The 576,716-nt window shown below is 38.8% G+C and overlaps 1 protein-coding gene and 2 non-coding genes across 3 annotated transcripts; 1 reads left to right on the top strand and 2 right to left on the bottom strand.

Moving 5' to 3' along the window:
- Positions 1–101,405: 101,405 nt before the first annotated feature.
- On the bottom strand, positions 101,406–541,817 carry PKHD1 (PKHD1 ciliary IPT domain containing fibrocystin/polyductin). Its single transcript, XM_058662233.1, has 66 exons — positions 541,744–541,817; positions 539,950–540,027; positions 538,874–539,018; positions 534,572–534,680; positions 530,099–530,156; positions 525,758–525,836; positions 525,318–525,392; positions 524,286–524,350; positions 523,752–523,791; positions 522,774–522,844; positions 517,783–517,884; positions 516,924–517,019; positions 514,789–514,930; positions 512,469–512,583; positions 509,937–510,215; positions 507,849–507,938; positions 507,661–507,751; positions 506,451–506,593; positions 504,901–505,028; positions 504,090–504,262; positions 500,393–500,531; positions 497,298–497,428; positions 492,476–492,660; positions 491,486–491,608; positions 490,199–490,304; positions 489,509–489,784; positions 482,842–482,972; positions 480,537–480,672; positions 470,860–471,055; positions 470,015–470,082; positions 467,266–468,870; positions 465,042–465,185; positions 458,774–458,987; positions 446,756–446,906; positions 404,241–404,397; positions 379,542–379,754; positions 355,674–355,884; positions 353,405–353,562; positions 351,038–351,229; positions 348,973–349,098; positions 346,714–346,770; positions 346,305–346,426; positions 336,030–336,142; positions 333,020–333,125; positions 330,184–330,318; positions 326,387–326,522; positions 318,167–318,413; positions 302,303–302,480; positions 301,012–301,207; positions 292,494–292,559; positions 284,411–284,539; positions 253,971–254,108; positions 242,282–242,395; positions 239,092–239,179; positions 224,922–225,076; positions 222,583–222,735; positions 216,589–217,464; positions 215,732–215,900; positions 213,151–213,308; positions 140,588–141,608; positions 131,303–131,438; positions 129,066–129,153; positions 123,795–123,902; positions 115,117–115,275; positions 112,637–112,759; positions 101,406–102,038 (listed from the first exon to the last, which is right to left on the bottom strand). The coding sequence occupies exons 1-66, from the start codon at positions 541,793–541,795 to the stop codon at positions 101,617–101,619; spliced, it is 12,186 nt and encodes a 4,061-aa protein (XP_058518216.1). The 5' UTR covers positions 541,796–541,817; the 3' UTR covers positions 101,406–101,616.
- On the top strand, positions 316,127–316,237 carry LOC118758342 (U5 spliceosomal RNA). The gene has a single exon (XR_004995640.2). It is a non-coding gene; the product is annotated as a U5 spliceosomal RNA (small nuclear RNA).
- On the bottom strand, positions 380,017–380,120 carry LOC118758402 (U6 spliceosomal RNA). Its single transcript, XR_004995695.2, has one exon. It is a non-coding gene; the product is annotated as a U6 spliceosomal RNA (small nuclear RNA).
- Positions 541,818–576,716: the final 34,899 nt, after the last annotated feature.

Genomic DNA, 576,716 nt, shown 5'->3' with positions numbered 1-576,716 from the left:
CTACATGATAACACAGCTGGAAGGAGGTAGCATGGTTACAAAATGTACCAAATTTTCTTATTGCTATTGTGTTATTACATGACCAGCCAGTGCTGAAGTGCTCGAACAGGATTTAAGTAACTCAACTTAAAACAAAATACCACAGTGCAAAGTTTTGTGGTCCCAAAAAGTTTCATCTCCATTAAGCTCATTTTGGTGACTAATCAGGATTTCTTTTATAAAGACCAGAGGGTGCAGTAATCTTTCATTGCAAAAGTTGATGGACAATATGTCACCCAATCATCTGATGACCTCTGGTGGATGAATCTAATTGACGATACGTGTAACTCACTGCAAAATGTTCTTCAGAATGCTCTGTTATTTTTAATACTGTTATTTTTAATTTTTTTTTTTTAACAGAATGCTCTGTTAATTACTTTTGCAGTTAAAAACTTCAAAAACTCGACCTTAAATCTTGCTGACTATATTAGGAAAGATTCTGGAATCTCTTCTAACCCAATGATGATATTTCCTTGCTTCCCACTACCATATCATAGATAGAAGAGATTTATGGCAATACCAGCTAAAATGTGGACTTCATACTCAACTGTAATCCACATATTTAAATATGGCTTATGTGTTTCTGCCCAAAATGTATACAACTTTATTTAAAAGATATAAACCACAAACACCACAGTATAAAATCATATTTTAAATGGTTTTTCAGAATAATAATCATATGTGATTTAACTCTCCACTTTTCAAGAGTGTTAGGGTAAAAACATGATTTGAAGAAAGATAACTTCAATAATAGGAAAAATCATTTCCTTGCATTAGCCTATAATACACAGTTGTTAATTCTTTGATCAGTGGTCAGGACATAGTTCCTGTAATTAATTGAGGAGTTGAAAATGTTTCCTCCAATGGACCAAATAATAAACATTTTTGCATTTGCAGACTACATAATCTTTGTTAAAATTATTGAACTCTGCCATAATAGAGCAATGTGGCCATGAACTATTTTAAATATGGGTGTGGCTTGTCCCAGAGAAGTGTTTTCACAAAATTTGTAGTAGTTCCTCTTGGGACTAGTACACTAATCTTAAATGATAGTCTCACTATTCATTTCATTTTAACATGAATTTAGTAAGCTCTTAGGTTATATAAAAAAAACTTCACCCCACTTAAGAGTTCCAGAAATATGCTTTTTTGGAGGAGTGAAAGTGTAATTCCTTAGGGAAAAAGAATTAGGCAAGAAACAGTTTTAAGATCATATGCAAAACACAACAGCTTATTTTATTTCTGCTTTCCATAATGGCATTCTCATAGATCTAAAAAAGGAGAACATCAAACAAATTAATGCTCCTCTCATTTAATCATTTGCCAATTTCCATTAAATGCTTATGAGCCAGGTACTCTAGAAAGATTAAGGAAAAGTAAATAAAAACTTGATGACACGATAGAGGCATACCAAGGACCAAATCATAATGCAACAAATTATGAAGATTCATGTGTCTCTCTGTGTTTCTCTAGATTTAGTAGTAATAGAATTTTTACTTTGTCATTAACAGAAATGAGGTTCAGAGAAATTTCCTGTCACCGATGTAAGGAAAATATTCTAGATTCTTCAAGAGTAAGGCAGTTTTCTATCCCCACACAATCTCTCTGATTCAGGAACTTCCACTCCAAGCTCTGGTCTAAGTTGTCAGTGCTGTGACCCACACATTGATGAAATAACAATGTTTATTCTTCTACTATTTGTATTTTGGAATTAAAAGATGTTTGTTCTAGAAATGCTAACCTCTTTACTTACCCAAAAAATTTGCTGGAGCTTCTTTTTGGTTGATACTGCTGTTGCTATTATTGTGATATCATTTGCATATTCATGGAAGCAAATGTTTCCATAAATGCTTTCCTTCTGATCAAGACTATGCATCTCCTTCTTGACTTCTAGCTACGTGAAGAAACTGACATTGAATTGTCATTTCATAGTCCTTCCTCATGCACTTGGAGAAACAGTGGCCTGAACTCCCTGGTATTTTTTCTTTCAACATTTGATATGAACATTTAATGTTCACTTTAATGATTGAGATATTTAATTTTGAATTCTGTGGTTAAAGAAGACATATCTGGATACTTTCAATCTATGCTTTATCTTTTTGCGGTGTCATTGAGTGATACTATAGCATTATAGGAGAAAAAGATGTAATTTGAGATACATAAAATATTTAGCATTTAAATACCAATCAACTCATTCTCTGGGATATAAGATCAAAGTCCCACCCTCTGCACCCTGAGAAATGGCCAGTTAGTGACCACTTGGCAGATCTCACAACTACCACACCTGCTAAAAGGAAATATACCAGTGCAATAGCCCAGTAGCTAAATCCTCACCTTGCATCTCCCAGGATCCCATATGGGCACTGGTTCATGTCCCAGATGCACCACTTCCCATCTAGCTCCCTACTTGTAGGTCTGGAAAAGCAGTAGACTACAACCCAAATATTGGGACCCTGCATCTATGTGGGAAACCCGGAAGAAGCTCCTGGCTCCTGGCATCAGATCAGCTCAGCTGCAGCCGTTGGGACCACTTAGGGAGTGAATCAGCGAATGGAAGATCTTTCTCTCTGTATCTCCTTTCTGTATATCTGCCTTTCCAATAATAAATAAATAAATAAATAAATAAATAAATCTTATAAAAGAAAACATACCAATTTTACCTATGCACTCAATGGAAACCTGCCTGTTTTTAGTTGGGAATGTAGATGTAGAAAAGTATGGTCGAAAGTTCTAAAAACTCACTTTAAATCTCCCATCTACAATTTCCTATTAGGAATAAGAATGAGCGACTAGCCTAATAGCGACAAGCAGGAAACCTGGAAGTTCTGATTTCCAGCAGTGTAACTCACTCCACAATGGCCTAGAGCAAGACCTTACCTCTGCCAGATCTGAGGTCCACTTCAGTCGCAATAGCCACCAAGAAAAAATAAAAGGATGAGGGAAGACACGTGACCACTTCTCACTACTACTCACCCCTTTCCTTCCCTCCTTTGAAAGTACAGTACCCTCCTTTTGAGCCCTAGAAGATCATGGTCTCTTGGACAATCTGGATGTGCAGGAGCTCATGAGTATAAGGAAGCATTTTGATGAGTTTATGTGTAGGGGACGGATGGAAACACAAAACGCAGCCCACGTTATCTCGTTTGTAGCATAACACATGTGCTCAAAATGTAAAAATAAAGAAAATTTATGGAGATCCATCATCATATTTGTATAATCAAATTGTTAAATCAGCACTAAATGACTAGAAAACGGGTGTTTTTCATTTCTTGCTATCCTTAGAATATAACATTTTTTTGTAATAAAGGGCAAAATTGAATGGAAATACATAGTGATTGAATCCCAATCTTTAAGAAGAAAGAAAGGCCAGGGTGGGAAAGATTTGTATTGTTTTCTTATTTCAGTTTCTGAAATTCCTGTAATTATGTGCAATTACCTATTATGTAGGAAATTGGTTCTCAAAGATGTAGAATCTACTTTGTGTTCTTGGAGGGGAAAAATGCACCAAATATGCAATTTACGAAGTGAACAGTTTGAGTGTGGAGAAAAATGAGGCTACAGCTGTAGAATTTTGTTATGCTTTTAGTACCAAATCACAAAACCCATTAAATTATTTATCCCACAGGCAGGCGTTGTACTGCAAACATTGAATACAATTGCAGATTCTTGGAAAAGAAATGTGTACATTTTAATTGCTTCTGATTTAAACAACACTTAACTTGATTAGCCGTACTTTTTTTTCTTGAAAAAATAAGAGCTTAGTTTTAGTCCCAGGACACAAATGACACTAATATTTTTTCTTTCCTTTAAAGAAGCAAAAATATTCCAGTTCAGTCATTTAGCAACACACATTTCACCTATTCAAACAAGAGAGCTGCAAGCACATTCATAATAGCACATTCTCCCATATCCACAAATTGTGATAAGCCTTGCTGTCCCTGGATGAAGAACCACAGTGCACCTACCCATCCTTTGCTTCTCATCTATGCTTACTGACTGATTATATATCACTTCCATTGTTTTTCCTGATACTGATTTCCTGATACAAATGAAGATATTCAAGCAGCAGTCCTGCTTAAAAAGCAGACTATTGTTTCCAGATGAAGAAAACATGAATTTGTTGTATTGGGTAGCACGAGAGTGGTAGGTTGTAGGGGAAGTTCTCTCAAGTCACAATTTTTGGTTCATTTGAAAAATCTTGACTGTGCTACCCTTGGTAATTAAAACTCTTGTTTTGAGATTTGTCAGTGCAGTAGTGAATGCATTTTCACAATGTTTCTTTACAGCAGCTATTGGAAATATCTAACTCTGCCTCAGGCAGGATGCTATGGCTGCTATGCTTTTGGGGGTCTAGTCTCCCCGTGATAAATGAGCTTAACTTCAAAGATAAGTTACAACAACCCTTGGTCGAGAAACACTTATTACTGTTAATATGTGTTACTCTCTATCACTGTATTTCAAACACTACTGAGTGGAAAGGAAGCTCTATAATACTGTTGAGATCTTGCTTTGTCAACGAAGTCAGAATAGGCATCAGTAGACTTTAACTGAAATATTGGATATTATTTTCTCCCAAGTTATACTTATTTTCCATGTTTGTAGGGAGTGGGTAGATGTACAATCCAGTGTTGCCATGTAGACATCCATGTGAGCAACACTCAAAGTAAAGCTGATAGTATTATTTACCATCTTGTTCAGTGAATATTATGCAAACTGAACCAAATTCAGAAGTCCCTTACAGCAAGCATTTTTAAAATTTCACTTAAGTACAACATGATCGCTACCAGGGTATATGCAATTGTAGTGTGATTTTGATTATTTCCAATTTAATGCAATATTTTTTTCCATTGAGATCCACTCTGAATTCCAGGGAATCTATACTCTTACCTGTTTTCCTACAAGCATGTTCCCTGAGATTTTTTAAATTCGGAGTTTTAATGAAAAATGGGCCCATATTTGTGCTCTTCAGTGCAGTCTTCCTCCTGGGCAATGAATTGTCACCCCTCTTCCTGGGCTGTTAGCACAGCAACATATAGATGGATGGTTGTGTGCAGATTGAAGCCTGACCTTTTATCCTTTGAAAGGGTTAAAGTGAACAGGGGGCTTGTTGAAACTGGGGAGTCTGTAGGGTGGGGGTCTGAGGGAAGGAAAAAAGAAAAAGAAAAGGTTAGTGTTTTCTGTCCATTAAAGAGAGTATTCTGTGCTGAAACCAAATTGGTCATGCATTCCAGAAGCGTTTCCTGGTAGAGTCGAGTCTGACCGGAGCACCTGCCTTGCTATTGTACTGAGTTGGAGCTGCTCTCCTCCAGCCCTTTCCTTTATAGAAGGCAGAGTCTGTCACTTATTACAGACAGATTGCTCATGGGCTGAGAATGGCTGTGTGCCACTAAGGGATTAGGGAAAACACCGTGACTGCGAGCATCTCTGCCCAAGCCATCAGGAACACACAGCTTTGTCTTGCTCCTCTAAGCACTTAAAATATGATGTGAAACCTTCCTAATGTTATGTTGAAGTTCACTAAAGAAATGGAACATCAGAAGCCAGAGTGTGGATGGGTTAATAGTCCAAGCTAAAGCATAAGGAAATACAAAGGGTGGATTTGGGAAGTTCTGAGTCTCAGCGAAAAGAAGAAAAAAAGAAAGATGTCATGACCAGAGTGCAGCAGGTGCAATCCATTAGCTCTATAACTATGTAGGTAAATACTTGGACTTGCTCTGTGGATCCTAAAAGGAATGCCCAATGTCCCAGCTGTGTTTTCTGTACTACACAGGTACATCCATGGATTTATGCCCTGGGCAACCTCAGCACTGTGGAAGGACACTTTATCCAGAAATGATGTCATTCCTTACCCCTGCATGCTTCAACTAGTTATGTTTTAAAAAGCATGTTGCTTAATAGGTATACACATTGCAAACAATTTTTTTAGTGCATACTTTAAGGGATTAGTTGGTTCCTCTTTCATCTAGTCATTTTGTTTTCTTCTTCATTCGAGAAGTATGTAATGAACAGAAGATAGGAAAAAAACACAATTTTTTTATTGAATTTTTTTTAATGGTTGTACATAGAAGGGAACTTGCTGTGATAAAATCCAGTTGTGGAAGATTCCCTTTGCCCTGTGGCTATCTGTTGAGATTAATGAAAGGTGGCCTTTGTAACCAAATCTTCCAACCCAAGGGTCACCCTTTCTGGCCCTCTAGAACTATCCTGTTGAACATTAGACAGAAATAAAGACCTTCAATATGTTGGTCTTCAATATCTTTGCTGTAGTCACTGGACAGATGTCAATTATAAGAAAAACGATAGTAGAAATGCAGATTGTATAGAAAATACCTATTAAATTAAATATCCATTAAATTCAATATGGAGGTTTTCTTAATCTTATTTTTAGTGAAGAGATTTGATTAGGAAGAGCACAAGGCAAAGACTTACACAAAACACCCCTACCCCCTTGTGGCTTGATGGCACTTATAAAATGGAAATTTCATCCTGTTTAGGCGCTGTTAAGATTTCTGAACTCAGAAGTACCTGCATTAAGCCTGGAAGCACTGGCAGCCCTGCTGAAAAGCAAAAAGATGAAGGATCTCTCAGTTCTAGGGAGAGGGACATAAGTCTTAGGGATTACGCATTTGGACAGTTTCATTTTCTTTTCTTTTAAGGTGGCAGTATATTAAAGTGTGTGGCCTATTTAATCATCAGGTTTCCTGGCTAAAGAAAAAGATTTTACATTTATTTAGCCATCCTTAAATATTTGCATCATCCTAATCAAGGAAAATAACATCATGACTCACAAATGTATCTTAGAACTATTAAGAATCTCCCAATCACTCCAGGTGGCTGAGGAAACTAGAGCTCAGAAAGATGAAAAGACTCACCTAAGTCAACATTGTGCTCAAAAGCACCATCGTAGAACAGGCAGAAGTCACGATCTGATCCAAGATTTAAAATCTAAGGGTAGAGCTGTAGTCTCAAAGTCCATATCTCATAATTTTATTTATTTGTTTTTAAAGAGTTGTCTATTTTATTGGAAAGGAAATTTACAGAGAAAAGGAAATACAGAGAGAAATATCTTTCAACCACTGATTCACTCCCTGAATGGCTGCAATAGCCGGAGCTGAGCTGATCCAAACTCAGGAGCCCTCCTCCAGGTCTCCCACACAGGTGCAGGGTCCCAAGGCTTTGAGCGATCCTCTAATGCTTTCCCAGGCCACAGGCAGGGATCTGGGTGGGAAGCAGGGCCACTGTGACTCAAACCGGCTCCCGTATGGGATCCTGGTGTGTGCAAGGTGAGAATGTTAGCCACTGAGTTACCATGCCAGTCCCCATATCTTATAATTTAAAGTGTTCCCAAGTCATGATATCCCAATACATGCATTTTAGCACATTTTTTTTCTTGTACATGGCCCTCCTCATCACCTTCATCTCCAAGGTCTTTAACTTCTCTGCCAAAACTCCTGCTCAACTTTGAAAACACATATGAAACACTACCTCTTTCATGGAGTCTTTTCTGTGTCCCATAGGCAGTCATTCATTTTTTATCTCTCTGTTTACTTATATTAGCAATTACTAAATTGTATCTACACTTATCATTTCACTCATCTGTATCTCCCTTTAGGCTGTGAATTTTGTCAGGGAAAGCTCTTGTCTCATTCATGTCTGTATCTCAACATTTACTATGGATCTGGCAAAAGCTGTTGTCAGATGGGTTTCCTTATCATCAGCTAGACACTGTAACGAAGCCCCACATGAGCAGTCTCAGCACTGGGCAACTCTGAATGAACCTGTCTGTGAATAGGCTCCAGGAATGCTTCCCAGATGCATCCTCATCGCTTTTATTTTCCTATCTTTTCTCAAGTAGATATCAATTTCTCAGGATACTCTGACCTCCCACATTCATTCATACAGTTACTCCCAAAATCCCAACCACATGGCACAATGCTAGGTCTTGGAGATCCAGATGCTGGCCAGCTTCTGACCAGAAATTCAAACAACCCTGGAGAAAATATCAAACCACTAAACACAATGATACAAATTAACCAGATACTATGCATGGATGATTCATTTTCTGTGAATGGCAATAACCAGCAAAAGATAGGGAGAAGGACCAAGCCCATAAAATTTTCTGGAAAAGGTAAAGTAGAAATCGGATTTTGACGCATAAATAGGCATCAGTAGACAGAGCATAGGACAGAGTGCCATGGTTTAATCATAAAGACCAGGACATGGAGATTCTAAGATAACACAACACAAAGCATTTCAAGAAAATAATTTTGCAGTTCTGCAATGAGGGAGAGCAACAGTAGATGATGAGGCCAGTGAAGGTGGCAGGAAACCAACATGAAGCATTTTTCAAGTCATTCACAGATGTTACCCTAGAGATACGACATCAATGAAGACTTATTGGAGGGTGATAAGGAATGAGTATTGTAATTGGACATCTAATTTTTTGTTTCCCTTTTTAACATACATAATTCTATCCATAAAAAATAAAATGCAACACAGAATGCAACATCCTAAGAAATGAAAAATTGATTATTGATCCTATTCCCTACAGTTTTCCCAGCTACCACACACAAATCATGAAATTAAAAAAAAAAAAAAAATCCACCGAATGTTTAGGAACACTCAATGTCAGAAGTTACAACCTGAGTTTCTTTTAAAGTATTTTCATTAAAGGTCTTGTCAGCTATACAAACATCTGTGCAGTGTTTATGGTGAAGTTAACATCAAGCTAACCTTGACTCAGCAAAATAACTGGCTGAATCCACATGCACACATTGCAGCCATTGCTACAGGATGGCCATTGTTTCTTCATCTTCTCCAACACCTTTATTTATTTATGTTTATTTATTTATTTTTATTGGAAAGACAGTTTTACAAAGAAAAGGATATACAGAAAGAAAGATTTTCATTCACTGGTTCACTCCCAAAATTGCCAAAACAACCAGAGTTGAACTGATCTGAAGCCAGGAGTTTCTTCCAGGTCTTCCACACAGATGTAGGATCCCAAGACTTTGGGCCATCCTCTACCCCTCTCCCAGGACATAAGCAAGGAGCTGGATGTGAAGTGGAGCAGCCAGAACACAGGCGTGCATATAGCATGTCAACACTTAAAGGTGGAGGATTAGCTAGTTGAGTCACAGCACTAGCCCCCTTCTTCTCTCCTTCCTCCTGCTTTTTGTTTTGGTTTGGCTTGCTTTTGTTTGTTTGTCTCTTTCTTTGCTTCTTTGTTTTTCTTTTCAGTCTGTGGCCTATAAGAGCCTTATTTTCTAGCTTAAATTTTGTCCATAGAGCAATAGGCAGAAATATCTTTTTCTAAATTTCTCCTCTGGTTTAGCTGCTTTCTGTTCAATTGATCATCTCATGCTATGGATTCAGATCCTACCTTATCCAACTCTCACAGATTTTTTAGATTTATTTATTGGAAGGGCGGGGTCATAGAAAGAAGCGAAGCAGGAGAGAAAGAGAAACCATCCATCTGTTGGTTCATTCCCCAAATGTCCACAGAGGCCATGGCTAAGTCAGTTTGAAGCCAAAAGCCTGGAGCTCTTTCAGTGTCTTCCACATGCCTTCAGAGGCTCAAGCAAAGTGCAGAGCCTGTCTTCTGCTGCTTTCTAAGGCAATCAGAAGTGTAGCATCTGGGTCTCAAGCCAGCATCCATATAGAATGTCAACATTGCAGGTGGAGATTAAATCTGCTTATGCCACAGCATCGATCCTCTTACCCAAGTCTTGCAAAATCCCCAGTGGACAGGCCTGGATGCTCACTTTTCATCCTTGAGTGATGTCCAAAGCATAATAGAAAAACGACAAGTCTCTTTAGGAACAATCTCTTTTTATTTCTTCTTATTTTGGGAGGATGGTAATTTTAATTTTCCCTGTCATAGTTAGATACAAATTAATTGAGCTAATGTAATATCACTCAATACTATACTCAGTGGACAATAAATATGAATAACCACTAGCTGTTATTATATCCCTTTGCCTTCCACCTGAACTCACTTTTCTGCTTAAGAACACAACTTAATAATGAATTATGGAGTTTTTAATTAATTTTTCTAGTTTTGTATGCTTTTTCAAATATTTATTTTTACTACAGAGTCAGATTTACAGAGAGGAGGAGAGACAGAGAAAATGATATTCCCTCCACTGATTCACTCCCCAAGTAGCCTCAGCAGCTAGAGATGAGTCAATCCAAAGCTAGGAAGCCGGAGCCTCTTCCGGGTTTCCCATGCAGGTGCAGGGTCTCAAGACTTTAGACCATCCTAGACCGCTTTTCCAGACCAGAGGCGGGGAACTGGATGGGAAGCAGGGCTGCTGGGATTAGAACCAGCACACACATGGTTTCCGGGCACATTCAAGGTGAGGACTTTAGACTTTGGGCTACCATACCAGGTCCTAGTTTTGTATACTTTTAAGCACTTTATTTTCTCTTCAATTTAAATGATAATATACCTGGACATAGAATATTTGATTGTTAAATATTTTTCTCAACTACTTTTGAAAGTATTATTGTTATTATTTTAGGAGATAAAGAAATGGAGGTTGATTAACTCGTGGGGCTGGCACTTCCGTGAAAACACTAGCATTCCCATATGAGTGTAAGTTTCATTTTCATCTGCACCATTTCTGATCCAGATCACTGCTGGTGTACCCATGAAGGCAATGTTAGATGGCCCAGGCACTTGGACTCCTGCCACTCATGTAGCAGATCCAGAGGGAGATCCAGCCATTGCCTGGCCCAGCCCTGGCCACTGTGACCCTTTGAGGAGTAAACAAGCAAAAAGAAGAACAGAAGCTCCCTCTCCTCCCTTTCAAGTAAATAGAATAATCTTTAGAAAAAAAAAAGGGGGGGGGGGAAATTGTTTCAGCCTTGGCAGTCAAGCAGCCATGGAACAGTTTTATCTGTCTTTTTTTCTGTCTCTGTCTCTCTCTGACTCCCTGCCTTTAAAAACAAATAAAAATAAATGAAACAGGTAGTATTTTATATGCTGAGCTATGCAGTCTTAGGGAGATCGGTTTTAAAGGAGGGAAAATGAATGAAACAACTAGTCAGAGGCAGCAGGAGGAGCCCTGGCCCAGGGCTCAGACAGCCTTCCTAGATTAGGCCTCATTCCTTCATCACCCTCCCTCCTATGGGGTCCTGCAACCTTTAGAATCTTAATCACCCACATTAGCAAGTAATTGGGAACTGAAGTTCTCTGTCTTTCCACACCTATCATCACCTTGTCACCAGCAAGTAAACTGAGCTTCTGGAGGTGAGAAATTACATTTTATAGCTTCTCTATCCCTCTCCAAGTGCCTAGTATCATTTAAAGTATAAAAAATAAATAATTATAATTGAATGATTAATCAGTTCTGAGAACATAAGCCTTTCAATAGGAACACATGATTGCATTGCTCCCTCAAGTTAGAGAATGATATTTTTCAGATGTATGCTTTCATGAAATACATATATACATATGTATGCATATATGAAGAATATATATACTCTTCATTACAATAACCATCCTTAGTTCTTTGGGATTAAAATATTTGTTTCCCCTGATAAATGTCTCCATGAGCTACTCAAATGTATAGTCTGTCTTGCTTCAGAAGTAGCACTGATTCTTAAATATTCCCCTATCTCTGAAGAGTTTCCGCCAACTTCATAAGTCTCCAAACATAGAGTTCCCAGCAAAAGGCCTGAATAGGCCTGTGATGGGAAGAACAAACAAGCAAACAAATAAAAAATGCCCTCTTTTTAGAAGGTAGGCATTTCTATGAATTAAATCTCTTATAGAATCATTTGAGAGGGGCTGGCACGGGCATTGCTTTTAAAAAAAAAAGAAGCATTTGGTGCCCTGGCACGATAGCATAGCAAAGCAAGTCCTTGCCTTGAATACGCCAGGATTCCATAGCAGCTAAAGTTCTCACCTTGCACACGCCAGGATCCCATATGGTCACCGGTTCTAATCCTGGCAGCCCCGCTGCTCATCCAGCTCCCTGCCTGTGGCCTGGGAAAGCAGTCAAGGACGGCCCAAAGCCTTGGGACCGTGCACCCGTGTGGGAAACCCAGAAGAAGCTCCTGGCTCCTGGCTTCAGATTGGCTCAGCTCCAGCTATTGCGGCCACTTGGGGAGTGAACCATTGGACAGAAGATGTTCCTCTCTGTCTCTCCTCCTCTCTGTATATCTGCTTTTCCAATAAAAATAAATAAACCTTTTTAAAAAAAGAAGCATTTGAGAGAGCTTATGAGCCATTAATAGTCGTTCATTCTTCACTTTGCATTCTACCAATTCAATCAGCTGTCTTCAAAGACATCATTAGTTCTTAAACTTTACTTTTGAATTTCAGGTCAAAACATTCTTTCTGGAATAGATGTCTTGTTTTTACCTCTTTTCTTCTGGCTTCAACAAGGTCACAGCTGGTGAGGATCCAGTAATGTCTCTTTTGGACTTCCTGGGACAGCAATGCCAGATCCTGCTCAGAGTTTCTCAGCTCACAGGAGACCTCCCACCCACTCCTGGTACTATTTTACCTGGAACCTATATGGACTCTGGTCTGACTTCTGGCTGCTCCACTTACCATCCAGCTCCCTGCCTGCGACCTGGGAAAGCAGTCAAGGATGACCCAAAGCCTTGGGACTCTGCATCCAAGTGGGAAACCTGGGAGAAGTTCCTGGCTCCTGACTTTGGATCAGCTCAGTTCTGGCTATTGCAGCCATTTGGCTAGTGAACCAGCAGATGGAAGATCTTTCTCTCTGTCTCTCCTTCTCTCTGTAAATCTGCCTTTTCATTAAGTAAATAAATTTTAAAAAAATAAAAGGATAATGATCCTCTGCAGAACTAATTATGTTATGAAAATTATCAGATAGAATTAATTGTCCAAGTCACTTTGGTGCTTCCACTAACTTTCAGGGGTAGAGCATCTTGGCTGGTCAAGATCCCTTGAACCTCTGGCCTTTCCAGGACCATGTGTGATGTGTTTGAATGTATATTCAATCAATGGGAAATGACCCACTGTGCCACTCTAGCATGACTCACAGATTTTGCCAGCATCTTTCAAAAATGCAATGTTGGCTCATCTTTCTTTTTATTCCAACAAAATGGGCTTGTGTTTTCAGCTATTTCCTTGCTCATTGTATCGATTTATCAGCACACAGTTGAGTTGCAGAAAGCTGAGCTGCCGGGTGTCATAATAGCTGAATGAAAAGAAAAATGAAAGGCTTTATCAGAAATGCTGGTTATATAAGTAGAAACTTAGCCAGAAAAAAACATCAGCTCCTTTCTCTTTCCCCTCTGTGGACTGGCACCAGAAAAAAAGGGTTAGTAAATCAACACAGCTGTGAGGTTAGTTTTATTACAAAGAAGATTTCAAACAAGTATCCTGCAGTTTCATGAACCTGGACAGGATGGGGTGGACAGCAGAGAAGACAAGAAACATGTTGAGAATATAAAGGCATTGAGTCTTGACTTGGAGTGGAGAAAATATGTTTACTATCCTCTTGCCCATAAGGAGGGCTGGGCAGAGGTTCCTGTAGAAGGTTTTGGACCACCACATAAAGAGGCCTCGGAATAAAAACCCATTAGCAAAGGATACAACTACATACAAGAGCTTGTCCAGCCGGGAGGCCTGGGTCCTTGCCCACAATCCCATTGAAAGACTGCCATGCCCCACACTTTATGCGAGGATAGCAGCTGTTCCTCCTGAGACCTGCCAGGGAAAGCCTTTGTAATTAATTACCTAGGCATAGGCCTGAAAAATCACACAGATATTTGATTAGAAGCCAGATGAACTTCTCACTCCTTTTCTTTGTGGAAGGCCTTTCCCTTCCACATGGCCCTGGTAGAGTTTGCTGATAACCCTCTATGGCTTTCTGATTTCTTCCAGAGCAATTGGGCAGTGCTGAATGAGTTACAATGTTACCCATTCCCATCTTCATCCATGATCCATAGCCTGAGGATGAAGTCCAAGCTTAGCAATCGGAGTCTTTGCCCAGAATTTTCAAAATTAGCTTTTGCAAATAGTAACTAACTTTTCCCCAGGAGGTATTGTGTTCAGGTGTTGTCTGGGTCATCCTTCCTGCCAGCACAGAGACCCTGCCATGGAACCAAGCCAGCACACTGAAAAGACAAAATGAAATTTTCCAGAGAACTGAAATTCTGAATAGCATGGCTCTTGAGTTTCCCATACCAACCCATATATTCCTTTTGTTTTTTAAGGATGTTTATGTGAGCCTCTCTCATATAAAACTCATTAGTGCTCAGCTTACCATTTCACTAGTGCCTTCAGCTCTCAAATTCCTGTTTGCACCTAGACTTCAACCCCAGCCTTCATTGCCTACAGCATCTCCCATGTTCCTTCCAGTATTCTAAGATCATCTATGAGTCTGTGGCCAACCAATGCATCCTCCCATCACATTAAACGTAAACTTCAAAATCTAGAGGAACCAAGGCTTAACTTGACTTTCAGTCTACTTTAAAGGGAAGAGAGAAAATGGCTCTGCCTAAAATCACAACAGTTAGGAAACTGACTATACTTGTTTCTGACTAATGAAATGCTAATGAGAGAGTTATCTGTACTTTCACGCTTAAACTAGCACAAGTCACTATAGCTAAAATACAGAATCAACCCAGATGCCCATCAACTGATGACTGGATAAGGAAAATGTGCTGGCCCAGCACAATAGCTCAATGGTTAAATCCTCACTTTCTATGTGCCAAAATCCCATAGGGAACCCTTAGGAGCACAGGTTTGTGTCTTAGCTGCTCCACTTCCCATCCAGCTCCCTGCTTATGGTCTGGGAAAAGTAGTGCAAGATAGTCTAAAGCCCTGTGATCTTGCGCACATGAAGAGATCTGAAGAAGCTCCTGGCTCCTGGCTTCAGATTGGCTCAGCTCCAGCCATTGCGGCCACTGGGGAGTGAACCAAATAATGGAAGATCTTTCTCTCTGTCTCTCCTTCTCTCTGTAAATATTATCTGATTTTCCAATAAAAATAAATTTGACATAATTAAAAATAGACTTTGTTTATGACCTTGGAAAGAAGTAGAGGATGTCTCAAGTCCTTAGTCCCCTCCATTTATGTGGGAGACCAGAAGAAGCCCCAGGCTCATGGCTTCAGGTCAACTAAGCTCCAGCTCTTGTAGCCATTTGGGGAGTGAATCAATGGATGGACTCTCTCTCTCTCTCTAGCTCAATTCATCTCTCTCTTACCTTCTCTCTGTAAATCTGTCAAAAATAAATAAAAGTTTTAAAAGATGAATGGTAACTGCTCATCCTAAGCATCTATTTAAGAATCAATTCTGGGGTACATAATTATAAGGCAATTAAAAGAGTTTAGGAACTGCGCCTGAAATTTGTGGCTGTAAATTTAAATAAACACGTTTGCTTCATATACAGTTTACCATTATTTATTTGGCATGCTGCTTATTTCACTTATTTTGAGCCTTTTTTTTTCATATCGTAGTTTACTATTCTTTGGAACTAATAGATAGTAGAAAGAGTCATGCTTGGATAAATATGGTAATTGTTAATCACTACTAGTCACCTGCCCCTGAGGCAATGCTAAGTGGTTAATACTTTCCTGACACTGAGAACCAGGAACACAATCCTACTCTCCCTCACGGTAACAGGAACTCAACTGCCTGAGCCGTCACCTGCTGCTTCGCAATGAACACATTAGCAGGAATCTAGAATCAGGAATGGAATCAGGACTTAAACCCATCCAGTTCAATATGAACTGTGAACAGCTCACGTGATGACTTAACTGCCAGGCCGATTGGTTTCCCTTAACTTGCAGCTGTTAATATTGCAAGACATCTTTATTCATTCATTTTTCACAAAATATTTACAGCATGGATATGGGGCTGTTATAGTTAACATGAGATTCTAAAAGCATTGATTTGTGTGGTTTGTCAGAGATACATTCTGATAATGCTTTTGCAGATGTTATTAAACATTTAATGTACAATTTAAACTAATTTTGATGGAAGGATGGGGACATAGCAATTGAAAAACTAGTAGACATTGCAATAGGCCCTTTGTATTTTATCTGCTCCTTCCTTCAATATTATGCAATTAATAGTATTTTCCCATTATTTCTTATAATGTATAAATAATGACATTAAAATTAAATAAATTAAGATGACAGGTCCAAGTTCACACAGCAGCAGAAGCCCATTTTCCCTCAACTTCCCCAGAGAGCACGCTTGAGTTTGGTATTTCTGAGGCTAGTTGTCTCTCTTCGGTCCTTACTGAGGATTTTATGACCTTAAACAATGTTTGATCTTTAAAGAGAGCTTATGAAAGAACAGACTGCAGAATAGCCATCTTTTTTAAGATTTATTTCATTTTTATTGGAAAGGTGGATATACAGAGAGGAGGAGACAGACAGGAAGATCTTCTATACAATAATTCACTCCCCATGTGGCTGCAATGGCCGAAGCTGGGTTGATCCAAAGTTAGGAACCAGGAGCCTCTTCCGGGTTTCCTCCATGGGTGCAGGGTCCCAAGGCTTTAGGCTGTCCTCAACTGCCTTCCCAGGCCACAGGCAGGGAGCTGGAAGGGAAGCGGGGCTGCCGGGATTAACTGGTGCTCATATGGGATCCAGGTGCATTCAAGGTGAGGACTGTAGCCACTAGGCTACCACACCAGGCCCAAATAGCCATCTTTTAATCCCTTGCATAAAATACATTTATTCGAAGGTAGCTTTGTGTCCATAATTTTTCCTTGATCAAATTCAAAGGATAAGAGTTGTCTGAAAGATAGATGATCACATTTGAGAGGAATGAGAAACAGTGGGATAAGAAAGTCCTGATTTAAGTCAGGAAAATAGTAGGTTGTTTAGATTCAGGAAGGACTTGGGAATTCATGTACTGAGTCTTAGTGAAGGTAACACATGTTCTGTAGAATATACTATCCCGGGGACAAAAGTGAAGCTTTACCATTTCTGTGATCTTTATTCCTGAAACCTCAGTCCCAAGGAATTAACCGACTTTCACAAAATGTACTTATTTGTTCTTAAGATTGTACAGTGAGCGTTTGAGTTTGTCCTTGACAAACAATTCCAAGTGTTCCAGGGGAAGCTATGGGTCATGACGAATATGAGACCAGACTCCAGAACACTGAAAGTCAATGTTTAGAACATGGAATCTGTCTAAAGAACAGAGACACTAATTCCACAGGGACAAGACCTATGTTCTGTCTGTGTGCTCAGGACCCAACACCTACTCAAAGCATCTGCCCATTGAAGAAAGACCAAAATTGAAATTGAAGAACTCGTCCAAAAACTCTCCGAAGAGTACATTCATTGCTTCCCAGGCATCCAAAAAATTGCTTGCCTCACTGTCAATAATATTCTGCTGTTGAATCAGGAATGAGGAGGGTCTTCTTTTCATTGCATAGCAAGTGTGACCTCCCAAAACCCCATGCAATTGTGCCTTCCCGCAACATTTGCAAGTCTTGAACATTTCACTCAGGGAAGCATGCAGGACTGCTGGCAAGTCAGGAGAGCAAGAAGAGAAACTCTATCCGTATGCGTGACCTTAAAACTCTTCCATTTCAAGACCAACCGTATCAGGGAGGATAACAGTTGGATGGCACATGGTATGGTTTTTTCAAAGCTCAAAGGAAAAAGAACATGTAACAAAGAACTCAAAAGCCTTCAACTCCAGGGAAGATTTTAACTAGTCATATTTTTAGGAGGACATTGCATCTCCTGCTTTTCAGACAGTAACTAGTTATAGAGGACTGCAAGTCCTAGCATCCAGACACAGGGCTTGGCTCTTCCAGCCTTTCTAATTCCTCTGGGAAAGCTGACTCACTGGGATGACTGGCTGCAATTGGCTGTATGATGGAAGGTGACTGCAAACAGCCCTATAATCTGTGTCCAGGACAACTATAGAGAGCGTCATTTTATTCCAAGGTTTGCTATTATTTTCTTGGGATTCTGGGTTCTTTTCAGAACACTGGACAAATGGGAATCCTCAATACTACATTAGTTTGTATTTTAGCTGAGCTTCCTGAATTTAAGCTACCCTGGTTAATACTTGACAGGTGGCAGTATGTGGAGGCTGCCTTGTGAGAGCGAGTTTGCAAGCACACCCCGGGCACTCTCTGTGAAATTATCTGTGCTAAATTCACAATCATTTTTTATTTTCCTCAGAGTCCAGTGTGGCTCACATCTGTTTGCCCCATGAGTCCAGTCATAAAACAAGAGTAGAATTAACAGTTTGTGAGGATTCTTGGGGCCTTTACATGTCTGTGAAAATGAAACTAATTCAGTCTAACTCCGTATAACTGCTGCAGCACGCCGTGCACAGTGCCCTGCCACCCAGTGGGTTCTGCTAACTGTTTTTGAATGACTGATAAACAAGTTCCAGGTCTCTAATAGACCACAGCCTCCCCAGTTGCTCTAATACATCACTGAAGCTTGGAAGACCCAGACTCTATCACTCAGAAATAAGCCAAACTAAACTCAAAGAAAATTTTTGTTTCTGTGTTAATAAAATACACACAGCACTTGGGCCCTCATCAACATCTGACCTCTTTCCCTTTGTGGCAAGCTTTGGCCTGAGGCTGCAACCCTCAGAAGATGCAGACAGCTTTTCTGAGTTGGGATTTGATGAGGAAATAGAAGGGATCTAGATGAAGATGGTGGGTCAGACTAAGCAGGGAGGGAAGGGCTGTGAGTTCTGCAGAAAGCCAGGAGAGTGAAAATGACTCAGCTTATGTACACCTAGCACTATGCAGGTTGTAAAGAACCTACATTTTGACAGTTAACTTGACCTTTTTCTTAAGGAAGTGAGGCTATGTAATGAACACCATGCTCTGTAGTTAAGCTGTAGCCATTTCCCATGGGTGCTGTCTTCTGCTGAGCTTCTCCATGGCCTATCGCTCTCCCATCGAAAGTTCACTGGGCTTTGCAGCACTTTTCTCTCCTGCTTTCTGCCTTCTCAGATTTGCGTTTTTCTCATTTGTGGGTTACTCAATTTTATGACCTTCTCAGGGTTAAATGTCTCCATGATACCCAGAATATCTTCTTTATCTTCTCTTTGGGTGATCTCATCCAGAGCCATATCTTTTTTTTTTCAAATAGACTTTTTTTTAATTTCATTTTATGACACACTTTCATAGGCTCTGAGATTCCCCTAACCCCTCCAAAAAGCCCTCCCCCCAAATTGAAGTCCTCCATATTATTGCAGTAATACAGTTCATATCCAGCCCTAATTCCTTCATTGAGAGCATGGACAATGTAGAAAGTCCGGCATCTTATTGTCCAGATAAATTCAACAGTTTCATTGGGAAACCATCCCTGGTCTGAAAGTAGAACTGGTGAAATATCATCCCCTCCAATGAAAAGCCATACACAACTTCAACAACAATTTACAACATCATGAAGTTAATTGGCAAGGCACTGAGTGACCAACATGTTAGCAAATGCAAGTTCTTAACCACATCCTGTGACTACTTCATTGACATTTCAATTTTAGTTTATGCACAGAGCAGGGGGGGACCCCGGAGTGGAGCAGGAGGACAGGGGGAGGCTTGTATCCCAACCCTGGAGACTCCTGGATCCTCACCAAGGACTATCAGTATGGGCACCAAAGACTATATTCCAACTGCCAAGGAGACCATGGGGAACTGAAATGTCCTCATAGGCCGAGAACTCTGTCATCCATTCCCTGTCAGATCTCCCACAAGGGATGGAAGAAGTCCAGATCCTTCCTCACAGGATCTAATGTCAAATAGACTTTTAAAGCATAGATCACGTCTTTTGATAGTATCTTTAGGTTGACAGGTTTAACTCTGTTTCTAATCTGACCATTCCCTAGCAGTTCACATCTGTTTGTTTTGAGGCAGATTTGACATATCTACCTAGACCTCAACTTTAATCTGTCCAAACCAGAATTATCTCCTGCTTTCTACTCTCCAAACTATTTCTCTGAATCTTTTACATTTCAATAAGTAGCACCGCTAACTGCTCAGTTGTTCAGATAAGAACTTGAGAGCCATCACTGATTGCACTTTCTTTGCTATTTTATATTCAAACCAAAGTTATTTTGACAGTCTTATCTCCAAAAAAATCTGCATTTTAATTGTTTCCTACTATGTAGGTTTCTTCAATCTCCACCGGAAGAACCAGCCGCTTTTGTTGTCATTAGATGGTGGTTCAGAACCATCAGAGTAGTTCTCCTAAGCATTGGGAACTGGAAATAGATTGAAGCAGTCAGTAGTGGCACGGGCAATTGACGTAGAGATGAAAGTGATGAATTCACACAGTGACCCACTTGTGTGGGGTGAAATGGCAATGGACTATAGAAGAAACAGCAGAAAGGCTCATTTGTTAACACACTACAGAGCCTGAAACCTCCATTTCATTTGCTAAGAACTCTGTCTCCTGGCTGCTGAGATGGCTATATATGCCAAAAGTCTAGCAACACAATTAAATTCCAATAAAAGAATGCCAGGACTCGGAGGGACTAAATAAATAGCCTACTACTACTACCACAGAACTGGCCATTGCTGGGTGAGGATTTAAGTGTCTCATCATGCTTATTGCCTAATTTCAGCTTCACACTGCTCTAGGAGTAGAAAGGAACTGGACCACAATAGACAGAATCTCTATCCCTCAAAGAATTCACCTAGATGCTGGATGATAACTTATAGAGAAGGCTTCAGCGAGTTGCCAGATTTGGATTCATGGCACCTGGACTAAATTGGTCTTTCTGACAAATTTAAATCCTCATGTTACATTAGCATGGTATGATTTGAGGTCTCTGTATCGCTCCATGTGTTTTATTATTTCCCACCATTCTTGAGGAGTCATCCACTGGCAATCTTATGAAATTTCTCTTCTGGAATATAGAACACCACATATTCTCTAATTGAAATTTCTGCCCAGACCTATGGCCCACATATGATGAAATAGTGAACTGAAATATGTACAGTAGTAACCACACCAACAGAGTCTCCCCAAGTAAAGCAACTCTGTGTTTAATAGAGTAGCGACTTGGCCCTAGAGCAAGTGATTCTGTACCTTGACATTAGCTGCTCCACTATCCTGAAGTTCAATGCTGTTACACCGACCCGACCTTGCTCAGTCAAAAATGTCTATGCCTAATCCAAACCAGTGTTAATGTTTACAGAGCTCCATAATGGGATAAAACATCCCTTTCATAATAAACTGAGAGGAAAGAAAGTCCCAAGAGGTTTTCCCAAATGCTTTTCTTCCATTAATCCTTGAGATTCCTAGGCAATCTATTCAGGACACCTCTGGTTGGGAAGATTGAGTGCTAAATGCTTCTGCCTTCTGCTGTTTGGGAGATCAGTACAGGGACTGGCGTCCCACCCAATTCTGAAAAACATTTAAATAAGCTCCCTCTACAAATCCTAGAATGGGTAAACAAGTGTTGCAGGCATAACTCATAAGCCTCGTACACTAAGCTGTGAAAGGTTCAGGTAGGAGTAATTAGCAATGGGCCTGTCTGTCCTCTGTTCTGAGACCCAAACAAGAAGACATAGTTGGACCTACTAATATTAGCTTCTGCACTGAGGCCAGTTACCTCAGGGGACCTTCTACAGCTAACTCATAGCACCTGAACCTGAAAGAAACTACTGTATTACTACAATAAAGCAGGTAGTACCATACAAATGCTTTTTTGTTTTTTAATGCAACATGAGATTTAGTACAGTATGGGTTATACTTCAAGATCATAGTTCTGTTAGGGACAGCTAACAGATTCTGTTAATAAGCATAGCTATTGCTTTGAAGGCCTTTTGAACTGGTTTATGAAGCAAAAGATCTAGAATAATGGTATAACTGGAAACTTTGGAGTGCTACCTTGCTTACATGGACAATGCGAAGGACCTAAAATCTCTTTCACCCTGGAATTCTTTCCACATCTATAATGAAGGCAAAAGAAAACAGTATCTAACTGCATACTTCATTTGTCAACAACTACCTAATCATTCAGTGTCTCTAAAGCAGCAGCCAAAAGAGGAACCAAGCATGCAATCTACCACCTAACATTGCTGCTCCCACTCTTCAGCATGTTAAAAAAAAAAAAAAAAAAAAAAAAAAAAAAAAACCTCTCAGATGAGCAGTGAGTGGAGACCTTGAATGCTATGTAGCAATCATTCAGTGAAAACCAAATTAACACTAATTATATTCTGGCTTGCTGTGGTGCAGCCAGTGTGACTTCACAAGGAGAAATGGCATCCATGGCACTAGGTGGCATCTTCTGACATATTTACACACCATTAGCCAGCGCTAATATCACTTCAAAGGGCTTCTGTCAAAATAGGGAGGTGCTCCAGGAGTACTGCCTCTCAGCTCTGTGTGAGCTGTGAGAATGTTGGGATCCCCGTTGAGTGGAAGGGCTGGGATAGGGGCTGGGCGTCCACTTTCACTTACCCAGTTCCCTGAATGTAGGTCACTCAGGGAAGGCTGTGTCTTGAGACCCTGGAAATACTTTCAGGGGAAAAAAAAGTTGAGAAAGGAGTCTTAAACAGAAATACTTTTGATCCCCTTAGCTCCCAGAAAGATCCAGGTTCCTTTTCCTCAAGATCTGAGACTAGCGGCCCCAAGATGCAGACAATGCCTGAATCAAAATAGGAGTTTGCTTCTGTACCAGAAGTCCTGGTGTTAGGCTCTGAGGCTCAGAAGGCTTCTAGGAGAGAGGTGGGTATATTGACTCAGTGAACTAAGAAAAGCGCTAGCCAGACTCTGGAGAAAGCAAGGTAGGTGAAGCCCTTTAGAAGTTATTCAGAAGCTCAGCCTTTGCACCTGCTCTCCTAAATCAGAACACGGGTTTTTTGGTTTGTCTTCTTTTGATTTTGTGTTAGGTTTTTATTTATTTGTATTGGAAAGGCAGATTTGCAGAGAGAAGGAGATGTGAGAGAATGATTTTCCATCTGCTGGTTCACTGCCCAAGTGGACACATTGGCAGGAGATGAGCTGATCCAAAGCCAAGAGCCAGGAGTTTCTTCCAGGTCTCCTGTATAGTTGCAGGATCCCAAGGCTTTGGGCCGTCCTTGACTGCTTTCTCAGGCCACAAGCCGGGAGCTGGATGGGAAGGAGAACATCTGGGATATGAACTGATGCCCCTATGGGATCCTGACTCATGCAAGCAAAGGATTTAGCCGTTGAGACCTCACATCAGACTTCAGAACATGTGTTTTAATAAGATGCACAGGTGCTTCCTATGAACGTTTGTGTGCAAAACGCACCCAGAGACTGCCAGAATGTTTGCAAGAGAAGAGCATTTTCAGTTCTCCCAGTTTTCTGTGTATTCCCTTTTATTAAAGTTTCCTTTTTATAACAGTGAAATAAATTAATTAATACAATTACCTAATTATAAAGAGGACCAACTTCAGATAGTTCAAAGACACAATTCTAGGAATACCATGTCATATCCGTCTTTCCTCCCTTCCTCCTTTTAATACTCTTGGACTTACTGTCAGCTTTTATTCTTTGCTATTGTCATGTTTACCTTTATCTCTTGTCACCTCCTTTTTGCTCTACTTGCTCTCTACTCCTTCCATGACTGAGCTTATTTATTATACCTATATAGCCACCTGGATTACCAGGACAGCCCCATTCCTCAGTTAAAGTCATTGAAGTGGGAAAAACACTCAACTCAGGTCACAAAACCTGAATCTAACTTGCAAGACTGCAGAATCCTGAACACAAGTCTTTCTGTTTTCCTACAGGCAGAAGTTGCAGCAAATTAAGAATGTACAAAATGGGACTGGTGCTGTGGCCTATCAACTAAGGTCCTTGTCTTGAACGCGCCAAGGGCCCATGTGGATGCTGGTTCTAGTCCCAGTGGCACAGCTTCCCTTCCAGCTTCCTGCTTGTGACCTGGGAAAGCAATCAAGCACAGCCCAAAGCCTTGGGACCCTGCACCCACGTGGGAGATCCAGAAGAAGTTCCTGGCTCCTGGCTTTGGATCGGCGCAGCACCGGCCGTTGCGGCCACTTGGGGATTGAGTCACTGGACAGAAGATGTTCCTCTCTGTCTCTCCTCCTTTCTGTATATCTGACTTTGCAATAAAAATTAAGCAAATCTTAAAAAAAAAAAAAAAGAATGTAGAAAGTGTTAGTGTGCAGAGCAAGATTCAGTAAAGACAGAAACCTGTCACACAGCCTCGGGAGGGGTCTTCAAAAGAGGAAGACCTCAGAAAGTGGAGGAAATGATGCCCTTTAAACACAATTTTGAGAGAAGGTTTAAAAAAAAAAGACTACAACAATCACAGGCTGGAATGCTAATCCTGTCTCTCTTTTTCAGAATAAGAAGGTCACCTAGAAGAGTGTGACTTAAGCCTCCTTCCCTTTCTCAGGCACCATCTCCTTGCTTCTCCTTGCTTCCTGCATCATATCCATCATCTCCTTGCTTCCTCCTTGCTTGGAGCTCTCAAAGATAATTTTTTTTGAGGGGAGGCATTCCCTCAATAGGACTTCCTGACTCTCCTAAAGTGAACTGTAACTCAGAAAGGTAGAATTCACATTCCAACAGGGGCTCTACCTAACAGCCAGGTTGCTATTTTATGGGAAAATAAAAAAAACAGAGGCTAACCCCAATGGCGCAATTGGCTAAATTCTCCTTTTGCAATCCCAGGGATCCCACATAGGCATAGGTTCCTGTCCCAGCTGCTTCACTTCCCATCCAGTCCCCTGCTTATGACCTGAGAAAGCAATCGGGGATGGCCCAGAGCGTTGGGATCCTGCACCCAAATGGGAGACCTGGAAGAAGTTCCTGGTTCCTATTTTCAATCAGCTCCACTCCAGCTCCACTGGGGAGTGAACCAGCAGATGGACAATCTTCCTGTCTCTCTTCTTCTTTTTATAAATCTGATCTGCCTTTCCAATTAAAAAAATGAAGAAAAAGAAAAGAAAACAGAAGCCAGAAGGAATTCATCTCATCAAAGGCAGCAAAAATAAGAGAGAAGCAAGATTTTATATTTCCATGACCCTAACTATACTTACACAGAAGTTAAATGAAACAACATATGGGGGAAAAAACTTCATGAATCATGCAACATTAAAGATATGTTTATACTCTTATTCTTTAGTTGACTATTGCCAACAGTTCACATGTTAATTCACATATTGTCAATACTATTCACATATTGAGCAAGTTAAGAGTCTCAGCAAAGTGGTTGCCAGAGTTCAAATCCTAGCTCTTCCACTTTCAGTTGACCATGTTTAACTTGGTCTCCTCCTCCTCTGTATTAGAACTTATCTGCTGATGTGATAGGGCTGTCAGGAGAAGTGAAAGAATGTGTAACTCCCATGCCCACATGTGCCCTTTCCTGTCATGTCAGGTATGATTAGTACTCACCACACATATTATAATATCCGTATGTTTCATCTATGATTACTTTGAAGTACTGATAATGTTATATCTGAGTATATTATATACATTGCCTTTAAGGAGATGCAGAGAGGTGGAGAAATGGGTAAGAAATAAACCTCAGAACATTTCAGGGTAAGCAAAACGGAGAGAGAAAGATCTAGAGATACAAAAGATGTAGAAAACCTGTCAGGCATCATGAAAAAAGGAACTACAAAGATGAAGTGGTGTGACTTACACGATTTAAGAAAAATAAGCACTTGAGGGTATCACAGTAAGATAATTTGTCACAGACGAGAGTCAATATGGACTACCATCCTGAGCGGGTACTTGATCATCTACCCAGACAGAACTGACATTACTGTTCAAAGTGTCTGCTTCTAGATATTACATGAATATATCACCGCACCTTTCCCTTAAATAAGTAATCCTGCAATAATAAGAATATGGTCTTACGTAGTACAAACAAAATAATGAAGATGTGCTGTAATGCACTTACGTGGGATATCCAGAAAAGTCTCTCTTTGTCTGATTTCAGTGCATTGCTCTTTTCTCTGGAAATTTTCAGTCAACTTAGTCTGCAGTCCTGACCCTCAGAATAATCTAGCTACAGAGAAAGCCACACAGATACTGTAGAGTCCAGCTGCATTCATTCTCCTTCTGTTGAGAGTTGACTAAATGTGTCCCAGAAACGAGTTGGAGGCAGACCCTTAAAAGCTTAGGATTCTTTATTCACCAGCTGGCATTGAGAGGTAGACTGCCCCATACCACCACAAGTGGAAGAGAGAAGCAGCCCTGACCAACTGTGTTCAGGCTTTTTCAAGCAGCAATTATCCAATCAACAGAGAACTTTGGCACATAATATAAAACAGTCAACCAACCAAGCTTACAATACAATCAATGTACAATACAAATTATCTGGTCAACTGTAGTTGCATGAGACAATCAGTTTAAGCATTGTGCACTCTAAACTATTCAATCAGTAAGAGTTACATCATGTCTAGTAGTGAACAACTGAACCAGGCAAACAGGTCCTTCCAGTTCCAAGGAGGAAACCAATTTGGAACAATCAGTTTACTACTTGAGCTGTAAAAGAAAAGCAAAATCTCATCCTGGAATGGGAAACTTTCTTGTGATAAGTACTCTCACTCACACTCATGGGATTTTCTGAGAACACAAGATCTTCTCAAGAACTCACGTTTTGTACACATCCTGGAAATGTTTCGGGAAATCTAGCCTTACTGTTACCATTTTCCATTGTCTGGACTGTCACTGCTCAGCCACAGGAATCCAAACAAATCCATCTATAGTTTTAGGTCCATGTCTTACTCCACCATTGCTTTCACATCTGTTTTATTTGTTTTTGAGTTCATGTTGCTTATCTTCTTCTGTCCAGTCTCCCTTGAGGCAATGTTTCATCACATCCACCTTGATGGTGAAGACCACTTTCTCTACCTCTGCTTTCTCACTTTCTTGGCTTGTGCACTTGTAACCCAACCTACTCCTTCTTCATGGATTCTATTTTGAGGGCTAGGCAGCCTCTTCTGAGATTCTTGTACACTGTTTATATGCCTTTGCAATCAGACTGTAGTCTTAAATAACAGTTCAATGTACACTGTCAGGTAGAACCTTGCTGCTTCATAAAAGATATGTAAATGTTATGTTTACTTCTAATGCTACAGAACCCTTCTTTTCAGGTGGGCATTTTGATGCAACTGGTTAAGATGCTGCTTACGTTACCTGTATCCCATTTTAGAATACTGATTCGCGCCTCACCTACTCTGCTATTACCATTTAGGGAAGGGAGCAGAAGATGACCCAAGTGTTTGTATCCCTACCACTTATTTGGGAGACCAATATACAGTCCATGCCTTTTAGTTTATACTTGGCCAAGACCTGGGTGTTGTAAGCATTTGGAGTGACCCAGCAAGAGGAAAATCACTCTCCTTATATCTATCTATATGTCTATATCTGTATTTATAGATTAGACAAAAATATATCATTCTGTCTTTCAAATAAAGAAATATTTTAAGCAAAAGAATACTTCTCTTTCTAGATTTTCTTTCTCTTCTACAATATCCTTGTTTCATGTGTTGAACTCCATATTCTTTCATGATACTCTATTCACCAATGGTTTGCCTTGGTGTCTATACATTCCATCATGGAGTATCTACTTCATAACGTAAATGTTTCAGAGAAGTATCAGTAATTGTCTTTAGTGAACCTAGTGAGTTTAAAAGGGATCAGGTATCTCAAAGTGTTTAAGATTTGATTACCTGGAACAAAATTCCCTATTGAGGAACTTTCTATTGAAACAAATGCAAACTAGTCATTAAAGAGAGAAAGTATAGATAAGCTGTCTTGTCACTATTCCACCATCAGAAGAATCTCCTTTGCAACAGATTTAGATGAGTGGAAATTCTGAGAAGGCCCAATCCTGCCCTGTGGGTTTTTTTTTTTTCTGTTTGTTCATTCCTTTTGTTTCTTATTTTGTTTTGTTTTTAACATGAATAGTTCAAGGATTCCTTAGTTTGAGAATTCAGTTCACAGCCATGCCCACAGATACCAGGATCTTGGTCAAGTGATAATAAAATCATGTGCTTTGCTCAAGAGCAATTTAGTTACATTCTCGGCATTTTTTCATGGAAATTGCACTAATTTTGGATGGGCTGGTTCATGTGGACAGCAGCTACAATGCCTTGCCCAGAGGGAGCCAAACATTGTCAGCTGACTATAATGGTTGTAATAAATGACCTCTTCATTTCATTCATGAAAACCCCTTCTATAAGAGGAATCAATACGTTCAGAGCATGAATTCATAGAAGCAAGAAGAAAGCAAGGGAGGATAAAGTTCTAATCAGGGGCCTCTTTGTTGATTTTTAAACATTCTCCAGTATTTATTGGTTACAACTGAAGTCGTTCTCTCTCTGTCTCTCTCTCACACACACACACACAAACACATCTCAAGGTATCAATGTGTGTTTGTGTGTATGTGTTTATTATTATTATTACTATTTCATTCAAGTATGTGTCCTCACTGCTCTCCTGCAACTTGCCTCTTTGTCTCTGCCTCTTGTAAATTATTTAATGTTTTCTCCTAAGTTAATCTAATTTACTGTTGTTGCCTTTTTTTTTTAAGGGGGATGGGAGGAAACTAAAAATAGTCACTGAAGCCAGGCTATATTACACCAACTGCTTTTGCCTCTGGTGGTTACTGGAGTTTCCTTTGTTGTCTTATTTGATTGTTTCATTTATATGGCAGGTTCGACAGCAACAGACTTCTGTTATTGCCTTTTCTCAGTGGTGGATATTTTAGGCTCAGGTTCCCCTGAGGCAGCCACTCCCCATCCGCAGCTGGTGACAAGAGGTGCTGTTGCTCTCAATACTTACACCTACTGGAGAAAGATTAACAGAGATGCTATTAAGTGGCATGGAGTGTCTCCATTTTGAACTCTTCCGTTCTTTGTTGAAAGAGAGAGAGAGGGAAAGAGAGTGATCTAAGAAATAGAGGTCACTGAACAGGTTGCATCTTTTGGATTCCTTCCATACTACTTTGGCAGGTACACAATTTCATTTCCTTTTGTTCTTGTTTTCCCATCACTGTCTCATCTCCTTTCAGGATCTGATTTTTTTGTTGTTGTTGTTGCTCTTTTCTCCAATGAAAGTTAATGTGGAATAAAGTTGCAATAGAGTATGTTAAAGTAGAGAAAATATTTGTAGTGAATAGCGTTTTCACACCCTCGGGTGTGAAGACCAGTAATTCAACTGTCAGGGTCTAAATTCTCCCTGGAAGTGTGGAGTCATTTGTTACTTTTTATTTCTCGTGACTCTCTCAGCCAATGCAGCTGCTGAACATGATTCCTGACATCAGCCTGGGAATGAGGAGATTTATGGCGAGAAAGGAAGTGAAACTTGGGGAATTGAACAGATTAGATGGCTCCAGTGATACCTGAAAAGTAATAAATTAGCACTGTAATTTCGAGAAGAGACTTGGAGAAGAATTTCAGTGATTAGGAGAATTCTACTCTGCAATCTTGCCCATGTCAGGCATTTCAAGTTTTGTGTGTTTTGTTTTAATTTCCTTGTACTCCACAGAGCAGTTAGCCAGCTCAAGTATATTCACTGCTAAATTGTTTCTATTTTGTTTGTTAATAGGAGAAAAAGCAATGCGAGGAAACATAGGGTTACAGACTATCATGTAATCTACCAAGGAACATGAGCCTGTGACCACCCTCAGCTTTATACATAAAACTGAGGTGTGTGTTACCACACCCCTGAGATCATGAACATTGAGAGCCGTATGCGTGCAAGTGAAATGTGTGTTAACACATGCCAAGGGAAACAAAGAATAATAATTTTTTTAAAATTCTGAAAAAGAGGGAGGCTCTACAGTTAGTTACCAGGTTTAAAACTAAAACTGAGAGAATCCTCTGAAAGAGATTAGACTTTCTCTTGTAATAACAAAACAAGTCATCAGGTGACTAAGAATCCACATTAATTCCCTAGTAACAGCCAGGAGACTAAGATACTCAGAGATGGACTGGGTGTGGTGAAAGCATCAATGAGGATGGAAAATGAATAGGATTTGGAAAAGTACTGTAGTTAATGGAAGGCATTTAAAATTTCTCCCTCTCCCATTAACCACAAATTTAGGAGCTAAACTTGGCTCCATAATTTAGAAAGTGGCCAGGTCGCAGTTGTTTTCTCATTGGAATAAATCTGATAAATTCCCACAAATTTTCTGAACTCATCCAATGAGAAAAAGAGTGAATACATGGTGCTATGTTATAAAATCACAAAGGGACAAAGACCTTCAGTACTCTGTATTTTCAATTTATCTTTCCTTAATCATTTTAATGGGATTTTACTATATTTAAAAACTGCAAATCCTTTTCCTAGAATAAATATCATGAGAAACACATAATCTGGAGTTATTTATAAATCATTGACCTTATTCTTCATGTATAGGATAAAAGGATTTGAAAAAGAGTATATTTTGTTACATAACAAAATATAATTCAAAATTATCTTCTAACATCACTTATTTATGACACAGAAATGTTATGACACATAAAAAGTAAATGTTTGCTTTTTCCACACAAAACTATAAATCATTTTAATTTATTATTTATTATGTAAACAAAAGCATTGGATCCAGCATGATGGCTCAATGCCTAAATCCTCACCTTGCAAGTTTCAAGAACTCATATGGGCTCTGGTTCATATATCAGCTGCTTGACCTCAACCCAGCTCTCTACTTATAGCTTGGGAAAGCAGTGGTGGATGCCTTTTGGACCCTGCACCCACATGGGAGACTCAGAAAACATTCCTGTCTCCTGGGGAGTGAACCAGCAAACGAAAGATCTGTCTCTTTTCTCTGTAAGTCTAATCTGCTTTTCCAGTAATAATAATAATAATAATAATAATAATAATAATAGGGAGGAGTCCAGATGAGGAATGAATACTGAGGGACACCCAATGACAGGGCCACTGTACTTGCAAGTGAGTAAGGGGACTGAGATCTGGTGGTTTGGAGGGGAGAGATGTGAAGATCTTTATGGGTCAGACTGATGCAGCAGCCCTCATGGGAGTCCTAGGTTGGGCTTGTTATCATGGAACATGGCTGACAACCACACACTAGCACACATGCAAGCTATAGCTGGGGGCCGGTCTGGCAGGGCTAGATCCCAGGACCTGACAGTGAGTGGATCAGGGGATGGGTCAAATTAAACTGGACCATGACACCAACCAGCATGCAAGAGAACTAGCTTCAGGGGTAGACTCTGTGGGGGGATATTGGAACTACAAGTCCTGCTGGTTAGCTTAAGAGTTGGGATGGTGATGGGCTAAGCTAGACGTGACTATGGAATTCACCAATGCTCACTGGTACTGGGGCTAGGAACATGTGGGGCAGGTCCAGGGTGTAGCACCTGCATCAGCAACCTAAAACAAGATGTGGAGCAGGTCAGGCCGTACCAGCTCATGCAATGCTAGGACAGATAGGGCAGGCCATGCCAAGTAAGGGGCAAGCCCCCATTGACATGTGTGAGATCTGGGACTGGGAGTGGCCTAGTGGGGGAACCTGGTAAACTCCCCTAGTGGGTCATAGCTCTTGCTAATGAGCACATGGTACAGGACTAGGTGTTGGGCAGGCTGGGCAGGATAGCTTCATCTGTCGGCGAGTGTGTGAGTTTGTTTTGGAAGGGGGCAGACTGGGTAGGGCAGAGCAAACAATAGCTCACTGTCAAATGCAGAAATCAGGATGGAGTGCAGGTCATGCTGGGCTAGGCTGCCATACCTACTGGTTTACATGAGCCAAGGATGAGAGCAGACTGAGCAGGGCCAGGTTCCATCATCCACCAGCGAGAATTAGGATGGAGTGCTGGCTGAGCCAGGGCCAGGCTGCAGCATCTGAAGGCAAAGGCCAAGACAGGGGAGGGACCATGCCAAGCTAGGTCAGAGCAACCATTGGCACATGCAAGATCTGTGGCAGGGATCAGGCCTGGTTGGGGAGCTAAAGGGAATGCCCTGGCTGGGTTGTGGGTTCCATTGGTGGCTGTGGGGGCTGGAGTGGGGGTTATGGTCTTGTCTGGACATGGCTAGTCTCCTTCAGCATGTGTGTGGTCTGGATCTGGGGTGTGTCAGACTGGGCTAGACTCCAGCACCCACTAGTGATAATGACAACCAGGGTGGGTGTAAGATGGGCTGGGCTAGGTCTCTGCCCCTGCTAAGACATGTGTGAGCTGTGTCTGGGTGTGAACTAGACTTGGCTGGGCTGTAGCACCCAACAGTAAGAACTGGAATGGCTAAGGGCCTGTCGGGAAAGGCTACTGTTCCTGCTAGGACAGGAGGTAGACTAAACAGGGCTATCCCATGGACACACCGGTGTGTGTGAGATCTGACATTAGGAGAGGTTCTGATGGAGGAGCCTGGGTAACGCTTCTGTTGGGACACAGTCCCTGCATGTGAGTGCAAGAACCAAGAAACGCAACCCAGATCAGACCAAGTTATAATACCAATGGGCTTACCTTTGGCTCAGGTCTGGGGCAAGCCAGGCTAGGTCAGTTCATATCACCCACTGGCAAATTTGAGAGCCAGAATGGTGTGTGGGGCATGCCAGATCAGGCTGCGATACCAACCAGTTCACATTAGCGCTGGGACTGAGGGCTGGCTGTGCTGGCTAGGCTGTAGTCCCCACCAACGTGAGCTGGAACTGGGGGTGGACCAGGCTGGGCCAGTCTACAGCATTCAATGGCAAATGCCGAGGTGAGTCTGGCCATGCCATCCTGGGCCTCAACACCCACCCATACATGAGATCCAGGGGAGAGCAGACAAACCCAATAGGGGGGCTGCAGGGAGTTCCCATGCTGGGCCACTATTCCCACTGGTGAGCTTGAGAGCTGGGATTGGAGGCAGATCAGGCCGGGCAGGGCTACAAAACCTGTTGACCTGCATGTAAACTGGATCAGAGACAAGCCAGGCTGGACAAACTACCTACTGGTACATGCAAAAATAGTGGGTGAGAGTTGGTTGGACTTTGCAAAAGCATCCATTAGTAGATGCTGGCACAGGGGGAAACTCTGTCAATCTAAACTGCAGTACTACCTGGAGAGTGCAGAGTAGGAGTGAGCCCATTAGGGAAACAGTGGGAACCTCCCTCTTGGGCTGTCACTCCAAGCGGTGAGCATGAGAACCAGGACTGGGACAGACACAGCTAGACAAAGAGTGGGACCTGCTGGCACCAGTGTGGGCTGGATAGGGGGATGGTTGGGTTGAACTAGGCTTCATTGTCCATCGACATGTATGAGAGCTTAATGGGATATGGGACAAACTAGACTAGTCTCCTGTACATACTGGCAAGCACAGGAACCAGGGCAGGGGTGGACCTGGTGGGGGTTATTTCCCTTTGCTCTGACTAGGCTCCAATTCCCACTGGTTTGCATGGGGCTGTGTGTGTGGTGGGCAGTAACAATTCAATCAACTATGCCAGTGAAGAGTTGGCAACGAATACCTAGGCAAACGGAGACTCTAAGGTGGACTATGTCAGCCAGTGGAGTCTGGAGAGATCTCATCATGATTGGACTGGTGAGATCAGCAATAATACAGAACTGTTGAACTATCAAAACCACCTGAGAAGGACCGTTGGAGCATGCTCATCATCAGGGACCCTGGGATGATTGGGAGACTGGGTGTGACTTCTCCCCTTATCTCTTCCCTCCACCCAGATGCAGGAATGTGAAAACAATGGTCTCGTCAACTTTGCTCTAGCTCTTGACCCTTCACACCCTAATCAAATATGTAAAAATTATGAAAAATAAAATGTATACAGTTCAAAATAATAATAAAATAATAGAAGCATTGTTTTTTATTTTTAATTCATTAATTACATTGTATTATGTGACACAGTTTCATAGGTACTTGGGTTCTCCCACCCCTCCCCAAACCCTCCCACCATGGTGGATTCCTCCACCTTGTTGCATAACCACAGCTCAAGTTCAGTTGAGATTCCCCCATTGCAAGCGTATACCAAACATAGAGTCCAACATCTTATTGTCCAGTCAAGTTCAACGGCTTCTTAGGTATACCCTCTCTGGTCTGAAGACAGAGCCAGCAGAGTATCATCCCAGTCAATTAAAAGCTCCAATATACCATCAGCAAAAATTTACATCATTATGGAATTAATTGACATAGTAATGAGTAACCAATATGTTAAAAGTAAATGCAAGTTCTTAACCACAGAAGCATTGTTTTTTACAAATGAATTTTTTAAGTATACTGAATTTGGGTTTTGGAAGATCATTTGTATTAAAACAGGTGTTGTGTATGAATTATTTTGTAGTGTCAAGATACATTCACTTTACCGTAACAACATAATTAATTTTGATTATTTACTTTAGTGATAGAGATAGAAAAAGACTGACAGAGAGCCTCCACCTGTTGCATCATTATCCAAATGCTCACAGCAGCTGGCCCAGGCTGAATCCAGGATGCTGGAGCTCCAACAAGTCTCTCACATGGGTAACAGTGACACAACTACATGCGCTGCTATAGCCAGCTGCTATTGACTCCTAATTTCTGGTTCACAGGAAGCTGCAGCTGGGTATAAAACCCAAATGCTCAGATGTGCCATGTGTCTTAACTGGTGTCTTTATAAATTGGTTAAATGGCTGTCCCAGAGATTGCCATTTTTAAAATGCTTACTGTTTTTGTTTCTAAAGGACAAGGAAGACACAAAACCTGCAGCTGCTGTTGATACTTATGCCAAGTAGTATGTTTGAGGCATAAATAGTCTTTATTCAAAACAAATGAACAGTAATTATTCTGTTTCCTTCATTTGCATTGACCAACTGGATACAAAGTAATATAGTAATCTACTGGTAGATCAGATGAGTGTACCATGCAGATTCTGAGGCCCCTTTGCAGAAAGCCAGAACCAAACTCTGTTTAGGAGGTGGGCTATGGAGCCAAACAACGATTTCCCTGTTGTCCTGCTTCCCATCACGCAGCTTTCTAGCTCTGTGACCTTGAGCTCGTAGTTTCAATTTTCTATACCTGTCTCCTTATCTCTAAAACAGGGATATTAGTAGTGTGGATCCATTTTGTCTAATAGAAGAATTAAATACATTAGCATTTTTCAAGCAATTGAAAGAGTACCTACCACACATCACACGTAAGTGATCCCTAAGTGATCATTAACTTATAATAAAATTAAAACACTAATGTCTGGGCCTGGCGCAGTAGTCTAGTGAGTTGAGTCCTCACCTTGCATGCATCAGGATCCCATATGGGTGCCAGTTTTAGTCCTGGCGGCCGTGCTTCCCACCCAGCTCTCTGCTTGTGGCCTGGGAGAGCAGTTGAGGATAGCCCAGGGCCTTGGACCCTGCACCTGCTTGGGAGACCTAGGTGAGGCTCCAGGCTCCCAGCTTTGGATCAGTGAAGCACTGGTCATTGTGGCCACTTGGAGAGTGATTCAGTGGACAGAAGATCTTCTCTCTCTGTCCTACTCTCCATATATCTGACTTTCCGATAAAAATAAAATAAATCTTAAAAACAAACCAATGTCTTTATATCCATTATTTACATCTATCATATTCTTTTGAAGAAGTATAAGGATGATTCTAAAATATGTAATTATCAAAACTACAATTTTCTTTTTCTGGGGGATGGCCAATCTCCATGGCAGAATTGCATGCATAGTCATAGTATACAAAAACCACACGATGATTCTGTCTTTTTTTGCATATACTCAAACTACTACTTCTTTAAGAGAAATATTTAGATAATTGGTTTCTATTTAAATTGGACATCATTGTTACCTTATTTTAAGATTATTTATTTAATTTTATCTATAAGGTAGATTAAGAGAGATGGAGATTTGGAGGTGGGGGCAGAGACAGAGATAGAAAGAGACAGCAATATATATGGGAGAATATTCTGCTTACTGGTTTCCTCGTTAAATATCTACAAGAGTCAGATTGCCTAAGCTAAAGACAAGAATCTAGAACTCATTTAGAATTTCCCACATGGGTGGCAGTAGTCTAAATATAGGAGTCATCATCCCCTGCCTACCATAGTATACATCAGCAACAAACTGGATCAGAAATGGAGGCGTGACTCCATCCTAGGTACTTCGTGTGTACCCCAAGTGTCACCTTGAGCCACTACCGCACACACAAGAAAGCTCCCATTATCATCTCTTGAAACAAGACCCTCTTGGATCGTCTTCGTAACTCCCATGATTTGCGAAAGTAGACCAACAGTATAACTAGCTCTGCATGCATCTCAAAGAATCTTCAAATCTTAGAGGACACAATCCAGTAGAAATAATTATAAAGCATTGCCAATCAAGCTGTAAAAACCTATACTGGGAGATATGACCAAGCAGGAGATATGTGAGCTGTCACCTTCAGGAGCTTGCCAGTGGCCTGTGGTGATCAAAGCTAGTTACCATCAAGATTTCAACAACCTGGTATGCTGTTCTGTCTACACAGATCATAACAAGGATATCAACAAACTGGGATATGGAAGATACATTCTTTGGGGATAGAGGCTATGCTTCATTCACCTTGGTGTCACTAAAGCCTAGCTTACCACCTGGCACTATGACAGCCCTAATAAATGTTTGCTGAGTAAAAAAATTTGGAATCATGCCATCCAAAGTAGTCTTGGTGGAAATTATTGCTCAACTTGGAAAAGAGAAGCCTTAATATAATATAATCACTATCCTCAAGCAAAGGAAGATTTCCATGTGATGCAAAAATAAAATGTGTCCTAAAGCATGAAGCTATCACATGGAGAGTATTGTGCTCTGGAATGTTTGGTTGTAAAATCCTGGTGGTGCAGAACATTTTTTTGGTGGGGGGTGTGCAGGAAAATCCTCAACACCATGGTGAGGAGTAACTAATCTTTGTGTCCCACCCAGCGAGGCATGAGCCAATCCACGCCAGCTCTTTCCTGTCAGATTCCAAGCTCTACTTTCTGTTGTTTGTCTATTTATTTTAGGTTTTTTTAGTTTGTATGATTGTTTATTTGCTGTGAGGAGTTTTCCAAGCGATCCCGATGGTCATTGCGAGGAAGGGTGGGAGTCCAGAGGTGGAGCCAGGCTCAGACCAGAGAAAGCTCTCCTCCCTGGTCCAGAAGGACATTTATTGTTCTTCTGTTTCTGCGGACCGCTCAGGGCTTCTGGTTGTCTTTCCGATGACGTTGGTTTCTGCACGGTAGTGTTTGGACTTCTTCCATCCCCTGCGGAAGCTCCGGTTGGGGGTGGGTGACCTCAGAGTACTCGGCCTCCGAGGGCATCAAATTCCCTAAAAAAAAAAATGTTCTGCACCTTAAATGTCGACAAATATCTTGTTAGAGTTACAAGCCAGTCTAGATTGTCCTAAAATCTGCCAAGATCAGCAAAATTATACTTCAACACAACAAATGGCTAAATACTAAAATGAAATAGACACGAGACAGCTGAATGATACCTTATAGCCATTTTAAGGTATATAGCAGCCAGTCCTGTATATAAACTAAAATTGAAATGTCAATGAGCTAATCATAGGTTGTGGTTAGGACTTGCTCCTTTTTTTTTTTTTAACATACTGGTTACTCAAAACCATGTCAATTCCATAATATTGCAAATTGCTGTTGATGTTATATTGGGACTCTTAATTGACTGTGATGATATTCTACCAGCTCTAACTTCGAACCAGAAATGGTCTCCCCAAGAAACTGTTCAACCCATCTGGACAATAAGTAGCTGGACTCTATGCTTGGTATACGTTTGCAAGGAAAGAATCTTGATTGAATTTGAACTGTAATACTGCATCAAGGTGGAGGAATCCACCAGGGGGGAGGGGCATGGGGAGGGGTGGGGGGACTCCCAGAACCTATGAAACTGTCACATAATGCAAAAATAATTATTAAAAATATATATATAATAAAAAAATTCCTGGTGGTGATATTCACACAGGAGATAGGGAATTTTGGAGTGTACAGCAGATGTCTTGTGTAGCTATAAGGACAGCCCTGAGAGATAGTAAGCATGAAAAAACTCAATATGACATTTCAATCATCAATTTAAAATTTCGAACTAGGCACAAACTGGAATGGAGGTCTGCTACCCAGTGCTATTCCATTCTAGTTCCAAGTGCCACGTGGCTTCCGTTGTTTGTACACTGTTTTACCATAGACAATCAGTGGTCCTTAAATGTATCCACAAATTCTCATACAATGCTTTCTCAGATGTTTTTTTCAAACTTTTGCTTCTATAGCAATTACAATTCCCTAAATATTGGTCTAAGGATCCCATCAAAGGAATAACTTGAAATGAAAGAAATGGCTTGTTTTTTGGTGACCGAATGTTGGTTTTTAATGGTTACTACTTCATTCTCAGGAGGTTATAAAACCAGCTTTTTAGTAAACAATCTTGATTAGTTAGGAAAGAGAAGTGCTAGGATAAAAGACAGGTAGGTTATGAAATCCTTTTCAAAATCAACCTGGCAATTCCAGATTTTCAATTTGTGTGGCTCCTGCTCATGTTCTCAAGATTCCTCTAAGCCCCAGGATTATACTTCAGCCATCTCTGCTGTAAATCCTCTGCACCAAACTAAAGGTCATAGCAGAACTCTCCAAAGCCAGTGGGAAAATTCCTTTGCCTCAGACAGGATCATCCTAATTAATAATAATCACAATAATATTGTGCTTTGCATTCTATCCAGGGGCACCTGAGCAGCAGAATGCTTTATGAACATTATTTAATTAAGTCTTATGACAATCCCGTGAGGGGAGCTGAGAAACTGAGTGGCTTATTCTCCACTTAGGCAAGGAGCCTAGCAGGAGGAGCAGCACAATAGTGTAGTGTAGGCAGCAGACAAGGAGGTTAAGTAGGGAAGAGGGATTGGGCTATTTCATTTATACCTTTCTAGCTAGTCATGCATCTGGCATAAATTTTATATCTCAATCATTCAAAACTGCTCCTGTGGAACCACTTCAAAATGGTAACAGTGTTCTACTTAATTCAATGTCCTAAATGTGATTTTCCGTTTACTAAAAAAAAGGAGTTAGTATACAATATTTGTATCTCCTCTTTTTTTTTTTCCATCCTCTCTCTCTTCTTCTGGCCACATCTCTAGGGCTTAAAATTTTCAGCCACAAAACAGGCAAAATTGATCAAATCAAATGACTATATTTATGGTAAATGCCAAACCCAGGCCATAGTACATTACATTCTTGTAGTTCAAAGCCTCAAGGTCTTGCCTAGGGAAAGCTATCCCAGTGTCATCAATGGTTACTTTGCTTTTTCCCAGTAGGTGCATGAGCCTGCAATTGTGTATTGCTAGACATGGTCTGATGTTTGTTGTGCCCTGGCAAATTGTTCTCTAAAACAGCCTCTCTGTCACTTAAGACAAATACAGAACAAATAGTTCAGACTCCACCTTATAAAACAAGGTCTGTGACATATTGTGTAACACATTAATTTGCAATTGATTATACTTGACTTAAATATAACATTTAGAATCCATTTTTTCATACTTTCATAGTGAAAACTTTTAAAACAAACTTTTACCTCTGAGCAATACTTGTTATGTTAATTGATCTTCACTTGCACCTTATCCACAAATCAAGGTGTGTTGAACAGAACTGAAGTCTGATCACAATTGGCATTGTAGTACAGCAGATTAAGATGGCGTGCTTCCCCTTGATGTATTGGTTCAAGCTCTGGCTGTTCCTCTTCCAATCCAGCTCCCTGATAATGTGCCTGGGAAAGCAGAAAAAAAAAACGGCCCAAGAGGTTGGGCACCCACCACCCATGTGCAGTTCCAGATGAAGTTCCATACTCCTGGCTTCAGCCAGGTCTAACGCGAATCACTGTGGCCATTTGGGGAGTGAAATAGCAAATAGAAATCTTTTCTCTCCGTGTTTTTCTCTCTCTGCATAATGCTGACCTATTAATAAACATATCTTACAAATAAAGTTAAATTAATATTTTTTTAAATTATGATAGAATATTCTTCCCCATTTGGGCTTATGTATTCTCTTGTTCTTCACTAACACCTGCCATGCACATACTTAGAAGCTTCTTTGCGTTTCTACCTGACCGTGATTTTCATACGTATCTACATCTCATATTTTCATCTTTATGAACCAACTCATACCTAAGAAGAAAGCAGAAAAAGCAATAACTGCTTATATCAACAACAGCGATGTACTGTATCATTTCTGTTGAAAACAATCTGGGGTCTCATTGTCTGTACTTAGTAACTAAAGGCCTCGATTTTCATTGTTGTATTTCTAAAGTAAGTGAATTTAACAGCCATTATGGGATTCAATACACTTTTAAAATTTTTGTAATTAATTTTTTTATTAGAGATGCAAGGAGAGAGAGAGACAGGGAGAGCAGTACAAACGTGTATCAATTGATTTACTTCCCACCCAAATGCCCACAGTGCCTGGACTAAGCCTAGAACTGGAATCAGGATCCAGGATCTCAACCCAAAACTCCAACATAGGTGGGTGGAACCCAATTACTTCAGCCACTATCACTCTCTTCTAGAGTTTGTTTTGCTGGAAAGCTGTAGTCAGGAGCCTAGAGCTGGAAGTAAAACCCTGGTACTTTGATATAAGTTGCAATGCTTAAGTTACACCTTAACCCCTAAGCTAAAGAACCACGATTAGATTCAGCATATTTAAAACTGTTCATAACTATGTATGTGCCATGAATTCCTCACATACCTTATTAATCAAGGAGTAGCAAAATATACAGACATTGAGGTATATGTTTATTATCATATGTGTGTATATTATATGTGTGTATATAGAGTCATGAACTGCATAATGATGTTTTGAATAATGAACCACATATATGACAATATTATATCTCTTACTGACATTGTAGCCATTTTTGTGGAAGTGCAATCCATGATGCTTGCCCAATGATTAAGTCACCTGATTCATTTTTCAGAATATACCCATTAAGTCAAATTTGACTGCATGTATGTGTATGCAAATATACACATATGAGGATATATGCACATGTATATACAGACATAGGAGAGCAAGTATGAATGGGGGCATATATATGTATATATAATTCACCACCTATGCCATTTACTTTCAGAGAAAAGGAAGTGAAATGCTATTTTTGGAAAAAAAAAAAAAAGACTGATCTCTCATATGGATTGCCCAGAAAATGACCCACCCTGCCACCCATTCAGATTTTAAGACGTTCAAATGCTGCTTTGTTCCAACACTTGCTTCCATCCAAAGTTCTCTGCAAGCTTGAATGAGTCTCCCTGAGCCAAAAGCAAAGGTTCTGCCAGCATCAATTGCCTAATATGGGGCAAAGAATGAAACTAAGCTTTTCAAAACAGAGTGCCCAATTATATTTTTTAAAAGATGTTTTGCTGACATCTAGAGGCTTTGGGTATTACCACTTACTAATAATGAGTCTTCACACTTATAGGGAGTCTTGTGTTGCAGATCCCTCAGCTCTTTACACAGATTAATTAATTACACATCACAGCACCCCTGTGAGGTAGAATAGGTGAGCATTATTATGTGCAAAGGATTTATTGATTTTTCAAGGCACTTTGTAACTGATGCATGGAGGAAAAAGCCATAGGAGTATGAATTAAGGGAGGAAAAGAAGAGATTCTGTGAATGTAAAAGAAAATCAGTAAAAATAAGAATTATCCTCACTGTGCTCCACAGAAAGCAACGGTTATCACACTAATTTCACTTAGTTACTGAACAGTAACTATGTCAGTTATTAGCAATTTATGTGAAGGCAGATGGGAAATCGGAGCAAGGGACTCATCAACAAAATTCCCAGATCTGTATTTCTATTCCCTCTCACATTGTGTCTTGTCACGGGTGTCCCTGCAATGTGGGCATTCTAAATACTAAAGGACAGGGAAGCCGAGTGGCTTTCAATTTCATCGTGGACTCATCTTATGTGTGGATGATAGAAACGAGCTAAAAGGGAAGAGAGGAAAAATCACAGCCAAGTTTCTACGCAAAAATCTTGCTTGGAGGCTGTGGAATTTCAACTCTGTCACTGACTACAGCTATATAAATTGCTGTCTTTGGGGATTCTCATAGTTTTGTTTTACAGTAGTGGCTCCACTGCCGTTTTTTTTTTTTTTTTAAAGAAGCAACTGTTCTGGGTTTTTATTTTAGGTATGGTTCTAATTTATTTTTACAGAGTTAAAACTTCTGGGGCTTACCCTTCATTTCCAAACTGAAAGGTAATATTCTACTTAAAAAGAAGTGCCATACAATCACTAGCTTGCAGACACCAAGACAAGATAAAAGACTTGAGAAAGGCTTTCTATCCTTCCCATAAATTATGGTAATGTTTTGTTTTTATGAGAATAGCAATGAGTTGCTTTCAAAACAACTCATTTTGCTCAAAACTCTTCATTTTCACTGAGCTTGAGAAAATATAAGAAAGTAAAAGGATCATCAATGAATGTAATGGCTGTCAGAGATTTAGGGTAGCTTATCTTCTGGAGTTGACACTGAAGAATAAAAATCCCAACCTTGCTTCCACCTTTTACTCATCTTTTCTTTCACATTCCAAGGTCCCTCAGAGCCTGCGTCCATCACCAGATACGGTGCCACTTCTGGTGTATTTGTGTTGAAAATAAATCCTTAAGCTATGATACAAACGAGAAAAGGAAACTAGTAAAGAAAGCAAGCTCAGTTCATTGAGTTAACCTTTGGGTATAACCTTTCTGGTGGAGTGCATCCTCCTGCTCTCTAAGAAATTTTTGTTTGTTTCGCTTCATAACATCCAACTGACATCAATTCTATCAACTCTTGATGTACATCATTCTTTTTAGGAACTCATCAGTCACTCACTCCTCAGAATGAAACCATTTGACCAATTTTATCACCAACTTGTGGCTTAGACAAGTTGTCCTAACAGACACTAGGAATTTCATTAGATGTAGAGATGATGAAAAATCATTTTCAATTGAGAATCACTTTGGAATCCCATATCAGAAGCACAGTTTGGGGGTTAAGATCCCTGGGGTCTTAGCAAGCAGGCCAATAGTGAGAAGCAAAGAGATGGGAGGGTGTCAAGTGCAACCTCCAATTTCAATGTGCTGTTGGGTCTGTTTCGATGATTCTGAAGGAAGGAAAAACTTTTTGGTCTTTTCTCTCTTCTTCTCCTCCTCCCTCTCGCCCTTTGCTTGACCTGCTGATCTGAGGCATTCTACTTTTTTCTGTAGTTTGACTATTCTTTGAATGAAAGAGGCTTTGGGAGCTCACATAGGAACGCAAACACTGTCCTTCATCTTTATTTTCAAGAAAAAAACATGTTGAGAGTTTCAAATCGCTGGATAAAAAAACAATTTTGAAAACTATTTTCTTCCAAAATTGGAGACTGCCTCATCTTCAAACAAATAGCCAAGGAATCACATACTAACGCACACGACACTAGGTTTCTTTTTCTTTTTATACCTAGCTCAGTTCATTGCAATCTTTGCATTAAGTGCTCAGAGAAAAATTCACTTTCAAGTTAACTTTTCCAACAGAGCTACAGATGTTTTTCTAACATGGAATGATGCTCCCCTAGATAAAAATATTAACAAACATATATTTTACTCTTTTTTATGGTTGTGTTCTCTCTGGGTGACATGCAACCTGGAGGTTAAAACAGGGTCAGGGACAAACAATATATGCCCATTTGCAATGGGTCTCAGTATAGAAACAAGCACAAATGAGTCCTAAAAAGTAGAAGAATATTTCAAAGGACATTTGATTTGAGGACTTGCAACTTAGGAGAGTCATTTTGAGATCTATGATCTTTCCTTAGAGTTTGTTTCCAACAAAATGGATGGAAATTTCAAAACACATCTCGCTTCCTGGGTTTATCAGCAACTCTCTGATTATATAGAAATGGGAAACATAGAGCAGAGACATGTTGTTCATTACACGTGTGCATTCGTATTGAGTACAAAGATCAGCAAGATTTCTCCCTCATCGCTGCTGGAGCTCATCACCTGAGCGACTCCTTCTGTGTTTTCATGTCCAAGTGGTTCACTGACATGACCATTAATACGGAGTGCAAATGCCAGTGATAAATGGAATCAAAAGGTGTTTATTTTGGTGGTCATTTTGTCAGCACATATACAAAAATACAACATCACAGAGAAGATTTACAAGGATGACATGCAGATTCATAAAGCATTCCATTTTTTAAAAAATTGTTACTATGAAGCACATAAACATGCTTTTGTAATAATTGGAAAAATAGGGCCCAGCAGTGTGGCCTAGCGGCTAAAGTCCTTGTCTTAAATGCGCCTGGATCCCATATGGGCACCAGTTCTAATCCTAGCAACTCCACTTCCCATCCAGTTCCCTGCTTGTGGCCTGGGAAAGCAGTCGAGGATGGTCCAATGCTTTGGGATCCTGCACCCATGCAGGAGACCTGGAGGAGGTTCCTGGCTGCTGGCTTCGGATCGGCACAGCACTGTCCGTTGCGCTCACTTGGGGAGTGAATCATCGGACGGAAGATCTTCCTCTCTGTCTCTCCTCCTCTCTGTATATCTGACTTTGTAACAAAAACAAATAAATCTTTAAAAAATAATTGGAAAAATAATAAGGGAAGGAACATACAGAGGGAAAGAGAAGGGGAAGGGGAGGCAAGCCCTATGTTTCTATTTTTAAAAAAGATTTATTTATTATTTTTATTGGAAATTCAGAGTTCCAGAGAAGGAGAAACAGAGAGGTCTTCCATCTGCTGGTTCACTCCCCAAATGGTCACAATGGCCAAAGCTGAACCGATCTGAAGCCAGGAGCTTCCTCTGGGTTCCCCCATGTGTGCAAGGTCCCAAGGCTTTGGGCCATCCTATACTACCTTCCCAGGCCACAAACAGGCAGCCAGGTGGAAAGTGGAGCAGCTGGGACACAAACTGAATCCCAAATGGGATCCCAGCACATTCAAGACAAGGATTTAGCCTCTAGGCTATTCTGCCAGACCCAACTCTATATTGATAAATTTTGCATCACAAAAAAATGTGAAATCTACTCATTTTATATGAATTTTTTAAAATAAGTAAATGTGAAAAAATGCTTATTTTGGAACAAACTTTTTTTTTAAATCCATAATGTCGTATTTTGATCTTAATGCTATGTTTTTCCATTAATTCTTTGGGGATTGCTCATATTGATATGTGGTTCAAAAGATTAAGCCATTTCTAACATAACTAATATTCTTTTGCCCCAAACCTTCAAACTACTTTGTATCTCACATAAAAGCAAACATCTATCCATGACGAACATGATCCTCCTCGGTCTGTCCTCAGTTAGTACCCCCTGCAAGCCCCAGGCTACCCCAGGAGCACTTGAAAACGCTTTTGCCTTGGGGCCTTTGCACTTGTGGTTTTGTCTGCCTTTTATCTCCCTGGGTATCTCCCAGGCTCCTATCCTCATTTCCTTTAGGTCTTAGTCTACCTAACTCCTGTCACTTTCTCAGGGAGATTTCCTTAGGTGTCCCTCTCACTTCTCCAAGATGACTTTCCCTGCCCAAAGCCTGCATGTTTTTTTTCCCAGTTACTGTTTGATTTTCCTTGTGTGCATTCTTATCAGCCTGGTATTTTACTTTCTTCGCTTGTTCATTGTTGGACTCCTCCAAGTAAAACATAGAGCTTTAGATCTGGAATTGTTTGTTTTTCTACTCCTGCATCCTTACACCCAAGATAAGTATTTACCACATAGTAGATATTCAATAAATGCACATTGGATGAATCTTGTGGAAAAGTCCCATTGTCAAAGAAAAAAAATTCGCTCATAGAGATTTGATACATTAGTGGTGGAGTGCCAGGCAGTACTTAAGCAGAGGGACAAATTAACTTTCTTTTAAGTGGCCAGTTGAGCAAATTGAAATCACAGACCAAATTATGCCATCAAGCCTTTAATGAAACTGCCACAAGTTCATTTAAGGCCGTCCAGACGATTTCAAAAGCAATGTGGCAAAGTGTGTCTATTTCGGAGTGATAAATGCACATTCTGCTGCTAATGTTTCTTCAGAAATCTTGTGTAGCTTCAGTGAAGCTAATTTATAAACTTTAACTACTGTAGCTAATTTAACTGTCTAATTTTAGACATTGTGTTGAATTAAAATCTACATTTTATTGTGTTTCACTTTGTCAACCACTACATTAATATGCATTTTGTGATGTGCAGCTATGGAAGTTTTAAATATATATTTATGCTTTCAAAAGCATTTGTGTTAACTTGATTTTTTCTCATATATTATAGAGTCTGTCCTATATGTGCATACATCTACCCAGGAGAGCTGAGGTGCTTTGAGTTTCCAGGTACAAACCAGCAAGCTAGTAAACTTAATGTTAGAGACAAATTCAGTGAACTCTCCTTTTTTTTTAAGATTTATTTATTTTATTACCATCAGATATACAGACAGGAGGAGAGACAGAGAGGAAGATCTTCCGTCCGATGATTCACTCCCCAAGTGAGCCGCAACGGCCGGTGCACGCCGATCCGAAGCTGGAAACCAGGAACCTCTTACGGGTCTCCCATGCGGGTGCAGGGTCCCAGTGCTCTGGGCCGTCCTCGACTGCTTTCCCAGGCCATAAGCAGGGAACTGGATGGGAAGTGGAGCTGCCAGGATTAGAACCGGCGCCCATATGGGATCCCGGGGCGTTGAAGGCGAGGACTTTAGCCGCTAGGCCACGCCGCTGGGCCCAAGTGAACTCTCTTTTCTCTCTAATGGAGTGATGAAAGATGGTGGTTGGGGAAATTATGCTGAAAGTAATTTTTTTTTCAAAGATTTATTTATTTTATTGAACAGGCAGATTTACAGAGAAAAGGAGAGACAGAAAGATCTTCCATTTACACTTCACTTCTCACAGGACCTTAAAACCTGGAGCTGAGTTGAGCTGATCCAATCCAAAATAAGGAGCCAGGAACTTTTTCCTGGACTCAGGCTTTGGGCCGTTTCCACTGCTTTCCTCTGGTTCCTCAGGCCTTAAGCAGGGAGCTAGACCAGAAGTGGATAAGGCAAAACACAATCTGGTGCTCATATGGGTTCCCAGAGTTTACAGGCAAAGGATCAGCCAATTAAGCCATCACAATGACCCTGAAAGCAATGTTAATTGATACCTACCTGTAATTTCCCACACAGTTATGAAAGTTTACTAAAGGGGCTGTGAACAAAACCTAACACCTGAAAGCTACCAGTGTCAATTGGATCTGAATTCAAGTAAATGGAGCTTAGAAGGTATTTTTGAAAAGGTGAACTCTTCTCTGTAACTTGATTTGAATTTCATTACTGCCCTATACCTTTATCTGTGTTAATAACATGGTTTGAATTCTCTGTTTCTCATATATGTTCATTTTGTCTCCATTCTTTTCAAATTCAGGTCAGAAGGCTACCGGGATTCTCATGATCAACTATTCCTTGCCACATCTTACATACTCATCTGGCTGCCTTCTGTTATAGAAGACAGGGCCATTAACAGTAATCACACTAATCTGTAAACACAAAAATCACAGATAATGTGTACTTCCATGCCTCCTCCAAGCCTCCATTGAGAAACAAATATCAAGGGACTTCAAAAAGTTCATGGAAAGTGGAATTTAAAAACAAGCTTATTTTGATGCACAAAATTTTCAAATGCATAAATAGAAGCAATATTCAAAATCTCCATGAAATAGGCATTTTCTTTAAAAAGTTATGAATGGATTCTGAAAATGCTTTGCCACCAAAATTTACTTTAATCCCCTTCCCACAAATTTTTCTAAAGTATACTTTTTATATTCATATCACTAAAAAATGACTATAGTTTCTCATTTTAAAAACAGAAACAGCAGTGCAATAGTCTAGTGGCTAAAGTCCTCACTTTGTGCTTGGATCCCATTGGGCACCAGTTGCAATCCCAGCTGCTCCATTTCCCTTCCAGATCCCTGCTTGTGGTCTGGGAAAGCAGTCGAGGATGGTCCAAATTCTGGGGACCCTGTACCCATGTGGGAGACCCGGAAGAAGCTCCTAGCTTCTGGCTTGGGGTCAACTGAGTTTTGGCCATTGAGGCCATTTGGGGAGTAAACCAGAGATAGAAGATCTTTGTGTCTCCTTCTCTCTGAAATTTGACTTTCCAAGAAAAATAAATAACTCTTCAAAAAAAAGAAGAAGAATGTGTGGCACTGTTCTTTGAGTCAATATGCATGAACTAAACAAAGCCTTAGTAAATATAATAACTACATAAAAGAAAAAAATTTATAAGAAAGCATATGATTCACTATTATAGACTTTGCTGGAATACAGCAGGAACGGAGGAGAGAATTGAGTCTTTGTCATACAAGCATAGCTTTACATCTAGGATCAATCACTTAAAAGTTAGCACTTAAAACTACCATTTGAAATGAGTTCCACCAGATGAGGAAATGGAGCCTTCACCTACTAACAAAAGAAAAATGTGTAAGCAAAGTCCTTATCACAAAGTAGATGCTTGACAAATGGTAACTGTATTTTTAAGGGTAGTAATCATTTATTTGAAAGGCAGAGTTACAGAGAGAGAGAGCCAGAGAAAGATATCTTCCTCTGTAGGTTCACTCCCAGATGCGTCACAGCTAGGCAAAGCCAGGAGCTGAGTGATTCCTCTGGGTTTTTCCTGTGGCTACAGGGGCCCATGTGCAGGGGCCCATGTTCTTGGACCATTTACCCACTGCTTTCCCAGGTGGATTATCATAGAACTGGATTGGAAGTTGAGCATCTGAGTCTAGTAACAGTACCCATATGAGATGTTGGTATTTCAGGTGGAGTTTTCTCATGCTGTGCCACAGTGCTGGCTCCAAGTGTGGCTACTTTTTCTTTTTTAGATTTATTTATTTATATCGGAAAGGCAGATATACAGGGAGGAGGAGAGGAGGAGAGACAGAGGAAGATCTGTCCAATGGTTCACTGCCCAAACACCCATAACATCTGCAGCTGAGCCGATCCGAAGCCAGGAGCTTCTTCCGGGTCTCCCAGATGGGTGCAGGGTCCTAAGGCATTGGGCCATCCTTGACTGCTCTCCCAGGCCACAAGCAGAGAGCTGATAGTAAGTGGAGCCACCGGGATTAGAACCAACGCCCATATGGGATCCAGGTGTCTTCAAAGTGAGGACTTTAGCCGCTCTGCTAGCTCACCAGGCCCCAAATGGTTACTCTTAAAGTGGCTATTAAATGCATTACCATTTTTATATAGATACTGCCGTGTTCTATTGACTCAGTTAATCACTATGAAGTCCTAAGATTTAAATGTATGTTCCTGGTGGTACCAGGGGAAGCAAAGATTCAAGAAGCCTTCTCAAGCCTGCACTCATTTCTAGCCACTGTGCCAGAGAAGGGCCCTGAGATATGCTACAGCAGCCAAGTTTTTGCCACGAGTTCTGTCAATGTGCAACAATATCTGGAATTTCGGTCTCATGGCTTGTTAATTTCAGAATAAACCCAAATTTCTTCTATCACTGCAAAGGGGAGTTACACCGTGTTTCTTCTTTTTACATATTTCAGTATCCAAAGCACATTTTCCTGATATACCAAAATTAAATGAGCTACATTTTTATTCTTTCAGAGAATCTGAGTCATTCATAATTGACTACATTTGGAAATTCACTTGTGTAATCCAGGACATTACCTCCGAAGCTTGTCTTTCCTCAGTCGCTTCCAGAAGTGCCTGCTTACCGAGTGGACACATCTGTGTCCTTTCAGGAACCCTCCTCTGTATCCTTGTTCAGGGACACACATCTGCTTCTACCCTGAAGCATTTCTGTTACCCTTACACCCTAATTTTCTAATGTTGAAAAGAGCTTCAGGGACAAAGGATCAGTGCTGCTGGAGGAGTTCATGTTCCTCTCCATGGCTTAATGAGAATTTGATATTTGCAGGTGATACAGATTTAGGAATTAGAAGTCTTGCTGTACCTTGAGGACGGAGCAGACCTAAATGTGTCAGTTTGCCACAAGCTCAAGGTAGTAGCATAAGCATATCAGTGATGGCAGCACCTTCGACGGAGGAGCAGTGGTGAGCATATGTATAAATCGGCTTCTGAAAGGGACTTCTGAAAGGGACAATGTGAGGACATGATTCTCACCACAACAAAAAAAAAATGCAACAGTGGTTGTTAATATTTTTTATAGTAACTATCATCTGTTTAATGCTTAATAGCTGATATACTGATACATTAATTTTCAAATTATCACTCTGCTCTTCACAAAATTGCTGTAAGATGTCTGGGATGATAAGTACATTTCACAGATGAGGAGACTGAAGTGAGGGGAATCCATTCGAAGGGTGGTACTGCTGACAAGTGTCATGTAAATATCATCACAACATTTTTGCAAGATCAGATCCATTGTCCCCATTTTACTGACGAGGAGACAGAAAAGGGAAATAAACTAACGAAAAGCTGATGTTAAGTGGCAGAAACAGAATTCTGCTTCTGCACTGTGCGGCTCCAGGGCCATTGTGTCCTGACGTTTTTCTGCAGCCCTTCAGCCTTTCCTTGCCCTATGGATGGTCTATTTAGCTATTGTGGATTATATACTAATGGTAAAAGAGTTTTGTAATAATCATCAATGGGAATGGGCTATTTAAGGCAGTCATATTGGTTCAGGCTATTTCTTGAAAAGTGAAAAATGTGCAGAGACAGGGAATTGGCAGCTATTCCCAGTGGACAATTTCTCATGGAGAACAATTAAGTATAATCTAGATGAAATATATGATAAATTTCCATAAAATGCAAAGGCATGAAGCACAGATGTATACATCCCTGATCAGGTGTAGCAACAAGACAAAATTGGCACATGTATCAGTAGAACTTCAAACTCTCAACCTCAGATCATGAAGACAATATTTTGTGCTTTGCATTTTCTAGCAGGCTTAACTGGAATTCAAGCTTATTTAAAAAAATTAAACAGGTGTTTAATGGGAGTCTGCTGTCTATATTAAGTGCTTTTGGAAATTAAGCGATAATTATTAGAAAAACTTATTATGTTTTTCAGCTTTTCTGTACTCTTATCAGTGATCTCAATTCACTTGAAGATATATTTTGCTCCATTTTTCTTAAGCTTTGGAAAATTTTAAATAAAGTAACTGAGTGAAAATCAGCCCAAGTTTGTGATGAAATGGAACTGATTATGAGTATGTATCTATTTACTTGTGCATGTATCTATCTATAAACATTGTATATCATTTATTTATATTTTACAGATACAACGGAGCCTCAAAAACTACATAAAAAACAGAATTTATACCTTTAGTTTCCAAAAGGCTTAGGGAAATTACATTTTTAAAAAAAAATCTTTGTGTGGATTTTGAAACTGTTTTGCATAAAATAGTTATCCTTCAATTTAATTTTCCACAGATTTTTAAAGTACTTTATTTTATCTGTGTATCACCTATGTCTTTATTTCTCTGTATCCCTACCTGTTACATATACACATATATTTACATACATATAATGTAGCCACGTATATGTATGTTTGAGTATAATTAAAACTTTCTAAGGATAGTAATGGCTTCATGAAAGCCATTGGTTGGCAAAACAGCAGGTAAAACTTTCTTAGATCCAGGAAGGGAAGAAGCTGCATATCCACAAATAATTCTGCAGGACTCTGTTCATTCTACTGTGTGCCCTCTTATTCCTCCCTTGTCTTCCTCTCCCACAACTCCTCCAGCTCCCTCACTGCTTGCACATTTATTAGGGAGTCTTTGTCCTTTAGCCAGAAACAAGCCTCCAGGCGATACCCCATGTTCTAATAAAGCAGCCCTTTTGTCAATGGCGGGAATGATTACCGCCTTTGCAGCTGCCACTGGTGTTGCATTTTGTAACACAATTTGGCCTCTTTGGGCTCTGGTTAGTCCTATTTAACTTACGGCAGGGGTTCCCTGTTTGATCTCTAATTGATATAATTGACTGGGAATAATCGAGAAGGCTTTATAGATGTTTATTGATAGCTAATTTTCCTTCATCCATTGTTTAATTCGATAAGAGCATAACCTAATTTATTGCCACTCCAATAGGGATCTATTACCCTTTTGATGAATGCTTCTGGGGCCAACTTGTCAGTAGCCGATTTCAAAGAGCTGTTAAGCCCAAAGAGTCCATCATTAGTTAATGGCAGTTTAGAAAGCTAATGATGTTATAAATTACAATCAATAAAAACATGGAAATTACAGTTGTTTAGCAAGGTAACGCTACATTATTAAGCCAACATTAAACTATCTTTACCAACTATATGAGTAAGTGTAGATGGTTTCTAAATTATTTAATGAGATTCATGAATAACCAAGAAATCCATGAATCAGAAAGGAAATTGTGGGAATGAAATAACCCATACTTTAACAGCAATTCAACAGCACTTAGGGCTTAAGTCCTGTATTTGATAGTACAAGAGTTCTTCAAAAGTTTCATGGGAAACGGTCATTGTGAAAAGCCGTGCATAGATTTTTAACAACGTTTTGCCCCAAAATAAATTTATCTTTTACTTCTGTTTTCATTCACGTTTTGTATTTGTGCTGCCACAGTGAGCACTCTGTTTCCATTAAGGTTTTGAAGGACACTTACAAAGAGGACCTGGAGGACCTAACAAATCCATGGCTTTCTCTCTTCTCATGTCATCCCCAAATACACTACAACATGTAGCTATATCATACTTTGCAGACATTTTATATTTAAGCATCTATAAAGTCTGGTGCACCGATTTATATTTGCTGCTAAGTTCTTCCCTTCAAATTCTCTCTACAACTCATCGAAACAGGGAAAGCACTTACAAGCTTCTACTTTCCTCGGGTGATTTGTCACTATCTTTATATGATTTGTTCTTATTGTCTCAACATGCAGTAATTCCTCTGTAAAGAAAATATATGTTTTTAGTTAAATAAAAATGTTTTTCATTGCGATGCTGTTGATTTACATCTGAATAAATACTGTCCAAAGTGTTACCAGTATCTGAATGATTCAAGATACTCTTTGCTAACTGGGGCTGGTGGATGACTGCTTCATGAACATAGAGCTGTAGCTTGGGGGTGATGGAATATTTCTGGAGGTAGATAATGAGGATGGTGGCACAGCAGGCTCAGTTTACTAAGAATCTCTTGTTAAAGCAAGGCTTGCCTTTTATATTAATGGAATCATTTTGATATATTAACATTCAATAGTTAGAAATTAAACATGGACAGAAAACTTATTTAACAATGTTGTTGGGGGAGTTTAAAATGTGAGCAATTGTGTGTATTCATGTTTCCTCACCTATTCAAGCATCTTGATTGCTTCAGGAAACTTTACAAGTTATACAACTCTGATTCTGAGACAGAAAAAAAGGATAAAATGATGTTAAGGAAATCTTGGTGTATATAGAATATTATTTAATTCAACTATTTTCATTGGAAATCATCAGAAGAGTAGGGCAAACTTTATTCATTTATCTGTTCACTCATTTAATACAAGTTGACTAGGTAGGGGTTGGTTAAGACACTACTTGGGATGTCCACATCCCTTAGAGAGTGCCTAGGTTTGGGACCCAGCGCTGCCTCTAGCTCCTGATTCCTTCCTCAGGAGGTAGCAGGTGATGATTTAAGTAGTTGGGTCCCTGTCACTCAATCAGGAGACTTGGACTGAATTACAAGCTCCTGATTTCAGCCTGGCCCAGCTCTACCTGTTGCAAGCATTTGGGGAGTGAACCAGTATGTGGAATGTCTTTGTCTCTAGCTCTTTCTCTGTGTGTGTGTCTTTCCAATAAACACATGCAAATGTATATATTATATTGTATTATATTATATTATATATTGTATATCATACATTATATATAAATATATAAATATAATATATTTGCTTTAGATGTTATGGGTAATAAATATGTGTGTGTATTTAATATAAATATATAAATACATATTCAATTATATATATACATAATTAAACTTCTTGTCTGCTTACCGGAGGCATAGCACTATAGCAGCTACTATAGAGAACACAAAATGTTTTCCCCCAAGGTGATCAAATTCTGATGGGAGTTATAAAACACAAAGTACAAGAAAGTGTATAAACAGCTTTATTTTTTAAATTAATGATACAAACAGTGGTCATGACAAGCAAAATATTATGAGTTGCCAGAGGAACAATAGACGCAGAGCAGTAGGGCAGTAGGGGTTTACTCGGTGTTCAGGTCAGAGGAGCCTTTGTGAAGAAGGTGATGCACAATGAGGGCATGAATGTGTGAGTGGAGAGGCAAAGAAAAGCAGAAGGAAAAGTGCAGGAGCAAAGAGAAAGAAACGGGAAAGAATGGGTGCACCCAGTCAACAATGGGAACACTCCTCTAGCCAGCGTAGACCCCAGTGAACCCCATTTTCAGATCATGATAATATCAACATCGCAGATTATAAATTCACAAAACAAATGGAATCAGAACAGAAAGAAAAAGACTCTCAGAGGCTTCCAGTGCAGAAAAATAAAGATTTTTCAGAGTTAGGAGAGAGGCATTCAATGCTACAGTATGTTGAAAGCCTTTCGTTAAATATAAGAATATATGTGCATATAACGCACATGAGCTATATCATATATAGGCAGAAAAATACATACAATTTCTAATACCTAGAGCTACTCTGATAATAATGCAATGCATGAAACTGAGAATTACTAGTCCCAAACATAAGACCGATATCTGACATAAGATTTACAAAAACTGTTTAAAACATCATTCATGATTAGAAACATGTTCCTTGTTTCATCATCTCTCCCTAGAAATGTAAATGTTAAAATCAAAATTATTTGTGTCTGCCTTGCTTATTTCTGCTTTCTTAATATTTACAAGAGCACCCAACACTAGATGCTCACCAGATAGCTTTTAACCGTGTTTGTTACATGAATTGTCTTGGGACTATACTGATTTAAAGCAGATCGCATATTATCTCTGTTTCTACAGGGTTATGCAATTCAGTTTTAATCCATGTAATCAATATTTATTGAACACTTGATACAGACCCAATGATGATATAATTATGCAAGAAACTGAAGGAATCTCTGCTCGATGAAGAACACTGTTAGAAGATATAAATTAAGAAAATCAGTAATGACAACCTGTTTAGTGAGAACTATGAAATGAAAGTACAGGTGTACAATAAGATGTGAGCCACAATGGTAGCTTTTGGAACTAAAACATTCTGAATATATCGTGTGAACTAAGAGCAAAACATCTTTTTTCCCCTTTTTACAGCATACAGTCCTTGACATGATAATTGATCAGTAGATATCAGTTTGATGGAATTATTTTCAAATTCATAGTCCAGATATCTTACTCACTAATAAAGCATCAGTCAGAATATTCTATCGCTGAATAATTTTCATCTTAATCTCATTTAATTTACTTTTCTGAGGAAAGAAATAAAAAGAAGGCACCATTTCTCTTCTATAACTTGGCATGATGTAAATTTAAATTCAATTCAAGGGGCATGGAAGTTAGAGATTTCCTGTTCATGTTGGTTTATTTTCTTAGGAGCTGAGGAACTCTAGTCAATGATAATGTATGAAGCCAGTGTAATGTATAACACTTACTACTTTTATGCCTCTGAATTCCACTTAATCAATGCATTGAAGAAAAATTTTACACATATTTCTGCTGAACAAACCATGAATTACTTCGGTGCACATTTTACATTTTTTTCTAAGAGCTGCAACTGGGCCCCATCTCACAGAATTTCCAGAGCAGAAAGAATATTCAAATTTGTCTCCTTTCTTTCCCATTCTCTTCTTGTCATTTCCCGTCTTCTATGGGTAGCGTCAAAGTCATGTTCACAGAGTCCTTTCATAAGCTTGCAAGAATGGATTGTCATGTTGAATCGGAGCAGGACAGCAGAAAAGATGAAATCTCAATAAATAAATAAATAAATAAGTACTCTATGTGCTGGTATGGGCCATTGACAATAAGCAAGAGAAGTGCCATGCAAGTCCCAGGGAAGGGGAAAGTGGACATCTGTCTTCTTTGGACCATCGGCTGCTCGTCTGTGCTCTTTGCTTCTGTTGGATAGACACAGCAAAAGGGCTAGCAAATCAAGGGAGCTGCTTGCAGATTGATTTCCCTGCTTCAATAGCTACTTGACATGGCAAAGTTTGGCTCCATTCTGTTTCCAAATTGAAAATTTATACAGAAATGAGAAAAACCACCACACCCAGCAATGAATTAATAATAGCTGCCAACTAGCTGGGAGAACCATTATATTCATAATGTTTCCCGATGCTATTCTCATTGCCTGCAAAAGAGAATTTGTCCTTAAGCTGCTTATTTTCCAACTACATGTGAAGACAACAAATTGTACGGCATGTTTATCCAATAAGGCATAGCAAGGAAACCAAAGTATCAGATGGGAGGGAGTGAAAACAAACAGAAATTTAACAGCTAGCCAGCCTGAAATAAGGCAAGCCCGATTAGAAGACACATGTACAATTCTCCACGGTCCCTAAAGTCTCTAGTGAAAAGGTAGAAATGAACTAATTTATTAGTAAAATCACATCAGGGGCAGTAATTTCATGTTAGTGAATTTACATGTAATAACATTAGGCTCCCAATCTCCATTTCACCAGTGTGGCCCTCTCTGATGATGAATGAGCTGCCTAAAGAAAGATGATAGTTTGATTGTTTTCACAGCAAACAGATCAGCATTTTAATTTCTTGCCTCTGTGTTTATTGCTTATTTGGCCCCTTGCTCGGCTTGTAAAAACTTGGCTAAATGGAAATGAATAAATGTAATTACTGCGGGTGACAGTGGTAATCTGTGTGGGTTTTTCATATTGGCTTTGCCAGCGTTAATCTAATCACTGGAGAATATGTGTCACCGCACAAATGCACTGACAGAAAGCAGAGTTCTCAGTCAGTGCCAAATATGCACACACAGGCTGGGGATCAGGGACACAGGCGGCTGCTTCTGCACCCACAGATTGTGTCCCCTCTGCCGTCGCAGGGAGCAGAAGCTGCCAGTTTATTCTGAAATTGAACATGCATGTACCGAGTGGTTCAGTTTGGAGGGATTCCAAAAGAAGGCTCACAGAAGAACCCTAAGGCAATACAAATGGCAGGTGACCAGGGTTCTTCCCAGAGCCGGAATAAGGTGTCTCAGGCCATAGGGCCAGTGGAGGCTGAACTTCATCAGGCTGGGAGGGCTGGTTCAGGTGTGGCTCCACCGTTCATCGTTTTGTTTTCCATCTGTAAGACAGGATGGGATGAGTCAGATTGTTTGATGTTTGTGGTGCAGGAGGAACAGCAGGGGGTGAGCCAGGCAATCAGAATGGGGTAGAAGGGATGAAATGAGACACTGTATGTTAAAGTGTCTTGCGAACTACAAAGCAAAGCTAAATGGAGCAGAAGAGAGTCCTGCAACATACTTTATTAAATGTAAGATTTATTTTATCAAAGCAGCAGGAAAGCAAAGGATTATTCAGTAAATGGCAGCTGAATGGCTGGTTAGCGTTTTGGAAAGAAAAATAAATCAAGACCTGGAACTCTGAATATTGCTCAAAAAGAATTTCAGAGGGAAAAATAATTAAATATGAAAATAAAATGTTAGAAAAACCAGCTAGGGAATTTACTATTCACTAGATTTGGGGATTTGAGAAAGGATACCTTACATTGAAAAAATAGTCAAAGAAATCTTGAAGGAAGAATAAATAAATTTAATGACATTAAAATAAAAAACTTCTGCAGTCATAATAAGATAGCCAAGATGGGAAAGTGAAAATATTTTAAGCAAAGAAGGACAGGGACAACAAACATACAGATGCAAATCTTCCAAATCTTTCTTTTTAAATAAGATTCTTTACTGATAATTGACAAAATTAAATATATGAAAAAAATGTTGAAATATTAGAACTTAGATGATTAAAATCTTCAAACTAATCAAGAATTTAAAAAAACAAAATTCAAACTAGTAGAAAACGGTCATGTCCAGAGCTTCCAGATGTGGACCCAGACTTAAAATGCCAGTTGAAGTCATTATGAATTTTTTAGAAACCAAATGTTGCCTAGTTTTGATCTAATAAAAGCACCTTTGGGAATATAATTTAAAAATATTAAAAGGTGAAAGACTTGTTTTGTAGCAGACATATATATGCATATATATATTAGAAATATATATGTGTAGGTATGGAATATAAATATAGGATTATTCATAAATATATTTCTAATATATATATGATAGTGAAGCATAAAAATAATTAAACTCTGCACCAGTTGCTCAATACTTTAAAAATTGAGTCAATTAAGATATTCTTATTGTACAAATAATATTATTCAAACATTATGAGGTCTTTAATAATGTAGGAAGTATTTGGTATATTGCTAAGTTTTGAAAAAAGATTGGGGCATGGCACTGTGGCTCAATGGCTAAATCCTCAGTTTGTAAGCATCGAGATCCTATAGGGGCACTTGTTCATGTCCTGGCTGCTCCACTTCCCATCTGTCTCCCTGCTTATGTCCTGGGAAAGCAGTGGAGGATGACTCAAAGCTCTGAGATCCTAAACCAATGTGGGAGACCAAGAAGAAGCTCCTGGCTCCTGGTTTCAGATTGGCTCAGATATAGCCATTGTGGCCATTTGGGGAGTGGCCTAGTAGATGAAGAGCTTTCTGTCTGTCCTTCTCTCCATAAATCTGATCTGCCTTTTCAATTAAATACATACATACATACATACATACACACATAAATAATAAATATGCATTTTCAGAAGTTCCACAGGACTTTAAAACTTTCATGAGCCAGCATTGGGTGACATGCCAATTTCTAAGGCTTCACTGACACAGAAAATGAGATGACACCAATTGGCTTGGGAATTTGTATTGCAAAATATTGAAGATGATAAAGGAATGGGGTCCATAATGTGACAATGTTAGGAAAAGAAGAGATGCTAAGCATATGGGGGTAGAAAAATATGGCCCCAGATATAAGAAAGTAAATAAAACTATATGCATTTAGATAATCATAATACTAAGGGAATTCCTGTGGTCTCTTAAGTGAGATATAAAAAATAAAATCTTTGTGTCATGCACCATAAAAAAAGAATAGATGTCAAGAAAGGAAGACAGGAAGAAAAGAAAATGAGATGACAACAGGATAGGAAAGACTGAGAAAAAAGAAAACCACTTCAACAGATCATCAATCTTGGGAAAAGATACCCCGGGTATCTAACCTCTTCTATATAAAACAACGACTTTTATCATCATGCTTTCAACCTACAGATGGTATCTGGAATTTAAGACCCCAGGCAGTCTGGTAGAAAAGTAGCAGAGAGGCTTAGAACTTTCCTGTGAAGCCGAAAAGGCACAGAAAAATAACAAAGTGAGGCACTCTCTAAGGAAGGCAATACGAGGTCTAATTTGACCCAAAGTACATTAGGTAGACCTCCATTCTTTTAAGATGCAGTGTGCGAGCTAAGTCATGATAAGAAACAAGAAGCTGGGAAGGTGTAGCAGTCAGCCAGAAATCTCAACAAAGAGCATCTCTGCTCAAGAGAGTTAAACGTTAAAAAAACAAAACAAAACAAAAAAACCAAACAAACAAAAAACAAAAACAAAAACACGCTTGGTGACCAATTCAAAGCTGCTAACATCTAGAGAGAGAACACTATAGACCTGAGCAGCCACATTTACAAAATGCCTCTTGTTAGCAATTCATTGGCAGAGATGGGGTAGAATGATTCATTCTTAATACATTTTCTCTAGCCCATACTCAAGACATATGCATTCTAAGAAACATTCTGTTAAGGCATAGGTAGAAAAGTAATACATAGATGATAATCCCTGGAGCAAAGCAAAGAATCCAGATGTGGGATTAGGCAAAGAAAAGCTTCTATGTCTACTTTAGGAAGGCTGTGGCACCAAAGTTAGAGTTATTTTTATAACACATGTATATAAATATCTTTCAGACTACAGGATTATATACATTGAACCTTCCAGAAATTGGATGTACAGGTTGTTTTAAGTCAGTAATTTAGATTCTCATTTTATCTTGGCATCATAGAGATGGTTTCCTTGATACTCAAGATACTGCAACCGGTGATCCTAGGGCAGAGATTTCAAAGCTATTGGTTCACCCCACAAGTCACTGAACCTCACTGACATGGAAATAAAATTAAATGGTTTCACTGACTCTAGTTTTGAGAGTAAGAATTAAAGTACAAAGCCAGTATGCTCACTTGACAAAAAAAAAAAAAGTGGGGGGGGGCGAGAGAAAGTTTCTTTTATGTTTCAGGAAATTATTAGAGTTTGGTGAAGTGCTTAGAGGTATAATATGAGCTGGATAATTTTCACAGCATTTGATGTAGCAAATGTTGTGGGGCTTTTCCATGACACATAATCAGTATTAAGCCAACATTTATAAAATAAAAAATGAAACCAAGTTTCTCACCAGGAAAATTGGTTTCCGTTCAACAAGATGTCCTACGGCATCCTTATAATTTTTAGGTTTCACTTTTCTACTCACTTTTACCACAAGGGATGAAGGCTACAAAAATAAAAGAACCTAGATATTCCCTAGAAGGAAGTGCGCCAAAATATTAGGAGAATATTTGACCCCAAGTTAATCAATATTTAAGGATTACCATTGGTTTGAACCTTCTTCTTGCCTCCTTCAATTATAAAGCAGAACAATATTGCTTTTATATTTTGTTCTGACCTTCTGAATAACTTTACAGGGTAGGCTATTCCTGATATTGCTCTCAGTATAAGAAAACTGATTTTGACACGCCTTTTGATGTTCTTCATATTGTTTAATATTGAAACATTGTGTGAAATAAACACTGTAAAGTACAATCTTTGACATTTAAGGTCATACAATTAATCAGGGCAGCTAAAGCACGCATATTTATAAAACTAGTAAATATATACATTATGTTGACATTTCCAAAACACAGTCTTTGAATGATCTACATCAGCTATATTTACTATCCTTGCTAAAGTACATATACCTTGTTTGATTCAGGATTTATTTAAATAAAATACTCCGGAGAGCACAGCATCAGAAGATGAATTTTACAGGTAACTCAAAATGTGACAAAGTTTTGCAATATATGAATATATTTAAGGGCTGAAATTTCTCCAAACAAGCAATGGTAGGACATTGGAGGTGGTTAAGGTATTCAGAAAAGGTGACTGTGTGAGACTTGAATTTGATTTTGAATAGCAAGCAGTATCGGGGCAGTGGTGGGAAAAGAATTCAAAAGATAAGGCCAAAGTATTAAAACTGTGTTTATAGAAAAAGAAATCCAATAACTGGCTAACACTGAGAAATATTTACAGAAGAAGCTGGAAATATCATTTAAGTGGGCTCTTAAATGAGTACACAAGATCTCTCCTCCTCAACTTTAGAGAAGTTAGGCACCATTCCGTGTTTTATATCTCAATGGACCTTTCGCAGGCAATGCAGCCTTGGTCTGGATGGATGTCATGACTGTTTTTCATGTGGGTAATCATTTGAAAAGGGAACACATTCTAGAAATCCCATCCCTATCTACTTGAGATAGGGGGAATGAGCTGACAGGGGCTCTCTCCATAGCTGCACTGCCTGCGAAAGGTCCATTGAGATAGACTGACTATAGGCTCCCTGGAATGACAACTGAACCTGGGGTATATTTTAAAACCTCTGCTCCTTAGCTCAGATCACTTCCTGTGCACCCACTGCCTAGCTGTTAGTTACCTCTCTTTCCTGTAGGAGAAGTTGCAAGAAATGACGGTGGGATTAAACTCCTGTATTGGTTTTCTGTGTCCATTGGCATTTGTCTCAAGCCTTCCTCCCTAAGGTTTCAATTACAGAAGATAGTGTTAACTTTTCATAGGCTTCAATTTAACATCTGCTCCTGCCAGGTTTATTTCACCGGGCCTGGGAGAAATAACAGAAGTAACACTTCTCCTCTTTTCTGTTCTGCCTGATGAAATGGGATATAAAACACGGAATGGTGGCAAAAGAGAAACACAGAGTTCCTTTACCTTTGTTGGATTAGTTCTTCAGAGATCAAAGAGAGTGTTAACAGAGATTTAAGTAGGTGGTAAAGAAAAGAATATCCAATGTATTTTTCCATGTTGTGGCCACAGAATAGGAGTTATATGCTATTACGCTGCTATCATTTGACCCCATAGTTCTTTAAAAGCCACAGAACTGAGGCTTGAAACAAGAAATAAAAAAAATAGTAACTAAAAATAGAAGATACAAATAAATATGATGTATAAAGTCAGAAAATATATGATCTTTGCTCTCATTTATGTTAAACGTAATTGGGAATTTTGATATGAATCCTTTAGAAATATTTGATGGCTGACCTATGGATATGAGGCAAAGATGCATCAAAGGGACTTATACTGATTTTGCTGTCTAGACTAGGGCTTATACTGTTTAATTTTATATAAAAATAATGAAAGAAGAAGTGGCCAATAAAAACAGAATTAGCTAACTAAAGGCTTTTGGCCCGAAATACAAGCTAAGTGCCTGGACCCCTAGGAAGTGGACAGGTTATTGGCTGTTTGATTTCTTGCTACCTGACTATAAGGCTAGGAGACAGTTGGACACATTCTTTGGCTTTAAACTAGCAGGGTTTCCCCAAGTACTATTTCTCAGACTCTACTTGTGGAAAAAACACAGATGTATTATCTGTTTCCCTTTGCTCTTGTACAGCTGGCAGGATTGGGAGTAAAAACAGAATGGGCAAACTTAGAAAAATGTACTATTTGCACTTTAATAAAAATTTAGTTATGAAGAACAGTAGCATTTTAGTTAAGGAAGAAGTTCATATTTTCAAGAAGTGACCATGCTCCTGTAGATTGGACTCACTTCCTACAATGAAATGTCAATCTGGAGAAGTCATATTTCCTGCAACAATTCAAGTACTTCTTATTAAGAAGAGGTTGTAGTAATTGTTAAAATGTCATGTAAGTATAACAAACCTATAAATACCTTCCAAGAGTCAATTTATTATAAGTTAGTAAATACATCAGAACTATCCCTTATTTATCACTACAAATAAAATCTATATAAGAAGTTGATTCTAAACACTAATTCTGTCACCACAAAATTAAAAAACACTCTGAGGATGATTATAGTAGTAAAACATCCTGTAGATACATTTTTTGTCGGCACCATCGTCTAATATTGTCATGTAATTAATCTAATGAAGTCAACACTATTTTTAAGGCAGATAATAAGCATACAAAGTAGTGCTTGAACTTTCAAAAGATTAGCTATTCATGAAAATGAATAAAATGAATCACATGCTTTTGTCATGGAGAAATCACAGCAAATATAATTTCCCTGAAAAAAGGAAAATCATCAAAAAATTATATTTTTGCTTTTATTAAATGCAAAAACAGAAAAGCTAAAAAATATAAGAAATTAATAAATGCAGTAAAATTCAAAGGTGAAAAATATTTAGCATCAAAACAGGTTTCTTGTTGGAAATAAAATTTGATAATAATAAAATTTTATAGAAGGAGAGGAAGATGGTCAGTAGAGATTGGAGAGGGTTGCAGGTTATGAAGAGCAATTAGAAAAGGGGACACAAAAATTCAGTTATATAAAAGGAATTTGTCCAGTGACCTATGAGGGCAACTATTACCTAAAACTGATCATCACTAAATTTTGAAAGGATTAGAAGAATCCCAAGGTTTCCCACATTCATTAGAAGTGATTCATGTCTTAGAATAAGGAAATGCTAATAACTCTGATCAGAAAATTATAGATTATGCATTTATCTAACATTTCATGTCAATTAAAATGATTTTTTAATCTCTAGAGAAGATAAGTGGTTGTGGATGATTAGAAAAGAAGGCATAGGCATTTGGTTTTGTTTATTTTTTAACTTGATATAACTAACATTATGGATTCTATCTATTTTTGTGACTTGCTTTTTTCTCACGGAAATCAGGGACATTTTATTCTTTAAAATGTATGGTGGCAGCTTTAGGGAGGGTCAGTTCACAACACATACTAGCAGAAGTGGGAGCCAGGACAGGGTTCAGGCAAGCCCAGGTTGGACCACAATACCCAACAGTTCCCATTGGGACTGTGGATGGGTCAGAGTGGGTTGGGCTGCTATACCCACCAGCAAGAGCTGGGACCGGGGGCAAGCTAGGCTAAGCCAGGCTATAGCACCTGTTGGCAAGTGCCAAGACTGTGGGTGGGTCATCCCAGACTGAGCTTCAGCACCTGCTAGCATAGGCAGGACCCAAGGCTGGAAGAGAACATAGTAGGGGAGCTTCAGGGACTCCCTTGCTGGAATGTTGCTTCTACTGGTGAGCATGAGAGCTGAGACTAGGGGTGGTCTAGTCTGGGGGTGGGCCAGTCTGCGGCAGGGGGTGGTACAGCTAGGCTGTTGTATCCACTGACATGTGCATGAGAGCCAGAATGTGCGCAGGCCAGCTGGGCTAGGCCACAGCACCAGCTGGCAAGTGCTGGGACTCAGTGTAAGTCACGGCAGGCTGGACCTCAGTACACTCTGGCAGGCACAAGATCTGGAGCTAGGAACATGCCTGGCAAAGGAAGTGTGGGCACTGCACTGTTAGGCTGTACCTATCATTGGTGAATACAAGAACCAGAGCAGGCCAAGCTGGGAAGGTGGCAGCATCTGGTGGCATATGTGAAGGCTTGGTCTCGTGGCAGGTCTGATGAGCTAAATTGCAGCATCCGTGAGTGTGCATGAGAACTGGATGAGATGTGCACTGGGCTGGGTTAGACCACAGAAGAGACTGGCACATGCAAAAAACGGAGCTGGGGATGAACCTGGTGAAGATTATTGGGGGTCGCCCCAACTGGGCCACAGCACCTGCTGGTATGAAGACCAGGCAGGCTGCCTGGGTTGGGCTGCAGTAACTGTGGATTCATCTGAGACATAGGGCTAGAGCAGAACTGACCAAGCTGCACCCACCAGTATGTGCACTGGCTGGTGCATGTGATGGATTGAACTTGACCCTCGCACTGGCTGATGTACATTATAAGTCAAGTCTGAGGTCACCCAGGTGAGGTTTCTTGGGAAACTCCCTGACTGGACTACTGGAGTCAGAGTCTGGTCATAGGAAAAAATCACAGGTTGTGTGTTCTGACCTGGGAGTGCATGTATCAAGACTGGGCCTCCTCAGTTGTTGATTCCTTTACAGTGGACAACATGTCAAGATGCACACGGGGAACATGATGGTCAGCTCGTCCAGGCCAGCAGGGGACAGCAACTGTTTCATCAGCAGATGGAAAGTAGAACAGTTGGATAATCCTCTTGGCTAAACTTTGCAGCATATTCCTGAGCCTGTGGATGCACCTGTGGTGGACTCTGTGAATCAATAGACCTTGAAAAGATTTTCTCAACTCTGGAACGTTGAAATCAGCAACATTTTGGCAATATCAAAACCATTCAAGTAATGTCCTCAGGATATTCTTTTCATATCGGGTCTCTAAGGTGTCATCAAACGACCATCACTAATCCCCCATCCCTGGGGAAAATGACTGCTCCTTGTTATCATTAATCCTGATATCCCCTGAGGACACAGGAGGAAAAAAAAAGACTGAAACACGCGTCCCAATCACTTTATTCCATATCTGATCCTTACACCACTGTAAACAGAGGCCCATATGGGCATACATCCCTCTCAATTTTGTAAGCAATACTAAAAATAAAAGTTTTAGAAAGATGTATGGTGAGTATACAGTAGTTACACGTTATTTCTCAAGCTATATATGAAAGCTGTGAATAACTATGAATAATACGTTTTTTACTTTTAAAAATTGTTCACAAACGGAATATAAGATACAAAGAGCTAAGACAAATTTGGAAGTCTCTCATAACTGATTTATGGGAAGTGTTGAGTAATTCCTTCAGAAATAATGAAGCCTTAGAGCAAAGGGAAAAGGAATGCTATCTTTATTACTTGGAAAAATTTTAAAATGCAAAAATAAGTCCTTAATTTTATGGAATCTTGGAGGTCTTATTAAAGTAGAGGTTAATTTTAGTATGCACACAAATATTCCAATGAATCCACATAAAAGCTTTTAATAGTAGGAATTTTAAAATTCGGCTAGTGTCCCCACCCCCAAAGTTAATGGATAGGGAATTTGATACTCATGGTGGCCCTACTGGGAAGTAGGGACACTCATAGGAGATAGGTCTTAGTAGCAGGTCCTAATACCATCATTGGAAGCCTACTCCTGTGAAGTTCTCTGGAACCCCGAGTTCTCCAAAGGGTTGTTATTAATGGACTAAGCTCTCTTGTTTTCTGACTGCAGATTTGACTGCTTGCTTTGACCTTGTCATCTACCATTTGCCATGAGCTGAACTGTTGCAGCCATCACGTCCCTGAATCTCTAAAAGCGTGAAATAAATGAATGTCTCTTTTCCTCAAAAGAAGCCTGTTTCAGATATGTCATTGCAGTGATGAAAAACTACCATATAGACTAATTTCCTTGTTTTGTCAAACAGGTCCAGCATGATTCTACAGGATAAAATTGTGTCCTGTGGTTAGCAGGTTTAAATTCAACTCCAGAGCTTCTAGTGAATTTTTAAAATAATTTATATGTATATATAATACGTATTTTATATATGTTTGTAATGTGTATTTATTAGTAATATATAATTATATTATATATAATTTTATATATTCATATTCAAATATTTACATTTACACATATTTTTATATATGAGGCATATTTATATATTTTTATATATGACAATGAAAAAAAAGTTAATGATGTAAGAATGGGAAATGATATCTATATCTAATAAATCCAAAAGAATTATATATAATTTATATCTATCTAGCTAGCTAGCTAGCTCTTTATTTGCTTCCCTAGAATTTCTCAGTATTTGTGCCATTGGATTTGGGCCTGGATGTTTCTTGATTGGTTGAACTTTTCTGCATTATAAGATGTTTAGCTGCCTCTCTGACCATTATCTGCGAAAGCCCACAGCACAAGGTCTACTCATCCCAGAATCAGGATAGACAAAACCATCTCCTGAGTTTTCCAAATGTTCCTTGGCTGGCAAAATCACCCCCTTGTTAAGGAGTGCTGATCTAGATGACACTGACAAATAAGAACATGATTTCAAAAATGTATACACGAATCCTTACACGCCCTGAAACAGGGAACTTCTGGAAACAGTTTTACTTATTTAGCCCCTGGCCTCCAGAACTGACATCAAAATGACTTATCATATGTGCTATTCATGTTAAAATTACAAGTAGAGCTGCATAGAAAAACATTTGCATAAAGGTAAGTTTTCTTATAGGTATGAAAGGGTTACATTGTTTTAGATGGTAAGTTAGAAACAGAGACCATTTGTTTCTTATAATTCTCATCTCAACACTTTCAGTCCAAATAACATAAGCAGGTGATTCCAGACGTCATAAAGGAAAAACTAATGATGTAAAAATGAGAGATGAAACATACATCTAATAAATCAATAACTTTGTTGCATCCTGAATATTTGGTTTATAATAGCAGTAATCATTTCCACATAAATTTAGTATTCTCTTATTTATATATATGGTACACATGAATTGATTCAAGGTGTCCTGTCATCTGTTAAACTGTAAATTGGAAAATGTACCTCCATGAGATGAAAGGGAATTTAACTGGAAATCAAAACTTCTCTGAAAATCTGAAAAGTAAATGAATGGGCCTTTATTTTTTTAAATCATATTCATTTAATTCTTGTAACTGCACCAGCTGTAAAATGCAAAGAATTTTCCAGGTTAATTTCAGGGCTGCCTATGAAATAGTGTTCAAGGTGTGGGTAGAAAATGGTGAGACGGTTAACGTTAAAACTGCCTTCTTAGGGATTTGCAACCGTGTACATGTGTTTTGAAGCCTAGAGGAAAAACAACCTCGGAATCTCTTCATGATCTCCTAACGTACTGTGCTTAATTAAGACTTCAGTGCTATCATTAAAAACAGAAGAAATATTACTCTTTTATCTAATCTGCACACCAGACCAATTTTCATACCACCAAAAGAAAACTGAGAAAGCTATTAGCACAGTTACAATACTTTCATATTAGTTATTTCTCTCCATCTGACACATCTTTAATAAATGTCACCTGTATTTGCATTTTATTGGTGCATACACATACATACATACATACATACATACACAGACACACACACGCACAGAGTTTTTCTGCAAAGTTCAAGATAATCCTTATTTCTTCAGATTTGTATAATAATAATTGTAAACAAACTAGCTCACATGCAGATTTGAACCAATGTAATTATTTGATTTATGTACATGCAATTGGGTGGGAAAATTATTTATTTGAAAGGTAGTTATGAAGAGACAGAAAGAATCTAACACACATACACAGAAACAGACAGGGAGGGAGATAGATCTTGCATTCACTGGCTCAGAACCAAAATGGATACAATGTTTGGGACTGGGCCAGGACACAGCCAGGAACCTGAAACTCCATTCAGGTCTCCAATGTAGATGACGGGACGCATGAACTAAGGCCATCTTCTGCCGTTTTCGCCACACAGTAACACAGTCAAAACGGCAGCATCCAGAATTCAAAGTACTACCCACATGGGAATCTGGCATGGCAGGTTACAGCTCAACCTGTTATACCACAACAGCTGGCCCAAGATGCTATAAAAACAACCGCAACAGAAGCAGCAGCAATGACAATAAAAACAAAGGAAGTCATAGCTATTGGAACTTTTGTTTTTAACAAATATATAAAAACATTATTGTAGGGACAAGTATGGTGGTGCAGTAAGCCAAACCTCCACTCTGTGGCACTGACATCCCATCCCAAATGGGCACTGCTTCATGTCCTGGCTGCTTCACTTCAGATCCAGCTAGCTGATTTTGCCCAGAGTAATCAGTGGAGAATGGCCCAAGTCTTTGTGACCGTGCACTTGAACGGGAAACTCAGAAAAATCTCCCAGCTCACAGTTTCAGATTAACTCAGCTCTGGCCATTGCAGCCATTTGGCAAGTTAACCAGCAGATGCAAGCCTTCTTTTTTAAATATGTCCTTCTCCCTATATATAAAATCTGCCTTTCAAATTAAATAAATAATTTTTTAAAAATCTTGTCAATATGAATATATTTCTTCTTCCTTTTAAAACACAGCATCCATAGAGCAAGATTTTTTTTCTCTTTCCCAATCTTCTCAACACTGAAGGCTTAGTTTTAAAGATATTGTGGAAAGAAGGGCACCTGCCAGTATCTATGTGGGCTTAATACTAGGGTTGGTTGGGTTGAACTAGGCTTCAATGCCCATTGACATGCATGAGAACAGAATGGAATGTGGGACAGACAGAACCAGTCTGCGGTACATATTGGCATGCATGGAAACCAGGGTAGGGAGCAGTCCTGGTGGGGGCTATGGGAAGTCACCCCGACTAGGCTGCAGCTCCTAATGGTTTGCGAGAGGGCCGAGTATGAAGTGGGCAGGATCGGGCTGGACTGCAACACCCATGGGTTCGCGTGGAAGACAGGGTTAGAAACAGAACTGACTCAGCAATTGCAATGACCAGCATGTGCATAAGCTGATTGGGGCGACAGACTGTGCCAGACCCTGTACTGGCAAGCACACACAAGAATCAGGTCTGGGATCACCTCAGACGAAATTTCCTTGGAGATCCCGCCAACTGAACAGCTGATCTCAGAACCCCAACCATGAAGAGATTGTCAGCCAGTGGATTCTGAATAGGTTTCATCGTGCTTGGAACGGCGAGACTGACAGTAATATAGAACTGTTGAACTATCAAAACTGCTTGAACAGGACCCTCAGAGCGTGCCTCACATCGGGTCCCAGATACAGGGGGGAAAAAGTGATGATATTAGTGTGGAAACAATGGAGTAATTGGAAGTAATTATATTTTTTGTTTTTTTTTAAAGATTCATTTATTTTATTACAAAGTCAGATATACAGAGAGGAGAGACAGAGAGGAAGATCCTCCGTCCGATGATTCACTCCCCAAGTGAGCCGCAACGGCCGATGCTGCGCAGATCCGAAGCCGGGAACCAGGAACCTCTTCCGGGTCTCCCACGCGGGTGCAGAGCCCCAAAGCTTTGGGCCGTCCTCAACTGCTTTCCCAGGCCACAAGCAGGGAGCTGGATAGGAAGTGGAGCTGCTGGGATTAGAACCGGCGCCCATATGGGATCCCGGAGCGTTCAAGGCGAGGACTTTGAGCCGCTAGGCCATGCCGCCGGGCCCGGAAGTAATTATATTTTAAGTGTAAGCATATTGATTGGGACAAAGTCTTAAAGATCATAGTGCTATAATAATTTGAATTTCTATTTTATGTGATATGATATATGTCGATATCAACATTACATATATAAGATAAATGCATTATGTAATCCATAATATCAATAGCCACAGTATCAGAAAAGCAGTAACCATATGCATGACCTACCATTTAGTGCACAGAAAACACTTGGCAGGCTAAAAGAGTTTTGAAATACTCTTGAATTGCTAGTGTATCAGGAATACTTAAATAAGTAGGAAGCATGAAAAGATTTGTTTCTCCAGAATTTGGGGAAAATAAAACCAACTGAAAACAAAACCAGCAGATAGAGACCCCAGAGACTCAGGAGGCAGTTTCCACATGAACGATCCGGGCATAATTGCCTTCAAGAAAAATTTGCTAAGGCATGCAAATTTAGATAGAGTGATTTGTTGACCATACATAATCATATGTGGTCAAGGAAGTCTTATTCTAGGAAGCTATTTTAGCTTATATTACTCCTTTGAAATGTCAATAATTAAATATTACATTTAAGGAATATATGACTTATCACCTCCAGCTGTGTGGTAAACTTCTGGAAGGAAAATTTCTGTAATCTTAAAAACTGGCTTTATACATTCTAGCAAATACTGTTTGTGGACAGTGGCAGGCAGAGTTTCCTGCTCTTAGAAATCTAGGTGAATTTGCTTGACTTTGAATCCCATACCCTGTGAAAGTTCAAATACTTCATAGTCTGTGACCAGTTAGGGAACTTTTTTACATTTGTCTTGGACTTTGTTTTGCTATTTTTTGTTCAAGCTTGTTTGTCTATACATACATGTATAGACATCGCTTACAGCTCTGTCATTACTTTATTGTAGAAAATAGTTCAGGATTTGTCATTTTTGGGCCTGGCTTATATCCCTTAGCATAATGGGCTCCAAGTTCACATATGTTTTAGAAAATGGTAATATTTCCTTATTTTTAAGGCTAAATTGTATCTTATTTTGTATAGGTTTTAAATGATCATTTGATTGATTCAGTTTGACTATATCTTGGCTATTGCTGATAAGTGCTGAAATAAACATAGGAGTGTAGGCATCTTTTTGACTCATAAATTTCATTGCTTCAGATATATGCCTCCATAGTGGGATTGGTGCATTAATTGCTGTATTGTTGTATTTTTAGTTTTGTGAGGAACCACTCCAGTTTTCCAAAATAGCTAATTTCCATTCTTCCACCAATATACCAGTATTCTTTTTCCTTCAATTCTTTTCAACAATAATTTTCTTTTCTCCCACTAATCTAAAAAAGCCAAACTCACAGGAGAGAATAAAGTGACAGGTACTGGAGGCCATGAGTGCATTCGGTGTGGGAAATGTTGATCAAAGGATACAAAATTTGAGTTAAGATAGGAAGAGTATGTTTTACTTTTTTTTGTTATTGGTTGAACATGTTCATTAAAGTCAGTCATCTATCTTAAATTTAAAAATGTAAATGTTATTTTTGAATTAAGTTTCTAAATTCTAATATTTTAATATTTGGAAATTTGGAGAAAACAAAACAAAACATAATTGTTGGCTCAACTGGCTAATCCTCCACCTCCAAGTGCGGCATCCCATACGGGTGCTGGTTTATGTCCTGGCTGATTCACTTCCCATCCAGCTCCCTGCTTATGGCCTGGGAAAACAGCAGAGGATCATCCAATGCCCTGGGATCCAGCACTATGTGGGAAATCTAAAAGAAACTCCTGGCTCCTGGCTTCAGATCAGCTCAGCTCAGGCCATTGTGGACATTTGGGGTGTGTAGTAGCAGATGGAAGATCTTTCTAACTCTCCTTCTCTATAAATCTTTCTTTTAAATAAAAATAAATAAATCTTTTGGAAAAATACTTAGGTTTGTGCTTAAGAACAGGGAAACTACAGGATCTTAAAATAACAGCGTGATAATAGAGTTATACAGCTTATGCAACATTCCTTAGCATCATCAGTTTGTAGTCTCTGCTACAAATATCTTGATACTGTGAAAACACTCTTGACCTAGAAGACCTGCAAAATTATGGCAACTGATGTTAGGAAAATTACTATTTGCTCATTATACATCCATGAACTGTTATTTTTCTTGGCTCTGCCTCAGTTGCTAGCTTTCTGCACCAGGTCATGTAATGATCCTACAGTGTGCCCCATTATCCTGGTACCAGATAAACGAGATGAGGCCCTATATATGCTCCTCACTCTGTAGAAAGAAATTTCCTGAAAATGCTCAGTCTCCTCTTTGCTGACCTACATCAGCATGTGCAAAGACAGTAGATTCATAGTTATTCCATTGAAACAGTGTAGGTACAGCAGGCTGTACTGTACCATGCTGCCCATGCCTCCATCCCGGATGGAAAGACCTGCTGCACACATTGAATCTTTCTGCTTTCTGCCCTTTCCAGTCATTATCTTCCATTTAGGAGGGTTGCAACCCAGAACAACTGGTGGACTTAATGAAGGTGAAAAGAAATTTGTTATCTCTAAGATGATCGATTCTGCAGGACCCCTGAGATTCAGAGTTGCCTGCAAATCACCTAAGACCATCTTTACAATTTTACTTGCACTGTATCCCTGTTTCTCCTCTCCTGCTTCTTTTTTAATATCCTCCAGATGTTGACCTCAAAGACACTCCCTAATAGATCTCTTACATGAAAACCTTCATCTCATACTCAACTTTTCCTTGTAGAAAAGCCAGATTAGTAGCAGTAGCAGTAGCAGTAGCAGGAACCTGAGAAAGCAGATGCTGACCTAGGACATCTAAAACTACTAGAATACCAGGGAACATGCACTGAGTTGCCCTTCACTGGTAGAAGGTAGAGTATAAATAGCCTGGCCTAAGGCAGCAGTGCAAATTGTTAAGCTTTATTTAACTTGGGGGGTGGGAGGATTGTGATGGTGTGTTGGTGAAAAGAAATACACTAAGGAGTATAATGTAGCAAGTGTTTAACAAAGCTTTTGCAAGGTGAGGATTTAGCCAATGAGCCATTGCGACGGGTCCCCAAGAGGTATTTCCTGTATGAATAGCTGAGGTTGGGGAAGAAACATAGGAATCCAAGGACTGAAATGCAGGGTATATTGGGTTTATTATCTGGCACAATTTTCCATTCGCATTATAAAAAAAGATGTATCTATTTAGTTATTTTTTATTTTTATTTGAAAGGCAGAGTTACAAAAAGATTGTAACAAAGAGACATAGAAAGCAACAGACAATTGCTGTTTCACTCTCCAAAAACCTCCCCCACCAGAACTGAGTCTATCCAAAGCGAGGAGCTCCCAGGGGTCTCCCACCTGAGTGCAGGGGCTCCATGGCTTAGGCCATCCTTTTCTACTTTCCCAGTCCACAAGCATGGAGCTGACTCGGAGGTGGAGGGGCCAGGACTCAAAACTATTGCCCATATGAGATGCCAACACTGCAAGGCAGAGAACTAGTTATTGAGACATCATGCAGCCCCCATTCATATTTCTATAACTCTAAAAGTTAAATTATGATTATTTTATATGTATATATACATATATATACCCCACAAAAATGGCTTCTTGTACGATCCAAACATTTACAATTGTCTACTGAAATGAATCAATTCAATGAATGTATAAAGAGTGATGTAACATGGAATTTCAACCAGGCAATAGTTTAGGTACTGGTATATTAGATTATTTGTATTAAATGTGTGCAATAGTTCAAGTGCTTCTCCTAAATCGTAAAATATCTAACAGATACACACACAGATATAGCCCTGGCCATTGCAAAATTTTTGTTCAAAATTCCTTATGTAAAATATGACTATGATCCAGCAAGTCCACTACTTGGTATTTACCAAAGTAACTTGAAAGTTAATGTCTACACAAAGACATACAGATGGATGCTTAGCAGCCTACTCATGATTGCAAAAGCTTGGAAGCAACCAAGATGTCCTCAAGTAGGTGAATGGAAAACTGCCTAAGGTCTAGGCAGTGAGAATTATGCAAACCCACAAAGAAATGAGCTTTCAAGACATGAAGAAATATGGAGAAACCTAAAATCCCTATTGCTAAGTGAAAGAGGACAATACGAAAAGCTTATATATTATTTCATTTGAATTAGAGAATAGCCTGTAAAAGGAAAACTATGGAAACATTAAAAATATCAAAATTTGCTAGAGGTTAGTGGGGAGTGAGGGATCAATAACTGGGGCACAATTAATGTTAGGGCAGTTGAAACATTCTGTGTGATACTATAATGGAAGATGCATGATATGATAAAATTGCTCTATATGATACTATACACAGTATTGAAAGTGAAGTATGTAAACTAGGATTTGGGTTATTATAATATGTCATCCTAGATTCATTAACTGTAACAAATGTACCACTCTGATGCAGAATATTGATGGAGGGAGTTTGAACATCTGTTTCTGGGAATTCTATTGGACTTACTTGTATGTTTCACTCAATATTTCTGTAGAAATGAAGTAGTACTAAAAATAGTGCTTTCTCTTTTTAAAAATATGACAAAATAAACTTTCTTCCTTTCTTATTTATTTATAGAGCCACCTTATTAAAAGTTATCTTTTAAAAAATAATATAGGACAATTTAGAGTAACAGATGGAGAAACATAACAACCAATAATTTAATCATAGATTATGACTCTTTTGATAGTTGATACTCTATACACATAGCTATGACTGTGCCTGGTGATTTCTGTTCTCCTTAGTCTGAAACACTCCTGTGTAGAACTCCTTTTGGAAAAGGAGTTGAGCTCAAATACATGGTGAGAAGGGCTTTGATTTGCATACATTTTTCAGAATTTCTGGACATACAGGCTAACTAATGTTTTTATTGTCACAAACATGGTAGCTGAATTTAGTAAACAGACTATCTACTCTGAATATCCTCCATATGTATTGCTTTTTAAAACCACACAACTTAAATCCTAACAGTTACATCTTAGCAATGCAATCCGACCTAACCACTTTCTAAAGGCACTGCCTTCAAATATCATAATTAAATTAAGTTGTTACCTTGTTAGAACCATTAACGAAAAATTTTGGACATCAAATCTTACATACAGGACACTGAGAGATATTCAACATCCAAACTAATATCAAAACAACAGCACCACCAAAACATTTGAGCATGCTCCTAGCAATCTAAATTTGTTGCTTATGAATATATTAAATTAAATAGTGTCACGTGTCAGTTGAACTTTATAACTCTTGGGTCTTTTGGATTTATTCTGGAAGATGTATACTTTCTATTGTTGTTGTTTAGGGCAATGGTGGCAGTTACCAAATGTTTTTATATATCTTAAAGAAGATTGTTTTCAGAAACCCAGACAAAATAAGTCAACTATTATCTATTTGTATGGCTAAAATATTGAAAGCAACACTATCACAATCATTACCTAAACTCTGTTATTCCTCATGGCATATTCCCCCATTCCACTCAGGCATACTTTGTGTATTCAATAAATATTGAATACCTGATAGATACTAGGTATGGTGTTGTACACTAAGAATATAGTAGTGAATATCATTTAAATTAGCTTGGCTTCATGATATAAATAAATGGAGAAGACTGACATTAATTAAATGTGAATATGAAAATGCTATGAAAGAGAATGTTACAGACTATCAAAGAGCTACCTACAGCTAATCTTGTAAGGGGCAGTTGCATTTTTTCCCCATAATCTGTATTTGAAGTACTATTAGCAATTTTTTAGCATGTTCTCTGACCAGGATCAGACCAGGAAATATGAAATCCCATGAAACATTTAAATCTTCTGGAATGGAAACTTGGACCTTTGCCAGAACCACACCCAAAATAAATAAATAAATAATGGGGACCATCTTTATGCAGCTATATTGAAAATTGTATTCCATATGTGACAACATATTATTAAAACTGCAAAATCACAACTTCCATCTGCCTGTTGGGATGCACAGTACCACTCCTTTCCCTGTAATGTTAGACTTTATTGCATTTGTCTGCAGCATATTCCATTTTAATATTTGATAAATAGATGTGGGAGGAATTGTTTCAAGCTGCAATCCTGTACTGCTTTAGCTGCTCACCTCCTTTTTAAAGCAAACTATCCTCCAACTAATATTCCCCTAAAAAGAAAAATCAATTTAGAATGACTGTGAAATGTGTTTATTTTTCTACCCTCGGGATTAAAAAGCTGAGAAATGATTAATAATAATTTGTCTACAATATAATTCAGGCGTTTTAGAGGGGTGGTGATTTTGCATCTTTAATTTTCATCAGTTCTAACATTTTTCATTAAAACTGCATGAATATAAGGAGAGAAAGATAAAAGAAAACGAAAGAAGTGGTAATACCTCATATCTCTTAGGCAGTATTTCCTATGTTTCAGATTTCTACATTGTCTGACCCCATTTCAGTCAATTTTCCATAGCCTGCCTGTCTCATATCCGCTGAGGGAACACACTAGTGCTGTGTTTATGCTAATTTTATGCTCTCTGAGTTGTGTCTGTTATTCAAAGCAGTTGAAGCAGTTATTGCCAGTAATCTTATTTCTGTGGGAGCCCCAGGGCAGAGGAGGCCTCAAAATCAGGCCTGCAGACCGAGGCAAAGCCATCACAGCCTGCTGGTAAATGGCAGTTCTTTCTCTCCGAATCTGATATCAGTTACTTCGCAAACACAGTAATAAAATGAAACAAATCAGATTTTCAAGTAAATAAACCAGACTTCAGTGGGAAGCGACAATGGTCAGGGCAACGGAGGCTTAGTAAGTGATACACAGGGGGAAATGCAAAAAAAAAAAAGACCCTATGGCCTGCTCCTGCACTCTGTTGAAAAGCAATACCCCACTGACACCCAAGCATGGGTACAAGACTGTGTGTTGGCCCACAGAAATGTTGGGTGGGGGAGGGGTGGAGAATCATAAGCTAAGCAGCGAAATAGTTATCAACATTCTCTAAAATGAAAGGATCATATGAAAAATTGTATCATTGGTTATTGAAGACTAGCAAGGAATGCTGGATAAACAAAAGATTTCCAAAGACAAATGGACTTGTCCATTCCATTGATCCATACAAACTAAATCTTTTAGAAATTTTCACAAAATGGAAACACAGTTAACCCATATAGTATCCTCATGTCAGCACATTTGTCCTACAATATTGTGGGGTGCCTGGATTTGATGCAGCATGAGTTTGGACCATGCTTTTGTTTTTGTTTTTTGTTGTGGTTGTTTTTGCCACATCAGAAGGTCATGGGCAAAACAGATAATTATTTCTGGCAAGCTATCCTGATTTAATATGTTCCAATTGTTGTAAGCTCTATCTCCTCCCAAGCATTCTCCACTGTATCCTATCCTACATTTGTTGTGAACAATTAAAATAGCTGGCCAGCAATAAGCTGAATATAATTAAGTTAACAGTGTGGAAGGTTGTTTTTTGTTTTTGTTTTGTTTCGGTTTGTTTTGTTTTTCAGAAAAAAAGCAAATACTTATGAATTTGGATCAAGTACCATGTTTATAAACTTTCCTCATATTCTTTCCTTTAATCTGTATCCTCATGATACAGTCCTGCCCAACAACACATTCATTCACTTGATCACTCACAAAACACTTGGAATCTGTTCTTTACCATTCTCTGTGGTCATATCTGAGCCACCTCATTGGAGAACAAAATTATATGCTGTCACTTACCTAACCGGTGAGGGATGTAGAATACACTATGGGGACATACAGAAGCTCTTGGTAGTTGGACATGGACTTTTTGAGAAGGTGACTTCTGAGTTAAATTTCATAAGAATAGAAATTCATGAATGATCAAGGAAAAAGGGAAGTACTGAGGAAGGTGTTCATGGTGCACTGGTTGAGATGCTGCCTGGCAGGTCTGCCACAATATGGCAGAACCTAAGATTGAGCCTTGGCTGTGCTTCTACTTCAAGCTTCTTGCTAATGTATATTGTAGACAGCAGTGCTGATGGCTTAACCACTGTAGTCTGTTTGGCAAGGGACACTTGGATTGAGTCTTCCCCTGGCTTCTTCCTTACTCAGACACAGCTATGTATGGAATTTGGGAAGCAAATGAGCTTTAGGTTTTCTTTCTAACTCCATCTTTATACATTTTTTTAAAAAGGCATTTTCTATACAGAGCACGGAGAATGAGACAATCCAGTAATAGAATATCAAAGAGATGGCATGAATGGGACGGAACTCATGAAAGTAGAGAGCAAAAAGTCTAGGGAACTTGAACTGTAAAATACCTAAAAGGTCTCATTAAATGCATTATGAAGTCTTTATTACTATAACACTTAACTATGGGATTTGCATAGCAAATGGACATGTGGAGAGTTTGGTTTTATGTAGATAATTTTCCCAAGCAACGTGGAAAACAGAAGGAATTTAATGAGAAACATGCCAGGAGTGAACAAAGAGGGAAGGATAAAATTGAGTCAGAGGGAGGAGTTAAAGCAAAGAAGCACTGTTAGTGTATTTATGGTGAAGATAACAAGTTCAACAGGATATATTGAGCACATGATTATGCATGTACCTCTGAGAAGAGTATTAAGATAACAATAAAGCTACAAATAATTTAATCATTCATATAAATAAGACAAATTTGGATTCTGATATACAAGTACATGAAGCGAAAAGCTGAATTCCAGATGCAGTGTTTTCTTTAATTTGTTCCCTGCTCAGCTCTCAGAACAACATCAGCTATGCTTTCAAACCCCAAAAATCACAATATATTTTTGTTTGAGAAACAGACACCACTAAAGTACCATACAGGTGCTAATATATGAAGACATCTAATATGATAACTGAATTACAAACTGATCAATGTACCAGTGAACACAAGTGAGTTCCCCATGCACAAGAGGAATCACCCACTCTGTGCCTCATTTCCAATAAAATAGTTAACCCAATAATCAGAATTTCAATGCAGATTTTCTACATAACACAACAATCCCAAATAAATAAATGCAACATGATAGAGCTGAATAAAACTATGTGTCTATGCACATTTGTGAGTAAGTGTTTTTATGAATTTTAATATAATTTTTTCACTCACAAAACCTACAAAAATTTTAAACACATTGGGTAAATTTAGCCAAAGACACAAAAGACCTCTGCAGCAAAATTACAAAACATCAAAGAAAAAAACAGAAGACGACACACAAAAATGGAAAAATCTTCATGCATTAGAAGAATTAATATTAAAAAACTCACACTACCAAAAGCAGTTTACAGATTTAATGTGATTCAAATCAAATACTCACAACCTTCTTCTTTGACCTAGAAAGAGTGATGCTAAAATTTCTACAGAAACACAAGAGACTAGAAAGCTAAAGAAATCTGAAACAACCAAAACAAAGCCAGAGGCATCACAATACCATCCTTCAACATGTACTACAGTGCAGTTATAATCAAAACAGCCTGGTCCTGGCACAAAAATCCACATGTACACAGTGGAATAGCATAGAAACCCTAGATATTAATCCATGCAGGTACAACCAACAAATCTTTGACAAACAAGCTAAAATCAGTCCCCAGAGAAAGAACAGGATCTTCCACAAACAGTGTTGGGAAAATTGGATCTATTCAGGCAAAGAATAAGCCATAACCTCTACCTTAAAACTTCCACAAAAATAAATTCACAATGAGTCAATAATCTAAATCTATAACCTGATCTCATGAACCTTCTAGAGGAAAACTTTGGGGAAACTCTGTAAGACGTTAGTATAGGCAAAGACTTCTCAGAAAAGACTGAAGCATAAGCAATAAAAGCAAAAATATACAAATGGAATTATATATCAAGCTAAGAAACTTCTGTACAGGAACGGTATTACTCAACAAACTGAAGAGGCAACAGACAAAACAAGAAGAAAGTTTTCCAAATCTGTCACTGATAAAAGGCAAATATATAGACTCTATAAAGACCTCAAGAAACTCAATAACAACATCAAAATACAATCCAGTTAAGAAATGGGCCACGGGCATGCATGAACAGGCATTTTTCTGAGGTTAAAATTTAAAAGCTTAAAATGTCCACAGACAAAAAATGTTCATGATAACTAGTCATCATGAAAAAGCAACTAAAAATTACAATGTGGTTTTACATTACCCCACTCAGAATGGCTATCATTCAAAAATCAATGACCAATAAATGCCAGTGAGGATATGGGGTGAAAATGTCAATTCCAACAATTATGGAAGACAACATGGAGATTGCTCAAAAATCTGAAAAAAAAACCAGCAACTGTCTACCATATGAACAGGCATCCCACTTTTGGCAATTTATACAAATCAAATGAAATCATAAGAATTATGTGTACCCACATGTCTATTGCAGCTCATTTCATAATAGCTAAGACATGGAATCAACAAACTAATGACTAATATAGAAAATGTGAGTACACCCACAAAGGCTATGGAATACTATTCAGCCATTAAAAAGAACAAACACCTGCCTTAGGAATAAAATCTGTACAGCTGGAAGCCATTGTACTTAATGAAATAAGCCAATCCTCAAAAGACAAATGTTATACATTTTCTCAGATATATAACTGTTAATATAGAATAAAAAGAATGAAACGTACATGCTGTGACATTGTTGTTTCTATCCTTTGTTTATATTCATGTGGAATTGTGATATTTCTAATATTTGCTGTTAAATATTATGTTTAGTGGCTAATAAAGCCTGTAATTAAAAAGTTGATTGAAAGAATTTTTGCAAAAATTAAAGAAAATAAGAAAGTAGTAGGATTGTTGGAGTAGTGGGTCAGAAAAGGAAATACGGTATCTTCTTAGAACTTTAAGTATGAAATACATGAATTCTGTTTCCTTTATATCAATTAAATGGAAAACATGAAGTTGGATCTGTGGTCAAAAAAGGAAAAAAATTAAATGTATAACAAAATTTTATTAAAAACCAGAAAAACTGTATTTTAGAATAAATTCACTCAAAATGAAGATAGAGAAAAACATGGACTTACAGAAAGAAAAAGGCCATAAAATTAGAGAATTCAAATTACATGTTTGATATAAACTAAAGTACAAAAAATGAGCAAAAGTAGTAGATAGAAATAAGTCATAGAAGTTACAGAAATTTGTTTGAACAGAATTTCATGAATTTATACATTGAAAGACTATATTGAATGTTTGGAGTAATTAGCGAGTAAAATATGTACACAAAAACTATTCAGAGTATGATTGAGATTCAAGTAAGAAGAAATGGCCAGTGTGGTGGCACAGCATACTAGTCCTCTGCGTGTGATGTTAGCATCTCAGACGGACACGAGTTCGAGCCCTGGCTACTACACTTCAGATCAAACTCCCTGCTAATGGTGTGGGAAACCTGCAGAGGATGCCCTTAGACCTTGGGCTGTGCACCTGCGTGGGAGACCCAGAACAAGCATCTGGCTCCCAGGCTCAGATCAACCCACTTCTGGCCTTTACAACAATTTGGAGAGTAAATAAGCAGTTTGGAGATCTCTCTCTCTGATGCTACCTTGCTCTTGTTCTTCCTCTCCTCTAACTCTGAATTTCTAGTAAAAAATAATGAATAAATATTTTAAAAAGTTATTGTGAAGAAGTGATTTTTAAAACAGAAAGAAAAACTGAAGATTGCAACCTTGAATGAAAAGCCGTGAAACAAAATTAACAACAGGAAGAGAAAAAAAGGAATTAACAACACCATGAAGTGAAATAACATACAACTGTATGACTAAAGTGTGGCTGAAGAAAGGAAAAAGAAAATCAAGTACCTTCTTGAAGAAAATGATATTACTGTATGATCTGTGAGTCACTGAAGAATTTAATCAGGGCCCAGCATGATAGCATAGCGGCTAAAGTCCTCGCCTTGAACGCATCAGGATCCCATATGGGCGCCGGTTCTAATCCCAGCTGCTCCATTTCCCATCCAGCTTCCTGCTTGTGGTCTGGGAAAGCAGTCAAGGACGGCCCAAAAGCTTTAGGACCCTGCACCCATGTGGGAGACCCGGAAGAAGCTCCTGGCTGCTGGCTTCGGATTGGCTCAGCTCCAGCCGTTGCGACTGCTTAGGGAATGAACCATCAGACGGAAGATCTTCCTCTCTGCCTCTCCTCCTCTCTGTATATCTGCCTTTTCAATAAAAATAAATACATCATTTTAAAAAAGAATTTAATCAAAAGAAAGTATTTTGAAGAGATGAAACTAACAAAAAATATAAAAATCTATGAGATATAGTTTCTGCTGATCTTTGTTGGTGAAATGTATCTCTTGTAGGCAACAAATAAGGGAATGTAAAATAACTGTGTAATGGAGACTATCATATCTAGCAGCATGTAATTTAACTTCATGGCATTGTAAATTTCTATTTTTCTTCCTGTTGTTGATTTTGTATTCTGGCTTTTCATTTAAGAGGATGTATAGTAACTGTGTTTTGGGGACTATCATATCCAGATGTGAGAATACAATGCAGTATGCATCTCTACTTCCAGACAAAGATGCACTCCCAGTGAAACTGTTTACTATATCTTGACAATACAGTGTGGACTCTCTGCCATTGTTCATGCCCACAATGATGGACACATGACTGTGTATGAAGAACTATACTATAGTAATGATACAGAGGAACTCAGTGAGAGGAGAGGGAATTGGGGAGGGGATAAGGGAAATCCCAAGGCCTATGGAACTATATCATAAAATAATAATAATAAAAAGAAGTAAAATTTAAAAAAAGATTGAAAACTTTAACAATGAATGTTGAAAAACAATCCAACAACTTTTAAATAAAAATAAAACTGGTATCTAATGTACTCTATGCTCACTAACATTCCTGTTGGGTGTTGGTATACAAAAATTTATCTTCATTTTTAATGAGAACTCAGAAAACAGACTGCCCCATGTACTCTCAGAAAGTTAACCAGAGATATCCACCAATGCAGTGATTGAACCAAGACAGTAACAGGGGTGAGAACCAGGTATGAAACACAGGGGATGGGAAAGAGATACAATATTTCCAGGATGATATAGACACACCAAAGCACTAGTTATACAAGTCTATAGTTAATGTATAAAATAGAAGAAATGAGCAAAGAGAGTTTCAGAAAATTTGGAAAAAAATAATGTAGAAATAAAACATTTCTAATTGGCCATTCTGAAAATAATTTAAGTTGATGACAGTGACACAAAATAAAAAGCAAATGATAATGGTAATGATTAAATTCTACATAAGTAATAATAACACAATAGGTACTCCTATGCAAAATAATAACAGTCCTTTCAGTTTGATGAAAGGAAGTGATACAGTGTAATTATAGTAATAATCACATCCCATGTAAATGCACATTATGTGCCAAAAACCATGCTATATGCTTCATTTGAGTTAGCCATTTTAATCTTAACAGTAATTACATATAATGGATACTATTACTGTCCTCATTTTATAAGACAGTTAAGGTGCATATCTTATTCATAAACACAATGTAAATGAACAGAGAAACTGAGACTGCTCCAAAGACTTTGCTTCTAAGGACATAATAGCTTGCCTTCCCAACTCGTTTTACTGTCTGCCAATCTTCCCAAGTAATGTCAGTCCTGAGCCCTATAATGCAATATGTTGATAATCTACTTAATCAACAAGTCACGTGAACAAAGCTTTTAGCTGTTGAGAATTTCCTGTCTATACACTTTCAAATTGTCACTTGGATTTCTTGAATATTGGCTTTGTGTTTGAATTCCAGTATAGTCTATTAAGCACCTTTAATGCTCTAACGAACAAAGCACTGTTTTTATTTCTATTTCTTCCTACATCTGAAAAGCAAGGCAGACTCTGAATTTAATACACTTTTTCCTCATTTTCTCATACATGTTTATACTTAAAAATGCCATTTTCACTTTGCAACTCGATGTGGATATACAAGTAAAATTATTTGATTCTTTGCATTTTACAGAAACAGATTTGTAGCAACGGGTCAAAAAATCATTTGTGATTTTGGAAATCAGACTTGCAAAACATAGAGAAAAGTTTGAGAAAGGTCTCACAGACCAGGTTGCAGGAATTTAGGGATTATTTTGGTTTGACTAACAACTTTAATTTGCCCTAAAATGGGGAATTTTCTGGCATTTTAAGTGCTAAAACCTGAAGAATACCAAACCAGCAGAGTTACAATACTTTGGTTATTACTTAGATTCTGACACTAGTCATTGACAGCCCCTTTGGCACACATATATCCTCTTTTGTAAGTCTGCAAGGTTAACTAACTAAATCTTTGTTTCAAGCACTCATTTATTTTTATTGGAAAGACAGATTGGTAGAGAGATGGAGAGACACAGAGACAAGGCTCTTCCATCTGCTGGGTCACTCACCAAATGGCTGCAACAGTTGGAGCTGAGTTGATATAAAGCCATGCCCTTAGCTTCTGGTTCTCCCACATGGGTGCAGGGTCCCAAAGCACTGGGCCATCCTCTCTGCTTTCCCAAGCCACAAACAGGGACCTGGAAGAGAAGTGGAGCAGGACATGAACCATATTGGATCCTGGCACTTGGAGGTGGAGAATTAGCCAGTTGAGTTATCATGATAGGCCCATAACCTAATATATCTTGAGAGTCAAGAGTAAAATATTCATGAAAAATTTTTAAAAAGTGTATGGAGGAAAGGTTTTTGCTTAGTGATATCTCAATCTTGGGAAAATCTTGAGGTATTGTTGAAAGCTTTTTGTTTGCTAGACAAGAAAGCTCAGAGTCTAGCGTATTAAGCCTTAGAGAAGAGAAAGTGATGTGTGTTGAGCCAAGCAGATCAATAGAGAATCACTGAAAATGAAGAATGTTGACCAGTGTTGAACTCTATTTATAATCAATGCAGGATTTTTTAAGCTAATGAAATGAATGAAACTCAAATCAAAGGCCTTTGCTAGTAAAGATTGGTCCAAGCTAGACAAGGTAAAACAAGAGAAAATCTGCACTAAGGATATCATCAGAGACTACGAAAAAAAAAAAAAATTCACATTCCAAAATATTAAGCTGGCTCTTTAAAATTAGTGAAACTTCTGATTACTTTTCCCAAGTTTATTATTTTATCATAATGAAGTAAAATTCAAATCTGAAGGATGTTGCATCTTGCTCACAAATAATTTTATCAGAAAAATTATACCAAAATATAATTAATCAATCCATTCTCCTAAAAAGTAGCACATCCTTGTAATTATGTCTTGTCAGCAAAGGATAAATATATTTTCACATGCTTATTATAAATTAAATTGTCAATAAAGAACTAAATTTATCTCTGTACTCAAGTTCATTATGTGTCAAACTTGATGGATCCTGAAGGGGGGGAGGGGAGTGTATTTCAGAGTCTTAATAAGAGTCATTTAAAACTGAGAGGTTTTTAGGCTTAGATAATGTCCAAACTTGAAGACAAAAAGGGTTAAAGATTCGAATTTCTTATACCTGAGAAATGTGAAATGATTGGATTAGCATTCAGTAAATGTTCAGTGGCACTCATTACTGACAAGAGATTCCGATTTTCACCTTACTAATGGACAACTGCAAAGTAGAAATTGAAGGGAAGAACCATTTGCTTGATGGGGAATACTACTGAGTCAATTTTTATAAAGGAGTTTGTGAGTGGCAAAATTTTGTAAACATTGCCTATCCTGAAGTCGTTTTTAAGCAGAAGCACCATATGATTTTCAAAACTAAAAAAAAATAAAAAAGCACAGACACATGTGCTAATGATCAATCAAAAGCAGATACTTTACAAATAAATACCTTTTAAAAGTGAATTTTACTCAATTACCTTAAAAAGACTATTTTAATTATGACAGAGAAAAATTAACTTTTTACACTGTTCTATGAATTTTAACACACTATCTAATGACTGCCATAAACAGAATATAAAAGTTTGCTTTCACAGAATTGGTTGTGGCAACCGTTTGGGACATGAATCAGGAGTAGAAGATCTTCTATCTCATTCTTCTCTTTTTGTGTCCCCCCCCGCCCCGCTCCTTTGTGTTTCAAATAAATAAACAAAAAGGAAAAAAAAAGGAAATGACTACATTTCTGTGCATCTTATTTTTGAGTCACTAATTTGTTTCTTCGCGAAAACATTTTTATCTTTAGCAATGCCAAATAACCTTGGTTAGTATAGTCCTATAATGGCTATGTAAATTTATAATTTCTTCTGTACTTTATTCTTCTTTTTAAAACTGTTTCAGCTATTTTAATCATTTTCCATTTTATATATATATTAGAATCATCTTGTGTAAATTTATTAAGACTCCTTCTAAAAATTTGATTTATATTTTACCTTCATTGGTGTTTGCTAGTACTTTTTTGCCTTTTAATATTGTTGATTTCTATTCTCATAATCTCCTTTCCTCTTCTTGACTTGTGTTTGTACTCTTTTTTAATTTTTATGAAGGAAATACTGAGTAATTGTTAATTTTCCCTTTCTAATATAAATGGTTAACTCTGTCCATTTCCATCTGGTAACTTCTAATTCAATTCCATTATGAGCTAAAATCACATTGTGCATAATCTAAAATTGTTAAAATGTGTTTCTGTGATTCCATTTGGGGCACCTGCTTCCCATATCAGAATGCTGGGGTCAGCCTATTTTATTTCCTCACCCTGTCTTTCTGATGATGGGCGTGCCAGGAGGCAGTGTGTGATGATGGTTCAAGTAGTCAGATCCCTGCCACCAGCGTTGAAAATCCAGGAAAATTCAGGAACTCTCAGTTCCTGGTTGATATCTGGCTGTTGTGGGTTTTGGGTAGTAGAAGGGAGAAGTTCTCTCTCTCCCTTCTCAGTGTTTCTATGTATCTCTCAAATAAGTTAAATACATACATATATGCATGCATACAATACTTCTTCAGAATTCAGTTGGGCTCTTTCCTCTTTGCTGTTTGCTGACACATCATTTTAATGTTAAATTCAAATGCTTACAATTGTTTGAAGAAAGGTATCCTAGATTTATTGAAGTATGTGTGCTATCTCATTGCTTGTGTTTACCTCACACAAGTTATTTGCTTATTATTTTTAATCTCTTAATTGTTTTTTTGAATACTTGTTTTAAATTTTATTATAACCAAAGACTTAGCACTCCAATAGATAAGGAATTAAACAGAAAGAGTTCAGTAGTAATATATTCAAAGTGTATATAACAAGCAAATAAAAACCTGTTCAATTTTATTTGAATATAGTAAGTTTTACGGATAGTCATAATTTATTGATATTGTGGTAGTATATAATTCTATCAATTTATTTGACAAAGATTTAAAACAAAATTAGTCAAAGCATTCTATTTGCAACAAAACAACTTTCTGAAAAACTGAGTAATTTTTTGTTAATATGGATATTTTGTATGTTGTATTATTAAAATGCTGACTCTTACATAAACCTGATGGAGAATGTTGATATTTTTATTTTAGCTGCAGTTGATCTGATTAGATTTAAATCAACCCAACTGCTATGAACAGCTTCAAATATCAGTTCTGTTATAAAAGATTTTGCATTCTTGTTAGCTTGATCTTGTGTGTGTTCCAGCATTGAAGTTCTACTAATCAACTCAATTCCCACAACTTTATTATGTTACTTAGGATAAGGTCCAATTTGGCAGTTGGAAGTGAACCCTGGAGTTGATGGACAACTTCACTAGATTGCTTTTTGGGCGCATCTCTATTTTTCCATCTCAGTATTTTCTAACATTTTTAGCCTTCTTTTTCATTTGTGATCCAATGGTCAGACACAGCTCACTTCCATGATAATACCAGGTTTGATGCTATTTGTTGTATGGACAGATAGAGAAAATCCAGAAAAGATGATTAACATTTATTCAATGGTTGAATGGCAATAACGATGCTCTAAGTCCTATTAAATAAAGCTCTTTTGTCTCAATTTCTCCCAAGATGCTAAAATCACAGATGTAAGCTACAAAATTGAGAATGAGGCAATTACTCACATCCAAGATTTAAAATCAAATGTTTCATAACTGGCTTAATGACACTTGGGCTCCGCTACCAAGAATAGCTTGTGATATTCCATAAGAAAATTAAATCACAAATATATGTGAGCATTCTTTTAGAGAAAGTTATCATGGTGTATGAGACCACATTAAGCAATGTGGCTTCTATGAGTCTTCTTAGAAAACTGGAAAATTTGTTCTTCAGAATAGCAGAGGATTGGTGTGGGATTCAGCCTGAAAAAGCTGAAGTGCATGTGTCACGGTTAGGACTGAACTGGCTCTGCATTTTGACAAGGTATACATCATTAATATTTCTTGTGCATTAGATGTTGGTTACTTGGGCTGAGGGGTATATTTTAAGCTTTGTTCTAATATCTCAAGAATCAGTAGATTTTTCAGGTAGAGTTAATGTTGCACAGGTCAATGTTGCCATTAGGCATCACTGAGTACAAAAAGGAAGCAAATACACTATGAGGACAGAAGTGTAGGGAAGGCTTCCATAGCCAGTGAATTCTGGGAACTAAAAGTTACTTTATGGCTGAAATCTATGTAAACTTTTGGGAGCATTGTAAGGATGTTTGAAAGTAACCATTAACACTATATGGATAGATAACTAGACCTCTTATTGATTAATAAATTTAAATGGTTTCTTTTTGCTGCTTTGTAGAATTTAAGGATCTTTAAGTTAAATACTATTCCTCATGTTTAATAAAGAATATTAAGTATGGAGGAATTTTTAGATTCCTTACAATTCTGTAAGACTGTTAAACTTATGAAGCTAGGAGGGCAAATCAAGACACTTAAGGAACTCAAAAACGTTCAGAATAAAGAATATTTTTAGATAAGAACAACACACATATAGAAAACTTTCAACCACCCAAATGGACAGTATACAAAAAGAGACTTTCAAAAGTACATTGACGGGTCCTGCCATGGTAGCTTGGTAGCTACAGTCCTCATCTTGCATGCACCAGGATCCCAAGCTCCTGACTCCTGGCTTTGGATCAGCAGCTCTGGCTGTTGTGGCCACTTGGGGAGTGAACCAGTGGATACAAAATCTTTGTCTCTGTCTCTGCTTCTGTCCATAAATTTGACTTTCAATAGAAAATAAATAAATAAATAAATCTTTTTAAAAAGTTCATTAAAAAGTGGGATTAAAAAATAAGTGTTCTGATAAAAAAAATTTGAAATCTATGCAGTTTTTTTGTAGCATACATGTATATGAGCTTTTTTAGGCACCCTCACAAACGTTATGTTGTAGAGTGAGAAGATTGCTAGAGTTTCATGAAGGAGTAAAATATATTTCAGTTGAGGTATGATCTTGTCCCAATTGGCTATCATTTTTGAAATACATAGGGATAATAAAACTCATGACATTTTCTTCCAGAAATAAGTCATGGGTCATGTGGGAGTTGAGCACACAAATCAAAAGGATGAAAGATTTCTTAAGAGGCCCAGGTGTCTGCAGCTTTGAGCAAACTGTGAGATCATTGTAGGCATGATTTTCTCGGTGGTACAAAATAGAGCATTAGCAGAGCCCCAACTTCATCGTGGCTGATAGGAAGTATGACTCCTGCTTCCCTTAATGCAAGTACTAAATAAAGACTAATTTATTATAATTTATTAATTAAAGACTCACTTATTCAAAACTCAGAATTAGAGCTAACAACTTTTATTATGCTAGGCACATTGCTTACATTTCTGAGTGTCAATATTTTCAAGAATAAAAATAATTTGATTTTATCAATAATTATAGAAATATAATGCTTTTCATGATGGAAACACATTATGAACCTAGAGGGGAGGACTAAATGGAGGGGAGGGAATTTGGGGGAGGGGGATGGGAGAGCCCACTGCCAACTAAACTGTTTCAAAAAACAATAAAATAAAATAAATACAATGCTTCTTATCACATTCCAAAGAATTAATAGTACTCAATCTGTAGAATGGGTTTGGTTTTACAGTGGATAAATTCAAATACTGTGACATGTAGAGCTTTTAGAAATAGTTATAATAATGATGTCTTTTCACAGAATATAAACTAATATGTCACCTTTTAAGAATGTGCTTTTGTAATGCCATTTATATAGCACTTCATATATTATCAAAATTCCTCCACTCCAAAGTAAGTATAAAACAGCAAAGTAGCAGCAAAGTAAATATTAGGCTATGTTGGCTTCTGAACAATGTATGGCTTTTAGTTAACCATATTAGATTATTCAATGGAAAAATGGGAATCAATTATCTCTTTACCATTTTTTTATTCATTCAAAAGTATTTTTAGGACTGAATGTTGTCACCATTACGGTTTTAACTATCTTTGTCATTTTAAGAAAACTATATACTTGTCAGTCATCTTTTAACATGTATGTTCTATTTCAAGTAGTTTTGATTTTTGAGTATTTATGTAAGCATTTAAAAAGAATAACAAGAAAAAAACACTCATTAGAGTGATCTAATCATCACCAACACCTGCAATCGGTTGCATTTAATGCTGGGACTTTAATACTAGGCTATTTTAACTAAATGTTCAAGAATTTTAAAGGCTTATTTCATTTCTTTTTCTAATTCATAAGGAAATTCCAATGAAAGTCCTGTGTAAGATACAAATGTTTTTGAATTCAGAGGGGAAAAATAAATGTCAGCTCACCTCTAGCTAGCATTGACACTCCAAGTTATGATACCCTCACGTCTCAGAAAATGAGTTTCCTCTGCTAGAGAGATTAGATATTTAATAGTAAGTGGCTTCCTTTTCTCTGCTCTATTGTATGCTTCTTTTAAGAGGATATCATTACAGTTATTATATGTTCATTGAGCGGCATAAATTGGCACTGTGTTTCATAAAGAATGATATAATTTCAACCAATACAATTAATAAAAGATTTAATCTGGAACTGGTTGTCTTTTATGAAAAAATAATGTTATTTTGGAAATTGTCAATTAAAGTAGTAAGCTGACCTAATCACCAAGATTGATATCTATAGTCCTGTAGAGGTAAACCAAAGCTTCACACTAAAGATCCTGTGGAGTATGGATGTTTCTGTGATCTTTTCTTAAAAAATGTAATTTTTTTATTGGAAAGTCAGAGAGGAGGACAGACAAACAGGAAGATCTTCCATCTGCTGAATCACTCCCCAACTGGCTGCCATGGCTGGTGCTGAGCTGATTTGAAGTCAGGAGCCTCTTCTGAGTCTCCCACATGGGTGCAGGGTCCCATGGCTTTGGGCCATGTTTTGCTGTTTCCCAGGCCACAGGCAGGGAGCTGGATGGGAAGCGGGGCCACCAGGACATGGACCACTGCACTCCTTTTTTAATAAATGTTTTATTCATTCATACAATGCAAAAAAGGAAAGTGGCAAGCACCTGGAAAATTAGGAAAAAGGATAGAGAATTAAAATTTCCACAGATTTTTGTCATAGAAAATACAAATGAAATGTGACAAATTGTAAGAAATTATGTCTTTTTGTGTGTGTGTTTGAACCAAATTGAGTGGCTTTTTTTTTTCTGACAGTCATTGGGTTAGGTAGACTTAATTGTGTCTTTCATAAAATTTGGGAATTGATATTACTCCTTTTTGGTTCCCTATTATTTTGTCAAGAGTGTGGTATTAGAAGTGAATTCTTTCTATCTCTTCTTCATTCTCCAAAACAAAGTTTATTGCCTTTCACAGACAAAATAAAACAGAAAAGCATACATTATTGAATCAAAAAAAAGAAAAAGAAAAAAAAAAAGAAACCCCAAATGTTGTGTGTTCAAACATTTCTTCCCTCACATAGAGATTTGGGAAGAATTTAGTGCTAAATAAATGCTGCCTCAAACCAGGCAAGATAAAACATAAATCATTGCATTAAAACCTCTAACAAGTCTATCTGCTTTTTGAAATGACTGGGAGATGAAAGCGAGGAGTCTCATTTAAGAAGGCCCAGCGGATCAGTTCTGCATTTATATAGCTGTTATCAAAAGCAATTCATTTGGAGATCAAATAGACTGACAGATAGGACAAGCGGGGGATCACCACTGCCTTCAGGCAGCCCAAAGCCAGGACAGCGCCTCAGCACCATCACTAATACTGGGTCTAGTCAATGCTCATGTTTATTACCACTTCCACCCTCTGCCGGCTGTACACTACACCTTCTCCTCCCTTCTCCTTCTAGCCAGGAAGCGATGAGGAGCGAAGTAATAAGAATCATATTTCCCTAGCTGAATTCTGGGGAACATTCCTTCAGCCTACTCCGATGAGCAGGAACACATGCATCCTAATTATGGGTAGCGGTGACAATATGAAGATGAGCAAAACCAGAAATTAAGACAAACTTTCAAAAAGGCCACTTCCACTCTCTCTGCAAGTGTTGACATGTTCAGTCCAATCTCTTGCAGCTCATTTATTCACAGTAGGATAGGCTGGAAGCCTGATAGTGTGAAGTGAAGCTGAATAGGTATTTCCCTGGTTCCCACCAGGGAGATTTATTTATCAGTGTAGAAACCGGAGTTCCTATTAATGATATAAGTAGAATTTGAAAGTTTGTTTTTGTGTTTTTGTTCCGTTTTATCACTTCTTGGCCTTTTAGCTAAGATCAAGTGAGAGTTCTGTTTTTCTAAAATCTCACTAAGAGGCAACTTGTTAATTATTGGAAATAATATAAAAACAAGTAAAGAAGAAAATGAATGCAGATAAATCAGTTCAGAGACAACTCTTGCCAATAGGCACACACCTAAACGAAATACACTTAACACATACACATACCTAAACTAACATGAGGTCACATTTCTCTTTCCTCAACAGAGAGGCGGAGCAAGATTTCCCATCCATTCACACAGGGCTGGGACAGACTGAAGCCAGGAACTATCAAGGTCTCCAGCCTGGGTGGCAGGGACCGAAGCACTGACTTATCCGCTGCGTTCAGGATAATATGAACAAGAATGTTGGGATTGAGTCTAGATGTGTTAGCCTACTGGGTAAATTTTCTCCTTGCGGCTGATGGGATCCTGTGTGGATGCTGATTTGTGTCCCAGCTGTTAATTATTTGAAAAAGTTAAAGTTCTAGTTCTTACGATATTTTTATGATATTATTATACGCAGCTAATTCCCTCAACCTGGTTCTTTACTGTGAATTGAAAACACCAGAGGCAATGAGGCATCTTAAGAGGTTTATTCCAGCAGGGAAGGAACAAGACGGGATGGTGGGGAGACGAGGAAGAAGGGGGAGGTAGGAGAAGGGGGGTAGGCTGGAAGGAGAAGAGACAGAACCACACCTGGGGGCCTTTTTGTCACTTAGGTGAGCCTGCAAGGTGTGGGGGTAGGGATTGTGAGGGACTGAGGGCAGGCCCCAGGGGATTGGTGCCTGCAACTCTCATGGGTGATTGCCTAAGAATGATTGGTAAGCAGGCAGAGTTGGGGAAGGGGCTGGGAGTTTGAGGGGTGGGATTCTCAGGCGGAATGGCCGATAGGTGGACGGCTGGACTGGTGCGAATTTCGTGAGCTATGAGGAAGAAAAAATGGCGCTGGGTCCAGAGTGGGATATTCGAATAACTGCTTACACCAACTGCTCCACTTGCCATGTAGTTCCCTTCTAGTGGTCTGGGAAAGCAGTAGTGGATGGCCCAAAGCTTTAGGGCTCTACACCCGCGTGGGAGACCTGGAAGAAGTTCCAAACTCCCGGCTTCTGATCAGCTCAACTCCACTTAGCCACTTGGAGTGTGGACCAGCAGATGGAAGACCTTTCTCTCTGTCTCTCCTTTACTCTGTAAATCTCTTTCCAATAAATAAATAAAATCTTAAATCCTAAAAAAAAAATGTTGGAATTGGGACTTTAAGGTAAGCCCTCTGATATGGGATGTGTACATCCCAACAGGTGTTACAGCAACTGCACCAAATGCCCATCCACAAGAAAAAATGTTTTATTTTGTTTTGTTTATTTCCTATTTAACCAGATTCAAGGAAAGGTGAGAATAGGAATATTAATTTTTGAGCTCTCAACAGTAATGCTACAGTTGTGTGCCACATCTGTTGGAAGTCTGGATTGTGTCTACAAAGTTTGATCAACTGAAATCACTTCAAGCCATAGCAAAAATTTATTTAACTTAAGATAATTCCATAGGAAATGTATAGTCTAGGATATTAACAACTTACTGAAATATAAGGAATTACTAGCTTACTGTGACCAGCTCATCCTGGTTGGATGTATCTTCAAGCAAATCAGAACAGAAGCCACCAATGATTACAAACTCCTGATAAAAATGTCATTTCGTAATTGATTAGGGCAGGTATCTGATAGTGATAAAGAGGCCGCTAACAACACCTGCACCCCACATCAGAGTGCCTGGATTCATTCCGTCACCTCGCCATTTCTGCTTCCTATTGCAAAGCTTGGACAGCAGCAGAACAGCTCAAGTACTTAGGCCCTTGCCATTGATCTGGAGACCTGGATAGAGTTTGGCTCCATGTTTCTGCCTGGCACAGCCCTAGCCATTGTGTGGCATATCCGGTGTGAACCATGAGAACCAGTGGATGGGAGATATTTGTGTGTCTTTTTGCCTTTCAAATAGATATAAATCAAAGTTTGAAAGAAGGTTTAAGCCACTTAAATGAACAAATTAAAAAATAAATTGCCTTCTTTTTAAACAGCATTATTTGCAATTTTCAATTGAGGAGATAAAATTTGTGAATAGAATATGTCTTAGGTATTTTAAATCTTACTAACTCAATTCTAGTTTATTTCTGCCTCAGTTTACAGTTCAAATGTGCTTTTTTTCTCCCTCTGTTGGCTAATCCCATTTTAAAGCCCAGGTTAAAGCTTTCCATATGCACAGACATCACCTGTCAAAACCCTAGACAAACCAGTAACTGTCCATATATTCACACTCTGCATGAAGCACTGATATTTCTAATGCTATTTGGAGGCAGTGTTTCAGATTTAGACCTTTATTATTATCTCTGAGACACAGCAGCATATCGATAAATGTTATAATGGTCCAAGCTTTCAAAAATGCTGCCATTTATTCTATGGCTATGCATCCCTGCACAGCTACCAGACAAAACTGTTCACAACACAGTTAGATACAATTCCATTTTCTCAATTCCTTCTCTTTCCACTTTGTCCCTAAATCCTCCCTCTTCTCCTTTTCTGCTCCTTTCAAATATTCATTTTGAAGATATACTTTTCACTGGGATTAAAACAGGGTTTGCATTTAAAATTTTCATTTACTAAACAGAAAAATATTTTACTAGAAGGGAATGGTATTAAGGAGAAATGATTTTCCGTGTGCCCTGAGGCCTGGCATAGACAGGATTTGATTTGCTATGTTCGCCTAGAATCTGGATTGATACGCAGAGATGAGAGGGGGTGTTTAATAAAATTTACATTTCATTTTCTCACTTGACAACAGTCTGCTGTCACTCATGGAATGGATGGGGACGCTGCAAATAACTTTTGTCACAATCTAGCTGGGAAAGCAGATTGAGAAAAGACTGAAAGAGGGAAGACAGAACAACCTCACATACATATATTTTTTTCTGTTGTGACTTCATTCCTAGGAAATAAACAATTGAGGCAGGAGGATTTGACAGTTGGAGGCGTTCATGCTGGAAAGAGCAGGTGCAAGCTTCTAATGACTGGGAGTAACTCATGGCTGCTGGAAAAGAGATCAAGGGACATCGAAAAGAGTAAAGGTAAGAAGATAGGGTCATACTCCCCTTTTGACAATGAAATCACAGTGTCTAATCATCTTCTCTGTTGCTGAATAGCAATTTGCCACAGGTTTAATGGCTTCAAACATGAGCCCATTAGATCTCAATTTTGTAGATCAGAAAATGGAGATTGCTTGGCCATATTTTCTTCTTAGGCTCTCACAAGGCTGGAATCCAGGTATTAGTCATGCTGGGCTTTTATCTGGAGCCTAGAGATGAGTCAGCGTCCGGAATTGTGTAGGAAACTGGCAGAACTTATTTCCTTGCAGAGATAGCACTATAGTTCCAGGTTCCAATCTGTCTTCTAGGGCCAATTCTACCTGCCTGCATCGCTCTGCAGGTGATTCTCATCCTCAAAGCAGTTTAGAAACATGGTATCAGGCCCAGCACAGTGGCCTAACAGCTAAAGTCCTTGGTTTGAACTCGCCAGGATCCCATTTGGTCGCCAGTTCTAATCCTGGCAGCCCCACTTCCCATCCAGCTCCCTGCTTGTGCCTGGGAAGGCAGTTGAGAACAGCACAAAGCCTTGGGATCCTGTACCCGTGTGGGAGTCCTGCAGCAAGTTCCTGGTTCCTGGCTTTGGATCTGTGCAGCACTGGCCCATCAGACAGAAGATGTTCCTCTCTGTCTTTCCTCCTCTTTGTATATATGACTTTGCAATGAAAAATCAATTTTTTAAAAAATAAAAGAAACATAGTATCCTTCCCACATAGGGAAAATTGTGACTTTTACTTCCTGCAGAATCCAGAGAAAACTTTTTTTGAAAACTGTTCTTTCAGAGGACTCTGATAAGATGAAACTCACCAATATAATCCCCCCATCTTACATTCAGTGTACTGGTGAGGCTGATCTCATCCATAATCTCTTTGCACTTAATCACTGGTACAGCATCAGGTGGTTGAGATAACGCAGATCACCTTAAAATTCTGTTTGATTGTAGCTTGTCCTTGGTGTGATCCTTGAGTTTCGGCCATTCCTTAGAAGACAGAATGTTGTTTTTTATTTTAAATTATAAAGGAGATATAGTTATTTACAGAGAAACAAAAAGCTCTTCCATCTGCTAGTTCACTCACCAACAGCCACAGTGGTTGAAACTGAGCGGATCCCAGATCGGCCATCCTTTACTTCTTTCCCAAGCTGTTTTGGAAGTGGAGCATCCAGGACTAGAACAGGTGGTCATATTCTATTAGATGTGTGTACCATTAAATGAAGACAATTTTTATAGGGAAGCAGATATGGCCCCAAATAAATTTCTATTTTGCCTTGGACTAATGCATTTATGATAAGTGATTCTGTTCAGCTTTAAGATCAACAGAACGGTGATAATTTCACACAGTTGTCCAAAGGAAATTGATTTTATTCCTGTTTGCTATTGTGACTGGCTTAAAATAACAATTATGGCAATGGTAACAGACAAGATTTTTCCTAGGCTGAAACAATGCAGTTTAGAAATAATCAACTGAAGTGAATTCTAGAAAGTCCTACAGTTCTTCAAAAAAAAAAAAAACTATACTATTGTAGCAATATGGGAAAAATCTGTCGGGCGGGGTGGGAGTTTGGGGAAGGGGAATCCCAGTCTCTATGAAATTGTACCATAAAATTCAAAAATTCAAAATAAAAATTTAACAAAAGAAAGTCAAACTCTTGCATCATCCTATGACATCCAAGTAACTAACACTAGTAGTATTTTGACAAATGTAATTTGCCCATTTTACTTTGACAAATAAACTGATTTTTTAAAAAAAAGAATACAAATACTAAAAGAATATTTGTGAGCTCTCAAATCTCTGTATTCTACTACTTCAACTTCATTTAACTATACAAAAATGTTTTGTCTGATTTTTTAAAAAAGCACATTCTAGAAATACAATTTGTCTCTCAAAATTATCTGTAATTAGTCACAGTACTATACTATAGATTGTAAATCTGAAAGTAAAATATATGATATATGCACACATTTCAAATGTTATTGATAAGCGTAAGTTTGTACAATCTTGGTTGAATAACATTTGCATGTGATTTACATTCAATTTCCTCACATTCATGTTTCATGTAGTTTATATGCATTTTAATGGATAGCAATTTCCAACATTTGAAGTTAGACTATATGGGTAGAATTCTTTTGATTAAATGGTTCTTGAAACATTGGTTCTGAGAGCTTGAGGACAGATTTGTGCTACTATGTGAACAAAAAGTGTAGACACAGCTGTTTCAGAGCTCTATGGATCAGTGTGTCACTCCAGGAGACACACGAAGTTTCACTGGTATCTGGTGTCTTCCACAAGTACTATTCCAAAAGTAGATAAATGGTCCAAAATTGCTCTATTTAGCTCCCTTCCCAATTCTCTCATAATTTTGACCATCCACAAATATTTGTAAGAATTTTCTGTTTATTTTTGAGGAAAAATGCAAAAGTTCATCATGTACAACATGCTTTGAGATCTGCATACTATGTAGAATGGCTCAGTTGACCTAATTAACAATCACATTACATTACATATACTTTTCTGGGGCAAGAACTCTTAAAATCTACTCTCTAACACTTGTTAAAAATATGATGAGCTAACTTGTCTATCTTCCAGGATAAAGGAATCTATTATATTTATAGATTCAGCAATAAGAGGCAAAAAAAATTATTTGAAATAGCAATAAGACAATTTCCAACTATTTTTGTGGATTAAAAAAATACACTTTCAATGCTGAGAAATATTTACTAGGCTTGCCATGCTAATTATCCAAACGTATTTACGATTTGTCTATGACGATGACCTAGTAAGCTCTTCTCCAAACATGAATGAATTGAAAGCCACTCTTTTGGCACGCAGTGTTTGCCCAATTCTCAAATGTTGGAGAGGAGGAGAAATAGGCCCAGCTTAACTATGCTTAAAGGAATCCTGCCTAGAATAAAATCCCATATTTCGTGCTAGAGCCCTGCCAAGGATGTAAATGTGCTTGGCTGCTATTTAGGTCCATAAGTCAATTCTGGTCTCAGGGATTTCAGGATGAAGGAATAGGTTAATTATGGTTGTTTCTAAAGACAAAGATAGGATAAAACTTGTCTTTCAGGAGGATCAGTCTTGCAGTACATGGAGCATGGATGAGGAGATAGAAAAGGAATGAAAAATAAAGAGGTAGAGATAACAGAGCTAGCAGGTAACTATTTGGGAGGGATATGAATGGAACATGAGTTATGGTTGGCTTCTAGGGCTGGTTAACCTGATAGTGGCTATGGGATAACCCGCCAGAACTTCTTATTCCGTTAAAGGCAAAGTAGAGAGCTCAAGCAAGTTATCTGGGCAGGAATTTGAAGTGGTCAAAGAAGTCACAGTAATAAGAGGGAGAATGCAGAAGCCCTCAGCTCTCAGAAGGCAGTGCAAAGACAAATAATGTTACCATGTTAGAGTTCTCAAAAACCTGAACTTCCAAGAAGCTTTTCACAAAAAGATTGCAGCCCTTTGAAGACCCAGTGTATGTATTAAGGTAGAGATTGTAGGCAAATCACCTCATAGAACATGAAGCTACAAACATGACATACAGAGCTAGTTATGGCAAGGGCTAATTAAACTAGAAAAGGAATGGCTAAAGTCATTCACATTACTTTTATTTTATTATGTTTTGAGCACAGTTGGTGCCCAAACACAATGCATCTACAAAGAGGATTTATCTTACAGGCAGCCAGCCTGTATCTGCAGAGCAGATTTTTATTGCTAGTTTGCTCTTTAATGAAGTCCCTATGCACAGATAGCATGGAATGACATCTTTCAGAGAGCACAGATCACAGGATTCACCTTGTAAATCTCTCAGAAGCCAACCCAGTGCCACACAGAAGCTGCTCCCTTTCTCCCAGGGCAGGTTTAAGATAGGACATGTTTATGAGAGAGGTATAAAACAAACATAAAAATTAAGAATCTAGTTGTCAATTCAATCGGATGAAACATGCCTTCCTATTGACAGTCTACAAATGTTGGATTTCTGATAGTTTCCCCTAGGGGTTCTAATTCCAGGGCAACATTATTCAAAATTTAACAATAGAAGTGTATGTTTCTATCCTCTCTTCCAACTTAAGCATAAGACAGTTTGACCTTTCAGAGATGGGAAACACATGATTCACGTGTCATAAAAGTCTGACAACAATGTCTTTCTGAAAATTCTCATAAGTTCTGCTGTATGTATTTTATAGTCCTTGACCATAAGGCTTTCTGGATTCAGAGCCAAGAATGAAAGTATGCTACGTAAATATACTTTAGAGAGGCTTACTTTGTGGTGTAGTGGGTAAAGCTGGCATTCCATACGTGTGCTAGTTCTGCTCACAGCTGCTCCGCTTCTTTTTTTTTAAAACATTTATTAAAAATTGATTGATTGATTGTTATTTGAAGGGCAAATTCACAGAAAGGAGAGACACAGAGATAGAGATCTTCCTTCTGGTTCACTCCCCAAATGGCTGTGATGGCTGGAGCTGAGCCAATCTGAAGCCAGGTATCAGGAGCTTCTTTCAGGAGCTTCTTTCAGGTATCCCTTGTGGTTACAAGGGCCCATGTACCTGTTCCATCCTTTCCTGTCTCTCCAGGCCATAAGCAGGGAGTTATATTGGTTGTGGAACAGTCAGAATTAGAACCAGTGATCACAAGCAATGTCAGAGCTACAAGTGGAGGATTAGCCTGTTGGGCCACTGTGGTTGGCTCTGCTGCTCTACTTGATCTAGCTCCCTGCTAATGCACCTAAAAAAGTAAGAGGATGGTCCAAGTGATTGGGCCTCTTAATCCATTTGGGAGACCTAGAGGAAGCTAGTACTTCCTGGCTACAGACTGGCCCAGTTTTAGCCATTATGGTGATTTGGGAAGTGAATCAGAAGGTAGAAGATCCTCCTCTCTTCCTGGTACATTTTATAACTATGTCTCTATGCCTTTCAAATAAATTTTACACACACACACATCTCCTTTAGAGGGACCCTACATCTGTGCATGATCTTGCCTTTATCCATACCAAATTTATAAATGTTTTCTGATCTCCATCAGAACCCCTATAATAGTCCAGAGAGGTTGCACGTTATGTAAATCACCATTTCATTCCTTCATTGGACTGTTCTTTGATAAAGAAGTAACAGATAATATACTTGCATATGTGGTTATCTCTGGTCTCACAATATAATTTTTATCCAGTTTAAATTTAACCTAGCTTCTCATAGAAAGAACTATTGAAAAATCTAACTGAAGCACTTGGGCAATTTTCTTTTCAGAATGTAATATTTTTACATATTTGCCCTTAACTTATATCTCAGAAAACTCACGGAGATACCAGTTTTTATGTGTAAATATCTTATGAGGTACAAACTTGTTATGTTTACAGCACTGTGGCTCCCAATATTGACTGATTTAGAACATGCAACAAAAATTCACTTGTTAAAAAAACAGAAAGTTTTTTTGTGAGTGAAAGACAAGCTCTGAAAATGAAGTCTTCTGTCATTTTAGTGTTCCTAAAGATTAGAGGATCAGGTTTCTGAGTATCTACAGAATTATCTGTACCTGACCAGGGCTTTTCATGTTCCCTTCCATCAGAGAATCCCAAAGCATTGTGGGTGTTCATTCCAGAAGAAGCTTACTGACAACCCCTGCTGGCATGAATCAGTATTACATCATTCAATTTGCAAAATCAAGGATATAATGGATGTAACATTAAAAATAATAGAACATTAACAAATGACTGATAACCTATTATTGGCTGGCATTTGGCTAGTATTTCTAATAGATTCAAGACCTGTTAAACAGTGTTTACAAGTATGTAATGGCTCTTCCATTTTAATGTTAAGAATGGGATTCAAGGTCCACATTTCCCCTTCCTAGTGATTCTTGCAGATTAAGTATCATTTCATGTATTTATTATCCAGAAATATTTAGAATATTCTGCCTCTCACTTCAGATACCCAGTCTACTCCCTGATTACAGCTGTTCTGGAATAGTCTCAGGGTGTACCGAATGGAGACAGATTTCCTTGGTGGCACCACAGGAGATCTTTGTCTCTTGGGAAGGCCCCAAGCTGCCACTTTCTTTGGTTTGCTGACCCTGCCCTTGTCTGAGATCTGGGCACAGCAGCAACAGCTGATCCTGTCGTGCCAGCTGGTATCTCAGCAACTGCTCTTTGGCTTCCTTCCAGTTCCCACTCTCCTGCATGTGCACCTGCTGAGCAGGAGCGATTGGAGTGCAGGTGTGGCCTTGGGACGTGACGCCAACAATGCCGGAAACAGGAACAGCAGTTTTTTCATGTCCTACAGTTGGTCTATTAACTTTCCTTCTGGACACTCCATTCAGCGACTGGTGAGGCAGCTGGTTCAGTTTGCCTAGCATGACTTTCATCCTCATATCTACAAAGAGAAAAAGTAAGGTAAGAAAAGAAATGTATGCACTTTTCAATCAGTAGATTATACATTTTATCCAGTTCCTGACAAGATGCTTTCAACCAACTAAAACTAGATTTCTATCAATTAATTTGTAAATACTTTTGGAAATACAGTGCTATACTGCAAGCTCAAACTATAGCTAGTACCTAATAATAAGTTTGCTAATACTGCTTTCTCAGCAAAGCTATTATGCTGTTATAGCAACAACAAATACTTTTTTTCATTATAATTATAAGACTTGAATTTGAAAATCAGACCAAACATGAGCCATACTAGTGAGCCAATCCTATATAATACAACCCAGAACAACTTCTTTATTAAGAAACATAAACTTTAAAAATGTATTTTATCTAATACTTTGGGTTTTGTGGCAAATCCGTAATTGTATTATCTTTGATTTTATAAAACTATGGATATAAACATATGCAGAGATGATATAAATATATAAATAATTTTTCCACATTGTAGAATGAGAAAAGGCACACGGGGCCCAAGTCACAAGATTGAATTTTAAGTTGTCCTTCTTTTACTAGTTGATTTTGTGATTTTCATCTGCCATTTAACTCCTTTGCTTTTCAAATGACAACTGTGACTTCAGGTGACACCTAACAACTTACTAAAACACACTTCATTTTAACACTTTTGTTTTAATTATGACTTTCATCCCTTGACACTTTATTTGCATATTATTTTCCTATTAACCAGAGTTAAAACCCAACTCAGAAGAATACAGCCTTGATGAACAAAAGATTTAGGTATTTTGTACTATTGAATCCAAATTTTTTGAAGGATATATTGTATGAGCATTTAGCAGTGTGACTGTGTCATATATAAATAAGTTAATTAGCCTAGCATGTTACTGGAGCAGTCTTGGTAAACTATGGGTTTAAAGGATTGTCTTGACATGGTAAGTCACACTTATCAAAACATTTGATGCTGTTACTAAACGTTTGAAATATGTTCTCTAGGAACTATGTAGAAACTAATACTCCAGTTTCAGAATCAAATGCCTATAGACAATTTCCTGCTTCTTCTGTCAGTTAGAAGTTGAATCAAGGTACAAATTGCACATAATCCCTCTATACTATATACTTTTATGATCCTCATATGTAAGATGATAGTGATAGTCTCCGCTTCATAGGATTTTTAATGATGAAGTAAGATAAAGCATTCAAAATTCTATTCAAAATTAGTGATATGCTAATGATCTTGATCGATTGATCTGTATTGATTTTTAGAGTTACCATCATTTAAACACTTAATACTTAGATAGTGCTCATGCCTGCAAAACACTGATGTAAAAGCTTTCCACACATTTATTCGTCTTGTCCCTACAACCTTCTCATAAAGCTAGCATTATTATGGTCTTCACTTTATAGATGGAGAAAGAGAAGCTTATTTGTCCCTATTCATGAAGTTTTTAAGTTGGGATAAGAGATTCAAATATAGTAAGGCTCAAAAGTTACAGATTAACTACTTAGGAAAGTTATTAAACATTCTGAGTATCTTTTTTCACTCTGCCTATTGTTCAGCTTAATAAAATATATCCTAAGTTGGGGCCGGCATAATTGTGCTGCAAGCTAATCCTCTGCCTGTAGCACTGGCATCTCATATTGGCTCCAGTTCATACCCTGTCCATTCCATTTCTGAGTCAGTGCTCTGCTTATGGCCTGGGAAAGCAGTGGAGGAGTTCCCAAGTCCTTAGGAGTTCCCTACACCCATATGAGAAACCCAGAAGAAGCTCCTGGCTCCTAGATTTGGATGGGCTCAGGTTTGGGCATTTTTGCTATTGAGGCATAAATCAGTCTCTCTCTGTAAAATTTGTCTTTCAAATAAAAAAACTTTAATGCGTGTGTGTGTGTATGACTGTGCAGTAAGTTGATAGTACTATAGCTACAGATAGAAACATTATATAATTTCACATTAAAGTACCCACTTTGGGAGATAGTTTTTCTCCAAGTTTCCTTTAATAATTCTTAAGTAACACTTACATGGCAATTACATAATTAGTGCATGCCAAGAACTAAGCCATGTTTATGACTGAGGCCTTACAACCACCCTCTGGAGCTATGCTGTTGATATCTCACTTTTAGAAGACTATCAGATGAAGCACAAAGAGAGGAACTTGCCAAGTCCTTGAAAAAAGCAGTGAACGATATTCCTTACTTTATAGAATTCAATACTTTTGATTCCAGAGTATGTTCTCTAAGCATCATACAATACTACATAAGTAAAAAACAGCAATGAGCAGTTAAGAAAAAACTGCACAGTTAGGTCACTGTGTGCATGCAAATGGCATACATGAGATTGATCGTCCCATCTCTTGTGTTACTAACAAAACCATTAGCCACTCTTTCATATAGTGTAAATGCCAACTTACTAACATGAGTATCGTAGTCCCTTGTTAGCTTAGTTCTATGTGTTTGTTTGTGTTAACAAAAATAATGATTTTATGTTAACACAAAATGATGATGTCTAGGTTATATTATGAGAGCCATAACTTGAGTAAAAAATATAAATTTCTTAAATAATAATACTTTATTAATATATTAATGGGTGGAAAATGCATTGAGGATATGAGAAAGAAACAATATCATATGAATATGTATAAGATGCATTTTACTGGGAGCATCAAAAATAGATAAAATATTCTGTCCTAATATTGCCTTCACGACTCACTGGACAATATCCTAACAGACCCACGATATCTGTATTCTCCCTTCTCCTTTTTCACCTTTCCTTTTACTGCTAGTCACCTAACTATGACATGATTTTTTTTCTCGAGAACTTTTAGATTACACTAGTTTTCCTAGTGCGTTTGCAAGTTTTTCAGAAGCATTGCTTGATGACTTACATTACATTGTTACTTGAATTCTTATTGATGAGTTTCCGATATGACCTGCACAGTTGCTTCTGTTATTGGTTACTTTTTCTTATATCATTTTCTTGTCTTCCTCTTCAGATATCAAGTTCTCTCAGGGGAGGAATTTTCAGTGTACTATCAACCTTCCCCCTTCATTCTCCCCACTTCTCTATGCCAAGCACTGAGCTTGATTTCATTTCCATAATTATTGCACACACCAGGAGAAAAGATGTAGTTTACCAGAATCAGCAAATAACCAAAGAATAAGAATAATAAGTTGTCAGGTAGACGCAAACTTTAAAAAGGAAGGAAGGCTTTGAATTTTAATCCCTTGGTAAAACCAACAGCACTTCATCTAAGAGGCATCTAACACTGTAAGTCACCTATAGTCCAACTGTTCAAGAGATTGTTATTCCAGTTTTGAGAGACCTTCATTGGTAAGCTATTTCCCCTTGTTCTTCAAGTCTGTACCTATTCATAAAAGACAAACGCAAGCAGAGCTTTGCTTTGCAGATCCAAAACCATTTAAAAATCTCCTATGAATTATTTACATGGCAGCTCCAATCAGCAACATACCTGACAGATTCCACAGCCAAAATGAAAGTTCACTGTGTAAAGGTGCCCAGGGAGGCTGGCTGCCTCCCACTGTGAGGTTATAGACAGAACTAAGTCAGCACACATTATATGTCAGTGCCGACATCAGAAGGAATCAGATCCTTTGATCTCGGACCTCCACAGGAAGCTTAGATCTCAGACAAATTAGATAAAAAATGAATTTATAGCAGATACGTGTCCTAAGGCATGCAACTGAATGTTTGGGTTTTAGGGAAGGAAGGTTAGTGAGTATCAAAACATATGAATTGGCATGCCTCCTTTCTACCTCCACCCTGTGGATGAGTTCCCATTAAAATGGAAAGATGGGATTTCAGATGGCCCCCTCCATGGGTCTTACAGACCCGTTGGAGGACTTGATCAAGCTTTAGAAAGAGTGCACTGAAATATGGGGAAAACATGTTCTATCTCTACAAAAGAGGGACTGATTCCTTACAAGTTGAGTCCTTCCAGGTCTGCCCATCTTCAGGTATGATTTTTTAACTTTAAAGTTCTTTTGACATCCACAACTTTATTGAATGATAAATATTTAAAGTCCCTGGCTTCTTTTCCAATGAGAACATTACTGATGAACTCGTCCTGTCTTTCTGCCTCCTTCCAGACTGTTGATGGTTTTCCCAATTCAATTTCAGGTATAGTATAAGTATTTGATGCCTTGGATTCAGTACAAAGTCATAATATAATTGAAGCTAACCTGAGACTGAAATAGAGGAGGATGAAAGCTAGTCAACCAACAAAAACAATTTACTCTACCTTGGTACATCATGCATTTATAAGAATGGTAATCCTGCCCATGTATTAAAAACTGTGTGCATAAATACATTATATCGAACATATACTGCTTATGCTATTTATTATTTTAAACAAAAATGTATTAGTTATTTTATTATTTCATGCACAATAAATAATAAAGCTTTGACATGAAAATAAGGGAACCAGAAGGAAAAAAGGAAATAATACAATGTTTCCTGCATTGCACCAAGATGATCTCTAATTTATTATCTTTTTGTGTGAAAGTCTGGCAATTCATGTATTTCAGTCAATTTAATGTAGTTTAAATGTCTAGGTTTAACTGGTTAATTTAACTGTTTTTTTGCATAAATTACTCAAGTTCTTTACAAACTATGGTAATTAAGGGTTGAATCTTAAAATTCCTCTTAGACAATTATATGGTCTGTAACCATCTTCAACACAGTACTTTTAATTGTATTTCATTTCTGCCTATATTTCCTAACATCATGGAATAGGCATTACAAAATTATGATGTGGATAAATATGTTTTATACTCATGTTAGTAGGAAATCCCCTAATAGCCCATTGTAAAATATGTTGTTGCACCTTGATTGCAAATAACAATGAGACTCTATCTTATTTAGCAAGGTTTTCTTTAAAAAGATTTCTTATTCATTTGAAAGGAAGAATGACAGGGAAAGTAATAAAGACACACACAGAAAGGAAGGAAGGGAGGGAGGAAGGAACGAACGAAGGGAGGGAGAGAGGGAGGGACTGAAAGATTCTATCCTCTGCTTCACTCCCTAAATGACCAAAAGAGCCAGGATTGGGGCAGGCTTAAGCCAAGGGCCATTAACTCCATTTGGGTCTCCCATATGGATGTCAGATATAAACTATTTGGGCTATATTCCAGTGCTTTCCCAGGACATTTGCAGTGAGTTGGATTGGAAATGAAGAAGCTGGGACTTGAACTAGCATTCTGACACGGGATGCAATCTTGCAAGCTTAACCTGCTGTACAACAATGCTTGTCATAGTAGGTTTTTTTGTTTGTTTGTTTTGGGTTTTTTTATGTGACTTGAGAAATAAGTACTAGATTTCATTCATGTATTTAAAATTAGAGATATTCAAATATTTTTTCTTGTATATGAGATGGAGATGCCACTTATTAATAATTTCCAGTATTGGCATAATTTTACTTTCCCAAAAACTTGGGGAAATTCCATTTAGTCCTCAGTTATTTTGCTTTTTTTCTGTTTCCAGGCATCTTGACACCATCTATCTCCTCCCATTTGCTTGTCATTCTTACAGATCTGTACTTAACAAAAGTTAACAGTTTCTTTTAATTCACATGTACAAAGCGCATCATATATGAGAATACTTCAAAAGCTTCTGGAAATGTAATTAAAACTAAGTTTCTTTGTGCTGCAAAAAAACTAAATCCATGCATATGAGAGGTCTTTCAAAAAGATCATGGAAAACGCATATTATGACAAAACTGTATTGTGTAGACAGTAGGCCTCCAAAGTGTTAGAAAGTTGGTATTCAGAGTTTACACTTTTACTATGTCAGTTTTCCATTCCTAACACTGGGTGCATGGGCTCTAGAAAGAAAAGTAGCAGGCACTCAAGAAAAAAGAGAGCATGTAATTTAGAAAATACAGCACTAGGTCGGAGCAGTAGTTTCCCTAAAAGACTAAGTTGGTGATGAGGAAACTGGAAACTGGAAGCTGGAAGCTGAAGCGCCCAACACAAAGCATTGCTGGAAAGCTGGAAGTCACATCTCGCTCACTGTGACCATCCAAAAGATGAAGTCATTAACCAGCTGTTAATTTTGTGAGTAAGCATGGACATTAAGAAGTAAGGAGGCATTTCTTTAACACTTGTAAGAAATGCTGGAATCCAGGAATCTTCAGAAAGGTAGAATGGATGTAAAGAAGAATTGTGTCATCTCTGTCTTCATCATCTACCCAGTAATAGTTCCCAGGGATCTAATATCATAAATCCCCATTATGACCATGTTGCTGGGATTAATAAATGCTCGGAACTTGTACCAATAGATCTGGTACAAGTAAAATTGTATTGCATCCAAAGGGTATTAATAAGAGTGAATAATATAAAAGATGATACAACTAATTCTTGATAAAAAGAATTTAAAAATAGAAAAACAGGGCCCGGCATGGTGGCCTACTGGCTGAAGTCCTCGCCTTGCATCCCATATGGGCTCCGGTTCTAATCCCAGCAGCTCCACTTCCCGTCCAGCTTCCTGCTTGTAGCCTGGAAAAGCAGTCAAGGGTGGCCCAAAGCCTTGGGAGGACCTTGCATCCATGTGGGAAACCTGGATGAAGCTCCTGGCTCCTGGCTTTGGATTGGCACAGCACCAGCCATTGCGGTCACTGGGGAAGTGAATCATTGGATGGAAGATCTTCCTCTCTGTCTCTCCTCCTCTCTGTATATTTGACTTTGTAATAAAAAAGAGATAATTCTTTAAAAAAAAAACAGAAAAATATTTGTTCTAAGATTGGAAAGGATGGGGAATTTTTGTTTTGCAGCAAAATTAAAGAAAAAATTGAAATGGGAAATATGTCTCAGAGGAAAGAGACACTGTGTGGAATAGTAGACTCCTCTAACTAGCATATAAAATTGACACCCAGAAGCATACTTTGTGAAATGCAACAGAGATGGGGAGAGTGGGACCAAAGGATTTGTAGAACTGATAAAGCCTAACAAGCAAGCAGTATGCATTTAGCAGAGCCTGGGTTTAAACCTGACTCTAGTTTCTGTTTTAGGCTACTTACTAATGTAGCTCTAGCAGGCAGCAGCTGACAGTTCAGATACTTGAGACCCTGCTACCCGCCCACACAGGAGAACCCAGTTGAGATTCTAGCCCCCAGCTTTGGCTAGCTCTACCGTTGTAGGCATTTGGGAAATGAACCAGCAGATAATAGAACACTGTCTGCCTCTGTGATTCAAAGCATACATTTTATAAAGTTAAAAAAAAAACCCACATATTAGCACAAGCAGGTAAAGGAAGAAGTATAAATTAAACCTAATACTGAGTATTTGTCCTTGAAGGCTTGAGAATTACCAACCCAATTAGAAGAACAAAAGAACAGTTAAGAAGGAGTAATATTAAACTGAGCTCTGTCAATAAAAAGTAGGACTCCTTGTCTGGAGTTTCTGTGAATCTGAGTTTCTACAACTGGACAACCAAGTCTTTGGGAACAGAACATGTATTCAATGAATTATAAAGAGCATAAGTGCTACCGCTGAAGCACATATTCAATACTTTTTTTAACTTAGGAAAATTTTTACTTTGATTGAAGAATGAGGGACCAAGAAAACTCTATGAGGAAAAATGCATTTTGGTTAATGCAGAAAGTTAATAGAGGCTTCAATCAGTGAATCAAGCAATACAATTGGAAGAAATTGTGAGAGCAAGTGAGCAGAAATGGTGTTAGTCCCAGGATGAGTGAGAGTGATGAATGTGTGCAGGGAGCAGAAGGGATCAATTCAAAATAATGTTAGGATAATAGAATAGTTTCATGTCTTATCAAGTTTTGGGCCTTAAATAACAACAACAAAATTATATATATATATATATTTTATATATATATATATATAAAATATGGCTAGGAGCCGTGCATTCTTCACTGATATAAATTCACTTAATTTGCAGTCCTGAGGTGGGCCACATTATTACAATAATTCTCTTAATGAGGAACATTAAGAGCGCAGAGAAGGTATGAAAGTCAAAACGCTGGCCAACAGAAAAGTCAAATTTAATTTCAGAGTTCGGCTCCTGCGTCCCATGACCTTGCATGTGATATCCTCTTGTGCCTCTAAATGATAATGAGCATTTATTAAATCTTGAGTAGCAGAGTTCCATGAGCCGATTAGGATTTTGAAGGATCGTATAGATAGCTTCAGATGTCAAACATCCAGCAACAGGATAGTAGGAGTAACACATATGAAAGGATCGCATTAGTATCACAAAGACAGAATTAAAATATAAGTACTTTGGTTCCATATTCATAATTGTATTTTTCATGAACTTTTTTAAGGACCCTTCACGCTCTACTCCATTCTTTCCCAGTGGCAATTCTCCCCATAGCACCTTGGCTACATTCACGCAATTTTTGGTAAAAGCTATAATATGGTGATTGTAGTCTGAACCCAGTAGTAATGCTCAGCTGCATAAGTTAGATGATCTTCAATGCTATGTCAGTGTTTAAGGAAGGCAAGTGCTAATGAGAAAGTCAGCACATCACTTCATCAGTGAATGCCGATGTTTAAAAAACAGAAGCAAAAGAGAAACTAAGCTAGCATGAAAATAATGGAAGAAAACCACATCCATTTTAAGCTAACAATAATTGAGTCTTTTTGTAGCTGGTAATAATTTCCAAATAAAAGAAGAAGAAGGTGCCTCATTATTGCCTTGGAAACAATGATCTGAAGATTTGGCCAAAGCTTGGAAGATATGGAAGCGATTTGTTAAGATCCCCAGGGGAGGATTTGGACAACACATCCTTTCTATTTTTGATCCAATATCCTAATGAAATGTCCCCTTTAATGCTCCAATTTTTTCCTTCTAACCTCTTCAACAGAAGCCCCATCCACTGTCTTATTCTGATCACTTATTAATAAGCCACCACGTAAAAACTGTTCCTTAGTAAAGCATCCATGTATTCTGGACTGCTTAATTAGGCAAGAACTGTGATGAATGCTGAAGGCCATAATAAATGAGCATAGAGAACATGGATGGTTACAAAGAATTGGATGCAGACTGCAATTGCCAAACACCCATCTGAGTTTGCAAGCACTGATGTGGAAAAGAAGCTTACTCATTAACACGGAAAACAAACTAAATTTAAAATAGTTCTAAGCTTTATGTAACCTAGAAAAAGTTCTTGTTCTCTCTGTCCTCGTGATTTTCACCACCCTTACCCTCATCTTGTCCCAAATCCTCCACCAACTTTTGGTATAAGTCCAGGACCTGGAGTATAACTAATTCATTTGGGGGTGGGGATTTCCTTCATTTCCTCTATAGGAAAAGAGGCAAACACATAAAAAAAGACATGCACACACATGCATGTGTGCAGAAGCACACGTACACTTACACATCCCAGACCTCATTCCCCCAGTGAGAGGCAGAACAACTTAAGATTGCTATTTTCCGGTCAAACACACACACACACACACACACACAGAGAACCAATTGGATTGGTATTCCTTTACATGCAGTAAATATAATTATTGACTCTTAGAGAAAACAGGAAGATTTCTTTTTTTTTAGAACATATATTTTAAAATGTCTCAGACCAATGGAAATTCGATGACTTCTTCACACATCTGTATTTGGCAAAGCTATCTTATGTTCCTTCACTGTCTTCCTATTTTCTATAACCTTTTAGTATATGAGCAAAGCACTGGTCTGAGGCAAATTATTATTTCTGTCTCTGCTTGCCACCAATTCTAATGGCAATATAACAATATAACAAGATACATCATGTGGCATAATGCACATCACAGGCAAATAATATATTTTGCTAAAAGTATGATTAAACAATACAGCAGCGCTAGACAAAACTGGCTTTTTTTTGCAGGCTGGGTATGTCATTTAATATGCATAGTAGGTGTTTGGCAACCATACTCTCTCTTTTCCCAAAATCTATAGTGTTGCAAAGTGGCAACTTTGCATTAGCTAAGGAAAAGATTATATGCCTGTAGTCTATTTTTTTTTTAAAGATTTATTCATTTTATTACAGCCAGATATACACAGAGGAGGAGAGACAGAGAGGAAGATCTTCCGTCCGATGATTCACTCCCCAAGTGAGCTGCAACGGACCAGTGCGCGCCGATCCGAAGCCGGGAACCAGGAACCTCTTCCAGGTCTCCCACGTGGGTGCAGTGTCCCAATGCATTGGGCCGTCCTCGACTGCTTTCCCAGGCCACAAGCAGGGAGCTGGATGGGAAGTGGAGCTGCCGGGATTAGAACCGGCGCCCATATGGGATCCCGGGTCTTTCAAGGCGAGGACTTTAGCCGCTAGGCCATGCCGCCGGGCCCGCCTGTAGTCTATTTTTTTTCCTTTTCTCTAATATAACAAGCTAAAATGTTAAAGTAACTAAGAAAAATGTATAAATGTCAATTCAAGTAATTGGGAATTAGTTCAGTGCGTCAGCTGGACCTGCATATTCCTAGTCCAGGCTATCACTATCCTGAGAAAAGTACTTAAGACTGAAGGAGGGGCTGTGCTTGGGGCTGGATGGCTTCAGAACCCGACAGCCAGCGGAGAAGGACACGTGGTTCATGCACAACCAAGGTCTGTGGGAATCCTCCTCACCCTCCAAGCTCACCTTCTCCAACCCCAGTGTCTTCTTTCGCAGGTTCTGGTTGCAATCCTTGACGTTTGGAGGAGACTGGGGTATGATTCTTCTGGTCATTCGTCTGAGATTCACTTGTCTCTTCAGGTTTTGTTTCTGCATTTATGAAAACAAAAACAGGTATTTTGTGTCTTTCCCACATAAAAAGAACAGCACTATTTGTAACTGGGCATCAAACGTTAAGGAGTTTCTCTTGAACTCCTCGCCACTCATCTTTGAGATATACATTTACATACATCATGTAGATTAGGTATATTATGTAAACGAGACACCATTTCAAATATTTTCGCTAAAATATGTATCTTTTAGTTCAATTTTTATAAAACTGTGTGAAGTGCCTTCAAATACAGAATAAAATGCAATAATATATTTGGTGTTTAAGAAATAATAACACAGATTTTCATTTAGTGACTGGAATTGCAGTATGAATCTTTACTGTCCCATACAGTCTTAGCCCTGTCTCTCCCTTGTTATCACTCTGCATTTAAAATAAACAAATGAATCTGTAAAAGAAAATACAATTACAATGTGCAACACATTTGTGGCTCATGTTATATTTTGATTGCACAAAACCAGCTGGGATGAAATTCTACTAATTTTTTTTTTACTTTTATTTGAAATAACTAAATATTTTAAGGAAGTTGCTAAGAAATGCGCAAGGATGACTCATGTCCGTCCATCCAGGTTCCCCCTTTCCTTTTCAGCCTGAATTAATTGTGCTATGGTATCAAAACCAGGAAGTTGACGTTAGTAAAATCCATAGCAATCGAGCAGATACACGCTTTCTAAAAACAGACAAAAAATAAACAAAAAAATTGATTGAATTATTCTGAAGTCAGAGTTACGCAGACAATAGAGAAGCACATTGAGATAAATCTTCTATCTGATTCACTGTGCAGATGGCCATGACAGACAGGGCTGGGCCAGGACAAAGCCAGGAGACAGGAGCTTCATCCTTGTCTCCCAAAGGAGTGGCAGGGACCCAAGCACTTGGGCCAGCTTCTGCTGACTTCCCAGGCTATTAGCAGGAAGGTGCACTGGAAGTGGAACCTCCATGACAGGAATTGGGACCCATATGTGATGCCAGTGTTGTCTTTACCTGTCACATTACAACTCTACAATCTACCTCTGACTGATGAGCCCTTTAAAACTCTACAATCTACCTCTGACTGATGAGCCCTTTAAAACTCTACAATCTACCTCTGACTGATGAGCTAGTTTACTTTCTATCCACCTATTTAATAAAAATCTTCTTCAAAAATATATTTATTTTTTTAAAGATTTATTTATTTTTATCGGAAAGGCAGATATACAGAGAGGACGAGAGACAGAGAGGAAGATCTTCTGTCCGATGATTCACTCCCCAAGCGGCCGTAACGGCTGAAGCTAAGCCACTCCGAAGCCAGAAGCCAGGAGCTCTTCTGGGTCTCCCACATGGGTGCGGGGTCCCAAGGCTTTGGGCCATCCTCGACTGCCTTCCCAGGCCACAAGCAGGGAGCTGGATGGGGGCAGGGCTGCCAGGATTAAAGCAAGGACTTTAACCACTATACTATAGCGCCGGGCCCCAAAAATATATTTATGAGTGTAAATATTTGATCTAACAACTACAACACAACTCGGGATGCCCACACTGCATATCAAAGCGTGTGCATTCAAGATCCAGTTCTACTCCTAATTCCAGCTACCTATGAATAAGCACCATGTAATGAAGCTGGTGATAGCTTAAGGTAATGTTCTTACATCCTGGCTTTAGTCTGGTGTAGCACTGGCTGTTGTGGGCACTTAGGGAATGAACTGGCAGATGGGAGAGCTGTTTCCATGTCTTGCTGACTCTTTTGTTTTTTGTTTGCTTGTTTTTAATTTAAAGTAAAATTGATTTAAAATTTTAAAATATAGGTATGTTTACATTCCTCATGGTAGATGTTATTCCAGGCATGTGGAACACTTAGCTTGTAAACTTCTAGAGAAAATATAGCAGGTGCTCTCTCCGTTCATTTTTGGAGGACAAAGGATATTCTCCTGTTCACTTCCTTAGTATCTCTGTAGGCATTAAGGTAGTGAACAGTGTTTCATAGAGTTGAGACTGGAGGCAAATTGCCTGGCCCTTAACAACTTAACCTTTCTGTGCCTCATTCTCTACATTGGCAATTTGGGTATGATATTTAGCAGCTATTCAAGTTGTTGATGTGAGGACTAGCTTCATTATCTAAAACATTTAGAACCTGGTCCAGAGTGAGTATTCAACAATATGATCCACCTTTATTGTGTTAGAGCAGACATGACATATCTATTATGTTAATTGCTCCTTTGTTTTACTTGATTTTTATATGTTGCAAAAGTTCATAAAGATTTATTTTTGGAAGAAGAAAAAATCATTAATGTGTGTAGTATGATGGCATATTCTTCAGATATTTCATTTCCAACATTTCCAAAGGGGGAAAAAAATCACATACTTCTATTTTTGTTCTTTTTGAACCAACAACAGACCAGACAGCTCAGAGCCAGCCATGAGGCCACTGAGCACAGTGAGGCAGCCAGGATGATGGTAGAGGTCTCCTTCATGGTCACTGGCAAGACAGCAAATTTTCTGGATCGAGCTGTAAAATTGACTCCTGTAAAAATGAATGAATAAATAAAACTAATAATCTACTTACAGTCTAACATAAAATAGTGACTGACAACATGGATGTTCAGTGAGTACTGACTGAATTGAAAGACTAGACAAAAATTAATAATCAATTCAATATTTATATTTCTAAGGAACTATAGCATTCCAGAAATAACCCCTAGTTCTTCCGGTTTCCGTCAACTACTGATAGGTAATTCTTATACTGATTACCTGCTATTCTCAGACCCACCTTCTGCTCCATTGGAAAACTGAGCTTAGATAGTCTTCTATTGGAAGAAAAAAATGTTCTCAGATCTAGAATATGTGGAATTAGCTGCTCTGACATGTGTCTGCTTAAAATATGGCATATAGCATACCCAAACATGAGTGTAGGAAACCAAGAGACGTTATAACATGCAAAGAAAGTTTTTGTTATCTGGAAAACCACGAGTAAAGGATTAACAGAGCTACTTGGGCCATCGATAATGGAAGAAAATGGAGCGCTTCTTGTCTAAGAATTCATGGGAAACTCCTCCACTTTTTGTACACCGAAAAATCTGGTTCTTATCTCATTACTATCTTGGATATAGCCAGAAAATAATTTTTAAAAACCTTTATAGATACACACAAAAGCCTGTACATAAAGTTTATAACAGCTTTATTCACAGTGACCCGAACCCAAAAACAATTCAAATTTATTCCTTGATAAGACAGTGAGTAAATTCACCATGGTTTACTGGGGAGGAGTGGAGAAAAAAAGATTAATAATCGAGAATGGCTAGCAAGGACCTGGAAGGCACTACAGTGTATGAAGAAATCACTCACTAATCCTATTTATATGAAATTCTAGGAAGAAAACCTATAGAGATGGCAAACAGCTCATTGGCTTCCAGACAGAAGAATGAAGGTAGGGAACAGAGGGATACCATGAGAGAAAATTTTTGGTTGACAAAAGTGATGCATATTCTAATTATCTGAGTGGTTACATGAATCTATATACATATTTGAATTTTATGGATAAATAACAAAAGGTACATTTTACAGGTTAATTTTATATTCAAAAATTTTAAGACCTACCCACCATTTGGTAAATGGTGAATATATTTATTATCTTAATTATGATGATGATTTCATAGTAGACATTCACTAGAATTAACCAAATGATTTGCTTTAAATCCATGTTACTATATATCAATACAAAACATTTACAGTTAAAACTAGGAAAAAGAAACTCACTATGAAAATAATGCAAAAGTTAGCAGAATCAAATGGGATCTTCCTAGTAAACCCAGACAATATATAGGGAGGAGATTATGAAGAAATTCTTTCGCATGGTTGTCTAACATAACTAGTCACAAATGATTGCCACAACAGTCAATAGCACCCACAATATTATACAAAGATGAACTTCTACAAGGACATCTGCTCAGCAATTATAATTCAAGTACCTAGGTCACTGCTACCATATTGAAGACCTATATATTTCCTACTTCCTGAGTATACCCAGACGTTGTGAAGCAATGGGGAGCCATTTTCAGAGAGACACAATGGTAGCATTCTCTCTGTGTCTCCCTATCTTTATTGCTCCCACTCCCTCTCTTTTTGTGACTCTGACATGCAAAATAAGTGTGTGTGTATGTGTGTGAGAGAGAGAAAGAGAGAGAATGAATAAATTAAGAGAGAGGAAAGAAACAACTAGAGAGATGCCCCATCTGCTGGTTCACTTTCCAAATGGCCAGAGTTTATCTGGCCTGACGCTGGGACCCAGGAGCTTCTTCCAAGTCTCCCATGTGGGTGCAAAAGCGTAGGTTCTTGACCATCCTCCAGTGCTTTCACAGGGAGCTGGTCAAAAATACAGCAGCTGGGACTCCAATTGGCTCCCCTCTGGGATACTGGCACCATAAAACAAGGGTTAGCTTACCACACCACCACTCAGTGCCAATAATTAAACTTTTTTTTTAATTAAATAAAGTAGTTCATTAGAAACAAATAAGTGAAGTAACTCTAAAGCTTTGCTTTTATTCAAATATTTTAGGTAAAAAGAGAGCTTTTATTCCCATTATCCTACTTTCTTGCGAGTTGAACCTGACATTTGTCTGACCGTAAAAGTCATACCTTACATGTCCTGACTGCCAGCTGTGTGTACCACAAAGCTACCATTAAAAATTATTCCCCTGCAATGCATCTCATGTTTGAACCATATATGACTTATTTATAAAAATTAATTCCCTTTTGTGGACATCTTAATATCAGCAAAGTTCAGAGATGGGAGGGTGGGTTTTACCAGGAAGTTGTAGAAGTAAAAGCAAAATTCTCTTATTTAAAAGAGCTATTTTTTTAAAGACTTTTTTATTTTTATTACAAAGTCAGATATACAGAGAGGAGGAGAGACAGAGAGGAATATCTTCCATCCGATGATTCATTCCCTAAGTGAGCGCAACGGCCGGTGCTGCGCCAATCCGAAGCCAGGAACCAGGAACCTCCTCCAGGTCTCCCACACGGGTGCAGGATCCCAAAGCATTGGGCTATCCTCAACTGCTTTCCCAGGCCACAAGCAGGGAGCTGGATGGGAAGTGGAGCTGCCGGGATTAGAACCGGAGCCCATATGGGAATCCGGGGCATTCAAGGCGAGGATTTTAGCCGCTAGGCCACGCAGCCAGGCAACCCCCCCCCCAAAAAAAAGCTATTATTTTACAGAATTCTTTATTCTATGATTGTCAGCGGTTGTTTACTTTAAGTGGGTAAGTCACTGATCACACTTTAAGGATATTTCCAATTTAAAAAATGAAATAAAATACATATAACAAATTTTGGTGAAATAAATTAAAATGAGACACATGCCAACAGAATACTAAAAACCACTTCTTTTTTTCTAAGATTTATTTATTTTTATTTTTATTGCAAAGTCACATATACAGAGAGGAGGAGAGACAGAGAAGATCTTCCATCCGATGATTCACTCCCCATGTGGCTGCAACGGTTTGAGCTGAGAGAATCCAAAGTCAGGAGCCAGGAGCCTCTTCCATGTCTCCTACACGGGCGCAGGGTCCCAAGGCTTTGGGCCATCCTCGACTGCTTTCCCAGGCCACAAGCAGGGAGCTGGATGGGAAGTGGGGCTGCTGGGATTAGAGAACTTCATTTGCTAGGTCACAGTGCCGGGCCCCTAAAAATCACTTCTTTAGAAGGTAATTTTCTTTTGATATGATTAGGGAAAGCATCCTGGCAAATGGGCTTTGGAAACTCAGCACGGAAATTATGATGGAAATAATAAAATAGTGATTGATCTTTAAGAAATTAACGCTGTAAGGCCCAGAGCAGTGGCCTAGCAGCCAAAGGCCTCACTTTGAAGGCACCGGGATCCCATATGAGCGCCGGTTCTAATCCCAACGGCTCCACTTCCCATCCAGCTCCCTGCTTGTGGCCTGGGAAAGCAGTCGAGGATAGCCCAAAGCCTTGGGACCCTGCACCCATGTGGCAGACCTGGAGGAAGTTCCTGGATCCTGGCTTAGAATCAGCGGAGCACTGGCCATTGTGGTCATTTGGGGAGTGAATCATCGGATGGAAGATCTTCCTCTCTGTCTCTCCTCCTCTCTGTATATCTGACTTAGTAATAAAAATAAATAATAAATCTTTAAAAAAATTAATGCTGTAGAACATGGGCCATTAATGGTGAAAACATACTTGATATTATGCTTTGTGAACATTAAATACCAGGCAGGTATTCTGAAGGCAAGGGGTTGTCATATAAAGATAAGATTCTAAACTGAGAATGAGAAAAGAAATAGTATTTTTGTTTTAGAAATTAAAATATGGAGGACGTGGTAATCCAGACAGGTGTTCTGAATTGAGAAAGTGGCAGAGATATGGAACTCAGGATACTAGCTATGGAGTGAAAGCCTAGAGGAATAACTTCAGCTCTAGAGCGAAGAGCACTGACTAGCAGATGTTTTATAGCAGCAGAATATTGTTTAAACTGCAACATTAAAAATGATCTTTATATACTGATTTTATAAAAAAAAAGTGCCTATAATATGCCAAGCTTTATTATTCCTTAAGAATGTGTTGCTGACGGTCCTGAATATAAACTAAAATTGAAATGTCAATGAGCTAATCATAGGTTGTGGTTAGGACTTGCTTTTTTTTTTTTTTTTTTAAACATACTGGTTACTCAAAAGCATGTCAATTCCATAATATTGCAAATTGCTGTTAATGTTATATTGGGACTCTTAATTGACTGGGATGATATTCTACCAGCTCTAACTTCGGACCAGAAATGGTCTCCCCAAGAAACTGTTCAACCCATCTGGACAATAAGTAGCTGGACTCTATGCTTGGTATATGTTTGCAAGGAAAGAATCTTGATTGAATTTGAACTGTAATACTGCATCAAGGTGGAGGAATCCACCAGGGGGGAGGGGAGAGGAAGGGGTGGAGAGATTCCCAGAGCCTATGAAACTGTCACATAATGCAAAATAATTAATAATAAAAAAAAAAAGAATGTGTTGCTGAACCAAGCGCAATACTTGTCCTTTTTTAAACTTATGTTCCAAGGCAGGATCTACCACATACGCTACAAACAAGCTGATGCATAGGTGTTAGCATGTCAGCTATTTGTAAGTGCCATAAAAAAAAAACTAAAGTGAAGATTGAAATCTGGAGGCTTGGGGAAGGTTTTGAGGACAAAGTGATGCACAAAAGGCCTCCTGAGGGGTGACATTTGAGATGAAAGCTGGGTAAAGCTCAGGGGAGTAGGATCCTAAGCAACAAGTGGCAACATGTAGCACGTCTGTGGCTTATAATCCTATGATGTTGGAGAGTAGAGGATGCCTGACTTCTTCCATCTCTTCTCAGCCCAGCAGACACAGAGTCCCTGAGGACCTCTGGAAAACTCCATGACACTGGGAACCTTGACCTCAGAAATGACAGTGGATACGGAAAGTCCTGAAAACTCACTGTCTACATTTCACATTTACTTTTTATAACGTATACTTTGATAACGTTCTGGGTAAATCTTCATTATATACCAAGAAAACTAAAGGATACATTTTTTTCAATATCAGCTAAATCTAGGATAAATTATCCATCCCTGCATGTCAGTATAACATATCCATTCAGAAACTCAAGTGTAAGGCAAATTCCCATAGAATCCCATGGCGAAGGACACTGACCTTAAGTCTTCATGAAACTATAAGCATATTTGAGCATCTTAAAATGACTGAAACAATATCTGTCAAATAAAATCTACATTTGATAATAATTACTTAATTTCAAGAGAGTCTTTGTTAAGCAAAATGATCTTGAAGTTAAGGGGAAAAATCATTGTGGATTCTATCAATGTCATACTATCATTTTTTCAAACAAGTGAATCCAAAATTTATCAGCTTCTCCAGAATTTGATTTAACAGCATTGTTAATTAGGACTTTGATGTATTCATTTCTGTAATACTGACAAGCTAGGAGTGATTTTTGTCCAGTAAAATGCAAGTAATATCCACAGACTTGTAGCATTGGTGGTTATAGTTTCATAGGCTTATATTCAATTTCGCAAATTTAGTTTAACATTTCTTTCCATTATAACCATTATCTTTTCAATGCTCTTTGAACCGTATTTGCCATTCTTTGGTTTCCTTATTTGAGATAAATAACTTGTTGATTAGTGTTGCTTATTTTCATAAAAATAAAAATAAGAGTTAAAAATGACTTTAAAAAGGTTTCTCTAAGAATAACTGGTCTCATGTAAGCTACTTAAACACACCCTGTAACTATACTTACTAAAATATTAGTAAGTATGATCACTGTTTTCAGTAAGGAAGGATAGGATGAAGAGAGAAAGATTCAAAGATAAGTTTCCAAAGCAGTGAAGCATAGCCCAAAACCTTGGGACCCTGCTTCCATGTGGAAGACCTGGAAGAGGCACCGGGCTCCTGGCTTCAGATCGGTGCAGCTCCAGCCATTGCTGCTGCTTAGGGAGTTAATCAGAGGATGGAAGATCTTCTTCTCTTTCTCTCCTGCTCTGTATATCTGTCTTTGCAATAAAAATGAATGAATGTTTTAAAAAATCAACAGAGCTAGTGGAGAACCAATCATTTTCAAGTACAAAGTCAAGCAGCCTATCTATGCCTTCAGTTAGTATGTGATTTCAAAACCAAAATTTAAAAAAAAAAAAGCAAAACAAGCCTTTACATGTGGTAAAATAGAGAAAGCTCAAAAATATCTTTGAGATTTTTATTTCCTATACTGAAATGAAAAAGATAAATCAGGCAACAAATTTTTAAAAAACTGTCCTTTGAAACAAAATGAAACCAAATTAAAAGTCACTTTTCATGTGTGAATCAAAATGGGAGAGGCATTACCTAATCAGCCCTTAACATTTTGTAGGTAGCTTTAATAACATGTTTGAATCAGGAAATAGGAGTGATAATGGTTATTTCTGCTACCTAACGGGGACATCATGTCTGTTTAGGTCTTTCTTATCACTACATTTTAATTGGTTGACCTGGAAATACAAGGCACAAGCTATGTTTCTTTTTTATTCCAACTTATTTTATTTCCAAAATATTTTCATTATAAAGATTTAGGAGCACATTTACATACTTCTATCCTAGCTTCTCCCCGCCTGTGCATTCCATCAATGTATCTGAACTACTTGTTTTCACTTTGAAAGCTCTATCATTTAATATGAATTTTGATGATTTCCCATTATCATAAAAATGCAGAACTGATCTGTGGACTTAAAATATGTGAATAGCATGATTTATTCTGTGATTTTAATCTGTTGGAATAAACTGCTCTTACTTCTGTAATAGGGAGGCTGGGAAGTTGAGAGCCAAGTAAAAAATGGGACTAGGAATCTTCGTATGGTCTCTACTGAACAACAGGACTCTTGCTAGGCTTATGGTCTTCATTGGTTTTCTACTTTTCTTGCCTATGTTAGCTCTTTTGTGTGGATGACCTCAGTGCCTACTGGGTTGTAAACATGTGCTTGGTATATAGTCAGTCCAGGCTCACTTCCTGGGCTACCTCATTTTAAGGTGTTTGATATTGGATGATTACCACTGTGTGCCTAGTTTTCCTTAATCACTAGTAGTAGCTACTTCATAAAACTAAGTAAGATGATCCCTGTAGTGCTAGTGTAGTAACTTGTATATGTTTAGTACAAAGTTTCAGCTGTGATCATGGAAAATGCTATGGATTCTGCCTTTGTGTCCCAGTCACTGAGTATTCAGAGTTTTTTTCTATTTCCGTTATACTATTTAATGGTCAATTGTTTAAAAATTATTCTACAATTTATTACTCCTGTTATTGTATTCTTTTATGCCAATTTAAACATCCCTGTTGCTTCTCTCCCACCAACTCTCTTGTTGAAATATGTTATTTACTATGATGCGGTTTTGTAGTCATAGGGGTTTTTCCCCTTCCCTCTCCTCCCTCTCCTCCCTCTCCTCCCTCTCTCTCCAATCTCCCCCACCCCACTATTATTCCTGGATGATTGCATAGTAGCTGTTAAAAGATTATTTTTTTGCTATTTAAATATATTATGCTATGCTACATATATATAAAGGCAGAAAGTCTAGTATCATGCTATACAAGTATATTTACAGGCTTCAAAATGGGAGTCCTACTTTTACTTAGGAGTCGAGATGCAAAGTGTAATGTAACTTTACTTCCCAGTGTGCTAGTCTCTGTTAAGCTGTTTATCAACAAATGGTCTTTTGACATCGTCTGGCTTTATTTCTGCCCAAGACTGTGTTTTCCACAGACACCAATGGAAAATAGCTCGGTTAGCTTTTCTCTTAATATAAATTCTATAGAGTGATTAATATTTACCATCAAAAAAAAGATAAGTTTCCATAGTGCACAATGACACTGGTAAGTTGGAAATTTATATCTTATGACTCTTAAAAGTCAAAGTTTTCTAGTTAATATCCAATCAAACGTCATTAAAATGTTGAACTCTCAGGCCCAGCATCATGGCTCAATGGCTAAATCCTCACCTTGCGAGTGCCAGGATCCCCTTTGGGCACCAGTTCATGTACCCTGCTGCTCCACTTCCCATCCAGCTCCCTGCTTGGAAAAGCAGCAGAGGATGAGCCAAGGCTTTGGGACTCTGCACTGGCCTGGGAGACCTGGAAGAAGCTCCCGGCTCCTGGTTCTAGATCGGCTCAGCACCAGCTGATGTGGCCACCTGACAAATGAGCCAGCGAATGGACAATCTTTGTCTCTCCTCTATGTAAATTGGTGTTTTCAATAAAAATAAGTATTTTTTTTTAAAGTTCAACTCTCAAAGTAAATTTTAGTACCTAAAGGAGAATATGTCCTTGTTCTTGTTCAACAAGGGTCTTCTCTGAAGCTTAATTTCCCCATGTGTTCTTTCTTCTCATACCATAATGATAGCGTGCAATGGATTTTCCCTTTAAGTTAGAATGACTTCTTATTTTGATATGATTCTTCCCATTATAACAGAGAAGGTTTTGTTTACTTGTTTTAAAGAAACATAATAAAAGCCTATTGTGCTGAAATTACCTGGAGGAGAAGTCACAGTGAAAATAAAGTGCCAGTTTGACCCAGATATCGAGATTGCCAAGTTGGAGAAGCTTACATAACCATCTTGAGTTTCTACCTGAGTATATCCTAGAAGCAAAAGAAAAGAAAGAAAATAGATGTTTGTTTTCTGTCCAACAATGTCCCTGAATCTTCTCTGAAGAGATGCAGCTGGACAAATAAAAGTACTTTTGTTCTTTAATTAAAAAGTTTACTTAATCAATCAGGTTCTTCTTAGACTAAATCAGCCAAGACAGAATACTAGCAGGTAGCATATGCTGAAAGTTTACTTTATCAAACAGGGCTCCATCCTTATCATGGTATACAAATACAAAATATGCTATCATTGGGGTATTTGACCTAGCTTTTTAAGATGCTGCTTTGAGTGACGATATTTCATATCACAGTACCCAAGTTCAAGTACCAGTTCTGCGCCCAATTACATCCATCTGTGAATGCACATTCTGGGAGATAGCAGATAAAGGCTGAACTACTTGAATCCATTCTTCCATTCGGAAAGCTGGACCAAGCTCCTAGGTACAGTCTACAGTTGTTGCAGGCACCAGGGGAGTGAACCAGGGGATGGAAGTATTCTTTCTGTCCCCATCTCATAAAATAAATATGTATATATTTTAAATAAATGTTGTAACTTTTTAATGTAGTAATTAGGAAATACTTTGCATGAAGGATAAAATCAATTATTTGGTGCTAGAGTTTCAGAACAAATATGCAAGATTTCAAAGTTGGCTTTTTTAAACACCATGATACATAGACTATTTCATATTAAGTGAAATCAGAAAGAAATTGTACTGTCTTTTAGATAGTATATTTTTCCCTTCTATTCGGAGAATCTGTAGTTTATGTGGTAGCAGAATCGATAAATCAAGAGTACACCAATTTCTTGAAGGGAGACTAATAAATTACTCTTTTTTTTTTTTTTAACTTGGATAGTGTGGGCTTGGTTTCCTTGAATAAAACACAAAAGAAAAAAAGAAAACTTACATTTTATAACAGTAGACCATCTATTTATAAAGTAAAAGAAGTCAATTTAACTCAGGATGACACTCACAATACTATTAATTGTCTTTTGATTTGCTATCCTAAATTAGTTTGTCAATTACCAGCTGCTACATTTCAGTTTGAAATGTCACTCTGATTGGTATGTTGGCCAAAGAGTTAGGAGAGTGTTCTTAAAGTTTGTAAATTGTTTTAATATCTCCAAGGCTAAAAGGTATCATAAAGATATAATATACCTAGTGTTGCATTTTTCAATTCAATTGCTCAATCTTTTTTTTTGTAAAAACATTTTCTTTCCTCATCAATTTTGCAGAGCTAAATAAAACTTCCTTTTTGGAAAACATCTTTTTCCTTCATGTCTTCAGAGTCCCCAAATAAATAAAATGCCCAGGAAATAAAGGAAATAAATAATCCAAGACTCAGATAAATGATATATGCCCAAGATAAATGCAGTTTAGACTTTTTAAAACCTATATGCATCAAAATTATGGTCAATAAACTCTTACAAACAATGAACTGCAGAATACAGATGTTCAACATGAAATCATTTGCTGCAGTTTTTCCTTTGACAAACGTCCTTATTGTTCCCATCTTTGGAAGAATACAAAGCAGCATTTAATCGAAATGTGTCCGTCAAGCACAGTGAGTTTGCCTCATAGAACAGCCGCCAAACTGCCTAATGGAAAGTGCTTTAGCTTCAAATGGGTTTGCTTTAGCGTTAAATACCAGCTTGCCTTAGAGAGCTCTACAATGATTCCATATATATCTATAATATTCTCAGATTTCAAGCATATGTGCCCAAAAGCTGAGGTAGTTCCTGCCAAGTACAGTATATTACTTGAGGGTTCATCGTATCTTTGAAATCACCATTATGAAAAAAATACAAATGCCATTGACAGACTCTCCAACCAAGCCTGCATAAACAATGTACTGGGTGGAAGAACTTGGGATAAGGTGGAATTTCTGTTTGCAGTTAAGACTGAAATTGATTGCATGATCGTGAAGCTATGCTACCTGAGAGTCTGTGTGTGGGGGGTATATAGTGCCCAAAATATCTCCACAGCCCAAAACATCTTTTCACCTATCCCATTTACAAGTTTTGTATACAAATTATTATGTTATTCATATTGAGATGCTATTTTAAAAAATAATGATATACTTCTTCATCTATGATCTACAATTAAATGGCAAAGAATTTAGAGGATCTGCAAATAATTGTCTTTGATTATACAAATTTATTTTTATTAATAATCTTTTTTTCTTTTAGAAGGGCCTGTTAAGAACAAATGAAATTAAATTGCAAAATACAAGATTTAGACAAGACATACAGATATGATTTTTCTGTTGCTACATTTCCCCAACAAATACTTGGTGTAAGCTATGGAATCCATTCCAAACGGTTTTGGTGCAATTCTTTCTGAAATTAAGGTGAAATATTTTAATATGGCTTTAAAAGAAACTTTCAATCAGATGAAATAGGCTGTTTCGATATGATATCTGAAAAATACAAAGCTACCCATGATTTCCTCCACACTGTATGATGTATACTAAAAAATTATGAATAGAAAATAGTTTTAACTCATTCTTCTTACTTTTCTAATGGGACTCTCATAAAGGTCAATGGTCATAATGCTGGCCTAAGTGTGACTGGCATCAATACACTAAAACAGTAGTTTCATGCCTCCTTCCTTTTTCATGTTCATTGTGTGATTCTGGGCTGGGCAGTGATGATGCCCTCAGGACAGCTGAAAGAAAGGTAACGAAGGACGTGTGTGAGCTATCGGAAACAGAACAAAGTACAGAAACTGAGTAAAAAGTCATACAGGAGAAGGTATGGAGTATAGTAAGGTATGTAGTACGGATAATATATAAAATATGGCAAATGGAGTAGGACTAAGGTACAGATTATAAGTAATGCATAGAGTGTAGGAAGTTGAGGTATATTGTAAATTACAGGGTGTCTTAAGGGTATAATGTAAGCTATAAAATACTGGTAAGGCAGGGGATATTAGTAAGTCCCTCAGTTGTAAAGTAGGAGACAGGGTGAGAAAAAGTCATTTTAGCAGTCATATGAGGTGTCTTGCAAATACTACTAGAACATGAAAAACATCTGGAATTTTGTTTCTGGTGCTGTTGTACACACCAAGATCAGCAGGCAAGCTGCTGTCGTTATCTTAGGCACTTTCTAAGCAGAAGCAACAAAATTAAGAAGTCATAGATGGCAAAATCAAAATGCTACTCATAAAGTTGAATGAAGTTCAACTTTCTCATTGTCCAACTGTGGATGTCTTGGTTAAATCACCCTATATATATATTTTTTGTATTAAGATTCATTTATTCATTTGAAAAGCAGAATGACAGAGCTAGAGGGAGAAACAGAGAGATTCTCCAACTGCTTCGTCACTCCCCAGGTGGCCACAATGGCCAGGGTTGGGCTAGGCTGAGTCTAGGAGCTTTTTGCTGGTTTCCCATGAACCCAAATACTTGGGTCAACTTCTGCTGCTTTCTTAGGCTTTTTAGCAGGGGGCAGGATTTGAGGTAAAGCCTACAAGGACCATAATCAGTACCCAAATGGTATTCTAGAATAAAAGGCAATGGCTTCATCCCCATTACCTTGTCTTTAAGGGTATGGTTTGTTTCTGCAAATTTGTATGAGAAACATTTGGAGTCATTTTCAGAATTTTAATCCTAAAGAATTTCAAACTTAACTACTTGGGTAATGAAATGACCAAGAGCAAAATCTGTTAGCAATACAGGTGTTATTTTCAACGATATAAGCAAAGATAGATTATACAAGTGGGACTATAGAAGGTGTGGAAAGATAAGATTTTCATATAATATGCAGCATTATGGGGCCTTTAACATAAAATTATGCATCGTGGAGAGGGTGCTGAGGATAGCCACAAGACTTTTGTAGTTAGGAGAATATTTTGGTGGACAGACTGCAAAAAAATTAATTTCTTAATAAGTACATAAATAGGGTAGGGAATATACTGGCCAGAATAGTTGAAAGGCAAGTTAAAAAGAGATGGTAGGCAAACTTACAGTTCTAATGAGAAGCAACAGGATAAGAAAGCTTTAAACAGTAAAGCTTTTGATAATATAAAGTTTTTAGTGATGTCTATTGCTTCCTCAAGACCATTTTCAAAAGAAAACGGCTCTGTTGTTCTCTAGAATCAACAAGATGAGCATTTACAGGAAAAAGTTATCAGCTTAAAAAAAATCTGAGATCTGGGATCAATTTATTAACATCATATGCAATAAGCATTAATGGAAATTACATATTTGGAATTTATATATATATATATTTCCAATATATATTGGAAATAAGTATGAGTTGGAAATTTCATCATGACAATGCTATATCTTCATTTTTTTTTTACAGACAAACAAATCTGAGAACAATACTCTCAGGAATGGGAACAGTTTTTAAGCTGTACCTTCCTGTCCTTTTGAATAGGTTGGATTTCAAGGGGATTTTGTTTGCTTGTTCTTTTTTTCTAGAAATTAGAATTTAATCCCCCTCCCATAAAAGCATGTTATAATGCTTGTTTCTCTATAAGTCAGGTCCTAAAATTTACATTTCTGTTCCAATATATAAGGTCTAATTTGCCATGGCTTAGGAATCTTCATTTTAAATAGTATTGATTTTGATTTTCATATATATAAGCTCAAGGATGTAGAAGCAGTGCTAAGACTAAGCTAGAAGGTGGGAGGATAGTAGACAAAAAAAAAAATTAATCCCGAGGGCTTGTTCTGTGTCATATGCTTTTGGACTTACTCACAAATTTGCTTTCCATACCTTGGGAGAAAAATGCACAAGCCACACGGACTCAGCATTTGCCTCCCTGCCCTGCCCATGACACTGTGTCAAACAAGGATCTATCACTGAGCACTGGACAGTCTGTACAATAACTGGAATGTGAGACCCAAAGATCCTACGCTCTTCTCCCTATATCATTAAAATATGCTGAAACAATATGAAAACTCTTCATCATGCAAGAGAAGGAAGAGGAGAAGGTGGCCCATTCAGTATTTCCTGTTTGTAGGAAGTATTTCCTTCCTAAATTTCCTTTTCATAGACAGGAGTCTTACAGATCTGTAAATTAAAGACATTCTTTGCAAGTTACCAAAGAAACTGAATTTTCCCTACTATGCTATACATTTCTAATGGATGCAAACATTTTCTTTTTTCTTTGCAGATAAAGTAACAGTATGAGAAAGTCAGACACTTACCTTTTAGCACTGAATTTAATCTTCCTTCTAAGGAAACTGCAACAGTCCAAGGTTCAGAGGGAGGACCCAAGGATTCCACTCTTCGATTCTGGAAATGTGGGAGGGGGAGAGATGGATTCAGAAAATAATTTTGTTAATTTATGTTAAAGAGAAGGCACACATGTAAAGGCTTTTTGTGTGTGTGTGCGTGTGTTCTTAACTATTTATTTAGGAGTGGGAAAGAGAGTGCCCTTTCTTTGGCTCATTACCAAATGCTCAAGATGACTAGCAGCAGGCCTATGCCAGAAGCCAGGAGCTACTGTACATCTCCCACATGGGTGGCAGGAAGCCCTCCTACCCCAGCCATGTGAACCAACACTGCTGCTTGCCGGGTTTCATACCATCAATAAGCTGGAGCCAGGAACCGAGTCAGACACTCCAACAAGGGATGTAAGCATCCCTACTGCTGTGCTCACTATTAGGCATTGCCCAGAAGCTTCGGAAAGCATATGTGGAGGAGAAATAAACAGAGCCCAGGAAAATGATGAATAAGCTGTTTCTTAAGAATATTTAACATTGGGACTGGCACAGTGGCTCAACAATACCAATCTCAACAATACCTGCAAGTGCCAGCATCTCATGTAGATACCAGTTTGTGTCCCAGCTGCTCCAATTCCCAACCAGCTCCCTGTTGGTGGCCTGGGAAAGCAGTGGGGGATGGTCCAAGTCCCTGGCACCTGCACCCACATGGGAGACCTAGAAGCTCCTGGTTTCAAATCAGCTCAGCTTCAGCCATTGCAGCCATTAGGGGTGTAAACCAGTGAGTAGAAGATGTTTCTGTTCCTGTCTCTCCTCTCTGTAACCTGCTTACCAATAAAAATAAATCTTTTTTTAAAAAATCACATGTAATCATTAACTTAATGAGAGAAGAGAAATGCATTGTTGTAAGAAAGTTGGATCGAGGCAGAAAAGTGGAAGAGGAAAAGCTAAGTTTTTAAGAGTGGTATGATGTGGTGAATGTAAATATTGAAGGAAGGGCTAAGAGAAGAAGGCAGGAGTGAGACGGATGAACGGCAGAGTAGATTAAAATAACACATTTTCATATGCAGACCTCAGCTTCATGGGCTCTTTTCTTCCTGCAGATGTGTCAAAGGATGTATTTTAAGAAGAGAAATCTGATTATTAAATCATATTTTATAGTTTTGTCATAAAAATCCTAAATAAAGAAAAGATAAGATAGAGTCCTGGGGTGTAGAGCCTGAAATTAGAATAAAGCATAGAAGCCAGTGACTGAGGAAGACAAATGCCACACGTTCTCCATCATATGTAGAGGCTAAAATTAAGCTGATCTGAAAAGAGAATAGTAATTAGTAGACAGAAGGAAAAAAGAGCAGTGGGGATAGGAGGAAGTTGGGCAAGAGGTATCTAATTAGAGTTAGGTGGAAGAAATAAGTTCAGATGTTCTGTAGCACAATGGGGGTGGCTATACTTCACAATAATGTATAAAATATGTTCTAAACAGAGGGAAAAAAGCTAAAAAGCTTTAATGATAAAGGGAAAGAAATGCTAATTACCTGGAGTAGATAAGTACACACATTATACATATGTGTGAAATATCACAGTGTACCCCAGAAATAGGTACATTATTTTACTGTGATCAAATTAGTTTTAAATGCTTAAGGAACTGGAATATGAACTATTTGAATTGGATACTGCATATACATGGTATATACATATTGAAACATCATAATACTGTACCACCACAAAATCTGCAATAAAAATGTAAAATGAAGGAGAGAAAATTAAGGCAATACTAAAAATCATGAAAAGGATTCAAGCAAGAAGCCTCTTGCTGATAGTTGATTTAGTTTCATCTAAGAAAGATAATTCAAAGTAACAGAACTGCAATGCTTAGGCACCTTCATATGTTCTTTCACCAGCAAAGCAAGGGATTTCTTCAGATGTCGAAAATTTTTTTGAGAAGGCTAGATTTCAGGAAAAATATGAGATATCTACTTCAAAATGCTGTGCGAGTAAAACAATCAGAACTTTATATTTTACCCTTGATCAAATTCTGAATGTTCATAGAAAATGGAAGGAAGGCAGTTGCGAACTTGAAGGAAAAGCATAGAAATAGTGAAAAGTTTTCACACAGTAGGCCCTTTGGAAATACCTGTTGATGATGATTAAAGCCAAACTATCGACTAAATGCAACATATTATCAGCTCCAGGAAAGCTTGTTCCTCATGAAACTTTACCTGCTCATCCACAAAAATGAGTTTTGGTTGCACAGGAAGCTCTTTTCCCACTTCTCCATCTGAAGGCTGGACCAGGACTACGAGAGCAGAGGGCTGAACATATATAATGTTCTTACTTTTAAAAATGCTTGCATTTCTGGAAGACAGAAAAACCAACAGAATGTCTCCAACGAAGCTCAAATACCACTGTAGTTACTTTTTCCATAACATTTATCCAGGTCAGCCAGCAAAAAGATTCACATTTGCCTATGTTACACGGTGAGTAACTCTATGCCCAAAAAGATTTATTATTTTTGAAATGTTTGGTTAGCCATAATTTACAAAAATGCATGGAACTAGAGGAAGTAGAAGTTCTGAATTTATTATTTTTTTAAGCATGACCAGCCTCCCTCCCACCCCATGCCTCAACACTGAAACAAACAAGCCGCAGAGAAGGAATATATCAGATTATTATATGTAAAGGGCAGCAACATGTTCAATACTGAGCTATTAAATCAGATCTAGCCCCAGAATGCCTTGATCACTAATGTATTATGATAAAACCTCCAGTCCTGGTTGATTTCAAGGAATCAAGATACCATCAGTAGGTACAATATGGAAGGGATGCCCAAGAACAAATGTCAGTACACCACTATTTTACATAGTGTAGTTCGTTTAATCCTTATAACACCCTTTCCTGTTATATTTCCCTAGTGTGCTTGCAATAAAGAGGTGTAATAACTGTGGCACTGGTTGATCAACTTATTTTAATCTCATAAAGCACGTGGGTAAATAGCGCAGTTTACCAGGTATTTATAAACACAACATTTAAAAACTTTGTTATTAAAATGATACTGTAAGGTAGTCCCTGCTATATATTAAGTAACTGGGTTCCAAGCAGGCTTATGTAACCTCCTAATCCATTAGAAAGCATTGAAGAGGGTCTGGAGTGGTTAACAAATGAGCTATATTGTCTCTCAACTCATTCCAGTATATTAATTGCTCTTTTAATTTAGCAATAAAGTGGGATACATTTAAAATAGATAATTTGTGACACTTCAAAATATCTCATACCTGGAGTTTGCATTTTTGGTGATGGAGCTAGCTTTATTAAAAGAACATTCTACACTTATGTTTCCATTAATTCCATCAAAAATTACATATCATGCCACAGATTTGGCATTTTAACAGAAATATTTAGAAATCATATATGATCCTAACATAAAGTATCCCTTGGTGAGTTAGCTTTTAAATAACCTACTGCACATACAACAAGGCTTTTCTTTAAATAAATTAATTAATTAATTAGAATGAGGTTGGGAGATTGGCCTAGCAATTAAGACAGCGGCGTCTCCTATTGGAGTGCCTGGGTTTAATTCCCTGTATTGTACTGTTGATTCAGATCTTTGAAGTCTAGGGGTCTTAACTCTTCCCTCTTTCCCAAGTGGTTGCAAGAAAGAGTGGATGATCTATCTATCTATCTATCTATCTTTCTTTCTTTCTTTCTTTTTCTTTCTTTCTCTTTCTCTTTCTCTCTCTCTCTCTCTCTCTCTCCATTGCTCTGTGGCTGTACTTAAAAGAAAATGTAAAAGTAGCTTGTCTTTCACCCTTTCTAATGCTCATGAGGCAATTGTCCTATTAACAAAACTTTCCCTCCCCTGTGCAAGTATTAGAGGGAGAATTTGTTTATCATAGGAGGGCTCTCAAGAGGTAAATGTGAAGATTGGTCCCCAAAATAGCAGAAGAGAAAATCCAATAGGGCACAGCACATTCCGTTGGAAGCAACTGCCCTCTACTTGGGAATCCTAGGAATTGTGGGCTGAATGAGAATATGCAACCCCCAAACTCCCTTTGATCATGCACTAGCTAAGGCTTCAAACCTGCATGCTGGAATTACTGCCCTGGGATCCAGCACATGCTAGCCCAATCATCACTTTCTTTGTACAGCATAAGGGACAAGGCTCCTTTGATTTTGTAAAGGGAGCAGTTTAAGCCACATTTTTAACAACTCATGCTATTATTTTTATCTTCTTTAGATTCCAGATTATTGAACAATTTTAACACTGTTATCTGATCCTATTTCTACCTTATTCTATCCCTTAAACTCTTTCTGATGAGGGATGCCAGCAAGCAGTCTAAATTAAAGAAACCAAAGGCCATCATCAAAGATTCTGATGTAAGTACACTGCTGTCCAGAAAGGCGGGAATGGGAACCAGCCATCTGAACATCGCAGAAAGGCCTGTCCCTGATACACTTTAAGGTTTATTGTGAGCAAACATCTCTTATTAAATGTAAACAGCCTCTCACTGGAGGTCAGAGACTTGCTGCTACAGCATATCCCAAGGTAATACCACTTTAAGCTCCACATAAACTCTTAAGCAGTTTCTATCCTAAAACCTGACCGTAGGTGGTACAGTTTTTTACGATATGTTATAATAGTGCAATAAATCTGTTAGCTTAAAATCGAATCTCCGTGGCCTTTTAGAGAAATCATCATTAAATGCAGGGTCCTGTTAATGATGCCATCGAAGTGAAATTGTTTAATCTGCTAAGGGGGTGAAAGGTCACCAAATGAATTTTTTATAATACATCAACTTGACACGCAATAGGGAAAACTGTAATAGATAAAAGCAAAGGAAAAGGGCACTGTCTTCTTCTGATAGGTCAATAGCAGCCAAGAGAGTCACTCATCCACTTTCCTTTCACAATAGGGCTCCTTTTGCATTTAATATGGACACCCAATTAATACCTCAGCACCACAGACAACCTCATTTTAGGTGACTTATAGCAATTTCTCCCCCTTCCCTGAAATGAAAGTGATCACAATACATCATAGCATTGTGTGAATTAACGTTAATTGATTCAAGTTACCAAGCAATGATGGGCCACTTATATAATCTAGGCGTTATTGGGTGCTAGGAGGAATAGAAGGAAGATTAGATTCCAGTGTCCGTTGCTGTGACGACGGGAGTCACCTGACACCTTGTTAGACAGTTGTAAGGTTCTATTGCTGGCCCCAGTGGGGTCGTCAGTAAACTGGAGTGATGTCCAAACATCATTACACGCTGCTCCAATATTAAAGCAAAGGGATTAGCAACTTATTGCAAGCAACCTGGATTTGTCATTGTGCTGTCGTTATCCAATTTCCAACAGCTAATGTGACTGTAGCCTGCAGGCAGAAGGACCTACAGCCAAACTTTAAAAAATAGGAAGGAAAGTTCTCCCCATCCCTTCCAGTTTTAACCACTTTTTAACAGCTTCCAATACCCAGTCAAGTATGTGGAAGAATTTTTTTTTTCTTTCCTCTCATGCTGAAAAGCAAGCTAACAGAGAAAATTCAAGAGAACACAGAAATTTCACAACTCATGATTGTTCACTCTAGATCTTATTATTTAATGCACTAGATCAGAAATATTTGCTCTATGGAACACAGATTTATTTCCATTTTATGACAAACTTAGCAAACTAATGAACAAGCAAATGCTACTGGTGAAAACCGACACTGAGCAAAATCTACCATGGTGGATGAATGGGCTGGGGTGAGGAGAGAGCTTAGAGACACTCTCTCCTCAAAACCAGGAGGTCTTTGGTAAAAGTCCTTTGGACTATGAATCAGTGCTTCTGGGCGTCACGAGCATTTTCCCTCTCGTTATAAATAGGCTAGATAAGACAGATTAGTTTATATGTATTAAAAACAGACTTAAAGTCTGGATGAGGGTGGATTTTTGTTCTGGCAGTTGGGAAGCCACTTAGTACACTTCTACACCGTACAGGGTGTCTGAGTTCCAATCCCAGCTCCGCTCTTGATTCCAGGTTCCTTCTAATGGACATTCTGGGAGGCAACAAGGGATGGCTCAAGTAAATGACTTTTTGTCACCCACACAGAAGGCCTGGATTCAGTGCCAGCCTATGCGGTAGTGAATCAACATATGTGATCATCTCTCTTCCTCTCCCTCTTAAAATTAACAAATAAGTAACTAGGTAGTAATTAAATAGTAACGGCTTGGTGGTTCTGTATCCTGAGAGAAAAAAGTACTTTTTCTAGTCAAGTCCATTTAGTAAGCATGTAAGTTCCCTTACTGCATGCAAACTTTTCTAGGGTACTGTAGGATATGTAAAGATAAATAAAATCTCAAACCTCTGAGGCTCATGAATGCACTTCTGCATAAGCTTTGTAAGACAAAAGTTTAATTTCTTGGCAATCCTCTTGAATTAATGCATACCATTTAACTTAGCCTACATTATCTGTTTGCTCTTGATTCAACCTATCCAGGTTCCCTAAGTGGCTCTGCCTCTCAGGACTAAAACAGCTTATTCTGACATGACAGTTTTTTTCTGGTACTACAGCCTAGTGGTCAAACCTTGGCATATTGGAAGCACTCAATACATGTTATCGTAGAAACAGTTTTGTACATCATGCATTTCATCTGCTTTTGATTCACTAAATACATTTGGAAAATAAGCATCACTTTTTTCTAGCCAGCTTTCAGGTTTTGGTACACATCTAAAAAAGTGTGCTTAATAATCCATCGCAATACTCAACAGTAAACTCTTGTGAATCGTTGGAATGTATCGGGTTAATCTGTGAGTCGAGTGACCCTAGGTATAGGTTACAGTGTGCCAGAAGCACATAAAGATACAGAAGTATGAGTAAAATCTGTTTTATAATTAAAAGTAAAATTTTAAAGAGAGCCAAACCTAAGCATTCTAATTCGTAAATCATTTAAAATACTTTTCTATAAAAATAAAAATGGCATGAATAATTTATAAAATAGAATAACTCAATGCTTTTTAAAGACTCTGTGCAAGCTATTCACAAGTCTCTTCATGCTGAGCAACTGCACTCAGAATCAGAGACTCTTGTTTACGGAGTATGCTCAGGAAATAGAAGTCATTTGAATGAAAGGCACTCAGTACAAGACATGGATGAAACACAGAAGAGAAATGATTCAGACTATATTTTACTATTTGAAATAAACATTGAGCGATCATTTATTGTAAATATTAATGTGCTTAAATGCTGTGGGAATATAATATTAAGGTGAAAGTCTGATCACACGATAAATATTTATAAAGATAAAAAATATTCAGTTCAATGAAAAATGAGCTAAATGGTGAAGCAAGTCCAGTAAAAAAAATATGGAATGAGATTTAATGGAATATATTCTCAATAAATGGTTGAGTAAATGATGTCTTCTTCAGAGACAAATTTCAACTCTCTAGGTTTTCATTGGAGTCATATAATATCTTGTACATAACAATTGCTTAATATTAAGGGGATAAAAGCATTCAAATGTAAGCTTTCATGATTTGATTATATTTACCTAGGACTTCACCATATGTATACATAAATCGTAAATTATTTGATTTTGAAGTGTTGTGGTTCAATTTGGGAATTAGAAATACATGTGCATGGATGCAGCTATGTCAACAGCAACAATAGATAATAATTAGGATCTTGTTCACAAGGAAAATAGCAGAAAAAACATAAAGCATAGAGCAAGAATTGAAGATTTAGTGGCCTGGGACCATTTAGTGTAAGAACAATAGTCCCCAAGGGCATAACTGTAGAAAGAGGGCTGTGAAATAAATGATAGCTTAAATGATTATGAATCATGAATAAAAATTTGAATGGTCTGCATATATCCCATTTAATAAGGCTAACTACTGTGTAACTGAATTTTTCTTATATGTGAAGACACTGGAAAATGCTGCTGATTAAATTAATTTTAATTATAGAAAGCACTTCTTTATGTACAATGTTTTATTCTCCCACACAGACATATGCATGAAATATTATTATAATTTTACTATTGAGACAAACCAAATAGTAAAAGGAAAACAATGGTATACAGATATTCTTTGATTACAAAGTTTTGGGTTCCTTCCAGAAGGAAAGAGAAGCTGGCAATTAAGAATCTCTTCCAGGAAGAACAATTTGCCAGTCCTCAGAAGAATATTCTCCCATTTTAACTGAAAGATTCCATCTCTGAGTGCTCCAAACAAGTGTTTCCTCAAAAGCAGGTACCCAGGTAATACAAGGAAGATGAAGAGGGAAGACAGTCAATGGAATTTAGCGCCAACAGGTTTGAGTAACCCACTAAATCTCCTAGTTTTCTTCTATATCCCAAGTTTGCTTGACTGGTTGCTCTACATCTGAGCAGAGGGATCTAAAAATCCATTAATGCAATAAACACACACACACACACACAATTACACACACACAGGCTTTCCTGCAGTTTTATGTTCACTCTCACTCCAACAGTTTGCACGGAAAGGGTTCATGGCAATGTCTGCAATAAAATAATGTTTGTGAGATAACAGTGATTTTATATTGCCATATAGTAAATTGCTAAAATGTTGGTAGCTTAAAATAGCAAATACTTTATGCACAAGGGATGGATCAGGAGTCCAGATGAGATTGCTTGTGCTCATTGCTGATGCAGAGCTTGTCAGAAAGAATCCTCTTCCAAATTCTTTCAGGATGTTGACACAATTCCTTTCTTCTCGGTATGGAATTAAGATCCCTACTTCCTTGCTCGCTGGCCACCAACTTTCATTCTCTACTCATATAGCTTACTTCTATTACTTACTTTGTGATCTCTTTCATCTTAAAAGCTGTGATAATATCCTTCTCATGTTTTGGAACTTCCCATTTTCCTTTTCTTCTTTATTATACCACAACAGAAGAAAACTCTCTTTTAAAAGGTAATGCATAAGCCTGGCGTGGTGGCCTAGCAGCCAAAGCCCTCACCTTGAATGCACTGGGATCCCATATGGGCTCCGGTTCTAATCCCAGCAGCTCCACTTCCCATCCAGCTCCCTGCTTGTGGCCTGGGAAAGCAGTTGAGGACGGCCCAAAGTCTTGGGACCCTGCACCTTCATGGGAGACCTGGAGGAAGTTCCTGACTCCTGGCTCCTGGCTTTGGATCAGTGCAGTTCTGGGCGTTGCGGTCATTTGGGGAGTGAACCATCAGACAGAGGATATTCCCCTCTGTCTCTCCTCCTCTGTATATCAGACTTTGCAATAAAAATAAATATTTTTTTTTAAAAAAAGGTAATGTACCTGATTGAGCCAACTTGGAAAGCCCAGGATGTTCTCCCTTCCTGGAATGAACTGTGTTAAAATATCACAGAATATCTTAACATATTGATAGGTTTGAGAGATGACAAAGACACAACTTTGGATGGCAGCTTGTGATTCCATAAATCACAACAATTTTCACATTTCAATAGCTAATATTCTATAGGAGACACATATTTAATTTTACTAATTAGCTAAGCATATTATTTAGATTTTTTTTTCTAGTATGGGACTTAATGAGGCAAGAAAATTAAGAAAAATATTAAGGAGAGAATGACTTTCAAAAGAGCACAAGGACTTAAACGGAAGGCAAGCAATGCAGAAAGTGTCCTTCTGAGAGACCAAATGGAAGACAATGTATAGAAACAGTAGCCTCTTCGGGAAATCCTAGTTTAAAAAGGATAAATTGAATGTGTGTGTGTGTGTGTGTGTGTGTGTGTGTGTGTGTCTCCCTCTCTGCGTTCCTCATTCCCTCCTTCCCTCTCTCTCACTTTCTTTCTCTTCCATCTCCACTGTAGTTACCTCCTAAACATTAAAAATTTAAAAACATATAGGAGTTCAGAAAGCAAATGACAACACAGGTCAATGACATATTCAAAGTTTAGGAAACAGTGGAAGGACAGCAAGCTGCCAGTCAAGACCATGAGAGGACAATCCACTCTATTTATTCACTTAAAAGTTGGTGATAACTCCATTTCTCTATGCACCAAAGAAGTAAGCAACTTGCTAAAAGAAGCCAGTATTCTCCTGGAAGTGTACCTAATATGATCTGAATGTGTTGAACTAAACACAACCCCATATATGCTTCAGAAGAAACCCTTTCTTATCTTTCAAAGATTTACTGTGCTATTTGTCAAGAAAATCTCTGTGAAAATTCTACAGAAACCAATGGTGAATATAACACATTGCAACAGAAAATCAGTGCTGTAACATATATGTTCAGTACTAAATCAGAAATATCTAAGGCAAAAGTGAACATATGTGAAATATAAAGACTATTTCTTCTCTACAGTTGTCTTGCCTCTCCATAATAAGATGATATCCCTCACGTGTGTGTGTCCCAAACCCACTCGCCAGTTTCTTTCATATACATAGATTGCTTTAACTTGTTGACTTTCTTTCATTCTGTTCAAAAGCCTAGATATTCACTGAATATTTTATAATACTACAAAATGTTAAAAAGCTAGTAATTTTTGGAAAATGATTTTTAGGAAGTCAGTATGTAAAAAGTAAATAAAATTAAGCAATGGGTACACATACATGCAGTGTAGGACTAAGACTTAAATAGGATCTAAACAAAATGGGCTTTATAAAAGGAAAAGCAAATCACACACACACACATATGTTAAGATGTATTATCTTTACCTTTTTTCAGATTCTGAATTCTCATGTCACTAAGCATAGTATCAGAACATCTTTAACATGGTGAGGATTTGGTTGTTGAAAAAAATGTGTAAGATTCAATAAAATGTGAGAAATTATGAACTGCAAGTATTTTCTAAATTCTTTTCTAAATTCTAAAGTATTAAAACTAGTTAAGATTAAGATGGAGAGAAAAGTATTTGGCTTCCCTTTCATCTTTTGTATATTTTAATACAGGGTAGAAAAGATGAACACCTACCTCCCAAGAGGGGGAAAATATACTATAAAAACCTAATTAAACTTTGATTTCAGTGTTCCTCTGTATATAGATACGTAATCAGAGTGTTAGTTAAATTTGCCCTCAACTATAAAAACACATCTTTTGGTTCTGCTTTGATTTCAGTTCTAGTGAATCCTGTATTTTTTGGAGATTGACATAAACCAGTAATTACTATCTATTAAATATGAGTTCCTTATTTATTAGCATTACCACAAGAGAAAGAGCAGTAACAAATATTTGCTCCATTTTAGCAACCCTAGACCTAGCATCCAACATATATTTGTTTTTTGCATAAACAAATGAATAAAGCAAATTGCTTCAGAGTTTCTTCCGATATGCTTTTTACTTTAAGATATCAGAACATAATGTCTTTCCCACCTGGAAATAAAACTGTCATGAAGGTTGTCAGTTTAAGAAACAATACAAACGTTAATAACTTAAGTATCCAAATGGTTCTGAATGCTTGTTCTTATCTTTAAAAAAGGGCAAGTAATAAGATTCAGTGTACATAGATCAACCTTTACTATATATATATTTACTAAAAAGATCAGTCCTCATTCTGATTATAATTCTACTTACCCATAGCCAATGACTTCCTTTGACTGAGTAACCAGTAAGGCCCCTGTAGTCATATTCAGAACATTCTTTAGCACTCCAGTCTGTTGAGCAATAATGAGTTGGTCGGTCAAATTCTGTAGTTTGTTTCTTGACAAAGAAGGAAACAGGCCAGTGTTCCACACAGTTGTAAGATCACCAATTTCAATAACAATCACTGTTGAGACAGTCTCTACTGTTGGTGGTACTGAGGCCTGAGGTGATGAGTTCAATTCCATCATAAGAGGTCTGCGTTGACCAACTCTGACATAATGGTTTGTACAAGCCACAGTTGGGCAATTGCGTCTTCTTTTTGCTGCAATGTCAGCTATGGTTTCTAAGGTTTCTTCATTGCCAGGTATCTTATGAACAACTCTGATTTGATTTTGGTCGATGTGTAAAAAGTCAGTCAGTTTTTCAAGCATTAATATTTCCCAACTGTTTTCTACCACTGCAAACCTCACAGTGAAGGCCAAATGAATGGAAACACCTGTATGTATTTCAACAGGCTCCTCTCCTTGTAGGACAATGTACAAAAAGTTATCCATAATGTTGAAATAGTTGGTACCTATGGGCTCATCCAACAACGAGGAATCTGATTTAATGAAAGTTGGTGGAATAAAAGTTCCCTGTACAAAAACTTGGGGACTCTGGAGCTCATGGTAAAATATAGCCAAGAGAAGCTTGGAGTAACTTTTGTTCCCCAAGAGATAAAAATGCAAAATTGGAGGAGTCTGATCCATGAAACAGACCTTTGTCAGTTGCTCAGTGGGTAAAATGGAATAGAAAGTCAATCCAGACCTAGAACTGGAACAGGGGGTGTTGGCATTTGCACTAGTAAAGGTGTCAACAAAGCCATTAGTGATAGACACAACTGGATATAATTTTTGGATTGAGGAAGACACATCAACATTGTCAAGAACTAGGACTACTTGGTCTGTTTCCTTGCAGAGGAAGCCTTGTATCAGTGAATGGTATGTGCACTTCTTCTTCTCTCTGAATGTACCTATAACAAAGAAAGATAAATGAGTGACCTACAACTCACATTCTCTCAAACTTATATTTAGTTAACATCTTTAAAATTAAATAGCATATGAAAATGTACATATCCATGGAGTACAATGTAATATTTCATTGTATGTGTACTTGGTGTGATGTCCAATCACAGTAGATAATCTCTTCAGTTATTTAACATCTATTTATAAGGATAAAATACAAAATCCTACATTTCAGGTTTTAATAGGGAAATACATAGATTAATATCATCTATAGTTACTCTGCTGTGCAATAGAAGCTCCTTATTCTAATCTAGCTACAACACAGTACCCATGTTTCAACCTTTAATTCATCACTCCAAACATTATCTGCAACCTCAAGAGACATGTATCAAATATGTCAGTGTGTTAGATAATACCTATACAAAGAAATCTGGAACAAAATATAAAAGTCACATCTATAATAGCTGTTGTTAAATGCACATGGATGTTACTGTCAAGGTAACAGCCAGCTTCATGTCCATGAGGGTCCCTCGAGTTTCCATTTTACAGCCACCTAGCTTCCCTCTTTCTATCACACTGCTATACCCACGGCAACCACTCCTGTGCTCATCTGTAATTTTGTCACTTTAACAGTGTTGTATAAATGGAATCACACAGTCTGTAACTTGCGGGGATTGATTCCTTCCCCCTTCAGCATAATTCTATGGAGACTCATTCAGGCTGTTGTGTGTATCAATAGTTTATCTCTTACTATTGTTGAATAGGGTTCCATGCACAGATGTACCATAAATGATGTAATTATTCACTCATTGCAGGACATTCGAGCCATTGCCAGTTGAGGCTGTCATGGATAAGGCTACTATATAAACACTCGCATCCAGGTTTTTGTGTGAGTGTAAGTCTCCTTTTCTCTGGGATAAATGCACAGCAGAGTAATAACAGAAACACATGGTGATTATGCATTGGCTTTTTTAATTAATTATTATTTTTTTTTTGCATTATGTGACAGTTTCATAGGCTCTGGGAATCCCCCCAGCCCTCCCCATGCCCCTCCCCCCTGGTGGATTCCTCCACCTTGATGCAGTATTACAGTTCAAATTCAATCAAGATTCTTTCCTTGCAAACATATACCAAGCATAGAGTCCAGCTACTTATTGTCCAGATGGGTTGAACAGTTTCTTGGGGAGACCATTTCTGGTCTGAAGTTACAGCTGGTAGAATATCATCCCAGTCAATTAAGAGTCCCAATATAACATCAACAGCAATTTGCAACATTATGGAATTGACATGGTTTTGAGTAACCAGTATGTTAAAAAAAAAAAAAAAGAAGCAAGTTCTTAACCACAACCTATGATTAGTTCATTGACATTTCAATTTTAGTTTATATACAGGACCGGCTGCTATATACCTTAAAATGGCTATAAGGTACCATTCAGCTGTCTCGTGTCTATTTCATTTTAGTATTTAGCCATTTGTTGTGTTGAAGTAGAATTTTGCTGATCTTGGCAGAGTTTAGGATAATCTAGACTGGCTTGTAACTCTAACAAGACATTTGTGGACAATTAAGGTGCAGAACATTTTTTGGGGGGGGTGCAGGAAAATCCTCAGCACCATGGTGAGGAGTGACTAATCTTTGTGTCCCACCCAGCGAGGCATGAGCCAATCCACGCCAGCTCTTTCCTGTCAGATTTCAAGCTCTACTTTCTGTTGTTTGTCTATTTATTTTAGGTATTTTTAGTTTGTATGATTGTTTGTTTGCTATGAGGGGTTTTCCAAGCAATCCCGATGGTCATTGCGAGGGAGAGTGGAGGTCCAGAGGCGGAGCCAGGCTCGGACCAGAGAAAGCTCTCCTCCCTGGTCCCTAAGGACGTTTATTGTTCGTCTGTTTCTGCGGACCCCTCAGGGCTTCTGGTTGTCTTTCCGATGACGTTGGTTTCTGCACGGTAGTGTTTGGACTTCTTCCATCCCCTGCGGAAGCTCCGGTTGGGGGAGGGTGACCTCAGAGTACTCGGCCTCCGAGGGCATCCAATTCCCTTTGGCCTCCTTGGCAGTTGGGATATAGTCCTTGTTATGCATTGGCTTTTGAAAGTTGCTGCCAGACTTGCCCATCATATGTGAGCCATTGTGCATCCCCACCAACAATGTTTAAATGATGTGGTTTATCACTAACATTTATTTGGTGTGGTCACTCATAATTATTTTAAGATACTCTGATGGGTGTGTAGTGATAGCTTATTGTGGTTTTGATTTACTCTTCTCTAATGGGTAATGATGTTAATAAAATATTTACTATAAAAATCGTAATATTACATGATGCAGTTCATAGCTAATAATTGAGAAAATAGGTAAGTATAACATACAGGCAAGCAGAAGAATTAAGACAAAGGAACAATAACACGGATTCTGAAGAAAAAAAATTGTTCTTTCCTATTTTTATTTACTCATTAAAACAGAATACTGGGCCCGGCGGCTTGGCCTAGCGGCTAAAGTCCTCGCCTTGAAAGCCCCGGGATCCCATTTGGGCACTGGTTCTAATCCCGGCAGCTCCACTTCCCATCCAGCTCCCTGCTTGTGGCCTGGGAAAGCAGTTGAGGACGGCCCAAAAGCTTTGGGACCCTGCACCCGCATGGGAGACCCGGAAGAGGTTCCTGGTTCCCGGCTTCGGATCGGCGTGCACCGGCCCGTTGCGGCTCACTTGGGGAGTGAAACATCGGATGGAAGATCTTCCTCTCTGTCTCTCCTCCTCTGTATATCCGGCTTTCCAATAATAATAAAATCTTAAAAAAAAAAAAAAAACAGAATACCAACTGTCCATCAAATACCAACAGGATACCATTCAATTTAATTCAGTTATGGTATCATCTACCCAGAGTTAAACTATGTGACACAGAGCAAAACACAGTTCTACAGGACTACTCCCACCTCAGATGCCTATGGCAGTTTTGTTATAGCATTCCTGTGCCTCTAACCAACTAGGTAGGAATCTGTGCTCCCCCAACTGTCTTAGTTTCCCTCAAATTGCTAGAGATTAAGAACCTAGGGAAACTCTTAACTTATGGATATTGTGATAAAGGATATTGCAAAAGAAGCAGATAAACAGCCAATGTGAGTCATCGGAAAGGTGGGGAAAAGGCAATTGAGATTCCATACGCTATGTGACTCTCCAAGAGCCTCACTGTACAGCCTTCCGGAAATCTCTGATCTGACACTTTTGGTATCATGTGGTGAAACAGACTCAATAACTGGTCATTCATGACCGCTTGAGCCTTCAGCCTTCTCTTCTTCACAGAGCAAGTGTGAGACTGAAAGTTCCAACCTCTACTCACAGAGTTGGATCTCGCAATGACCTACCATCCTGAGGCTATTAGGAATTTACAAAGAGATGTTCAGGAAATTCCAAGAGATTTAAGAGCTCTGTGTCAAAAGTCCTTACAATTCAGGAAATTACAACAGCCTTAGGAGTTCTGTAGTAGGAACCAAGTGCTAGAACAAAGGGTTTTCCTAGCACCTGTACCTTAAAGAGTTCTAAATTAACTTGACCTCAAGAATCACTATATCATATTTATGATATCACAATGTATTATATCAAGAGCTATTATATCACCACTTCACAAAATGGCGCATCTTTTAAACAACAGAATTGAATTTAGCTTCTATCCACTTAGTATTACTAGTGTAAGATTTTGGAGTTTGCACTCCTGCATGAATTCTGGGAGGAAAATTATAGCAGCCATCATTTCACAAGGTCAATGTATATAAAACATCACATTGTATGTTACATATACATACATACATGTATATAATTTTATATGGCAACTACACTTCATTAGAGCTGGAAAAGAAAATAATAACATACATATAATTTTTTAAAAATAATTTAGAAAAAGAAACACAAACCCCAGTAAGAAAAAGAAACAATAAACAAGAGAAATGAAGTAAAAAAAAAAAAAAACAATGAAACGAAACAACAGAGAAGGTGAGTCATATGGTTCTTGCAAACATATCAACAAAATTAGTTAAATTCTCAAAAAGAATACAAAAGCTTCCGGATTGAAAGTAGTATTAATACAGATCCTACAAACAATAAGAAATAATTATAGAAAAAAATTATACTAATAAATTCAAAACCAAAGATGAAAAAGAAGTGAGAGACTGAATATACATACAAAGGTCACATCATATAGAGCAATAGGACTCAGATCCACAGTCCAGAGTGACCGTGTTACAAAGTAAACCGACTATCTGCAACAACCTTTCCAGAGAATTCCATGATAACCTCTAAAATCAAATGGCCAGGACCATGATTAATAACTGACAGCCTCCCGATTTTTGCTAATTTTGCTAATTTTGCTCCAGTTTCTAACTCAGAAACAATCATGGAAAACCAACTATGTGCCCCTAACCAAGCCTATAAGATACCCCACTTCTAGGTTGCCTTGCCTGTAGCTGCCTCATGCCAACAGCCTCTATCCAGGCATACTCATTATCTGGAGTGGCTACCACAAGAAAGTTATAGTGGCTGCCTCCCTCACATGTAGCAAGTTTATAATAAGTAGCTTTTGCCTATTCTCCTGATGGCCTTCGCTTACTTAAGCAAAAGGTGAGGGTTTAAAAGAGTTATCTAACTTGATAAGAATTACAAACAGTGGAGAAGCAAATGGCTTTCCGTGAATGAGGAGCAATGCTCCTGTGGCAATTTAAAACACATGAAGCAGGGAAAATGCATAGTAAACAAGCCTGCAAGCCGCAGAATTTTTACTTACTGGGTATTATACATTGCATAGAGCATGGGAAAAACATGAAACCCGAAACGCACCTCACAGTGTGAGGGCGTGTCAAAAGGCTTTGAAACAACTATCATTGGGGGTATGGCTAGGCTCTGGGTGAAGCAAAGGATCAAAAAGTGTTATCTGAAGATAAAGAATATTTCCTGATCCCAACTTCAGAAATCTATACAGACCTGAGAGTACATCTTGGAGGAAGGCAATAAAAGTCTGAATAAACTCATAAATCCCTTAGGAAAGACATGAATTCTGAAAATAGCATGCAGTGAGTGGTAAACTTTGGAATAGTGACAGAGGCAAGCAAAGACATCAAGCAAAAATAGTGCATCTTCATACTCTCTTTGAGCAGTATGGAAATTAGGGCCTACCGTATGCCTCCCTTCCTCCCTCTTTCCTTTTTTCTCAAACCTTTATCTAAAATGTAAGTATTTTAGCATCTCATCATTCATCTTCCTATTTTATCACTTGAGTTAATCAATCCTGATATTTTAATTCAGTGATTAACACTGGAGGAGATCCTTGGAATTCCAGGGCTGCAAGATGGGTTTAGTCTGAATTGTCTGAGAACAGACATTAACTATGTAAGAGAGGCTATGGCAACTGGCAGGCAGACCTCACAGTTCAGACCCCCAGCCACAGCCAAGAGGACTTCAATGTGACCAGCCAGCCTAGCATTACTCCGGAACAACATTCCACCTTTCCCTCTTCTCTTTTCCTTCACACTTATTTGGGGAAGGTTTAGCTTTGTGCAATGATTATCTTTCTCACTTGTTTTTGTCTTTTCTCTTCCCACTTCTGTAAATGGCCTTATCTGCCAGTCACAATTTTGGTGCTCTGCAATTCTGATCACTTTTAAATGAAACCCATGCTGGCTTTGGTAATCATAATGTCATTTACAATTTACCACTAAACACGTTTATTCAGTTAGCAGCACACTGGAGAAAGAGAACTCCATATGAACTCACCGTGAAGGGCCTAATCTGATTATTTCCTCATGAAAATCCAGGCAGGGGTGCTTGTAAGAGGGGGCTGAGAGAAGGAGGAGAAAAAGCCAGGTCTGGCCACAGCTGACTTTCATAATCAATGTGAATAGATAAGTGATACAGCCTGTTAGGGCCGCCACCCAGGCACCCCAGGGCATTCCTCTCAGAAAGGCAAGAGTGGACAGGACTTAATAAATGCTGAGTGACCAGTGAGTATTGGCTTGGCATATGCTATTGCATAAAGGATGGACAAGAGCAGTGATAGAGTCCAGAAGCTCTTCTCTAAGTGGGGGAAATTAGATTAAGCAGGTTGTATTTGTGTGAGCACGTGTGCACATGAGCACTTGTTTTGTATATCCTCCACCGTTCGAAAACACCCTGGACATACAATGTGCTCCCTCTAGGTTGGAAATCGTAGACCTTAAAGCCAAGACAGGAGGCAAGCTAAACTTGTGTGGCGGAGCAGAAGGGAGAAGGTGGGTTTGCATGTGTGTGAGTGTGTGTATATATACTCAGGTTGCTTCCAGGGTTCTAACAAATATTAACTTTGTGTCAATATTTGTCCTTCCTGTCGTGAAATGAGGATTTTCCACCTCATTTCACGTTTGAAAAGAAAATATGCCAAAGGGGTTGTATTTGCTAGGGGAAAAAATTAGAAGAAAAGAAAAAAACCAAGGAAACAACTTCTAGCTTTTTTTTTTTTTTTTTAGAAAAATGAATCAGAGGGAAAGAAAAAAAAGTATTTTTAAAATAAATGTTTTGACTCAAAGGCACACAGAATACTTTCATTTCCCCACTTTCAACAAAAGGGGAAAGTGTTTAAAATTGAATGAAATACATCAACATTAACAATATTTCCTCAAGGTTAGCACTACAATTTCGCTCAGTATTTTTTTAGCCATTTTGTGATAGATTTCCAAATTCATGATACAATGCAGGAAGTTTTGATAAAAACAAAATATATAATCATCCACTTAGTTTGAAGAAATGAAAAGAACCAATATTATTTTTCTGTCAAATAATATTTACACCTGATAATTTCTAATTTAACAGGTATAAATGGCAGTAGGTCAAATAAAAAGAAGAGAGGTTGAATTTATCCCCATGTATGTGTGTTGTCATGGACACCCCAGGCTAGAGTAGTGAGACACCAACATTTCAAAGCTATGCTGCTAAATACATAAAGCAAGTAGCCAAGATCTTCCAAAAATTATCAAAGACAATATGTTTTGCTCGTTTGAAAAACAATACAAAATCTACAATTATTAGGATGAGGAATTCTGGCACACAATTATTTTTTAAAACTTCAAACATAATGGGTGATAGCTGTGCAGTATGTTTATAAAATGAGAATTGAAAGTGATGTTATTATAAATAAAAGATTCAATAGAGATAATGGGAAGCAAAACCTTTCTAATTTGGAGGCTAGAATTAAAGGTTTTTAATGTCTGATGAATGATCATAATATAGCAGTTCTTTGTTATTGTCAGAGAGAAATATGCACACAGATAATTATTCTAAGTGATTTAAATGTTATTATTATTACAAAATACTTATTGTTACAAAAAGCATGAGAAACCTATAGTTCATTGGAAGGGAAAAGCATAACATGTGTTCAATATTGAAGGCCTAGAACCCTCAAAAAGGAACACATTTCCATATCGGCATTCAGAACTTTTTAGCTGGTGGCACTTGGGAGCATCATTGTCTCAGAACGACTCTCACTGAACAAGACAGCATTCCAGCACCTAGTGACTGCTCGGGCATGGTGGCTTTCAGCACTCAGAAGTCAGGAGATGCCCACATGTGAAGACAGCGACACAAGAACAGGAAGACGTTTGATGAACAATTTGTAGATATGAAATGGACTAATGGTTACAAAACAGGAGTATCTCCTAACTTTGTGAGAAATGTCATCAGAGTTTTTGTACTTGGGTCTATCTTTCACGCAGATGCATTTCCAAATTGATGTAAGAGAAACGGAAAATCCACATAAACCAGCCATTGCATGAAGCCAAGAGTTGCCTAAAAGCCTTTTGTGAAAGGCCCCTCTGTCTTGCTAAGTTCTTTTAGGGGCATTTTAATGTGTTCATTCTCTTTGGATGAAAATGGTTCTTTGAGGGAAAAAAATGACCAAGACATAATAGTAAGTGATGAAATTACAATGAAGATGAGCAGGGGAAAGTCACACGTGTATACAATACTCTTTTTTCTCTAAATCAACCAATTGCTTTTTACCTTTTTAAATAAAAAGATTACTATGCTGGAACTCCATTCAAGCAAATTCTAGTAACTCTTTTGTGTTTTTATGATTTAGAAATGTCATTTTCTATACAATACTGGCATTGAAAATGTTCTTGTCTTTTTGTTACTTAGTTGTAATGTGACTTCACCTGAACACAGCAGTGGATGTTGTCCAAATTATGATTTTTGTTCTTTGACACTTTATTTAAAAGAATGCAGTCAAATAACAAATTCAGGAAAGACAGCCTAGCAAGTGAGAGATCAGGTTTTTCAGTTGGAGAGGTTTGCATAGCATCCTGTCTTTGCCATTTTCTTGTTGCGAAATCATGGGCAGGTTGATTTCTTTGTTTCCAAATCAGCTTTTTATTCATTAAAACAATTGAAACTTGTACCCAATTCATAGGTTGATGAAAAGGCTAAATGAAATAAAGTATGTGCCGAGTCCCTGATATATGGGTGTTAATACATGTTGGTTACTGCATTTGTTGTCAACAAAAAATTTTATATTTAAAATAGCTTTAACAAACACATAAAAAACCTTGTTTATAAGGTACGATGTGATGTTATATTTGTATACATTATATAATGTCTAATCAGGATATAAATATAATTATCTTCTCAAATATTTAACCTTAATTGTTGGCTGTATTCTTATCTTAAAAGAGTATTTTTCTCATAGCCTGGAACAACACTCATGAGTGCTATAAGCAAAAAAAAAATAGGTATTGTTGAATAATAACAATAATAAATGGTGTTGAAAGAGTGAAGATATGATGAATAATCTTATAAAAGACACAAGAATCTATAATTCTGAAAATCAGATATATATATATATATATATATATATATATATGCACAAATGGCATAAATGCAAGTGGGAAATGAATTTTTTCTACTAAAGAAAAAACTTGCAAAATACAAGATGATTTTCCTTTCATCTATTCTTATCTTTTCCCTTCTTTCCCTCTACAATACTCGTCACCCCTTCCCCACTGTCCACCCTTTGTCTCTAACCTTCATATTCTCTCTCTCTTTTTCTCTTTTTAGTAGTAAATCCTGCTTGCCTTCTCTAAGCAAAATGACGTTCATGGTTAGTTTAAAGGCAGGGGAAGCCAATAGTATTCTTACACAATTTGTGGGTCACTTTTTCCCCTGAATGATAAACTGATCACCTCGCCAGCCCTAAGTTTGAAGTGGTGGCAGTAATTTCTGCTGGATGCCAAAACAGAAATGAATGTGACTGTGCCATGCTCTGCTCTGAGCTGTGCCTGTAATGAGATTTGAATGGGAAGCCCCGGACACAATAAATCTGCGCCATATGTGACCATTTCCTGTGTCAGTTCCTTTCTCATAACCAGTAGAGACTTTTTTTCCCCCTCTCATGACCCCACACCATGACTCTGAAATCTTTCATGGCTGCTTATGGGCCTCAGGCTTTTTACAGCAGTTGTATAAATAAATGAATTTGACAGCAAACATCATAACAGTTAGCAGTAATGTGTGTTCTCCACAAGTGCCTGTACTACTCACTGGAGAAATGGCAGAGGAAACAGCTTGTTTTGTTACCTAAACAAAAGTAGTTTCATTTGACAAGTGGTGAAAGAATTAGTCAAATAAACTTGAAATCCACTAGGACTATTTTTGCCAATTCTCCCTGCCAGGGAAATGTTCCCAGCTCCACAGTGCCCATGACTCACGGGAGATGAATTTTCCCTCTTTATTCTAAGATAAAGCTCTGGTCTGGGAATACAAAACCTTTGACTGATATTTTATATTAATCTTCTTTTCAAGGCAAGACTGTTGCATGGGAACTCAGGTATAGCATAAAGTTCCCAAGAAATCTAGCAAAAGAAAAGCAAGCAAAACCTATCAGGTGAAAAGGAAGACAGGTGGCAATAAAGAATCAGCTAACTAATTACTTGTAGAAAGCAGACTGAAACAGATAAATGCTTCCTTTCTTTTCATGATGTTTTTACTCAAAACAAAGTCTCTACAGCAAATGATTCCTCAAAGAGAGGGAGCTAGCATTTCCATAATCTCTGTAAAATAAACCTGTCTGTATCTTGTGAGTTCGTGGATAATTTAGAAAAGGCACAAAACAAAAACAGATTTATCCAACAGTATGAGTTGAATGGTTAAGACTTAGGGTCTCAGGGTCAATCCTGTTGTCCCAGTCCAGGGATGGTATGACACAGTATCTATCCTCACAACTCTGAACATGTACATGGACTTATGTACAAACTGTGTGGGTTCTAACTTAGGCTCTTCTACTCTCTGTATGGTTTTAAGATAGTAAGTTAATATCACTGTGCCTGTATCTCTCCTACATGGCAAAGAGGGAGAAATAATGGCATGTTATCAAATTCGAAGGGAGGCTGTGGTAATTTGAACAGGTACAGAAAAGTGCCCAGCATATAATATGTGCTAATTTTATCCCCATTATTTTACTAAATAGAGAAACTTGGAAAACAATCTTTTTAGCAACATTTTATGATATTTATATCATTTTATATTATATCTTACCATCTTATATCATTATATCATTTATATATAAATGAATAAATAATAATAAATAATAAGTATATATATATTTAGCAACTTTATATGATATCCTGATATCAGTACCTAACCTCAAAATTAAAATTTAAAGCTTTTGGAGAAAAAATAAGACAGTGTCTTCTTTTAAGTCAATAGTTTAGTAATATTCACAATAAAACACCATGTGGAACTTGAAATATTTTCAGATGGTTTTATTCTTAAAGGTAATATATTTTGTCATGGCTCATTAATCACTGATTCTAGAATCTTCTCAAATTCCATAGAAACATCACCAATTGGGAGAAAAAAAAACAATTAAAAGCAGTCAACAACTAATGTATACAGTTCAAGGTACATGTTCTTTCTATTTTTAATTTAATTACAATTGGTTTACAGATATACTTTTCTTATACGGTGATATACAGAAACTGCCTTAAACTGTAGAAGTCTGGATTAAAGTTAATACAAACAAATATTTCCATTTACACAGCACATTCTATATATGTGTGTGTGTGTAACTTTTTTTAATTTCTCTATTCTAACTGAATAATTCACTTAATATCTGTATCTATGGAGGAAAGTCAAACAATGAATTAAGCTTCTTACAAATAATCAAACTTAAAACTCTGCTGGTAGTAAAATGTAGTGAGACCAGTGTGTGTTTCAATGAAAAATAAAGACCTATGCTTATAAAATTTCATAAAGCAATTATGAACAAAGAGAAGATAAATAATACCCTGTTAAAACTGAGTGAGTTGGGAGTTTGAGAGATTGTTGTAAAAAAAAAATCAAATGCATGATTTTAGTGCAACTCCATTTAGAGTCAAATCAGCTAAAAATCTCAGCTGATCATTGCTCCTATGCACAATCTAAACTTCAATATCCAGGAAATTTCTTAGGAATGAGAAAATTAACGTTTTCCCTTAGAAAACTTCACTTTTGTGGAATATCATCTGATAAAATATTTCCCTTGCTACCTCTAAAACTTTTCCTCATATCTGCTTCTAAGATGCATTTCCTCATTTCCCTTATTCTTCCCAAAGATGAAAGCTTACTCATATGAATGACTAGTTATTCACACCAGACACAGCTACAAAAGCTGCGTAATACAGAGCTGAGTGGTATCTTCTTCAGCTAGTCAGTACTTCTATTGACTCTTCATTGATAACTGAACAGTCACCTTATTAAATCTATTTTTGAGATAAGGGCAAAATTAAAAGAGGTAGAGGAATATTAAAAGATAAACATCCTTACTCAAACACTGTGGTGTTATGAAAAAAAATTGCTCAACTATTTCCTCATTAATTTCTGAGTATCTCTCTGAATACACAAAAGCCTTGTCTTAACACAGGAAGTGATAATCTTGCAACATTTTACTCTCTTTTTGTTGAGTAGGGTCATTAATTAGCCATTAACTATTAAGGAGAGGTAGTAAGTATCCATTTTAGGTCATAAAGCTTAAATGAAAAAGTTGGCAAACTACAGCCCACAGACCAAACTTGGCTACTAACTGCTGTAAGTAAACAGTTTTACATGCATTGCAACAGCAGAACAGAGCAACTGTCACAGAAACTGTACAGACTACATGGCAGAAAATTTTTATGAACCTCCCTTCCACAGAAAATGTTTGCGAACTTATGCTCTAAGAGTCCTATGATTGTATCTGAGACAGTGGGCAGCAAAGTGTGTGATAAAGGCAGGTCTTTCAGGCTGGGTGCTACCAAACAGAGCAGTACAAGCCAGAAATAAATGTGGTTGATATTTGCAAGTTAGTTATGGCATCCTACTCTAACTTAACCTGATGGGTAGAGTATGACTGGAATTCTCATATGTATTGTTTTCTCTGAACAGGTATAACAGTTGTATCCTACCATAGGGAAGAGGAAAAAGAGCATAAAGGAAACTTTGTGCCCTCAGAAGACTAAGGATGGAGATACAAAATGTTTTCTGTCAAATTTCAGGCTGGAGATTTTACCTCTCTAAATACAAATTTTCGTTACCTGATAAATTACAATAGTTGCTTCAACTAACATCTGAAAAATCAAACTTTTCCACTCAAGCTCTCTGAAAAACTAAATGTTTGTGTCTACGACTCTCCATAACTTTTCCTTCTTTGCTGTTAAGTTATAAAGATACAGCATTATCAATATAGGGTATGCAGCAAGGCATGGAAATAACTAGGGAATTTAGGCATAAAAGTTCTTTCCCTCCCTTCCATTGCTGTACCTTGCAAATAAATGAAATAAATAAAACTTTTAAACAAAGGAAATATTTCCATAATCCCAGGATGGGCATGCTAAGTCTTGGAGCGTGAGTGTCTATAATTGGAATCTGACACTTGGAATTCAAATGAAAGCACATACAGATGGCTGTAGTTGCTCATTTTGTTATAGCAGATCTCCTACTTTGAAGAAAAAGAAATAGATTTGTTTCTTGGCAGAAAACAAAATGATCCCTTTCGGCCCCACAGAAGGGCAAATAGTAGGAAGGGAAAGTAACAGAAACTCAATGAGATCATTATGTTCCTGGTATCAATTATAAAATGAAGAACCAATGAGAAACTTTCCAAGAGAAAAACTGTAATTTGATAAACAGGAACACTCATTTTACTATGAATTTCAATTTATATTCCTCATACTCCTGGTGAATTTTGACAACAGAGAGGCTATCAAACACCCAGCTTTGTTATGCATGCCAAGTAATGCATCTGTGTCGCTTCATAGTTGTGTAACACAGGGATACAGCAGACAGGGACACTGCTGTCTGGGAACATGGCAACAGAAGGGGATTCACAGAGAAGCAGTCACCCGACAATCTGCTCACCATGATAATAAAAAGGAGCCAAAGAGTATGTAGAAAACACTGCTATCAACTATATACTGTTTAGTCAGTTCAATAAATCTACTGGTAGGATTTTTAGTAATAAGATATTGGGTCAGGACATCCTGCACATACTGCTTTAAACTCATCCTTGAAAGTAAAGTGCCTCCTGAACACACAAATACAATGCAATTAAGCAAGGCTAACAGGTTTGAAGCACAATTTAGAATTCAGTTTTGAGCTAAAAATCAGTTACATTTCTGAAATACACAATTTATGCTTAATACTCTGTGACAGAAGAGTACCATCTTAAAAAGACCGCATATAAAATAGGAGGCAAGGTGGTGGCTAAAATAAAAAGAACCCATATTGCAAAAAAATTAATTGATATAATGAAATAACACATAGAAAACTTAAATAGCACATAAAAACTTAAGTAACAAACAGGGCCCGGCGGCGTGGTCTAGCGGCTAAAGTCCTCGCCTTGAAAGCCCCGGGATCCCATATGGGCGCCGGTTCTAATCCCGGCAGCTCCACTTCCCATCCAGCTCCCTGCTTGTGGCCTGGGAAAGCAGTTGAGGACGGCCCAATGCATTGGGACACTGCACCCACGTTGGAGACCCGGAAGAGGTTCCAGGTTCCAGGCATCGGATCGGCGCGCATCGGCCTGTTGCGGCTCACTTGGGGAGTCAATCATCGGACGGAAGATCTTCCTCTCTGTCTCTCCTCCTCTGTGTATATCTGGCTGTAATAAAATGAATAAATCTTAAAAAAAAAAAAAAACTTAAGTAACAAACAAACAAAAAATCTAGAATAGACAGAGAACAACAAGGAAAACTTAGAATCAGACAGAAAATGGTCAACGTGGATTCACCTATACCTTACTAGGTGGGACACAAAGATTAGTTACTCCTCACTAGGGTACTGAAGATTTCTCTGCACACCCCTCCTAAAACTGTTCTGCACCTAAACTGTTGACATATGTCTTGTTAGAGTTAGAAGCCAGTCTAGACTACCCGAAGAAAAGCCAGGTTCAGCAAAATCATGCTTCAACGCTATAAAATGCTAAATATTATAATGAAAATAGACACAAGACAGCTGAATAGTAATCTATAGCCATTTTAAGGTGTGTAGAACCCAGTTGCATATAAACTAAAATTGAAATGTCAATGAAGAAGTCACAGGATGTGGTTAAGAACTTGCATTTTTTAAAAACATATTGGTTACTCAATACTATGTCAATTAACTGCATAACGTTATAAATTGTTGCTGATGTTAGGTTGGGGCTTTTAATTGATTGGGATGACACTCTGCTGGCTCTACCTTCAGACAGAGATGGTCTCTCCAGCAAGCCGTTGAACTTATCTGGACGATAAAATGCTGGACTCTATGCTTGGTAAATGCTTGCAATGAAAGAATCTGAACTAAAACTGTGATAATGCAACAAGGTGGAGGAATCCACCATGGGGGGAGGGTTTGGGGAGGGGTGGAGGGAATCCCAGTACCTATAAAACTGTGTCACATAATGCAATGTAATTAATTTAAAAAAATTAAAAAAAAACTTAAGCATGAATTCTTAAGTATGGAAATGGGTATCTGGGCCAAATTGTAGCTATACTCTCCCATATTTAAAATTTAACAAATTATGCACTATGATCTGAACACAGGAATACATTAAATGGTCTCTTTTATTTGGATACAATCTGTTGTAGCCTCAGGAAATCAAGAGGATAAGAGGATCCAGGCTTTTATTTTATCTGAGTTTTATGAATTCTTCGAGTAGGTGGGTGAAGGAAAGAGAAAATAAGAAAACAATACTATTTTATAGCTTCCCATTTTCTATTTCTGACACTTTATGTATTGACTTCATACTATTTATTGACTATTACCATTCCCAACTGAACTACACTTTGACAGTATAATTTAAAGAGAGACACACAGGGCTGGCCTTCATGGAGCTTAGTCAGAATCAAGTTTCTAAACACAATTTGGTCTTTATTTTTAGAAACAGTGAGTTTGTGAGCTATTGAACAGGAATAACTCTACACATTTTGGCATGTCTTGCTTCTTTCCCACACACTCTCACTAGTGTCTGATATACACTTAAGACAAGAAAAATCCAAATGTGTATTTTCAGGCATTGTGAAAATCATTCAACCAACATATCTTAATTTATTTAAAGACATAAGATAAATCATTATTGTTTCCATTTCCCAAATAATCACACTGAACCTGAAGATTCCTGAGGTGGCAAAGCCAGATGCTGAAATAACCTGTATCCCCAAGTTATTGCTAGGAAGACAGCTGTCAAAGGGCCACATAACCATTCTCTGGCTGAAACACAATCAACAAAGTTCTTCTCCTTTGGTTAAACAAGTGAAAGTGGGAGATCATTTATGAACTGAATTATTTTTATTTAGAAGACAGAGTTTTACAGAGAGGAGAGAGAAAGAGACAGAGGAAGAGGACTTCCATCTGCTGATTCACTCCCCAAGTGGCTGCAATGACTAGAGCTTCTTTATGGGTCTCCTACATGGGTACAGGCTCCTAAATACTTGGATCATCCTTTGCTGCTTTCCCGGGTCACAAGCTGGGAGCTAGATGGGTGGTAGAGCAGCCAGAACAGGAACTGGTGTCCATATGTGATGCCAATACTTCAAGTGGAGGATTGGCCTCTTTTGCCACCATGCTGTCCCCTCAATTGACTTTTACAACCCTTTCCCACATGGCACCCTTATTTCATATAGATATATAAAAGAAAATTCATAAAGTAAGCAAGTAAGAACTTCAAAGAACAATTAATTTTAAGGTCTCAATTAGTTTGGGAGCAATATGCAAAGAAAATGCGAAGTGTTCCAACTTTCCAATCTAGACTGAATCAGCCATTAAAGAAGGCTCCAAGGGGGCACTGTGTGCCTTTCCATTCCTGGAATTCACTAAGAAGTGGCTACAGAGGAACTTTGTCCTCCCATGCATTCCCCACTTGATGCTCAGCTCAAAACTAATTTGGGAGCTCTGTAGAGGCTGCTCAGAATTCACAGCTTCACCAAGGTGGGGAAGGCAAGTGCTGAAGCAACCTAGCACACACCACGAAACAAAGTCAGAAGTTAAAAGCAGCAAACTGAACTTCAAAAACAAAGCTTGGCAAAAGTGTAAGAGCATATTTGTAACTCCTAAGGGATAGCTCATGTGCTTTGCATTGGACCTGCTCTATGTTACAGGCTAGTTTCCATTCATTATGACACACTAAATTAGTTTAATGAATATAATGTTTAGAAAAATTCACAGAGTTGAAAGCAAAATTAAACCATGTCCATCACTGGGGAGTTTATCATTCTACCAACTGAAAAATTCTCTCTGTGTAGATTCAAGGCTTATTTCCTCTGAAATACAGGATTGCTCAGATAAAACTCACCACTGTCTTTCAAGAATGATTTTCCAGGTTAAATAGGAGCTGCCTCCTGGGAAGTTATCATACCCCAAATGCATCTGGCTAACGCTGTAGTGCCATTCAGATTGTTGGTGTAGGAGTGGAAGAATTCCTCCTTGTCCTCTGAGATAATCATTTTCTGCCCCAAAGCCTCAACCTCGCTATTCTTATCTTAAGGCATAATTACAATATTATTATTGGTCATAAAATTAGCCAGATTTTCCTCTCTGTTTTTTTCTTCTTCAGCATTTGACTCCTTGACCCCTCTCCGCAGAAACTTCTATGGGCTGATTATACGCTAAATGTAGAAGTATTTCCTCCTATTTGTTTTAAAATTTCCCACTCTTAATTTCATTGAGAGTGTACTTGTTCTTACATTATGAAATGCAGAGGAGAAAAGAAGGATTTTTTAATGATTACTTAGAAAATCTGAACATTTTTACCATTGTCTCTCATTGTATCTAACATTGCTCACTCATCTATCATTCATAGATCCTGTCTGCACTTATGTCAGTCTGTTGATACAAGATTTGACTTACAATGAGATTTACCTCCTTTTGCTTTACATTATGTTTTCCAAAGCAACATCTTTGTTCTGGTTAAAAGGGGCTGATGTATTTGTGTGGCTATGGCTGTCTAGGTTTTGTCATAGGAACCTTTCCAGGTCATGTGAGGTAAAATAGGGTGATAGGTTAAAAGTCAGCCAGTGACAGTCATCGCATAGCATTAACAGATATACTGTCAAGAAAACAATGCCACACATTGAATACTGACACCTTGCTTATCAGTTTTTAGGAGAACTATTACTGTTGCTGTCCCAGCCAGAATCCCATACAAATTGCATACTTTATGTATTCTAAGCTTCTAAGATTTTTATAGCATTTTCTGTGCAGATCACTGGCAGACAGAATCTTTTTCATATTTCTTTTCCAGAGAGATTGGATGTCTAATTGCACCTAATTCTTACCTTTCCTAATAGATAAATATTCTAACGATTCAGTATAAAAAGCCTCTTGAACCATTCATTCATATTTCCCACATAAAGAAGGATGATTACCCCTCTGCCTTATTTGTGAAAAAGATTACACTTAGTGATCTTTACAACCATCTCAAAAGCTCTGCAAAGGCCTGGGGAATGTTACCTCTGAGCTTATTTTCCACTGTTTCCACTTTCAGGCCTCTGTTACCTACTGGCTGATTGTCCAACACATTAAGCTCACACTCCATTCGGGACATCTTTCAAGACAAATCTCTCCACTCTTCTTTAGACGTTCACCTGACACGTCTCCACACTCCTGACTCCAATGTGTCCTTCTCAGTTAGACATATTTGATGGTCATGCACACACATGCTCTTATTTCCCACTAGGATGCAATACACTTTTTTCTTTTTTCTTTTGCCAACACACAGCTTTTTAATTAATGAAACAATTTACTAATTTGCCATGTCCATTGCTTAATCTCTCTGTAGAAGGTAGAACCCGTGAGGACAGAAACCTTTGACTTATGAATCCCAACCACCTAAAAAAAGTATCAGACACACAGAAGACAGTATGTGTTAGCTTGAATAAATATAACACACTAATTTCTTCCAAAATTTTCTGAATTTGTTTTCTCGCTCACTCACATTTAGACTGCAATTTTCATGTATATCTGAAGTATTCTTGGCCTTCTGTGATCCTAGTACACAAAATTAAATGTAAGTTTTCTCATTGTCAAAGAGGATGAAGGGGAAAGGGGTTAACAGAAGCAGGGAAAAAATGGTTGCTACTATTTCTTTCAGCTGGAGCTGTGGCAATGCACAGTAAGCTTCTGCCTGCAGCCCCAGATCCCATATGGGTGTCCCAGTTGTTCCACTTTGAATACAGCTCCCCTCTAACGGCCTGGAAAAGCAGCAGGGGATAGATTAAGTCTTTATGACCTGGTAGGAGGGATGTGGGTGGCTCCCCTGCTGAGTCATTACCCCCATGGGCAAGCACTAGAGCTGGGATGGGCAGAGCTATAGCACCTGCTGCTCTGTATGTGAACTGGTTAGGGGAAGACCCAGGCTAAGTGAACCAACTATACCCACTAGTGCATGCATAAGCCAGAGGGGGCTTGGTTGGGCTTTGCCTCAGCAACATCTGGTAATCGCTAGGAAGAGGGGAAAATCCTGTCCAGCTAGATTGCAGAACTACCTGGAGAGTACAAGATTTGGGAGCGGGCCCAGGAGGGAAACTGTGGGCACCTCTGATGGGTTGCAACTCTCACTGGTGAACATGAGAATGGGTGCTTGGAGCACACCTGGTTAGACAAGCAGTAGGTGACACCTGCTGGCACAAGTATGGGCTGGATAATGGGCTTGGTTGGGTAGAGCTATGTTTCAGTTCCCATTGATGTGTGCTAAAGCTGCATGAGATGTCGGATAGGCTGGACCAGTCTGCTGCACACACAGGTACCACAGCTGGTGACGGGCCTAGTAGAGGTAACTGGGATTTGCTCCAACTAGGCTGCAGCTCCCACTGATATACATGAGGGCCAAGTGTGTGGTAGGCATGTTCGGAGTGTGCCTCAGCACCCACTGATTTGTGTAGGAGCCAGGACAGGAGATAGGACTGAGCCAGCAATTACAAATGTCAGTGTGTGTAGGCTGATGTTGGTGATGGGCAGAGCCAGAGTCCATACTGGCAAGCACATACAAGACTGGTCTGGAATCACTTCAGATGAGAGTTCTTTGGGTATCCCCCCAATTGAACCGCTGAAATCAGAATTCCAACCATGGGGAGAATTGCAGGTTCTATGGTCTGGCCGTGGAATGCATGTGTCAGACCTGGCCTCCTAAGTGTCAGACAGAGAAGTAGACAGCATACCCAGATGCACATGGAGGATATTGCAGTCCATTGGAATCTGCAGAGGACATCTGGTACCATAACGGAGGAAGGAGGGCAGAACAAATTGGACAACAACCCCAGGCAAGCATTGGTAGCAAATATCTGGGTGAATGGAGACTCTAAGCTGGACTATGTCAGCCAGTGGATCTTGGAGGGATTTATTGTCCTTGGAGTGGATAGAGCGACCGCATTTTAGAACTATTAAACTATCAAAACCATTTGAGCTGGACCCTGAGAACACACTGGGGATGCTGGGATGATATCGGGTGGCTGTTCCCATCCCCGGATGCTAAGGCAGTTGGGAGGCTGAGTGTGACTTCTCGCTCTATCTCCCACTTCCCCCAAGATACAGGAAGAAGAAAAAAGAAAATGTGGGTACAATGGTCTCATCCACTTTCCCCTAGCTTTTGACCCTTCCCACCCTAATCAACTATGTAAATATCAAAAATAAAATGAACAAAAATTCTAAGAGAAAAAAGCATGTGCATCATAAAGATAACAACATGAAAAATAACCTACTCATTTCTATTTTACAGTAAACGCCCTCAAAGCTTATAGCAGTTAAATAATGAGAGAAGGGCATCTATTCTATGCTAAGGCAAGATCTGAAGTTTTGTTATAGCCACTATGCTATATTCTTTGCCACTATCTCATCTGCTGCCATCTGCCCTTCACAGCAAGTGGTTTTTCCATGTGCCTAATGATAAAAACAAGGTTCATATTGTGTGGCACCTGCCCAAAGATAGAGTGAATTAATTTAAAATGTTAGTAAACTAACAACTTTTCTGAATGTTCTTGCCATAACATAGTGCCATTATGTGATGCTTTGAGTGTTTGCCATAAAACTAGTGTTTCTCAAACAGTGGATGGATTCATACATGAATAAGTCATTTAAGGTTTGATGCCGTAATTTCCAAAGTGATCCTGACATTATTTTCATATTTTCACATGGCTAAATAATCTGAGCTTTTTAAAAATTAGAATAGAAGGAAACTGAGCTATCAAGACTGTAATCCACAAATAGCATTGCCTTGAGATCCATCCACTTGAATTAACCAGAAGGTAGCATTAATTAACTAGACTTGAGCAAGGGCTGGTGCCAGGCAATGTCACCTCTTTCGTGTCATATGTCACCTGGATTACATTTTCTCTCTGATGTACATGTTATTGGTCAGGGTAGGCTGCCAGGGTTTGACACTACAAATTTATTTGATGAAATATACAGAAAAAGATTGGTTTGTTCATTTCTGAGCACAATCAGCTATACTATTTCATATGTATAGTAGTACAGTTTATTAACTATAGCTGCTTACTGTTCATAAGAGCACCTATATTCCATCAGCAGTTTGGCCAAAATTCATTGTTTTTAAACAAATTGCTTTATATCTCATAACTCCAGAATATAATTGTAAGTATGAGACTAAGATAAATAAGCCATCATGAAGGTGTCTTTCAATATTTACCACCAAAAGGATTTCCCCACGTGGGGATCAGACCACAGCAAGGTCAACTGGCCTTACTCTGGCACTTTCCATCACTCAGAGACCTTGCATTTCTGACATCTTAGATAAGAAAACACTGTTCTCCAGTTCTCCAACAAAAATGCTTTGATTTTCCAAATCCCTGTATCACATTCTTGCTTCTCCATTACCTTTACCTCATTGGCTTAAGGTTATTTTTTTTTTTCCTGCAGTCCTCTTCTGGCGCCCCTCCTTGCTTTTTTTTTTTTTTTTAAGCTGGCATCCACTTCATTCTTTATCACTCTCTTCACCCTGCTCACGTCAGCATTCTCAGGCCTCTCAATCTCTCAGCTCTCATTCTTCTTCCATAACCTAGAACTATGTCATTTGGTACTTTCATAAACATAAATTATCTTGACTTATTATGCAGCCACATCTTGATAAGCCCATCATAGTAAGTTGAAAATATTTCAAGCCAAAAATGTATCTAACACAACATATCTTAGCAATAGAACACTGCAGAGTATTTGTATCCCCCATTCTAACTTCATGGCTGATTAGAGAGTCAACATTACTGTACAGAATACTGTGTTGTATTGCATATCACTAGCCCAGGAAATGAATGGAATTTGAAGATCACTATACAGATTCCATTGATAATGACTTTATCATAAAGCTGAAAATTTGTAAGTCAGAGATGATCTGTTCATCCCTCCTTCTGTTTGCTTAATTATTTAAAAGGAATATTTATGTAATGAAAAGGAAGGAAAGAGAAAGAAAGATCTTTTATCCACATATTGATTCCCCAAACAAATGCAATGGCTGGAGCTAGATGATTCAAAGTCAGGCTCCTATAGTTTCTTCCAGGTTTTCCACATGAGTGCAGGGACCCAGGGAGTTGGGCCACCTGCCACTGCTTTCCCAAGCTCACTAGCAAGGATCTATACCCAAAGAGGAGCAGCTGGGGCTCAAACCCACACTCAGCTGCTCCTGGGGGCTGAAACTGAACCTAATTCATCTATTACACCATGGCATAAGCCCTTGTAGTTTATTTGTAATATTTTTAAAAATATTTATTTATTTTACTTGAAATTAACAGTTACAGAGAGAAAGACGGAGAGACAGAGAGAGTGTATTCTTCTATCCACTGGTTCACTCCCTACATGGCCGTAATGGCAGCCAGGAATTTCTTCTGGGTCTTCTGCATGGGTGCAGAGGACTAAAGACTTGAGCCATTCTGTGCTGCTTTCTCAGGTCATGAGCAGATAGCTGGATCAGAAGCAAAACTATCCAGACTAGAACCTACCCCCACATGGGATGCTAAAGCCACAGGTGGACAATTAAAATGCTGAGACATCATGTCAGCATGTATTTCAAAGGTAGATTTTACAGATTTAAAACGAGACATAGAGAAGATCTTCTATCTGCTGGTTCACTCCCCTAATGGCCAGAGTGGCAGGACCTGAGATGATCCAAAGCTGGAAACCAGTAGCTTCCTTTTTGTCTCCCATGTGAATGTAGTGTCCCAAAGACTTAGGCCATCCTGTTACATACTCAGGCCATAAGCAGAGATTGATTAGAAGTGTAACAGCCAATACAGGAGCCAGCATGCATACTGGATGCTGAAACCACAGGACAGAGAATTTGCCTGCTGTGCCATAGCCACTGCCACCTGTTTCTAATCTTGACTGAACATTCATACTATTCAGCCATTTTCATTCTCCTCTAGTTAAAGTTATTTTCTCTTCCAAGCCTAATCTATGTTTTTCCTTTTCATAACCTGGTTGTGCTGACAAATCAGAGGCTACTGAGGTACTCCCACTTGTCCTCTGTACTTTTTTCAAATACATACTCTTGTTTATCTCACTTTCAACTGGTCCAATGCAATGAGCATCCACTCACTTCCCAATTTCTACTTTCTACATGCATGAACTCATTCACTCATTCTTCTCTCTTCCTTGAATATCAGATATTAGCTTAATCATTAATTGCCAAAGCTTCTTAGATACCCAAACTTATTTTCATCATCCCGAAGCATAAGTTTCCAGTATAGTAAACAGATTTCTTTCCAGTCACTGTCATACTCCTTGAACAGGTAAGTTTTCTTCAGTTTGTTTTACGGTAGAATTGGTTATTTAATTTTCAAGTCTTCATAAACATGTTTTGAAGATCTGTTCATTCAGAATTATAGAGGGAGGGTGGAGGAAACAGAGACTTTTTTTCAAACTTTATTTATTTTTCTTGGAAAGGCAGATTAGATTTACAGAGAGACAAAAGAATCATCCATCCACTAACTCACTCCCAAATGGCTGTAACAGCCGGAGATGAGCCTATGTGAGCCCAGGAACTCCCATGTGAGTGCAGGGTCCCAAGGCTTTGAACCATCCTCTACTACTTTCCTATGCCATAAGCAAGGATCTGGTTGGGAAGTGGAGCAGTCCAGGACATGAACCAGTACCCACATGGGATCCCAGCACTTGTTAGGTGAGGGTTTATCCACTGAGCTATCACATGGGGCTTCAGAGATCTTCCTCTTGCTGTCTCACTTTCCAAATTGGGGCAGAGTTATGAAAAACCCAGAATCCCAGAACTTCACTGTGGTCTACCACTTGGCATGCAGGGGCCCAACCACTTGAACAATATACTCCTGTTTTCCCCAGTCTATTAACAGACAGCTACATCATAAGTAGAACAGCTGGAACTCAAACCATTGTCTTATCAGGATCCCGGGCTTGCAGGCAGTGGCTTTACTGTCTATGCCACCCATACCAATCCCGAGAATTCTTATTTCCATCCACAGAAGTATAATTTAACCTCAATCCCAATACCAACACTAGTCTCAGTAGTGTTACTAGCAGGTTCTTTGGTACTCCAATCATATTTTACTTAATTAGTACTTTTTTATTGTTTTTATTGAAATGCTTTTTAGCTTTGATTACTAGGACATCATTATCTCCTTACTCCCTTTTTAGCTCTGTTTCTCTTCAGTGGTGATTTTGGTTGCTCTTAGTTTGTGGTGATTAAGCACATTTCTTCACCCAGTAAGTTATAGAACTGTGTTCTCAAGGATTCAGTTCTTTGTCAACAACTACATGCCTGCGCGCGCGCACACACACACACATTACGATAACAGGCCCCCAAACTCCTCATCCCTCCCAAATAACAAAACTACTTTGTAACACCCTTCCCTATTAAAGCATTTCACATTCACCTCAAACATATCACTTTCCTCCAGTCTCTCCATGCTTCTATATGAACCATATGTTTATTAATTAGTACTTGAAGACTTCAGAGTTAAAAGAGCCAGAAAGTAAGTAGCTCGTTATCCCTTGCTACACATGCAAATTTATCGAGAGGTTCCTTTAAAGGTTCCTTTAAATGTTCCATAACATTTACTTAGCACTGACCACATACCCAGTACTATCTAGTTTACAAAGATTACAGCTAATCAAATCATGATAGTAAACCCCAAAATCCTATGCCATGTCTATTCCCATTTAGATATAAACTAAAGAGAAGCTCATAAGTAAGTGGCAGAGACAGAAATCCATCTCAGCTCACTGAAAAAATAGTTTATGTAATATATGTAACTTCATGTGTGCTGGCATTGGCGAAATGAAGACAACAGTAATAGCAGATGACATACATTGAGTGTTTATAGTGTGAAAATCACCATTTCAGATATTTTATGAACTTTAACATATTTAATTCTCATATTAACTCAATGGCCTAGATACTACTATTATTGCCATTTTTACAGGTGAAGGAAATGAGGCTTATATAGCTTAAGCACTTGCCCCATATTTTTTAAATAGTTTGAGGAATGAGAACACCAGCAAGTCTAATTCCAAAGCTCATATATTTTACCTCTATAGTGTGTTATTTCACTACATAAATACTTAAAAACAGAGTGCTCTGGGTCCTCTGCACCCCATACAACTTCAACATCACCAAGCCACCTGGCTTTGTGCCAGTAGTTTACAAGACTGCTGATATGATAATCTTTGTTTTTCCCCCTCCTGTCCCACTTCCTTTTGGCTTGTTAGTTTATAATAAAGATTGTGTTATCCTTATTTCCTCCCAAATCCTATAATAATATTCTCTCATTCTGCACAATTAAATGATTTTTTTCACAAGCTACACTCCCACCACCAAAGCAAAAAATAAGCATACAAACAAAACACCACCACCAGAGAACATTACTGAGCTCTCCATAAAAACTCCCAAGTCTGAGGTGATTATATAATGTGCTATTAAGAGAGAGCATTGTTGGAATCCTACTGGAACAGTAGGTATAAATTTAGACCACGCTATGCAATCTAGACAATAAAGTCATATCACCTCTGACCCTCAGAAAACAATGCCAAAGAAGAGCCACACAGGCACTGAATAATTTTCCTCACTAACAGCATTCCCACTGCAGTGTTATTCTTCCAACAGCACTGACTACACAATTTTCAGAATCTACTGGGAGCTTTGAATAACAAGCACAAAGAAAGCAATCCTGCCAAAATTTTAAAACAGAAACTAAAGCAGTAAGATTTAAATTTCCAAGTCTGTTATAACCAATGGCAAGTAGAAAAAAAAGCTGTATAAAAATTGATTTAAAAGTATTTAGTAATATTTCTTTAAATCAGCAGGATTTAAAGAACAGAGACCTTACTTCTTAAAGTCTTTCCAGTAAAATCCACACTTTAATTCCACTGAAAACACTCATCTTGTTAAATAAACATTATCTAATGAACAAAGGATTTTCACAAAATCCTTTCATATCTTGTTATTTTCAAGTATAAATTAAAGCTTTTAACTTGTCATTATAAAGCAATCCCACCCTCAACCCTCTAACCCTCTCCATAGTGTTTAAATCTGTCTTTTCAAAAGCATAAAGAACACTCAGTCAAAGGAGGAAGAAGGAAGAAAAAGAGGAGGAGCAGGGGATCAGGAGAAAGAAGAGGAAGAGGCAGGAGCAGGAGGAAGAAGGAAGAATAATCTGTTAGCCCATAAGCTTTCAAAACGGTAGTGATCAGGCCATAAATTTTATCAAACCAGCCTATAATTAGAATTCAATGTTACACTTTGGTTGAAGTAGTGTCGCGTTTACCCAAATCTCACAAATTGATACTCTTGACATCCTGAGAACTTTTTTTTAAATAAGTTTTCAAATTGATGACCAATGGCTGTCTCCTCTCATTGGATTAAGGTAATAACAACATGTGTTATGTGAATATGTTTGGAAAGTATTTTCATGATAAGCTTGTTGGTTTTGAAGAGGTACAAAGTAGATAAAATTCTTTACGTAATGGTGAATTCAAGGACAGAAAAAATTAATCTCTTCTCTTCCCTGACTTATTATGTAGTCTCTTTTGTGGCTCTAGAAGTGAAGAATAGAAGAAAAAGGGTACAAACCAAATGTGACATTCTGAACAAGGAAAAGCTTGCTTTTTACAGCCTTTTTCTTACTTGGAAAGATAAACTCCCCAACATTGAGTTCCAACACTATCTTCTACTTTTTTCAAAAGAGTGATTCTGACATTTTTTTTTAATGAGTAGCTTCGTATTTGTGCCTACTCAGGTATGTTAGGAAATAATTGTAATGTGTATTATGAAACTGATGTCATATGAACATTTCTTTGCAATTTTCTTGATTAGACTTCTATGCCCTGAATCTGATTTGACCAGTCCCTTGTGAAGCTCTATCAACATATATTCCATAACTACCATGTTCAAAGCACTTTGCTTGGTGCTAAAAACACATCCAAATCACAAAATGGAAAATGTTCAATGTCACCATTTTTGATATACAAAGATATGTGAAAATGCTTGCAAAAATAGAAATAAAAGACAAACTTAATCTGATATAACATTTTGTGGAAATACCTACTTTTTTCCTAAGATATATGTTTCCATGGACTTTCTGAAGACGCCCTCATACACAACTGAATAATTGCTTTGTTGTATAAGATTGTCCTGTACATTGTTAGATGCTTAGCAGCCTCCCTGACCTCCATCTGCTAAATGCCATTAAGTGTTCTTGTAATTCCTGGCTGTGACAGCCAAAAATGCTTTCAGATATTTCCTAAAGTACCTTAGGGGCATTGAAGGGTAAGTGATCCTGGTGAGCAATCATTGCTGTAGATTCTTTCCATACTCTGTTCTTAGGTTGCTTACTATTCTCGTGGCATGGTTACCTACTTATCAATTTAACACCTCAGCTAGAAATTTACTCACAAACACAACAGCAGCAAATATTCTCATTGAGTAGACCCTGTAAATTTTCAAAATGACTTGTCTATCACCTGGTACCATAGTCTGAACAGGACATCGACAAGATAGCAAACCTTAATTCAATTAGTAATCAGGAAGTGGTCCTAGTGTGAGGTCCCCAAGACCCTTCTATGTGCTCTTGGAAGATGGTTCTCACAAGAGGGTTAGTAATAAAAGCCTGAGTCAAGCTTAGTTACTGTCTGTTTCCTGTCTCACTGTGTGATTCATCCTCTACTTGGAATCGATACTCCACCAATGTTGCCTTTAAAAGAGGCCAAACCAATGGGCCCACAATATATGGACTTGAACTTTCAAAATGTGAGCTAACTAAACTTTTCTCTGTAGAAGGTTAATTTTTTCAGGTGTCTCATATACTGACAAAAAGTTAACTTTTATATTTTACCTCTCATTTTAAAAAATATTCATTCAAATATGTAAACACTAAAGGAATTGCTATTGGCCTAAAAGAATACTTGAATACAAAATACTCAACAACCACTGGGAGGAAAAAAAAATACAATGATCACATTACTTCTGTCAATTATCTTCTCACCCTTAAGGTATGAAGCTTATAAACTATGGGTGACTTATACAAAGTATCATCAGTTACTTGGAAACAATTAACTGTAAACAGCTTAAAAATACCAAATAGCTAAATATTGCATATCATTATTGTGAAGAAAGTTAATATGTTTGCAGAATACAGAACTTCTAGAAGTAGAAAACCTATTTCATTCAAGATGATGATTATTTGGTTGTTCGTACAGCATTATTGTAGAGTAGAAAACCATCAAATCCTTGAGAAAGACCCATTCAGCGATTCATCACATTCCTTATCATTTGAATTTAACCAATTCCACCAAAATGGTAAAAACAAATATGTATTTTAAAACACACCAGGACTTAAGTTACATTGCTTATCTTTGGGTCAAGTTTGTCATCTACTCAACAGTGAGAATGAACACTATATGAGAATCTGCTCATATGGTTTTTAAGGAAGAGTTAGTGTCCTTTAAAAGTATAATTACCTAGGCCAGAAGCAAGATGTGAGACTAGGCAGACTAATGATGGGAGCTGGAATGGTAATTCCTGTGGTTCATATGGAGCACAGGCACCAATCATTTCATAAATACGTACTTTCCACTGGACTCCACAAGGGAGGGAAAGGAGTCTCAGGGTGAGAAAAACCTAAATTTCCCCAGTATATCAATATGCATGTCCCTTAAAGCAAGGCTATTTCTAACAAAACACGATTCTAATCTTTCTTTCAAATGCTATTATATTAATTAATGCTAGAATGAGTGCCAGAGGGTGAAGTCCACAGAAACAGACAATAAAGTGATAGCTAAGAAAAATCCCACTTTGCTTTTTGAGCAATTACAGGCAAGTTTTTCTGAATCATAACAATTATATTTATTCTTAAATTATAAAATAGCTGACTTTTCTCTCTTTTAAGCTCTCAAATAACTATATTGTTTTAAAACTCAGTTTCCAATTGTGGTGTGCAACAGGAGATATCACATTACTATAATAAATCTTAGTTGTTAAAGCAATCTTTTAAATTTTACAAGCAGATAGATTTATTTTCAATTATGGCAAGTTTTTTCTTTTGGAATATAATTACATGGAATTCAAATATATATGTATATGCACATTTACATATATGTGTGTGTGTAACTACTATGATAATCGGGATTCATGGCAATTCTTTCATGTTAAAACTCTTGTGCTCCTTATGGTAATACCTGCACCACGTTTATGTTGCTTGCAATCACTGACTCTTCGATTGTTTCTAAAGGTTTTCCTTTTCCAGCTTGTTACCTAGTTGCAACTATACAGTATGCAGTCTTTTTAAAGAAGCTTCTCTCACCACGTATATTGCTTCATTTGTCAATAACTTGTTCCTTTTTACTTTAGAATCTAAGTGTATTACATGGGTATGCCATTCTTCATCCACCATCTTGAACCTAAGAGTTATTTCCAATTTGGGGGTCTTACAAAAGGAAGCTGTAACGAATACCCATCAACATGGTTTTACGTGAATGGGCTTTTCATTTCTCTAGGGTACAGACCCTGGAGTGGGATTCCTGAGGCATATATGAGGAATATGTAGAACTTTGTAAGAAACTGCTTTCCACACAGTCTGCACAACCTCTCAAATACGAGTTTTAGTTGCCCTCCTGTCCCATCCTCACCAGTCTACATAGTACAGGCTGACATTTAGCCTCAGAATGCTAGAATGACGTTATTAAAACAAATTTCTGTAAATGTCTGTAAGACCCAACATGCTTTTGAGAAAGCAGCTGGCAAACCTTTGGGGAAGACCAATGCATGATTTCCCAAGAAGGTGTTTTGTAGGGAAAACATTTTAGAGTCAAACATTTCACAGCATAATAAAGTGTCATATAATACTACAACATCATCTGAATGTGTAGCATATAATCTGTCAGAAAGAAGGAACACTAAGGACCATGAATGATGTGTTTAATTACCTTTGTGTCTGTGTTAACCGTAAAAACATGCTTCTTGCTTTGGGGGAAGTGAATAAGGCTCAAAACTACATTCATCAACTCAAGAAGCAATTTGCAAGAACCATTATGCTGAGTGTCTAGGACAGATCTGACCTCTGCCAACACAAACAGTGTGTGTGTGTGTGTTTGTAAAAAATTTTTACAATCCAAGAATATGCTGAAGATATATTATCTGGGAATATTTTAGGAGAACTAGACCTTAGCAAGATCAGTCCGAGGTACTCTCTCATAAGAAGCATAAATAAAGAAAATACTTTTAACACTTTTTTCATAGCAAAGAAATTAAGTATTTCTGAGAAATTATTATAAACTAGAGATTAAAATATAATGCAAAGTTTAATAATGGGACAAGCAGTTTTGACTCCAGTATTGCAGGAAGGTTATATAGATCCTCTGGAAAGCAGAAAATATATCTAACAAAAATACAGACAGGGCCCAGTGCAATAGCCTTGTGGATAAAGTTCTCGCCTTTTACATGCTGAGATTCCATATGGGCATTGGTTCTAATCCCGGACGCCCCACTTCCCATCCAGCTCCCTGCTTGTGGCCTGGGAAAGCAGTCGAGGATGGCCCAAAGCCTTGGAACTCTGCACCCACTTGGGAGACTTGGAAGAGGCTCCAGGCTCCTTGCTTCAGACTGACTCAGCCCCAGCTACTGCGGCCACTTGGGGAATGAATCAGCACATATGTCTCTCCTCCTCTCTGTATATATGACTTTGCAATAAAAGTAAATAAATCTTTTAGAAAAAAGAATATAGACATTAGGAAAACTGTGAAAGGTACATTAAAAGGTTAAAATCGTAACGGTACAGTGGCTCAATAGACTACTCCTCCACTGGGCACTGGTTCATGTCCCAGCCACTACACTTCCAATCCAGTTTTCTGCTTTTGCGAAACTAGCAGAGGATGGTCCAAGTCCTTGTGCCTCTGCACCCATGTGGAAGACCCACATGAAGCTCCTGGCTCCTAGCTTCAGATCGGTTCAGTTCTGGCTATTATGGTCATATGGCGAGTGAACCAGCACATGGAAAACCTTTCCCTCTTTGTTAATTCTGCATTTTAAATAAAAATAAATTAAAAGATTATAAAGATAGAGATCTTTAAATATGTAGAAAGTACTTGAATGTAATCCATGATTTAAACTTGCTCCCCTCTTCGGCTGAGGAAAGTTCTCCATTTCCTTCTCTTTCACTTCCTGATATGAAAGCTCTCTCTTTAGATTTCCAGATATTCATAATGCAGATAACAAGCTTCTCCTTCCCACTTCCTTCATATTCCATTCCCAGTTTTCCAGAGCAAAGCAACAGTCCAGGAAAGAGGGGGGTCTGCCCTGTCTCACTCTCCTACTACCCTGCACCAACGCAGTTCACCTGCGTGCTCCAGCGTCAGTCCTCTGATGTCAACAGCCTATTTGTGAGTTGCTAAGGAGTGGACATCTATTTGCTAAAATGTCAGAACCATTCTCTGCATGTGCCACTATATTGCTTTCTTTGATAAAAAAAAAAAAATGCAGCCTATTACCTGAAAGCCCTGTGAAATTTGTGAATTGGAAACCTCATGCTTACATAAAAGGCTGAGTAATTTTCTATGAGTTCAGCAAATAACTCGGTTCAATTGCTAACAAGAGTCCTCAGAAACAAATCCGTCTGAACATAATCAGTTCACCCTAATTGATTACGTACAGTTTTATTACATAACCAATGGTTTTAAACCTCCAGCCAATTAGTCTGTCAAATAGAGGTTAAATTCTTGACTGGTTTATTCAAGCTATATTTAGGCAAGATTTATAATACAACCCTCCTATCCAGGTTGCTGAAATGTACTCTTTAACAAGTGAAATGTATGTGGACTTTCATGTGAACAAAAGGGAAAAAACAGAAACGTTTGATTAAGACACTAATTGTACATAACTAAGACATTAGCGCTAGGTTAGATTTTATCTAATGAAATCCCCTCTGCCATATAGTTACCTAATTTTGACATCTTTTAAACACTTTTTTATGACTGCTGTCATGGTAATGTTGCATTTAAAATCACTGAACCAGACTTAAGCATAACTCAGCCTGTTTGACCTGACATATTTATTCAGAAGTATATCTCAGGCTGTCCGAATTATTGCCCTCAGTCAATCATTTACAGATTTCATCAACTTCTAATGTTTAGCACATTCAACACTTGTCTGAACCTTCCACTATTTATTTCCTAGTGTATTCCTCATAGTTCAGCTGAATCATTTAAAAGCAATCTTTATCATGCATATTTGCATTTATATTGTAGATCTGGAATTCTATTAATTGAAATTGATAGAATTAATCAGAACGAAACAAAGTCTGTTCATAAATCTAGACTAATTAATCCATGTTTAAGGGTATATGTTATACTTTATTTTTTTCATCAAAGATTTATTTTTATTACAAAGTCAGATATACAGAGACGACAGAGAGGAAGATCTTCCGTTTGATGATTCACTCCCCAAGTGAACGCAACGGCCAGTGCTCTGCCTATCATAAGCCAGGAGCCAGGAACTTCCTCCAGGTCTCCCACATGGGTGCAAGGTCCCAAAGCTTTGGGCCATGCTTGACTGCTTTCCCAGGCCACAAACAGGGAGCTGGATGGGAAGTGGAGCTGCCGGGATTAGAACTGGTACCCATGTGGGATGCTGGTGCATTCAAGGCGAGGACTTTAGGTGCTAGGCCACGCCACCAGGCCCCAGTATGTTATACTTTGAACTTTACACCAAGCAAAGTGAGATACAAAAGAAGGGTTGCAGATGGATGTAAATGAGACAGAAATTGTGATCTCAGTATTTTGGCTAGTATTGAAATATTGCATTCAGACAGGTTTTTGTCACCAATTATTTCTCTAATTTGTAATACATTTATATTAATACAGTAGAGGGCAAGGATCACCAAACTTTTGCGGATGCTTCCAGGTAGCATTTTATGCTTTATGGGCCAATGGTCCAAATCACAGATACTATGTTTAAGTTTGTAAGGCTAGACAAAAATGTCTCATTAATAGAATTAGAAATTAGAAATGTTTCATTAATAGAATTAGAAAATGCATCAGATTTGCTCTCAGGTCATATAACTCACAGAAGTAGTCACAATATATTTTTTCTTGTAAGGCTTCAGTAAAGAATAAAGAATTCAACTAATTTTTCTGTGTTACTTGGAATTATCAGCAGCCTGTCTTTCCATGTTAGTGCCTTTCAACTAAATAGGGATAAAATTTTCCAGGAATTTAGGGTGGGTAATGATGACACAAAGTCAAATAACACCCTGCACTCAATCCATTATAATTCAAGAGGAAGTTAGACAAACAGAACAGGACAAGCAACATGTGCGGCTGTAACTGTATACGTTGTTCCATCAATATTTGGTTAAGATGCCACATAAACACAGAGAGAAGACTTAATACAGTCAACCTTCAAGGTTTCTCTGAAAGTTTTTTCTTTTAGTTTTCCTTTTTAATTTGCTTAAAGCTATGCACTTACAGCTGCTATAGTTTTTATGTACATATATATTTTTTATTTTGAATTTTATGGTTAGATGTGTGGTTTTACACACAGTCTTAGAAATTATGAGACTGCCCCTTCAGAATATTTATATTAATGATAGTCCTTCATTGTTTCTGAATGATGACACTGATGCATTTTCAACTGTGTAGTTTTACAGTATGAGTATTCTTGGCAATTTGTTGAACCAAGGATAATAGATAGTTGGGAAACAGTTTATTTACATGTTTTTCATACATCTATTATAAACTTCCATTTCTCCTTGCCATTAAAATTCTATTTGTTTTGGATTCTAGTTAAAGGAAAAATGTTCCCCTAGCGGCCTCCATTGAGAATTGACAAAAATAATTGTGTAGAAATCCATATTATTCATTATGATTCCAAGCCAAAAGAAAAAAAGAAGTTACCTAATATTATCAGTTTATCCTTTAAACAAATACACCTTAGAATAGCCAAGTAACTACCAAAGCTGCACATTGTGTAGATTCAGCAGAAAGCCACATTATCTGGCCTCACCTATCCTGAGGTGCTTCATGGTGAACTAAAATGCAGCTGATTGCTTGATGAAATCCAAGTGTCTCACAGCTTTTTAAATTTTGAGCGTTGTCTAGTCAAAATTTTGTACTTGAACTTCTATAAACATCATCTGTTCATAAACATAAGTCAAGAATGTAAGTCAAGATGCTCTGCTGTGTCTGAAGGAATGGAGCATAGAATACGGAATTGATGATAAGGCACTGTGATTCAGTTTCCTACTGGGGGATGTTAGGGGTCACTCTACCATAAAGTACAGGCAACTTGAGTGATGACCTGGCAGTTGAATGTCAGTCAGGGAAAGAAGAAAAGGAGATGAAGGTTAATGACAAGACATTAGAACACCACACTGAAGGTAAGGGTAGAAAATTCAAACAGAAGGCCTGATAGTAGTGGTTGCAAATATCTGTTTTGAATAGATTGTATGGTTCTTAATACAAGAATTACTAAAACTCATTTATCTCTGTCAAATAAAGGCGTGGGGTGGTGGGGGGAGGGATGGTGGATAAAATTCCTATTCCTAGCCCAGCTTCACCTTTCAGGTAACTCTGGTACAGAGAAGAGAACCAACAGAGTATGTTGTTCTGGAAATCAAAGGAAGACAGATTGAATAGTGAGGGACTATATGCAGAGCCCAGTTCCCCAAAGATCATACAGATGAGGACAAAATATTCAGTCAACTTGGTAACTGCTACTGTTTACGTAATTTCAGAGAAGCAATAGAAGTAGCCACACTGCAGTGGGGAGGCTGAGAAGCAGGGAAGAGTTGATGAAGGGCAAGCTTCTCTCTAAAGAAGTTGCACTGTGAAGAAATGAGAAGGGTTGCGGCATTAGCCCCAGGATATACTGGGTCAAAGATTCTCAAAAAGTACTTTGACTGCACAAGTAGAGGCCCTGTCTTGAAACCGTTGCTCAGAACCTGGTGTGATATACCTGCTATGCCAGAAGCACAAATTGATGGCTGCCCTTCTCTGGAAAATGTCTCTCCCATAGGGCCCCATTTCCATCTAAAAGTCCACTGTGAAAGATTCATTTAGTTGGGCCTTAAAGGCTTTTTACTGGCAGCAATTTTCTATTAAAGTGCAAATATCCAGGTAACAACTGAAAATGAGGCCAAGACAGATGCTTGAAGCAGAGAGGAGAAGTGATAGGGAAAATGCCAACAAAAAAGGAGGAAAAAATATCTTACTTCACAATTTTGACTGAACTGGCCCTGAATTCAACTGATACTGATAAAAGAATATTGTATGTGTTTAGATAAGAATATAGATCAGGAGTTGTGATTAATCATTGGTGGTTGGTCGCTGAAGTTATCTCTTACGCTTTACTTACAGAAAGGCACGATATATAGAGAATTTCTTAAAAACATATAATAAACCAAATGTTAATGCTGCATCAAAATTGAATCAATTGTATGCTACTGATAGCATTTACAAATCATAAATGTCCCTGGGTCAAATGTATGGAAATTACATATATTTTTCCTTAGCCACCAAAGAAGTTTTGATGGTGGCTTTTAGATTTCATTTCTCTCTTGAAAGTTCTTCAACAAGTGATATAAATCATTGATGCCTGAGACTGTTGTATTTGCTGCTATCCCAAAGTTCTCATTTTTCTGATTATGATCGATACAATACTGTCCTCACATATGTACAGACAGGCCATTCGCAATTTATGTGTTTTCAATCTGCAAGTGTACTTCTATACATATGGGCAAATGCTAATGTTGCATTTAACCAATTTAAGCAGTACTCCTTGATGCTAAAGTCTTACTTCTACTTCAAATAAAAAGTTCTTTCCCATCCTTGTCAAGAACAACTACTTGTGCATGATCTCTCATGTCCACCTCACTGCAGGCTCGGTCCCTTATAAAGAATGAGCATCGTGTCTTTTTAACAATGGAAGAAAACAAGGAAAATCAAGGCAAGAGGAGACAGAACAAGCAGAGGAGCAGTCATTAAACACCAGAAACCATGTTCTTACCACTCAGTTGCTGACTCTCTCCAGTCCCCGGACAAAATCCCATTTCATCACTTATCCATTAAATGTCTGTCCCAAGACCCATCCCAGGCAAACCTGCTGTAATGAAATGCCTAGGAAACCGAGAATCTGATTTTCATCTGAAATGTACATGAATTTTAATTCAGTTCTTTGAAAAGTCAAAGAAAGTAACAATAGGTTTTATCTGTCATGTTGCCAATCCCTAAGGTAACACCTGAGCCTAGGGCTTGTACAGTGGGAACAGTTGTAAGCTAAATTCATAAAACCCTATTGTAAAGTATCTGACGTTCATATGGTAACCAAGGATTGTGTAGAATGGGAAAAAGGTATTTTTACATAGAGATACCTATTTTGTTTTTAAAAAAATCACAAAGCTGTATAATGGTTGCTAAAAACTGCTCACTTAAAATAACTGAATATACTTATATATTCAGTATATAAGTATCTATATGTATATAGTACCTAAGTATATTCAGTATCTATGTGTTACCATGTATATTTTCATACCAACATACAAGAAGTGTCATTATTATGACAGTCTTTGGTTGAGTGTTACTCTGAAGAAGAATGTTGGAATGAAAATATTATATATCATCTTCTTCTGTCTGCTTTCTGACTTATTCTGTCCCACTGAGATATTCTATTTTCTATGACTACTTCTAACTAAGTAATGGCTTTCTGCAAATAAAAACAAAGGCACTCCAGCCTGAATCAGTCCAATCTAGGAAGCATGACTCATTCAGCAGAGGCAACCTTTATCTGTACTATTGGGAAACACACATTCTTTCCACTATGCTCTGAATTCCACATACTCCCATTGCTCCAAAGAGCCTTGCTTCCCCACCTACCTATTTATGTGTTTCAGAAGCATTAAAACAAGACTTTAGGAATCTTGGCAAACTCCTTTCCTATTCTCATATCCAACTTCAGTCATCAGTTTGTACCCTTCTTTCCAACATATAGTTGCTAGACCTTCATTATATCCATGTACTTCCACTTGATCTCTTGTCCTGCTGGCCCATTTCCAGTTATGCTAGCTTTCTTTTACTTTTTTAAAGATAGGAAGTCTCTGGTCTCATACATTTTGGCTACATTCTCTTCCACGGTTCTTTTATCCTATGCTTCCTTCTTATCACTATAATTCCAAAGCTGCCATATCACTTGCTCCAAAAATCTTATTCTGACATCCCAGCTCAAAAACAGGAAAACAGGGTCCTTAAATGAAATTTGCTCATGGTTTGTTTTGTAACAGTTCTCAAGTCATTAAAAGGATCTTAAAATAAGAACAGAATGAAGAATTGAGGAGAAGGACAGAAAGAAAAGAATACGGCAAAGAAGGAGAAAGATGGGAAGAAACAGAGACCACTTAAGGATTCTCCCAGCCTGAAGCGCTGGCCTTTAAAGGCTAAGTATTTCATCTCTCATCCTTTGCAGACAGTTGTGTTAATCCCTACTTTAACTGACAAGCATAGATCCTTTTACTAAGTGTACCCTTAATGTTCTGAACTACCTCAATGAGCCAACTCATGTGTAATATTACAAGTAATTCTTTAATATCTATTTTTTACAGTAGACTCTTAAAATCTGAAAAGTCAAGTCACTTTATCCCAAATATGCAATAGATGTCAGAAGCACTGAAAACACTGGTTGCATAAATCAAAACAAAAACTTAAATAAATGATAACTGACATAAAAGTAGGTTGCGGAGCATTTCCATTTGGTATATGACTAGTAAAACCAAACAACCCCCTTTTTATAAGATAATGACTTTTGCTTGTCTTTATATGAAAATTATTAATAGTTCCCCCCATTACCCTTCCAAAGTAGCCCATTTTGGAGGAAAATAGGATTCTTGGGTCTTACTGTAGCCTAGAAGGAGAGACTTCCTAGACCATTAAAGTAACATCATTAGTGGCCTTTGTATCAAAAGCCAGAACTCTTCCCATGGAGCACTGAATCATTAAACACATGGTGGTCAGAAGCCAGAACAATAGAAGTATTGCATTCAGAGAGCATTGTGACTGAAGGAGACTTTTTTACTGATTTGGAAATGTACTTTTTATTTTTTGGATACAGTTCTTGTGTGATAACACATTGCAAATATCCAATTTTTGGACTTTGATCTTTAAGTTTGTAACAGTCAATATATTTATACCTTTATGGTAAATTCCTTTTTGTCCAAGCTATCTACAGTTGAATCACCCTTTTTTTCTTTTGATATGAATGTTCTAGCTAGTAAATTTTCAGGAATGATATTATAAAAATCATTTATAGATAATTTAAGAAAGCAAGTTAAGTCTAAAAATCTTCAGGCTCAATATTTACTTTATTGATGTGAATATGGAAGACAAAGCAGATGTTCCTGTGTGGTACATAAGGTTCTTTGCACTTAGTTATAGGCTTGTAAAATATTTTGCTATGAGTCTGCAGAAGCCTAAATGTGTCTAAGAATCAAATGTTTATATATTTTTAAAAGATTCATTTATTTTTATTAGAAAGGCAGATATACAGAGAGGAGGAAAGACAGAGAAGATGATTTTCTGTCCATTGATTCAGTCCCCAAGAGGCCACAATGGCTGGAGCTGTGCCATTCTGAAGCCAGGAGCCTAGAGCTTCTTCCGGATCTCCCACATGGGTGTAGGGACCCAAAGCCTTGTTGGGCCATCCTCGACTGCTTTCCCAGGCCACAAACAGGCAGGAAGCAGGATGGAAAGCGGGGTGACCAGGATTAGAACCGGTGTCCATATGGGATCCTGGTGTGTAAGGTGAAAGAAAACCTTAGCCACTAGGCTACTGTGCTGGGCCCTAAATATTTATATTTTTAATGATTTATTGAAAACATTAGAATTACATGCCTTATATTCACTGAATAGAAATCTATATTGAGTTTTATCTATATGGGAATCTTACCCATATGCATTATGGATTTTTTTAACATTTCCTTTTCATCTCTTTTCTAAATAATGCTTTACCACCTCTTGCCTTAGGTACAAGACAAACTGAATTGTTATTTATCTGTTACTTATGCTACTAATTATAGCAATATTATTTGCTTAACAGGTACAATGCGCTAAGCACTAATACTCATCACAGTGCGCAGATGAGTTAAGTGCCCAACTGAAAAATGAGAACACTGGCAATAGAAACAAATAATTTAACTAGGGACCACTGGCTAGGAAACAACTTCCTGAGTTGGCTGTGAACCACTGCCCTCTAATAACCATTTCCTTCGGCAATTCTGTTAGATACATCTGTGTGCGAATTCAAATCCTGTTGCTCTCATCTTTCACTGTAACCACTGATGTGGTTCCCATTTCTACACAAGAGAAAACCAATAGTGTCTTACTTTCTGTCTATTGTCCTCTGAAAAGCTATTATATAAGATAAACCATGTATATGCACCAGCTGGGCAGAGACCATTCCTGCCAGGACAAGAGATGGAAAAAGTCAATCTGGGCCAAGGACCCACTGGTATGCACAAAATCTGAAACTGGGAGGAGACCAAATAGATGAGCTTGGTGAATTCCTTTGTCATGTTGCAGTCCTGCAGATAAGCAACCAAGGCGAGGAGCAGCCCAAACCAGGCCAGGTAACAGTACCTGCCGGCATACATGTGGGTCAGGTCTGGGTAAGTTCTTAACACACCCCAGCAGATCCAAGAACCAGGATGGGGTGCAAAAGGAGCTGGGTTGGGTTGTAACACCAGTCAGTTCACACTGGAGTCGATACAGGAGGCTGACTGGGCAAGGCTAGGCTGCAGCACCAATCAGTATAAGCTGGAACTGGGTACAGATTGAACGAGGCTGAAAAGCTCCCACTGGTGGATGCCATGTGAGAATAGCCATGCCAGTCTCCAGGTGGGGGGTACTGGGTCTGTGAGCCCCAAGGTGGAGGGGTCATTCAGCCCACCTGTGAAATGGGTCCTGGATCCATGAGCCCCAGGGATGGAGGTATTTGGCAGGGTTTGGATAACCTGGTCCAGGTCCCAAAGCCCATCTGCATAGTGGGTGTCAGCTCTGTGAGCCCCAGGGGTGGGAGGGTTCAGCAAGGCCTAGGTCATCTGGCCCAGGACTTTCAGCCTGCCTACGTGGTAGGTGTAAGATTCATGAGCCCCAGGGGTAGGGTGTCAGCAAGGGTTTGGCTCTCCTGGCCAAGGTCCCTGCGTCTGCCTGCACGGTGGGTGCCAGGTCCATGAGCTCTGGTGTTGGGGGGTCCACAGAGGCCTGGATCTCGTGGCCCAGGTCACTGGGCCTACCTACATGTTCAGTGCTAGATCGGGTGGATCTCGGGTCACATGGCCCCAGGATTTGGGACTGCCTACACGGTAGGTCCTGAGTCCAAGAGGCCCAGGAGTCAGGAGTCCAGTGGGGCTCAGGTCACCTGGCCCAGGTTCATGAGCCCACCTGCAGGGGTGGTGTCATGTCTGTGAGTCCCAGGGTTGGGATCTGGCTTGGCCCAGGTTGCCTGACCCGGTCTGTGAGCCAACCTATGGGAAGTGGTCTTCCTCAGTGTAAAGGGTGGAGTGCTGGACGGCAGACCATGGTGCACATAGAGCCCACTGGAGCTTGCAGAAGACACCTGGTACCACAGCAGAGAAGGGAGAACAGAACATATGGACAGCTACCCCTGCCAAATGATAACACCAAATATCTAAGAATGGAGACTATAAGGTCAACTATATCAGCCAATGGGCATTGGAAGGAATTCCTCATCCACAGATTGGTGAGATCAACAGCATTCCAGAACTATCACATCGACCTGGGCAGACCCCTCGGAGTATGCACCACTTTGCGAACCTGGGTTGATATCAGATGGCCTTTCTCTATCCTCAGGTACTGGCGTATCCCCTAATCCTCCCTCTTTCCCCCAGAAATAGGAAGAAGAAATAGAAAGTTTTGAAACAATGATCACACCCACTTCTCTCTAGCCCTAGATCCTTCCCACTCTGATCAACTATGTAAACATCAGCTAAAATAATTTTTTAAAAAGAGTTTAAAAAAAGATAAACCATGTAGCATTCATTCACATAGGTAAAGTCAGAAAGTGCTGAGGTTGGGGCTATCTTTACAGAGACATGAATCCGTCTTCCCATGGGTAGTTTGAGATAATGTTCCACAAAATTCTCTAAAAATCCTGTAAGTTCACAAATTCCTGTAGGCATCCTGAAATGTTTCTCTTCTTTGTTTCACTTCTACTCTTCCCCACCTCCGTTCTCTGGGACCACCTCCCAAATAATTAACCCATGCATAAGCCTGTTTCTCAGGCCATGTTTTCAGTTGCATCTAGGATCAGAAGAGGCCAATTCCTCCCCCATCTGAAATCATCTTGCCTCTATCCCTGAGCTTTATAAAACTAATATGCAACAGCTATCGTATTTTATCTGAAGAGGAAATCCCCTGTCTCCGATGGACCTGACTTCTTCATTTCCTGTGAACAGCAGAGCTATCTGCATCTGTAGGGCCTCAAGACCATGTTGAGAATATTTGTCTACCTCTGCTGGAAGCCCTTCTGATTAGCCAGGCTCCTTGAGTTGGAAACATAAGGATTTATAATGAAAAAGAATCACACAGTAAAAACCGAAAGAATGAAAAGAAAACAAACCAATAAAGAACCTACCCTATCATAACATTTCAGGTTCTGGTATTTGCTGGCTTTGGAGGAAGTTCAAAATAAATGAAAGAAATGTGTATTTTATTAAATGTTAATATTTATAAAATGGGAGGAGGTAAGTAAGATAAATGCTTTCTATTGTATTTGCAAACAAGAGGCATCTTCTGCCTCCTTCCAAGTGGTAACATATTTTCCTTGCATTTAAGCAAAACTGCTCAGTTTGGAAGTAATGACGGGAACAACCATACCAGGAATAGCTATGTTTCATGTGTGTCCAACCAACAAGCAAGAGCATCACAGTGTTTTCAACCTAAAAGGTAACACAATAAAAATCTCTCCCTGCTAGAGCTGCAGCTGCCCACCCAGCTTCCTCCACAGGAAAAGTCTATCACGTCTGATCCCACACAGACCAGCACACAGACAGACTATCCTTCCTTTGCAACATCTGCTATTGTTAATATGATCTTTGTTTGTCTTGAAGTATAAATAGGGCCCAAATTTCAAGAGTTCAGAATACACTGAACCGTAACAGCACAACTTCTTTCTTTTCTTCTTCGTAAGAGACTTATCCCTCTCTTGGGTTTTGGTATTCATTTTAAGAACAACATTGAAATAAAGTGGAGAGGAAGAAGATTTGAAAGGGTCATGAGTTCTCAAGCGGGTCAGAAATGAAGAACTCTTCTTGATTTTGCTTTTGGTATTTGTAGCAATACACTATGGCTGTGAATTTAAGCCATTGTCTTCTACACTTTAAACAGTTTATCTTCAAGTCATGAGAAGAAACTCATTTTCTTATTCATTATTCCATATGATACATGCAAAGTAGTTGACAACGTTAATGTATATCACAGTTTTGCTTCAGAAAAACACATCTAATTTCTGATAATTAATGTACTTCTTTTAAAGCAGAGAAAACAGGTAATCATTAGCTCCTTCTTCTTACTTCTTGTCCAATACTGGCAGGCGGTCTTAGATTCCCAGCCTTGCCTTGCCATCAGCTAAACCAACTTCAGTTCTCTGAATCTCAATATATTTACCTAAAAATGGATTAAACTTATATTTATTTCATAATGGTATTAAAATAGTAACTGTAGGATGTACATGAAATGTCTGATGACTGCGTTCAATTAGTAGTAAATGATTACGGTTTTTCCAGGTGTGATTGCATCTTCCAGGGAAACTGAGAAAGTCCAATGGGTCCGTGTCTGAACTAACTTAGACAGGAATCAGTTCCATATGTATCTTCAGTGAGGGGTTAAAATAAATGAAATTCTTACAAGAACGCATACTAGACTATAAACACTTGATAATTATTAGCTATTCATCACCATTGTTAATGTCATTAATAACGTAATATTGTAAAGCTATCTTTACTATTACAGTTTCTTAAATGAGCCAGACTGTAAAGCACAAGATAAAAAATTTAATCTCAAAGTAGTTATTGATTAAACTCCTGCTGTCAAGTGTTTTTTATTTATTTATTTATTTTAGAATTTGGATAAAACTCTAGGTAAATGCAACTGACATGCTTTTAATGACAAATGTGAAAATTTCCAATAGAAATGAGTTCAAAATTCTTACGAGGATCCCTTCCTTTTCTCCACCTTAACCTGCTTCAGGTTGGGAAACATGCTATCAGGGAGACATTTGGCAGCTTCATACTCTTGGTTCTTCCTACTCTACTCCCTGTGAGTCTTGCTTGCATCTTAAGGGTTATGTTTGTGACCTGGAGTTCCCAGTAAAAAAAAAAAAAAAAGTCTTCTTTAACTACTAATTTGTAAAAAAAAAAAAAAAAAAAAAAAAAAAAAAAAAAGTAGCATAATTTTTATGACTGAAGCTTCAGTTCATAAAAAAACCTACTTAGGGAGAGGAAGCATCTCCCTCCTTTTTACCTCCACGGTGGTTCACAGACATGTACCACCAAACCTATCATCCTTCACACTTCTACTGTTCTGTCGTTCATCATATGAACCATCTCCATGGTTTTTTTTTCCTGTGAGCACATCTGAAACATAAGTGGCACATGTAGCAGTGTGCCCAAATTCCTGATGGGGAATGAGAAATGGGCTCAAAAAACATAAAAGAGCTGTAAAGGTCACAAAGCAGCAAGAGAGCCAGGGAATCCCAAGCTCTTTCCACCTCATGATGGTATCTGAAAGAAGAAATTCGAAAAAATATTCTAATACACACGCACACACACAGAAAGTGGGCATTCAGGATTGAGCTACTGTCAAGGATCACATTTTGGTTTTAATCATATGCAGAACAGAGTGCTTCTAAAAACAATCATGGAAAAGCAGGAATCAAAACAAATTCATTTTGTTGAAAAAACAGACATTGATACATAGTTTCTGTATAACATAAAATTTCCATGAATTCTTAGAAAGGCCTTCACAGGTTCTACCTATACTTGGAATAAAACTAAAGATATTAGATATCTTTATCTAATATTGAGAAGTTGTTTCTGCTTTGTGAACATCTAGTCTGATAAGGAATGTGAGGCACACACTTGAGGTTGGGAGCTGTGTTTTATTTTTAAGGATTTAAAAAAATGTATTTGATAGGGCCCAGCGTGATAGCCGTAGTGGTTAGAGTGCTTGCCTTGCACGCGCCGGGATCCCATACTGGCGCAGGTTCTAGTCCCGGCAGCCCCACTTCCCATCCAGCTCCCTACTTGTGGCCTGGGAAACAGTTGAGGATGGCCCAAAGCCTTGGGACCCTGCACCCACATGGGAGACCTGGAAGAGCTCCTGGCTCCTGGCTTTGGATTGGCTCAGCTCCAGTTGTTGCAGCCACTTGGGGAGTGAACCATCAGATGGAAGATCTTCCTCTCTGTCTCTACTCTTCTGAATATCGCCTTTCCAATGAAAATAGATAAATCTTTTAAAAAAATGTATTTGATAGTCAGACATAAAGGGAGAGAAGGAGAGTCTTGCAGAGAAATGGCCCTTGCATATGCCAGCTCACTCATCAGATAGTCTCAATACACAAGGGTAGGCCAGGCTGCAGCCAGGAGCCACAAACTTCATTTAGGTCTCCCATACAGATATCAGGATTCCAAACACCAGGACCTTCTCCTACTGCTTCTCCCAGGTTATTAACAAACATCTGGATTAAAAGTGGAACAATTCCAACATACGAAATGCTGCTTGTCACAGGTAGTAGCTTTATCAGCTACACCGCAACATTGGCCCCAGAATTGTTTTTAGTTTTTAGTTTGTTTGTTTATATAAAAGGCAATGATATCATATTAGATACGTGTGGGGCATGTCTGGCAGTGGAGAGGATTTGGGGGAAAAGGGTGGCAGAAGGGAAAATGGTTCTACCATCCACTCTGTGTCTGTGCAAAGAGAAGTTCCCTGTATGCATTGCCGGCCATCATCTAACCTCCAGTGCAAGGGAAGCAGGTCCTGGGGGAAGGGTCACTGATTGATAGATAGCCAGGGCCCGGCGGCGTGGCCTAGCGGCTAAAGTCCTCGCCTTGAATGCCCCAGGATCCCATATGGGCGCCGGTTCTAATCCCGGCAGCTCCACTTCCCATCCAGCTCCCTGCTTGTGGCCTGGGAAGGCAATCGAGGATGGCCCAAAGCTTTGGGACCCTGCACCCACGTGGGAGACCCGGAAGAGGTTCCAGGTTTCCCAGTTTTGGATCGGCGCGCACCGGCCCGTTGCGGCTCACTTGGGGAGTGAAACATCGGACGGAAGATCTTCCTCTCTGTCTCTCCTCCTCTGTGTATATCTGGCTGTAATAAAACGAATAAATCTTAAAAAAAAAAAGATAGCCAGTTGAGATTTTTTTTTAAGATTTTTTTTTTATTGCAAAAGCAGATATTCAGAGAAGAAGATCTTCTATGTGCTGATTCATTCCCAAAGTGGCAGCAAGGCCAGAGTTGAGCCCATACGAAGTCAGGAGCCAGGAGCTTCTTCCGAGTCTCCCACTCTGGTGCAGGGTCCAAAGACACTGTGCTGTCCCCGACTGCCTTCCCAGGCCACAAGCAGGGAGCTGCATGGGAAGCAGGGCCTCTGGGAACACAAACCAGTGCCTATATGTGATCCTGGCACATGTGAGGTGAGGACTTTAGCCACGAGGCTACCACACCAGGCCCCCAGTTGGGATTTCATTTTTCACTCAGAGACTTTTGACTCTTACTTTAAGGGTTGACGAAGTATTTAGCTTCATCACATCTTCTGCAGCTACTTCCTGCTGACCAGGGATACAGGACATGCCTAATTTTTTAAAAGATTTTATTTACATTTATTGAATGGCAGATTTATAGAGAAGAGATACAGAAAGATCTTCCATTCACTGGCTCACTCCCCAGGTGGCTGCAACAGCCAGAGGTGAGGTGAGCCACTGTGAAACCAGGAACCAGGAGCTTCTTCCTGGTCTACAACATGGATGCAAGGTCCCAAGGCTTTGAGCCATCCTCCACTGCTTGCCCAGGCTACAAGCAAGGAGCAGGATGGGAAGTGCAGCAGCTGGGACACAAACCGGTATCCATAAGGGATACTGATGCACGCAAGGTGAGGACTTTAACCATTAGGCCACTGTGCCAGGCCATGACCATACCAAATTGGAACTATCTTTTTATCTCATCTAATTTATCCCTGTCAGGAGTCAGATGAGCATATTACTACTTAACTGTTCTGCGTCTTCTTTTGTTTTTAACAACAATAACAGAGTCAATGACATGCTCTTGACAGGACATGCAGGGAAATTTATCACTTAATGGATACATCAAAACAGATCATAGTGATGGATGGCATGGATACTGGCACATACCTATGCAGGGTAAACAACTGCTCATTTCTTTCTCTCTCCTGTTTTTGTGGGGGAGGGATGGTTAGCCAGATTTAGTGAAGATACAAAGTATAAAGAAATACACTGCATTTCTATGCTTTCTTACTTAGATCTAGGAAGGAAGGGGAAGTGAAAGAAATTCAATTGGAATCAGGAGGTACAAAGAGATTTTAACAAAATATATCAAGTTTTGCTTCCGGAGCTGTATGGAGGCTACATTGGTGTTTGTTCAGCTCTTCTTTATGCCATGGAAAAAAGAACTTCATTGAAAATAATATTTTGATTTGCAAAAGGTAAGTTCTTGAAGGCCCATTTGCTGAACCACAGATCATTTCTTATATTTTGCAGATACATTTCCAACAGGATAATCATACTTGTTTAAAGTGGTCTTCCATAAGGCCATCCAAAGGCTAAAACTCAGAAGGTTTTCTGAGTAAGGGTGTATTTGCCCAGAAGTGATTTTTAAAAGGGGGGCGTGGGTGGATGTGGAACTGCAATCATTTCTTATTTAATTTGGCCAAATCCTGCAGATGAGCTACTAATCCAATGCTAATGTAGGTGGAGGAGCTAATAGGAGGTAAATCAAGCACTTGAATATGTATCAAAAGTATCAACAAGTTTGGGCTCCCAGAATTATGTATGTGCAAGGACATAATATAATGCCGTAGTGCAGATTGATTGATAGGCAAAGACATGAAGGATAGTTCACAGTTCTTATTTCTTCTTTTTCTGTTATGAATCCTGATCTCTGGGCACAAAATATTTTCTATGACTGAGATTTGGCCATATTCTTCCATTACTTTGGAACCAATGATTGGTCCTGAAATGGGCTTGACAGCCAGTGAGGAATTATTAGTATTTTCTTGGACCCAAAGAATAGACATTAGGAAAAAAAACAACTAATTCTCACTTGGGATCAGTCACCTGGAGTTTCTCAGGCAATAGCAATCTCCCTGTGCCACCTGAGCATATAGCAAAAGGCCTCTCTCACAGCAGTAGGATGAACTAAGGCCAAGAGTCAAGATAATCACAGACAAATAAAAAAGAGAGGGTTTAGAGCAATGACTATTTGCCACAAATGTGTCTAGTCTTCAAAGATTTTGGTTCTTCTATGTCTTCAAAACTGTTGGAGCTTGTAGTATCCTTTTCAGAGGCACAGAAAAATATTTATGTGTTATGTAGTTCCTAGAATTATGATGCACTGGCTTGCTCTAATTAAAGTTTTAAGTAAGTACCACTTGACAGGCAGGCCAAGAAAGGAGATTCTTAGAAGACAGTATAGGGAACAAACAAATCAAAGTGTAAGGTAATTATAGAAGAAACTGACTTGAGTTCAAAGGAAAGGGCATGCTAAGAAATAAAATGAAGGGAGAACATTCTGGGCCAGTGGATCTTGTTTCCTTTGACCCTCACCATTAGTAACTACTCAGTGTCTCTCATTTCCAACAGGTCTTGTTCTCAGCAAGATATTGTAATAAACATTGCGTTAAATGAAACATTTCCAAGCACTTTTTGTGTAGTGGTTAAAAATTCCAACTTCATCTTATAACCTTAACATTTTAATAAGGGCCCACTCAAGACAAAAAAGTTTTTCAACTTATCCAAGGATTATCAGTGTGTTTCTTAAAGTTTTTAAAGATTTATTTACTTGGAAGGCAAATATTAGGTTTTTGAAAAAAGTAATGAACTATAACAGAAAGATTCCTAACTGTAAGCTGCATTAATTTTTCTTATCAGTTTTTAAATTGGAAAATAATATTATACAACAACTGGTATTACTGGAGCTTGCCTTGTGGTATAGTGGGTAACATGAATATCCCATGGGGTAAGACATTAATACCCCACTGCTCTGCTTCCCATTCTGTTTCCTGCTAATGCTCCTGGGAAAGCAGCAGAGGATAGTCAAAGTTCTTGGGTCCATGCACTCATGTGAAAAATCTGGAAGAAGCACCTGGCCCTTGGCTTCAGCCTGGGCCTCTGAGACCATTTGGGGACGAACAAGCGGTTCAAGGATCTCTCTCTTTCTTTCTCTCTCTATTTCTTATTCACTCTTTCTGTAATTTTGCCTTTCACACAAGCAAATGTTACTTTTAAGAATCACTGCATTCTCATAGCAAACATTTAGTTATTCTCTCAGCAAATAAACAGTAAGGCAATGAACGGCAGCTGTTAAGAAACAGAAGGATCCATTTTACTCACATTTATTTTCCCAGAGCCTAATATAGTCCCTGACATAGTTAATATTTATCCCTATAAATCTTTTGCAAATAAAAAAAAATTCAGAGATTTTACCACGCATGATTTAAGAATGCTTTTACTTTAATGAGTCCCGCTGAATTGCATGGATCTGGCACTCCAAATATTAGTACAACTTTCAGATGCAGTTTTTCGAAGGCGGAATAATATTGGGCATTTCTACAGGGAGAGCAGTTTGAAGTAAGTTCTATTAGCAATTATATTTTGATAATTTCTAATAAATGTTTTCAGAAAATTAAAAAATCTTCACTGACACAAAGCAATCCACATCAGGCTCATGGATCCCTGAAACAGATCTGCTGACTAATCTCTTACTCACTCCAACATACCTCCAATCATTCTTCCAGAGTTTCAAAAATGCTAAGTGAAGGAGGCCCGGCATGATAGTCTAGTGGCTAAAGTACTTGTCTTGCATGTGGTGTGGTCTCATGTGGGAACATGTTCATATCCCAGCTGCTCCACTTCCTATCCAGTTCCCTGCCTGTGGCCTGGGAAATTAGTCAAGGACAGCCCAAAGCCTTGGGACCCTGTACCCACATGAGAGACCCAAAAAAAATCTCCTGACTCATGGCTTTAAATTGGCTCAGCTCTGACCAATGCAGCCATTTGGGGAGTAAACTAGCAGACAGCAGATCTTTCTCCTTTTCTCTCCTTCTCTCTTTAAATCTGCATTTTCAATACAAAATAAACTTCAAAAAAATGTTAAGTGAATTCCAAATGTTCCCATCCAAATAGAGTAAAATATCATTTCCTTAAAAACAAGCCCCAGCATCCTCAGACCAGGCTTTCATCTGTTTGATCTCATCATAGACTTCTTGCATGTGCACCTGTGTGCTGTTAGGTCCTCCAGGCTTTCACCCTCCATTGCCCAGGGTCCCTGCCTTCCTTGGGGATGATTCTGTCAGAGAGGCTTTTCTGATCATCTTTCAATTTCCAAGTTTGCACTTTCAAGAGCAAACATCACTGAACCCAACCGAGGCCTGCCACCCACAATACTATCTTTAAGATCTACTATGGCACTGTTATTTCTCTTTTATATAGCCTTTGTTTTGTTTTTATATTGAAATGCACATATTTATAATTATGCATATTGAAATACATGTATTATGTAAAAAGATTCAAACACATATATATGTACATATACTTATACACATTTTCTGTTTTTCTTTAAATTCCTATTAATGTATGAAGAGAAGGATTATGTCATTTTATACAACCAAGTTTTGTCACAATATTTTTTTTTTTTTTTTAAAGATTTATTCATTTTATTACAGCCAGATATACACAGAGGAGGAGAGACAGAGAGGAAGATCTTCCGTCCGATGATTCACTCCCCAAGTGAGCCGCAACGGGCCGATGCGCGCCGATCCGATGCCGGGAACCTGGAACCTCTTCCGGGTCTCCCACGCGGGTGCAGTGTCCCAAAGCATTGGGCCGTCCTCAACTGCTTTCCCAGGCCACAAGCAGGGAGCTGGATGGGAAGTGGAGCTGCTGGGATTAGAACCGGCGCCCACATGGGATCCCGGGGCTTTCAAGGCGAGGACTTTAGCCGCTAGACCATGCCTCCGGGCCCCACAATATCTGTTATAAAGCAAATGCCCAACAAATACCGACTGAATAAATGAATTAATAAACCAAAGAAATGCACACCTTAACATTGCCTGGAGAAAAGTCTTGGACATTGAAGGTAGAAATTTTAGGCCATAAAAGAGAAGATAGCATGAGAAGGGGAAGTGTTTGGGAGACTGCGGCTTCTGGGATAAGAAATCTCTCAAAGCATATCACATCTGCACCTGTTTCCTCCATTCAGCTGCAAGGATGACCCAGTTTTTCCCCTTAGTGGATGACTCTCAGCAAGTATGCACACAGCATAGCTTTTGCTCTCACAATAAATAGTCCTACCATTGCAACCATTGTCTGCATGACAAAGATTAAGATGTTAAGCATTGTTCATCTCATTGCAAACATTCTCAAACAAAAGTTCTCCTGCCTCAACAAGTCATACAATCCCTAAAACTATTTCAAAATCAACTTTTAATTTTCTTAACCAATCTTACTTAAATTTTCTTACATTTATTATTACTATTATTTTACGATGTAGTTCTATAGGCTCTGGGATCTCTACTACTCCCTCCACAAATCCCCTCCCCATACCAATTTTTCCTATGTCTTTACAACAATACAGTCCCTCATAAACAGCACTAAGCCCATCATTCTGCTATTCAAGTGCATCCCAACATTTCAGGCATAGATAGTGGCACAGAGTCCACAATCCTATTGTAAAGATATATTTGAGAGTTCATTGGGAGTCCATCTTTGATTTGGAAGTAGAGATGCATATTGCATTATATCTTCAGCACTAAGCCCATCATTCTGCTATTCAAGTGCATCCCAACATTTCAGGCATAGATAGTGGAACAGAGTCCACAATCCTATTGTAAAGATATATTTGAGAGTTCACTGGGAGTCCATCTTTGATTTGGAAGTAGAGATGCATATTGCATTATATCTTCACATCTGGATATGATAGTCTCTATTACACAGTTACTATACATCCTGTCAAATGAAAATCTATAAAATAAAACCAAGAACAGGAAGAAAAATAGGAAATTCATAAGAACATGAAATTAAATAACATGCTACTGAATGACAAATGCGTCGCTGAAGACATTAAAAAAAAGCCCAAACTTTCCTGAAGAAAATGATGCAACTATATGACCTATGAGTCAGTGAAGAATAAGAGAAAAGAACTTTTTTTAAGAAATGAAAATAAAAACAAAAATATTCACTCCTCCCAAGATGTAGCAAAAACAGTATTGAAAGGGCTATTTATCTTTTAATTTACAAGGAGGTTGCCACTTCAAATGGTAGAATTCCATTCTTTTTAATGTCTGAATAGTATTCCACGGTGCAGATGTATCACTGTTTCTTTATCCACTCCTCTTTGGATGAGTATGTGGGTTGTTTCCATGTCTTTGATATTGTAGGTTGTGATGTTATAAATACAGAAATATAGATTCCTTTCTCACATACACATTTCATTTCCTTTGGGTATATTTCCAGAAGTAGGATAGCTGAGTCAATTTTCAGTTTTCTTAGCACTCTGTTTGCTGACTTCCATAGTGATTATACTAGCCTACACTCTCAACAACAGTAATGAGGGTACCATTCTCCCCATATCCATACCACTAGGTGTTGTTAGTAGAGTTCTGAATTCTAGAGTTCGGGAGTTAGGTGGAACCTCAATGTGATTTTCATTTGTGTTTCACTGACAGCTAGGGATCCTGAGAATTTTTGCATATGTGTGTTAGCTATTTGAATTTGTTCTTTTGAAAAATGTTTGTTCATTTCCTTCACCAATCTCTTTACAGGGTTTTTGCTTTCTGTCATTAATTGAAAAATAAAAACCATATGATCATCTCAATAGATGCAGAGAAGGCATTTGATAAAATCCAATAGTACTTCATGCTAAAAACCTTAAGCAAGATAGTAATAGAAAGAATATTTTGTAACATAAATAAAACAATATATGACAAAACCCAATGCCAGCATCATAATAAATGGGGAAAGACTGGAAGCTTTTCACTAATATCTGGAACTAGACAAGGATGTCTACTTTTGCCACTGTTATTCAATACAGTATTAAAATTCCTTGCCAGAGCTATTAGGCAAGAAAACCAAGTAAAAGAAATTCAAATCAGAAATGAAGACTAAGGTGGTATCTCTTTGTAGATTACATGATTCTCTACATAGGAGAACCACAAGACTCAACAAAGAGACTATTGGAACTCATAAGAGGCTTTGGCAAGGTAGCAGGATACGAACTTAATGAACACAACTTGATGGCACTAGTGTACACAAATAACTCCATGGCTGGTAGTGGAGAGGAATCTTAAATACCTTGAAATTAACCTAATCACAGATGTGGAAGACCTCAATGATGAAAACTATAAAACATTTTAAAAAATGGAAAAATACATTAAAGGAGAATCTTACCATGTTCCTGGATCAGAAGGATCAACATCATCAAAATGTCCATATTACCAAAAGTAATATACAGATTCAACGTGAATCTAATCAAAATCCCCACAACATTCTCAGAAATAGAAAATACAAATGTTCATTTAGAAACACAAGAGACCATGAACTTCCAAAGCTCTCCTGAAGAATAAAAGTCAAGCTGGATGAATCACAATTCCAGACAGACTTTTAGACATGCTACAGAGCAGTGATCATCAAAACACTCTGGTACTGCTACAGAAGCAATACCAGATCAATGGAACAGACTAGAAACCCTAGAATGGAGCCTACTATGTACAGCCAACCAATCTTCCACAAGAAAACTGAAAACAATCCAAAGGAAAAACCCTGCTCTCTATAACAAATGCTATTGGGATAATTAGATAGCAGCCTGGAGGTGAAAAAGCAAGACCCCTTCCTACCTGTCACTTTATACAAAAATCGACTCAAAATGGAGCTAAATCAAAGATATAAATCCTCATCCAGAAACCATCAAACTATTAGATGAAAACATAGGAAGCACTCTACAAGATGTAGGAATTGGGAAAACTTAGAAGAGTCACCAAAAGCACAGGCAGTCAAATCCAAAATAAACAACTGGACTGTATCAAAATATAAAGCTTCTGTACGTAAAGGAAATGATTAACAGAGTGAAGAAGTAACCAACAAAATAGTAGAAAAGATTTGCACACTACACAACCGACAGGGGACTAACGTCCAGGATTTGCAAGAAGCTTCACATTATTCACCTATCACTTCATTCCAGATAATTTCAACTTCACTTCTAGTTACAATTTCTCTCCCAGAGATCCCAACCTTTTCCTAGATACCTGAATCACCCCTATCCCTCAGGGTGGATACCCCAAATTCACCAGAGGCAGAGCTGAGGCAACCATTCCCAGTCTAGCTATATTCCCATACTGCTTTTAGCAACTACATTTCTCAAGATTCAACAAGATCAAAACCGTGGAGTCACTTGTTTTCCTCTCCACCTTTTCCAAAATTCACAAGCAAACAAACCCTGTCCATGTCCGCTTTTTTATTCCTTTTATCTTTACCATCCACTTGTTCTGGTTGCCATCAATCTCCCTCAGATCTTTAATGCATGTCTTCTAAATCTAACAAACTGGAGTAATATACTAACAAGTCATTGCATTTGGCCGATGCTCCTATCCATTTTTTTTACTTGCTTCCCACTGCCTGATTAATATTTCTAACATCCAGCTTCCCAAACCATCCTTCTCACTTCTGAAATTTTCGAAGTTTTCTCCTTGGTCACCCAAGAAAATAGAAGTACTTTGTCGCTGAAGCTTCTTTCACAATGTGGCTCCATCTTGCCTTTGTTTTTCAATATGTTTTTCATACTTCATTCAAGTGAATATACCCTGTATTTTACACAATCTGGAATTTTTAAAATCTAGGATTAGCTCAGAATAAGCCCTTCATCCTTCAGCTTAAATCCCTCTGATCAAAAGCATGCAGATTTTAAATTTATTTTGTAATTCCTTCATATTATCATCAGATAATTGAAGTAACATTCTTACTAAATTGTTCTGATATTCAAGGTTGAGCTCACTTATATCTTAATTTCCTACAGAGCATGTATCATATACATTAAGAGAAAGCTAAGGGCACTGGATTCAGACAGATTTTACTATAAATCCTGGCTTTGCCACTTGATCTTTCATCTTAAGCAAAGTCCCTAGCTGTCAACTTCAGTTTTGTCATTTCTTGAATGATTAAAATGAGATTTAATTTACAAGTTATTGTAAAGATATATGAAGCAACTAACGCAATGTCTGGACATAAGAGAAACCCAGTAAATGAGGTCTACTGTGATAGTGATGGCTATTAACATTTGGTATTAGATAATTGACATATATTTGTTAAATTAAACTAAAATTAGCATAAAAATGTTCTGCCCTCCAGGAGATTATAATCTAACCAGGAAAAAGAATCGCTACATCTGTTACCATAATGTGCCATTGCGAGCAAAATGCAATGTGAATGCATGACATCACTAGCGAGTGCCCAGCATGTGTGTACAGGAAGACTCCCTTCTTCCTGGAGTGGAGAAGGCACTTCCTGATTAAATACAGGATCTTGCAAATTATTTTATAACATGGAACACTCACAGGAAAAGCCCTTTGAACAGTAAAGCGTTAAAAAATGAAGCTTGTTTTAAATGAGCCATTAATCATTTATTTACTTCACTAATTACTGATTCCCTTTTTAATTATCTTTTTATTAAGGGCATCCTAATATAAAAAAAATACTGACTTGATAAGGAGATGAGAGACATCAACTCTGATGGGTTATATGATTCTTTTTTTTTAAGATTTATTTATTTTTATTACAAAGTCAGATATACAGAGAGGAGGAGAGACAGAGAGGAAGATCTTCCGTCCAATGATTCACTCCCCAGGTGACCGCAACGGCTGGTACTGCGCTGATCCGAAGCCGGGAACCTGGAACCTCTTCCAGGTCTCCCACACGGGTGCAGGGTCCCAAAGCTTTGGGCCATTCTCAACTGCTTTCCCAGGCCACAAGCAGGGAGCTGGATGGGAAGTGGAGCTGCCGGGATTAGAACCGGCGCTCATATGGGATCCTGGGGCACGTTCAAGGCGAGGACTTTAGCTGCTAGGCCACACCACCGGGCCTGGGTTATATGATCTTAAAGGAGTAATTTTGTTCCGAGGACCTCCACAATATCGGCTGTAAAATAGTATGTGGCTGAGCTTTCTGCAGAAGACACCTAGGAAGGAGTGAAGTGGTAAGCCCCCTTTCACAGCAGATTCATACAGAACTCATGATAGACATAAAGAGCTTCCTCCTCATCAGTAATTACAGAACATCTCTGTTAGTTCTCAACTTCCTTCACTATTCATGTCCCAACACACATAGTTCTGTTTGGAGAGAGGAATGTGAGGAATATGGCTTTTTTGATTATCAGGAACTATCATACAAATCCAATCTAATTTATATTCATAAAGCGTTTTTTAATGATATAAGAAGCCAGATATACACAGAGGAGAGACAGAGGGGAAGATCTTCCGTCCGATGATCCACTCCTCAAGTGGCTGCAGTGGCCAGAGCTGAGCCAGTCTGAAGCCAGGAGCCAGGAGCTTCTTCCGAGTCTCCCATTCTTGTGTAGGGTCCGAAGATTCTGTGCTGTCCTCAACTGCTTTCCCAGGCCACAAGCAGGGAGCTGGATGAGAAGCTGGGCTGCTTGGATTAGAACCGGTGCCCATATGCGATACTGGTGCATGCAAGGCGAGAACTTTAGCTGCAAGGCTACTGCATTGGGCCCTACATTATAAAACTTTTGACTATTTAAGAACATTTCAGGCTAAATAAAACACTGATGAAAGGAATGGAAAAATCATTTACTGAACATTTTAGGGGGATGATGTGAAATGAAAATAAGATTCTTTTTAAGAATTTGATGGTGATGCTGTCTTGGCTTTACAGTGAGTTTGCATGACCAAGAGGGATTTAGGTGAATTAAGAGGAATGGAAAAGTGGAAGGAAATACTCTAAAACACCATACAGGAGCCTTTCAAGTTTACATACAAAAGAACTTTGTACATAAAAGTTTGTTGGGGGAAAAGGAATTAAAGGCTAGGCTATTTTGGTGCCAAAGAAACTGGTGTTAACTACACCAGTATGCCAACATAGTTGCCTATTCTTTTTTTCTTAAATATGTGATGTGGGGGGCCAGACATCAGCATGCTGACAGGGTCTGGCGACCCATGTGTGAGTGTCTGTGGGCTCTGGGGAGGCAAGCAGGGACCCTGTCTGGCATGGCACACTTCCAGAGGACTGGGCATCAGGTGCTGTGGATTGCTCAGGGCAGTGGGTCTGGAGCTCTGTGGGAGGGAGGAGTGCTGAAGAAGAATGAGTCAGGTGAGGAGTGACTTCCGGAGGACTTCCATCAACCTGGATACTTCACTTGCAGGTAAATGAGGGGTTTGAGACTAGGTTGTTTAGAGGAAGGAAACTGGAGGAAATTTGGCAGTCAAACCAATATACGCGCCCATAAGGGAGAACTGAGCTGGGTTTTTTGGTATCAACTACTGCCTGCTATCACACACAAAAGCCATGGCTGGGGAACCTGCCAGGAAGGGCTCAACCACAGTACTCACCAGTGAATGCTGGGACAGGGGCTGGGCCATGTTAGTCTTGGTCATGACATCAACCAGCTCACGAGAGAACTGGGTCTGGGAGCAGATGCTATGGAGGATCGAAGGCTTACCCCTGGGGAACTGCCATATCAGCTAGATTGCTTGAGGGCTGGGGGTAGCGGCAGGGCTAGGCATGACCATGGAACTCAGTAACACTCATGGGTACTGGGTTGGGAACAGGTTGGGTTGGTCCAGGCTGTGGCATCCATAGGCACACCCATGAATTGTGAGTGGGGTAGGCAGGGCCAAAACAACAACCAGCACACTGAAAGGCCAACACTGGGAGCAGACTGTTGGGTAAGGACCTAGCAACTGCTGACACACATAAGATATTGGTCCGGGAGTGGGTTTGGTGGGTAATTTGGTGAATTTCTCTGGTAGGCCATACATAGCCCCTGCTGGTGAACACAATAGTCAAGATTGGGTGTTGATTTAGCTGGGCAGGGCTGCTTCACATGTAGTCAGGTGTGTGGGCTGGCTCTGTAAGGGTGGGGGAGCAGACTGGGCTGGGCCAGTCTAAACCTTGGCACAACGACATGTACAGGAGCCAGGATGGAGTGTAGGCCATGTTGGGCTAAGCTATCACACATACCAGTTTGCATGAAAGTCACAGATGGGGGCAGGCTAGGCAAAGCTAGGCTTCAAAACCCACCAGTGAGAGTTGGGACTGGATACGAGCCAGGCCAGGATGCAGCATCTGATGGCAAAGGCCAAACTGGGTGACAGGTTATGCTGGGCTAGGTCGCTGACATACACAAAATGTGTGGCTGGGAACCAGCTTGGTTGAGAAGCTAAGGGGACATCCCTTTTGGGCTGTGGCTCCCAAGAGTGAGCACGATAGCTGGAATGGGGATGGTAAACTGGGCTAGACATGGATGCAACATCCCCTGGCATGACTGTGGACTGGGTCTGGGATGTATCAGACTGGGCTAGGCTCCAGCACCTACTCTTGCTTTCAAGAGCCATGGTGGATGCAAGACAGGCTGGGCTAGAGCTCTGCATCTGTAGAACCACATGAGAGCTAGGTCCAGGGGTGGAACAGGTATGGCTAAGTTGTAGCATCCAACAGTAAGAGAAGGAATGGCTGTGGGTAAGTTGGTCAAGGCCACTGTTCATGGCAGGACACGAGGTGTGCTAAGTCAGGCTTTGCCAAAGACCCATCAGTGTACACAAGAACTGCCCCTGCTAGGAGATCTAAGAGAGGAGCTTGGGGATCTCCTCTTTCAAGATGCAGTCCCTACAGGTGAGCACAAGAACCAAGTCTGAGAGCAGCCCAGACCAAGCCAGGTTACAGTACCGATGGCATACATGTAGGTCAGGTCTGGGGGCAGGCCAGGCTGGGCTAGTTCACAGCACTCACTGGCAGATGTGAGAACAAAGACAGTGCCAAGCTGGGCCACAACACCAGCCAGTTCACATTTGGGCTGGGACTGGGGGCTCACTAGGCTGAGCTGGGCTGGGCTAGGTGAGCTGTAATACCCACCAGCTTGTCCTGGAATTGGGACAGGCCAAGCTAAACCAGGATGTAGTTCCCACTAGTGGATGCCAAGGCCAGTGAGCCATGCCAGATGGGGCTACAGTTCCCATCAGCACATGTAAGACACAGGAAGGGTGTCAGGCCTAGCAGTGTAGGCTGATAGTAGGGTCAGTTGAGTTGAGCTGGGCTTCAATACTCATTGATGTGTATGAGAGCTGAAGAGATGTGGGACAGACTGGACCAGTCCGTTGCACATACTGGCCTGCACAGGAACCCGGGTTGGGTGCAGGCCTAGTGGGAGTTTTTGGGGGTCACTCCTATTAGGCTGCAGTTCCCCTGGTGTATGTAAAGGCAGAAGGTGTGGTGGGCAAGGTTAGAATGGTCCAAAGCATCCATTGTTTTGCATATGACATGGAGCTGGGGACAGAACTGACCAGGCAACTGCAGCCATCAGTGTGTGTGTAGGCTAATGCAGGTGATGGATTAGCCAGCTCCCACACTGACTGGCTCTCACAGGATTCAGGTTGGGGTCACCTTTGGTGAGGTTTCTTTGCCCCCTCCCTCAGCCTACATCAATTGGATCACTGGACTCAAAACCATAGTCACATTAAAAATTACAGGGTATGTGGTCTGACCATGAAATGCATGTCAAAACTGGTTCTCCACACTAACTGAGGCCTATAAAGTGAATGGCATGCCCAGATGGTTATTGGGGACATGACAACCGGTTCATGGAGGCCTGCAGAGGACATCTAGTACCATAAGAGGCAGAACAAATTGGATAGCTCTCCCAGACAAGTATATGGGTAAATTAAGATTCTAAGGTGGATTATGTCAGGCAATGAACCTTGGAAGGATTTCCTCAATCTTGGATCAATGAAATCATAGCATCTCAGAACTGTCAAAAACGCTTAAGCCATATCCTCAAAATATGCTCCACATCAGGGATCTGTGATGACATCAGGTAGCCTTCCTCCATTCCTCGGCATTGATGCAGTTGCATTGCTGGTATTGGTGATCTCCCCTTCTCTTTCCACTTTCCCCAGATACCAGAAACAAAAAGGAGATTGGAGGCCATTGTCTTCTCCACTTTCTCCCATTTCTCAACCCTCCCCTCCCTGATTGGTGGCCCACATGAGCATGAATTCCTCTCAACTGTGTAAACATCATTAAAAATAAAATGAATTATTAAAAAAGAAAAATTCCTCAGATAATAAATGTATGTGTATAATACTCAAAATATACAATATGTACCGGAGTGTGCTTATAAATATACAAGTATACATTTCATATGCATATACATGCATATACAAAAATGTACAAATATATATATATATACATATATATATGTTGAATCTTAGAATCACTGTATGTTAGTGTAAATAATGGTCCTGAGATTTACATGTCCGAGTTACTAGTGTCAATGAATGTTATTTCACTTAGTGAAAAGGACTTTGTAATGATGATTAAGGATCATGAGTTGGAGACAATATCCTAGATTATCCAGGTGGGCTCTAAATAAAATCACAAGTGTCCTCATGGAGGTTGAGGGGTCCTAAGAGTTACATGTCCTAGGTATTAGTGTCAATGAATGTTATTTCAGTTAGCAAAATGGACTTTGTAATGATGATTTAGGATCATGAGTTGGAGACAATATCCTGGATTATCCAGGTGGGCTCTAAATAAAATCACAAGTGTCCTCATAGGAGGATGAGGGAGACTAAACCACAGAGAAAAAAAAATTAGACATCATGACCACAGGCACACCAATTACAGTGACACAATGCCTCTGCTAATAGCAAGAGGCAAGCTTGGTAGGAAAAATTTTCCAATCTGCAGTGAGGGAAGGTCTGATAAACCCTATCCATGAGGTTCTAGCGATAAAAGGGTCAGAGGTTTATAAATTTCCCTTTTCATGTTTTGTGACTTGGCTCTTCTTCTTGGGGCATTTGGCTATGCAAATGATAGTGTAATAAGGTGAAACTGTTCAAAAGTGTTCAGACTGCTGGAAAACGAAGAGGATTCCTGTGACCTGTGCATGCACCTGCTGTGGAAAGGATCTTCCTCAGTCTGGTGAAGTTTCTGAGCTAAGCAGCATGACTGGTTTCTCAGTTGTAATTATTCAGCACACAAGGTGGGAGGACATGTACACACCCATCCTGAACAGGCATCTGGATTTTTAACAGGCTAAATGTTCCTTAGTTTGAAAAATTTTTTCTGTGTCTCTTGCTATTTTCATGCTATGATAGAGAATCACATAGTTGCTTAGCAATTGAAACCTGGCTTCTGTTGGGAGAGAGATGTGACCCAATATTCAAAGGAGTTTATTGACATGTACCCTGCCATGTCCACATTTCACTGGGAGAAATTGAAGAAAAGAGGAAGGATGGAGAAAATATAGGAAAAGAAAAAAAAGTATGAGGGCAAGAAAGTCCAAGAAAGAAAGAGACCATCGGGTGTTTATGCGTGACTCTCTTTCATACGGAATTAATGGTGGTTTAATGGGGTATGAAAGGATGTTTTACTGGAAACAATGAGGAACAATTGTCTAGCTCACGTTTCATTTCACAGGTCATTATTGCATTAAGAAGTAAATCGACCAAGTCCGGTAAATAACAGTCTGTGTATTGCCGAGAGCTCCAAACCAACAATTTTAGCCATCATGAACTAATATTGCTGTCATTTTAACCCTTGCAGGGTTCTGCTAGGGGGCTAAACAATTACAGTCTTCACCCAGTTCTAGCAGGTGAGCATAATTCATTGCCCCTCTAGTCCCTTCTTTTGCAAAACACAGGAGGCCATATTTTAGCATTGTTGTTTTGTTGATGAGCCAGTCCTAGCCAAATACAGCTCTGGTGGCCTTGAAAAACAACCGCCATTTTAGCAAGTGCTGCAGGCATCTTTAAACAGACTGCTTCCTCTGCAAAATTAATTGTTGCAAAGTGCAGAGCTCTCTCATAGACGCTTTTGCAAGCTCATACTCAGCTGTCTGGGCAGGCCATGGATGTGTCTGAGAGATGCAGAGAAAATGAGCTGCTTCTCTTTATTATCAAGGTTCACATTTGTGTCATCAAGCATCCTCAGACAGTGGACACCCAATGATTTCTCATGCCTAAATTTTGGATCCATTAACTTAGGAGCAATTGGTAGATAAAACAAATTTTGGCTATATTTTGAAGCAACATCACAGTAAGTAAACACTGCAAAGATAGTCTTAATAAGCAATCATATCTAAAACATATACTGTAAAATACATATTTAAAATGCCTCAAGAGGATGGCGTCATAGGGATAAAAGCTGACACCTGCTATATGAGCATCCCATCTGGGTACTCATTTATTTGTGTTCCAACTGTCCAACTTTCAAACCAGCTCCTCACTAGTGATCTGGCAGAAAGATAACTCATGTAGTTGGACCTGTTAGCCATGCTAGACAACCAGATGAAGCTCCTGGCTTTAGTTTGACCCAGCCATGGTGGTTGTAGCTATCCAAGGAGAGAACTAATGGATGGAAGCCATCTTTCTTTTCTCTTGCACTGCCTCACTCTTCCAAAAATATATCTTCACAAAAATTTAAAACGTATCAAAATAAAAATGTTTCCTATAAACAATACTGAGATCAAAATCAGATAAAGACTTCAAATATTACACAATCATGTTAAAGACAACCAGGTTATACTTTGGATGTTTCCAGCAAAACTTGACAGTTATCCCATAGAATGGTTATGGGAATCTTCTACTTTCCTCTGAGCACAAAGATGGATCTGGCCTGGAACCTACTTTCACTGAGGTTGTGACTTTTAATTTTTGCAGTATTTCATATTGGTATGTAAATATACTAATGTATCCACAACCTAAATGAGGAAAGTGAGGAAGTTGGGGCTTAAGCATGATAAGTAGCTTTCTTGGGGTAACACATGTAGTGAGTCACTGGACATAAACCTGACAGCTGACCTAGTCCAAGAGCTCTTAACTTGTGGTTTAATTATGAGATAAACTGAGCTTCCTTTATCCCTACTGGTGTTTTTACTTATTTCTCTGTGAAATATTTTCAGGAATCCTTTGAATATTTTTCATTGGCTTGCTCCTGATTATTAAATACTAGTTAATGTTTTATATTTAGGAATATAACACATGATGATCTTTAAAATATTCCCTGTCTTTACTTTCATTTTAAAAATCTCTACATAGATTTTTAGCTTTGTTGTAACTTATTTTATTTATAGGAAGTGAACAAACTCACCATATTTCACATTGTAGACTTAGGAGGATAGTAACATTTTCTACCCTACCCTTCCTTCTGCTTATGTTTCCTATCCACCCTTGAACTTCCTTACCTCTTTAAAAAAAAATATTTACAATGGTACATTTTATTTCAACTCATAATAATAGGCCTAATAATCCCCTTAGGAAAGATTGCAACACATACACGTTGAAAAAAGTGCTCTTCCTCAAAAGTACAAAGGCTGTAAACAGTAATCAAACCCCAAATGTCCATCTCACACTTATAGGTACATTTTTTGTACTTGGTGTATTAGTTGCCACAGATGGCAGGAAAAAATAAGGTAGTCTTTTGGGGAATGTCTTAATTCATTAAGCATAATTGATTCCGGTTGCATCCAATGTTGTTGGATACAAGATTTCATTATTTTTATGGTTGAGTAGCATTCCATAGTATGTACATGTGAAAATGTCACTGTCCAATTATCTATCAGTGGATATCTGGGTTGATTCCATATCTTAGCTATTGTGAATTGAGCTACAATAAATATGAGTATATGAATAACTCACTTGTATGTTTATTTCATTTCAGCAGTTCTTATGTGGTCAAATTTTCACATTATGTTTGTTAAGATTTTTGATTCTTACAAAGAAATATCTCCATAAACTCAACAGTACATATCTCCCTCAAGGCATTCTGGGAGCTATATAGTTTTTCATCCTTAAGGGATTTGTTCCAATGATAAGAAATCATTCTCCCTGAGTGATCAAATAACATCATTAGTAACTGGACAACTTCTATGATCAGATACATGGCTTGCAAATGTTTTCCCCTGTAGATTATCCTTTTATTTTGACAGTGTCTTCTTATTTTTCTTTTCTATTATTCTTAATGGACACATTAATCATTGCGCATATTATGGATATAATACAATATTTCTATAAAGAAATGCACTTCATAATGTCAAAAAATGTTGAGTAAGGGTAAACCTACCTATCTCGTCAAACATTTAATATTTCTTTATATAGTGAAAACATTCAAAATCATTTCTTTCTGATTTTTTTAGGGAAATATACAGCACATTATCATTACCTATGGTCAACTATCACTTCTGAAACCTGAAAAAAATCTACCTCTTCTCTACCTTTCTATTTATCAATCAATACTTTGGTACTCCTATAACAGCACATTCTGCCCTAACTTCCCAGGTTAGTCACCTTTATCTTAGTTTGCATCTTAGTTTACTTTTACCTTAGTTTTTATCTTAGTTTACTCTTACTATTCCATATATGTGTGAAATTCTGTGATAATGAACTTTCTGTGCTTGATTCATTTCACTTAACCCTGTGACCTCCAGTTCCAGACATATTATTGCAAATGATATAATTTCATAATTTTTATGGCCAAATGATATTCTGATGAGTGTAGACAACATCTTTATTTACTTGTAAGTTGAGAAACAGCTTACTAATGTAATTTGGCTATTGCAATAACTAAGGGAGTGCAGGCATCTTTTTAACAGAGTGATTCATTTCCCTTGGATGTATATCCTGTGGTGGGACTAATATTTCAATTTTTGCTTTTTTGATGAGCCCCCATACCTTTTTCCACAATTGCTAAATGAACTTATATTCCGCAAAAGGTGTGCAAGAGTCCTCTTTATCTTCCCTCTCCATCCACACCAACACTCTCACTGTTTTGACAACAGCCAATCTAATGACAGTAAGGTGACACTCTTTGTGATTTTCACTTACATTTCCTTGACTGAAAGATGCCTTGGCTGTGACTGAGCATTTTCATGTCTCTGCTAGCCACTTCTCTCCCTCCTCCAGAAGTGTCTGTTCAGATCTACTGATCATTGAAAATCAGTCTTCATTTTTTTCCATAATTGAGTGACTTTCTTATTCTTTGTGAGGTACATAACTTAGAATATTTTATCCCTTTCTGTAGTTTGTCTCTTTAGTTTGTTGAGTCTTTCCTTTGATGGGAAGAAACTCTTGAGTTTGATAAAATCTCATTCATCTCTTTGATTGTATTTCTTGTGCTTTTGTGGTCTGACTCTTCTCCCACACTCCTTTTCCAGTCAATGTCCTAAAACAACTTCCCCTTAGGTTTTCCTCTGGTACTTTTAAAACTTAAGATATTAAATTCAAATCTTTAATTTTGATTTTTGTACATAGCAAGAAATGAAAAAATGGAGATAATTTCATTTTTCTGCCTGTGAATATTTTTCCCAGCAGCATATATTAAAAAGTCTGTATTTATTCCAATGAATGTTCTTAATATCTTTGTTGATTTAGATGAGATTTATTTTTTATGAACACTTTTAAGTTGTTCTATGTACTTTTCTCTATCCTAATACTATGCTGTTTTAATTACTCTAGTTTTATAATATACCTTAAGTCAGGTAGTATGATGCTACTCCTTAATGATGCTGAGTGCTCAGTTTGGGAAAGACAATTTATATCACCTAACTGAGGAAAAAGAAGCTATTTCCATAACAAATTTTTGAACTTGTCACTGCAGGCATCAATTTGTACTAGTTGAATATCATCCCAATGTTTTTTTCTTGGATTAATTTATTTTACATTTGGAAAAATGTCCATTTTAAATATATATGAATATAAGTTTTTCTGTTTGTTTATACAAAGAGGAAGAACTAAATTAAACCATTTTGTGGTTGTCATAACTCTGCCTTTAAAAAACATAAAAATAATTTATTGTTACATTTTAAAATCCAAAAATCTATTTGCCACCAACTGGAAATATGTGAGGGATCATTTACACATCTCTCTGTACATGGTCCCATTACATGATTCAGACCACACAGCTATAATTAGCTAGAAGTGGTTATGTGCTCTGTCTATAGTAATCAGAAAAATACAGATTTAAATCTCTATTCTACACATTCTAGTTGTGGGACTGTGAACAATTATCTAACCTTTCTGTTTCCTCAACTTCTTAAACATGATAACAATTCCAATATGTTAAAGTCGTTGTAAAGATAAACGAGAATCATTATAAACATAATGCTGAACCCATGAAATATGCTGGATAAATGGAAACTATTATTATTGCTAATCTAGATGTAAATTACTGGAATAATTATACAATCTCATTTGCTCTATTCTGTTAAAAAAAAAATCTAAGACAGATAGCACCAAAGAATGTAGAGAAAAGGGAAAGAAAAAACAAACTTGGATATTAGGTACTGGGCACCATACAGTACAGTTTGAAAGCACAATATTGAGTCTTGAAACTTCTGTTATTTTGCCATAAAACTTGGACAAGTTACCTGGTATCACTAGATCAGTTCTCATATCTATAAAACAAAAATATCCACCTCATAGAGTCAATCCTGTTGATGACATTAAATGAGATAATTCATATATACATCTTAGCACATAATGAGGAATGTGGTAAACACTCAACAAGTGTTAGTTGTTAACAGAAGATTTAAGAAAAAGGACAATCAGGGTAATAAAATTTCTAAATGGAGGACAAGAAAAGAAAATGGTTCCCATGAATCACATGCCTTTCCACATCATCCTTTCTAAATCACACATGAAAATCATTTCAACTCACAGCATGGACTGTTTCAAAATGCAATCAGATATTGTTATGTCTTTTACTGCCTGGAGACAAAGCAAGTCATGGGGGAGTGAGAAAATAAGGTGGAGGCAAGGTGCTCTTAAGGTATTACAAAGTACCACTGGAAGCCTTATTCACTTCTACTTGGGATAAAAATCCCTTGCAGTCACATATCCCAGAGTCTAATATTTTCTGAGACTCCACGGTGCCTTTATATTTTAATGCCCTGACATCTGGAATCTTAAAAGTCTAATGTTTAACCATAAATATCTGCTGAGATTAAAGAGCTATATACCAAGTTTCAATCTTTGGGGCCTATAATTGCTTGGGAAAAGAGAATGGCATTTCCCCCTCTAGCAAGAAGAAAAAGACCTCTGCAAGCGCAGATATTGGCAGACAAATTTTGTAACAACCATTTTCACTCTCCATTCTGTCCTCTCATTTCCTCCCTCCCTTTCCTGTCACCCATTTTACAGCACCATCTTTCTGTCATTCCTAGCACAAACAGGATTAATAAGAAGCCTAGAAAGATTTTTTTAAAAATATGCATTTCAAGAATCTTCGAGTTGAAAAAAATGTGAGTATTTTGCTAAACACTGAGCATGTCTCTATAGGACAGTAAATATCCCACTATTCTATTAAATACCGTTTCATCAACTCCAGTGGGATAACAGCCAAACGACAAATTTATTTTCTTTTCTATCAGCCTAATATTTATTTTTGAATTGAGAATGTCACTTCCAAGATTTCTATAATGCTTTAGAACTTTCCTGAGTAATGTCTAAGAAGTAACAGAATTGAAAAATGTTTCTTTCCTTCTCATGTTAAAAAAATGGGAAACTCTCACCTGCCCTGAAGGTAGATTTGGTCAGAAGTCCATAGCACTTCATCGAGAATAATGTTCAAAAAAGTGTGGGAAAAGCTTATCATGAGTTTTACATCTTAATATAATCATTCAATAAAGAAATACAAAAGAAGTTGTATTTAACCCATTTTTGTCCTGTAATTACTATGAAAATGAGGTCATTTGAGTCACTTCAATGTCAGGGGAAATGATATCTTAGAAAACAAAACAACAGGCTTAGTACATGTGCTCCAGTCAAAAGCTTCATCTAAGATGGTAAATATCCATGTATCTTTCCAGCTAACATCCCTTTGTGTTTCGGAGATAGATCCAGTGCACATATAAGCAGGCATGTTTATGTTTGTTTATGTTTTGCACAGAGAACTAATTATTTACAATTCAAAACAAATAAGTCTCCTACTTTCTTTCCGAAAAACATTAACTCTCTGCTGAACAATTTCTTTTACCTTAAAGAGGGCATAAGATTCAACAGCAATGATTCTCAAAATTAATGCAACAAAATCACTTGAGATTCATTTTGTAGTGCATGTTTTAAAACACAGTCTTAAATTTCCGTATACCTATTGACTCAAATTGGTCCCACACACAAATGAATGTTTACTGTCTTAGATCATCCAATGATAAACTATCTGGGAGCTGCCATCATGAACATTTCTTTCTCTCTCTCTCTCTCACACACACACACACACTCTTATAAATCATCCATAAAACATCCTATGCTAGGCTAGACTGCTATTTGAGTCCTGGTTGTTTTGTTTCTGATCTGCTTCTAGATAATGTTCCTGGAAGACAGCAGGTGATAGTCTGATAACTGAGTTTGCTCCATCCATGTAGGAGGCCAAAATGGAGTCCCTGACTCCTGGCCCTGGCCTAACCCAGTCCTGGCTTGCTGTGAACATTTAGGGAGTGAGCCAGCAGATGAAAGCAGCCACTCTCCCTCTTCCTCTTCTTCTTTCCCTTTCAATTAGATGAAAATGAGTAAGAATTTAGATATAAATGCCCATACATATTTAAGACATACATATATGTGATATATATGTATATATATGGGCAGAAAAATGAAGAAACATTTGTGATTGTATTGTTTTAAAACTCTCCTTTTATGAAAGGTCAATGCTTTAAAAAATTGTCACCAAATTAAGTAAATAACACACCAGCTTATATTAAATATACTAGATTCAACAGACACAAAATTACTCTGTAAAATATCTATATTCCCAAATGATAACAGCCTGTACTTATCTTACTAGAAATATTTTTGATTGCATATTTCCATCCCACTAAGGCACAAGCTTGACAAAAGCAGGGCTACTGTGTTGTTCACTGCTGCTATAGTTTCTTTATCTAGAAAGACACTAACAGATTGTATGTTATGTGAGCAAAACACATTTACTCAATCAATGAAAATACCACTTAACATGCAAAAGTTATGACACATGAAGTAATGATGGCTTCCATTTTTCCTCCCTTTACTTGCTTCAGCATGATTAAGAAATGTCTAAATTCCCTAGAAAGAAGTGCTTTGGTCTATTTCAATTCCCTTACCACCAGTATTCCATACAAACTGGTCTGAAGTCATTCCATGCATTTTTATTCTGGGACAGACAGCAGATGTGTAAGCTGCCAAAATGGAAAGTCCAGGTGCCAATCCAGTGCTAACTAAATGGGATATTAGTTTCAAGACTACGTTTTTCTAAATGACTTTAGGATTTTCAGATCATCAGATGCCCCCACACTCATATGCTTTCCAAAATAAAATAAAATGGTGCTCAGAGGATCACCTACTTGGGATTAGCTTTCTTGTTCTCCACTGCCTTGCATTTTCAACACTGGCTGCACATGCAAACTTACAGATAAGTATAACACAAAATTAACAGCCCACTTATCCCCTGGCTACACACCCTGCACCATAAAGATAGCAAAACCCATTGGCATAGTGCTCCTCAAAGCTGATCCACATGGATGGTTTTTCTCTGATGCTAGACTCTATGACAATTCCTCAGGACCTGTAGATATCTGTTTGAGGGGGTTAATTTTTGCATGAACTTATATGTGGAAATAAAATGTTATTTTCCAAATTAAAAATAAACCTCAAAGGCAATGGATTCCAAATGGTTTGACGAAATTTGTTAGTAAAATACAAAAAGACATAAGGGTGTGTCAAGCTCACTGACATTTGGAATACATATGAGATTTTGTTCCAGTGATCTCCATTTTATCCTCATTTCTTTCTTGTTCTGGCTTACACACACAAAGAAAGAAAGATGCATAGATTTTTATTTTGAAGAGAGAAGATATAAAATATAGCCATTCTCTTAAGACTAAATTCTTTTTCACCCACTAGATTGTAGACAAAACTGACAAGTAGCTTAAAAGCAAACTATTTAAAAACTACACAAAACTCATCAAGGAAGGGGGGATTTACTTACACCTTGGAAATCAAAGGAAACTCTGCAATCCCACTTGCACCCATAAGGCGCTACTTACCAAGTGTTGTCTCCTTCATCGAAAGATTTCTTTTATTTTTGGTGCAGTTAGCATCATATTCCACTGTGCAAAAATCCCTACACTTACAGCAAACTCATCTAAGATGTTATTAGCTTTAAAATATCAAGATTTGAGACACTCAGCTACATACACTTAGGTTGACAATCAGCAACCCACACATTTGAATGCTTCTCCATGCCACGAGAGACAGTACATGTTGCGTAATATCATACTATATGTTGGAATTTCAGCACGAAGTCAAGCTATACAGAAAAGACAAACATCTCAGAAGAACTAAGTGCACTGACTTTGTAACCAAAATAGCATATGTATGCCTAAATAGTGTATGCTTCACACCACATGGTAAGCAACCACCTAGAAGTTCATTAAAAGCATGTTATTATGATTTAACAATTAATTAACATTTTAGCTCCCATTTGTATCAGATTATTTTAATTTCAAACCCACATGTTTGGGACACTCATCTTCACACACCAGAGTTCTGCTGCAAAAAAACCAACTTCCTTCTGAGGAACATCACAGAAAAGAACAAGTGAGTGATTAGGGAAAATCAACAGAATGGAGAGGCATATACCCAGAAGCATTTTTCAGTCAGTAATAAGAAGGAATTTGAAATGTATTAGTTTCCTTGTGGCTTGGTTGAGATACTAAGGAATCATGCTCACATGTTACCAGGGGCTCTCCATTACACCTGGCTGCAGCTTTCATAGTCATAACCAATTTGACAGTACATCTTTACTGGAGTCCTTTCTTTTCCGGTGTCACTTGCCTACTGGTATGTTGGGGATCATCCTAATCCTTTACCTCTTTCCACTTGCTCCCCAATCACCACCACCAACACACATATGCAAGGAAATGTCATAGGTTCTAAATTTGTTTCAGAGTCTACTTTGAGGAAAAACTAAGATACTTATTCAATCTCTATTTTTCTATTAGAATAAAATACAATTTTCATTAAGTACTCTGGAAAGCACATCCCTTGTCATTAATTTCATATAAATGCAATTCTTACCAAAGATTATAAATCCAGAAAAACTTACAATTATTTATGTAAGTAATTTAAAGGATGAGGATGCTTTCCCCATAGCATAAATGCATATAAAAGTGAAATTCTAAAAATCAATATAACTCACAAGAGAAAACTCAGTATATCTAATAAAATGGAAGAGTAGCTACCTTTTAATAAAACATTTTATTTTTCTGCCCATATTTTTTCAATACATCTCTGGATTTAATTCCTCTGTGAAAAAAAGTTTGCTGATAATATTCAACAAATGTAACAAATACATTAACATGAGTTTGTCCTAAGTGCATTCTTGTGCACTCAGTACTGACTTACACATCTATATTGCAATACCCATATTTTGTCAGCATACTGAAAAATTCAAGTGAGATGTTTGATGGTAATTAAAAGAATTATATATAGAAATAGTTCTAAATGCCATATATTATACAATAGTAATAGTTCAGACAGGGGAAAGGTAGAAAAAATGTAAAAAGGCACATAAAGTAATCAGTATTTCAAGTTTCCATCCTATAGCTAAGTTTTTAAGTAAGTGACTTAAAGTCTCCATACGATCTTGACTTAAAGTCTCCATATGATCTTGAATGAGTTGGGATAAATAGCATATGTATTATTTCTGGTTACCCATAAGTCATTCATTTGATCAGTCAGCCAGCATTTTCCTAAGCATAAATACAGAGCACTGTGTAAAGACAACATTCCTGCCCTATCAAATCTGTTTTCAAAAGGGGCAATTGGTCAATTAAGAGTAAGCAATTACAATTACATGTATACTGTAATAATGAGACCCTGACAAAAATTATCAAGTAGCCATAGCAGAGCTAGAGAATAATGGCAATGTGACTAGATCTGGGTTCTCTGAGATGCCATTTTTTGAACAGAAACCAGCTCTCACAGAAGTTCTGAGATAGTCCAGGGAGATATTTAACTCTAATTCTTCTCCAGTGTCTATCATTCCACATAATAACACTGTCAATTCACGCCACTACCACAGACATTGTGTTTAGATATAACTGACCTGTGTTGAAGAAGGATCCAGTCCATTCTGCCTCAAGTTTAGGAAATACAGAAACTGGGGGAGGCAGATTCAAAGCATTTCCATCCAGGTCCTTGAATAGATATTTCCTTGGATTTTCACAGTGTGATTCTAGGCATATTATTCTCTCTAAATCTTTCCTGCAGATAGAGAAAGCAACACTGTCATTTTATAATAGGACACATAAAGAAAACATAGCTGTAGTGCAGATGCAGGCTAAAACTAATTCACTTAGATTTTGTTATTGATAATCTGTTACATATGTACTAAACAATATTCTACAGAAAATCACTAATTTCCAGGTATATGTTGAGAAGAAATATATTCTTATTAACTACATATTGTAGATAGTTGGAAATATGTTTATACAGATTGCAAATTTTCTAAGAAATAAAAGAAAATGTTTCTAATTCCACTATCTATCGAACATAAGACAATCATTTCTTTGAGAAACTTCCAAGATTGTAAGCATTCTACACATATCACCATAAATAACAATTCTATTTGTACCATATACAAGCAAAGTAAAATAGGTATTTTCACTCAAAAGAATATCTACTGAAAAACTTGCTAATGACAGACTGGGAAATACAATGATAATGAACATAGAAATGGCCCTGTACTCCCAAATTTTAGAGACAAGTGTGATATAAAAACAAATGATTAATAATTACAATGCTGAATTATAGAGAATGTATTTTGTTTACTCTGGCTCAAAACTTGTACAAAATATTAGCGATCATGTTAATATTTACGACATGCCAAACACATACTGAAATACTGAAGTACAAAAAATCAGATGCAAAGTTCATATTGTACTATGGTTTAAATGACAGTGACCCTTCAAAATTCAAGTTGAAACTCAATTGTAACTATTAACAGCACTAAGTAGAACCTCTGGCAGGTGATTAGGTCATCAGGATGGGACACTAATAAGAGAAATCAGCCTTCATTAAAGTGTTGGAGATAAAGTCCTTTCAGCTTTCCTCTCAGTCATGTCAGCACAGCGTTCTTCTCTTCGTGTGGACACAGCAATAAAGAACAACTCTGGGGTCAGACATGGTAGCCTAGCGGCTAAAGTCCTCGCCTTGCATGTGCCAGGATCCTATATGAGCACTAATTCATGTCCCAGCAGCCCCATTTCCTATCCAGCTCCCTGCTTGTGGCCTGGAAAAACAGTTGAGGACGGCCCAAAGCCTTGGGACCCTGGACCCGCATGGGAGACCTGGAGGAGGTTCCTGGCTTCTGGCTTTCGATCAACCAAATTCTGGCCATTGAGGCCACTTGGGAAGTGAGTCAATGAATGGAAGCTCTTCCTTTCTGTATCTCCTCCTCTCTGCATATTTGACTTTCCAATAAAAATAAATATTTAAGGAAAAATAAAACACAACTCTGGAGGCAATCAGTAGCCCTCACCAGACATTAATTAAATAACTTAATTTTGGATTTCCCATCCTGCCAGAACTGTAAAAAATAAATTGTCTTTTATATATCTACCAGTCCATGGTGTTTTGTAAAAGAAACCAATGGATTAAGGCATTTATCTTCACAATTATTTCAGCCTAATAGTAACACATCATCATGTGGATAAACAAATCAGGCAAACTGAACACCAAATTTGGTTTAGCTCCCTAAAGTGAACGAGGAATGGGCAACAAAGCAAAATTGGAAGGAGATCAAATACAAGAATTTCTAATTAGGGCAGTTTTGTAAGATGTTTTTTTTCTTCCAAAGGAGGTTTTCTTTATGTAAAGGGAAAGAAATCTGTTCTCCCTGTTCCCAATTTCTCCACATTTTTTTAAAAAAAGATGTGTTTACCTATTGGAAGAGTTATATATAGAGAAACAGAGACAGAGAGACAGGCAGATGGGCAGGCAAATCTTCCATCTGCCAACTTCCTGCCTCCAAATGGCCACAAGGAAACTCAATCCGTGACTCCCATGTAGATGACAGGTGGGCAAGGATGTGGGCATCTCTGTTGTCTTCCCAGGGACATTAACAGGGAGCTGGATCAGAAGTGGAGCAGTGGGGACTTGAACTGCAGGACATATGAGAGGCCAACATCACAGGTGGCAGCTTAACGTGCTATACCAGATGTTAGCCCACTTCTCACATAGTAAACAAAGAAAAAAAATCCTCCCAAGAACTCTAAGTACACCTGGCCTGAGCCTACTTAAGCCCCACTGTTCAGTGCAGCGGCTCTTGGCAGCAGTAACATCTAAAGTAGTTTCTCTCATTTGAACAAAATAATAAAATATTATTAAAATATATAATGCATTTCTGTCCATCTTCTTAGCTAAAGAAAGTCACATGATCAAATTCAGATAAAAGGGAGAAAGGGGCTCTATTTCTCTAGTGAGAAATATTTCAGAAATCACATATCTGTGAAGACAGAGAACAGAAGGAGAAAATAATTCAGATCATCAATTCAATGGACCATGGTGTTCCAGAAAATCATGTTTTTCATTATTCAAGTATAATTTTCCTTTTAAAACCATGCTTGGCAATTTGAAAATCATCCAAATTCTTCATAAATACAGCTTAATACAAATTATAAAATTACCTGGGTTGTAATGGAGGAAAGTAGAACTTATTTTTATCTTTCATATTTAGCATCCTGGTCCTCTCTGCTGTTATTGGGTGGATTATCCCTGTGTTTTGTTCATTTGGCAGAATGCAAATGTCCAGGTCTTCACTGTAGCAGCTCTTCCCAAAATTGGAAAATGTCACACCTGAAATTGTTAAAACAATAGCATTGCATAATGTAAACCATTCTTCACAAATATACATTACACAATTAAATGTTATGATGCATTTCTAGGAGGTAGTTTAAGCTATACAGGATAGCTTCTGAGATTCATGTAAATGGTTTACAAAATATCTGTCACTCTTTAGAGTGGAAATCAGATGTAAAAGAGATGAAAATCCCAGTACATTAAACACTTAAGAGAATTATCTTCCATGAAGGCATGATCAAATTCCACTTATCTTACAGAAAAAATAAATTAACTACCAGATAGACTAAATTAATAGGGAGAAAACACAACATTCCAAAAGAGATTTTACAGAAAATAAGCTGCACTGGTAACTTATTTCAGTCCTAGCTGTGTAATGGATTACTAACCAACCTCAAAGCATAATTTCTACATATTATTTTCATCAATTTCTATAACAGGAAAAATTATATCTGTTATATAAACAAATTCACTTGTTGCCATGAAATCCCTTCACTTTGTATGTGGATATTAGTGGTTTTTACAAAAGCATTCACTGTTGCAAACTATCACTGTGGTTATCAAAATCCCACAGGTTGTCAATCAGACCATACTGAATCTTTTTGTTGATGCAAATTTAGAATGTTATTAAAAGTCTATTCAAAGATGGCTGAAACTGTTACTTGGATACACCAAAATATCACACCTTGAAGTTTAATGACTCCTGAAACGGAGTAGCCGTCCCTCACTTTGTGCCATGGCTCCCGGGGCCACAGGTTTGGTTCTGAGGTGAATGCAGGCCACAGTACACCGACTCTCCCGCCTCTTGGATTGGAAGGCGCCCGGTCTCTTGATGTCATAATGGCTGATCGAGGCTTCACTCTGTCTTGAATACAGTCAAAAGTAGAGCTAGTGGCTACAACATCTGAATTTCTAAACACAATCCGAGTATCTTTGTTGGAGTTTTGTGGAAAAGATACGTATACCAGCACAAAAAGACCAACAGTATTGTCGACCAGAGTGATGTTCTCTATTTCCATGCTGTTTTTCACATGTAGCATGGCACCATAGTCAAAGTTCTTGAAAGCCAGGAATCCAGAAATGCTGGTGCAATTTTCAGTTTCACTTTTTTTGTAGAGATGAAGGCCATGTAGGTTTGAATGGGCCACATTGCCAGACCAAATCACTCCAGGAGAGGAACACCTGTGGCCTCCCAAATGAAAGCCCAGTCTCTCTGATCCTGCTACAACATTGCCCAAGAGATTAACATCCTTTGCCTGGTTCACTTTGATACCTGCAACCCACACAGTGGACAATGCCGACTGTGCCATCAGAACTACAAGATTATTAGTAAGAGAATAGTCCTGGCCTTCCAAATCAATGCCATGACCAGCTGCATCAAACACTATGTTGTCATTTAAAATTATGCTATGACTGGCAAGTGCATGAATGCCACCACCACAGCTATGATGAAGAGCAGAAGATATTATCCATGATCCTGTTGACACATTAATGAATTCAATGGATGCATACAGTGGTGTTCCAAAGTTGTGTATTTCCACATTTGAAACTTGAAGGACACCTACAAATAAGCACAAATCATCAAATTTTTATTCGTTCACAAAAGATAAAAAGATAGTTCACTGGAAAACAACTGAAGATGCATATCTTTAATTAAAATATAAGCTTATATTCAATCTAGTGTGATGTTTCATATTATTGATTCTAACAGAATATGGATCAGAAATATCGCATAAGGTTGAGAAGATTTTATGAGAAGTCTGAATAGTGTGTTGATGAAACTGGAGGAGAGAAAAGGAAATACAAGGAAAGGAAATAGGTTTTGGAAATGGGTACAGCTAATGTTCCTGTTTAAAACATTTACTTTTATTTAAAGGGATGGCAACAGAAAGAGAGGAAGAGAGAGATAGGGAGGTAGACAGAAAGGGAAGGCAGGGGGAGAGAAAGAGATTTTCATCTACTCACTTCCCAAGAGGCCACAACAACCAAAGTCGAAGCCGGGGCCAGGAACTACATCCTGATCTAACACCTGGCAGGCACCCGAAGTACTTGGGTTGACATCTCCTGCCTTCCTAAATATATTAGCATAAAGTTGGATGGGAAACAAATCAACCTAGACTTGAACCAGCATTCTAGTATGGGATGCCAGTGTCACAAGCAACAGGACAACCCACTGCACCACAACACCAGTCCCAGGCACAGCTGGTTTAAAGATTCTGAGTATTTGTCTAAGGGATGGGTCAGAAACTGAATAAGAATGAAAAAAAAATATTGGTTCCTGGTCACTCAACTCGTGGGCAACATCCTTCTCTGAGTGCCTATGACACATATGAAAATGACACAGTCATCCCCACAAAGATACTGCAGGAATTAATATAATGGTCAACCTTATAATATTCAGTAAGCATTTCTTACTAAGAATTGAAGTACAAAATTTGTTTCTGCCCTACTGATCTCCAGAAACAATATCATTAACCACTAATCAACTAGAATGCAATAGAATAAATAGCAGGTTTTAAACCATTTATATATTTATATATTTTATCCTAGCCAAACTACATTCCCCATTTTGTTTTCACAAAGATAACATTTATCCTGACATCATTTATATAAAAAAAAAGGATAGAAATTTATGTAGTCTTATTGGAGATTTGATTTGTGCTGTTTAGTTATATATCATTGAAATAAAATTTAATGCGTAAGTTGATTTAAGGTCAATGGATTGATATAGGCCTTAGTATAACAGGCAATAACATGATTATAAGAGAATAAATATTATCTAATAATGAAATGAATTAATGGCAACTAATTCTACTATAACACTTCATTATTCACCATGTGCCAGGTTATATTCTACATGTATTTTTCTGAATTATTTTACATATTACTTTTATAAGCATCTTAGAAAGTATGCATAACTACTCCTGTTTTTTCAATAAGGAAACTGAGACAGAGAAAGGTAAGGACCTAGGCATATGGATAATAAACTATTATTAACTCCATGTAGATATACTGTGAAGAACAAGAGAGTCAGTGCTTTCAAAGCAGCAACAATGCAACAGAGTTTGACTTATGGGGCAATAGGTGTAATCATTAGTCATGTATCTCTTGTGAGGTAATCACAACTTCAGCTCTTGCCCCTGTATTTTTTGTGTGTGTGTTGTTGATTTTAAAGTCCAGAGGGCATATGTAATGTTATTTCTCTCATCAAAATGAAGGGAGCAAGACTGAAGAATGGGTTTTAACTGCTGTTGGGAAAAGAGGATCTGGGATCCAGTTGCTGTAGCTTTATGGCTGACTCTCATTTATGCATTATAATTCAAAAATATTCTTTTAATACATAATATAGGCATGTGGCTTAAAAGGATTTGTATCATTTTTAATTAAAATGATACTTAATCAGCATCAAATCATCAAAAACTGTCTTCAACTGAATATCATTACAAGATAGAGGGAAATACACATTTGGAGTTTCAATTTTACTGAACCTAATAATTGTGTTTAAATCCTAAAACTAGTCTAGACTAAATCCGTTACTTCTTCACTGCCTTTTTATCGATGGACAAAGCAAAAAGAAAATGCACATTTCCTTTTAAAAAATATTTATGTATTTATATTGGAAATGAATGTCAGACATGTAGAAACAAAAACAGCAGAGAAAAAGATCTTCCATCTTTTGGTTCACTGTGAAACCCAAATGACCATGTGCAGCTGAGCTATCTGAAGCCAGGAACCAGGAGCCTCTACCAGGTTTCCCATGTGGGTGCAGGATCCCAAGGCTTTGGGCCGTCCTCTACTACTTTTCCAAGCCGTAAGCAGGGAGCTGGATGGGAACTGGAACAGCCAGGACATGAACCAGTGTCCATACGTGAGTTCAGCATTTACAATGTGGGAGTTTAAGCATTAAACCACTGCACCAGGACCTATACATCTCCTTTTAAAAGTCACATAATTTTCCAGCAAGGTGAAGACATTTTTCTAGATGTTTTTGATCAAAGAGAGGAGAATAATGAAACCTTCTAACACGAAATCGGAAAAGTTAAATCCTGGCCCAATATTTCTGCTTGATAGTCATTTATTATCCATAGCTGGATCCTTAGCCAGTACCTGCATCTCACCTCACCTAGGGCATTTTTTAAGAATGTGCAACAGTTCTTAATGCAATGTGGATAATAACTCAGGCTGTGTGTCAGAAAAAAAGTAAAATAATTGAGATATGAAAACTGCATTAAGCTTACTTAATCCTAATAAAGTATGAATGTTAACTTAATTGTTTTAACAAATATATCAATCGTATGTCTGAAATTATCAACAGAGGAAATGGAATGAATGGTTCACAGCATAACCAGTATGCTATTGAGAAAAATCATAGTAATTAAGAACCTGTATACAGGTATATAGATACTTCCCATATTATTTTTGCAACTTTTGTACAAATCCAAAATTGGTGCAAAATAAAAGCATATTTGACAAGAGAGTCAGACTTGAGAATCAGACTTGAAGTTAATGTGTAAAAGCTAGATAACATTTTGTATTATTCATTAATTCTATCCCTCCATATCTATTAAGCACCTAATACATGGCAATAACATTCAGAAAGAAAAGATGAAAGATCCAACATTATCTTTAATGAGTTTACAAACTCATGAGTGATCCAGCAAATAAACAGATAATTGAATTATAGACTGTGTTTCTACAACAGGAAAATAAAATCCCTCTCACAGGGATGTTATGATAATAAGATACAATTTTCACTGTGTAAAATTCCTCACAGTTTCAGGTCTTCAAGGAACACTATCATTTCTCTTTTTCTTCTCCTGGAGATGATTCAAGAAGACCTGGATCCACAATGTCAGAGGTTTAGAATAAAGTCAGTCTTGCAGCACATTCAGCTCTGGCTTGGTACTCCACTGTAAGAAATCACCGTGTTCCCTTTTCTGACCAGGCTCCAGCCTGACCTGCAGCTCGACCTACATCCACTGGGAACTTATCCCTGATTCTCTGCCTTCAACAACAGCAAGACACTCTCACTTCTTCTTTTTTTTAAAAAAAATTTATTTATTTATTTACTTATGTATTTATTTTACTTGAAAGGCAGATACACAGAGAGGAGGAGAGACAGGGAGGAAGCTCTTCCATCCAATGATTCTCTCCCCAAGTGGCCACAATGGCAGGAGCTAAGTCGATCTGACCCAGGAGCCTTTTCTGGGTCTCCCACGTAGGTGCAGGGACCTAAGGCTCAGGGCTGTGCTAGATTGCTTTCCCGGACCATAAACAAGGAGCTGGATGGGAAGCAGGGTTGCCGTGATTAGAACTGGTGCCCATTTAGGATCCTGGTATGTGCAAGGTGAGGACTTGAGTCACTAGGCTACCGTGCCGAGTCCTATCTTCACTTCTAGAAGACCAGGACCCAGCCTTTGTTTCAGTTTTCTAGAGCAGGGTTCCTCATATGAACCATAGTTCACTTTTGAGACCAGATAATTCTTTCTTGTGGTAGAATTTTACAACATCTTTGGGGTCTATCACATTAGATACCAGAAGCTCCCACAGGCTCTGTTAGTACTTTCAGATATTACCAAAATGCCCTCATCACATTTGCAGAGTCAGCTCTAGTGAGAGCTTACAAATTTTAAATTATTGATTTAAGGTCTATAAACATTGCCTTTTATGAAATTGATGAAATAGATGTGTCCATAAAAATCCTATTTTGCATACATTCAAAAGTAGTTTCATCTTGTCAGATTCATGTATACTTTCTAAATGGCTTCCTAGGATGAGGTTTCAGTGACAGCCTTTCTCAACCTATGTAATCAGTAAACAACTTTGGGATAGTATTTAAGGAATACAAGTTCAAGAAACAATATCCTAGATGAGTGTTTGATACAGCAGCTCAGAGTCCACTTGGGATGCTTATACTCACATTAGAGTCCGCAGGTTAAACTCGTAGCTCCGTTTCCAATTTAGCCTCCTACTAGTGACTGCCCTGGGAAACAGCAGATGATGTCACCATATCTTGGGTCCCTGCTACCTATGTGAGAGACCTGAATTGAATTCTGGAACCCTGGCTTCCGGTATATCTAGCCATTGCTGTTGTCAGACATTTGGTTAATGAATCAGCAAATGGAAGACCAATCTCCCTTGGTCTCCCTCTCTCTTCCCCTGACTTTCAAATAAGTTAATTTAATTAATAAATTAAAAAAGAAAGTCCTAAACAAATAATTTTACTGTATTTCAAAAAAAGCTAAGTCTTGGAAAAAAATTGATCTGACCATTAAAGCAATCTAGAATATTGTAATAATATTTAAAATTTGTATTGTTAATTTATAGCATTAACTGATGCTTACCATCAGATATAGTGTGTTATTGGGAAAAAAAGATAAAATTCAAGCGGTCTGTAAGTCACCTATAATTTCAAAGTAGAGGAAATTTCACATACATTGAAGAAACCTCTTTGAGGGAACAACGTGCATATGTGCAGATTCCTAGTGCATTTTTTCACATTTAACTGATATTCATAGGCTAGGACTGAAAAAAAATTGTAGTTTCTTGGAGTACAAGGGAATTATTTCATTTGAATAGATGTTTTTGGAAATGAAAATTCTCACCATTAGAATCTTCAAAGACCTAAGATGAATAGATCCCAATAGATAATCGCTTAATAGCTTACACTTCTATTTACCTGTGAATTCTTCTCCTCTGGGATGCCCGAAAGACCCCACCAGTAGTCTCCCTCTACATGATGTATCAGACTGAATTTGTATATTTCGGGTCAGCAGTCCAACTTCAGCAGCCAAACTAATGCGTCGGCCATCCTCCATGACATGGACACTTCCTGGGGCAACAGGAGTTGGACAAAAACAATCTTTTTTTTTTTTATTAATTACATTGCATTATGTGACACATTTTTATATGCAATGGAATTCCCCCCACCCCTCCCCAAACCCTTCCCCCATGGTGGATTGCTCCACCTTGTTGCATTACCATAGTTCAAATTCAGTTGACATTCTTTCATTGGAGGTATTTACCAAGCATAAAGTCCGGCATCTTATTATCCTGGTAAGTTCAATGGTTTCTTGGTGAGACCATCTCTGGTCTGAAGGTAGAGCCGGCAGAGTATCATCCCAATCAATTAAAAGCCCCAACATAATATTTACAACAATTTACAACATTATGGTATTAATTGACATAGTATTGATTAACTGATATGTTAATAGGAAAATGCAGGTTCTCAACCACAACCTGTGACTTCTTCATAGGCATTTCAATTTTGGTTTATATTTAACCGTGTTCTATACACCTTAAAATGGCTATAGATTGCTATTCAACTGTCTCATGTCCATTTTCATTTTAGTATTTAGCGGTTTTTTAGTGTTGAAGCATGATTTTGCTGAACTTTGTTGTTTTTTTGGGTGGTCTGAACTGGCCTATAGCTCTAACAAGACATGTGTCGACAGTTTAGGTGCAGAACTTTTTTTTTTGAGGAGTGTGCAGAGAAATCTTCAATACCCCAGTGAGGAGTAACTAATCTTTGTGTCCCACCTAGTGAGGTATGAGTAAATCCACACTGGCCATTTCTGTCTGATTCTATGCTTTCCTTGTTGTTGTCTATCTATTCTAGGATTTTTTGGTTTGTCTGTATATTAGTTTGTTTGTTTTGAGGGGTTTCCGGAGTGATCCTGATGGTCATTGCGAGGGAGGGTGGGGATACAGAGCCGGAACTAGGCCAGGACCAGAGAAAGCTCCCCTCCCTGGTCGGACAAAAACAATCTTTACAAACCTATTGCAGAAATCACTGGCTTGGGACCCAACGAACCTGACAAATGAAAACACTCCCTTCCCTTCGGAAGGGCTACCGACATTAAGGTCTGCTTTTCTTCAGGCATTCCCCACGATGTCAGCTGAGAAATAAAAAAGCCCATTCACTAGACTCTCTTTGGGATCACAGGGAGAGTGTCTGAGCAAAAATTCATTTCTTCTCAGTAGCTGAGGGTGCTGGAACAGCAATTGGTGCAGGAAGTCAGCGTAGGCTTGTCCAATTTGGAAGGTCCCTACCTCGTGCCTTAAATAAAATCAGAGGGAAAATCCGTGAGCCTGTCGCATGACAGAGGAGTGTCAGGTCAGCTGAGGGAGACAGTGACAGAAGGAAAGCAGCAGAGTACACGAGTAAATGGCAAAAGGGAGGCAGCAGCAGCCTCCTCGTCCAGCCGGTCTTAGCTCACCACAGCCTGAAACACTTTTCCAGGAACTGGGAGCCTTCAGTTCGCATCACTGACATTTTCCCTTGAGTATCACTAGTAGTGATTGCTGAAGATTCTCTTTCTCTGCCACTGCTTTAAACAAGAAATCATCCTTGCAATTATGAATTAGAAATCGCTGTAAATATTCATTCCTTTCTCACATATGAGATACAAAGGTATCCCATCACCCCCTCATGTCCAAGTTTGTTACAGATTTTTAAAATCTCCTGGATTAGATTGGTTTTTAGATCAAAACCAGGAAGATAAAAGTTTTTAAGTTTTCTGTTTGTTTTATAGAAAATGCAAATAGTGCATAGTATATAAAGTACCCTGACGTTTCTTTTTTAACGATACTACTTTTTTTCTTGCCTGTTTTTCAATAATAGTAGTACACACATAAAGTGTACTTCATGACAGGGAGCACTATTACTAAATTGGAAAAATGAAGCCAGTATATATAATAGTCACCATATTCACAAGTATTGTCTGATTTAGCATCCCATAGAATAAACCAATAATTTTTAGCCCATGAATTTTTATTTTTGGCTAAATCATGAAATTGCCCAGTGATACTAAATGAGATTATAATATTAGAGACTTGCTACTTTTTTATAGTCCTTTAAAATTAGGCAAAAAAGTTAATGAAGAAATAGATATTAAGCCTTCTCATATGAGTCTAAAGCGCCAAGAAGGTACTATGCTTGGCTGCTGAATAGCAATCAGATCGAGTGCAGTGGGTAACTGCATTCTTCCTGGTGCATTCAGTAAGCCAAAACCTTACCAAGGTGTCGGTGTTTGAGTTGTTCATAGATTCGAATATGGTGGCCCTTGACTTCTCTCACAGTGAGGACTTCTGCTTCGTGAGGCTCGTAAGAGGAGGAAGTAAGGATAATTTTGTCATGAGGTTGCCAGTCCACCGTATCCTCAACTATGATTCTGTAACAATGTTAAACAGCATTAAAATCCAGGAAGAATGAAACAGATTGCCTACAAACTCCGCAGAGAGAAGAAAATAAATTATGATGAACAAGTACTACTAGGAACTAAGCTAGAGGTAGAAACATAAAACAGTGGGAAAAAATGTGTTTTTCAAGAAGTTTAATATTAATGGAATAAATTTCCTGGGTTGAAAATGTATGAGACTACTTCAAAAACTTCATGGAAAATGAAATAAAAAGATAAGTTTATTTTGATACTTTAAAAAAAAAATCCATGCATATAAGCAGTCTTAAACATTCATGAGAAGTACATGAAAAAACTATGCATGGATTTTAAATGCTTTTGTATCCAAAGCTCTCTGGTCTTTTTTTTTTTAAGATTTATTTATTTTTATTACAAAGTCATATATACAAAGAGGAGGAGAGACAGAGAGGAAGATCTTCCGTCCGATGATTCACTCCCCAAGTGACAGCAATGGTCAGCACTGCGCCGATCCGATGCCAGGAACCAGGAACTTCCTCCAGGTCTCCCACGTGGGTGCAGGGTCCCAAATCTTTGGGCTGTCTTCAACTGCTTTCCCAGGCCACAAGCAGGGAGCTGGATGGGAAGTGGAGCTGCCGGGATTAGAACCGAAACCCAAATGGGATCCTGGCACATGCAAGGCGAGGACTTTAGCACTAGGCCACGTCACCAGGCCCCCTCTCTGGTCTTTAATTCTACTTTGCCATGTGGACTTTTTAACCCTTATACGTGTCATAGGAGCAGTAAAGACATTCTGTGATCTTTACGCACAAGTTAACAGAACAAGAAACTATGAAAGAATTTAGTAAAAGCACCTACAGGTGATTTTCTGTAACAGCAAATTTTCTACTTGGTTTGGAAAACAAACATAAAAGGCATATTTGCTCATACTTTCTGAACATATACAATGCTATTCTTGAACAATTTATCATTATACATTAAGGATATTATATTCACTGTCAGCTACAAATGTGAATTTTCAATGTGCCAGCTACCAGCCACATCGACAGAAAACATAAAACTTCTCAACTTTATATTCTTATCTGAAAAGTGTGAACAACTATGCCTTCCCTTCAATATTCAAATCTTACTGTGAGAACAAAAATACCAGCATCTTTGAGTGTATTACGTTCTCAGCATTATGAATTTATCATGTTATGAAACGGCATAGGTTTTGTTCATTTGAGGGTTTTTGTTTAAACTCAGATTTAATAAGATATCTGCCCAATCTTTCACTGTCGCATAGCTTTTTCTAGTATGACTGCTTTATTCCCCATTTAGTCATTATAAACTTCAATAACATAAGTTTAATTACCTAGCTATTTTGCTAATGCCAAGATTATAGCAAGCTTTGAAAATATATTGTCCTCTACCAGTAAATCTTCATTCAGGGTTCATGTGCAGGCCGTGTGTAGCCATACCACATATAATGATTAAGCCCCTGGAATGCACCAGACATTATACAAGTTATAAGGGACATAATGGTAAATAAAAATGTATCATTTGTATTAAAAGATAACAATTTAGATTTATCTCATAGACAATCTTAATGAAACTTCTCTATGGGAATAAGATTCTCAAGTGTTTAATTTAAACTATAACCACAAAAAAAAAAAAGACAAATGAAGACCCATTATTCATGGGCAAATTATATGAAACAGAGAGAGAGAAAAAGACAGAAACAGAAAGGGAGAGATAATAATGATAGAAAAAAATATTATTTTCAATTGATTCAATATTGATGAAAGAATTTGGTCTTATCTCTGCCCCTCGTTTCTTGTAAGTTCTTAAGACACTACAATACTCAAGCAACCACTAGCTTTTAAGAGTGAGATAACTGAGATACAAAGAAATAAAGTAGCAAAACTAAATATCAATAGCTAAATGAATTTATAGATCAAAAAGAAGACCCCTATTCAACTCCAGGGTTCTTGCCAGCAACATATCATCACCCTTTCTGTGATATTCTTAAATCTTTCCCTGCTAGATTGCAACTTAAAAAAACAGTACATCTACATTTCAGAATGAAATCACAATAGTCCAAGAAAATACGAAAGTGTGGTGTGAGCTATACATTGCAATAATTTACAGCCATTTAAGGCTTCCAAACTTATAGGTTCATAAAAATGCCATTTTCTTCTATTCTCCTGAAGCTTTAGGATTCTAGACGCCATAAGAACCATATAAAAATATTAAAGGTGCTTAGCTCCATTCACCTTTATTCTGATCTGACAACATTGGTGAAGCAACTTTAAAGAAAAGTATGGTTCTAATAGAAATATCCTAATTGTTTCTCTCAACCAGGTATCAGTTTTTCTTAAATTCTAATATCCACTATGTTCTTAGTTGCTAGTTTTCTGTCACTATGACTATCTTTTAATCATTTCATGAAATCCTAACTTCAAGATTATTCCAATCAGAATCCAGCCACATTTTAGGTCTCTGATTAATACTAACAGGACTGAGGTTGTACACTGGGTTAAGCCAGTGCGTACAACAACTGTATTCCATACCACTGCCAGCTAGAATCTTAGCTACTCCAGTTCTGATCCAGCTCCCTGATAAAGTGCCGTGTAAAGCAGTGGAAGATGATTCAACTCTTCAAGCTCCTTACTCAATTGGGAGACCCAGAAGCAGTTCCAGGTTCCATGCTTTGGCCTGGCCCACTCTCAGACATTGCGTATCTTTCTCTGTCTTAATCTTCATCTCTGTTACTCTGCCTTTCAAATAGATAAAATAAGTCTTTTTTAAAAACTACTAATGAGAATCCTATAGCTATTAAGAGGAGATTGCTGTTCTGAACCAAAAATACCTAAAGCAATAAGTAAACAAAAAATCACGACCTGTTTGTAACATAATTGGACCTAAATGGAAACCATATGAGAGGAAATTATGAATAATCACTGTGGAAACATCCTTGAAGATAATTTTTTAAAAGTATGTACAAAACATCAACAGTTTCCTCTAATTTGGCATTAAAACTTGACTTAGTTAAGGAAAAATATAATGGTTGTTACTCAAAAATGCAATACTTAGTTTAAACAGATAAAGGAATATATGCCTCTACATTTTCTTTAAAAGTTGTTATAATAATGTATATAATATTTAGATATAAATACCTGCAATTTAAATAAATCTGTTAGCCAAATTTTCGAGATACCCTAATGACACAATTACATTTGATTACAGGCTCAGAATGTGCAAACCCAAAAATGCTCCCTCTGACCCTCTAACCCCAGGCTACGGATGGCCACAGCCTTCTAAGCACTTGATAATATTGAATCATTTTACTTTTTAACTTGAGGGTTTTAAGATTTATTTATTTATTTGAAAGGCAAAGTTACATATATACATATACACACACACACATATATACATACATATATATATAGAGAGAGAGAATGAGACAGACAGACAGACACGGAGAGATAAGGGTGAAATCTCTACCCATTAGTTCACTACCCAAATACCCACAAAGGCTAGGGATGGGACAGTCTGAACCCATGAGCAAGCAGCTACTTCCAGGACCTTCACTGCTTTCTGAGGTACATTAACATGGAGCTGGATCATAAATTGAGCAACTGGGACTCAAGCTGATGCCTAGCTAGAACACCAAAGTTACAGGCAGCAGCTTAACTCACTAGGTTATAATGCCAACGCTTCAACTATAGTTTTGCTAATGTCATTGAAATATCATAAAGATCCTAAGACTGCTTTGTACTGTGATAAATATTTAAGAAACAGAACTCTGTAATGATGTTGATGTGGGCAAAAACAATAACGATAGCATCTATGAATTATTTTTCTACCTACGCTCCTTTTCCTCATTCCAGGAATTCCATTCTACCACTACTGAGAATAGCTCTCTTCATGTGCCAGACTGTAACTAATTCTAGTGACAGCTGCATTCCAGAGCCCCACAAACCTTTTACCTAAAGGTGGGCATGAGACAAAACCTCTATTTCTATGTCAAAATCGTTTCTTTGAAGATGAATGTCACACCAGTTAATATATTCACTCTGGATACCCATATCCCATATGGGAGTGACTAAATTTGAGCTGCATCTCTGTTCCCAATTCTAATTTCCTGATAACACGCAGCCTGAAAAGTAGCAGGTGACAACGGTTCAAGCTGTTGTGAGTATTTGGAGAGTGAAACAGCAGATAGAAGAGCTCTCTCTCTGTGCTTCCCTCTCCCTGTCTCTTTCTCTTCCTGTGTGCATATGTGTGTTTAACCTTTCAAATAGATAAAAATAATTAAATTATTTTGAAATCCTCCCTATGGATGTTTTAATGAAACTTCAAGGAAAGGGAAGCTTCGCCTTCAGTGGTAAAAGTTGTGAAATGTCCAAAAACAACTCTGAGATTACTTGCATCACACAGAATGGAGAAAATGATTCCAGAGTTGAATATCATGAGATTAAAATACAAAATTACAATAGCAGGGTAGTGGAGGCTCCCATATTGATGAAAAAGAGTTACTTTAATTTTCAACTGGAAGAATCCTGATTATAAACACCCTGTACTTCTGCTTTTTTTTCTAACTGAAAAAAGTGAAACATTTTGCATATATTAAATCATTGATTCCTATAATTGTCTGTTAACCATTTATTATCCATAATTATCAAAAGTAAGTATGACTTAGGGTAATTTATCTAGTGTCACTCATTCATCACCAAGCAAAATTATTTTAGTTTGACTTATCTCAAATTTCCTTCCCTTTTTATGGTAGAATGCTATTTTAAAATTCTTTTACAGACTCATATGTTTTTTCCCATGACAGAGATAGCAGTCTAAAATTAAGTCCAGGTAATTCATTGGACTAGAAAGCATCATCTTTTGGAAGCTACACATGTGAACCTCAGCTGTCAATAGGCAGCTGATTTCATGGAGTAATCTAGCAGTGGGAACATGTTGTTAACACAATGAAGTCTGAGCAATAAACAAAACCATAGTTTTTGAAAATACATTCAAGCAATTATATTCCCATTTTCTAGTTACTGTACTATTGAGGAAAAAGGACCAATAAGTTCTGATTTTCAGAAAAGACATCCCAATTCAATGTGGCAGGCATTTATTGGAAGCATTCTCTACAGTTTGCTCTGTACCACATGCTAAGTGGTATATCGAATCAATAATAAAGTATTTCCCTCTTCTGTAGAGTCATTTGGAGACACAAGGTGTATAAATAAAGCAGCTTGGTGTTGTGTAGTAGGAAGCATATTTTTAAAATACTACAAATCACAAAATTTCATGCTGTAGTAGTTAAAATGGTAGGTAAATCAATGCTGGAGAAGAGATTGCAAGCTTGTTAAGGATGTGATAAAATCTTTCAGCGTAAGTAGGATACCTGAAGACTACTAAGAATGGATTCAAGAATCTGGATCTGACACTTAATTGCATTTTGTTCAGTTAAGGAGCTAGTACAAAAATTATATTAAATCATGTGAGGAAGCATCAAAGTGAGGATGAAGTCAAAGAGACAGAAATAGGAAACAAAATATTTCAAAGAAGGAATTGGAGAAAAACATTCAAAATGAAGTGCAGCCAAAGAATACATCGTTAATTAGATTCACGGAGTAACAGAATACAGATAGATACACAGACAGATATTTTCAATAATGACACTCAAATAAAAAGAGTTGCTTCCTGGAGAAAAGGATGTGATAACAAACAAAGTGACTTATTTCTCAGTTCAGGGTAATTTTCTTGTCAATAACTGATAGGAAATCACTGTATCTTGAAATTATAGGAGCTCTTCTCATTATGCTAATAAAAATAAATCACTTGAAACACCTCACACCTGAATGAATAGCTACTATCACTAAAAAAAAGACAACTGCTGGTGAGGACAAAGAGAAGGAAAACTGTTATACTGCTGGAATTGCCATTTGGGGATTTACTCATCAATATAATCTTGCTCTCTTACATGTAAATAACTAACTAAATAAATTACATATATGATTGCTAAGCTTGTTTTGCTTGGTATTATAATAAGTTCATAAAATTATAGTAAGTTCATAAAATTAAATAAAACATAGGCTCTGAAGGCTTCATATTATTCATAAATACATCAATTCAACACACATAAATTTAGATGTTCAATTCTGTTGGTGAAATTCACAAAAAGGTTCATGTGAAACATGCTTCTAAGACAAGGTTTAATATTTTAATTTTTTAGAGACAAAGAGTGAGATTGCCCATATTCTTGTTCACTAACCAAATGCCTACAGTGGTAGAGACAGGCCTCCATAAACCCAAGAGCTGTCAATTCCAACTGTATCTTCCATAGGAGTGGCAGGAAGCCTACTACTTGAACCCCTGCCTCCCAGGGTGGACAATGGCAAGAAGTCAAACTTAAATACCAAACCCAGGTACTTTCATATGGGACATGAGCATGTAATCACTAGGCTAAATACTTGCCTCTAGAAAGGCTTATTCAACTGACTTTGTTTTAAGGAATATTGCCAAGCGATGTTTAAAGTAAATGGAACGAATAAATTTGTATGTCAGTAAATACTGTATCAGTATCAAAGTGTTAGATTTGCTAATATTGCATGGCTAAGTAAAATATTATTAGCAGGAAATACTGAATGAAGAGGATATCGTAGCTTTTTTATTTTACAAATGTTTGTTAGCCTTAATTAATTTTTTTAAAATATTGAAAAGCTTTAAAAAAACAAAAACATTTTGATAATAATACGTGATTTATATAAGCTCATTAAAGTATTACTAGGGACTGATTCTAAAAATCTTTTTAATATTTTTAATATGTGGAACATGAGTAATGAAAACAGGCAAAGTAGTGCAAAAATCCAGCCTCAGGAACTTATGGCTTTATGAACTTGGAAAATTTAACTTCTAGCCTCAGCTTTTATATCCATAAAATGCAGCTAATACCTAAATTATAGCATTCAAAGATCTAAATGTGATAATATATCTGAAACGCTTGGTAGAGGCCAGATATAGACCAAGTCCACATGATAAGAACTTAATGAATGGTAGCTAGTTAATTACTATGGATAGTTTTAATGAATAAAATTGAGTTTCTTTCAAAATAGCCTATAGCTCAGACTCTGAATAAGGTTTTTCAACACATTCTTATAAGAAAATCCATTCATATGGCTCTTTGTAAATTCTAACTTGCTAACCTTTTAATTATAATTAAAGCTTACTATTGATCTCTGAAAGAAATGCCTACTTTACAGATCCTTGTGGTATGCAAAGCCACTTCAGACCCACATGACCAAATCTGAATTTCACATATACCCTGCTCTCCAAACTTAATCTACATTGAGTTAAAGACACCATCATCTATTTATACAAACCAGAGACCAAGAAAGCACCTTGTACCCAATGCCAATGTTTTGTTTTGTTTTAAATATGAACTTGATTGTCTTAAGGAATATCTGGAAAGCTGCAAATGTATTGTTTGAGTGTGTCTGTGAAGCTGTCTCCAAAGGAGGTTGATGTGTAGGTCAGTAGACTGACAGAGAACATCTGTCCTCAGTGCGGGGAGGCAATATCCAATTTGCTGGGGTCCCGGAAAAGGCAATCTCTCTCAGTCTCTCAATCCTCTCCCTCCCTCCCTCCCTCCCTCCCTCTATCCCCTGCCCTTGCCTTCCTTCTCTCTCACTCACTCTCTCTCTCATCCCCACCCCACCTTGAAATGGGCAGTTTTCTTCTCCTTTCCTTGGATGATACAACTCCAGGATGCACCAAAGGCTACACCTACACGTATGTCACAACAACAGCTACACCATCATTTTCTCTGAAGTTTTGACCTGGACTAATCTACGCAATCAGCTTCCATAGCTGCAAAAGCCAATGCTTCTAACAAATATCCTCTCCCACATAGTATATCTCAGACGAATATATATAACACTTCTAATCTTTATGTATTTGTATATTCATTATATACTCTGTATGATTATGTACATATATATTGAGACTATATTGATTCCATCTGGAGAATTTTGAATAATGAAAGTTCTTACAGATTTTCTCCTGTCTCAAATCTATCCATTTCTCTTCATTGCCACCTGAGTGGCTAACTAGAGATTATCCACTCTGTCCTTTGGATTTTCTAATTTGCATTCCTGGATCCACTTCTGACCTCCCTTGCTATTCATATTGTGCCCATTATATCTTCCTTTCATTTTTTATGATTCATAAAATCATTTAAATCAGTGACTCCAACATACCAGCAAATCCTACAGCCCCAATCTGACATGAGAGGGTCTCAGTCCTGGCACTCACTGGCAGGCACTGCAGCCTAGCTTGACTGGCCTGCATCCATTCTGGCTCTCACCAGTGGGTTCTCCAGATGAGCCCAGCTAGGCCAACACTCAGACACAGCTCTCATGTGACCTGGCTGGTGCCACAGCCTAGCCCAGCCTGTCCCACACCCTGGCTCTCTCCAGTGCAAGCAGCTGCTGAGGCCTAACCTATTACAGTCTGCCAACTTCCCTGGCTCTCACACTTAACAGTGGGAGCTGCAGCTTAGCAGTGGAGGCCCCAAAGTTCCTCCACCAGGCTTCTCCCTGCACAGGACCCCGTGTGTGGTGGCAGATGCTTTGACCCAGCCTTGCAGGACTGAATTGCAGTCTCAGCTTTCGATAGCAGGTTTGCAGCCTAGCCCAGCTGTCCTAGTTCTTATGTATGTCAGCAGGTGCTACTGCACAGCCCAGCTCAGCCTGCTTGCTGTATTTCTGTTATATTACCTGTATAAAACTTTTCTGACCACTATGGTCTGGCTAGAGATCAAATTTTTTGTCAATGTAAAATTTAATCCTATATACAATTTGATACATGTATTTATTTTTTGTTAACACTTTTGAGGTTCTTCATTTTATATTTCCAAGATCCATTTAACTTCATCTTTTCCCCAAATTGATGTTCAGTTTCCCTCAGATGGAGTTAGTGTTGTTATACAGTAGGTTGAGTTGTTGCCTAAAATACTCATATTCCATATTAGCTCCAGTTTGTGTTCCAATCACTCAATTTCTAATTCAGCTCCCTGCTAATAGTCTGAGAAAGGTAGAGAAGAATAGCCCAAATATTTGGGCTCCTGCTGTATCTGTGGCAACCCTGGAGAAAACTTCTGACCCCTAATTCAGTTCTGGATCCTTGGAGAATGGATCAACAGACAGAAGATTTCTCTATCTTTTTCTCAATCCCCCTCTATGTTGTAACTCTGACTTTCAAACAAATAAAAGAACAAGTTTCCTCTGGTAAACACATAAAAGGTGGGGCTAACATTGTGATGTTCCACTTGGGATATTGGCATTCTGCATTAGAACTCTGGCTGAAGTCCTGGTTCCTCCATTTTCAAACCAGGGCCCTACTCGCATACCCAGAAAAAGCAGCAGAAGTTGGACTGAGTACTTGAGCCCCTGTCAACCGGGTATGAGACCTAGAAGACGTTCCTGGCTCCCAGTGTCCATTTGGTCTATCTCCAACTGTTGTGGCCTTTTGGGGAATGAACCAATGTGTTGAGGGAATCTCCATCTCTTTCTCTTTCTCTCTCTTTCCCCTTCCCTTCCCTTCCCTTCCCTTCCCTTCCCTTCCCTTCCCTTCCCCCCTCGCACCCACCCACCCGCCCCCACACACTTTTCCTTTCAAATACACGAAACTTTTAAGACCAACTTTAAAATTGTTATGGTTGCATTTTAATTTTTAATTCGATGTTTTCTTTTTAAGATCACTTTTAACAAATGTTTCTATAACAGGCTTTCTTATCCCTGTTTTCTATTATATGACCTTTTTCTATATTCTGTCACCGATTCTTGCATTTTCTTGTTTATTTTATGCAACTTTTTCCTGTCTTTTCTTCTCCTTTGGTGGTTTGGAAGATGCATTTCCTGCTTTACATTCTAATAAAGCAGAATCATTCATACTGTCTATGACTTTGGTGTGTGCTATCTCCAAATAACTAAAATCTTGGTCTCTTATATTGCAAATTTTAAACTGTTGTGATTAGTTTATGCATGAACTGAACCAGGTTTTTATACTAGTAGTCAATTAAACACTAAGCTGGATGTTGGTGTGAAGGTGTTTTCTGCATACGAGTAACAGTGAGATGTCCTCAAGAAAAGAAGACTTCCTTCCATCAACCACCGAGGTTTCCTGGAGGAGGAGGCATATTCCCCCCAATTCTGCAACACCAGTTTGTATTCAGGGCTTTGCAATCTGCCAGCCAGCACTACAGATTTCAAACTTTCTATCTCCTGTAACTTTGCAACTGTATTCCCTAAAATAATTTTTGCATCTGAGTCCTATATATAAGCCTATGGATGGTCCCTGACTTGGGATGTTACCACTTAAACATTTTGACCCTACTTCAGATCTTCTCCATTTTAGCAATATGTGGTAGGATGCTTCTCTTAAAGCCAGGCAGTGGCGGTGAGCTGCACCTCCCAGAGAGCCATGCTGTTCCCACAGAAACAATAAAAATCCCACAGTGTACTTTGTTGCTAGTCCTTGGGCTATAGATATTTCCGATAAATCCCACAAATATTCAACACTTTATTATAAAATGGACTGTATGTTAAATGATTTTGTCTCATTACAGACTTAGAGTTCTGGTCACATCTAGGTAGGATAAGCTATGCTATAATGTTTTGTAAGTTAAGTACAAAAAGCGCTTCTCAATTCACAATATTTTCAACTTCCAATAGGACAGTCAGAATGTAACCTCATCATAAATCAGAGAGTACGATATAGTGTGTGTGTGTGTGCATATAGGTAGGTTACATGCACACATGAATTACAGATGATGTTATTTTTTAAAATAAAAACAAAGCCCAAACTAATTCATTAGCTTTTCAAATTTCAAACTATTGGTTTTACAATAACTATTTGAATTATGCATGTTTTGTCATTGCTACTAGGAGGCATTCCAGGCTGACAGCAGTGAATGCTTCATTGCTGTTAATGGGTGCAAGCACATTAGTTACTCTGTACCAGAGACCTGAAACTCCAAAGGTTTTTCAAAGTTGGGAAAAAATGATTGGAAATAGAGAAAAGACAGTAGAATCTGGTTTCAGGTGATTATCCAGCATGCACTGGTAAGACTGACGCCCTGGAAAACTGTGAAATCTTAGGCACTGTTTTCTCCATGCTCACCATATACCAGATATTTTGGAACTGAATCTATTATTGCAAGATTTCAAGTTACCTAACCTAAAGAATGAAATGGCACATATTGACTTATCTGTATTGATCATGTTGGAATAGGAGTTGATCACCATTGGAGTCAAGGAACTCTAATGAGCCGCCGTACAATTAAAGATGCTTAAAAGGCTTCTGCGTTATTGGAAAACTCTTACAGACGATGCCAGACTGTTCACAAAAGAAGAAATGAAACTGATGCACAAAGAAATGCTCACTGGGGCCCAGAACGGTAACCTAGCAGCTAATGTCCTCGCCTTGAACACGCTGGGATCCCATATGGACACCGGTTCTAATTCTGGAGGTCCTGCTTCCCATCCAGCTCCCTGCTTGCGGCCTGGGAAAGCAGTCAAGGACAGTCAAAAGCCCTGGGACCCTGTATCTGTGTGGTTCCTGGCTTCAGTTTGGCTCAGCTCTGGCCATTGAGGCCACTTGGGGAGTGAATCATGGGATGGAAGATCTTCCTCTCTGTCTCTCCTGCTCTCCGTTTCCAATAAAAATAAATCTTTTAAAAATGCTTATTGTTGTTTGAAATAATAGGAATGTAAAGTTAAAGGACTGATTAGTAATGGTTTAAACAAAGAATGACAATTCTGATAAAGCTGCTGTAAAATGGGGACTCTCAATATTGATAATTGTGAAAATGAAATCATCTCATTGGGAAAGAATTCTTTGTGTATTTTACCTTACAAAATCTCATATACCCAACAGAATTATTCTAACTCTGAGAAACTTATCCTAAGAATAGTGTACTCAAAAATAGAAAAAGACACAAAAATATTTATGTACCTCTGTGTATGACAGGAAATTATTACTAGTAACTTCATTATTTTTAACAGAAATAGCTGTATAAAATGTTGTTCATAATATATAGATTGTTTATAATTGCATATGTTATAGCTATTACTCTGCCTTTGTAACCTTGAGCCTATGAATTTGCCTTTTATTACCTAGATTTCTCTTTGATAAGTTTGAATCACCTCATAAGTTGTCAGAAGTATTCAATATGCATTATTGTCTATAACAGTATGAGGTAAATAATAACCATTGAATAAATTGTAACTGTAAATTATTAGTAATTTATAGTAATGTATAAAAAGTGTTCACGGTACAAATGCAGCATATAAAGTTATATGATAGGATCCAGGTATGCAAAAAGAAAAATACCATGCCTGAAAATAGAAAATATAAGAAACTATATGAGGACAAATGTTAGTGTGGTTGTCTATACAATGAAGTAGTTTTATTCTGGATGCTTTTTTATTTTTGTGAATTTTCTATGATAAACAGAAATGAAAACAAATCAATAAACTCAAAATATTGAAAACGTTAATTTGATACGTTAAGTGAATAAGTGATACTTTACAAGACTATAGCTCAATAAAAGCTTATTTTTAAAGATCTAAAAATAAATTTTTATTGCCTATGAATCCCATTTGCATTAACATATTTAACTTATTTTAAGAATTATTATAAGTTCTTGCTGTTATTGAATTTCGTTTCCATTTTTGGGTTTTAAATTCAGTTTAATCTTTTTTTTCAAGATTTATTTACTTATTTTTATTGGAAAAATAGATACACAGAGAGGAGGAGAGACAGAGAGGAAGATCTTCCATCCCATGATTCACTTCCCAAGCGGTCTCAATGGCTGGAGCTGAGCCAACCAAAGCCAGGAACCAGGAGCTTCTTCCGGGTCTCCCACACAGGTGCAGGATCCCAAGGCTTTTGATTGTCCTCGACTGCTTTCCCAGGCCACAAGCAGGGAGCTGGATGGGAAGCAGGACCTCCAGAATTAGAACCGGTGTCCATATGGGAACCCGGCATGTTCAAGGCGAGGACATTAGCTTCTAGGCTATTGCACCAGACCCAATTTAATCTTTCAACTACTTTTTTTTTCCAGTTTCTCCCAGAAAGTGTGTATCTTGTTTTCTAAGATTAATTTTTTTTTATTCAAAAGGCAGATGTTTCTTTTTTTAATTGTTTATGATACGGTTCCATAGGCTCAGGGATTTCCCTTTTCTCCCTCCTCATGCCTCCTCCCCTACTGATTTCTCCAGTATCATTACAGTAGTATAGTCCTTCAACATCAGTCACAACTCCACATTTCTGTTCTATTTTCCCCACTATTTTTAGCATGTGCAGTGAAACTAACTTAAGGTAACAATCATCATTCTTAATATTGATGCATCCAAATTAAACGTAGTTACTCCCAGGTTTGCTATGCATAGCTCCTCCAAAGTGTTCACCATTGCTTCCATTGTAATTATTCTTGATTCTCACTGAAAAGAACACTTGACTATAGAGAGCTTTGCATTTTTATATTTCTGTGTCTAGTACCTTACTATTTATTAGTTTTGTGTCTTTATGTTTCACATGTCGATCAGCATCGACTCGCTCTTCACAGCACTCAGTTTGCAGCAGTGGTGTTCTATTCCATACTGCATTATTAGATGCAATAAGATCTTTCATCTGCTTTATCATATTTAGATTTTGCTTTTGTCTATATCTTAGCTACCTTTGCGACTCGGACTACTGTGTTCTCACTTCAATCCTTATCAAATTTATTTTTTGATTTGACTGACAGCAAAAAAACAAGTATGACTTAAAATTTACTCTCGGAATGATCTGTTTCTTCCCTTGCTTTTATATGTTTCTATTTTTATTATGTTTTGGGATAATTTCATGTCCTTCATTGGCATTTTTTTATTAAATTGGGAAGCTTAGCATAAAATTAAATTTCATACTATAGCAAACCCCAATAAGAAGCAAGTTAAACTATATATATATATATATAACCTTCACTTAGTCTTACTCCTCACCTTTCGTTTCCTGAGGCAATATCGGCTCTAAGATGTGTCCAGGATTTTTTAGTATAAGCACTGTGAAGTTGAACTTTCCCATAAACCCCTGAAAATAAAAAGAGCAACAGTTGAATGGGAAAAGCCTTCAGAGGAATTAAGGGCATATGAGGAAAAGTCATTCCTGAAGTTACCGTGCAAATATGTGCTGTAAAGTCTTTATATGAAGACATAGCTTATGACCAACTCCATATTTAAGTGCTCTATTCTAAAGAAAATGAGATATATTTCATAAGAGTATAAAAAGTATTCTTTCAAAAACTATATAGAAATGATGTGATATTATACCATATCACAATAATGTGAAAGCTGAGGATAACTAGTCAAACTTGTACAGCTACTCCCTTCCACCACTAAGCGACTCCACACCATTTGCAATTCTGTGGGAAGTTAACTGGTTTTGATATTTGATGTTATATACTAGATTCTCCAAGGAGCATGGATAATTTTATTTCCTGAGGATAGGGCTTTGGTACTATTAGCTTTGTTTTCCGTGGTTGGACTTAATATTTTGTCTTATTACCGATATCAAGAGAGAGATCTCTATGTCCTTTATTTCAAAATATAATTTATTTCAGACTCACAAATTAAAGTCTTACGGGCGACATGCTTGATGCAGCCCAGTTTTATTCCTCCAGGTCTTTCCTCTTACATATTCCATTGCCATTTTCAACCATACTAAACATAATTCTTCATAGTCTAGTGGTCTAAAACTGTTTTGACCATGAAACCAGCAGTAAAAAGCAAATGTAATCATGCGATCCTAATACATGCATTTTCATCTTATGTAGATAGTTTTAGATAATATTTATTATTTCAGATAATTATAAACACTCATATATATAAATATTACACATATATGAGAACAGCAGTAATTCTTTCTGCACCTCTAAGAATTTCTTAGAACTTCAGATATATTTTGCTTTACTGCAAGCAACTGGTTCAAAAATTTCACAATTTCTAGCAAAAATATACACACATAAAAATTTAAATCCTATTAATGTGCAAATAATACTTCTTGGATTTTTATGCGATGGGGACCTAAGAAGTCTGAATTCTTTAAAATCTAACCACATTTTTATATCAATATCTATAATTTTCCCCACAGTCTAATACAGACAAAAGGCTACAAATGGAAACAAATCTAAAATCAAGTTTCATGTATATAAAAAAAGAATGAGATTTTTGGGAAATACTCTATAATCAGTTTTTCATACTACTAGTTTCATAAGCTTATTTTATATGATACTTTCATCACCATCTTCTCCCCACCAAAAATATAAATGAATAAATAAATCCAGCTTTTTCACAACAGGCTAAGAGAGCTAAGTAGATAAGGATCCTGAAGCAATTTAGAGAGATTTCCAACAACAATGTTGATAACAAAAAGTAGTTCATGTCCTTCAATTTGAATTATCCAGAAAATTCAATTGACCAGAAAAGCAGATTTCTTGGTCATTTCCGATCATCAAAGGTTGACTGAAAAATAACACAATTTTGTAGTTGCTTCGAGATTTTAAAGAGTTTGAAAGGATTAAAATCTATCCTTTACTTATGATACCATAAAAATTAGAGCTTGCAAATGAAACAAATAACTCCGTTTTTTTCTTTCGATTTGGTATCAAAGGATTTTAGAAGCACTACTGTGATCATATGGCTGGATTCAGGGATCCTGATAGGCATCTGGGGAAAGACCTAACAGAATGCTTGATCCAATGTAACTACTGCCTAATCACAGGTAAAAAAATGAACATTCCTATTGTGATGCATCTAATTTGCCAACTTGGAAAATTATATTTAAACCCTTGACTTTCATCCTATTGTTACAAAAAAAAATGAATGGCACGCGTGAGAAAACCTCTGGAAATCATAAAACACTATCACAGTATTATATGACAATAATTATTTACCATGAAACCAATTAACAAATATTATACTGCCCAAACATGATTGTCTCCATTCTACTGAATATTGAGATGCAGAAAGGGAGCTGATGAGTGTAGGCAAAAATTAAATTTCTATCTCATAATGTTCTGAAACCTCAAATAGGATGATGGTTTTTCTTTTATCAGAACATCAGGTGAACTGAAAATATTTAACATGACAATGCATCTAATAGATAATTAATGTCATCAGTAATCTACCTGTTTAATTAATACATCTAAAATACATGACAGCATAATAGCTAAAAAGATGATGCAGTATAATCAAAGTGAGAGAAAGAAAATAACTGAAAATATCCGGGATTTTAAAATTGTGAATATTAAAGAAAAAATGCATAATACAAAAGGAAATCTCTCTTTACTTATAATCATCCACATAGAGAGAAGGATAACATATTTAAAAGTATAATTAACATTATCTTCTTGCTAAAAAAAAAAAAATGACTGTGGAGTTCTTACATAATAGTTTTACAAGGCAGACAGAGTCAGTTCCGACTGGAGTTCTGAACAATCTGAGTATACACTTACAGTCTGTTAAGTGAAAGTTATGTGGTTTGTGCAAGTTTTTCATCCTACCAGATGTTCACTTTCTTTTAAGATACATTTATTGATTTATTTGAAAGGCAAAGCAATAAGGAGTGGTGGGAAGCAGGAAGAAGGGACCAGGGAGAGATTCTCTGTTTGCTAGTTCACTCCCCAAATGGCCACAAAAAGCACTTTGAGGTCAGGCCAAACACAGAAGTCAAGAATTCCATTCCTTGCCTTCTCCGTGGGGGTCAGAGGCCCAAGAATCTGAGTCATCTTCTGAGGCATTCTAAGGCACCCCAGCAAGGAGATGGATTGGAAGCAGAGCAGCCAGGACTCGGAACTCAAACTGACACTCCAATCTATGAGGCTGGCATCGTAAGCAGCGGTGTAAATTATTATGCCAAATGGCAGCACAGTCTGAGTTTTGACTTCTATAAACTGGTCATTGCTCAAAGAAAACCCAGTGAGGCAAAGTATAAAAAGAAATTATCCAGAACAATGTCTGGAGTTCAGTACGTGTTATGTGAGACACGAATGGCGCCATAAGTATAGGCATGTTTACTTAGCTTTTTAATTAAATATATATATACACACACACACACTCTTGGAAAAGGGGAAAATCTCTGAGCCTATCCAACTGTAACACAAATAATAAAAATAAAAAAAAATTCTATTCTTACCAATTATTCCTGGGTCAATCGGAAATCCATTAAAACGATCACAGAAGACTCTCTCTGAGGTTCTAAGTAGAATCAGAAGTGTTTGTTCTTTTTCTAAGGGATTTTCTGAAGTACCTGTTTACAAAAAAAAAGAGAAAAAATGTGTATCATTCAAAGTAATTTGAAATTTAAAAATAGAAAGACCCAGTAATTGTAACTGAATTTCAGAAGTGTAATACTGGTGCTATATACTATCTAGAACAGAGACTGTGTTTACAGACTAGGAAGGAAAGGCATGATTTTGCATAGTTTTGTGAAGGAAGCTTGGTTATTATTCAGAAATGTTCATTTCTTTTTCATTATTAGGGCACAATATTTTTCCTGATTTCCTAATACCGACGGGTATGACTTGTTTTAGCCCATAACTTTGGGTTGATGTGATGTTAATGTAGTTAATGCAATTCAGCAGACTTGGCAAGTTTTTAGCAGATCACTATAATGATGCTCTGTGCCATGAAGGAAGAATACTTGACTAACAGAAATAGTACAGCAAAGCTGAATAGAATAAGCCAGTCAATATCAAGTCCAACCGAGTCTGAAGAACCAAGAAATAAGTTATCTGTTGTAAATCTTTATTGCAAGACTTAGCTAATACGCTAAGAATGGATGACTTTCAAATTCTCTTAATGCATTTTAGCATTTAATTCTTGCAAGGAACCGGATTAGCATGATTCTGATTCAAGCTTTAAATATTCACACATAAAGAAGCTTAGAGGTCAAGGGACTTCTCTAAATTTACCCCACAAGTAACACAGTCTGTTTGAAGAAAGATTCAGTAATTGTGTGTTATTAATCAAGTGATATATCACATTTGAAGTTCAAATTCCTTTAGCAGCATAAAAATGTAATGTTCTGATGCTCACATAGCAATTCAAAATGACTTCTGATTTTATGCTACTAATAGAAACAATGTTTCATCACTTCTACAGCATGAGAATTCTTCCTGGAATTTTCTACAACAGTGTTAATGAGAATGGGTCTCAGCATGGCTACTTTCTTTGAAACATGGATGAGAACACAGGAAATATTATAATGTTTGAGAAGCAAAGGGATTAATCTCCAAATTATACATCAAATAGGGTCACAAAAATCTTCATACTAGCAAACAAAATTTTCCACTTTAGCAGTTCTTGAAAACAGTACCAAAAATGAAGTGACCTCTAAGGCAATCCAAAACATTCACCCACCACCATGCTACCCTACACTATCAGACACTCCAGGTGAGTCTGAAGCTTGTGACATACCTATTTTATAGCCTAGCCTTCACAAACTCATTATTCAAGATGGGACTGTTGAAAGCAGGACTCCTAGAGGAAACAAATCTTTCCAGAGTCTTAAAACAGGTCGAAGGGCAAGCAAGCAAGGATCAGAACCCACAGACTGTGTTTTTCAAATAAGATGCTAAGGAATGCTGCCGCTCTGTGTAGGTAATGCCAGGCCTCAGCAGAAAGGCTAATGTCTCCTCAGAGCTGAAACCAAGATGTGCTAGAGCAGAAAGGAGGAAAGCAGGGGAGGAGAATGTTAAGCAAATGTGTATGGTGTAATTCTTATCTTGCGGTTATAAGTCTGTCCAGTAAGCTGTTTTCCAACTGTGATTTCATTTATTTCACGGAGGGTAGTTTAAAGTCTTGGGGGAAAAATGGCCTAGCACTAAACAGATACCAGAGAGAAAAAAAGTAGGCCAGTTTTTGCCCTAGAGAAATGTATGCAGAGTCCCACAAAAACAGTTCAGCATTCCTTTAAAATCAGAGATTAAATCAATTATGCAACCCAAAACTACAGCACATGTGGAGCTTTCGCAGAAAGTCTGGGTGAAATTAGTCAGCCTGCCATGATCTTTTGGTATCTCAGACGACCAGCATTTCAATTCTTTTTTTTGTAATGCGGGGCAAGAGAAAGATGAGGAACAGGAACTAGGTAAAAATGAGCAAAGGTAAAATCCAAGGAAATCCAAGCTATTTCAACATTAAAATGCAAAGCCTCTTAAATTCACAAAAGCTCAGGGAACAGAATCCTTTTAAGACTTAGTACTCATTTTATTCTCAATCCTAGGGGTCAAAGAAAGATGAGGCAGTCGCCCAAGACAGCACAGGCTTAACTTGTAAAGTATAGCTACTTCTGACAGAAGATGCTGGGAAGAGTGAAGTTCATCCCTCAACAATCTTGTAAACCTACTGCAAACTGCTCTCACCTGTAGCAAGAGGGAAAAACCTCCACCATACATTTATAATGGAAGGGAAAATTTATTTTCACCATGTTGTAGACATTCTATGTGTTTTTAAAATGCACATTTTTATTTCAGTCTCATATCCCGTGTGAATATTACTGAGGTCCTCATGAGGAAATTGAGACAAAGAGAGTTAAGCAATGTGTCAAGAATTACACAGCTATTAAGTAGTGGATTTGGGCTATAGATGTAAAAAGTACTACCCAGGACATGCGAATATGTAGGAATAGGAACGAGGTTAACAGGAAGCTGATATGACTTAATGTGAAGGTGGGCAATGGAATGAGATAGAATATGTTCCAGATGCTAAATCACCTGGGGAGGTGGAAGAAAATAATTCCTGGTATATGAAAGGTAACCATTATAATGGTTTGGGGAATATGATACAAATGAATTCCATGAACTTCAATAGGTAAGAGTAAGTGAAAAAGGACCTTTGATTATTTTATTACAAAACTCCTTTGATGGAAGCAAATATAAACATAGCTTACACTGAGGCCCCTTTATCTAGATGACTCCTCACACGTTGTACTAAGCCAACCCATGACAAAGTCTCACTACCACCTTAAAACTCTCAGACCTACATACAGCGTAGCCTCTAGCCTTTTCTTTCTTCTTAATCATCCCTCCAAATTTGGCCCTGCTGTACGTTATTATTAAAAGCTTTCTATGGTCTAAAATTAGGTAACCCCCATTGTACTTAAAAAGCACCATGTTCTTGCTGCAGTGATTCTATTTAAAGGAACTTGTCTTAAAGAGCTAGAATGAAACATGGGTAAAGACAAATGCCCAAAGTGCACTTAAAAAGTGCAATAAATAAGACTGGAGTCTTTTTTTCTATTTCCAATTGTATACATTTAAAGGTGTTTTGAAATAGCAGATAGGAATATCTTTGGCAATTTAGAACCCCTTCCTCTCTCTCCTAACTTCTCTTTCATGTTCAGTAGTTGAGCTAAACACCAGTCCTAAACAGGACATGTGCTTCCTTGTGTAGGATTCCACTGCCTGACACTGCGCCAACCCTCTTCCCAACTAGCAAACGTATCTTCAATCGCAACTCAGATGCCATCTCTTTGGAAATCCTTTCTTCTTAGCTCAATCTTAATTTAGCAGCCTTCAATAGCAACCACAACATACTATGATTTACCACAATGCTTCTAAAAGCATATTATAAATGCTACCACCGACTGTCTCCTCTGTGAGAAGAAACTGTGATGCCAGCAGAATATATTTCAAAATGTTTTGTCCAGAAACTGTGAACTAGACAATATTTTATCAACTCTTCTACATAAAACAATGGAAAGTAAAAGGAAATATCCTATAGAAATGAAGGAACTCACTTCACCGGTAAGATATAACAATTTTAAACCTGTATCTCTTGGCACTGGACTCTCATCTCATCCACATTTGTTGCTAGGAGACCAGGTTAGCGTCTGCTTAGATCAGTTCCATCCACTGGCACTGCAAAAAGCACTCAAACCACAGGAGAACGAAGCTTGAACATTCAGCCACATCTTCTCTTAAGTCTCAGCCAGATCAAGAACAAGGGCTGGAGTGATCGGTGCTCTGGAGTGCCTTGGCTTACCAAACATCCTGCAAGCTCTCCTTTCTTCCTGACTTCAGGTGTTTTACAGCTAATATCCAATGTGGAGGTGGAAGGGGAAGCACAACAATGGATCATGTAAAATCGCAGTTTTCTTTAGCATTGGTAGCTACCTGCAGGGACATATCCTCCTTGGCCTTGCTCCAGGTTACTGCCAGGACTTTCCTGCGTGGGAAGCGTAAGGCTCATGGAGAGAAATCTTTGGTATGGTCTGCCATTCCCATAATCTCCTTGCGTAATCCATGAGTTAAAAAAATAAAAGGCCATAAGCCAAAAAAAAAAAAAAAATGTATGTATGTACCTAGCATTCTTACATCAAAATATATAAAAGAAAATCTAAAAAACTACAAGGAACATAGACATGTCCATAAAAATAGCAGTTCATTCAATCCAACCAGTCAGATAATAAACAGAAAATACTGAGTATAGCAGTTTTAAATGATACAATTTGAAAACTTGATCAAATAGTAAAGATGAAAAAAATTATGCCCAAAGCAAAATCATTTTCAGATCTACATAAAATCTACATAAACTGATTATTTCTATAAATGTATCTTTTAAAGCATTTGTTTATTATACATTTATTTGAAATGGTAACAGAAACAGAGACAAAGACATCTTTCATTCACTGATTTATACCACAAATCAGAAGCCAGGAGCCTGAAACTCCCATTTATGTGTCTCAGGTGGGCAACAGGAACATGGTTATCTGGTCATTATCCACAACCTTCACAGCTGAATTAGATAGAAGTTGAATTGGAAGCAGAGTAGGTGAGATTTGAACCAGTAATCCAAAGTGGCAGGTAGGTATCTTAAGTAGTAGCTTAACATGTTGTGGCATGATAACCATCGACTATTTTATAGCATGTTATTTTTATGTTATATTGTTTTATAACATACTATGCAAATTCACTATTCTTAGTTAATTTTATTCACTCTTTGTATAACGTATTACAAGACAATTTTTCATATCCAATACTGAAAACAGGTTAAGGGCCCAGTGTAGTGGCGCTGAAGACTAATCCTCTATCCTGTGGCAACAGCATCCTATATGAGTACCAATTCATATTCCGGTTGTTCCACTTTCTATCTAGCTCTCTGCTTATGGCCTGGGAAAGGAGCAGTTGATGGTCTAAGTTCCTTGGATCCTGAACCCACACAGGAAACCCAACATGAAGCTCCTGGCTCCCAGCTTTGGGTTAGCTCACCTTTAGCCATTTTGACCACTTGGGTAGTGAGCTGGCAGATGTAGGACCTTTTCTCTTTCTCCTTTTCTTTCTGTTCCATCTGCCTTCCAAATAAAAATAAAATACTCTCTACCAAGTTGAACATCTGGACCAAAACGTGTTGACATTACTAATATCACATACAACAGGGTAGACAAGTCAAAGCATGGGAACAATGTCTCCTTTAGAAGATACACTGTGGATTAGAATGGGTTCATATAGCTATTCATGGATAAACACATAAATATTGGAAACATTCAAGAACCAGTGTTTACTGAACAAACTTTGAGTTGGGCAGCTTATATCAATTTTCCTACTCAGATTATAAAAATAGAAAAGAGTTTTGTACAAGATCACCAACTTTCTCAATGTGTTTTTACATTTACTTTGATCCTTTTATATGAGAGAATAAACATGTTGTAGTCATTTAAACACAGTCTAATTCCTTCCTCACAGATGCAGGCATTTAAATAGAAGGAAATTGAATGTGTTAGAAAGAAGCATGGAGCTTAACAACAAGCCTCATTATTTCCACTCACTCATGTATACGTTAACTAGTTACACAGTGTATTATCAGAAGCCTACTATGCGGGAGAGGTCATAAAACATTCTGTAAAGGTCAATCATATTACAGAAAAGACGTTCATGAAATAATACCATTTCATAGTCATGAAATGAAAAGAGCCATAACAATATAAATTAGTAGGATAGACCAAAAGAGAAAATCACTGCAAGCTACTAAGTGGAAAAAGGATTCACTACAAATACAAGCTATTGGAGCACAAATGGAAGGATGCGTGTTTTAGCTAGCTAAAAGAGCCTCTACACTTTATCATCATCATTAAAACACAATGGTCCTTGGAGAAGAAATGGTCCTTAACTGGATTTCAGTTCAACAATGCATTGAAACAGATGATTCACACACTCAAAGAGTTCTGTAACATCACAACTACAAACATTCTGTCGGGAGACTTTTCAAAAGTTGGAAAATGAATTGCAAACCTAGAATTATAATCCAGGACACTGGGATGTCTATATGAAGGTACTAACCTCATTTCTATCTGAATAAAGCCATATTAATGAAATATCAAAAAACAGCAACTAACATAATTTGCACATTTTGTTCTCCAATGTTCTAGATAACAACATTGCTAATCTTAAAATCCAGTTACATCAGGAAATGCATCGTGATCACCATAAACTCTCTGTTGTTTGTCACAATTCTTCAGCGACCATGACTGACTTTATGCCCTTTAGTAACGTAAGACATATTTCTGTCTCAGGACTTCTGCACTTGTCATCCTCTTTGAAACTTCTGCCCAAACCTTGACTGGTCTACTGCCTTCTCATCTCTATGATCTGAAGTCACACATTTTGCTCAAGAAAGTTTAATATCAATTGTTTAAATTGTGGTGGTCATTATATTTACGTATGTGAAAGCAGACACACTTTGGATTTCATACTTTGCCTGGGAACTACTCAATATATTATACACAGTATATTTTGAATTATACTACACTATACTATACCTTGAAATATGCCATATATTTCAACATATACTATTTACATATAAATATGCTAAATATATCTAGTATACTAAATACACTATACTAAGTATACTTAGAGATTATATATTTTTAATATATCTCAATAAATATATCTAAATACATTTTAATCCTAGGTTCTTTTTCATAAATGTACTTGCCATTCAGGTACTACTATTCTTACATTCCATCAAAATTTAAATCTATGATATATAAGTCTATAGATTTACTATAAATATATTATATTCAAGAGTCTTAATAAGTATCAGCTCACTGAATTTCTATAAAATTATGAAATAAACACTCTTATTCCCATCACAGAAATAAGGTAATTAAGATATAGCTGGTTCATGTAAGTAGCCCAGGATCAGTAAACTACCAAGTGATGGAAAAGAAATCCACTCATTTTACCTCCAATGATGTGGATTTCCTAAGCCAAAAACCCAGCATGTGTCAACAACTCCTACACAACGCACACCAAAAAGGTTGCAAGGTTCTAGTGATTTTATTTTATCTTCCCGATGTCTTTCTAATGCAATCCTTCCTCTTTAACTCCAATGCCTTAATTTAATCTCTTACATTTTACTTACTGAAATACCATAGGAGCCTCATCACTTTTCACTACTGTTATCAAGACAAAATGCAAATACCTTAGCATAATGAATAAGCCCAAGAAATTTCATTTGCTGTCATCATTCCATATAAATCCTGTAATACACACATACTCACACTCTATAATTTCCTATTTACACCTATTCCTCCATCCTTGGGCCTCCTCTGGGTTGAAAGATATAACCTATGTAATTGTGCCTTTATTTCCCTGTCTCCATTATTTTACTGAGATAGCTCTTAAAAGCTGACACTGAATATATTCCATGGTATTTGGCTCATCTTAAACACTGAGAAAGCACACAATAAGAATGGGCATACTAGTGAACATCAGGCTAATGAGACACGCACAGAACAAAGAATGCAACTGAATTTGACACTGATGCTGTAGACTTCAATGCAAGGTTTTGATCTTAAATTTTCCTATTAACTTTAGCAGGCAATGATTCTACTAAAGGTCCGCTGATAGTGTCTTAAAAGCAGGATCACCAAGCAATACAATTTCACAAAGATAGGACTTAGATCAAATGGCATAAGATAGCAGACATGTTCTGGCAGCACCCTTGTCAATGTCCACATCTATTAAGTTTGTTTACTAACTACTCATACTATCATATTCATGTTGGGATTTCTTTAGGGTGTGGTGAAATTGGACAGATGGGTTGAAAGTCTTCCTTCAGGCGTAATGCACATAGAATTTGGCAGATGAATTTCAATAAGCAACCTTTAGGCTTGGAACACATGGGTGAAACAGGGTAAGAAAAATACATCATTATCTAGGGATGAGTAAAAATACAGCTGGGCATGGTGAAATTTAAAAAAAAAATTGAAAAATATAAAGTGAAACTTGAAAATGGTACAATATTACTTCTCTTCAAATATTCAGATTTTCAAGCCACACGTTAGATATTATGTGACCTTATAAACCTAAAACTAACAAGAAAACCTGATAATAGTAAATATCAACCTAGAATAAATTTTCTATAATAAAAGTAGGAATAAATTCTAAATATCTCTATCAATTAATTAGATGAGTTTATAATTTTTTTAAAAATCATCAAATAGTACTAAGAAGGAAAAATCAGAATCTAAAGATATTTCCCTAGAATGGATAGACTGACATAATTTAATGAACAGGTGAGCAAACACTTCTCTAAAACTAAAATAAAAATAAAAATAAAAATAAGCCGCACACAAATATATGTATGTAGAAACACACATTTGAGGTAAGACATGGGAAAAAAGTAGGAATCAGAGCTGACAATCTTGTTGGCAAGACAAATGGTTTGACATGACTGGGTAAAGAACTTAGTTTAATCTTTGGCAGTATTAAAAGGAGAATCATAGAAGTCATGATGAGTGGAAGCTCCCTTATTGGAATTTTCTGTTGCCTTCCCCATTTTCAAAGCCTTCCCTCTCTACTCGCATCAGTGTCCCCAGGGTACTGCTGACTCATCTGCTCTACCTCACTGGGTTCTCTTTTCTGCAGACTTCTGACCAAACAGTAGCATGAACAATGGACAGGTGGGAGGTAAGAAAATGAGGTCACAGAATTTGTTTCCAGAAGTCCCTTTGTGTGCCAATTTCTAGTCATAAAAAAGGCCATATCTTCATCTGGTTAGCATTTCAACATGTCCTCTTCTACCTCTAGATTCCAACACAGACTTCTTTCTCTCTCTTCATGCTAAAGGTGGTAAGGCCACACTACTTTACTATTCTTGAAGTATGCCCAGCCCCATTTCCAGTTTTGTAAATAGTTCCTTTACTTTAATCTCCTCAATTTAACCAATTCATATCCTTCTATTTTTGTTTACACCCTGGTCAATAACTAACAATCTAACAAGTGCAAAGAACATAGTATACAGTATTACATTTACTGATTACAACATTCATCTAACGTAGTTTCTTTGGTTATTTTATATATGTGGCAGATGAAGACACTGAGATGACCAAAGGTTGACTTGATTAATATCAAACAGCAAACATGAGATAGGTTGTATCTGATCCCAGCCTATGTGACTTAGAGACCATGCTGTTAACTGCTATATTCTTGTCACTCTATTCATAATAGGTCAGGTCCCACCATGGAATAGTTCTTTTTAATGAAACATAATGTGTTTAGAACCAACGCTAGGACAAGTGAAGAAATCTCACAACTCTGAGCAATATGGAAAATGCGCGAACTTATTTTTTGAAATGGAATTTGTATGATATTAAGGACCTTAAAAAATGTTCTTACTCTAGGCCTATTAATTCTAATTACAGAAGATGGTGAAACTGGGTGAGGACATGTTAAAACAGACAGAGAAGGATTATTGGAAGAGAACCAGAGAGGGAGCCACTCCAGGAAATAGGACAGGGTCGGCCCACAGCAGAAAGGCACTTGGAGAGCCATGCACCAAGAAGCAGCATGACAGTTCAGTGGTGTTGCAGCAAACAGATACCTCAGTGGCAATCAGAGCTTCACTCAGAGATGCAAAAGCTAAGGATAAGGATAATCGAAGTGTACATTCGTTGCTTTAAAGCACATGTGTAAGTGTATGTGCGTATTTGTAGGAAATAAATGACTTTGATACAAAACTTAAATTTATATTTACATTTGGGAATATTCATGAGTACTTTATAGTGAAATATTATTATTTCTAGTCATTTTCTTTTAAAATGATCTTTTGGAGAAGACAGTAATTGCTTTATTAAGTTTAGGAGAAGTTTGTTCGGGAATAGTGTCCACATTGCATTTCAGCTTTCATATTTACTGCCTATAACAGTTCCAACTAGATAATCTATCTAAAACAACACAGGATTTTGTTTGTTTTCTTATTTAAGCAAGTCATTGTTCCAGATCTTGTCAACATACTCTACTGGAGCCACTCCATTTTATCTGTCCTGTGACTCCAGCTTCATGTCTCACTTCCCAGCAGGAAGGATGTCTTCTAGCAACTACTACTTCTCTGGCTCTCTTGCTAACAATCCAGGGAGATAGAGAGACAGAGCTAGTTCATAATCGTGGACGAGGTGAATTTCTTGCCTTTTTTGCTCTACTTGTACCACATAGTTCCAATATATTGTGGTTGTTCTATGCGTTTTTTTTTCTCTCCTATTTCTTTCCGTTTTCTTTTCCTTCCATTGACACACTACTGGTATAATATTATCAAATACAGTGTTAGCATATAAGGCTTCTTTTCAGATGTGTTTGAAGCAAACTTTATCAGGAAAGCAGCTGAAATTTTTATACTGAGTCAATTGATCAAAGGATATCAAACTTGTCCTCTGACATCTGAAATAATGGGCCATGAGTAAATTCTGATACAAACAACTAAAAGGAAAACTGGCAGAGTCTGGAAGACACACACAAAAAAATCCTGAAATAAGAATTTGAATGACGAAGTTCTTGGAATAGAAGTGTTATCTGATGATGCCAGGCATGTGAAAATAAGCAATAGAAGTTAGCTTTGTCCACAACTGGAGTTCTTGAAGGAAAACCTTCACTGTTTTTTTTTTTTTTTTTTAGTTAATTACATTGCATTATGTGACACAGTTTTATAGGTACTGGGATTTCCCCCCACCCCTCCCCAAACCCTCCTCCTATGATGGATTCCTCCACCTTGTTGCATTACCACAGTTCAAGTTCAGTTGAGATTCTTTCATTGCAAGCATTTACCAAGCATAGAGTCCAGCATCTTATCGTCCAGATAAGTTCAATGGCTTGTTGGGGAGACTATCTCTGGTCTGAAGGTAGAGCCGGCAGAGTATCATCCCAATCAATTAAAAGCCCCAACCTAACATCAGCAACAATTTACAACGTTATGCAGTTAATTGACATAGTATTGAGTAACCAATATGTTAAAAAAAAATGCAAGTTCTTAACCACATCCTGTGACTTCTTCATTGACATTTCAATTTTAGTTTATATACAACCGGGTTCTATACACCTTAAAATGGCTATAGATTACTATTCAGCTGTCTTGTGTCTATTTTCATTATAGTATTTAGCATTTTATAGCACTGAAGCATGATTTTGCTGAACCTGGCTTTTCTTCGGGTAGTCTAGACTGGCTTATAACTCTAACAGGACATATGTCAACAGTTTAGGTGCAGAACAGTTTTAGGAGGGGTGTGCAGAGAAATCTTCAATACCCTAATGAGGAGTAACTAATCTTTGTGTCCCACCTAGTAAGGTGTAAGTGAATCCACACTGACCATTTCCTGTGTGATGAAAACCTTCACTATTAAACTTACTCAACCCTTGTAGCCACTTGGGCAGTAAATCATCGGACGGAAGATCTTCCTCTCTGTCTCTACTCCTCTGTATATATCTGCCTTTCCAATAAAAATAAATAAATCTTAAAAATATATATATCCATTAAGCACACTTAGTGATAACATGAGCTTTCCAGAGCCTCATTCCCATTATGTTCCCAGTCCTTGTGCTTTTACTCACCAACTTTTAATTCCCCGCCTACAATGACCATGCATGCCATGCTCAGAACATTGCTTCTGTCCACAGGAAACTCTAAAGTCCCCATCACGTAAAGGCCTTTTAGGAATGGAAGTTCTGTATCCACCAGGACAGTTCTGTCTACGGGAGAAAAAGAAAGTGTTAGGGATGTAATGTAAATACAAATCGCCATCCTCTTCTTTCTGCCAGAGTACTAGTTCTCCCAATAATTCAGCAGCTGCTTACATTATTACTTAACACAGATAACTATCTGATAAACTTGTTGCTCTAATAAAAAGTAGAGGTAGAAGATAAGAAACTATTATCAATAAATGTTGCCACTACTTAACAAAGGGTTATAGCCAAAATTCATTGTTTATGCTTCTAATAGTTGCCTCAAACACACAAACAAGTGAGTGTCCTAACATTTGTGTCTGTCCCTTTAAATTTTTTTTTTAAAGATTTATTTATTTTATTACAAAGTCAGATATACAAAGAGGAGGACAGACAGAGAGGAAGATCTTCCATCCAATGATTCACTCCCCAAATGACTGCAATGGCCGGTGCTATGCCGATCCGAAACCGGCAACCAGGAACCTCCTTCAGGTCTCCCACATGGGTGCAGGGTCCCAAAGCATCGGGCCGTCCTCAACTGCTTTCCCAGGCCACAAGCAGGGAGCTGGATGGGAAGTGGAGCTGCTGGGATTAGAACCGGCGCCCATATGGGATCCCGGCATGTTCAAGGTGAGGACTTAAGCCGCTAGGCCAAGCCGCCGGGCCCTGTCCCTTTAAATTTGATTTGAACTTTGAGAAGGTACAGAAAAGTAGCTATGACCCTGTCTCTGGAAGTAGACTGTTTGGCTGAGTCCCTTAGTTCTACCACGTACTAGTTGTACAGACCAGCAGCTCTGTCTTTCTATGTCTTGTTATCTCACCTGTTAAATGAGGATAAAAATTAAAGGACATTCATTTTATTCATAGATTTCCTTCAAGAGTTAAATAATTCCAGAAATCTAAAGTGCTTACAAACACCAGGGAGCCATATGAAACCCTCATTTCTAAGAGAGTTAAAAAAAAAAAAAAACACACATGGAGCCTGTCATTAAATACAGGACATCAGCCATCAGCAATATTTGTACTATTTGCTGTTAGCATGCATGCTTATAGAGTTTCCTAGACAAACTTTTCTACCATTTCTACATAAGCTAAAAAATAATCACACATTTTGTCTGAAATTAAAAACAGAAAGGGTTAGCACCATGGCACCAGAGGTAATCCTCCTCCTGAGGTGCTGGCATCCCTTGGGTGTCAGTTACAGTCCCAGCTGCTCCACCTCTAATACAATTCCCTGACAGTGTGCCTGGAAAAGTGGCAGAAAAATGGCCCAATTCCTTGGGCACCTGCACCACGTGGGAGACCTAGAATAAGATCCAGGCACCTGGCTTTGGACTAGCCAACATCCAGCATTAAGGCCATCTAAGAAAGGAACCAATGATGAAGAACTCTCTCTTTCTCTGTATCTTCTCTTTTTGTAAATCCCTTTCAAATAAAAACAAAATAAATCTTAAAAAGCATAATAATTTAAAATTTAAAAGTAGACTATCTCATTTAAAACAGTAAATATTTCATATATGCCACTATTAAATGTCACTTCTTAAAACTTAATAGTGATGTTAAATAACAAATTAAATCAAAACATTATGATTAAATTTCAAAAACATGACTATTGACACATGTAAAATATTTTAAGGACTGATTTTGCTAACATAATCTCATTTCTCATCAAGGAAGCAATGCCTCGTGCTGTACTTAAAGGCCTGAAAGCCCAAGCTAATTAATTCACATGAGTTGTCTTTCCTGGCCTTTGCGTATTTCCCCAGTTATAAGACCAGCCATGCCTTTCAAAGGTAGAGGCTCTAAACTTGTAAATCAATATTTCCCTTTTCCTTTTAGGTTCCCAATTAGACTGCCATGTCCAGCCTCCTTTGTACTTAGATGAAACTACATGATGATGTTCAAACCAGCAGAATGTAAGCAGAACCAAGGTGGGATCTCTAGGCAAGGTCCATCGCTACCACATGCTCCTTCTCCCTCCTCTTCTCCCTGAGTTTTACACAGAGTTACTTCTCACAGGAGGGTCATGGTCTAGCCTCCTCAGCACCCCCCACTAATACATCAGAATGCAAAGCAAGTGTGAACTCTGCAAATAAGCATTTCCACCCAACTTATCAGTCCATCACTCCCTGAGAAAGCAACCTCTCTCCTTCACATTACATGACCTCAAGATTCTCCTGTCAAAATACCAAAACATATTATACCATGGGACATACATTTTATTGTAGGTAGGGAAGCAACTGTTTCTGGACTGATTCTTTGTGTTATTATCTGCTCCTATACCACCACTATTTTGTTAAAGAAAGAGAATAAATTTTTAAATTATTGATTATTGAAGTGTTGACAATGAAGAAACTAAATTAATGTTACACCACTCTGTTGAATTTAAACCTTTATGTATCTTACAAATCAGAGTTCATTAGTGGCATTATGGCTCAGTTGGCTAATCCTTGACTTGAAGCAGCTGGATCCCATTTGTATGCTGATTCATGTCCAGATTGCTCCAATTCCTGCCAGTTGGCTCCTGCTTATAACCTTGGTATGCAACACAGGATGATCCAAAGCCTTAGGACCCTGAACTTGTGTGGGAGATGCATAGGGAGCACCTGGCTTCAAACCTGCTCAGCTCAGGTCATTGAGCAAATTTGGGGAGTGAACCAGCTGATGGAAGATATTTCTCTCTGTCTCCTCCTCCTCTCTGTAAATCTGCCTTTCTGATAAAAATAGATAAATCTTGTTTTTTAAGAGTTCATTAGCTACTGGAACAAAATTAATGTTTAGGACAAAAGACAAACAAATCATATATCTCAATCACATCTCTAATTTAAAAATATTTCCAAAAAAGTAATAGTATCTGGAGAATGTTGCTGGATAGCACATATTGTATGGGTTCAAGACATTCAGAAAAAAAATTACTTAAATCAAACTCAGTCAAGCACAAGAGTGTTATTAGAATGCCTGGAGTTGAGTTCTACCCATCTCCACACTTAGTATCAAGCTTCCTGCTAATGTACACCCTGGAAGGTGTCACCCTGGGAGACTTGGATGGATTTCTGGGTTCCAGGCTTCTGTCTGACAAAGCACTTTCTATTGCAAAAATCCAGGGAGTGAAGCAGCAGATGAAAAAGTCTGTCTCTTTCATTCTGTGTGTTCATGTGCACATGTGCATACCTATTCTTTTCTCATTCACCCAATCATTGTGACTTTCTGCCTTTAAAATAAATCAATGAAACTTTAAAAACAAAATAGCACCGCTATAGAAATGTCATTTACGTATTCCATGCTATAATTCAGTTTATCAATTTTGGCTTAGGTACCTGATCAATTAAATCCTCACTTTTGACATTGAAAATTACTGGAGCAATCTACCCATATTTTCTTTGTTCATCCACCCTTTACCAGGATTTATCAAATATTGTTGGGTGGTGGGAATTCACAATGAGTGATACATGTTTTCCAAATCAGATGAAAACATATACAAACTTAATACACTATACTTGAAATGATAGTGTATTCTTTAATTATATGGAATGGATAATGTCAAGTTACCCATTGTACAAAAGTCCAGTAAAATTCAACATATGCCTAAGGGAATTTTTAGTAAAGTGACTCTACTTGTAGCACAGAGATCATACAGTAGCAAATCACATAAGCAATAAGACCCACTGTGCTGTAATCTCAGAGTACAACAGATGGAGGAACAAATTATCCAGTCTTTAGCCATAATAATTACACATAGATTTTCACTTTTTTTCCAGATGTGATAAGATCAACATGTCACATCACCTAGAAGTAGCATATTCTCCATGAAATAACTCAAGACATTTCAGAGTCATCAAAGAAAAACAGATATTTATCCAACCCACTTTAAACAACAACATTGTTGGACCAATTGTAATTTAACTGTAACCAATGCTTTGCTCTTGTCCTGCCTTGGCCAGGGCTATTCTATCTTACTCTGTCAATGACCAACCTATCCTATTAGAAAGAATGAACACTGGCATATGGAGGGAACCATCTGGAATTTCCATTGCTCAATGGGTGGTTGATGGGGGAGCTGATCTGGAAAGAAGCTCCAAAAAGAAATAATGAGTTCCAGATGTAATTAAAGACTGTAGTCCCACTTCTCCCACCCCAAAGGGGCTTCGGACAAACTATGGGATGTTATCTCTTGGTTCCAAATTGCATCCTCTTAGCGCTTGTTCATCTATCACGCACTAAGCACCCACAATCCTCATCCTTGTAACTTTTGCCAAGAGATACTTCATACACTGATAATACAGTATTTTGATCATTAGAAGTATAAAGCTTTAGAGATAATATCTGGAAAGGGAGAATCTGCTGCATTTCCCTATCACCAAATACAACCAAGAAGATTTAGTCTTTTATAAATGCATTAAATGCCACAATGCTGGCCCTACAGCCAAAAAAAAAAAAAAAAAAAAAAAAGTCTAAGCAAATCAAAGGATGGCTATTTCTGACAGATGGCGAGAGCTTCTGTTGTCTCAGGAATAACTTGACAACTTTGTTACAAAGCCTTCCATATACTCTCAACACAAGATTTAAACTCAGTTTTCCCCAGCAGAGTTAGGGAATCAAGGCCACAATTACACAGCATTCCAAGGGTCTGACACTTGTCTAAATCCTGTAGAAATGAGATCAAGCGCAAAGGGCAGAGATCCTGAGAATAATGATGGGGTCAGGGCAGGAAAGCCCCCTTTTTGTATGGTATTCAGTGTATCAGGCTCCATAACTTAGGTGGGGAAGACAGTTTTTACTACAAGCCTGTCATTGTCAGAAACAGAGCCTACACCAGCTTCGGACATAGCTTGGACTACTGAGGGTGACTGAGGCGGACACACAGAGGAGGGCACACAGCACCTTTTGTAAGCTTCTTATCTTCCTCTATCTTTATACCTAATGAGTTTATTTCTGCATTAAGTCTTAGCCTAATATTTTTCATATAAACATGTGAACAAAGTCAAATAGCATTTTAGTGTTATTTGAATCGTTGAATGATCTAGTCTGTTTAAAAAAAAACAGAATGTTTTTAACTCACATGCTACTGCCTTAAATATTTAAATATATATCGTGCAAAATGATTGGTAGTGTGATTTTTCCTTCATGCTTTCATTTAACTTTAGGGGAATCTAGTGATTTATTCAAATACTCATCATTCATGAGTTGACTGATATACCCAAGAAAAGCACCCCTTAAACAGGATAGAAGTACTCACTCATAGTTAACTGAGAAGAAAGTTTAACATGATTGAAAATTAGTGTCAACCAGATTACTGAGATTATGGCATTCAGTTCTCAGGAATTCACTCGCTGAAAAATGAAGTACTGGAAGATAAGGATGTATTTTTTTTTTTCTGTGACAAGTCTATCAAAGAGCTGCTAATATTACAGCCTGAATTTTTTCATCAAATCCACACAGGTGGTTTCTTTATTGTACTTTTTTTTTCAAACTGGTCTTAAAAACAGGAAGATGCTATTTCCCAAAGCCTGGGGATACCTGATTCCAAGCTATTTCCCCAACACCTTGAAGAGAAGCCATCTGCTTGCATGGTAGGTGGCTGGGTAAAGTGTGTGTGTGTGTGTGTGTGTGTGTGTGTTACAGAGACAGGAGAAAGAAAACATGTGAGGAGAGAAGTAGGCACTATTCTCATTCTTACTTTGTTGGAAGAGGACCATTTAAACATTAGATAATGAATTCTCATCTCACTTCCCACGTATCCTCTCTTTCTCGTTCACTCACAGGCACACATAATTTCCATGGTAGAATCAACATTTTAAATTATGATATTTTAATTGATCAATAAAATGTTTAACATACAATGTTTATCTCTTCCTCTAGTCTATACCATCTGTTCTTCAAAATTATTGGAATCTGTTTAATAGGAGGTTTTCTCAGTGCCATTATCAGCACGAGCAGATTCATCCTCTGCATTGCAGACTCTGGAAGAACAACATCACACACTGCTTCTGTATTCACAGAATTCATTCTCTCATCTCAGGTTTTCCTGCATTTGGGCTCTTTTTTTTTTTTTTTTTTTTTGGATTTAAAGATGGTATTCTAATATTTCTCCACAAGAACCAAAAGAGAGAGCAGACAACATGATGTCACCGGTAAAATAAGGCCAGAGGTGCTCTGCTTGCTCACATGGCTCGGGTTTCAAATAAATCTAGATGTTACAATGTTCAGTAGGTGGAAACGGAAGAGTACACATTTCAATAAAATTGAGGTCAAATGTTAAAGCTACAGTTTGGCTTTATGCACAGAATGTAGTCTTTCGAATACTGTCAATGAATCCTAGGTAATCTGAGATTTGGGAATTAAATTCCTCTCCAGTTCTAATAGTGAACAAAGCTTACATTTATGAAAAAAAATAGAAACTGGCAACTCTCAGGTAATCCAATTATTTAATTTTTACAACTTGCAGTTCAGTTAGCATCAAACTAGGTACATGTGTTTGATTTTGTTTTCGTTGGAGACATAATGAGATCAACTTTTAGCAAACACACTTTAGCCTTTGTTGCAGTCATTAGAGAAGTAAACCAGTGGATGAAAGATCTTTCTGCTTCTCATTCTATTTCCGTATCTCTGTTTTATAAATAAATAAATACATCTATAAAAAGAAATGACAAGGATGTGATTCAGGACTAAATAAAGTTGTTTAGACGAAGATTCATGTAGCAAACCTGTTCAATGGGTCTTTTCACTGGCCCTTTATTAAAATAAATCTCTCATCTCTGCTTGACACTAGAGGTTATCTGTCCAGAAAACTGAGATTCTTTGCCTTTAATACTGCTGACAACTTTTTTCTCATGTTTTCAATTGTTTCTTCTTAATGACCCAGGTTTGGCCAGGCCCAATCTAGGAGCCAGGGGCTTTCACACCACCTCCTAAATGTGTACCTTAGCAGGGAGCTGGATGGGAGGCAGAGGATCCAAGTCTTGAACAGATGCTCAAATAGGATGTCAGCATTGCAAGCAGCACCTTTAACTATTATCATAAAATAAAAAATATTTTTTTAAAAAAGCACTATACCACAATGCTGGCCCTAATTGTTTCGTATACTAGAATTTTTTTAAATAGACCCTTCAACATATTATTAAATTCCCTAGCGAGAAGCTATATTCACTGTCTTATAAAATTGTATTTTATTTTATAAATACATGATTGATGCCTGAAAAACTTTAGAATATGCATCTAATGAATTTTGTGCATATACATTTTAATGTTGTGTCAAAATTTAAAAGTTCAAATAAAAAAACAACTCTTAACACTCAACTCTATAAAATATGTCCATACCATTTCAAAACAATATTGAAATCCCTGCCTTTAGTTACTTATTTCTAAATCAAGTTGTCTAGAAGTCTCCAAAAGAAAAATGTTATAGAAAGAAAAAGCATTATTACTGACATGCAAAGTTATTCATTTTACCATCCATTTACTAAACATCTATTATAGTGCTTTTCAGATAGCTGTTGCCAAGGAAACAAATATAAATAAAACTAATCTATCATTTTATGGAGTTTTGGCAGAAATAGTTCTGAAGCGTTTCTGGTTTTTGCTTCTGATATAATGATCAGAATGATCTTGGTACAAATATAACAATGGCATAGCCCAGCCAATATCTCAAAGCTGAAAGATAGTATCTGGTACTCCTTTCTTTCCTGTGCCTGTTCATCTGAGAAATAACTGTCTTCGTTTGCTCGTATTTCCCTAACAGCCAAAGACCCATTGATACGTCACCAACCAAAGCCCATGTGCATCCAGACTCTAAGAGATTGTGTAATTTCAATCATTCCACAGACGCCTTCATATTCCCTCTGGTAGAAAAATGCAGTAGTCTGTGGGAAGTGATTTTAAAGATTTAAGTATAATGCCGCACATAAAAGAATCATGGTGCTCTGCATACAAAAGGTGTTGAATTAGTATCTTTGCCCAATGTACACTGTGCAGCTCACTTTGTACCTGTCACTGGTGCTACTTGAACCAAAGAGACAGAGTACCTTCTGTCATGAAACCTAACACATGTGGAGGAAACAGACATCACAATACAATCACATGAATAGCTACACAGACAAAACTCTGCAAACTGGTAAGAAATACAATATGCAGTGCCAGAGAGTAATAGTGAGCATAAAAGGCCTGAGACACGAGAGATGAGCTTCAGTTAACCAGACACTGAGCTTGGACAAAAGTGGTATAGAGAGAAGGGCACTGCAGAAAGAACAACACTCACTCACTCTCTCTCTCTCTGTAACTGCCTTTCAAAGAAAACTAAAATAAATGTCTTGTAAGTGTCTTTTAATAAGGAAAAGACAAGACAGGAAAGGGAAAGGAAAGGCAGAAAAAAGGAAAAAAGAAAAAAGAGAGAGAATATATACATCTTTAAGGACATTTTCCTTAAGTGTAATGTTTTGATTTCTGCCTCATATGTCCATGTTCTTAGAACTTTTCATATTTAGACTTTTTACTCGTTTTTTTTATTCTCCTGTGTTCCATGTCAGGGCACAAGATCCATGAAATATTTTTTTCTTTGTTCTCTTCACCACTGTATTTGCAGTGCTTAGTGGAGTAGCAAGAGTAGCTGCTCTACATATTTAGATAAAAAATGCCAGGGATTCATATTTAAATTTGCAGTGTTGTGAGACACAGGGATTTGATACCTTTTGCAGGGGATATTCAAATCAAAACAGAAGAGCAGGTACAAGTTAGAAGCAGCAAACCAGAATGAAAGATTAGTGTGGAGCTAGTGTTCTTGTTGAAATGTCTAACAAGACAATCATTACTCTTAAAAAAAAAAAGGAAAGAAAAGAACATGCGGTTGGATCCACGGTGCAGCAAGCTAATCATGTCTGCCTACACACCAGCATCCCATATGTGTCACCAGAAAAGCTCAGTGGGTCCTTTCCTCCGCTTAGTATGGAAATTTAAAAACCAAGAATCAGTTGCAGACAGAGAAGTTTTATCTACAAAGTGATCAGGTAAACATCAAAAGAAGAGGGGAGGGGAAAGCACCTCCTGGAAGAGAGCCAGGAGACAGAATACCTGTTCAAAGGAGAAAGGGGGAGACACCAAAGATTTTTTCGGAAGAGTCTTGGAATTTTTAAGCCCTCCCTTATCCTTCCTTGTCTGGATGGGGACCTTAAAGAAAGATGTTTCCACTGGTGCTCCTTCAACCAGTTAGGAAATGGCTGGGCAATTCTTGTGCCACTCACTTGAAGTGGCCAAGATTTTAGCAGGCTTGGACAATCTTAATATGAGTGTCTGTTCACGTTCTGGCTGCTCCACTTTCTGATCCAGCTCCCTACTAATGGCCTGGGAAAGTAGTGGAGGATGGTGCAAATGCTTGGGTCCAGGCACCCAGACGTGACATACAGAGTATCCTGGCTCCCAGTTACAAACTAGCCAAGATCTGGTTATTGCAGCCATTTGGGCTATGAACCAGTTGACAGAAGATCCTTCACTCTGTGTGTGTGTGTGTCTATTTGTCTCTACCTCTAACTCTTTTAAGTACAATAAAGTCAATATTTGAAAAAAGAACATAATCCCAGCTGAGAGTGGTGGTTAACCAACATACAGAAGCCTAATAATAATTGTGAGAATGTCCAATAGCCATAAAGAATTTATCTATGAGAAAAACAAGGGAGATGTTAAAACTTCACTCAAGCTCAAAACAAACAGAAAGAAAAGATGCCTAGGATGTCTGGAATGAGACACACCTGGATTCAGACCCTGCTTGGATACTTCCTGCTGTGAGGCCCTGGAATGTTACTGATTCCTTAAGCCAGGGTTTTTCCATAGTACAGTTGATGGAATTTCTGCCGCAGTACTGTTGCAGAATTGGCTCACACTACAGGTGTTTTTTTTTTTTTTTTCATGTTACAGTTCCACAGACTCAGGGGTTTCCCCTTCCACCCTCCACATTACCCCCCTACAAACACACTCCGTTTTCTCCTATATTATTACAATAGTTCTTCTGCAACAGCCATAAGTCCACCATTCTTCTATTTAAGTGTATCATGACATTGTAGGTATAGACAATGGTACTATTATTTTAAAGCCATGGATAGTTGACTTTTAAGCCCACTAACTTAACACTTAAAAACTTCTGCTTTCATTCTTGCTTTCCTGTTTGTAAAGATATACTGTCCGTGTCATACAAACTGTGCAAAGTTTTGGTGATAGCATAAATAACACAGTAAAAGCTGAATTCATTTTCCTCTGAATATAGGAATAATTATATCATTCCTGATACTACTACTGCTATAACCATTCTGTAGTTACTGCTACTATTTTAACATGGAGACTCCTATCTCCTCAGTGTTTCGCATCCTTCAGTGCCCTAACGTTTGTCTCATATGTACCCTATTTTGGTCCTCATCCTTCCACCATTTACTGAATCGTTGCTTGCAGACAGCATTTTAACCTAGCCCCTCTGATCACTGTTATTTGTGCTAATTTGGTATCCTGAATAGACAAGTGCAGAAGTTGGCACTGAAATTCTACCACCTTTATTCACTTAACATGACTTTGACGTGCAGGTAGTAAGAAATGGTGGGATTAGCATTGGAATACAGAAGATACTAGAATCATAGAGCCTATAAAAATCACAGTTAGTGCTTTCTTTCTAGATGAGGTTTGAACTAAGAGCAATCTAGCCTGGCAAAAATTGTTACTGTAGATTTGAACCCTAGTAATTTGCTCTATCTACCTAGCTGACTTAACCATTTTGTTATTAATGTCTTTGGTAGGTCTGTGTGGTGGGTGCTGGGTCCGTGATCCCCTGGAAAGGGAGTTTGGAAGGTGGCCCAGTTCACCTGCCCCAGGTTCTTTCAGCCTGACTGCAAGATAGGTGGTGGGTCCATGAGCCCCGGGGGTGGGGTGTGTTAGTTATTTTAAAAAGATTTGAGAGAGTTCTAGTTCATACGATATTACGATATTATCCCGATATTATTACGCGCAGCTAATTCCCACAACCTGGTTCTTTACCGTGAGCTGAAACACACCAGACGCAACGAGGTATATCTTAGGAGGTTTATTCCAACGGGGCAGGAACGGGTAGAGGTGGTGAAAGTCCGGAGGAGAAAAAGGGAAAGGGAGAGAGAGAGAGAAGAGCGGGGTAAGAGCGGGGTAAGAGTGGGAGGGATAAGAGCCGAGATAAGAGTGGGGTAAGAGAGGGAGGGATAAGAGCCGGGAAAGAGAGCGAGCTGCACCTGGGGGAGCCTTTTTGTCAGCCAGGTATAGGGGGTGGGGATTGGGAGGGATTGAGGGCAGGCCCCCAGGGGATTGGCGCCTGCAGGTGAATGCCTAGGGATGATTGGCAAGTGGGCGGAGTTGGGGAGGGGGCTGGAAGATTGGGAGGTGGGATTCAGGTGGAAAGCCAGGTTACATCCGATTGGTGGATAGCTAGGCCGGCGCGAACTTCATGAGCTGTGAGGAAGAAGGCATGGTGCCGGGTCCAGGGAAGGCTATTGGAATAACTCCTTACAGGGTGTCCAGTGGAGTCTGGGTCACCTGGCCTGGCTGGGATCTTGGGACCACCTATGAGAACTGGCCCTCCTCAGTGGAAAGACAGAGTAGCGGACAGCTAGCCCAGATCCACATAAAGAATACCGCAGACCATTGGGGCCTGCAGAAGATACCCTTTATCATAGTAGTGGAAGAACAGACAAACTGGACATCCAACTCAGCTCAATAATTACAGCAAATATTTGAGCAAATGGAAACTCTAAGGTGAGCTATATCATCCTTGGATTGGTGAGATCGACAACATTTCAGAACTATCAAAACAACCTGGCAGAATCCTCTGAGTGCAAGTTACATCAGGACCCTGAGTCAATATTGGGTGGCTGTTCCCCATCCCCAGGTATGGGGCAGGTGAGAAGCTGGGTGTGGCTTCTCCCCTTGTCTTTCCCTCACCCCATACAGGAAAAAGAAATAGAAAACCTAGGAACAGTGATCACACCCACTTTTCCCTAACCCTCCATCCTCCCCAACCTGATCAACTATGTCAGCATCATTTAAAATAAAAACTTAAAAAACAATGAGATGAACTGTATTCCAGAAAATAAACTTTAAAGTATATTATTGAAAACTTGGATAGAAACTAGTAGAGGACAAAGTAAATGCTTCTCTTTCAAAGCAAGGAATAATAATAATATATTTTTTTTTCCTGAGAACTGACCATTCTCCCTGTTCTCCCTGTTGCCTGAAAAGGCTAGGCAGGAAGCTATACAAGTCTTTGGTCCTGGTTCTCCTTCTTCTGTGGGGAAAAAATGCCCACATTTCTCACATGGCTTTGGGGGAAGATATAGACTCATAACCATACTTAATGTATAAAAGCTGTGATTTCCATGCAAATTGCTGCCTTCCTAGAAAAAAAAAATGTAAAAGCCATCTTTAACAGCTTAAAATCCTTTTAACCATTTCCTTCCTGTTCCACTTGAACTACAGGGCAGGCTTGTCTGCCTAAAGTGCTCCCAGAGGGCAATTTCAGATGAAAAAGATAATTTAAGAAGTGTTAGAATCCCAGTACATTCATCCACACTAGCAAAGTATCATTAAATACACAGAAAGCAAATGTTGCAGGAGTCTCGGTCACAATTTCCTCACCAGTACTATGATTTCAGCTTCAACTGTTTTCCAAAAAGCAAAACTTGAATCCCTCTGTAGTACCCAATATCACAGCTCTCAAATACATCCACATTTTTCTCATCACATTCCCTTTTGTAGTTTCACCAAAAGAGAAAATAAACAAAAACAGGTGCATCCACACTATGCAAATGAGAAAAGGTAACCTCTGAAGCCATTTCACAGCAAACAGAAGATCCAGCAAGCTGCTCACTAGTGGAAACCACAGGAGGCGTGTCAACTGATGGAAGCTAAGCCCCAGGAGGCCTGCAGGCTGTAAAGGCTGTAAATCCCAAGAGGAAGCTCTAAACTCCTGATTGGCAAGTCACATCAGGCCCTTCAGGTCCTCAGGTGCTGAGCCACGGGAGGCCCATTGACTGCTCAGGTGGTGAGTATAGGGAGGAGAGAGGAGACCAGCTGTGCCTGGGAGCTCCAATGCAAGGCCACTACTCACCAGGGGAGAAGGGAAATGAGAGGCACCTACTGAGAATACCAGAGTTCAGAGAAAGCCATTAAGAAAAGGCATGAACTGATCCTCTCTTGCACAGAACATCATGTTACCTGCAGGGAAGCACAGCTCACAAAGAGTGCATTTCTGGCCTGGGAATTCTAAATAAATGCTGGTACCGAGTAATTCCCGACCATGTTCTGCAACAGATGCCTCTAGTCTCCCCTATGCAGGCAGAACCTCCTAATATGACCACCTACATCCTTATTTCCATGACTCTCAGTGAGAGTTTGTGTGGGAGATCACCCCTGGATCTCTGCCTGCTTGGCCAATGTGGGAGGTCATAGGCACACAGCACACCATGTCCACCAGGGAAGCCCTGACTATGGTTTCAGCTAACCGAGACCTCAACTTGGCCTGTTCACGGTCACACAGGCAAGAGCAGTGGGCTACACGTGTCTCTTTTCTATTCTTGGACGAGCTGTGCTGGAACTTACCTGATAAGCAGGTGCGGCCCACATTACCTGCCAGCCTACCTGCCAGCCATGAGTGTTATACATGACCTATAACATAATTGGAGGGTCTAGAGAGAAAGACATGTTTTCTAGCCAGTTACAGTGTTGTTACTGGGTGGGAGCACTGTCAGGAGATCCCCACCCTCCATCTTCTCTTAGTTTATATAAACTTGTGCTTGCCTTACAAAAAATGGGCATGCTTGATGATGAGACTGTCTCTGCTAGATCTTGCTGAAGAAACCATCACCTCACTCACTAGGTTTTGGGAACTTGCTGGCAGAGAGATCACTGAGAAGTGTGACTTCCCCCTTTAGTTTCTGCTGAAATCCCTGAACCTATATTAATAAGGCTAAGCGGCCCAGGGCTTCCTTCCCACTCTTTTATATGCTTGGTGTAGCACTTATTGAATTCCTTTCACATACCAAACTACGTGCTGTGAATCAGATGTGTTATAGCCTAAGTGGGTGGTGAGGGGTCAGGAATTTGGTATGTTACTTAGGATGCCAAAATTCCATCTCAGGAATCCATATCCATAGAATGCTCTGGTGTTCTCAGTAGGTGCCTCTCATTTCCCTTCTCCCCTGGTGAGTAGTGGCCTTGCATTGGAGCTCCCAGGCACAGTTGGTCTCCTCTCTCCTCCCTATACTGTCTGCTGTGGTATATCCTAGGAGGCAGCAGGTGATGGCTCAAGGACTTGGGTCCCTGTCCCCCAAGGGAGAGGATCTGGACTAAGTCCTCAGCTCCCGACTTCAGCCCAGTTTAGTCTTGGCCATTTTAACCATTTGGGAGTTGAATCAGTGAAAGGAAGCACACACACACACACACACACACACACACTCTCTCTCTCTCTCCCTCTCTTCCTTAGATTAAAAAAAAAAGTGGAGGGGGGATGAAGATAGAGCCTCTACCCTCAAGATAACATAAAAGTAAATATTAGAGAATAAGAGTAGATGACAGAAATATAGCCAAGCTGTTGCAGGAATATGGAAGTAAGAGAGGAGATTCAGATCAAATGGGGGTTGAGAGATAATTTCTAGCAGAAAAGACACTAAGGTGAGTGTTACAGAAAAAAGTGTTCATTGAAAAATATAATGAGTGTGAGGAGGGTTCTGAGAAAAATGGAAAAAAATCACAGGCAGAGATAAGCAAAAATAAATAACTGCAAAAGAGAAAGAGATGCTTTTATCCAAGAAGTAGAGAAAGGTGATGTATGCCCCAGAAACAATAGAAGATGAAACTGTATCACAAAGAAATCTTCAGTCCAAATAACTTTGAAATTTACCTGGAATGCTTCAGGAAGTCCCCCCAAGATATTGCACAGCATCAATATATAAGAGCAAGGCCTTAGGAAAACAAAAAAATTGATGCTTTTGACAACTGGATCTCCTAAGGTTTCCACAAAAGTTGCAGTTTTCAAGACAAAATATCAAAACAAAGCCCTTTGAAGATCATAGTCTGCCACTAGCTCTAATTATTTCAATTTTATTTTCATTAAATGAAAAAACCACTTTTGATGAAAAGCAAATGTAACAGAGACACAATGTGAGACAGAGAGCAGAAGTGTTCCATCTGCTGATTCACTCTCCAACTGGCCAAAACTGCCAGAGCTGAGCTATCCAAAGCTGGGAGCCAGAAGCTTCTTCCAAGTCTCCTATGTGGCACAAGGGCCCACACATTTGGACCATGCTTTCCCAGGCCATAATCAGAGAGCTGGATAGGAAGGGAGCAGCTGGGACATGAACCAGGTGCCCATTTGGGATGGTAGGGTTTCAGGGAAAAGAATTAGCCTTAAGTGCCACTGTGCCAGCCCCAGTCACTAAGTTTTACAATCTCATATATACATATAGTACACATTTTACTCATGTGTGTTTTTAAAGGGGATCTCACTATAGTGTATATTATCATGGTATTAGAGCTCAAGTAAGTGCTAAATACCTCTTCCCTGTTTCATTTGCAAACTCCCTGTTAATGTACCTTGCAGCAGAGGATGGCCCAAGTGTTTGGGCCCCTGACATTTACGTGGAAGACTCAATTGCAGCCATTTAGGGGAGTGAACCAGGAAATGGAAATTCTTTCCCTTTCTCTGCCACTCTGATTTCAAATAAAAATATTTTTAGAAGTCAACCATTTGCAAAAAACTGTGTATCAGAAGTTCCAATCTCTATTCTCTCACTTGTGGTCTTCTTAAACTTAAACCCTGTTAATAACATTTGTGCAAATTATAGGATTGGCATATTTTTCTTTACCATAGGGTTTTCCAAGAAGAGATACCAGTATGTTTAGAATTGGGAATTATCAATAACTGAATATGCATGAGAAAATTCTCTTCTAGAAACCCTTTCCTCCAGATTCCATCCCTCCCCTCTCCTCCCTCTCCTCCTTTCTCTCATATCATTCCTTGCCCAGGGACTGGCTCTGGAATAAGGAAGTTTTGCCTGGTCAGTTACCAGAACTGGTCCAGGAATACAGCCAGGTCCTCAGAGCACACATCTTGAAGCTTCTGTCACTGGGTCAGTATCAGTCATTCCCGTCTGACCAGCATAAGTCCAGAAGTTATGTTAGCAATAGATTTAGTCAGAATTTCATCCAGGTCACAATTCACTCATTTGTTTATTAAATCACTCAAGTTTTAAAAGGAAACAAATCTATTGATGGAATATAAAGACAGGAACATCTGGTTGGTGCCAATAATGTGCTAGAGGAGAGCAGAGAGGTGCCTGACACTCACACCAGCCACGTTGCACAGTGCAGCACACTCTGTGCAAACCCTGCTGCTGGGATTCACACACATCCTCTTTGCACACTACAGATGCCTGAGAACAACTGGTCATGTCATCTTGCAATTGATAAACCAGACCAAAACAGTACAATCTGGATGAGAGCAATGTTTTCTACCTCTCTGGGATACATACATATTTATATTCTTATGCAAATAAAGAAGCAAAGGATGAGAGTTGAGCTTCAGTGGGTTAAGTCACCATTTGGAATATATGACCCTATATTGGAGTGCTTAGGTTTGATTCTTGCCTTTTTTTCCCCATCTGTGCCTGGTATGTATCAGGTGATATCAAGTATCTGGGTTCCTGACATTCACAAGGAGACCTGGAGGGAGGTCCTGGCTCCTGGCTTCAGCTTAGGTGATCTCTGGCTTTTCAAGGCATTTGGGGGAAGATGAAGAATCTATCTTTCTTTCTCTCTCTCTCTCTCTCTGCCTTTCTCAATTGCTCTACCTTTCAAATAAAAATAATGCATACATATTTTAAAAACAGAGAGAAGGTGGATACTTAAAGGCTGCACATGGGATTCCTAGCTTATACAGCGTCACTGCAAACACAAATGAAGCCAAGTGAGGACCTACCAGCAAACACCAAACAGGCCACGGCTTGAATCAGACAGAACCTTGGCCTGAACAGTGTTGGTAAAACAACAGGTAGTCAAAGCCAACTGAGAGCATATGAATACAAGGACACTATTTTCTAAACCTGGAGATAAACCTCTAAGAAACATTTATTCTTGCCTTTCTCCTTTTGAGTACCTTTCACAATGTACATAATCTGTGCATATTACCATGGTGGTTTGTCACATAGCCTTTCGAGTACTCTAGTTTAACTCTTTTCATGTGTTTAAAAAGGAGTAGTGTCATGAAATAGAATTAACAAATCTAGCATCCAAGAAGTAACTCTTTACTGTCCCTATGATCTGAGTCCTTTTTTTATGCTTGCTCCCATGTGCTCATTTTCCTCAGCTGTGAAATAAAGCAAACTGCTGAGATCATCAGCTGCCTACTAGTATTGTTTTCTCTCCCTTAGAAGAACTCCAATATCTGGTTTAATCCTCTGTCATCTAGCCAAAAGATTAGCTTTCCCCATCTCCTTTCTAGTTAGATATGGTTATTTGGTTAAGTTTAGAAAAACAGAAGTGAAAAAGAAATTTCCAATGAGAAATGTTATGAACAGTTTTTCTCCTTCCTGCCATCCGGAACACAGATAAGATGGCTGCAGCTCCTGCACACATATTGGGCCACAGAGTGATGGAAGGAGGTATCTAATAACATAAAATATAGTCATATTATCTAGATATGTAAAATATTTGTAAATCTGCTACTTAAGTTTACCGATCAAATATTTATCATCATACAAACCTGGTCTGTTAGAAAATCTATATAAAAGGCCTTGAAAAATAGAATGCAAAATAATCTCAACTTCAAAATCTCTCAATTAAATTTTTAAATTTATTTTTTCAATCTGTCCCATGTGATACATCTAAGGAGTTAGTTTTATGGGAAACACTTTAAGAAGAGTAAATTAAATTTCTTAGTTATAATATTTTTTAAAGATTTATTTATTTTTATTGGAAAGGTGGATATACAGAGAGGAGGAGAGACAAAGAGGAAGATCTTCCGTCTGATGGTTTACTCCCCAAGTGGCTGCAATGGCTGGAGCTGAGCCAATTCAAAGCCAGGAACTTTCTCCGAGTCTACCACATGAGTATAGGGTCCCAAGGCTTTGGGCCGTTCTCAATGGCTTTCCAGGCCACAGGCAGGGAGACGGATGGGAAGTGGGGTGGCTGGGATTTGAACCAGCACCCATATGGGATTCTGGTGCGTTCAAGGCAAGGACTTTAGCTGCTTACTATCATGCCAGGACCAAAATTAATACTTAAATGGTTGTTTTCTTCTTTATCATATGACTCAGAATTAGACTGTCTTCCATTTAATTCTAGATCCCCTTGGCATACACCTTCTTCAATCTCTGAATATTTCCTATTGCACATTTCAGTTTTATTAGGTTATAATTTCATGTATGGTTATATTTCTGACTCTTTTACTAGACTGCAAGATCCATATAGATATTTGAATCACTTCATCCCCAACATAAACACAGTGTCTGGCACACAAAATAAGTGGATTTGTGCAGTAAGTAGTTGCTCATTAATATCATGAATTCTAAGCTCTAAAATCACGCACAACTTTCAAATGGCTTTAAAAGAATGAGTCAATTTCTAAACTTGACTAAAAGTATAAGTCAATTTCATAAAAAAGAGATAATGCTCACTTTGAAGAGGAATTTTAATTTCCCTTGGATTTTTAAAATATCGTATGAGCCATTAACTCTGTCATTGCCCATGTATAATCCTAATGCACTGAGCATTAGAACAGCACTTTGAAGGGAACATTATATTATAGAAAGAAGTCCTGAGTATTACTGGCCTAAGGATTAAAATAAAGATTTTTAAAGTTTGCAAATAAAGGAAAGAAAATCTAACAATTGCCAGCAAGACCATGAGTGGGCTCAACCACCATGGCTATCCAGAACAATCAATTACATGGCTGCAAATTGAGGTTGCCTACAGGCTAGAGTTTATCTGGGGTTGTCAAGCTACACAACAACAATGGCCTCTCCCTGTGACTTGATGTTTTCACAGGCTGAGGACAATGTTCCAGTAGAAAGTAAAACATACAGGCAAAAATGTCTTCACATACAAGAATTCTCATGACATAACCTTTCAAGTCCCAGAATTTCATTTCTTTATTCTGTTACTCAAGCAAGTCACAGTAGCCCAGATTCAAGCAGAGGGAAAGCAAATAGCATGTGTTTATAGGAAGAGACAAAACATACAGCAGCTCCTTTTGGAGAATGTCTGTAATGCTAACAGAGACATCATGATAGCGACTGGAACCAGCACTGGACAAATCAGTTCAGTAGAAACATTTCATGTAAAATTTTACTTTTAATGCTCCAACAGCCATATCAGCACTGCTGGTTTCTTTTACCATCCAAATTACTGTATCAAAACATCTCATTCTGAGAATGGATCCAGATTCAATAGCCTGCCAAAAGACCTAGAGCCCACAAGAAGTTAAGTGCACCTGAACGATGTAAGTATAGCCAGCCAGATCCGCCAATGCTGTTCCTGTCTCAGCTGGCCTTTAAACCTCTGATTGTGAGGAGACTCCAAGAGCTCCCTAAAGGTGGTATAATCAACTCAAGAAATGTCCACTACAGCTAAACCAGTAATTAGAAAATCATGAATTATTTAATTCTACATTCCAAAAATATCTCCAAGGAAAACAGACCATGAAGTGACAAGAAAAAGGAATAATTCAATTAAAGCAAGTGAAAAAAGCCCTGCTCTCCTTTAAAAACCTCCATGAGCTAGGTTCCTTACTTAACTGCTACTTCTTCAATACCACCTGGAAGCATAGAATACATATGCAATCATTCAGGTTCCCCTACTTGTAAGAAATACCTATGTCGCTTCGAAGAACATTAATTCCATGAGACAGCTTTTGGATGAAAACAGGAGAATACAACCAGGTAAAGTACAAGTTTATGTGTTTATGCCATGGGAAAAACTCATTAACCCTTCAGCAAATTCGTGCAGTACAAATAATAGAATATGAGGTTAGTAATCATTTTAAAGGCACTTTAAAATTTTTATTTATATTCACTTCAATTGAAAGGCAGACGGAGGGAGAAGGGAGAGATTTTCAGCTTCTAATTCACTTCACAAATGCCTGCAACAGTCAAGGCTGGTCCAGGATGTGCTTAGGTTCCCAGAACTCAATCCTGGTCTCCCACATGAGTAGTAGGAACTAAAATATTCAAGTCATCATCTGATGCCCTCCCAGTGCACATTTGAGCAGCAAGTTGGACTGAAAGAGAAGGTGCTAAGACTCAAATCCAGGTGCTCTGATCTATGGGATGTAGGCATCCCCAGCAGCATTTTAACCACTGTAATAAACATATGCTCCTAAGGGTGATGCTTCAATATAGCCACAGATTCACTCCAGTTACAATTAGACCTTCTGGGTTTAACCACCAAAACCCTGTGTCCCAGAAAACCCCTGAATTTTGATTACATATTTTACAAATGATTTTTAAATAGATGCATCCCTAATATCACATTCCCACATAAATATCAAAACCTCTGGATATTGGTCTCTGTATTTCACAACTGAAAGGACTTCGCCATGTTCACTCGTAGACTAATTTTGTTTTAAATAATTTGGACTTTGATTTTTACCTCCAAAATTGAACTCATTATAAGACATAATCTTCCTAGGTATTTACAAAAACATACTATGTTGTTCTATTTTTTGAAATAGTGTGCCCCTTCAGGTAATGACAGTAGTAACAGCCTTTTCAGCTTTCCCTATGAAAATGACTGTTCTGTATAACTGAACCAGTTCAATTGGATTGAACCTATCACATGAGCCCATTAATTTAGAACACTCAACAGTATTCTAACAAAAGAATGCCACTGCAGAGGTCTTCTGACATTCAGGGAGTGATTACTTTCAATTTTTACAAAGATTTGAGGATCCTTAAAGACACTGATCCAATCCAGGCATGTGATACTGCAAGACCAAGAGTTGCTGCTTACAGGAGCCATTAGAAAGTGCCCTGGCTTATCTCCAGACAAGTTTTAACGGTCCTCCTTGGAATGGTAGTCATTAACTGCCTCCATCACTTTGGCATTCTCTTTTCTTGCTTTCCTTGTCCTAGTACTTCTAACTTCATGATTGTTTCCTCTTTGATTACCTCCTCCTGTCACTTAAGAGTTTACTCCAAAATGTTATTTTTTGTTTCCTCTTTATTCCTCTCTGCAATGGCTCTGATTGATTTTTAATCCCATACAACTTGGAAGACATCCTTACTCAACTCTTTCAAGGCCCACCACATCCAAATCCATTTTCATATGAAAATGCCTGGTGGATAACAGGAAATGTGGACGCTTTTAGGGCAAAGTTTGCTCCAAAGTCCTGAGATTGTACCTATTTTTTACCCCAGAGGAGTAATTGTGAACTGCAGTTGGAAGTCTACACAGGTGATGGAGCAGAGAGAAACTCCTGTAGCAGAAGAAAAAACAAACAAAACAGGTATTGCAACAAAAGTGAAACAATGTGAGTGTTTTCAGGAGGTACCTTAGGTTCTTCTTAGATACGGCAAATATGCCAGTAGTTACTTGTCTACTCCTTGACCAAATTTTGATTTGCTCACCTTAGTACAATACGTCTACTGCTAGACAACTGCTATATAATCTATAGCGCTAATATTAATGAATTATAACAGTGACTGTGCTTCTCAGGTGAGGATGGGGGACAGATTTCAGAAAATTATTCGATTAGAGTAAAACTCTAATTAGTTCCAGCAAGCCAGTAAGCCATAAAAATGTCAGCACCTACATGACATTGGGTCCCAAGAGAAGATTGTAAGTGGATTCTCATTAGCCCAGAAACAAACACCATGATTAAGTCGAACAGAGATTGACAAATTGAGATTAGAGCACAGGTGCAGGCCTATTTCAGTGTAGAAACTTTTAAAAGGTTAGGTATATAAGCAACTAAAAATAGGTTCATTTTAACAAGCTTATCTTTAAGTTTTTAAGAATCTTGAATAAATTAAATATTTGAAAACTTGGCATTTTTTTATAACACATTTTTCTGTGTACTTTTTGAACATTACTTGTACTTATTTTTGTGTTACTTTTGTCACTTCTAGGGATATAAAATTTATTGCTGTTTGTTTCACTGAAAATGTTTTTACTTTTAAGAGGAAAATGAATACAGCAATAAAGATGTGCTCCTAAATATGTATTGTGAGATGTGAAATTTGTTCACTTTATGTAAACAGCAACAACAAAAACAAATCCCCACTCCTAACTGCGAACCTTCACAGAACACTGTGTCACAGCCCACAGTCTTGGCTATAAGTGAGCATACTTATTCTATTAATGTGCAAGAAGCAATTTGCATTGTGTTCATTGCAAGGTAGAAGTAAATCCCTGGTATCAAAGAACTGAGTCTCTTAAATACTACCTATGTGCCACAAAGCTAAAAACAACAAACAAAACCATTGTGCTCCTTCTTAAAAGCTTTAAGAGGCAATGGGCAACACTGAATTGAAAACAAGAAGCCTGAAATTCTGAACTTTGGTACAAAACATAATACAAGTTTAGGTAATTACGCCAACATATTTCATAGCATAGAATGATTTCTAAAAATATTTGCATTATATTTTAGCTTGTTTTGTTGGAATGTGCACTTTATGTTAGCCCAAAATCTCACATGTATGTATGTATTTTTAAATGTATATTAAGATTCATCCAAGTAAAAGCACTTCAAAAGAAATAACTATTTGCTTAATTACAGGAATCCAATTACAAGACTCCATACTCAAGATTGTTTGACAATGCAAATATCAATAGTACATTTTAAAATAAGCTGATTTATGAAATTTCTATTTACATCCAGGATTTCAAACATAAATGACTATCAGATGTCTGGGAATATCTGCTCCACAGAGTATGAAATCCTGAATTTTCTTCTCTTGGGAAGGACATCTTTCGCCATTCAGCAAACTTTATACAAGTCTTGTTTCCCCTCTAAGAAACTGTCAAACAGAAAGACATTTCTACATTTTCAACCTAACCTGTCACCTTCAATTTCAGATATACTCTGTAATGTGCTTTAAAATTCCTGTATCAAAATACCCCTTAAAAGCACATTTTCCCTATAAAATATTTTTTTAAAGATTTATTCATTTTATTACAGCCAGATATACACAGAGGAGGAGAGACAGAGACGAAGATCTTCCATCCGATGATTCACTCCCCAAGTGAGTGCAACGGGCCGATGCGCGCCGATCCAAAACCGCGGGAACCTGGAACCTCTTCCGGGTCTCCCATGCGGGTGCAGTGTCCCAATGCATTGGGCCGTCCTCGACTGCTTTCCCAGGCCACAAGCAGGGAGCTGGATGGGAAGTGGAGCTGCTGGGATTAGAACCGGCATCCATATGAGATCCCGGGGCTTTCAAGGTGAGGACTTTAGCCGCTAGGCCACGCCGCCCGGCCCTCCTATAAAATATTTAAGAACCATTTCAATGCTGCCATTGTGGCATAATACATAAAGTTATAGCCTACAACACTGGAATTCCATATAGGTTCTGGTTCTAATTCTAGCAGCTCCTCTTCTGAACTAGCACTCTGTTACTGTGCTTGAAAAAGAAAGAGAGATGGCCCAAGTATGTGGGTGCCTGCACCAATGTGGGAAAACTGGAAGCAGCTCAACGCTCCTGGCTTCAGTCGGACCCAATCTCGGCTGTTGAAGTCTTTTGGGGAGTAAACCAGCAGAACGAAATCTTCCCTCTCTCTCCATGACTTTCGAGTAATTAAATGAATCTTTAAGAAAAAGCAAACTTTTCCCACTCATGTCCTAAATATAACCAAAGGAATGTCTGTTTCATCTATTAATACTTATCTTCATCTCAAAATGAGCAATCCTAAATCAGGGCTCCAATTATGGTTAGTGTGTTGAAAAACATCATTTTTTAGGCAGGAAGGAGGCAGCACAATAACACTAAACATTATAGGAAATAAAAAAAATTAAGGAAACCAAAATTATTTGACCAATTTGTCTCTCAGTGTTGTGCAATTCTGATTCATCCAAGCCAAGAGAATTGATATAAATTATGCTTAAGCTGGGAAGACAGCACAAATTGAGGTACCTCTAAAATACTTTCTGAATTAAATCAGCTACATCAACTACAAACACACACACAGTGATAGACTGAAGACACTTACAAGTTACACAAATTTGAACCAAAGTTTGTGCTTTGTTTTACCAAAAAATATGATGGTTCTTGATGCTCCACATCTGGTAAGATTGTCTCAGAAGGCATGTAACTTCCACTCACATCTTGACGCGCTGACACTTGGGGCCCCTCTTACTTAGCTACTCTTTCTTGGAACCCACAGCATCATGCTGTAAGGAAGCACAAGCAGTCTCACAGGGAAGCCAATGAAAAAATGGATCTAAGATCTTTTAGTAGATTACCTGGGACAAATGTCCAACCAGTAACTAGCATCAGCTAGATCCATCTTGGATCTTGCACATAGTTGAACCCTTACATGACCATTCCCATGCTACTATGTAAAGGCATCTGAACAAGAACACCCTAACCGAGGCCTTCCCTATAAAACAACACAAAAATAAAATGTGTGCTTTAATCTTTCAGGGTTCTGTGTGGTTTGCCAGGTAATGATGCCGTTGGAGAACATGCACACTCTGTCACCATCCTGCGATGTAGAAAGAATCTCAGTAATTCAAGCCTATGTTTGTTCCCTCTCACTTGCTTGTAATCCAGAATAAATCAAGTGGTGGATTGCAGAATTTCTCTGTCTCAACCCAATGATACAAGACTATACCTTGAGAAATACTCAAACTCCAGAAACAATACTAACATTAGTAATGATTAGATTCCAATCATTGCTGCAGATCTAAGCCTGTATGTATATGCCAGGCAACCTAAAATAGATGTTGTCCCAGATAAAAAAAAGGAAATAAATCCAATAATTCTCTAATCACATTTTGTCAAAATTCTTCATTTCAGAAAGTCACTTCCTTAGGGCAGGAATTTGGCTTAAGTTAAATGCTGCTTGGGATGCTCACATCCCAGATCAGAGGACCTGGGTTTGAGTCCCAGCTCCATTCCTGACTGCAGTTTCTTGTTCATGAGAACCCTGGCAGGCGGCAGACAGAGGCTCACATAGTTGTAACTTGAGCTCATGGCCCTTAGCTTTAGTTAGCCCAGCCCCGGCCACTGTGGGCATCTGAGGAGTAAAACAGCAGATGTGAGGGAGCTCTAGTTTGTGCTCCCTGTTCTCACTCTCACACTTGTCCTTGCTCTTGTTTTCACTCTCACTTTCCCTGTCTCTCAAATATTTAGAAAATTACTTCCTGACTGAGGATCATTTTGTCTCCCATCACTAACCTCTTGTAACAATCTGCAACATAACAGGCTACTGTGCTAAATATTACCATCTTTGAACATCACATGACTTCAATAACCTCTTCTGACATTTGAAGTACCAGAATATCGAAAATAAGAACAAACAGAAGGACTATTATAAAAGAAGAAACAAAGTTCTCTCCCATTCCTTTGTTCAAATAAGGACAATTCAAAGCAATATACAAAATGAAAACAGTGAATACTACCACACACACGCACACACACAAGCATACACACACACGCACACACGACGGAGGCTCCATGAGATCATAATATCATATCTGTACTCTACAGAACCGAATCCCATCATTGGGAACTATAACACAATTTCCTCTCATGAAGCCTGACAGATATGAAAAAAAGGTGTCAATCAGTCTATGGTGAACGCCCATCAGAGAAAACACGGGAAGTAATACACTGAATGAAAGCATGGTGTAGGAGAATCATTTTGCCAAATGACAAACTAAGCTTTATAAAAGTTGGAGATTTTCATGGCAAATTAAACTTGTTCCTACCACTTATGATGACTAGAATGCGCTTAGAACAATTCTTCCAATGCTCAAAAGGCAAAGACAATCCAATATGCTTTTTACAAGGCAATGTTTTCATAAACGGTTAGAGCAAATTCTTCAGGATTACCTCAGCTTACTTCATATAACACCACAGAGCAGAATTTACAGCGCTTTCAAAATCCAATGTCTATAAAGACAGAACGCCTTGAAGGAAAATGGTACCATATTTAAGATAGTGATATCTTTTATTAGTACTGTAAAGTTCTATTTTTTATGGAATAGGATGGGTCTGAGGTCATTCCATAAAATTGATTTCCCAGAAAATGGAAATAGGCAATTTGCTCTAAGAATTTTATCGAAAAATTATGCTATTCTATTTGAATAATGATGGGAATGTTCTACACGTTTCCTTTATTAATGAATTAAAATACACAAAACACCATAAAATTATATTAGAGGTTCAAAAGTATCACTTAAATCTTCTTTACCAGTCACTTTCATTTTGTAAAATCAGCAGTTCCATTAAAATCGTATTATGTAAAAATGGGTTTTTACTGTAATAATAGTTATTACCTATTTAGCTCCCAAGGATGTTGTGAAAATTAAATAATAAGCCATTGGAAAGAAAATACAAAGTGTCGCTAATACCAGAGGCCACGAGGGGCAGCCAGATGGAAAAATGAAGGAAAGGAACAGTTGATACACTACAGATCACAGCTTTCCTCTGTAATTCCATTACCATCAGGATGTTATGCAGTAGCCATGTGTTCTAATGTTATCTCATTTAATCTTCTTCACCCTATGATATATTAATTACAGCCTTCATGGCTTGTACATAAAGGGCAAAAGGCTTTGTACCATGCCACACCATTGGTAAATGTAGAACACACATGTGAACCCAGGTTCACACTAGTTGAGAGCCCATCCTAAAGCCACAGAAGGATCTCCTGTATGTCTTTGCATCTCACAACTGATCTTCAAATTCTTATTCCATTTTTCAGTGTTCTCTAACAATGCCTCTTCCTGGGAATGGACACATAGACTCAACCAGCTAATCCTCCACCTCCACGCGCTGGCTTCCCATACAGGCACCAGTCCGTATCTGGTTGCTCCACTTCCCTTCCAGCTCCCTGCTTGTGGCCTGGGAAAGCAGTACAAGATGGCCCAAAGCCTTGGGACCCTGCACCTTTGTGGGAGACCAGAAAGAAGCGCCAGGTTCCTGGCTTCAGATTGGCTCAGATCCGGCCGTTGTGGTCATTTTGGGGAAGAACTAGCAGATGGAAGCTCATTCTCTCTGTCATCTTTGTAAATCTGCCTTTTCAATAAAAATAAATCTTTTAAAAATGCCTCTTCTTCCATGAAATTACCACTCCTCTATTCACTTGAGACAATTGGATTCCAAATACATTCTGTTCATTACAGTTATTCGTTACATTGTTATGTGGCATGAGTGAGTGAGTGTGTGTGTGTGTGTGTGTGTGTGTTAGTACCAAACTAAATCATTTGCTATTTAAGCTCATCGCTATATTATACTTTCCTTCATTGCACAGATCATGTGCATGATATTGTGCCTTAAATATAATGAATGTCTAACAAAATATTAAATTTAATGGGAAAGCAGTGCTTATTCTGATCACAACCACATTTACTACCAGCTTCAAAGCAAATGATTTTAGCAATTCTTCACTGTCTTAGATACCTCTTTGGAAAGTTACTTTAGCTTTTCCAAATGTATTCTATAGAGCAAATCCCTTTGGTAGAAAATCTGACAAAAAGTAGATATGAAATAGTAGTAGCTGTGTGAACAGTAAACAGAGCGATTTTGGCATAAACAGCCTTATTTGAACAAATTAGAGAAGGGAAGGCAAGGATAGCAGTTTCTTTTTGTTTTTTCCTTTTTAAAAGACAACAATAAAGACTTATGCTTCTTAATCAAGTTCTCAAATTTTCTGACCCAGCTTCATAACCTTCGAGGCTAGGTAAAAGCTTCAAGTTACTTAATACAAGGCGCTAGGTAAAAGCTGCAAGTTACTTAAGACAAGGCGCTGGTAAAAGCAGCAAGTTACTTAAGACAAGGCTTTTCCATGTCTTACATTCAGTATGTGTGGAAAACAAGAATAGTAGGATCCAGGTATAGAACAGTTGTAAGAACTAAATGTAAAGTACTCAGCACAGCATGTGGCATACAGTTACTGCTGTCATGATCACCATCATAACGCAAATTCTTCCATAGTCTTAAGAACTTGTTCAATGCATAAAACATTATTTTCATAGACATGAAAAATCTTGTAGCTGTCCTGTGTTACACCAAACTCAAAGTTTCATTTCTGCTATTCAATCATTGATGGCAGCATTGCATTCATGAACTTCATCCAAAGCAGCATTGACTGAAAGTCAATGTTGTGTCAGTTGCAAGTGAATAAACTCACTTGATTCAAAGAATACTGACAATCAAAGAAACCAGGAGATCCTGGACCAGGTGAAGAGTTCAGTGAGAAGCAAGGCCATGGGCAGAAATGAAAGCAAGAGTCAACAGGAAGCCCACCCCAAGTAAAAGCAGCATGAAAGGTCTGTGCCCCAAAATAAAGGACAAAACAGATTCAAATGCTAGCCAACCACAAGTAATTTAAGGAGAGGCTATGAGAAAAAGGGAGAAAGCAATGGACAAAGAGCACGGATTTCATTTATTGCATCTAAGTGTCTGCTTTTCCACATCCTCCTTTACACTTGAAAGCTACAAATAATGAACAACTACTATGCACATTTTAGAATGTTAACTCCCCTTATATAGTAACACTGCAGGATCAATTGTAAGTTACATTATACATGCAACGTGTATGACCCTGCTCCTTTCCCCATAGTACAAACTTGCCCTGTTGAAGAGCAGCTTCGTGGAGAACTCAGGCTTATCTTCAGAGCTGACCACAAAGAAAGGAAAGGAGGGTGATGGAGAATGCCAGAGGCACTGGAGCTGTGGTACACAGTGGATACAGTCAATTGCAGTGCCAAGCAGGATGGCTCAGATTGGTAGACAAGCCTTAAAGGATACTGAAAGCTTGGCAATCTTCAAAAGCTTCACTTGCTTCCTGCAAGGGGTGGGGGAAATCAAAATGCTTTGTGGGAAGAAACCATAGCCCAGGGCAAATCCGCTGGCTAGATTCATCAAAGAGATAGCAGAGACAGAACGGATTTTTCCTTTCTGTATAGGAATGAGTCAAGAGCTTGTTTATTCAAAAAAGTAACATCCGCTACTGAGGAGAGGTGGCTGATGGGGTGACAGGATGATAACAATTCACTTTCGTGTTGATCAGCCCACTGTCTCCTGTTCCTTGTCTCTATCTGCTCATACTCCAAATGCCCAGATGCTCTGTTCTTTTCTGTCTTCATTCTGCCATTATAAACAAAGCAAACAACACAACTACTGTTTCTCATTTTACTTAAGTTCTTTTAGCAGAGAAACACACTTTATTGCTTCAGAACAGATTTTTGCAGTTACAAGGCTTGTATTCTAATCTTGATTCTACTGGTTAGTAATAAGCTGAGTGACTCTGAGCAAGCTGGTTAACTGCTCTGGGTCTCTCTTTTTTTTAATAATCTTTTCAAATATAAGAATAATACCTTTTAATTTTGCAAGGTTACTCTGAGAATCAAAGTGGTATATGTGAAACAATTCTCAGAACATTGTTAGCACCACCCTTATCATTGTTTTATAAATGGCCAAATCTTCTTTCATTGCCAGTCTTCTACACACTATAACATTAAGAGAATCAAATGTCAACATAAACGTAATTAGGTCTTTTGGAGAAATATAACTGTTCTATGAAAAATATCTTCCTCACTGGCTGGAAAGACTTTCTAAGGCTTTGAGGAACACCTTTGAAGGAAGAAGAATTAGAAAAATGTGTTTCTGTATACATGAGGATTCATTTTTCCGCCATGTGCTGAACTGGGCTGTAGTTCTAGCTGGACTGATTCAAAGATTTTATGTTGTAGTAGACCATTATTTAGAATTTTTAAAATGTCAACCAAAGAATTTGTGCTTTTTATTTTGTGCTACATCTCAAAATTGAGAAAGGGAAAAAGAGAAGGAAGCTGTGGTACACGGCTTTTTCATAGACTCTGTATCTTGCAAACTTAAGGAAGTTGGAAGCTGTAAATATATTCTCTAATAGATGCAGAAAATAATTAGGCAGTAGATTATTTAAAATTCTTAGTTTGTTAGTTACTTATCTCATCTTTAATGAAGGAATCCAAGGCTGTTTTTATGGATTTCACTGAAGTATGAGATTCTCCTTCATCAAGTCAAAACAAGAAGGCTACAAATTTCCACCCTTATCACTGTTATGTGGCATAAATGAAATACAATCCACAGGCAGTTCAGACATGGCTCAATCTCATGGGTCATTTCACTCACTGGGTAAAATCAGGACGTCATCCCCAGGGCCTGGGATGGTATGATTATGTCCTCCCCAACCCTCTCCAACATCTTGCCAGGTTTCAGGGAGGGACCATTTTAAAGCTGATTTAGGTGCAGTTGTAGAAGCTAGAAAATAAAAAAAAAAAGTTGCAGTGAATATCTGTCTAGTAAATGAAAACTTTCAAATTTTTGGATGTTGATAGCTTTTTACTTCCCAAAGTAAAAGTATTTTGTTTCTCTTAAGACATACTGTTAGCGAGAGATTAAGAAATTATTCAATGCTTAGATTACCTCAATTTCCTGGCAAAATCAATTTCATTTTTCATAAAACATTTTAGCTTTAGTATATCACAGAATATTTGGAAAGTGAAAGTAAATCAATCGCTAATTTCCATAATTTCAATACATAGTAATAATGGCCACCAATCTTTTGTGTTTCTTTCCAGATTTTTTTAGCATTTTGTATAATTAGGATTAGATCTTAGTTATATTCAGGTCTTATTTTTGTATCCAGTTCTGATTTAACTAGCACAGCCATTTTAACTATGAATTTTGAATTCATAAAGTATGCATATATACACATATAAAGTAAACTATAAACAGAATTCTAATGACTACTTAATATTCTGTCATATAAAATCCATAGTTTACTCAATTTCTAAAGTCTGGTATTTGGGCTCCTTCCACTTTGTTTTTCATATAAATAATACCAGGCTACCTATTTCCATGAAAACCTAGCAGTAATTCTGACCATCTTTTAAAACTAAGTTCCTCAGAAGAGCTGGTGTGGATTGGCTCATGCCTCATTGGGTGGGACACAAAGATTAGTCACTCCTCACCATGGTGCTGAGGATTTTCCTGCACACCTCCCCCCCAAAAAAATGTTCTGCACCTTAAATGTCAACAAATGTACAAATGTCTTGTTAGAGTTACAAGCCAGTCTAGATTATCCTAAAATCTGCCAAGATCAGCAAAATTGTACTTCAACACAACAAATGGCTAAATACGAAAATGAAATAGACACGAGACAGCTGAATGGTACCTTATAGCCATTTTAAGGTATTTAGCAGCCGGTCCTGTATATAAACTAAAATTGAAATGTCAATGAGCTAATCATAGGTTGTGGTTAATAACTTGCCTTTTTTTTTTTTTTTTAACATACTGGTTACTCAAAACCATGTCAATTCCATAATGTTGCAAATTGCTGTTGATGTTATATTGGGACTCTTAATTGACTGGGATGATATTCTACCAGCTCTAACTTCGAACCAGAAATGGTCTCCCCAAGAAACTGTTCAACCCATCTGGACAATAAGTAGCTGGACTTTATGCTTGGTATACGTTTGCAAGGAAAGAATCTTGATTGAATTTGAACTGTAATACTGCATCAAGGTGGAGGAATCCACCAGAGGGGAAGGGCGTGGGGAGGGGTGGGGGGATTCCCAGAGCCTATGAAACTGTCACATAATGCAAAATAATTAATAAAAAAAAAAGAAAAAAAAAACTAAGTTCCTCAAGTGAATGACTGACTCAAAAGATGTGATCTTTAAGTTCTTAATGTTTATTACAGGCAGAGTACTAATCTTGAAAACTCTTGGGACAGTAACATACACAGAGCTCATAAATGCCAAGTGGTTTTGTTGATCCAGCGTCCGATGACCAAACGACATTTTCTTTCAAAGGATTCCACTGGCATGTCCATCAGAGAACTGAAACGTAACTGTCAGTCTCCAGTTTGAAATGCTCAGCATTCTAGGATGCACTGCATCCTTCTGAGCTGGACCTGTATTCTTTTTTTGAAGATATAAAAAAAAAAAGAGTCAAAACAGAAGATTGTTTCAAATGGGTAGTATGGGAAAAAAGTCTTACTATAGGGCCTTTCAACATTTACTTGCTATTTTCATAAACACAGACAATAAACACCTTCACTTAACAAAAAGGGATGGGAAGATGGAATTGCCGGCCTTGCCACCAAGGAGCTATCGTGAACCATGCACTGGCACTGTGAACAGTTATTCCACCAACTAAGGTGGTAGAACAGGGAGAATCCTTCTGAGTGTGGTATGCATATTTTGTGTTAATTAAATTGCCTACAATTTGGGGCTGGCTCAGACACAGCTGGCTAATTTTCCACTTGCAGGGTAGGCATCCCATACAGGCAAAGGTTCCTGTCCCACCTGCTCCACTTTGGCTCCCTGCTAATGGTCTGGGAAATCTATGTATGATGGCCCAAATCCTTGGGCCCCTGCATCTACACAGGATATTTGGAAGACGCTCTTTGCTTCCAGCTTCAGACCAGTCTAGCTCTGGTCACGATGTCTATTTGGGAGTGAACTAGTGGATGGATGATCTCTCTGACCTTTCACTTTCTCTAATTTTAATATGGATTTTTAAGTAAAAAAAAAATATTTTATTAAAATGACTATAATTTCTGTTCACATTGCATGCATCTTATTTTGTGCTTGGAGAGGACTGTGTGTAGGACTTCCATGTACAGAGGCTATTCTATTCTTTATATAAAAGAGTGGCATTCGCATACAACCTATACACATCTTCCAGTGTACTTTAAATTATCTCTAGGATACTTATCCTACCTAATGAAATGTAAATTATATACACATAATTACATATTGTATCATTTGGGAGGAAATGATAAGAAAAAAAGTCTCCAAAATGTAAATGATTTATTTACTTAAAAGACAGAGTGACAGAGGGTCAAAGTAAGCGCTCTTCTCATTATCCAAATGGCTGCAAATCCCTAGGCAGGGCCAGGTGGAATCCAGGAGCCAGGAACCACATTCTGATCTCCCACCTGGGTATCAGGGGTCCAAACACTTGGACTATCTTACACTGCTTTCCCAGGTACATTGGAAGAAAGCTAGATAGCAAATAGATTGACCAGGACTTGAATCAGTGCTCTGATATAGAATGTCAGCAAAATAGGTAAAACCTTAATCCACTGTGCCAGAAGACCAGCCCTTACACAAGTGTTTAGCATATATGAAATCTTTTTCCAAATACTTTTAATCTGTAGATTGTTGGATACATTCAAGTAGAACCCTCAAACACAAAGGACTGACTAGAATTATTACCTAGCTATTATTATAGGATTACTTGTTATTCAGGTAACAAGGAAGATATGCAGCATGTATAATAAGGGATTTGTGCAGGAAACAGAGGAATAAGTATAAGGCAAAAACGAGAGCTCAGGCGGAGAAACTATATAAAGTTGGTTTTGCTAAATTAAATAATAAGGAATTATGTGATAAGCCAGGAGAAATAATTAGAGGTCAAAGGCTGATGGAAAGTAAAAGTGGGAAGGCCATGAATCCACTGAGATTAGAAGCTGACAGATTCAGTTTGGGCCTTACAGCATTTGGGGTGCTTTTGAAGTCTCTAGGTAGAAATGCCAAATTAGAAGTAGATGGATATGAATGAGAAGGATAGGAGAGAGCTCTGGACAGATTTTGGAATAATCCACTTATAAACTATATTTAAAACTCTGAGATGGTTTTGATAGATCTAGAGGATTACAAGGCAAAAAAAAGAAAATGCCTAATGTCAGGACCATGGAGAAACCTCAGTTATTTTCTCCAGCAGAACCAATTTCTCTAGTAGTCATGGTCTAATTAGAGCCGGGGGATAAAGTAAAAGAATATAGATTATGGTCAAACAGAAATTGTAGGCAATTTAATTAGCATAAAATATATACCACGCACCACAGGATTAAGGCAATTTCTTAGAATAAGTCTCACATAGAAAGAAGCTATATAAACACCAACACAATATATCTAAGTTTTCTTCCAATTTTTCCTCTTTTTTTGGTATAATGGCCTAAATAAATGTGTACAGGAGCAGTTGATGAGGTCAAGGCCACAAAGACAACAGAAGGGCTGGGTTTCCAGGGCCCCATTGACAGCGAACGTTCAAATGAGCAATGTCTAATTTTCTCAAATTTTACAACAAGCTTCAAAAAACCCCCAGTTTCTTCAAGTTTAAGTCATATTTTTCACTTTTACCATCTTTGCTTTCATTTATAGTAGGCTTGAAACTGTTTTTAACCAAACAAACAAGACCTTAACTATTCCCATAAAGGAATTACATGAATAAATTCAATTATTTAATACCACCTGCCTTCGAATAACAAAACCTTACAAGGAATAAAACAAGCTTTACTCCTTTGTCAGAGTGACTAGACTACTAGACAATTAAAATCGGGTTTTCATTTGATCATAATTGAAACTGAAATTTAGGGAGAAAAAAGAGGTTTACAGGAGTTAAAGAACTAAGGGTCCAGATCCACTGCCTTTCGTTCCTGGGAAACATATAAACCAGATCATGTCCAGAGAATGCAGGTGGTCTTCTTAATAGTATAGATGAGGAAAATTAAAGTAACTATTAATTCTAGCAACCATGACATGGAAGATCAATATCAGAGTCACCCCAGAGAGGTGATGTGAGATCACATTACAGCAGACTGAAGAAAGCACTGGAGGTGAAGATGGGAAGCTGCGAATTACATCATCCAAAATTTCACTGAGACTGAGAATCAGCCTTTAATCTGCCTTCCAAGTTGCTGAATAAATTAATTCTATTTTGAAACCAGAGTCCATGCATTTTGGCCAGGATTAACCTTGGTAATAAGGTTCCATTTTGCTTCCCTGTACAAATTTGTTAAACACTCAAACTCTGAGCCGGCTTTGCACTTGAGCCAAACATCGGCCTCAACATCTGCATTCATCATCCCTTCTATGACTATGCATCGAAAAAGCCTTCAGAGATGTTTTCAGGAGACACACTGGTATCTATAGTTTTTGGTCATTGCCATGCAGTGTACGGAAGAAGGTAGCCAAGAAAGATTAGCTACACAAGACAAATAGTTGTTAGCTAAAGGGGTAAAGTTCCAGAGATTCTGGAAGAGATTTGCTGATATTAAACACAGAAGGGCTATCAGAGTCTCAGAGATCAAAGTAAAGGACATAGATCTGGGGCTGAGGGTAAAGGATTGGCAAACGTAGTTAAGAGAAGGACTAATACTCCAAATGTTCCTATATGCAAGCAAACAGTATTTGCCATCAGTGACTTCGAAAAACAATATGGTTGAAGAGCAGCAACTTCAGAGATATTTTGCCTTTCCCCAATCTTAATGTGTGATTGCTTCACATGCCTTTTTCCCGCATTTTATTTAAAAATTGTGAAGACTAAGAGGAAGCCAATAAAGCCACAGTGTTAGAGGAGCATGAAAGACCTCCAATAAGGTCTGCAGAAATGAAGACCTTTGTCTTCACCCAAATTAGCATAAATTCTCATTCTAAACTCACTAAGCGCCCACACACCTTTCTCCAGCACTACTCCCTCTACCTTTGCCCAACACTGGCCCATATTTCTGAAATTTGTTGACCATAATGTCTATCCCATAACCTTTACACTGTTGTATTCAGAACAGGCCCTCAATGACTTGCATGAACTAAACGGATATGTATTTTGCAGCATTATTCCAAAATTACATAAGAACATTGAATCTTTGAATAGTACCCTATCCAAAGGTGACAGATTGAGTCGTATTACATCCTTCCATTCTTGTTTTTTTAAGCAAACAATTTTTGAAATCACAATTTTAATATTTTATGAATATTTTATTAACTAAAATGTGCTCCCATATTTAAATTTTGATATTAGCATATATATCCCACACCAGAGGATTCATGCAATGCCTCAGAACCACACTATTTATCACTAATCTTTGTGATTGCTGGTAACATACTAATTCTGTAACCCTTTGTGTTTTGGAAATGTTTTCCTGATGAAAACTGTATTTGTATTACCTAAAAAAAAAAAATAGGCTATGAAGGTTAAGCCAACTATAAATTAATATGTGTTCTGAAAGATGGTTTAACCCCATTGTAGGATTTCTGAAATGGCACAACTCTGGACTGGGTTGAGGTCCTTGAATTATTTTTTTTAAAGATGCATTTATTTGAAAGTTGGAGTTACACAGAGACACAAGGAGGAACTGAGTGGGGAGAAAGAGAAAGGAGAAAGACAGAGAGAGGGAGAGAAACTCAATCTTCTAATTGCTGGTTTACTATCAAAATGGCTACAACAGCCAGGGCTAGCCCAGGCCATACCAGGGGCCAGGTGCCTTATCTGGGACTCCCATATGGGCAGCAGGACCCAAAACAATTGGACAACTTTACACTGCTTTCCAAGGCACACCATAAAGGAGATGGATCACAAGTAGAGAAACTGACACCCATATGGCATGCAGGCATGGCTTTACCTATTGCTCCATGATGCTGGCCCCCAAAACTCCTGAATTTTTAGATTTCACGACTTAATACCAACACGACTAAATAAATTACCTAATCATAAGGTCACCATGTCCTCATTTGTAAGAATGAGGCACTTGGACAACAGTTACTGCGAAGTTCTTACCTTGTTAAAATTCCACAACTCTTTCTATTTCTTTGTATGATTTAATTAACAGGCCAAGTAAAGCATCTCTTGGCTAAATGAACTTCTTCTGCAACGCTCTGGATTCTGGCCAGTCATGTTGTCCTTCCCAAATGGTTTTAATACAGAAGTGTTCTTGCCAAGTTCTGATAGCATTAGAGCCACTAATGGTTCTGGCTGAACCAAGAGGGGCTGAACATATAGATGGTCAAGAACCTGGAAAAGGTCTACAGTGACAGCATCACCAACAGCTACATTTTTTTTTCATAACTGAGACTGATAGATCCAAGCTATAAATCTCCTTTAGGGGGATTTGAACATAAGGCATTCAAAGAGGAGAGAAATATAGAGGACTTTCCCTTGGAAACAGTTATTTTTTTAAATTGGTTATTCATTTTACTTGAAAAAGTTACAGAGAGAAAGGGAGAGGCAGAGAGACAGATCTTTCATCTGCTGGGTCACTCCAACATGGCCACAATAAATAGAGGTGGGCTTGTCTGAAGCCAAGAGGCAGGAGCTTCTTTTATAGCTTCAACATAAGTGCAAGGGCCCAAGCCATTCTCTGTTGATTTCCTAAGGCATTAACAGGGAGGTAGATCAGAAGTAGAGCAGCTGGGACTCAAACCTCTACCCAAATGTGATGCTGGCTCTGTAGGCCCCAGTAACAGTTATTTTAAAGAAAAGTTACTGATTATTTAATCAGTAATATACTGACATCCCCAGGTGACCATAGAATGCCATTAAGTCAAGGGGAATTTGGCCTTAATCATTTGTGTTTTCCCTTGACAACCTACATAAAGACACACAGTGAACAGGGCAATAAGAGCAAAGAGGGATTAAGGACCAGGAACATAAGCAAAAAAATGAAAAGAGAACTCAAAAGCTGTGATGGAAGTAATCTTGAATACTGTTCCTCATGATAAGCCAAAGGTGTACTTCCATTAGTACTAGTTTATAGCTGCAGTTCAGCACCTGTAGCTCATTTATTAATTTAAATGGAGGAATCAGATCATTTTGATTTACACGAGCTGTCCTTTAACACAAACATATCACTGAAATCAAAGGAAAACTCTCTTTGAAAAATATTTATCCCTTCTGTAAATGCATTAATTGACTCAGAATAAACAAATGGGAACATGGAAATATACTACAAGGTGCTTATGAGAAACTTAGTATTTGCAAATTTGGTTTTTCAGTTAGAAAGATTTCCTAGAACCATCTGACTTTTGGGAGAAGGCTTGTTTACCCGGATTTCCTGACATTACCAGGAACAATTACAGTTTAGAGGTACCCTGCATTTTCCTTTCCATGTGGGGGAGGCCTAATGGCCCATCTGTAGATCTGGAGTTCTGTGGGCACAGATGGCCCATAATTTATGAAATGTGCTTCTTTACACACTTTAGTCCTTGCTTTCCATTGTTTTGAAAAATAAATGGACCCTTATATCTTTCTTTGACATGCAGACACATATTTTAGTTCGTGAAGTGACATACAGCGGAGTTGTAAGGAATCAAAGCATTTGGGAGGATACCTGCTTGTTTATAAACAAAGTGATGAGGAAGAAGCATAGAGTACTGGAGCACATTCTGCTGTGCCAGGCACTGTTATTTACTGCAGTAATACCCACCTGCAACAGACGGAGGGACGCCTTCCCTCACCTGGAGAATCACTTGCACTTGACCTTCACCTGAAACTGAACACAAACCACCACAACCTGAATGTGACATAAAAATCATCTTAACACTAAAGATATTCACATGTAACCAAAATGACTCATAACCATACTTGCAAAATAAAAACATGAAGTCATTGCTAATTAATCTGAAATTGATTTCCAACATTTGATTGTCATTGGTTTTATTCAACTAAACTTAATTTCAGTGAGCTCTCCAAGAGAATTGATACACAAATAATTAGAAAAGGGAACAAAAATCGTTTAGACATATGTTCTTCAGAGGGCACTGGTGTCCAGCAGAGGATACCTCATATCCTATTTTCTTCCTTATCCTTTTGCAGGCTCAGCTTTTAGAACTCATGTTTTTCTCACCAATAGGGTTCAGATCACCCATGAAATTTATTTGCTTTACCTTGACTCAAATTGTCCTTTTAATGAAGGTTGCTCTTCCCCCGATTCTCCTATCTTCCAAACCAACTGAGCACATTTAAAAGGCGTGGGGTTCATTAATTTTAAGTGTTCAATAAATTAGTGGAAATAATCAAAAGGCCCGGTTCTTTCTGATAATGGCTATTTGATGTCAGTATAAACCAGTAGATTAAGCTGGGAACATATGCTCCTTTGCCAAGAGAAGCTGCTATAATTAAATAGTGAATGCAACTACAAGGTGCTCTCATGCCTGATTAATTAGTAATCAGGTGCACAAACTCCATTTTCCCCAAAACACCTTGTCTCTTCTTGGTTAATTACTTTTCTGCCTTATCAGATGTCATGTGAGCCAGGACTTCCCATCACTGGAGAGCTCAACACTGATGGAGGCTGCAGTCTTCAGCCCTCAACCAAACTCATATTCTCTGTTTTTGTCTCCCTGTGATCTTAAACCCATTCTCCTTGCTGTAAGTGGAAAAGGTTGAGGATCATTCTTTCTAATTGCAAAGCAGAAATTTCAGAACATTTCACAGAAAATATTTCCCATAGGGACCCATGAATGAAACTTCTACAATTGGTTTTGATGTTATCTCACTTTTTTCAATTATAAGAAACATAATTACTATTTATTTTTAAAACGAGAGTTATAGAGGAGTAGGGAGAGACAGAGAATTTTTTTCCATCCACTGTTTCACTCTCTAGAAGTGCCAGGCAAGGCTAAAGCCAAAGGGAGGAGTTTCGTCTGTACTTCTCACCCACCTGGGCTATCTTGTGCTGCTTGTCCTAGACAATTACCAGAGAGACGGATCAGAAGTGGAGCATCTGTGACACAAACCTGCATCCATATTGGAAGCCAGCATTAGAGGTGACAGCTCCACATAAAATTTCACAAGGCCAGCCTCACCATATCTGATTCTTAACAGACTTTCCCACTTCGTCCTCTGAATTCTTACCTATCACTAACTGTTGGTAAACCAAGAAGTGATGGTTTGGTATTGTGTAATGTCTATAGCTCTCTCTACTACTCTTCACCCACGGCTTCTGGACAAGCTTAGCACATACCCAAGAAATGCGAGCTTTGGTCAATACTGTCATTAGAGCAGGCTCATTATTCTAACCATGAGTTAATAGTCAGAAGAAATATGCTCACACTTTTTACAGCTGCATTAATCATGATGAAGCATGGTATCACACAGATGTAAGCAACTCATTAGAGGTGCAAAATTTTGCTAGCTGCTTTCTCTAAAACACGGTAAATATAAAGTGTCATTCTTAATTTGACTAAATGCAGAAAGGGAAGAAAATAATTCGAGAATAACGGTGTTGATTTAGGAAGAGTTCAAAAGCCTTGCAGAGACTATGATACTGTACACATGTTTTCTCAGTAATTATGATTTCTGGTTTTGTGTTTGTACTACGAGCACGGTTAATCTTCTTTGTTTATAAATGGAGCCCGTTGTGGATGATCCTTCCCAGACTGAAAGCGGATCTGGTCTTTGCAAAGATACAATGTCTTTAGGTTAATTATTGCCAGGTTATTTTGACAAATGTTAGGTGATTTAAATTTGCTATAAACATATACATGGATACAAAGAAATGTGCTAAGAAAACGCTTCTGGTAGAAGAAAAGAGGATTACAAATGAGATGTGATAATTTACTATTCAAGTAATGTGCTAAGCCTGGCTAATTTCATCTTCACTAGGTCATCGGGAAAGAGAAAAACTCGATAGATAGGTCTAGTACTCGCTTAAAACTTTGGAGGAAATAGTACGTCTTTAAAAAGATAAAAATGCCTGGCATCCTATAAAACTCTATGGCTCCTTCCCTATTTTATTCTTCCACTCATATCCTTATTCCCACATTGTCATTTCAGTTTCTGTATACGTTTCAAGCTCTTGTTCTATCCACATTACCTAGTGTGACCACACAAAAGAGCATAAAAGAGCAGCTGCAACTGCTGTCAGCAAATTTCATCAACCTCTCCTTGACTCCTGCCTTCACTTCCTATCTCTAAAAGCCCTGGCTCCAGACTCCGGTATTGTTTTATTGAACCAGCTGCTGGGCTTGGTCCTCTCTCTGCCTTTCCCTTTTACCCTGCCAGATCTGCTACCTTTACCTCTTCTTGATTCACTTCACATACCTGCAGTCTCCGGTTGTACTCTATCCACGTCACCTGTCCTGCTGGGGAACTTGAGTTCATTCCCCAGAAATGAATCTGTTGACCTAGTCACAGAGAAGACTTGCCTGTCAGTGGACCCCTGGGCACGTAAGGCCAGTTTTACAGGACCACACCCATCTGATTCCAGCCTCACAAGACAGCCTGGAAGTCATTAGGGCCCTCATAACACACACTCTTTCAAGTACCTTCACAGCACTGTTACATGAAAATACTGTGATGATCTCTGAATCTTCTAGCAATCCCAGTAACATTCATTCACATAAGGGTACACATTTTATAAATATATAAAGCTGGTTTGAGGTGCCACTAGCTATAGCTGCATTAACCACAGCCCCAAGAGCCAGTTCAATTAAAATTTCCTAATTAACTCAAAGAATAACAACTGTTACTTTGACTGAGAGCAATATCTACCACATTTAATGGGAGCATTTGTAATTTCCTGAGTACTGCCGCAGACCTTCCGAAACAAAATTTGCAGGGAGAGACCTGGGAACAAGCATTTCAGGTATTTGCCCACAAGGCAAGTTACACATAGATATACATATGTAACACTGATTTGAGGAACTACACAATTCCCCTTGTATTACCCTTTAAATAATGGCTTGGTCTTAGCAAGCAAAGAGGGAGATCTTCCCAGGAAAGGTCATTGTATTCACAGCAGTAACTTCATCAATGATATCCAAAACTCTCAGACTTCTCTATTCCTGAAATAAAAATATGCAGTGGTAATGTTTGCAGTGTAAGCTGTTTCATATTCGTGGTTATGGATTTAATAATGTTTTAGAAAAACCAGTAGCTCACTAGAACCATGATTTTATGGATATTACTGTTTAAGCTGAGGCTTGGATTAAAAATTAGACAGTCGAAGACTTAAGAAAACTTCACTTTAAAACGTTAGGCAAATAGTACCAAAGGCTTAAGGATGTGACAAACTTATGAAATGCATTTAAACATCAAAAACTTAGAAAGTACAGTATTAAAAGCTGGGCCTGGAATAGAAGATTTATAAACTTAGATTTTTTTAACTTGATCACCAGAAAAAGTACTGATCCTAGGATCAGAAAAGCTAAGTGTGGCAGCTGCGCTGGATATACCACACAAACTGCATGAGATACGCCAGCACTGAACACTGCGAAGAATTAGCTCCTCTCCTGAGCGATTCCTAGAAATCTAATTCTGAATTCCAAGTTTCCCATTCCCGCCCCCCATCTTCCATCCTTATCTTCTTTGCTCGTTTCTTTCTTTTAGAAATGTCACTTCTAACCAAAAGATAAAATCCTTTTTTTTTTTTTTTGTACATTCCCAGTTCCCTTTCCATTTGCTATATTTTTGCTCTATAGGTAGTGCATTTCCCTCAAATCCATCCTCTACATTACTAGTGAAAAGCCTTTGGGATGTTTGGGGGAATGAATTTTCTATAAGAATGTAAATTAATTTATTAACTAGACTGCTATAGATTGCCTTAGAGGGCCTCAGCATGGCAATGGCTGCAGAGCTGCAAAAGATTAGGATTCAGCTTTGCCCGTAAGATCCCCTTGTAGAGCTCGGGGGAGCGAGCAGGGTCTACTCTCCTCAGAGCCTCACAAGTTCCTTCTCAAGCAGTTACATAGGCTCTTCAAGACCAGTGGAAGAAGAGATTGGGATGGGCAGGAACCATGCTCCTCCCAGGGCCGTGGCTGTTCTGAGAACAGAAGACCTAGTGGGTAGCTGAGAAGAGAAGCTGAGCCTCAGACTCGGGCAAATGTCCTTTGTTCTCAGCATCTCCCACGTTAACAAGCCATCTCTTCAGATCCATCTCTGGAAGGAGACTTGAGTTCTTCAGGGCAGCTTGGCACACACACAATGAAGTCCATCTATCTTTGTATCCACAGTCCTCTTCCTCATGGACCCTGGCCTCACTCCTCTGCACACAGAGCATGCCTTTCTCTTGATGAGGGGGTCACAGCTGAACGCATGTGTTGGCTAGCTTGGCAAGACATGTCACTTCCCAGTCAGATCAGAAGAAGGTGGTGTGGTCCAGGTCTCAGGAGCTCCACGAGCAGACCATCTCAGCTGCCTCCTGACACAATATCCCGGCTTGGCTGCCTCTCTCTGGTGTCAGTGGGAGCTGTGTGAACTCCGAGGGACAACTGTGAATGGTGCAACATCTGATATGAATTTATCACCGGCTGCTGGTTGGGTGGGGGATAAAGCCCAGAGAAGGGGCATGGAGTGTTTAATGCACCCTGCCACAACCCAACAGTTTGCCCTAAAGAGCAAAGAAAGGGTTTGAAAGGAAAGGGTCAAAAGTAAGTTGACCCCTGACAGAATGTACAATGATTGGAAGAGGGCTGGCTACGAGCAGCTGCTGGAACCCCACTGGCTGCACATCGGGCTTCCAAGAGTCAGAACCTGAATAATTAACTCAAGATTGTTTCCTCCACCCTACTCCACCCAGGACACCTCCCCCGCCTCCCCACTCCCCCCCGTTTTGAGCAAGTCCTATTCTATTTCCACAGGAAGACGCATAGCCCTCCTGAGCAGCTGCAATAATTGTGTTCCTATTGTGAAGAGGACCTCCTCCTGGCCAACCCCCTACAAGTGGTCATTGTGAGGGGAGAGTCAGTGATTATACGCTCCAGCCTGATGCTTTGGGGGACCCAGCTGCCTAAGTGCTGACACACGAGCATTCGGAAGGCCTGGGAGGGGTAGTGGAGGTGGAGGCGCGGGGCGGAGGGGTCGGGGTAGAGCCACGTCTGTGAGATGGCACTGGGACATACCAGACTTTCTGCATAAGTCAAGCCCAGAACAAATGAGGCTTTATCGGGCCCCCATGATGAGAAGGCTCATCTGCCTTTGAAGTGGGGCTGAGCGTGAGGCCCAGCAGCTTTTCCTTCTTTGCACCGAGCAAACATCCTTCTTTCGATATGCTACATGCTCATTATCTCTGCCCCATTTAATGATTTTTGATTGAAGGGTGGCGGCTGGGATGCCGAGAAGATCGTTAGAGAGGCTCCATCCAGCCAAGCCCGTAAGAAAGGCTCTCCTTGTGCCTAGACCTAAATTTGGAATTTCTTAACAGTGTGTGCTTGTTCTTGGAGGCAGATAAGGGCTGAGCGTGAAATTCTTAATTAAGCAATAAATAGAGAGTGGGGTGTCAGCAGATGTAGCCAGTAGCCATGGTAACAGGAATCACATGGGCGAGAGAGCTGAGACTAGATGGAGGCCCCGGGCCTGGGCCTGACTGACAGCTGAAGAATCCTACAAAGCTTGTAAACCAGATTAATTAGCTGACTAATTATTTCATAGCGTTAATGTAACTAAAAAATAAAAATAGTTCACCATGAACTGAAACATCCCTGGAAAAAAAAAAACAGCAGGGAAAGAGGCAGCAGGGAAGGACTGAAGGCAGGCAAGAGCTGCCAGAGCATCAGACCGCGTGAGTGGAAAAGTGGACTTGTCCACTCCACTCCCAGCTTCACAGACAGGAAAGAACACTTGTTCTGTGAGCAGATATCCTGAAACATGGCATGGGAAGGTAGTTGAATATTGCCCCATGGGTCCTTAACCCAAACCATAACCCAAAGGGACAAAACCCACTGTGGTCTACTCTTTATGCAGTTCCTTGGGCAAAAAACTCAGTAACGTTAGAAAAGGCAACTAAATTTATCTCCTTAAAAGCTATTTTAAATTATGTGAGGTTTAATTATTAAGTAATCCATGATATTACATTTCAATCATCATACATGACATAGTATTGCAGATCTGCTAACTCGCAGACCCGAGTAAAAGAAAATAGACAAAATGAACAGTAATAACATGTACACAGACATTGAGACACACACCGTTGTTAATATTCTGGGGGTGAAGTAGGAAGAAAATTTCAACAGAAACAAACCATAGAGGAACTTTCAGTAAAATGCTCTTTTCACTGTAGCTTCTCACACTCTAATATTTGCAGGGTTTTTGTGCCCATAATTCTAACAGACAAGTAAACACTTTCAATGTTGAATAAGTAAATCTACTGAAAAATGGAATAATTCTAGTGCCACACACCAGGTAAAACAGCCACCCACTCATGGACAGTGGCTAACATCTCTATGAACACTTCATTCTGCTTGGTGAATAATGTCAATGTTGGTAAATAATGTCACTTCCACAAAACTCTTCAAATGTTCGCATTTAGTGTGGAATAAAGTTGTTATCAAGCTCCTCTGGAAACTCAAAAACAAAAGTCTTAATCTCCTGAGTATTCCAAAACCCCCTGCACTCCATAAAGTGCAACTGTTGAGCAAAAACAAAGCTGACCTCGGTGGAAAGAGAAGGGAAAGGGCAAAACCTTTTGGATATGCAGTATTTTCTCTTTGGCAAAGTATCAGTGGGAAGTTTTCATCAACCTCCTTGCCTGGTCACTGCTGCTGCTCCTGCTCCCCTCCGGCACCCCCACCCGCCCCTCTACTCCGATCTTTGGTTGGCTGGCCATGATTCTCTAGTGGGCAGCACACTCTAGTGGAGGGATCCGTAGCCAGGGGCTAGAATGCCCGAGTTCTGATCTCTTACACTCTCAAAAGTGCCTAATTCTAGTCGGGTATCTTAAACCATGCTCAGAGCAGCTGAGGGGAGGAAATAGAGATAATTACGATCATCCTAAAAATTCCTATTCCGAGGGAAGTGGTAATGTTGCTGGCACCCAAGATGATCCAGTTAGAAGTGGTCAATAAATGACTGCAATGTGGCCGGTTATCAGGGGAACAGCACTAGGAACAACAAGATAGCCAAGAGGAGGAGCAGATCCTGCTGCAAATCTGTCCCGGAACTTGGTGGACCTAAAAGAGGTCAAGCAGTTTCCTTACAACAAAACGAAACTTGGGCATATACAACTCTGCCGATGATTTCCCAGGCCAGGGAGAAGACCACATAGACTTCAGTGACTTTATGAAAAATATTTTATGGGGCCAGTGCCATGGCAAGCAAGCTAAGCCTCTGCCTGTGGCATCAGCACACCAAGTGAGCACTGATTCGAGTCCTGATGGCTCTATTTCATATCTGGTTCTGTATTAATAGCCTGGGAAAGTGGCAGAGCATGGCCAAAGTCCTTACTTCCCCGCTCCCACATCAGAGACCAGAAAAAGGCCTTTGGATCCTGGCTTTGGACCAGCCCAGCTCTGGCTGTTACAGCCATTTGAGGAGTGAACTAGAGGATCTATAAAATAGCACAAAAATAGAGCCAGTCTTCAAGGATGGAAAAGTGGACAAAATGTCATGTGTGAAACTCCCACGAAGACTGGTAAGATGACAATGAGTATAAAATAAACATTGGTAATAGTAATAATTTTAATTCACTATAAGACAGTGTTTTATTTCTAGTAAAACAACTTTGTATGTAAGGCAGGATGGCTGGTCATTTATATAAGATGCATTTAATCTAAGAGGAGAGGGTAAGTTAGGACATCAGAGTCGGGCCCAGGGTTGTGATGCAGTGAGATAAACTACCACTGACAATGTTGGCTCTCACGTTCTGTTTGGCCTCTGAACCAGTTCCCTACTAACATGCCCGAGAAAGCAGAAGATGATGAGCCAAGTGTTTGGGCCCCTGTTGTCCATTCAGGAGATGGGGATGAAGTTCCGGCACTGGCCCTTGCACCCATTTCGAGAGTGAACAAACAGTTGGAAGATCTCTCTCCCTTCCTCTCTTCATGTCACTCTATTTCATGAGTAAATAAAATCTTTTTTTCAAAATTTATTTTTCATTTTTGAGAGGTAGAGTTCTACAGAAAGAAAGGCATACAGAGAGATCCATTGGAAACATATTCAGGACTCAAGAGTGATGGAGCGCTTTCTCTTTAGGTACCCTCAAGATACTGATCCAAACAGATACTTACCCAGATAGGTGAGCTGCCTCCACTGCCTGTTGAAGAACCAATCACAGCTTTGGTCCCGACCAGGTGATGGACGAGACAGAAGAGCCCGGCCCACTTTACTGTTACAACTTATGAGGATGTCAGGGTAGAGTGGCACATCTGTGTGTACCAGGAGGAGGTAATTCCCTTGGGTAAAGTTGTCAAATGATGCTGAGTACTGGAAATGACAGAACAACACAACAGTGCTCATTTAGTACGGGTGAACCAAAATGAGGCATAGACAATGTAGTAAGAGTAGCTTAGAAATAGGATGGTTTATACCCAAACAACTGGCAAACACAGGGCCAGATCTCAAATCCCTTCCCAGTTTTTTCCACAACATAAAGGGTCAGGCAATGATGGGTGTCAATCATTTACACCAATAATAACTAACACTGTCAGAGAACTTGCCACACAATCAGGCAACATTTGAATCACTTAATCACTAATGGTAACTTTTCCTGTCTCATTTTATAGTTGAGACAACTGATGTGTGCAGAAGTTCAGTAATTTGTCCCATTTACGAGTAAGGGGCACACGAGACCCAGCTTCCCGGTGCTCTCATTTTATGAAACCTTCCCCAGAATGTGAGAGTGGGAACCTCAAACAGCAGAATTAGAGGTACACGTTCTCCCTGAGAGCTGTGATGCAAAAAGCAAGAGTGATTCTGTTCTGATATCATCATAAACTTTGATTTCTCTATCATCTGTCCCCGACTCTTAGAGGAACATTTATGATAATACCGGAAGAAAGAAATATGCCAAAATGAAGAAAATAAACTGATTGAATGCAGATTTTTGTTGCAGGGGTATATAAAATGCATCAATTCCCCAACATCAGAGTTCCTTGATCTACCCCTGTTGAGGGACCTACCAGATCTCTATTTGCAACTTACCGTTTTACCACTAGGTGGCAGTATGAAATGTGTAAATGTCTTGTTAAGACATTTTCTCTGGCTGCAAGCACTTCTATACAAGTTGGTCTTCTATAGGATTTTGCCTGTGAATTTTTTTTTAATTACAATTCCACGGAGTTCTTAAAGGTCTTATTTTATTAAATTAATTAATTTAAAATTTCCTACAAAGCCATTCTGTATTCAAGATTTAAAAAAATCCGAAACTCATATCAGCATCTACTCAGCTGGTCAAAATTTCACTGTAGTTTTATCAGTATTAGGTGATGGTTAATATTTGCAACTTATTATTTCACTGAAAAAGGCTCAGAGACTGTTATTGGGAACTGAGCACTTCAATGAACAGATTCCTGGGGTTACCTGCAAAGATCTGTGGACTGAAGGATTCTCAAATCGCAATGAGTAGGTCTCTTGGTCCAAGAGCAGAGCCATCCAGCCATGAAGATTAGACAATGTGTTGCCTACATAGTTGACAGTAGTTGTCTTATTTCTGCTGTCAGTCAAGGTTAAACCATAAGGAACACTGGGAGCATCAGCTCTACGTTGATTTTAAAAGAAAAATAAATGGTTTCTAAAGTTATTTACTTACTCTCAAATACAATAAGTTTTCCCTTTTTTAAGTCTTATACGCTTCTGATGTGTATCTATGGAGGTCTTAGTTCATGTCCTATGGGTCACGACAACTAAGCGCAAAGCTGTCACTGAACTGTTTGCATATTTTCCTCTTCATACCTGCCGGTGGGAATGCTCAGATCTTAAGCTATATGAAGAAATAATACCCTAATGAATTTACATAGATCAGGACCACACATCCTTCACTTAACAAAGAAATGCACAAGCAGCATCTTCCCATAGATCAGCTTCATCAACAATATGAATACATTACTTTTACCACAGCATATTCCCAGGCCGAGCATTGGCTGAGGTTTAGGATGTCACACGCTCAGATGCTCAGACACCTTGTTCTCACCATCCGGCAGGAATGGCTCATTGCTATTATGCAAACTCAGCATTCTCTGGGTTTTCTTCATAAAAACAGAGATTGTAGGTGGGCATTTGGTGCAGCAATTAAGACAATGCTTGGGATATATGCCTCCAATATCAGAGCAGCTGGTTCTAGTCCAGGCTCTTCTACTTCCCAGCCGGTTTCCTACTAATTCATGCCATGCTACTGATGTGAGAGATTACACAGGGCTCCTGATGTCAGCCTTGCCCAACCATGACTGGTGCAGGCATTGGAGGAGTAAATTAGCAGATGGAAGATTCATTCTCATTTTCTATCTTTTTCTCTTTCCCCTTTTCAAATGCAGTGAAAATAAAATTCAGTCAAAGGTGTCTTCCTCTTGAATCCTCCGCCCTGGGCCTTGGATCTTATGATTCTGTAAGTCCTAATCTGAGGGCACTCAAGTCATGTATTTCATGAATAAACAACGCTGAATGAGACTTTCCTTTCAAAGCAGTAGGGTCCCTTTTCTTAATGTACATGGACAGTTTTGAGAAGAACCACATTTCACCAAATGAAGCAGAATATTTTAAAAGTGATTTGTGAATGTCATGGGTAAGAGCTAGAGAATTATGACCAAATATCCCCCCAAATTATTCCATACACAGCCCATCCAATAAGTGATTTTAAGATTTTATTAGAGCATAGATATATGTAGCTACATACTAAGATTCCAAAAATTTAAATATGTATTAAAAAAAAATGTCAAAAAAACCCCACATCAACACTCATTATAAATTTCCTTCCTCTTTTTGGTTTTCGTGAGAATCCTTAATGTCACATCTTGCTGTAGGCAGATAATTGTATCCCCAAAGCAGAAATAAGACAAAGGAGGATCTTGTGTTTGCACACTGAGATGGGGCATGAGTATATCCAAGATTAATAAACCATGGCGTATCACAAAAAGAAACTCTGAGTAGCACTCTGGATGTTTAACCTAGAGCCAAATGGGTATCAATTGGAAATACAGATCAGTACTCACTGTGGCTTGTGAACTTGGACAAATACCAACACATTTTAAGCTTTAGTGTGTTTTCTTCTTTTAATAAAAGTCTTGGTTGTAAATATATAACCACATTACTGCAGTGAAGCTTAAAGAAATGGCTGGTGTAAAGCATTCAGGAGCCTTAACTGGGCTGCCAAGACTGACCCACAATTCACCTGGTATAGAATCTCAGATAAGCCAGATTGGCCAATCTATACAACTCACATAAATGCTTATCCAGAGTATTTAATCATTTAAATATGTAATCAAAAACATTTCCCTGTACAGAGCACTCTCCTTTGAAGTATACATATTTTTTTTTCTATTTTATTTCCAACTGTTCATACATTTCATAGATATTCATATTATATAATGGATTTCTTATAAGATTAATATTAATAAAATAAAATGAAGAAAGACTTAGGTATTTTGGAATGAAAGAATTACCCTTTCCTCAGTTTTCCTTATGCAACATTCATGAAACATCAGAAATCTTGCAAAAGAGGCAAACACTCTTATTTTTGTGCCTGATACTTATGGATATTTTCCCTCCATTTCTGTCAGACCTTAAGTTGCAAATAAAGGACAATGCTTAAATAGTTGTATTCTAACGACCTGAACAGTAAAAATGTCATGTGTGTGCTAACTTCACTGAATAATACCGTCATCTTCTAGACGCAGCTATTCATATTCTCAAATACCAGATCATTTCAGTTGTGGAATTCATTGGGTTCTATTTCCCCATTGATTCATTTATGTCACATAGGTAGACGCCCCGGAATTTAGTTGTACATGTTTATTGTGGTGATTACTTCTCGTGATTGGATTTCTTATCATCACAGTTTGTCCTTCCTCACCTTTCTAATGCTTTCCAGCTTGTAGTCTGTATTATCTGCTATTAGAATGGCTACATCAGCTACATCCTTTCCATTAGCCTGGAGTATCCTTTCCTGTAACCCCAGTACCTACTGCATCCAACTTCTTTATGTTTGGTGTTTATTTCACAGAAGGTGAATTTTGCACATTAAATATATCACTTGGGTCAAGGAGATTAGACCCTCTTATGGGACTGCAGAGTTTGTGATTTTATTTGAGAAGAAAATTCTAGGGCAACTAAGGACAAATGCTTATGAAATGTAATGAATGAAATTTATCAATCTTACAGTTTCTGAAGATTATACTTTAAAAATAAAGTTCACAACTGAAATGGAAAGGAAACAACAGAGCTCATCCACACAGCAGAACAAATGGACTTGTATATCGGAGCCTTTCATCCAACAGATGCAGAGCACACAATTTTTTTTCATCAGGCTGTGGAAACTTCTCCAGGATCGATGACAAGACAGAACAAGCTTCAGCAAATTTTGAACAACTGAAATCATACCATGAGTTTTCTGAGATCATCATATTGAAGTCCAACAAATCAAAATACCCCAGAAGATATGTAAATGCCAGGAGACTGAATAACATGCTGCTAAAAATGCAATGGTTTATAGAAGAAATCAATTCGGAAATTAAAAAAACACTGCTAGAAAAGAACAAAGGCATCAACACAATATGTCAAAACTTGTGGGACACAGTGAACACAATGCTAATAACAAAGTTTACTTCAGTTAGTGCCCATATCAATAATCGAGAAATTAGGTAAATGGGCTAATTATATATCGGAAGGAGCTAGAAAACAACAGCAAAACAATCCCAAGATCAACAGGAAAAAAAAGTAAATAATCGGGCCTAGTGCGATGCCGTAGTGGTTAAAGTCCTCATCTTCCACGTGCCAGGATCCCATATGGGTGCCAGTTCTAATCCCAGTGGCCCTGCTTCCCATCCAGCTCCCTGCTTGTGGCCTGGGAAAGCAGTTGAGGATGGCCCAAAGCCGCGGGACCCTGCACTTGCGTGGGAGACCTGGAAGAGCTCCTGGTTCCTGACTTCGGACTGGCTCAGCTCCTCCTCTCTGTATATCCGCCTTTCCAATAAAAATAAATTTTTAAAAATCTTTAAAAAATTTTAAAAAAAGAAATAATCAAAATAAGGGAGGGAATAAACTAAATAGAGACAAAAAGAATAATACATAAGGTCAACAAATCAAAGAACCGGCTCTTTGAGAAAGTCAACAAAACAGATTCCCCACTAGCCCAACTAACAAGAGAAAAAGAAGGGAGAAGATACAAATCAATATAATCTTCAGTGAAAAAGGAAATACAACAGACACCGGACATACATAGAATAAGCAGGAACTATTAAAGGCAACTATAATGACAACTCAGAATAACTAGAAGAAATGGATATGTTTTTGGATATTTAAAAGCTATCAAAATTAAATCCTGAGGCAATTAATAATCTAGACCTATAAAGAAGACTGAGATTGAATCTGTAATTAAATCCCTTTCAACCAAGGGAAGCCCTGGATCAGATGGCGTCACTGCAGAATTCCACCAAACATTTCAAGAAAAACCTACTCAAATCCTCCACAAGGTATTCCAAACAGCAGCAAGGGAGAGAATCCTCCAAAATTCTTTTTCCGAAGCCAACATTACTTTAATACCAAAGCCAGGTAGACTCAACAGATAAAAAGGACTCCACAGATATCCCTGATAAGCATAGATGCAACAAATCCTCAACAAAATGCTAGCCAACAGAATCCAACAATATATCAGGCAGACCATTCACCCAGACCAGGTGTAATCTATCCCTGACATGCAACCATCTCATATGCAAATCAATAACTGTGATATATCACATCAGCAAATTGAAGAATAAAAACCATATGATTGGGCCCGGCGGCGTGGCCTAGTGGCTAAAGTCCTCACCTTGAACGCCCCAGGATCCCATACGGGCGCCGGTTCTAATCCCGGCAGCTCCACTTCCCATCCAGCTCCCTGCTTGTGGCCTGGGAAAGCAGTTGCGGACGGCCCAATGCATTGGGACACTGCATCCACGTGGGAGACCCGGAAGAGGTTCCAGGTTCCCGGCTTCGGATCGGCGCACACCGGCCCGTTGTGGCTCACTTGGGGAGTGAATCATCGGACGGAAGAACTTCATCTCTGTCTCTCCTCCTCTGTGTATATCTTGGTGTAATAAAATGAATAAATCTTTAAAAAAAAAACATATGATCATTTCAATAGATACAGAGAAGGCATCTGGTAAAATGCAACACTACCTCATGCTAAAAGCCCTAAACAAGACGGGCACAGAAAGAACATTCTACAACACAAAGAAATACACCAATACTCAATGCCAGCATCATTTTAACTGTGAAAAGACTAGAAGCTTTTACACTAAGATATGGACCTATGCAAGGATGCCCATTCTCAGCACTGTTAGCAGACAGTAGGCAGGAAATTAAAGCAATTCAAATTGGAAATGGGGAATTGCTCCTGTACATAGACGACATGATTCAATGCATAGGAGAACCAAAAGACTCAACAAAGAGACTGTTGAAATTCATAGGAGAGTTTTGCACAGTACAAAATAAAGGAACACAAATCAATGGCACTAGTATAAACACATAATTCTATGGCTTAGAATGTCGGGACACAAATAACAGACTGATGGAATTAGGACTCCTCATGAAGCACTATACTGTCATAATATGGAGAAAATCAGTTGGGGGGGTGGTGGGAGTTTTGGGGGAGTGGTGTTGGGGAAATCCCAGATCCTATGGAACTGTACTATAAAATTTAACAAACACAGGGAAAAAATAAAAATAAAAATTATACAATTTGCAACAAAATGGCCCCAACTAGAGACTTATATTCTTAATTACAAGCTTCTGCATCCAAATTCCTACATGACACAGAGCATTGTTTTCCAATATCCTTGACAATTAAGTCTCTCCCATTATGCTCAGCGAAACAGGTCAATCTCAAAAGGACAAATATCATAGCTTCTGACAGTAGGCAGCCTTCATGCAAAATATCAGATCAACAGCCCTTTCAATACTGTTTTTGTTACATCTCAGGGGGGTTGACATTTTTGTTTTTATTTTCATTCATTCAAAAAAAGTTTGTTTGTCTTGTTAATTTCTTCACTGACTCAGAGGTCACACCATAGCATCATTAAGAGTCAGGAAGGTTTTTTTCTTTTTCATTTCTTCAGTGACACATTTGTCCATCAGTAGCATGTTATGTAACTTCGTGGCATTGTACGTTTTCTGTTTTTCTGTTGCTGATTTTGTTTTTTCAGCTTTTCATTTACAGGGATGTATAGTAACGGTGTCATAGAGACTATCACATCCAGATGTGAAGATAAAAAGCAGTATGCATCTCTACTTTCAAATTAAAGATAGAATCCCAATGAAATTGTTGAATGTATCTTGACAATAGGATGCTAGACTCTCAGCCATTGTCCATGCCTACAATGTCAGGATACACTTAAATAACAGAATGACAAGACTCATGACTGATTATGAAGTTCTATACTATTGTAATGATAAGCAGGAAATCAGCGTGAGGGAACATATAGCCTATGGAACTGTATCATGGAATAATAAAATAAAGAATTAACTAAAAAAAAAGTTAGGTCTCCCTTTCTCTTTAATCGCATAACTCCAACAATGGAATTCTGAGGCCTCCATCCCTACTTTATTCAACAGATCAAGTGTTGTCCTAATGTGACCACATAAAGTTTGTTGCAAAATCTCTAGCAGACATGCCAGTTTGATTCTAGGTCTTTCTACAACAAACTATTTTTTCTAGCCAACGTTAACAAAAGATACAAAAGTACATTAGAAGTGCTACAGAGGACTTATGGTAGGGTGTATCCACCAGAAAATAAAAAAAACTCACTATTACATTGTTCTGTTTTATATATGATTGTAAACACTGTAAAAGTTTGCAGAAAGATTGAGTGTTGTAGCTTCTTTCATCGTTGAAGGTTTCTTATCTTACTTTGGAGAGACATTTATGTCTGAGACAATAAAGTTATATATGGAAAAAAGCTTGCTGATGAGCATGAAATATGCCAGGATGGTGGCATGCCAGCATATGGACTACTGGTGCCATGAAAAGACCTATCAGTTCAGTGTGTTTTTGAAGGTTGTACATACAAACCATTCTGCAGAAATTAGCTGGCTGTGTTCAGATTGCTGGTTTTTCTTTTTTGTTTTCTTTTCATGCAGTACAAAATATGAAAGCAACATCAGCAACCACAAGTATTCAGGAGATGCTTGCAGCACCATTTCAGACAAGCTATTTTGATGTGTCTGGCTTAGGAGATGTGCAATTAGAAAAGGTTTATTTCACAGCCATTTCAAATCAAGAGCATTTAGTGCTCAATGCAGTGTTTTTCTTAATATACAGAGATATGGACCCTCAGGAAAAGTACTCTAATGGTAAACAAAACCAGAGAGTTAATATTTGTTCTCACTGGTATTGCTGATTGCTTAGCAAATCCTTTGTGGGCAGTATACATTCAACATTTCTGCACAGTACATGGGTACTAAATTACAGTAACAGTTTAAGCAACCAACTGGTATGGTAAATTGGTACTTTGGCTAAGAAGTTTTCTCAAGTGATAGTGTTATATATATAACACAAGATACCCCTTAATTAAAACAGGTTGATTTAAAAAAAAGCATAAAATTAAAATAACCAGAGAGCATGAAAAAGCATCATGTAAGGCTATAATCTCTTTCTCTTTCTGAGCTGTCCACTGTCTGCAGAACTTACTGCAAATGCAGAGATAAGGGTTAACACTTAAAAGAGACTGGTTGCCTTTTGATTTCTTGCACATAAAGCCATAAGAAGTTTAGGAAGAGACTTCTTCCCCTTGTAATGAAGCTCTCTGCTGCTAATGGCCCATGCAGACTCCCTTGGCTCCTCCAAATTAGAAATACTTGTGTGCTCCTTTGCTTCATTAACAGTAAAAAGAGGGAGATTGGTGGCTATTTAGGGCACTGGGAAATTGGTGGCTATTTAGGGCAAGTGAAAATTGTAGTAATTATGGTTGGTAAATTCTCTTCATGGTGTTCTTTGACTCTTGATGTTCTTTTACTGCCTTTCTGAAGAGCCCAGCACTGTCAGTACTGGTGTTTGGCCTAAAAGGATAGGAGTTGATGTGACTTCGGATTTCTTGTCTCTGGTAATGGTCAATGCAAAGACATCTTGCCAACTGGAAAATGGGTTTTTATATTATCTGATTTGCACAGTGTGCCATTTGATTTGTCTACTACTTGATATAATGAAGATATATTTGATAACCACGTTCTCAGACGGCACAACAGAAAGCTGGTACTGCATATGAGTACCTATGAAATGACATGCTGAATCACCATGCATTCAGGTGGGTTAATGTGTCTGGATAGGATCAGAGCTTTGAGAGTAATACACAGGAGAAAGAAGGAATGCTTTAGGAGTACAGTGTACTGCAGTGGGCCTTCAGTTGAACAAGGGTTGGTATCAGATTATTAGATGCTGGTTAGAAGGAGAAGCACGTAAGAATACATGGACAGAAGTCCCAAAGACAAATAGAGCTTGGTGACTCGGTAATACCCAGAGAAGGGATAATGTTTATAGAGGCCTTCAGAAGCTGAATAGGAGTTTAAAAAATGTTTCCCTAAAAATTGAAGCTGCAGCATACAGCAATTGAATAACACTCTAAAAATGGAATCACAATGCTGCTAACGGATATTTGAGAAATAATTAAGTCCCTCAAGGTGACCAGAGATTTGTGGGGTCACATTGCTAGAATTAAGAAACACCCAGAAATGTTTACTCAATTAATTATATCATCAAAAATTTAAGTATTACTTCTGTAACTGTCAAGATGGTAGGAATCAAAATTAAGGGAAAAATGGCAGAATGCAGGCTGGCAAGGCAGGCAGAGTTACAAAAACATTTGAACAAATAGTGTTTTTCCTTAAGTCTATAGTTAACTGCAAAAGGGGTGTTACTGCGAGCACCTGACTAGTAAGGGAAGATACATGTGTTCTTAAGGAAACTAGCATCTTCCCAAATTAGTTATATGTGACCAAGAGCTGTTTTCTGATCACTGTACTGTGAATCCTGTTGGGAAATATCCCATCAATATGGTGTTGATTCTATCAAACCTGGATCACTTATGAACTATTACTTATTTCCTTTGATTAATAAGTTTACAATAATCATCCCAGCATTCGTATAATTTTCTGAGTAGATTTCACTTGTGGGGAGAAATTAACAGTATTTTGATGAAGTGCTTTGCCATATGTTACATTTGCTTATTGATTTATCAAAAAGTAATGCAATTCTTATCAAGTGGGAGTTTTCTTTCTTAATGTAACTCATTATTTAGACAGTGTGATTTATCAATCCTCTCCACGGTTTAGATCTTGAGGTTAATTTTTTTAATGAACACATATATCCCTGCAAGAGATAAAATGGAAATGCTTTCAAAACTTGAAAAATAGAATATTTTCAGTGAATTAGAATTTTTTTCAAAATTTTCTATTTCTGATTATTTTCAATTACACAGTTCCATAGGCACAGGAATTCTCCCCACAGTCTTCCTCTCCCCCCATTAAACCCACACTGGTTTCCCCAATGTTACTAAAAATTAAATTCCTTGGGCCTGGCATGATAGCCTAGCAGCTAAAGTCCTTGCCTTGAACATGCTGGGATCCCATATGGGCACTGGTTCTAATCCCGGCAGCCCGCTTCCCATCCAGCTCCTTGCTTGTGACCTGGGACAGCAATTGAGGATGGCCCAAGGCCTCAGGACCCTATACCTGCCTGGGAGACCTGGAAGAATCTCCTGACTGCTGTTTTTGGATTGGCTCAGTTCCAGCCATTGTGGCTGCTTGGGGAGTGAACCACTGGACAGAAGATCTTCCTCTCTTTCTCCTCCTCTCTGTATATCTGCCTTTCCTATAAAAATAAATAAATTTTAAAAAATATATAGTCCTTAAGCAACAGTCACAGTGCAAAATTCTATTTAAGTATATCATCATACGTACAGTCAATGACAAAGTCTAGTATCCTAATGTCAAGATATATTTAAGAGTTTCACAGGGATTCCTCCTTTTATTCAAGAATAGAGATGCATGCTGCAATGTATCTTTACCTCCTGGTATGATAGCCTTGATTATATACGTAGATTACCTATGTATCTGTTTTGTATTTTTCATGAAGGTTACCTACTGTCAGACACAACATACGATATCTGTCCTTTTGGAATTGATTTGTTTTACTGAGCATAATGGGAGACTTAATTGTAAGAGATACTGAAAAACAATGCTTTGCATCATGTAGGAATTTGCATACAGAAGTTATATCACACACCATGTGGTATAGTGAAGCCTATTGACACCAGCTCAGGAGAAAATATTTGCCTTGCTTCCCAACTCCTTATTTAGTAATATCATGTTTAGCTCCCAATAAAGCAGAAGAGAGTGGATTTTTTTTAACCATGCTATTAGGCAGAAGTTATAAATCAAGTCTTACTGTTACAGAAAGTTACGTTGTTAAGCATTCACAGGTACATAACTGTACCCTTATGTCATTCATAAACCTTAAAAACTAGATAATGATGCTGTTCGTATCCCCAGTTTAGAATCCACTGTGATTTTTAGAATTTTATTTTATTTCTGTAATCTCTGCTGTCAGGAGAAGATAATATATCTTGCAATTTTTCTGTCACACTGGGTATTTTTTTTTTTTAAGGACTGAAAAGATACCATTAGTAGAGCCAGGTCTATTTATCCCTGGGAAGGAGAGGTAGGTGATTATGAAGGGGAAAGCTAGGCCAAAATTTCCATTTGAACTCTTCTTTACTTTTGCATTCACAGAGGCAGGGGGTGCCTCATACTTCGAACACTGACACATTAAGAGCAGTTACATAGGTGAACACTGAACGCAAGCACTACAGGAGAGGATATTAAGCAAGATCTGAGAATCAACGTGATCAAGAAGAATGTTAACCTCTTCTTTTCCAGGAAAGGCAGGAAGCATAGCAAAAGGCACCAGGGCACAGTGAATCAACTTCCAATTGTTACAATCACCAGGAGGGTTTCTAGGTCAGTATAGGTCATGAGATTATTGGACATTGCTCTCTATTTTGTTTTTTTAGGAATTAGGTTAAGATATATCTGAATAAACTTAATTGCCTTGCCAGTGTTTTGGTTTCTCAGAAACATAAAAACAACAGTATTTAGTATAGTATATAGTGTGTTGCTTTGTAATTAGCAAAGGTAAAAGTGGAAGATTTGAGACAGAACTTACTGAGCACTTGTGAGATAAATGCTGTGATGGCCAGTTTACTGGTGTGAGAAATGAAGCAACAAAATGTGAAATATAAATTGGAAGGAGGGGGAACTATTACTTATAACCACAAATGATTATTAATCACATTTACCCATTCATTTTAAGCTGTATTTATTTGTTTTTATTGGAAAGGCAGATTTACAAAGACAATAACAGAAAGAAAGATTTTCCATCTGCTGGTTTACTGCCAAAATCGCCACAATGACCAGAGATGAGCCAATCCAAAGCCAGAAGCCAGGAGCTTCTTCTAGGTCTCCCGTGCAGATGCAGGTCCCATGTTTTTGAAAAACTCAAAGCTATGGGTTGGCCAACCTATAGTATGTTGCAATCCCTTTTAATTTTTCCCAACATCAAACTTGTTAATAACTGCAACAGACAATCAAGGCTATTTTTAATCTTTTCATAAATTGATGACAATTGAAAAATACTACACACTGCTCTGGAGCACAGAAGTTGAACCTTATGAACTGAAAAAGGCAAAGAAGTTGGTTGAGGAATAAAATGCACAGCAAGTAGGATGGAGCCCTGGGGGAGACTCTAGGAATGAAAAGGCAGGACATGAAAGTCTACGACATTAGGAAAGTTCAACATTCCTTAAGAACCCTTAGGAAGACACTGAAAAAAGAAATGAGTGGCAAGAGCAGATACGCATCTATGAAGTTTGAGAACTGATACACAATAAGGTGAGCAGCTAAGAAGACATTGCAGCTGTGCAAGTGCAAGATAAAGGCAGCTGGGACTAAGCAGGACATTGGAAAGCAAGACTCAGAGGAATTTTCTTCAGATATAATATGTACATGGAGGATCATTAATATGGGAAATTATGTAATAAGGTGAGTTGGTGACTGTCCCATATCTCTGACTTGGAAAGTATTTTATCTCAGTGAGATTAACTAAACCCACAGGCGAACTTACAGGTCTATGAGAAAGACTACAGGTTCCATTTTGCTAAGTTGAATTTGAGGTGGTTATTAAATACAACATGAGAATACTGACAATACTGATGCTCAATAGAACTGTAGTACAACCTATTAATGCAAGGCACAGACATCATCATAGATTTTATAGCAGCACCAAAGGAAAGTTTTAAAAAGATGAAATTAATTTGAATAACAGATTAACTGCTAATAAATACAAAATACCACTCAATATAACAACTTAAACAAATTAATGAGATATTTTACAATATTTTTCATACTATCTTTGAAATACAGTTCACCATTTACCTGTAATAGCACATCTAATTTTGGACTAACCATATTGCACTACATATACTGAGTAGCTATAACTTTCTCACAGCTATAACAGTAGACACTGCAGACTCTAAGGGTAGGTGAATAAATGGGTTTGCAGAACCATAATGTAGATTGGAAGGGAAAACTAGGGATCAACAATGAATGTTCACTGAAGCTATAAAGCTAATGTAGGAAGCATTTATGGCTTGAGGACAAAGGGAGTTCCTTACAGAATCCTAAGGTACACTAGTGTTCGAGAGAAGAGATTACAAGAAGACCTAAAAGGAACATAGAATAATCCATTGACTATATTATCTTTGTTCTGGGTAATAATCTCTGTACAGAAGAAATTGCTTTTCTAAATTTGGGGATTCATATACCTAAAAACTGTAAAGAGCATATCATCATTTTGAGACCCTTAAGTTAAAAAAAAAACAGATTGGTGATTAAGGGTCCCAAAAAGAGATCTTGGTTTGCATTGGTATGGTTACCAACACCCTTGCCTCACAGGAAGAAGACTGCAGTTCATGGAAGAAGATTGGTAGAAACAAGTTAGGAAAAAGTACCCTCTCCAGTCAACTGCAGGTCCTACAGAAAGCTTGAATTTTCAAACTGGTTAGAGAACAGCATAAAAAGCATTTGAGCCAATCAAATATATCATTTAAACAAAACATAAACTAGACTGCCATACAGAATGCAGCAGTTTTCATTTACCCAAATACTAAATCATATGGCCACTTCCAATATTCATATGTTCTGTCAACCAGCTGCAGACATTGAGTATAGGAAGGAATAAAAGTTAAAACAGCATAAAACCAGACATCCATGAGGCCTAAACAAGCAACAGAACAGAAGATTACCAACATCATAAAAAAAGTTTTAGGAAAATACAGCAGACAGGAGTCGACCAGGGAGGAATTGACACTTGAAGCAATTGGTTTTATCAAAGGCCCACAGGGAATACCACTGTAAGGCTTCCCTGCTGCCTTGGGATCTTTACTGAGGAAAAGAGTAGGAGCTGAAAGTGAAGACAGCAGGGTGGTTGTGCCATATCATATCTCCATCAATAAAGCAACCCCAAATGATCATGACTATGAGAGCTTTGTAAATCAACTCTTAGGGCCCTTGCCCCAGGGTAAATAGCACAACAAATTAATCCTTTCTCCATGAATTGCAGCAAAGTTTGTATCAACCCTGAATTCAAATTGCTCATTAGCTCTGACATGTTCCTAATGAGCTTATAATGCTCTGGGACAAAGATCAAGCCACTGAACACAAATAGCTAGGGATAGGATCATAGATAAAATCAGAAGGACTTTAAAAGTAGTGTCTCCCTAAATCAGATAGTCTGAGTCACATGATTACTCTCATTCAGGACAACCGGCATCTAATCCAAGCATCTTCCTAACATTCTCCCTGAAAATGTTGATGTTGCTTTTTAATAAAGTATACTCTGAGTAGCAAGAACATATAGATCATCTCACCCAACCCTCTTTCCTGTAGGTAATGACACTGTGGCCTTAGCAGCAGGCAGAAACTTACTTAGAAACCAACACAAGACAATTTGCTAATGGTCCATAATATGTAAATTAATGTGAAGATTTTAAATATAAGTAGGATGTCCAGTCATCTGGACCTCTGAAAAACTGAAGATATTTCCAAGGCATGGGATTCTCCCTTTTAAAATCAAGAAAATTCCACATTCTGGTATCTCTTCAGATCATAGGTGTCTCTTCAGATCATATTAATCTTTTGCCTTTTATAAAAGATTTCTGTGGAGTGGAACAATTCAGACTCTTGACCCAATTTCTGAGGCCTTATTTCAGCAAGGCTACTTAATGTTGTTCAAAGAAAGAATTTTATTGTGATTGCTAGTCAGCAGGCATACAGTTATTCATGGAAATATTTGAGTCAGTGGGGAAAGAAGATCCATCTTTCCCTCGCAGTGTCATTTAATCTTTATTCAAAAGAAAAACACAAAATGTAGTAAGAATTTTTCATTCTAGCAGAAGCCTTTTGAATCTACTTAGAATATGGCATTAGGATCATCTTCTCAACCTAGTCAATCCTAATCAAACCTAGTGGTGACATAAAGACTTACTGCCAAGTTGAGAACACATTCTGAAGCTGTTTGAAGGGTGATGCCCAACCAAGAAGGCGGCTCAGAAAGAGCCTTCCAATACCACATTGACAAGTGCCTAACAAGTGACAGCTTAAGTAGATCTCAAATTAAAGCACAGCAAGAGTATCAAGCACATGATGGCCCAGTGGCTAAATCCTCACCTTGCACATGCCTGGATCCCATATGGGTGCCAGTTTGCGTCCTGGCTGCTCTGCTTCCCATTCAGCTCTCTGCTCATTCACAGCTTGGGAAAGCAGTAGAGGATGGCCCAAAATCACTGCAGTCAAGTGGGAAACCCAGAAATCTTTGGCTCCTGGCTTCAGATAGTTCACTCTGGCCATCAGGGCCATATGGGAAGTGAACCAACAAATAGAACACTTTTCTCTCCTTATCTCCTTCTCTTTAAATCTGTCTTTACAATAAAGATAAATACATCATAAAAATAACAAGTATTATGTAAGAATTTACTGCCACTTTTAACTACATGATCTTAATACAAAGAAGGCCTACAGGAAATAAATCACTAATTTCTGTGAATCTTAAAACATTCATTAAAGACATTTTGGTAAAATAACTACAAAAAGTAGGGATACATTCCTAAGAAAGGAGGGGAAAAGACATACCCCACATAATCAAAATTAGAAATGAAAATATGTCTGTCCCTTGCATAAGTCACTGAAATTGGGTCCATTAACAACAAAACAGTCTGGAAAGCAAAAAAGGAAAAAAACTTTCAGACATTCAATGATAGCAAAATATTGCTAAGGCTACCAAAACAGAAGTCAAGATAGTGATTCCATATGCACTTAAAGTGAAGAATTAGTACAATCCAGAGAAAAATGACTCTCGCTCTTTGGGTTTGCTTGTTCAAATAAGAGGCCAAAGTTGTCTGAATTACTCAGCTTAATATTCATGGAGTTAGGACACTTAAACAAAGGAAGGAAATAAGTGTGTCTAAATAAATGCAATGAATTTGAAATAGGTAGAAGAATCCTAGACATTCAGAAATCATTATCTATAAATTAAAGAGGACACAAGAATCTTATTATGCATTATAAACAGCCCAGCTGCTGACTTAATGGTAGTTAGAGTAGCATAGCCAAGGAGCCTTTGCTCCAATATTAATAGGAAATGTATTGTCCAAATCCAACAGTTCATGAAATTAGCAAGGAAAATGAACTGGAGTGAAGCAACTCTGTAAGTAATAGGAGGCATCAGCAATTACTTCCCTGGAGCACATTAAACACTTAAAAAAGGGCTCGGGGAGAGGACAAATGGGTACAAAGGTGTACAAATGGGAATAGGTATTGGAAGTTTTTAATAATAATTTCAATTTAAACACATCTCAAATTCTTTACTTCCTGAAACTCTTTAAAAAATTATCTAATAACTCAAAATGTCAATAAGAAATAATGATCTATGACATCTGCTCCAACTGTCTTGAAAACTGATACTTGAATTAAGCTAAGATTACCATAAACTCATGATCTGACAATCACTAAAATCATACTCTTTTCACTTTCATAGAACCAAATATTTTAAATAATCTAGAGAGCAATTTTGCTTCAACATACCTCAACAGCCTGAATGATAAATGCTTACATGAGAACAAACTACAAAATGTTGTGAGTTCTACTTACACGCCAACAGACATACGATGAAAGAGAACAGCTCCCTGACAGATGCTGCCAGGAACAGTCTGACCAAAGCTTGCATTGACCAAACAAGAAGCTGGAAGCGTTTCCATAGAAGGAAGAATATGGCTTCTGTTTTTCCCAGACAGAGATCCATCCAAATCTTCCAGAATTGCTGCATGAGGAAATGGAAAATCTACCAGGTTTGTAGAATTTATAAAGGACAAGTGTTTGCTCTTCACAGTAAATCCACCTGTACATGGGAATATAGAAAGCCTGTTACACAAGGGCACAAATGACAACTAGCAAGAATAGCAACAAGGTTCACCAGTGTTTTTCAGTGCCTTAAATTGCACATTTTTGCCATTTCACACTTGGCTTACTCACTCAAGAACATCAGGGACTGTGTATCAGGCACATCACAGGCAGCAGAGCAGCACTTAGACCTGCTGTGAGAAGCCTGAGGTCCAGGGCAATCACTTTGTGCTACAGGCAGTTTTTACCCCCAGGGGATATTTGGCATAAACAAGAATCATTTTTGGCTGGCAATACTTGGAGGTAAGGAGGCAGTGCTCCTGGTATTAGTGGGCAACAACCAGAGTTGTTTCAAAACATGTCACAGTGAACAGGACAGTTCCCACAACAACAACAAAATCATTTGGTATCTAATGCCTATGATACCAAGGATGGGAAACCAATTTAGGAAGGAACAGAAACAGATAATACTAAATTACAAAACAATAAAGATACTATATTTTATTCCTTCTGCTGACTGCTGTTCCTCTGAAGTAAGTCTCATTCCACCAAAATACCTATAATATTACATTTTAAACTTTTACCCTCAAAACCAACCATCAACTAGTCATTTTTGTAACAGTAAAACACAATTTAGTAATTAGTAACACATTTTCTACAGCTTCAGGACTACAAGTCCTGACACTCATCCTTTAACACCAATGTCATGTGATTCTTTGCTATTACCAGTTAAACTGACCAGACAGAAACTATGTTAATCATCTCCTAATTCATATACCTGTACTACTAGAAGAATAAATTGAGTCCACACTAATTCCTAAAGATCGGGGTATAAGCAATAGTTGAGCTCACTTAAATTTTAACCTTCTGTTTGGTCTTAATTCAAGTATAATTCACATCCTAGGCTCATAGACAGATAAGCTTAATATAAAACTGAAGTACTACTTAAACTAAGAAGGGTATTAGAATCTAGCTAAAAGTGGTCATCACTTTTTAAATTGGAAACATTGTTTTCTCAAAAATGAATAAATGAGATGTAGCAATGCCAGTCATTCAATGAATTAATCCAACTATCTTAAATCCATTTATTTTTGTGTCAGAATATGTTATATTTGACATTTAAGAACTGTAAAACATATCTATGAAAAATTTCATATTCTGATTATTTCATTCTATATAAAAATTGATTATATGTAGGTAAATTAAATCTTGCATAAAAGTTTACAAAATCTGAGCGCAGCACTTAGCAGCTAAAGTCCTCATCTTGCACGTGCCAGGATACCATATGGGCGCTGGTTCTAGTCCCAGCAGCTCCACTTCCCTTCCACCTCCCAGCTTTTGACTTCAGAAAGCAGACAAGGATGGTCCAAAGCCTTGGGACCCTGCACCCATGTGGGAGACCTGGAAGAGGCTCTAGCCTTCTGGCTTCAGATCAGCACAGCTGCAGCTGTTGCGGCCGCTTGGGGAGTGAATCAATGGATGGAAGATCTTCCTGTCTTTGCTCTTCTGTGTATATCTGCCTTTCCAATAAAAATAAATCTTTAAAAAGTTTATGAAAATCACAATCTTGCAATTTCCTACTTCATCTAATACAATAAACTCCTGCAATTTTACATTTCAGGTATATTAGACTTGGATGTAGTTTCACTGGCAATACATATTCTTTGGAATCTCTAATACTTATATTTTGTTCTTGATTCCTGGAAACTTTCTCCTGTCAGTTCTCCATTGCACATTTAAACTCCACCGTGCATTTAAAATTAATATTATAGAGCCTTTCTCTGCTAATCTTATCTAACCCTTTTCTTGGTCCCTCCACTGATGTTGTTCAATACTCTAACACTGAGCTCATCACTCCTAAAATGGCATTTAGTTTTTTTTTTTAAAGATTTATTCATTTTTTATTACAGCAAGATATACACAGAGGAGGAGAGACAGAGAGGAAGATCTTCCGTCCGATGATTCACTACCTAAGTGAGCCGCAACGGGCCGGTGTGCGCCGATCTGAAGCCGGGAACCTGGAACCTCTTCCAGGTCTCCCACGTGGGTGCAGGGTCTCAATGCATTGGGCCGTCCTCGACTGCTTTCCCAGGCCACAAGCAGGGAGCTGGATGGGAAGTGGAGCTGCCGGGATTAGAACCGGCACCGATGTGGGATCCCGGGGCTTTCAAGGCGAGGACTTTAGCCACTAGGCCACGCCGCCGGGCCCAAAATGGCATTTAGTTTTGAGCCTACAGAAACAGTTCCAGGATAATAGGAGCCATTATTTTTTTTATTATTTTTTTATCCTCTCCATTCCAGTTTCTTCTTTTTTTAAAAAAAAATTATTTATTTATTTTACTTGGAATGGCAAACTCACAGAGAGAAGAAGAGTCAGAGAGAGAGAAAGATCTTCCATTCTCTGGTTCGCTCCCCAAATGACTGTAACAGCTAGAGTTGAGCTGATCTAAGGCCAGGAGCCAGGAGCTTTTTCCATGTCTTCCACATAGTTGCAGGGTCCCAAGGACCTGGGCCACCTTCTCTTACTTTTGCAAACCACAAGCAGGGAGCAGAATGGGAAGTGGAACAGCCAGGACACGAACTGGTGTTCGAATGAAATGTTGGCTCTTGGAGTGAAGAATTAGCAAACTGACTCATCACATTGGCCCTCTCTATTTTCTTAAGCAAAGCATGTGATAGAAAGTAGTTGAAACTTTTAAAATTTACTTATTTATTTTTTTAAATTATTATTTGGAAGTCAGAGAGACAGAAATATTTTATCAATGGCTTTTTCCCCAAAATGTCAATAATAGCCAGGGCTGTATAAGGCCAAATCCAGAAACTGAGAACTTAATCCAGTTATCCTATGCAAGTGATGGACAACGAAGTACTTGAGCCCATCACCTGCTAACTCATATAGTGGGCATTAGTAAAAACTACATTGAAAATGGAATAGCCTGTGCTAAAATCAGACACTCTGACATGAGTCAGGGTAAGCATTCTAAGCAGTGATCAAACCACTATGCCATCACTCCGAAACCAGCTTTTAAGCAAATGAAGAGATCATCCAATGAGAAGTTCATAAAGAGCAGTGTGAATATTTTCAGCATTCTATGAATGATGAAATGACAAAGCCATTAAAGAACTGAAGAATTGTAATTTTTAAGTACTTGCCACGAAGCACTTATTATAATTCATACAAGCTTAAACACAAATGTTACCCAAATAAAAGCAATCTTTATGCCCACAGAGAAGAAAAAAAGTGGAGATCTACTGATTATTCATTTAATTTTAAAAAGCACAATTATCTAAATTGGTGATTCAAACCACAAGAACACATCTACTTGAATTGCAGCTTTGGCTCCTTTTTGATGATCAAATCAACTAGATTTGCTGTCAACCACTTTCCACTCTGGCCCATGAGTTCTCTGAGGTATTTCTCATTACTTCCAAGAGGTGATTAACAGGTAAGCAAAAAGTCATACAATTATTGCACACACATCAAGCCTCTGGATGGTATGCTAACTACCTGAACTTTGGTTGTTGCAGGAAATGTTGCATTATGTTAGTTCATTGCCACGTATCGACCCATCCAACACCATTAACTAATTCAATTAATGAATGCCTAATATATACCAGATTTCCAGTTACTAACCATCAAATTCTGAGAAAGAGATGTGTGAGCCATGCTTTTATGAAAATAGAACCCAGACCCTGGGGGGCGCCCCTGCTGGGCTGGATCCAAGAATGGGGACTCACAAGCCAAGACCACTGCTGAAAGGCAGTGACTGAGTCCTTGGCTTTGGGCGGTGAGATCTGGGGGTTTTAGCATATGAAATTGCTGCTTAGGGACTCCTATGAATAAGGTCAGCTTTAGTGTATGTGAGAGATGAATTCTGGGTGATTCCCAGTTACAGGTTCCTGGAACTTTCAGGTAAGCGTAGGGACTGAGGCCTGATTGTTCGGAGGGGAGTGTCGATAAGATCTATTTGAGCCAGACTGAATCACCAGTCAAATTAACAATCCTGAGAAGGGCCATTAGCATAGAGCATCACTGACTGCTACACGCTGGTCCACACTAAAGCTATGGATGGGGGACCCGTCTAGCAGGGCACCATTACTTGACTGGGTGGTGGAGCAGTGGACTGGTCACATTTAGCAGGGTCAAGACACTTCCCAGCACACAAGAGAATTTGGTCCAGGCGTAAACTCTATGGGGGAAGTGTGGGCCTAACCCTGTGGATATACAAGTCCCGCAGGTTAGCTCGCAAGCTGGGGTGGCGAGGGGCTAAGCTGGAGTGACCATGGCACCTGACATCACTTATGGGTAAAGGAACCAATGGCATTCTGGGCAGATCAAGACAGCATCACCCGAAGGAGCATCCTAAAACAGGATGTGGAGTGGGCTGAGCTGCTGCAACTGGAAGGGGGCAGACTGGGCAGGGCCAAACAAATTTCAGCTCTCAAAAAAAAAAAAGAACAGAAATCTGGATGGAGCACATGTCATTCCAACCCAGGCTCTTACAATAACTGATCTACAGGAGGCAGGGATACTATGCCACAGCACTGAAGGCAAAGGCTGAGACAGGTGAGGGGAACACCTGTGGGCCTCATGTGAGCTAGATCGGGGAAGGGCCCGGATCGGCTGACTGTTCCAAATGGTACAAGCAAAATTAGAGTGGGCAAGGGTTGATAGGGCTTTGCCACATCATCATATGGCACAGACTGGCATCAGGGGCTAATACTGTTAAGTTGAATGCCAGAACTACCTGGTGAGTGCACAATCCAGAAGTTGGAGTGGCTTAGTAGAGAGATAGTGGGCACCTCCCTCGTGGCTAATCACTCCCACTAGAGAGCACGAAAACTAGGATACAGGCAGGGGTTGCTAATCAGAAAGGCACCTGCCACTGCGTGTGCGGGCTGGATAGTTGGCTGGTTGGGTCGAACTAGGCCTCAATGTCCATTGACAAGTACCAGAGCTTAATGGGAGGTGGGACAGACTGAACAAGCCTGAGGTACATACTTGCATGCATGGGAATTAGGGAAGCGAGCAGGCCTGGTGAGAGTTATGGGGAGTTGCCCCAAGTAGGCTGCAGCTCCCACTGGTTTGCGTGAGGACCGAGAATGAAGTGGGTAGGATAGAGCTAGACCACAATACCCATTGGTCTAAGTGGATGACAGGGATAGAAACAGAACTGACCCAGCTGAGACCGGTCACATTAAGCAGGGCCATGCCATCAACAAACACGCTAGAGAACCATATCTGGGGGAATATTCTGTGGGGGGTGTGTTGGCCAAACCCTATGGAAAATCTAGCCCCATAGGTTATTTCAAGAGATGGAGTGGTGATGAACCAAGCTAGGTGTGACCAAAGAGTCTGCCATCAATCACAGATTAAAGAACCGACAACAGTCTGGACTGGTCGGGGCAGCGGCACCCAAATGTGCATCCTGCGTGGGGTATGGGGTGGGCCGGGCTGCTACATTCACCAGCTCATGCAAGGCCAAGGGGAGGGCCGGACTGCACTGGGCACTGGTCTACAACCCGATGGCATGTATGGGAACTGGGTCTGGGAGGGGATCAAGGAGAGAAACTTGGGAAGCTCCTCTGGCGAGTCATAGCTCCCACTGGCGAACATGTGGTCCAGACTTGGGGGTTGGACAAGCTGGGCAAAGTAGCTCCAACTGCTTGTCAGTGTATGAAAAGGCAATGGAACGGGCGCACCAGGCAGTACTGAGCAAACCTTAGCCCACAAGTAAGATTGGAAACCAGGATGGAGCACAAGACATTCCCAGCTAGGTTCTTGCACCAACTGGTCTGCGTGAGTCACGGACGCTGAGCCACAGTGTCTAAGGCAGGAGTCGTGACAGGTGAGGGGCTGTGCCAAGCTAAGTCAGAACAACCACTGGCATGCTGAACACTGGCTGGGAATAAGCCCGGTTGGGGAGCTAAGGAGACACCCTAGCTGGGTGGAGGTTCCCACTAAGGGGCACATGAGCTGGAATGGGGCTGCGTTCTGATCAGGTTACAGTTGTAGTCTCCCTTGGCTCAAGTGTAGACTGGGACTTGACGCACCAGGTTGGGTCAGACTGCAACACCTTCTGGTGTTCTGGAGGACCAGGGTAGATGTGGGATGGACTAGGCTAGGTCTCAACTCCCAACTGAATCATGTACGAGCCATATGTGGGTATGGATGAGCTGTGGCTGGGCTGAAACATCCAACAGCAAGAACCAGAATGGATTGAAGGCCAGTTAAGAAAAGCCACTGTTCCTGCTAGGAACTGTTCCTCCTCTGACAGGACACAGACCCTGCTGGTAAGCACAAGAAGCATGGAAGGAAACAGCCCAGAAGAGGTCATGGAAAGTATCCCACTGGCATACATTTGGCATGGGTTGGGGGAAGACCAGGCTGAAAAAGTTCACGTCATCCACTGGCAAATCTGAACACCGGAGCAGAGTGTGGGCCGAGCCAGGTTTGGTAGTGACAAAAGCAGTACATAACACAGAATGCCAAAGTGAGGTTGCCTGTACCAGAAGTGACTGCAGCACCCAACCAGCACACATGAGAATCAGGAAGGGAGGGGCAGAGCCAGCAGGGGAATAAGGGGTGGTTCCCTTGCTGGACAGCTACTCCAACTGGAGAACATGAGCTGGGATAGGGCCAGACCAGACTAGGCACGGCTATAGCACCTGTGCACCTCATGTGGACTAGATCAGGGAAAAACCAGGCTGGGTTGATTATTCCTACTGATGCAATCTACAATTGGAGTGGGTGAGGGTTGTTGGGGCTTAGCTGCAGCATCAGCTGGCAGAAACTGGCACTGGGGGCTAGTTCTGTCAAGTCAAACCACAGAACCACCTGGAGAGTGCATAATCCGGGAGTGGGAGTACTCTGGAAGGGAAATAGTGGGCTCCTCCCTCTTGGGTTACCACCCCCACGCGGAAGGGCACAAACACTAGGACAGGGGCAGGGGTGGCTTGAGAGACACCCAACAACATCCGTGAAGGCTGGATAGTTGAGCTGGTTAGATGGAACAAGGTTTTAACACCCATTGACATGTATGAGAGCAGAAGGGGATGTGGGACAGACTGGACTAGTCTGCCACACATACTGGCAAACCAGGGTAGGGGGCGGGCCTGGTGGGGGTTATTGTGGGTCACCCCAACGAGGCTGCAGCCCACTTTGGTTTGTGTAAGGGCTTTGCATGTGCTGGGCAGAACCAGGCTGGACTGCAACACCCATTGGTTCCAGTGGAAGACAGGGATGGAAACAGAACCAACCCAACAATTGCAACCAACAGCTGATCTGGGCAATGGACTGTGCTGGGCCCTGTGCTTGCTAGAACATAGAAGAATCTGGTCTGGGAATACCTCAGACAAAGTTTCTTCTGGGATCTCCCCAATCGAGCTTCCAGACACAGAACCCTAACCGTCAAAAGACAGAGGACAGAACAAGTCAATCAACCACCTCAGCTATATGTTGGCAGTGAAAAACTGGGCAAACGGAGACTCTATGATGGACTATGTCAATCAGTGGATTCTTCAACGACCTCATCATGCTTGGAATGGTGAGAGGGGCAGTAATTCAGAACTGTTGAACTATCAAAACCACTTGAGTAAGACCCTCGGAGCATGCCCCACATCCGGGACCTGGGGTGGGTGGGAGACTAGGTAGGATTTCTCCCTTAAAATCCCCTTTTACATCAGATATATTAAGGAAACAATAATAAAAAAAAAGAAAATAGAACCCAGAACAGGCAGAGCTCCACCAGGAAAAGAGTGTGATGCACATAGAGGTAGATCATGAGGAGCTGCAGAGACACAGTGGGAGGACCTCTTCTGCAGTGCTTTGTTTAGATCTGAGCAACACTTTCTACCGATCCAACCTTGCAATGGAAATAAATATTGATTCACAAAAGTTTTACAACCATTTATCATCTGCTTGATTAGTGGCCTTCTTTCCCATCTGTTCTGTCCATTCAAACAACTTACCCTGTCCTTGAGAGCATCCCGAACAGGTTCTGATGGCCACACAGCTGACAAGGTCAAAATTAGCAAAGGTTGTGTTAGAAATTGTTAGTTCCCACCTTTTTGGAGTTTTAATCCCAGCTGACATACACTTGCTTTCCTATGATTTAAAAAAAAAAGAATGAACAAGTAAAATAAGAGAATTTCCACATGAAACATAATCCATAGTGCATACATGTAGTCTAACAGATTAACTGTATAATGGAGACTAGCATACTGGGAACTGAAGATATATTGTAGCATGCATGTCAACTCCTGAAGAAAAGGGGAACTCTCAATGAAACAATTAAATATACCTTGACAGTATGATACTAGATTTTCTACCTTTGCTTATACCTACAATGCAGTGATGAACTTAAAGTTGCAGAATGTTAAAGCTGTAATTGTTCCTAACGGACTGTACTGCCATAATTAGATAGTGAGATATGGTGGGAGGGAAAAATTGAGGAGAAATGAGAAAATGGGGAGGAAGGTATCCATAAACTTACAAAACAATATCATGGAAAATAATGATGACAGCAATAATATATTTTAAAAAATTTTCACAATAAATAGATTTTGTTTAAAGGCTCTAACACATGAAAATTCCTTTTTAAACCTTTACATAAAAAACAGATAATGAGCCTGAATTAATCATATCTAGCATTATATAAACACATTTGAAATTCCTTGTGGTAGACTACATTAACCAATCAATGCTCTGTATCAGAATATTTCTGAGTGTGAAAAAGAGCCACTCTAGTCAGAATTCTGGGACAATGGGTTTAAACAAATCTGAATAACCAGACTAACTGCAGTGTTACCCACACTGATGAAAAGGTAATTTTTGGAATGAGAGTTCCAGCACATATGTAAGTAGGATTGAAGGAAAAGGAAATCTCTTTTAATGAAAAGAGATTCATTCAGAAACTGATGATTGCTTGTATGACTCTCACTGATCACTGAATGCATGTGGATGGGAAGTCTATGAGCAGACAGGGAAAATTCTCTAAAAATTTTCTGAAAAAGCACAGTAGAAATAAGAGAAAGTAAAATCATAGTTGCACAGAGGTTGAAAAGTCTTTTTAAAAATGACATATGGCAATACATTTATTTCCACAAATCTTAAAATACTATAAACATTCTTAGTTGTTTGATTCTATTATTTTTCAAATCCCTTTAATATTTTTGATTTATTTGATGAGTTTTGCTGTGTATATTTGAGCTTTAAAACATGTTATAAGACAAATATAGATGGTAAAACAGCTATTACAAAAAAGAAAATTGAAAGATTCGTCATCTCACATTACTACTATTTTGTGTGTCAATAGCAACTAAAATCCACTTATTTAACAGAGCTCTAATACATAATTTTATCAATTTTACACATATGTATATTATGATGTACATTTGCTATCTATCCAGGATTATTGGAGATTTTGAATAACAGAGGGTATAGTAAACAGTATAGTGTAAATGTAATTACCCAATGGATTTCCTTTTCCCAGTTACTCTTTTGGGGCTAGACTTCCATGATAAATGAGTCAGCAAATACTTCTATAGGTACCAACAAATGTTCACTGGCAAAGCCATTCTCCAGGTGTACTTAAGTATTTGGCCAGGTACGGTCATGCCTCCACCGTACTATGCAACAATCTTGAGTTAACAGAAGACTTACCAAAACCTCTGTTTCTATAATGTATGAATTCAAGTCTTCTAACTAAATCATCTCTGTGACAGAGGTCAACTCTGCAAATACCTGGTCTTATCTTTTGGATGACAAGATCACATTAAGACATCTGGAGCAAAGCAACTGAATATTTCCCATCAGGGGGCTCCTGTCTTATACTTACTTGTTCAGAGGAAAAAAGGCCCTTAGTTGTACTGCAATCTTGGTAGCTCATACCCCAGGGATGTGATTATTTTTGATTATCTCATGATAAGCATCCTTTTGTCATAATTTATAATTTAATTTATGTCACTCAACAATTAATGATGATGCCTATTTAACATCAATTAAGATACTAAAACATTAATTTATCAAGACAGTTAGTTGCACAGTTTGATTGACATTTTCGTTTCAGAATCTACACGAAGGCTTTTTTGGGGGAAACGAAAAGGCCTCAGATCTACCAGCACCACAGAAATTCTATCTAGGTGCCATCCTCTCTTGGAAAGTTGGGGCATACAGAGACTAAAGAGAGGGATCACCTATAAAAATGGTAATTCTTCTGGTGGAAAGTAAGAACTACAGTGCATACATCTCCTCAAAGTAGCAGCTCAAAAGAGATTGAGAGGTAAGTGTAAGCACAGGGATTGAAATATCAGATTTCCATGTCCCATACAAAGCACCTGGGTTCAATTCCAAGTTTTGCATCCTCACTCCAGCTTATGGTTCACGTCTGCCCTGGAAGGCAGTTAAGTGATACCTCAAGTAGTTGGACCCCTGCCATCTCTGAGGAGACCTGGATTGACTTTCCAGCTCCTGGCTCTTGTCCCCACCCCTGCCTAGCCAATAAAGGCATTTAGGAGTACGGTAGCTCTGTCTAGTGTTTAAAAAGAAGTTTTAATTGAAAAAAAAAAAGCCAGGGCCATTGCAATAGCCTAGTGGCTAAAGTCCTTCCCTTTCATGCATTGGGATCCCATATGAGTGCTGGTTCTAATCACGGTGGTCCTGCTTCCCATCAGGATCCCTGCTTGTGGCTAGGGAAAGTAATTGATAATGGCCCAAAATCTTGGGATCCTGCAACTGCGTGAGAGACTTGGAAGAGGTTCCTGGCTCCTGGCTTCAGATTGGCTCAGCACTAGCTGTTGCACCACTTAGGGAATGAATCTATGATGGTAGATCTTCCTCTTTGTCTTTCTTCCTCTCTGTAATCTGCCTTTCAAGAAAAATAAATCTTTTTTTTGAAAGCCCAGAATTAAATATAGGAAAATCTGGAAGATTTAAAAGTATTTGAAAATGTATAGCTAGAATGTCCTATGAAAGCACAAGCAACAATAGGTAAAGTGCAATTGGACAATGCATTCCTTGCCTCCCAGGAATTGTGTAGGTCCCTTCCATCCATGTCTTTCACAATGTGATTCCTAATATTCATACAAAAGCAAGACTACTAGGGGGCTATTACAAATCTGAAACTTAAGAGACTGATGGAAGCGTGTTCATCCCTAAAGGACAACCAGAACATCCCAGCTAAGGAGTTGGTGCTATGACCATGCGATGGTGACATCACCTGTAGTCTGATTTTTACTGGGGAGAAATCCATCTTCAGGTGAGTGTTAGGGAATCACATACAAAACCACAATATACCATACTGTAACATGTAAATTGAATTACTTGATTTTACCTTTTTCTTTTGAAGTTTATTCAAAATGGAGGAAAGACCATCTGAAAAAACTGCCTAGGTAAAAATTTTGTATACTACAGAGCAGAAGTAAGATGGAATCACGCTATTCCAAATCATATGAAGTTACAGAAAATAAAGATAAATTAATACATCTTTGAATTTGCATAATAATGGTAAACTGAGAGCAAATAAAAATTCTAAAAATGATCCATGACCTTTAGGATTTATACAATTTCTAACATTGAAACTGATTCTTCTTGAATTTTGTTAATAATATCATTACTGTAACAAGTTAAAACAGTCTACTTTTTCCAATTACATACAAAATTTACTAAAGGATGCTATTAAAATTGCATACCATAGGTCACCCTGGAGCTTACCGCATACAATTCTGCTTTGATTGACTGCCTAAAACAATCACAGGAAGGCACTTACCTGGTGGGTAAAACGACCCACTAATAAGCTGTCAGTAACTGAAGTATTTGCATCATTTTCTAAGATGTCAATTCCAAAGTCCCTGCATGAATATATTCGAAAGCTTTTCAGACGAAGATTGCTGCTCCTAAAAATCTACCAAATAAAAGCATATATCATCTTAAGCTTGTTATTTCTTGCAGTATTCCTGGCTCCTTTAAATACTGCTTAACCATAAATATACATGCTATACAATATTTAAGCAGCTTCTGTCCATCATAATCACTATAGGAATCTGAAAGTTGCCATAAGGTCAGTACCAACCTGTACTAACTAGAGGGATATTTAGGAACACTATCTCTGTATTTTCTCGCCTCTTCATAATAACCAAAACATTAAATACACCAGTGTGAATTCTCCACAAACCTAAAATAAACTTTCAGTGACCAATCACGCAAATTTAATGGAGAAAAACACAACACCCAAGAACTCCCATACTTATTTCCCTCCGTGCAATATTTACAAATTTGTATTGACAGAGATTTTCAAAGAATAAGAAATTTAAGCATGACTACAAATAATCACTGTGTATGGATTCCAAATACTTATGGATTCTGAATATGAATTTATTTATTTGCTTATTTATTTATTTATGACAACTTGGGTCACTGCCCAAATAGGGGCAAAATCAACCTGGCAATGTTGAACATCTCACTAGTCTAAAAGATAGTCTAAAACATCATCTAGCTATGGTAGTCTGAAGCAAAACACTGAATTTCTGCTAAGCTTCTGTTAAACTCTCTTTAGAGCTAACATGATGTTCAAGGCTAGCAGATAGTAACACATAGTTACCCTTTTACACATTTGAGTCATGTTTGCCATCACATCTTTAACTAGAAATTTTCTTTTAAGTAAAAATAAGGTATTCTCAATTTCTTATATCATGATTCAATACGCTATTTGGTCTTTCTATTAGCTTTAGTATTTGCAATACAAATATTGTATTTAATAGTTTGTGAAATATTTCAGTAGTACTTATTTTTAAAAAACTAAAGGAAAAAACTTGACAACTCGTGAGTGCTACAACACGTTTCTGAAATGAACCTAAAAGGGATATTAATTTTGATGCGAAAATGCATTTAATTTTTGAAAAGCTCCCCACAAATGTGTTATGAAAAACCTATGCATGGATTTAAAAAATTGAGGGCATCAAAATAAAGCAAATTCAATTACATTTTCACCAATTATTTGAAGTTCCATTAAAGTTGTTACCTAATTATAGACATCCATATATGCACTGATTTGAAAATTTACTTATCTTGAAAGCTAATATTGGAAAGAGAACTCACCAATTTTATTTATTTGTTTTTTTTATGAGGAATGTCTATTTTATTATGCACAAGTTATAGCTTTTAAAGGGTAAGAAAGGGGAGGGCAAGAGGGTGTTCTTCCAGCAGACCCCCACGCACACCAAAGACATTGTCATTGGCTATATGATAAGTCTATTTCCCTTGATCTTCCGGTCATGTCAGAGGTCATGTTCCACATGTATCCCCCTTGACCTTCTAAGAAAATTAATATACAGTAACGAAATGCATCTAATTGTGGTACTAATACAATTGTCAGAATGTGTTCCCATTCTCCTCTCACCCAAAAGAATCACACAGCTTTTATTTAAATATGGTGAAAAATGGATATTTTTCTCAACTCTTCCACAAACAGGAAAATCAGTTAGCCTGAGTTGTAATGTAGCAATTCTCAGACCTTGGACCTTGGCAAGTAATTCAATTCCCTACGTAGTATAATCTACAAATGGGTTACAATAACTGCATAATTATTACAAAGATTCTAACAATATTGAGAAAATGTCTAAAAATATTAGTCACTCATCAAGTAAGTAAGGTTTAAGTGTCTCTTAGTTAAATGACAAGAACCAGAAATATTTCAGATTTGAAACTTCTATATATTTTGCAGTATTCACACATACATAGTGAGATGTCTGAGGATAGATTTTTTTTTTCAGGTGAGAATGGTATTTGGCATTTCTGTATTCTGATGATAAACAGTGCTTTGTCTTGAAATGAACAAGAATATGGGGTATCAAATGTGTATTTGAAGTCCAGATTTGTACCTGATTGCATTTCTCATAAACTGGGTGACCTCTGTTAAATTGCTTTAAGAGCTCTTATTTTGGACTGGTGCCATGATGCAGTGGACTAAGCTTCCACCTGAGGTGTTAGCACTTCATATGGACACTGGTTTGAGTTCTGGGTGCTCCATCTCCAATTCAGCTCCCTGCTTATGGCCTGGGAGAACAGCGAAGACTGCCCCAAGGTTCTTGGCTTCAGATTGGCTCAGCTCCAGCCATTGTGATTATTTGAGGAGTCAATTGGCAGATTGAAAAAAATCAATGAATCTATTTATTATCCCTTACTCTTGCTCACTCACTCTTTTTCTCTCTTGCTCTCATCTCTGTAACTCTGACTTTGAAATAAAACTAAAGTCTAAAACAAAAAATTAAAAACCCTTTTTTTCTTATCTTACCAGGGATAGCAAAGAAGGGATATTTGTCTGTACAACCCCTCTTTATTATAAATATGTGTGATCCTGTTCTGCTCTTCGAGTGGCCAAAAAGTTACCACCAAGGAAGTACTGGCTAAGTATCACCTGAAGTACTGGCTAAGGTTCTGTTTGTTCACTATTCCACATACATAAACTTCAAATTTCACTGGCTGTATGATGGTGCTATCATCTACATTGTCTCTGTTAAAATAGAGATGCATAACAAATATATAAATAAGAAAGAAAATGACAGTTTTTATTTTAAAAGAAAAGCTAAAAAAAAAAAAAAACTCACCTGGACACCACCTACACTTTCCCAAACTGTGAAGTACTGGAGTAATGTGGGACCAGGTCCATCATTCCAAGGTGGCTGAAATTTAGGGTATACAAAGAGGCCACACCTAGAAAGAGAAACAAAGAATGAAATATGCTAATTTCTGTGTTTCTAACATCTATTTTTTCATTAGACAAGACATAATATTTTAACTGTTTTTTACTTTTTAATTGGTATATAATAATTATATGTATTAATTTGGTACTCTGTGTTGGTTTGATATATACATCTACTGTGAAATGTCTAAATCATGGCAAGCATGTATAGCAATTTATACATTTATTTCTTTGTGGTAAGAATATTTCAAGTCCTTTCATCTGGTTTTTTTTCTTTTTATTATTATTATTAATTACATTGCATTATGTGACACAGTTTTATAGGTACTGGGATTCCCTCCACCCCTCCTCAAGCCCTCCCCCCACGGTGGATTCCTCCACCTTGTTGCATTACCACAGTTCAAGCTCAGTTCAGATTCTTTCATTGCAAGCATATACCAAGCATAGAGTCCAGCATCTTATCGTCCAGATAAGTTCAAAGGCTTGTTGGGGAGACCTTCTCTGGTCTGAAGGTAGAGCTGGCAGAGTATCATCCCAATCAATTAAAAGCCCCAACATAACATCAGCAACAGTTTATAACGTTATGGAGTTAATTGACATAGTATTGAGTAACCAATATGTTAAAAAAAATGCAAGTTTTTAACCACATCCTGTGACTTCTTTTTTTACTTTGCTGATTGTTTCCCTTGCTGTACAGAAGCTTCTTAGTTTGATGAAGTCCCATCTGTTTATTTTGGTCTTGATTGCTATTGCTTTTGGTGTCCTTTTTAGGAAGTCAGGACCTACCCCTAGATCTTGGATATTTTAAAAAAATATCCAATACATCATTATCTGTACATATTCTACTCTACAACACCAGAAATTATTTTTCCTATATCATTTAGTTTAGTATCAACTAATCAAATTTTTTCCAGTCCATTCTTTCACCATTTCTCCCAAGCATCTGTTAACTAGTATTATTAATTTTTATGAGATAAACAGCTTTACACTTCAACTACTAGCGAGACCATATACTATTTGTCTTTCTGCATCAGGCTTATCTCACTTAACATAATGTCCTCCAGTTCCATATGGTTGTCAGAAATGACTAAAATTAATTTTTAGTTATGGAATAATATTCTATAGCATGTGTATATCTGTATGTATGTATATCTGTACGTGTGTGGGGTGTGTAGGAGAGAGAGACAAAGATGAAGTGTGTGTGTTTAACTGAGAGATAATTTCTTTGTCCACTTATCAATGAACAATGTCTTCATTCCTTGGTTACCATGAATACTGGCTAATTAAATATGGGAGTGATTTCATGTCCTTTGGGGATAAACCCAGCAGTGTCACTTCTAGCTTTACAGCCTTCCTAGGAGTCCGCCAACCTTTACCTGGCCCTCTAGAATATGCCCCCTTACTATTCTATGTTCACCCTTTCTTGGGAGAGTGATGCTAACGTTTGCTATTTCTTCAGTTTTCTTCTGCCTGAATTTTCCTACCTTTCAGTATTCTGGGTACCTTCCTTTCTTATCCAAGGGCTGCTGGATAAAACCTTCAATGTCATAACGATAGCACCTTTAAACAAGTACTAACTCAAACTTCAAATGGGGTGGTCCAGCAGCCACAACTGCACTTCACCACTGCTTAGCAATTTTTCCCAATCTTTATTTCATTCGGTGTCTGATTTTCCATTATCAGCATTACTACTACTACTACTATTATTATTATTTATAGTTATCAACTATTGAGTACCTACTGTATTTCTGGTGCTCTTTTGGGTGATTATACATATTTGATTTTTACACCAAATTTTTAATACAAATTTATCTCCACTTTGCAATTTTGAATCTTTAAAAATAAGGAATTGTGAAGAATAGAATCAGGATTTGCAGCAGGACCTGAGTAAATCTGAGGTTGGCATTTTCCTCATGTGTTTTAAATCCCCTACTCCAAAGTGTTTTCCTGTGAAATTGTTCTTAAAAAATGACTGTGCCCTTGACACAGCAAAGATTTTCAAGGAGTCTCTTCTCATCTTATAGTAAGCAAGCCACAGGCAAGAAGCTTTCCTCCAAAGCCATTTCTCTACTATTAAGCCAGGCACTCCCACCTCAGAGGCTCTGCCAGTTGCTCTTGATTTCTGGAAAGTTTAACTTTCCTCCCTCTTGAGTTCTCTGGCCACAAAAGGGACACTCCATCCTGCTACTATTTCAACTGATGCCTTTCACTACTAAGGTTTCACAATAAAAAATGCAGTAACTAAGATCTAGAGTAACCATGGACAAATAAACAGATGACAAAATGTGGCATATATAGCAGTGTAATATATCCAGCCTTAAAGAAAAAATAGAAATTCTGCTATTTCTAATAATATGGGCAAATTCAGAGTATACTTTAATAAATGAAGCAAGACAAATACAAAACCAACATTACATTATGTCATTTACATGAACTCATAGAAGCAGAAAATAGAATGGGATCCCAGTAACTCAGGGAAGGATTGGGAATAAAAAAATATTAGCCAAAAAACACAAGTTGTAATAATGAAACATGATTACTAGAGATCTATTCCACAACATGTTTATACTTATTAATACTGTACCATATACTTAAAAATACTTTGACAGATTAGAGTTCATGTCAAGAGTTATGAATATAATAAAATTAAATATGTCTTGGGGAGAAGTTTTAGAGATAATAAACATATTTATATCTTGGATTTTAGTGATGGTTTTATGGGTGTGTATTTATCTCCATATCTATTAGGCTGCATTCTATATATCTTTTTGTGTATCAATCATTTTCTAGTAAAGTGATCTTTAAAAGCACACAAGAGCATCAGTGGATCTTCAGCAAATGCCCAAACCTATACCCACCTTGTCAGTAACACATAAAACTTCCATCCAGAATGAGATGTACTTCCCCCAAGTTACCTTGTACAAGAATGTGCAACATTCTGTGAGAAGGACAGAAGTGGAGCTTGTGATGTCTGCATGGTGACAAGGTGAAAAAAGTAGCCATAACCTGCAGAACAAACTCTGTTTCCCTGTAGAAATTAAGGACAGTTCATAAATAGTTAAGCCATGTATGACAAAGTTATTAAAAAGAAATGTTCTTATGATTATCCTACTCTCTATTCACTTCATGGTGAGGTAAACTGAATTTTTTTTAGGCTGATTTATTTCTTTATCCCCTCTCAGAATAAAAACTACACTGATTCTCCTTCCTCCAGAAATTCAAAATAGATTTTGATCTGCTCATCACAATAACTAACTCATGTCAAAGCTTTCTAGTTAACATTCATGTTACCTGTACCGCACCTCTTCAGTGCATTCAAGAATATGTGAGCACAGTGGCTTTCCAAGAGGAAAACAAATTAGGGTACTTCTCAAAGTTCACAAAAAAAAAGCAGAATTAAAGGATTATGTGATTGTTCCACGAACTTTTGAACACCCCACCTATCCTGAAAGCATGGCTACACAAAAGTTTTCTCTATTCTTTGAACAACTCAATTATTTCGCTAGAAGCAAATAACTACATGACTGTACTAGTCATTGCTTAGTTCTAGGCACAGTGGCTAATTTCAACCATAACCTAAATGTTCTCAATGTTTTTTTTATAAATATTTTTTCATATTGCATGTTTTGCACAGGTTTTTTTTTAAAGATTTATTTTATTTTTATTACAAAGTCAGATATACTGAGAGAGCAGAGATAGAGAGGAAGTGGAGCTGCCGGGATTAGAACCAGCGACCATATGGGATCAAGGCGAGGACCTTAGCCACTAGGCCACACTGCCAAGCCCTCTCAATATAGTCTTAATTACATTGTTAAATTACCTACATATTCCTTTATAGGATGCATTATCTAAATAATTTAATGTATTTACGTAAGTATAAATTTTCCATTTGACCACAGAGTTTAGAAATATAATTCTGGGGAGAGAGAGCAAAATGGTGGTATATAGTGAGGGCAGACTTGAACTGATAGAGAACCATTAGCCAAGGGGAAGCAGAGAAGGCACTTTCCAAGAAATGGGAGAAGACAGGCTGATGGCCCAGGAGCACTTGGCCACAGGGAGTGGCAAAAACAATGGAGCAGCACTAAAATGAAAAGATAACTCAGTGGCAGTCAGTGATTGGTGATTGGCAGCAGCCAGATGGGAAGGGGAAGGTCACTGGGAACTCAGAAGGAGAACACAGGTAAAGAATTGCCCATCCTGCTGATTTGTTTCATCTGATCATGAACAGGGGCAGAGCAGCACACCCCAAGTGGGTGGTGAAGGAACAGGGTGGAATTTATGGCCCAGACCCCCCACTCTGCCACACTGGATGCCATTTTATGTACTGAGGCAAAGGCTGTGGGACTAGTAAGACAACATCAAATTGCACATAAGCAGGAAGGGACTTCACTTCTAGTTCAGCACATTGCAGCAGTCCCACAGAGAAAGTAGCACTGACATGATATCCTATAGGTTCAATCAAAAATCAGTTTGGGTGGCCCCCAGGCATGGCTAGCAGACACAGAACCCAACCAGTGCCAGATCAGACTCCATCTGGTATACTGAAGCAAACTCTGTGGGACTGGAGAGGCAACAGTGAACTGTGCATGCTCTAAGCCAGGAGCAAACTTGCTTCCAGCTCAGTACACTAGTCCCATAGTGAAAATAGTACCAATGTGGCATCCTACAGATTCTATCCCAAATAGGTCTGGGAGCCCCAAACCTAACAGCAATCAGCTTCTGGCAAGATCAGCACCACGAAAACTGGTGATTTAGGACAGCTTGTGCCTCTCTAATTCTAGGCATTGCTCAAACCAAAAGTGGAAAAAAAGGCTGTGTAGACAATGATGCAACCACAATATGGGATCACAGGGGGTGGAGAGAGGTAAAAACCAAGCTATGGCTACAGAGTCCAAGCTGGAATCCTAGCACAAGAGCCTTGGTCTGAAACTCTTTGGAAGGAGTGGCATAAGTGACTGCTAATCAAAGAACCAGGTACCAAATACAATCGCTGAAACTGAACAGAAGACCTGTGAGTGACACAGCTTAGAAACCTGCCCTAAAGAGAAGAATCTGCTAACCAGGAATTGCAATAACCAAAACAAAAAGACAGAGGCACAATGAATATTACTGATGCCTCCCTTGCAAAGGAGCGAGAGCCTTTTCCAACCTCAGAGGTAATTGAGGAATACATCAAAGAAATGGGGAATGCAGAATTCAGAAAACTCGTTATAAAGCTTCTTATCAACAACAAAAAGCACATATAGGCATTCAAGGAACTTAAGCAATACATAACACAGGAAAGAGCAACACTGAAATAAAACCAAGATGAACTATCAGAATTGAAGGACACAATGGAACTAAGTAAAAACTCAGTGGAAAGCCTCGATAATAGAATGAGTGATGCAGAAGAAAAAATCTCAGATTTGGAAGATATTTCGTGCTACTATGGGAAACAATTAAAAATCTAGAACTGAGTCAAGCCAAAAAAAAGTATTCAAGAATTAAAAGACATTACTAAAAGGACAAATATAAGACTTCTTTCCAGAAGGCTTTGATTAAAGATGTATTAAATGAAATGATAAACAAAAACTGACCTAATAAAGAGAAAGAATTGGGAAACAACATATAGGAAGGACACACAACTCCCAATAGGGTTGACCAAATGTGATCTTCGCATGATAATCAAACTCTCTTTTGTCAAACATAAGGAAAAGATCCTTAAATATGCACATGAAAAATTCAATCAACATATAGAAGAATGGGTACCAAACTGTAGAAAAGAGGAAGGGGAGCAATTAGAATGAGGACACTGAGCCTCCCAACCTCTCTTTAACCACCTACTTAAGTGAAATATTTGCCTCAATCAAATGTTTAACAGGATACCTTAAGTATATTCAATCCATGGTTGAGTTGCCATATTTAGTGCATAAAAATAGAATGCCCAGTTAAACAAATTTAGTACTATGAAATACACTTTAATATAAGTGTGTTCCTAATCCTGAAGGATAGGTATTCCAAATCTATAATTTAAATTTGATGCGGGGTTCTGTGTATGTTTCATCTGGTAACCTTAATCTGAGGATATAAAAACCACAGATTGCTATGATAAGTCATCAGATATTGTCTTAGTGGGTAGCAAAGTTTACAGTCAAAGCATGTGGTTGGTGTTTTATAGTCTTGGGTACCACAAAGTGCTCTGATAGTTCTGGTGCGGGTAATCTTTTGACCACATTATGAAACTGTGTCACATAATACAATGTAATTAATGAATAAATTAAAAAAGATATATTTACAGAGATAGCTAAGAAAATAATGCTATACTATTTAATTAGTAAGAATCCAAAGACATGTTCAGAGAGGAGAAAGAGATTAGAAAGACTATTCCGTGGTAGTTTTGGCATGCACTTTTATGAAACTGTTCAGTCTGCATCAATGACCAGGCTCCTGATTGACATGTTTGCCATCTCCCTCTTTACTTTTTGCTAGACTTCACTGAGGTAGGATACCCTCACTGCCCTAAGGCAGATTTCATGTCTTGCTCATGATTTGCCAAGTTATTTGGGATTTCTCAGCTTATCTACTTAGTATTCTTGTGTTCTTCAATTGCCAGTACCTGGCTTGTTATCCTATAAATTAGTAGATTGCATGCCTCGGCTTTAAAGTGTACAAAGCTCAGTAAAGTCTCGTTGGAATACTATAAACTGCTGGGTTATAAATGAAAACTAGTTTAAATCTTGTGCCATCTACAATGTGACTAGTAGGTCTTGTAACAGAATGTTTTCAGTGCTGTACTTTACTTTCTAGGCCATAGATATCTTCCTGAAACTCTTATGGCTTTCAACGACTGGTAAAGCGTAATTTTTTCAGAAAATCTAGCACTTGCCTGCTTCCTAGCTAGATGCAAAACTGCTATAACATTTTCTTTTTTTTAAAAGATTCATTTATTTTTATTACAAAGTCAGATAGACAGAGAGGAGAGACAGAGAGGAAGATCTTCCCTCCCATGATTCACTCCCCAAGTGACCACAATGGCCAGTACTGCGCCGATCCAAAACCGGGAAACCTGGAACCTCTTCCAGGTATCCCACGCGGGTGCAGGGTCCCAAAGCTTTGGGCCATCCTCGACTGCTTTCCCAGGCCACAAGCAGGGAGCTGGATGGGAAGTGGAGCTGCCAGGATAAGAACTGGCGCCCATATGGGATCCCGGGGTGCGTTCAAGGTGAGGACTTTAGCCATGTGCCACGGTGCCGGGCCCTACTATAACATTTTCAAACGTCAACTGCAATAATTAGGGTTAGTTAAGAAGTCAACTTGCATTTACCTATCCTGTGATGGGTTTATATTCTGAGGCCATATGCTAATCCTTTCATTGTTTCAGATAACAGTTTCATACAAAAGGTTTCATGTGTTCCATTGCATTCATTGAGTATGTTTCAAAACTTGGGACTTGAACTAGTTAAATTGATATAAATCTAGTCCATAGTTTTAAACTAAACTAATGTTTACTCTGACAAAGTTTGAAACCTGACAATTCTTTTATATCTAAGCTTGAAAGTCCAAGTATTCCAGCTGGGATTCTAACTGAACTCATGACCTGCTAGGTGGGGAAAGATTATAACTATGTTATGTTTTGTTATCTAGACTTCAACTAAGAGAAACCTTCAAGTACCAGGCAGTGCTTCATACATCTGATGACTTCTACCTTCTACCAGCAACCTCTGGAACCCCCTATTGTAAATTAAAATCATTGCTGAAAACTGAAGGTCTAGGATCAGCAAAATAACAATAAAATCTGTTACATGATTCTGGGAAAAATGATGTTTATGCTGAATTTTTTTTTTCCTTTAGATATATTTGTCTTCTGTTAAATTGTGATCAAGTATAACCATGATTACCATGGAAAAAGACTTAGAGAGAAGCCACTGTAATCCCAAAAGCTGATTCTAGAGTATCATTAATTTCAACAGTAATTCAATGAGTTATATGTTATTACAATTTCACAGTAAGAGTCACAGATGCTAAATAGCATCCCCAAAGCCACCGAGAAAATAACTGTTAGAGCCATTTCTGTCTGAAGCTAATGCTGGAAACGTCAAAGATTATAGGTAAAGGCATGAAGACAGAACCCAGAACGGATATGCCAAAAATAGGATGTAAAAGATAAAAAACAAGTGCAGATACAAAGTTCTATCATTAGAACAATGGCAGAGCAAGCATTTGTTGTGGCCTCCCCAGTAGTGGGCAAAACATATTAAACAGCATATTTGGCAGAACTCAATATATTAAGGGCATTCTGGCAGCATAAATTATGTTCTCATAGTCACTGGAAGAAAAGTAAGATAATCCCAGTAAGCTGATTTCATCCTGGGGCAACGGTCATTCTAGAATAATTTTTGATTGAATTCAATTCCCAAAATGTAAAGGCAACTTTGGAAATCATCAAAGATAGCTCTCCAATTAAAGGTGACCCATTGAAAAATTCCAATATAGCAGCAACACCTAGAGACGGGCAATTTAAATACCCTATTCCCCTATGTAGGCACAGAGTGCCAGAGGTTTTCAAAAGCATTATAGATTGCAAGCTATCTATTAATTCCATTTTTCATAGTTTCTCAAGCACCATCATACATTGTTTCTAAACCACTGACACACAACATTCCTTGTTTCTTTATTATCATTATTATTTTATGAAACAGTTCCATAGGTTGTGGGATTTCCTGCCCGCTCCTCACATGCCCTCCTTCCCCATTGATTTCCCCCTCTAGTATTAAAATGAGGCAGTCCTTCATCAACAATCATAAGTCCTTTTTTCTGCTATTTGTAACCCAACATGGTTGGCATGGACAATGTCAGAGAGTCTAGTATCCTACTGTCAGGCTATATTCAACAGTTTCACTGGGAGTCCATCTTTGGTCTGGGTGCAGAAAGGCATACTGCACTATTTCCCCATATTTGGACATGACAGTCTGTTACACTTTAATTATACATCCTCTTAACACTCCCTGTTTTATGTAAGTTGGGAAACCACTAAAGACTAGGGCATTTCAGTCTCAGGGGCAGCATGAATCAGGTCAGAGTGTATGCCAAGAATTGAAGCTTGGCCAGCAGCCAGAGTCCAAGGGATACTGATACAATTGCCTGTGCTTCTTGTTTATCTTTAGCTTATTATTCATCACACAAATCCAAAGTTTTTCACCCTGGGTATTTCTAAATACAGTCACTCATCATTTCATATTCAGTTACAAAATCTTTTCTTTTTCTATGGACTAATTTCCCCATTCCTTACTTCATTATTTTAAGTTCTAATTCTCCAATTCTCTGAGGCCACTGAAAATTCTAATCATATAATTCACCTACCACATGGTCTCTAACAAAAGTGGCTTTTTTGATATTATTGACTATTCAGTTGATGTACTATTCAAGTTGTTAACAGGACTTCAGGGAATCAGGCCCTGTGTAGAGCATCAATCATGCTGGGGTACCATGCTCTAGTGGAGCAGTTGCCAACTAAGGATGATTTTGCTCCCCAGAGGACATTTGGAAATTTGGGGAAATATTTTTATTGTTACAATTCAGAAGGTGGAGGGGAGTGCTGCTGATACTCAGTAAGTGAAGACTAGGGTTACTGCTATACAGAGGACAGCCCACCAGAGCAGAGAATCTTTTTTTACAGAACAAAATGTCAATACTGCTGCAGCTGAGAAACCCTGGTATACAGTGCACCAAAGCAACATGTATCATCAAAATGACTATACTCATTTGCCAGCATTTCATCAGCAAATTTGGTGGAATTCCATATTTTCAACCTACATACTAAAACATGGTCAACTGCAGTATAGGTATTTAAAATAATCAAACCTGATAGTAAACATCCATCAAAATATTTATTAGCATTAAACAGGTTATCCTAATTATTCCCTTTTATGGAAAAACAGGATTTGTGCTCAGTCCTCAGCCTCAAGAAGGGTCTCCGTGTCTGAATTGACAAATACATCTGTCCATTATATCTCTCCAGCCCTCACAGAAAAACAAAGGAATTCAACAATGGCTGCAGATTTAACAAATCTTTGCAAGGACAGTAAATGTGAATTAATACCATTCAAACAATGTGTGTGGAGTGCTTGTGTTTCTACCACACGTATGGCTCACAGGTAATGTCATAGCTGTGCCAGGACAGAGGGTCAGAGATGGGAGCATCTCTTTTTAATTTTTATTCGTATGATTACAAAACCAGATCATGGAAAATAATAAAACAATAAAAATATTTAAAAAGGAGCATGAGAGCATCTTAAACACCCACATTTTCTACAAGTTTAAAAACAATGAGATAAGTGCGCTAGAGGCTAAAAGTGATCTGCCACCTGAACAAATAAATATATTCTATTACCATTGCTTTACAAAGAGAAATGTTCCAGCATTTAAAAAACCATATTCCTAGGGTTGGCTACATCCTTATTTATTCGTTTCATCAGCACAAGTGATTAAACACAAGTATTTTCATAGGCTGAATGGATTTGTTGATTCATCTGCCCTAGCATTATTAGCATGTATAGAGTACCATGGTGATCACATACAGATATAAACACCATCCAAGTGCATTTTGAGCTGAGCAGAAGATTGCAACTTTGGTTCTCTGTTAGCCAATAAGGCTCACTTTTATTATAAAAGAAGCACTTGAGCACTTGGTTCACATCGCTCGCAGCCCTTTTTACTCAGCATCCAAATTGGGTATGCGACAAGTGACTCATGAGGAAAAAAACCACATATTTATGCAGGCAGCCAGCGGCATGTGTGGAAGGGTTTAAGGCAAGCAGGGAATTTTGTGTGGAAATCAATTCTATGCAGAAGTCAGTGTATTATGGACATTCAAGTAAGAGAAATTCCAGAGAAAAATTAACTGCCCACGTAAGCCAGCTCCTTGAGGTGTGCATCTACAGTCGCTGGAAAAAAGTGAGTTAACCCTTCAGGCAGATCTTAAATATGCATTACCTATTGAGTGGGGAGAGCTGGAGAACAAGGTTGGGCCTTTAAACACAGAGTTCCTCACAAAATTGATTCACAAACCAGAACAAATTCCCCTCAAATTAAATGCGTGTGCCAAAGGGCTCTTCTTCAGGGTTTTTTCCACTGACTACCCTAAACGGGAGTCTGACCGTAGGAAATTTCTAGCACCTACAAAAACATGGGATACTAGTAAGCTCTGGAAGTAAGCGGTCTCCAGCTGCTTGAGACCTGTGGCAATGAGAACAGGTTCACATAGGGTATATCTTCTGGAAATGCAGAGCCTCTGGGAAGAAGCTGAAGACTCAGCAGCTACAGTTGTTGAGGAAATGCACAGAGGATGCACAGAGGAACTAGCAAAATTTCCATTTTTGCGAAACTCGGACGAGTTGTAAGGAGCCACTGGAGACACCAGCAGTATAACATGCTCTGCTCGTCGCTGGCAAGAATGCCCAAAATGCAGGGTTTGTTTCTCAAAGGAAATGTCCTTAACTTAGTTCAGTAGCAATTCAGGCAGCTAGACTACCTGTGACTGAGAAAGCTAAGAAGCAATATTGGATTCAAGATTCTGTTGTACTGTGCTGGGTCGCAGGTAAATAAACTACAAAGGGGACTGAGAGGAAACCAAAGTGAATTTCTTACACTGTGGCTGGGAGTTGGGTCCTAAGCTCTGGGTCAGGTCAATTCAGGAAAAACAAAACCACAACCCCTGTACAGGTTTGGGTATCTCTTCCTCTGAACCCTTGAAAAGTCAGGGACCACAGGGTCAGATGCATTGGTGAGGGAAGAGATAGTTTTTAGCCTTTAGGATTGGCTGCCCAACCACAAGGATCAGGCTACTTCTTCTAAATGAAGATCTAAATGAAGGCTGGCTAGTCCACCAGGATCTTAATGGTGCCACTGATTAAACGTCTTGCTTTTCAGTCACCAACTGATTTTGAAATCATAAAAGCTATAATATTTTTTCCTCCCTCAACTCATTCATTTTTGATTGTGTGTTTATACTGCATTCATTTATTAAGCCAGTATTTTTCTATTGAGAAACAACCATTCTAGACCTTGTTCTATTATCCTGGATTCTCTAATAAGCTAATGAAAACAGCAATAGAGAACTTGAAAACCATCAAAGAAAAATAAGTTAGGAATATATTGAATATCTTCTGGATATTTCATAGTAATCAAGGTTTGGCTAATTTTAAAAGTATTTTGAAAGATGATTCCTTAAGTTCCCAAAAGAGCTGGCATAGCTATGTGACATCTCTGACCAAGAAGTGAAATGCAACTCTTCTCTAGAGTTCAGATTCCTGCGATCCATGCAATTCTGCCTCCTTTCCTCCCTGGTATATTAGCTACCCCCATTAGGCACCTAAAATGGTGTGTAGGTGCTGTGCTTGGAACAAACATAATTAAGAGTCTTTAAAGGGCTGAAAGAGTAACCACAACTTTTATTAGAGGTTACTCAGTTGATGGTAATTAAAAAGATGATCAGTGAAAAAGAGGTTCACACTTTGAGTTCCTCAAAAGCACAGCATCATTGTGACGTTACAACAGGAGTTGCAGGTGCTAAACCACTTTCATAGCTGATTCATGGAATAAAATAATTGGAAAAGGGGAAACTACATGCTCATTTATTACCCTGATAGCAATTCCTTATTCACAAATCTGTGGATAGCTGGACATAAGAAAACTGACTGCTTAAAGTGTTTACACAGAAATTTACCAAGATAAAGTGAAAGGTGAGGTTAAAAAAAAAAATCCAGGCCATGAAAGTCTCCTTCACCTTCCTGCAATATAGAATGCTCTCATATATCCACTCCTAGTATGAGCAGCAGCATGACAACATGAACATTATGAGAAAGCACTAGATTGTCAAGTTCATGCTATCAGAATCAAAGCATACATATCAGCATTCACATGAATAACTCAAGAAGATATTTAAATTCACATTCATGTAGATGACCAGAAATGAGCAATGGCTACTTTGTTTTCCTCTACACAGATATTTCTACAAAGACTATTTATAAAAATCCCAAGAGAAACAATTATGTTTATCCCTAACCACATGTTTAATGCAGAACCATAAATTATTTTCTTATGGGTTCTAGTGGGTAGCAAGTAAATATTACACACCACATCCCTGAGCTTTTTGGAGTGCCTGTTAAGCTCTCTTAGGTCTGATCTTTCTGGTGGAGTGAAGCTCTTACCTCTATAACATTGGTGGGATTACGGATGTAAATGCCAGACGGTGTCAACATTTCAGAACTGGAGAGTCCCTCAGCACCAGAGACACTGATGATCACATTATTCTTGATAATATTTCCCTGTTCTGACCAGTTTGATTAAAAAGTTAGAAATTAAACCTAGAGGATTCACAAACATCACTAAAGTTTACACACTTACACTCTTGATTCTACTAATTCACATCAAAGTTCATATGATACATAGATACATATTTCATGTATGTGAAGATACATAGTTAGGATGTACTTGGGAAACATTTAATACATTAAAACATTTTCAATATATCTAACATTTTATCATTAAGCCCTCCTATAAAATACATAACAACTTTAAATAGACTTTCATAGATTTAAAGTTAATTTACATACTTACCATAATTTCTTCTGGTTATCACCTCCCAAGCAATGGGTCTTGCCTCCATGTATGCTCCTGAAAACAAAGAATATGTCATCTCATCCCACTTGAAGTTACTCAGAACACAACAGACGCTATCACACCATTTTTTTCTTTGGTTGTGGGCGGTTTTGTTTTTGTTTTCTGTTTTTCTAGTCTATAAACCAGGCTGTAACAAAAGGATCATGTGGACATTTTAGCTCTGGAGTATCATGAATATGAAGCTTATTTTAAACGAAAAGAGGAACAGAGAAATCTGCTTTCCAGAGGAAGCTAAGTGAATCTTTCCACAGTTAAATGTTGCATATCCAGCGTGTCCCAACCCAAGCTATCTGTATTGGTACCTAACTCCCTGGGTCCCCTGGAAACAGCCAGAATGATGAGAGGAACAGGGTGGAAAAGCCAGACAAGCCATGGAGGCTGGAATAAAAGGGTAAGCATGGTCATGCTACATAGACTTTTTACTTAAATAGTATCACTAATGAAAATCTCACAAAACTCTGGGCTTCCCAAGCATCATTTCACATATCTCGGTTTGGAAATTTGTTAAATACGAAGTTGAGTGCTTTAGCTGTAACGTAGTAACAAATATTTTAATCTTTCCACTTACACTATGTTAAATGTCATACTGATCATTTGCAATATTCAAGAACTAATGGCTACATTTTTCCTACAGGTTTTCTTCCTTTCCTAATTAATACCAATGCTGTATAATTGTTTTGTGCTAAAATGTTAAATATTATTAGGACACCTTCCTGCATTTTTGATGGATATTTCATCTTTTCTCTTACAAAGGCAAAAATAATAACACAGTCAGTCCTGCATCTGTTAGCTTCACTTCCCTGTGGTTGTCCTTTACTAACGAAATGATTTTTGTGCATCAGATTACTTCAATTGTCCTTGGCATTTAAAAGGGGCACTTTGCACACAGCCAGGGGTATAAGATCCTTGTTTCTTCACTAAATATTTATACTCTCAGGATACTCAGTAACAAAACACATTAACTGATGGTGAAAAATGTAACATTCAATTATAAATCAAGAAGTGCTGATTAGTGCTTAACAGTCTTAGAAAGAGGGACATGTGATGGGGATCTGGGAATCAGGATCTTGTAGGAGGAAGGGGAATGACATACAGGAGAATGGACCTGTTGCAAAGGCACTGGGGCACAGAGGAGTGTGCACCTTTTAAAGTTTGTTTTTCCTCAGAAAGTCAGATTTGCAGAGAGAAGAACAGACAGAGAAAGCTCTTTAATCTGTTAGTTCCCTTGCCAGTGGCTGTAATGGCCAGAGCTGAACTCATCTAAAGCCAGGAGCCAGGAACTTTTTCTGGGTCTCCCATTGTAGGTGCAGGGTCCCAAGGCTTTTGGCCATCCTCAACTGCTTTCTCAGGCCACAAGCAGGGAGCTGGATAGGAAGTGGAACAGCTGGGACATGAACAGGTGCCCATGTGGAATCCTGGCTCATGCAAGGCAAGGGCTTTAGCCACTAGGCCACCGCACTAGGTCCAGGGAATGTGCACATTTCAAGCAATTACAATGAAATATTGGTCAGTGCCATCAGTGACGTGAAATCATTTGTAAGACAAGTTGACAGAAGCTAAGAGAAGCAAAATCACAGAAAGGGTCTCTTAAGCCAAGTTAAAAGATTTGGATTATATTCTAAGTCCTAAGAAACAGTTAAACGATTATAAGGAGAGACATCTTATGACACAATTTGGGATTTTAGGAATAATTATGGGTTTTGCAAAGTAAGAAATTTCAGGAAACAAAAGCAGACACAGGTAAACATAAGATCCTGGTGAAAAAAATGTACTTTTCTAAGACCCTCGGGGGGGAAATGTACTTTTCTAGCAGGACACCATAGGAGTTAAAACAAGAACCCAAGAGTTTTAAGTCCTTGGCCAGCATTCAAGTTTGACAATCTGTGGGACTGTATGAGGATGTATTTATGTTTTTTACAATTATTGTGAAAATTGCTGACAGCAAATTTCAAAACCTCCCATTACATATGTATTAACCTGAGCTGAACCTTTAAAAAGTCAGTTTCCTGTGAGTAAAGGTCAGTAAGCCAGTCAGTGATAACTAAATTTAAAATTAGAACCTTTAGCTATGACTTATTTCTAATGGGCAGAAGGCCAATGTTTCTAAAAACTGGAAATCCAACATTTTGAGAGAAATCTTTATGAAATCTGTGTCTACTGCAGAATACAGAAATCAAACAAATGCATTTCACCTACCCACCAGTAGTGTGTGGCCTACAATGTTGAAGAAGACATTACTGTCCACCTTCAGACCCAGGACGCTATCCATGCTGAGGCCTCTGCTAAAGGAGTTCCACACTGTACATCCCTGTACATAGGAATCTGAGTAGGCAAGAGTAAGTTAAACATTAGACCTCAAGTATATCTTTCTCTAGCTAAAAACAACCTGCTTCATAATAATGAAATGCAAGAGAAAAGGAGTCTGAAACATAATTCAAGTCAATAACTTTGGTGAAGAAATTGTTATTTGTTGAAATCATTACACCAGTCCCATAGGCACAGCCCATGAACCTCTAATCAGTTTATGTAGCATGTACTACTTAATGGATAACTATTTACTGAATGCCAACTGCAGTTAAACATCACATAATGTTTCAGCCAATACATGTGTGACATTAATATTATATGATCATAAAAAGACTGAAAAATCCGTATTGCTTAGTAGTGTTATAACTGTCATAATGTCATACAGCAACATGCTATTTATAACATGTGCAACTGTTTACATGGGGTGGGCACTTGGCACAGCAGTTACGCCACTGCTTGGGACACTCTCAACTCATGTCCAAGTGCATATGTTTGAATGCTAGCTCTACTCTTCATTTCAGCTTCCTGCTGAAATACATACTGGGAGGTCCATGGGACTCAGAGTTTATGATCTTGCTTCCTCCTAATGCAATGCCAGATTTTGCTAGCAACTGTAAAGTGAATTGGCGGATGTTTTATACAGCATGTAATACCTGGTAATAATAATAACTAGTTTACTTGATCACATACTTACTATGCTTCACTTTCAATCATTAATTTACAGAATGCTCCTGCTACTTATATTTTGAAACAACAGAGTTTACTGTAGGACAGTATACTGTAATACATGGCAGCAGCAGCCTTAGCCCCAGACATCTTAAGCTTTCCCAGTTTATTGATTACACTGAGGCCATGCTGAGTGATTGATCTTTGCTCTCTATGCAACTACTTCAAAAAATCCATGCAAACTGGAATTAAATGATAAGTTTATCTTGTTACAAAATTTTTTCAAATATACGCTTATGAGAAATCTTCAAAGAGTTCTTGAAAAAGGAATACTAAAAGAAAACTACCCATGGATTAAAAAAGGTTTTATATCAAAATCAATTTACCTTTTAATTCCACTTCCCCATGATTTTTGATAAACCTAACACTGTGTTTACATAAAGAAAAAACATATATAGATTTCTCCGAATGCTGTCCCATTGTTAAATACGATTATGTTTTAAAAATTGCACAATATACCAGAAACAGAAAGATGAGCAAAAATAAGTAAATTCTCTATTTAACTTCAGTCAGTCTGACAGAAATGCTAAAATGTATAGAGGCAGTAATCAAAACTCAAGGGTGTGTAACTCACCCCATATATACTACCCAGTGATGGTTCTCAAAATGAGCTCAGTGAATTACTTGCTCTGGAATCATATGGTCTACATGTATAAAATTCAGATTGGTGAGATCATTGTGGAATGGAATTTGTGAGAAGAGTGTCTATAACTGAACTTTAAGAAGCTTCCATGTGATTTCTTTGGGTTTACTGACACTTAAGAGCTGTAGACCAAAAATATAAACAATTAAGATCTCTGAATGCCACAAATTCCAATGTTTCTTTATGTAGTAGCTTCATATGAGAGAACAAAGGAAAATCATAGGTCAAGATACCCTTACCTCCCGGCGGCGTGGCCTAGCGGCTAAAGTCCTCGCCTTGAACGCCCCGGGATCCCATGTGGGCGCCGGTTCTGATCCCGGCATCTCCGCTTCCCATCCAGCTCCCTGCCTGTGGCCTGGGAAGGCAGTCAAGGACGGCCCAATGCCTTGGGACCCTGCACCCGCGTGGGAGACCCGGAGGAGGTTCCAAGTTCCCGGCATCGGATCGGTGCGCACCGCCCGTTGCGGCTCACTTGGGGAGTGAATCATCGGACGGAAGATCTTCCCCTCTGTCTCTCCTCCTCTCTGTATATCTGACTTTGTAATAAACTGAATAAATCTTAAAAAAAAAAAAAGATACCCTTACCTTTCACACTTCCCACCAGAGTGAGCGCGCTCAGATGCTTATGGAAACTTTGCCCCAGATCTCGAAACTGCACTCCCTTCAACTGGACCTGACTGGCCTCCTCTTGGAAGGACTGGATGATTACTTTGGCCCCCAGATCCCTAGACCCCAGTATCTTCTCACTCTTGGAATGCAAACAGTTCTTCAGATCACCTGCAAGACAGAATGAAGTCTAGGAAACCTAAAGCTTGTAGAACATGGTGCTAAACAAATTTCCCATCCAAAAGGCAACGTTAACACAAAGGGACAAATCATTACTTTTTGCTGTATTTAATAATCTTTTTTTATAGTTATCTTCTGTGGGTTATCAGTTAATAGATCTAGCAAATAGCAAATCATATTGCCATCATTCTATAATTTCCAGATATTCCAAAATCAATTACTTCATTTACTGTCACAATAAGGTAGACTAAAATCCACAACTCCAACCAAAATTATGCTTATTTTAATTCAAGAGATTCCCTGGAGACAATATGAAGTAAAATGACCTTCTTGTGATTGATAATTGTAGGGAAAACATTGAACCACTGAATGAAATCATAGCACATTTTAGTGTTAACTTTATTAGTTTTTTTTTTAATGGCTTGGGGACTTAACAATAATTTTGCCATAAAAATGGAAAAGTGCCCCAAAGCTCCTGCACTAATACTTCCTCCCCAACCTGCACTGCTGATACCTGAACTTAAAACATATAACTACTGTTGTTACAAAGGGTTGTGAACTCAGGATCCAGAATGATTTCTGCTGACACAAGACATTTCCAGGAGTGAACCAAACTCTTAAAATCATATCCTGAATTGATTCATATTGTCCATGTTAATGAATCAAACAAGGACCAGTAATACTAAATAATATACCATTCTCCAATAAATCTCAGAGCCCAGTCATTTGCTAACACTAAGAAAATGAATACCTTGTGTAAAAATATCCTATGTAAAAAATAGATAAGTTTTACATTTAGATAATTTAGTCTAAGTATTTGTGCCAATGAGCCATTCTGTTTTCAAATCGCAAGGTCTTACCCACTGGATTTAGCCACTTTGTCCCCATGCTTGTACCTACCATAAAACAGTGACTTATTTTGAGATTATTATAATTTTGCTTAAGGTTTATGATATCAAAATCAGAGATGATTTCAGTAGGAGCTACAAATGTTAAAAGAACTCAAATCTAAAAGCATGCCCTCACTGGCAGCATGGTTAAATGCAATGTTCCCAAAATGTGATCTAAAAAAAATGGAATTGAAAATTACCAAGAGAGTTAAATAGAAAGCAAATTTCAATTTGACAGAATTGTTCAAGTTGGTAGTCAATGGATTCTAACTCAGTATTATCTTGCTTGGTTTTTCAGAAAGATACATTTGTGAATTGATAGTGTGGGAGGAGGGGCATGAGGCCAAGGTTCCTCTCTACTCCTAATAACTCCCCTACTGCTGCATCAAACCTTTATGCTTATATGCAAACATGACTCAACTCTTTACTTGAGCCTTGCTATTTTCGACATTACTACTCCATTGCTACTCTGGTTTCCAAATTTCCACTTGTACAAAATTAAACCCATGATTGCTACTCTCCCACCCTATAACCTGCTCCTCTCCCCATCTCAGTGAATAGTGTTATCATCCATCCACAGCTCATGCCTGGAAGTCATCCTTGACATCCACACCATCCTGGACCAAAGTTGACAAATGATGTCTTCACCACATATGAAAGCCTCATAACCTACAGTCTGGGAAACCAAAATATAACCTACTAAACTAACCATCCCTGAAATAGATGTTTAATAGGCACATCAGTGTGATTCAATGCCTGCTATTCTACTAGAAGATAAATTGACTTTTTCTGTCACCTAAAATATGTGGTAGCTTCCTTGGAAAACAAACCCAAAGGTATATGGGTGTATGGAGTGGGGGTGGAGGCTTCAGATCTAGTTAATAAGAATATGCTGCCTGAGCCCATGATTCTAGATTTAAGGTTTTCATGAGAATCTTATAAAGGGCCTGGAATTAAATTCATAAAAAGTAGAATATATAAATACAATTCAACTCTCCTAACTTAATTTTTTGCAATAATTTTCCCAGGGAAATAATCAATTTATTTGTTTTGCTTTTCTCTGTCTCTTTCACAAGGCTGTCAGACTGCATGGGGAGAAGGGTAAGAAAGTGTTAGATGACAATTTATTCAGCAGATTCTGAAAACAATATAGAGATTCAAAGATTAAGGACTTACTATATTTCAAAAGAGGTCAACCAAAGTAATGCCATATGTCACCTGACAATAAGAATATGCTCTTACGTTTATTGGATTTTCCAAGATAATACTTTTGTACCTTCTGAGGCACTGGCCTCCTGGCATGAAGCAAGGAGCTTCTTCCTCTCCAGAGTTAGATTTCCTTGTATGGTAATCCTCCTGCTGAGCAGAGCCACAGTAGCCTTTAGAACAGAGTATTGTCCAGCTGCCCAATTCTCAGTGAAGCTGTAAGAATATCTGGGGAAAAAGGGAAAAGGATAAGAGGAAGGTACAAACAAGGACATTACTGCAAATCTTAGGAAGAGTAGGACCATCAATTGTGCTAATAATCTCCCTCTAGGGTTCAATTTCTTCAGAAACTTTAACACAGAAGAGTGGGTGATGGGTACAAGCATAGGAAAATTAGAAGCTATGTTGTGTTGCACTGAACACTGGCTTTTTTTTTTTTTTTTAATTTTATTTTAAATTCAGTAATTACATTGTATTATGTGACACAGTTTCATAGGTACTGGGATTCTCCCCACCCCTCCCCAAACCCTCCCACCATGGTGGATTCCTCCACCTTGTTGCATAACCACAGTTCAAGTTCAGTTGAGATTCCCCCATTGCAAGCATATACCAAACATAGAGTCCAGCATCTTATTGTCCAGTCAAGTTCAACAGCTTCTTAGGTATACTCTCTCTGGTCTGAAGACAGAGCCAGCAGAGTATCATCCCGATCAATTAAAAGCTCCAACATACCATCAGCAAAAATTTACATCATTATGGAATTAATTGACATAGTAATGAGTAACCAATATGGTAAAAGTAAATGCGATTTCTTATCCACCTTCTGTGACCACCTCATTGACATTTCAATTTTGGTTTATACACAACATATAACATTCATAACATAACTTGTTATACATAACATCATATCAAATTAAGGCAAACATGTGGTATTTAACCTTTTGGGATTGGCTCATTTCCCTTAGCATTATGGTTTCCAGTTGGGCCCATTTGGCCACAAAGAACTGCATTTTGTTTTTTTTAATAGCTGAGTAGTATTCCATGGAGTAGATGAACCATAGCTTTCTTATCCAATCCTCTGTTGATGGGCATTTTGGCTGCTTCCATGTTTTTGAAAGGGAACCCTACTCCACTGCTGGTGGGGCTGCAGGCTGGTACAGCCTCTATGGAAATCAGTATGGAGAACATTCAAACAACTCAAATACAACATACCGTATGACCCAGCAATAGCACTCCTAGGAATATATCCAGAACAATTGTTTTATGAGAAACCAACATGCACTCCTATGTTCATAGCTGAACACTGGCTTTAAAACACAAATTCTAGAGTCTACAAGAGGAATCTACTTAAGATGTTTAATTCATGGGCCCATTGCAATGGCTCATTTGGCTAATCCTCCCCTGGCTCCTGGCTCTTGGCTTCAGATTGTCAGATCATTCTCTCTCTCATTCTCTTTGTAAAACCTGTCTTTCAATAAATAAATAAATAAATAAAACGTTCTAAAAGATGTTTAATTCAGAAAAATGCTTCATGGTTTACACTTTTCTTAGAGGATCTAGCATTATTTAATATAAGAGGCCATTATTAAATGACTAATATCTTCAGCTGATACGGCACAGCAATTAAGCCATGGTCTATAACACTGACATCCCACATATCCCACTAGCTCTAGTCTGGCTGCTCCACTTTTAGTCCAGCCTCCCACATTTGCTTTTATGTTTTTTTTAAGATATATTTATTTTTATTGGAAAGACACATCAGATTATGAACAGTAGAGACAGAGATAAATATCTTGCACCTGCTGGTTTCCTCCCACAGTGACCAGAATTGCCAGAATTACGCCAGTCTGAAGTCAGAAGCCAGGAGCTTCTTCCAGGTCTCCCATTGTGGCTGCAGAGTCCCAAGGCTTTGGGCCATCCTCTACTGATTTCCTAGGCCACAAGCAGGGTATTGTATGGGAAGTGGAGCTCAAATCGGTGCCTATATGGAATCCTAGGATTTGCAAGATCAGGATTTAGCCATTCAGCCATCGTGTTGGGACCAATCCAGCTCCTTTTAAATGTACCATGGAGGCAGTGCAAGATGAACCGAGTGTTTGTGCCCCTGCCACCCAGGAGGAAGAACTAGATTCCCCAGTTCAGCCGGGCCCAATCCTGGCCATTGAGGCCATTTGGGAAGTGAATCAGCACATGAAAGATCTCTTTCTCATTGTCGCTCCCCATTTCTCAAACTTATCTTTACAAGTAAATGATTTTTTTTCTCGAAAATAAATAAATACATAAATAAATAAATATATAAATAAATAAATAGACAATGTCCCAACCTATGCATTCAGTACCTCAAGGGTGACCTAAGATGAAGTTCTGCATTGTGCACAGTTTCTACAACAACAATCTCTTCCACTGGTTTGGTGCCTTCAACACTGGTCCCACTGATAATGACAACTTCATCTCCAGGGTGCCAGTCCACAGCATCTTCCAGAGCCAATACTGTGTCTTGGGCATGAGCAGTTGCTCGAAGACGAGTAACAAGTACTTCTGGGAGCAAGCCTAAACAGTCCAGGAAAATTTTGGTTAAATTTATTTTTATTTACATATTTATTTAAGGAGAGAGAGGGAGGGAGTGAGTTACTATCTGCTGTTTCACTCCCCAAAAGCCTTCAATAGCCCCAGCTATGGCCAAAAACTCTCAATCTGCATGGAAGGCAGGAAAGCAGCTACTTGAGCCATTGCTACTGATTTCAAAGATCAGCATTACTAATGACTTCAAGGATAAGGACTCAAGCTTGAATCAGGAGCTGAACGGGAGACTGAATCAAAGTGCTCCAAAAGGAGATGTAGGCATCCTATGCAGCATTTTAACTGCCAGGTCAATGGATGGCTTCTTTGTTTAGATACATTTCTGCTAATAAGACTATAATATTATCCAGTTGAAGAATCTCATAAAAGAAGAAACCAGAAAAGCAGCTTCAGGACCAATAAGCCTGAACTTGGGAAGATTACTTTTCATTGTAGGGAGTTCCACTTGGATATTGTAACAAGGTGGCAATAGAAGAAATCCAATATAGAACAATTAAGTATTGAAAAACACAGAAATCATAGTAAGGCTAAGCCTACATTTGAACCGCAGTCTCAGAATATTCCTCCACTTTCCTCTGAGCAACATACTCATGGGTACACTTCAGTTTCTATAGTTAAAAACAAAAGGAGCAACATCTTCTACCACAGGATTTTAGGTAGATAAAATGAGGCCTCTGTGAAACAGCTAAATTGAATGCACAATAAACCTTCCATACACATTATTCTTTTTTTTCTTCCTTCCCTGCATCACATTTTAAGCACAAAATTATACCACCTTTTATCTCAAACAAGAACACAGAATTATATAATCATTGATGTTGAAATCCAGAATTAGTTTCCAATATGAAGGCTACTATCCATTTCCCAAACTAAGTACAGTGGAAAATCAAGATTACTTTACAATGGTTGCCTTAAGTTATAGTGAATGTAATTCTTTCAAACTGTAAAGCTGGGTGTATCCAGAATAGAACTGCCATGCCAAGTTAAAGAAGGGGAAACATAACAGTAGATATTTTTGTATCATACTCTGGCATATGTATCTGCTTATCCTCCTACCAGCAAATCAGTCCTTAACTCCCCCAGATTCAAGAAAGCCTCCCATCTATCTTTACTTTGGGTTTTCCAGCAAGGGTCAAAGCAAAGATTTTTTTGTTTTTTGCAAGTCATTCTCCAAAGAAATCCTTGAGAAAATACATAGCTTATCTTAAATTTCTTCCTCTTTCCTCAGAACACTTCCTTCCTCCTTTGCAATAGATCATAATTTACCTTTAGCCCACAGCAAGTTACTGTCCTCCCTTGTTGTACTAAAATAAAGTAATAATACTTGAATCTGTAACTACAGAGGCAGCCAACAATAAATCATTTTCAAATTATTTTAACGTTCCCCTTTATTTATTTGTCTGTGTGTGTCCAGGCACTTTGTACCAATAATTTTGTTTTAGGCTTAGAAAGGTCGCTGGGTTAATGATGTAATTCTTGAAGAATACTTGGACAATAATTTTATCTTAAAAAATTTACAAAGTTCAAAATTCCTAATTATAGGGCAGGTGAAAATTAAGACATAAATCATCCAAAAGAAAATAATTTTATTTCTTCTTTGTATATCTTAACCTTTAGGAACAATAAAATGTAATAAAATTTCTTCATATGCATATGCATATATCTGTGAATTACTCTGGCTTGTTCTTGAATGTCACACAGAAATATGTTTACCACAAAAATGTTTATCAAAGACAAAAATACTACCAACTCTGTGACCAAATGTTTATATAGTGAATATGAAACAAACATCTACTTGTGTGCCTAAGAACTCTAAAGCAACACATTGCAGAACCGAAAGTAGAGAAAAAATATCATTCTTATGAATATGATCAAGTTTGAATGGATGAAAAAACACATGAGAACTTAATGTGCTTTACAAACTATGAACACAAATTTATGCCCTTCAAATGTTCAAAGCTTCTAGTTCACGCCTATTAAAAAAATACCACCCATATGTTTTTGCTAAAACATCAAGCCTGATACTTCGTATGTGCCAGTCTTATACTTCCAACTATGCAAGGGAAAAAGACAGTTGAATAAGGTACCATTGCCCTAAACTGAAAATGTCAAAATTATTAAAATATTTCCCTGTGTTAGATCACTCTGCAAACAGTTTTCATTCTTCTAACTGCTGATTATATTATTTGAAAATTATTTGAAAGTCTGTGATTACATTCCACTTTCGTCCATCATTCTGCAATATCTCCTCTAGTCCTCAGTAACAAATCCCCAAATTTCATAACCCAAATCAACTGTATGGTTTGACTTCTTAACTCTCTACTCTGGGAATTGCAGACCCCTTCCCTTGTCTCAATGAATGGGATCATCACCAACTCTACCCTCCACCAATTTGTTCCTCTACTTGTGTCAGCTCCCTGTTTCAAGTATCCTTCTAATACATAGCTCATACCCTGATTCCTCCATGGAATTTCAGAAAGAATTTCTACCACAATCCCGAGAGTGCTGTTCTGTGCCTTCTTCTACATACCTTGCTATGATGCTGGATCCTTACTTGAGCAAAAACTCCATGTACATCTGGCACAGAAGCATGCCCAAATGAATCTGGGGGAGTTGGTGGGTCATTGTGATAGAAGCAATTTAACTAAGGCACAGATGGGGAACCAGGATTATAGACCCAGCATGGATTCTGCCTCCATTACAACGCTTTCCTGACCACATGGACCCAAGTCCAAACCTGAAGGAAGAACTTGAAGAACTCTTTAGACAGATTTTACACTAATAACGCAATACCACAGGCTGGGGAAATAAAAGGAAAAAGAGTTTCATTTCAGCTGGAAATTCTGGTCTCTGGGCTGAAGACTCACAACAGGAGATATTCTTCTTGCTGGCAAAATCCTGAGAAGCAAGGGGTTATGCACGTAAGTTTATTTCCTCTGGTTAGTTAATCAGTAAGCTCAGTCAGTCTGCCTGTCTGTCCCTTACTGTCTTTCCTTTTCTCCAAAGTCTGCAGTTTTCAGTCATGGGAACTCCATCCTGATAACTTCAACACCTCACAAAGACTTCACGTCCAGACACAACAGGTTAAATTTCCACTCCCTAGCCAGCTCATAATGGAACTTAAACTCCATCATGGGTGTGGGGAGGACAAATCATTGTACCATGTCCTTCCTACAACTTAACACAACTCCAGTTTGATGCCTCTTACTATAATTACCTATTTTGTCATTTACTAAACTTGATAACAAAATCCGTATTTATTTCTGTTCACCATCAAAGCACCAATACCCTTCAAAGTTGCAACATGTAACTTACGCTTCACAAATATGTTGAAGATGATAATCATGAATTAGACAGACAGGAAAAAATGCACCCAAATTCTGAAATTCAGGTAATCATAAGCGGCTGTCATGGAAAATGTCACCACATGCTGTCACACGGCACAGTACACTCCCATCTCTATGGGCTTCACAATCTAACAATAATGAAGAGCTGTACCCTGGAACCTAGAATGTGTTCAGTATTTCATGGCAGAAACCAGCAGCAATGGCAGAAATGAGGTAGTACTTACTGCCTACATAATAGAAAACAAAGTCAAGGAAGCCACAGCCAGAGGAAAAGAGCCTGGAGGATGCTTATAATTACTATAGCAGACCAACGTGCCGATGGATTCACATGTAGCATTTTGTAGGGGCATCCATAACAAGCAAATGCCAATGTTGGAAAGGGTTAGAGAATCTGTGATACCAAGGAAATGCAGGCAGTACAAAATGTGTTCCCACTGCTGAGGCATCCATGAACACCTAGGAAACCTAGGTTATATTTACACTCAGCATATATATTAGTACCAAATCATTCTTTAAATATTACAATGCATATGACTTATTTCCAAGCCTTAATAATTAATGTCATGAACAAATGACTGTTGTCATGTTTCCTTTGTAAGAACAAATGCCACAATTCCTAAAACAGTCTTAGACTCGTGATTAACATTCAACTCACAATCATTTAAATCTCTTTAAATACTGTCTTTTAGACAATCACTCATAAACTCTCATTAGATATATATCCAAGTGACTGACTGACTGGCTGGCTATCTATCTATCTATCTCCAATACATAAAAAGGAAAAAAAAACCACAAATATTTGTTGAGAAGTTAAAGGCAATGGATGCTACATAATTTTACAATGAGATAAAAATCATTTGGGAATTGAGTGTGTGTGTGTATAGTATCCGTGTGTGTTTTATTTTAATAGATTGCACAAATATGGATTTAAAATGATTCAAGGATAGGATCACATAGAAATAAAATATCAACACCAAGTTATGAAACTAGATTTACTGAAACCAGTAACAGTGCTAGGCAAGTCATGGGAGTCGCAGTGTCTGCAAATAACTGTAAATTACCTACTTAACCAATTAGCTTTGATCCTCAAAAATTATATTCATTACTTCATAATTGTAATTTAAATGCCACACAAAGCGCACTGACTTCTCTGATGAAGAAAGCATTGTACACATCTCAAATAGGAGTCATTTCTCTGCAGAACTCTTAAAGCCCAGATTAGGTGGCTCCTTCCTTTCTGTAACACAAATCAAAAAGCATATAAAATACAGTTTAAGAAGCTAAATAATTTATAAATATGCTTAAATGACAAGGAGTCAGGCTCTTAACTTGTAATTTAATACAATGTTTAACCACATTAGGCTTTCATTGTTGACCTGTTAACCAACAACTATTCATTTACTCCCACTAATGACTTGTACTCATAATTGTATTTCCTACAAATTATTACTTGGGCTTTTCAGTGCTATTCATCCCTAATTACACAGTCCCAGAGTACCATTCTCACCAAATGGGCATGAAGAGAAGGAAAATAATCTTTGTGGGTTAACACACTTTAAAATCACTAATTGTCCTGTTTCTTTATTTTGTAGCACTTAAATCTTCGTTCCAACTGAATAACAGCCAAGAGCTTTCCACAGCATTTAAGGGGAGAGGCAGAACAGAGACAGGAGAATCACTTCACTAAAATGAATCTTGAGTGCACTCAACATAAAGAAATGATATGAATCTCAGGTAATAATATGCCAGTTACCCTGACATGATTATTAGACATTTTTTTGCACGTATTGAAATGTCACACTATACCCCATAAAGAGTGCAATTACTATGTTATTTAAGAAACACACACATATGTATAAATAGCTTTTAAAAAAGACGCATTGAGGGCCCAGCCCGGTGGCCTAGTGGCTAAAGTCCTCACCTCACATAAACTGGAATCACATATGGATGCCGGTTTTAATCCCAGCAGCCTCATTTCCTATCCAGCTCCCTGATTGTGGCCTGGGAGAACAGGAAAGGATGGACCAAAGCCTTGGGACCCTACACCCGCATGGGAGTCCTGGAAGAGCTCCAGGCTCCTGGTTTCGGATGGCACAGCTCCAGCCGTTGTGGTCACTTGGGGAGTAAACCATCGGATAGATTTGCACTCTGTCTCTCCTCTTCTCTCTCTCTCTCTCCATATATGTGTGTGTGTGTGTGTATATATATATATATGTATATATATATGTGTGTGTGTGTGTGTATCTGCAATAAAAAAGAAATATTTTTAAAAGATGCATTGATTTGAAATGCAGCTATAGAGAGATGGAGCAAGAGATCCTCCATCCACTGGTTGACCACTGAAACAGTCATAAATGCCAGGGCTGGGCAAAGCCATAGTAAGTGGCCTAAAACTCCACAAGGGTCTCCCAAATGGGTACAAGGGCCCAAGTGCTTTCATTGGCTTCTCAGGAACACCAGCAGGGAACTGGATCAGAGTTGGAACAGCAGGGATTTAAACCAGTATCCCTATGAGATATCAGCATCACAGGCAGCAGTGTACTCTGCCACACTGCAATGCTGGCCCGTACACATACACACACATAGGTTTTAAATGAAACTATCTTCACATCAGAACTATTTAAAAAACTCATGAAAGAATTAGAAATATTATCCAAAGATATGGACTGTTTTTCCTGCTTATTTCTAGATACAGCTTGGCTTTATCCACAGGGGAAAAGATGTGTACACAAACACCTGGCATGCACTGAGAAGAGAAACAGAGCCCATGTCCAATACAAGTACAGTAAAAAATATGGGGAAAAATACAGACACTTGGGGCCAGTGTCATGGCACACCAGGTTAAGCTTTCACCTGTATTGCCAGCATCCCATCAGTTTAAGCCCTGGCTGTTCCACTGCTCTTCCAGCTCCCTGATAATAACCTAGAAAAGTATTAGCAGATTATCCCAGTCCTTGGACTCCTGCACCAACATGATTCAGAAGAAATTCCCAGCTCCTGGCTCCCTGTTTCAGACTGGTCAAGCTCCAGCCATTGTAGCCATTAGGGGATTGATAGCAGAGCTATCTCTCCTTCTCGGCAACTCTGCCCTTCAAATAAAAATAAATAAATGAATACTTTTTACTTGTAGAACTTTTAAAGAAACATTTATCCTATGTATATTACTAATATATATGCTATATAGGTAATATATGTATAATATGTATAATACAATATACACTGTAATATAATGTGTATAATATATGTAAAGATGTAACATGTAATGTAACATATCAAGTAACTTGAACATAGGTTATTATAAAAATTAAAAGATTAAAAAGAGAAAATAAAGGAATAGAAAAGGCTGAAGGGAGGAAAGCATTATTGTGTTCTTAGAACTGCATCTATGAAATACATATCTGTTCTATTTATATTCATATGTTAAAATGTGTAAAAATCAAACAGAACAAAGTCAAAGTAACAAGTATACCATGGTAAGTTCTATTAAAAAAATTATTTGAAAAGCAGGTTACAGAGAGTGAGACAGAAACACACAGAGATCTTCCATCCAGTTTACTCCCCAGCGGCTGCAATAGAGCTAGGCTAGGCCAACCCAGGAGGCTGGAACCCCAGTCCAGGTCTCTCACCTGGTTGCAAGGGCTCCATCCCTTGGGCTGAGCTCTGCTGCTTTTCCTGGCACTTTAAAGGGAGTTGAATCAGAAGTGGAACAACCAGGACTTGAACCTATGCTCATGTGGGATGACAATTCTGGAATCATGGGAGAAAAGTTTAACCTGATGTACCACAACACTGACCTGCCCCATTTTTGTCAAAAATTTATTTATTTATTTGAAATGCAGTTAGAGAAGACAGAGAGAGAGAGAGAAAGAGAAAGCATGTTTTATCTACTTGTTCATTAACCAAAGGCCACAATGGTTACAACTGAGCCAAGCCAATATCCAGGTCTCCTAAAACCCAAGTACTTGAACCTTCTTCCTCTGCCTCTACTGCAAGATACTCTGTCTGTGAACTAACAGGGACATAGATCTGAAGCAGAACTGCTGGGATTTTACATGGTACACTGATGCGGGATACTGACATTGCAACAGTGCCTATAGCATCTTCCCCAAAGCTGAGTTCTAACGGTGAGGGAACTCAGGTGAACAGGCATGGAGTACCGCACTCACAGCAAGAAAAGAGTTAGCAAAGCACCTCAGAAAAGCAGATTCATCCTTGCGTTGAACCAACGTACACAAAGATGGAATAGAGGAAACTTTCATGTACCATTTCCCTCTGTCCATGACAATCACTTGTTGTGATGTCTGCCTTGGATGAGGACAAAATTTGGCAGGGCATTCTAGAGGAGCCCAGCTGTGTGTGCTATGAACCTTCTGCACCACTCCAGGTTCATCACAGTCCTGACGGAGAATCAGGTGCCTGCAGCAGGGAAAAGGTATCTTCTGACAATTCTCTCCATCTGCTGAACTTCTCTCTGCATCCAGAGCTGATCAACATTTCTACACCATGAGGTATAGATGGAGTCTATCATTTTTTAGGAACATGTGCTGAGACCAATGTCAACCAAAAGTATTTCAGTGATAAAACAAGTTATATCTTGGTTGAAAGCATTTTTAGAAGTATCAAAGAAGAGTTAAGTTGTGTGACTGGCATAGTGGCCTAGCAAGCTAATTCTCCATGAGCAGTGCTGGTATCCCACATGGTCACCAGTTTTTGCTCCACTTCTGGTTCAGATGCCTTGTAATGACCTCAGAAAACAGCAGAGGATAGTCCAAGACCTTGGACCTCTGGGAGCTACAAGAGGCTCCCAGTTTCAGATTGACATAGCTCTGCTTATTGCTGACATTTGGGGAATGAACCAGCAGCTGGAAGATTTCTTTTTCTGTCTTCCTCCCTCCCTCTGTAACTCTGCCTTTCAAATAAAAATAAATAAATCTTTTTTATTTTTAAAGAAAAGCTAAGATGTGTTTCTACCCAATTGGAGCTTTATTGTTGTTTTGATTCAAAATAAGTGACTGAAAACAATCAAAGGATGAAGCTCAAAACCTAGGAAACAGCACATGGAAAGATAACTGGGAACTGCTGGGTTGCAATTCCAAGCTGCTGTGAGGATTTCAGGCTCTTCAACAAAAAACATCCAGAACTTGAGTGCAATGTCCTTCAGAGAGAAGTAGAAAATCCTCATGGTCAGAGCCCAGGCCTAATCCTGCTCGTTATCCCAAAAGCATACAGAAATCCACATACGTTGTTTTTACACAACTATTTTTGTTTTTATTTCACATATTTCATAATGGAAATTTAGGAATATGATGATACTTCCCACCCTACCCATGAATCAGCACTGGCATCCCATATGGGCACTGGTTCTTGTACTGGCTCTCCCACTTCCCATCCAACTACCTGTTTGTGGCCTGGGAAAAAGTATAAGATGGCACAAAGTCTTGGAACCCTGTACCCACATGGGAAAACCAGAAGTTTCAGGCTTTCGGCTTAAGATTGGCTCAGCTCTGGCCATTGAAGCTAGCAGACAGAAAATCTTTCTGTCTCTCCTTCTTTCTGTAAATCTGACTTTCCAAGAAAAATTAAAAATCTTAAGGAAAACAAGAACATGAACTTCCTACAATCTTATAACAAATTAGCATACATCAAACTGCTCCTTTCCTCAATGCATGCTGTCAGTTACATCTTTATATAAGAATACTATAATTCTGTGTGTGCCATTTTATAATTTTTCTCTACTTAATATAGTCAGAACATCCTTTAGCAGATTATCATATATTATTTGACTATGTATGACATGTTTTAAAACAAAAATAAGCTATCTTGCAGTTCTGAAGCTCAGAATTCTCAAAATAGACCTATTGACAGACATAAAACTGTTGGCAGGGCTGCTTTTTCTAGAAAGGAAAATCCATTCTCTTGCCATCTTCACTTTCCATTGGCTTGTTCCTTCATCTGAAAAACCCATCTTTCTTGTCTTTGCCTCCATCATCCATTGTTTTTCACCGTTAGACCAATGAACCCCAACAGACCCATCTGGATTTTCTAGGATAATCTCCTGCTTCAATAGCTTTAAAATTATTCAAAATAATTATTTTATTTAACTGAAAGCTGAATTATAGGAGAGACAGAGAGATATAGAGATAATATCTTCCATATGATAGCTCACCCCCATCCCAAATGGCCACAATGGCCAGAATTGGACCAGGCCGAAGCCAGGAACTGGGAGCTTCCTCCAAGTCCTCCTCATGGCCCCCAGTGCCTATTGACTCGTGCTACGTTCTTCAACTTTACCAGGTGCATCAATAAGGAGCTAGATAGGAAGTCGATAGATAGACAGCCAGTACCCAAACTAACACTCACGAAAGGCTACCACTGCAGGTGGTGGCAAAAACACATCACACCACAATGCCAGCCACCAGATCTTAAAGTTAATAACATATGTAAAACCCCTTTTGCCAAATAAGGTGGCTCTTATGGGTTCCACAAATCAGGACCTGAATACATTTGATCTTTATTTTACTATTTCTCTTTTCTAAAGAGATGCATTTATTTTTATTGGAATGGCAAATTTACTGAGAGACCAAGAAATAGAAATATCTTCCATCCACTGACATATTCCCAAAATGGCCAGGGCTGAACCAATCTGAAGCCAGGAGCCAAGAACTTCTTCTAGCTCTCCCACTTGAGTACAGGGTCCCAAGGCTTTGGGCAATCCCCCATTGCTTTCCCAGGTCATAAGCAGGGAGCCAGATTGGAAGTAGAGCAACCAAGACACAAACCTGCACACACTGAGATCCTGGTACCTGTAGGCAGATTAGCCAGACGAGCCTACAAGTCAGCTCCTTGATGTCAATTTTTCAACCTACAATGACTGCACTGTTAGATAAATACTATTGAGAAAAAAAAGTATTTAAAAACTTGGAAACTGACTTGTGAATCATATAAAAATAATTTTTAGAGTGATTAAAGTAAGAAATCTTTCTCTGTAATGAACTAGATAATAGTTTAAATTTGCAGGCCATGTGCACTCTGTCTAACTACACAGGTCTGTCACTATATTGCAACACAGACAAAGATAATATCAAAAACAATTGCATATGGCTGTATTTCAACAAATCTTTCTTTACAACACAAGTAATTTGGCCCAGGGGCTACAACTCCTTGACCATAATTAGGAGACCTGAATGTGAAAAGAGAAAAAAAAAGAAAGAATAAAATACATGTAGGAATGAAGCATGTAAATATTTATATAGTCTTTGCATAGAACACAATTTCTAAACATAAACATAAAGGCATAAACCATAAAAGCAAATATTTGCAAATATGTCATAACAGAGATCAGGAGACACCATAAAATACCGGAAGGAAAGTAAAAAGATCAAAGTTCTTTGTGTGTCTATCAAGAATATACAAAAGAATCCAAGAGGAATTATGGCCTCCTTGAGATCTTAAAACACTCTAAAAAATTTAAATTGAGATTGTTTCAAAAACGTAAGTGGGATGCTGTTTGGGTTACCAATTAAAATACTCTTTGGGTCACCTTCTTCCCATATCAGAGTGCCTGATTTTGAATCCAAAGACCCTTCTGTTTCCAGCTTCCTGCCAATGCATAGCCACGGAGTAGCTGATAGTACTGATAGTACTAGTAGCGCTAGTAGTGAAGCCCTGCCACCCACCTGAGAGACTTGAATTGGGTTCCCATTCTCTGCTGATATTGGCGGAATAAACCAGAGCCTGAAAAATAATCAGTTTCTCCGTGTATCTATCTTCTAAATATACAAAGAGTAAATAAAATTAAGATAGTCATGCTGACATAGTATACCAGCTATGACTGTACAAAACAAAAGCACCCTCATGTACCCTGTGCTGCTTAACCCTGTGAAGAGGATGAAATGAATTTAGTTACTGCTTCTTCCAGGCATTGGTTTCATCATCTCTAAAACGAAAGTAATATTCCCAGTCTGTCCTGCTTCACAGGGTTGTTGTGAGAATTTGATGTGAGGAAAGAAGGGAGAAGAGCTTTGAGAATTATAAAGTGCCAGGATCTAGGTAAAATCCAATTTTAACAAATACTGAATATAATACTCAATTCAGTGATACCTCTTCTCCATGACAAGCTGAAAGCAGTACTATTAATAGTACTGCTTTGATGATGCATATAGAAGAATTCTCTTTGAAGGCAAAATAACAAGCTTCTGCCTATGTAGCTTTCCATTTACTGAATAAAGTTGAGGTTTATTTTTGGTACTCAGAAATGTAAAAAGATGTAAAATTGAGACTATGTTAACCATTTAATACACTAAGAGAAAGATAATACTGGGATACAAAGATGGGAGTCAGCTTGGAACATATGTCAGAGTGCAGGCAGGGATCTAATTCAAGTAGGGAATCATAGTCATGCCAAAAATTTTGGATTTTATCATACCAACAATGGGAAGCCACTAAAGAGTTTTGAGTAGTAGCGTGATATAAACAGATGTGTGCTTATAAAGGTTAATTTTGGCTTTAAGAGAAAAAAATTAAAAATTGTAAAGAGACAAAAAAGTAGCAAACAAAGACAAATGAGACAGCTTTCACTATGTTCCAGACACAAGTTGGAGTTATGATAAACTAAGGTAACAACAGTGAAGGAAAGAGAGAGTATATGGTCTCATAAGTTATCCAGGAATGAAAATAAACAAGACTTCTTGATGAACACAATATGGGAAACAATAGAATAGGAGACATTAGGAATGACATCCAGATTTCTGGATGACAGATTACTAGGACAGAGTAACATCATCCTACTCTTCTCCGAAAAAGAAACATGGGAACTTCACCAAATCATGACTGTAAATAATAACTACAATGACAATAATTAACATCAGATGTCTAACACAGTACTAAGTACCTTCCATATTTTGACTTAACTTACATAATAACACCATGAGGAATATTTAAGCATCATTTCTGTTTTATAGTTGTGGAAAACTGAAATGCTGAGGCTTGATATCTTCCCAGATTATTTGTCTAGAAAATGATACAGCGCCCATTACTGAAAATGAGTCCTCTTTAGTTACTATGGTGATTAATTTTATGTACCAATTTGTCCATGCTGCAAGAGTGCCCATTCTGAGTATCTACCTGAAAATCTTCTGGATGACATTAGCATACAAATCTGACTAAACATGTCTCCTAGTTTAGGTGTACCTCACCCAATTAGTTGAAAACTTCAATAAGACATAAATTTTGAGCACAGAGAGCAACTCCTAACTACTTAAATAGGTCTTAACCCGGCAAGTTTTCTGTCTTCTTTTATTTAATTAGTGAACTCTATTGGATTTACCATCTTGTAAACAATGAAGTCTGTTTTGTATGAGTGTGGCCTTATGTGTGAAGGAAAACAAGATATTTGCTCACTTTCTTCATAACTTAAAAAGCATTAGTAACATAATACATAATTTTCTCTAGTGGTTCTCTTTCTGGCTTGAGTCCAAATCCAAATATTAAATAGCTGTATCAATGCCTTTGCTGATTAGAGCTCTCTATGTATATTCTCATATTTACAGAAAATAATGTCCCATCAATATCAAGATTCATGTGGTCCTGGAATTTCTGAGAAAAAAATAGTTTTTAAAATCAACCCCGGGCCTGGAGCAGTAGCCTAGTGGCTAAAGTCCTCGCCTTGCATGTGGCAGGATCTCATATGGGCGCCGGTTTTAATTTCGGCAGCTCTGCTTCCCATCCAGCTCCCTGATTGTGTCCTGGGAAAGCAGCAGAGGATAGCCCAAAGCCGCAGGACACTGTACCTGCATGAAAGACCTGGAAGAGGCTCCAGGCTCCTTGCTTTGGATTGGCTCAGCTCCAGCTATTGCGGCCACTTGGAGAGTGAACCATCAGATGGAAGATCTTCCTCTGTCTCTTCTCCTCTCTGTATATCTGACTTTCCAATAAAAATAAAATCTTTTTAAAAAGCCACTTTTAGAGTTACATCTAAAAGATATTTCTATGTTAATATATACATAAACGCATGTGTGTGTGTGTGTGTGTGTGTGTGTGTGTGTGTGTACACATCCTCGATGGGCTTGTTGTTTACTCCCCAAATGACAACAAAAATCATGGCTAGATCAGGACAAAGTGATGAGCCAAGAACTCCATGCTGGACTTTCTAGGTAATGGCAGGTACACAAGTGCTTTAGGGCATCACCTCCTGCTTTCTAGGTGCTTTAGTAGAGACACAGAACAGAAGCAAGGCATGCAGGACACAAACCAACTCTCCAGTGTGGGACGCAGACATCCCAACCACTATCCCACAATGCCATCCCTGAAGCCAATACTTCTTGAACAAAACAGTGCTCTAGGAAATGGATATGGATACGTAGACACAGATCAGATGATGGAGATTCCACTGAAACAATGGAGTTAATATTATAACTAAGCCACATGTAATAGATTATGCTAAAAGTCATAGAGGGCCTGACGCAATGGCCTTGCAACTAAAGTCCTCACCTTGACCGCAACCGGAATCCCATATGGGCACCAGTTCTATTCCCAGAGGTCCCGCTTCCCATCTAGCTCCCTGCTTGTGCTGTGTGAAGGCAGTTCAGAACAGTCCAAAACTTTGGGACTCTGCATCTGTACAGGAGACCTGGAAGAAACACTGGGCTCCAGACTTCAGATTGGCTCAGTTCAAGCTGTTGCAGCCATTTGGGGAGTGAACCATCAGATGGAAAATTTCCTGTCTCTCCTCTACTCTTTACATCTGCCTTTCCAATAAAAATACATAAATCTTTTTTAAAAAGTCACAGAGGAAAAAAACTGGAGGGATATGCAATGTAATGGTGGGAGTGATGAAATCATCTCAGACGTCAAATGACCACTGAGAAACAAAAAGAATTACTTCATCCCAAGCCCCAGACTCCCATTTCTTTTTTTTTTTTTTTTTCTTAGGAGACTCCCATTTCTGTCCCTATGAGCGAAGAGTTTAACTGGAAATGAAGTCAACTCAGGGGGGAAATACAACCAAGAGCTTCAAAGAAATAGTCTTAATGATCTCATTGTAGCACCTGGACTCCGCTGTGCTTCAAGTTTTTCAGTTATATGAAGCAATAAAGGCCCCTATTTTTTGTTTGAATTGGGTTTCCTGTCACTTGCCACCAACAAAGATCTGACAAATGCCAACACTTTCAAGTATATATAGAAACTTCAAGTACCTTTCAATGTGTTTCTAAGTGGGGTTCCTGCTGTATTTGAATTTTTGAATAGCTAGAACTCATTTCTAATTAGCAGTATACATTTACATGTAAACACCTAAAATTAAAAGACCTTAAAAACAGCATGTTCAGCAAAATGCATTTAAACAAGTTCCTTAAAGTGTGGCTTGTATTATTAATTAAAGGAACCCTTTCACATAAATGGTTCCAAGGTCACTCTTGTCCAAATTAATGAGGTTTTAACGGATGCTCATCGGCCACTGTGCATAGAATGGTACATTTTGGATTATTTTGAAGCAGTATTAGAGCACAGAAGAGTCCTGCTTTTTTTGTTGGGAGTGTTGGTTATAAAGGTAAAGTTAGTCATCTAGTCCTGGCCATCCTGAGCCTAAGAAGTACCCTCTGAGCAATTGTGATCTGCCTCACTTGCCAGCTAACCATATCCCCAGGATACACTGAAACGTGTTTAAATTGAAGATTGTAGAAAGCAACAATAACTCCTAAATTTCCCCCATCCTCCTTCCTCCAAGCCATTCTTCCATTTAGGGTTACTTTCTTTACAACCTTAAACAAAACAAGATGAAACACAGCCACAAACAACAACAATAAAATGAATCATTCTTTCTTTCAACCCAACATCCCCTTAGAATATCCTTTCACACACAGAGTAGGTTGTTTTAACTCTCCAGAATCTACCAAGACGGCCTAAACATATAGCCAAGCAATGACAACCTCCATACCTTTTAAGGGGACCATAAATAACAAGAAAGACATCCTCTTTGATCTTATTAAAAAAAAAATTAAGAGGCTGTCACAGTTATGCAACCAGATAAGCTTTTGTTTTTTGCTGCTAGAATAGCATATGAGTGCTGATTCAAGTTCTGGCAGCTCCATTTCTGACCCATCTCCCCGCTAATGGCCTGGGAAAGCAGAAGAGGATGCCTTAAGTCCTTAGGACTCTGTAACCGCAAGAGAGACCAGTAAGAAGCCCTTGGCTCAGGGCTTTGGATAGCCCCAGCTCCGGCTAGTGTGGCTCCTTGGGGGTGAATGGGTCAACAAAAGATGCCTCTGCTGTTCCAAGGCCCTCGAGCTGCAACCTTGAGGAAGAGAAAGTTAACATTAAACAAAGTGGAGACTCACTTTTCAAACTTGACTAATTACAACTGGCCTTTATAATATCTGAGAACATTTAAAAAGTTGTGGTGTTAAAAGAAAAAAAAAAAACTCATCAAACACCTACAGAAATGATGCCTAAAGGAAATATCACATCTGTTGTCAGACTTCTGTCTAGAAGGCTTGCATCTTCCAAACATCTGCAAAATAATGCACCTTTTCCATTTCCTCAGCCTTGTGGCAGATTTCCACATCTTAACAACTCAAGTTTTTTTCTGTGAAATTCCAGGCACTATTTGGTAGTGATCAATGCCAAAGGGCGAGAGAGAACTTCAGCGGTGCACTGATGAAATCCAGTGAAGGAGGGAGAAAAACCCTAGCACTCACATATCTCAGAAAATTGGATTCTATGAGTCAGCATGTTAGCATCTATGCTAATCCTCTACCTGCAGCGCCCACATCTCACATGGGCACCAATTCATGCCATTGCACTTCCAATCCAGTCCCCTGCTTAAGGCCTTTGAAAGCAGCAGAGTACGGTCCAACCCCTTAGCCCCCTGCACCCTTGGGGTGTCCCAGAGGAAGTTCCTAGCTTGGGATTAGCTCAGCTCTGGCCATTGTGACCATTTGGCGAGTGAAGCAGCAGAAGGAAAATCTCCTTCTCTGTCTCTCTCTCTGTAATATCTGTTTCTCAAACAAAAATAAATCATTTTTAAAAATTGCAGCAAAAAAGTAAATTAGATTCTATCAAGTTCTAGGACAGAGCTTTTCAAAATTTTGAAAACTCTGAAAGATTTGAGTCTAACTGGAGTAAAGCTTTCAGCAAAATATACATAATTATTTTACCGCTCTGCCACTTGACAGGACACCAGTTTGGCAGTGGGAACACAATGGACATTTTTGTTTTCCTGACCTCACACATCTGTTTCCCTCGGCACAAAGGCAGCTGGAAAGGATAACTGCAATTTTACAAACTGGGTTTGTACAACAGTACTGTCTATATTTGTGTATCTCTTCCTATGCGTTCCAGAGACCTAGAGACTTCACAGACTGAATCAAAAGGCTAAGATTTTCGTTTCAATACTCCACAGAAAACTAATGGTTTTATCTGGTAGATATATGCCTTTCTGGGACAAACTTTTTGCTTAGGTGACTAGCATCCTGAAACACACAGTCATATAAATATACACCCACCTCTACGAAACCCCCCCCCAATATCTCATGCTTTCATGGCCACCTCTGTTCAACATAGATTTGCATTTTCTCTGGGGCTTTGCCTTCCTAGCTTCAGAAGTAGACAAAAGCAAGAAAAGGCAATCTGAGAGGAAGTAGAGAAAATCACAGTGCATGCTGTAACCACGCTGGATAAATCAAGAAGATTTCATAAGGTCTTGCCTGGTTATTTTGTTAGGACACAGAGCCCTCTGGTTGGTGGTAGAAAATCAAAGATAACTTGGAACCAAGAAATGTCCAAGGCCAAACAGAAGAAGTCAACTAGGAAATGGAGAAAGAGAAGCCCAACTCTTAATAAGGCCCCAGAGGTGGGAGACAGAGTGTCTCGATGCGATGCAAACACCTAGAAGCAACCGTATCCAGGGTCAGTTAACTTTCTGCCTATTCTGTAATTTCACCTAGGGCATTTGCACTGGTTTTCTGTCCCTTAAGACCAAATGATGTAAGAATAACACACTTGCATACAATAACACCATACCACAACTCTGATTTGTTTTCCAGCCTAAGCGAGTGAAAGCAGAAGAAATGGAGGAGTTATGGTCTGGAGGGAATATTATGTTAGAGGAAATGCTGAGCATATGACACAGCAGACAGACTGTTGCATGAACATGAATGATCATGAGATGAAACTGGATTCTAGAAAGTTTCATCCTACATCAAAGAACAGACTTTATACAAAATGTCCTGGAGGTTAATCAGGAATCACGCAAGGAAAGGTCTTAGATCCCTCAAAAGGATCTATACACTGTAGTTCAGAAAGTGACCTTGTACGGATGTTTTAATAACAATGTTTTGTCCTGGCACAATGGCTTAATCTCTAAATCCTCACCTTGCAAGCGCTGGGATCCCAATGTGCACCAGTTCAGTCTCAGCTGTTCCACTTCCCATCCGGCTCCCTACTTGTGGCCGGGGAAGCAGTGGAGGATGGACCAAGCCCTTGCAACTCTACGCTGATGTGCGACCCCCAGAAGTGGCTCCTGGCTCTTGGCTTCTGATCAGCTCAGCCCCAGCCATTACAACCATTCGGGGAGTAAGCCAGCAAATCTGTCTCTCCTCTCTGCAGATTTGATCTGCCTTTCAAACAAAAATAACTAAATTTTGAAAAAAATATAACAGTGGCACTCTTCTAATTACTTTGAACACAAATATGTAATACAGATAAAACCTATGAATCAAAAACTCAAAAACTTCAATGTCTATTGCATGATTCCCAAATACTTCATTACTAGTAGAGCCCTTGTTCCAGGAAACATCTGGATTTTGTAGAACATGACAGTGAAGGCACTTACCAGAAACATATTCCTTTACACATGCTTGCCACACATACACTATTTCAGGCTTAATGAGAGCTGGTATTCTTGAGCAAGTTTAAAAGGAATACACACAGCACTTGCAAGAAGCATGGAAGTAAAATACAGAAATGAGATTCTTTCAGGAGGAAAGCATACCACATCCAAACTTACAAATATACATCTCTTTCGTACTGATTTCTATTAATTGGTGTTTCTAAAATTTGTACTGCTGTTTTCCTAAAACATGCGCCACAAACTAGTTTTTCTTAGAAATTTTCATCTACCTTTAATGCCTACCTATTATAATCTTGACAAAAGGACAAAAGCATAAGTCTAGTCAATTCTATAAGACTTCTTTTCTACTGAGAAACTGTCAGCCAAATTTCTCTGGGAGGAACTAGAAATGAAATGAGAGACATTGATAAATTTCCCTGCTGAACAATCAATAAAAAACCCCACCATTCTGCTCAGACTCCCACTGTGGAAGCAAGAGCCGTAATTACATTGTCAAAAATTCAAGCTGCCCAGGCTGACAGCGACCCCCTTGAAAAGTGACAGGTGATTGGCACTCTGTTTGGGGGCGAACCTGGGCTAGCAGACAAGGTAGGCAACACAAAAGGCGAAAGAGAAATTTCCTTACTGACTACCAATACCTAAACCCCCGACCACCACTCTAGAGAAATCTATGACCTTTTGGTCATATTAACATAACCAAGTGAGCAGCTGACAGAACTCCCTGTTCAATCTCCACAGCAGACTTGGAACAGCCCCTGTCTTGACTCACTCCAAACAGCCTGAAAACGAAAGTGAGCAATATGTGTGTAGGCAGGTTGGGGGAGGGTGTGCACACACACATGTATACAAGTATGGATGCATGAATGTAGCAGTGCTTGAGTTTTTCGCCAGTAAAAAAAAAAAAAAAAAGCGAAACCTTCTTTCAATTCCATTATTTTCTTATGACAGCTAAACAGTACGTCTGTTTGCCCAGCGATCCTAACCTATGACAAAAATCATCTGGAGCATCAGGGGTAACAGGACAATAATGAAGAATGACATGGGGAAGGGTTGGGCAGGGAGAGTTAGGACTGCCATTCAGACCCATTTGTGCAATTCTATATGATCCAAGATGGAACTTGATCAGGATCCATCAGTTCCTAGCTGCCCGATGTTAAAGACCAATTGCTTGCCAAATGCCTGAGTTGCTAGGAAGTAGCCTCAACCTGGCTAAAAGCGGCCACTGCAAGCAGTTTTCAGAAAGTCTTCATCACGATCATGCCTGCAAGTGGAGGTTATGCACTGCTGGGAAGCAGCTGCTCCACAGAGATGAAAATCTAAAGATGTCCACTAGGTGCTAGAAAGAGAGCAGGAGATGCCTGGGGAAAATGGTCCTTCTTGGTCCCCAAAGCAAAAACTCTTCTCATTCTCAGATTAAATGAGATAGGCAAGAATATTGATATGGAAGATCTCTAAGCAAAGCTGGCCCCATGTTGAACTCTAAAACTGTCTGCTGTACCCCTCCCACATTTCCTCACATTCCCGTAAAATATGCAATCACTAGTACTGTGGACTCAGACTTCTGGGGAAAAAAGAAATCAATATAATCAAAATAGTAAGGATGCAGCCTGCATGTTATCGTGAGTTCTACTGTTTGGCAACCTTCGGGAGCAGTAAATCTACAAGCTGGGAACGGGGTTTTTCAGGCTCGAACAGAGATTAATTTGTCTCAGGTCATAGCAGATAACTGTTTTAATTAGACTAATTTCTGGTTCCAAAACTCTTCACTACCAAAATCATGGTATCTTCAAATTTAGTCAATGGACCACATTTCATGTCCAGATACCACTCCCATTCCACCCAAGCCCCTCTGAATCAGACTCGGGGGATGAGGCCTACAAGTCTGCATTCTTAAAAAGTCCCTGAAAGAATCTTTTGTGTGTCAAGGTTTGTGAACACACTACACTGTTCTGGAAAGCTGAGTGAATATTGGGTCATTAAGTACCTTCTGGGTATAAGGTAGTGAATCAAGTTACTCCCTGCTTTGCATACTTGACAGCAAAAGAAAATTAGTTTTTCCCTAAAGTTCCAGTGTCACCAGACCCACCTTTGGCCCTGGGAAAAGGCCTGCGAAATTACGTAACGATTTTAACCATGATATACCACTGTGCCGGAGGGGAAGATCTGTGTGAGACCTCAGGTGGTGAGGAACGGTGAAGAGCGGGGATTGATGGGGTGCACGTGGGGCTGTGACTCTGACAGATACAGCAGGAAGTGAATCCTCCCTTCCCAAATGGCCACATTCTTTTCTGCACAATATTTCTTTCCAGTGTTTGAGGTGTGGCAGCATCAGTTCAGAGAGGAAGTGGCTGGAGCCCAAGAGTGATCAGAGTGCCAGCCCTGTGGTTGTCATGAGAGTCTAGTCACCCCTCTGTGGGAAGGGCCTGGGGCAGTGGATGAAAGAGTTGTTGATGACAGCCAAATCTAGAAATACAGGAAAGGCAAGGAGAAGGGGTGGATAGGAAGAGGATCAGAAGGGTTCAGAAGTGGAATGTGAAAAGAAAATGAGAGACAAAAGGAAAGGAGGCGGCGGCGAATGGATATAAAGCAGCACAGGAGGTGGAGATCTCCTCCAATTTGAGCAACATCACGTGGCTGCAGTAACATGTCATTAGCTTTCATATTCTCAAAATGTATTAAAAACATCTATTTTCTTTTAATTAGTTCATTGTGACTGTAAGCAGAAGTACTAGGCATTTTTTTAATGTGATACTTGCTTACAAAGGCTAACAAGCACAGAGCACTTATAAATGAGAGACACACAAACATTTCACTGATCCTTCATAGTAAGTAAAGCATGGGAATGGAAAGTGGTTGCAATGAAAGAAGCAGAGTAAAGAAAATTTTAAATTTTCTGTTTTCTTTATTTTAAATTTCAGTTTCCACCCAGAGCTGTGCTCACAGCATCCTGTGAGGCAGAGGTTCTCAGATCTGAGTATTCCAGGGTCTTTGGATACTGAATGGCCTGGCTAAAACCCTGAGCTATCCCCTCTGGTTCAAACTTTTTCCTATAGTAAACAGTAACATTTTGCGATGGCAATCTAAGTGACAAACGAACAAGAGCAACCTTTGAAGACTGGGGCTGCTGTGTGAACAAGTGGAAGACACTCATGGATCCTGGACTACATGATAAGGGTGGGTGCTTGCTGATGATGAGAACAAACCTTTCTGGAACAGAATGTAACTATGATGAGAGTAGGCAGTTTGAATTTCTCTTCTGACAGGGATTTTAAAACCTTACAAAAGGTATTCCCCAGTGTCTAGCACACTGGTTGACCTTTTTTTTTTTTTTTAAAAGATTTTATTATTATTGGAAAGCCGGATATACAGAGAGGAGGAGAGACAGAGAGGAAGATCTTCCATCCGATGTTTCACTACCCAAGTGAGCCGCAACGGCCCGTGCTGTGCCAATCCGAAGCCGGGAACCAGGAACCTCTTCCAGGTCTCCCACGTGGGTGCAGGGTCCCAAAGCTTTGGGCCGTCCTCGACTGCCTTCCCAGGCCACAAGCAGGGAGCTGGATGGAAAGTGGAGCTGCCATATGGGATCCCGGGGCGTTCAAGGCGAGGACTTTAGCCCGCTAGGCCACGCCACCGAGCCCACTGGTTGACCTTTGATCATTATTAGTAAATGTAGGAGGACAAGATCTTTGTTTCCAAGGCCAATGTTGTAGCACATCAGGTTAAGCTAGCTTTTCCACATTGAATCCTGCTTCAGCACCCAGCTGCTCTTCTTGCAGCCCATCTCCAATAATGCATCTAAGAAAGCAGCTGAAGATGGCTAAAGTGCTTTGGATCCTGCTACCCATGTGGGAGATTCAGACGGAGTAGGCTCTTGGTTCTGACTGGCTCAGTCTCAGCTGTTTCAGTCATTTATGGAGTGAACCAGTAGGTGAAAGGTCTCTCTGTGTCTCTCTCTCTCTCTGTATATATAATTTTTTTTCAAATAAGTCAAACAAATTCTTAAAAGTATGTTTAAAATATCTCATTTTCCCAATTGAAAGCCAAAAGAGGAAAGAGGGTACTTCTTTGTAGTTACTGAACAGGGCACAAAGTTTGTAGCAAAAGAGCCAAGAGGACAAAATGACAGACTCCTCAACACAACAATCTATCAATATAATAGGAGGGCTTTGTGTGATGTCAATATAAAAATGACAATACTAGTAACATCATGTCTTTAGAAACTGGACAACTATCTGGAGTCAACGAATTTTTAAATTTTGTTTTAGTTTTATTTGAAAGGCTTAGACACAATGAGAAAGGGGCAAACAGGGAGCAGAGAGAGAGTCAGAAACAGAAAGAATTTTCCATCTGTTGATTTACTCCTCGAAATGCCCATAACAGCCAAGACTGGGCCCAGCCAAAGCCAGGAGCCCAGAACTCTTCTGGGTCTCCCACATGGGTGGCAAGAACAAAAGCATTTGTTCCATTACTCACAGCCCTCCAGTGTATGCATTAGCAAGAAGGTAGATAAGAAGCAGAGCTGAGACTTAAGCTTGACACTCCCAATATAAGATGCAGCCATATAAAATACCTACCTTGGGGCCCACATTTTATTCTGTCATATATCAAACATCCTGGCAGATTTAGCAATTTCCTGAATCTCAAGAGCCAAGAATGTGCATTTTGCAAAAGGTAATTAGATGATCGAAGTCAAATGAGCATGGAATAGAAATAAACCAGAGTATGAACCCTATTTTTCTCCTAGGAGTTCCTGAATACCCAACCTACCTATATGATGATTCCACATAAAACTGTAACTGAACCATGTTCACAGAATTTAGGGAAGAGGGCTCAACAATAGCAACAAAATAAAGTCATCTCTATTTTGTTTGTTCTGCCAGGCTATTGCATATAGAAACAACTTCAGTACATGTTGCCATTGCATCACCCAGTTTTCAGTAGGTTGCCCTGCATATACAAATGCAAACCTCAAAGGCTTATGACAACACAGTTTATTCCTCACACACATCCTTGAGTTTTTCATTTATACTCCCCAGCTGAAAGAACAGTTCCTCTCTGCTTTCAAATAGAAGGAAAAGAGTAAAGTGACTAAAGCATCTCAAAAGTTTTTAAATTGCTACTTGGCTGTGTACATAGTTTCTGTTTGCCTGGCAAAACAGAGAAATATGGTCGACTCATAGGGAAGCACTGAAAAAAAAAAAAACACACAGTAGACAAAAGTGAACAATCCTCTTACACAAGGGACCATGAATAATTTGAAACTGTAGTGTACTTAACCACAGGACTCACTGTGATTTACCTTGTTATTAGGGACACAATACCTTGTTCTAACTGAACACATAGCTTCAACAACATACGAAGGTAGTAAATAGTATTAGCATTTGCCAAAGTCCATGGATTTTCTAGACACAGATCTACTTCCTTTGCCCACTCACCATGCAGGGAAAGAGTCCCATTCCTTACTGCCAGGAACTTTACTCCATAGGGAAAGAAGCGGGTAGAGTAGGAACTCCCATAGAGTTTGATCCGAGCTCTGCCTTGGAAGGGTTTGTCCTCAGATCCAATCCGGAGCTCTCCACCATCAGAAACAAGGATGGCATGGGCCCTGAGATCCACAGTTCCTGTGCCCACGAAAACCAGCTTGCCTCCTAGTGGACAAGACAAAGGAAAAACTGTCAGTCCTTGGGAGAATGAAATTCAGCCCATTTTGATCAACCCAACTGCTGATGAACTCTCTTGCATATCTTATCATACTCTCTTCTAGGAGCACAAAGGGTAGAAAAGGCATCCAAGAATAGAAATGCCATTTTACAAAGCCAGTTTAGGTTACCTAACATAAAACACTACAGTGGTTTTTTTTTTAAATATATTTTATAGCAATAACCTAAAAGTCCAATAATTTAGCACTGGTTAAACATGGAATAGGAAGACTGCTAAGTTTATCCTTGCGTGGGGCCATGTTAATCCTCTCTGTATCGTTCCAATTTTAGTATATGTGCTGCCGAAGCGAGCACAATTAGCAAGAAATAAACGGGACTTATAAAATTAAAGTATAGCAAAGACTGAGAATCAAGTGTAAAAAATGAGAAAAAATATGCCAAAAGTGTAAGAATTACAATAAATGACCATAAAATTAGGTCTACTATCATACATTTATAGTGTTTTAGTTGACCAGCACCCATTACACTTTAATAACAGACCCCAGTTTCCTTGAGGAATATTCCTCTGCTCCAATGAAAATCAGGACTGTCCACGAATACTTCTTGCCTTTCCATAGCCTGAGCCTCAGACTCGGCATTCCAAAAGGATTTTGATGCAAAAAAAGAAGATAGAAGAGATCTTCCAGTAGTGGCATTTTAAGTAATAAGAGGGCAATCTTGGTTACAAGCTTCTTTCCTACCAATCTCACTATCAACCCCCAATGCCCTAATTCTTATCCACTTCTGTGCCTCACTGTCCACACCGATTTCCACTGAATCATTAAGCCATACAGTGCATTCAATTTTTAACAGTTTCTGTCAATTAATAACAAAATACAGATTTCATTTTAATCTTAATGTCCAAATTTTCTGTAACATAGGAATATTATTTCATAAAAATTACATTGTGAAATATTGAAAACTTTCACCTTCTGTTGCCTTTCATTAAAATGATTTAGAATATTTACAGTTCATACACGATTTTCACAAAAATGTTAAAATTAATTAAAGCATCCCCTATAGTTTAAACTGAATTAGCTACTCAATCTACCTTCCTCTTATGAGCGATTTACAAAAGCAGGTAACTAGACTCTTCTACCCAGTAACAAAGTCAACAGAGTTGTGACAGCATGAGAAACACAAGAGCTCCTCTCACACAAACCCTACTATAATTTTGCAGCTCTCTCAGGATAAAAGTTGAAGTCCATACACTGGGCTACAAAAGCCCCTTTGTTACTTGCTACCTCATTTCTGATGCTTTCTTCAATATGATCTTTTTCTTTGTAAGAGAGTGTGAGTGAGTGCTTCCACCTGCTGGTTCTCTACCCAAATGACCTCAACAACAAAGACTGGGCCGGTCCAAACCAGGAGCCTGAAACACCATCAAGGACTCCCACATGGGTTAACACGGATCAAGCAGTCTTCCACTAGTTCCCCAAGTCCAATAGTAGAGCGCTAGATTGGAAGCAGAGTGCCCAAGCATCTAATGGCAGGCAGTGGTTTAACCTGATGCACTGCAATATCTGCTCCAAATGCACTGGCCTGCTTATTGGTTCTCAAACAGGTCTCTGTAAGGGATTCTTCTTTACTGGAAAATTTCCCTGTCAGACATTCACAAAGCTCCCTCCCTCTCTCTGGTTTCCACCTAAATGTTAACTTCTCACACGTCTTCCCTCTCCAAGCTATATAAACCAATATGCTCTAAGGAAGGGGAAGAGCATGGATGAATCCCTATACCTACAAAACTATTTTGGAAAATAATAAAACTTCAAAAAAAATACCAAGTCCTAGCCTCTTACCCAAATGTATCTTTCTTTGTAACACTTGAAATCAGATAAACTATATGTTTAAATGTGTGTTTTCTGTCCTCCTTCACACCTTCTACAATACTTGCTTCATAAAGCCAATTAACTGTTTTGTTCATTTCTCAATTCTTAGCTTCTAGAAAAGTTACAGACAAGTAGTTGGCACTTGTCACATAATTGTTGAATGAATGAAAATGTTTCTTTTAGAGAGTCTGATTTAAGTAAAATCTACTTTTCTAAAAAAGGATGCCATAATTACACTTAATCTATAAGCCAAACATTTTCTTAAGGAGCTAAAGTAAGACGGGGAGAGAGCAGAGTGACAGGAACGGTTTGAAAGGCAGATTATACTACTATTAAGTAGGGTCTTGGTAAGCAGCTATGGGGAGCAAAGCTTTTTACCTGTAATGTTTATTTCTAAATCTAGCATTTTGTTGACACCAATTAGTGTGCAGATTGTGATCAATAAACAATTGACCCAACTGGCAAATGTAGAGTTGTTGCTCCCCTGGCCTTCTATCCAGCTTTCCTTGGCATTCTAAAATTAAGCCTTCTAGCCTTTGATTCCAAAATCCAAGCCACACATCATCAGTAACAGTCATGGGACACTTATTCTACTAGATCCTTAAAGTGCTATTCCTTTAGGCTGCAGATTCAAATGACATACTCCATCTAGGTACACAGTCTTTCATAAATTTTCATGCTAAGAATTCTTTCACCAGGCACCCACCATGATGGCTCAGTGGCTAAATCCTCATCTTGCAAGTGCCAAGATCCCATTAGGCACCAGTTCACATCCCGGCTGCTCCACTTTCCATCCAGCTCCTTGCTTACAGCCTTGGAAAGCTATAGAGAATGGCCAAAATCCTTGGGACCCTGCAACTGCATAAGAGGCATGGAAGGAGCGCCTGGCTTCAGATACGCTCAGCTCCGACCATTACAGCCATTTAGCGAGTGAACCAGCAGATGTAATATCTTTGTCTCTCCTTTCCAAAATTTAACCTGCATTTCCAATAATAATAAAAATAGTAAGTTTTCCCCAGTCAATATGGTCATTCATATGTTGAAAGAATACTTGCAAAAACACGGTCTGGGGTTTGACACTTGACAATTAATGCAATGGCATGTACTGTTATTTTAGTACTCACCTCTAATTTCTTCTACAGTTACTCCATCTTTTTAGCACTAACAAACCACCCTCTTCCAACAGTTATTTCTAGTCCTTTTTATATTTATATCCCTTATAAACAGCATCCCTTTCAAAGTATATCAAGGGGTAAGCATGATAGCATATACGGCTAATTTTCAGCTTGCCAGCATTCCATAATGACCTGGGTTCTTGTCCTGGTTGCTTCACTTCCAATCCAGCTTCCTTATTATGACCAGGAAAAGCAGAAAAGAATGGCCCTAATTCTTGGGCACCTACACGCATGTGGAAGACCCAGAAGAAGCTCCTAGTAGCTCCTGGTTCCCAGCTTCAGATCATCTCAGCTCTGGTCATTGCAGCCATTTGGGAATGAGTCAGCAGGTAGGAGATTGGTTGCTCGCTCTCTCTCCCTCTCTATCTACTCTTTCAGGTAAAATAAAAAAAAAAATACCAAATATATTATAATGTCATATACATCGTAATCAAAGTACATTTTATCTAAGAAGCAATGGTGCTGTCCCTTGATACACTACACTTGATGCTGAACATTATTATTGCATTGCCTACCAGGATTTGAGAGGATTCAAAAATAATTTTGGTTTTAATTTTCTCCTCTATTGTCATCAATCATACAAATGCAATTATAAACACTAATCCTGCTGTGAACAGAAGGAAAAAAATGTGACCTGTGATGTTAACGAAAGCTTTTTGACTCCCAGCGACATGTCATTAATGTCTTAATTAATTACATTCAACTAGTAGACCACGGATTTGCATGTCAGGATTCCCATATTATAAATAGTCAGGAAATATGAACTGACCTTGATAAGGAAGTGAAGGCTGGGCATAGAAACAAGATTCCTGTCCTACTCCTATTTATCTCTCAATGACCCTAGGTAAGTCCCACACAATTGTTGGGTTTCAGATTACCTAGTTTCCAAATATGTCCTACTCTGTGCCTAAGAATGATCTATGTTCTCACCACAGAAGTGGAAGTTAGACTGGGGCAAACACTGTGGTACAAAAGCTTTAAACTGCTCTGGGTAATACCAGCATCGCACATAAGAGCCAGTTCAAGTACTGGCTGCTCCATTTCCATTCTAGCTCCCTGTTTACACAGCTACGACGGCATCGAAAGACCCAAGTACTCCAATGCCTTTCTCCTGTGTGGGAGTGCTGGCTATAGTTCCTGGCACCTGGCTTCAGCCTAGCCAGGTCCTAGTCATCATGATCATTAGGGGAGTGAAATAATGGATGATTTCTTTCTCCCTGTCCCTTGCTCTTTATTGATTATTTTTCGAAATAAATCCAATATTTATTTTTTATTCCCAAACGCCTTCCAACATTAAACCATTTGACAGCTACATCTTTAAGCATTTAGTCAGATGTACATTCAACACTAACGCTGATAAGGAGCTCACGTTACTTGGTACCACCCAAACTGCAGGGAGCTTCAAATTTCACCTGAGGAAGGCATAATGTGACCAAGGAACATTTATGAAATACCCACCAATTGCCAAAATCTCTAGATGTGTTGTATGAAATGACTGTTGAAACCAACCTAGAAGGTTCGTATTACATTTTATAATCAATACAACAGCCTGCTTTAAAAATAAAGTTCAGGGCCGAACCCACCCAAAGACCGACCTGAAGACGCTGTGGCCGTGAGGACCGGAGGTGATTGGGGCCCGCTGGCATCTGCTCACCCTGGTCACCAGGACTCGCCAGGACCTGCCCCGCTGCGGACACCAGGACCCTGAATCACCGGGACCCGCCGGCATCTGCCCACCCTGGTCGCCAACCCCCGGGACCTGCACCAGCCGCAGCCTCCAGGCTCCATCGCGACCCGCGCGGAGACCAGCAACGGACGCAGCAGTCGGGAGACGCACTGGCGGCCAGGATTCCCACCAGAGGAAGAGGCAGACTGCAAGAACCTGAGGTTTGAGTGAGTTGGGTGGGGACAGTGGTGGGTTGGAGGCTTCGGGAGTTGGCCCCCCAGGGGCACGGACAGAGCCTGAACACAATTGGCCTCCCCGCCCCTCCCCCCCCCCAGGCTCCAGCCTCTAGAGACACAGGGCGAGTGCCTTGAGACTGCCAAAACTGTGTCTGGGAGAAAGGCAAAAGGCACACTGGATACTCCCCTGTGCCTTTGCGGTCTGGCACTCAGCTGGGCGGTGCTATCCCACAGGAACCCAAGCACGCCTCTGGGCTGGGCAGTTCCCTGCTAGCACAGGGGCGGTCGGTCCCCTGCAAGTGCTGGGGTGGGCGGACCTGCGCAGGAGGCGTTTCCAGAGAGCACCTGGAACACGCCCTATAGTCCCTTGCTCCGAGCCCTGTGATCCAGTAAACAGGGTGCGCGCACAGAGAGTGCCTTCACTCCCCCACGCCCTGTGGTAGCATACCTGTAGGGGACGAGCTGAGAGTGCGCTTTGAATCCTCTGGGCCCTGGAAGAGGCGCCCTGAGGTCCAGTGTTCTGGAGACGCACCAAAAGTGCCTTGAAAATTCCCACACCCTGCTACTCCACGCCTGCAGACTCCGATCTCTACAGGATAGTGCTTGGAGACCCCTCAGCACACTGGTGCCTAGGTCTCTCAAAAAAGAAACACTAACACAATGGGAAGAAATACCAGAAAAGGTAATGATCCAGATGAGAGTGCCAACACCCTACCAATAAAGGATCGAAAGCCAATGTCTATTTCGGAGATGCGAGATGAAGACATAGAAGATCTACCAGACAAGGAATTCAAAAAAATAATGTTAAAATATGTCAGAGACAATGAGAAGAATTGGGAGGACTTCAAGGAATTCAAGAACCACATAGCCTCAGAAATACAACAAATGAAAAGTAAAATCCTTGACTTAGAGCACAAAATTGAGAGCCTAACCAACAGAACAAATACAGCAGAAGAGAGGATCTCTGAAACGGAAGACACACAAAACGAACACACCCAGTTCATGAAACAGCTGGAGACAAGTCTGAACAAAGCCAATAAGACCATACAAGAAATGAAAGACAACCTCAGAAAATCAAATATTAGGATTATTGGCCTTCCTGAAGGAGCGGAAAAAGAATCAGGAATGCAAATGGTGCTCGACGAAATTATACAGGAAAACTTTCAAAACACTTGGAACATGAATCCAGCTCAACTCCAGGACGGTCAGGACTCCCAGCAGATATGACCCAAAGTGATCTTCACCCAGACATATGGTGCTCAAGTTCCACTCCAACGAAGACAAAGAAAGAATCCTGAGACAAGTACGAAGCAGAGAAAAGATCACATACCGGGGAAAACCAATCAGGATCACGGCTGACTTTTCTGAAGAGACCTTACAAGCAAGAAGAGAATGGACAAAGATCTTCCAAATCCTGAATCAGAACAACTGTCAACCAAGAATATTGTACCCAGCAAAGATCTCATTCGTATTTGAGAACGAAATCAAATACTTCCACAGCAAAGAGAAATTAGAAGAATATGCCAGCACAAAACCAGCTCTACAAAATCTCCTTAGAAATGCACTAATTCCAGAAAAAAAGGAGGTGAATCATAAGCAAAGATGGCAAACAGGAAGGTCTCCCCACTAAAGTCCACACAAGGAAGGGCAATAACACAGATATCAACACCCACAAAAACAAGTATGGCAGGGCAAAATCACAACCTCTCAATTTTAACTCTCAACACAAATGGCCTGAACTCACCAATCAAAAGGCATAGATTAACAGAATGGATTATCAAACAGCACCCAACTATCTGTTGCCTACAAGAGACACATCTAACCAGAAGAGATTCAAAGAAGCTGAAAGTGAAAGGTTGGAAACAGATATTTCATGCCAATGGACGAGAAAAAAAGGCTGGGGTAGCTGTCTTAATTTCAGATGATGTGGACTTCAATCTGACACACATCAAAAAGGACAGGGAAGGACATTATATATTGGTGAAGGGACTGATCCATCAGGAAGTAATTACCATTGTGAACATATATGCACCAAATTCAAACGCACCTAGCTATGTGAAGCAATTACTCACGGACTTAAGGGGAGACATAGATATGCACACAATAATAGTGGGTGATCTTAACACCCCACTAACAACTATAGACAGATCAACAAAACAAAAACTCAACAAAGAAACAACAGAACTCATACAAACAATAGAACAACTGGACTTGGTTGACATTTATAGAATTTTTTACCCTAAGGCCACAGATTATACATTTTTTTCAGCAGTACATGGCACCTTCTCCAGGATCGACCACATGATAGGACACAAAGCAAACCTAAATAACTTCAAAAAGATAGGAATCATACCATGTACCCTCTCAGACCACCACGGAATGAAGCTGGAAATCAGCAACTCAAAATGCCCCAGGAAATACAGAAACTCTTGGAGGCTGAACAATATGCTACTAAACGAACAATGGATCAGAGAAGAAATTAAAGATGAGATCAAAAAATTTATGGAAACCAATGAAAACTCTGACACAACATTCCAAAATTTGTGGGACACTGCCAAAGCAGTGCTACGGGGTAAACTCATCGCAATTGGAGCTCATGTCAAGGCCCAAGAGAGGCGCCAAATACAGGAACTAAACACACACCTCCAGGAACTGGAAAAACAACAGCAGAAGAGCCCCACACACAATAGGAAACAAGAAATCATCAAAACAAGGGAGGAAATCAACCAGATAGAAATAAAAAAAACCATACACAAAATCAATGAATCAAAAAGCTGGTTTTTTGAGAAGATAAACAAGATAGACACTCCACTGGCCCGACTGACAAAGAAAAAACAAGAGAAGGCAAGAATTACCAGCATCAAAGATGAAAAAGGCAACATAACAACAGACACCGCATCCATTAAGGCCATAATCAGAAATTACTACAAAGCACTGTACTCCAACAAATCAGAAGATCACCAAGAAATGGAAAAGTTCTTAGACTTCTACCACTTGCCAAAACTTAGCCCAGAGGCAACAAACGACCTGAACAAACCCATAACTGAAGTAGAGATTGAATCAGTGATTAAAGACCTCCCAACAAGGAAAAGCCCAGGCCCAGACGGTTTCACTCCAGAATTCTACAAAACATTCCGAACAGAGCTGACCCCAATCCTCTACAAACTCTTCAAAACAATAGAAAAAGAGGCAACCCTTCCAAACTCATTCTATGAAGCCAACATTACCTTAATCCCAAAACCAGACAGAGAACTAACAGAGAAGGAAAACTACAGACCTATCTCTTTGATGAACATTGATGCTAAGATTCTCAACAAAATCCTAGCCAACAGAATTCAAAAACACATCAGACAGATCATTCATCCAGATCAAGTAGGATTCATCCCTGGAATGCAGGGATGGTTCAACATTCGAAAATCTATAAATGTGATACACCACATCCAAAAACTGAAAAACAAGAATCACATGATAGTATCAATAGATGCGGAAAAAGCTTTCGACAAAATCCAACATCACTTCCTACTAAAAACCCTAACCAAGGTAGGCATAGATGGAAAAATCCACAACATAATTAAAGCAATATATGAAAAACCCAACGCCAGCATCATACTGAATGGAGAAAAGCTGGAACCCTTCCCACTGAGATCTGGAACAAGACAGGGATGTCCACTTTCTCCACTACTATTCAACATAGTCCTAGAGGTACTCGCTGAGGCCATAAGACAAGAAAAAGAAATCAGAGGAATCCAAATGGGAAACGAAGAAGTCAAGCTCTCACTATACGCAGATGATATGATTCTTTATGTAGAAGAGCCAAGAGACTCAATACAGAGACTGCTAGAACTTGTACGAGAGTTTGGTAGAGTGGCAGGGTACAAAATTAATGAACAAAAATCAACAGCCATAGTGTATGCGAACAGCCCCAAGATGGAAAAAGACTTAACCAGCAAGATACCATTCAAAATAACAGAGAAAAGTATGAAATATCTGGGAATAAATCTAACCAAAAATGTAGAAGACTTATTTGAAGAAAACTACAATCTGCTTAAAAAAGAAATTGAACAAGACCTCAAAAGATGGAGTAATATCCCATGCTCCTGGATAGGTAAAATCAATATCATTAAAATGTCTATACTGCCAAAAGCAATATATACATTCAACGCAATCCCAATCAAATTGCCCAAAATATTCTTCATGGAACTGGAAACAATGATCCAAAGGTTCATCTGGAAGCACAAAAAACCACGGATAGCTAGAACTATCCTGAAGAACAGGAAGTTAGCAGGGGGAATCACAGTTCCGGACCTCTGGACATACTATAGGGCAGTGGTTATCAAAACAGCGTGGTACTGGCACAAAGATAGAGAGGAAGATCAATGGAGCAGAATAGAAACGCCAGAAGGAAACCCACACAGATACAGCCAAATAATCTTTGACAAAAAGACAAACGACAACCCAGGCAAATGGGAAGGTCTGTTCAATAAATGCTGCTGGGACAACTGGTTGATAGCCTGCAGAAACAAAAAAATAGATCCACATCTCTCACCATACACTAAGATCAGATCTAAATGGATAACAGATCTAAACCTACATCCAGAAACCTTCAAACTTTTGGAAGAAAATGTTGGAAACACACTGCAACACTTAGGGGTAGGCCCTCACTTCCTAAAAAAGACTCCAGATGCAGTAGAAATCAAGACCAAAATAAACAATTGGGACCTCATCAAACTAAGAAGCTTCTGTACAGCTAGAGAAACAATCAACAAAGTAAAAAGGCAACCCACAGAATGGGAGAAGATCTTCGCACACGACATAGGTGATAGAGGGCTAATATCCAGAATATACAAAGAGCTACAAAACAACCAAAATGTCAAAACAAACAAGCCACTCAAGAAATGGGCACGGGAAATGGGCAGACACTTCACAAAGGAACAAACCCAAATGGCAAATAAACATATGAAAAAATGCTCAAGTTCCCTGGCAATAAGGGAAATCCAAATTAAAACATCAATGAGGTACCACCTAACGCCAGTAAGACTGGCCCACATGAATAAAAGCACCAACGACACTTGTTGGCGAGGTTGCGGGGAAAAGGGAACCCTACTCCACTGCTGGTGGGGCTGCAGGCTGGTACAGCCTCTATGGAAATCAGTATGGAGAATATTCAAACAACTCAAATTCAACATACCGTATGATCCAGCAATAGCACTCCTAGGAATATATCCAGAACACTTGTTCTATGAGAAACCAACATGTACTCCTATGTTCATAGCAGCACAATCAGTAATTGCAAAAACATGGAAACAACCAAAATGCCCATCAACAGAGGATTGGATAAGAAAGCTATGGTTCATCTACTCCATGGAATACTACTCAGCTATTAAAAAAAACAAACTGCAGTTCTTTGTGGCCAAATGGGCCAAACTGGAAACCATAATGCTAAGGGAAATGAGCCAATCCCAAAAGGTTAAATACCACATGTTTGCCTTAATTTAAGATGATATGATGTTATGTATAACATGTTATGTTTTGAATGTTATATGTTGTGTATAAACTAAAATTGAAGTATAGGTGAGGTGGTCACAGAAGGTGGCTGGGAACCCGCATTTACTTTTAACATATTGGTTACTCATTACTATGTCAATTAATTCCATAATGATGTAAATTTTTGCTGATGGTATGTTGGAGCTTTCAATTGACTGGGATGATACTCTGCTGGCTCTGTCATCAGACCAGAGAGGGTATACCTAAGAAACCGTTGAACTTGACGGGACAATAAGATGCTGGACTCTGTGTTTGGTATACGCTTGCAATGGGGAAATCTCAACTGAACTTGAGCTGTGGTTATGCAATAAGGTGGAGGAATCCACCATGGTGGGAGGGTTTGGGGAGGGGTGGGGAGAACCCAAGTATCTATGTAACTGTGTCACATAATACAATGTAATTACTGAAGTTAAATAATAAATAATTAAAAAAAAAAAATAAAAAAAAAAAAAAAAAAAAAAAATAAAGTTCAGGTCTCTTCCACTCAGAATAGAGCCAAGCGTTAGAACCCAGGACCACCTGGCAGAACTGCCTATGTTCTTTCCATTTCAAAAAACCCTCACTGGTAGCTTTGTCATTAATCAGGGGTGCTATTCACAGTTACGTGTTATATAAAGTAAGCCCCCTTATGGCTTATTTACATCTGATTTGTTTTAATTTTGTTAACGACCATACACCTTGCCTCATTCCAAAAAGAAGCTAAAGCAAATTACAAGAATTAATGTTTAAATGTAAAAATCTGCACTCTGTCCTCTGTGTCATTAGCAAAATAGTAAACAAACTGAAACAAATTGTTGGAAATTTTGAACCATCATTTACTGACAGGAACTAATAATGATGTTAATGAAGGGAGAAAAGCTCAGCTCCAAGAAAATGAATGACTTGTATTGTCAACAGTGCTGTAAGCAGGGCTAATTAATTGATATGGACATTATTAACCCCTGCTATAAAGCACACCCTCTTCACTTTGTCAATGGCAAATATAAGGACATCTCAGTACACTAAGAAGACAGACTGAGGAAGAATTTAGCTACTTTTGCCTGAAATAATTATAAGCGAAAATCAACATGACAGCTTCTTCAAGTGAAGGAATACATAGTTTATACTTAACTCTGCAAGGTCCAAAGATTTCAACCTCACACTTCATTAGCTTAAAGTAAATATACAGTGAGCTACTTCAAAGAATAGTTACTTGACAATGACAGGTCAGTGGGAGGACTTTATTTATCCACTTTATTGAACTTGATCCCATTTCTGCAAGTTAAAATGAAGAACAGAGTAGAAATCAGCCTTTGGTTATGACCCTTAAATTGCTTGTGATGATCTTCATGAAAGCTGACTGTGTCCCACAAGTGACCTTGGGCAATTTTATAAAAATCAATCAACCATCATTATTGCTACTTCCTCCCTAAAATAACTAAATGAATATATTTTTATATGCAATCACTTCTTACCATTAAACATCTTTTTTATTCCTTTTAAAGAAAAAAAGAAAGTCTTAGTAGCTAGTAAATGTCTATAAAGTACTTCAAAACCCCTTTTGACTAACCCTACAATTACCCATCCCCTAAAATGGCCACAAAATATTTTGGTGTTTTTTTTTTTTTAAAAAAAGGCATATACATAATTATGTTTTTCTCAATAAGAAAAAAATCAGTGTGTAAATATTACCATACAAAGAGCTGCTATATCTGCTAATGCCAACCCTTTCCTTCCACTCTCTTTTGAATGTTCCCCAGCCAGCCATTTGTCTGACCACTCTACCAAAACTATTCCTGTCTACATCACAAATGCCAACCACATTGATGAACACAAGGCAGAGTGCTTAATCAGTTTTCTGAGTAGCTGGCAGCATTTGATACTTTCTTATTTTTCCCTGGAACTCCTTCCCCCCCTTCTACACACAGCAGTGTGTCCTAGTTCTCTTCCCATCTCCCAGGCTTTCCTTTGCCAACCTCTTACACTTGATCTCCTGATCTTTCAAACCGTGACTGTTTCAAGAATCAGCCCTCTGAATACTTTTCAATCTATTAAACCCACTTTGGCTGAGCCACCTTCTCCCGAGATTTTAAACACCATAGGACACTAGTTTCTAATGCTCCCAAATTTACGTCACCAAGTCTGATACATGGCTTCACCTGGAGACTCAGACACTCAACTACCTACATTCAATGTGTCTGCTTAGAGAAGCTTCCCAACACTGTACCTGTAAAGATGAATTTCTCTGAATGATAATCCTATCTTTTCACTCTTTCTATCCAACAACTCTAGAGTCACTGTTCACTATCTCTCACACCATAACTTTCCTCCAGGAACTTTACATATTTTACCATAAATATAACTATGATCCAAACACTTTCTAGCATCACCACATGTATTTCCAGGATCTAAGTCACTTGCATCAAACCCTGAATTTCTGTGATAGCCTTTTAATTCAGATTCCCATTTCTTTCCTTAGCTTCACTCAAGATAAATTCCAAAAGCAGCACCCAATGTATCTGACTTTTCTTTTTTACTATAAAGCATACTTTATAATACCTCTACACTTCACATTTTCAAAAGTCTCCCATGGCCTCTGGGTTAGTTTTCTCTGGCCCACTGGTCATAACTCCTCTCCCTTGCTGACAGTGCTCCTGCCACACTAGCTGTTTTTGCTTTCCCTACCTCATAGCTTTCCCCTTTCCTGTGCGATTTCCCCCCTTACTGTGATTTCCTTCCACATCAGCCCCTCCTTTAGGTGGGACCCCACTCACTTGCCTTGCAGTTATCTTCTGCAGTATCAAACAAATCTAAGCGTGTATATAAGACACTCACCTATTTTTTCTCATTGACTAGCTGCCTTAGGAAAGTAAACCCTGTGAGAGCAAACTTCTGATCTATTTGGTTCCCAGCACAGTCTGCCTAGAACAGCACCTGGCACATGGCCAATCAGGTAATTGCTCACTAACTAGTTGTTGAAAGAGTAGGAGTTAAAGTTACAAAAATAAATGAAATCTTTGAGGGAATCTATTTATAATACAAGCAGAGGAGAAAGAGAAAATTATAAAACACAAACATTTAAAGGCTAGTGTAAGGAGACAAAGTAGCAGGACACTTGAGAATGAATACAAGAATTAGTTGAATAAGGAGGATAACTGGAAAGTTGTAAAGACACCGGCTTTGAAAACAATGAAAGGATAGCGTTGTAATTAAGATACTAGTTGTGATGTCTGCATTATTTATAAAGTATCTGGGTTATTCCCAGTTCCAGCTTCCCATTAATGTGCATTCTGGGAAGTGAATTAATTGACTCAACAACTTCAGTTCCTGCCCCCTAGCGGGGAACCAGGCGGAGTTCTCATTTCCTGATTTTGGGCTGGCAGTGCCCTGACTACTGTGGGTATTTGGGAAGTGAACTAGCAAATGGAACCGCACGCGCTCTCTCTCTCTCTCTCTCTCTCTCTCTGTGTCTTCCTGCTCCCCACACCCACAACCATCACGTTCCTTTCACTTTCTGTCTCTTTAATAACGAATGAAAAATTCAGCAGCCTATATCTCATTACCTTTGGTTTACAAAATTTCCTTTCCAGATGGACAGACCCTGCCATGCAATCTCAGCAGATGCAGCTCATTCATCTGAGCAGACTTGCGGTGCGCTGCTGTGCCCCACTGCAACATGCTGCTTTTCGTGGGGGAGCAAGAAGAGGTGAGGAAAGAAGAGTATCATTTAGGGAAGGCAGCCATGGGCCTGAAGCCTGCATTGTGATGGGATGCACACAGCTTCCTTTGTTGGCAAGATCCGGATTAGACTTGTGTCTGATCCACTGGAGCAGAGCCTCAGAAGCCTTCGAGGTGGGCTTGTCCCCGGCCAGAGAGGCGGAAAATCAATTTGGCTGGCAAACGAGAGCCCCCAAGAGTTCAGTCCACGCTCCATAATCCTATCCACTAGCAGCTCAGGAAATAGATGCCTGAGCTCTCACATATTCATGGGGTTGTGAGGCATAAATCAGGCTTTAAGGACTGGGGGCAAAGGGAATGGACTCTCTGGCTGGCTACTAATTAATCAAGCACACAACACCTACACCTAGCAACCTGGGATGGAGCCACACATATAGAAAAAGGCCGCTGCTGCATTTCCATTGCTTTTTCATTTCAATTAAAACAGATATCAGAGGAAATTCTCCCCTTAGCTTATGCTGCTTATGCATCCCCCTGTTCTTTCTTTAATTAAAAAACATGCTTATTGCAATAGCTGCCAGAATCACTTTAACGGTATTTTAATTGTAATGTCTCTGGCTGATTAAAAAAAGAAAATATGAACTAGAAAATGTCTGCAGAAATGTTCTCAGGATACAGGAAAAAAAAAAAACATGCACCTCCCAGAATGAGTGCCACATACTAATTCTTTAATTACCCTGATGCTGCAGTCAAATGGGCAACGCTGAGGGAAAAACATATCTAAAATAAAGTCACTTACTCTAAGCAGCAAACAATAGTGGTTAGGAGAAATGGTTTTCATCAACTCAGATTTCTCAGTTAGGATAAAGAATCACATACAACTGAAAATGGCATGCTCAGGAAAATCACATTCAATGTGGTCAGCCAAATTTCCTGTGCTCTTTATGAAGATTCAGTAGCCTGTGGGGAGGGGAATGTATCCAGTCCAATTTACTTGGCTTCCAGTTCTTACAATTAATTCTAAATGGTTCCCTGTATTGTTTCAGGCAAGTAATTGTCAAACTTGAACATCCGTAAGAAACACAGAGGGTGACCTCACCTGCAAAATAGGTTTACTGAAGCGCCCTACAATTTGTATCATACTCAGATTCTCAGGTGACGCTGAACCTGCCTCTGAGCACCATACTTGGAAAGCTATGCCACAGGTAAATGAATAATTCTCTGGACATCAGTTCTGTTACAGTACTTGCCATCACCTAAAACAGTCTCAGAAACATAAACCTGGTTATAGATTAATTTTCTCATTCAACCAACATGTATAATTTTTCCTGCTCCTCTAATAGATTCTGAAATCAAAGCAGAAAAAAAAATGTTATCTTCACTTTCAGACACTCACAGTTGAGATTCTCTGAGTGAACTGAGACAGTCAGATTTCAGGGAGCTGCCCTAAGTACAGATAACCAGCACAATTATGGCTTGGGCTTGGACTATTTCTTCAAAAGAGAAAACTTGTGAAGTTAACTGAGCAGAATTAACAGTATATTTACTGCAAAGCATAAACATATTTGTGGAACAAAATCTACACAGAAAAAAACACTGAGATTTAAATAAATTTCTTGTTATTATAGCTACTGTTAGTAAATTACTACCAAACTAAATCTTGATTTTTTTTTTTTTTGCCTACCTCTGAGAAACCACTATTTTCTTTTCCCAACAAACCTTCTGGCATTAAAATATGCAAGCCCTTCAGTTACCCATGGGTTTCTAAAAAAGCACTTATGACTTCAAAAAGAAAACTATTTTTAAAGAGAAACATAAAAGACAAAAAATTCTCCATAGTATATGCTAAGCAGATAAAAACATTTCTCATTATAAAGCTCATTCAAATAAGCTTCTCCCTCTCTTTATCAAAGTTCAATTAGCACTGACTGAATCAAAACTTTTTGTCAGCCTGGGAATTGATACACTCCCACCCTTCTGAGCAAAACTCTTCCCAACAAGTTCCAAACAGAATTGCTTTCTGAATGTTGTAGATACTATTTGGCTGTAACACAATAGTTTGGGATTTGAAAGATAACAGTTGTTTCCTTATAGCTTTATTAAGTTAAAAATTGAGAATTATCTCCTCTCTTGTCTTGATCCTAGGAATATTGTTTGATGCACTGGAAACAATAGCAATGAAATGCTGAATTTCTACTGTATTTTCAACTGCTCAAGAATCCCAGATACAAAAATATCCCAGATTTCTAGCTCCATTCCCATTCTGGATAAATGGGATCTAGGGATCATTAATTGACAAATGAGATAGAGAGGTAGGGAGAGACAAAGTCCTGGAGGACCCTGTAAGCCATATTAAGCTTGGACTTGAACTTAAAGGCTAATGGAAAGCCAATGAAGGGTTTTAAGTAAGGAAGTTTGAAACATTTATCTTTCATTACTGAAAATATTATTGCTTCTGTGCTTGGAAGAGACTGGTCCCTTTCAGTAGCATTTTTCATATTACAATATCCAAGTTGTCAAGACATAAAACTGCAAATTGTTTAACATCTATCTATCTGTCTGTCTGCCCATCTACTGGAAGCATGTCCTTTCTCACAGCCATGGCTTATCTCTCATTTAGGCTAATCAAGTGTGTCTGGGGCTGTTCTCTGGAGGTAAATTATGTAAGTCATCGTCTTATTGGGAAAATAAGGGGCTTTAGGACCAAGTGTCCCCCACATTAAAAAGCCTTTGTCTCTGATCTCCTGATACACAAATAGCAAATGAAATTGCTCAGTGTCTGGACTAAGCCACTAACATGTGAGGGTAACATTTTAAGGACTCTAATCACAAAGAAACTCACAACTCATACCAACCTTCCTCTTCAAGTCAGAAGCTCATTCATTAGTTCATTCAACAATTTTTCTCGTGTAATTGTTGCATGCTAGAGGTGTAATGCTGCTGGTAACACAACACTGAACAGAGGCAGACCTGACTCCTGCCGTACTGCTTATGTACTGCTTATGGTTCAGTTCACCATTAGTCTCCTCAAAGGTACAGGGAAGAAAAAAATGCTCTAATAATATATTTACAAAAGATTGAATAAAAGCAATTCAAGTTGTTAGTCATTTTAGAATTCTACCAATGATCCATTTAGTTTGACACACAGGCTAAGCCCTCCATTGTACAAAATAAGTCACATTGGTTTGTCACCAAGAAAAGCCTGGCCAAGAGACACACACAGGGGAAAGGGTTTATACATACCCTTCAGCAAACCTAAGGTTAATTCTTTCTGATGCCAACTTTTTCCACTTTAAACCATAGCACAGCCCAGTACCATATGCAGCACCATGCAAGCAGAAATAGAAGGAAAGTCTACTATCTCCCTTACTACCCTTCCTCCCCAAGGTGTACACACACCATTAACATCCAGCAGAACTTAATATAAGCTATTTTCCTCATTTAAAGGGAAGGGAATCACTCATTTCTACTTGGAACATTGATTTTGGGACTGGTAACTTATCAAAAGTCATGTGTGAGTATGTCTCAGTCTCAAAATTGAACTCAGGTCCAAGATTTCTAACCAATCTGCAGTGATTCAACCTCATCGTATTGTTTATGCGTAATCATCCCATTCCTTAACTTTGAAGTGTAGGTATTTTTCAACTAAGGTAGCAGGCAATTTACAGCCAGTGATGTTATTTTCAATTTATCAATGTAAGATGAATTTTACAAGCCTACAAAATGCTCAAATTTACCAAAACATACTCCAGTTACAGAAACAATACTAATACAGAACTCTTCTTTTTATCAAAACTCCATCCTGCCTTAAGATAAACTCCCTTCAAACTCAACCTATTCTTTATAAAGTCTTGAAATCACAGGCTTGGAATGTTCTTCACAGTACCTCACACTCATCCACCCAGAGAGGCCATAATAATACCCAGCAAAGGCCTCTTTCATAGAATTTATAGATCATGATACAATAAGGCATTATCTAAAGCATGCATCTGAGACTGGTTTGTGGCAACTAGAAACAACAAAGTACAAGATCCTTGTCATTACAAAGTATGTTCTAACTGTAGCACTTAATACTTTACTTTGAAATCCACAATCATTTGCCAAGAGTGGAGAATTTCTACAGAAAACCCAACGGTGCTTCAAGCAAACACACCATCTCAATGAGCCAAGATTATATGTTTGCATGCCATAAGGACCTCAAACAAACTCAAGAGATCTGAGTGCCTTCAAACTGTGTCCTAAAAAAAGAGAGAAAAATGAAACCCCATGCTAAGCTGTACCAGAAAAAAAACAAAAACAAAACGTTCCCATGAACTAACAGAAAAGAAGAATGTAGGCAAATAGAATCTGATAGTTCTGCCTTTACTTCCTCTCACAAAAGAAAGAAAAATATTTCAATATGCATTTTGAAGAGAGGAAAAACCAATACAAGATCTTTATTACCAAGCTAATTCTTTCAGCATTCCAGTGTGCCTTGTATATAGAGGCAACCTCTATCTGAAAATAAAATTGTAACTTTAGACTGATAGTCAGCCATCTCTTCTGTTATCACTGTCAGTCCAAAAGAAAGAACTAACATTAATTGAGTTCTCAACTTTGGAGCAGGTTCTCTGCTAAGAGCTTTATAAATATTTCCTCATTCAATACTCAAAATGTGTTAGCTACCATTACTGATGTTGCTGTCCTGATAATTAGGCGTTATCCTAATAGGAAAAACTTGAGCCTTACAGATTCTTGACTATCCAAAGTCACAAAAGTTGTTAAAAGTGGATGCCAGAGTCAATAATTTCTGGCCCAAAATCCTACCAAGCATTAAACTGCCTTGGTATATACCAATAATCCATGAAATAAAAAATCACATTAAGTGGGAACTAGTGCACACTATTAAGCAGCAATAAAGTCTGGAAACAAATTTCTGACCAAACATTTTAAAGTACTTTCCTTGTGCTCAGTTTAAAAAAAAAATCAACAATGTTGGTCTTTTTGTTGTATATAGTTAAGATTTACAACATAATATTGGAGACCGTAATTACTATAATAAAGTAAATTAGCATGTCATCTCAATTATTTACTCTTGTAACCCATGTGCATATCTGTGCACGTGTGTGTGTGTGTGTGTGTGTGTGTGTGTGTGTGAGAGAGAGAGAGAGAGATAACAGGTCTAAAGTACAAAGGCTTAATACCAAAGGGAGTATTCATTCTCCCCTAATTAACTATTCATCATTATCTCTAGGCCACTTCACACCAAGCAACTTGACCACCAGGTCAGAAGAGAATTGTTGCTTCATTTAAGATAAATGAACGCTTTCCCAATTACAGATCACACATCCAAAAGTCCTGTCCGAAATGCCTACTGCTCTGACAAGAGTAATGTTTCTTTCTTTGTTATTATGTCTCATCATAATTACTTGGAATAAAAATAATAAATTTTAATTCAGCGATGCTATGGCCGTTGGGCATCTTAACATAAAAGAATGAAGAATATAATTAACTAAATCAAGGCAATGTGCGTATTTCCAACCAGCTCATTAGTATTAATTGATTGGGTTAATTCTTTTTGTGTTTAATGGTATCCAAAAAAATACTTTTAAAAAACTGAAAGAGGGAAGAAGTAGATGAAAGTTCTGGATATTTCTCTAATGAAAGTCGAATAACAATATAAACAAGCTAACAGAAAAATATGCTATTTTCAATAAAATTCAAGAACCAATACTTATATCATAAAAGATGGCACAAAACTTTGTTACTGGTGCTATTTTGCAACAACCCCAAAGAAATTCAAAATGTTCCCTTCTAATGAATAAACCATAGCTATGAGTGGGGGAAATGGTGACTCTATTTTGCAGATAAAAATGCAGGAAAGTCACAGAGAATTGAGGACTCTGGCTGATGTGTTAGAAGCGTGGAACTTTCTGATATTACAGCCTTTCCTTCTGGGACGAATATGGTATCCCATATGTGTGCCGTCCTCTTCCTCTTAATTCAACTTCCTGCTAACCTGCTTGGGAAAGTAGCAGAGGGCAATCCAAGTGCGTGGGATTTTGAACCCATGTGAGAGACTCAGATGATGTCTTCTGGTCACTGTAATCATCTGGGGAATGAACCAACAGAAAATCAATCTCTCTCTCTTCCTCTCATTCTCTCCCTCTCTGTTTACCTGTGTGCTTGTGTGTCCCTCTCTCTATCTGTAACTCTTTCAAATTAATATAATTCTTTATAAAAAGAATCATGCCCTCTACATATCAGGCTACCTGTTTCCATGAATGAAAAATAATATATGGACTGCAATATCATCAAAAGATGTGCCAGAAAATAGTTGATCTACTTTAACTTTTATTTAGTTCTAATCTTCTCCAAATGTGTTTCAAGTAGAATGTATTCATTGAAACAGCAATAGCTGAGACCTTGACAATGAATTTTCTGCTTCTAATAACTCGTAATAATATGCAAAAACACACAGTTGTGTATAAGTATGTATTGTAAGAGTATAGATATGAACTGTGCACCATTTAGATATATACTCACTCAACAATCAATACATATTTTTTTAGCCAGCATTACCTGTCTGGCATTATTCTAGGCCACAAAGGGACAATAGTACAAAAAATTGATAAAGTGGCAGCCTCTCTGAATTTATTCTATAAAGGGAAATAAACTATAAACAATGAGATAAATATCTAATATGTCCCGTGATAAAAACTATTACGAGGAAAAGAAAACCAAAACCAAAGGAGTAATGAAAATTGGCAGTGATTTTAGACAAGAAGGCTGTGGGGTCTGATCTGGTATGCTGACATTTTCCATCAAGAAGCAAATGGAGTAAGTTAGTCACATGGATCTAAAGGAAGAACAACCCAAAAGATATCATAGCACGGATAAAAGTCCTGAGCAACATGAATAAGGAAGAAAAGATCAACAAAAGAATCAGAGGTTAAACAATGATAAGAACCTGTGTGTTATTCTTAGAGACTTGAGAAGCCACTGAAGAGTTTAGGAAAGAACTGGGGAAAGAGCTCTGAGCTTTTAGGATCTTCATTTAGTATATGGTATAAAATGCAAATCGAAGGGCTTACATACTTGAAGCCTTATTTTCTATCATGAAAAATAATTTCAGAGGTGGGCAATCAAAACGCAGCTCCAAATCATGAAAGTCCTGGAATTTTGACTATGCAGCCTTCTCATCCTCAATGAGTTACCTCATGATCCAAAGTGGTAGCTTAAAATATAGCTATTAGGAACCCTGGTGCAGTAGCCTAGTGGCTTAATGGCTAAGTCCTCACCTTGCACACACTGGGATCCCATATGGGCATTGGTTCATGTCCCAGCTGTTCCCATCCAGTTCCCTTTCTGTGGCCTGGAAAAGCAGTGGAGGATGGCCCCAAGCCTTGGGACTCTGCACACTTTTGGGAGACCCAGAAGAAGCTCCTGGCTCTTGGCTTCAGATCAGCTCAGCTCAGCTCCACCAATTGGCAGCCACTTGGAGAATGAAACAGACGACAGGGGATCTTTTTCTCTGTATCTCCTTCTATGTGTATATCTGCCTTTCCAACAAATAAATCTGGGAAAAAAATGACTATTACATTTACTTGATAAAAGGTAGAAAATCAAAGAAGAGTCAGTTAAAACAGAAGTAGTCTGGCCAAATCCACAGTAGTTAGAACAGGCTTGATATCAATGGAGGTTTTTATATAGAGCAGATATTGGAGATTATGTTAAAAAGCTGACCCCGCAGATTATTCCTAGTATATGAGAAAAAAAAAGATGCTTAAGATACACCTATGGTTGTAATCTGATTGGATACATGGAATCCCAATAAGGGAGTTGGTAAAATCCCTCACAATCTGATTTTGTGTATATATAAATATATATGGGATCAAAACATGTCTCAGACACTCCTAACCCCATCCTTGACTCTGAATACTTCAACTTACATTCTGCCTTATTTCCTGTATCACCTATTTTAGAATTAAAGTTTGCTCTTTTAAATTCACTCCAAATTGTTAATAAATACATCCATAACTGACATTAGATGTTATTTCTGGGTTTTCTAGGTCACTTCGTAAACATTCACAAATTTTCTGTTGAACAAAATTTTATCAAAGCCATTTTCCTATTCTTTCTTTCTAGAAGCTAATGTCTGTATGTCTGTAATAAAAATCTTTTCACTCTACATGATCTTCCTTTCTGCCAATAATGCTTGTGTCCTAACTACAAAGAAATTGATACCTACTACTTACATTCATATGTCCACCACTCTTTGCCAAAGAGAGGGGGGTGGGCTTTAGAACCTCTTCCCTCTTCACAGGATAAGGCTTTGCTTTACAATTCACTCATTCTGAATAAGTAGAGAATAGTATATTGCCTAAGCAGGAATTACAAGGAAAACCATTATTGGCAAGTGACACATGGGAACAGATATCCAGGTTACTTAGCAGTGAAAAGTTGAATATGTAGTAGGCACTCTCTTCCCTTTTTCAGTTTTATTAATAAAAATAGGAGAAATTTCATGTATTTTATAGTTATATAATTTAGTTGATAGTCATGCTCTCCCCACCGCCCTTCTCCCTCCCTCCATCTTTCTCCTGGCTTTGCAGACACAATTTCAATACCTCTAAAATTATAGGCTTAATTCACTGCTAACTATAATACTCAACAAGCAAAAAGTAGGAAGAACACAAGGCTAACCACTACAGTCATATCCTCAGATATCCGTTTCATTCCTATACATTGGTCTCTGATATCTCTTCCCCCTCTTGCGTATCTGATCCAATCAATCCTTGATTAAACATTTAACTGAGAGTAACAACATATCTAGACTTAGTCATCTAAGATGTTGAGCTGGTAAATTTCTCACAAATTATTGTAGAACACTAAGACCAAGACCCATGAGTACCTGAAGGGCATTCCATCTTCCCACAGAAATTGGCCAAGTACAGAGGCCTAGTTAGAATTCTAACTAGAATTCAAGGAGAAACCTTTTCCTGAGAAGACGTCTAAGTTAATATTCACATTTTTCATCATTGCTAACCCTTATGAAGTTCATTATTGTCAACAGATTAGTGTTCCCATAGCTGCCAGCTACACACAAATGTCCTACAAGAGATTTAGCTGAAAAACCACTTTCTGCTAGCAAGGGCACTAATTGATTGATCTCAATAAGAAATTTTTCTTAATATGGGAGGGAAAAATTCCTCTAGAATATATAATCGCAAAAATGCCTAATCAGAGAAATCTTACTCTGTAAGAAACAGGAATCAAAACTAGATGTTTATCCCATTAAAACATTTTACTTCCACCTCATACATCCATATTCTTAATCCCTTAAGCACAAATGTTTGACTGTTAAATATACTCAAACTTGATACCAATAATAGCAGCAAAGCAATCCAATCTTGGCACTCAACATCAGAATGCCAATCTGAGCAATAGCTGCTCTGCTCCCAATCCAGCTCCAGGCTAGTGTGTTGGGAGGGCAGCAGAAAAATGGCTCAAATACTTGAACCTCTGCTACCCACAGAAGAGGCAGAAATGAAGTCTCCAACTCTCTCTCTCTCCCTCTCACTCAAATGCATCAATCTTTAAAAATGTATCTTAAAAATAGTATTTTATTGCAGTTTTGTGGATACCCCAAACTAAGTTCATCTCCCCAAAATTTCCATTTGCAGATGACTAGTAACTATTTGGTAACCAGTACTTATTGTCAGTTACTAAGGAAAGCAATTTTTTACTCTTATTTAATGGATAAGGTACCAATGGCATAAAGGGGTGAAATAACCAACTTAGTCATTTCTTGGTGTAGAGTTGGAATCTGAATGTTCCATCTCCTCCAACTTCCTAGCCCTTAGAGCTACTGTGCGGCTTGTCTTGAAATAAGAAAGCCTATTTAAACGACTTTCCACGGGACCAAGAAGCTAAAACCACAACATGGGAGAGCAGGAAGGCATTGCTTTCTTGGCAGGGAAGTTCAAAGGCAACAGCATGAACTGATTTTAGGGCATTTTGCTGTATTTTGGGGGCTGCATTGGATAAACACAACTACAAAGGGCTTTAAGACAACAGCATATATTATTTGAGAACACTGTTTCCCTTCTTGCTTATGTAGAAACTTAAAATAATCACACTCTATGCTTCTAAAAGTCACAAGAAAGTTCTTTCCTTTGAACCCTCTGACCACTTATTGCTTTTCATAGTAAAATTCTCGATTTGGTCTCAGAACAAACTGAGCAACAACTTCCGGAACGGATCCAAATATCCCGCCCCTCCTTCCAGCCCCTTTCATGCGGTAGAATTGCCTAAAAGAATCTTCCTGGTCTTCAAACTCCACAGACCTTTGATATGCAGCAAGTTGAGGATGTTTGTGCTGCAGTCAAGCAGGAGCACCTGTCCATTCTCCACTGTGACATTGTCGCCATCTTGTGGCACTCTTCCAGGAAGCCAGCTGTGAGCACTGGACCACCTCCGGCAGAATCGGAAGGAAAAGTTGTCCTGAAAAACAGAATATTTTTATTTTGTTTTTACTGGATTGCTTATTTGTTTTTAGGCAGAAGGATGGTTCTGTCTTCCATCAGGAAGCAAATTTATCAGAGATGATTAATTTAAGCATTTTAAATGTCTCAGTGAAAATACTTACCTCTCTTCTTCACACAACTAATCAAAACATAGAAGACAAAGTTACACTTGAAGAACCACTGAAATAAGTCCTTAGAATATAATTTCCCCCATAGCATATAATTTCCTCCTTCTACCTAACAGATGGGGTTGATTCCATTTTTATTTTTACAGACATGTATTGAGTCTTGGACAAAAAGTCATAAATAGCCTGGAACAGAAGGAATTAAAATGTTCTGCCTGATAGGTGGCATTTTGCTTTATGTAATGGGTATCATTTTTCACTGGCTCTACTGCCAAGTGTTTCTGTTTTATAGGAACATTCCTCTTTCCAAGTACTGAGATCCATCCACCCACTTGGCCTTTTTTGATATTACTTTTGCCTTCCTTCTGTGCTTGGTGCACCACTACTGAACAAAGCTCATTCATGCAGAGGTGCAATGCATCTGCATGGTGACTGAACAGTTGAAACCTTGGAGTGAGGGGCAGGGGTCAGAAAAGAAAGGAGGAACCCAGAGGAATAAGAGCCTCCTCTCCATCCCAGCTCCTGTCCTCTAACCAGATCTTCTGGCTTTCCTGCTAATTTGTGATCACTGTGAAGTCATGTATTTTGCAAAACAACAATGTTAAAATCACATAAAGCATCCATTTATTAACTTGATGCAAGAGGCAGACAAAAAGCCTATGTGTCTCATGATGTTGCAGAGCTATCATATGGTAAAATATGTTAACTATATTAAAGATGATGTTAAACATGATGAAATCAGCATAGAGAAGGTGAATCCCTCAAGATAATCACGAATATGTGTATCCCTCTCTTCACACAATTTCCAATCCAGATCCAACCAAATGTGAAGCCTTAGTTCCTACAAAACAAATGGCCTAGATGCTCCTCTGTGACACATTAGAGAAAGATGGGAGATCATTAAGAAGGGAAGGCATATTTATAATACCAACAGCTATACTTACATAGGGAATAGTGCTCTGGAGTCTAAAAAAGTTGGAAAATGTATTGGCAGAAGAAGCAGGGTACATATTTTCCAGAAAGAGGTACCGAAACCTAGGTCATTAGTCCTGAGTTGCAGACCTGAACCAATCACCAAGGCTTTGGGATAGGGAAAAACAAAGTGCTTTCACTTCCTGTATCTATAAAGCTTAGAAAAAAGTCTATGACTCCTTCCCATTTAAGAGACGGAAATTCATAGGCATAATGATACTCAGTCCTGGAACCTTGAAGAAATGGACAGGTTATACATGAGTCCTGTGACTTGGGAGCTATGCAAACCTTATCCCTCCATGATGACAGATGACTATGAACTGGATCCATGGAGGCAAAGAAACTGATAGGCCTTGAGATAAGGCTATACATTTATATGCATGTAATCCTTTCATTCCTATAATATATGAAATGAATATAAACAAAAGCTTTACTAGAATAAAGAGATGAGAAAGTAGAAAAGAGTAAGACTAAAGTTTGCTGAAGTGGGACAGACTGGACCAATCTGTTGCACATACTGGCAAGCACAGGAACCAGGGGAGGGGGCAGGCCTAGTGAGGGTTATTGAGGGTCATTCTAAGTAGGCAGGTCCCACTTGTGTATGTGAGGGCTGAGTGTGTGGAGGGTAGGTCTGGGCTGGGCTGGGCTGGGCTGTGGCATCCATAGGCTTACATAAGAGATGGGGCTGGGGACAGAATTGACACAGCAATTGTAATTACCAGTGTGTGCAAAGGCTGATGTGGGTGACAGACTGAGCCAGATCCTGTACTGGCAAGTACATGTAAGAGTCAGGTCTTGGATCACTTCAGATGAAGTTTGTTTGTGGTTCCCTCCAATTCAATCACTGGACTCAGAACTCCACCCACGCAGAGAATCACAGAATCTGTGTATTGACCCTGGAGCGCATGTCTCAGAGCTGACCTCCTCGGTGGCTTAGATGGAGCAGTGAATGGCATAACCAGATGCACAGGGAGGATATGGCAGTCCACTGGGGCCTGCAGAGGACATCTAGTACCAAAGCAGGAGGAGGAGCACAGAACAAATTGATCAAGCAAGCAAAAACAGCACATAGCTGGGTGGAGACTCTAAGGTGGACAATACAGTCAATTGGCCTTGAAAGGACTGCCTCATCTTTGGATCTGTTAGATCAACAGCATTTCAGAACCATCAAAACCACTTGAGCAGAACCCTCAGATCATGTTCCACTTTAGTAATTCTGGGATGATATCGTGTGGTTGTTTCCCATCTCCAGGAACTGAGATACCCAGGAGGCTGAATGCAGCTTCTCCCCGTACCTTTTCCCTTCCCGAAGATACAGGATGGAGAAAAACGAAAAGCTGGAAACATTGGTCTCACCTAGTTCCCCCTAATCCTCAACCCTTTCCATCCTAATCAACTGTATAAACATCATCAAAAATAATTTTTCAAAATTTATTAGCTCAATAGTTATTTTGTTGGCTTGGAGGCATAGTAAATAGACATTGGAATACCTTTAATTTCCAGGTCATGAATGGAAACAATTCTGGTGAAATCGTACCCTTTTATTTTTAAAGGTAATTATTCAGAAAGTGCTTCTCAGCCTGGCGCAACACAAAATGCACACTCCTTCATTGTCTCCATAAAACTAGAACCCTTCCAAAAGTGGGACCCACAAATCTGTAATTGTAATGATCCCAGACAACACTTTCATATCAAAATTTTAGAATCAATTCAAAGCATGGACTACAAGGTAGAAGACTGTACCCCAAAGAAAAAGGATCCAAGAAGTTCTTTCAATGGAAGATCCAAAGCCCATGGTCACCCATAATTAGCAAACTGAGAAGACTGGTGTGAATAATAAATGTAAGTCATGTAAGAAATTCAGCTGCAGAACCCTGTCTCAGATATTAACCTGGGCAGGGGAAGTGGGTCAGATCTGTAGCCCAGCTCCAATTAGACATAACATGATGTGGGTCAGCACAGTGGCTCAATACTCTAATACTTCACCTGCTCCCATCTAATGTTCATGTCTTGCTGCTCCACTTCCAATTCAGCTCCCTGTCTATGGCCTCGGAAAGCATCACAGGATGGTAGAAGTCCTTGGGCCCCTGCACCAATGTGAGCAACCCAGCGGAGCTCCGAACTCCTGGCTTCTGGCTTCAGAACAACTTAGCTCTGGCCATTGTAACCATTTATGGAATGAACAGGTTAATAGAAGCTTTTCCTCTGTGTGTGTCTCTTTCTCTATATAAATCTACTTTTCAAAGAAAATGAAATAAATCCTTTAAAAAATAGTGGAGGCAGTTTTTGAACTGTAACCTAAGAGTCAAATGCAATCCTCCTGTGAAATTTCCATTTTTTTTCTTGCACCTTTTGTATTCAGTGTGGCACTTTTCACATGAATACACGTTTAACTATCAATTTCAAGATATCTACACTTCACTGTGCCTAAATATGTTTTGGAGGTGTATAAAATATTCATTGGTGATTAGTAATTTTTTCAAAGCAATGACTAAATTTGAAAGTGTCCAAAAATTAATGTGGCTTCAATTTCTTAACAAAAGTAATGCATGTCTATAATTTCAAGAAGACAGTGTAACCCAATTACTTGCATGTTTTCATGAGAATCTTGCCACTCCCACATCTTCATGGCTGACAGTGCCAATGGGAGCCTCCCCTACACAGGACACCCACAGATGTGCCATGACACAGTGGAGATGCTTAGCTTCAAGTCCCTTCATCCTGCAATCTCTCTCCTGTTGTCCCAAGGATAAAAAAGGAAGATTGACAGAATCCATAAAATATTGCTTGTCACTACATTTGGAGCCTCACTATTGATACCAACACATAATTTTGGTCAAGATCAGGCTCCATATTACCAACCCAGTTGATATGTCAATTCATTTCTGCCTAACACAACACAGACTCGAAGAAGCTGAGACTTTAGCTTTAACTTTCTTCTTGGTTTCAAACAAATCAACTATTTCTATTCTGCAGATGAAAAAAAACATTTCCTGTCAGGCCTACAAGGGCATGGATGAAAATAGACACACAAGAACTATATAGAACATGCCTTCATTTTTATCCCCATATATGCTGTACCCAGTTAAATCACGCAAAAAGCAAAACCTTTCCTCTCTCAGCTAGGAAACGTACGCAATTTGTTTTCTGCTTACAGCATGTCAGCACTTCTCTGAACTTCAGGGAATGTGCAGTGTCTGCAGATCGTACATGTCACCTTAAATGTACTTGCAACACCACCAGAGTTATCTTGAAAGAAGTCATGGATCAGCAAGTTGGGAAACCACACAAAGCAAAGATGTCTTTGTAGTTGAACTGAGCTGGGACAACAGAGGAAGTGGGTTGTGGGAATCTCTATCACAGACAAGACAGAATAAATCTGACATCTCACCAGAGTAACTCAGCATGCAAGTTCCTGGAAACAGGAAAAGACAGTCCCCGTAGCCAGCATTTTCTCCACTACTTCATTTTTTTCCCTTATTTTCTCCAAAGTTCTTAATGACATCTGCAATAATGTATATTTCTGTATGTTCAGTCAAGCCCTAACAAAGCATGCTATTTTAATAAGTGCTGCTTTGATTCCTGCTGGATCCCTAGTACCTTCACTGCCTGGCTTGTACCACCACATGCATTTCACTTAATAAACATTCAACTATTTTCATGCATATAATCACTACACTAATTTTAAATACTGTATTTTGATATCAGACAACACTGTTTACATTTTATTCGGTATCCTTTCACATAGAAATTGTTTTAATTTTTGTGAAACCGAATTATTTACGGGGCAGACGTTGTGGAACAGTGGGTTCAGATATTGCTTGGGATGGCTGCACCCACGTTGGAGGCCTTGGATTGAGTCACAGCTCTGCTTCTGATACAGCTTCCTGTAAACGCACCTGGGAGGAAGCAGGTGATGACTGAAGCACTGCAGTTCCTACCACCTACACAGGAGATTGGAACGGAGTTTCTAGTTTCTAGCTTCAACCTGGCAAAGCCCTGGCTCTTGAAGGCATCTGGGAATTACATGAATGGAAGAAGATACCCATCGTCTTCTCTTTTTCGCTCTCATGCTCTATTTACCTTTCATAGAAATAAATAAAAATTTGAAATATATTTATACCTATTTTGTGATAACCTTTCTTTATCCTTACTCTCCAGTGTTCTTCCTGATTTGGAGACATGCATATAATCTGGTTTCTCTTCAGATTGTAAAAACCTTTTGCTTTTTACTGATTTGTAGACATGTTACAGCAAGTGTTCTTCCTAATATTGATTGGCATGTTACATCTTCACTATCTCATAATTTATGTCAGTGGGAATTTTTTCAGTTGTCTTTTTCTTGTTTTCCCCCTAAATAGTTAACTGATTATAACATCACTTATGAAGTAATACTTGAGATTCACTGTATTAATAGTTGTGCAAGAATGTTGTTGATATTAAACTTGTTAGTCAATGAAAATCCAAAGCCAATTTGTTTACAAGTGTATAAAGACATGTCTCCCAAATAAATGTGACCTCATCTTTGTTTTCCAAGTGTATATATTATCCTTTAGAGAAATCCAAATCTCCAGAAAATTTAAGTGTGACAAATTCAGTAGCCAAAAGCATTCCAAGGTTCTGTGGGAAAGTTCGAGGAGTACTGTCCCTGTTTTATCAGTGCACTGATCACATATTTTTACTTCTATTTATGTGCTTATTTACTTTATTTGAAAGCTAGAAAGAAGAGAGACAGAGAAAATCTGATAGAGATCTTCATTTGCTGTTTTGCTCCTCAAATACCAGCAATCGCTAAGGTTTGATCAGGGTGAAACCAGAAGCTGGAATCAGGAGTCGAACCAAGGCTCTGGAAAAGGTGCTCCAACATGGAACTCAGGCATTCCAAGCAACATTGTAACCACCCAATAAACAGTCGCTCTCACATTTTTAAAAATCTGGACACTAGAGATAAATTACCATGGCTGAGATTATTTCAGCTGAATATAGAATACATACTCATTGCCAAAAAGTCGATCATCTACAAATCCAAAATTGTGAATAGTGCCCTTCACCTCAGGAAACAAAAAGGAAATGAAATTAGTTCACCATAATTTATTTACTGAGCTCATGCTGCCTCTAAGTGTCGCTTTCTTTTCTCGGTGCTTATAAATCCATCATGACTAGTAAGTAACATAAGAAAACATTTCCAGAATTCCCAGCATATTGACCACTTAAAGGTAGATCAATAATACCTTTTTCCAGGGACTTGTGCCCAGTTCAAATTTATCCTTTGTCTCCCATGGAAAATCAAACAATCTATTGTCTTAGTCAAAAGTATATATTCAAGTAGTGGGAACTAGCTCAGTTCTTAACATTTTTCAATAAACAATAAACCTGGCCACATAAAGACAAGTGGAAGTGTGAGCAGGTGTGTGTGTGTGCACGCGCACGCATTCCACATGTGTATACAAATAAAATCGAACCAAATCAAAAGATTGACAGATACATGCTAGCCTTTTTCACAGAGCTGACACATTGCCATTTAACCATCGAGCATGGAGCATGTGTTTCTGTTCCCAGTCACCAGTAAGAGACAAGGTTAACATTTTAAGTGATGGACTACAACGTGTTATTTCCCCATGCAATGGACCCGTGACTGCACTGCCTTCGAAAACACTTAATTTCAGTGATTGAATACACAGGAGCACACTTTCCCTGCTCCGAGCCTTTGACAGCTCCTCAGTTCCATACATCAGGGGAACCTGATTTTTTCCCCTCCCTTTCCTTTCTTCTTTCTGAAGGGAAGCAAAATGAATATGTGGCAGAACAGTGAAAAGGGAGAAGCCCAGAGAATGAAAACAAGGATACAAGCCTCAATGTATCTTACTATAAAAGTATTCACTGCCATCTGCTCTAATTGCTTCTAATGTTTAGGCTACCATCTTCATACAATAGAAATAATGATCTCCTTAAGGAACAAAAGAAAAAAAATTAACAGAAACAAACAAAAGTTGATTATATTTTGCTCCCAGGCTAAAGAAGTACCAAGCTACTTCATAGTGAACAATAAGTTAGGAGAGTGGGTAGACTTCTGATTAACAGTAACAAATTGGGCTGCCTTAGCTGTTCCCTCTTCTTTTCTTCTTTCCTTGCCTCATCGGAGGAGCTTGTGTCCACAGCTCCCAAAAGTTAGGGCATATTAATGGGTCTATTGATACCTCATACCAATGAACTCTAGTTGGATCAGAACCAGACAACCCCTTTTATTCTCCTGGTATTGTTGGAGTCAGACTTGATCACCTTTGAGAAACACTGAGTATAGATACAGCTGGATATTCTAGTAAGATTTCAGATATCTCCAATAAATAAATCCTATGGGTGGCACCCCAATCCTGAATTAACCTGCTTAAAGTTTACAGAAACAGAACAATCTGGACCAGGTCCATTTGTTCAACCTGAGAAATATATGGGGTCCAGGAGCATGTAACGCATCCCTGCAATACCCACAGCAGAAACCTGTGACAAAGGCTGGCTACCGATTTTATTCAAAGTCTTACTTTTATTTAAAAGCCTAATGTAAATAGAGAGAGAGAGAGAGAGCGAGAGAGAGAGAGAGAGGCAGAGAGCAATCTTCCATCCACTGGTTCATTTCCCAAATGGTTGCAATGAAGTTGAGCTGATCCAAAGGCAGGGTCCAGGAGCTTCTTCCAGGTTTCCCACATGGATGTAGGAATCCAAGAACTTGAGCCATCCACAGCTCCTTTCCCAGGCCATAAGCAGGACACTGGACCAGAAGTGGAACAACCAGGACTAGAACCAGCACCCATATAGGATGTCAGTACCGCAGGTGGAGGTTTAGCCTACTATGCCATGGTGCTGGCCCCCTGAACAAATCTTTTATTTTTAAGTCCATATTTTGAATTCATATGTGAGGATGAAATCTGAATATAATTATGTTGCTCTTTCACTAGCATTGCTTCCTGAGGGTAGAAGGGGATTTTTATTGTTTTTTTATTATTGTCTGCCTTGGGAGGGAAAACATGTAGAAAGTCATCCCAGGGAAAAACTAAGCTCAGAAACCAAGGGAATGCATCCTGTGTCTGCTATCTACCCTAGCTTGGACAAAATCACTTTTCACTAATTCTTCAGGCTGCAGAGAACAGATTAATGTACTTTTAAAGGAAGAAAAACAAAATGTTAATTTAGGTGTTTTCATATCTAGTAGGTAGTATCATGTGCTGCTAAAAATGCATGGATTATCTCGTATTTAATAAAGCACAAGGTTATTCATTGGTTAATGCTAATACCACAAATTGTTCAATCAAGATGAATCAGTTCTACATGATAAAGACACATTTCAGAGTTGAGATGAAATCTCAAGAACCTAGAATTTGAGAAACTTACTTATCTATGGCCCTGCAAATATCTTTATTACACATATAGCTTGTGCTATTTAAAATCATCATCATCACCCTAACACTCAGTGAGGGCTCATCAGGAGCCAGGCACTGTGGTACCCACTCCTGTACCATGAATGAATAATTGAATTTCTAAGCTCTTAGAGCCCAGTTTCAAATGCATTGTTCCCTTTAGTCCAAACACATCCATTACACATTGTCCCTTTTCTGCCAAACTCTGTTTATTGGCTCCAGATGCAATGAATCATTTACTGACTTGAGCGACATTAGAGGTAAACACCAAGTTTAAAATGTAGAGATAATTGAATAACACCAACTACCAGTAATAGCAGTCAGGGCAAAGGAGGAAATAGACCCAGAGATTTCAGATAGGGCAGTCTGATGAAAACCTCCACTCTTAGGATCATAACCACATGTCACAATGACATGATACGAAAAAAATCTACATATTGATTTTTGAAAATTTTGTATGGCAGTTATCAATATGAGTAGAAGCAGCAAACAGCTGGCTACCTAATTAAAACTCTCCAGTGATTAAAAAATAGTACATTCCCCAAATCAGCTATCATCATTTAATGGATCAAAACAATATGCTTAAAGATGTTTTAAAATATATACCGAATATATACCAATAAATAACATTAATGAAATTTACGCATTTTCCTTCAGAATAAATGCTTTTCAATGAAAACCTCATAAAGCATTTTCCAAAACCATTCCAAAAATTCATAAAGCTCAATATCATTTCCAGATAGTCAAATGTACTTTAATCATTTGCTTTACAGTCACCTGGAATTCATTGTGTACATTCATATAACGTAGAATAAACATAAGCATATGACATGCAAACATAAGCTTGTACAAACACTTGAAAAACATTCTTTATTATACATATCTAATGCCAGAAAACTCAGAACTCTTGATGAGTAGTAAACAAACCATGGGCATACTTATCACTCCAGAAGCTCTATGTAGTTTGGAAGTAAAAAAAAAAAATCACCAAAATCCCCATGAAAAGAGACTTAGACTTACAGCATCAGTAATCAACTACCTGATGTTTCAAGGCTAAATTAATTCAATAGGCCGTATTGAAGAGATACCTGAGACACCATACCTCTCACAAATCAACCTTTCTCCAATTCTACCAGCGTTGGGGAAATAACCCATTCCTGGAAGTCAATTGCTCAACTTGCTGTACATGAATCATTAATGAGACTATCTTCTGTTTTAGGAAAAGATTTTTTTCCATATTTCTTTTTTTTAAGATTTATTTTTTATTGGAAAGTTAGATAAACAGAGAGGAGGAGAGACAGGAAGATCTTACATCTGATGATTTGCTCCCCAAGCGGCTGCAATGGCTGGAGCTGCGCCAAGCTGAAGCTAGGAGACCAGAGGCTCTTCTGGGTCTCCCATATGGGTTCCATGGTTTTGGGCCAACCACTGGTGCCTTCCCAGGCCACAGGCAAGGAGCTTGATGGGAAACAGGGCTGCCAGGATTAGAACCGGCACCCATATGGGATCCCCAGCACTTGCAAGGCAAGGGCTTTAGTCGCTAGGCTGCTATGCATCCCCCTCCCTCGGCCCCTATTTCTTCAATGGGAAGAAATAGAGCTCTCAAGTAACAATTCTGTGTTAGTTCAGGGTTAACAATTGTTAGATATCTGTTCTAATAGTTCTTTTACATACATGAAATGAAGTTCTGCTATAAGATTACCCTATGGATTGAGTATGGTACAGTTTAGACAAAATTAAGTAAAAATGATTCTGATCTTTTACAGTTTTCTTAATGGAGCAAATACTATTGCACATCAGTAAGTAGGATCCAAATCAATAGATCCCATGAGGATTGTCACTGTGGTGAAGTGGGCAAAGCTGCTACCTGCAGTACCAGCATCCCAAATAAGCAAAAATTTGAGTCCTGGCTGCTCCACTTCTGATCCAGCTCTTCACTAACATGCTTGGGAAATCAGGCACCATGTGGCAGACCTGGAAGAAGCTTGTGGTTCTTGACTTCTGAATGTCCGAGCCCTTGCCTTAGCGGCCCTTTGGGGAGTGAACCAGTAGATGGCAGGCCCCTGTGCAGGCCTCTCTATTCACAATGTTGCCTTTCAAATAAAAAAATTATTTAAAAGAAAAGGAAAAATGGGTCCCATGAAGAAGCTGGCAAACATGTAGCCCATCTCCTATTCCTGTTAACTAACAATGTTCTAATACTGTCTCTTCAGAAGGTTCCCCTGAGATCTATCCAAAGCAGTGTTTGTTTTTGTCTTACTAAATATATATATGTTTATAAATATATATTATAAATATATATATATATACACATGTACAAATATAAATAAAATTAACATTTACTTCTGTCTATTCCTCCCCATTTTACTCAATCAGATCAAAGAAAATCTAAACCGTATTTAATTTAAAAGATTATCATAGCCTTTCAAACAATTTGAGAACATCCAACGACAATGTAATACGCACAGACAAAAAGAGAAAGCTCTCAAGATAGGTGCTAAAAGAAAAAGGAAATGGAACTTAATTACATTCTGCAGACCAAGCAAGAGATTTGAATTTTAAAGACAGAACTTAAGGGAACATAATTTAGAAGGAACATTTGTTTTTACAAAGGTGAAATCTTCATGACATTGTATTTAGCCATGATTTCTCAAACATGATGCCAAAAACAGCAAAAGAAAAACTAGATAAACTGGACTTCACGAAAACTGAAAATATTTGTGCATCAAAGGCTACTAAAAACAGAAAGAAAAGGCCCAGGCAGCTAAGACAATCATTGGGTTACCAGAGTCCTCTTTCACAATGCTTAGGCTCACCTACTCTGTGAGGCAGGATGATGACCCTATCACCAACAAGAGGAACTAAGTCTGAGCTTCCAGCTCCCAATTTCAGCCTGGCCCAGCCCTGGTAGTTACAGGCATTTGAGGAGTGAACCAGGAGATGGAAGCACTTTCTCAATCACCAGATACACAGATATGTTGATACATGCCTTTTAGATAAATAAAATTTTAAGGTCCTCATAACTCATGTAGTGCTTCTGCAAAGCTACTTTCAGAATTGGGAACTTTCAGAATATTCAGTCTGATCCTTTTTTCATAAGGACACTGGAGTCCAGAAATGTTAAGACACTCTCACAGGTCCTCAAACCAAGTGAAGCACTAAACAAAGAAGGTAACCCTCAGCATATGCAGCAGTCTTGTTGCTCTGTCAAATGTGGATCTGTGCTCTTTGCTTCTGTATGTATGCATGTGTATGTGCAAGCCCTTTATGCTAAAGGCTTTTCTTACTCCTCCATTCTTCTCTCTTGAGTCTTGTGTAAGAGTATACTGAACTCACCGGTAGAATTCACCTTCAGGCACACTGCTCTTTTCCACATCTTCATTTCTTGAGATGACCTCTAATGCCTTCAAGCCCGATGTACCAGGGAAAACCATTCTTCAAAAGTGGCATCATGCCTATGTCTCTGTGAATCCTTTACTAGAGTTCCCTACCCCTTAATCCAACTATCCCCACTGCTCTTACAGCATGCACTGAGGTTTGCACCTACTGCACCACAATTCTTGGGGAGTAGTGATGCTTTCTATTTCTGCTTCTGCCACACCTTAGCAAAATGAGTGTAGTTTCAAAGAAACCAACAGGATAGCTTAATGGAAGAGACACCATCATCTGATTTGTACTTAGCCATTCTAAAGGCAAGAGACTGACTGACATGAACAGCCAATGCCACCAACAGAGGAAAGACAGAGCACTGGTGGGAGAGCAGGAAGGTGTCATCTCTAGAGAGACAAAGGTGGTGGACATCTCACCCAAAGGAGTAGTGTGATTTAAAGAGATTCTTCACAAGAGGGAGGCTTGCTGTTGGGAGAGAATTAAAGCTCTCACACCTGCCAACTCTCCATTAAATGGTCCCCAAAAGGACCACTAAGAAATAATTACAGCCCAAAAACCCCATTAGAGAGAAATATACAACAACATATCAAAAAGCTGTTAGGGAAGAGCTAACAATTGTCCATCTCCCATCAGATGGCACCTACCCCAAACAGGAGCTGCACCTGCCACAAGATATCTCTTAGTGCCCTACTCCTTTTCTCTGGGCCAACTCCCAAAAGAAGTAGAACAAAACAAAAAAAATGGAGAGAAAGGAGAAACAGTTGTGTGGATAAAATTCAAAGTTTCAGAAGTGCATTTCATTGAATTTCTGAAAGATTATTGGAGTGCATAAGCACTTAGTGTATTCAAAGCAGTCACAAAATGAGGACTTCAAAGATGTTCTTGTTTAGTAGAAAGTCTCTGGAGATCTTAGTGTCAAGGGATTACTGAAAGCAATCATGCAGAGGGAAAGCCAGCTCAAGGTAAGGAATCAAAAATATTCTTTCAACAAACACAGCCATGAGTTAAGGAGAGCCTTAATGACATGCCAATGGGGCTACAGGGACAAAGAACAGCTAGGGCAAGACTGGGATACTTCATTTAAGATTAACTAGCTTGCGGACCCAGCACAATACCCTAGCAGCTAAATCCTCACCTTGCATCTGCTGGGGTCCCATAGTGTGCTGGTTCATATCCCAGATGTTCCACTTCCTATCCAGCTCCCTGCCTGTAGCCTGGGAAATCAGTGGAGGATGACCCAAGGCCTTGGTACCCTGTACCCATGTGGGAGACCCAGAAGAAGCTCCTGGCTTCTGATCGGTTCAGCTAGCCTCTTGAGAGATGAGGCAGCAGACAAATCTCTCTGTCTGAATCTATTTCTCTTTGTATATCTGCCTTTCAATTTAAAAAATAAAATAAATCTTTTAAAAAAAAAGATTGACCAGTTTGTATACTGAGAAAACTGAGCAAATCAAATGACAGATATTAAAAATGTGCATAAGAGATTAGGCCAAGGTGACTCAAGCACTTCTAAGAAGGTAAAGCAGACATCTAGAGCACAGTTGGAGACAAGTCCCATCCAACAGACACAGGTTATCCCAAGTGTCTGTGCTCTTCCTTCTTCTCTGCACCTTCTTACTGGATACTGACATCTCCACTGACCTCCATCATCACCTACATTACAACAATTCCCGAGTATATATCTGAAATCTGAACTGAAGGGCTTGTACCAAATAAGACAATATCTCTCCTAAGCTCTTAGAAATTGGCTCCATTTTTATGTTGCACAGAGAACACTACCAGAGTGTGTATAAATGCTTTCACTGTTTTACACTTTCCACAAACTGAATCACCAACTGAATACCTGAAATATTGCTCAACAGCACCACTACCCACTCAGTTTACAGTTACTCTATTCATAATGCAGTAACCTGCAACTCTTCCTGCCCTATTGTTGTCATCCAATACATCATCAAACCCAATCCATTACCACGTAAATGCCACCTTCTTCATTCATCCCTCTCACTGTGGCTGGTTCCTGCCTTAATTTTTAGGAGATGTGCATCCATTCCTTGAATCATCACAATTGCAGTCTCCCTGAGGGTACAGAATGTTCCTATTCAAACACTAGAATTCGGCACAGTGCTTGGCATCTAGCAGATTCTTTAATGAATTATTTTTAAATGAATGAATGAATGCTGAACCAATGACCATTGATTGCAAAGCCTTCTGGTCCACTTCAATTCTCCTTTCATCCTTCCATTTTTCTCCCCACTTTTAAAAATTTTTAAAGAAAAATATAACATTCTTTCTCACCCTCCTTCTCTCAGCCATACTCCCCCTCTCTCACACATCCAAAGCCACACACTTGATTTTCCCATCCACCCTACACACTTAGACAAGTGCGGAGTTTAGAGAACTCACTCCCAATGCACACAAAAATTGTAAAAAACAAAAAAAAAAAAAAAAAAAAAAAAAAAGAAAAAAGAAAGAAAGAAAAAAAAAAGCCAAATCCAGCAAGAATATAATCCTCTACCCCATAACGGTATACCAGTCTCATCTCTGGTTTGTCAAATCCTTGTATCCACAGGACAACATACCATCCTCAAGCTATACCCAAAGCCACACTATTCCCCAACTTCTCCAGGTCTTGCTTACACTAATTCCCGTTCTCTCTTGAGCATTTCAATGTATTACAAGGCCTGGACCTACATTCATTCTCCCTATAATGACTTTCTCTGGCCCTGGAGAAGCTGTTTTTCCTCAGTGATACTCTATGTTTTGCTATCACTGCTTGTGTGTTTCAAGTTTACATCACTATTTTTTTGCAAAAATCTCAATTCTACGAGAGACAACATAGTAACCATCTTTGTATTTCAAATCGCTAGAACAATGCCCCAGCCCAAATTAGATACCTAGCAAATTAGTTAGAACAACATAATGAATCAAGCAGCTTGTTGGCTATGTGGAACAGCTAGAAAAAAATTATGTATTTCAGCAATACCAAAATTTTTCTTTCTCCTGGAATTTTACAATTTACCTGTCCTCAGTTAAAATTACATAGGATGTTTTAGAAAATAACAAGGTATAATTCAAATCATCGGTGCAGTGTCAGCCATAGAATGCCTCTAGACTTGCTTCAATAAATTGATAGCAATTATTTGTAATTTGCAGCTCCCATTTGTATGCAAATAATTAATGTGCTGGAGTCCATAAAATTGATTTTTCTCTGAAGTTAAATATTCCACCTACAATGTTGTTAGTGTATCAACTAATGAGGTTTTACTATATTCAACCAATAAACATTTATTGAGCCAGGTACTGTGCTAAACCCTGAGGACAAAATGATAAATAACTTAACTCCCTGCTTTCAAGAAGCTCACTGTCAAAAAGATACCAACACACAAGTCAGTCATTGCTGTAAGACGGACTTGTTTCTTTTATGACAAGAGCAAAACCTTCCCAGGCTATGATCCTACATACAAAAATATCTAATTACTGAGCTGTTAACAGAAGTCATGTAAATGCTTAATACTCCAAACAGCATACCTTTCTCAACATGATGCCGTATTAGCGCAGTAAATATCATTGATCCATGAACAACTGAATACAATCTATTTAAAGCAAGTAACTAGATTGCTTTTAAATTTCAAGATAGTTCACAACTAATGGCCTTCAGTAAAATCATGATACTTGTCCAAAGCAATAAGCTCTAGAAAAGTCTAAACAAACTGTTAGCAAAGACTGAAAGGTAAGTGCTACTTTCTTACCTTGACCAAAATTGGGGTGAAGGGAGTAGACAAGACACAAGGTTCAAAATTGGTCTTTTGGATCCATGCCTACTCCCAAGAAGGAATCATCACAAAACTGCAGAAGACATCTGTGATACAGTAGGATCCCCTGGTGCAAACTCTCCTACATACTGTTCTCACTACACTTTACTCCTGCTCTATTTAGAGTCCCTGAAAAACCACAGTGCAAGTCACACTTAACTTCCTCTAAAGCACTCTGCCTAAAAACTGCAACTTGTAAGAGGAACCAAGTCATTGTTGAATTTGTAATTAGAAGTCTGTCACAGAGTTCAATATAGTGAGTTGTTCCAGTCATAACTGCACAAATTCAGACCAAATAAAACAATGTTTTATACACCTTAATTTTCCAGGTTACTGCAATGATTAGAACTGGGCAGACTACAAAAAAATCAAATTGTGCACTTGTCTTCTACTTCAATCTGAAATATTATTGTGTAAAGGGAATCTCCCTTCATATTTGTATTCAAATATGCTGGAAACATGTAATCTATCACAGTGTATTTTTCTCTCTCATAAGCCAAACCTTCCACCTTAAACACTTTCACACACTCCTCCAGGCCTGCTTCAACAGACAAAACACTTCTCCTAAAACTCAAAGACACATCGCAACACCTTTGTAATAGGCCTATTTCCCAAGAGGGGGGCAGATAAAAGGACAAGGCAAATTAAGGGAAATGTCGAATATAAACTTGAAACCCACTGTCAATAAAACCAAAAACAAACTCAAAGAGAAGGTGAAGAAAGGCAGGGGAAGGAAAAAGCAGTGTTAAATGGTCATCTTTTTTCTCCTTTTATTTGAGGAAGTTAAGTTTGCACAGCTCCTTACAAGCTGTCTTTGGCTAAAATCACTATTAATGAGCTTTGACATTTGAAATTTAACTGAGCACGAGCTAACAGCTTCCAGCACTGCACCACCCAAGAAGGCAACTGGAAATATTTTGCTAGGACCTAACAATGTGTTTATTGAAAAGACACAGTTTTCAAGAGAAAGTGTTTATAGCAACCACTTTACCTGCTATCCCTGCTCTGTGATGTCTGTTTGGTTTCAGAGTTTGGGGTGGAGGGGGTCCTCTTTAACTCTTTCTAGTCACTGAACAAATTGTTTTCAAGCTTAGCAAGGAAATGTTAATGAAGTTCTTTAATTTCTTGCAAACTGCATTATAAAGACAGATTAGAAACTTTGAATGATGACAAAAAGAAAGGTCAAGAGGCAACAAGAAGCAAGACCAGAGACTTCAGTCCCAGCTTTTGCTCATCAGAAAGACAGAATGAAAATGCTTATTTTTATTGGTAATGCATTTGGAATTATCCTTCACTGAAAGAGAGCACAGTAAATAGATCAATGAAGACACAGGGTGGCAGGATTCTTCCTAGCTTGGTTCACTAAATGAACGGGAATCAATTATTAACAAAGCAGTTTCCCAAAGAGCTACAGGAAGCTATTTACGTCATTCCTCAACAAATACGACTTAAGGAATCCTTGCTTATTTAGGAAAGGAGCAAAATGAAAAGGTAGAATGAGCTTAAAATAAAAGCATAGCCATACACACCCTGCTCTTATACAAACTTCACATGTGTCCAATTTCAACCTCCATAATAATTGAAACACAGTGGGAAAGTGCTATAAACAAGATTCTGTGCTCAGTGATCCTCTGTGAAGTGCTGAACTTGAACTTGCATATATACCAACATTGGTATGAAATTCAAAACTGTACCCTTTCCCTGAAGCCAGAGTTTTGTTGGAGAATGGAGGAGTATCTTTTGCGTGGGGCATTCCTGGACCAACTCAAAGTAAAAGCAAAAATTATAACCTACTCTGGAATGCCACCAACGAATGGAAAGGAAATCTCAGTTACAAAGAAAAGGAAGCTCAGGATCTGTGAACTAGAAGATTCAAGGTCTTCACCCACACACTGATGATAGGCACCATACACAGAACAGATTCAAGGATGTCAAATCAACGAGGATGATTCACAGTTTATAAGCAGAGAAGTAAAAATGGATAGACTGTCTCAAGATATTTTTGTCACTTTGCCATTACCACTTTAACAGACTAATAAAAATATTATTGGACTGTGATTTACTTTAAAACAGCACATGCAAATTTTACTTAATACGTTCCTTTATTTTCACATGCTATATGACCTCTAAATTGTTTCTTAAAAGTGGCATAATGGGACATATTTTAAAAGGTAATTTGTAGTAATCTCTAATGAGTCAGAGTATACTAGTAATAGTTATTAACAAATGGAGCATGTCAGGTTAGTAATTTATTTTTAATGCTAGCAGTTTTCAGTTGTAAAAGATAATGTAAAGTAAAATGTTTTCGAATAAATAGGAATAATTCTCTTCACAGGATCTATGTAGCCATATTTATCACTTACATTTAAAAAAACACATAGCATATGACGCTGGGATTACAGAAACACCACATTAGATACTGACATTGTAAAGATACAAAGTGACCTCTCACAGTTCCAATTATGGAGATGCCGAATGAGAAATGGGGAGAGAAGCAGCAGCTACAATGCCCACCCGCTAAACCTCCTCTACTTTCATAAGAAGCATCCTTCAAGGCTTCCTCAGAATCCTTTTCCTCTTATTTTGTCCCTACTATCTATTAAAATGTTATCTTCTTGGCTTGTAAAGAAGGAAACAGGTCAAGCAGAAGGAAGCAGGGGTTGCTGGCAGTTTCTAGACATGAGACAGCATCTCTGATAGCACAAGAACGGGCAAAATATGTCAGTAAAGCATGCGCTTGGTAACCACCACACACCTTCCTGCAATTTCAACAACACTATCAAGGAAGGCACATTTTCTGAAGATTTACTTCAGAGCACAGTAACAAAGAAAGGCAAATACAGAGATACTGATCTTCCATCCACTAATTTACTCCCCAGTGTTTAGGTCACAGCCAGGAACCTGGAACTCCATCCAGGTCTTAATATGAGTGCAGGGGCCCAGGCACTTGGGCCATCTTCTACTGACTTCCCATTCATATTAGCAGGGAGCTGGATAGGAAGTGGAACAGCCGGCACTCAAAACTGCACACTGAAGTGGGATTCCACGGGTGATAGTTTGATGCCCTGTGCCACAATGCCAGCTTAGAACTATTTTTAAAAAGCAAAGTATGTATGCTCATGATCCAAAACAGCAAGAAAACATTGGATACTATTAACTATATTCAACTAAAAGAACAAGAAATCCTTCCTTATGCTTTAAAGTATCCAAAATAAATACGATTAGGTGTGTTAAGAAGAAATTTTCAATTGCTGGAAAGTTACCTCCCGTGGTATTCCTCACTCCCCAAGGAAAACATACAAGTAAAATGTTGCGAAACTTGAAAACTGGTAAAAGAGATGATATAGTCACAAGTTTGGTCCAGGAATAAAATTGGGAAATGCCGTTCATCCAACCCCTGGACCAAATACTCACAACTTGGCACAGCATTAGGCACATGGACTATCCCCAAGACACATGCACAATCTAGAGAGAATCAAACATAGCAGAAAGTACTAGATACAGCAATAGGTGCAAAGAATAGAAAAATGTCAAAAGAGCGCAATAGCTAACCAAGCTCAGAAAATCCTCCAAGGTTAGGCACAAGATGTATGTGTGGCATAATACCAGACAGGGTATTTTCTCATCCACTCACATCCCTCATTTTAGTAGCAAATTATGTAAATCTCTGGTGGGCATTTGGGAATTAAAGCAATGGATAAAGATGTTTCTCTGCATACCTCTTTTACTCTGGCTGCAATTTGAATTAATGAATGAATCTTTAAAAATCACTAAGCTAAGCACATGAGATTGGGAGGAATGATAATAACAACAATCATGATAATGAAAAACAAACATTTAATAGATGCCAATCATTGCATTAAAAATCTTCACTTTCATTACCTGGTTGAATCTCATATCCACTTTGCCACGATGTATCTGATTAGTTCTACTTACAAATTTGAAAATTGAGGCATACAGAAGCAAAATACATACTCTAAGACAAAATGCTGGGGAGTGATTAAACCAGAACTTTGGAGCTCTAACATTACCCTATAATCCTGCACAATATAAAAACAACTGGTCAATAATGGTTTAGCTTTCATAAACCTGAAATAAGAAAAAATAATTTCAGGAGCAAAAATATGATCAAATAACATTGAATCTATAATCAAAAATGAACATAAAGGGAACATTGGGTACTGTGGTACATTGAGTTGACATCACTTACAAAACTGCAAAGTACCTTGGAGTGTCATTTTGAGCCTCAGCTGTGCTGATTCCATCCCAGTTTCCTGCTAATCAACCTGCCAAAGCATCAAAGGATAGCCTAGTTGCTTGGTCCCCATATGGGAGACCCAGATGTAGTCCATGGCTCCTGGCTGTTGCAGCCATTCAGGCAGTGACATAGCAAACACAAGATCTCTTTCTCAGGCCCAGCATCACGCTGCCACCTGCAATGCTGGCATCTCATTTGGGTGTTGGTTCAAGTTCTAGGTGCTTCATTTCCGATCCATCTCCCTGTCAATAGTCTGGGTAAGACTCAAATCCTGGCTGCTTGCTGATCTAATCCCAGTGGTTGCAGTCATTTGGGGAGTGAGACAGGATCGAACTTCTATTGCTCTCTCCTATCTCTACCTTTCAAATAAATAAATCTTTCTCTTGCTGTCACACACACAAAAAAATGCATTTCAAAAAAAATGAGTTCACAAGGAGCAACAAAAATTCAGATATTAACTCCAAACATTCAGTGCATGACAATGTCTAATCACATAATTGCCTTGAGGAAATTGTCAAGAGCAAAGTTGACACTGCAGAGCCCTATTTCTGGGACCAAAAATATAAGCTCAAAGAATCACACTGTTCAAACCCTGCCACTACAGAGTAGGAATGTGAAATGCTTGGCCCATGGGCTTTTTCAGGCCTGCAAAATCATTTGATCTGATCCTGCCAAAGCAACTGCAGGTGGGACTCAAAATTCAACAAACTATATGAGGCTGATTTCAAGCTGCAATTTTTGTGATTCATGAATAATGTTAATAACCCAATGGCTCTTGGCAGAAATAAGGTTCCCTACCTCCATTTAGCAAAAGGATGGAATCTGCCTAAAAATATTTTTCTGTTCCTTCCAGAGTTGATTTTGGGAATCAGTATTTTTATCCCCCATATGAACCATCTAACAGAAAATTATTAATGCTGTGGATCCACTCTAGTTTCCACGACCCTTGCTCTGGCACCAATGTTTTATCTTCTACAAATACTCCATAAAGGGGAAAATGTGCTTTTTTCAGATCATACCAAAAGTAATAATTTGTACTAATTAAAACCACAGTTTTTTAGACCAAAAAAAATAAAATCTATTTCAGCTCTCTCTTCTTTCCCCTGAAAAGCTTGTTTCAAGGCTAAATGAGCCAATTAAAGTCTCTTTTATCATAAAATTTTATTCTTGTCTTTCCAAACACATGCATAGGTAAATATGCAAAGAACTGTGTATGTGTCACCTGTGAAGGTATCTATCTGTATGTGCATGAATTCTGGGATGAAGACAGGAGAGTTATCACAGAATGAAATTCACCCATTTACCACAATTAAGCTAATATGGCATGTTATGAAGGCATGTGGTTTCATTACCTAGAGGAATTTTGGTTCGCTTAATTATTATCTTTCACTCTCAAATTATCACTACTTTACAGACACAGAAGAGATCTAATTAAAGGCTTCAATTTAACTTCTACTGCTTTTTTTTTTAAAAAAGAGTCAATAGCAATCAAATCATTACAAAAGTTTACGAGGAAAACATAGAAGCTACAGTTATATGTGCTAAATTCCCGAGCAATATGTCAGGATCTAAAGCAGTGGCAAAGAAAGATCGTGACAAGGAAGATAAAAAAAGGGTAGGAAGAAGGGATAGAGAGGGAATGAGAGGAGAAAGGAAAACAGCAGTTTCCCTCATCCCATCCGCGCACCTAGCCGCCGCTTTCATTGTTATTTATTTATTTCCTTCCCTTTTGAGCTAGATCCTTTTTTCTCATTTAGTCAGACAGAGATTGTCCTCCTGGAGTGACCTTTTATTCTTTCCTTTTCCTCTACTCCTCCAGGCTATTGCCCTCATGCCAGTAACTAGATAACACACTCTATCAAAGATTTAAAAAAAAAATCATTGGGAAGGCACTAGGGCTGATAGTGGCATCAATCGTAGCCTGACACGGGCTGGGGTCAACCATTTATCTCTTCGCATAGCCTGTGGTTACTGCAGCGGCCATCTTGACTTGCTACATCTTAACAACCTTGTGCAGATGTTGCCTCTCCCAGCACTGATGATATCTGTTCTCTAGTCTTCTGCTTTCCTTGTTTGGCAGAGTTCTTTGTTTTATTCCAGTGGACATCTTCGCATTAAATCAGGGAAGGAGTGTGTGAAGCCCCTCCCCTCTTTCAGAGCCCTTCTGCATTTCAGGACTAGGGAGACGGTGATGGATTATGTATTCTTTTAATTAGAAACTTCAGAAAAGAAATCCTTTATCTTCTTTAAAAAATATAGGCTTATCTTTGAAGTTATTGTAAATTCACATAGTATTGTCTTTATTTACTAAAATATTTACTGAAGTGTGAGATTTTCTGGGATTAACTCAAATTAATTTCCCATCCTCTCCCACCCTTTTCTTACTTCATCGTCTCCCCACCCTGACAAGTCACTCACTCTCATTTTTAATAACTTATGCAGCAGGCAGCATCACACTTAACAGAAAGTTTAATGTTAGGCAGACTGCATTTCAAACTCTCAGCTCCTACATTATTAGCCATGGGGCCTTGGGCAAGTCTCTTAACCTTTCAAAGCATGCATTTCCTTATCTGTAAAATGGAACTAATAATATCTACTCCATAATGCTGTGAAAATAATGTAGACAAAATGCTTATATGCCATGTGACTGTTAACATATAAATGTTCAATGTATTTGAGCTACCATTTATTGCCTTAAAGTCAAGGAAGAGCTGGTTTCTCAAGCAATGGAATTTGACAACAGACCAAACACAGATCATGCTATACACAAAAATCACCTTCACTGTCAATTCTTCTACCACTAAAACTTCACTTACTAATTTGAGTCTCCAAGAAATCTGTTTCAAAATACAAATATACGTGGGAAGCTTTATACCTTATGAACTTAATCTTAAATGGGAGTGGAATAGAAGACAGAAACAAAAAGAAAAATAAAGTGAAAGGACTCCAAGGGAACTTGTTTATGTGTGTAATTGTGCTCTGATGTTTAATCTAAACTCCCAGAAGTCTCATGCTTCTATGAATTCAAACAAATGCAAAACAGTCATCCTTTTCACACTAAACTGAGAAATCTCTATGTCAAAATTCCCTTCTGCCCTTAAAAATCATATCACATTTTCTTCAAAGTATAATTTTTTTTGCAATAATCCTCTTTCAAATGCTTGTATTATGGAATACAAGTGATTGGCTCATTGGGTTCCTTATGCTACTTTTTTGGTAGTCCTATGTTCAAAATTGTTTATTAGAAAGTTAAAGGGGGCCCGGCACCGTGGCCTAGCGGCTAAAGTCCTCACATTGAACGTGCTGGGATCCAATATGGGCACTGGTTCTAATCCCGGCAGCTCCACTTCCCATCCAGCTCCTTGTTTGTGGCATGGGAAAGCAGTCGAGAACGGCCCAAAGCCTTGGGACTCTGTACCTGTGTGGGAGACCTGGAAGAGGTTCCTGGTTCCTGGCTTCAGCTCAGCATAGCACCAGCCGTTGCACTCACTTGGGGAGTGAATCATCGGATGAAAGATCTTCCTCTCTATTTCTCCTCCTCTCTATATATCTGACTTTGTAATAAAAATACATAAATCTTAAAAAAAAAAAAAAAAAAAGGAAAGAAAAGCTAAAGGAAAAAAAAATAAGTAGGCCAGTACTGTGCAGCAGGTATAGCTGCTGCCTGCTATGCTGGTGTCCCATTTGGGCGTCAGTTAATGTCCCAGCCACTCCACTTTTGACTCAGCTCCCTAAAGACAGCCTAAGAAGAGCAGCATAAGACGGTCCAAGTTCCTTGGCCCATGTCACACACATGGGAGACCCACAGGAAACAACCACAGCCATTGGGAGTGAGCCACAGAGCAGAAGCTCTCTCCCTCTCTAGCTCTGACGTTCAAATAAATAAATCTTAAAAAATAAAACTCTAATAAATATGTTCCCTTACTAGGCCATTCACAATGTATTTCCAGTTAGTGTAAGGTAGGAATGTATGACAGACCAAGTAAAGAAGTGAATGTCCTAGGCTACCGAAACAGATGGTTTCTTAAGATTGATTAAAGACATCTTCAGGATGAACTTTATGAGCGATTTATAGACATATAGAAACAAATGTATCATTCCACATATTAGCAGCATTGTATTGATGACACATTATTGTCCAGTGTACAGAGAATACCTTCATCTTATTAGATATTACTGTAACCGATACCTACAGATACTGAAACAGGAACTGCCTGCTCTAGACTCTCCAGCTTGGAGTTCACAAAGCAAAAATATCCAGGAAGCCTTTTATGACATCATTGAGCAAAATGTTCTTGGCCAGAGTCAAACACGAGATGATGAAATTATGAAAGACTTTATTTCCTCTTCCAGAGATTCTTTAACTCTTTTACCCTAAAGGATGTACCTTTTTCTAAGAAGATAAAAAAAAATTTTATTTTATATATGTAAAAAATCAGGTGATATTATGGAGAAGCCAAAGCAGTAGGAGACAATTGGGGACCAATGGACAACTTAGCAAAACATAAAAAAGTGATGAAACTTCTATACCTCAACACCTAGATCCCTTGATCTAAAGTTGCAGGACACCTTACTTCTTTCCTCAGAAAACCAAAACCATGGAAAATTAAGCTACTCAAACTTAAACTACAGATCACCCATTCCTTCAGTAAAATAACACAGCAAAGAAAATTATGAGACTTTCACAAAACACACACAAAAAAAGGAAAAAAATATTCTACTTAAGGTTATATTATGAAGTATGAAGTCTTAATGAAAGAGTTCAGAAAGCATGGAAATTGCCAAGTCAAGCATATCTTCACCCTTGCAATCTGTATGTAGACCCAAGCAGTCAAAGGCAAAACCATCAGAGTATGATCCATCTGTGCTTTCCAACGCTTATAGTCTCAGCAAGCATTGAACAATCACAGTTAAAGTGTTGAGGATTGATTTTCCTCAAAGATCCAGTGGATTTAACCGTGTTCAGTGAATAAAGTCTTATCTGACATTACAGTAAGCACAGAAAATACATAAATCAGACCCGTGTTGCATATCTCTATCCCACCAAGACTCGCATACTTTCACTCAAACAACTGGCAAAACAGAAGGTTAGATAAAGTAGTGTATCTAACTGGAAGGGTCTGGAACACGACTGATGAGTCAATGCCACAAGAAGCAGGAAGCAGCAGGAGCATATGAGGTGTCCAAGGGACCAAAACCAGTTCACAGCTGTGATAGGAGCTCATATGCTAATTACAAATACTAATGTAATTTCATGTTTTCCACTATCCAGCAATCCATTTCCATAAATTCATTCTATAAGTCCATACATTTATGGTGGGAACATCTATAAAAGAGAGATTTTCTTGTTTCTCTGACTTTTAAGACAATTGTGGTCACAGAACAGACTCTGGAACTGTTCGTATCAGTTTAGTACCTGCTCTACAACTGAGAAGCTGTACACCTGGAACCAGCTGCTAAGGGTCCCTCAGCAGGACTTCACCTGTAAAATGGACCTGATGTTGGTAACAACTTTAACATTTCATTCCAATAAATGGGTAATTCGTGTAAAGGACTGCCCACAATTCCTGACAGTAAGCAAATAAGTGTGCAATTAATCTTACTGTGTGCCCTTGGCTGTAGTGGTATTTCTTTAACCAAAAACAGCACAATATAGTTTACTCAATGATATCATATAAGTCCTCAAATTAGGGTTTCCCTTCTCTTTTTCTCAGTCTTCCCACAAAAAACTTTATACTCATTTGTCTCATTTTAACCTGTGAAAACAATTTATCCAAGACACGAAACAAATTATGTGAACAGAAGGGATGCAGCAAAGGCATGAAGAGTGCTTTCCCCATAGAGTGGTCTCTTGATTCAGATAGCACAGCAAGAAGATGTGTTTTAATACAGGAACAGCTCTCCCAATTTCCAGCCCATTTCCCTTTTGAGAAACCACCTATAGGGGAGTTTTCAGAACAATTTCCCCAGTGGCAAAGCACTTGACCTCATGTGTTCCCAGGACTCCCCTCAGGCGTGAGCACTGGTAACTTCCACAAGAGGCTCATGACTCTGGCTGTGGCACAAATTTCATTCCACCCAGCAGAGGGAGGCTTTTCTGCAGCATTGTTAGCATACCAGAAGCATTAATAAATTCCTCTTTCCAATGTGCAGAAATCTCACACAAAGAGAGAAGCAGGCTGGTTCTCTTGCTGCCCTTTCCAGCTATGGGTTAAGAAGGAACACATTTAGATTGCTGGTCCAAGGGTCCTGGTTCAAACCTGCGGTCCCTGCCCCCATTAAAATGTAAAACCAAATTCAACCCATCATACAGTGGCACCAGAGGATTGCAATTTCATCCAGCATGATTTTTATTAGCCTTGCAATTTCTTAATGGGCTCCCCTGAGGGCTGGCTGGTAGAATCCTGTACTACCAGTCCAGATTTGCTACAGGCAGCTTAATAAACATGGAATCTGGCCCATGACAATGGTCATCACATCTGACCAGGGTGCAGACAGCAAAGGTAAAGGTTAACAAAACCACCATTCAGCTGGCAGGAAGGTGGGCGGGGAGAATGTCGGAAATTGTAATCCAGAAACAAGAGCTGCTTACTAGGGCTGGTCACATAATTTTTCCAACCTGGTCAGGCTTGCCAGGATCTGAGCAGGCAGCTCACTGCCTTCTGCAATCAGCATCTTTTACACATCTCATCAATGTCACTGTGCCTGACACCTCATTATGCACCAGAGGTGGAAGTGGACAGGTACAGAACATCCAAACTTTTACTTTTCTTATTATTTTCGCAGAGCACCATGAAACTTGGAGTTAATTAAGTCCTGTGGGACAATCAGTGTCTTTTTGCTAGGTTAAATTACATTATATACACATCTTAAAAAGAGAAAAAAATAATCTCTCAGCTCTTTCCTAGCTAATAGAATAGGTTAGAAATATGATTCCAAACTATAGGCTGAAGCTGATAACTCCTTAGCATACAAGCTGTGTAATGAAGTCATATGACAAACCCACAGGAGATTTCCTTCCTCTGAAATTTCAAAGCTCTTTTCAGAATACTTCTAAAGAATTTCTTCTCTCCAAACTGAGAAAAAGTTTAGTAGAGGGATAACAGTCAATCCTATTCACTCATCTGGGCTGGAAAACCAAACTTCCTTTGGATTCATTAAACCTGAGATGGATAAGAAATCTTCAAGGGTACAGTGAATCAGAGAACATGGGAATGGAAGAACTCTGTGAACTACCCAGTCCCAGTTTTCCCAAGTGTTCCACAGAGAACCATTAAGTGTGGAATGGAACAAAAAAAGTAAGATTTTTATGACCACATAAGTTTTGGAAGGTTTGGCTTCAACAATAAAATTGTCTTCCTTCCTGCTAGACTAACTTTTTAATGCTATAAACAAGATGAATGACTATTGGAGGAGAATGGGGTCTACAGTTATCCCCCAACTCCTGGACCACAGAAAGCCTTTTTTCCTAACTGGACATCTTTCCTTCATAATTGTCTGCAGAACCCACATTTGGGAAAGATTTATTTAAGCCAATTCCTCATTAGAGGTTAGGAAAGTGAGATGTTCCTAGAGACTTGCTTACAATCACAGGGAGTTCCAGGAACTCCCAATCTCAGACCACTATGTCTCATTAGCTCTCTCTGTAGCTTACCAAGAAGCTATAATCCTGTCAACACTAGCCACGTTCTCCTTCCCTCAGTATTACCCCAAGTCACACTAATCCTTGCTCATACATGCAGTTTTAACATGCTTCCTTTCCTTGCATTCTTACCTGCTTTGGGAGCACTGCCCATCAAATACATCTGAACTCCAAGCATCTACATGTTTTATGATCAACTTGTGATAAGGCCACATACCAGCAGGCTAGCATTTGAACTCTGATATGGGCTCTAAGAGACATTTATGTGACAAAGTGATGCCTACAAAATTTATAAAACCTCCAGCAGTTCTTCATTTCTTCCTGGACTAAACTCATACTCCCTAGTTTAGCGCTCAAATCTCTTCTTGATTTTTTTCCAACCTTTATTTTCAGTCACTTCCTTCCTGGATACCTTCTTTCAAACCTCATACACATCCAGCTATAACTACTTTTATACAAACCATGTTTCCTAACTCTAGCACTCAATAACACGGGTCTCTTCACTAGCGTTCATATATTCATTAACCCTTCATCCCTTTTAGGCTAAGATAAAAGACTACATTTCCAGGTGGTTTTTCCAATCAAAAGATGTTGTTGGCTTCACTGATTTTCTACATCTTAGTACAAATATAATACAAATATTACATGCAACAATGTTTATAATAAGTTATGAGATTTCATCTTCTCTGTTGAACAGTTTACTCCACAGGCAGATTTTTATCTCATTCTTCTATAGAATTAATGTAACCCTTTCAACATCCCAATGGTCGGATTAGCTTTTAAATTCTTGCTTTTGTGTATACAATTTTAAGTCCTTCAAAACACACAGTTCTCAGCTAACCTCAAAACAATGTGAAAATTCCAGAGTTGTTAATGTAATGAATGGGACTTTGAGTGATCTGTAAATAGTACTTGAGACATGTTCAAGAATATTCTCATTTCCCTGACATGGAAAATACCCCCTCTGCTGTTCATATTATTTCATTTGTTCTATGTCTGAAGTAAGTCCTCAGGTAGTATCCTTCAAAGTTATATCAATCAATGCCAGTTAGGAACAGAACAAAACGTATTTGCTTCTTAACTGTGCACACTTTCCCCCTTGGGAAAGGAAAAATATCAAATAACACTTTTTGAGGGACTATGACTACAGCTGTGAATCTCAAAATCAAGATTCTTGATTTGACTTTAATCATTGTTGATCAGTTGACTCTGCTTACTCTATATTCGTAGGTATTCATTATAAAGAGGGACTGGGATATTTCATTCATATTTGCAAATTATTCGAGATAATTGATTATAAGAAATAACCACTGTAATAGTCCATTTTCCTTTATGTTACTCTTTTCTTTATTATTAGAGTTGTCTTGCATAGAACTGAGTGAGTCATCTTCAGTGAAAGCTTACACTTCCTTCAAAAGTATTATCATCTGAAACCAGAAAGATATACATCACAAAAGAAACACAGAACTGATTTTGTGGTCTTGTAGGCAACTGCAGACACATTGGCTTTACGTAGCCATTAGTCTTTCTATTCCTCTGTTTATTAAAAGCAAACAGAGCCGGCCAGTGCTGTGGTGCATCAGATTAGGTACTGTTTACAGGTACCAGTTGCTCTACTGCTAATCCAGCTCCATGATAACATGCCTGAGAAATCAGAAGCACATACCCGAAGTCCTTGCAACCCTGATACACACATAGGAGACTCCGAAGTTTCTGGCTCCCACCTTCATCCTGGCCCAATAAAGCCATTGCAATCAACCATTTCGGGAGTAAACCAACAGATGGAAGATCAGTCAGTCGATCTCTCTTTGCCTTTCTGACTCCGAATGTGTGTGTGTGTGTGTGTGTGTGTACACGTGCATGTGTGTATGTGAATCTCCTCTGTGCCTCTACCTTCAAAAAGCAAACACACTACCTAAAGAAACAAAGGTTTACCCAATTGTATTCATTTTATTTTTTTAGTGTTTATTTGAAAGACAGAGAGAAAGAGATCTTCTAACCACTAGTTCACATTCCAAGTGTCCACAATAGGTATGACCTGGCTAGGCTGAAGCCTGGAACAGAATCCCATCCTGGTCTTCCATGTGAATTACAAGGACCAAGTACTGAGCCATCATCTGTTGCCTACTAGAGTGTGTATTAGCAGGAAGCTGGATAAACAGAAAAGGCAGAATTCAAATCTAGGCATTTCAGCCTGGGATGGTGTACTACAACTGTTCACTCCAAACTCAGTTCTTTTCCCCCCATGTAGGTATGCCATGTCTCAAAATCCCATACAACAGCAATGTATGATGCTACCAAAAAGCAGTAGAAAGGAGAATCGGAGAGATCGTAGTGCAGAGCTACCAAAAGCAGGTTGATTGTGATCAAGGGCTACATTATTCCCAATGCCCATTCTTGTGCTTCCTGCACATCAAAAGCCTCAAGAGTTTCCTTCCAAGCATCCCTGCTCCCATAACTAACAACGTGTTTGGTGTGGGATTAGCTGTATTATAAGGCTCAATGTGAAAGTTTGCTGCCCCAAAAAAGTCAGCAAAGTTAAAGCCCCAAGTTGCACCATCAGGTAACTCAATTTAAAATCACTTGTGGAGCAGTTCTGATAGAAGCTTCCTCGTTGGGAGATACTGCCCACAAAAGACCATTTTATTTCTACATGATGTAAACACAGAAGCAGGTATCTCTTGGAGCTACAGATAATCATGTTGTGGCCACAGAAAACAAACCCTTAGGTTGAATCAGACACCATGGAAATCAGGACAAATATGTAGAAAGAGCAAGCTCAGTAGTGAGCCCCAAGCTTCTAGCTCACGGCTTCACTGTAATTCCTGAACTTTCTTCATCTCTGAACCAACCTGGCTCTACACTTTAACTTTGTTTGAGTCATTTTTCCAAACATGATAGAAATCTTCAAACAAATTTTAAAGTAAAATTTGAAGATAAATGAGAGAGAATGAGCATATGGAAAATATCTGTAAGTGGATTTTATAGGTCTATGGACATGGATATAGACCACATAGATGTTGCATTTGAATAAATTTTCTTGATGCATCACATTACACAATGTTTCCTGGGAAGGAATGGGAATTAATCACAGAGCGAAACGCTAGAAGTTACCATGTCTTCCAACTAACTCCCATCATTTACAACATTGCTAAGTGATTACTCAGAACTAGAATAGCAACAAAGGATCTACAGGGTATGGAGACTATGGGTGAGAATGGAAAAACATCACCGATGATAAAAACAGGAGAGGGATATTTCAAGGGTTGTAAAACGTTTGGCCATTTTCCACCAAAAAAGCCCGTCAGTCAGGCCCAGCACAGTAGCCTAGCAGCAAAAGTCCTCGCCTTGCATGTGGACACCAGTTATAATCCAGGAGCCAGCTCCACTTCCCATCCAGCTCCCTGCTTGTGGCCTGGGAAAGCAGTCAAGGATGGCCCAAAGCCTTGGGACCCTACACCTGTGTGGGAGACCCTAAGGAGGTTCCTGGCTCCTGGCTTGGGATTGGCTAAAGCTGGCTGTTGCAGCCACTTGGGGAGAGAATCAATAGATGAAAGAGCTTCCTCTCCGTTTTTCCTAAGTATCTGCCTTTCTAATAAAAATGCATAAATCTATTTTTTAAAAGTCCATCAGTCTATAATTTTCACCTGAAGGTTTCATCTCAGAGTTTAACTTGTCATATTTACCATCAAGACTGTAAACCAAGCTGAGGTTTGGTTTCATAGTGGACTCAAAGAAATCAAAAAGCCATGTGAAGGCATCTGGTATAATGGCTCAATTGGTTTAATCATTTTTCAGGTGCAAGATCCCATATGGGCACCAATTCATGTCCCAGTTGTTCCATTTCCCACTCAGCTCCCTGTTTGTGACCTGGGAAAGTAGCAGAGGATGGCCCAAACAATTGGGACCCTGCACCCACATGGAAGACCCAGAAAAGGCTCCTGGCTCTTGGCTGTGGATCAGCTTAGCTCTGGCCATTGTAGCCACTTCGGGAGTAAATCATTGGATAGAAGATCTTTCTATCTTTCCTTATGAATGTAAATTTGTCTTTCCAACAAAAATAAAGAAATCTTAATAAAAATGAAGACATGTGCAATGCAGTAGATCATTCACAAAATTGGATAGATTGTGTTTAGGAAAAAATACATCAAATATCCATTGGTGCTATATCAAAAAAAAAAAGGATATTTCTTACTCACACAAATGCCACTATATACATTAACTCTCTGAAGTGGAAGAACTGTGTATCTTGAAGATACAGGGTCAGCCCACCCTCTGAGCTATTTAGTTAAGATAGCGAAAAAAGGGCCCGGCGGCGTGGCCTAGCAGCTAAAGTCCTCGCCTTGAACGCACCAGGATCCCATATGGGCGCCGGTTCTAATCCCAGCAGCTCCACTTCCCATCCAGCTCCCTGCTTATGGCCTGGGAAAGCAGTCGAGGATGGCCCAATGCATTGGGACCCTGCACCCGCTTGGGAGACCTGGAAGAGGTTCCTGGCTCCTGGCTGGGGATCGGTGCGCACCGGCCCGTTGCGGCTCACTTGGGGAATGAATCATCGGACGGAAGATCTTCCTCTCTGTATATCTTTGTAATAAAAATAAATCTTTAAAAAAAAAAAAAGATGGCGAAAAAAAATCAGAGAACTGAAGAGTGAACACAAAGAAACTGAATGCTTTCCCCTACAGTTAAGGTAAGAACAGTATATTAGGTATGACTATCATGAAAGAGATGACTGCATTATCTGAAAGAGAAAAGGAACCTGGAATATCAGTAAATATCCATTCATTCCAAAGCATTTTCAGGATCTAACTGAAAGTAGAAACTTCTGCATTATGTTGCCTCTTCAGTCAAGAGACACACTACTCTGGGTTTTTGTACGTTGGTTTTTTTGTATGTTTGCCATTGTTCATTTTGAGGATTTTCTTTGTTTTAACATAAAAGAAATAAATTATTTCCTCATTAAATGACTACTTCTACACTCTTACTCCCTAACTTCTGTAGAAAAAATACATTTGTCTCCTTTGTGTGTGGCTTTTAAATAACATAGACTTTAGGAGGAAAAACACTTTATCCATTTTCCTCTCCAGTTGGCATCTGTGTTGGTTGCATGGAAAAAGGTTATCTAAGACATGTCTCGTGCACTATGGGAGTCAGACACCCTTTCATCAGTACTTCCGACACTCTCCTGCCTTCACACAATTTTAGCTGAGGAAAACAACAGAGCCAGGAGTTCTCCTGTCTGAACACCTAGCAGTGTCAGAGCAACCCATCAAGACAGCAAGAACACAGTGACTACAGGAGCCTTCAGCAGAGCTGGGCATCCTTTGCTGATCTCTCCCATGAAATTCAGTTTCCTCAAAACTAGAACACACTAGTAGGCTATAAAGTACAAAGTCAGAAAAAAAATTACAGAATGATCATGCCTTAAACAACCAAACTACTGCACTAATGCCCTGTGAATATTCTCTCCTGTAAGGTACAATATTATGAAGGTCATCACGATCTCAGATTAACAGTGTTTATTAAAACCTAGTCCAATGCTCTTAATTCTGTCCAACACCCCCGTTTTCTCCTTCTGATTCTCTTTTGCTTCTCTAAAATAATTCCCTCAGAGACAATTCTTTCTCTATGAGCTGATTTTCAGTTTGATAAAGTCAGTTTCCATTACACTTTCAGTATTTGAATAACCACATCCTCCCTCATCCCTAATTAAATGTCCTTCCTTTCACCCTCCAGGCTCCAGCTACTCTGCAACTATCTGGTCAAGACTTCCTTCATTCTCCACCAAGACGCTGTATTTTAAGAGCAGTTAGCCTTTAAAGGAAGAACAGACTTCAGCCAAGACTAACAGTTATGTCCTTGGGAAATTTATGCCTCAAACAACATCACTTTTTTTTTAAGAAAGCAGCAGTTTTCCTTATCTATTCTAATATTTCAGTTTTGCTCCTTTTTTACATTTTAATTTTTATTCCCATATAGGAAACATTTTATACATAGCATATGCACAGTTCACTTTCCTAACTTCCCTGTTTCCTCTGGGATACCCCTTCTTCCCTTCCCTGTCTTCAACAGTATATACAGAATAATTTTAACCTATGCTATATTCACAGGCTTAAACTGGCACTAATCATAATATTCAACAACTGTAAAGTAAAAAGATTGCAAAGACCACATTTCCACCGGAATACAAACTTGGGATTAAAATGCTAATTCTATCCCAAAGTGACCATTTCATTCCTATTCCTGCATTATGTGTTCTATGCTATCTGCCACAACATCAGTGAATATTTATATACTTGTCTTTTTGAGACTGTCTTCTTTTGATAAGCACAATTACTTCCAGTTACATCCATTATGTTGCAAAAGACACGATTTCATTTCTTTTACGGCTGAATAGTATTCCATAGTGTATATGTACACATTTTCTTTATCTAGACATACATTAATGGACGTATGGATTTAATCTATATCTTATATTATGAATTAATTTGCAAAAGACATGAATAGAAAAATAAATCCCACATATGCTGATTTCATTTAATTTGGGTAAATTCCCAGGAGTGGGATGGCTAGATCATATAGTAGATTCATTCTGAGATTACTGAAAAATTTCTACACTGTCTTCCATAATGGTTTTACTAGTTTACATTTCCATTAGCACTACATTAGGTTAACTTTTCCCCAACATCCTCACCAGCATTTATTGTTTTTTTAACTTTTCGGATGATAGCCATTCTAACTGGGGTGAGGAGAAAATTTTAAAAAGAGCACTAAGGGAAAACTCAAGTTATTTAACTTAACCAAATGCCTTTCTTGTCCCAATAGTGAGATGATTATTTACCCTTGAAACTGTAAGTGCTATGAATCTATTAGGCTCAAAACTGGTGATGTAACAAAGCTTTTTAGTAAAAAGAAAATTAATTGGCAGATCTAGGAAGAAGCCACATCTGAACATTGTAAAACTCTCATTGATCTTTTCCCAATACAAATACATACACATAGCACGACCAGCATCCACTGTTCTCACATACCCAGAAATTAGAAGCTAATCTGCATTGTCTTAGAGTTGTAACAATGAAATACATGAAATCTGTTCTTTATGTTCACAAAGATTTTATTTAAAAAAAGTACATCTCACTTCTGAAACCCATTCATCTATTACATAAGACACTTCACACCAGAGACCAGAAGCTAGTCATAGTTGAGAGTTCTAAATTCTCTTTCTAGCTTAAGGGAGATGATAATTTGCTAAAATCCTTCAGTAAATGTACATGTGGAAAGGGAAGCTTTTCTCAGATTAAGAATTAAATACTTATATACTGATAATGTAACATTCACATAACACACTTCTCACTTTATGTTACTAAGGACATCCATATAATCCTTTCAGGTCACAGAAAGTGAGACATAGATTTACACAGTTAAGTCACCTAATCTCATTCAGTGTCAGCAAAAAAAGCTAATTTGAACATTCCCTGATCTTCTTTTTCTAAGCTTTATCTGTAGGGAACCCAAAGTGGCCATTCTGCCACCCAAAGCAATTTCACAGTACTCATGCTTATCTGTAGGAAAGCTGCAATTTCATGTTTGGAAAGGTACAGAAAAAATTTATTCTATTCCCACAGCCAAATCTAAAATGAGCCCATAAATTTTTCCATAGTAAGTTTCGCAAAGAAAATTCAACACAGCATTTATTTAGACCAATGTGGTTTCGAATTACGGAAATGTCATTTAGAAGGCAATAATTGTATCACGTGCCAACTGGACTGTTCTCTAACAATATGGGCTTTTTTTCACAGAACTAATCATGCGCAATGTTTCTCACTGAGGACAAAAATGATGCTCGTATTCTAAAGGGAAACTAAAGACCAATTTAATTGAGATTATTCAAGCTTCTGTAGTTTGATGCAGAAATTATGCAGTGATACTAGTAACTAAAAATAACAACTGTTTTGAGCCAAAACATGACAAAGGTTTTTGAAACCACAGTCTCGTTTTAGTATTACCATATCTTGATATGACAGCATGTGTATGCTATAAATTAACTTAACATAGAGCCATGTGAAACAAGAGAGGCACAACCAACTTGTTCGGGTTAATTTAGGCCTGTTTTCTCACTAAGTGCTTCCTGAACTCCCTCTGTAAACACAAAAAGAAGATAAAGAAGCATACAAAGACTTAACTTCATTTAAATTAACTTCAAAGCTTCATTTAAATGTCAAAAAAGTTCTGGATGGGCCCAGCACATTGGCCTAGTGTTTAAAGTCCTTCTCTTGCATGCACCAGGATCCCTTAGGGACACTGGTTTTAATCCCAGAGGCTCTACTTCCCATCTAGCTCCCTGCTTGTGGCCTGGGAAATTAGATTAGCACAGCCCAGAGTCTTGGGACCCTGCACCGCCACTGGAGACCCAGAAAAAGCTCCTAGCTCCTGGCTTCAGATCGGCTCAGCTCCAGTAGTTGCAGCCACCTGGGAAGTCAATCATTAAACAGAAGATCTTCCTCTTTGTCTCTCCTCCTCTATGTATATCTGACTTTCCAATAATAAATAAATCGTATTAAAATGTTCTGGTTATAACATCAGTACAATGTCATGAATCATACATGTAAAAACTTATTGTCTTTCTAAATTGTATAGTTTCATGTATTTAGCCAAAAGAAACAACTCCTAGTATATTTGAGACTTTCCTAAAAATGAGATACTGGATTAAGTGCTATATAAACATTGCCTAACACAATATTATGAGATTGGAATTAATATAATCAGTGAAGTTTAAAAAATCTTGTCCAAATTATATGATAATTAGAAGAGTCAGTCTCAAATCTGATTTTGTTTTGGATCCCAAGCTCATAACTATTATATAATAATGTCTCTGCTGGATTTATCTACTCTTAATTTTCCATTTGTATGTGTGTCTTCTTCCTCCCTTCCAAAGCTGGAGGTCAACTCATATTACTCCAGTGAAAAATTGCCACATAATCTTAACGAAACCAGACATTAGGAGTACTGTTCAATGTGTCTCCTTATTGTCATAAATTCAAGGCTTTACTTTCACAAGGGAAACACAGTCACAGGGACGCAGTAAGTCAGCAAGGTGTCAGGGGGGACAGGCAAGCTCCTCTGCGTTATTTACTTGATCTAACAACCAACACAACTCTGCTTTCCACAGTGCCTCACTCTACAAACACATGACCCTGAGAAGAAAAAGAGGTCTAAAAGGGCAGAACAGGAAGGGGCATGATGAGTCGAAGGGCAGTGGAAGGAATACAAGAAAAACAAACAAAACAAATTCAAAGAAAACATGGCAGGGGCAGTCAGAATTTCACAGAAACAAAACTGATGAAGCACCTACACGAATGGTATAGAAAATATAAAATATATCACTGTTCATCGTGAATGTTCTAAGAGAATTTTCTTAAAAAGAAGAAATCAAATCAGCATAGATACATACTATAATCCATTCGCTCATCAAAAAGGAATCCAACAGAGTTTAGCATCCAGATAGGTGTTAAAATACAATTAAAAGCAAACCTTTTTGAAAGGAATAAAAAGATAAATCCCATTAAAGAAGTATGATAAAGGGCCCGGCACTGTGGCCTAGCAGCTAAAGTCCTCACATTGAATGCCCCAGGATCCCATATGGGCGCCGGTTCTAATCCCGGCAGCTCCACTTCCCATCCAGCTCCCTGCTTGTGGCCTGGGAAAGCAGTCGAGGACAACCCAATGCATTGGGACACTGCACCCGCATGGGAGACCTGGAAGAGGTTCCTGGCTGCTGGCTTCAGATTGGCACGCACCAGCCGTTGCGCTCACTTGGGGAGTGAATCATCAGATGGAAGATCTTCCTCTGTCTCTCCTCCTCTCTGTATATCTGACTTTGTAATAAAAACAAAAATCTTAAAAAAAAAAAGTATGATAAAATGTCTGTGGTATTTCTTAAGAGAAAAATATCCTTCAATTTCAAAGAAATAAAAATCTTTTTCATGGATATATATATATTGAAGGGCCCAAATGAAGTTAAATATATGGATATTTTAGAAAAGAATGGTATTAATTTACTCAGTCAAATGTTACAATTGTCTAAGACATTTGGTAGACACTAAAGGAATGAACAGTATGAGAGAACTGTAGGGGGTATGTGTCTTGTCAAGCAACACACAAGACCATAGCATTAATAAAAACACATGTAACACACACACACAATTTGTAGCATTAATGATACCAAGAATAGGCATTAAGGGCTTCCCCATCACTTTACCTTTTGATATCTCTTGACACACGTTACTTCAAAATTTTCCCTGTCTGAAGTTCTGGGAAAGAATTTCCAAATACACTGTTTATCAGTGTGATGGGGTGCGGCCAGTTGATAGCACCTGCTTGCTGCGTTAACTGACACAGCTTACAGCGAGGAAACGCAAATTGTTCCCTGCCCTTCTTACCTCATCTCACCATCCAATTTAATTGAATGTGTAAAACCTGCTCTGGAGGCTCCTTGCGTGAGCCCAGCCTTCCTTGCCTTCAATGTCATTCAAGTTAATCGACAGCACAGAAATGGGTCTGGAAGCGCTTAGCGCTCCTGCCTCCTGTTCTACTTTGCATTAATTAACTACAGGGCAACTTGGGGCTCCTGGCAGCTTCCTTTCTGCCTCCTGACACTTAGTTAACTGAACACATGTAAACTTTCTTTATACTGTACATCTCTCAATCTGATTGAAAGAGATGTTAAAAGCCCCTGAGTTCAGCAGCCTGGTGCAATGGTTCCTGGGATATAGTAGGAGCTGCTGTTGCCAAGCTTCGCCAATAAAGACTCCTATTAACAACCTACACTTGTGTCCAGGGTGAGGCCTCTTTCCACAACAATCAGAAGAACCCTTTTTACATGAGATTTTGCCAAGAACTTAATTGACTGCAATAATTTAGCAGCAAAGACTTGAAATTAGAGCATATATTTTCTTCAATTTTATTCTTTTTCAAGGTAGTTTTCACTCTTAAACATCATTTCATTTACATTTGATTTTTTTTTGAAGTGAGTCCAAACATCTGCCAAACAAAAACTATTGAGATGTTGTTGAAATTATACTATTTTAGTGTGAGAAACTGACATCTTAATATTAATAGGATGTCAATGTTTTCTTTATGTTTCTTCTGATTGGGTTTAAGTTTCCCATGTTTGTGGCCACATAAATTTCATTAGACTTACTATCAATTTTTTGAACATTTTTCTCTCCTCCTGCCTCCTCTTTTTGTTAGCAACTCCAATTACTCAAGTACTAAGCTATTTGACATTGTCCCAGAGATTGTTGTTTCTCATTTTTCCCTGTTTCTTCTTTGTTTTTCAGTTTAAGTAGTTTTGTTTGTCCTTCCCAGGACTCTGATCTTCTAGAAGGTCCCATCCAATGTTAAGCCTATACAGTAACATTTTCATTGAAAATATTAAGCTTTCAGTTCTGTAGTTCCCATTAATTCTTTAAAAAAATAGTTTCCATTGCTTTAGTGATCTTTCCTACAACATTGTTTTTACAGTTTCTTTAAAAATCTTTAGTATGCTTAGTCATTTGCCATTCTATTTAGTTTCCATCTTATCTCCTCAACGTAAAAGTTTCTGCTTCTGTTTTTTGTTTTCCTCGTAGTATGTTTACTTGACAAAGAAAGTTTCTTCTGTGGGTAAGAGTTCATTCTCAATGACTACATTAAGCTTCTTGTCCACATTATTGACAAATTTATTCTGTTCTTGATGTTTGCAGAGTTCTCTTGTTCCTCAATACTTTCTGTATCCCATATCATCTTCTTTCTTGGATTAATTTTATAGTTTGCCAAAGCACATAATTTTTCAGAGAGGGCACAATGGTGACAAATTCCTGAATTCTGCATAGCTTGCATGTCTGTTTTATTCCTATTACAAGTAGCATCTGACTGCATTAAAGATTCTAGGTTCAAAATCATAACCCAAAGAAGTTTAGTGCACATATTCGGATTCTTTTTCACACTGAAATTACTGGAGATGTTCAGAAAACCCCCTCTAAGCAAGTTCAACTTAAATTGCTGGGCCAGACATATTAATAAAAGGAGGGAACATAGAAGAATTGGGAGAGGGGCAGAAATGAGGAGAAAGCTTGTATGTCGTTGCCCCCTGCTCATTTCTTTGAGTTACAGTTCGAGTCCAGCCCAGTTTAACATTGACCTTAATGTTCACAATGGCCCAACTCTATCACCTTTCCCCAAATAGCCACTCTCTGTCAACTCCTATTAAGACTGTGTCTAAACAGCCAGAGATCCAAACACTCCATATATGCAGGAACAGAAAAAGGGAAGGAAATGAGAGAAGGAGAAGCCATGTCAAGATAGCAGCTCTCATTAGTTCCTGATGTCTGCCCTATCCTAGCTCTTGGAAATTTCTTCTGAGCTCCATTGAAAGCTACAGCTATGTTCCTTACAGTTCTCTCATTTTATTTGGATTCTGTTCGTTCTCTAGTTATCCAACCCAAATAGCTCTCTCAGTTCAGAAAATTTTCTATCTAGCTAATGGTCCTGAGTTTTCTCTTCAAGCACTCTTAAGGATTTTCATATTAAAATAGCTTTTCAATGTATCATGGTGCCATAGAGAGACAAAATATCCTCAAATAGTACTGTATATATAATCATTGTCTTCTAAATGAAAACTTACCATAGGCGAAAATTAAAAAGAATGCGTTATATTAATTATTTATAAAGTAATTCATTCATTCAATATTTTTTGCCATGCCTCACTATATATGTCTAGTACATACAGATTTAGAAAAAAAAAAAAAAGCAGGGTCAGAACAAAGCATCCCTTTTCAAGAAACTTACAGAAAGGTGTCTAATTTTTAAATACAAGCTATATAACATTATTAACAAAATAACACCCTTGTGTGCAAATGGGCACATGCATGTGAACATAAAGCTATGTATGCATGTATATATTTCCTTTCAGATGCAATATTCAGCTTTACGCGAGTGGAGAAGCAGCATTGGATAAAGCTTTATTTTTACTTCATTTATGCTTTTGTCTTGTTTGTCAGCATGATTCAGGTTAGGATCTAGGTGCTTTGTACACATCCATGAATAAAGCAGCCAATCTTACTAACTTCTTAGAGATCATATTTTAGCAGAAAAGTCCAACACTAAGTAATAAAGATATCAAGTTAGCACCTTTGGTACTATATTAGCAGTTGCAAAAGATAACGGTAAAATAGAATTACATAATATAGACTGTAAGTATGATATAGATGATCTGAGAATGGTAGACTACAATTTTAAGTATAGTGGTAAGGGTAAAGTCCATGAGAAAGTAACATTTTAGCAGAGATTGTGTTTGAAAGAGAAAAGGATCAGGTCATGGTAGAACCATTATTGTAGTGTAATGAGCTGAGCCACTGACACTGTTATCTCATATGGGTGCCAGACTGCATTCTAGATGTTCCAATTCCCATCTAGCTACCTGCTAATGTGCTTGGAAAGGAAGAAGATGGCCCATGTTCTCAGGTAACTGAAGCCCATATGAAAGATAACTATGGAGTTACAGGTTCTTGACTTTGGCCTGCCCAGTCCCATCCTTTGCAGCAATTTGTGCAGTGAACCAGAGCATGAAAGATCTCTTTTTGGTTGGCGGCAGTAAATTGGCAGAGGGTAGGGGTGCTGAAAGTGGGGAAGGAGGAGTCAAAAGCCTTAGAAGTGACAGAATGGAGAGGCAGAGCACAGGGCAATGTGAAGATGATGTGGGGAGAGGGAACAAGCTGTTTGCCATTGGCTGAAGGTTCAGCTGACACCAAAGTTATAGAAGCATGCTTTACAAACCCACAAAGTAATTTTGGACTGAAACTACCATTTGACTGAAGAAGCAGCATTCACGAAAGAACCCAGACTCATGTCTGGCACATAATAGGCTCTTAATAAATGTTTGTTCCGAATAAGACCAAAAAAAAGGTAAATCGGAGAGTTCCTCTCATAAAGAGAAGGGCACCTAAGGGAGTAGGTGCTCAATAAATATTATTTTTATCCGTGTGCAGTGAGAAGCCTGGGGGGTTATAAGCGATTATCTGATACATTTCCAAAGAGCTCTCAGCCTCTGATTTCAATTCTCGCAAATTCCCTGGGGAGGCTGTAGACACTCTCACTGGGGAGTCAGGAACACATTCTTACAAGAGCCATGTGCAGGGAGGGGTTTGGATGATCTCAAAGTGGATAAAGGTATAGGCTAAATCAGTGACAACTGCAACCCTGTCTTTTCTAATTTCCACAGAATTCCCACAGAAATGCACATTTCATCTGTTACCCTGTGGAATAAAGATGAGCAGGTGGGACCAGCAGACACTGCCATCCTACCAAGCTGAGGATGGCAGAGTGATTTGGAAGCCTTCCAAAAGGGCCTGCTTCAACTGTAAGCCATTAATTCACGAAGAATAAACCTCAAAGAGCCCCTTTCAAACATACACACGGAAATCAGGACAAAACGCTGAAGAGATTATCTACTCAGAATTTGCTTTAAGAGAGCCCAGGCAGCACTCATTTATTTTTGAGAAAATATAATGATTAACCATAGTTAACTATGAATTCAGATGTTGTGCATTAGACCGGCTCCTCGAAGTTGGAGAGCATTTAATATTATATATCGCTGCCATTTGGACTAAATTGTTTTTTTAATGTACACAATATTACAAATTTAATTTGAGCTGTTTGAATCAGTCTGTAAAAAAGATTTGATTATACCTGAGTGTTCTGGCCCCAGCTTTTCCGTATCTCAGTAATCTTGGCGGTAATTGGCTGATTAGGCGTCTCACACTCCATCTCTGCCTCAGTTTCCATGGTAATGTTACAGGAGCTATTATAGATGAGAACTTCATCTCTTTCCACTTTAGGGCTGAAACGAAAGGGGAGGTTAAATGGGGTGTCATCAATCTTAATGAAATGCAATTATTTTTACTCTTATTAATCATTGCAAGCCATTAGCTTGTGGCAACTACAGGCCACCATTTGTCAAATTTTGCAAATTTCTGTAATTCTGTTTCCATTCTTTTATTGTTTATTTGTTTTTCCTTTATCTGCACACTCTGCAATGAAAACGCATGCTGTAAATATCTTTCACTGAGGCCTTTCTCTCTTCCAAATCTATTAGTAACATTAGCAGGAACGTTTCCAAGCCCAACTGAACAAATAACGTGCAGGCAATACCTCTAGTTTCAAAAATGGAAGCAAATGTTGGGGAGAGTTTCTGCTTTTTGTTTTCCTTTCTCCTTCCTTCTTCTTGCTCTTACTCACACTTCGTGTTGGGGGAGCGAACTGCCTGAATCCCCCTAGGGCAGATGGAGAAATTGGAAAACCCACACAACTGGCTAACTGGTCCCTAATTCCAACTGTGAAAAAATGAGCTCATTTAGGCTTTCAATTCCCTCTCCCCAGCTGATGGCAATGAGGCTCTGTTGCTAGCAGTGGAACATTAACTTAGTAAATTAATTAAACTTACTTAACAGCCCAGACTAAGGAGATTCGATATATGTGCCAGTTATACTACCAGCCACTCACTTTTAAAGTTCTCTTGCTTTAAGGAGAGAAGTCAGACTGGATTTAAAATGAAAAACAGCAATTTAGCATTATAGAAAGTCTAAAAGAGATGGTCTGGAAGAAATGAGAGCGCAGACAGGGAAGGGATTCATCCCCAACAGGTGTCATATTTATGCAAGAATAATCTTGGCTTTAGGCATTGTTGCCACTAACTCAAAGACCATTAGAGATAATAATGCATGATGTTTTTATATTTTTCAAAATTTCATATGTATGATCTCATTTCAGTTTGTAAATTAGGTAGCAGTATAAAACACAGGACCCTAACAGATTAGGAGATTTGCATAAAGTCAAACACAAGCGCATGACAGCTCGAACATAGAACCTAGGTGTCCTGTTTCCTGGAACGGTGTTCTTGGGTTTTGAGATGCTGATCGAACGCTAGCCAAAAAGATGGCAGATCCCATGAGAACACAAGCAAGTACGGAGAGAGGGGCAAAGGGTCACCTCCTGAGAAATAATAAATCACATCGATCCGCAACATCTTTTATCAAATCAATGTCAAAATGGTTTCTCACACAATTTGCTAGAAATAATGAGCAGGATAACTGCCACACTTTACCACTTAATCTTCTCTACTCCAAGCTAACATATTTTCTGTTTTACATTCACCAAAGAGGTGACTTCCTATCCTCTGTCCTCTGAACCTATCAGAGATGGCCAATATTTTAACATCGTACCACCCAGAAATGATCACAGAGTCTGAGCTTATCACTGGGGCACTGGTTTATTTTCGTATGAAGCTCCTTCCTGTGACACCACTGTATTCATTTGTGAACCCCCACACTTACAAGAAGATGGTAACAAACTCCAGTCATCAGAGCTGTCATTGCCTTAGGATTTCAACAAACCTTATTTGTCCAGTTAATTTTGCAAGAAGCATTAACATGCAAAGGTTCAACTTGGAAAAAGATCAGGGAGATTTGGATCCCAGCAAAGCATTTGCCATCTATATGACTTGGAGACATTAATCTGTAAGCTCTGTTTTACCATGTTGACAGAGTTACTATTAATTCAGTGTCTATTTTGTAGAGTTAGAGAAAATTGTGCAAAATGAAGCTTATAAAATGATTAGCACAGAAGCACAGTTACCGTGTTATAAAAGCAGCTCTTATTACAGCTTTTGGTGGTAGTGTTCTTGATGGTATTATTGCAGAAATGTAAATACAGGAATTTACATTCATTATTGTTATATTTCATCTCACTGATTTGGACCCATTACTCAAATACATTTTACATCTGAAGACTATAATCTAGCAATAAACCATTTAGCTGAGCATCATCCACGGGTTAGACAAAGCCACGGGATAAATACAGCATTTGCTCTTAGAGTGTCAGTCACACTCCAAGAGTCAGAAAGAAAAAACCAAAGTAATTTAACTTTTAAATTAAAATGTAATGTGATATTTAAATAAATATGGAAATATGGTAGGATAGAATGTGAAATTCACATGAACTTTTAAAACACCTGACTTCAAAGAAATCTGAGGTTTCTTTCAGCCATTTTGGGCTTTACAGAAGCAACTTTAAAAAAATGTTTTGTTATTTCGTTTGGAAAGGCTATTTGGGTGGTTTGAAGGTCTTTGAATGGTCACAGTAGGTCTTGTCTCCTCAGAACTCTTGGCAGTGCTTAAACTCTTGTTAAACTATGATGTCTTAATGATCTGTGAATAAAGGATAGAGACTTGGTCTAATTGTGTGGGTTAGGTGATGGGGACAGTGGAAGATGACTAAGCCGTGCAGAGCATACACAGGAGGGTTCTCACAAGAGGGTTATTACTTGAGTTCACATTTGGTCTAGGTTCTATCTCTCTTTCCTGGATCACTACGTGACCGTGTCTCTGTACCTGCTATGACCGACCTCCAGTCGCCAGACTTGAGAAGCACCATATCCTGAACTTTGGTCTCCAATCTGCAAGCTGAAATCAACTGTCCCTTCCCAAGGAGGCTCCTCTCTATCATTTTAGTTAAAGTTACTGCAGATGAATGAAGCCTCCTCCAATATTTGCATCATCAATCCATATAATCTATCATAAAGGAAGGAAGCTTAATTTACCATCACTTTCCCCCAAAATTGACTTCATTTCTAAAAGCTACCAAAGCAGCTGAGTAGTAAGCTTTCCAGAATTTTTCCAGATACTCAATTTAATTTCTAAATTATCCATAGTTACCTCTTTCAAAAACAGAGAATATCTGCTCCATAACCTCCTTTTATTGTAAGCCCCTTCTCATGGTTTCATGCCAATAATAGATCATGGATGCTGATCAATCCCATAAACAAGTTTTTGTATCTCATATGTGTGTGATATAGGACAACAGACATGAATACAAGCGAAGTAGTGGCCGATTTCTTTAAAACTTCTGTTAGCCTTTGGCTTCTAAATTCCCAAAGCCCTTTTTGGTCTGATTGCTGACAAAAGTACAAGTAGAATGGGCTGAGTCACTCTGCCCCCCTTTCATTGGCCTATTAGCAGTATATTCTCTTTCTTAGGCATATTCTTGCTCTTAAAAGAGTTAAATCCATTTGTAACAAGTTCTAGTTCATATTCCTTTTAATGTTCATCCCTAATAACCTTACAAGCTTTTTTCATGAAAAACTTCAAAATTATTCAAGACACAAATAAAAAATGGTTTTTTATAAACCATGTTTATTTAATAAAAAAAATTCCATGGTTTTTACATAACAATCTTCTAAACTGGAAAGTACAATTGGCTATACATCTATATATCTATACAGATATATATAGATATGTGTGTGTATATGTGTGTGTATATATATACAGATTATGCCAGGATATAAAGATAAAGATGGATGTCGATACAGATATAGATGGATATGCACACATACACATAAATTTAGTATTTATTTGAGGTATATGTGTTAAAAAATTTGGGTCTAAGTGCTGATAAAGGTAGTTTTGTGACCAAAGATTCCTAACATTAATCTATCATTACTTCAATTAGTCTAATCAGATCATAAAGTTAACAGGTAACTTTATGTGCCTTAAGAATAAGTAATAAAACTGCTTACAGGAATTTCATATAACCTCATTTAATCTGATTTTGCTTGTTATGGCTCTGAGTTCTCATTGGATCCACACAGTTCAACTATCACTCTGATGCTGAAACTATCACAAAGATGCTGAAAACAATGCATATTGCCAAGTACACTGTAAGTCAGAAGCCTTGGATTCCAGCCCAACACTGTGTGTTCTCTTCCTTCTCATTCTATTCCTGACCTTTTGGCTTCTGTAAGATTCATAAAACCCTCTGGGTCCTTTGAATTTGCTGTTTGCATCTCCATGCTAAAACCTTCTTAACACAACAGGCATTTTCTCAGAGAATCTTCCTCTGGACATGGTCTAAAGTAGTCCCTAGATTTTCCATTCCTCAATCACAACATATGGTCACACAAATTATCTCCTCACTTTGTATTCTATCCTTGTACACAAGGACTTTCCAGTCTCATTCATTATGGAGTCACCAGTATCCACCACATATAAAACATAGCAAGTACTTATTACTCGTTGATGGATGGATGCAAGGTCTGGTACATGGGTGAATGAACACACAGATGGATTGACACAACGATGTGTAAGTGGATGGGTAAAAGAATACATGCATAAGCTGATATAAGCATAGATAAAAGATACATGGTCAGGAAGGAAAGAATGGATGTAAAGACAGATGCATGTATGAATATGTTGGTGATGGGTAGACAGGTAAAGAGACGGACTGGGTTTTATTATTGCCAAAGGTACATATCTGCCATTTTGATATGTCATCTCATCCACAGTGGTAGTAACTAGCAAAAATATGAAGCACTCAATGGAAATCAATTCCCTTTAAAGGTCCCAAAAGTAGTCATCTGGGTTCATAAGCACAGTTTCAAGAGGAACTAAATAAGTTAAATTGGCACATGATTTTATTAATGCCTCCTGAAAAAAAGTGTTCTTGAATAAGCACATGCTGCACTCCACCTGCATATAGACACTATCAACATTTTAGAATATACTATTCTGTTTCTTTTACTTCTTTAAAGATATATTTATTTACTTTAAAGTCAGAGAGAATGAAGAGGGACAGCAGCAGGAATTATCAGGGTTAAAATAGACTGAAGTCAGGAGCAGAGAACTTAAGTCAGTTCTCCCAAATAGTGGCAAGGACCCAAGCATTTGGATTCTCTTTTGCTGATTTTCTCATACCATTAGTAGGGAGCTGGATTGGAAGTGAAGCAGCCAGGACTCAAGTCAGCAGGCCTATGGGATGCTGATGTCACTGGCAGCAGCCCCACCCCCATACGACAATGCCTACCCCTGTAGTCTTTTCTTCCAGTTGCTTGTGTGTGTGCAAATACTGTGTGTGCAAATACAACAATGTGGCTCCTTAACTGCAGTATTTGTGATTTTTGGATTTTCATTTTTCAAGAAAGCATAAGCATTTCTCTATTTGATTAAATATCCTACATTACCATTAGACATATTAAAGATTTCTTAGTATATCATTTGGGTGCATTATTTATTACCAAAATGTATGTGGGAACCTCAAAAGCTCATGAAAAACAGAACAGTAAGTTTATAAAGAGTAAGAAGAAACAGAATATTTATCAACTAAGTGAGACACTAGCCTTTCTCCACAGAAACACCAATTTGAACAAGTAACATCGCCTTTACACGTAGGATGGAACGCAGGGGAAAGGCTGTAGTACCTCATTCTATTATAATGGAAAGGCAGAAAGGAAAGCATTGCCAAGTGTCCCCAACACCAACACCAAGTAAGGCAGCATGGAGACAGATGTGTCTTGCTGGCGAGAGGAAAACAGAAGATAACATGACCATTGCCCTTAACCACAGTGCCAAGCACGTATAGCAAATCACAGAAATGGATTCAGACAGAGCCCATGACCTTTGTCCTCGGGCCAGCACCTACTGACGAAGTTATCTTCAGCCAAGCGACTACCTACACTACTCCTTGCCCAAGCTCCAGCAAAAAGAACAAAACTGTTACTGATGGAGAATATAGCGAGCAAGTGAACTTATGGCTTTGCCTCGACATTTAGATCTGGGTCTGCCTGTATAAGACCCAGCAGCACAGATAAAACTCAAAGGTCTCTACCTCTAAGTGAGGGCTGACCCATGTATGCCCTGGATCTGACCTGCCACCCTGTGGAGAACTGAGACTGGCTCAGATTCACTTTAGCTTTTCTCTCTCCCAGTCTGGGTCAAGTTGGAATCATACCCTCCCCCTCCCAGCCCCAAAATGCAGGGCTTGAAGTCTGTGAGAGCCAGGTGTGGCATTACCATCTTTCTCTCAGTTTCTGTCTGTTCCTAGGGCAAGACTCCAATGGTTAGAGAGGAGAGTAGGAAAGTAGACCTGCAATTTGTCCCTGAAGCTCAGAGTTGGACTGGCTGTGGTGAAAGCCAGCACCAAAGGCCTCTATCTCTTTGCCTGTGCTCCATGACACAGTCTCCTGGCATGAGGTAGGGACCTGAACCCTCCTGACACACATGAGGTTTTGTTGTGAAATACTCCGAGTCTTTGGTTTTGTGTACATCTGAGGCTCAAAGACTTGAGTGCAACCAGGACTAGTGTCAGTCAGTGTCACCAAGAGATTAACTTCACCAACCTAGGCACGAGCAGCATCTGTGTTACACTGGTCATAAAGGGCTGTGGGCTTCAAGTACGACCTAGAATGGCCACGTAAGTGGTCATAAGAATGATCACTTAATCCTCTACCAACCTCAAGTAGTATAAAATGCAGAGGTAATCATCTGCCATGGAGGAAGCAAAAGTACATGTGGACCAAGACATTGTGTAGGACCAGGGCTGATGCTACAGAGACTGGTGTGCCCTTACGGGACTTTGGGACAGAGCTATTAAGACTCCAAAAACACCCTCAACAGAGCAGGTAACTGAGAAATCATTCCAGCACTCCAAACCAGCCCTCGCACAGCCACAGCCACTATGGCCGCGGGGCTGGTAATCTGACAACCCCAGATCTGGGAACACACACATCCAAGCCTTCACTATTGCTGCCATCAAATATTGTAGAAGACACAACAAGACCGGACCACTGACTCCAAGAGGGAATAACTTCAAAATAGCCTTTCAGACTGACATCTGAAAATACAATCTGAGAAAAAAGTCCTGCCACCACCATAGATGCTAATTAAAAGTAATAGAAATAGTTACCTCACCAGATGATCAAATAACTATGTAAAAATACATTAAATATGAAAAAGCTAAGCAATATTACACCCCCAAAGGAACAGAACAATGTCTATTCTAAAGAAAAGGAGACAGATGAAATGCCTGATATAATGCAAAGGAACCAGCAGAGTGTCACTCAGAGATACAAGGCACTACAGACAAATAAGTAAATATAAAATCATATGAATGAGAAACTCAACAAAGAGATAAAGATCTTAAAAGGGGGCCAGACAGAAGTTTCAGAAAATAAAAAGCACAGTAAATTGAAAAAATACAGTTGAAAACTTCATTAACATAGATAATTAATATTTTTAATGATTATATTTTATAATTTATAAAATGTTTCATAATAAACTTCATTCAAAATAGATAAAAGTAGCTCAAAGACAGATATTTTCAAATATCCCTTTCAAAGCAAAAAAGAAAAAAGAATGGAGACAACCTTTAAGGCCTGTGTGATAATGTTAAACAAATATGTGTTTTAACAATGGAGATTCCTGAGGGTGAAGAGAATAAAGGTTAGAAAAACTATTCAATGAAATAATGGCTAGATGCTTCCGCAATCTGGGGAGAGATAGGACATTCAAGTGCAGGAGGCCCATAGGGCCCCAGGAAGGCTTGACCAATGAACACACTCACCGCAACATACTGTAGTCAAACTCTCCGAAGTTCAGTACAAAGGCAATGTTACAGCTTTCCAGAGGAAAAGCAGTAGGTCTGTTTTAAGAAAACCTTATTAGGCTAACAGCAGATTGTTCAATAGATACCTTACAGGTCAAGGAGAATAGAATAATGGATTCCATGTTCTGAGGGAAATAACTGCCAAACAAGATTATTTCACATAGTGGAATTTTCTTTCATAAAAGAAGAGGAGATAAATACTTTCCAAGACAAGCAAAAACTGAGGGAGTTCATCACTGCCAGACTGGTCTTATGAATGAGGCTCAAGGAGTCTGTTTTTATATATATATAGATAGATAGATAGATAGATAAATCTATCTATCTATCTATATATATCTATAGATATCTATATATATCTATATATAGATATCTATAGATATATCTATATATATCTATAGATATCTATATATATCTATATATATATCTATATATCATATATATCTATATATATCTATATCTATATCTATCTATCTATATATATATATATCTCCACATCATGAACATATAGAAAGGCATAAAGCTCACTAGAAACAGAATGAATGATATTCAAATGGGAAAAGGTTTGAAAATGGCAGGACTATTATTAACAAGAATAACCTTGAATGTAAGTGGACTAATTTACACTACTGAGGGACACATACTGGCCAAGTGGATTAAAATACAAGACCCAATAATATTCTACCTTTAAGAAACACAGGTCACCAGTAAAGATGCAGCTGGAAAGCAGAGGGATGGAAAAAGATTCTATGCAAATAGAAATCAAAGACAAATAGAAGCGGCTATACTTATATCAGATAACACATACTTTTAGATAAAAACTGTTACAAAAAAGTTCAGTGCATGATGATTAAGGGATCAATTTTAAACAAGTTATGATGATTGCTAAGTCAAAAACGTCAGAGTTAGACAATACTAGACCAAACGGACCTAGGTGACATTACCCAGCACCCCACCCCACAGCTGTAGACTACCTCCCAGTACTAGACCAAACGGACCTAGGAGACATTACCCAGCACCCCACCCCGCAGCTGTAGACTACCTCCCAATACTAGACCAAACAGACCTAGGAGACATTACCCAGCACCCCACCCCGCAGCTGTAGACTACCTCCCAATACTAGAACAAACGGACCTAGGAGACATTACCCAGCACCCCACCGTGCAGCTAGATTACCTCCCTTTCTTTCTCCAAGCAGCACATGAACATTCTCAAGGATAGGTCACACATTAGGCAACAAAGTCTCAATGTTTTTAAAAAGTTGATTCATACATTTTTTTCCTGATCACAATAAATTTAAAAATCAACAACAAAGGAAATTCTAGAGCTTGTACAATATGATCCTAAATGTACAAAGTCTGTTTGATGAAATCAAATGGGAAATAAAAATAATTCTTCAAAACCAATGGAAAATTAAAACAGAACATACCAAAACTTATGGGATACAGCAAAAGCAGTTCTAAGAGGTAAGTTTATAATATTAAGTGCCCCTATAAAAAGAAAAAACTAGGGACAAATAAACTAACAATGCACCTCCAGGACTTAGGAGAAAAAATAAACAATAAATCAAAACCAAAGTTAATACAAGTAAAGAAATAATTAAAACCAGAGTACAGATAAATGAAATAGAAACTAAAAATCATAAAAGATCAATGAAATGGAGTCAGTTCTGAAATCTTTAATAATCTAACAGAAAGAAAACACAAATAAATAAGGCCAAATAAAGAGGGGAGCTATCATTGTGATACCACAGAAATACAAGGAACATTAGGGAGTATTATGAACAATCATATGCCAAAATGTAGAAGCATGCAAAGCAGTATCACAATTTGTGGATGTATGTGATTGATCCAACTGAATCACTAAGAAAACCTAAACAGATGAGCAGTGAGTAACAGGATTAAAAGCCCAGTTTCACAGATGAATTCTACCAAATCTTTAAAACAAAACTAAAATCAATTCTCCTCAAAAAATAAAAAATACTTGCAGCTATTTGGGGGAGTGAACCAGCAGACGGACGATCTCTCTCTCTCTCAAATCTGCCATTCAAAAAATAATTTTTTATGAAATGGCATAAACTCTTCCAAATTAAATTGATAGACATAAATGCAAAATCAAAAAAAATTAATCATGATAAGTGGGATTTATCTCAGGAATGAAAGGATGGTCTAGCAGGCACTAGTCAATACATCACGAGAATAAAGAACAAAATTTACAATTCAACAAAAACAAACGCATTCAAAAATGTAACATCTATCCATGATTTTCAAAATAAAAAAAATCCTTAAGCAAATAACATACAAGAGGAACTCACCTAAATGAACACACACACAAAACCACGACCAAACATACACTGAATGGAGAAAAGATAAAAGCAACTGCTCTAAGATCTGGAACCATTCCCACCACTTTCATCCAATGACATTTCAAGTTTTAGCTAGAGACACTGTACAACAAGAATGAGCTCAAAGGAATTGAGATAGGAAAGTAGCGAGTCAAATGTCCTGTTTGCAAATGATACTAGACTGTTACAGGGTGAAACGCTGAAGATTCCATGAAAATACTGTTCGAACTGACAGATTCAGTAAAATCATAGCGTGCAAACTCAAAGCATAAAAATCAATAGCGCTTTTATAAAGGAACTATAAGCTTGCTGAGAAATAAATTGTAAGGGCATTCCCATCCACAACAGCTTTTAAAAAAAACTTAGAATACACATAACTAAGAATGCATGATTCTTCCACAATTCAGTTGTTTATAAATATTACAAACTTCCACCTGCTTTCTTTTTTTTTTTAAGATTTATTTTATTACAAAGTCAGATATACTGAGAGGAGGAGAGACAGAGAGGAAGTGGAGCTGCCGGGATTAGAACCAGCGGCCATATGGGATCAAGGCAAGGACCTTAGCCACTAGGCCACGCTGCCAAGCCCCACCTGCTTTCTTAAAATCGAAGAAGTGAAACTGATCATGGACACAATTTGAAGAAGTCTGGAGTTGTCAGTGCATGGCTAATGGCCCTCTTAAGATAATCCTAACCTCCCTTCCCACTGGCCAGAAACAACTCTGCAGGGTTCCTTTTAGTGTTCATCAACAGGATGCCTAAACGTTGTTCATATCATGAGGCACTTTTTTTAACTCAAGAAAACAGCCACTTTTGCCTATTGCACTGGCTGGAACTTGCAGCAGTACTTCTGCAATGGACAGGGTTTAACTTTTCCCTCAGCCACTCCCGGAGTGAAGAGGGAAGGTATGAGAAAACTTCCATAACTAAGAAAAACAACTTAAGAGTTTCCAAAGTGCTGACTTGGGCGGAAGCAGGGACTGCTGACATACACGCCCTGCCGTCCTTTCTTAGCAAGTTTTGAAACCCAGTCTCACCTGAGAGCACACCCAGTATCCTAGTCCCTACATGCCTTTCTGGAAAGTGACCAGCCAGAGGAGGTGCTTTCTCTTTTCCTCTAGGAAACTCAAACTTCTGGTGGCAAATGTATACTAGAACTCAGTTTCAGGACATCAAAATGTCCTGAAGGAGGGGTTATCACATTCACGCTGCAGAACTGGTCTGACTTTTATATTTATCCTTAAATAGCTCCTGGGTGAATAATCACATGTACCCACTGAAGCCTGATAAGAAAGGAAGAAGGATGATCTGATACACTAACCCTTCTCGTACAAAAAGAACTGCGTGTCAAAATTAAGGCCATCTAGATCACATTATACATATACATATATTTATATTTATTTACTTTAGAAAAGGAGGCTACTGGGGAAAAGTTAGGTTTTTTTTTTAATTTAGGAAACATCCTTAAAGCATGTGACTTCAGAATCCTAGATCTTCATGAATTCTGTCTGCACAACCTCCCCTTCCGTTTGAGTAAACATTGTACAATCTGCTGGATTTCTCCATGGCTTTTTTTGTTTGTTTGTTTCATACTAGTGAATCTGTTTGGAAAGAAAAGAAAAAGAAAAGGAGGAAAAAGGCCTTCTGTTTCTCATAATGTCTAATCTTTTTCCCCATTGGCATTCACCAGATGTTGCTTTGGATCGGAAGATAAATATTAAAATCCAAGCAAGAACAAAGTGCGCTGTTTACTGGGCAGATTTTTCAGATGTTCTCTTGAACACTTAAAAGACACGAGATGCTTTGATATGCAGGCTGGCTGAAATCCACAGTGGAACAGCCCCTGCAAGAGACAAGGCCACCCAACCTATACCTATAGGTCCCCTGCCCTGCTGGTCATTTACTGGTGATCAGGGAGGGAGAATATAGCGCACCTGACAAAGAGGCCCGAGAAGGGTGGGAAGGCTGTCCCAGGAGCTGACCCAAAGCGGCTCTGAGAACACTCCTCACACATGTAGAAGTAAGGCCACGACTCAGGCAGTCTCTCCACTCCCACAGCAACAGTCAACTGGCACTGCACGGAGGTGAGGCTGGCGTCGTCACAGCTGTCCTCTTCTGGCCTTAGGTCACACAGGAAAGCCAGAGACGCTGCAGGAGACAGTAACCACGAGGTTAGCTACCAGCCACAGTCAGACTTATGAACCTCACATGTTCCAGGAATGAAACTGACATGTCCTTTCTTGACCATTAAGAAAAGGAAGTGATCTGTCTACTTCCAGTAAACTGGTATGTTCCTCTGGGATACTCAGGAGAGAGAGAGGGAATCCAATGGTTCATGGAACAATGAATGAGAAAACAAATCATATTTCCATAAACCTTCTCAAGGTCTCTTCTATAAATAACATTTTTGTAAAATGTAAATTAAAAAAAGAAACCCTCATGTGACTCAGTCAGCCAACATCAGATCTGAAACAGTGAAGATATTCTTAAACTGGTGCACTCCTGCCAAGAGTTAGTTCTCAGAAAGAACCATTTGGAATTTTTAAAATACTTTTGTCACATGGCTTTATTTTCCTAAACAATAGATTATTGAGTCTTATTTGTGTCTGAACTTTGTACAATTCATAACAAGATATCCGTGATCCTACTTTGCAGTACTTATTCATATTATTGAATACAGCTTTGATGCATTCTTATTACTGTTCAATATTGTACTGCATAAAAGTACTACAATAGGTGTACCAGTTCTCTTACCAGTGTACTTGCGGATATTTATGAGTGTCTGACACTGCAAACTCATACAAAATTACCCTCCTATGAAGCAAGCTGAACGCCAGGCACAAATCAACCTTACACGGTACTGCCATTTTACATACTCACCGACCATAATCATAAACTCCCATGACCAGACATGAATTGACAGGACTTGAAGTAGTCACTCTTACTTCTACCAGTCCAGTGCACTCTCTTTGTGATCTTCATTCATCAGTACATTTTAGGTTGAACAACTTTTCCTGTTTAGCAATAACTCGTGTTTCTGCCTCTGTGAGAGTGTTCTTCCCATTCTCCTATCCCCACTGAGGTGGCTCTCTCTCTTACTGATTTTGGTTACTTATATATTTAAGAGAATTCTCTATCAGAGATAATCAGAGACGCGAAACACTTTTTCTGAGCTCAAACTTTCTCCAAGTTAAATTTTCGTTCTCTTTATGGGACTTCTTGATCCACAAAATGTCCTAGTTTTCACATAACTATAACCACTGACATTTCATTTAAAAAAAGAGAAGGTATTTGAAGACCTTTCATTCTCAATCTTTTTCCTTTGCCTGTCTAGAACACCAACAGGCAAACAGACGGGGATGTTTAAATGAGAGATGAGCAAATCTCTGTAGGAAACGGCTCAGCAGTACTTTCGTCTGAAAATCTTAATGAAGTAAAAAAAGGGAAAAAAAAAAAAAAAAAAAAACCTCCTCCTTGCTTCTTCAGCCGCTGGTGTGTTCAGGGAACTACACAGCAAATGCCAGCCAGGATGACGCGCGGGAGCCTGTGCCTGCCTGCCCTGAGGCAGCAGCACAGCAGAGCCCAGAGCTCAAACTCCCGAACCTCACACAGCTGCTGCTACAAGCCAGAGCACAGGACACTGGGAGGTTCTCCTGCTTGTGTTTTGTATAAATCATAAGAGCGAGAAGTAACTGACAATAGGACACACATGTGGACAGACCACAGCTCTCCAGCCCTAAGGCAAGTGAAATTAGGTCTAACACCCATAAAACAAAGATTTCATTGTAGGTGATTAAGTGGCTGTGAATTGGAAAGAATCCAGGGCTGATGGTCAGAGTCCATGGCCTTTTACCCACAGTTGTGCCACCTAAGAGCTGTGTGAGCTTACTCACCTTAGCTCCTTGGATCTCATGGAGAAAGTCAGCTTCCATGTAGTCAGCTAGTACAGTTCAGAATGTAAATCCAAGAAACGTGAAGATCAATAATCTTGCTCATTTTTTTAAGACTTATTTACTTTTATTGGAAAGTCAGATTTACAGAGAGAAGAAGAGAAAAAAAGACCTTCCATCTGTTGGGTCACTCCCCAAGTAGCCCCTTTGGCCGGAGCTGAGCCGATCTGAAGCCAGGAGTCAGGAGTTCCCTCTGGAATTCCCACGTGAGTGCAGGGTTCAAAGGCTTTGGGCTGTCCTCGACTGCTTTCCCAGGCCACAAGCAGGGAGCTGGAAGGGAAGTAGAGCTGCCGGGATTAGAACCGGTGCCCATATGGGATGCCGGAGCATGCAAGATGAGGACTTTAACCACTGGGCTACAATGCTGGGCCCAGATCTTGCTCATTTTAAACAAATAGGAAGTAATGAAGTATTAGTCCCACCTAACAGGATGTTTCAATAACTCCCCATGTGGAAAAAAAGTTTTTCTTCTGTTAGAAATTCAGTTCAGGCAGCCATTAAAGATAGATTAAAATGAAAGCAGGAGAAGCTCCCATTCAGAGTCCCATTTTTAACGACATTGCATATGAGGACTGTGGTAAAGGTGCAAGCAAAGAGATGATAAAGGAAGCTTCCTTCTGGGCCCTCATCTACAGCCTCTAATGTGAGACATCACCGTCCGACGCAAAGTCAAAGTGAAGACCAAAACTCAAAGCAAGGGTTGTAATTCATTGACCTCAGTGAATTACAGAAATAAACAGAAATAGGAAAGTAAATGAACAAAAGAAGGCAACAAATAAACTACAGGAAAAAAAGTCATAAATATAAAGGAAGTGCAACTGGCAGGCACGTGCGCGCACACACACACACACACACGTGTGTGCACACACACACTCCTACACCTCTTGGAATGATAATGGGAAGCTGATTAAAAACCAGCAAAGATTTGAAAAAGCAAATACAGGACTAAGGGGTATGCAATCATTTATGATGTCACCCAGTATGGCAGAACTCGCTAATCCAATGGTGCTAGCGAGTTTGAGGACAAAATGAGGAAAGAATATGGATTTCAGAGAGGATACAGAGCAGAAATAGCAACGTGTTTATTTGGAAAACGCCTACAGTTGGCATGTGGTCCTAGTGTCCCCAAGTAGAGGATGCAGGCCCAAGTGCCAGCTGCACTCCCCGTTGGACCATGCTGCTGCTATCCTGGGGTCCCTGTCACCCATGTGGGTGGCCTGTATTGAGCCCCGATCCCCAGCCCCGACTGTTGCAGGCGTTTGGGGAGAAAAGCTGTGGATGGAAGGTCTTTGTTTCTGATTCACTGCCTTTCAAACACATTCATGCATGCATAAAAATTAAGAATTCACATTTTTACCAACTTTTACACAGTTCAAGGACTCTGCATTAGAACGACTGGGAGGGTCAGCTTCCCCAAAGGCCAGGCTGAACGAGTTAGAACATGCGAGCAGGGAGCATGAGAGAGCAAAGGGGCAGACGGGTGTCTGAGAGCAGCTGTAAAGCACCTGAAGGTATGGCTGTCAGGAAACCTCCTTCTGAAAAACTTCTTAAATATGCCAGAATTTGAAAGTAAGTTAGTTATATGCAGCCATATCTGATCATGGAGGAATAACTAGTAGATTCTAACAATTTCTGAGATGCATCCATCTTTAATATTTGGTATCTATTACAGACCTATATCCTAAAAAAAGAACTACACACCGTTTGAGTACATTCAAAATAGTTTAACCAAATTCCTAGAATTGGCAGAATTCCTGAATCCAGCTAGGTATCCCCTGGAATTGGCTCTCAGTAAATATTCTCTATCTTTAGACAATATGAATTTTAAGTCATTCAAAAGACTTCATTATGACAAGAAAGTAAGTAAAATTATCCATTTCCCTTGAGTAAATGTGTGTTTTGTATAATTGGTGGGTGTTTGGTGCCACCTAGTGGCAATATGCAAAGTTGCAGCTTTCAATTTAGTGGTTTCTCATAAAATAAGCCAAGGAATTAGGACACATCCTTTTACAAAGCTCAGTATCTTAATAATTTGTATTATTTCCATTTAGGACTTACAAAATGCAACTAATTTTAATATATTCATGTGTCTGATTTTTGTACAGGACAATATATGTCCTATACTTATTCCTATTATTGAAAATAGCTGCTGTTGTGTTTTTATTGCTCTTAAATATTGCATTGCAATACTATAATTTTTATTTTTCATTTCTATTTGAAATTATTTTTATGTAATTTAAAGGCTTTAAAGAGTATTAGTTTAAGAAGTGTATGTGACAATTTTTACAAATTACAATAATATTACAGATTAAAACTAAAAATATGAAGTCATTTTTTCTTATTCAAACTTACTTGCTTATCCTTTAAGAATCAATTTTCCATAAACTCTGTACCAAAACTTTCACATACTTAGTGAATGAAACAGATGACTCTGTAAGACTTTACTATTATATTATACTTTAAATTCCTTCTTGTAGAATTAATGAACTCCATAACACTTCAATTACGAGTACATGCTGATAACAAGAAACTCAATGTCTTGTATTTTAAGCAAAACTATTCCTCCTCCTTGTCACCGATAGTCTAGCATAAACTGTCATCATAATATTATTATCCAAGCTCATTAAAAAAAAAGAAAGATCACTTTCATCACTCTCCAAATGCTTTGGTTACATTCAAGTTGTAGACAAAAAATCAGGGACGAGATAGGCCTTCAATGCAGCAGGAGTTAGGCTTCTGCTCTGGACACCTATATTGAGCTACCCCGCTTCAGGCCCAGCTCCATGCTAAGAACACAATCTCCAAAGTGCTGAAGCCCCCGCAACCATGTGGGATACCCAGATGGAGGTCCTGGCTCCTGGCTTTCCCTTTGTCTAGAACCTGCTATTGTGGCCACTCAGTGAATGAACCAATGAATGAAGAATTTGCCTTCTCTCTCTCTCTCTCTCTCTCTCTCTCCTCTCTGTGTCACTGTCTCTGTCTTGTCTCACTCCCCCTCACTTCTTTCCACATCACAAACACGTAATTCATTAAAAAATTTAAAAATAAGGAACACTTCATGGACTACTATTCAGCCATTAAAAAGAAAAAATTCTACCATTTGCAACCAGATCGTCCCAATACAGACCAGTGAAAGAAGTCAATCCAAAAAGGACAAATATCATGTTCTCTCTGATATAATGCAACCTTCGTGCAAAATACAAGATCAATAGCCCTTTCAATACTATTTTTGCTATATCTCATGTATTTTGACATTTTGGGTTTTATTTTCTTTCCTTCAAAATGTTTCTTCTTTTCTTACTAATTCCCCACGGACTCATAGGCCACAAAGCATTGTTTTCTTCAAGTAGGTGTTTCATATTTTTTCTCATTTCTTCAGTGACACGTTCATCACTCAGTAGCATGTTATTTAGCTTCATGTCATTGTAAATTTTCCATTGCTCTTCCTGTTATTGATTTTTGGTTTTTTAAAGATTGATTTATTTTTACTGGAAAAACAGATACACAGAGAGGAAGAGAGACAGAGAAAGATCTTCCATCCACTGCTTTTCTCTCCAAGTGGCTGCAACAACCTGAGATGAGCCTATCTGAAGCCAGGAGCCAGCAGCCTCCTCCAGGTCTCCCACATGAGTGCAGGGTCCCAAGGCTTTGGGCTGTCCTCGGCCGCTTGGCCATGAAGGCAGGGATTCCAGTCCCACAACTAAAACACTCTCTATACAACTCTGCATGCTTACAAGGACTGGGTGCTTATTGGGACATTGCAGAGCCAGAAAAATCACATGAATGTTGGCTCTTTAGCCTCAACAGGAATTCAAAAACTGAACATACAGAGCCAACTTATAAGGGACATCTGGCTTGATAATCTCCACCCTATTACTGCTATTTTTAATGAATAAATGTTCCCAGCAAGCTCCTTTTAAACAGAGACCAAGGGCTAGTTTCCAGCACACTGCCTGTCTGTCACAGAAACAAATATCCAGAACCCAGAATGCCCTTCTCCATCATCAAATGTCTGTAGTTGAGACAGGAAGTGTTCAGCTTCTCACTATCTACTGAACTTTGATCCACTACTCCGATACAAGTTCCTATTAACAATTTTAATAGGTGACTCCTACTATTGATTACCCTTTCAGGTAGTAAACAGAAAAATTTTATTCACAGATACACATTAAAAAAAAAAACAAGTAAGTCGGTACGGCATTAATTACAAGACTGAAATCAGCAGAATATCAAAAGTGGCGTTTCTACTCACCATCCAGAGGCAGGACCAGGCAGCTGAAGGCAGACACAGTAGCATTGGCCAAAACTTGGCAGGGAACACCACAGACAGCAGCTGAGATGTTCCCTGGGGAAAATCCTGCTCCAAACACATGCACAAGTCCTCCAGCCAGGCAGCCTGTAAACACACAAGTACAAGTTCATAACCTTAGAAGACGAAATCTCTTGACCTAACTAAAAACTCAAGCCATTGCTTGCCTTCTTCCCATTCTTATGCCTTGAACCTAACTGGCATTAGGTCCCCAACATCCCCAACTTCTTCCACTCTAGCCTGCAGGCCTCAGCCAGACCCCAACCATATCCAACACCCTAATATACTGAAGAACTTTTCAAATGCCCTCATGTTGATAGAGAAAACAAATGATTATTCATAGCTTTTGAACATTTTATACAAAAGAACATAAAAGTATAAAGTTCCCTTGAACCTCCTGTCTCATTCCCCTACTCAGCATTCACATCGAGAGCTTCCTATAACTGCTTCCAGAATTTTCATCCTAGACATATTACTCAGCAACTTGCTTTTTGTGGTTTACTTGAAGGTACGGCATAGAGATTTTCTCCAATCTAGATAAATAAAACTCTCATTAATTGCCACTTAGAATTCTATTACATGATTATACTACAAGTTTCTTCCTGATTGATGCCCCCATTATTTCCTCTTTTTCTGCCATTAATAGTGCTGTGTTAAATAAATATATATATATATCTCACATACTTATATATCTCCTGCTTATCACATACTTACATATCACATACTTATCACATACTTATATACATATCCTGCTTGGGCAGGAGAGTCAAGATGCTAATGCTAAGATGCTTCGTATTTCTAATTAGTGTACTTTCAAGAGTTCTAGAAGAGATGAGGCCTAACAGTAATGGAATGTGGGCAGAGAAGGCAGGAATGCCTGCAGCTCTGTAAGTGTGTCCAGGTTGTTGGCTGTATGTTTCTTAGAATGACTCATGCAGCTGGGGAAGCTGGAACATAGGTCTTCAGTTGAACAGATTTCAAGGTAATGACCATTTGTAACTCTCAGCATTTCAATTCAGACTGGATTGCCACTGAACCTGTCTTTTGCTAATTTCTAGCGGGTCCTATTATCCCCAAGCTTGGTTAATAAAGACTACTTAATAAGCCCTAGAATTGTCTGGTGTGATCTCACCAGCCCCTGCAACAAGTTAACTAAGTTAGTGACAGACTCCAGACCCACATCTCCATCCCCATAGCATTCCACTCGGCAGAGGGCAAGACATGCCTTGGCTAATACTCTACCAACCGAAAACTCTGTTTCTGTTCAATTTTACCAAGACTCTCTAAATCACAATCAGATTTGAGCTCTCTCCAGTGCTATCAAGCTGCTAGTGAATGGAAAGTGGAACCGTTCCCAGACGAAAAAGCCAGCATCGTTGAGTATCTCTAAAACGAGTGGAAGGCAGTCAGGTGCCCGGCTGTCTCGTGACCACTCGTGGGGCAGGAGCTCGGCTCAGAAACACTACAGAATGGTAAAGCTAATCCTGCTTAGTAAGTTTAAAATAATGCAAATGGACATAAATTCACAGGCTTAAAATGGAGGCATTTATGCACTTAAATTAGCAAAGTACAAGCTCTTAAAAATGGTATTACTGGGCCCGGCGGCGTGGCCTAGCAGCTCAGAGTCCTCGCCTTGAACATGCCAGGATCCCATATGGGCGCCGGTTCTAATCCTAGCAGCCCCACTTCCCATCCAGCTCTCTGCTTGTGGCCTGGGAAAGCAGTCGAGGATGGCCCAATGCTTTGGGTTCCTGCACCGGAAGAGGTTCCTGGCTCCTGGCTTCGGATCTGCACAGCACCGGCCGTTGTGCTCACTTAGGGAGTGATTCATTGGACGGAAGATCTTCCTCTCTGTGTCTCCTCCTCTCTGTATATCTGACTTTGTAATAAAAATAAAATAAAATCTTAAAAAAATGGTATTTAAATTAAAATGCAATTCAAATGCATACAATTAAAATGTCACTAAACAAGGATGCACAATTTTCTTGGTATAGAATGTAAAGCTTTATAAAGAGCAGCACGGCACAGTGTCTCTACCACTGAGAGGGTTGGAAGCCAATCAGCCTCCTAGAACCTTCTGGCATGTACATTGCTGCAAATCCCCTACCCCTGGAAGAAGGAATAGCTACAGATCTGCTTACACAGAAGTTTCCCGTGCACAACTTACCGAAGTTCTGAGTTACTGCTGAAACCCGGACTCTGGACGTGAACACCAGTGCGGAGGAGGCCCAACCTCTGGGACGGTCGTAAGCTGTGACTGGGTACTGCCCCATAGGAAGGAGAGGGGCTGTGCACTGCAGAGTGGTGTGGTCACCAGAGATGCCCCCACACATTGATGGCCCAATAAAAACGTCAACATTTACAGCTCCTGAGATCCGAGCCACAGCAATGGTCAACATGTCACCCCTCTGAGACAGAGAGCGCAGCTCTGGGGTGAAGGCCGAGCTGTAGATAATGGCTCCCACATGCCAGCGACGTCCATCTACCTCTATTTCCACAATAGTCGAGCCATTTCCCGCAGGAACGGTACAGCAGATGAGCTCAGTGGTGATGTTCACCAGCCGGCAGGCCTGCTGACCAATGAAGACTAAGGTGGAGTTCTGTCCTTTCAGGGCTGAGCCTGCTATGGCCAAGAGGCCTCCACCGTGTGTGCTGAAATCCTTTGGAAGATAACGAAGCACTTGAGGCCGAACGTGGAAATATCTGGAAACATTGCCAAAGCAAGCATACCCTCTTCTTGGGTGAAAAACTGATAAATAATGGAGTCCTGGGGTCAGCGCATCTATTTGGCATGCCACATGGCTTGTATTAAAGAAAGTTACATCACAAGGAAGTTGATGGTCCACAAACACTGCAGTCTCATCCACTGTGGTGCCTAGCCTCTGACCGCTCATCAGCACAGTGGTCAGCGACCCACTGGTGTTGGTGGTCAAGGTGTCCACAGTAGGAGTTGTATCTTCCCGCAAGAAGACAGTACAGTTTCCCTGACACTCACTGCTTAGCCCATTGACCAGGACTGTGACATTCAAGCTGATGGATGCTCCAGGCAGAGGGTCACCCAGCAGATCGACTTGACACACAACTATCTGGTCTCCCAAAACCAAAGTCACACAAGCAAAAGGATCTGAAAGGTCAACCTGAACTGACCTCCTTTTGGAATGGAGAGCCACACCCCTCACCGTGAGGACCACCCCACCACATGTAGAGCCTTGTGTTGGGAAGATGGTTGTGATCTGAGGTTTCACTACAAATTGCTGGGGCACGGCAGACATGTCAGCCAGTCCCATTTGCTTCTGCCACACTTGGAGCAAGTAGATGCCTGCCTCCACACTGGAAAGAGGAAATGAACACCCAGACAGGTTCCCGTGGCCCCCAAAAGGCCGTGTCTCAAGTTCACATCGCAGGTCCCCCAGGATGAGCACAGCATCAGAAAGGTTATTTCCTTCCACGTAGATGCTCAGGCTGCTGTTGGTGATTTCCCCCTGCACAGCTGTAACCACTGGGGTTGTGGCCACTTCATACGTGAAAGTAAAGCCCTTTCCAACCAAACTTGGTGAAGGTCTGGTAGAGGACGCGCTGCCAGCCCAGATCTCCACGGGGGCAGAGATGCTGAGATAGTTCACATCGGGCAGCAGAGGAGCCGGAGAGGTTGCACACCACACGCTCACCTCTGTCACATTCACAACGTCACACGACCGATTGCCCACAAGCACCCATACTGATGCCAGATCCCTGCCGAACCCTATTCCCGAGATGCTGAGAATGGTTCCACCTGAGATGGGAAGATGGAAAACAGAAGTCCAAAGTTGATATTCAGACCTAAGGATTTAAAGCACCCAAGCTATGTGATGCACTGGAGTAGGGGTACTCCAGTGGGGTGAGCATAACCTCAATTAGTTCACCATACTCCCATCATGTTAAATTTTGATCACCTAGACAACTATCAGATGTTCTAAAATTCATAAGACCAAAGAATGTGCAATCTGTAACAAAGGGTGGCTGTTGCAGTACTAGTACCTTTGTACATCCCAAAAGGCACCACTTCCATCAACTTACAAATTAATGAAAAATGAAATTTCTGTTTTCTTGTCATCTGATGACTGTGTTATTGTACAGAATATATAAAATATCCTAGATACAAATCAGTGATGAAAAACAGTTTCATTGAAGTCTTCTACTTCAGCATTGATCTGCAGAACATTCCAACAGACAATGAAATATATACCCTAACATGTTCTCTTCTATATAAAGCCTAACAATGACCACTGAATCATGCCAGTGAATTTGCTGCTAGACTCAGGTTTTGTTCATTCTCCCATTGAAAGATGAAAGATCAAACCCCAACTTCAGGAAAGGAATTGGACCAATACATCCCGTATCAGCTTTCCAAACAATTGTACTGGTCTCAAGCACATACACTACCCCTTCACAATGTTTATTCACACACTTTCAACTTTTCTGAAAATGAGTAGTCATTTCTCGAGAGTCTTGCTCTAGTATCGCCCACACTGGCATTTGCGTTTCTGTTTCCGGCTCCTTCATCTTCCTCCACAAGCAAGTGAAGATGGAAAGACACTGACCTGTTCTCTTTATACATGCAACATCTGACAGGTTCACAGAGGAAATCATTCCCTTGTTTTCTTAACATCTGCTCAAGTGTGCTACAAATGAGATGTTTTGGCATTTTCATGGAAAGAAAATCAGATACCTTTAATGATTTCAAGAATTAATCAAGCTGTGGAACCACCGCTTGCATGCCCTTTGAAGTATACCAATCAGTTTTTGGAGCTTAGGAGAAATTTCTCATTGTGTGTCTGTCTCTGACCATACAGATCATTAATTCAGACATAAAGTCTGAATACCCAGTTCATGGGCTTCCTAGCTTAAATGGTACCAGCTATGTCAGAGCCACTTACCTAGAAAAGACCCACAGCAAGGCCGGATGCTGTAAACGTCTGTGAGGTACCGGATATGGAGGTCAACCCTACAGGAGATAGGAAACAATGGAGCAAGGTAGAGGTTTCTAAAAAAGAATTACGCAGGTGCCTTTAGGAAAAGATAGAAACAGTGACAGAGGCCAAGTATGAATGACACTGACTAAAGGACAAAAAGGAAACTGTGGTGGAAAAGTCTATGCGACAGTGTCCTGGACCAATGCTTGGAGGTGACAGCATTCTTAGACACTTTAGCTACTTTCTAGAAAGAAGGAACCTCTTGAGGAATGCTGGGGAAACAGGCTCCAGGACAATGCCAACTCCACTATCAGCTCAAGCAACTCTTCTTTTCCCAAAAATAAGCCAAACATGCCCCTGCATCATTATTGAGAGTAAGCTGTCTAGAGGTCTCTAACATTCACTCACCTGTTACGATTGTCATGCCTTTTTCATCCTAACTTCAGAAGAAGAGAAGAGAGCCCTAGTGCAAAAACAATTCTAGGAGTGGGTTCTGACATAGTGGTTAAGTTACTGCCTGGGGTTCTCCCATGCTGTATCTGAATGCCCGAGTTCAGCTCCAGCTCCACTCCTGAGATTTAGATAGACTTTCCTGACTCTCAGCTTTGGCCTCTACCAAGTTTAGCCACTGTAGGAGTTTGGGGACATTCAGGGAGTAAACCAGCAGATTTATTCACTCATTCATTCATACTCATTCTCATCCTCTCTCCCCCTCCCTCCCTTCATCCTTCCCTCCCTCTTAAATATCTGTATATATAGCACCCCAACTAAATCACCAGGCCAATATTAATGGCAAGCGTCCTCCTCACCCTCGTGAGAAAATGCTGATGCCATTGATGGAGACTGAGACTTCATAGATGCCAGCTGGCAGTGGAGGCAGCACCACCTCCAGGCCCTGAGCCGTCTGGGCATGAATCTGAGCCAAGGCATCCTGGATGTGAACTGTGATGTCCAAACCTGTGTAGCTCGCCAGTTGTGTCATTCTGATGAAAAGTCGCCCACCTCCTGTGTGGAAAGGCTTATGTTAGTCTCGGTGATAAGAAATTGTGGCTTCTGCTATGTATTCTTCTCTAAACTGTTAAGATTAAATACATGGTTAGCATCATGTATAATACTCTAAAAACTTTAATACTAAATTGTTTTTTTCATGAAGCTTCTAACAATCCTTTTAACAGAACTAAAGCTTATAACCTTAAGGGCACAAGGAACAAAATTTTTAGGACAATTGCACTGACGAGAGACTAATACTCATGTAAAGGCAAATGGAGAAGTAGTTGCAGGGCTAATGATCTTTGTAATCAGCAAATAACACCCCAAATCTTTTTCTTTAATCTCCATTTTCCTGATAGAATTCTAAGTTGTATGTTCAGAGAGCAGTGGGGCTTATAATCATGCTGTACATCAGTGCGCTCATTCATAACTAACAGACAACATCCACGTACATTACTTGGTAGTCAAACTTCTCATGGCAAATAAGAGGTCTTCAAAAAGCTAATAGAATATCCTTATGAAGGAGCAATGATGCATGATTTTCAAATTTGCTGAACCAAGATAAACTTCTCTTTTTTTTTGAGTTTTAGGTTTTTAATGATTTTTGTCAGGCATTTTCTTTGAATTTTGAATTTCTATGGTATATGTATAGATTTTATTACAATTTCCCAAAACTCATTACTTATTTTGTCCTGAGCACAAAAATCTTACATTACAGCAAAAAGTTAAGACAAAACACCACTTATTCCATTATACAAACACACTGTAGTTAATAACAAGAGCATGCTTTCTGGGTTTTTCATATGCACAGGACTTTTTCTACATAGAAAATTGTTATTATACTATATAAATATTTTTGATGCTTTCTTATACCACAGCATCCACTGCATTCCATGTCACTGCAATCTCTGAGTAAACACCCTTTTATTGCATAACATTTCATTGAGTATATACATATGATAAATCAGACTAATTACTATCTTCCAGTTGAAAGGGCAATTGCTCAAAGAGCCTTGAATGTTCTCTGATGGTTCATACATTAAATTAAAAGAACTGTGATTGAAATGCCAATATTCAACTTTTCCATCTATCTTTTTTTTTTTTTTTTTGCTGGCTGGCAACAACAGTAACTTTTTTTTTTTATTATTAATTACATTGCATTATGTGACACAGTTTTATAGGTACTGGGATTCCCCCCACCCCTCCCCAAACCCTCCCACCATGGTGGATTCCTCCACCTTGTTGCATTACCACAGTTCAAGTTTAGTTCAGATTCTTTCATTGCAAGCATATACCAAGCATAGAGTCCAGCATCTTATTGTCCAGATAAGTTCAACGGCTTGTTGGGGAGACCTTCTCTGGTCTGAAGGTAGAGCCAGCAGAGTGTCATCCCAATCAATTAAAAGCCCCAACATACCACCAGCAACAATTTATAACATTATGGAATTAACTGACATAGTATTGAGTAATCAATGTTAAAAAAAAACGCAAGTTCTTAACCACATCCTGTGACTACTTCAACCTCAAACAGCGTATCTCACATGCAATAAGATACTGTGAAGTAACCAACAAAGCAACAATGTGAGTCAGACTGCTTATGATCTACATCAAATAATTGTAAAATCTAATATACTTTTAATACCCTATGTTATTCCATAATGGGGCAGGAGAGCAGAGAAATCTTTCATCACCCTAGAAGGTGTGAGGAAGACATGAAATATTAGTTACTCCTCACTAGGGTATTGAAGGTTTCTCTGTACACCCCTCCTAAAACTGTTCTGCACCTCAACTGTTGACATGTCTTGTTAGAGTTACAAGCCAGTCTAGACTACCCGAAAAAAAAAGCCAGGTTCAGTAAAATTATGCTTCAATGCTACAAAATGCTAAATATTACGATGTAATTAGACACAAAACTTCTCTTTTCATTCTGTTTTCTACAAACTCTCTGAAACCTCCATGTGTGAGGCAGCTAACATGACAGGCATTTTGCATTTAAGGAAACCAAGGCTGAGCTACCACAGCTTCGAAACTCATTAATGGAAAAGCTAGACCTGAGCCCAGTCTTCTGTCTTGTACTTCAATGACTTTTCAGTTTAACTCTACTAAAATGCTGCACATATACAAACACGAATTCAACTCCTTTGAACGCAAGTATTTACTGACACCACAGGACAATGGTGTAAGCTCGAAAGTAAGCTAAAGACAGGCCCTACCCTCTAAGAGGCTCAAAAGTAATAAGCTACATTTTAAAAAAAAAAAAAGCATCAGTAGAAGACATCCTGTCATTGTGTGACAATTAAGTGTTAGGATTATTCTAATCAGGCCAGCATTCTGAATATCAGGACAGGCTTTATGATAAGGCAAGATGGTACTTGAAATTCAAAGTGAAAGATAAATCCCAAGAGCGAGTGATCCAGGAGGCTTATAATTCAACTTTCAAATTTTGGAAATTTATCTGGTCATTTGTAACATTTTCTCAACCATGTATTAGCTTGATGAGAAGGAAATTGGGGACCAGCACTGTGGAACAGCAGGTTGAACTACCAGCTGCAGTGCCAGCATCCATGTGAGCCCTAAGTCAATATCCAGAGGCCCTATTGCTAAACTAGTTCTCAGCTCATACACATGGGAAAGTGGGCAATGGTCAAAGTCTGGCCCAGCTCTGCTTCTCTTTAGTTGCTCCGCCTTTCAAATAAAACAAATGTTAAAATAAAAGGAAACTGGGTAAACTTCAGGAAGACAACAAACATGTAGATCCATGCACACGTATCAGTGTAGGCCTAGCTGATGGTGGCTCTGTACCTGTGGATTCTCTACCTAATGCAGGGGATAGTGCAGACTTTCAAAGGCTTACAAGCAAAGAAAAGATTGAAGTTCTACTTTTATTTAAAAAACTAAAATAAAGTGTACAGGGAAATAAATTCATTCTACCCCAAAACTAGTGTAAATGAAGGCTCAAAATCCAGTACGCAATATTCAGAGTAGAAATAAATATATTTACCTTTCCTTTGCCACAGTGTGCCCATGGCTTGGGATAACGCATCTCCAAAGCTCCTTTAGATGTTACAATTTTATTGGATGCCACAGAAAAGCAGATAAAGAGGAAAAAGTTGTTGCATGAAAGAAAAGTTGAAGAAAAGGAATGCGGCAAAGTGGGAAGAGTGCGATTTGCATCCCAGTGCTTGATCTGTCATTTAACCACCCTGTGGCAGAAGGTGACTCACTTGGGATTTCTCATCAGTAAGTTAGCAATAAAGTACATCTCATGGCTTGTAAAAATTAGCTTACATACTCCCTGGAAGCAGCTGATACAGGACAGACACAGAGGTCTCAGTGAAGTTCATTTTCCTCCTTGCCCTACATCCCCTTGAATTGTTTATGTCTTCCCACCCTATGTTGTGCATCCTGGAATTGCAGTATAGTAAGTTCAAGGGATTCCAGGGCAGGTCGGGGGAAAACAGATGGCTTTTACAAGTAAAGTCTCAGGCATAAGGCCTGCCAGAGGCAGCGTTATCAGGCCACCAGCCAGAGAGAGATGAAAGCAAAACTATCTCAGGAGGACATGAGATTCTGTGTCTGTTTGATGCAGCCTCATACGTGGTCTCTGGGTCAGAGATCTCCTAAGAACATCAGTAACGCAGGATTTGTTATAGGCCCATATTTACCTACATTTATCTTTTGCAAAGCAAGAAAACTCCACATGGCTAGAAGTCTACTTTGGGGGGGCTTTATTTAAAACCACTGCATCTGTAAAGCCTTGAATTTGGCATCAGCAGATTCTTGAGCCAATGAGTCTACTAAAGAAGTAAATAATGTTCAACCAATATGCAGAGCCCATCTTTGACTCATCTATAGTATGTTAAGTAGCTAAACGTAGAAGTTAAACATGTTGCCCAAGAAATATGTTAAAATTAAACTGAATCTATCCTGAGATGGCCTTACTTATTGAGTCCCTGAATAATAAACCCCAACCGAAAAGCCAAATTTGGAAGCATGTTTTTGTAATAGCTAGCTGATAATCAGTCACTCACAAGCCACCAATTGATCAGAATATGTTCAAATAGGGAAAACTCTGATTTGCAACCCATCCAGCTTTTTCTGCACCCTTGTTTACATTTTTTTTCTGTCTATTAATGGTACTGACTCATGTGATGAAGCAAAGTTTTGAACCTTTTTATAGTCTCAGGGATTCTGTGTTTGCAAATCATCTTTTGTCCAAATAATCTGAGACAAATCAGATACCATAAGCAAATATTTAATGAGTCCACTTATGTGAGGTGCTCAACAGAACCAAATTCATAACAGCAGGACAGCAGAGGTGACCAGGAAGGAGCCTAAGTGACAAGGCAACACGGAGTTACTATTTAATGGGTACAGAGTTTAATCTTCCAATGATGGCAAAGTTCTGGAGCTGGATAGCAATAATGGTCATGTGAAAATATAAATGTAGCTAATACCATCAAACTGTAGGAGTAAATATACTAAGATGGGTAAATTTTATATTACTTTGAGCTACCAAAATTCCAAAACTGAAACCATTTAATAGAAAAATTTCATTTGTGAGATACATTTTAACAAGTTGCTGAACTGAGATTTATCAAAACCAGTTCATTCTGACAACTAAAAAATCCACTATAATAATTTTATATTTCATATTCTTCCTCATCCTCCACTGTTCTCCCCTCTCATTGTTTTCCTCTTTACCTTTTGTTTCTTCTTGACTTCAACATCATCAATATAGCACTTCGACCTAAAAGACTCCCAACAGGCAGAAAACACTTTGGGGATTTTTGTAAGTTTTTTTTCTCATGGAAATATTTAAATACAACCATAAACTGAGAAAAGAATGCACTGAATTGTATGTATCAAAAACATGAACTTCTTGGACCCTTGGTCAATTGTCAAACTAATCTTAGATACCTTTTAGGCACTGATGCAAGGCATTTATTTTCATTATAGGTAGGAAATTTTACTAAAAGCCCAAATCACTGAAATCTGAATATAATGTGGGACTCCTACCCCCCTTTTCTACCTTGTTGGGAAGACTCTATACCACTAAGGAATTTTATACACTTGGCTTGCCCGAGGCAGCAAATTCTTCTTCTGCTCTATCTGAGCTGAATAATATTGAGAAGCTAAAGGACACTTCCCTTTATTTATGTACTCTTGAACTATGGAAAATGAAAATAGCACCAGGAAAAAATTGAGTTCGGGCTTTTCTTGGGAAGCATGATGGTCCTTTGATGATAAACCTTTAGATCCAGCCACCTGAACTCTATTAACTGGAATTCAATTAACTGGAAAGGGATTTTTACCTGCTACTTTTCTATAATCGTTTTTTGGTTTTTTGTTTTGTTTTGTTTTAGTTTTAAAGCAAGATTTATTAGAAAAGCTGAGAAGAGAGACTCTCGTCCTAGTGACGGGAGGGGCTAGTGACAAAGGCGGGGAACTTCGAGAGAAAAGAACCCGTACCTCCTGCCATAGTGGCAGGAGGAAGAGAAAAAAGACCCTAGACCTCTGCCATAGTGGCAGGAGGCAGAAAGAACGAACGAACTCCGGGTTAATGGTGGGGATAGTGTCTTTTGAAACTTCACTTCAAAGGTGTTTCTCCATAAACAATAGAGAATTCCTGGTGTCCACTGTATCTGGCCTTGGGACAAAAGTCCCCAAAGGTGTTACTGGCCAACTTCCTCAGTCCTTTTTTTTTTATATACAATTCTTCCCTTTCATACCATCTAAATCATCAAATAAGTTGAAAACAGTTCACATTGCTAGTGAGAAAAAAAAACTGTTTTATGTATTGTATGTTAAAGACCAAGTACGTTAAGCTATGTTAAAGACCAAGACTTCTTGGTTATCAGAACACTCTACTCTCTAATCATTAAATAATGGCTATTTAAAGACTACTTCCAAAACAGATTATTTAAAGTTAACTCTAGGTGTGCCCAAGTGCTTAAAAACCTACAAATTGCCTGGGTTCAAATAGCTCTGTTACTGTAGGAGGCATCTTAGAAAAGCTATTTATTTTCAATAACCCTTAGTTTCCTTATCTGTTGATGGAAGCTAATAATCCTACAAATTATCGGAAAGGTTTAGATCAAAGTCATTTTTATGTCTATAATTGTTGGCAGATACTTAAGTTCTACAAATTTTTATGGAAAATTTTTTCAATTTCCACCTTATTTTCATGAGGAAAATAGAAAAATGGATATGAACATTGATACAATGATGGCTAAGATGAAGAACTTACTCTCATAGTTTTCAGGGAAAAATTCCATTCAAAATACAATAAAACGTGTATAGGCTACTGCTCACGTTTTTTACAAGAGCAATTTTTTTACTCAAAACAATGGGAGAAAATATTTGTACATTCTACATCTGATTAAAGGATTAACATATAGGATATAAAAGGAGTTCAAGAGGTTGTCAGGATCGCTCTTGGATCCCACTGTATGCCTTTATAGTTTTTGTTAACGTCTAATGCAGATTCGAGTCTGCTGTAAGTTACCTGTTACAATCTTGATAGATTATACTTAACGTCTTCCTCACATGCTCTAAGAAGGTGGAAGCTTTCTCCGCTCTCCTGACCCATTGCAGAATAACATAGGGTGTTAAAAGCATATCAGGCTTTTCAGTTCTTTGATGTAGATCCTAAGCATTCTGTTTTTCATTGATTATTGGTTCATTGGTTGCATCAAACTATTTTATTGCATATGATACAGGCTGTTTGAGGGTGTGATAATATTACAATTGATAGGTACTATTTTTAGGATTGACATCATTTCATCTTAAATTAAGGCAAACATGTGGTATCTAGTCTTTTGGGATTGGCTCATTTCCATTAGCATAATGATTTCCAATTGGGCCATTTGGCCATGAAGAAATGCATTTTAGTTTTTTTTTTTAATAGCTGAGTAGTATTCCATGGAGTAGATGAACCATAGTTTTCTTATCTAGTCTTCTGTTGACAGGCATTTTGGTTGCTTCCAAGTTTTTGCAATTATTGATTGTGCTGCTATGAACATAGGGGTGCATGTTGGTTTCTCGTGTAACAGGTGTTTGGATATATTCCTAGGAGTGCTATTGCTGGATCATATGGTATGCAGATTTTCAGTTGTTGAATGTTCTCTATACTGATTTCCAAAGAGGCTGTACCAGCCTGCAGCCCCACCAGCAGTGGAGTAGGGTTCCCTTTTCCCCACATCCTCACCAGCAAGTGTTGTTGGTGGTTTTTCGCATGTGAGCCATTGTTACTGGCATTAGGCAGTACCTCAGTGGTGTCTTAATTTGGATTTCCCTTATTGCCAGAGAGCTTGAGAATTTTTTCGTATGCACAGAGCAGGAGGGGACCCCAGAGTGGAAAAAGAGGACAGAAGGAGACTTGTGTCCTAACTCCAGAGACTCCTGGTACCTCACCAAGGACTATATCCCAACTGCCAGGGATTTAGAGTGCCCTCGTAGGCCGAGAACTCTGAGGTCAACCTTTCCCTATTGGACCTACCACATGGGATGGAAAAAGCCTAGATCCTTCCTCACTGGATCTAATGTCATCAGAACAACAGCCAGGAGCCCTGAGCAGTCCTCAGAAACGGAAGAACAGCAAACTTCCTTCAGGACTCGAGAGAGGAGCTTTCTCTGGTCCTTACTTAGTTCCAACTTTGGCTCCCAGCCCTCTCTTGCAATGATCATCAGGGTCGCTCTGAAGCCCTCAAAATTAGATCAGATACACAGACAGAGACCAAAAAGGAAAGCTTGGAACAGACAGGAAAGTCAGCTTGGACTCCCATATACCTTACTAGGTAGGACACAAAGATCAGTTACTCCTAACATTGAAAATTTCTCTGCACACCCCTCCTAAAACTGCTCTTCTCCTCAGTTGTTAAACTCTGGCTTGTTAGAGTTAAAAGCCTCTTTGGACTATTCTAAAATTCATGAAGTTCAGTAAAAGATCACACTTGAATACTGTAAGCTGCTAAACGTAGAAATGAAAATAGACATGAGACAGCTGAATAGTACCCTATAACCATTTTAAGGTTTATAGCAGCTGGTTGTGTACAAACTAAAAATGAGATGTCAATGAAGTAGTTACAGAATGTGGTTAAGAACTTGCACTTTCTAACAGGTTAGTCACTCAATACCATGCCAATTAACTTCATGATTTTCTAAATTTCCATGTTTCCTCCTGTTGTTGAAGTTGTGTACTGGCTTTTCACTGGAGGGGATGATATTCTACCAGCTCTACTTTTAGAACATGGATGGTCCCCCAATGAAACTGTTGAATTTATCTGGACAATGAGATGCTGGACTCTCTGCATAGTCCATGCCTGCAATGAAGGAATCATGACTGGTTATGAATTGTACTACTGTAACAGTATGGAGGAATTCAATATGGAGGGCTTGGGGAGTGGTTGGGGGAATACCAGAGCCTATGAAACTGTGTCATAAAATGAAATGAAATAAAATAAAATAAAGGAGTTCAAGAAACTCGGTAACAGCAAAAATCATTTCTAGTTAAGAAATGGGCTAAGAATATGAATAGATTTGTTTCAAAGAATGAAATATAAATGGGTAACAGATACGAAGAAATCCGAAGAATCACTAGCCATTAGGGAACTGCAAATAAAAACCACAAAGACATTTCACTCACATCAGTCAGAATGGTGATCTTCCAAAACTCAAAGAATAACAAATAATGGTGAAGATATGAGGAAAAAATTTCCCAAACTCACTGTTTGTGATAGTATAAATTTGTACCACCATTATGGAAGACAATACAGAGATTACTCAGAGATTTGAAAACAGATCTACCATATGATCCAGTCTCTCTCACTCCTGGAAATTTACCCCAAAAAAATGAAATCAGCATATGAGAAAATTATCTGTACACTCTTATTTATGGCATCTCAATTTACAATAGATAAATATGGAATCAACCCAGATGTCTGTCAACTGATGACTAGATAAAGAAATTGTAGCATGCATACACAGTGGAATACTACTCAGCCACAAAAATAATGAAATCTTATATTTCTCAACAATATGGATACAACTGGAGATCATCATGCTTATTAAAATAATCCAGTTCCCAAAACACAAATATCATGTTATCTTGGATTTATAGTAACTTCAAAATATACAAAAATATGTTTTATATATATATATGAATAAAATTGAAATTATACCATTTGACTACTATACAACCTTGATCTATTTATATTCTTGAGGAACATTGATTTTCTACTTACTACTTGAATTATTTATTTGAAAATTGGCTTAAATTCATAAAGTAAATTGAAAGTATGCCATTGTAAAAATATTTTACAAAATAAGAAAAGGAAATGGATGGGAATGAGTGTAAAGTAGAACACGTATCATTACATTGTTAAAACTATAAATGAAACACATGAAATATTTTGCCTTTATATAAATAAAAGTGAAATAAAAAGACAAAATCCAACCATTAAAAAAAAGCAGTCTTAAATTTTGTGGATTTTACCTGCTATGCCACTGTGATTTCTGCTCAGAAACAAAATCTCTGGATTTAAAGAAGAGGCAAATGTAAACACATTGGGAAGAACTGCAGTGTAGTCCCCAGAGATCACAGTCACATTCACAACGTGTCCATCTTTCCCCTGAAAATCAATTTGAAAAAATCAAGTCTCAGCAAGTAGGACTTCAGGGAAGGCAGGTTGTCCACCTAACATTAGCTTAGAAAGCATCTTTAATTGCTGCTAAATAATGAGACTTTCATCCCTTTTTCTCTCACACACACATATACACACTCACACAGCCTAGTGCTTACAGTGGGTAAGTGTAGTGTTGAACAAATGCAGACTAACCTGTACTAAAAGATAAATTTTCAATTAACATAGCAATTGTTCCCATAAAACAGGAAACTTCAAATAAATGAATATACCTAGCTCAGCTATCCAACAAGTATAAGAGTACTTTCAAACATGTAGGTTCTCAGAAAATCTTTCTCACATGTTTCTAAAGATTAAAATCTTGGGCCTGGCAGAATGGCCCATTAGCTAAATCCCAGCCTTGCATATGCCAGCATCCCATATGGGTACCGGTTCAAGTCTCTGGCGGCTCCACTTTCCATCCAGTTCCCTGCTTGTGGCCTGGGAAAGTAGTAGAGGATGGCCACGGCCTTGGGACCCTTCATCCACATGAGATACCCGAAGAAGTTCCTGGTTCCAAGCTTTGGATTGGCTCAGCTCAGGCCACTGCAGCCATCTGGGGAATGAACCAGCAGATGGAACATCTTTCTCTCTGTCTTTCCTTCTCTCTGTAAATCTGCCTTTCCAATAAAAATAAATAAATCTTGAAATATAATAACAATAAAGATTATGTTTTACAAAATTACAATCAGCAAAAAAGAAAATTATGAATCACAAGAAACAATGACCCAAAAAAGCAGTAACAGAAATTATTGAAATTTTCTGAATAATCCTAGAAATAAATCGTTTCAATTAACGGAGAGAAATCTTCAAGAAAAAAAAGTAACTGGTATGATCAGTTTACTGAAATGATAAATTTTTTTGTAAGATAAAGGCAAGTTGTAGGATGAACAGACCTAGAAAAGGATTAATTTCAATTAAAATAGAAAAAGAGAAATTTAGGGAAAAAAGTAATTACAAAATGCTTTTAAAAGATGGTAAATTTCTTCTGATCCAAGCTCCCTGCTAACGGCCTGAGAAAAGCAGCAGAAGATGGCCCAAGACCCTGGCTCTGGTTTCATAGTGCCCCTGTGCTATTGCACTCATCAAGGGGAATTAATCAACAGATGCAAGTTTGGTATGTCTGTCTCTCGCACTCAGTGAGTGGTGGGTGGGTGGGTGGGTGGGTGGGTGTGTATGCATTAATTCCAACTTTCAAAATAAATAAGCCTTAAAAGGAAACAGCTGAATATTTCTTAAAAATGAAGTATTCTATGCCAAAATAGAGACTCTAGGAATAAAACAAAGAATCATCAAAGAAAACATTATCACGTTCTGCCAACAGCACTTAGTTATAACATAAACATGTTTCATTAACAAAAAAGGTATGTTAGCTATATTCAAAGTAGTTAGAAGTGCTCGTTTCTGAAAGGGGTCCCTGAAGGAAGAATATGAAAACATGATTTTATATATTTTCCTTTTAACTTCTGCATGTATCATTTAACCAAAACAAAAATGTATTTTATTAATGATTATTCATGCTAACAAAAGAAATCCAAATAGTAAAATTTTACCTATTAAAAGGCAAATATTAAGATAGCAAGTGCTAGCCAAAGCAACCCCCCTAAAAAAAAACAACCCTGAGACACAAACATAAATGGAGTATAAAGTGAAAAGAAATTTCTGTATGCATATAAAAATCTTAATAATTTATATATTTGTTATTTAAAAAGTGTCCCAAAGTATAGTTATTAGGATGATCAAATCTATGCTGTTTACTACAGCAAAAATTCAGAAGTTAGCTAATAATAGAGAATAAACAAATTAAGGTACATGACATAATGCACTTCTGTGTGGTTTATATATAAAAGCTAGCATTTCATAATATTTAAGGAACTGGAAAAGATGAAAGTATAGGACTCATGGTAAAAGCATATTCTGAACGCTACCTTTCAGGGGGGTCTTTGTTCTGTAGACAGTCATCTTTGGGGTCACAGTTCTGTTAGGAATGCTGATGACACTGAAGGCAACTCTGATGGAAAGCTCTAATTGTGACTACTGGAAGTATAAAAACTCAAAATCCTCATCAGACCAGGAATAGCACCCTGAGACATGCAAATGCCGAAAGGATCCACTTACCCTGGATGGAACTTTGCATTCAATTCTGTGTGAACTGCTTGTGGTGACATTAATGGCACAAGACTGAGATCCAAATAGCACCAGGCTGACGCCCTCCAAACTAGAGCCTCGGATAGTAGCCCAAATCCCTCCTAAAGCAAAAACAGCATTTTTAAAAGGGGATGCATGCCAATACAGGCAGGCAAAATCAATTATCCACGAGAGAGAAAATGAATAAAACAGGTAAAAAGACAAAGCAATGATCAAATCAAGGAGAAAAAAAACTTAACATGGATATACAATACTACCACAAATCGAGAAAGTGGATAGTTTGAAAGATAATTCTACCCTGGATTCTAAAATATTCCTTCCAAACGCATAAAATGCATGTTTTTCCTTGTAAACCAAGTAAATAAAGTATGTTGGGAAGCAATGAGGCTAGGTTCTAACACGGATGTGTACAAGAGTTGAATGAGATATGAGACAGACCGACCCAGTCTGCTGCACATACTGCCAAGCACAGGAACCAGGGCTGGGGCAGGCCTAGTTGGAGTTCTGGGGGTCACCTTGAGTAGGCTGAAGCTCCCGCTGATGTATGTGAGCAATGTGTGGTGGGCAGCGGTAGGTTTTGTCTCAGCATCCATTGGTTTATGTAAGAGATGGGGCCAAGGACAGAACTGACAAGGTGACTACAGCCACCAGTATGTGTGTAAGCTGATATGGGTGATAGATTGAGTCAGACCCTGCACTAGCTGGCACACACACACAGGTGCCAGGTCTGGGGTCACCTCTGGTGGGGTATCTTGGAAGCACTCCCAACTGGATCACTGGTCTCAGAACTCTAAACACGGTGAAAATCACAGGATATGTGGTCGGACTATGGAGTACACGTGTCAGAACTGGGCTGCACAGTTGCTGAGGCCTGTGTAGTGGACAGCATGCTCAGATGCTCATGGGAGACATGACAAACAGTCCAGAATACATCTAATGCCATGGAGAGCTGAACAAATTGGACAGCTCTCCCAGAGAGCTGGGTGAATAGACACTTTAAGGTGGACTATGTCAGCCAGTGGACCTTGGAAGGATTCCTTATCTTTGGAGCAACGAAATAGCAGTATCTCAAAATTATCAAAACCACTTAAGCAATATCCTTGGAACATGCCCCATATCAGGGACCCTGGGATGACACTGGTTAGCCTTCCCCTATTCCTAGGTACTGATGCGGTTGGGTTGTTGGAATTGGCCCTCTCTTTGTGTTTCCACTTCTCCCAGATACCAGAAGAAAAAGGAGACTGGAGGTAGTTGTCTCATCCACTCACCCTATTCCTCAACCCTCCCCACCCTAATTGGTGGGTCCACATGGGCATGCATCCCTCTCAACTATGTAGTCATCATCAAAAAAATGTATTATGTTTAAAAAGGCAATGAGTCCATCTAAAGCAGCCTGCTGAAAGCATCTTCCCTGAGCTCACTGGTCCAAACTATCCTCACCTTTTTTTGATGTGTTATCCCTTCCACCTTTGTCATGTTATACCACGTAGACAAGGCTCTGGGCAACATGTTGGTGTAGAAAAGACAGGCATCACCACTTACTGCCACGAGCATTTCTCTGTTGACCACTCAAGGGCTACCTAGAAAGTCCCAGCTCCCCATTGTCCATGTTGGCAAAAAGAGAGATGGAACCCATTCCTGGTATGTCCACTTTTCCTTTTGGAGGAACCACACTTGACTCAGCTAACAGAGATAACTCACTTATTACTAATGAAGTAAATGATGTGTACCCACCAGCAACACAAAAGGACTACAGAGGGGGCCCGGCGGCGTGGCCTAGCGGCTAAAGTCCTCGCCTTGAAAGCCCCAGGATCCCAAGTGGGCGCTGGTTCTAGTCCTAGCAGCTCCACTTCCCATCCAGCTCCCTGCTTGTGGCCTGGGAAAGCAGTTGAGGACGGCCCAAACCTTTGGGACACTGCACCCGCGTGGGAGACCTGGAAGAGGTTCCTGGTCCCGGCATCGGATTGGCGTGTACCAGCCCGTTGCGGCTCACTTGGGGAGTGAAACATCGGATGAAAGATCTTCCTCTCTGTCTCTCCTCCTCTCTGTATATCCAGCTTTCCAATAATAAAATCTTTAAAAAAAAAAAAAAGGACTACAGAGATGTGGTGAAGGACCACCAGAGTGAAATGTGTATCCCTTAATAGTAGGGCTAGGGTGAAGGTGAAAGGTGTTCCTCCCTGGTCATGTCAGGGAGATAAAGGACAATTTATGTAATTTGATGGAAATCTTTAGAGACATTAACCCTGAAATTACATACATAACTTGCTGTAAAGGGCCTGAGCAAAATTACAATAAACTTCAAAGATAGAGGATAAAACTCAACAAAAGCTAATAGTAGCATAAATGATATAATTAGGAGGGTACCAATGTCATGACTATCATGCATAATCCTCCACCTCTGAGTGCCAGCATCCCATATGGGCAATGGTTTATATCCCAATTGCACTACTTCCCACCAAGTTCCCTACTGATGGCCTGGGAAAGCAGTGAAGGATAGCCCAAAGCTTTGAGACCCTGCACCTGTGTGAGAAACCCTGAAGAGGCACCTGCCTCCTGGCTTCAGATTGAGTCAGCTCTGGCCATTGCAGCCACTTTGGGAATCAGCAGACAGATTTTTCTCTATGTCTCTCCTTTCTACAAATCTGCCTTTCCAATAAAAATAAATCTTTTTAAAAAGTTGTAAATAGATCTATCAGGAAACAAATTTGACAAGAAACATTTAAGATGGAAGGAAAGCAAACATTTAAATGATTGCTAAAGAACCTGGTAAATGGATTAAAACTTAGATAATACTAAAATAGCTGGATAGCATGACCATTAAGCTATCATATTTTTGCAAAGTAAACACATCAACATAATTTCAATGCAAATACCAACAGGATTTTTGTTAAAATTAGATATGCTTTTAAATTTAAGGAAAAAATAAACAACCTGGAAGTTTTTCAAAAATAAGATAAAGATGTCTTCTATATTATTATTTTCAAAATTATCGTTAGGTGTAGGTATTTGGAAGCACTATTAAAGTCACTAAAACTCACACCAAAGTACATGGGCTAGAGGGTGGTATGGCCATGCTGGCATCCCATATGGCACCAATCACGTCTTGGCCACTCTACTCCAGATACAGCTCTCTGCTTATTTTCTGGTAAGGCAGCAGAGGATGGCCCAAGTCCTTGCTACCCTACACCCATATGGGAGAACCAGAAGAGGCTCCTAACTCCCAACTTTAGTAGCTCAGCTCTGGCTGTTGCAGTCATTCAGGGAGCGAACCTCTATTTCTCCTTCTCTCTGTAAAATCTGCCTTTCAAATAAAAATAAGTAAATCTTTAAAAAACAGAGTACACAGCTTGAGTTCCAGCTTTACTCCCGACTCCAGCTTCCTACTAATGCCACCTGGGAGGCAGCAAATGATGATGAAAGTACTTGGGTGCCTGTCACCCACACTGAAGACTGTAACAGAATTCTTAGTTCCTGACTTCAGTTTGCCTCAGCCAGGTTGTTGCAAGTACTTGGGGAGTGGCCTAAAGAATGGACAGTCTCTTTCAATTAAAATTATTTAAAACAGTGTTACAGAAAAGGGAGGGAGAGAAGGGAGAGAGATCTTCCACTTACACCTGAACTCCCCCGAAGTGCTGGGCCAGTCTGCAGTTAGGAGCTAAGACCTCCACCTGGGTCTCCCATATGAGTGTCAAGGGCCAAGCACTTGGGCCATCTTGGGCTGCTTTTCCAGATACATTAGCAAGGAGTTGGATTTGAAATGGAGTTGCTGACATGACAACAGGTACAATGACATGGGATGCCAAGATCATAGAGGCTTGACCCACTGTGCCACCACACCAGTCACAATAAAATTAAATTTCAACTAAAACTAGAACATATTAATAGATCAATGGGACAAAACAGGAAATTTAGAAAGAAATACAAGTACACATGGGGTTATAGGATATGATAAACAGGACATTCCTCATAAATGAAAAACACGGGTTACTTATTCTTTATGTGAGTAGGACTGAAAAAATTAAATCTGAATTACTTACTTCACATCCTTTACCAAAGAAAATTCCAAATTGATCAAATATTTCAACATAAAAAGTGTTTAAAAAATTGACAAAACCATGATAAATTTAGTTTTATTTTTTTAAAGATAAATTTATTGTTATTGGAAAGTCAGATTTACAGAGAGAAGGAGAGACAAAGATCTCCCATCCACTGGCTTACTCCTCAAGTGGCCAGAATGGCTGAAGCTGAGGTGATCCAAATCCAGAAGTCAGGAGCTTTGTCAGGGTCCCCCACACAGCTGCAGGGTCCCAAGGTCCTAAGGTCTGCTCTCCCCATGCCACAAGCAGGGAGCTGAATGAGAAGCAGCACAGCTTGGACACAAAGTGGTGCCTGAATGGAATTCCGGTCCACGCAAGGTGAGAATTTAGCCACTGAGCCATTGCACCAGGCCATATATACCCTTAGTCTTAATGAAAGTTACTTTGCACCTACTTGGCACAATTCCTTCTCTGAAGTCCTCAACTTTCATTAAAATGTATAACAACGATACATGATCCTTCTAGAACTTTCAGTCCCTTCACTAAGTACCACTGGTACAGCATGCCCTAGTGGTTAATTAACTCATTCTTATTTTGGACCAAGTTTTACCACTAAGACTTCTGCATCTCAGTTTTTAAACAAAGTCTTATATCCTGGGATCCCTCAGTCCCAGGAAAACTGAACCAACTGGCCAACCTACTTGTGCAAAGCACTCTGCACAAGGGAATCAAAGATAGCTGAGCCGGTCGTTCCTTTGAAACATCTACAACCCACTAGTGGGGCAGGCAGAGGAGGAAAGGTTTGCATGGTCTACAAAGGCAATACTGTAAGAACAAAGCTTCCTGTAAATCCCATGATAAGACTATTATGTGCCCTCACTACAAACCAACCACTATTATAACAAACAAGAACCAGGATCCTTCACTGTGGGCACTGCATGTCACCGTCTCCTTCAAATCAAGAAGTAATGGTAAGTGCTGTCTGCTCTGTTTTAATTATAGGAATGAGGTGGGATTAGCAAAATGGAGCCACAAATAAGCTATGACTAGTTACAAGGAGTTTGTGGCCAAAATACACTGTTCTGAAATATGTTCTAAGTTGCAGATAACTGACCCCCAGGATAAGCAACGACAAAAGTCCAAGGCTTAGGGAAAGGCATTTTATGCTCTGAAATGAATGAATCTCTTATATTAGCAAACATAAGCGTGAGTATTCCTCAGTGTCTCCAGTGTCCTCCAGCTGTTCAGTTTTATAGCTCTTACTCCCAGAAAGCAGTGAGTCATGGAGAGCTCTTTTCAATCTCTGGAATGAATGCTGCCAAGACTCACTTCCCTCTGGACTCCCCACTCCTCATGTGGTAGCCAGCATTGCAGGCAAGCTGACCACCAAGTGTATGTTGGCAAACACAAAGTTTTGAAACACTACATATGTACAAACTTTCCAATATTTGAGCATATCTGGTGCTTCAAAATTTTCAAATGTTTGTACATGTAAAGAGGCTTTCCCACTCCACACTAAATTAGGCAGCCTACAAGTCAAGCACCTCAGGTTTATTTTATAACACAGCATTACACGCACAAGGGTATGTTTAAATTTATGAAAAACTTAAAATATTTTAGTGATTCAAAAAATATAAAATCCACGCATGCTGTTTTTATGATACGCATTTTCTATTAACTTTCTAAGCCTTCTCATGGGAGCAATAAAGAGCTTGGCATCAAACAGTTCCAGTTCGTACTACAGTTTTGCCTCTCACCTTATGCAAATCACTCTACTTTCAGCATTATCTCACCTGAAAAATGTGGATAATTCTTTCAAGGCAACTTTAAGCATGCAGGTTTATAGTATTTAGCAGAGGTATTCAAGGAATGATGGAATAATGTTAGATTCCACCATCAGCATTATTTTTAGGAAACTAACACAGAAGTAACTGCAAATTCTAAGGTCACACATCTGACTTGTGGTAAAACAAAAATGCAAGCATATGTCTTAAGTCCAAATCCAATGCTTTTTCCACTTGTGCAATGGACCCAATGATGCCATGACTGACCCAATTGTGGCTGAGACCATCCTAGCCAAGTTATAATGCTTGATGTGTCAGGTGAGTTCAGTTAAGGCTCACGTATTTGCTCATTACAATAAATATTCAGGGCCTGGCGGCGTAACCTAGCAGCTAAAGTCCTCGCCTTGAACACCTCGAGATCCCATATGGGTGCCGGTTCTAATCCCAGCAGCTCCACTTCCCATCTAACTCCCTGCTTGTGGCCTGGGAAAGCGGTCGAGGACGGCCCAAGGCTTTGGGACCCTGCACCCACGTGGGAGACCCAGAAGAGGTTCCTGGTTTCTGGCTTCGGATCGGCACAGCATCGGCCGTTGCGGTCATTTGGGGAGTAAATCATCAGACAGAAGATCTTCCTCTCTGTATATCTGACTTTGTAATAAAAATAACTAAATCTTTAAAAAAAAAAAAAGAAATATTCAAAACTCAGAAAGCTGTTATAATCTATGTGAGATTTACAACATGCAGGACCTACATAACAGCCAGCATATTAGCTTCCCTGGAGCAGATGCACTGGCAGGCCCTCCCCCAGATTACCAATCTCTGCAGCTCTGGAAGGCTGTACAGCATCCAGTCGGGGCTCCACTTTAAGGAGAAGGTCTTCTCCACTGGCACTGACAGCAAGACCACAGGGTCTCACCAACATGGAGACCTGATGAGTTCCAACCGGCAGCAAGTCTGTCCGACAAACCACATCAGTTTGATTTGAGAAAACAACTTCACAGTTTGTGTTGTTCACTGTAACTTGCAGGGCCTTGGAATCATCAGAGAAACCCGTTCCATTAATATAAATCAGTAGGCTGATGTCATGATCTTAAAGGAGGGAAGAAATTAAAAACACAGATATTTCTCATTGATATCACTCTACTTACGAGACCACCCTCTTACATCAAATGTCCATTTTCTCTCACATCTCTGCTCCCAATGCAGAGTTAAAGATCAATAAAACTATTAAGCATCTGTATTTATTTTTATGGTGCATCACTCCCATTTTAAATTTTCTCAAACTAAATCATGAGGGATTACCAAAGATTAAACATTTTACCTCAAAAATTGACTCCCCATGATCATATCCATTGGCTTGATCAAAAATGCACTTTCTGTTGCATCATTCAACCTCCGCCTATGAATTATATATAATCTACATCCTATCCCATTCCCACCTATCTGATCCCTAGCAAAGTCACTCTAAAGTTTATCACTGTTCCAGTCCCGTCTCAATCATACCAATGGAATATTCCACAGAATAGATGTAGGGTGTTGACTCCTGAAGGAACCGGAAAGAACAGGAACCTAAGCATTGAGCTGGTATGTCATTCACTCGCACAACTACCTGAAAAACAATTAAAAACAGAGTATGTATTTCATATGCACAGGGTATTCACAGAGCACTTGTGAATTTTCATCAAATTAAAGTGTTAATGATTTACTTACTCTCATGTCTTTATTCTAGTTTCTCAGTATCAACCTTAAATTGTATAGAATGCCTCCAAACATTCCAAGCTTTCCTAAGAGGATCTTAGACATTATGAAATACTTTCTAAAATTAAATATGGCAAATCTTGAGGAAATTTCATCTCTGTCACACAGAAATAAATTTCCTTAAACTGTACAAGGACTCCTTATTCTATCTGCAACCCACTACTCACCTTATGGGAAGAGCCCTTTGTTAATAAACAGCACCACAGTCGGTGCCACCTCTGTTCCACCAACACAATGTGAGTACACAGTGAAAGACTGGAGTGTTTCTGGATTTCTAATCTGAGGTATTTCTTCATTCTAGACTGGCATGTCCCACAACAAGATTTTATATCTTTCCCTTTCGTTGGAACCAATGTTAATCTAGTTGAACTAAAAATAATTAGAAATCAAGAAGGTGGAAAACATGCAACTCAATTGGTTCTCTGCCTATAAACATGAGTTAAAGCAGACATGATATAACAGTATTTCCTTGTGAATGTAGAGTATTATAATGGCAGAAATAAGTAACATTATAATTTATTGATAATACTTTTTTTTCTGTAAAGACAAACAATGAAAAGATTTCTGGGTGTTGACAGTTGTGTTTAGGTGCTCATGTGTTAGCTATATTATTCCTTAGTGGTTTTGTATTTTATATTATTCTAAAATTAATAGCAAAGAGTTTTAAATCAAGATATGGACAGATGAAGAAGAGGGAACACTGTAACAACAAAAGGAGTTGACTTAGTTCATTAGCTTTCCAGTGCCGCTGTGTGAGTATTAATCATTTTTACCAATAAGTTCTCAATTTCTTTACCTTGGAACAATAGTGTCAATAATTTAAATATTATGCCACAAATCATTAATATTTTCATGGTGCTTTATACATGCTCCGGAAGTTTTAGAATGAGGACAACCAAAATCGTGTTCATTTTACCGACTGAAAAAATTACCCTCAGCTGCTAAATTCATTAGCCCTTATTACAAATCAGTGAGTAGCCAACTTAGAATTGGAAACTTGTGTTTGCATTTTAATCCCTCATCCACTCTCACCTGAGGGTGTTGGTTGGCAGTTGCCAACATGTCTCCAAATATAGGTCCAAGAAAAACTCCACCATCATACACCACTCGGGCAGTTGCAACAGGATTCTGGCCAGTAAGATTTTCACCAGAGACCTGAAGTGGTTACATTTCTGAACATTCTGTCATGTAACAGGAATCTACTACTAATTAAAACAAATGATAAAACATTTTCATTCTGCTAAATATCATCAGATAGCCAAAACGTGAAAGAACTGAAGTCTAGAAAGAGTAAATAAAATGTTCCAGTAGATTAGAGGAATGTACATTTGCAAATTGAACATTAAAAGAGGTAAAACAAACTAATCTTGTGAGTACTGAAATAGTTTTCCTGTGGCCTTCTCCATTTTATATGTTCACAATCAAAATACAACAAAATAAAAATATAAAGAAAAGGAAGCAATGAGAGCAAGGACCCAAATGCTTCCTCTGTCTCCACTTCAGGACTTTAAAAATCAGATGATCCCCAGCGTCACCCACCCAAGTTAAAATTTCACCTTGGGCTTCATTTATAATAACCAAATGCTAGATAATCATTACGTTATTTTTAAAAACCTAAATATGCAAGAGCATCTGGTTTTGTCATTATCCAAAGACAGCAAATCCTTTTCTAAACTTCCTTCTGCTATGCCATCTGCCCCCATGATAATCTAAGCCAATCACATCTGCTTAAATTATCCAACAGCAGATGCAAAATTATTGCACAGTGGACACTGACCACTGACTTCTGTCCCCACTCTAAATTAAGGAAGGAATGGTTTGGTTTAAATTGTTTAATCAGGGATATGAGGTATAAAATGTGTGTAAAACTTCCAGAAATAAAGATCATGGGATTTTAAAAATTTGAATATTCCAACAAAATTAATAATTCACAATTTCCATTTGTATAATTCTAATTCCTTCCTTTCTGCAAAATTTCTCTAGAACACTTTTAAATTGATACCAAAGGGATGACATATATACCTTGATAAAATTGGGCAAGTCCCCAATCTGAGTGGACCAGGAAAGTGTCCAAACACGTTCATAGCAAGAGTTAGGCTGCTCTTCTACCGTGAAGTCACTAACATGGAGGAACCTGGATGTGAAGTTGTCGGCATTGCTCTCCAAGAGTTTCTGAAGGCGATTAGCAGAAATATGCGCTGACACATCTGTGAGACAAAGGTTGGAGATACACAACAGGTGAGTCAGCCACTAACTAACCCACTTTTCAGGGTCTCCTCAACTAGGAGATCAGAGAACACACACCAGGATGCCTATGAAATTTTCAGCAAACTCCGAAGTCAAAATGTATTTTTAAAAGAATGCCCAGCCTTGGTAAGACGTGATTTAGTTACACTAAGGCAAAGGCAAGTAGATGCCCACTTCTACCATCATAATACCCGTGTCTGGGCCCAGCGGCGTGGCCTAGCGGCTAAAGTCCTCGCCTTGAAAGCCCCAGGAGCCCATATGGGCGCCGGTTCTGATCCCGGCAGCTCCACTTCCCATCCAGCTCCCTGCTTGTGGCCTGGGAAAGCAGCTGAGGACGGCCCAAAGCTTTGGGACCCTGCACCCGCGTGGGAGACCCGGAAGAGGTTCCTGGTCCCGGCATCGGATTGGCGTGTACCAGCCCGTTGCGGCTCACTTGGGGAGTGAAACATCGGATGGAAGATCTTCCTCTCTGTCTCTCCTCCTCTCTGTATATCCAGCTTTCCAATAATAATAAAATCTTTAAAAAAAAAAATACCCTGTGTCAATGCCAAGTAATACCAAACTGTAACACGAAGAGAGCACATTCAGATGAGACAGTCTCAACCATCAACTGCAAACACTGCCCAGACACCTTTGCAACGACTGAAATGTTAATTAAGTATTGGATTTTCCCTGGAAAAAGTTAGCTGGTCCTGTCAATAGAGAAAAGTTGGCCACTTCTCAGAGTAGGGGAAGGCAGAGAGCAGCTGACACCAATAAAAAAACGTTAGCTAACCCAGCTGGAGAATGTTGGCATTTAACTTCAGTTTCTCTATTAGAATTTCCTTTAAGCCCAACCACCTGCTTCCCTATTCCACATGCCCACAGAGAAATAACAATGCAGTCTGTTTGAACTCTGCTTCATACTTTACCAGAAGTTTCCATTTCATTAGCTACTCCCTAAAACCCTGAGAAGTGGGTCATTCAAGTACCCTAACGGCAGCCTTACGCATGAGGAAAACGAAGCCCAACGATGTTACAAAGCCAACCCAAAAAAACAAGTTTAGCTTAGAACACAGGTTGCCCTCCGCTTAAGCAAGAACCTTTTTGAATTCCACAGTCTCGGCAAGTAATTTTTGCTAACAAAATTCCCAACCTTTGAAAAAATCTATACAGTTATGCATGAATCTAAATGTTCAGCATCTTGTTTCGTTTCCTCATTCTCATATCCTTGAAAGACAGAGTGAAAGATCTCAAACCACGACTTCACCCCACCAAAACCAGGACTAGGCCAAGCCACAACCAGGAGACCAACCCCATTTGAATTCCTCCAGCGAGTGGGGGAATCCCCAGCCTTCCACCCTTAGTTTTCGGCCCTCCAGGATACGTTAGCAGGAAGCCGAGTGTGAGGCAGTCAGGCTTCTGAGTCGCCTAATTCACTGCGCCATAACAGCTATCCCAGATTCTCAGCACGTCGAGAGGCCAGGTTCAGGCTCACTTTCCCCAGTTGTTTTCCAAGCAGTGAAGGGAGGAACATGAGCAACAGAAAGTAGTGGCAGAAAAGTCTCGCTGCGGATTCTCGGGCCCCGAGGTCACCGAGGGTGAGACAGACGGTGGCATTCAAACGCAAGAAGCAGCGAAGACAAGCTGGCGAGGAATGTCCGCTTTATCAAGCACAGGTTACAGGCTTTAAAGGGTAAGGAAGGGGCGGGCAGGAGGGAGCCTTCCGGCAGACCCCACGCCCACCAGAGACGCTGTAATTGGCTGTGTAACATGTCTATCTCACTAGATCTTCCGGTTGTGTCAGAGGTCATGTTTAGGCATACTCCCCTTGACCTCGTAGCCACGTTTGGGCCAAGGGGAGGGTCAGGCTTACGCCACACCCCCTAGGCAGCAGGGTGGGGGTCTGGGGTGGTCGCCCACAGCGCATAAACTCTCTGTTTAGTCACCTGAATTGGCTTGATGAGGGCAGGTAACTGTTAGCATTTAATCTGCCTATAGTCAGATGCTAATAGCCCGGGTCCTCAAGTTCCCTATTACAAAAAACACATGCTCCTGTTCTTCCTCCCCAGTAAGATCATTTGCAATCTTTTTTTTTTTTAAGATTTATTTTTTTATTGGAAAGGCGGATATACAGAGAGGAGGAGAGACAGTAAGGAAGATCTTCCATCTGATGGTTCACTCCCCAAGTGACCGCAACAGCTGGAGCTGAGCCAATCCGAAGCCAGGAGTCAGGAGCTCTTCAGGGTCTCCCATGCGAGTGCAGTGCAGGGTCCCAAGGCTTTGGGCCGTCCTCGACTGCTTTCCCAGGCCACAAGCAGAGAGCTGGATGGGAAGCGTGGCTGCTGGGATTAGAACCAGCGCCCATATGGGATCCAGGTGCGTGCAAGTCTAGGACTTTAACCACTACGCTATCGCCCCGGACCCAAGATCATTTGCAATCTTAACAACATTTTTCTGGGTGTTCGAGTTCAAGCTAAAGCCCCTGGCTGTCAGGGTACGAGCTAGTCAACCCCCAGAGAATGACAGAGTCTCGCTGGTAATGCAAACAGCAAACACAGTTTATTGCGCCAGCATGCTGGAGCCAAACCACACTTGGGGCACGCAGGCCAGCCAAGTGGGCAGTTGGACCCCGAACTAACCCAAAACAGAAGATTATACAGGCCCTTTCTGGCTGGGTAATACATCAAAAGTAACAATCTTAGACATGTTAATTTTTATGGCCTTTAGGCGCAGGTAGTCTGTTCCCTTTCTATGTCCATTATCTTTATGGCTGATCCTATTCTTACACCTTTATCATCCTCCTATTCATGGGACCGGAGAAAAATTGTGCCTTTGCCCCCCTGCACCTGGGTTCACAAAGTTGCAAGGCAGCAAAGAACAGATTTATCGCTAAAGCAGAATCCTCCTAGAGTCCAGGTGCATCCTGGCCTAGCAAAGTAGCAGCTATTTCAGCACAAAGGAATCTCACTGCCCAACAAGAACATTCCATTCTAGCATTCTAATATACTGTCATTCTAACATAGCATTATATTATTCTAGCATTCACCTACACTCTAACATGGGGTGACAAAAACTACTACACAGCTTCTCTTGAGTTCTCCAGAGCCTCTTCTTTTCTGATTCATTTCTTTCAAATGAGCAACATATGAGAGGGCTTCATACAATTTGCAGTGCTAATTTTTTTTTAAAATCCATTCATACAATGGGTTATCAAAACACTCATCAGAACACATACTATGAAAAAGTGAGGATTTCAAAATTCTTTTGCCTCAAAGTTACCTTTTAATGCCATTTCCACATCCTTTTTGAAGCAACTCTAATCTTTACTCCTTACAAAATATGTGTTCTTGAAAATTTAAAGCATGATAGCGTAATGGTTAAAGTCCTCGTCTTGAACGCCCCTGGATCCCATATAGGCGCCAGTTCTAATCCCGGCAGCTCCACTTCCCATCCAGCTCCCTGCTTGTGGCCTGGGAAAGCAGTTGAGGACAGCCCAAAGCCTTGGGACCCTGCACCCACCGCGTGGGAGACCTGGAAGAAGTTTCTGGCTCCTGGCATCAGATTGGCTCAGCTCCGGCTGTTGTGTCCGCTTGGGGAGTGAATCACTGGACGGATGATCTTCCTTTCTGTCTCTCCTCCTCTCTGTACATCTGCCTTTCCAATAAAATAAATAAAATCTTCATTAAAAAAATTTAAAGGCTGAATCTGAAAGCTCTTTCTATATTGCCCCAAGCATAAAAATCCACACTGATGTATGATGTCACCACTGAGCTTAATTCAGAAAGACCCTGACCGTGATAGATCATAGCCTAGAATGTTCTATAGAGAAGAAGGCTAACTAGAGAACCCCAAATACCTGGGTTCACAACTAGGCCTTGCCATCAACTCTTTGCATGGCCCTCAGCCAAGCTAAATTGAAGTTTGCTGAGTGGTGGCCCCTGAAAGGTCAGTGTCCTGCTGCCATAATACATGATGAACACTGCCTCAAAAGGTGAAAGAATGAATTTTACCTTACATGGTAAAGATCTGATTAAGTTACAGATCTCAAGAGGGGGTACCTAGGCTAGATTACCCAGAGATTCTCCTGGCTGTAGTAACCTGTGTCCTTATGGAGTGGGCAGAGAATGCTGAGACAGAAACAGCAGCAGCATGCAACCAGGAAGGCCAAGGCTGGAGACAGGCAGACAGGGTGCCAGCAGCTACCAAAATAAAAGGGGCAAGAAACACCTCCTCCGCTAGAGTCTTCGGAGGGAGCATGCCCCCACTGACAAGTTGACTTGAACTTCTGGCCCCAGAACTCAGGAGAACAAGTTTCTATCATATTCAACCACCACACTTGTGATTGTTATTATAATGGGCACATGAAGCTAATCCTCTGTTTCCACATTAACAACAACAACAACAAAAGTTTAGGATCACATTAATAAATCCCTTTCTAGATCTTTTGAAGAAAATAATTTTCAGAAGCTGAAAAGTTAACAAATATCTTTAAGACCATCACTGCACCTGATACCTGATAGTTGCTGAACTTCCTTGGGAATGCCCCTAAATATGTAAGTGATATCACACACACACACACACACACACACACACACACACACACTTTCTGCTTTACCAGGAATTACTGCATCATTAGGAAGGTAGATGCGAAAGTGTCCTCCCAAAGGTGGACTTGTCCTCTGCAGTCTCTGTGCTGTCCACTGGACCGGTCCAATCCCTTTCTCAGTTCCGTTGGTGGGCACAGAGCTGTGGTATGTCAAAAGCAAAGCATTAACCACACAAGCTAGTAAGACATGCTGAGCTAGACTGAGTATAACTTCATCTCAAAGACCAAGGTTCCAGGCTCTGAGAACAAGCTCCCAAACACTGGATGCTCTTCTCTGATAACACCAGAAAAAGCACTAAGGATTATTTAAAAATGTTCCAGGCCTCTCACTCCCTTGATCCTGGCAACAGAGGAAGCAGAACAAAGATGAAGTCTGAACACTCTGGTTCTGGAGCACAGAAGGGCAATGAGAGGTCAAAGGAGAAGCTCAAATGAGAAATCAGGGTTCCCTGGCTCAAACGCTTCCCCACCCACTACCAGAACTGAAACATGGCCAACAGCTGGCCACATTCTAATCTAATTCCTGTGTTTAAGCACATTGCCTGCCAGATCCTGCTGTTCATAGACTCAGTTGGTTCAGTACACTGTGACACACTGTGAGATGGACTGCTGCTCAGATATTGCTATTGACCAAATGTTTGTGTTTCCCCGCAATTATCATGTTTCTTCTGAATACTCAAGTTCTTGGTAGGAAAATATGTGGTTTATGGAAAGGCAATTGGATCACCTCCTACAGGTGAGGGAGGATCGACCTCTCATGAAGGGAGCTATCCCTCATCATGCCTCTATAAGACCAGAGAGACCCTTCCAGCTTCTGCCTTGCAAGGACACAGCCAGAAGGTGTCCTTTATGAACCAAGAAGCGGGCACTGGGTCGGCTGGTCCCTTACATTCCCTTCCTCCACAAGTCTGAGCCATGAATGCCTGTGATGTTATCGCTATTATGTTAAACCAGCCAAGACAGTCACCAGAAATAATTTGAGAAGGAAATTTGATGAAATTGGAAAACAGTCCATCAATATACCTTTATATGAAACAGATGCATGACAAACATATGATTCATACCCATTTGTGTCTTTAAAAGCAAATACATACAGGCATAAGTGCTTAAAAACATTTATTGGGAAAGGCTATTCATACAGACACGCTGTATTACTAGAAGTCATCTCTTATCTGATAAATTCCCATTGATTTTTAACCTTTAAGTGCCTTTCTATATTTTCTAAAATTTCAGCATGGACATATATGATTTCTATCAATAACATTATTTAAGTGAGTCATGTTCATCTGGGTATGTAAACACAAGGATAGAGTGGCTCTGGCTGGGTTGGGATAGACATTTGGAATAATCTAGTCTGAAGGTTGTTCGGTTCCACTCAGACCAGAAGCTTCCGGAAGGAGCTAAAGACCTTACGGGAAACTCAGAGGAAACCTGACAACTGTCCATTTTAAGTGTAAACTTGTTCACAGTCATCTAAACTAGGCTCTGTTATCTTAGAATTAGTGACTTTGGCATTTGGAATCTGCCAATCAGGTAGTTTCTTGTTTGTCCTTGAAACTTTCATCTTTTCTTTTCTTTGATGGTTTTATTGTCTTCTTCACCCAGAGGTAAGGTTCAAAATCAAGGAAAGTAGAGCAAAGGTTCAGGTTTTCTGCATCTGCATTAGGTAAACTGACCCCCTATATTGCAGGTAGAACTCACATTGGAACAAGATGGAAAGTGTAAAAACATATATACAGGGTATTCAAAAAAGTTTATGGGAGATGTGTGTCATGAGAAAACTAAGCATGAATTTCAAAAGTTTTCTCTATTTTAATTCCAAGTTTCCACAAATTGAGTGCTTATATGTTTTCCCCAACTCTTTCCCCATATATATGAATAAAGAAAAGCAGAACATCTCAATTATTTGTGCCCAACTGAGGTTTAAATGAAAAATTAAAAGAGCAAGTCAGAGGATACATGTATTACAGTGACTTAGAGGAACCTGGTATTTAGTTATTGCTTTATAAACTACTGCTAATATGCTTGACTATAAAAAAAAAATAAAATAATGCTTATGAGGTTCTAGTGCCATCTGGTGGTGTGTTCTAAGAAATACCTGTCTTTGTGCCTTGGACTATTTCATTTCCCTTCAATGAATAGCAAACGCAATGAGGAACACAGAAACCAATAATAATTGATCTTGTGAAAAGCATAAAATGCAACTTCCTTTTAAACAAATAAAAAAGAAATTACAGGTGGACTCAGTGGCATAGAGGCTCTTCCTCTGCCTATGGCATTGGCATCCCAAATGGGCCCTATTAAAGTCCCAGCTGCCCCTTTTCTGCTCCAGCTCCCTTTTAACAACCCGAAAAAGCATCAGAGGGGCCCTTGACTTTGGAACCCTGAACCCACGTGAAAAACCCTGAAGAAGATCTTGAGTTCCAGCCTCAAATGGAATCAGTTCTCACCATTGTGGTCATTTGAAAAAAAATAAAATGATAAGTGAGTGTAAGAAAAGCTCTCTCTCTTCATCTTTCTCTCTCTCTGTCTCTTCTCCTCCTTTCCTCCTCTTTACTCTTTCAAGTAAAAATAAAAATTAAAAAAGTAAATAAAATGAAATTTAAAAAGATCAATTTCATAATAGGAATTCGTTCTTCAACTCTAGTCCCCACACCTGCAGGTTCATCATCACTCAGGAACTCTTGAAAATTACAAATTTTGGGACTCTGCCCCAAACATAATGAGTCTGAGATTCTGAGGATCTTTAAAGATTGAAAGAACTCTTGATAGTTTTGAGAAGTAGGTGTGCAGACAGGGACAAATTAACTCCCCAAATTGCCCCCAGGATCAAAGCTGAAGGAGGTTGCAGTAGGAATCCAGAACTCTCTCAAGGATTCCTATGTGAGCAGCAGTGCCTGGGGCCTCCACTGCCCTCCCACATGCATCCGTGGAGAGCTAGAGTAAAAGCCTCGAAGTCAAATTGGGACTACTGTCTCAGGTTTGAAAAGTATTGCTTTAAACAGTAAGAGAGGTAGCTTTCTCTAGTAAAACTTCCACTTCTGTGTCCTCCAAGCCAATCAGCCATCCCAAGCAAGGAAAGATATATAAAAACCACTCCTTACCGTGCAATGATGAGGGGTAGCTCCGTACCACACCCCGCCAACCAGGAGGCTATACTGTAGACTGGAGGGGATCCTGTCACCGAGATTGATTCCACCAGATTCCCACCAGGGCGAGCAGTTCCAGAACCAGCTTGAGAAACTAGAAATCAATACCAATGATCCAGTTATTATGAAAGAACCCCAGACTTGCTGTATGGAAAATCTCAGGCACAGATGCTGAGCTACTCAGATTGCAGCACACACATACAGGAGAGATTCCTGCCTATCTGGTGTCACCAAGCAAAATGAAAGAGGTCACGTTCACCACTGAGGTCACTTTCACCAAAGAGGACTCACCATTGGTTTACTGCCAGAAGGAAAGTGCATAACTTAAGAAGAGAAAGATGGAGTTGTATAAGCCATGAGCCAGCCACATGTCACACTGTACTTCAGAGCACCCCTATATACATTATCTATGTCTCTTTTCCTCCCTTCCTTCCTCCTATCCCCGAGAACTCTAGGGATGTATAGCCCAACCTGCTAATGAATCCTGATATAGAATGCTGATCCACAGTGTGGCATCAGCTGTGTGCAAAAGCAGTGCACTGTGCTGGGTATCACCTAGATAATCAACATAGGCTCTCTAAGACCAAATTTTTAAGCATTTATTAGTATATTAGATTGTTGGGGTTACAGCAAATGCAATTATCAGTTCTCATGTTAATGTGATGTGAACAGTGAGAATAATGACATAAAGCTTTAGCAAGACAGCAGATTTAAAATGACTTCTAGAACATATTCTAAAACTCCTTATCCCCTCCTACTATGCACTGTGTAAATGCTTCTCCCCTAAGACTGGTTACAATCAAGACAACTAAGTAGTTGGACAGCATCTTTGTCTTACTTGGTTTTGCATGCCAAATGCTTAGCACAGCACTAGGTACAGTTAATTGGATAGGCTTCAGCTCAGGTGTCAATAACTGCATTCTCACCTCCTCCAGCTGTTCTTGGAGCAAGAAATTCAACCCCTTTTAGCTTTGGTGTCCTCACTCAGAGTGGGAATAATAAGAATATCTCTTGGACCCCTGACAACTATATAATTGGGCAATACAACTAGATAAAAACAGCTCTCATAAAATACATCACTCATGGGGACATTATCAAGGAATAAATTGATAGAATGACATGCAACTAATTATGAACATGGAGACAAATTACGTAGTGCTTGTGTGGCCATTAAACAACATCCAAAACAAATCACTGCCAAAAGAATAACATGACGAAGTAGGGAGCCAGTTCTGTCACCCAAACCAACCCATTTATCTTTCCTGTGTTCACCTTCTCCCTTCCTGCCTCATTACAAACCGCAACTTGGACACACAGAACATGTTGTGACAAAGGATGGGGTATAGTGAGGCAAGGTTCTCTCTCCTTCCCTCGAGGGTTTGGAGGGACAGGATGGCACTTAAAGAAGAGGGAAGGCGCCTTTTACCTAGCCCTGAGTTTATCGACCAGATAGTTCAAGGGTGACACAATCCCTTCAAGTCCTCTCAACATCTGCATAGTAGTTGGAGTCAAAGTTCCCAGTTAGCTGTTTTGAGGCAGCTGTCCCAGTGCACCTCTGAGTTATGTCATAAAATGAATAAAGTTTGAAACAAGAAGCTATGGTCCAGTCTGACCAAGAAAATTCCAAAATGACTTTAACTACTGAGACAGGTAAAATCTGAATCACAATGTTCTGTTTCAGGATTGATAGAGGATTCCATTGCTACCTATTCCCAAGCTCTCCTGACCTTAGCTCTCCATTTTTCAGGAAAAAAGCTTTAAAGCTGCATTTTCTGCAAGTCAATAAATAAATTACTGTATCATCTTTTTTCACCTTGGAGAAGGAAAGAAGGTATGAAAACATGAAAGTTCAATCCCTAAGTCATAAGGAATTTTATAATAAAGTGAAAGTGACCAAAATTTTGACACCAGAGAGCCCTGACAGCAAACTGTATGATCTGGCTTGGCTGTGGGTATACATGATACATGGCCAAGCTAAATAGGTATCCTGAATGACACTTTGTCCCTGAAATTACTGGCGAGGAGAATCAACAAGGAACCACCAATGCTCAAGAAAGATTCAAGAAGACTTCATGGAAGAAGGAGCCAAGTGTGAACTCAGAACAAAATGAATGGAGGGATTTGGATAAACAGAAAGGAGGATAAGGGTCAGCTAGTAACTGGATAAAGGCAACATGGTAAGCATACATTTTGGAATGCTACCTAGCTATAAAAAAAGTAAAATTTTACTGTTTGCAACAAAATATACCCAACTACAAACCTTCATACTTAGTAAAATAAGCCAGTCCCTATAAGACAAATATCATATGGTCTCCCTCATCTGTGACAACTAATACATAAAGCACAAAACTATCTCTATAGGTGAGATTAGCATACTGTGAATTAACTGTTGTATAAAACGTGTCTATATGCATGAGTAATAATAGTATTTCAATTTTTATTTTCTGTTAGGCTTTTTTCCCTCTACTTACTATGCCATGACATCTTTATATATCAGAGAGTTAAGCTTGTCACTGTGAAGCAAATGAATATGCTACTGTAATAACTTGGGGGAAAGGAATAAGGAAAACAAGGGAGGGAGGAGGCAGAAGAACAAGGAGGAACCCTTATACTTCTAAATGAGAGTTCAGAAAAATTCTCATTTTATGTAAATCAAAAATAAAAGAAAGAGAGAAAGGAAGGAGGGAGGGAAGGAAAAGGAAGAAGAAAGAAAAGAAAAAAGATAAAGGAAGAGAAGAAAAGATAAGGGAAGGGAAGGAAAAGGAAGATAAGGGAAGAGAGGAAGGGAGAGGAGAGGAAAGGAAAGAAGAAAAGAAGGAAAAATTAAAACAGGAAGGATAAGAGCATTCCTTCTGGATGAAATGCTTACCTTCCAAATCCTGCTCTTCCTTAAAGGTCATAAATCAAACCTTTAACCCTATTTACCAGATCATATAATTTCTATGTTCCTTCTAGAAGTTAGTATGACAGATATTAATTACTGCAAAGGTGAGCAAATCCTGATGGCGTAATAATAATGATGGCAATAGTTTTTTTTACATTATTAAGTACTTACTATGCTCAGCACATGTACTTGCCTAAGTAAGTGTGAGTAACTGTGAGCTAATCTTCAGTATAATTCGATTCGGAATTTTTTTTAATTGTTTTTTGTATGTAAGGTGACCAATTATATATATTTCATACATATACAAACTCAGGAACATGGTGGTATTTCACACCGTATCCTTCCTCTCCCTAAGGCTTCCATCTCCCTCCTCTTACCTTCATATTTTTCTTGTAATTTAAATTTCAGTTCTATAATCATAGGCTTAGCCCTCCACTAGGTAAAGAATTCAACGCATACTAAGTAGGAAAAAAATACTCAGTTTATAATGAGAAAAATCAAGGCTCCTCACAAGAAAGTGATAAAATTGCAATTACTGCAGAAAAGAAAAACGGAGAAATAGCAAAAACAAGCTTCTTGGTAGATAGAAAAAGGAGAAGTTGCTAGAAAAAAAGAGATTCAAGGGTAGGCAATCCCAACCACAGTTGCTTTCTAGAACCAAAGCAGGCAAGGCAGATAATTGTCTGTTCCTTTCCTATTTAAAACATCATCCCTTGTGAGGAAAGCTCATTTGACAGGCCCATGGAGGACAGCGAAGTTGACAGTCACCTGTTATATTTGTGTCTGCAATAATGACTTCATCCACATACAGCACGCCCTTCTCAGCCAGAGGGAGGAGTTTGATCCTACGAACCATCAATGGGGAGTTAGCCAGAGGTGGCTGGAGACCGTGGAAGCGACATACACAAGTCTCCCAGAGGTTCTTGCACTTGAACTGCCAGCTGCAAAATGATACAAAGTAGAAATGGGCCTCAAAGAGAGCATCTAAAACCCTCTTCCAAAGAGAGAGACCACCTGAACCCTTGTACCCAAACAGCCCCATCTGCCACATGTGCAAACATGCTGCCAAGATGGACTCAGTTAAGTATCTGGCATTGAATCAAGCATTCATTCCATGACATTCAATATCACAACATTTTCAAACCGCAATTTTATATATTGAACAGGCATATTCTTGGGCCTTGGCGTGCTCATTTAAATTTAAATTCACTTATAAGACCAATATGAAATACATGGAATGTGCAATGAATCACAGGATCAAAGTGCCAGACTTTTATTCCAGAATTACTAACTAAACGCATTTTGATAATCTGGGAATTCCCACATCTCTAGTTTTCCACTTCTGTCATACCAATGAATATTCTCTGAGGTCCCTCCCAAATCTTAGGATTTGAACCATTGTATGATTGATTCTATCCTTATGACACAAGTCACATTCCTTCTAGCAAGTGTTGCTTTCTCAACAAATGCTCTTGAATCAACTTATTTGTCAAATATGGATTGTTCAAGCCTAATCAGTGGGCCAGAGTATAATCCTCCCAGTGGGCACAAGCTCCACTTGCCCCCATCCATCAGATACCTGTTGGGATTGATCCCACTGAGACTCCAATCACAGGTGGTATTCTTCACGATGTTTTGAGAGCCAAGTGTGAAGAATACAGTCATCTTCAGAATCCTATTTGTGTGGCCTTTGTATGCTATACACAGCTAAGAATATCAAACAAGCATTTCAGTTATATCTATTAATGCCACAGAGCCATCCAAGCTGTATCTTCTTGGGAGTCTACAGTCTTAAAATCTTGCCACAAGCCAGAAAAGAGAGCATTCCTGCCCTTCTGGAGCCTACCAGTCTAGCTGGAGAGAACAAAATGATTTATGGTGCAGTGCTATTTATCCCCTACAATAGATCTGTTGGAAGATACTTTGTTCTAACCCAATTACCTGTGCTACCTTGAGCAAACTTGTTAACCCCTTTAGGTCTCAGTTCAACTCTAACTCCAAGAACTCTTGCTTTCTAACTCAATTAAGTACAATGTTATTTGGAAAGAGAAGACTAAAGATCAGGAATTTTTACCAATGATCTTATGGACTTTCTGCAAATCATCTTCTAGCTCCGGGCTGTTTATAGAAAATAAACAAATTGATGTAACGTAGACTTCTTCACCATTAGCACTATGACATGGGGGGTACACAGGTTTGTTTTGGAAGTTGTCCTATACATAATAGCATGTTTAGCAATAATCCTGACTCTAAGCACTAAATGCCAAAACACAGTCCCAGTTGTGGTATCTGAAACTGTCTCCATGTATTTCCAGCTCTAATAATAGTGCAAAACCACACCATCAGAAGCTTTGGCAGTAGACAGAAGATGAAGATGGGTTCAGCCTCTCACCTGAATTGTTCATCCATAACTTTCACTGCACCCTGATTAGGAAAAGACAAGGAACTACTGCCCCAAGCTCCACCACCCCAACAAGACCCACTCTGGTTCCAAAAAACCGAGTGAGGGCAACTCTTATGAAGAAAAACAGAATGACTGAAGCAAAGTAGGTATAGTGATCTTAGAATTTTATGTGTCTATGAAATAAAATCTGCTTATATTAAATAAAATAATTTAAATTATTGCAATAAAAAACAAACATATTGTGTTTATCAGTAACAACTAAATAATAAATAGTGTTCACTAAGTTCTTGCCATAGTGCAAGCACTTTACTAGATTCTCCTGAGAGTTGTGACACACAGTTACTTATTTTGAATCTATGACACTAAATAGGATGTAAATATGATGTAAGACATCAAGGGCATGCAGAATGTACAGTCATAATTTAACACTACTCAATGATTATGGAGTCTGCATCTCAACAACAAAGCAACTGTAGAGCCGATCAAACCTGCCATAGGTCTTACAGCTAATACAAAGGCTTCCCAAGTAACAATTCATGCGGTCAAGAGTGTTTCAAATACCTGTTAAGAACATGAAACCTCAACCTGAAAAGTCTTTGACAAATCACAGCGATCACTTCCCTGTGATCCTATTTTCAGAATTCTATTTTTCTAGAGGATCATATTAATCCCTACCCCTGCCCTCCCACCCATGTGGCCTCCTGACAGCATGGCCTGCTACTCACATGTGTACGTTGATCCAGCCAATGGCCTTTCTGGGTAGCTGGTGGAGTTATAACAAGGTATTTAGGCTGATGGAGGCTGAACCTGCCACAGAAGGGCTCTGTCCCACTGGTGGGATGTCCATCAGAAAGGGAACCTTCCAGGCCTGCATGTAGTTCAGATAAAACAGGTAGATAGGTGTCAATATTAAACAAGACAGATTTCCTGGGGTGTGTTTGGTCAAGTGGTTAAGATACTGATTAAGATGCTCATGATCTGTATCAGAGTGCCTGAGTTCAACAACCATCTCAGATTCCTGATTCTAGCTCCCTGCCATTAGATGTAATAATGATGACTCAAAGTTCCCGCCAGTCGTAAGGGAGAGCTGAACTGAGTGCCCAGCCCTTGGGTTCAGTCTCATCCCAGCCTTGTTGTACACACTGGGGAGTGATGCAAAGAATGGGAATGTAGAGGTGCTTTCTTGCCCTCCCTCCATCCCTGTCTCTACCCTATTTTTCTCTCTCTGTATATAAAATATGTAACATTTTAAAAGAGAGGAGACATTTGCAGAGAATGGATAGGAGATTACCGTAATACTAGCGTCTCAGCCCTTAAGGGAGTTGGACAACGCCTAAGTGGCCAGCACCTCAACCTGAAGTTTCCAGTTATGAGAAAGCCTTGCTCTGTCAATGTAGAAAAGCCTAGGATCATATTCTCTGTGTACTAGGACAAGAAAGGTCATTGAGAAGCATAAAGAGGTTCCAAAGGAATTTAGTTCAGCATAGCAATTTTTAAAAAATAATTTTTCTCTTCTAAAAAAATCTATTTCATTTGAAAGAGAATACACTCACAGAAAGACACTAGCTCATTTCCCAAATGTCAATAGCTGCTGTGATTGAATCAGATGAAATCGAGGAACCTAGAACTCAATTCAGGCCTCCCAAGTGGGTGTCAAATATTTGAGCTAGCAGTTGCAACCTCCCAGGGTGCACACAAACAGGAAGCTGGATCAAAAACAGAGCTGAGACTGGAGCCCACGCACTTTCATAAGGTATGTAGACATCCCAAGCAGTGACTTCAATATTTTGCCAAATGCAAACCCCTCCATTAGTAGTTTTTAAAATGTTATTTCATTTGTGTGTAAGATGACTTTCTTATAATAATCTGCTAAGCCTTTGGAGAGGATATGGAGATGTGTCCATCTTCTGGAGAAAAAAATAAGACAATAGGTACCTTGTTCGAATCCAAGTTGGAATAAAATGTTAGCTGAATGGGGCTCCAGTTTGCATTTCACTGCAAGTAACTCCTCAATGGCTGTTTGAATCTATTTATATATAAAAAAAAGTACCAGATGTTGATGTTTGGAGCATAGATAGCACCCCTCGTTTCCCCATCCTTTGTTATTTGAAGAAGATTCTCACCTGGTATGCTGTAGCATTTGCAACTATTGGCTGACTGGAGACACTGTCCCAAGTAAGGGAAAAGTTTCCTCTGCCAGACACATTCAATGTCTAAAAAGTCAAGAGATACAGGACTAAATGCTGTGCACTAATAAGCCTGAGAGTCAGTCTAGAAAGATGGGACATACTTTCTTAGCTTGCTATGTTACTTTAAGAATTTTTTAAAATTTGGGAGACAGAAACCTTGCATCTGCTTGTTATTCCCCAAACGCCTGCAATAGCCAGGGTTGAGCCAAACCAAAGCTAGGAGCCAGAAACTCAGTCCAGGTCTCCTACATATGTGACAAGAAACCCAATTATGTAAACCATCAGCACTATTCCCAGGTTCTGTATTTCCAAGAAGCTGGAGCCCAGAATAAAAACTATGGCTGAATGCCTACTCCCTGCAATTTCAATGTTCTAAACTCACCATCATCTAGAAACTTTTGAAGGACATAGCTTCATCACCTAATGAAAACTTCTCCAAAAATATACATGTCTGTCTCCCTATCTATCATGCTCCTTCTCTGAGTACAAGACTTATAGTTTGCTTCTGAATGCCACATTCTCATCCCCTTCCACCAAATTCTTTCTCCCAGGGGTGCACTGCTTGTCATAAACTATCACAGGGCATGCCCGTCTTTCAGTGACTTACTCAATCTCTGCTTTTCTTTCAACATGTTCCTTATCGAACACATCAACTTTTCTCATGGAATGGAATCTACATAATTCTTAATATTTCACATCACTTGCTTTCTACTTTGTTCTGAAGTTATCTGCATATTTATTATTTTTTTGAAGATGTATTCATTTTTATTGGAAAGCCGGATATACAGAGAGGAGGAGAGACAGAGAGGAAGATCTTCCATCCTATGATTCACTCCCCAAGTGAGCCACAACGGCCGGTGCTGTGCCGATCCGAAGCTGGGAACCAGGAACCTCTTCCAGGTCTCCCACGCGGGTGCAGGGTCTCAAAGCCTTGGGCCGTCCTCGACTGCTTTCCCAGGCCACAAGCAGGGAGCTGGATGGGAAGTGGAGCTGCCGGGAGTAGAACCAGCGCCCATATGGGATCCCGGGGCTTTCAAGGCGAGGACTTTAGCCGCTAGGCCATGCCGCCGGGCCCTGCATATTTATTATTAAACTGCAAGCTTAAGAAAGCAGAGTCCATACTGACATTTTTGTATACCAAAACATGAACCCCAAAAATGCATGTAAGTACTCAAGAAAAACATGGAGCATAACAGAGAGACCCAACAGATGACATTTGGAAAGCAGACTTAAAAACCACAGTATATAGGGAGATAGGGTCTGGGTTGTGTGTATGAGTCTGTACTTGCATGAGTTATCTATTGGGAAACAAACAGCTCTCAAATTTAGTGATTTAAAATGACAAACCTGGCTAGTGCTATGGTATGTGGGTTAAACCACGGCCTCTGGAGCTGGCATATCATATGAGTGCCAGTTGGAATTCTGGCTGGCTGCTGAATTTCTGACACAACTCCTTGCTAATGTACCTGGGAAAGTGTAAGATGGCCCAAGTGCTGGAACACCTGCATGCATGCAGAAGATCTGGAAGGAAGCAGCTGCTGGCAGAGCCCTGCCCATTGCTGCCCTGTGGGTTGTAAATAAGCAGATAGAAGACATCTGTATCTCTGTATTTCCACCCATCTCAGCTCTCCTAAGTCTCTTCGTATCTCTCTCTCTCAACGCTCTCCTTCTCTCTATACAACTGTGACTTTCAAATGAACAAAAATAAATTTGAAGTGACATAAATCATTATCAAAGCTAAAAATTATGTGTGTTCATGTGTGCATCTGTGCTTGCATTTGGACTTTTGTATGTATGCATGTGTATGTAGTCGGAGGACTTTTCCTGCGGGTACTAAATTTCTAAGATAAAATTTACCAAGGACATAGACTAAGTAAATTGGGAAAATATGCTCAATAATTAAGTTTCACATTTTAAAAAACATCTTTACAAATCTGTTTCAATGGTGGCAATTACAATCACTAATCAAATACAATTTCTCCTTATAGGGTTTACCACCATGAACTGGAAAGAGACACAGACTTGTATTTCTGGAAGTCGCTGGACTTGAACTCGAATCTGGTGCTTCTCCCGGAGATACGTGGGTACCACATCAGGATTCAGCCAGGTGTTATGAATCTGGACACCAATCCTCATCCCCTTGCTCGGAGAGACCCCCACATGCTCTGCTTCCAGGTAATACCGGGCTCCACCTAACAGTTCCAGCTTGGGAGTCTTCTGTTGCCAAGTTCCTTCATTTCCATTCTGCTCCCAAAAGTCAAACCAGTCAGCAGTGCCAGCCTTGATGAAGGCCATTTTCACCTGTGTCCAAGACACACATCAGGTTGAATGCCATAAAGCCCCCAGGTACCTCCTTCTCAAACATTTAATGTCTAAACACCAATACCAGAAGATTTCTTAACTGTTCTGCTTTGTCCAACACGTTAGTCACTCACTTTGGTCCTCTGATTAATTATACTTTCTCCTCTCTTTCCCTCATTTGAATAATATTTAAATAAGACTCAATGTGCCACATTAACAGCAGAACCAGTCAATCTAAAACCCTACGTTTATATGAGCTTATAAAGAATTGGGAACTTTAAGGGCCTGAAATAACTTGGCCACATCATAATCTATGATGCTTCTTTAATCAACTATCATTCCAACTTCAAAGAGGCATATTAATAATTTGAAAAAAAATATGATTCCTGGTCAATTGCACAGGTGAGTTTTGGGTGCTTGCTACAGGTATCAATCCGTATCCTCCAAAGTTATTGGAGACATTCCTACAGAAGATTGGCTATCTTTATCAGCACAAGTTTGGAAATCAAAGAGATCTGGACTTGAATTCTGAATATCTCTTTTATTATCCAAGTGGTCCTGATAGACAAACCCATCTTCCTAAGCCTCAATTTTGTCATCTGGAAAATGGAGATAAATGTACATATCTTACACAGTGGTAGATGAGAGACAAGGCATAAAAAAGCTGTAGCATAATGCTTGGCTTATAGTAAATGTTCATGAAACATTAGAAGTAATTGCATTTGGTCAAATTCTTCTTTTTTTTTTGTGGGTTCGCAGGGACATTTAAGCTTTCATTAAACTGGAAAGCAATCAAGTCTTTATGTCTACAAATTATACATTTAATAGTTCCACAAATTTGGCAGAGTTCATGATGACATCTAGGATGTTTTCACCAAATCGTAGACATAAATATGGAAATCATCATCAAACTTGATGAAATAGACGGATGGTTTGGCCTCTACTTGGTGAATGACCTTGCCAGTCCTTTTGGAGCCATCTTCTTTGGCATATTCCACTTGTTTGCCTACCAGGCTGTCCACAACTTCTCCTGGTTCCCTTTCCGCTGGCGGTGAATCATAGGGACAGGTCCCACTGCTTGGAGCCTCTCCCTCAGCATCAGGTCCCGTGTCTGCTCCAGCTCCAAAGCTCCAAGATGTCCAGCCAGTGCAGCCAGCCAGGAGATCACTTGTGACGTGTCCTGAGGGGCTTCACTCCTCTCAATTCCTGGCAGTCATGCTGGTGAAGAGTGAGGCTCCAATTTTGCTTTACTCGATTTGGTTTCCTTAAAACTTTCACATGAGGTGGCACTGTGGCAGTCACTGCTTGCAACACATGCAGCCCATATGCATGCTGGCTAACCACAGAGCATAACACACTGGAAGCAAGTTTTAGAAGAGCTTACTTGTGGACGTCCGCTTCTTCATCATGTTTGCAGACACTCCAGCATGGCCTGCATCAGCTCTGGACCGCTGGCCAGGTGTCTTTCCAAATGGGGTCTTCATTCATCTGCATTTAAGTGAGCAGCAGAGCTGCCGGACTAGGGTGAAAATTCAATATTCTCCAATTTGAAACTTCCCAAAGAATTTCAGTTTTCTCATTAATCCACTATCCAAATGTTTCCTTTGCAAGTTCAACAAAACTCCATGAAATCACAAGCACTTAGGTGCTTGTACTCTTGGAAAGCACCCCTGCTGTAGCAGGAACTGTCCATCTTTACACACACAGTCTTCCACCCACGGGGTCATTCCCCAAATGGCCACAATGAAAGCAGAGCAGCCAGGACACAAACGGTCACACTTCCACGAGATGTGATGGCTCAGTTAGTAATTCCACTACGCCACAACACTGGCCTCCGCTGCTCCACGTCTGACTCAGCTCCCTGTTAATACGGCAGGGAAGGCAGAAGATGGCCCAAGTACTTGGTCCCTGCCACTCAAACACAGGTTCTCGCTTCAGCTCAGTCCAGCCTTGGCCTTTACAGTCATTCAGAGTATCCCAGAGGGTGGCAGATGGACAGCACTCTCCGTGTAACTACCTGCCGGCCGCCCAGGCCGCCATCTGCAGGCCCCGCGGGGTGCGCCGCCGCCACCGCCGCTCCCTCACACTCCCGCCGGCCCCAGCCAGAGCCAGACCGGTCAAATTCTTTTTTAACAATTGTTATTCACCTAATGGAAAAATAATCTATAAAACATGAGAGCTTCAGCTCTGTTTCTTTCCTTTCCTTCAGAGGAACTAGCAATAAAGGAAGAGAAATGAGCTGAAGATGAGTACCTTAGTCTTTGGTTCCTCTGTCCAGCTGAAATGTAGGGAAGCTTGGCTGTCTGCCTGGATCCAGAACGTGTAATTATTTGTCTCTGGGGCTACGAAGAACCCACTGAGCCGGGCTCTGTAAAACAGGACACAAAATCAAGCCAAAGCAATCATAATTCAAGCCACTGAGCTAAATGATGTTTTCTCTCAAATTTTTTCTTAATGAAAATGAGCCCAAATTTTATTCCATGTAAGTGTCCAGAGTGTTCTAGAAGAGCTATAGTGCCCACATAGTTTCAATGTTCCAATCCACTTCTTGATAGTAAGTAGAAGTCTTCCTGTAGCTGTGTCATCTTTGGGACTGAAAGGGGAACTGCTAGAGGCTAAGCTGAGAAAACACCTACCACAACCAGAATAAGCCCAGAGTCAAAATTTCCCATAGGAACTCAGTCTGTAGAAAATACTTGTATTATTATGAATAAAGAGAGATCATCAATCAGAATTTTTCCAGAGCTTACCAAGGTCCTTAACACCTGCAAAATACTTTTCCAATTAAAAGAGAGAGAGAGAGAGAGAGGAAGAGAGAGAGAGAGAGAGAGAGAGAGAGAGAAATGCTCTAAAGAGTAAATAAAGGTACACACAAGCTCAAATTTAAAGCTACAAAATGAAACACTGAAGAAAAGCACAAGCAATTTAATGAAACATTTTGAAAATAAGGTCACTTCTAAATGTTTCAGCTCTCTATCACTAGAGACAGTTACAGTTAGGAACCTCTTCTAACTATGTGAATAAAAATAATATTCTCTACCTGTGTGATTTTTTTTAAATCTATAGTTTACCAACATAAATTCTCCTAAGAGAGAGATGTAATTTTGAAAATAATTCCAAAAAGAATTACAAAGGGTCTTCAAAGTCACAGAAAAACATACATTATGAAAACTATGTGTAGAATTAAAAATTTTGAACCACAACTTCTTATTCCATTTTCCCAAAATTTTAGTTCTCTTGTAATTCAAAGACCTATCAATTTATAACTTACCAATTAGCAAATACACATTCTAGTTTTCATTTAAAATCTTTAGATTTTAAAGAAATGAGAAGAAATGGAAAGCAAGTTCTTATTTGGTTAGTGGTTCTTCAAATTACCAGTGTAAGGGCCATTTCAAGTCCTAGTACACTAGTCAAAATGGCTTTTGTTTGTTTTTTGCTTTTTACATTATGATGTGGTTTGACTTGTTCCATAACACTTCCAAACACAACAAATATAATGGGAAGCTTTTCCTTTGGACATTGTTAATTATCCTCAAAAACTACGACATATATGCATGTGTATGTGTGTGTGTGTGTGTGTGTGTGTACACATATACATACATTACTAGGTGGTACACTGGATCACATATCACACCATTTTAAAACCACAAATTGCCAATTAACAATCTAGTTAGAATGGCTTCAGAAGATCCTTTCTTCACAGATTACCTTCCCTAACTGATTTCTTCACTGCTTGAACAAAGAAAAGAGTCTTTCATTCCACAATGGAGTTGAGGTCTAAAACGATAAAACTGTTGGCAAAGGTCACAGACTGGCTGACATTCAACAGTCACCACCAATCATTCAAAGAAGGATTTCTAAGGGTGAAGGGATAGGTCATACAGTCACTGATCCACCCCTCTATATGTTAGCTGGGGATGCATTAAAGAAACTGCACCTAAGATACTTCAAAATGTTCTCACTTTAGGATACTAAAAATGTTGGCTACATCTTTGAAAGGACAGTAAACAGAAAAGTTATCATCATAAGTCAATCACTAAGAGAGCAATGGCTTCCAGTGCCCATAAGAGCCTCCCTTGGTATACACTGGCCATTGGGTTGACACGCAACACTAGGTGGTTGCTCCATTAAGACTATAACTGTCAAGATTCTACTTCCTCATATGCCCAAAGGCAAATTCTGACATCTTCTTAGGTATGAGGCAGGTGGTACCTCGCAACCACACCCTTGCAAGCCAATTTTACCCTGCCACCTAACAAGTTTCCTGGCCTGCTGAGCAGAAAGTAATAATCATCTGCTCCAACAGATTACAAACTCAGTTGCAAAAAATATAAATTCTATGTCAAAATTTAACCATATATCTACAAATGGGTCTGCTGATCTCTAGAATGAGAGATACTTGTTGGAAACACCATCAAGTTCTGTTGTTGATTGGCTCATATTGTAAATTTTCTCTTGGAAGTACGATAGTTCTGCCTCTGTTCTAACCTGGTAAATACACTTTTAACATCAACTTCTAGGTTTAGTAAGCATGCTTTTGGCATCAACCTCTAATTTTCCCACAATATACCTGAAAGGCTGTCCTTCTTTCGACCAAAATCTAATTGGAGAACTGGCATTGGGAACAATCTGCCACCGGTACCCAGGTGTGGTTTCAGACAATTCCAAATCTTCACCAGCATCCACAACTTCAAAAAGAAGGCCTCTGTTGCCTGCAAGAAACACATAGCTTGTCAACAGCAGAGAGGATTGCTCCCCAAATTCAGGGATTACTTTATTTCAAATTATGACAAGAAAGTTGACCTGGGCACCATCTGTAAAGGAAAATAAACCAAAACCCAGACAGTCATGTGAGACAATCTGATGATCACACAATTGCTCTGGAAAACTGAAGAGATCCTTATTAGGAAAGAGTAAGGGGAATTATTATCAGAGGATCAAAGAGTGTAAGAATCCCCTTTTAATGGAGGCACCAAGTTCTAGAGAAAAGCTGAAAGAGCAAACAAATGCTGTGGTTGAATAAAAGGAGGAAATGCAGTTGTGTGTTTGGGACACAACTTTTGTGTGTGTTTCCCAGACATATATGAACTTCGTTATCATTTAAGGTCAGCTCAGCACGGAAATTCTGTTCCCCACAACTTGCTTTTCACAGAAAATTGGCAATCCTTAAAGGTTTAAGTGTTGCTGTCTTAAGTTGTAGACCTGTACACAGAGTCAATTATATGCCATCATATTATGTGGTATTCTAAATGATGCTGTACTTTAAAATTTGTTTTTTTATGTTATGCAAACTCTGAAGCCAAATACTGAGTTGCAATTAATATTGGATACTAAGTTGGACAATGGCAAAAACTCTGGAATCAAAGCTGTGGGTTCAGATTCCAGCTCTGTCACATTCTACAGGAAAATGTGTAACTGGAAAAAGTCCTTAATGCACCTGTGTCTTCATTTTCTCATGCATCAAAATGGATTTATGAATAGAGAGGCTACAGTGAGACTAATGGAAACAGGATATATATAAAAGCCTGAAATATAACAAGTGCCCAATAAAGGCAGCTATATATGCAATTAGCAGATCCCTTAGTCTCTATCCTCTGAATGCTGCTATTACTACTACCCCAGGTATAACAGCTAAAAATATTTCTATTCATTGTCAAGGTTACCATGGGGGCAAAAATCACCACACGGAGAACCACTGCTTCACATAGTAAGGTGCCCAGATTTCCTTGGAAGAAATATCAAAAATAGATCATAAACAATATTAGCAAGTAACACCCAAAGAACTACACTAAGGAAATGATCTCAGTACTTCCAGTAGGATAACAGCATGAAATGTTCAGACAGCAGATTTCTCATATCCTGACACTTGAAACACACATTCTCTCAATTACTTGTTTCCATAGTTTTTCTTCCTTATATGAGAAGCTTCCTCTGAGCAAACACGATGGATCTGGGAGCCAGAGAATTCTCAAATCATGTTGTGCATAAATTTTCACACCTGATTGGCCTTACTTTAGAAAGATTTTTTCCCCTGCTGGGCAACTTTCAGTGCAGGTGCTGAGTCCCTGGAGTTGACTCTCACTGCCAGTAGATTAAGTCAGCTCCTATGGTAACATGCCAACTGCTCTTCATCCCTAACTACTATTAATGCTTCTAGTTCCCATACTTAGCATGAAAATGCTACTTGGCCTCCTCCATTTCTATCTACTTTAGGGATAAACTGATGTTAACTTTACAGTCCACCCCTATTTTTTAAAGGAGCAGAAGAATTCCCACTGGGGAGTAAAAATAATTGAATGCAGCCCATGTGTGCTTCTAGTTCCAACATGATATGATGCCGTCATGACTGGCATGAGAGAAGAAACTCCAAGATCCTGTCCTAACAGATAATAGGCCTGCAATTGACACTTAGTTTGCAGGGAGCAGTTTGTGTATGTCTGTTTTAACAGTGTCTTAATGGCAGTTATGCTTTCAGGATCATGGTCTCGCCCTGAACCCCTGGCCATGAGTCTGGCTGGGGCTGGAAGTACATACAGTATCTCAGTGCCTCTGAACAAAGCTGAGCCTCCTTGACATTGTTAACAGGGTTCAGAGCTAATCAGTCACACAGAGACAAAATTAAAATGCTTTTATTTCCACTTCCCAGCCCTTCTTGATTAAAAATTTAACTGGAGGCTCACTCAATAGCCCTTGTGACCTCCTTACCTGCCTGAGGAGCAGTGAGCCTCATGCCTTTTCCTGGCGCCCTGGTGGCACATTCAATCTTCCTGGGAGACACGTGTCTAACATCACATGGAATGCCTAAACAGAATTCGAAGTTTCACAGATACAGATACAAAAATATATTGAGAAATGTGGATGTGTTGGCAAGGTCCGTCTAAGGCAGACAATTCTCTATCCTAAGGCAGAGGGCTGAATGTGCGGAGAATATTCAAAGTTGTTATCCCAGCTGAAGGAGACCAATAAAGGGAAAGTGATAGAGCATAGGTCAGGTTACTAAGATCAGAAAGAATCCAAACGATGCACTGCCATTCGCAGGCATGCACTAAAACCACTGGGCTCAGCTGGGAAACAAGGTGTGACCGGGGAGTAGGTTCTCACTCTCCTCATTTTTGTGTCACCAACTACAGAAGCATCTCACCTAGCAGAATAGCAAGTGTAGACAAGTACCACAAAAGGGTTTGCAGGGAGATGGGGTGTATTCCAAAAGAAACTGCAAAGCAAATGCCCATCCACTTCTAAGGCGGAAGGATGAGAGCGCTGATTTTCATGGGAATGGAACTTCGTGAAGAGGCAGCTGCAGTGTTCTGCTCTCTTGCCTCCTTGAACGTAAATAGCAGAGGGCATTTCCCAAGCACACTGTGCATGGCTACAAAACATTCTGCTGCTATTTTTGCTTTAAGAATGGCAGGACTAAAACCTCACTTGATTGAATCAAACACAGGTGAACCAGGTGGCATAGTTAGTCAGAAGTACTTCCTTCCATATTCCCTAGACCAGAAGAAATACATGCATTCCTCAGCTGTTCAAAGTTTGGACTGTTTTCAACGATCAACATGGTTACCTGCAACAGTAACATGAGTAGAATTGTCAAAGAAGTCTCCAGTAATTGTGATGTCTGTTCTTCCCCCAATGCTCCCAGTTTCTGGAAACACGGATAATATTCCTGCAAGAAGTTTTTAAAAAGTAAGCTCCCATATAAAAAACCAGAATATGACTCAGATAATTATAGAAGCAATCAGTTTCTTATTGTGAGTTTCTAAATTCAGCAGCAGTTGGATTTTCCTCCAGAAGTAGTCATTTGCCATTATATATTATATGGGATATACAATTGTTGTAATTACAAAAGGATCAACATTTGAAAGGGAAGGAAATATTCAGTCACAAGCACGGTATAAGCAAAAGCCACTACGTGCTATGGTGCTTCTTCAGGAACTCTATTTACAAGTTAGGAAAGCTCATAATGCCGTATTTGGCCCCACAGGAAGAAGAATATTCTGTGTGTGGTGATTATTGGGATATACAGCCCCTCCACATAGGGTAAACATTTTAAACAGAATTGGGTGGGAAAGGTAAGTCAACTGCAGCTGCAGCTTGTGTCTTTGAGTTGATAGCTTTGTTGTTGTAGAACAGGTAAGACACTCAATAACTTTGACCAAAATGATCAGATAAACTTGCCCTTTAATGCTCTGCACTCTGACAGGTGGTACAAATTACTAACTGCCATCAGTCACTTCTACAATTAGGATAAATCCCTGTCTCCCCCAGTTGGGCTTCCAAGTGCTTTCTTTGAAATAGGCCCTCGTGCGAGTCCTCTGGGACCTCAGGCTCCCATAGTGTGATAAGTACCCTTTTACTTTTACTCTGCTAGGTTTACCTTCCCCCACACATACCCACTACTTCATACCTAGTTCTTTTATGCTACTGCCACTGTTTGAAACCCCCTAATAATATGCCATAGGTCCCCAAGAATTCAACTTTATTTTATCCTTTCCTCTCTTTTGATTAAATATTGGCAGTTCTTTATTTTATCCTCTCTGAGTGAAAGATTTGTTCTCCCTGAGAAACGAAAGGTATGAGGAGGTTCATCATGAATGGCTGCTACTTCAAAATGTGCATTCTGTACAGACACTTTCTAACGCTTCTGCCCATGAGACGTATCAGAGGCAACATGGGGGCAAAGATAGCTCCTCCACACTCGAATATCAAAATTCATTGCTAATACTGACTACTTTATTTTAACCCACTGTTTTATAATTCTTGTTTTTTTTTACACTTACATTGAAATTTTGTATACGCATCATGTAAAGATTAATACAGTCTACTGTTATGCATTTAAAAAGACACAGGCCAGCCAAAATGATTTATAATGTTCTTAAGCTTTCAACATAGTTATGGGTATTATATATATATATATATCATATATGTGTGTGTGTGTGTGTGTGTATATATATATATATATATATAAAGTTCTTGCCTTACATGCACCAGGGTCCCATATGGGCACCTGTTTTTTATATATATAAAGCAATGGAGACATAAAGATGCATGCAAAATAATTGTTGTCCTGAAGAAGATGAGTGTGGTAAAAGGCAGGCACACTAGTTATAAATATTTTGTGATGAAGTTAGAGACAGTATAGGAAAGAAGAGAGAAATTAAGCAACAGGGTGGGGATGAGAGAGGGGATGAAGGAAATTTCTAGAAACAGCATCTGCCCTGCATCTTAAACTATGGATTAGAACTAGCCAAAAAGGACCCAATGTGAAGACTCAGTGGCTAAATCCTCGTCTTGCATATGCCGGGATCCCATATGGATGCCAGTTCATGTTCTGGCTGCTCTACTTTCCATGGGGCTTCCGTCTTTGACCTTGGAAAGCAGTAGAGAATGGTCCAAAGCCGTGGGACCATGCAGCCATGTGGGAGAACTGGAAGAAGCTCCTGGAACCTAGCTTCAGATCAGTTCAGCTCCAGCCATTGTGGCCACTTGGGGAGTGAGAGAGTGGACAAAAGATCTTTCTCTATATCACATCCTCTCTGTAAATCTGCCTTTCTAAGAAAAATGAATAAATCTTAAAAAAAGAACTATCCATAAGGGGGGGAGAAGAAGGATATTTAAAGCAAGGCAGATTGCCTGAATCTGGAAAGATGGAATTGCATAACACATGTGCATATTGTTGGAATATACAAGAGAGAGAGGTAGAGCTGGAGAAGCAGAAAAGAAAGGGAGCAAACTCCTGGGCTACTTCCTTCAGGAACTGGGAAGCCATTGCAGAGAAGATTCCTCAAGAATGTGCTTATTGTGAAAAATGGTGGCCGTTGCATTAAATGGTTACAACGGGGTACAAATGACAGGTTGGGAGCATCATGGAACACTGGAATATGCCTCACAAGAGACAACGGGTTGCAGACGTAGGTAGTGTTGGTACACATGAAGACAATACGTTTGCATTTGTAGGTGAAACTGTCAGAAACTGGTGATAAATGAATGTGGAATGCGGAAATGAGGAGAGGAAATACTGGATGAATCCCAAGATTTTTGCTCTCCTATTTCTTTAGATAATTTTTGGGTTAAAAGCACAAAACCACTTTGTCCACTTTATAGATCTTTAATTGCAGTTCAGAAGGCCAAACTGGATTAACCAAGCCCTGCTAGAGACCTATTGCCACCCTTTGAGGTCAGTCCAGGTTTCTATTGATTGACCACCTCCTGTCTTCCCACAGACTCCTCTGCTATGATAAATTCTGTTCTGGGAGAACGCCTCCCAAGTTGACATTGGCTCCAGAAATGTAAAATATGAGAATCCTTCAAAACATTCATAGTAATTAGAATTAAGTGATAACTTTAGGTATAAACATATTTAATCCATGCATGCTTTCTTCCTAATACATATTTTAGATGAATTTTTAAAGGCCCTTCCTAGCTGCATTATCAGAGATACTTGAAATCTGTCTAGCATTCTAGAATTTGACAGTAATACACATACTCAAAAAAAAGTTAGGGGTGATATGGCTTCAAGAGTATATATCTCAGGTCCGGTGCAGTAGCCTAGTGGCTAAATTTCTTGCCTTGCATGCACCAGGGTCCCATATGGGCATCTGTTCATGTCCCAACTGCTCCACTTCCACTTTCCAGCTCCTTGCTTATGGCCTGGGAAAGCAGTCAAGCAAAGCCCAAAGCCCTGTGACCCTGCACCCTTGTGGGAGACCCGGAAGTAACTCCTGGCTTCAAATTGGCTCAGCTCCAGCCATTGTGGCTGCTTGGGGAGTGAACCAGCAATTGGAAGATCTTTCTCTCTCTCCTTCTCTCTGTAAATCTGACTTTCCAATAAATATAAATAATAAAAAAGAACATACATCTCATAGCATGCTTGAAATATGCATTGGAGTTAGAATTAGGTATGCACTTTCTGGCTTTGCTTCCCTGAACCTAAGTCCTCCTCTGTAAAAAAAAAAAAAAAAAAAAAAAAATGCAGCCATTATCAATCTCATAACAATATGTAATAAATAATGCAATTATATGAAAAACATTCAAAATAAACTTCATTTATGCCATTACTTGAAAAATTAACACAGATGTTTCTTCATATTTACCCTCAAATGGAGTAGTTATTCTGCTTAAAGAAAAGAAAGCCTGGGTATTTGTTACAGGGTTAAGAAGTCCACATTCCACATTGGAATGCCTGGATTCAGTTGCCAGCCTGGCTTTTGATCCCAATTAATGACCAGTGCAGACCCTATGAGGTAATGCCAATAGCTCCTGTAGTTTTTTTTCCGTTACCCATGTGGGAGATCTGGATTGTGTTCCCAAACCCCAAATTTGCTTGACCTAACCTGGCCTATATGGGCATTTGCAGAGAATGCCAGCAAATAGGAACTCTCACTCTCACTCTCAGTCACTGTCTCTGAAAAATAAAATCTGATGCAGCATAAAGGAAAGTGCCAAATTCAGCGATTATGGATTGTGCAATCTAAACAGTGAATAGTATTTTCCAGGTGACTTTTGAGATATCTTACACTTTAGGCAAAGGAAGATTTTGACTGTTTCTGGAATCTGAACCTACCCAGAGGCATTTTTTTGTGCCTTTGCGAGTATGTTTAACTCGACAATTTAAGCACTCTTTTTAAAAAGATTCATTTATTAAATCTTGTATTTTAAAATGATAATATTAGTGTGGAAACAATGGTATTACCCACTTTCACCCTGTAGCCCTTGACCCTTTGTACCCTAATCAACTCAGTAAGATTCTTAAAAAAAATAAAAAATAAGTCTTGTGTTTCAAAGACTCATTCATCAATTCATTCATTCATTTGAAAGATAGAATTGCAGAGAGAAAAGGAGAAATAAAATCTTCCATCCCCTGATTCCCTCCCAAAATGGCTTCAACAGCCAATCTGAACCAGGCCAAAGAAAGGAGCCAAGGAGTTCCTCCAGATCTCCCAATTGGGTGGTAGAGGCCCAAGAACTTGGACCATTGTCTGCTATCTTTCTAAGCTCATTAGCAGGGAGCTGAATCAGAAGTAGAGCAACTTAGGACACAAACCAGCACCCCATAATGTTGACCCTAAGTACTCTTCTTTAGTAACCAATTTTTCTAACAAACTGAGTTCATAATTTCACATAAATTTTTCAATCTTCAGCACTCACTTTTTGGTATGACAAAGTATGCATCTGATGGCAATACGATAATTTAGCATCTATATTGGCAAATCTTAAATTATTGAATAAATGTTCAGATATAGAGTATTGGAAAGATAAGCTTTGAGATTTTTAAGTATCACCCTTTTCTGATTTTTTTGGAACACATATAAATGCATAACATCTTGTCTTTCATATATTCTATTTCTATATACTTTGTGTAAGAGTTTATCATCAAACCTCTTTGAGTATAGTAACTAAAGCTGACACTTACGTAAGCAACATTGTGCCAAGAAAAACCAAAATATCATCTCTCATTGTAAATGCAGTTTCAGGTGCTAATGGTCATACAGAAGAAAGAGAAGCAGTGAGACATGAGGGGAGGAACAAGGGGCGCATGACAACGCAAAATATTACCTGCGTGTGTCTGATACAGGAAAAGGTCTTGCTTAGCACTGATCAGCCATGCACTCTTATGTACCATTGATCTTCAAAAACAGAAAGTTGTATTTTGAATGAAAATATATTTTAGAATGTATTTTTAAATTTATCTCCTGGAAGGAAGATTGTGAAGTAACTGCTAGTGATGGGTTACTTTATCATATAACTTATACATTTTACAGTTATAGTTTCTAATAGTTTTACTGAGCTTTAGAATAGTTGGATCATTATAATGGATAGAAAACCAATGAGTTTAAGCTTATTATTTGCTGATATATAAAATGTTATATGGGACAAATACCTACTTTACAGGGTATCACAAACATTAAATGGAATGACGGACATCAATGCCCTAGTACTGAATTGGTCTATAATAGCAATCAGTATATATTCTGTTTATGCAGGAAGAGGTAATCTCCATATTCTAAGCTTTATAGCTACAGCTAATGTATTATAATCATCACAATAAAATTAGTATTAGCAAAGTAATACACTTGTAAGGAAAATGCCAGGCAAATTATATGGCAACACAGATGCAATGAGACACACAGAAATCCTACATTACAGATTACCTGTCCAGAAGCTTGACCAAATTTGGATTCCTTTCAAATTGAAGAAGAAATTTCCAAGAATTGCATAAGGCATTGCATCAAACTAAAACTATATACTACATAAAACACACATGACAGTTTTTAATTCATAATACTTTCATATTGCTAAAGAGGCAATTCGCAAAATTCTGCACCATCACTACATTGAAGACTTATATTGCTTTTATATGAATGCATGGGACACAGTTATATTTGTCCAATAAAGGAAATAAAGTTCATTATGTTTCATTGTTATTTTGTTTTTGTAGGTTTGGGATTTCTCAGGATGAAAAGGTTAAAGTAAAAACAAAAATATGAAAAGTAGACAATGAGACAATGAGGCTTGTTCTACTCTGTTACTTACTTTCCTTTGTTAAATACTGAGAAGCTAACATTTTGGGAGCCTGTAACACAAAGAAACAAACATAAATACAGAAATCATTCTGACTCCCTAAGCCAGCCTATTGCTGCTACAAACCCAAAGACAATTAAGTCATCAAGTTACTGCCCAAATGTGTAAATCTTTAAAAAGTGCCCAAAATAAACACATCACAACCTTAGCGCCATCAGCAATAATGACTTCAAACAGTATAAAGATAAATGTACTATTCTATAGCAGGTAAGAGCCCAGGGTTGGAGTTCAACCAAGACCAATTTAATCCCAATATTCTAATTATTAGTTTCAGTCTTTTCACCTACAAAGCAAATATAATTCACCAACCTCACAAGTTTACTGGTGAGGATTAAATTATTTCATATGTGACCTGCTTCTTGCAATGTTTTCTCAGGAAGCTCTCAAGTGGTATTAATATCACCCTCATGAGAACCAGTTTTTTATACTATTTTTTAATACGGAGAAAGAAATGGATAAGACTTAAAATGATGTTACTTCTCTGACCAATGTAGTCGCCTTCCACACGGCACTGCAGAGTCCCAAGACCATGATCTTCCTGAATAGGATAGCTAAGGAAAGTAAAATGAGGTTAGAATCAGACAACGCAGAATTACTGACTCATTAACCAGAAAAGCAAAACACAACAGAAAAGGCAAATAGCCAGAAACTGTTGACAGGTGCTGAAGGTAAATGAACTCCCTCAAACAAGTTGGTTAATACTAACTAGTGATATGATCAGTATTTATGCCACCATTCAGGTATACCAGTGTAACAGAAAGAAATTAACTTACTTGCAATTTCCAGTTAACCTTTTCTTTCCAAAATCTGTTATATGACAAGTATTGAAAATTCTTTTTATCAAAAAAGACCTATTATCAAGCATGAATTTTTAAAAAAGGCACAGCTAAACTAACAGAGATACCATGAGGAAACTGTTATAGAAACTGACTCTATTAAGTGCTAATACCAAAAAGCTACGCTAGAGAGTATAATTCTTGTGATAGTCTAAAAATGAATCCACCCAGTAGGACTGAAATTAAAATCTAACATGTCAGTTGTCTGAACTGACCATGTACATATTCATTTAAATCAAATTTGTTGTTTTCTTTGGCTAGTTATTATAGTAGAGTAGCTAAGAGCATGAATTCTAGAGGTTTGCCAATGAGTTGGAATTTAAACTCCAGGTCTGCCACTTGCTTTCTGTGAAACTTGAACAAGTCCTTAACCTCTCAGTGCCTCAGTTTCCTCTTCTATAATGTGTAACTAATAGCTATGGATACTCAAGTGTATTGAATGATAATAAATGCAAGGCATTAGAACAACCCTTCACAAGCATGCGGGGTTTTTCAACAAATATTTCAGGATCCACTTTAATTGCATTTTCTAATAATTCCTGTGTCTTTTCCAGCAAATATAAACATATCACAGTCAACAGTTGTAACTCATATTTTGAAACAAATTTGAATGAGTATGCTGTATTCACAAAGAAGAACTGAAAAAACATCTGTGGTGGCAAAAAAAAAAAAAGACACTCACCGGCTTCCTGTCTGCCTGTTTATAAGAGAGCAAGGAGTGACCCATTTGTCTCCTTGAGATTCCAAGAGCAGAGGGCTAGATTTTAAAATGGAAACAAAAATTACAAAAACAATAACAGTGTTCTTAGCAAACATGACTGACAAAAGTCACGCCAAACTTGATTAGAAGCATCCTGCTCAGGATTTACTCGGTTTCAGTGCAGATGCCTGAGGACTGTTCCTGAAGGTTAAATCAGTCAACTCTCAGCCAGACAAAAAATTGTAACTATATTACCAAAGTTTATTAAAGACTACCTTATGGAAGAACTTAAACTTCAAAGAGATAAACAGCAATTCTGCATCAGCTGCTTACAATTTGTTGCTATCAGGAAAGCTAATTCCAAAAAGTCATAACCATACACAAATGTTTAGCTAGCTAAACACAAAAATAAAGATGCTTACCTGTCAATGTACTCATCATCAAAATCAAATGTTTCTAGTTTTCCAGTGAAAATCCAGCCATGCACATATATTAGGTTTCCTGTTTTAAGATTTTTTAAAATTTAATTTAATTTTTTGAAGTTTTTTCCGTATTTTATTATTATTATCATTTTATCATACAGTTCCATAGGCCCTGGAATTTCCCCTACCCCCTCTCCAAATCCCTGTCACACACTGAGTTCCCCCATATCATTATAACAGCATAGTTCCTCATAAACAATCATAAGTCCATCATTGCAATCATTGACAATGGCAGAGAGTGTAGCATCCCATTGTCCTGACACATCCAACAGTTTCACTGGGAATCCATCCTCGATCCAGAAGTAGAGAAGCACACTATACCATACCCTCACATCTGGAAATGACAGTCTCCACAACACAATTACCATACATCTCCATAAATGAAAAGCCACGAAACAAAATCAACAACAGAAAGAAGAGAGAGAGAGAAAAAAAAGAAAGTAACAACACCATGAAGTTAAATAACATGCTACTGATTGACTAATGTGTCGCTGAAGAAATGAAAAGCAAAATCATGAACCTTTTTATAAGAAAATGATGCTACTGCATGATCTAGGAGTCAATGAAGAATTTAATAAGCAAAAAAGTGCTTTGAAGAAATGAAACTAAAAAATATCAAAGTCCTATTTTAATGTTTTAAGCTCTAATTCTAAATACACAGTATAAACTTTGTTTCTTTTTGGTTATATGTACTCGTTATGACAAAGTTGATTATGATTTAGAAAATTAACACTTATTGGAAACTGCCACTGTATGGCCCATGATACAAGCCAACGAAAAATTTTAGCTGCCAGTGAGGCCGAAAAACCAATTGTTTTTCATCATAGACTGAATTGTCTATACATAAAGCAAGGAAGGAACAATCATCATTCTTTACAGTCCCATAAAGAGTGAGGGTTTCAGGAAGGCAGGGCCAGTTTCCATGCACTGACGTTCCATTCTCTTGTCTCCATGTAGACCATCCACTCAATGTGGGATTTAAGAACAATGTGCTTTGAACACTTTTAAACACCAATTTTTATTGAACATTTATTAAAATGAACATATAATACTAACTTTCTCATTATATGCAATCCAATGGGTTTTCAGGGATTCTAACTTCTTCTACACCTCAAAGTGTAAAAGATAAATGTCATGGATGACCCAACTGGACAGGAGCTAAAGAATGTCGTAAGAAACATCAGATTTACATAGACCATTGGAATATTTCATTCATTCAACAAATTCACCTATATTCAAAGATGGAAAAAAATGGGGGATGTGCATAGTTCATGTCTGCCTTACCGATTGATATATGGATATGTTCTATCCCAATATGAAATGCAAGAATTAAAATCTCTGAAAGAATGTGGGAGCTCCTACCAAACACAAATGCTGAATTCTTCCATGTTTGAAAAACTTCTAAACAGCGTCCTGCAGAACTACATGAAATTTGAAGCAGACATAGAACAGCATGGGAGATTCAGTTAGAGTTCAGATATCCCCACAATCATCTGCAAGCACATGCCCTCCAAATAATTAGGGTTTAATCATTTATGCTGAAATCTTCCAACATCATATATAATGTTAAGATATCAAGAATTTGGGTGGAGACTCAAAGCCTCAAGACTTTAGATGAAAAATGGTCCTTAGGTTGAAGAGATCACTGGACCCAGAAGACTCTTGGAGTCACTGTGGACACTTAAGAACATCAAAAAGCATTCTCACGAAATAGTTCCCTACTTGTGTCTTATTAATAAGCAAGTGTGGTTATTGAAAGACTTACATTACAACAATAGGAACTTTTTGAGAGTTATCACATTCATTTTGCAAGGTAAATGGGCAGAAAGAACCAACACCTAACGAAGGAGACCAAGGTCATAGAGCGAAGAAGCCTGGAGTCTCAAGTCCTCTGCTACCACTAGAAACTGGCAGAATAATTGCTTTAAGTCCAATAAAGTTAAATTACCTAATTTCTGGTTTTGCAACCATGACTATTTTTATGGGCACACTTTTAAAAAGCTAATCATGGGTTTTAGACATTAGGAATCCCTGCGGGTTTTTGTTTTGTTTCTAAGTAGATAAACCCAACAAAGACTGTGAATGACTAACCCAGACTGTTAGATAACTTTGTGTTACAGAGAAGGATTGATAACCACATTCAGAAATTCAACCGCTCAAAAAACTTTGTCTTGCCTGTCTCTACCACCTCCACCATCTCCCTAACTGATCCTGTGGTCAGGTTTCCAAAATGACAAAAAAGTAATCATCTGAAATTGGAAAGATGTAACCATGTGGATTCCACTTGAGACCACTCCAGTGAGGCCAGCCTCTAGTCATTTCTCTACAAAGCAGAGGTGACAGTGTGCAGAACTCCAGCTCTGCAGGAGAAATGGGCTTGGCAGGTCTTGGTACCAGCTGACATGCTGTATCACACCTCAACTGGCTGGCTCTTTCCTCATCTCTGACCCTAACAAGATCACCATCATCTAAATAGGAACTTTCTATCTCCAGAACAGCAGGACCCCAAACATCTGCATGTGATTTACACAAACCACATCTCTTTTTAATAAAATGTATCATGTTCTTGATTATGCAGAGAAATAGAAGGGAGCAGATCTATGAAAAAGTTACACAAATAAGGTAATGTTAAATTCATATTCTCCAGGAAACAATTTAAATACACAAATATAAAATTTATATTTACACACACATTCAACAAATATACACTTTTGAATAAGTTAGATAGTCTTTCTGAAATTTTTGATGAGTAAAACTAATCAAAACCAGTTCAATTTATGTGTTTAGATGCAACTGTATATAAAAATTTAAGTTTTTATTTCCACAGGTATATCGTTCTGGGAACCCTAAACAAATGAAAACCATATTTTTTTTGTCAAAATCTGTTTTAAATATTTATCAAGTTGATAGGAAATGTACTGTTATGTTTCCAACATTTTCATGATTATTTTAAAATTTGCTGTATATGAGGACTAGCTAGTACAGTGGCTGAACAAGCTAATCCTCTGCCTGAAAATACGAGCATCCCATATGGGTGCTGGTTCTGGTCCTGGCTGTTTCACTTTCAATCCATCTCCCTGTTGATGACTTGGAAAGGCAACGGAGGATGGCTCAAGTCCTTAGGACCCTGAACTCACATGGGAGACCCAGAAGAAGCTCTTAGCTCCCAGCTTTGAATCAGCTCAGTTCTGGCCTTTGTGGCCATTTGGGGAGTGAATTAGGGGATGAAAGATCTCTCCTTTTTCCTTCTCTCTGTAAATCTGCATTTCAAATAAAAAGAAATAAATCTTTTTAAAATCGCTGTGTACAAATGAAGTTGAACACCTTTTTTGATTATCATGTATAGCCGTGCCAATTTTCCTGTTGAGCTATGATCTACTTTTTATCTAACTACTTATGTAGTGAAACCAACAAGCCTTTGACCATAATGTAAATTAAAAATGTTATCTCAAAAATAATAGCTAAAATAAAATATTTAAAATCTGAAACACAGTAGAAATTTATGGGAAATCAAATGGCAAACCATCTATAATCCTGGCCATGTTTACTGTTCAGTCTTAAGAGAGATTTAACATTCTTGAATTTATTTCAGATTTGTAGTTTATTCTTTTTATGTAAATCCCCAGCTTTATACAATCTTCTTCCCTTCTGTTCTCCTGGCCAATGTAAAATCGTGTGCACTCTAACTCACAAACAAATCCCCAAATGAGCTTCAGAGCTTATAGTCTTCAAGTGGTATCCAATAAACCACAGCATAGGCTAAAGTGCACCCTGATTTAAGTCACAGCTATACCATTTGTTCACTCTATGACTTCAGGCAAATTACTGTCACTTACTACCTCATTTCCCCATCTACAAAAATGGGAATCCTAGCAATTCTGATGTTACTGTGTTTTTTTTTAAGATCTAATGATTTCATACATGCAAATAACTAGCAGATAATCTGGTACACAAAGACTAATAAAGGTGTGTTGCTAAGTGGCTGATTACAAAATCAAAACAAATTATGGCTTACATTTCCTCCTCTCTCCAATATCAACTGATTTGATATTTTGGTCTCTTTCTGTTCATGTTTGGACCCTTTTTGTTATCACTGAAGTAATAGAATAAAAGTACCCAGAGGTAACACCAAATCAGATTTAAGACAAACCAGAGGTTGAAACTTGTTTCCAAAACGTCATAAGTCTAATTGCAGAGAATACTCGCCTAAAAAGAAGAGCTTGCAATAAAATTTGACAAAGGGATTTACAAATTCTCTTACTTTGATAGAAGATTTCTTACCTGGAACTCCGCTAGATGGATTAACATGGTAAACAATGGGTGTCTGTGCCTTGGAAAACTGTTTAAAAATATTTTAAGGGATGATTTCAGTAGAATATCCACCAACACAGGAAACAACAGTCATGCTTCAAAAGACATTGGGTTAATGTAGTCAACAGTTATGCTTTCTTAAATTACCCTCACACCTACTTCCTTTTACCTTCATAATATATCTTTGAAGGGCAGATGAAGTTATTATTCTATGTCTTCTATGGATGAGGTAAAGGCAAACTGATCATGGTCATTTAGCTCTCTATCCTGCACCATGTTGTCAAAAGTCTGTCAAGCCTTTTTTTACTTATGCGAGTACCATACCAATAACCTTTTAACATAAAGATAGACAAGCCATCATCTGGAATATCAATTTTTCATTTCATTATTATAAATTTTATGTAATTGGGTCGTGAATAATGTTAGCTTTCTAAAACAGTTCATTTTTTTAATTGGAAGTATTGAAATCTAAATTATCATTAGCCAACATCTTTTTAGGCATCACAAAACCCACAAAAATGGTGGAGAGTTGGATGGAAACATGAATGAGGTGTTTTTAGGGAGAAATGGAAAGCACCAATTGAGATGCAAATTATTTTTTAAAAAGAAGAAGAAAGAAAAAGAAAACTTCAAGGAATAGAAAGCAACATTGCTCTTCAAGAAGGAGTAATGCAGCTCCTATGGAGAGGTTGCATCCTGGAAATGCCTGGTTGGACACTGAGTCAGTTTACACTGCTCCTTCTGAAGCACATCATCTATTGACCCCAGATCCACAGAGGCCAATTGCTGCCACACCCCATACCGAGGCTGCTCTGTGCAAAACATTTGATTTTTTTTTTTAATGGCAGATGTATCCTGATCTGTTAACTCCTATGCTGCCTGGAAGGACAATGAGGAAGGAAACTCTCCTAGAATTGCAGTTCACGCGTAGAAATTTAGGTTAATCTAAAATAAGCACATTGCTCCAACAAGGAATCACATGGGGACTCAACTGAAGAAATAGAGAAGCAGAGGACAGATTGACCAAGATTTGATTCATAAGCCAAAAACTCACCCAAGGATAGTTAGTATCCCCACTTCTTGTGAGTCTTTGGAATGCCTTCCCAGTGGCCAACAGATTACAGAAAACTGTTTTGTTTGGTCTGCTTCCAGTATCCCAGTAGTCCATATTTCCAAGTAAGACTATCTCCAAAGAATAACTCTGCTGTTAATCAACAGCCATAATCAGACATCAACAACAGATTTAACAAAGCTGATGCAGCTTGACAGGTGTGGGGGAAGGAGTGGAGGGTAGAGGTCTGGTATTGACTCATATGGTTGAATAGTCTGCTGTCAAAGCCAGTTTTCTCATTTTCTGAAAGAAAAGGCTAGAATGCAGCTCACAGGAAGAATATACAGTCTGGGATCAAAAGAAAGGATGCTATGATTTCAGAGTGGGAGCTGGCTCCGACCCCACCAAAAGATAAAGATTAATGCAATTCCATGCACACCAGCCAGCCAATCATTCCTCACTCTGTTCTTCCTGTCAACTTTTACACTCATGCCTCCATCTCCCTCTATATTGGAACTTTATCAGGAGAACCTAGTGAAGTAACGATCATTGCCCCATCTCTCAGATGTTAGAAACTGAGGCAGCTGGAACAATCAAGTACAAACCAAAGAAGGAATTATACCTTTTGATTTATAAAACGAAATGTTAGACTGATTGATCTTTCAACTAAAATCTGTGTGGAATATTGCCACTGCATCACTCTTTCCAACTCCTTGGATTCATGGGACAGGCTCAAAATTGAACCTTAAAAAGAGATTCACTTGTGAGTCTCTCTGAGCCAACACAGCATAAACCGGCGCATTTCTAAGAGAAAGATATCCCCAGTCACCCACTAAGCTAGCAAAACAGCTAAATGAAAAATTAATAAGCTTCCAAATCAAGCATCTCACATGCTGATCCTGGCGCCCAAGTTAGGTCAGCAACACCAAGCTAGGGAGAAGAAAAGTAGCAGATTAGAACAGTAAAGCCATGGCCACCAGCTGCTTGATAAACCTTCTGTGAGTTGTTCAAGCTTGTCAGTGCCCACAGCAGGCTCTTTGGAGTGGACTGGCAAGATGGAATTAATTTTTCATATGTGTGGTTCCCTGAGTCCCAGTCCCAAATCAAAGGGATACCCTGCATCAAATGGAGCTTGGACTGCCTCTCATTAATTGCATGCCCTGGTGCTTTTTCATCAATTCTCTGAGCTAGGGGAACCACTCATGGACTCATTTCCTGCATGTGCAATTTGAAGATATGTTTCTCTTCCTTCCCTCTCTGTCTCCTTACTGATCTTTTAATAAGTAAGTAAACTACTATGGTGTAACGGAGAACATTCAGCTGTGTATCTTTTGTTACATTCCCTAAGACAGTGAATAGGTGGAGGTGCAAGTCTTACTGAGAAAGGTTGATCTTTTTATGACTTCTTGCTGCATATGTGCAGAATCAAAACTTCCAGAAAATAGAAGTCTGTTGACTGAGACACAAGGTGTTGATACAAATCAAGAGCAAACTCTAAGTTTCAAAAATAAGCTGTAAAAAATGGGGATCATATTAGAGATGACATTTGAGAGTGAAGTCTTGTTTTAAAGCAGCATGCATTGGTGACTAAATTACACTCCTTGAACAGCTCCTACTCAGTGGCACCCTATGTGAAGAACAACCAGATCAAGTAACAATATTGAAAAAATCTGCTTTTTTATGAAAAATCTAAGACCTAACATTCCCAAGACTTTTGGGTTAAAACTAATCTGAAATGGATGGTGAACTAAACCAAACATAAACTCAAGTCATAGTAAAGGTAATGCGGCTTTAAAATAAGTCAGCATTTAAATTTAAAATTTAAATTTAAATTTAAAATAAGTCAGCTTTAAAATAAGTGAGCACTCTCTCTGCTTCAGCTATTTCTCTCTCTTTTTTAAAAGATTTATTTATTTTTATTACAAAGTCAGATATACAGAGAGGAGGAGAGATAGGAAGATCTTCCATCCGATGATTCTTTCCCTAAGTGAGCACAATGGCCGGTGCTGTGCAGATCAGAAGCCAGGAACCAGGAACCTCTTCTGGGTCTCCCACCTGGGTGCAGGAACCCAAAGCATTGGGCTGTCCTTGACTGCTTTCCCAGGCCACAAGCAGGGAGCTGGATGGGAAGCGCCCATATGGGATCCCGGGATGTTCAAGGTGAGGACTTTAGCCACTAGGCCATGCCGCCAGGCCCTCAGCTATTTCTGTTTCAGCTTCCTTTTCAGTATATCTGAGCATGAAGAATTATACCAGCAAACGTCCATGGAGTCTGGTATTGGAAAGAGTAGCAGAAAGCCACCATAGCACAAAGGGAAAGGTGGGTCACTTCACCAGTGAACGTGGGTCCCTGAGGCCCTTAGCCACTCTCAGCCCGAGCATGATCTCAGAAAGACAACCTTTATGGCCCCCCTGTGGAGTTCCCTGTAGGTGATATTTTGAACAAGATGGAGGTTTAAATCTTGGTTCTGTTCTTTATGAACTGCATGACATAGGCAAACTATTTAATCTCCCTGTGTTTCAAATTGTTCGTATTCTAAAACATGATAGTAAATATCTCCCCATAATTGCTTAAAGATTTATTTTTATTTTAAAGCTATATTTACAGAGAGGAGACACGGAGAGAGATCTTCCATCTGTTGGTTCACTCCCCAAATGGGTACAATGGCCTGAGCTGAGCTAACTGAAGCCAGTAGCTGGGAGCCGGGAGCTGGGAGCCTCTACCTAGTCTCCCACACAAGTACAGGGTCCAGTGGATTGGCCCATCCTTCACTGCTTTCTCAGGACACAAGCAAGGACCTGTATGGGAAGCGGAGCAGCCAGGACATAAACCAGCACTGGTATGGGATGCCAGCTCTTAAAGGTGGAGGATTAACCTGTTGAGACATGGGATTGGCCTCTATCCATATAATTTTTAAGCATTGTACTATACATAATTACATAAAGAATTTAGCCAGAGCCTGGCAGACAAGGATTAAACCCTCATCTTTAATCTTAACATAGGGTCTGAAGCTCACGACTAAATTTCTTCTCACACTAGGCAAATATATGCTCCTCCATCCTTGAGCTGGTGTTGTGATGTAGCATGTTAAGCCACCATCTGATACGTTAGCATCCATAGCTGTGCTTCACATCCTAGTTGCTCCAGTTTCAATTCAGCACCCTGTAATACACCTGGAAAGCCGTGGATAATGGCCCAAGTGTTTAGGCCCCATGTAAAGGCCCAGATGTAGTTTCAGGCTGCTGGCTTCGGCCTTTTCTAATCCCAGTCATTGTGGCTGTTTGGGAAGTAAACTAAGAAATGGATTATATTTCTGTCTCCCTCTACATCTGTCTGTCTATCTGTTACTGTGTGTGTTTGTGTGAAGCATTCTTCCAGCCTTAAAACTCACCTTGAAAGTGCAGTTGTCTTTTGATCCTGGACTTGGGCTATAAAACACCTGTCCCCCATAGTGCACTTCCAAGGAGTACTGACCCGCATGGGCTCCAGACAGCAGAGACCTGAGGGCAGAAATTGGAGATACTTATGAATGAAAAAATCATCGATTCCTAAGCCAGCAGCCCATTTAATCGCTTGCAATTTTTTCCTGTGTCCATGTAAACCAGAGCTAATCAAGGAGTCTTATATTTCCTCTCTCACTTCCTAAATCCATTTATAATTACTAGACCTTAAAGATCAAATTCTTCTGGAAAAAAATGATTTTGTTTGGAAGTCCCTGAAATTGAGGAAAAACAAAACGTCCTATTTCCAAGAATCATCAATTAAGAGGAATTTAATAACTGGAAGGGATTTTGATAAATATTCTACTCCCAGTTTTTATTAAAGAAAATAACAGTTATAGAAAGAATAAGAAACTTAGGCATATGTACACCAAAGAGTCAATGCAAAGTGGGGCTTGCATCCTAGTTGCTTCTCATAAAAGGCATTGGTGTTATTTGTGATTTCTGAATCATCCAATTGCTAAATACCTCATGTGGCTATCAAGACAAAGGGGCTGGGCCTGGCGGCATGGCCTAGTGGCTAAAGTCCTCGCCTTGAACACCCCGGGATCCCATATGGGCGCCGGTTCTAATCCCGGTGGCTCCATTTCCCATCCAGCTCCCTGCTTGTGGCCTGGGAAAGCAGTTGAGGACGGCCCAAAGCCTTGGGACCCTGCACCCGGGTGGGAGACCCAGAAGAGGTTCCTGGTTCCTGGCTTCTGATCTGCACAGTACCGGCCATTGTGCTCACTTAGGGAAAAAATCATTGGATGGAAGATCTTCCTCTCTGTCTCTCCTCCTCTCTGTATATCTGACTTTGTAATAAAAATAAATAAATCTTTAAAAAAAAAGGCAAAGGGGCTTAGGTCTTCTTTTTTTCCTTTCATAAAGAGCAAAATGACCATTTTGCCACTTTGAGGCTGCTAACCACAAAGGATTTTGAAATGAGGAGGATATGATGAGGAAGAAACAGGTTTGAATCAAGCAATGCCTCTCCACCAAACCTTCTCAACAAAATTTTGAGTATGATCTAAAATGTTTAACTAGAAAGTGTCCATTGTGTTAGCAACCAGTGTTAAGTGCTTAGTTAACACAGTTAGTTAGTCCCAATTAACACAGCCTCTGAGCATAAAATATACACTAGATTTTGAAGAGTTGATATGTGAAAAGGGATATAAGATATCTCATTAGTAATTTACATAATATATTGAAAGAGAATGTTTAGAATAGATAGCATTAGATTAATTTAATAAAAATAAATATGCAATGAATATATTATTAAATTCTTCTCTTAGTTCTTTGAACTTTCTAATGTGGCTTTTGGAAAATTTCAAATTACATTTATGTTCACATTGTATCTTGATTGTATAGTGTTGATTTTGATGCTGTAGGAGCTCTTTAGAGCAAGCAGTTATGTCCTTTTTTTTTTTAAAGATTTATTTATTTTATTACAAAGTCAGATATACAGAGAGGAGGAGAGACAGAGAGGAAGATCTTCCATCCACTGATTCACTCCCCAAGTGAGCCGCAACGGGCCGGTGCACGCCGATCCGAAGCCGGGAACCAGGAACCTCTTCCGGGTCTCCCACGCGGGTGCAGGGTCCCAATGCATTGGGCCGTCCTCAACTGCTTTCCCAGGCCACAAGCAGGGAGCTTGATGGGAAGTGGAGCTGCCGGGATTAGAACCGGCGCCCATATGGGACCCGGGGCATTCAAGGCGAGGACTTTAGCCACTAGGCCACGCCGCCGGGCCCAGTTATGTCCTTGTATGTAATAGTACACCAGCACTTCATGTATGATAAACTGTATAGTTTTTACACTCAAATGTGAGTTTAACTTGATAACTGTCTTCAAATCGATGAATATGATTAACAGAGTAGTATTTCCTTTTCTCTAAAATAATAATACAAAATAAATGGTACTGGTAGAGCAGAGAAGACACAAAAATCTTACCAACTTGACTTATTTTATGGAAGTTCTTGAAAGCATCAAGAAATCTCAGAAAGGTTCGCATAAACAATGCACATTATGAAAATATTCTGAATTATAATTTCAAAGATGCTTTGCATAAAAGTAAACTTATTTTTCATTTCATTTTCCACAAAATTTTAGAGTTTTACAAAATTTTGAAACTTTGCTTTCAAAACCAATACTAATGCTACAATTTCAAACAACAAACCTTTTTTTCCTTTTTCTTCCTTTTTTTTAAAGACAGCATGACAGAGAGGCAGGAAAGAGAGTGGGGGTGAGAGAGACAGACAGATTTGCCATCCAATGGTTCACCTCCTAAATGGCTACAACTATAGGAAATGAGCCAGGCTGAAGGTTAGATCCTGAAACTTCAGCTGGTTTTACCTCAGCAGTTCAGGAGCCTAAGCATTTGAACCATCTTTCCCTGTTCCCAGATGCATTAGCAAAGAGCTAAGTAAGAAGTGAGGCAGCTGGGACATGCATCATAGTTCAAAGAGAATACTAACGTCACAGACAGCAGATTAACTTGCTGTGCCACAAGGCTACCTCTGATCAATAACTACTTAATGAACATCTTCTATTTGTAGAGATTATGCAGTGCACCCTAAAGATGAACATGATGAGATCAAGTTTATCCCCTGCTTTCAAACCACATGCTCTAAGAGGAAGTATATGACAAGATATGAGAGTACAAACTGGGCCCAGTACAATGGCTCAAGTGACTCATTCTCCACTTCCAACCACAGAGATTCCATGTGGGCACCAGTTTGTGTCCTGCCTGCTCCACTTTCCCCATCCACCTCTCTGCTTATGGCCAGGGAAGGCAGCAGAGCATGTCCCAAAACTTTGGGATTGTCTACCCATCTGGAGGAAGCTCCTGGCTTCTCATCAGTTCAGCTCCTTTCAAGGAGATAAATTACAAAAAAAAAAAAAAAAAAAAAAAAAAGAGTGTGCACACACACTCTGGATGAAGGTGTTCCTTCTGCCCCGTTCAGAGAAGGGAAAGATGAACCTTAATTCAATCTTCAGGGCACAGATGGCATTTATAGTGGGTGGCGGGTTGTAACAGGCAACAATGGAGGGTGGAGTGTGTTTCTGAAAAAAGAAACTAAAAGAAATGACATTGTTTTCTTCACCAATAATCTACTTTCATTCAGCATCTCTAAGACATGAGCAAATAATCAACAGCATAAACCTCATAGGCCAACAAAAACTTGAACAGAATAATAGATCACCTGCAATCTTACATAAATATTTTCCAAATAGATACAATATTGAACACAGCAAAGTTAATAGCAAATTTTCTTTCTAATTGGTTTGAGATTTGTACACAATCATTACTATTATGCATTTTCCAAATAATAGATGCTCAAATTGCAAAATGGAGCTATTTATTAATAACCACGGGACTCAGCAAAAAGAAAAAAAAAAGCAGAAACAAAAAGCAACGCCTTAAAAATTTCCCCCATATTATCACTCTGTCTTATACTATAGAACCGCACAGGGACCTTTGAAGAATTACATTCACAAGAAATATTTTCAAAACTTATAGCTGGGGCTGTGTGGTGGCATAGTGGATAAAGCTACTGCCTTTGAGACCAGAATCTCATATGGGCTCTAGTTTATACCCTAGCTGCTCCACTTCTGATCCAGCTCCTTGCTAACGACCTTTGAAAAGCACAATTGGATGCCCCAAGCGTTTGGGCCCCTGCCAAACATGTGGGACACCAGGTGAGGCTCCTAGCCCCTGGCTTTGGCTTGGGCAACACTGGCCATTGTGCACATCTGGAGAGTAAACCAGTGGTTCACTTCATCTGGCTTTCCATATCCCTCAGTAACTGTGACAGGAGAGAGAGAGAGAGAGAGAGAGAGAGAGAGAGAGAGAGAGAGAGAGAGAGAGAGAGAAAGAAAGAAGGAAGGAAGGAAGGAAGGAAGGAAGGAAAGAAAGAAAGAGAAAGAAAGAGAAAGAAAGAAAGAAAGAAAGAAAGAAAGAAAGAAGAGAAAAGAAAAGAAAAGAAAAGAAAAGAAAAAAGAAAGGGAGAAAAGGAAACAAAGGAAGGGAGGAAAGGAAAGAAAGAGGAAGGGAGGGAGGAAAGAAGAAAGGGAACAAAACAGAAGGAAGAAAGAAACTGTAGCTGGCAATTAAGATTACAGCAGAAACTGCCGTAACATAATCAAAGGTTATTAGGACAACCAGTCATGCATTCATCCTGTCTGATCCTCCTTTCCCCAGACAGGTATACCTGGTCTGACATGTCACCACCGGCAACGTTAAGAAGACAGGAGTGACATCGCAGGGGATACTGGGCAGTGTTGGCACCACCCTGTTCACCAGGTGTATCTCCAGCTGAGAGCCATTGGTGGGATAAAGGACACTTGTCTCCAAACCTAAATCCAAAAGAAAAGGGGAAATCTCAGCTAAGCAATGATGATCCACTCCAGGTAATGTCCAAACATAGCAACATGAGGGCAATGTAATCTACATTGAATTTACCTCAGGGTTAAAATAATATTACTCATTTCCAAAGGCAGTTGTGTCTGCTATCTATTGGGGGTGTTCTCATTTATGGGTTTATAAATGGATTGTGAGTCTTCATGTTTACCAAATCCAAGAAATATTTTTATATCTGAAAGTTACTTTGCATTGCACAGGAAACAGGAATGCTAAACCATGGCTCAGTATCAACAGTACAGACGCACCTCACTTTGCAATGGCTTACATCTCCATACACACCTTGTAAGGTAAAAAGGGTTTAAAATGTCAAGTTCAAATACACCTTGCCTGTGGGACATCAAACCCTAGCAACACAGCCCACTGTAGAGAACCAGCTGTTAAGCCTCCAGATTGGAGGGCTGACTGGGTGCTGTGACTTACTGCCACCGCCCAGTACCATGAAAGTATGTGTACTACATATCGATATCCATGGAAAACACCAAAATTAAAAATTCCAAGCGTATTTTCTACTGCATGTTTAAAGCTTCCACACCATAGCAGAATTGAGACATTAAAATCAAACCGTTATGGAGACAGGCAATTGTTACAGCTATTAAGATGCCAGCTGGGACACCCATATCCCACATCAACTACAGAGTTTCATCCCGTAACTTAGGGTAAGCAAGCAGTCCTGGACATGCAGTGGTATGGTGTGTTCTGTGAATCAGTCAACCAGCAACTGGAGAGACAGATATTGGTCCTTCCGTCTTTCACTTTTCGGGCCCTCTTTTATGCTGTTCTTTCATGAGGTAGAAAATCAAATCCTATTCTTTAGGATGGTGAGTTATTAATAAAAAATGTGTGTTTGATAAAATCCAAGCTTACCATCAAAGATGACTGTGATCCACGTTCCCCCTGCAAGACTACCTTCCTCAGGTTCAATACGTAAAGTCAGGTGAGCTGCTGTCAATAATTGAGAAAAACATTAGTTTTGAAGATCAAACTCGATCTACTACTTCCCCATGTTTTAAAGTAAAATCTAGCATGCCTTAGAATCGCCAGGAGAGCTTGATTCAGCACGGATTGCTTAGATCTCCGACAAGATTTTCTGGTTCATTTGGTCTGGGTGCTAGAATGTGAATTTCTAATCTGGTGCCCCTGGTCTAGGCAACACACCTTCAGAAGCACGATTTTAAGGAAAATACTGAACCCTCTCATTTTAGAAATTCAGAAGCTCAGGACAGTTCTGAATTTCTGCTTCCTTAGAGAAGAGTCTCACTTTGTTTCCTAATTGAACCTAGAATCCCTCCTCTCATTTTCCTACCTTTTCACCTGCTGACCATATTTAATTATAAAGCCATCACTTCTTTTTTGTATTTCTCCTTCTGAGAAACGATAAACTTCAAGAAGTTATTTTTACTTCAATTCTCTTATTTAATCCACTGTCTTCTACCTTCCTGTTAGAGATCAGAATGACTTTCTGTACAGATGCAAGATTCTGCTGGGTTTTTGGCTCATCTGCCTATAGTGAAGCCACTGCCTAGATCATGGCTGGAACTTGCATCATAGAAAAGTTAACAGCTGGCCCGGCGCAATAGCCTAGTGGCTGAAGTCCTCGTCATGCACGTGCCAGGATCCCATATGGGCACCGATTTGTGTCCTGGTGGCCCCGCTTCCCATTCAGCTCCCTGCTCTTGGCCTGAGAAAGTAGTGGAGGACGGCCCAAAGCCTTGAGGCCCTGCACCTGCGTGGGAGATCTGGAAGAAGCTCCAGACTACTGGCTTCAGACTGGCTCAACTCAGGCTGTTACTTGGGGAGTGAGTCAGTGGATGGAAGATCTTCCTCTCTCTCTCCTCCTCTCTGTATATCTGACTTTCCAATAAAATAAATCTTCTAAAACAATAAATTTGCTTTTAAAAAAATCAGTTAAAGTTAAGTTACTCAGTAAGGAAAGAAGCAATGAAAGTAATATCCACAGAATAGCTGTCAATTGTATATCAGGAAAAAAAAGTGTAAAGAATAATCCAGGACACACTTACTATGGCTAACTCAGAACTTTCATGTACCACTGTGCAGGTAGCACACTGCACACCTGAGACTAATGGAAAATGATTCAAGACAAAATAAACATCTCCAGAAACCCAAACCAGACCAGACCACTCCTACGCCTCAAAGGTGGTTAGATACTTTATAAAGAAGACCAAAAAACCAATGCCATGAGAATACAAAACATAAGGAACAAAAACTCAGAGAGTTGGAGACATGACTTAAGAAAAAGATATTATAATACAGGCATTCATTAATCACTAAGCAAAAGTAAGTTACTCCCTTTGGGAAGTAATCTACTAAAAAGAATTTGAACATCAAGCCCAAAACCTGATTATGACAGGGAGGTTACAGGTCATTTTTAAAAGCGCTGAAGTACTACAGTAATCTCCACTGAGTTTAAAGTAGCTACGTACAACAATTTAATATATAAATACAACTACAAAACAGAAAAAAATTTGAATAGGAAACTTAAGTCTGAAGCAGATGCTTCAATTATTCCACCAAAGTAAACCACTTAGATTTATTTTTCAACTGAAAATTAAAAGGAGTACTTGTTTAAGTATTAATAATAATTTTCATGGAAGCCTATTATGTTCTTATCTGCAATCATGTCAATACAATTCTACTCACCTGCCAAAAGCAGCAGTTCAATGCTCATCAGAGAGATCAGCACAACAGCCATTGAGTCCACCTAAATCAATCCTTCTAAGACATTAAGAGCATCTTCTGTTTTGATGGAAACACCATAGCTTTTCTGCTGTACAGAGATAGAGTAAAAAACATACTGCCATTTTTTTTCTTACCATAACTTCATTGTATTGAAACTTGAGAGATGAAGATGACACAGACATGGCCCTAAAGTCTTCCAAGGGACCAATCACCGGTCCAAGCTTGGGAGAAAGATCTAAGAATCATGCGTAATCACCACCATCCCTCTTGTTTTACCAGATTATTTTCTGTATCCTTAAGCTGGGTAAATAATAAAAACAACCTCTTCCATTAACTGAATGATAACTAGACTTTTAAAACTAAATTCTATTTAGCAGGACTGCACAGTGACACAGCGGGCTAATCCTGCCACTAGTGCCAGCATCCCATATGGACACCAGTTTCTGCCCCAGCTGCTCCACTTCTGATATAGCTCTTTGCTTATGGCCCAGGGGAACAGCGAAGAATGGCCCCAGGCTTTGGGGCCCTGCTCCCATTTTGGGAATCAGGGGGTGGGGTGGAAACTCCTGGCTCCTGACTTCAGATCAGCTCAGCTCTTAGCCATTGAGTCCACTGGGGAGAAAACCAGCAGCTGGAAGACCTCTCTGTGTGTGTCTCTCCTTCTCTCTCTGTAAAAAATATTCCTTTAAAATAAATCATAATGATAAGAATCAAATAAAAATAACAAATTCTATGTGTCAACATACAATAATGAGGGCAGGAAAGACAGGCATGATTTTGTGTTTTGGTCTGCCCCATCCTAGCTTTCTAGCTTTGTCTCTCATGACTCTTTTTCTTGAACCTGGCACCGTCACCATACAGTTCTCATTATCACTCAGACAAGCTTTCCACACATCAGGCTTTGCTTAACTCCTGCTGCTGCCTTGCAGCTTGCTCAAAAATTCTTGGTGGCCTAATAAGATCCCAGCCCTCCTGCCCGACCCCACTCAGGAACCACTCCCTGCTTTGGATCTTTCCCCAGACATTCCAATTCTCATCAACCTCTTTTAATTCAAGTAATAATAATAATTATTAATAATAATAAATCTCTAAGGAGCCCGGAACAAAGAGCATAATATCCCACAACTTCTTCAACATGGTACAGTCTCTAAAGTGATTCAAGGTCATATTTTCATACCATTACTAGAAAGAGCTCACATGATGCTCAGTCAATTTTAAGTGATGAATACAAATGTGAATATCCTCAATCTGGATTCAACTAATCTTGGTGAGATAGCCTCCATGTCCATGTGGGATGTGTAGAATCCTTAAAGGCTGGATAAAGACTCAGGCTTTGGACAACACCATGAAGCCTGCTCTGTCCGAGGGTGCTGAGTTGTTTCCCAGCACTTATGCAGACAGAATCAGTGAAATTTTCCAACAGACAAAAGCTCTTAGAGTTCTTAGAGTTCAAGGAATTACAAAAGTATATGCACATATGTATCATTGGACATTTAACTTTATTTTAAAAACAAAAAGATTAACAGAAGGAATATATCATTTCAGAAAATATAGAAGCCACAGTAAACTCCCAGAGAAGAAACAAATCCCACAATTAATTCCACTTACCTGATAAGTGTGCCCTGATTAAGAGAGCCCATAGTACAAAAGCACTTATATTTAAATCAAAGCTGAAAATGTTTATTACGTTATTACTACATGCTGAATACCGTGCCAGGAATTTGGGAAACAAATTACCTGTGCACCTGCCCTCAAGTTGTGCACAGAGCAGGGGTGAACGCTCTTTGCATTTCTATAAACAATTCCAATCTACAAGGAGATTCAGCAAGTGTTCCTTAAAGTCACAAAATTCCCTGTAATTTTAGATCTATTGGAACAGAATTCAAGCTATAAGCATTCAATCTGTAGAGATGTAATTGCTGTATAGAGAAAGTCCCCAGGAGTATTTGCTGCTTTGTCCAGAAGCATAGGATGTGACTCGTTTGTTGCACCCATCGGAATACACATAGCACAGCAATGTTTACTTTCAATCTTCTTGTGTGACTTTAACATTTCGTCTTACTCCCAAGTTGCCAACTCCTAAATTGCCTACTCTCAACTTAGAACCATGAAAATAAACATTCTTGAAACCTATATTCCAACCTGTATCTTTTCTTCCTAGAATGATCTCTTCTTCTTAGAACGAGTTAATCATTCCACTGTTTCTTCATAAGGGTAAGCTTGTAATCACTTTATTTCTTTTAACAAGAAAACTTACAACCACAGAGAAAAGCCATGTGCATTTAAGTAGGTCCTTTCTCCTCGTTTCTTCTCTCACTGTCCTCACTCCTCTCTTCCTTCTCCTTCCAGTTCCCTCATTTCACCTCCTTTGGGACCTTTGAGACAAAGCTGTAAGGTTGCTACTTTAGATCTCTCATCTTGCTCAGTACAACATTAGCAAGAGATGTAGTGCCCAGAAAAACAGAAAACAGTACCTTTTTGTGTTCATTCCTTGAGACTCAAAGGAGAACTCATCTTTTTTCTCAAAATGATCTTGTTTCTCTCTACCCAGAACCAATGATCCTATTACCTGCAGCTACCAAGCAGGTAACTCACTCGTTTTGGACTGTAACTTACCTACTCACTCATTTGCATCCTGTCCAAACCTGTACCAGAGTAAAAGTTCATACTTGACCATCGGGCAGGTTTAATGATTAACAAAGCTACCTTGGCTTTTTCCTCAGGAAACTTCATTTATGACCAAAGAGAGTGTTTTACATTTTTCTCCACTGACTGTATGTGCTGCAGATAAGCATTTTAAGTAAACATTCTCCTAGTGAGACAAAGAAGCAATCAATGATTGAAAGAATTTGCCAGCAACTCAGCGCCCAAAGAGGGGGCCCATGGGAAAGGGCCACGGGGTCGGATCCCTTGTCACAGGTACAGTCTGGGTCTTATCAGGAGCCGCTGTTCATCCGCACAATGGGCTGCTATCCATATACTCACTATGAAGGTGTAAGTCCAAGGAAACAGAAAGGAAGGGACTTTGATTTTTGAATGTTCATCCTCCCTCAGGACCTTGCTTTATTATTATTATTATTATTATTATTATTATTATTATTATTATTTCAGTTTCTTTAACACTTTACCACACTCACTTCAAATACAGATATTATATATATATATATATATATATATATATATATATATATACACACTCTATTTTTCTTGAAGACAGAGATATTAGTGTTACAGAGTGAGAGATTTGTAACAATGATCATGATGTAGGAAATAAAATGTGTGTAATCACTTACATTATATGATTCAGTGAAGCAATGTGTATAATGAAATATGAAGTTATTTCATATCCGCAGTTTCCATACTCTATACATAAGCTACCACAAGTCAGAGAAAATACATGATATTTATTTTTCTTACTCTTGCTTATTTCACTTAACACAATGATCTTTAGTTCCATTTATTTCCCTGAATGTCAGGATTTCATATTTTGTGTGGCTGTTGTATTTCATCATGTATGCACATCATACCTTCTTTATTCAATTATCAGTTATGGACATGCAGGGTGATTTCATATTTTTGCTACTGTGAAGTGAGCTGCTATAAATGTAGTAGTGCAAGCATCTCTTTTATATGCTGATCTCATCTCCTCTGGATATATTCCCAGCAGCGGGATAACTGGATCATATGGCAGATCTATTCTTAGCTTTCTGCAACAACTCCACACTCTTTTTCATTATGGTTTACCAACTTGCACACCTAATACACAACAGTTTATTAGGGTACTAGCTTCTTCATAACCTCACCAGCATTTACTTCTCAACCTTGTGATACTGTGTATTTTCTGCATGTGTCTGATGGCCATTTATATTTCATTTTTTGAAAATTGCCTGTTTGTATCTTTTACCCATTTCTTCACCGGGTTATTAATTTTGTTATTTTTGAATTTCCTGAAGTTACAGTTTCTGGATATTAATCCTTTCTTTTTCTTCTTTCCAGAATGTGGATTTTCTTTAAAATTCTTTGTGTTTTATAATTACCAGCATTTTTATTTATTAATGTGTAGAGAACAGATTTTAAGAATTTCATGCACAGAAGCATAAAAGAATACAATACTTTCCTTCCTCTGTCCCTCCCCCTTCTTTTTCTTTTTTTTCTTATGACTTTGTGATAACACATTTTTTAAATTACTTTAAAGTCCTAGGCTCAATGTTCCTTTAAACAAAGAGCTCTACAAGTGAAAGGTAGATAGAGCAATGTGAGTTGCATTTTGTATAGGGTGTAAGATGTAAACTAAAGACCTAAAACCCACTAAATTACTCAAGGAAGGGGCAAATTTTTTTGGTATAGCATGCGACTCCCTGGCCTGAAACACTAGTATCACATATGGATGGTGGTTCATGTCCTGGCTGCCTCCACTTCTGATTTAGATCTCTGCTAATGACCGGTGGAAAGCAATGGAAGATGGCCCAACAACTTGGGCTCCTCATTATTTATGTTTGTAATAATAATTACACATATCTAGAAATCAACCTGTGGTGACCCTCATTCTCCTGTTAAGAATCCTGAAAGCCAACAGGGTCACTGGATATCACGGGAGGACACAGCTAATGAAGACCATGCACTTAAGAAGCAGTGTTGAATACAGGAGTCCCTCAACTGGTCAAATAAAGATGGCTGGCTTGATCACAATGTAATTTTAGGGCAAATGATGCTGTTTCCCTTAGTCATTCTGAGGACATCATTAGACCACAATATTCAACATGGTAAGCCCCTACTGACAGCACAGGGTTGTGTGTAAGCCATGAAGTATAGTTCACATCCAGCTATGATATGGTGTATAGATGTCCCAATTTGCCTCGATTCAGAAATTTTCCCAGGGCATGAAAATTTAAGGGTTAAAATAAAGAAAAGCAGGGAAGGCACTCAGCTTGCAGTTAGATATGGCTTGGGATACCTGCATCCCACATTGAAATGATTTGGTTCAAGCCACCTTCTGCTCTTGATTTAGATATGGCTTGGGATACCTGCATCCCATATTGAAATGATTTGGTTCAAGCTACCTTCTGCTCTTGATTGCAGATTCATGGCAATGCAAATCCTTGGAACAGAAATGGCTCAAGTGGTTGGCTCTCTGCTACTCACATAGGAAACCTGAGTTAATTTCCCAGCTTCCAGTTAGGAATGTTATGAACATGTAAGAAGTGAACCAATAGCTAGGAATGTTTGTTCTCTTTCTGCCACTCTTTCTCTAATACTGCCTTTCTAATAAATGGACTAAATAAATAAATAAATGAGGAAATGAAATCATCAAAGTCCCAGGCTAGCTAGGATAGTGATCTTACATTCAAGAGAATGGCAAAATGAGTATGATGCATTTAGACAAATCTTTTCCCAACAAAGTTAAACATTTGCTAAAACACCTAGTACTCAAAGGGAATAGACTTCAAGACTCATATGAAATAGCTCAGTTCTTGCCATATCAGATGAAGTACAATATGCAATGTTTTCTAGACCACACAAACAATCTTTCCTTTAAATTTAGAGTATCTGTGAGGGATGTGGGCAAAATAACATCCGTTTCTACCTGGGTTCAACAGAATTCAAAATAAACCATACCAATGGGAGCAGCAACACGAATGCAATTAATTTTTTCCTAGTTTGATATCATATTTCTGAGGCCCAAGAGTGCAACCAAAACTTCTAAAGTGTATCTCACAGTTGTTTTTTACATGATGAGTGACATTGGAGTCCTGCATCTGTGCAGCCTTGTGGGATGCTTGCTTTAGCAGGAGAATGTTACGATGCTGTCAAGTGTTACATCTTAAAGAAAATTGTTTTTTTAAAATGGAAAGAAGTTGTCCCCTTTCTGACAAATGCTGCACAACTGATACAGCAATGCAGAGTCCAGTATACAACATGAAGAATATAAACAATGAAAGTCAGGATTCTTGGGTCAAAGCACAATAGCTTCAGTGGCTAAATCCTCATCTTGGAATCCCATATGGGTGCAGGTTCATGTCCCGGCTGCTGCACTTCCCATCCAGCTCTCTGCTTGTGGACTGAGAAGGCAATAAAGCAGGGTCCCAAGCCTTGGAACCTTGCACTTACATGGTAGACCCAGAAAAAGCTCCTGGCTCCTGGCTTCATATCGGATCAGCTCTGGCCATTGCAGCCACTTGAGGAATGAACCAGCAGGCCAGCAGTTGGCAGATCTTTATTTCTGTCTCTCCTTCTCTCTATAAATTTGCCCTTCCAATAAAAATAAATAGAACCTTAAATAAAAAGAAAGTGAAGATTATCTGGAAATTTGGAAAAACACATTGTCTTCACATTTTAATGACAACAGAAACATGGGTTAAATCATTCTGTTTTAAAGCTAGCTTATTATAGAAAACCAGTTATTTTAAATTATTATTAAATTGACAACATTATTTTCAAAAGTATTTTTCTTCGAAAGGATAGACCAGGTTGAAGCCAGAAGCCAGGAACTTCATCCAGGTTTCTCACTGGGTTAGTAAGAATCCAAGAACTTGAACTATCATGTGATGCTTCTTAAGAATATCAACAAAGAATTGGATAAAGTTGAATAGCTAGAACTAAAACTCATAATCCAATAGGGAGTGTGGGAATCTTAAGCGATATTTAAACTGCCATGCCACAATGCCCATCCATAGATAGTTTGTGAATATAAGTAGAGTGGGGTTTTTTAAGAAATTGTCATAAGCATTTTACCAGTGATTACATTAAAACTAATAAAAGGCAGCAGTCCCACATTTGATTACTGTGGCTCAAGCTAAAGAACAAAAGATGTCAGGTACTCAACAATTTAAGAAGACCACCACCAAACTGGGTCATAGGTCTCCTCAGAATTCATGGACTGTGATTTAATAGGTTCCATCAGTACAAAAATATGGTTTACAGCAGCTGACACAAAGTAGGCATCCAGTAAATATTCACTGAATGAAAAAAATGAATATAATCAGTGTACACTCATATCAGATGTTTAATCAAGACTTTCTAACCTTTAAGGAGATTACTATCTATTTCCTCATTCATTTTTCATTTATTTCTCACAAACCCCTTACCAAAATTTCCCATAGGGAAAATTAAATATAGAGATGCCAAGAAAGATGTTCAAGTTTACTCAGCTGGTGAGATCTGCCATATTCCACTCCAATGCCCTACTCTTGCAGACAAGGTTGTGACACCTGTGTGGGCTGGATGTCCTCAAGCATGCATATCCCAGAGTAGCCCCTAGTTCTGATTCCATGCCACCAAGCAAGCATCTGATGTCAGCTGGATGCAAGTGTAAAGACATGGCCATACTGACCAGGATCTCCCAGATTACAAACTGATGAGCACTGGAAAGTGAGAATTTTCTTAGAATTTGCTGAAGAACTCACCTGAGCAATAGATTTCCCTTGACATGCTAGTGAATTATGTCTCTGCAGTGGGATCTGCTATGGTCTATGATACCTGACTGTGGTTACAGAATTATTTACTCAAACACGGTTTTCATCTTCCTGGGCCACTCTTTTTTTTTTTTTTTTTTACAATCTTGACATAATTAGGGTAAAAAGGTTCAAGCGCTACAGGAAGATGGGCAAGACGGTTAGTTCCATATTGTTTCCTTAATATATCTGATGTAAAAGGAGATTTTAAGAGAGAAGCCCCACCCAGTTTCCCACCCCACCCCCAGGTCCCAGATGTGGGGCATGCTCCAAGGGTCTTGCTCAAGTGATTTTGATAGTTCAACAGTTCTGAATTGCTGCCACTCTCACCGCTCCAAGCATGATGAGGTCATTGAAGAATCCACTGATTGACCTAGTTCATCATAGAGTCTCCGTTTGCCCAGTTTTTCACTGCCAACATATAGCTGAGGTGGTTGATTGACTTGTTCTGTCCTCTGTCTTTTGGTGGTTAGGGTTTTGAGTCCGTAGGCTCGATTGGGAGGATCCCAGAAGAAACTTTGTCTGAGGTGTTCCCAGACCAGATTCTTGCATGTACTAGCAAGCACAGGGCCCGGCACAGTCCATTGGCCGGATCAACTGGTGGTTGCAATTGCTGGGTTGGTTCTGTTTCCATCCCCGTCTTTCCTAGACCACTCGTAAGTGATGCTATACTTGAAGATCTCTAAAGGCCGTTGCCCCACACCTGCTTTTAGAGCATCTTGTGTTCTCTTCTGAACTTCACTCCCTGTGTTCACAAATTGGCCCCACCTACTACTGACCAGTACTGAGAAAGATCATTATAATAAGCTACTTTGTTATTGCCTATAAGGACATCTGACATTACTTTAAAAATCATTGTTTCCTCCACAAATTCTTAATCCACACACTGCTGTACCAATCTGAGTTCCCATGAAATGAGCTCACTGTGGGGTTTGAAGCAGATCCTGGAAAGAGTCAGAAGAGGTAAATTTCTGACCATCAAGAATTAATTTCCAACTATAAAATACTGAAAAATCAAACAGGCAAATGGATTCACAAGTTGGCTTTAATTTAAACTTCACTCACTCAATTAGCTCAAATTAAAGCAAATGGAATATAAAAGAAAACAGAGCAGCATGATTCAGATTTAGAATAAAAACCAGAGCTCTGCTTTCAGTACCCTAATTTTTAGACAATCCTTTAAAAATAAAAGATTTCTTCATAAAAACCTGAAATGGAAGCCACTCTTCATTCATTTGCTCACACAACAGAATTTTAACGGGTTTCTGGGATTTAACAAGTGTGACTATGAAAGCACTGGAAGAATAAGAGAAATACTAATGAACAGGTGAGGTAGGCCAGTGTATGAAAAGTTTCTTGAGCCGTGCCTTGGGGATACTCATGCAAAGCATCATGATATCTTGGGCTCAATGATGGACTGTATATTTAGTGGTGATGCCATAGATTATCAGAAAGGGGATGCTATTGTGTCACATGAAATCAAAATGCCACCTGTGGCGTCAGTATTCCATACTAGACTCTCAACTCAAATCCTGACTGTTCCATTCCCAATCTAACTTCCTGATAATGCACCTGGGAAGGCAGTAGAATATGTCTCAATTGTGTGGGTTCCTGCCATCCATGTGAGAGACTCAGATGGAGTCCCTGGCTCCTGCCTTTGACCTAGCCCAGTATAGGTTGTTGCAACCACCTCAGGAGTGATTGATACATGCACACCTGTGTATCTCTCTCTCTCTCTCTCTCGTTCTCTGACTTTCAAACACATAACTTTTTAAAAAACTTTTAAAAACTGAAATCACAGCCATTGTAATACCATAGAATAATACATTATTCAGGCCTCTGTGGTGATGCCCATGTCAGCCTACTTAGATGCTACTTGAAGAAAGGTGTAGCACATTCAATTACATACAATGTATGACACTTGACAGGGGTAGTGAGCATCCATATTTCTGATTCATATATGTATCATATATGTATCATAATCTATAGACTCATCACCATAGACTCTACTTATAAAAGCCTAAGTACAATAAAATAATGTACCATGTTATACAAACAAGCAGCTTTGTACATTTTGTTGATCACTCCATGTCTTGTTTGCATCAAAAGGCCACATGAAGGGATTGACCTGAACCATATAAATCTGTGTTGTACACCCTGTGATGTTCACACAATGACAAAATCACCTAGCAATGCATTCCTCAGAACACACACCTGTCATTAAAGAACAATATTTTATCCTGTGGACATTGGAAACTGTCAGTGGTTTAAGCCATCAAATTATAGAAATACAAAGGAATGGCTCTGGGTGTTTGTGGATTGGTTGAAGGGAAAACAAAAGTAGAAAGAGAAATAAAGAAATACTGGGAATGGTCCAAGAGAATTGGAATAAATACAAGGATAACAATGTTCTTTGCAGTGTTAATATAATTACTGCATCAGTTCCAATAGCAGCCAGAGGCATGGAGGAGAGTGAGCAATTGAAAAATTCCTAGTCCAGATGTAAAGAAATGGACTTAGAGTGGGCTTTTCAGCACAGCACGTAGAGCTGTCATTTGGGATGCCTGCAAGTAATGTACAAATGCAAATTCTAATCCATCTTTCTATTAATGTGCCTGGAAAGGCAGCAGGTGATAGTTCAGCCACCTGCATCCCTGTCCGCCATGTGGCAGGCCCAAGAGTTGTTCCTGGCTCTTTGATCCTGGATACTGCCTTTGTCCTGGCCCAACCAAGCTACTGATAGAAGACCTCTCTCTTTAATTCTGCTTTAATTTACCTAAATACAAAAACAACTAAGTATATAGCTAAGATAGAGGGAGAACTTGAATAAGGAGATAATGAAATAGGAAGAAACCACAAAGAAAAGTAAAGTCTAGTTTGGGAACCCGAATGGATGGCAACCTGATGTCAGGGTCTATGGTGAGAGCCGCCTATGTCAGACCCCCTTTACCACACTGGTGCCCTACATGCTGTGAGTGTGGCTTCCCTGACAGCTGTACGTCTCAAGAGAATTATTCTCAGCCCTTAGAGCCACCATACCCAGGATTGCCTGGAAGATTCCACTCTTTCTACATAGCAGCCCAAAGCCACCTGATTGACTGCTGTGCAGTACAAAAGACAAGTCCCCTTATCTCAAAGAGGAGCAATTCCTACATGATTCATTTTCTGAGCTCCTGCCAGGATTCAGACTGAGACTAAACTTATCATTAATACTACCTCCCAGGGAGATGTCCAGGAGGTATTGCGGCTCTGGGAACGTCTGAACTGATGTGTGCTCTGGGCTCTAATCCAAGTTCTCCTTTCTTTTTTCTGATTTCCTAATAAAGGGAAGCAAGAAACAGTCTGCCAAGAGTGACAGATCTTTGATTATTCTCTCTGGGGCCTTCATGTATTTTTTATACCAAGTTGAAGGTGGGAGGATTGAGAAAAGTTTGGGGAAGTGTGAAACCAGGATCCCTCCCTAACACTGCACTGTATTTTCAATGTTCTCATAAATGAGCCATGCCCTTCATCTCAGCACTTTGATGGCACTGGGCATGCTTTATTTATAAACAACAACTGGTTCAGAACTTCAAAGGGGCACATAGCCAAGCCCAATATACAGAGGGAACACTCTGAAGTGCTAAGTTCTCAAATTCAGAATGGGAAGCACGGTGCACAAAGACCTAGCACTGACCACTCCAAGAATGCCAATTTCTCCCCAGCATAGTAGATCGTCAAAATCCTTTATGTTAATTCAAAAAGCGCAGCTTTTAGCCAAGGCAGGCAATACAAGGGCACTTTATTTGCCTTTGTGTCACAACCTGACAATCTCTCGTTACCAAATAAATCTATGTCTGTTACAGATCATTTCTTTGAGAAAATGAACACCGAATGTAGTTTTTAAAGTTTGAAAACCAGATATATTAAAAAGTTATATTAAAAAGATATATTAAAAGTGTAGAAATCTGAATAACGGCTCTTGCGAAGATGCCCACATTCTAACCCACAAGCTTATTGACTATATTGTCTTACTGGGACTTTGCTGTTGTGGCTAAGTTAAAGGTCTCAAAGTGGGATTATCCAGCTGCCTCCAATATAACCGCAAAGGCCCTCATAACAAGGAGGCAGGAGAGTCAGTCTGTAGCAGGGAATGTAATGATGGAAGCCAAGAAGTTGTGATGCAAGAAAGGGACTGACATCGGGGAATGCAGGTGCCTCCTGAAGTCAAAAAGAGCACAGTGCTGTGGCCTGAACCAATCCCCCAAACGGTCGGAGCATGAATTCATAGTACAGAATTCACAGTAAAGAAGGATAAAAACATAGGGTCTAATGGGAGTGTTTAGCTCAAGCTAGGCACTATATTAGTGCTGTTCTCATGAGAGTGTCAGCGTTCTGACTAGAGTGGATTGCTAGAAAGGCAAACATGACTTCCTCAGCTCATTCTCTCTCTCTCTCTCTCTCTCTCTCTCTCTCTCAGCATGCTATTTTTTATTTTGTTTTAAAAATTGTTTACATAGTTAAAAGGGATGCATACACCTAAGGGTCTCCTGTTAGGGTGGAGAAGGTCAAGATACATGGAGGTTGGTGAGTGGGAGAAATGTTTCCATTTTTTCTTCTCTGTATCCACAGGAGGTGAAAGGGAGGAGGCTACTCTTCGATGCAAAATTAAATCAGCACCTGGGGATGGGGAGATGGTGGTTTGATGACAGCTTAGAGATCCTGATGTGGAGAATAGTGCTCAGAGAGTTTACTTGAGTGGTTTTGATATTTCTGAGATGTCATCAGCTTCATTGCACAAGGGCAGAGAAAACTTTCAAAGGTCTGTTGGCTAACCAACTCCATTTTAGTGTATCCACATGTTCATCCATATAAGCAGTGTCCCAGTAAGGGACTTCCAAAAGTTTCCCTACCAGATCCCAGGTATTAGCCAAGGCAGCCAATACAAGGGCACTTTATTTGCCCTTTTGTTTCCACATGTTCATCCGTCCCAGGTATTGCATGTGTCAGCAGGTGCTACGGTCCAATCTAAGACATTCTGCCCCGTCTCAGCATTTTCCAGCAGGTGCTACAGCCTGACTCAGCCCAGCCTGTCCCAAATTCCAGCTCTCACAGGCAGGTGCAGCAGCCTAGCCCAGTTTGCTCCTACACCACTCAATCCCACACCCCCATCCCTGCCGCCTCAGCCCTCATATGAACTGGTGGGTGTTGCAGTCCAACCTGGCCTAGCCTGTGCCCCATCCTGGTTCTTATTTATGCCACTGTGTGCTGTCTTCTGGCCTAGACCGACCCACCCCCAGACCCAACTCATACATATTCCAAAGACTGCTGTAGCCCAGCCTGGCAATCCCCAGCTCTCACACTATCACCATCAGGAGCTACAGTTCAGCAGGGGAGTTTCCCAAGTCCTCTATCAGGCCCGTAATCTCACCTGGGCTGGTGGGTGCTGATATAACCAGTCCCCCACACACACCTGTTCTGGTGCTTGCTGATAGGTGCTACAGCCTGGTCCCACCTGGCCACCATCAGACACAGTTCTCATATGAACTGGCAGGCGCCACAGCCTATCCCAGCCTATCCAACACCCAGTCTGGCTCTCACGAGCACCAGCAAGTGCTAGAGCCTAGGTTAGTCTGACCCAACCCCAAACTTAGCCAGCATGCCTGTCAACAGATGCTATAGCATTGCCCAGCTCAGTATGCACTAGCCCAGGTCCCAGGGGGAGCTGCAGTCTAGAAGCTCTACCAGGCTTGTTCCCAGCTTTGGATCTTGCACATGCTGGTGGGTGTTTTAACTCAGCCTAGCATGGCCCACCTGCAATCTTAGTTCTCACTGGCAGGTGTTGCAGCTTAGCCCAACCCTGCCTGACCCCAGACCTGGCCCACACAAATGCTAATGAATGCTGCAGCCTTACCTGATCTGGCTCCAGCCCCACCTGTTGTGCTCTCCAACAGCTCCCTGGCATGCCAGTGGGTGCCATGGCCATGCTGGACATGGTCTTCCCTCTGTCGTGACCTTTGCATGTGCCAGAGGGTATATAACCTGCCCCAGTCTGGCGTCCTCTCAGTCTCAGATCCTGAGATAGTCAGCTGGGTTCCTGTCAGGTGAATTCCATAATCCAGTCTGGCTCAGCCCATCACTACTCCAGTTTTCCAAACAAATCAGTGGGTGCTTTAGTCCCACAGAGGTGCATCCACAAGTCCACTATAGATTCTGCCCCCCAGATCCAGTTCTCTAGCATTCTGGTGGATTTTATGACCCAGCTGACATGGTCCACCCGCTTTTCCAACACTAATGAGTAGGTACTGTGGCCTAGCCCAGCCAGGCATGCCTCCCAGCCCCAAATTTTGCATATACTAGTGGATTTAGATGATGCTATCTATCCTAGCCTAGGTCTGCCAAGTGGGTAGGTGCTTGTCGTGACATAGACATGCCCTCCAGCTTGCCCCCTCTAAACTCTTCTATCTTAGCTGCTTGTCTTCCCATGGGTGCAATGGCCTGGTCTGTGGGAACCCCAGAAGTCATTCCTCCCATGTCTCCCTTGCCTTCACTTGTTCCCAATCCAATGTATCCCCAAACCCCAATTCTCAGGCAATCTGTAGCACCCCAATGTGGGAGGTGCAGGGGGGCATAACATGACCTGTCATTCCCCACCTCCCCCACTTGCCTTTTTAAAAGAAGAAAAAGTAGGATAAAAGGATAGACTAGGCATCTATGCTGACACACTGATATAGTTAGCATAATTTTGGCATTAATCAGGCCCAGAATCCCCACCAATCTTGGAGCTTTTCTCTTAGCAGTGTAACACTTGCCTAGATATGCCTACAGCTGGGGTCAGCATGTTATTAAGCAGCACAAAGACTTCCCCAGAAGCTAATTAGATGCCCCACTCCCAGGATCTTTTACTTCTCAGCATCTAGAATCATGAATTACATGGAACCTTCACTCTTTGAAAATTGCCCAGGCTGGACTCTTGGTTGAATGGGATGATATTCTGCCAGCTCTAACAACGGACCAGAAATGGTCTCCCCAAGAGACTGTTCAACCCATCTGGACAATAAATAGCTGGACTTTATACTTGGTATATGTTTGCAAGGAAAGAATCTTGATTGAATTTGAACTGTAATACTGCATCAAGGTGGAGGAAGCCACTGGGGGTAGGGGCGCGGGGGGGATTCCCAGAGCCTATGAAACTGTAACATAATGCAAAATAATTAATAAAAAAAAAAGAAAAAAGAAAATTGCCCAGGCTGTTTTTACTTCACTACCCAAGGATCCACACATAGGCTCCAGAAGAAATAAGCCCTGCCAACACTTGAGACTGAATCCAATTGAGTCTGGTCTGGGACTCTGTGCCTTAAAGCTATAAGATAATCCATCAGTGATGTTAGAATCCCAAACAGTGCCTATCAGGACTAACACAGCCAGGGAAGATGTTCATTGGCTGACAGAGCTTTACAGGTTACTTTCGGAAGACATGGGTGCAGTTGTGCATGGACCATAGTGGATTACTTAGCTCAAGTTATCTCTTGAGTGTTTCACCTTCTCTCCCCCCCTTCAGAAAACAGTCTTAGTTCACGTTCTAATGAATGGTACCCCCAAAAAATGCTAGTGAAAAAACTGTTTATTTTCTTAAAAATATTTACTTATTTATTTTTATCAGGAAGGCAGGGTTACAAAAAGAGAAAGAAATAAAGGGAGAGATCTTCCATCCACTGGCTCATTCGCCAAATGATCCCAATGGACAGAGCTGAGTCAATAAGATCTTAGAGTTTCTTCTGGGTATCCCACCTAGGTATAAGGAACCAAGGACTTGATCCAGCTTCCGTTGCTTTCTCAGGCACATCAGAAGGGAGATGGTTTGGAAGTGGAGCAACCAGGACACAAACCAGCACCCACATGGAACATTGGCACTGCAGATGGAGGCTTAGCATGCCAACAACATCACCATCACCACCCACCATAAAGAAAAAAATCACTTATTTTAACTTTGGTGGTAGAGTATGAATTTACATGTATATGCACAGGTGAAAAGAATGAAAGGATATGCACACGCAAATTGTGCCAATTAATTGTTTAGCAGGATTCTGGGGTTTTTAAAATTACTTTTATCATCCATTTTCAAAGAATTCTGCATTATCTGGATCATAAAGGGTTTGAAGTGATGTTGTAACCAAGAGCGTAGGCAAGGAAGTGGCACTGGAACAAAGGCAGAAAATCTGAAACAGCTAAGTTCCTCCAGCATCTCTTCAGATGAGTTCCAAGAGTACTTATCTCACAACCTTGTACTCAACAAGCCACAAGTGAAAACTGTGAAAAACCAGACCAAAGCAGATTTATGGAACATACAACAAATAAAGGTGTACATTGCAAAAAGAAACAACCTCCCTCCCCTTATTCTACATCCTGGACATTCCCCTAGTCCTTGTTATAGAAGTTCTGGAAAACTGCTCAGGGAAGCAGTTCCTTCCCACTGCTTCCTTCCCCTTGTGACAAGTAAATAGAACTTTCCTTTGTGCAACAATCTTTTGAGGTTAATTATTTGGTATACCCCAGAAAACAGACCCTTTGTGTCCACTGACAATACCATACATTAGCAGTACTATCTCTTTTTGAAGACTAGATTTTTATTTTGCAGACACTATCAAAGTACCCTTCCAAGATTAGGACAGTGATGTAGAAAATTCAGACTCTGACCCACTGGCAAGAATATTGAGGTCTTTAAGAGGAACACAGAACCAGACGGCTATAAGAAAATGCTAACTGGGAAATGATAATCACTTAAAATGTAAAACGTAAAGCACCCTAGTGTCTGTCTAGCCAGAAGTGTCCTCATACCAGCCTTCGTAATAAAGTCACATTAAAACTCCTTTGGAGCATATTCTGTAAAGTTCAGTAACTGGAAAAAAAAACAATCCATGAAAGACAGGCTTTATAGCCAACACACTTAGAAAGTGTGTTGACTACCTAATTCCTCTAAGAAGTTCCAAAGAAAGTACTCCTACCTATGTTTGTTCAAGTATTTCCCAAACAGCATTCTATCACAAATGCATTTTGTTCAGAACTACAATAAAGTCTCCAATATCCTCTGTGGTGCAAACACCCCATTATGTCATCTAAGATAATTAGTATACTCACAAATTCCATCTGGGATTTTAGAAGTTGATTTTTTTTTCTGTAGCTTGCTAGAATTCAATCATTTCTGGAAGAGCCAGGTATCAGCAAGAGATTTGTTCTTAAAAGTTCCGGTATGTATGACCAATGAAGGGCTTAGAGACATCCTGGGAAGCAGGCAAAAGCACCATCGTTTCCTGCAGGCAGAGCTCTTCCTACGGAACCCAGAGCTAGGGATCATCTTCTACAGATAAAGTAGTCAACATGTCTCTTCACATGCTCCTTTTTCATCATATGAGGGAAACTGAGGCTACTTAACCAAGTCATCATCACCAGGTGGCCCTTCAGCAGAGATCTAATCCCAGAACATAAAGGGTATGTTAGTTGTGGATGGAGAACAGTGTGTGGATGGATAGTATACACTGGTGGGAAGTGGGAAATTGAGGGAGTCTGGAGAGGGTTACAAAGCATAACAAAGCTGCAGATCTTTAAAGCTGAAAAGTGATATTTCACTGTACCACAAATAAGCTAACATATTGCAGGATACATCAGCGGATATTAGAATTGCCAGTCTATCAATTGTCCATTCAATGTTATCCATATAAATCACAGTTAACCTCTTTATTTTAATGATGAAATTGAGGACTAGAAATAGAGTTGTTTACACAACATCACAGAGCAAGGTGGGAGCAAAATCAAACACAACACTTCACCCAACAGCTTTCCCACATATCACACAATTTAGCTTCTACTGATGAATGGAAATTCAGGGGCAGTTGTACAGGATTTTTTTTCTTTCAGCTTTGTCATCGGTTCCTTTTACAAACCTGAGCCTCAGTTTATCCATGCTTTAAAAATAAGCTGCTTTTGGTTACTTCACAATGTCTTATTGCTTGAGATACAGGCTGTTTGGGGTTGAAGTAATATTACTGTTTTCTGCATTGACATCATTTCATAACAGCCACATCAATCACAACAACAGCAACATCATCAACACCAGAGTATAGCACCCTGGTAAAATAATGCGCCTCTGAGTAACCAACACATGCTTAATTAAAAGGAAACACAGAAGTCTTTTGGGAAAAATGATGCCATCGTCTACTTCATGAGCACGTGATGAATTCTACTAGTGGAAAGAGATTATTTGGGAGCCATCAGACATACATAAAAAAACATCACTGCAGTCTTGTCCAGTCTGTCCCGCCCCCCATCAAACTCTGGAAATTATTGATGCATTTTGAAGCCCGACTCGACCCGACCAGCCCTCCACCCAGCCCAGATAAATACTGGCATATGCATCTCTGTTTAGCAATCCCACCCCTATCTTGGTTCTGTGTTCATCAGAGGGGTAGTTACCCAGGAGGAAGATGCCCACCACCTCCCCACTAGGCCACTCAAGTTTCTGGGTCCTGGCTTGGTTGGAAACCCAATCTGGTTATAATAGTTCTTATGGGTACTCTCATTCAAACCTTCATGTCAAAATTCTAATCCTGCCCCAGTGTTTATGTTTACCATTGCTGGGAAACACCAGAAATTCATCTCTATCCCATACAAAGGCTGGCCCTATTCAAGAGTGTCCCTGGGAAGCTTTTTCTGATCGTAACTCTGTAGCTTGCCGTGGGCGGCCAGCAGGCAGAGCCTGGCACCATTTGGTGCACTGGCTGCCCCAAGCCAGGGACCCCCCCCACTGCCTCGTGGCATTGGTCTTAGCATGCTGGCTCCTCGTTCTCGGGTCCGGCTTGGCTGGGCCGCTCCCTCAGGGCCGCCCCAGCCCTGCGGGGCAGCCAGCCTCCTCTAGGCCAGCAAGGTTCCAGTCCCTCCCCCACTCGCCCCACCTGTAGCTTATGGCTAAGGGGCGGAGCTAGCCCTCCAGCCTGGTCCGGAGGTTCCCTCGTAGCAGGTTTACCCTGGGGGAAGCGATATGAGTCAGATTGCTTATGATCTACATCAAGATTTGTAAAACCTAATAAACTTGTAAAGCCCTATGACACTTGGAAATGGGGAGGGAGGGCAGAGAAATCTTACATCACCCCAGTAGGTGTGAGGAAGACGGGGGAAGTATAACCCATCAGGATCATAACTGGTAACTCATAGAAAGCAGTCTCGAGTCAGCATTAGACAATAGCAAAACTACAAAGACATGTGGAGGGAATCAGGAGCAATCCTAACAACCTCTTAACAGGAGATCATACGCATAGAGTCTGGGGCAGACCCTAGGGCGGAGCAGGGGGACAGGAGGAGGCTTGTGTCCCAACCCTGAAGACTCCCGGAGCCTCACCAAGGACTATCAGTACGACCACCGAGGACTACATCCCTACTGCCAAGGAGACCACGGGAGAAAAGGAGTGCCTTTGGAGGTCAGGAACTCTGAGGTCGCCCACCCCCATTTGGACCTACAATGTGGGATGGAAGAAGCCCAATTCCTGCCTTGCAGGATTCAGGGACATCGGTGCGACAGCCAGGATCCCTGAGCAGTCCGCGGAAACAGAAGAACAGTAAGCTTCCTTCGGAACTAGGGAGGGGAGCTTCCTCTGGCCCTTGCCTGCTTCCAACTTTGGGTCCCCACCCTCTTTTGTAAGGAACATCAGGATTGCTCCAGAAACCTCTCATAACAAACACGAACAAACAAGCTAGAATAGATAGACAGAGAACAGATGGGAAGGCTTGGAAGCAGACAGGAAGTGGCCAGCCGGGATGCACTTGTGACTCACTGGGTGGGACACAAAGATCAGATACTCCTCTCTGGGGTGTTGAGGATTTCTCTGCACACCCCTCCCAAAAACATTCACCTGAACGGTTGACATTTGTCCTGTTAAAATTATAGAGTTGCACTACCCGAAAAACAGCCAGGTTCAGCAAAATCACGCTTCAATGCTATAAAATGCTAAATACTAACATTGAAAAAGACAAGAGACAGCTGAATAGCAATCTATAGCCATTTTAAGGTATATAGACCATGGTTGAAGTAAACCAAAGTTGAAATGTCTATGAGGAAGTCACAGGTTGTGTTCGAGAACATGCATTTTCCTAGTAACATATTGGTTAATCAATACCATGTCAATTAATGCCATAATGCTGTAAATGGTTGTAAATATTAGGTTGAGTTTTTTACTTGATTGGGATGATACTCTGCTGGTTCTGCCTTTGGACCAGAGATGGTCTCACCAGGAAGCCATTGAACTTGCCAGGACAATTAGATGCTGGACTTTATGATTGGTCAAAACCTCCAATGAAAGAATCTCAACTGAGTTTGAACTATGGAAATACAGCGGGATGGAGCAATCCACCGTGGGGGGTGGGGAGGGTTTGGGGAGGGGCGGGGGGAATTCCAGTGCAAAAAAAAAAAATGTGTGTCACATAATGCAATGAAATTAATAAAAAAAAAAAATAAATAAATAAATAAGCTGCTTTTGCGTAAGAGGATTTTAAATGTTCTCAAAACAAATGGTAAATGTCTGAGCTCACATAAACGCAGTACACATATACAATGTGAACTGATCAGTACACACTGCATGTATGTACTGAAATATCACACTGCACTCTGTAAACATATATAATGACTATATGTCAGCCAAAAGAAAAAGAATGAACTGTTTTCCCTAATTCTCCACTTCAGGGAAAACTAGCGTCAAGTCTACTAACTGAGAAATGAGAAGAGAAAGTAGAAAGTGATGAAACTGAAGCCCCTCACCTTGTGCTTCACCAGACCCCACAGAACCGAGTCCACATGGGTTTGCTTCCCTACAAGAGAGGGCAGGAATAGAGGACAAGCGCTTCTGATTCTCAACCTCATTCTTTCGAAGTCCCCCAACAGTATGCCTATGCAGGTGAAATTTGGAAAAATATCCTCCAACTATGTATATAAGTAATTCAAAGACACATAACATAGTGCTAGAGGGAAATGGACAGAAACAGAGAGCTAGAACTTGTCATCTGATTGATTTGTCATGATGATCTAGATTTCAGGGAAAGCCAGTGGGAAAGGATTGTGGGCTTAGGACATGGAGATCATTTCCTGGGGGGTGTTATGCATTTTTAAAGATTAATTAATTTATTTGGGATCTAGATTGCCTAAAGAGAGGGAGAGAGGGAGAGATCTTCCATCCAATATTTCACTCCTAGATGGCCACAACAACCCAAAGTTAGGGCAAACCAAAGCTAAGAGCCAGGAGCTTTTTTGGGGTCTACCACACAGGTGGCAGGAACCCCAAGTTCTTGGGTCATTTTCTGCTGCTTAACCCCCAAATCGGCAAAGAGCTGGACCAGTAGTGAAACAGCCAAGATATGAACTGGAAAACATGGAATGCTGGCATTGCAGGAAGCACCTTTGTCTATTACACCACAACACCAACCCCTGATCACCATAATAAATAATGTTCGCATTTTGTCATTGAGCTCCAGTCGGCTTCTTCCTTGAATCCCTGTCCATCTTCTTAGTCAGCACATCAATGCACCATTACTACACTCCTCCCCCTGCTCCCAGACTCCTAAAGTAGGATCTAAGAAAGACACCTGATGGGTGATGTTAGCCAAGGCAGCAAGCCAGGGTCAGGAGCCTCATGAGCCATTGGGTAAAGCGATTGCAATCGTTGAACTAAGTTAAGAACTAGAGGAATAAAAAACGATTGCTTTGTTTTCTGACCTTCCACCTCCAGGCAGCCTCTTCCTCCTCCCCCATGCCAACTGAGGACTTGCTGTGTGAGATTCTACCAGCAAAGATTATTTTCCCATCATCTTTTTTTTTCTTTTTTCTTTAAAGGTTTATTTTGTATTGGAAAGTCAGATACACAGAGAGGAGAGACAGAGAGGAAGATCTTCCATCTGCTGATTCACTCCCCACAAGGCCGCAACGGCCAGAGCTCAGCTGAGCTGAAATCAGGGGCCAGGAACACCCTCTGGGTCTCCCAGATGGGTGCAGGGTCCCAAGGCTTCGGGCCGTCCTCAACTGCTTTTCCAGGCCACAAGCAGGGAGCTGGATGGGAAGTGGGGCCACCAGGATTAAAACTGGTGCCCATATGGGATCCCGGCGCGTGCCAGATGACAACTTTACCTGATAGGCTCCTGCACCAGCCCCCTTTCCACCATCATCTTTCAAAAGAGACACACATACCCACCCTTGGCTGAGAACACCTTTTAGTAAGGACCTCCTTTTGGTGTGACTGTCAACAACATTGTCCAGGAACAGTGGCTCCCCCCCCCCCCCGGTGGCCCACACAGTGGAGAAAACCTACTGTAGAGAGGGTGGAGATCCTGCCTGGTCTGCTGCAGTCCCTCCAGTTCACTGCCTTTCAGTTACTCTGCCAGATGAAAAAATACAGCTTACCTGTTTCTGTTGAAGATTAAAGAAAATAATCATTAACAAACTTTTTAAACTGTAGTGTGCCCTCAACTACAAGGTATCCATGTTATTTTAAAGTTTTACTAAAGGTGGGTATTCATGAGCACAACATATGTAACTTAAAGAAGTAGAGACAGATGGTTCCGGGAGTAAAAGTGCTAATGATATGTTACACAATCAAATTGAAAGAAAGAAATGGATAGTTATATTAGTGTAAGTTTTCAGTCCATTTGAATAGATTATTAAATCAGATTTCATAATACTATAGTTCATATTGACTTGCAAACTAAATTGAAATGAAAAAGTCAGAAAGGAGGGCCTAGTGCGGTAGCCTAGCAGCTACCGTGCTGGCATCCCATATGGACACGGGTTCTAATCCCAGCGACAATGTTTCCCATCCAGCTCCCTGCCTGTGACCTGGGAAAGCAGTAGAGGACAGCCCAAAGCCTTGGGACCCTGCACCCACATGGGAGATCCAGAAGGGGCTCCTGGCTCCTGGCTCCAGATTGGCTGAGCTCCAGCCTTTGCCAGCACTTGGGGAGTGATTCAGCAGATGGAAAATCTTCCTCTCTGTCTCTCCTGCTGTCTGTATATCTGACTTTCCAATAAATAACTAGATCTTTTTTTTTTTCTGAAAGAAGAGGTAAAGTAAGAGTAATTGAAATAATTCTTTTATTAGTGTAATATAACATTCTTAATCATTGGCTTCAGAAAGGTATGGATCAAAGATTGACAAAAGTAGATTCGCAACAGTACTGATTAAAGCACCTTCCTCTTACTCTCTGTTGTTGTTGTTGTTGACTTTTTTTCTTTTCTAATTTGAAGGTGAGTTGCTGGGATTTTGATCCCATTCCCTTCCATGAAGAGCTGCAATGACCCCTGCAAGTGGCAGACCGCTCTCTGTCCCAGTGGCTGGAGACTGATCACCTCTCTTTGCAGTCCTCTGATCCCCTGCACACACTTGACAGCCACCCGCACACACGGCTTCTCAAGGACAACACGAGATTCCTGAAATGTGAAACCCAGCCGGCTGTCCCAGGCACAGGGGCACAGTTGTTCACAGTGGAAAGAATCTCCCTCTGGTATTCAGCTCAATTGGCAGTCTCTGCTGAGGAAGGGGGAAAATTTACAAGGGATTTGGTGGTACAATGCCCTCTTGCCCCACCTGCTCCTTCTCCTCCTAAAACGAGGCAGCTGCCTGTCCTCACGGCATACCAGCTCCTGCCCGAGAATTAAAAGATCTGACTGTACTCCCAGGTGCTTTGGAGTCAAAAGCTGCCGGCAGAAGCCACATGGAAGACCCCAGCACAAGCAAGACATTCATTCATGGCAAACAGCTGCTCCGATGAAATATGAGTGGAACGTGGTGAGTCGTGCTGAACTGCTGAACACAAATCTGAATTTAAAATAAAGCTTAACAGGATAATCAAATCAAGCCATTGAATTTATTTTTTAATTAGGGAGAAAAGAATTTGCATTCCCCATTTATACCTTCCTACTCTGAACAGTTTGGAGTAAATAGATAATTGATTTCTCAATATTTTAAATACAAAAGGGAAACATTGTATCATTTCCTACAACTGATTTAGGATACAGCAAAGATCACACAATGTTCATGGAACTATACCAAGATGTGTTTTTTTTTTCCTGATTGACTTTGTTTATTTTTTTTATTCATTAATTACATTGTATTATGTGACACAGTTTAGTTGAAGACAAGTGCATCAGTCCTACCATTTTTATGCCCAGGGTTATCCTGTGTGCCCACGGAACACTGTATAACAGGAACAAAGCAAGCACACGTAAAGGCAAGATCTCAAAAAGCCTGAAGGAAAAAAGATAAGTTTGAGGGCCTGGGCCATGGTATAGTAGGCTAAACCTCTACCTGTTGCACCAGTATCCCATTTGAGTGCCTGTTTGTATTCCAGCTGCTCTGCTTCTGATCCAGCTCCCTGCTTAGGGACTAAAGGATGGCTCAGTGCCTTGGACCTTGCACCTACATGGGAGTCACAGAAGAGGCTTCCAGCTCCTGGCCTCAGATCGACTCAGTTCCAGCTATTGCAGCCATTTAGAGGGTGAACCAGTGGCTGAGAGATTCTCTCTCTTTCTTTCTGTCTCTCTCCTCTCTATAACTTTGCCTTCCAAATAAAAATAAAATAACTTCAGATGCTGGACTGCCTGACATTGTACCAACAATGTTGGGGTACACTCAAATAAGAGACTAATGGAATTATGAATCCTTTGAAGGACTACACTGTTGTAGTAAAATGGGGAAAATCTGTTGGGGGTGGGAGCTTAGGAGGGAATACCAGCCTATACGAAATTGTGCCATATAATTCAGATTTCAAAATAAAAATATATTTAAAAAATAAATAAAATAAAATTACTTCTAAAAAATAAGTTTATACTAGTACAAAAATAATTAAACTATACACAGTTTTTCATAACACACCTACATTTTCCATGAATACTTGAAAACCTCCTGAATATATGGATTTCAATTATTTTTCTACCAAAATAAGTTTATCTTTTCATTCCTTTCCCATTAATTTCCTAAAGTACTCTCTCTTACAGCCATCTCCCTTTTGACTTCCTTCTGAAAGAAAAAAATATTCTCATTTATAGCTGGACCGAATGATGGTCACCAACCCTTGATTCCTTTACAATCAGTCTGTTAATAGGGAACAGTCCAAGCTTGGGCAGAAAGGAAACTGAGTTGAAACATAGGGTTTCAGTAACAGTTATCTTCCAGTAGGATCAGTTCCAGAACCAAAGGATATCAAAATCCATTCATACCTAAGTTCCTTATTAAACAAAATGGCACAGAGGCTACATGTACCCTTTACACAACATCTGATATACTTTAAATCATTTCTAGATTGCATCTCATACTTAATACAATGTAAATAGTAGATATGTAAATAATTGCTATGCTATTTGTTTAGGAAAAGACGACAAGAAAAAAAAGTCTGCACACTTTCGGTTAAAATGCAGTTTTTTACCCTGAATCTTTTCAGTCCACAGCTGAATCCATTATGTAGAACCTGCTGATAAGGCGGAAAGACTGTGTGTCCAAAGCAGCCTTGATAGGAGGGTCCTGTATAAGGCTCGGCTGGAGGAAAAAATCACCTCTAAGTTCCCACTCGGAGATTGTGAATACTATGACATTCAGTACAGCAAACATCTTCCCAGAAAGAAATAGACATAGTGGAAATACAAAAATATGCGGGGGGGTTTGATCTCACCAGTGCAACCTGATCCTGGTTTTAGTTTATCATTTACTTCCGTGGCTTCATGTACTCTATGTGCTGATGACTCAAATCTTCCAAGCTCCTGACCTGAATATCCAACTGCCAACACAGTGTTTCCACTCGGCTAGCTCTCAGACACCTGAAACTCAGCAGGCCCAAAGACTCTGAGCCCTTGATCTACCCGAAATCTCTTCCTCCTCAAGTGTTTTCTGTCTCCAGGAATAGAACAGCCATTCACACTAGTACTCATGTTAGAAAGTTTAGATTTTTGTAACATAGTATACAGCTTCCAGCTCATCTCTGTCACCAAACCTTATTAATTTGGCCTCATTGGTGTTCCGGATTGAAACCCTCTCACCATTCTTACTGCCATACCTCTAGTTAGCTGACCATGGTCTCTCCTAACTTGTTATTCAATGTCCACATGTGTTCTCCCAATTCACTCATCTCAAGTCTTTTTTCAGTGAAAAATCTAAGCGACACATTTCTCCTAAAAAATTTTTTCCATGATTTTCCAGTAAGTACAGGCCTCCCCTAATTTTCCATCCACTAGATAAATATTAGCTCAGAACTTTTGGAAGCCAGACACTGCTCAAGACTGAGATTTAACAGTGAATAAAACAGACCAAAATCTCAACTCCATGCAAGACAGAAAATAAGCCAATAAATAAGATATAAAAAGACTAGGTTGTGTCAAATAAAAAAAAAGAAGAAAAAGAAAGAGGAGACAAAATGTCAACATGGAAACTAAAAATTTTAATGAAAAATTGAGGTAAGCTCTCCAGTGAAGAAATGAAAAGGGTCAGCAATGTGGCACAGTTGGGTTAAACTGGTGCCTACAACATTGGCATCTCATATCAGAGCACTGGTTAGAGTTCCAGCTGCTCCACTTCTGATCAAGCTCCCCATTACTGCACCTAGGAAAGCAATGTGAGATGGCCCAAGTGCTTGGGCTCCTGTCACTCGTGTTGGAGATCTGGATGGAATTCTTGCTTTGGCATGGTTTATTCCCAGCCATTGTAGCCATCTGGAGAGTGAGCAACCCAATGTCTCTCTCTCTTTCTCTCTCTCTCTCCTGCCTGTCAAATAAATCTCCAAAAAAGAAATGCATGAAAGGATAAAAGTTTAGTGAGCAAGCCAATGGAATTGAAATGAGAAAGAAGATAAGCTCTTTCCTCATGACGAGGGGCAAAGGGGATGGGAGTGCAGAAAGGATACTGTAGATCATATAGGAACTTGTAGGTTACAAAAGTTTAAGACTTCTAGTGAGCATAAGGTGGAAATAAGTGTAGCATCCTGAAAAGACGTGACATGTATGCATTCACTATACACTGTTGTGCATGCTGTGAACCACATGCTAAGTAAAATAAAGTCTGTCTTCCAGATTGCAATGTATTGGGGAAGGCAAGTTATACACCAAAAACAATAAGTAAACAAAAAAGTCTCAGAATAAAAAAAACGCTGATAATAAAAAAGTAAAACACTGTGTTGGGAAGATGAGCTTGTCTAACATATTCAAATACATAGCGAAAGGTATCACTGAAACAAAAGGTCAAGCATGAGATGAGCACATGAAGATCTGGAGTAGAGGATTCCACACAAAACACAGGTGCAGCAGGACTGAAGCAGGCATCGCAGGGGCACCTACGGAGTAGCAGAGAGGCCAGTATGATTAGAGAATAGTGCATGGATGGAAGTGGTAAGGCCCAACATGAGAGAAGTCAGTATGGTCTATACAATTTGTGAAGAACATTATAGTAAGGCTTTTAAGTCTTGTATTTTTTTATTGTGTATGTCCCTTCTTCTATGACTGACTGAAATCAGTATAAATAAAAGCTAGAATGACTTTTGGAAAACCCTATCATACTTAGGATTTTCAGGCCCTGATTCTGGCCTGTAAATTGACCTGGAGTGATTTATACATTATTTTTTCTACCTCTTACACCCCTAAAGTAAAAAGCAAATCTGGGCTGAGGGCCAAGCCCGCGCTGACTCTCCAGCTGTTTAAGAGCTGAACCAATATACTGTGGGAGCCACAGCAGTCTCACAAGTAGATACTAATCGGAACTATCAGAATTCACGAGCATTCAGGATGCTTAGATCATATTGCTACAGTCTGTGCTTGGCATTAAGAAATGTATTATTAAGTCCATAAATCATGACAAAATCTGGGTGATAACACAACATGAGGATGAGAATAGTGCCTTCCAGGAACAATTACTAGAGAACTTAGAAAAATTAAGTAACATAAAACCTATCACCCCTGAAGGTCAGATATTATTCAGTACCCATCTCATCAGTCTGTCAGCCCCTCATATTCAGAGAAACCTCTAGAAACTTTCAATAATTCCATAAACCAGATGCTAGATATAGCATATGGGGTGTATAGCAACAGAGACGAGGTCACAAGAAAATGAATTCCAGCATAGGAAACAACAATTCAAATAATACTCGCTTATATTAGTGACCACTGTAACTAGCATCTTGAGACCTTACTGTCAATACAGAGCACATTCAACTATGGGTGAAAAGTCCAAGAGAGAATGTTTCAGGTAAGGAAAGCTGGGACATTAGTGTAACAATGTCCACCTAAAAAACTCATCAGTGTAAACAAGAGAATCACTGGAAATAGAATTGCCCTCAGTTCTGAAGGTAGAAGACGACCTCAGGTCTTTATCCAAGAGCTGATAGGGTTCAAACATTCAATCAGTTCCCATTACCCATACAACCATCATAGTTCTTGAGCCTGGGGTGATCCTGAATGTCACAAGTAAGAATATTGATTTCTAATTGACACAGGGATCATTTACTCTGTTGTGAATCCCCAAGCGGGGCTCATATCCTCAGAGTGTTGTATCTTGGGTGTTGATGGCTAGTCCTACTACCAATAATTTACTTTGCCTCTAGTTTTCCAGATAAAAGGTGTCCTTGTCTCCCACCACTTTTCAGTGATGCCACAATCTGTGACTCCATTATTCAGCAGGGATTTACAAACTTCCATGAATATTTCCCTCAGGTTAATCATTCCTAAATGTAGCTCCTTTATCATAATTATGAGTACCAAGACAGGACCCAGCTTGGTTGATCCTTCTGTTGATTTGTAGAGTAGATCCTTAGGTTGGAGATCAAGACAGAAGTGGACAGGCTACACACTCTGCCCCCATCACAGTCTTCCTGAATAACAGAATCCCTTAAAATCAAAACCAGGTAGGAATTCCAATCTTTGATTGATAAATTTCTTAAATATGGAGTCCAAGTTAAATGGCAGTTCACTTGCAATAACCCCATTATCGAACTAAATCATATACAAAATATTCTAATGTAATACGGACAAGATACTCCTTGCATTAGATTGTGAAAACATGCACAATCGATATCTCCAGGGTATTGATTTAAGTTTTGTTAAAAACTTGGAAAGAGAGATCCTACGCTGACCAATTATACTCTAATGGAGAGTATCTTATCAGGTACTACTTAGCACTGTCGCTGCAGTTAAATTATAGACTAAAATATAAGTAAAACTTTTTCTTTGGCCAAGAACTTCTCTCCAGAGAGAGAAATTAAAGCTGTTTCATTTCCCAGTTATCTTCTGCTCCTCAAGAAAATCCAATTGACAGGAAATCTCTGCTACACAAGAGCAAATGGGGAAAAATTCTGCTATATTCCATGTGGTCAGTTTGATAAGCATTTTAAGACTGCTGACTAGGCCTGAGAGCAACTACAAATTTCTTTAGTTTCCCTAATGTGGCCATCATCAATATACTAGCCCTTGATTATGTATGGCAAAACAAAGTAGAGTATGTGCAGTGAATAATAAAATCTATTGCACTTATATTAATGACAACAGGATTTATGATCAGGGCAAGTGTTCGATGATTTTGGCAAGGCAAGTCCCTTAGATTCCACCACAAGAAAAGCACCACAAAGTGATTTCTCTTCTCTGACATGGTACTTACTTTTGTTTATTTTTGATCCATGCATACTCACCCTATTTGTCAGATTTGTTTTTCCAGAATTCAACAGTTTCCTGTAAAAATAATGGCCTCACAGAAATTGCAGCTTTCACCAATGATTAGAGGGGAAAATCTGTAGCTCCATCAATTGAGATTTTAAGATCATTTATCAAGAGATAATGGAATGACATCCTGAAATAGCCTGAAGGAATTACAAAATACGAACTTGCCTCCCTCAACCTCCCATAGTTAGTAGTGAAAATCTCCGAAGAGTAAAAAGGTGATATTTGTAAAGGATATCCAACAAGGAGATGCTGAGGTCACCAACCTCTCCTTGCAGCCCTGCCTATGTTACAGTCCCCTCTGTGCCTCTTAAATCTTCACCTTTTTCTATAAAGCAGAAAACCACAGCTTCTGTGCTAGCCAAAAATAATCCAGCTAATTATAAAGGCATTCTAATAATAAACTACCATGCTGACACTCCTACTTCTAGGATGAGCCTGATGTCATGATTCTTTTGAGATCCAACTAAGAGCAAGAAAACAGTTGGTATTAAAAGACCATTCCTTGCAAATATTCAATTAAACCCAGCCCTAGTCATCACCTCCTATGCTTCCAGATGACATAAAAAGATGGACCTAAAGCTCATTGATTGTAGCTCTCTCACTCTTGTATATGTGCGTGCTTCTTTCACTTTGCTTGCAAATAAATCTTAAATGCCTGTTGACTTTTATCTACAGTTCATCAACTAATCCTTTCTTGCATCAGAATAAAAAACTTGTCCTAGCCATCTACAGCGTATCATCTCAAATTCATTAGCAAGGGGGGGGGGGGGGGAGGCTAAATGCAGGTTACAAGGAAATAGGCAGTTTTTATAAAACAAGCCTTCTTCTGAAGTTACAATGACTCTTCATACCGAGTAAGTTTAACTTTTCAAGGAGTAGGAATACCTCCAATTTGTCTCCTACTCACAGCCCCAATATGATAATATGTACATATGAGCTACTCAGTACAGATTTGTTGGATAGAGAAAAGATAGAAGGAAGAAAAGAAAAGAGGAGTTGACAAGTGTGAATTGCCTCCCTTATCATGGTTCTAATGACAAGCATGAGTTGTAATACACCTCCTTTATTTAAAATTTCTTAGTTTCTTTGTAGTTCGGTAACAATAAAGTACAAAACTTGCTAAAATATGGATTTATCAACAAGGCACATGTACATGTACACTCACCATCCAAAAATACATGACTCTTCCTTGTGTACAGCCTTCTGTTAAACACAGGCACAGGATTCCACTTAACTGTCCAAGGTTTTAAATTGCCACTGGCAATGAGGAAAGCTAAACAGAGATGAACTCATGGGATTGATATTAATATCAACATGCTAAAAGCCTCTGAAAGACTCAGAAAAGGACTACCTTGTTCTTGCCCTCCCAAACAGGGGTTTCTCAATGCTCCCTTGGAAATGAGTCCTCACAGTGGTAGGACTAGCTACCAGAGTGAAGCTTGCCAACACAATCCTGATTAAAGGACTCCAAAGGAATTTATAACTATGGATTTTCCTCTTGCAATAAAGAATCTGGAATTCTGCAGCTCTGAGCTGGATGGGGAAACCTATACCAACTGTAGCTGCTCCTATTTCACTGTATTCACATCGTCAGCCACACGGTCTGCTTCAACAAGCAATTTATGGCTCATGCAGCTGCTTTAACAACAGGCTTGGGTTTTCTTTGGTTTCAGATGCCAGCTCAGCCCCATGTAGCCCTCATATATCAGCCAGTGTTTAGGAGTTGTTCTACAGGTCTCTCCATCACAGAGATGGCAGGCATGCTGAATGGGGGAGATTAATGTGTCTCTCCTCTCCATCCTTGCCATCTAAATGATAGCACATGAAGTCCTTCTTTATGCATATTGCTCATTAATAAGCTAAAAAAGGCTTTTATCACTCCAAAGCACAGTGTAGTGTTGCTCACATTGTGACTTATTCTATGACTCAGATACGAGAGACTAAAGGAGAGAACTAGGCACTTTCTTCGCCTTATAGTAAAGTAAGTATGTTGCTGATGCTCAGATCTTCATATTAAACAGTTTTCATTTACCCATCTATCTCTCCCTTTCTGTCTCTGTCTGTCTCTCTCCTCAAACTATTTATCATGTATCCTACCAGATATCATCAATCTACACTTTCACTATCCCTGCCAAGAAGGTGGTTAAGAACTCGCATTTACTTTTACCATATTGGTTACTCATTACTATGTCAATTAATTCCATAATGATGTAAATTTGTGCTGATGGTATGTTGGAGCTTTCAATTGACTGGGATGATGCTCTGCTGGCTCTGTCTTCAGACCAGAGAGGGTATACCTAAGAAGCCGTTGGACTTGACTGGACAATAAGATGCTGGACTCTATGTTTGGTATACGCTTGCAATGGGGGAATCTCAACTGAACTTGAGCTGTGGTTATGCAACAAGGTGGAGGAATCCACCATGGTGGGAGGGTTTGGGGAGGGGTGGGGAGAACCCAAGTATCTATGTAATTGTGTCACATAATACAATGTAATTACTGAAGTTAAATAATAAATATAAAAAAAAAAAATTATAAAAAAAAAAAAAAAAAAAGGACATCTTTCCAAAACTGCACCCCTGTACTCCTACAATTGCCAAGGCTGTAAAGTCTGCATTTTGCTTGCATTACTATCACTGTTTTCTAACAGGCATTATTTCCCTGAACTTTGGAAATCCCTGTATCTAATAGAATTGTAGAGGACACAACCTAAAGTGACCCCATTCACCTTGCACATATATACCCTCTCTTTGAGTGTGTGCACAACACATTACTTGTGTTTAGCCAATAGACTGTGATTATGTTGATGATGTTGCAATATGTAAGAATGCATTAGGCAGATAGGTGTGAGAAATTATCCTACTGACTTTGAATAACCAAATGGTTATGTTGTGTGCTGCCTATGGTGAGGGCCATATGGAGCAGCCCTATGTGTCACCTCTAGGAAATAAGGGAGATCTCTACTGACAGCCAGTAAAAAGCTTGGCTACTCAATCTTGGCTACCAAACTTCTGAACAAAGTTGGAAGCAGATTCTGATCCTGTCAAATCTCTAGATAAGAATGCATACCAGCCAACACCTTGACTGCAACCTTGGGAGACCCTACTACGAGTATGGAATCTTTTTTTCTGCCAAGCACCATTTGGATATTCATAGCATCATTCACATGCCATTCAGAATCATCCACTTAAAACTCATCCTGCCATAGAATCATTTAGTTTCAATTGTCTGCAATTGCCTTGGATTCCACAGGTCATATATTCCCTACTCTTGCAAGGACTCAAACATACTGTGCTTGATCACTCAGGTAATTGATGTATGTTTTAGGTACATATGTTTTGATAAATTGTTACTCATCAATAGAAACTAACAAAAGCACTAATACTATTATTAGTATTTAAGCCAACAAAAATGAGTTTGAGCATGTATTTCTTCAAATTCTTTATGTATTGATTTCTGATTCCACCCTTTCTATTCCATAATCTCTAAATCCATGAGGATTATTGATCCCACATATGTCCCTAAATCCCTGACTCTACTCAATACTCCATTTTTAAATCACTCTCCTACTGGCTGTTCATAGTTTCCTCCATCAACATCATGTGCCCCTTCTACCTCTGCCTGATAACTCCAGAGTTCTGATGTGTGCTCTGAATCGCCTACTGGTCTTATCCTGCTAGATGACTCACAAATCCATCAAATTAGCCTTGCCCAAAATTTTCTTGTCTTTTGTAACAAATCTATTTCTCCTCCAGTTGTCTGTTTTCAATTTTATGGCCACAAATTAGAGTCATCCTAGACCCCCTTTCCCCATCACACTAATGCTCAATCAACAACTGAGACCCATTTTCCTCATCTGTCTTATATCTGATTTACCCCATTCTCTCCATAACTGGAATTGTTCCCTTGACTCAGTTATTTATCACTTCTCCTATAATAAATCCTAATGGCATCATAGCAGATTACTTGGGTTGAGTCTTTAACCTAGAAATTAGGAATTACCACTAAAACTCCCATATATCATTAAAATATCAGGGTTCAAATTCTAGCTGTAGCTCCTAATTTCAGTCACCTGCTAATATAGACCCTGAAAGGCAGTAGTAATGCCATTAGTAATGAATTGCTGTCATTTTGTGGGAGACTGGAACTGGGTTCCCAGCACCAAGCTTCAGCCTCAACCCAGCCTGAGTATTGTCACTAAAATCCTTCTTCTGCACAACTTCCAGAAAGGGTTGTACCAAGCAAAGCACCATCTGAAGGATTATGGCACACCAGATTCTACACACTCCATCTTTTGCCTACCTCTCCTGTCTCAATTCTGTCATTGTATTCTTACAGTTTTAATAGTTTTATTGAAGTATAACCGATACATAATAAACAGTACTTATTTAAAATACTCAATTTGATAAATCTTAGCATATATATATAATTATCATCAAAATCAAGATAGTGAAAATATCTATCCCTCACAAAACTTTACTTATATTCTTTTGTAATAATTCCCTTCTACCAACAATCAATCTCACTTTTCCAAGCAGCCACCTAACTGTTCCCTGTCACCAATGATTTATTTATATTTCCTGGAACTTCTAATGAATGATATATCAAATATTATTTTATCTGAATTTTTACTCAGTAAGAATTATTTTGTATACATCCATGTTGTAGCAAGCATAGATTGTTCATTGCTTTTTATCACAGAGTAGTATTTCATAATTTTTGTATGTCTAGATTATAATTTTTGTCTATTCAACTTGAACAATTGATGGTTTCCCAACTTTTGATCTTTACAAATAAAGTTGCTATAACCATTTGTGTACGAGTATTTGAATGGGTATATTCTTTCTTTTCATCTTGAGGAAACATCAAGAAGTAGAAAGGGAAGAATACTTTGTAAGGATTGTGTTTGGGTTTACCTCGAATTTAGTGATGTCTTAACAATAATGAGTCTTCCAATCCAAAAATAACATACATATCTCCCAATTATTTGATCTCCTTCCATTTTTCTCAGCTATGTTTTGTAATTGTCAGTAGCATACAGTCAGAAAGTTCATGGGAAATTATTCTCTTAATATTATATCACCAATAATCTATGTCATTGCTTCTTCTAACCCTAGCAATATTAATACTGTACCTTTATTTCATGTTGCAAATCTAATGTGTGAAAATAGTATCTTATTATGCTCTACTACCGATTAGTGAGGTTGAGGAGATTCTAAGTAAATCAATGATTTATTAGACAGTTTTAAGCCATGGATAACTACCCATTATGGTCCTGTTTATTCTGTTTGTCTCCACCTCACCAAAAATCCATTCTTCACCCTTCTAGGCCTTGGCCTTGACCATTGGTGCTGACTTATGATGACTAAATTCCTGAGATACAGTTGCAGCGAGCAAACCCTCATCCCAAACTCCAGCTCTCAGCTCCACAAAGTCATTGTTTACCTTGTGGCTCAAGACTTAGTAATGTTAATGGCTACTTGCTTTTACTAGTACCTTTGCTAATTCTTTCAATTCTGTCCACAGTTCTGCCAATAAACTCTTCATAAGCTCTTCTTCCCCGAAATACTTTGAATAAACCAATGTTTCCTCTGGAATTTGGTCAATACAATGACCTATGTATGCCTGTTTGTATATTACCATTTTACCTTATGTCTTTTTTATTCCTATAGCCTCTTGATTATACGTGTGGATTATATATGTGTATATATTTATATGTGAATGTATAAATATATATGTATACACAAATTTTGCTAATATAGAAGTATGCATGAGTAGTTTGCAA

The sequence above is a fragment of the Ochotona princeps genome, chromosome 1 (assembly GCF_030435755.1).
Source record: "Ochotona princeps isolate mOchPri1 chromosome 1, mOchPri1.hap1, whole genome shotgun sequence".
Taxonomy (NCBI): Eukaryota; Metazoa; Chordata; class Mammalia; order Lagomorpha; family Ochotonidae; genus Ochotona; species Ochotona princeps.
Note: the sequence above shows the minus strand (reverse complement) of the source record. Positions and strands in the feature narration are given on the sequence as shown.

Coding starts and splice junctions, on each gene's coding strand:
- PKHD1 (XM_058662233.1), bottom strand. CDS start 541,795: ATGGCTGTTGTGCTGATCTCTCTGATGAGCATTGAACTGCTGCTTTTG. Junction 517,020..517,782: donor TACTCATGTTACTGTTGCAG/GTAACCATGTTG, acceptor AATTCTGTTTAG/GCATTCCATGTGATGTTAGA. Junction 123,903..129,065: donor ATTAAATTCAGTGCTAAAAG/GTAAGTGTCTGA, acceptor TTTTGCTTCTAG/GATATACTCAGGTAGAAACT.